This window comes from Sminthopsis crassicaudata, chromosome 2 (genome assembly GCF_048593235.1).
Source record: "Sminthopsis crassicaudata isolate SCR6 chromosome 2, ASM4859323v1, whole genome shotgun sequence".
NCBI lineage: Eukaryota > Metazoa > Chordata > Mammalia > Dasyuromorphia > Dasyuridae > Sminthopsis > Sminthopsis crassicaudata.
The window spans coordinates 80813549-81317839 of NC_133618.1; the positions used below are offsets into that span (position 1 = coordinate 80813549).

Consider the following 504291-nt stretch of genomic DNA (forward strand, 5'->3'; position numbering starts at 1 on the left):
ACTTTAAAATATAGTTTTAGGTTTGGTACTGCTACACAACCTATCTTCACATTTCTCCTTCTTCATCTCTAATTAATTCAACAGGGACTGTCTTTTACATCATTTGTATCCCCAGCACTTAGCATAGTGCCTAGCACTTAGGAAATGCTGTGTAAATAAATGTATTGATTATTGCTAATGTAGGAATATTCTGACCTATAAAAGGCATATGCTGGGGATAATTTTTGGGGAAAACAAACATGTTTGAAATGTTTTTGTTAATGTTTTCTATTTGAAGATTTCAATGGGTAGAGAATTTTTCACTGAGGAAACGCCCTCTTCCAATACATATCTACAACTCTTCTCCAAATTAGTCCTAGAATCTCAAGACACAGATGTTAAGTGATTTTCCTATCACACAATCATGTGTCAGGCAGGACTTGAAACACAGCTTCCTGGCACTGACAGGCTCCTTAGGTCTTGCTTTGCCATTATTTCTTGAGAATAACACAAATCAGATTCTGATGCAGTATGCTCCTTATTTACCTGTTAACTAATTGTCCCTGAACCTTTAATGTTAGAAATGGAAAGGACTTTAAGAGTTAACCCTCTCATTTTTAAAAGAAGGAAATTGAAACTCCCAGAGGTCAATTGACAAGCCCATTAAGGATTTTTCATATTTCTCATTTACTGTAATTCCCCTAGTATTTCTGCCAGTCTTTACCCGCCAATGATGTTGCTTCCTTAGTTTTTGGCCATCCCATCCATTTGATAAGTCAGCCCTTTCCTGAACTAATGGTAATATCCTAAAATTGCTTCATTCACTGTGTACTTGTAATAGATGTATTTACAGAGAGGCAAAAATAAAGTTTCATTTTATTTTTTTTTTCTGGGGGAAGGAGGTCAGGCTTCAAAGCTCTGCAAAGACAAGAGTGCTGGAACTACACAAGGAAAATGAAAAGTTACCTTAGCATTTATTGATTCATAGCAAGGATTTGGAATTAATGTGAATATTGCAACTTTTTTTGAAACTATGTCTCTGTTTTATCAAGCAAGCATCTATTTACATTGCATTCAAGCATTTGCTTATTTGTATACTCATAGGGTCTTGGAATGTGAGCTGGAAAGGACCTCAGATACCATCTAATCCAACTTCCTCATTTTACAAATGAGAAAACTGGGGTATAGAAGTTAACATGTCCAAGGTCACATGGTATCTATCTGAGAAATTTTCCTTTCTCTTTTTTCTTCTGGACAAAAAAAGAGCTGGTTGGTTAGTTGGTAATGAGAAATCTTAACAGCTATATGTTTTAATTTTCCCTTGGAGTACAAAGAACTCTATGTCTGCAGTCTGGTGCTTGTATCTCGACTCTTCTTGATGAAGTTGATGAAGTAATTATTGGTCCCACTCATTTTTTAATCTGCTTTAGTTTCCATCATAATACCTTTCATAGAGAAAATATTCAAAAAATGTTAAACAATAGGGTCTGACTGTATTCACATGCAAAATATAGAATACAAATTGCCTCAATTAAAGTAACAAAAAACTAGGTTAAAGAAGGGCAAATATGTTTCAACAGCTAACTAAAGGGACTCAGTCAATTTGGAGACTGAACCACACAGAATTATATTGAGATGATTTGATCCAATATGTGTGTGTATTCTATAGTGGCTTTTGGGAGTTGGGATAGAGAAACATAAAGCTAAAAAGAAAAGGGGGAAAAGGGAGAAGAGAAAGAATATGTGTGTGTTTGTGTCAGACAGGCAGATAAAACACTGAGAGGCCACTCTGCTTTCCTCAGAAAGACAAAGTGCATGACTAGGATTATAACTGTCTACTCCCTTAAATTGTACTGATCTAGGAGATATTATCAGGTTCAATCTAATGTATGGTTACTTTGTCATTGTTATTGGTAGAAGGACTATAACTTTCATATGCAAAGCTTGATTCTTTTCCCACTGAATTTTGTTGTTGTTTGGTTAATTCAGTTGCGTCTGACTCTTCATGATCACATTTGGGGCTTCCTTGGCAAAAATAACAGAGGGCTTTGCTATTTCCCTCTCATTTTATAGATGAGGAACTAAGACAAACAGCATTAAATGGCTTGTTCAGAATCACACAGTTAGTAAATGTCTGAGGCCACATTTGGACTCAGGAAGATGAGTTTTCCTGATTTCAGACTTGGCACTCTATCCACTGTGCCACCTAGCTGCTCCTTCCCACCAAATGCCAGTTTCAAAATGATTACATATAGTAAATAACAGATACCAATTTATGTAAATCATAATGAAACAAAAATTAGAGAAGTTATATAAAGGAGAATAAATATCAGATAATACAGATTGAAGGAGTTCTCCCATTGGCAGTGAAATAATTCAGTTCAACATATAGTTCTTAATTTTATTGGAGAAAACTCCATGCAGTCTCTAGAGAGATAAACCAAGATCAAGGACATGATGCATATTACCAATGCCTCTCATGTCTTCTCAGTGTCTCTTTCTTCAGCATTGTTAATCATCTTACCTGGAAGCTAGAAGTCAGAAGCACCCAAAGGGGCTCAAATCTTGAATGGTCACAAAGGGGACTGGCCAAGAATTAAAACTTCACCGTTCTCTAGATAACTCTACTCTGCCCCTCATACAGGACACAATATTCATTTCTACCATTAAGGAGAGGGTCCCATACCAATGGGTTTTGGAACAGGAGTTACAATTAGAAAAAAAATTCTACTTCATCCTTTTTAACAAATATATATTGTGTTACTACTGTGTGCAAAGTACTATGATGGTAGGGATAAAGATATTAAAAAAAATTGATACAGTCCCTGCCCTCAAAGAGTTCAAATTTAACTAGACAGGAATTCCACACTACTTAATATGTATGTGGCTGAAAGTCCAAAATTAATATTGAGAAAGGAGATGACCACAAGTGGAAAAGGGGTGAGGGTGGGGAAGAAAAAGTATAGAGAAAGCTCCTTTATTTTTCCTATATTTTATGATCTTTTATATAATTGGTTTCTAAAGTGATAACTGTGCACTCAAATAAGGCTGAGTCATGACCTCAAGGTGACTAAGACACCAGAGATAATCAATCAGGCTGGGAAGATGAATTACATCCTACCCTTACTCCAATAATAGTTCCTACTCTCAAGGAGCTTGAATTCTAATGAGGGAGATAACATATAAACAAATATATACAAAACTAACTACATATAGGAGAAATAATAAATAAGCAAAAGGGGGAAGACACTGGAATTAAAAGAAATTGTAGAAATCTTCATGTAAAAGGTTGGATTTTAGTTGTAGTTTAAAGGAAGCCAGAGAGGTTAATGGTTGAGTGGAGAAATGAAAGCATTCCAGACATAGGGGATGTTGAAGGAAAATACCCAGAACAGAAAGATGATCCTAAAACAACCAGAAAGCCAATGCTACTGTATCAAAAGTACAGATCAGAGAGTAAGGTAAAAGAATACCACTCTATTCTTATTCATTAATTATTCCATAACACTCATCAACTTCACTCATTTCCCATTTGACATTCTGGCTATGTAAGCTCTTAACCTCTTCCAATCTTCCCTGGTAAAGGAAGTTTGGAGCAGACTATGACCCAGTTGCTTTTAGTGCATATCCACCCATCTCAGCAGATCACCTCATGTTTGTTGCAGGTGTCACTTAGAGAGGTACCCTTTGTGCTTGAGGGCAATGAGTGGTGAATAAAATTTCTGAGTCCCTTTTCATTTTCAGTAAGACAGAGTACATATAGTATGAGTAGACATGATGGGTTCCAGTCTTCATTTCAGTTCTCATTTTATTCCCACACCCATTTGAAACTATTCTCTTCAGTTGAGGGTATCGTATACTTTATCCAGGTCCTCAATCTCCTTCTTCTTCTTTACTTTTCACCCAACTAAAACTATTCTCTATATAAAAGCAAAAATCTCCACAAAACATAATTCCCCAATACCAAAGTTTTGAAAGTACAATTTTCTAACAAGTTTATAAATATTCCAAATGAAGTTGTAATAGTTTTTAAGTCTATGCAACCTCTTCCAGTTAGTTTGTAAGAATGGACAATCACTATTAAAAAAAGATATAAATTTACTGAATTTCAACAATACTCCCTGGTTATAGTTTATTATATGGTGCTGCAATCTCTTTTCTAGTATTTTTTTAAATTGTGCATTGGTATTCATTAGAGCAATTGGCCAGTCATTTTCTTTCTCTGTTTTTGCTGTCTCTGATTTAGATATTAAACCAATAATTGTATCACAAAAATAATTTGGTAGAATTCCTTTATTTTTTCAAATAGTTAATATATTTTGGGATTAATTGTTCCCTGAATGTTTCACACGCAAATATATTTGGTCTTAGGAATTTTTTTTTTGGGGGGGAGTTCTTTGATGACTTCTTCAATTTCTACAAAAGGGTCAAGCTTGGCTCTTTTCAACAATGAGGTGGTTCAGGCCAATTTCAATAGACTTGTGATGGACAGAACCATCTGCATCCAAACAGAGGACTACTGGGATTGAATGTGAATCACAAAAAAAATATTTTCACCTTTATTGTTGTTGTTTGCTTGCTTGATTTTTTTCCTTTCTCATTTTTTCCCCTTTTGATCTGATTTTTCTTGTACACCATAATAAACATGGAAACATATTTAAAAGAATTCCACATGTTTAATATATATTGGATTACTTGCTCTCTAAGGGAGGAGGAAGATAGGTAAAAAGGAAGAGAAATTTAGAACGCAAGATTTTGCAGGGGTGAATGTTGAAAATTATCTTTGCATAAGAGAAGATCTAATTCAGATCCAATTGATCAATGATGGACAGGATCTGCTATACCCAGAGAAGGAACACTAGGAAATGAATGTGGACTACTTGCATTTTTGTTTTTCTTCTCAGGTTATTTTTACTTTCCAAATCCAATTTTTCTTGTGCAACAAGAGAACTGTACAGATCTGCACACATATATTGAATCTAGAATATACTTTAACATGCTTAACATGTATAAGACTACCTGCCACCTTGGGGGGGGGAGGGAGGGAAGGGAAACGTTGGAACAGAAATGAGTGCAAGGGACAATGTTGTAAAAAAAAAAAAATTACCCATGCATATGTTTTGTCAATGAAAAATCTATAATTAAAAAATATCTTTGCATGTTTTTGGAAAAATTAAAAAAACTATTATAAAAATAAAAAGGGTCAAGCATTATGTTCTATTTCTTTTTCTGTTAATCTAGTTAATTTATATTTTTTGTAAATATTCATATCTTTCACTTAGATTGCCAGACTTATTGGCATATAATTGGGCAAAAGAACTCCTATTACTAGCTTTAATTTCCTCTTCATTTGTGCTGAATTTACATTTTTCATTTTTGGTATGGTAATTAGTTTTCTTTCTTTTTATAAAAAAAATCAAATTCACCAATATTCTATTTATTTTATTGTTTGTTTTTATAAAACAAACTCCTATTTTCAAATTTTCAATTTTATTTTTTAATTAATTTTTACTTTTTTATTATTTTCTCTTTGATTTTCAGAATTTTAATTTTGTTGCCTAACTAGAGATTTTAATTTTTCCTTTTTATCTAGTATTTATTTGCATGCTCTATTTATTGAACATTTTTTTCCTATTGATATATGTATTTAGGGATATATATTTCCTCATAAACACTGATTTTACTACCTCCTATAATTTTTTGCATTGTATTATTGTTACCATTCTCTTTAATAAAATTATTGTTTCAGTGACTTGGTTTTTGATCCATTCATTATTTAAGAAAATGTTATTTAGTTTTCATTTAATTTTAAATATATAATTCCAAGATCCTTTAATTAATACAATTTTATTGTATTATTATTTTAAAAGAGCGCATTTAATATTTCTGCTTTTTGGCATTTGTTTATGAGGTTTTTATGCCCTTATAGATGGGTCAGTTTTATGAAGGCATCATGTAAAGCTGAATAAAAGGAATACTCCTTTCTATTGCCATTCAATTTTCTCTGGAGGTCTATCATATCTAACTTTTTAAAAATGTATTTATCTCATTAATTTCTTCAACATTTATTTTTGTGCTTAGTTTTATGAAGCTCTGAAAGAAGAAAATTGTGGTTTCCCATTAGTATACACACACACACACACACACACACACACACACACACACACACATGGATGTGTGTGAAGAAGATTCAGAGAGAGAGAAAGATTTAGATGCTGTATCGTTTGGTGCATATATGCTTACTGTTAATATTACTTGTCTATAGTGAATTTTAGCAAAAAGATATTTCCTTGCTTATTTATTTTAATTAGGTTTATTTTGCTTTTACTTTTTTGGTCTTTGATCCTCATTGCTTTTACTGCTTTTTTAAACTTTAGCTGAAACATAGATTATGTTTTAGCACCTTATTTTAACTTTGTGAATATCTCTCTGTTTCAAATATGTTTCTTGTAAACAATATATTGATAGATTATGTTTCTAATCCATTCTGCTATCTTCTATTTTGTGGGTAAATTCATCCTATTCACATTCAGAATTACAATTAGTAATTGTGCATCTCCCTCCATCCTATTTTCTTCTATTTTTTTCTGTTTATCCTTCTTTCTCTCTTTTTATCCTGTCCCTTTTCAAAAGTTTGTTATGCTTTTTATCACTGCCTCCTTCAATCTGTTTTCATTTTTATCATTCTACTTTTCCCTTATTCCTTTTCCTTTTGAATAAGATGGATTTCTATACTTAATTGAGTGTGTATATATTTCTTATCCTATTTTTTCTAAAAGAATCTACTTGTATGACAAATAGTTTTCTTTATTCTCTTTCTCCTTTCCCCCTTTTTCTAGTGCAGTTTCTCTTTCTCATCTTCCATTTTTTGAGATCATCCCAACATAATTGATTCACTAATGAAAAAGACAAGACACTGAGAGTGAGATACACACACATGCTTACTGTTGTCATTTCATCATTTCAATCATGTCTGACTCTTTATAACTACTTTTTTTTTTGGACAAAAATACTGTAATGATTTGCCATTTCTTTCTTTTCCTTCTCTAACTCATTTTATATAGGAAGAAATGAAGCAAACAAGGCTGTTTCTTGCCCAGGGTCACACAGCTAATATGTATCTGAGGACAGATTTGAACTTATGAATATGTCTTCCTGATTTTGAGCCTTGGCTTCTATCCTCTGGGTCACCTATTTGTTCCCTAATATATACAGACACATCTATTGATATCACCCAACTTTTTCCTCTTTATTTTTATCTTCAGAGTTTTAAGCTTACTTTATATTTCCTTATCTGTGTACATATTCTTTCTTCCCACTAGAATGAAAACTGCTTTAAAAGCAGGAGCTGTACTGTGTTTGACAGTCAATGATAAACATTTTTTAATGCCTACTCTATGTCAGGTAGGTGTTATCTTGGCATCCCTAGCACATAGAACAATTCCTGGCACAGAAATAGTACTTATTAAGTGCCTGTTGAGTTTAACTCAATATAATTTGGAGGTTTACATACCCTCCTTGGCTAATTTTCTCTGTAGAACCTTTTTTCTAATCTTTCCTATTGAACATATGAAATCTGCTTTTCTATCATCTAGTATATGTATTAGATTAAATCTGGATTTTCTCTTCTCCTTCACAAATTCAAAAATGGCATAGTCACTCTCTCTCAAGCTTCCCATCATTTCAATTTTAGTAAACAATTCTTTTTTACAGGTGAGGATCATGTCCAGGATTAGATTTCCCTTGATTGGTTCCTCCACTTTTTGAAAGATAAGGTTATTATTAAGTCAAGTTGAGAAAGTATTAGCTGTTAAGCTCTTGGCAGAGAGAGAGAGAGAGAGAGAGAGAGAGAGAGAGAGAGAGAGAGAGAGAGAGAGAGAGAGAGAGAGAGATTGTGTGTATGTGCTCTAACATATGTACAGATATATGAAGTGATCCATCATTATTGTAGCATATTTCTGTGTCAGAATTGTGACCTATTTCTCAGACTCTGAATCTATTTCCTTCTTTTTTTTCAAGTGGATCTTTCATAACAATATTGTTTCTGTTTTTCTCTCTGTTGTTTTCCATTGTCCTCTATAATATTTACTGTCTAGTGTTTTTGAATTTACTCACATGAATATATCTTTCTTAATCAACAATGCTACTTTGCCATCTCTTTCAACCTATTTCTTTTGAATAAGATATGCTTTTCTGCATCTAGGAACATTGTCTGTTCCCTTGAACTTTATCTTTTCATTGGATTCTGATGACTTGGGAGAAGAGCTAGGTTGCTGACTTTGTATGGTTTTATCTCACTTTAATGCAGTTCATTTGCAAGTCAAGGAATCACTCTCCCGATGTCATTGCTTTTCTGGAGCAAAGAATAAACTACTCTTCTGGAATCATGTGCATGAATTTCATCTCTCAAAGTCTTAGTGCTACCTGTGATCTAAAAAAAAAAAAATGTCTTCTTGACAATATTTATATGGTACTTAACTTGTGACCCAATTGTTATTAAATTTCATAGAGACAATTAATACCATGGATTTTATGTCCTGGGTCAGTTCTAGATCTGTGCTATCTATAAAGTTATTGCAGTCTTTGTTGCTATTCTTTTTCCTTCATTGTAGCTGCTCTCCATGATATCTAGCTTGAGCACATATAGGTAATTTCTATCTGTGTCCACTCCCACTCCTTCTTTTTCAATTCAAAATTCTCTTACTTATATTTTCAAGACTTTGGGGTAAAGAAATCTTTTTTGACTCATGGTTTATCAAAAAAGTCACATTAGCCATATTAGAATTTCTTAAATATTTCATATATATTTCTTAAATATTTGCTTGACACTTTATATATATATATTTTTACCTCACTATCATTTGTTGTTGTTTAGTTGTGTTGACTTTTTGTGATCCTGTGGACTATATCATAGTAACATAGTACATATAGCTTTCTTGGCAAAGATCTTGGCGTTTGCCATTTCCTTCTCTAGTGAATTAAGGCAAATATAGGTTAAGTAAATTGACTGGAGTAACACAGTTAGTGAATGTCTGAGGCTCAATTTGAATTCACCTTTTTCTGACTCCAGGCCTAGCACTCTACTAAGTCATCTAGCTACCTCCCTCTCTACTACATTTCACTCCACTCTCCTCTTCCTGATTCCCAAAGTCTTCTTTCATAACAAATATTGTTTAGCAAAACAAAATCATACATATTGATTGTATCTGAAATAGATGTCTCATTTTCTACTTCTGGTCTTTCACATCTCTGCCAGGAAATGGGAAACATCATCAAAACTACTGAAGTCATAATTGGCCATCACATCAACTAGTATTCTTGTCTTTCTGAGTTTTTTATTTAATAATATTCTAGAAATTATATGATTTGTTTTGATTCTGCTCACTTCATTCTGCATCAGTTCAGAGAAGTCTTTTCATATTTCCCTAAATATTGTGCACTTCACCAGTGGTAAAAAACAAACAAACAAACAAAACCCAAAAACTCCTTGGAAATGGCCTGGTAAAATTGTCCCTTTGTCTAATTTTCATTTGTCTAATTAGATGGCAAGAATAGAGTGGAAAAGGAAGGAAAAAACTCCTTTTGGTAGGTTCATGGCCTTAGTTTCACAAAGACACCATTCTTCTTCCTTATCTTTCCTTCTAGTATATTTGGCACACATAATGGGCATGATTTATATTAATTGTTCTAACTATTACAATGACATGACAGAATATCTGTTTTCTCAGACTCTGAGTGCTGAGCTCCTCCAAATGTTTGAAGTCCTTGACATATTCAACAAAGATAGAGCATTGAGCCTCTGGCTGAATTCAATAGGTAGACATATAAGCCTGAATAAACTTGGCTTAATTACAGAGAGTAGTGGCCGGCATAGTTTATCAGTGACACAACATCAAATAAATAAATGACTCCTGGAAAACAGCTCATTCTCAAGACAGTAGTATTTCTGCTGAGCTCTGATTTCACAAAGATTAATGTGAATGTGCTCACTCCCACTTGAAAATTGGAAGAACAGCTTTGTGAAGTTCTCCTCACCTGTCACCCTACATATTGTAGCGAATCTATAGGTCCTTGGAAACTTTCAAATAAAAAATCCAATATTACTGAAAAAAATAGTCTGTCATGAATGAATTAGAAAGTTGAAATCCAATGTCATTGGACTAAATTCACCAGACCAAGAGAGTATATTTTGATTTCAAGATCACATTGGCATGAATTAACTACCTAAAATCCCCATGAAATCATCATACTATAATCCTTTACAATTGTAAAACACTTTCCCCTACATCATCTCATTTTATCCTTATCATAAATCTATATCATAAGGAACAACTTCAGAGTTGGAAGATGCTTCAAAAGCTATCCAGTGAAACACTTACCTCTAAAGAAAACCCTTCTCCACCAAACCCAACAGGTCTTTACTTAAAGATCTGAAGTGAAGAAAAAGCTTTTGTTCCCCAAGACTGTACAAGCCACACTTAGCTCCTTATCAAGACTCTATCTTTGCAACTTCTGCCCATCAGTTTTACTTCTGTATTCTGAGGTCAAGCTGTCCAATTCCAATTCTTTCTACATGTGCTTCCTTGAGTCCTTCTCCAGATTAAACACAGAAAACAATGTGAGTAACACTGAGGTGACCATGGTGAAGGCATATTGACTGTAAAAATGATTTCCTTTTCTAAATGTTCATTAATCATCTCTTTAATGATCTATTCTACAGTGTCATCAGGAATTAAATTAAACTCACTGGTTTATAATTTTTAGATTCTGTTCTTCTCCCCTTAAAAACAAAAGCAGGACATTTGTGACATTGGTTCTTCTCTCAGATTGGGGAATCTCTCTACATTCCCTAACTTTTGGATATTACTGACTGTGGGTAATCCTCATTTCCATCAATGTGAACATTTCTTGGGTCCATTTCTTTGAAGTTCTAGAAATATCATCTACTGTCCTTTGTCCTTTGTTGGAGCTACTCTATATGTTATCTGGATTGATTGTTATTTACAGGTAATCTTTCTTTTCTATTCTTTTTTTAAAGCTTTTTTGTCTTTGTTGAGTATATTCCATCTTTGAGTAAGACTGCTACTTCTACATTTTAAGCTGAGGTCCAGAAGTCCAAATTCTTTTCTCCAGACACCAATTTCCAAACAGCTATTCATTTCCACAATCTGTTTTTCTTTTCTGTATTCCTTGCCTGAAGTAGGCAGCACACCTGTGCTCCTATCTACTTTCTGGGGTAAGATTGCATAATCTTAGATAATGCTTTCTAAGTTTCTTCTGGCAGTATCATTTGTTGCCCACATAAGTGGTCAGAAGTGGATAAGTCCTTTTGACTAGTTTTGAGAAATTCTCTCTCACATTTTGGAAGCACATCTTAGGAAGATAATATCCCTTTATATTTTTATCACATCATTAAATACCAATTATAGTAACTCCCAGAATGGAGTCACCATTCAACACCACTTTTGTCTCTTTCCTCTGACTTGTATCCGACAATCTCTCACCTGAAATAGCTTTGAAATCTTTTTTTTTTTTTTTTAATTCCTTGGCTCATGAGCAAACTTCCTTCACTTAATATACAATTCCACTTATTTATAGAAAAAATCTCAGCTTTATTTTTGGGTCTCAGAAGATTATCCTTCTTCCCTTCTGTTACTATGACAGTCTTTCATTCTCTAATCTCTTGATATAAGAAGTATTGGGGTATCAGGAACATGCCATAGTGTTGTCTCTGAAAAAAATCATGCTCACTCAGTTTACAACCCAAGTAAAAACATTTTAATAAGATTTATGCACTCAGTGGACAGAATAAGCTCCTTGAAGAGTCAACAACCCAACAAAGGAAAACAAGGATTTTGAAAGTAAATGGTGCTGATTACAAGATTTGTAAATTTTGAGATTATAGGAGGAATTTGCTAACATGAGCCAGTCCTAAAACCTTGGTGGAATCACACAAGCAGTTACCCAGAATGCATACAGAAAGCTCACTTAGGTCAGCATTAATGTCTAGTAATGATATTATAACTAGCATTGGTTCACTCAAGCACGTCAAAGAAGGGGAAAACTGTTTAGGTTCCACATTGGAGGAAAGATTTATTGAGGTTTGCAATCCAATATCCTTTTTCTACATCATGTTGGTGCTACTTTCTCATTGGTTGATTTCTGTGGTATATTTTGTGGTAATCATCACATAGTAACCTGGTAATGTGGTAACAGAATTTGCTAATCTGCTCATTATTCTGGTGATTTATTATTAATAATTTCCATGGGGCTTGCATGTATGGAAACATGTATCAGCTTGAATCATCTAGGGACATCAATCAGAATTCCATTATAAGGATTCCTCTCTGTCTCTTTAGATCATTTTACTTTTTTCTTTTCACTTTGAATAATGTCTGGTTGCTAGATTTTCATTGTCTCTGATAACTTGAAGGGGTAAATTGTTTTTCAAGCAATTTATTTTACTTTACTTTATCACTTTACAATTTGAACACAGGGGAAACATGGCCATGGCAGATATGTCATTATTGAACACTGTGCAAATTGCTGTAACATTTTCCACATCATCTTAGTTTTTTGGTTCTTGTTTTTCAAATTGTTCATAGATTACATTTCACCTAAATCATATCACATTAACAACTCCACAGTGTCTGTCAATTTCCCAAAAACTATATATAATTTCATTCCTTTCTTCTGTTACCTTGCTTTTCTTAACTATTTTTAATTACATTATTTTATTGACTAGCTCCTTGAATCTTCTTCCTTTCTATGGTCAGTATCCTCAATCTTTCTCCTCCAGAATAAGTCCTTCTTCAGATTTAACCTTCTTTTTAAAAAGTTTCTTGTTAAGTTGTTTCAATTGTTTCCCATTCTTTGTGATACCATTTGGTGTTTTCTTGGCAAAGATGCTGGAATGATTTGTCATTTCCTTGATCAGCTAGCTAGTAAGTGTCTGAGGCCAGATTGAACTCAAGGCTTCTGACTCTAGTCCTGGCTTCCTATCCATTTAGCTGCCCACTTAAAATGACAATTGTTCTAATTGTACAAATGAAGAAGTTAAATCTCAGGGAGTTTGAGAAATTTGCCCATAGTCACAGAGTAAGTAAAACTGGAAATATAACTCTTTTATCTTCTAATTCAATGATCTTTTCAGAATACTATGTTGTTATAGCACTGAAAAAAAAAATGTTTTGCCTTTGCAGTCTCATTTATTTATTTATTTTATAATATTATCCCTTGTATTCATTTTTCCAAATTATCCTCTCCCTCCCTCCACTCCCTCCCCCCGATAACAGGTAATCCCATACATGTGTTACAATATAACCTAGATACAATATATGTGTGTAAATACCATTTTCTTGTTGCACATTAAGTATTAGCTTCCGAAGGTATAAGTAACCTGGGTAGATAGACAGTAGTATAGCACTGAAAATTTTATGTTATGTTATAACTTTATATGTTATAGTATTTTTTAGTTTAATGTTATAGTTTATGTTATGTTTTTGTTTTATATGCTATATATTTTATATGTTTTTAGTTTTAATGTTATAGTTTATATGTTATAATGTTGTAGCACTTATTTTTTTAAATCAAAAATCATGTATTTGGAAAGAATCCCATATGCTATCTAATTCAGTCCCATTATTTTTCAGATAAAGAAATTCAAATAAAGGCATATTAAGTGACTTGTCCAAAGTCTCATAGATATTAAGTATAAAACATAAGATTTGAATACAAATCCTGACTCCAGAACTGATGTATTTTCTACTGTACCAAGCTAAGAATGTCAGAGAGTAAAGAAAACTTAGAGATTATATCTAACTCCCTCATTTTGCAGATGAGGAACAGAAGGCCTATAGAGATTGAGCCAATTTATTCAAGATCACAATAAATTATTGCCAACACTGTGAAAAGAACTCAAGTTTGCTAACTCCATTTGTGTATAAAAGATGATATGATAAGCAAATTAGGAGAGCAAGAGATAATTTACCAATTAGATCTTTAGAGAAGGGAGGAATTGATGACTATAGAAAAACTAGAGAACATTATGAAATGCAAAACTGACAACTTTGATTACATAAATATAAAATGTTTTGCACAAACAAATCCAACACAAATAAGATTAAAAGGGAAATACAAAGCTGGGGAAAAATTTATAGCTAGAGTTTTGATAAAGGTCTCATTTCTTAAATATATAAAGAACTGGGTCAAATTTATAAGAATTCAAGCCATTCACGGATTGATAAATGATCAAAGGATATAAACAGATCATTTTTAAAACCAGGACACTAATGCATTGTTTGTGGAGTTGTGAACTGATCTAACCATTCTGGAGAGCAATTTGAAACTATGCCCAAAGGGCTATAAAACTGCCCTTTGTCCCAACAGTGCTACTACTGGGTCTGTATCCTAAGGAACTCATAAAGGAGGGGAAAAGGACTCGTGTACAAAAATGTTTGTAGCCATTCTTTTTGTGGTTGCAAAGAATTGGAAAATGGGTAGATGCCCATTAATTGGGGAATGCCTGAATAAATTGTGGTATATGAAGATAATGGAATGTTATTTTTCTATAAAAATGATGAACAAACTGATTTTAGAAAGGCCAAGAAAGATTTCCATGAACTGATGCTGAGCAAAACAAGCAGAATCAGAAATACACAATAACAGCAAAATTGTGCAATAAGCAGTTATGAAAAACTTGGCTCTTCTCAGTGTTTCAGTGATTCAAGGCAATCCCAATAAACTTTTGGTGGAAAACTCCAACTGCATCCAAAAATAAATAAAACTATGGAGATTGAATGTAAGTCAACACATGACATATTTGATTCTGATTTTTTTTTCTTCTCCCTTGGTTTTTCCCTTTTATTCTGATTTTTCTCTTCCAACGTGATTCACAAAGATATGTATATTAAAAAATAAAATAATAAACAAAAACAAAAAACCTCAAGTCTGCTGATTCCTAAGTCCTGTGATTTTTCCACTGTTCTACATAAAATTTCCTTGTCAGGGAAACTTGATTCAAAGAGTCCTGAAGAAAATTAATTTTCCTGAATGATGTTTCATGCAAATGTCCAATTGCCCTGCAGACACAGTATTTTTAACAAGGGTTTTGGATTCTAAGACTTTTAGGGAAGATACAATTTCCAGGCTAAAGGGACCACAGTTGGTTTTTTTTTTTTTTTTTAAGATTCTGAGATCTGAGGATATAACTTCTGTGTTGAAGAACAAATCATCTTTCTCAATGCCATAGTATTGCATATAAATAGACTTGTAACTGGGCTCTTTCCTACTTTCCTAGTCTTCTTGCATCAACTCTATTTACATCCTCTTCCATCAAGAGACTCCAGGCCTCTTGATTGTTCTATGACTATGATGCTCTAATTCCTGATTTTGAATATTTTAATGTCTTTCTTCCATGCTTGAACTTTTTCCTTTCTTATCTCTATATCCTAATTTTCCTTGTTTCGTTGAAGTTCCAGCTAAAATTCCAATCCCTTTTAGTGCTAGTGCTTTTCTCTATTGAGAATTTCTGATTTATTTTCTCTATTATATATGTATATATAAATATATGTGTGTATATGAATAGGTGTATAAATCCATATCTATTTGCACACATGGAGCTATTCACATATAGGTTCCCTTGTTAGATTGTAAGTTCCTTAAGAGCAGAGACTGTCTTTTACCTTTCTTTTTATCCCCAGGTTTAGTACAATGACTGGTACTTAGTAGGTGCTTACTAAATAAAGGCATATTTGTTGTTGACTGACCAGCTATAATATTAAAAATAGTTCACATTAATATAGGCCTTTGAAATTTATAAAATTTCTCATAAGACCCCTGTGATGTAGAAAATACAAACATTATCATCATTGGACAGATGCAATAACTGAATTTCAAAGAGGTTAAAATATTTTCCTATTGGAACAAAATGCCAGAGATGAAGTTCTATCCCATATCTATTAACTTTGTGTCTAGTAATTTTTTAAGTATGCCACACTTATCTTTCAATATTGCTGGTGAAAATTGAATGGTAACATCATATGTACCATGCATGTGTTGCCTTATAAAATTCAAGAGTCACTTCTCTTCATCTTGGCAGGAGAGATGAGCATCATGTCTTATCTGGCTGATGGTCATGAGCTGACTAACGACAAGGAATAGAAATAGAGGATAAAGGACTCCTGAATCCAAGATCCTCATTCTCACCAAATTTACCATAGTTGCTATTAAGATGTTTTGTTTTCTGGACTAAGCCTACATTGGTCCAGTCAAGGGAATCCATTTCAACAATGATGTGTAGTAAAACACTCATGCACCATAAAATTCAATATAATTAAGTTGGATTAAATAGTTTCAATGAACTCAAATAAATGCTGTGTTGAACAGTTCAGAAACAAGGATTTAGGAAAATGTCTCATGGGCAGTAGGAAATCTGCTTTTTCTCCATTGTACGAGCATCTCATAGGCTGAGCTTGTTATGCTTCGAATGAAAAGGAAGTGAACTCAGTGGTTTAAACTCTGGTCACCTAGATCCAGATATTCTTCTTATTGCTTTGAAGGAAAAACAATCCAGCTTATTTAACATAAATAATACCCCTACCACATTTGTCTTGGGTGAACTAAAGCAAAGATCTTTTATTTCTTCCTAGGTGAACAGAATGGAGTCTAGAATGTCCCAGAGACTAGGCAAACACTAATGGAACCATCAATGATAATTACAAGGTCTATGGGAGTAACAGAAGAGTAAATGATGAGGGATTTCAGATCTGTGTGTTGTAAAATAGAGAGGAGCTATTACCTAACCAAGCCTGGGATGAACAGATCAGAGTGAGATAACTTTCCTTTTGTCTGGAATTGTGATTCCATCTACATAGGAAATAGGAAGCTCTTTCTACCAGATACAATTCTGCAGCAATTTTGTAACTTATTTTCTGCAATTCTCCATTGAAACATATTGTTGCTGTTATGGGTGATAATTTTGATGCCTAATATAAAATTGTGGGGCTTGTGTTGGTCTGGAACACCCTGAACTCCACATGCATCAGAATAGAGTCATATTTTTTTCCCTTTTCCCTGGGGTCCAGAGGTCATTTCTTTGGTTCTGTTCTACCATGTCTCCTTTCCATTCCTTAGCCAGATAGATTTAATATCTGATTCTCAAGTAGTTTAAACTGTAGAAGGAAGAAAAGAAGGAAAGAAAAAAAAGAAAAAAAGCAGGGAAGGAAGGAAGGAAAGAAAAAAGGAAGGAAGGAAGAAAGGAGAAAAGGAGGGAAGGAAGGGAAAAGAAGGAAAAATAGAAAGAAGGGAATAAATATTTATTATTAAAAAGGTACTTTGCTAAGAATTTTGCAAATATTCTCTTATTTCATCTTCACAACATCTGTGGGACATAGGGATGTTACTGTTTTGCAGGTAAGGAACCTGGTTACATGGCTAGTAAGTATTTGAAGGCAGATTTGAACTAATGTCTGGCATTGTATCAATCTGCCTCCAAAGAAAAAGAAGGCCCCTTCCTCTTCAATTTAAACTACTCAAAATTAGAAGCTGGTTTCCATTCTATAATAAGTGAAAACTCTCATATTTCTCATGGCCTTTGAACTCAGACCTATTCAATCTTTGTCTTGTTGCTTAATGGATAAAAAGATAGTCCTGTAGGAGAATAAACAACAATAAATTTCTGCAGTAAAAATAAATGCTGAGAAGTCTACCTCTAAGGATAATATATATCTGGAAATTAGTTGCTTTTCTGGGAGTATAAAAAGTTCCCTTCAAGCTCTATTTTGGGAAGGTGGTGGAGCATTTCTTTCCTAAGAAGCCTCATGAATCTTTTTTTTGCCTGTTTTTATGTTTCCAAAAAAAAGTCTGAGCTGAATGGTTTTTAAGTGTAGGAGCTGACATTTCTACCAGGGTAAGCATTCACACTGACTCATTGACATGGTAGGGCAGTATAAAAACTACTATGCCTAAATCCTATCATTCAAGCCTGTATATTTATTAATGCTAGGTATGTGGTGTGAGATGTTCAGACAGGTTGGGGCAGGGAGAAATTAATGTCAATGTGACCTCTAGCTGGTTTCCCCATCCTTTTTAATTTTAGGAAGCTTTCAATTGGTAGGTATTTCTCATGTTTTCCTTCTTTGGTTTCAATATTAAATGATGTAATTTATACATTTCATTTATCCTTAATTAGGGTATTGTGTTACATATTTATCGTGATTTATAATTATGAAAGAAATTATTATTAACTAACAAATTATTGGGGAAATCCATAACATTTCCTAAAAATTTGTCCCATCTAGACTATCTTATCTAGGTGGTATTTCCTTACCCAAATAAAAAACTTTACAAAGAATTTAATCTAAGGTGAATTCTAGCTTTTTTTTTTTTTTTTTTTTTTTTTTTTTTTTTGAGGAGGGAGAAGATTCTTTGTTGAGATTGTCCAAGGCTGGAGGTGACTTGAAAGTAAATGACATTAAAGTCACATCCCCTCCCCCATTAGAATAGTCCATGTCTCTTTATAATCTCCATTTTTCTCATTAACTTTCGGACAGTAAGAGTTGATTGCGACTCTTAGGAACAACAATACAAAAAAAAAAAAAAAAACTCTTCCAATACAAAAACCCCCCAAAAACCTTGAATTGGTTCCATGAGGGTCTTAGTCATTTAAGAATCTCATTGATCTCTTTTAAAATTATTGTTAAGATGATTAATAAAATGATTAATTACCCAGAAACTATGTCTCTCAAACTTTGTTACACGAAGGTAGCATTGTTATTCCCCATTTTAAAAATAAGAAAACTGGGGCTCTAGGAGGTCATGATTTACCTATAGTCACACAAATAGTGTGTGAAATGAAATATGAATCCAGGTCTTTTGTCTCCATATCCAGCATTCTTTGTTCTCACTATGTCTTGTTTCCTCTAGTCTCTTAGTCTCTCTCTTTTAAAAATGCTATTTGGAAAGCTTAATAAATCTGCTGGGAGATCTATTTTGTTTTTCTAGGTGATTAGTATATGTGGATTCTTGTAACTCAGTTATTTGAATGCTATGTCACTCTTTTTAAATGTCAGCATCTTTTAAATTAGATAGTTCATTGAAAAGAATGGGATGACTATTGATTCTTTTTTGAGCTTTACATGCTTCTTTCAAGGATTTTTTAAAAGCTTTGTTCTTTAGTGTAATTTTGTGTTCTTATTGACCAAAGAAGAAAAAAAGGTAGGGGTTTATTCTTAACTCTCTTCCATTTAAACATCCCGAGAATTTCAGGGTAATTAGATAGAAAGGTTGAAAGCTGATGTGCTGGGCAAGTCCAGCATCAGCGACTTTTTTGGAAGAAAGCAAGTTAGATTTCAGAAACTTACCTTCACAATTTATTCTATTGTTTTGACTAAGACAAAAACTGTGTGTTTTTCTTTATTTCTGTTTAAAGCAATTAAAGAACTCAGCTTGCCACATCATCAAAATTCATTCACTTTAACACTTTCCCCATAAGAGGATAAAGGAAGATGGGGAATATAATGTCAATAAAAAAGAATATTATTGTGGATCTGCATTATATAGGACACTGGCTACTCTTAATAGTCAGTATAGCAATAAACATTTATTAAATGCCAGGCACAGTGTTAAGTGTTGGACACTCTGGGAAAATACAAAGAAATATAATAAAGGATCTCTGCTTGCATTCAGAAACTTACATTCCACTTGGGAAAATGAGACAAATACATATTAAGGTATAATGAACAATAAAAAAGAAATGTGACAAATGAGTGGTCTACATAATTGCTCTTAAGTGTTCAGAGGAGAGAAACATCACCATGGTGATGAAGGTGAATAGTGATGGAAAATTTTATAGAGAAATTAAAGTAGAAATATATATGTTCATTTATTTATCCTGAGAAAGGAGTTCATAGCTAATTAGAGGATTGAGATTTTCCCAAGTAATTCATTTCACTAAAAATTAGTACTCATGACTCCATTTTACCTTTATCTGCCATTTTAAGTTGCAATTGCTTATATATTGCCTGATTTTGAGAAATTACAAGATGACACCCCTTCTCAAAGGTCACCCAACTTAAGAAGTGTCAAAAAACTATCTTTCTCTCATCTCATTGTTTCCCTAATCACCTTCACCAATAAAAAATCAGGGATTTCAGTCCCTATTCTCAGTCTCCTGTTCTTCCCATTTTTCATTCCCTCCAAATTGCCTATAGAAACCAATGGCTACCAAGAGTCTTGGACTTGATTTGTTCTTAAAACTGCATGCTAAATAAATAAATAATCATCTGGATATAACTATTAAAATTTTTTATTTCACTATAAATTCTCAAAATCCATTTTTGGGCAGTACCAACCTTAGAGATTGCCTTGATTAATATTCCAAGTTTGCTAATTCAGATATTTAGCCTTCTATTCTAAAAAGAGCAGCTTACATCTGGGAGAGAAAATAGGATCATCGATGTAATCTGCAGTGGAGGGTGGAAGTAAGGAATTAAATGTGCATCATTATTTCAATGAGTTATTTGGATTATGCTACCTGATAGGAAAGGGATTGTCTATCTAATAGCCCATAAATATCTTTTTCTTCAAGAAGTGGCTCAAAACAAAAAAGGTGGTACAATAGATTCATTGGATTTTTACATCGTGGCAACATAAAGTTCAATTCACTGTGTCGTGGTGTCGTTTGAAGGGGTCTACCTCTCCACAGAAAAGTGTAATTCAATAGAGAAGGAGACAAATATTGTTATTAATATTCATAGATCATTAAAATTCCTTTAATGAGTTTTCTGGGTTGTTAAAATGTGAATTCTTTGTGTTTGTGTTTTTTGTATTTTTTATGTGAGCAAAATAAAGACTACTTTGTATCAGCTCTGAATTTGTTATTTTGCATACTTGCATAGGGTCTAAGTGGAAACCTTCATGTAAGTAGATGTGAACTGGGCAAGCTAAATTTGGAGATTTTAAAGGGCAAACTCTGCAAAAGGACATCATCAGCTAAAGAAATACAAATCTCTGGGAAGCTCCTGTGATTATACATAGTTTATATGAGTCCAAATCTATGGGGCACTGGCAGCACAAGTTATAATCTGAAAAATGGGAAATGAAGGAATGTCAAGACATTGAATGTCTTGATTATTGCCATTTCATAGGAAAGTTTAATCAAGATAAATTCTTACAACAATAAATGGTTCAAAATAAGCCATGATATGACAAACATAGTTCTCATATAATTCTGAAGAAATATCTGGGTGAAATTTGCCTCCTTCTCTCAGGACCTCTTAAAGTCCTTGTTATTCATACTTTATGCAACAGCATCTTCTAGGATAAGATTTTCAAAATCTGTATGTTTCCCTATGATATCAAATGTTTCTTGGCAATTAGTAATTCATTACCAAAGCAGAATCAAGCATTTTCTATGCTTCATAGTCAACTGCATACTCCTATTTGATAGTTTCATCAAGGATATCTACGATATGTATACTGAAAATGTGCTTAAAGAGATTTTATAAACTATAAAATGTTAAGGAGAAAAATACAAAACTGGAATCTAGAAGAGATGGGCATATTATTGTAAAGAAAATTAATTTAAAAAATTCTAAGATAAGTGAAACATCCATAAACTTTAATGATTTTGAAAAATGTGAAGCCAGTATGTTTTTCCAATATTCACACATCTCCCTATCAGTACCGTCTAGGTGTATCATTTAAAGGATTTTCTCCCCTGATACTTGCTTGTTTCCATTAATTATGGTTCTAGATTAATGTAAATTCCAAGAATTTTAATTATATATAGTAGAATAACTGATTCAGTAAAATTATCTTTTCCAAGATCATTAGTATCTTGGAATGATACTCAATTGAGGTCTTCTTTTACTCTCTAGCATTTATTTATCAGCTTCAGAATTAAAAAGGCCTTGATTTTATGAGTTCCATCTCCCTTAAACCTATCTCAATTTCAGCTTCCTCAACTGCACAGCACTAATAGCATCTACCTTTCAGGGATGTATTAAAGATAAAATGAGATAACATATGTAAAGTACTTTGCAGACCTAAAGACACTATGTAAATGTAAGCTATTTTAGTTCAATATTTACTGCACAGCTCAGTTTCTCCCCAAGCTAGTTTGATGTGTGACAATGAACATCTGAGAATTTCTAGAATTCTTGCAAACAATTTCTGGGCTCTTGCTTTGGTCTTATTTCCAAAGGCATGTTACTCTTGACACAAACAGGAGCTGGTTGCCAAAGATTCCAGCATTTCTGAAAAATAAATAAATAAAATATTTTGCATTCCCAAGTAGAGGGTTTTTTCTAAGCACAAATTAGAGTCAATTTTGACATTAAAGAGATAAATTATAAATGAAACTACTGTACATTTTGTCCCTTTTGGTTAAAGATACTCTTTTTGACATTTCTAGGTGAAATAATTATTATTCACCATTGCCCAGAAAAGGGCAGCTGAGATATTTAGTGTTATTTAAGAATAGACTAAGAAGACAAAAGACTCAGAGAAAGGATATGATAGAAACCTATAACATTATAATTGGCATACTCTTGGAATTGTTCACCAAATACAACATGTGGCATGTGGGAACCCAACTCAAATCTTTCCTGCCTTGAATTCAACCCATCATTTAACCATACAATTCAAAAGTAATAATGGTCAATTCTAATCATATCATTTAAAGGCTCAAAGCCCATTCATGACTCCCTTATTGCCTATTGAACAAAATCTAATCTACACAGGATAATGAAAGTTTTCCAGATTTCTTTTTTTAGATAATTGTAAGGAACCTTCAAGATAATTTAGTACATATTACATTAGAGGAAATACTGACTTAAGGATCACCAAGAACTGATTTCAAAATCTACCCCAGATACTTGCTAGCTAATTAATTTGGGTAATATTTAAACTTTGGATCTTGATCTTCTCATCTGTAAAATGAGAAGGTTGGGATTCATGACCTTTAAGGTCCTTCTAATTCTAAATCTGTGATCTTTTAAGTGACTTTCCTGTAGTTACACAAGCAGTAAGAAACAGCTAGGATTTTAATTTAGGTTCTTTGACCTTCAAATCTAACGTTCTTTCTACTACTTATTCTGGCATTTAAAACCCTCCCCAATCTCACTGAAACCATCACTCCTAATCTTATATCTCAGTGCTCCACTCATGTACTATATTTTCCAGTGAAAATCAGCCATAAGCATTTTCAAAATGTCTTTCATTTTTCTATCCAATGTATCATTTATATTTGTGCCTGGGAAGAAATCCTTTCCCTTTCCCCTATGTTTTGATATTTGATTTAATTTAGTCGAACATAACATTTATTAAACACCTACTATATGTGAGACATTGTGAAAATGGACTGAAACATAAAGGCTAAAGCTAAATAGTCCCTCTCCTTAAGGAATTTATATCTTTCAAACAATAAGCATTCATATAACTTATGCCACATATGCCAGGCCTTGTGTGTGGGAAATATAATATGATACATATGAGTGTTGCACCCCATCGAGTGTTACAGAGTTAATCTTGTCTGGTTTGGGCTGACTATAAGTGCTGGCTCAATGTGAAAACATTGGTGCTTTGCAATGATGAAGCAATAACTCTGATTGTACTGACACATATATGTAGATAGATATAGATATGTATATAGAAATGTTATAAGATAGAGAGAAATTTCTACATGTATCTATCCATCTATCTACCTATCTTTTTCTCTCCTTCCTTCCTTCCTTCCTTCCTTCCTTCCTTCCTTCCTTCCTTCCTTCCTCCTTCCTTCCTTCCTTCCTTCCTTCCTTCCTTCCTTCCTTTCTTTCTTTCTTCTCTTTCCTTTTCTTTCTTTCTCTTCTTTCTTTCTTTCTTTCTTTCTTTCTTTCTTTCTTTCTTTCTTTCTTTCTTTCTTTCTTTTTTTCTTTCTTTCTTTCTTTCTTTCTTTCTTTCTTTCTTTCTTTTCTTTCTTTCTTTCTTTCTTTCTTTCTTTCTTTCTTTCTTTCTTTCTTTCTTTCTTTCTTTCTTTCTTTCTTTCTTTCTTTCTTTCTTTCTTTCTTTCTTTCTTTCTTTCTTTCCCTCCATTTTAGATCCTTCATCAGAATGAATCTTTTATCTTTACTAATGCTCTATGGACCATTTTTCCTCTTTTTTAATTCTTTTTATTCACATCCTTCCACCTTCTAACTTCCTGCTCCTGGTGAAGAATCCTCTGTCTCTTTAGGTACTTTTTATTCTTCCCTATTACATGAATTCCTTCTCTATTTGGTGTTTGTTTTTAAAAGAAGACTTCTTCCTGATAATATGAAGAGTGAAAAGGACAGTCCTCAAACATTTTTGCCGTCTCTTCTAAAAGTGGTCTACACTTTGAACTTAGATGACATGTGACTGAGACTTCTGGGAAATATATGGCTCTATATAACTATAGTTGCTTGGTTTGGTAAGGCTTCAATACTGTTTTATAAAATGATGGCATTCTAATAATCCTGTGCCTTACCCACAGATTGCTTCCTTCCACTCTAGCTTTTGAGTCTTTTCCTGCAGTCACCATCCCTCAGATAGGCTTTGTTTTCATTGGCTGGGAATTGGCAGTGCTAAAAGAAATTTTTTGTTAGTAGACCACAGAGTTACTAAAACCACTTGGCATCCAAACAAAAAAAAATTTGGCATGACTGATAAGAGCTATGAATGTACCAAGTTTGTTTTCCACAAAATTGATGTTCTTCAAGTTGATCATGTAATTTTCAGTAGTTATATTTTATTACCAGTTATTACTGGAAGCAGAGGCATTGGATTGAGCTAACTTCTTAAAATTATTATTTTTAGGATTGATTTTTTGGGTGTGTGTTCTTTTGATCCACATCATTGGCAGTGGATTAAATGAAGTGAGACTGAAGTTGGTCCTGTCCTTAATGGCATTTATCTTTAATGTAACGGAAAAACTTCCAACATTATAGTAAAACAGTTGTGTTTTCTGGACTTTGGAAAGCTCCAAATACCACATAGAATTGGGCAGTATTGATTTTCAGAAGAGCAGCTTCAACAATGAAGGAAAAGCATGAAGAAATAATTTGTGGAAGATGTACAAATTATCAGCATTTATATTAAAGATTTCTACAAGTCACTAATGATATTTTCTTTACTTTTTTAAACAAGGACATATATAATTTAGAGAGAAGGGAAGAGTTAAGAAAAATAATGAAATGCAAATTTTAATAGATTAAATTATATTTATAAATTATTTAATAGATTAAGTGTGTGTTGGGGAAGATGGGGATTCATACCTCATGAATATAATATTTGTTACATAAAAAGAATCTTCTTTCCTTCCTTCCTTCCCTCCCTCCTTCTCAAAAAAAATCCACCCTTAGAAGTTTTATTGTAGTTTTACAATTTCACTATTTTATTTTTTGTTTTTCCTTCATATTAAAAAAATCATAAACACAGCATTACAAGTTGTTTTAGCTTCTCAGTTTATTTAGAAAGTATCCAACTTAATGATGCCACAAATAAGCAAGATGTATGTATGTATAAATCTATGTATAAATAATTTATGTAATATGATAATAGCTATTATTAATAATAACAATTTCAGTTTTACTTATTATTGATAGCACCAACTATGATAACATTTACTTATTACTGTTAAAGAATACATCAATATATAGGTATAGATCTATATATCTTTAACTTTAATTATCCCAGTTGTATTATTATAATGTATATACCTGTATAGCTTAATAATTTTGACTATACCATATCTTTATTGATAATAATTATTAAAACTAGATAATAAAAGTTACATATTTACTATTAAAGGATACATATATTCTTTATTTAGGTGTCTATAGATATGTTGGTAGATATGTCAATCTATAGATCTTTAACAGTTACAATATGCATGTTATAACGGATAAAGTTCAGGGACAGAATGATAATGCATGTTATAATGGATAAAGTTCAGGGACAGAAATCAGGAAGACTCATTTTCTTGAGCTCAAATCTGGCATCAGGCACTTACTAACTGGATAGCTCTGTCTGGACAAGTCACCTGATTTTGTTTGCTTCAGTTTTTTTCAACTGTAAAATGCTGAAGAAGAAAAAGGTATCTTTGTTAAGAAAATCCAAAATGGGTGTCACACAAAGAGTTAGACATGACTGAGACAATTGAACAACAACAAATCTGATAGAAACATTTACATAGTACTTTTTACGTTTTTTATATTGAGATCCATAGATAGTATTTCCAATTTTGTTTGAATAGCCAGAAAATTTAGAGCCAAAGTCTGTGATTCTGTTTTTCAGCTTACTTCACCAGCTTGTTGTTCTATTTTTTATCTCCAATTGTCTTTTTTTGGGGGGGTATTATCTTTAAGCAACCTTAAATCTTCTTGGAAGTACAGGATATAAAATAAAATATTAAAGATTCAAATAGGAAAAGTAAATGAAGGAAATGAGAAAGTGCAAGTGTTGGAATACTTTGTGTTATGGCAAATGGAGTCATATGACCATACCACTCTCTCCCCCCTTAAGTAAATCACTGCATTGTTGAGCTCTATCATTTTATTAAACCACATATAAATACTTATTCCCAGGAAGATCAGGAATACTTTTTCATACCAAAATGTAAATCACTGTTAAGGATTAACATATAAATATTCTTGTATATTTATATTTTGTATTTAAATTATACTAAGATGAAAAGCCAAGGGAATGAATAGTGAGTAATAATGAATATCAGGCTTCAGAAAGGTAATAAAAAGGAATTTGGGGGTAGAGGAGCCTTTCCAAATCAATCGAACTATCTCAACATAGACAACTAATTTTTTTCTACTTATATTAAACCTTGCTTGCACATCATTTTAGTAAAAAGTTCTTGTATTATTGAGCCATCTACTGATTTCTCCAATCCATTATATCCTGCAGGAGAAATACATAGATTAGTGCTTTTCATTTTGTGGTTTACAAATACCTTAGGGATTCATGATAATGGTCCAAGTAGTTTCTGCTAAAATTTTTGATGGCATCTTAGGAAATACATAATTGTCTAATTAGGCCACAAATATAATTTCCTCTGTGACAACTAGAATGTGCACATATCAAGCATTATCGATTTCATACTGCAATAATATGAAACTTATCATATGCATAATGATTTTGCACTCAGTTATTTTTATTATTTTTATTATCTTTAAGTGTAATATAATCTTGCCGTTTCTCAACATGCTATCAAATTGTTTCCTAACCACCACAAAGATTTAATATTTGAGTGCTAAGCAATTTCAGAATAGTTGTTCTCTGTTCCTCTCAGTTACCCTGCTCAAATTTTATCAGTTATGCAATCACATGATCACAATGTTATACACATTTGTATTTTTATAGCACAAATGTCAGACTATTTAAATTATGATTACTGGACATCACAAATCTTCTGCAGAAGTAAATCTTATATTGTCTCATTACAGAATTAAGGTTGTTTTTGGACTTGACATTATCTTCCAGTTATATTGTTAATCTTCTATCTGGTAGATTTTTAAATGAACTACTTGGCAACACTAGTGGATCAGTCCTTTGGTAGAGTTTTTGGGAGAGTGTATCTGACATATAGTGGTAGAATAGAAGGAACCCATGTCTGAAGAGATTCTGTCCTTACAAAGGTTAGTTTATATATAAACATCATTTAAAATAAAACAATACATGCAATTGAACTTTACATATATTTATCCTTTAATACAACATTTTTCATTAGCCGTAGAAAAAATGAGAATTTTATATGGCACATTTTTATCATTTGATTATTAAATGTTACTAAAAATAAAAGGTCAATTTCCATCAATCAACAAGAAAGCTTTTAAAGTTCCATCACATATTTGTATGAGTGAGCAATTTCATTTTATTTTTACTTTAATCAAAATATAGTAATAAACTCAATGCTGAGCCAGGTTTAAGCCTTTGTTTGGCATAGGTCTTTATGTAAATGAAAAGTCCAATACCAAATTAAGTTCATATATGATTAATATACTATGCTAAACATCCCCTAAGTTATGTTATTTCACTAAAATGTGATACATATTCAATAACTTTTGTAAAATAGATAAATGTAATATGATGTCTTTCAGATAAATATAAACATATGAGATCTTGATGGATTACTTATTTGAATTCTTATAGGATGTTCCACATAAAAATTTATAGTGACTTTATAATTAGAGGTCTATAATTTTATATTTAATAAATGAGTCTAATAGTCTTATAATTATAGATAGAATATAATTTTATATTTAGAATTATATAATTTTAATTTAGAGATTTTCAAAATAAAAGTTATCATAGTTTTTATAAGTAATTAATGAATAATTATAGAATAATATTATTAGTAATATATAAAGTTGCAATACATTTGCAAGTTCATAATACATTTTTTGTTGTTCTTGAAAGGGATCCATGGAACAACAGAAACAAAAAAACCATTGATATATATCTTTAAAGTCTATATTAGTGAGTTAGTCAACAAGCAATTATTAAAGGCTTGCTATGTGTTAGACACTCTGTTATATCTGAATTTGATATTTCTGATTTCTTATGGTTGCTCCAAGGGATAGTAGAAAAGAAGGCTGATTAGGCACATTATTGATGAATGTGAGATGTAGTACTGAAAATACAAATTGTGTTTCTGGAAAGAGATAGCTATGAGCCATGATTCCTTTAAACTAGGCATTCCTATAAGCAATAGAAAGGCTAAATTTGGCAGTGACCATGAGAAAAATAAATGATCAATCCTGTTGGCCAATTGTGCTTCCAGAATATTTATAGACAGTTGATCACAAAAATAACACAACAGTTTTTGCTTGTTCCATCATCACAAAAATGATTATTGCTATAGTCCGTCACTATAGCAATGCATGAAAAGCAAGACTCCTTTCCAGATTTATTATCATGTCCAAATATAAAAAAAAATAAAAGGAAATCTATTTTAAAAATGCCTTTTTCATGGAGTTTTACTTTTTTTTTCAAGCCTTCTTCATGGATGTGATTGTTTTACTTAATTATTGTTATTAATAAGATCTTTAGCTATCTGAGACAGGTAAAACAGTCTTCATTGTACTAGAAATTATTGTTAATAATTTATAATAAGGAATTGAAATACTTTTGGAATAGAATAATCATTATAGTTATGTTACTTAGCAATATGCCACATTATAATTGCTTTATATTAATTCACATAATTCACCAGTGCTATTGATACTATGATAATTAGTTTTTTATCATAATATTGGGATCCCAGTAATCCTTCAATCCAGCATTGCCTATTTTGTGTGCTTAAGGGTAGAAGAAGGGAACAGGATGAAAGAAAACTTTAATTTAAATAGTCCTTCCTTTCCACTCAGTTCCAGCTCATCTACTCTTCAGTTTTAATTAAGTTCTGATTTCATGTCAGAAAATGGTGCATCTCATTTATTTAAGAAAATGCTAATTCATTTCAGGATAATTTCCAGTCATGAATGCTGTGGTCTTGGAATCACAAATCTGAAAATGAAGGAAAATTAGATATTTTTATCCTTATAAAATGACATCTTGCTGGTTTCATCATATCACTTTTATCAACTAGAATTGATCCTTTATAATCTCAGAGGATTTAAGAATAAAAATTCAGAGCTGAAAGCGACTTTGGAGCTCCATCTGCATCTCAGATTCTCTGTTAAAGAAGGGATGTAGACTATGCATTCCTGTGGTCTGTTTCCATTAGAAAGACCTTGTATGGTTAATCTTCATGATTGTAATGTTAACATGTTACACTTTTAGAAAGCTGAAAGCAAAAACAGAACTAATCTGGGTATATAACTTTTTTTAAATAGATGAAGAAATAAGTACTGATAAGACCTGTTCTCACTCCACTACAAGCATTTATCAAATTTCTTTTCTTTACTTGCCTATTAAAGTAACTAGCACAGCTGAGCTCAGAGAAGACAAACAAAAAATCTCTGTGACTTGAATCTACACAGGGAGCTATATTGATAGTGGGCATGGATTCTGTAGGGCAGCTGCAGTGGAGAGAGTGCCAGATCTGGAGTCAGGACGACTAATCTTCTAATCTGGCCTCAAACACTTACAAGGTGTGTGACTTTAGGCAACTCATTTAACCCTATTTGTCTCATTTCTAAAATGAACTGGAAAAGGAAATGGCAAACAATGCCAGTATCTTTGCCAAGAAAATCCAGATGGAGTTAGGAAGAACTGAAACAAATTAACAACAGCAAAATCGACTCTGTTGGGGAAACCATTTTAAATTTTATTCTTATTCTGAGTTCACCTTCATTTTCAAGTCTTACTTGAATCATATTCTAATCATATCAGGGAACTTTTTAAGTACAGCAACCCTGCTTTCAAGCTTTGTGCAAAGGACAGTTCAAATACATCATCCTTTAATATTGTTCAAGTTTACATTTTGATATATAGAGTTTGGGGGCATTAAGTTAACTTGAAGGAACTCCCTCTTCATTTCCCTCTAAAGAGACTCAACAAAGGACCATACCTTAGCCTGAGACCCTAAGCTTATGCTTAATCTTTTAACTTCTCAAGGCTTCAGTTTCCTCATCTGTAAAATGAACATAATAGTGGCATCTACTTCATAAGGTTGTCCTGAAGATCAAATGAGATGATACATGTAAAGTGCTTTGCAAATTTTGAAGGCTTATTTAAATGCTAACTGTAAAAGATAGTTCCACCTTCCCCTGTAGCCCATATTTTGTCATTTTACCTACTAAATTTCTTAACAAATGTTTTGTTCAAAGAACACATATAAGTAAAATTGAAATTGATAGCTAATTAGAGTTTTATATGATAACAATTGGAGAAAATGGGAGAATTGTCTTCCAAAAAGAACTTTAAATTTATTTGGTCTAGAAAATCTCTCAGAATTTGTTCTATTCGTATTTCCTAATTTCCTCATCTTTGTCACATTCACCCTTCTTCTATCTCTCCTACTATCATGCAACAATGAACCAAAGCATCTACTATAGAACAGTTACCTAGATTTCTCTAAACCACTGTCTTGTGGAAACTACACTTAAAAGATTGAAACTCACACTAAGTTCTTATCTTGAGAGGCAGCGAGGCAGAGAGATAGAACACTGTACTTATGAAGTCAGGAGCACATGGGTTCAAATCTTGTCTCAGATACTTATAAATTTAATGGATTCTGTTACAACCGCCCATTTACTTTTCTGCTTCTTTTTATATGTTAATTTTCTCCATTTGATTGTGAGATTCTTGAGGGCAGAGGTTTTGCCTTTTTATATATCCAGTGATTTTTAAAGTTTGTCAGTAATAGTTGTGTTCTATAAATGTTTACTGACTGACAAACTGAACTTGGACCTTAATTTTCTCATCTTAGAGGAAGGATATAATAAGAACACCTATTTTACATGGTAATTGTGAGGCTAAAATGATGTGATGTATATGAACTGCCTGGCAAACTTTAGGCATATAAGAAAAATCAATGATGATGATGATGATGATGATGATGATGATGACACTAATTCTTACTAGTCCTGTCCTGATTTCTCAGACTTCTGATGTTGTACACCAGGACTTATGTTTCACAAGAGGGTGGAGCAACACACTTTTCTTTAATTTCTAATTCCAAAAGTGATTTGTCAACTAGATTTAAGAAACAGATCTCTCCAAAAATCTCTATTTACTCATTAGCAATGTAGGGACAAATTGTCTCTCCTTTCCTCACAGAAATATGTACTCAAGAAATCAGAGAAATAATTATTCTTTTTCAATTGGTAAAGTTTTTTCTATAAGGAGGCTTAATTTATCCCATGGAGAGTGAAGGAGATGTCAGATACCCTCAAGTCACTTTTACTAGGGGATAGGAACTTGGCGTGCAGCCATGAAAGAAGGCACTCAGGATTTCACACAGGACCTTTCTCCTAAAGAGGGCCCAGAGCTGCCTGTCACATCCTATCTTTTCCTACTGTAGCACATACTGTCAGATCAGAGCTCTGGGTGAAACCAGAAGTTTACAGAAGAAAATGTTTTCATTGAAAACAAAAAAGCAATCTGGTTTCTACCATTCAGTAGCAATGTGGGTGGTCATCCCTACGACAAAATACCACTATTTTCTTCTGCCAATAAAATCAGGTTTCTGCTCTTTAATGCTTCCTTCAGCTTCAATATTTTATTATTTTTCCTTAATTATCCATATCCCTCAAACCAACTCTCCTGGGCAAAAAAAGACAAGTCACCTACTTCTCTCCAATTATAAGCATACAAACCTTCTAGATATTTAAGGGAGACATTCTATAAAGCATGATAGAAGAATCTATAATTGAGATGTGGGTTGGGGACACTAATGTATGAAAAGACAAATAATCCATAATTTTCAGAGATCCTTTTAACATAATGCTAGTCCTCTATATTATAATTTCCCCATGACATTTAAGTTTCTGCTGCCTAAAATTGCACTTCTTGGTCTTGGCTTTTATATTCAATCAGTACTTATTCTATGGCCAGGAAATTAATTATTCTGAGCTGCCAATTGTTCCAGATCATTAGAATTTGGTTTTTATTTCTCATTTTAGTATGTAGCAAGATGAAGCTTAAGCAGCCCCTACTTTATCCAATTTGATGAATAAGCCCATGGGCAAAGTGACAAAGACTACTAGTTGGGCAAATAAATAAAGAGGAGCCTTGGTGACTATGGTAACTATTAGTGGCTCCCAGAAAGAGAAAAACATTTGAAGGAGATAGATTGAGCCAAATAGTCAGCTTTCCTGAGATTCCCCATATATCATTTTCTGATCTATTATGGTTAGAGAATGGGACTTGGAGTAAGAAAGATCTGAATTTCAACTCTGCCCTCATACTTAGATATTCTTTCTAAGCACCATATGATTCTCTATAACTTATCTACTAAGATCTTTGTAGATGGATGGGGATTTCTGTATTCATAAAATCATAAGATATTTGCGTTCCTTTGGATTTTATTTTCTGATTCTTTACTCTGTAGGCCCTTTACCCACCAACTTATTTCATGGCTTTAAATTTGATCCTTTGGCAGTACCCTGGTACCAGTTTAATTTAGCTTTGGGTTTATATTTTTTTACTTCTAATTCAGACACTATTTTATGCTCTATGGTGGAAATTTTCTTTCCCCTGTCTTGGCATTTATTTGACAAATGACCCTTATATCACCCTAATCTCAAGGAAACTTTTAAAACATGATCTGACTCCATAAACGGAGTACCTGGGGATGCTTTAACATATGTGAACAGCTCCAAAGACAGCAAAAGGACAGCTTAGACAACACTTCAAATAAATCAATCATTCTCATTCCTTATAATACTTGGAACCCATAACCCAAACTCTTCCCACCACACACACTTTTTTTTTGTTGGCTGGGTAAAGGACCATCTAGACTTTTTCTCTCAGTGCAAGATGTTTTGGGTCACCCTTGGGTCTGGTCCCAGGTTCACTTCTCTTGTGCTAGGTTTCTACTAAAGAATGGGAAGGGTTTTTTCCCAGAAGCTTAAGGGAGCTCTTGTCACTGTTCTTAGGGGTAAGGACAGCTAAGGAGCATACTTATTAACTCAGAAGGACCAGAAGGTGATGAAAGATTGTGTCAGATTTTTTTGGTTCCTAAGTATTTTCCTTGTTCTCATATATCAGCCTTAGAAGGCTTAGCTGTACTGATCAGAATTCATTAGTCTTGAGTGGATGTGACTATTAACTTATCTGCACTCATGCACTCAGTTCCAGACAGTCTTAAGGTTGATCTTCCTTCACTCTTCCAGAACCCGACTTTATGTGATAAAATAGAAGTAGAATAACTTGAGTCTTATTTGCCTGTGTCTTGCCCAGCTCATCTCTGTCATAAAAGCATGAAATCCTGACCAGGCAAAGTGTCACCCATGAACTGACCAGATGAGAGGTGTGGAGTGAGAATTTCTGTTACCATTTTCCCCAGACTGGCCAATCTTTATGCCAGCTGAATTCAATATTGAGGTACCAGAGTGTTTTAAGTGTGGTAAATCCCATAAAAATTATGGATTCCTTCTTTGATGTGAACCTGACCCAGGAGATAAAACTTCTAAGATCAGAATGGGAAATAATTCAGAGGTGTTTAGCCTAAAAATTACCCATTGTTCCTTTCCCAATAGTAGTAGGTATGAATTAGCTAGTATTATATACTCTAACCAGCATGTGTGGAACTTGCAGAAAGTGCCCTTCTATTCTAAATATTCCTGGATTTATTGCAAAAAGGCTATACACATATAACCCTAGCCAGATGTTATTTTCCAAGTCAGAAGTCTCTCACTAGTACAAAGATGATCATGATCTTATTAGCATAATCAACACAAAAAGATTAAAAACCACCCATCTAATGCTATGGAAGAGAGAACAAGCTTACAGAAAGATAGTCATTCATGAAACTGGAAAGACGATAATAGGTATTCAGTGGAACAGATCACTAAGCTTCTTTAGAAATTTGTTGATGCAGTAGAACTACCATATTTGATCTCTAATACATCATTACTCAGTGTGTTCTTTGAAAAACTAGAGATGAGGTGTGAAAATAAGACTGAAAAAAATTGGCCAGACCTAACTAAATATATGCATAGGAAATTCATGCTTGAGTTTATATGGTTTTAAAATTAATAGTTTTTCAAGATATTTTAAGTAGGGAGGAAATTTCAAAAAAAAAACAAAGAGAGATTATAGACATTTAACAACATAATAAGGTGACCCAGAAGACACTATATGTCTCTTTTGTCATTTTCATAAAATCATTATGAGTGTAGCTTATAAAAGCATTTTTGATGAAAATTTCAAAAAAGGACAAGGGGAGATTGTAACTAATAGCTTTTTATTATGGACCACAACTTTCTGATCACACAATTGACTGAGAGGTATCTACTTTATGATGAATGCAAAAAAAAAAAAAAAAAAAGAAAGAAAAGAAAAGCAAATGAATGAACAAATAAACAAAAACCAAATAAACATTAGACTTAGTAGGAAAAAATGCAAGCTTTGGAACTTTCCCCCCAAAATCCTGAAGCTTTGATAGATGCCATATCAGATATGAATTTATTCAATGATCTAATTATCAATGTTAAAGAAGATTTAAAAACATAAATATTTAATTTTATGTATGTTAAAATGTCATGTACCATATGAGGCTTTTAACTCTTCTAAGATTCCTTTTTCCCCTTTTAGGTGATCTTCATAAATATCCTAGATCTCTCCCTTAGCAACCCTTTCTGAATTATCAAAATATAAGTTCATATAAGAATATAGGTCCTTTTGCCCACATGCTTCCCTTCCTGATTTTTTTCAGTTCACTGTGATAAATATATTATTCAAAATCCGTCTCCCCTTTTCCCATTTCTATCCATTCAAAGGCCTTTTTACTTCTATGATTAACACATATGCTACCTTTTCCATATATGTTTTGAATCCTTTAATACCTCTCTATGAAATGAAATTTTATTACTTTTGAGGAAGAGATGCTTAATGCACTTACTGTATTCCTGATAATAATTAAGCCCTTTGCAACTCTTATCGCATTGAATCCTCATAACAACTCTGGAAGCTTGGTGCTGCTATATTCATTTTATATTTGAGGAAACTGAGGCAGAGACACATTAAGCTATTTTCCCAGGGTCATATTTTCCCAGGGTCACACAACAAATAAGTATCTGATGCTACATTTGAACTCAAGTCTTCTTAAATCCAGACTTAGTGTTCTATCTAATGTTCAACATAGCTGTTTCTCAAGCAATGAAATTACTTGGAATAACGGAACTAAGTAACATATACAAATTGCTTTAAAAAGCAGAAGAGGTTTATCTTATTAACAGGTAATGTTGGTAATTAGCACATTTGTTTATTTTCTTAAGATATCACTTGCCAAAACTAATAATTTGCTAAAAAAAATATTTTTTCCTCATGTATTATGAAAAGGAAATTTCAGTCCAGCTATTAAAGATCCATCCTTTCATTCACATGGTCATCCATTCAACATTGAATACACATGCATTTTGTTCTAGGGACTTCAGGAAATATAAACATAAATATGACATACTTGTTCTCAAAGGAACTTACAGTCTAATAGATGTGCTTATTACTTTTTAGACCTTGAAAATAATTCTGATATTATCAGTTCCACTCAATAGAAGAGAAAATTAAGAACCAGAGAAAATAAGTGGCTTGCTCAATGCCACAAACTGTGTTAGTAACAAAGTGAAGACCACAACCTGAGGTTCTGACTTTTCTGCACATCACTTTTTCAGTTATGCCAGGATTTAAATTAAAGGAGACTTTTTATCATGATATATGACCAGATTTATATCTCAATAATACATTATTTATTTTATTCTTTCAGTCCTCATCATGGTACACAGGTGATTCTAGGTTCTTTTTGTTTTGTTTTTCTTTTTGTTTGTTTTATATTGGGTCTCTTTATCTCACCCTGGATATGCAGCAGCTACTTAAGGGGCCAGTCTCATTGTTCATTATCACAGAAGCTTTATCCTGTTTCCATGCCTGGTGTCTTTTTCCAAGCAGGCCAAAAGGCTTAAATTATTGCTGTGCTCACCCCATTGGCTTTAGAATTAAAGCTTATCCTGAGTTTAAACCATCCTCAGTGTCACCAGGAGCAGATTTCCAATGTTCATCATAATACCTGACTGAGGTTAGGTTGTCAAAGTCTATGCCAATGAGAAAAAAAAAAAAAAGCTTTGGAATTTATAATGTGGTCATGATTCAATGATGGATTCTCAGTCTAACTTAGCTAAAAGTGAAGAGACTCATTATTAGGTTGGCCATTAAGTGATGGATTTTTGTTTGGCACAACGAACCATAAAAAGGATTAAAATCTAAAACGGAAATTTAGATATCTGTTGCTATCTTTCATTTCCATTCTGATGAAAGTAGGGTGGTGAAAAACTAAGTCAAGAATGATCATAATTACATAGGCTTGATCCATAGACCTCCTTCCCCCCCCCAGGGGTTTCATGAATAGAATTTATAAGCTCAAGTAGGAATAAAAATCAACTACACCTTTATTTTTATTATCTTTTAATTTAAATTGAATTTTATGAATTGTTCATAAACTTTATCAACTCCCTAAAAGATCCATAGGAAAAAATAGTAAAGAAATCCTGGTTTAGGTCAACAATAAACATTAATTTAACTGTTAATACTCTTAATGCAAACTCTTTAAGTAGGAAACAGCAAATTTATAAGCTGATGATGGAATTGGATCACATCAAAACTGATATTCTCCCTAGGAATAAACCCAAATATCAATGAAGTTACAGTTAAATGGAAATATGAGCTCAGAAAGATATATAAAGGAAATGGCAATATTCATATCAGATAAGGATTACTTGCAGAAACTAAAAAGGTGTGCATTGGGAAGAAATGTGGTAACCAGAGGATGTATATGCATAAACTTGGTAAATGTAGTCTAGTATTTGAAGAAGGATTGTCATGAGCAAAAGGGCTTGGACTTATGCAGCTTGCCCCATAAGGAAAAATTTTTGAGTAATGATTATAAAAAGCCAGCATGTGCCTAATGTCAGGACAAGCTTCCTGATAATTTCAGGTTTTCCAAGTGGAATGGATTGTCTCAGACGATGTAAAGTTCATGTATACTACAAGTACTCAAGCAATAAATTGGTAGATGTCTTGTTCAGCTATGGGATTGTGAGTAGCTTCTAAGATCCTTCCAACTCTGAGATTCTGTGAGTCTGTGAAGTGTTGATGGCACTTAGGAAGTTAAAGTCAGAACAAGCAGGCTGGCCAGAACAAATAACTCATGCTAAAAGAAGTACATTTTGAAAAGTATGAAGGAAATGATTTTCAGGATTTGTCAAAAAGGAGGAGACTACAAAAAGATGAAAAAAAAATAAAAGGAAGCATTGCTAACCAAAAAATGGTGTCCAAGGGAAAAATCCCATACTAATGACTTACATCTTTACTTTCTCATCACTATTAAACATTTATATTGGTTTATACACCTATTAAACGTGTCCTTTATGCAAACATGAGAAAGAAAAAGATAGTTGTCTATAGCTCATTATATGATTAATATAATATTTGTTGATAATTCTTTACTAACCAGACAGTTGGTTAAAAAGTAAAGAAAACAGTATCAGCAATATCAAAGAATTGTCTAGTCAGTTATATTTTTAAAATGATGAAAACTAGAAAACACAAACATTAAGTGAGTTGCCCAAGATAAGTATATGAATCCTCTTCTTTATCTAAAGATTTATCTAAATCCTTACTGCTCTTCCACTATTTTCAATATATTTTTTAAAAATTAAATGGGTCTTTTTATTTGATGGAAGAAAGAACAATTTGGGAGATTCTTCTGAAACATACCCATGTTATAATCATCTAAGAGTCAGTGTGAGATGCTATGATAAAGAAAACCCTCCTTCTGATGCTCAGTATTAGGTGAGGCATAAAATGGAAAGGGAGATGTTCATCAAAACTCCATGGAGGCTTTCCAGTATGAAGGTAAACTAGAACTGAAAATTTTCATCTAAATGGTGACAGTCTATCAATGTTCCTGGTTTGTGAGTGATTTTCCTTCATTTACACTGAATATTGGAGTACTCCAGAAATTCTTCCTATTTGACAACAACAGATATCAACCTAGCAATTCATATAAGAAAAATGCATAGATGAAGAACGCATATTGTCATATTGAGTTATTGAGCTAATTTATTAATATGTATAGGTAGGACAAACATGATGGACATGAGCTAGATTCAGTGTAAAATAACTGTTTTTGCCAACAATCCCAATTTTTTTACACCACAATTTTTCCAGTGAAATTATTTGGTTATGATTCATGTAATATCACCATCTCAGAGGAATACAAATTGCAGGTGATCCAAAGAGCAATGTAGACAGATGCATGGTGGGTGGAAGTAGGTTGTAACATGTCAATAATGACTTGCATATGAGAAAAGGTATAAAAGACATCACTGATGAAATGTACTATCAAAATAGGAGGTGGGATGGGTGTTTAACAAGAACAAAGCATGAGGTAACAGACAGCCTGGATGCCGCTCTGATAGCCACATAATATTTTTCTTTTTCTAAAGGAAGTTCTTCAGTGGATTAGCAGCATTTTTATGGGCTTTATGGAAAGATGTAGACAAGCATTACATTAAATGATAAGGCATTATTGAGGTACAATAAATTCTAAACCAATGAAGAAATTATGCACATTGATGAGAATATGGATACACTGAAGTACGAATGAATAAATGAATGCATGAAAAAGCATTTATTAAATACTTTGCAGAAGATCTGGGGATATGATTAGAAAAGCAAGATAAGGAGTTCATATTCTAAAGGGAAAGAGAACATGCAAAGAAGGTTTTAGCTGCAAGTCATTTGGAAAGGTTCTATAATCAAAGCAAAGATGACATTTCATCTTTAGTGTCTTTTTCCTTTTTTTTTTTTTTTTTTCAGTGTCATTTCCATTGCAAAACCAAATCTGTTTCTGGTGTTGAACCACTTTTCTAGTCTTTAAAAACAATTATTACTGAGGAGCCAGGACTGTGATATTTGTAGAAGTAGTAGCCAGATCATGTCTTCACAAGGCTTTTTTTCTCTGTATGATGTTTGTCGGGGCTGAGGTAAAAGCAGAACAAGTGGTCTGGGGCACAGTTATTTCTGGGGCTCTTAGGCTCAGGATCCTTGACTGTCTCCCTCTTGGGGTATGAGAGAAGTTGGTTGTCAAGGTGATCGCAAAAGTTTGACATGTCTGGATCAACATACTTCCTGTGTATATGTATAAAAGCATAATGCATTTTCTAAGTAAGAGGGATAGGATGGCTTAGTGAATAGGGACTGGCCATTGAGTTTGAAAGGGCTAGGATTGAATCTTACCTCTGATACATGTAAAATGGAGATAATGTTACTAACCTCATAAAATTGTTGCGTGTCTCAAATAACATAATGGGTCTCAATCTCTTCACTTAGAAAAAGAGAGATGTGGATTAAATATCTCTAAGGTCCTTTTCATTAAAAATTATTTGATCTTATAAGAATTAGTATTAGATATTAGATAAAAAGTTTCCCTTAAATCTAGGAAGAACTGACCCAGGACAAGTCATTTAAATTCTCAGTGTTCTAAGGCAATTCTCTAAATTTATAAGTTGAAGAGAAGAGTTTGACCTACATTGGTAGAATTATTTAGGAGTTGCCTATATTTTAGGTCTAATCTTATTTCTACAAACACAATAAATTATTCTTTTTAAATAAATATCCACATATATTAGAGGCCTTATGATCTTTTTGGTCCTCCTTAATCACTTCATATCAAATAGTCTCTAAATAATTGTCTTTTGTGGTAATTCTGTGACATGTCAGACTATGGGAACCTTCTACATAAAATATACATTTAAAGCCAAGTCTATTGAGATTAAATTATAGTGTGTGATTGTTGTTCCTTAGTCTTTCTTAGGCAAGGGCATAGATACCAAAAGACCTCAGAGTGCCTCCAGGTCAGATCACATTCCTCCAGGTCTGAGGAAGGGTCCATAGCTTTGGTTCAACAGCTGAAACTTATGTATGCAATTGCTAACACTTGAGGATTCATGCCTTTGAAAATTATAGCAATTCAAAAGTGAGGCTTTGGCTTTATGTCTTGCTTCCACATCTAAGCTGTGAGGTCTCCATGTTTTGTTTTTTTTTAACAAGTTCTAAGTTGAGGTCTCCATATTTTTTAACAAGTTATACTGTTTATATCATGTGGATCACAAACTAAAACTTTAACTTTATATCAATTCTTAGGGCTAAATCAATAAAAATACATTTTTTTTTGTTTTCCTGCATATTGAAAGTGGAAAGGAGAATTTTGCAAATGGGTGCTTTACCTATGAATTCATAGCTTTTTTCCAGACTCTGGGGATGAATGGAAAATGGATGAATATTAATCAAAGTCTATGAGGAAATGCCAGAACATTTTAAATTGAAAAAAACATAGAAGACAAAGAGACAGAAAGAAAAAGGAAGGAAAATGTATTTACGTTAGATATATATATATATATGTAATATATATTAGTATATAATATATATTGCATACTACATACCATACCATATTATACATACTATACAGTATAATAGTATATACTACCCCCATTTATTGCATAATTTTCTCAACTAAAATCACACAAAATAAAATATATATGTTTATAATCTATGTATATTCCACATACATACATATACATAAAACTATCTCTGAGGAGGAATTCTAACTTTTTTCTTTCTTCTTATTTTAGACATAGAGATGTTTAAGAGAAAGCAATGAAAGATTAATAAAGCAAAACAGGGAAACAAAGATTTTCCCTTTTCCCTCTTCCTCCTTTACCCCCTCTTTCTTTCTTTTCCTTTCTTTCTCCTTCCCTTCTCTCTCCATCCCTTTCCTTTCCCTCCTTCCTTCCTTCTTTCTTTCTTTCCTTCCTTCCTTCTTTCCTCTATCACCTCCTTCCTTCTTTCCTTCCTTCCTTCACCTCCTTCCTTCCTTCCTTGCTTGCTTCCTTGCTTCCTTCCTTCCTTCCTTCCTTCCTTCCTTCCTTCCTTCCTTCCTTCTTTTCTCTTTCCTTCCTTATTTCCTTCTTCCTCCCTTCTAATTTTAAAGTGCCTTCCTTTTTGAGATTACCTTCTATCAACTAGGTATATATTTTATAAGAAACTAACTACTTACATTTTGCTACCTATATTAAAATATGAGCTCCTTGTAGAAGCTGGATTGCCACATTTGTTTTTGTTTGTTACCAACATTGTCTGACCCCTAGTAAGTTCTTAATAAATTCTTCTTGACTGACAAATCTTATTTTTCCCTGACATAAGCTTGAGAACACAATGTCAGCCACCTCGATCTGAGCTTGGGCAAGGGAGCTCTTTGCAAAACCATGCGGATAGATGAAATAATGCTAAGAAGCTTCATTTTGGATACTTAATATTGAAGAATTTTGCTATTGAATCTTTCAGTGACTGTGTTTCCCTTTTACTTGTGAGTCTAGATTTTCTTCCGGTTAAATTATCCTAGGAACTAATACTGATGAAATGATTCCCATTTTTCAGATATAGGGAGAAAATCATTCTCCTGTGGGTCATTAAAGGGTCTCTGTGCGATGTGCAAGGAATTTAGAAGTATATTCTGATTGCTTTTATTATTCAACATCTGAAATTACTGATGTGAATTGACCTCAAGGCTAGTCAGTAAATTAGCCCTTGTGTGTTCTGTACGTCTGAAATTCCTCCCATCTTGCACCAGAGGGAGCAAATGAGCAGAAGAATGTACTTTCAATTCTTTTCCCTTGCCAGTCTATTCTATACCCTGCTGCCAAAATAATCTTTCTAATGCAGAGGTGTGAAATTTTCATTTCTTTGCCCAAAAACCTTCAGTGGCTTTCTCTTGCCAACAGGATAAAATGAAAACTCCTTAGCCTGGCATTTAAAGGCCTCCACAATCTGGCTACATTAAACATTTCTAGTCTTCTACCTCACTTCTCTCCCCTTCACATCCTGTGTGTTACATGCTAGCTAGAACACTCTATATTCCATAGTCTTAGTATGTTCTCTTCTATCTCTGTGTTTTTTCATAGTCTTTCTGTAACTGCTGCATTGTGTTCCTTCTATATGTTCATTTTCTTTTAAGGTAAATCAAGTTTCATTTCCTCCATGTAGCCTTCCTAGATTTTCCCAGCTGGAGATGATCTCTAGTTACTCAAATTTTAGTAAAGTAAAGGCAACTAATTGTTGTAGTGGTCACAAGTGCTGGGCCTGGAGCCAGGAAGACCTGACTTCTAATCATGTTTCAGATAATTACTAGCTGTGCAATACTGGGACAGTCACCACCTTTGTCAGTCTTGGATCCCTATTTTGTAAAATGAAGAATGATAATAACTCTGACTTCTAAGCATTATTGTGAGGATCAAATGAGATGATATTCCAAATTTGGATAGGAAGTCACTGCTCCCATGTTCATACTCCAGCAAAAACCTCAAGTTCACAGTAGATCAAAGAATGATGAAGGAATTGAATGATAAAATACAATAACTGGCTTCATGTACCCTATTACTGGATAAAAAGTTAAGCAAATTTCACAGGCAATGGGGCAGGAACTCCTCCATTACATGGCCAGAGATAGGACTACAAGACTTTACTTATAGAACCATGAAGAGCAGAGGGCTCTATTGAGAGGATCATAGAGTAGTGGGAGAGAGACAGCATATAGCAGCAATTCAGTTACCAGGGAGATGCTGATCAGAACAGTAATTAATTATTCAGCTCAGACATCTAAGCTCACTAACTCGTTTATCTTAATATTGCCATATGAGAGCAAAGAGGGCCCTGAAGATTCACAACTCTAACCTAAAATATCCAAGAGGATCGAATCCTAGGAGAAAGAAATCAGTAGATGGTCCCAAGTAACCTGGGGCAAGAATAAGAAGGACCTTGCACCACAGCCAAAAAAACAGTAGGGGACAGAGAAAGCTTGGACTTCACTTGATGCTGTGATTCAGAAACTAAATTTGAAAACTAAATCAAAGAAAAAAATAAAGTAGTAATTGTTGATCTAGAGATTCCCCACAAAAACTGCATACTAGAGGCAGTGACTCAAAGGGGAAAGATGAATTTTCTATAACGATAAGATGAACACCAAATGCAATGAAGCAAGAAGTAAAAAAATTAAAAATTAAATAAACAGCTTTTACAGAAAAGATTGGAAACTTATCTAAGAAATGAAATCCCTGAAAATGATAATAGACAAATCAGAAATAAATAACTTCCTAATACAGCAAGAAATATAAAAAATAATAAATTGAAAATAGAAGAAAATATAGAAATCTAATATTAAAAATAACTGACCTGAAAAACAGGTCAATATATTATTGAATTCTCTGAATTCTCTGAAAACTATCCTATACAAAAGCTTGGAAACTGTAATTCAGGAAATCATAAATATAGTCTGCCCATTTTGGATCATAAAAATCCGAACCAGAAATTATCTCAAATTAATGAATTTATTGATTATCACATGTAGTAATCAAAGTGCATACATGAATTCATATATACAAAACAAAATTCCCCTAATTCATTCTAATTTTTATATTATTGATCAAAAAATTCTGACTTCTCTTTATCAATCATTGTTTTCTAGTTGACATAATACTGATACATCCCTTTCTTATATTATTATAGCATTCTATAATAGTCATTAAAAAACCTTGACCTTTACTAGGACAAAATAAAGGAACTTTCTGAAAGGAACCCTGAATGTAAAAGTCACAAGAATGTTAGAGCAAAAATCCAGAGGCCCTACATTTGGAAAAAAATCCTACAAGAATCCAAGAAAAGAGCAATAAGTATCAAGGAAATATAGTTAGAATCATATAAGTTCTGGCTGCTTCTACTATAAATTATTGAATATATTACAATGTAGAATTTTCAAAAATAGTAAAGATGTACTTATAATTAAAAATAACCTCCTACAACACTGAATATAATCCCATAAGGGGAAAATATCTCCTTATTGGAACAGCATCCTTTATTTCTAATGAAAAGTCCAGCACAAAGTAGGAACCCTGAAATTCAAACATAAAAAAAATTAGAGAAATTTATTTGAGTAATTGGAAGAAACTAAATGATTTCTTATAAATGTGGTATATGAGAAGAGTATAAAAACTTAGAAGAGAGAATGTAGGGAATAAGCATAAGATTAACTTTACTTATCTAAATTGAACACAAAGCACACACACACACACACACACACACACACACACATAGTTTTCTTGTATAACATATATCAAATAGGAAAAAGCAAAGACAAAGCAAGTAGTTAGGACATAACATAATATCAAAGAAGTAAAAGTAAAACAAAAGTAAAAGTAAAACAAGTAAAACAAAGTAATCCTAAAGAGAGCAACAAGAACTTAAAGGGGAGGCTGATTGTTTTATAAACTACTAGGAATAGCTAAACAAATTGTGATATATAAGTATGTGTATTAGTCATTTTCAAACATGTCTAATTTTTCATGATTCCTTTTTAGAGTTTTCTTGGAAGAGATATTGGAGTTGTTTACCATTTCATTTTCTAGCTTACTTTACAGATGAAGAAACTGAGGTGAACAGCATTAGGTTACCTTTCCAGGGTCACACATGTAGTACATATCTGAGACCAGATTTTGACTCAGCATGATGAGTCTTTCTGATTCTAACATTAGTATTTCTCTACTAAAAACCACTGTGTCACTTGGCTGCCTAATATTAGAATAATACAATATTATTGTACTCCAATCTTAGGTAGTATGGACTAAGGGAGAGTGAAGCAAACAGAACCAAGACAATTTACATAAGGATATCAGCAGGATAAGGCAAAACAACTTAGAAAAATTCAAGAAGTCTGATCAATGCAATGACCAAACTTGTCTCTAGAAGATGTATGATGAAGCATATTACCCATTTCCTAACAAAGACATGAGGTAGAGATACATAAATGTTTGGACAGGGCCATTGTGTGGATTCATTTTTTTTTACTTTGACTATTTGATGCAAATCTATCAATATTTAATTGGAAATGGGGTAGAGTTAGCAATAGTGAGATCAAAAATTAAAAGAAGTCCATCTTATTATCTTTTAAATTGGCCAGAAGGAACATAGACATGCCGGATAGTTTTGAAAGTAATATGAAGAATTTATTATATATTTATAAAAATGGCAAGTGGGAAAAAATGGATATTCATAACTTCATAGAGAGCCTTCTTTTCTATTTAAAAAAAAGGAGAGGATCAAGTCTCTTGTCTTTCCCTTCTTCACTTGAACATATTTCACTTGGGATTCTGCCAGTTTCCCACTGGACTTTCTTATGCATCCATTCCCTTCTCACTTTCCTCTGTCAACAATGGCAGTTACACATATAGGTGACAGTGAGCAGGTAAGCTTTTCCAGGTAAGTCTGAGAAAGAATCTCTGACCCTTCTTATGTTTCTTTCTGTAAGCACAGGTGATCAAGAAGCAGTTGTGTGAAATAGACAATTCTAGCTGTGATGACAGTTTAAGGAGTACAAGTGATTGGGAGTTCTTGGGTCCTGAGTGGTCACAAGAGATGTTTTTTGAAACTGCCTCTATTTTGAAGGAGGAGATGACTATTGAAAGTATCTTCAAAAAACCTGAAAGCCTAAATCATGAACTGGTCGGTTAGAAGACTTGAACTTGAATTGTTATACAAAAGATACAGACTGAAGTAAAAGTAAAAAATGTACCCAGACATCTCACAGGTCTTCCTGGGAGAGGATAACAAAAGTAATGAGTAATGTTGGTGTATTTAAAAAATGAGTTTTTATTTATGAAAATAAAACTTTTATGTTTTAAGAAATTTATTAATGAGTTATAAGGAATTTTTTGTGTTTAAAATTTTTCATTTTTTATGAAATAAATATTATTTAAGCATTTTGAAAAACCTTAAAACCCTACATATCAGTCATCATTATAATTAATAATAATAACTAACATTTATATAACATTTATTTTGTGCCAGATGCTGTGTTCAGTACTTTAAAATAATTATTTGACTTGATCCTTACAACAACCCTGGGAAACAAATACTATTTTTATTATTCCCATTTTATATATAAGAAAACTGAGGCAAATAGAAAATAAATGATTTGCTTACATAGAATTAAATGTCTGAGAATGGATTTGAATTATCTGGTCTTCTTAACTATAGCCCTGATGCTAAATACACTGTTCATCATCTTCAACACTATTATTATTTTATAACTTATTGGAGGGGAAAGACTGTTGTCTTTTATCTATGTATCTCCAGAAACAAGTTCTGTACCTTTTCCAAATTAAGCACTTAATAAATGTTGAATTAAATTATATTGAGTTTTGTAAGCATTAGAATGATTGTTTTCATTTCCTCTGTCTGTCTATTTATGGAATATGATGAAACACACAGTTAAACTGGAGTAATGAGTATACAGTAGAATAAAATATATTACAATGGAGGAAATCCTGCTCAAAATTCTGATGGGGCCAAATAGCTCTGTTTTACTTATCTTCGTTTCATATGATCCACAAATCCTTTCATCTGATGTCTCAACTTCCCATGGTGGTGACCTTGGGTTCTGGAAGTCTTTGCCAGTAGAGTCCAAGCTTTGGAAGATTCTACTAAGCTGGAAGGATTTCAGGTATGAGCTCAGTCAGTGGTGAACTCAGTGTTTGCCTTCCAAGGACCACCTAATTTTTGAGAGATTTAACATAGGCTTGGTCTCAGAGTAATCATTTTTATTTATTTTTGGCCATAACTCTCAGAAACCATTTACTAATGGAGTCTCCATATGTATCAGTAGAAACAATACATACATTGATGAAATTGCTTGTTAACCTTTTTTCTATGATTGAGGATATTTGTACCTGATACTCTAAATATCTTCCATGACATGATAAGTCCATTTCAAACTAACTTCTACCTGCTAGGTACAGATATATAAATCTCTCCCTCTTTTATTTCTCTCCTTCCATCTCTCTCTCATACACACACGTACATTTATAGATATAGATGTATATATAAAGAATATATGTGTATATATAAATATATGTGTGCATTTCTCTCCTTCCATCTCTCTCATACACACACATACATTTATAGATATAGATGTATATATAAATAATATATGTGTATATATAAATATATGTGTGCATATATATATATGTGTATATATACATGTCTATAAATATGTAGAAATATGGAGATGGAGTGAGGGCTGTTTATGGAGGAAAGTCTACCAGTGTATGCTACTTTCCCTACAAAGGGAATACCGAACTTACTGGGCAATCTGTTATCTCAAATATTATTAGTCTAGGGGGTATAACTGGATTCCATCTAATTTTTCATTGCTTTGTCATTTTGCAGGAGAAAGGAAGAATCCAAAGTTTTATATTTATGGCCTAACCACTTTCCTACCTAATAACAGTTCTACAATGAATATTCACTAATGAAACTCATTTTATCCATCACAGCAAAACAGACATAAGAGAAAGAATACATAGGAGAATATATACCCGATGATACAGTGAGAAGGAACTCTCCCATTGGGAATCAGATAACTCAGTTTAAATGAGAGAGTGCCCTGGATCTCACTCAAGGGGGAAACTCTCCAAATCTCTAGTAGCAGACTGAGGATAGGGTCATGATGGAGATAACCAGTTCCTCTCTTGTCTTCCCTTGTTTGCCTGAAGTAGGGTTGGTTTCTCCCATTTTTCCTCTTGACACTGCAAACTAACTAGATGTTAAACTTACTTGGAGAGTTCTAAAGAGGAACTTATTGAGACCTGAAGCTTCTCCTCAACTCTACCCTGGTCTCTCACATAGGGTAAGACCTTCACTCTTAAGAGGAGAGTACCATGTCAATGGACTTTGCAACAAGGATTACCTATAGATATTTACAACTATAGATGTATTCATAAATATCTGTAGCTCTCTGTGTCTTTATATGAATCTTATGTTTATTTATCTTTACATCTGGATCTCTAATTATCTATCATTTATTTGTTTGTTTGTATATTTATTTATTTATTTGTTTGCTGTGTGGTCCTGGGCAAGTCACTCCCAAACTACCTCAATCTTCTCAACTATAAAATGGAATACTTAGGACCAAGTGAGATAATATTTGTAAACTACTTAATAATACTTGGCACATACTAAGGCTATATAAATGCTTATTCTCTCCCTATTCATTCCCTTTAGGCCCTCTAGTAGGTAGGATTAATTGTAGATACCCTATCAGCTTTTGTTTTATTACAACTGAGAACTTCTGAATTCAAAGAACACACCAACCTCAGCTTCCCTGGTAGCAGAGACTCCAATATTTCTTCTTGCTCAGATATTTTTACATGAAGGAAGAAAAGTGACATTTTGGATAGAATAGTGGACCTGGAATCAGTGAGATCTTGAGTTTGATACCTTCCTGCCGAATACAATTATTAGGCAAGTCACTTGTTTCAGATTCAGTTTCTTCCTCTGTTAAAATGGAAATTATACGATCACCTACCACACTGGGTTGCTGTAAGACTAAAATGTCATAACATATGTAAAGTGCTTTATAAACCTGAGTGATATATAAATACTGTTATCACAGAAAAAAAATGTAAATATTGCAGTGCCCTACACATCAAGCTGTTGCTCATAGAGTTCATTTGGCAAAGAGATTTAGAATGTGCTAACTGAGACTTCCCTGTTATTGTTTAATTGACTAAAATTACCCAGCTCTGGCATCCATAGTTGGTAAACAGCTGTTTGGCTTTTATGTTTCACTTTTGCAGCTAATAAAACAATCCCTTTATCTTGACAGATTTTCTGTTTTATTTTTTATCTCTTGTTTGGCTGTAGTAGAATAATTGAAAGCCTCAAATATCAATGTGATTTAAGGTGGCAGTTGACCCTTCTTTCTGGCTGGTCATAGAAAATGTATTTCCTCTATCAATGTGTCAACTAAAGCCTGCTTTTCTCTCATTTTTCTCACTTTTAAATGAAATGTAAATTGCTTCAAGGCAGTGATATTTTTGGTCTCTTTTTGGCCCAAACCTAGGGCCCAGCACAATGGCTTCCATATAGGTATTTCCCACTTGAAACAGATGCTTAATAAATAACAGCTAAATTAAACCGAATTCTGCAGGTCAATGTTACTTATACCTTTCTTCTCTTATTTTAGATGGCACTTGTATACCTTATAAAATTAATCACCTAAATTAGTGGTAGACTTCTAGACCTGGACTGAGGAAAATCTGAGTTCAGATACTATCCCTGAACACTTAACAGCTAGTCACTGGACCTTTATCAGTCTCCATTCTTTGTTTAAATCTATAAAATGAGAGTAATAATAGCACCAATTCAGGGTTGCTGTGATGGTCAAATGATAAAACATATGGCTCAGATCCATATAGCTGTTTTCTCTCTTCTTCTTCTTTTTTTTTTTTTTTTTTTTTTTTTGCTGAGGCAATTGGGGTTAAGTGACTTGCCCAGGGTCACACAACTAGGAAGTGTTAAGTGTCTGAGATCAGATTTGAACTCAGGTCCTCCCGACTTCAAGGCTGGTGCTCTATCCACTGGGCCACCTAGCTGCCCCATGCTTTTTCTCTTCTCTATAAAATTTTAGAGAGTAGTGTATGCATCAGATATACCCATGATAAAAGTACCCAAAGGGAATAGTCATGTTTCCATTGATACTTTTTAAAAGTACATCACATAATCATAAGTACACAACTGACTAAGAGGAAATAGGAAATAAAAAATTCTGAGATACTCATCTATTGACTTTATAAAAGAATTTGATGCAAAAGAATGAATGCAGTCTTGTAAATTGTTTATACAATATACACATATATGTATGTATATATGTGTGTTTATTAGCCAGCTAGATGGTGCCATAGTGCTAGGTCTAAAGTTAGGAAGACTCATCTTCCTGAGTTCAAATATGGCCCCAGACATTTACTAGCTGTGTAAATCTGGGCAAGTTACTTAACCCTGTTTACCTTTGTTTTCTCATTTATCAAAATGAACTGGAGAAAGAAATGGTAAACCACTCCAGAATCTTTGTCAAGAAAATCCCAAAGAGAGTCATGAAGAGACAATTATAACTGAAATAACTGAACAGAAACAAATGTGTGTATAATGGAGGCAACCAGAGCTTGAATGACTTGCCCAAGATCATAGAGTGAGTGTTTGAGGTTGGATTTGAACTCAAGCTTCCCTAATTCCAAGACCAACACTCTGTTCACGCTTTCACTTCTCTGCACTGTCACTTGAGGAGTAGGTTGGGAGAGTTGAGAACATACCAAGAGGAATAAGACAAGGTGTTCCTTACAGATTTACTAAATTTGTTTCAAACTCTTTGAAAATGTAGCTAAAGACATAAGTGTTTAATGATCTGCTGTACATTCAAATGAGTGAGGAGTTTAAAAAAGGGAGACTCTGATATAATGTGAGAACCTTGAAGGCAATTACTATTTTCTCTTTATCTTCCTAACACCTAGTATAAGTGCTTTATACATTATAGACATGGAACAAATGCAGATTGGATTGGATTGGTAACATGGTTTTAATCACTGATATGTAATCTGTACCATAAGGAATCCAATTCCAGCAAAGTCTAAATAACAGCAACAAAAATATCAATAATGAAGTGGAATTCTGCAAATGCTCTGCTTCAAATATGATAATGTCCTAAAAGTTTCATGTCTTATAACACTACAAAGTCACCTCAATGAAAACTATAGCAGTACAAAATAGATTGGTCTAACCATATGTGCTAGAAAAACAAAGGGAATGAAAACCATATATTGGTCATTTGCTAGATTATTACTTGCAGCTTGCTGAGCAGTCTGTCAGATTAAACCATATGTTTACATAAAATATACACAATACATGTAAAAATATACATATGTGGCACATAAAACGCATATCCTCTCCCTATAAATATATAATATATAAACATGTGTGTGCATATTGTATATATATATATATATATATGTATGTATGCATATATGCATATATATATATATATATAGGATGCATATGTATATAGGATATAGGACTATATAGAATATATATATTTGAGAAGTGATATGGTCAATCCTTTATATGTATAGGATGTTTATGTCTAGTGAATATATATTCTGAGAAGTAATTTGGTCTATCCTACATATGCATAGAATGCATATATATGTAGAATATATATGCTGAGAAGTGATATGGCCTATTCCTAGTATAGCCTAATGCCAATTTCATATTTATACACACTTATTATATATATATGTATATATATATATAAAATATGTATATGTGTTGTATATATGTATATGCAATACTCATATGCACATATATATAAATTATATATATATATATATTTGCATATATATTGTGTGTATCCTTGAATTGATTCTGTAATCAAAAGGCTATGGGTATACAAACAAAAATGTCCAAAGACTTACTGCCCTCAGGAATTTAGAATACTTTAGGGTATGTAACATTTACTCTGATTAATTTATATATAGGATAGGAATTGTAGATAGATATTGATGGTCTAAGAATTTTATAGAAGGAAGATATAATGCTAGGTCTGACTTAAGAAATTAATCAGAGCTTTCAGTGAACCTAGATTCCTGATTCATAAGCCCATCTTTTTCACCTAATAAATTTGATCTCCCTCCTGGATAAGCTGACCACCTTAAATCCCATCATCATATTGTTGAAATCTGTTTCTCTTATTTAATACCTTCCCAATTATTTTAATCTCTTTTGATTGAAGGGGACTTTTATTAGCTCCTTTTATATGCCAGGCATTGTGCCTATACAAATATATAAAAATAACTCATTTGAGTCTTAGAACTCTGATAGTGCAATTATTTCTACTTTATAATTAAGGAAACTGAGGTAGATTGAGGGTAAGAGGCTTCCCCAAAATAACAGATATTTGAGGTTGGATATGGACTCAGCTCTTCCTGACTCCAGGCCCTGTACTCTAACTACTGCCACACTTACTTGCCTTAAAATAGAATACTTGTAAGCTTATTGAGAGAAATATATACAAAATGAGCTGTGGATGGAAGCTGAGAGCCAAAGAACACCCCATATGTTTTCTACCAAGGCATTACAAAGATGGTATAGTATTCTGCTGCCTTTGATTCTTCACATTTTAATTCTTCCTAGATGAAAGGGAGATAATGTTGGGGAGTGGGGAAAACACTGAATTTGGAACCAAAAGTACAAAGGTTTAAGTCTTTTGTTTAAGAGACAAAGGAATAAAGGTGTGAGGGAGAAGAAACAGAAATGAGAGGGGAAAAAAGTGAGAAAGATGGAAGGAAGATACCTTTTCTCCATTACTTAGTTAACATTTGGATTTTTATTCCTTCTAGCCTTTTCTTTGCTGACTATTTGATTTCCCAAATATCTTGAACTTATCCAAATCCATGTACATGAACTCATATTGGAAAGGAAGAAAGTTTTTTTAGGGACATTTGGATACGAAAGAAAACAAATGTTCTTTCCATCAGGGCTTCAGGTTAGCACAAAATATCTGCATCATCACTGATAACAATACTTGGAAATTTGTCTTGCTGATTTACTTAGTTGAATTAAGGCCTCTCTTAGAGTATTGCCTTAAAATGAATATAACTTTGGAAGAGGATAAATACCTTAAAGTAAGATGTTGAACACCTGAGTTTTAGTTTGTCAAGCAAGGTGAAGACAAGAAAATTTTGATGGGAAGAAAGGATAGGGAAGAAGTAAAAATGATGGCAAGTTTTCCTGGGAAGTGCTTCATCTAAAGAAAGTTCAGCCTGCTATGAAAAACTTCTTGCTCTATTAGAGGAGAGGGGCACAATTAGTGTGAGATGATTTCCTTGAGGCTTTTGCCTTGGGTTTGTCTTTTACCAATGTGTTTAGGAAATTCAGACATAAAGAAGCTGTTTTATATTAATTCATCTGTGCATTCATCTATCCAGCTTTTTAAAATTTACCAAATAGTGTGTGCATTTGTGTATAGTAAAGGCCCCGGGGGATATAGGTAAGGAACAAGTGATAGATGAGGGTAGCATAGCATTGTATATATATATATATAATGGTGGGTTTTCTCTCTTTTTGTCTTCTTTGTGGTCAGAGGTATGGTGCTCCTGAATATCTTTGTGGGTCTAGCGTCATGTGCTGTTACTGCTCCATAGATCAGTCAATCTAGCGAACATTCATTAAGCACCATTATATTCTAGACACTATACTAGGTTGTGGTGGTAGAGTAGAGGGTAGGTGATATATAAAGGCAAAAACAAAATAGTTCTTGACATCAGATAGTTTGTATTTTTCCTCCAGAAAAATATTTGTTTGTATTTTTCTTGAGGAAACACATATACATGATGAAGTAAATATGAAATATTTATCAAATAAAATAAAAAATTTCTATGATAGACACCAAGTGCTAAAAATTTAGGAAAAGGTCCTTACAATTATCTTTTTTGGTGGAATTTTGAAGGGATTTAGGGATTTGAAGAAGTAAACAGAGAGAATGGTACAGACATAGGAGCAGCTTGTACAAAGAAATGGAGGCAAGAGAATGAGTATCAGTTGGAAGGAGCAGCAAAAGTTGGCCCATTTGTCTGGGCAGTAGAATGTATGAGAGGGGCAATGTATAATCATCCTGAAAATCTAATTTGGAGTCAGATGGTTTTAAATGCAAGAAGAATTTGTATATATGTGGTCTCAGTGTGGCATTCAATGTGGATACCATATTTTCTCTCTCTCTCTGAATTGGTTCACCCAATATGATACTAGAAGGTCTCAGGGTTTTCTGAAGAACGAAAAGGGACGATAATGGCTGAGACTACACAACTCTCGGGCCTCAGAGCACCTCTGGTATGGAGGAGCTTTATGACCTAACTTTTCTCTATTGAAGCCATAATGACATGAAAGACTATTAAACATTTAGTGTTTAATGTTTAATGTTTAAACATTTACTAAATAAGACAAAAGTAAGAATAGTAATAATATTTGATGAATACAAGTCAAAAGCAAAAATTCTTGAAACTTCAATCTACCCATAGAACATAGTCATATTTTCCCAGCAGTGTAAAATCTTCAAAATGGAGGACCCAATTATAGCAACCTAACATTGTGGAAAATAAGAATTTGCATGAAACAACTCATGGTGCTGGATGGCAATCTTTGTTGCTATTGATCTCTTTAGGGAGCTGTGTACACCACAAATTGTTTTTTAAATGAAACAACTTCTTGGATAATGGTTGTCCTTCTGGTTCTCACACAACTAGAAATGGCTTAGAAAAGCTGCTTTTCAGATACTCTTGGTCACTGAAGTAGTGTTTAATTCCTTTTATAGCATTTTTCAGGATATTGAGAAAATTTTAAAATTTAAAATATATATTATTTTATTATTAAATTATTAAATATTATTATATATTATATATAAATATATTATTAAAATAATTATTAAATATTATTAAAAATTTTAAAATATATGTTATATTATATCATATCATGTAATTATATATTATCGCAAAACTTTAATATCCTATTGTTATATATTATGTTATAATTTATAACATAGCTTTTGATATACATAATATATATCATTATTACAGATTATAAATACAACATATTGTCTCAATATCTTGACATGTTATATACCATATAATATATAAAACATATATAATTTGTCATTTATAACTGCACATGACATGAAATATACAATTATATATTGTATATATAATTTATATTAAAAGAATATATATAGCACTTTCTCAACATCCTGATATAGGACTATACCACTTTTTCAGTAGCATGTTCGAGCACACACACACACACACACACACACGTAATCATCATTATCAGCATCCTCCTCTTCCTCTTCATATCATCATCATCATCACTAAAAGTTCTCAGCAGCACTCTTGTGAAAGCCCTTCTTTTTTGTTTCCCTTCCCCTTCTCCAAGGTCATAGGTGGTACTATAAGACAATAAGCCTAGACAGATTTTCCAATCACACTAAACTGCTTTTTTTCAATCACCTTCCAGCAGCTCCCAGGGAATTTTATGACTCAAAAAGCTCCCCACTTCAGTTGCAAAGATTATCAGTTGTGCTTAGCTCTAGTTTCTGTATTCTTCAGAGAGCATCTTTTCTCCTTGCTTTCCATGTGCTCTGTTCCAGCCTTCTTCTAAATTTCAGGTTCAGATTATTCTTTTCTCTTTATGTATATATATAACTGCTAATGTCTCAAAGCAGGATATTTTTCTATTTAGGCCACAGTCCCCAAATAGTTATCTGATTTGTATCTGATTTTTATTTTCTCTATATTGATTTCTCCGTTAGACTTCAAAATCAAGACCACAAACATATGCAAATGAGCAGATGGACAATAATGCCTTGTGGTCACAAACACTTTCATCCAAGAATTTCATGAGACTCTGTCTGTGGTTCTCTTACAAATCTCTTTTTCTTCTCAAGCACTTTGATCTGACAGGCTATTTTCAGTTTTGTCTCAGTCTATTTTATCTGTGTTATACACACACTTATACTCAAATGTTCTTTTTTTTTTGCCTCTTTCAGAAACCAAAAGGCCCTTGAAACAAAGTGAAAGTACTTTGTATCTATTAGAAGTAGGGGGCATCCAATGGAGCTCTTTGAGAACAAGAGTATTATGGTCAGCACTGCAAATGAAATACAGAGATTCTCAAACATGTTATAGGCAGGTACAAGGGTAACTTTCCAAGTGCATTCCAAACTAGTTTAAATGTAATTGGGATATATTTAATAAAATAAATAAAATGCAATAAAACATTTCATTTTAAAACTAATTCAATATATGACTAGTCCAAGTTTCTATTTGAGTTTGATATCACTGTTGTAGATGATTGATTATTGAAAACAGAGAATTGAGACAGGGAATCTGATTAGCAGGTTCTTGTGGTAATCCAAATAAGAACTGATGAGGCCTTGGAGTTAGAAGAAGAGTCAAAAGTTAAGGATGACACTGAGATTGCAAGTCTTAGTACTTAGGATAGTGGTAGCTTTAAAATAAATATAGAAGTTAGGAAGAGATATTGAAGATGAGTTCTAGTTTGACAGTTGAGTTTGAAATGTTTGTGGAAAATTAATTTAGAAATATCCAGTAAGCAGCAGATGATGTGAGAGTAGATTCAGGAGAATTATAAAGATTGTAGATTTTGGAATTATTCTCCATAGAAATGATATTTGAACCCATAATAACTTATGGGATAAGAGGGAAAGAGCCAGAAATAGAGAAAGAGAGATGAGGAAAGAAAAGGAGGAAGGAAGGGGAGAGAAAGGAAGAAGAGAGATATATATAAAGACATAAGAGCCAGAAAGACAGAAGCAGAGGCAGCAACAGAGAGAAACATACACAGAGACAGAGAAACAAACATAGACAGGGAGACGTGATAAAATTTGAGGGAATAATAAGGTCAAGTAAAAATTTCTAAAGGGTGAGAGAGGCCTGGATATGTTTGAGGGTGTCAAGCAAGAAAGCCAGTATATAGTGAGAGACTTTAGAGGAAAGAGATGGATGGCAGGTGATTGTGGGAACAAACTGCTAGGAGAGAAGAGAAAGGATTGGTTTTGGAGGGGAGACAGGAAAATGGGTAATGATGTCAAAGGAGTTTAAGATGAATACTAGAGAAGAATAGGGATCTCACACCAAATGTTATTTCTATTTTCTCAGTCAAAAAGGAAGCAAAGTCCTCTGTTGATGAAATGTTGATGTGAAGGGCTTAAGGAAAGAAAGGAGGCTTGAACATATGGAAAATATCATAGATAATAAATTATTTGGAAAGAATCAAAGAATTACCTCATGTCAATGAGAGTCTAAAGTTTTAAATTTTGTATCCGATATTTGTATCTAGTCATTATAGAGTAATAGGCAATAGTAGCCACCTAGTTGCCTCCTACTTCAAGACTTCAAGCCCTCCCTATATTTTGTTTCCAGAAGAGGAATAGAGGCATTTATTGTTTTGAACTGGCACTCCCAGACTTCTCTGCTGCCATCATTCAGAAACCTTTCCTTTTTTGAGGTTCACCCTATCCAAATATGCTATCATATCCAGGTCCTCCTGGCAATTATCTACTGGTTCATATACCTTTTCTTTTACAAGTAGTTCATTACCTAACTCATGGCCTTTTTGAATTCCTGCCCTCTACAAAGGCACTGAAAAATACATATGTATGTCCCTTCATATATGTACTCCATCTGTGCCCATGACATCTACATTTTCACTCTACCTCAAAAATTCTCAAAGATGACTACCTCCTTGATCTCAGCACTACCTACTTCCATAGTAATAGAATTCCAGATTTCAGTAGAAGAGACCTTGGATCTCTTCTATCTGCTTTCCTAATTTTACAGATGAGAAAACTTAGACTCAGAGAGGTTAAATGACTTTGTCCATGATTACACATCTAATAAGTATATGAGGTAGAATTTGAACTCAAGTATTCTTGATTCCAGATCTAGCATTCCATGTTGCTTCTAATGCAGAACAATGAAATTCTTCTATCTCCGTCCTAACCCATTATGTATCTATCTCCCCTATACTTCACTCCTTCTAAACCTATTCTTCCTGTTCTCCAATTCTACCAGATCTCAGTGACCTCCAACCCTCATTTGACTTCAGGTTTCTCTTTTTCCAATCTTAAACCCTCTACTCTCAAATCACTTGATACCTTATTCCATCAACTGTCAAAGCTTTTCAAACCCCAAACCTGGGTTACTCTTGAAATGTATTTTTTTCCGGGGCAGCTAGGTGGCACAGAGCACCAGCCTTGAATTCAGATGACCGGAGTTCAAATGTGATCTCAGACACTTAACACTTCCTAGCTGTGTGACCCTGGGCAAGTCACTTAACCCCAGCCTCAGGGGAAAAAAAAAAAAAAAAGAAATGTATTTTTTCCACTTGTACTCAGAGTACTACTGAAAGGTGATTAGAGGAAGCTACATTATTATATTGACTTGTTATTGTTCATTTGTCTGACTCTCTGTGACTCGGATGGACCATTCCATCCATGTGGTTTTTTTGGCAAAGATATTGGAATGTTTTTTTATTTCCTTCTCCAGCTCATTTTACAGATAAGGAAACTGAGGCAAACAGAGTTGTCACTTGATCAAAGTCACACAGCTAGAAAATATCTGAGGCTGGATTTCAATTCAAATCTTCTGACTCGAAGCTCAACTCTCTATCCACTCAATCATCTACTGTCTCCTCCTTCAAGTCTATAATCTGGTTCAGTAGATACTGATAGTTTAGAAGGTTAGGGATTTGGGGTCTTAAAAGGAAGGTCTTGTAGACCTCCATGAAATCTAGAGGATGGAAGAAACACAGGAAAAGTCTAAGATGAAGGGAATATGCTAATATTAGAAAAAGGGCTCTAAGGACCCAATGATAGAGATGGACAGAGTTTGGTTGGGAGGACAGGGCTGAGATGGATGGGGAGTGGTAGCTCTTTCTTACTAGGACTGGGGAAATGAAAGGTGGGAGTTTGCTAACCATGAGACAAGAAATAGGGAGCAGAGTAATGATGAAGCTTTACTGCAGATTCTTCCTAGGGCTGATGATGTTGGCTGAGCTTTCTCTTCTGTTCCCTTACTAACATGGAGTGCCCAGTAGCTGGCACAAGAATATTACAGTGGGGTTTTCTGGAGGGGATAGCAGTCAAATGGGTCTACATGAAGGACTTCAGTAGGGTTGAGGTTGGGGTGAGAGGTAGATGGTTAAAATCATTAACATTTCACTTTACCCCAGATCAGCTTTATCATTAACTGGGGGACTGATAGACATTCTAAATCTAAACAAAGCATCCCTTTATCAAGTTCTCCCTCAAGAAGTGGAGCTGAGGTAAAATAAGGTGGAGCTGCTCTAGGCCAAAGTAGGTTATGCTTAGAATCTCTTGCTATTAATTTTCATTATTCAAACAGTCATTAAATGAGACTAAGCCTAAGGTTTGTTTCTTTTTTCTGTTCAGCTTTTATTACCACCACCTGATTGATCATTAAAAAGCAATACAGTACCAATTAACCAGAGACACATACATGACAATTACATCTCAGAGGCATGACAAGGCTAAACAACACAGACACACAACAAGTGGAATAATCTGACAGGGATTGGAAATTCAAGTATAAACAACAATGCATCCAATTAACTCCACAGGAAGCATTGTCTGAATTTCAAAACATCTGGATAGGATCCATTGCAAGGGAGGAGGCAGAGCTCTTTATATTCAAGGGCCTAAAACGTGGGTAAGCTACCCATCTTCACCAAAATGCAATTGAAGTGATTATTTGGTTTTGGATTTTGACTGGCCCTGAGATTAGCATTCTCTGTCAATGCAACGGATAGTCTTAGAGAGGGAAGCTAGATGGTGCAGTAGAAGTCAGGTTAGACTCAAGTTCAAATTAAGCCTCAGATATTAATTAACTTGATCCTGGATAAATCACTTAATCTTGTTTGCTTTCGTTTCCTCAACGTAAAATGAGCTGAAGAAGGAAATAGCAGTCTGATTTAGTATTTTTTTCAGGAAAATCTCATTCAGGATAAGAGAGTTGAACACAACTGAAAAAATTAATGGTTTTAGAGAGTTACCTGAAGTACTGGCAAGCACTTAACTAAGGTGATTCCCCCTGAATATGCTAGGAAAAACTGAATATGGAGGCAAACCTCCATCTTCCTGGTTCTATTTCCAATTCATTATCCTCTAGCTCATTTGATTCTCTGAATGATCATTCTTTACCTTTATATGATCTTTATCATCTATCCTTCCTGCTCCTTTATCTTTCCCCTCACCTTCTCATTAATTTTGGGCATAAGCATTTTCTCCTCTATATGCTAATCCTCATACATATACCTTTGATTCCATTCCCTCCCATTTTTATTTTCCTTTGGCAGATTTTCCTCTATTATCATCCCTTAGCTAGAAGCAACTAGATGATATGGTGGATAAAGTACTGAGCCTAAATTCAAATCAAGCTTCAGATATTTGCTAGCTATGACTCTGAACAAGTTACTTCACTTCAGTTTCTTTAAGTTCTTTCCTACCTTCCTTCTTTCTTTCTTTCCTTCCTTCCTTCCTTCCTTCCTTCCTTCCTTCTTTCCTTCCTTTCTTTTCTTTCAAAACTTTCTCTCAATACAAATCCCTTTCCTGAGGCAGCTAGATAGGACAATGGATAGAGTACTGGCCCTGAAGTCAGGAGGACATGAGTTCAGATATCCCCTCAGACACTTAATACTTCCTAACTATGTGACCCTGGGCAAGTCACTAATCCCAACTGCCTCAACAAAAAAAAAAAAAAAAAAAAAAGGAAGGGAAGGGAATGAGCAAATTCCTTTTCTGTTGCCTAAACATATACCCAAGCCACCTCCATCCTTGAAAAACAAACAAAAAACCCATATCAGATCCTACCATCTGGACAGATTTCTGAAAAAGATTTATAAATAGTGAGCTCACTTTCTTCTCCATGTTTTCTCAAGCCTGGACAATTTGACTTCTAAACTCATTCAACTGAGATTGCTAAATTCTCTCCTGAGCTCTAATTACCAACTGTCTTTTGGATACTTTTAACTGGATATACCTCAAACTCATCATATCTAAAATACCATGTTCCTAAATCTATTCCACTTTTAAACTTCTTTAACTCTGTGGGCAGTACCACCAACCTCCCATATATTCAAGATCAAAACCCAAATGCCAACCTTGATTCTTCATTCTCATTCAACCCACATATCCATCAGTTTCAAATCTTGTCTCCTCTGGCAATATAGGAAGCATTTGGAGATAGATATGGAAATACTGTCTCTGAGGCCGGCAGCAGCTTTAGGGATTAAGGGAAAATCAACTATAGACTTTGCAAAATCATCAACTCTTAGAATCTAGCAAAAATTATGCCTAGAAGGGGACTCCTTTAGAACTCTAAAAAGGAAAAGAAAGTGTTGTGAATCATCCCTTGCTATATGTGTTTTCTATACATATTCCTTACTATTTTTGTGTACTAATTTTAACCCTACTTTCCCAAGGAAACTTATGTGTGTAAGGGGAAAATAAACCTGCTGTTTGATTTGGGCTTTGCTTTTCTAAACTCTGTTCTTGATTTATCTACTTAGTAAATGACCTTTCTGAAAGATTAATTGTTTGAATGATTCCAATGGGAGCTCATGAGTCACAACACTAAGAAAACCTTCCTCCTTAGTGGTACCCTTAGAACTAAGTAACAGTAACAGGATCCTCTGAAAATTTAGCCTGTGAATTAGAATTAAGAAAGGTAATCTGAAGGAAGTGCTATAATTAACCTTGCTTATTAAATGTTTCTTAGCTGATTGATTATTTTGGGTTGTATAATTAAGAGAATTAAATTTAGAGTGAGAAAATCTAGATTCCAGTTGATTTCATCATTCACTAGCCATGGGATTTTTGGCAAATAACTTAATCTCTGAGTCTTAAGTCATGTATAAATATGGAGATATTTATACCTGTCTTGCCTCCTTCATAGGATTTACTATGAAAAAAAAGTATTTTGCCAGTTGTAAATTATTATGTAATGAAGCATTATTATTTTCTACAATACCTAGAACAAGGTCTTACATATCAGATGTTCAATAAATGTTTGGCCAAAGATAAAATAATGAATAAAAAGACTAAAAAGTCTTATCCAAAATATCCATTATCTTCTCATTCAAAATGTCTATTAATTTCTGTAGTTAGTTGCCTATAAAAAAAGGCAGACTAGTTTTAGCTTTGATCACCAGTTTCCAAACATCCATCCTGACATGTTAATATAGACAGTCACTAAGATAACTTGTAGTTTAAAATCAGAAGAATTTAGTTAGCTCTGTCATAAAAATGAGCCTCTGTTGGTGACCCATTCAATTCTTGGGTAGAGAGGTAGGTGGAAAGGAGAGAGAAAATAGGGGGTGAAAAGGAAGGGGGGGGGTCTGGAGCATGGAGACCTGCAGTTGTATACTGAGCTTAGGTCACTTTTCAGGACATCATTCAGACACTTTATGTTCAGTTCATCAAAACATATTTTGCTCACTACTTTTTCCATTTGCTTCTTCTCAAGCTCCTGGGTATTGAAATGGCAATTCAATCCATCTGTTTCAAATTCATTTATACTTAACTCATCTAAATGATATTTGAGAGACATGATGTCCAAGAACTTTTCCCTCTGTATCCCTGTAATAAGCCTTTTTTTCCTCTACCAAATAGCAGTTAACTTTTTAAAATTTTTTTATTTTAGGGAAATGAGGGGAGAATGGTCAAGTAAAACTCAACAAAACCATTCCAATGTCTGAATCTTGTGCTCTAAATGTGAGTAGGCTTTAAATTGGCAAGAGGAACTGGGCTGCCTCCTGGCAAGATTGTGGAAAAGGACAAAGTTTGAGCTCCAAGAGGATATGTGGGGACATCTAGTATATGGCTATCTACCACACAATTAAAATCCAGGTAGACATTGTATACTGACCTCCAGCATACTCCTCTCTTTCCTCAATAAGTTCAGTAGCTTTCTCCTTAACTTCAATCCTTCTACTAGGGAATATAAGCAAAAATCCTAATACTTTTTCAAATAGCTTAACCTTAGTATCTCATGTAACTCAATTCCAATTACTGACCACTCCAATTCACCTCAGCTAGAAAGACATACATAGATTACCATGCCCTTGATTTTGTCATTGCCCATAAACATACCCCTTCCATGTCAATGAACTCTGAAATTCCCTGCAAACTGATATCATTCTGTTTCTAATTCTGTCTTGCTATTTCAAATACCATATTTTGCCTTCACCAGGAACTCCATTATCTTAATCCTTTAGGTGTTTCTCTGGCTATAACTTATGAACTTATTATAGTCTTTTTTGTATATAATAGTTTTTATTTACCAGATATATGCATGGGTAATTTTACAACATTGACAATTGCCAAACCTTTTGTTCTAATTTCCCCCTCCTCCCCACCCCCCAAATGGAAGGTTGACTAATACAGGTTAGAGTATAAATTAAATACAATATATGTATACATGTCCAAATAGTTATTTTGCTGTACAAAATGAATTGGACTTTGAAATAGTGTACAATTAGTCTGTGAAGGAAATCCAAAATGCAGGTGGACAAAAACAGAGGGATTGGGAATTCTATGTAGTGGTTCATAGTCATCTCCCAGAGTTCTTTCACTGGGTATAGCTGGTTCAGTTCATTACTGCTCTTTTGAAACTGATTTGGTTCATCTTATTGTTGGAGAGGACCACGTCCATCAGAATTGATCATCATATAGTATTGTTGCTGAAATATAGAACGATATCCTGGTCCTGCTCATTTCACTCAGCATCAGATCATGTAAATCTTTCCAGGCCTTTCTGAAATCATGCTGCTGGTCATTTCTTACAGAACAATAATATTCCATAACATTTATGTACCACAACTTATTCAGCCATTCTCCAATTGATGGGCATCCACGTAGTTTCCAGTTTCTGGCCACTACAAAGAGGGCTGCCACAAACATTCTTGCACATACGGGTCCCTTTCCCTTCTTTAAGATCTCTTTGGGATATAAGCCCAGTAGTAACACTGCTGGATCAAAGGCTATGCACAGTTTGATAACTTTTTTAGCATAGTTCCAAATTGCTCTCCAGAATGGCTGGATGTGTTCACAATTCCACTAACAATGTATCATTCTGCATTATCTTTCCCTGTCATTCTAGCCAATCTGACAGGTGTGTAGTGGTATCTCAGAGTTGTCTTAATTTGCATTTCTCTAATTAATAATGACTTGGAGCATCTTTTCATATGGCTAGAAATATGAACTGACTATAATCTTATTCTCTCCCCAAATTAACCCCTATTAATAAAGTTCACTTCTCCATTGTCCTTTATCCTATTAACAATCTTATCTTGCCAAGTCAATCTAGGATTACTCGCATCCTATATTCCTTTCACTCCTACTAACACATTAATAAAAATCATAAGAACACTGAGTCTGCTTTAAATTTGTATTTTATAATCTTAATTATATCATGATTTTTGTAAGGCAATTCTTTCATACCTATATAATTGACTCACTATTCTATTTACCACATTGATTTTTCTAAACCTTTTAATATTTATTCAAACTTCCCATAACGTCCTTTCTCTCAAGTTTCACAACTGAGAGCCTTGACTCATATTTTGCTGAAAAAAAGTTGAAACCATTCATTGACAGTTTATTCTCCCCTCCTCCTCATCTTATGTCACTCAGATGTTTCCTGATACAATCTCCTCTTTTATTGCTGTGCCTAAAATGAAACCTCTCTCAAGTCTCCCTGTAGTCCCTGACTTCCTTCAAGTCTTAGATAAAATCCTATATTCTACAGGAAGCCTTTCATAATCTTACTTAATGCAAGAATCCTTCCCTCTATTGATTGCCTTCAATTTATTTTGTAGATACTTTTTTGTGTATATTTATTTTCATGTTTTCTCTTTGATTAGACTACGAACTCTTTGTAAGGATGGTATGTTTTTGCTTTGTCCCCAGGGCTCAGTACATAATGGGTGTTCAATTCATACTTGTTGAGTAATTGACTAATTGCTTGCTTTCAAAAAATTAAGAGTTATAAAATAATGGTTTAAAACTCAATAGAAATGGAGGGCACTAAACCTTACATAAAGATCTCTTGGGCCACATAGTGATAGTTTTAAAATATATTATTTTTGTTTTATTGTATTTTGTTTAGTTTGTTAAATGTTCCTCAATTACATGTTAATCTAGCTCAGATTCACACTCAGGAGTGTATTCAGGCTATTTGGAATGCTTGATATTTTCATATGTAAACTTGGAATAGATGGTTGATTCACTCAACCACATCATACTTTATGAAAATGATAAGATAAGCAATACATCAATTGAGTTATAGGCCTTGAGACTAAGAAAATAATGATCTTTGACCTAGAATCACTTTGCACAAAAAAACTTGACTATACCTTAGAAATTATCTCTAATATACAGAGAAATAATAAGGAGTTACTTCGCCCAACTTTATGCCAATAAATTTGATAACTTAAGTGAAATGGATGACTTTCTCCAAAAATATAGGCTCCCTAGATTAACAGAGGAGGAGATAAATTGCTTAAATAGTCCCATTTCAGAAAAAGAAATAGAACAAGCTATTAATCAACTCCCCAGGAAAAAATCCCCAGGGCCAGATGGATTCACATGTGAATTCTACCAAACATTTAAAGAACAATTAGCCCCAATGTTATATAAATTATTTGAAAAAATAGGGGATGAAGGAGTCCTACCAAACTCCTTTTATGACACAGACATGGTACTGATACCTAAACCTGGTAGATCGAAAACTGAGAAAGAAAATTATAGACCAATCTCCTTAATGAATATTGATGCTAAAATCTTAAATAAGATATTAGCAAAAAGACTTCAGAAAATCATCTCCAAGATAATACACTATGATCAAGTAGGATTTATTCCAGGAATGCAGGGCTGGTTTAATATTAGGAAAACTATTAATATAATTGACCATATTAATAATCAAATTAATAAGAACCATATGATCATCTCAATAGATGCAGAAAAAGCATTTGACAAAATCCAACATCCATTCCTACTAAAAACTCTTGAGAGTATAGGAATAAATGGATTATTCCTTAGAATAATCAGGAGTATATATTTAAGACCGTCAGTAAGCATAATATGCAATAGAAATAAACTGCAACCTTTCCCAGTAAGATCAGGAGTGAAACAAGGTTGCCCACTATCACCATTACTATTCAATATACTAGAAACGCTAGCCTCGGCAATAAGAGCCGAGAAAGAGATTCAAGGAATTAGAGTAGGAAATGAGGAAATTAAACTATCACTTTTTGCAGATGACATGATGGTATACTTAGAGAACCCCAAAGACTCTGCTAAAAAGCTACTAGAAATAATTCAAAATTTCAGCAAAGTGGCAGGATACAAAATAAATCCACATAAATCCTCGGCATTTTTATATATCACTAACAAAATGCAACAGCAAGAGATACAAAGAGAAATTCCATTCCAAACAAATGTTGAGAGTATAAAATATTTGGGAATCCATCTACCAAAGAAAAGTCAGGAATTATATGAGAAAAATTACAAAACACTTGCCACAAAAATAAAATCAGATTTAAATAATTGGAAAGACATTCAGTGCTCTTGGATAGGCCGAGCGAATATAATAAAGATGACAATACTCCCCAAACTAATCTATTTATTTAGTGCTATACCAATCAGACTCCCAAGAAACTATTTTAATGACCTAGAAAAAATAACAACAAAATTCATATGGAAGAATAAAAGGTCAAGAATTGCAAGGGAACTAATGAAAAAAAACTCAGAGGAAGGTGGTCTAAGTGTACCTGATCTAAAGCTATATTATATAGCAGCAGTCACCAAAACCATTTGGTGTTGGCTACGAAATAGACCGGTAGATCAGTGGAACAGATTAGATACAAAGGACAAAAAAGGGTACATCTATAGCAATCTAATCTTTGACAAACCCAAAGATACCAACATTAGGGACAAAAATTCATTATTTGGAAAAAACTGTTGGGAAAACTGGAAATTAGTATGGCAGAAATTAGATATGGATCCACACTTAACACCATATACCAAGATAAGATCAAAATGGGTCCATGATTTAGGCATAAAGAGGGAGATAATAAATAGATTAGAGGAACAGAGGATAATCTACCTCTCAGACTTGTGGAGGAGGAAGGAATTTATGACCAGAGGAGAACTAGAGATCATTATTGATCACAAAATAGAAGATTTTGATTACATCAAACTAAAAAGTTTCTGTACAAATAATACTAATGCAAACAAGATTAGAAGGGAAGTAACAAATTGGGAAAATATTTTTAGAAACAAAGGTTCTGACAAAGGTCTCATTTCCAAAATATATAGAGAACTGACCATAATTTATAAGAAACCGAACCATTCTCCAATTGATAAATGGTCAAAGGATATGAACAGACAATTCTCAGAGGAAGAAATTGAAACTATATCCACTCACATGAAAGAGTGTTCCAAATCACTACTGATCAGAGAAATGCAAATTAAGACCACTCTGAGATACCACTACACACCTGTCAGATTGGCTAAGATGACAGGAACAAATAATGACAAATGTTGGAGGGGATGTGGGGAAATTGGGACACTAATACATTGCTGGTGGAGTTGTGAAAGAATCCAGCCATTCTGGAGAGCAATCTGGAATTGTGCCCAAGAAGTTATCAAACTGTGCATACCCTTTGACCCAGCAGCGCTACTACTGGGATTATATCCCAAAGAAATACTAAAGAGCGGAAAGAGACATATATGTGCCAAAATGTTTGTGGCAGCTCTTTTTGTTGTAGCTAGAAACTGGAAGATGAGTGGATGTCTATCAGTTGGAGAATGGTTGGGTAAATTGTGGTATATGAAGGTTATGGAATATTATTGCTCGGTAAGAAATGACCAGCAGGAGGAATATAGAGAGGCCTGGAGAGACTTAAATCAACTGATGCTGAGTGAAATGAGCAGAACCAGAAGATCACTGTACACTTCAACAACAATACTGTATGAGGATGTATTCTGATGGAAGTGGAAATCTTCAACATAAAGAAGATCCAACTCACTTCCAGTTGATCAATGATGGACAGAGGTAGCTACACCCAGAGAAGAAACACTGGGAGGGGAATGAAAATTGTTGGCACTAATATCTGTCTGCCCAGGTTACATGTACCTTCGGATTCTAATGTTTATTGTGCAACAAGAAAATGATATTCACACACATGTATTGTACCTAGACTATATTGTAACACATGTAAAATGTGTGGTGTTGCCTGTCGTCGGGGGGAGGGAGTGGAGGGAGGGGGGGGTAGTTTGGAGGAATGAGTACAAGGGATAGTATTGTAAAATATATATATATATATATATATATATATATATATATATATATATATATATATATATAAAATAAAAAAAAAAAGAAATTATCTCTAATATACATTCAATAATTTAACAACATTTTTACATGTTGAGAAGTAATTCATACCAGAAATTGGAGCAATTGTGATTTTCTAGCACACCTCTGAAGGGGATCTAATGTGGGAGGAAGAGAGAGTCCTCAGCTGAAATATTCATCTGGTTCCCTCCTCCCCATTCTTGCCTTCAACTTTGACCAGAAGAAGACCACTATGTTTCCAAAGGATCCACAAATTGTTGGAACTCTCATCTCCCTCTTGGCATCCTAGTTGTTTTTCTGGCTCAGCTGACAGCAGTACCTGCACTGGGGGCCAAGGATGGATGGACATATAGGCATTCAGGGAGAGTGTCATAATCTGTGGAGTGAAGGGTATGGTAAGGAACTATAAGTTTTGTACCAACTCTTTCTATTGTACCAGCTTAATAATATACTTTTCTAAAAGCTATGTAAAGCTATATGACTGTATGACTTTTAACCAATATTTATGGGGGGGAGCATATCTATGGTGGATAAATCCATGGCTTACATGTGACTCCTCAGTTTTGCCCCTAAAGTCTTGAAGAGGAGATGTAACCCAGTTCTAGTGAATGGGATTTGGGATAAAGATCTTCAAAAATTTTAGATAATGGATTTGAGGCCCAGGGAAAGCAAATGACTTATCTAAAGTTATAGAGGACTCCAGCTTCTGCAATAAGAACTCACTATTTAACAAAAATTGCTGGGAAAACTGAAAAATAATATGCAAAAAATAAAATGTAAAAAAATTAGAATAGACTTACATCTCACACCTCATACCAAAATAAGGTCAAAATGGATACATTATTTAGGCACAAAATATGGTACCATAAATAAATTAGGAAAAGAAGGGATACTTTATCTATCAGATTTTGGAGAAAGGAGGAATTTATGACCAAAGAAGAACTAAAAACATTATGAAAGACAAAATAGACAACCTTGATTACATTAAATTAAAAAGCTTTCACATAAATAAAACTAAACAGAAATAAGATTAAAAGGGAAGTACAAAGCTGGGAAAAATCTTTATAGAAAATATTTCTGATAAAGGTCTCATTTCTAAAATATATAAAGAACTGTGTCAAATTTATAAGAAAACAAGTCATTCCCAAATTGATAAATGCTCAAAGGATATGAACAGACAATTTTCAGATGATGAAATTAAAGCCATTTATAGTTATATGAAAAAATGGTCTAAATCACTATTGATTAGAGAAATGCAAATTAAAACAACTCCGAGGTACTTTCTCACATCTCTCAGATTGACTAAGATGACAAGAAAAGAAAAATGATAAAGAGAGTGGATATGGGAAAACTGGTACACTAATGCATTGTTGATGGAGTTGTAAAATGATACAACCATTCTGGAGGACAATCCAGAACTATAAAACTATGCATATCTTTTAATATAGTGCCATTACTGAGTTTGTATTCCAAGGAAATCATAAAGGAGGGAAAAGGATCCACATGTGCAAAAAATGTTTATAGCAGATCTTTTTGGAATAGCAAAGAATTGGAAAGTGAATAGATGCCCATCAGTTGGGGAATAGCTGAACAAGCTGTGGTTCACAAAGGTAATAGAATATTATTGTTCTAAAAAATTATGAACAAGCTGTTTATAGAAAGGCGTGGAAAGATTTACATAAACTGATGCTGAGAGAAATAAGCAGAACCAGGAAAATATTTGTACACAATAACAGTAAGAATGTGTGATGATCAACTATGAAAGGCTTGAATCTTCTTAGTGGTTTAGTGATCCACAGTGATCCCAATAGACTTTGGACAGAAAATGCCATCTGTTTACAGAAAAAAAGATCTAAGGAGACAATGTAAATCAACACATGCTATGGTTCACTTCTTTTTTTTTCTGTTTTTTTTTTTTCTCTCTTCCTTGTTTTTTGTTTTTTTTCCTTTTGCTCTGATTTTTCTCTCCCAACATGATTCATAAAGCTATGTGCATTAAAATAAATAAACTTACTTTAAAAAAAAGTTATAGAGGGCAAAACTATTAGAGTCTGGTTTTGTACCTATATTTTCTGACTCCAAAGGCTGTGATCTTTCTACTGTCACACCTTGCTTCCTATTTTTCCTTTATGGCTTTGTTTTTGCCATAAAGTATAGGGGTACTTGAGACTTTTCTCTCTTCTCCGTACTTATTTCTCTGGCTATATCTTTGCTAAGTGACAACTAACTGATATGATAAAAGAAAAAAAAAGAAAAGGTATTTATGGGTATTAATGGATTAATGTTATCACATTGTAGGTATCATGTTTTCTCTAAATTGAGACTTCTGGTTTCACAAAATTTTAATCATTCAAATGAAAGGAGATATTATGAAGAATGAAACTTTATTAGTACCCTATATTTTAAGAGCTGTGTTCCTTGAATCTATCCTGAGCAATCTTAAGTCATTAGGGATAAGTGGGTAGAAAGCTCATATACAGGCATTAAATATCTTAGAAATTTTAAAGCAGTTTCCTGTAGTGTTTGGAGGTGATTGAAGTGGAACTTGACTTAGGCTTTACAACCCAAATCTCTTCTAGCCAGAAAGGTCTGTCTAATAAGATCTCCTCCAAATAGTATCATCATGCAATTTTATCGCTTGAAAATATCCCCTAAATTTACATTATTTTCTTCATGTCACTCTCCATACCCTAATTCAACCAATCATTAAGCATTTGTTAAGTGATTAATTCATGCCAGTTATTGTGCCAGATCCTGGAAATACAAAGAAAAATTCAAATTCAAAGTTTATTTTGTTTCCCATTTAGATGGCTAATATAGCCTTCAAGAACTACTATTTAAAACATTTAGCAGGCTTGGATGACAAATTGAGAAGTCATTGTCTTTCAGATGGCCAACCTGAGGCACAGGCAGGAAACTTCAGCTATCTTAGAGGAAAGGGCTTCCAGAGGAATTCATAAATGTCTGGATCTTTCTATCTACTGCTTCTCAGACATGACAGAACATCTTACTATAGTGGGGTACTTCCACCAGTGGTCACTATACTTCTTGATGTAGGACAACAGGAAGATTGTTTCGAGATGTTCCCACCATGTAGTCTTCTGCAGATGCTTGACTCCATCCTTTTTATCTCAGTAAGACAGCTATTTTCTCAAATAATTAGATGCCAAATACTTCTGTCCTTGATTGGATCCTTGCCCGAAACAATATTCATCCTATATTCTGTTCTAAATTCCCTAAAACCAGTCTCCTCATATGGAAAATATAGATTAAAATATATTATCTGTTCACAAGTTTATTGCCAGGTTCCTATTCTTTATAATCAAAAGTAGTGATAAGGACAGGAGAAGTGATGAAGTGAGGGAATATAGCCCATACTGGTAATTAGTTTCACAGAACTCCTAAAATAATATTGAAATGGATCTCAGAGGCTTGGATGGGTGCGCTTTGTACAACCTATACATACATGAGGATTTTAATGACAATTCATTTTTCAGCCCTCCTAACCTCTGAGAGAACTTTCTTTTCTTAGTGTATATATCTTGAATGTACATGGGGTTATTTACATGTTGCTTCTTTCATTGAAATGGGAACTCCTTGAGATCAAGGATCATGTTTTTGTATATCTTTGTAACCTCATCATTTAACAGAGTACCTAATAAAGAGCAAGAACTTAATGAAATGTTAGTTGATTGAATACTACCAGAAATCCTCCAAGGAGGGTAAATCTTCTGAATCATTTCACTTTTGGATAGGTGTAAAGGGCTAGAACTGAGCAATGCACTTGGATAATGAAGCACGTGAGACTAATTGCCAATTGGACAGTTCCCTTTTAACTTGTTTGAAGGTTGACCCTCCCCAGCTGTTCTGTGCTGACTTGATTGGTGGGACAAAGAGGGGGAAGTGACATGTGTGGGAGGAGTAGGAGGAGGAAGAGGAATTGAGAAGCAGACACTGGGTCAGTCTCTCCTGGCGTTTGAGGGAGGAGGGTGTGTGTGAGGTAGCTAGGCCTAACCTCCTGACCTTGATTGTAAAAGATCAAGAATACAGACGTTTAGTGATCCTGACTCCAGTTGATTTCTGGGAAGACAGAGTTCCAGCAGATAGGTCTTTTTAAAAGCAAGTCTAAGGGCAGACATTGGAGAGCTCCTTCCAGATCTTCATTATGCTCCCATGATGCATATCCCTGTTTCCCCATTTCAGCTTCTTTTTATGTTTTTGTTTTTTTTTTCTCTTCTGCTTGATTATAAGTTCCTTGAAACCAAAAAGTATCTTTCACTTTTATTGTATCCTCAGTGCTTAGTACTATGCCTGGCACAAAATAGGTGCTTAATAAATATTTATTAATTGTTGATTGAATGAAACCAAGCAAATGTCTAATTCCTCTTTCATATGACAGCCTTTTCAGTACTCCAAGCCTTATAGAAATATTTCATCCTGATCACTCTCCTCTGGATGCTCCTTAGTTCTTATAAAATCTGATACCCATAACTGAACACAATAATCAAATTTATGATAACCTTGTAATCCACTAAAAAAAAAAAAAAAAAAAAAACAAAAAAACCAGGTCTTTTCCAGGCAAACTGCTTCTTGCTATTTTTTGCTTTATCTTGTATTTCAAAAATCTGAGGTTTTGTCCTTTCCCTCCCTTTTGTCTTTTTTAGTTTCTTTTTTCTTTTCTTTTTTTTTTTTTTCAATTTTAGCATGCACAGACCTATAACTTGGCATAGCGAGCAATAGTGAGAAAACTATCCCAATAGAGAAGGGAAATTATTCTACAACTTTTAGTCTAAGAAAATTTCCTGGATGCAATGAAGGCTTCAGTGACTTACCCAGGATCACTCAACCAGTGTGTCAGATGCAGAACTTAAATCTAAGCCAGTTATAACTCTGTAAATATCCTCTTTCCCACTAACCAAATGTACACTGTCTCTCTCACCCAAGTACAAGAGTTTACAATTATCTCTATTAAAAATATAGGGGCAGTGAGGTTGTGTAGTGGATTAGGTATTGGAGATTGAGTCATGAAGTTCTGAGTTCAAATCTGAAATAAGATACTTATATATTTCTGTTACTTGACTTGTCTGGCTCAGTTTCCTCAACTTTAAAATAACAATCAAACTATTCTTAGAGTTATTGTAAGGATTAAATGAGATATTTTACAATCCCATATTAGATTTTAGCATCTTCAAAACTTAATCATTGCTGATTCTGTTATGCAGCATATTAACTATCCCTCTAAGGTTTACTTCAACTTCAAATTTGATAGGACTGCTACTTAAGTCTTTATCCATGCCAATAATAGAAATATTAAGCTGCAATGGAGTCAAGCATAGATTCCTAGAGTGCTCCATTGAGATTTCTTGACAACTTGCCATCTACCCATTAGTGACTAATCTTTTGGTTCTAACTTTTCTTTTTCTGGCTTAAAATTTCTTTAAATTCCCAAATACACACAAAGATGATTTTCAAAATTTGCCTTTTTTTGCTTTAATAATCAGAATAAGTTGGAAGAAAAATCAGAATAAAGGGAAAAACCATAAGAGAGAAAAAAAAACAGAAAAAAAAAAAGAACTGAACATATTTTATAACACTTTGATTCTAGTTCCAAATTGCTTTTCAGAATGGTGGGATAATTTCACAACTTCACCAACAACGTATTAGTATCTCAGTTTTTCCACATCCCCTCCAACATTTATCATTATTTTTCCGGTCATTTTAGCCAATCTGAGAAATATGAGATGGTATTTCAGAGTTGTTTTAATCAATAGCAATTTAGAATATTTTATATGACTATATATGGCTTTAATTTCCTCATTTGAAAATTATCTATTCATATTCTTCAACCATTTATCAATTGGGAAATGGAGCTAACTTTCTAACCACTTATGAATGCAGCTACATTTCCATCTTGTCTCTAAGAATACCATAAATGATTCTGTTAAATACTTTGGTAAGAGTGAGGTAAATTAGATACAGCGCTTAACTGATCTACTAATCCAGTAACCCTGTCAAAAAAGGAGATGAGATTAGTCTGGAAGAACAAGCTCTCAAAGAAACCATATTTGCTATGTTTGAGCATAATTTGCTCTTCTAGATGCTTAATAAGTGTTTATTGCTTGATTGAATTACAATTCTTTTAATAATATAAGCTAGACTGAATTTTATTGATTTATATTTTGCACATTCTACTTTCATCTTCAAAACAAGGAGGAAACATTTGATTTTCTCCATTTCTGGGATGTTTCTGACATTTGCCAAGATCTTTCAAGGATCTAGTATTGGCTCATCAATTATACCTGCAAGTTCTTTAAATATCCTGTAATATAATTTGTCAACGACTAATGACTTAAATTCATCAGAGTCAGTGAGGATTCCAGTATTTCCCCACTTATATTGACTTTTGGTTCCATATCTCTTCTGGTTAAGATAATAAAGTGAGTAGTATTATGAGGGGTAAGCACAAACTGATGTAAGCAGGGCTAGGGCCAAGGCTTAGGTTCAAGGCAAATAATAATTACTAACATATTACACTAGCATTCTCCTTATATACTTTATTTCACAATCCGTGTACTTATATATGATTTCCTACATTGTTTAGAAGAGGAAACTAAAGCTAAGAGACGTTAATCAACTAACCAATGAACACATAGTTATTAGCACTATCTGAACTCAAGTACACAGTTGCTTTCTCTCCCATCAGCTTGTGAGATCTTTGAGACCAAGAACTGTTATTTTTTGTCTTTAAATGCCCAGCACTTAATGCAGTGTCTGACACATAGTAGATGCTGAACAAATGCTGCTTCATTGACTGGCTACCTGACTCAAGTATTAAAAATAGTTTTATTATCTTCCTGATGAAATCTTTCCTGATTAATCCCTTGCCCAGATGCTAGTATCTTCCTTTCCCAAAATACTTTCGGTTCAATTTGTATATATTATGATTCTTACATAAACACATGTTATCTCCGTATTAGAATGTAAATTCTTTGAGGGATGGAACTTTTTCACTTTGGTCTTTATATTATCAACCTGGAACAATGAGCCAGATGGTAGAAATATAAAAAGAGATAAACCTTCATACAAGGAGGGAAAAGGTATACGAGACAGAAGAAAGGAACAGTAATATTTTATCATTATGACTGACCCAGCAGTGTTCACCAGATGCCATTAGGAGGAGAGATATGCTTACTAAGACTGCGGGAGTATAGTAAAAGAGATGGTAAGTGAGATTGACAGAAAATAAAGTACTGAACCACAGCTATATGTAAGCATAGTAGGACTGTTACCCTTATAATGGCAAAGCATTAAGTAGCTTAGGAATAATATGTGTAGAATGACATAAATGCATGGTAATAATATTATAAAGAACATAAACTTAGACTTATCCTATATTTGAGTGTTATTTAGGAAGGTGCAACGGAAGAGCACTACCTTTGTGTCTCAAGGGAGCAGTTTATAGCTGAGATAATGCAAGTAGAGTTTTTTTTTTTTTCAAATCTTAAGCTATGATGTAAATACTAGCTGTTATTTCTAATATAAGGTCCTGTGTTCAAAGGAGAAATTTGAATTAGGTCATACATGTGTATATCCTTTCCTGATATCTTCTTGTATGCACAATAAATTAATTCCCTATAACTTATGGGTGGTTGTGGGTATGATAAAGTTCTTTGATCAATTTATATTGATATATATGTAATACCACAATCCTGGACAATTACAACAGAATATAACATCTGGGAGAAACAATTAATAGCCCTAAAGAAAGACTCAATTACTGATTCAACAGGCCTAAAAAAGAAGTCAATCAAGAGAAATCTTTGTTTCTCTTCTAAGTCAAAACCAGATGTTCATAAGAATAAGAAAGTGAGAGGACTAAAGAGAAGCAATGAATTAATTATGGGAACATAAGCATCTAAAGCCAAAGAAAAGATTTCATGCAACCAGGTCAGAAAAATTCCAGAAATAGGGAGAAGTTAAAACAAAACAAAACAAAACAAAACAAAACAAAAAAACAAAACAAAACAAAACAGAGGACAGTCAAGCAGTTAGATAGTAAGGAAGGTAGTCTTTTACTTTGTGGCTACTCATTCTATTAGTTTTCTGAATTGCCAATCAATATGTAACTTTGAAGAAATCAGCAAGAATGAATCTATAATTTTCAAGGCTCCTTACTTGCATGTAAGTTTACTTTCCCCTTCTTCAGAGCTTTAGACTTTTGTAGCATTGATTACAAGCTACCTCTTGCCATCCTCATCTTCCCTAGGTAGTCATTGAAGACAGGAACATTACTATGCAGGGAGACATTGAGGAAGAACTGTAAGTATATGCAATAATTTATTTAAAAAGTATATGTGGAAAGAATGAACAGTGTGCCATACTAAAATAATTACATATTGAGGAATAGAATGACTAACTCATTTTTGGAAGGAAATGTAATGTGTTATCTTCTAATGGACTGGGGTGGATGAGATTAGGAAAGGTGAATCTTTACCTGGGGAATCAATGTTTAGGGATTATGAAAATTAAGCATGAGGATAAAATGATAATAGGTAAAGTTGAAACCTCTATGATAATAAATCAGAATACTGAAACACAGCAATAAAAAATAAACTTGTGACCAATTTCATTAGCTGTAAGTTAAATATATGATGCTATCTTTGCCTCTAATTGAACTGAGAAAGCTGGCAGGTGGCCATTTTGGATTGTAGGTACATTTACAAAGTCTTTTTGGGCTTCTGGTATAATCCTTCCCTATCTCCTCTTAGTGGGGTGCTCCCTACAGGACAGGATGAATTATAACAATGTTTTGTGGATTTCACTGATTAATAAATTTAAAACTGAAAAGTGCCCAGGAGTCCATTGTGTCCAACATTTTCATCTTACAAATGAGCAAATTGAGACATAAAAGAGTTAAGTGATTTGATCAGGTCACAACACTAATAAGTATCTGTGATTAGATTTGAACTTATCTCTCCATGACTCCAAGTCCAACACCATATCCATCATTGCATATAGCATCTCTGGATCACTAGTTATTATTCAGATCTCAAGGTAAAAATTCACTTTTCCAAGACTTATTGACCAATGGCCTTTGTATAGCAGTACAAGTTTCTTTTGATGCACATGGAGCTTAGCTTAGACCCTTTTCAATCCCCACCAAGATCCCAGGTTTTGATTCTTCCTCTAGGCTTCTTGTTACTCCCAGGCTATCTCCTCTATTGTGATTGCCTAGGGTTGTGAAATCACATAAAGAAAACTTGGTGAAATAGAAGTCATTGTGTTTCTGTAAGACAAGACAGCTAGCTCCATCTGCCTCTGGAGGCATTTATTCACTTCTTGAAGATCCTTGAAAACTCCTCAGGGTTCTTGAGCCATATGGCCCTATTGCTGTTTGACTGCAGTGTTCTGTACTCATTGCTGTAAAGCCCCAAGCTGGAGAGCCTGCAGAACAACAAATGACTTTATCATGGACTGATATGTGGTAGATTTTGTATTTGTATTGGTGTGAATTGACTGCTAAATGTTTTCCTCACCAAAGAAATTCACTTAAGAAAGTAGCCTTGTCTTGTTTCTCAAATAGAGATCTGAGTCAAATTGATAAAAATACAAGTCATTACCCAATTGGTTAAGGACAAAGGATTTGAACAAGCAGTTTTTAGACAAAGAAACCAAAGCTATCTATAGTCATATAAAATGCTCTAAATTATTATTGATTATAGATAGGCAAATTAAAACATCTCTGAGATACTATCTTACACCTACTAGATTGACTAACATGACAGATAAAATGATAAATGTTAGAGAGGATGTGGGAAAACTGGGACACTGATGCCCTGTTGGCAGAGTTGTGAACTGATCTAACCATTCTGGAGAATATTTTGGAATTATTCCCAAAAGGCTATAAAACTCTGCATAACCTTTGATATAACACCACCACTACTAAGCCTATATCCAAAAGAAAAGATAAAAACAGTAGGGGAGAGTCTATTTGTGCAAAAATATTTACAGCAACTCTTTTCGTGGTGACTAATTAGAAATCAAGTAAATGTCCATCAGGATGAACAAGCTGTGATATGTGATTGTGATGGAAAATTATTGTGCTACAAAAACCAATAAGCATTATATTTTCAGGAAAAAAAAACCTAGAAAAAAATGTACATGAAGTGATACAAAGTGAAGTGAGTAGAAACAGAAGAATGTTGTACACCATAATAGCAAGACTGTATGATGAAGAATTGTGACCTAGTTATTCTCAGCAACACAATTATCTAAGACAAGACTGAATGACTCATAATGAAGTCTGCTATTGTCTTCCACAGAAAGAACTGATATTGTCTGAATACAGACTGAAGCATATTCTCTCCCTTTCTTCTTCTTCTTCTTCTTCTTCTTCTTCTTCTTCTTCTTCTTCTTCTTCTTCTTCTTCTTCTTCTTCTTCTTCTTCTTCTTCTTCTTCTTCTTCTTCTTCTTCTTCTTCTTCTTCTTCTTCTTCTTCTTCTTCTTCTTCTCTCTCTGTCTCTCCTCTCTCTCTCCTTCCATCCCTCTCTCCCCCTCCCCCTCCCCCTCCTCTCTATTTCTTTCTTCCTTCCTTTCTTTTTTTTTTTAATCTTCTTATATAAAATGACTAGTGTGAAAGTGTTTTACATGATTACATATGTTGAACCTATAAAAAGTTGTTTCCTATCTCAGGAAATGGAAAGCTAAAATTTGGAACTAAAAACTTTTTTAAAAGAACCCAAATGTTTAAAAGATATTTTAACATATAATTGGGAAAAAAAGATAAATTATTATTATTATTATTATTATTATTATTTTTGCTGAGGCAATGGGGTTAAGTGACTTGCCCAGAGTCACACAGCTAGTAAGTATCTGAGACCAGATTTGAACTCAGGTCCTCATGACTTCAGGGCTGTGCTCTATCCACTGCGCCACCTAGCTGCCCCAAAGATAAATTATTATTATTTAAAAAAAAAAAAAGTTGGTTTGTTATGTCACTAGTAGAATAAGTACCACCATCCTCCATACTATCACACACGTTTCTTGTAACACTCTTGTTCACTACTGCCATAATAAAGTAGGGAGTATAGTACTTTTTAAAATGTAAAGTTGTTGAGGATGGTGGATTTCCTGAGCTCATGAATTTCAAACAACTATGAGTCATGCCTACTGTCTAAGCAATTTCAGCATTAATATGGTAAGCTGCTGGGATCAAGGCCTCCTAGGTTACCCAAGGAAAGACAAATTGGCTAAATCAGAAACAGTATCAAAGATCCTGTGCTGAGCAGTAGTAGAGCTTATCCAATAAGTTGTCTCAGCACTTCTAGCATGGACAAGATAGGAAGTCTTTTTATCTTCTTAAAAAAAATTATCTTAAAATAAAAAAGTAAAGCCTTAAAAATGAAGAAATGCTTTTTTTGATGGAATTATGAGATAGCTAGACATTCCATCTTGAGTCTGGTAACTGTTAAAAAGGAAAAAAAAAAACTCTTTAAGGAGTTAGAACAGTAATTCTGAGGATTATTTTTAATAGTTTGGCAAGAGAAGAAAGTGATTTTTCAATCACTGTCCCTCAGTGGTTTGTTGTTCAAAGAGACCAATAACATCATAAGGATATCTTGACTTGGATGTGAATTGGATTTAAGTAAGGCAAAACTGTATAAAGTCATCAGCCTCATTCTCTCCTCCAGAGTCATCTGCATATAATGGCAAGACAAAAGCCAAGATGACTGACAATGATCCAGGATGCAATTGGTGACTGTTGGCCTTTTAATTTTTAAACATTTTTTAATACCTTTTTTTATTTTCAAAATATATGCATAGGTAGTTTTCAACATTCACCCTTGCAAAACCTTGTGTTCCAATTTTTTTTTCTCCCTTCCCCACACTCCCTCCCTTAGACTGGCCTTTTAAAATAAAAGTATTTTTCAGATCTTAAGATATGATAGAAAAGCTGGCCAAGTTAACCAACATAAAAGTATCAGTCTGGAAAAGGAAAATCCTCAAAATTTCTGGCCATAAGAGAAGACAATTGTTATTTACAGTCAGGCTAAATTATTGAAATCCAAACAATGATTAACAGAGACTTGGGCTGGGGCCAATAATAATTAGCCATTTAATGAAAGAGTAATTTTGGTTAAAAGACATAATCAAGTACCTCTATTCGCATCATTATAGGCTTTTAAAAGTCTTTTTCAGAGCTATATTTCATGAAATTATAAATTAAAGCTGCAGAACAAAGTAACATCCCAGTTTTTGGAAAATAACAGCAATGATAATAATAAAATAAATAAAAATTTTAAAAATCTAGTTCTTAAACTCTAAGATATCTTACAAAATATAAACAACCAAATTTATATTCCTTGGACAGAGTACCTACATGTAATGATATAATGCCCCAAGTGGAGAGAGGAACCTCAAAGCTCCACATTGGTGGCACCTAATGAAATGGAATACCTTTATGAGTTGGGCAAATCATTTCTAAGTATCCAGACAAAAAGAGATCTTTTTTGTATCTTCTAGAGTACAGTCAGGAGTTAGGTGGAGCAGGAACTTTTCTCTCTTTTCTCAGCCTTGTTATCAGAGTAAATTTTAAAGCCAAGTAATTCACCATTAAAAGATGCCATATTGAGCTTATAATAGGTCCAAACAATTCAACTATAAGGTTAAGTTGAATTAGATTAAACTACAGAGATGAGTATGCCTGGAGAGCTCAGTTAAGCAAATTATCCCACAAAGATACTCTATCTAAGGGGAATAGTGTGAAGATACCCTCAAAAAAAAAAGAACATTGTATCCTTGTAGTCTTGGATATGTGATTTGCTCTGGCATATTGTGACTTATGTGGCATTCTTTATGTTATATGTATGCCACTTTCCCACTGATATTTATATATTTGTGTAAGTGCTCATCAAGTCTATGGGGGTATTGTAGCTCTTTTTCATGCTATGCCATTTCAGAAAAAAAATAAATAAATAAATTAAGCTACTTTTCCTATCTGGATGACTAAAAAAGGTTAAAACCACTGATGGAAGCTTATGATCTATAGTTTTAGAAGTTCCACAAAGTATCCTAAATTTTAGGAAGTTATTCTTTGGGGGAACCAATCTGTGAATACAAATTGATGAAGGGAGTAACCCTAGAAAAGGGTGTATCAATAGAAGAAAGAAGAATAATACTTGAATCTGAACCATTAGCTGTCATTTTACCTCTCTGGGATTTATTCATTTATCAAAGAATGGGGTGGATTATATGTCTTTCTTATGTCTTCTCTAGCTGTAATTTTTTTCTGTGTATCAAACAACCAATCATTTATTAAGTTCTTACCATTAACTACTTAATTACTTTCTATTAACTGCTCAACTTATCAATAACTTACTGCTTACTAATGTGATAATCACTGAGGATATAAAAACAAAAATAAAAAGAGTAACCACAAAAAAATATATATATATATACATAAATAAATATATATATGTATATATATACATATATACATATACATATATACATATATACATATATACATATATATATATATATATATATATATATATATATATATATATATAAGAGAAGAGGCTTGGCAGAATCTTGGGTCAAGTTAATATCAATGGGTATAGAAAGGTGCATCAAAGAAAACTTAGACGGAAGAGCAGTCAGACAGGCTAATGGAGAACAGGATGGAACTATGTCCTAAAAGCCCACAAAGAGGAAAGCATCTTGGAGAAGGGTATGGCCAACAATATCTGATATAGCAGAAGGATCAAGGAGAATGACAATTAAAAATAACTTTGGATTTGCTGGTAAGGAGATTACCTATGGCCTTGGAGACCATAGTTCAGTTGAATGATGAGATTAGAAGCCACATGATAGCAAGGTAAAAGAAAGTAAGGAAAGAGGAAATAGAGTTACTAACCTGAGATGGGCTTTTTAGACTATGTAGTTAAGGATAGATGTTAACAGTTATGGCAAGATCTGGGGAGAAATTCTGAGGATGGAGGAAACTTGGATATGTTTGGAAACAGCAGGAAAAGATATAGAGAGATGAAAGACAAGAGGTTTGGTAATAGCAGCACAACCTGTTGTAGAATATGCCATGAAAGAAAATCAAAAGGGATTTACATTGGTGAAGAAAATCAAAATAGTGGAGGAAAGGAGAAAAAGATCATGTGAGGATAGCATGAGATAAAGAGGATGGTTTTACTTTTGAAAAGAGAGAAGAAAAGGGATTTATTACAAGTGTTTGTTTGTTTTGTTAAGGTATGAGGTGAGAAGGTCAGAGAAGAGCATATCATTGGAGTTTTGGAAGATTTGGAACAGTCATTGTGGAGAATGGAATAGAGAATCAATTAGAAGTAAAAAAAAAAGGTTCCCTTGCTTTTATTAAGACCCCTTAAAGATGACCTGTTTAGACTTATTTCAATAATGTCCATTCATCTGTGCTCTTCTCAGTCTCCTCCTTATTGTCTTCCATACAAGCCTTGTTATTCTTACCTCTTTGCTTCTGGTCATCCTGTGATCTTGCTTTAGAACTTTATTCTCCTTTCACTGAAATCTTCTACTTATACTTTAAGAACCAACTCTATAAGGAAGCTTTGTTTTCTCTCAGAAGGCTTGACTGAGTCATATTTACTTCTCCCCTTGCTTTTTATTATTTATTTATTATTATTGTTTCCTCTGCAACACAGTTTAGCACCTAATTGATTTCTATTTTCTGTATGCCTTATCAACTGGATTGTTGGATCTACTGTTAGGAAACCTGTATATTCTTAACAATATTCAGTATGATACTAAGCATCTGTTAGACCAGAAAAAAAATTTGGTTGAATAGTCTTCTGTGCAATAGCAAGGTTTTCAGCTTAAATATCTACTAGGTACTTTAATAGTTCCTGAACTATGTTGATTATTATTAAACCTCCTTTCAAAGTGATGTTAGAATTAATGTCATATATATCACTTTTTTGAGAAATTTGATTGCAAACAGTCAAAGAAGAAGATCTCTGTAGATATTTGAACTAGAAAACACATTAGTGCCATGCAGGAAGATTTCTAATAGTTGAGCTGCTTTCTAAAAGCTCAGTTCTTCCTGCTTTACTTCAAACTAAGGAAGCCAGAGCTGATCTATGCAATCTATCATGTAAGGAGATAATAAAGAAACAAAAAGTTTAAAAAGCAACTCACTAAAGCCCTGTGAAGGCTGACTTTGAAATAAAGAGGTTCTGGGAGAATATGAGGATTAAAAAAAAAAAAAAAAAATATATATATATATATATATATATATATATATATATATATATATATCATGAACATAAACAGAGCTGATAGGTCTTCATTGGTACATAGAAATATATTGTAGCATTTGAAGTTATTGAAGAGATTACTGTTTTGAAGATGACTCCTTTACATTAGATATAATTAACAAGCCTACTGAGTCCACATGACAAATGAGAAACTCAATAGAAGGACATAGGTATTAGATGGATGAAAGACAATTTATTATACAAAAATACCCTGAGCAGTAAGAATTGTGGACCACCAAGTAAGAAACTATGTCCTAGAACCACAACTAGTTTACTGGAAGTCTAAAAATTTGATTGGAAAGTCAATGGTGAAGACATTTGAATAAAAATGAAAATTCCAAGCAGAGATTATTTATTTATTTATTCACTTAATTTTTGGTGGTTAATGAAGTTATATCTCTATTGTGAGGCAGGGATAAAACATTCAATCAGACTTGAAGACATATGGCTGGGCACAGCTAGGTAGCACAGTGGATAGAAAGCAACTAGCCCTGAATTCAAAAAGGACCTGAGTTCAAATTTGAACTCAAACCTTGACATTTGCTATCTATGTGAGCCTGAACAAGACTATTAATCCTGATTGACTCACCTGAAACAAAAAGAAAAGAAAATATATGGTTGATATCAAGAAAATAACTAACAAATTAATGTAAAGGGCTAGAACTGAGCAATGCATTTGGATAATGAAGCACGTGAGACTAATTGCCAATTGGACAGTTCCCTATTAAATTGTTTGAAGATTGACCCTCCCCAGCTGTTCTGTGCTGACTTGATTGGTGGGACAAAGAGGGGGAAGTGACATGTGTGGGAGGAGTAGGAGGAGGAAGAGGAATTGAGAAGCAGACACTGGGTCAATCTCTCCTGGCGTTTGAGGGAGGAAGGTGTGTGTAAGATTGCTAGGCCTAAGCCCCTGACCTTGACCATAAAAGATCAAGAATAAAGACGTTTAGTTATCCTTACTCCAGATGATTTCTGGGAAGACAGAGTTCCAGAATTTTGGTGGCCAAATGTGGGGCCAGCACCCTACTTCCACTGAAGTCCTCAGGTGACCAGGAGATTAGGTGAGTATTCTAATAGAAATAAGGAATTTACCTTGTTAAGGACTAAACCAGCAATCTCTAGTAGCTGAGATGGGGCAGGTGTTAGCTAAAAACATTCCCTCTGCCCCAGCCAACCCAGATACAGCCCCTGCTCCTGCTCCAGCCTCCCCTAGTAGTAATATAATTAAGATAATTGACGGGAAGAGTTTACTTGTAACCAGCTCACAAATGGATAGTCTCTTAGACTCATTGAATCGCACGTCCCCTTGGTTCTTAAAGGAAGAAAAACTAAGTGTAGATAATTGGAAGCTAGTGGGACTTGAAATGAAAGAATTTTACACAAAAAAATGGGCCTTATTCAATTTCCACAGAGGTATTTTATCTATACAAGGTGATTCAATTAGACTTAAGCTATCCTGCAAGTTATAGGAGAAGGAAAAGTGAACAGAGGAGGAAGTGTGAGGAACAAAAGATAGAAAATAAGCAAATTCAAGACCTTGCCAGAGGGCAAGGGGATTTGAATGAGGAATTAGGGTGTGTTGACTCTGATTATCCTGAAGAAATTTCAACCTCTCCTACAGAGCAGATTATTGATCAGCCCACATGAACTCTACCTTCAGGGACAGAGGGAGGAGGAGTAGTGGGAGGGGCAGTGATATCATCGGCACCTCCCCCCAAGCAATCACCAACCCCCATAACTAGATTATAAAAAGGGCTTATTGAAGCCATTCAAAATGGAAAAGAAATAGATAATGATTTCAAACTTCAAATTTTTCCCATGATTCAACAGCGTAATTCTGCAGGTCAAGAAAGTAGAAGATATGCTCCTTTAATATGGATGTCTTAAACAACTACACCCAGAGAAGGAACACTGGGAAGTGAATGTAAATTGTTAGCACTACTATCTATCTACCCAGGTTACTTATACCTTCGGAATCTAATACTTAATGTGCAACAAGAAAATGGCATTTACACACATATATTGTATCTAGGTTATATTGTAACACATGTAAAAAGTATGGGATTGCCTGTCCATCAAGGAGAGGGAGTAGAGGGAGGGAAGGGATAATTTGGAAAAATGAATACAAGGGATAATATTATTTTTAAAAAAATTACTCATGCATATATACTGTGAAAAAAAATTATAAATAAATAAAATTTTAAAAAGTAATAATAATATGGATGTCCTTGAAGACCTGAAAAAAAGTTTGCACTCTCTTTGGGGCTACATCAAATTATGTTAAGATGTTAATACACAATTTGGCTTATGAAACCTTAACCCCTAGTGACTGGAAAATCATTGCAAAGATGTGCTTAGAACCTGGACAAAACTTGTTGTGGTTTTCTAAATATAGTGAGCTCTGTAGGATTCAAGCCCAACAAAATAGCCAAAGTAGAGTTAATACTTCAATCACCTGTGACCTACTAACAGGTGTAGGTTCCTATGCAGATGCTTCAGTACAGATTAATTACTCCATAACAGCATTTGAGCAAATTGCTGCTGCTGCTATTAAAGCATGGGCTTCTCTCACCCAGTAAAAACTACAAGGGTGAGACCTACACAAAAATTGTACAAGGACCAAATGAACCCTTTGCTGATTTTGTGGCACATTTGCAGACAGCTGTGATATGGACTAATGGTGAAAATGAAGTAACAGACACTTTGGTGAGGCAACTTGCTAGAGACAATGCCAATGAGGTTTGTAGAAGGATTATACTAGGACTAAATAGGGATGCTCCTTTAGAGGAGATCATAAGACGCTGCGCCACAGTGGGCACAAATACCATTTATAGCCAGGCTATGGTGCAGACTTCCCAAGATCCCAACATAGGAAGACAGGGTCCCTTTTGGCAAGGGACTTCCAGAGAGACTCGTCAATGCTTTCAATGTGGTAATATTAGCATAGAGACAGTGAGAAAACAGGCTGGGAGAACAAGACCCAAAACCTCATGTCCAAAATGCAACAGAGGACTCCATTGAGCATCAGAGTGTAGACTGATTCAGGGAAATGGGAGAGGGGCCCAGCTCCAGGGCCCCAGGCAAAAAAACACTTGGGGCATGTTGGCAGCCGATGCCACACCCAGAGAGTGCCTCCAAATCCAATACCCAGATGTGACCAATCAGCCAGGAAGAGATCTGAGGGGAGAAAGGGATTACATAATCAGTCAGCCAGGAAGTAACAAGATGGGAGAAAGGGACTACAATTAGGGAGGATAGAGTTGTATGCAGCTGGGACACCTGAGATACCCCCTGGAGAGGTGAAATCTGTTCCTCTCCAACCTATGGATCCCTCTCCTCCAGGCACAGTAGGCTTGACCATCTCACCTCCTGAGAGTACTTACAAGACAGTGTTCATACACTGATGTGGGAAACTGCTGAATGTGTAGATAATATCCCAGTCACTAACACAGGTAGACAATGTGTGACATATTAACCAGGGGAAGTAGTAGCATCGGGTTTATTGATATAGACCCCTAATAAGCAATCTGGTGACAGTCACCCATGTTCGGACTCCAAGCAGAAAAACCCAGGAATATACTGGACAGCAGCTGTGACAGCTGACCGACCTATGCTCACCATCTATATAAATGGCATAGCATTAGAAGTACTGGTGGACACAGCTGCAGATTGCACAGTCATTAGAGGCGCCAACTGGCCCAGTCACTGGCCAAAGACTGAGGCAGAGACCTACATGTCTGGGATAGGAGGATCAATAGCAGCTGAAGTTAGTGCTACCCCTTTAAGATGGATATTTGAAGGTGAAACAGGAGTTTTTACTCCTTTTATAGTTGAAAAAATCCCCATCAATCTATGGGGAAAAGACATTTTACAACAATTAGGGTTAAAAATGAGTACTTCGATTTTTTTAGGCAGGGCTACTGTTGAAGGCCTGCCACCACTTTCACCTATTCCTATCCAATGGAAAACTGATACACCAGTGTGGATAGAACAGTGGCCCTTAGGTAGCGATAAAATTCAGGCCTTACTAGACATAGTACAGGAACAACTTGACTAAGGATACTTACAACCTTCTCTAAGTGCTTGGAATTCTCCAGTATTTGTTGTAAAAAAGAAATCTGGAAAATGGAGGATGTTGACTGATTTAAGAAAGGTAAAAGAACAGATAAGAACTATGGGAACTCTTCAACTTGGACTTCCATCTCCTACTCAGTTGCCTAGAGAATGGCCTCTGTGGGTTATAGACATTAAGGATTGTTTCTATTCTATCCCTCTAGATAAGGAGGATATGAAAAGATTTGCCTTTTCAGTGCCCAGCGTTAACTTAGCTGAGCCTTATAAAAGATATGAATGGACAGTTTTGCCACAGGGAATGAAAAACAGCCCTACTATATGTCAAATGTATGTTGCTGCTGCTCTTACTCCAGTAAGAAAAGCATTTCCAAAAGTAATGTTATTACATTACATGGATGATATATTGGGATGTGCACCTGAGGAAAAATGTTAGAAGCATGTCTACAAAAAACATAGAAACACTAAGGAATTATAAATTGCACATAGCTTCAGAAAAGATTCAAAGACACGCTCCTTTTCAATATTTAGGATATGAAGTATATCCTAAGGTGCTTACAGTACAAAAACCCTCCTTAAGAACAGAGAAGCTAGACACCGTAAATGACTTCCGGAAATTGATAGGCGATATACAATGGATGCGTCCCATGCTAGGCTTGACTACCTGCCAATTGCAACTATTATATGATATTTTAAGGGGAGACAGTGCTTTAAATTCACCATGCCAGCTTACAAAAGAAGTTCAAGAGGCTTTGAGACAAGTTGAACTGGCTTTATCCAATGTGGTTGAAAGAGTCACTCAAAAACCCTTGGAAATATCCGTTTTTGCTACATAAGAGGCACCCACAGCAGTCCTTCATCAAGGAGACAGTGTAATAGAGTGGGTGAACCTCCCAGCACAACCAGAACAAAGGTTTATTCATTACCCAGTGCTTGTGGCTAGAATTTTATTAAAGGCCATTAAACGAGCAGTACAATTATCTGGGATAAGACCTGACAAGATATATACCTTTTATACTAATGCACAAGTTAGTGCACACATTAGTGTGCTGTGAAACCATCCCAGAGTGGCAAATTTTATTAGCCATGGCTCCAAATTTTACACATGGGTCTCCATTAAAAATAACCAGACTGTTACATAATTGGCGATGGATTCTTGAAGAAAAGGTTTCTAAAGTTCCTCTTAAAGGACCAACTATCTTTACAGATACATCCAAACATATTATTTGTGCTGTATATTCTCGTGACTTAACTATAAAAAGAGTAATCAGAACTCCTTTTCAGTCCACTCAGCAGAATGAATTGTATGCAATCATTCTAGCTCTTGCTTATTATCTGGGAGACATAAATATAATATCTGATTCAGCCTATTCAGTAGGTGTGGTACAAAGAATTGCCACAGCCCAAATAAAATTTGTAGCCTCCAATATATATATATCAGCTCTTTAAGGAACTTCAAGAGCAAGTGAGAAAGCATCCAGTTAAGATTTATATTTTGCATGTCCACTCCCAGAGTGGACTTCCAGGTCCTATTTTTGATGGTAATTCAAAGGCAGATAGCCTTCTAACCATGTTGGCCAGTACTCCTTTATTTCAAGAAGCACAAGAATCTCATTCTAAATATCATCAGGCTGCCCGAGCTTTACGTTTACAATTTGGAATAACAAGAGAAGAAGCTAGGAGCATAGTAAAAGCCTGTACAGCTTGCCTTCCTTTCCATGTTCCTACACTCCCTCCAGGGAAGAACCCTCATGGTTTGAGACCTAATGAAATTTGGCAAATGGATGTGACCCATTATAAATCTTTTGGTTGTCTCTCTTTTATCCATGTCGGGGTAGACACCTTTTCAGGATTCACATTTGCAATGCCAGCAGCAAAAGAGACAGCCTGAGTGGTCACTGAATTCCTTATACAAGCATTTGCAATTATGGGTGTGCCACAAGCAATAAAAAACAGACAATGGACCTGCATATATGTCTAAACATTTTACACACTTTTGTGCACAGTGTAAGATTTTACATACTATGGGCATAGACTTTAATCCTCAAGGGCAGGCTGTCTTCCCAGAAATCAGCTGGAGTCAGGATCACTAAACATCTTTATTCTTGATCTTTTATGGTCAAGGTCAGGGGCTTAGGCCTAGTAACCTCACACACATCTTCCTCCCTCAAATGCCAGGAGAGACTGACCCAGTGTCTGCTTCTCAATTCCTCTTCCTCCTCCTACTCCTCCCACACATGTCACTTCCCCCTCTTTGCCCCACCAATCAAGTCAGCACAGAACAGGTGGGGAGGGTCAATCTTCAAACAAGTTAATAGGGAACTGTCCAATTGGCAATTAGTCTCACGTGCTTCATTATCCAAATGCATTGCTCAGTTCCAGCCCTTTACAAATTAACTACAAGGATGTATATGAAAAGAAAATAACCACATAAATTAAAAAATGGATGTTCCAAATTTATTTAAAAAAAAAAAAAAAACAACAGGCAAAGTTCTAAAAAACATATATGAGGAGATAATTCCACCTTACTGTTTTGAAAACTGTGGGGTCCACAAGTGTACATTGCACATATTTTCAGTATTATATTGATCAGTTGTGCTATTATTCTCTCTTTTTAATCTTTAAAAATACTGTTTGTTATATAGGATGTTTCTCAGGGTGTGGGAGAGAGAAGGATACTGAAGGAAACTATGGTGAGGTAAAAAAAGATATAAATGAAAAACACAAATATAAAAATATAATAGAAAGTAAAAATAAAGAAAATGAGATACTGTATAAGAGCAATTTCCAGACATGTTCGTTCTTCTGGGATTTCATTGTACATCCTCTACTTTCCCCTTTCTCTTAACATAACACCTTTTTTGTTGGTGTTGTTGTGTGGCAGTGTCCAGAAGATCGACACAAGTAACTTGTCTCAGAGCACCATAATTTTAAAGCATTGATAAATTTTGTTCTTACATCATCTCCATCTCCTAATATATTCCTACTTTCTCGCTTCCCAGAGACGCATCCTTTATAACAAAGAATAGAAGAAGAGATAGGAAAATGCTTTATCAAAACTAACCAACATATTAACTAAGTCTAAAATTACAGGTGGTATTCTATACCCATAGTTCCTTATTTCTACAAAGAAGGCAAGCAGGAACTTAGTGTTATATCTTTTCTTGTGGGCCAGCCAAGCTTGGTCATTTTGAAGTTGAAAAGCACCCCAAATGGGGCCATGAGAAACAAAATCTTGAATCTTTGTAGTTAGAAGTTTATTACTAGTTCTTCACTCCCTAATGCAGATGATATTTTTAATAACCCAGATGTGCTGTCCTGAAAAACCTGAGACCTTGACAACTTGATAAGCTTAAAGAAATATTGCTTATTGCTGTCTGGGAATAATACCCTTAGAGTTTTAACTTTTTGCCTCCTGTTTAGAATAAAATTTTCTGTTATTATGACAAATGTATCAAGAAACATTTTGCTGTCTGTCTTTTCTTTCCATAAATATGTGGCCCTAAGACTACTCATTCACTGACTCCCTTGTTCTGGTGGGGTTCAATCACTAGCTAGCAATAAACACTCTTAAATTTTCATTATTTTGGCTGTCCTGTGTTTTCTCTCACCTGAGCACTTCAATTTCACAGCATTCAGTTTCTATTGTTTTTATCTATCTATCTTTCTATCCATCTATCTATCTGACCATATATCTATCTACCATGTTGTAGTCATTTTGTTTGTTGGTTTTATTGCTCTTTTCACTTTAGTTTTTTAGGGCCATGATGATTTAGAGGAAGAAAAAGTTTAACAGAGGCACTTTAGCAGAGTCAGAGGAGTTGAGGAGAGGCTTGAGGATATTGATGTTCCATTTCCTTTGTGGATTTCCTCCATCACTTTCTTACTGGGCAAAGCATAGATAAGAAGGTAGCATGGTGACATTAGATTGAAGCATGTTTATTCTTTCGCTTTGCTTGTACCTCTACAGAAATATCCAAGCCAATAAACTCATTTCCAATTCTAGCTTACCTCTTCTTTTCATCCTTTATTACCAGACAAGCCTTTTCCTTAGCCTCAAGTATTTATCATTTCCCTTAGTGAAGAAAAATAATCCCAAGGCCCTCTTTCTGCTACACCAGGAGAGATTCATGGAGACCTTTCTGTTGTTTCTAGTCTGTTGTAGTACAAAGATATGGAATTCCAGGGTTGGACTAGATAATTTGTAAATTATTTTCTTTCTCTGAGACTCTATCCCATAGCTCACTCTAGGAATTAATCATAGAATCACACAATTTTTTTTTTTCTACCCAGTTGAATTTGTCTTATTTACTTGCATTATTTCACATTATGAATTACCCATTTAATTGGGAACCTTCTAAATATTTGTGCCTGTTGGTTTTGCTAGTCCCAATGCCAAAATTACTATTTCTGAATTTGGCATCCACTCATGGTTGCCTTTGTCTTTTTTCCTTGGTCTGTTTTTCAACTTTTAGGTCAATTTTGGGACAGGCTCTAAATAAAATTGTGAACTCAGTAGAATCTTGGTCTCTCCTGCCACTCTTCCATAGTTCAGCTAAAGCAAAATAAATTTAGTTCCAGTACTTTATTTTATCTTTGTGTATATCTTTGTGTTTCATATATATCTCTTGCAAAAATACATTGTTAGATATTGGTTTCTAATCCATTCTTCTATCTACTTTCATTTTATGGGTGAACTTAAAATTCACCTAGTTACCATTACTAAATGTGTTTCCCTCTATCCTATTTTCTTCTATTTACTCTTTTTCTTTCTTTTATCCTGTACTTCCTTAAAAAATCTGTTTTGCTTCTGATCACTGCTTCCCTTAATTTGCCTCCCTCTCTTTTATCAACCCTTCCCATTATATCTCATACCTCCTTCCCCTTCGATTACCTTATTGAATAAGATATACTTCTATATCCAACTAAGTATATATGTATTATGTATATTCTTCTCTGTTTTAACTAAGATCAAGCATTTCTAGTTATCCTCACCTTTTGCCTTCCACTATTGAAGTTCCTCCTCATGTACTTCTATTATGTGAGGAAAATTTCCCCATTCTTCCTCTCTATTCCTCCTTTTCCCAATACATTCCTCTTTCTTACCCCATCTTTTTTTTTTCTCCTTTTTTGAGATCTTTCTAACTGACCTACTTATATTGCAGTTCTTAGGAGTTAGCTGTATCATCTTTTCATATGGAAATGTGAACAATTTAACTTTCTCGAGTCCCTTACGATGACATTTTCATGTTTATCTTTTCATGCTTCTCTTGAGTCTTGTGTTTGAATCTCAAATTTTTATTCAGCTCTTGTCTTTTTATCAGGAATTCTTGAAAGCTATCAACTTTATTAAATACTCATTTTTATCTTGAAATATTTTTGTTGGGCAGGTTATTCTTGGTTGTAATTCTAACTCCTTGTTTTGTTTGTTTTGTTTTTGTTTTTGTTTTTGTTTTTCCCTCTAAGCCCTCTATTCCTTTAATGTGGAAATTGCTAAATCTTGTATGATCTAGACTAGGACTCCATAACATTTGAAATATTTTCTGAATTCTTAAAATATTTTCTCTTTGACTTAAAAGCTCTGGAATTTGATTATAATATTTCTAGGAGTTTTCATTTTGGGATCTCTTTCAAGAGATTAATGGCAATTTAAAAAATGTTATTCATTCCCTGAATTTAAGATATTGGGGGCAATTTTCCTTTATAATTACTTGAACTATATTTCAAGTAGTTCAATTATTCTCCAATTATTTCTTCTTGATCTACTTTTCATGTTAATTGCTTTTTTTCTTTCATTTTCTTCTATTTTTTTTTCATCCTTGTGACTATGTTCTATTGTTTCTTTATGTCTCAAGGACTATTTATTTTTCAGAGGCAATTCTAATTTTTAAGGAATTATTTTCTTTAGTAAGTTTTTGTATCTCTTTTACTATTAGGTAATTCTGCTTTTGAAAATGTTGTTTTCTTCAGCAGTTTTTGTTTCTGTTTTATCAAGCTGTTAATTCTATAATTATAGAATCTAATCTATCTAATTTATAAATTTATTGGGTCATTCACATTTCTTTTCCTAATTTTCTCTCTACTACTCATCTCATTAATTCTAAGTTCTTGTTGGACTTGGGTCCAATTATAGCATTTTTTTTTCTGAGACTTTGATTGTAGCTATTTTCACATTGTGTCTTCTTCTTCTGAGTCTATATCTTGGTCTTCTCTGCCACCATAATAGCTTTTAAAATTTAATTCTTTTTATGTTATTTGCCCATATTTTCAGCCCAGGTTTTGACCATGAACTTTGTTAAATTTGGGTTGTGTTCCATGGTAGTAGTGAAACACTGTTCCAAGCTTCAAGGTTTTTTGTTTTTGTTTTTGTTTTTTGTTTTTTGTTTTGTTTTGTTTTGTTTTGGTTCTTTTTGAGTGGACTTCTAGCCAAGATGGGGACTTCCAGCCAAGATGGCAGCATGGAGGCAGACAGCTGCTTGAGCTCCGTGTTTTCTCTCAGGACTTACTTCATGACAAGCCTCGGAGTTAATGCTTGGCCGGAAAAGAAACCCACAAATAATCACCAACAGACGACATCCTTGAAATTCGCCAGAGAAGGTCTGTGTTTCCTTGGGGGAGGGTCAAACAGACTGGGCGCAGATTGAGGGCAGGCAAGCCAGAGTGAGACAGACAGCTCACACAGCTCAGACCAGGGGGGGGAGGGGTACGATCTCTGCCATTTCTGCAAAAAGACTTTTACTCCAGTGTGGATATTCCGTCTTGGCAGCAAGCCAGAACAGCAGAGAGGGTGTAAACACCGGAGGTGAAGAATAAAACCCTGAAAAGCTAGCTCCCCCCGGAACCGGCCACCTCCAACCCCCACCTGGAGTGACTCAGTGCATTCTCAGAGTGCAGACTCAGAGCAACCATCGCTGTCTTGTGGCTCGCTGCTGGCCCCCCCCCCCCCAGTCTGTAGAGGAAGCCCTTTAACACCACCAGCCCCATCCCCCCCAAAACAGAACAATTGTTTCTCTTGTCAATTTGTTTTCTTCAATTTGCTCTGACAAAATGAACAAAAAATTCAAAAGGACTCTAACCATTGACAGCTTCTGTATGGAGAGAGAGCAGACTTCAAATACTGAGGAGACTAAAAACAGACTGTCCCCAGAGGAATCCCTAAGGGGGATATGATCTGCTCCTCAATATAAAAGAATCTCATAGAGGAAATCAAAGACTCTCACGAGATCTAGAAGAGAAATGGGAAAAGGAAAGGGAAGCTTGGCAAGAGAGCCTGGAGAAGTTATCCAGAGTGGATAAAGAGATCAAATCATTGAGAAACAAAATTAGTGAATTGGAAAAGGTAAACAACTCCAAGGAAAACAGGATTAGTGAGCTGGATAAAGAAAACAGCTCTCTCTAAAAAAAAAAAAAAAAAAAAAATGTTTTTGAGCTAGTTCTGGGACTCAGCATGTTTTCAATGCTTCCAAGGTGGTGTAATCTAGGAAGAGGTGTAGACATTGCTCTCTTGATTTGTGTTCACCAAGTAGACTTTGATGTTTAATCAGGAAGGGTCCCTGATTTCCTGTGGCCACAAAGCACTGTCTTTGACTTAGAAGTGACCTGGGCCTTTGTTTCCTTGTGACCAAATACAAGTGCTTCTCTCCACCTTGGAATGCCAATTCAGAACCATGTAAATAGAGGTGCCAATTAGTGACAGCTAAGGGTCCCTTATATTATTTTTCTGACAAGTTGTCTGACTTCCTTCTTGTCTCTGAGCTGAGAGTTCCTGAAACTATTGCTATTGCTTCAATCACAACCTCTCTAAGATCAACTGCTCTTGCTGCTGTGTTCAATCTCCTACATTACTTTAGGCTGAAAATGTCTCATTCTGACTTTTTTTTTGTTGTTGTTGGCTTTGCTTTCCTAAAATTCGATTGGAGAAATAATTTTAAAGTTCTTTGGAAAAAATGAAGGTAGAGTTCAGCTGTGTTGCTACCAGCATTCCACCATCTTGCTTTTACCTGCCTATTCAAAGGGTTTCACTAATTCCCTATTACCTGTAAAATAAAGTTCAAACTCAGTCTGATAACCAAAGCTTTTAAACTCTGATCCCAACCTACTTTTTTCATCCTTATCTTTCACTATTTTACAGTATGATTAAAACCTTCATTTTAATCAGACTGGGGAACTTTTCCCTCCTCCAAATACAATTTACAGATTTTCACTTCCTTCAATTTTCCTGTAGTACTTTATCTGAATGATGATTGTTGTAGTTTAATGATAAAATGAAATCTATGTAGTTTCCCCCATGCTCCCTGAAATTCTGATAATTCTTTCATTTTTTCCAGATAAAATACAGAATTTCAGAATATATGAGGGAGATGTTTTTAGGGATGGAAACTAGTCATAGTAGTAGGCAGTAGCCTATTTTGGCTGCAAAGACTTATCAATTAATTGCATTGGAATGAAGAAAATTAGTTACATAGAGTACATTAGGACAGGCAAATATTTTAGAATTGTTTTTAGAAATTTTTTTCTTTTATTTTTAAGGGTTGTTTTAAAAGGAAAACAAATACTTATTCTATATAGATAGATTTACTCATTGTCCCTTATTGATAAATGGAGAGATCATAGAGATTTTTAGCAAAAACAAACTAAACAAATGCCAACTACATATATATATATATATATATTTACTCATATATTTCACTTGATGAGACCATCATTTTCCATGGATTTAATTATTATCTCTACACTGATGATTCTCAAATTTCCCTTTCCTACCCTTACCTCTCTGCTGATTTCCAACCTCATATCTAAAATTGCCTTTAAATAATCTCATACTAGATACCTAGTAGACATCTTAAACTCAAAATGCCCTAAACAGAACTCTTATCTTTCTCCCTAAATCCTTCCCATCTCCTACTTTTCCTATTATTATAGAGGGCAAAATGATCTTCCCAATGCTCCAGGATGACAATCTAGTGGTTGATTTGTATATAATTACTTACATACAGTTTCCTCCATTAGGTTGTAAATTCTTGGAAGAGAAGGAATGTTTTTCATTTCTTTTTGTATTCTCAGCACCTAACACAGTAACTGGTAAATAATGGACATTTAATAGATGTTTATTCACTGATTGTTTGCTAGGTGCTATGGCAACCAACTCAAAAAAGGTCATCATTGACCTATGAGAGTTTATACAGTCCTGAGGGATAAAGCTTAAAAACAAAAAAAAAAGTAGATAAATGATCATTTGAGTAGGGAGCCCTAAAAACTAAGGGGAATCAAAAAAGTGATTGCCGTGCCCCAAATTCTAAAAGACAGAGTTAAGAATGTAATGTATGCTAGGCACTGGGTTCAGACTGATCAAAGATAATGGAATTGGGTGACATAATGTTGAGGTCATCAAATAGTACACAGACCAATTTAGTTGGAGTTTCTAAACTCCTATCACTGGACCCTATCACTGAACTCCTTCATGGAAGATTATATCTACTAGGCTCTCACAACTTTAATGGGGGAGGAAAGGAGCACAATTTATTTTCACCTTTGCCCTTTAAATTAGGGTTCTCCACTCTGAAATAGATAAGAATTTAGGGAAAAGGGTGGGTGAAATCCTTAAGTATCTCCCCAAAGGAAATTTCAGAATGGGTTGTTATTCAGGAAAAGGAAAGTTGAGGTATATACAGAGAGAGAGAGAGAGAGATACAGAGAGAGAGAGAGATACAGAGAGAGAGAGAGATACAGAGAGAGAGAGAGATACAGAGAGAGAGAGAGATACAGAGAGAGAGAGAGATACAGAGAGAGAGAGAGATACAGAGAGAGAGAGAGATACAGAGAGAGAGAGAGATACAGAGAGAGAGAGAGATACAGAGAGAGAGAGATACAGAGAGAGAGAGAGATACAGAGAGAGAGAGAGATACAGAGAGAGAGAGAGATACAGAGAGAGAGATACAGAGAGAGAGATACAGAGAGAGAGATACAGAGAGAGATACAGAGAGAGAGATACAGAGAGAGATACAGAGAGAGATACAGAGAGAGAGAGAGAGAGAGAGAGAGAGAGATACAGAGAGAGAGAGAGAGAGAGAGAGAGAGAGAGAGAGAGAGATACAGAGAGAGAGAGAGAGAGAGAGAGAGAGTGAGAGAGTGAGAGAGAGAGTGAGAGAGTGAGAGTGAGAGTGAGAGAGAGAGAGACAGAGAGAGAGAGACAGAGAGAGAGAGACAGAGAGACATAGAGGATACATACACAGAGAGATGATAGAGAGTCAAACAGAGAGAGAAACAGAAATAGAAACTAAACTTGAAGGAGGACTTGCAGATTATTTAGATTATTTTGGCTGGCAGATTAGTTTATTTACATTGAGTTTAGGATCTGATTCTCTCCTAGCTGTTTTTCACATTCCTATCAATCCAGCCCCTACCACAATACCCTGTCCCAACTAAGTAATTGTGCAATTGAAACCAAATATAATATTTTAACATTATCCCTGGTAAATTTAATTTTTATCAGATTTTGCCTGTTGTCCCAGCCTGTCTCTTTAGATTTCGATTCTGTCATCTAGTGCTGTCCTAATTCTTTTTAGCTTGGTGTCATTTAGAAATATGACAAGCATTTAAGTTCTTAATAACAAGGAATGCTACAGGACCAAGGACAGTTCCATGGGCAGTTCTAACTAGAAAACTCTTTCCACAAAGACTGTGTCTTTTAGATTCTGTTGACTATGAATAAATTAAATCCTGCAGAACATGAGTGGTTCTACATTTCCCATCTTTGTAGAAACTGCTGGGATGATTGGAATGACTGAAAAAATAATTATTTTGTTTGCTTATTTCACAAAATATCCACTGTTTCTTTCCCTTGATAGTTTTATCTTCAGCTTGCCAAAATAAAACAAAAATAAACTGAACTACTCTTATTTATTTAGGAAATGACATTTAGCTATCTATGAAATATATCTATGAAAATGCTTGATCTCTTACCATGAAGTATTTTTTTTTTTTCTTGGCTGTTACTTCTAGTATAAATATCAGATACTCTGGCTACTTGTGGGAATTAGCCATGATGATACACAGTTCTCTGGGTTGAATGAACCTGACTACTAATTTTTCATAGGGATACTTATAAATTGAATTGATCATTTAAAAAATATAACTTTCAAAGAAGTCAAACAAGATCTATAACATCTTTCTAGCTGAAAATAATGAGTGCTTAAGTAGAAGAGGAGGTATCTACTAATTTCTTTAAAAGCCTGCTCAGTTTCATAGGAAGAACATATTTGATCCAGCATTAGAGGCCACAAAATAGTGTCATGAATAAAGCATTCAGGCAGTCCTATGTACAAATCTAATATCAGACATTTGCTAGATATGTTTAACAAGTCACTTAAACATTGATTTCCTTGGTTTCCTCATCTATAAAATAATGGGGCTAATAAGCTTACCTTCTAGGAGAGGATAAAATTGTCTATTATTTGGGAAGCACTTTGCAAAACTGAAAATTCTACATAAATGCTGGCATTTCTTGTTAGGACAAAATGAAATGTACATATTGCTAGGGAAAAATTAAATGTCTTCACATGTCTCTGTCATTTTAGTTTTCAGGAGTTAGAGGCCATCCTGAGCTTACAACAAAGTAAAACCCCCACCTTACTAGGTTTTTACCAATTATACCTATGTATGTAGGACTTTTAGGAGATTTTACTGTGATATTTGCCCCTGTACTGAATAATTAAAATAACTCAGGTTAGGCAGGTGTTAACTTTTCTCAATTATTATCCTGACTTGAAGCTCTGAGCTCATTATCTTTTATGAGAATAACTTTCCCTAATAAAGAGGGCAGTGAGGTTACACAGTGAATAGAGTTCCAGGCTTGAAGTCATAAAGACTTGAATTCAAATTTTAGACATTGACTAGCTGTGTGATCCTCAGCAAGCCTCTTAACTCTGTTTGCCTTAGTTTTCTCATATGTAAAAACGAATTGCCAAGAAAATCCCAAATGGGGTTATAAAGAGTTGGAGATGACTGAAATGATTGAACAACAAAATGAAAGAGAGCTTTTCTTTGTTTAAAAGTTCACCAATTCTTTCTTTATAAAAAAATAAAAGACAGCATATGTTAAAACCTGTCAACAGTAACATTGAGAAAATCCTATAGATTAAATGTGACAAAAAAAAAAAAAAAAAACAACTTCTTGAGGATAAGAGTCATCTTTAATTTTGTCACTGGAGCCCCCAGTCTATCATTGTGCCCCAGACATAACAAATGGTCCATAAATGCATGTTAAACTGAATTAATAAATAAAAATTAATAAATAAAAAAACTTGGGAGGCAGTTTGGTACAGCGGAATGAGTCTGGAATGTCTGGAGACAGAGAACCTGAATTCAAATCTTATACAACATTGGATAATTCAGACATCCTATTTGCATTATAGATTTTGATTATGAAGTTATCAAATGCAATATCTTTCATTTTCCTGATGAAAAATGGAGATAAAAATAAATGATGTGACTTGCCAAGGGTCATACAACTAGCATCTGAGGAAAAATTTTCACCAGGATCTTCCTTGGTCAGTGTCCTATCCACGAACACAATTTGTCTCTCTGTGGACTTTAGTTTTGTTATTCATAAAATGATGGGATTGAAAAAGAAAACTTCTTAAGTCCCTTCCAGTCCCAGGTACACATGAATTTACAAATCTGATCACTCATAGGATCTACAAGTAGGAAGTCTATTTATTATTATTGAAAAAGTCAGTTTAGGCTGGATTCAATGGCACAAAATTTAGTTAGCCCCAAGTATAATTGTAATACCAGAGTTTTCAGTGATCCCAAACCTTGAGAATAACTGCCAACACTCTATACTCTGAGGTATGTGGTGGGGGGGATTATGGCAGATACCTTGGCACCAAAGCTCTGTTTTAAAAATGGATGGATGCCCAATGTTGGGCAAGGAAAGGGAGGATTATCACACACACACACACACATACTCACATACACACCACAATATCACAATGTTCTGGCCAGAAGACTGTCAGGCCCAAGGATGGTAGGCCACAAGACATTTTAAGGACTGAACTGCTCTTCCTGGGTGTTGATACACAGAAGTAAAGTCCCATTTCGCCTGCCCAAGTAATCAATTTGTCATTAAGGTCCATGTTTGTTACAGGACAAAAATAAGAAAAAGGAACAGCAAAACAAATAAATAAACAAAAAATATCCTGCTAAATCAATTTCTCAAGAATGAAATGACTAAATCCCCCTGAGAAAAATATATCCTTAAAATGCCTATGATAATAGATCTCCTTCAACTCACTTTCCAACACTTCTGAGTTCTATGATGCAAACCTAGCACATATTCTAGTGGTGTAAATATTGGGCACTTAATGAATTTATGGAATGAATGAATGAATGGATGGATGGTTGTTTGCTAATATTTTACTCTGGCACAGCAAAACTAATCAAGAATTTATGAAGTATTTAGATAGGAACTATATAGAATATACTCATGCTATATTTTATTTTGTAAAATTATATGTGATCAGTTTCTATGTTATCATCTGTAATTGCTTCATATCATAAATATTTACATGGCATATTGAGTTACCTCATATAATTGATTTGCATACATTTTAAAAACTTCATACTGTACTCTCTAATGGCTTCTGATGTGTAATTGATTGTCTTATGTTCAAAGTTATTCCTTTAAAAATATGGGCATCAGGCCCTTGGCCAGGAACCTGGCCCTATATTATTACTTTGTTTCTTTGGGAATATCATATTTGATTTTCATCATTTTAACTTAATATCCCTTTCAGGAATTCAATTAAATTGATTTTTTCAGCAGGGTAACCTTCTAAAAGTGTGAAGACTTGCCATAATCATAAGTCACAGGAGCTGAAACTCAGAAACCACTAGTTCAGTCTCCTCATTTTACAATGGAGGAGAAAAGTTCATGAAGATTGAGCAGAAAAGTCACTTTTGAAATAGGTGAAAGAGGAGATTCTTTGTCTCAATTGCCACCTAGCCTTAATCACAGAATGGTCACAGCCTCAGGAAACTGAGACTGTTGAAAATCTTAGCTTAAAAAGGCCAAAGTCTCCCACTGCATCCAGGGCCATCTCTAGTCATCCTGATCTATACCTGGCCACAGGACCCAGATGGCTCTGGAGGGGAAAGTGCTGCAGGTGACCTTGCCCTGCCCTCCATCAATTAAAAACAATTCACTTGTATGTTATAGCATTACCTCCCTGATGTCAGGATCCTCTTTGAGAATGAAGGACAAACGACAGAGGCCTGAATATAGTACATGAAACTTAGAATCATAGAGTAGAAATATTGACTTTTTTGATCTGGAAGAGTTCTAAGAAATCATTTAGTCCCTTTCTTTACCTTACAGATGAGGAAATGAAATAGATAATATGAAGAGATTTGTTTTAGGCCATACCTCATTTCACTTGTTAGAGTCCATTGCATGCAGCTGTCAAATGAACTGTCTTTAATTAGACTCCCCTATGTGCCAGGAGGGGCTTCCTCCAGCACCAAAGTGAATTTTATCTCAGCCCTTACAATACTTTATGGAAACTGCATCAGACATATAGCTAATCATTGTTATCTCATCCTCCATTCATCAACTTGAAAAGACTGAATTTTCTTGCTTTATCTCATACTTATGCTATTTTACATTCCTTCCTTTGAAAATGCTTCTTGTGATAGTTTCTTCTAAAACTAAACCAATAGCATTTTATCTTCATATTTTGATAACTGCAGAGACAGATCCAACTTTCTTGATGAGGTCCCATTGATTTTATAAGCAGCAGCAGAAGAAAGTAATTTGAAATCCCCTTTCAGAGAAATTATTATATTCCTTTGAAATACATAGTGTCTCAATAGTCAGAAATTTTTATTTTGTGGGGAGTATAGAGTGTGTCCCAGAGGTCTTGCTGCAAATAAATTTAGATTTTTGGGGTACCCTATGTAGCATCCCATGATTTGGTGGAACTTTGGAATAATATACACACCTTCCCTACCTCCACACTTATCAATGTTTCTTTATAGTTCTATTCTATTTTATATATCTGTAGACACCTTAAAATTAATCTAATCTAATCTTGTCACAAAATCCCCAGCAAAAGGTCATCTAGCTTTTTCTTTGAGACTTCCACTGAGGAGAGAGCTTATGACCTTCCGTTTTATGCCCTCACCTGTATAGAATGTGTAATATGTCTGGGAAAATGAATATTTTTGTATCCCTAGAAAACATGGAAGACATCAAAGAACTTCCAGTTATTTTAATACAGTTTTTTAAAAGTCATCTTTCCTACATTAACTGTTTTATTGCAGTCCTTCAATTATAATTGTTCCAGAATTCTTCCTTTGGCTTACTTGGTCTTGGCCTCCTTGGGGCTGAGAACCTGAGTAGATTTTAAACAGATGGTTATATTTTCCCCCCTTGAGGAAACATACTTGCCTGTACCTCTTGTTCCCATGACAACCAAGGAAGAATGTCACTATTTTCTCTTTTTCACAAAGTAACTCCAATGTAGTTGTGACAACATATGGAACAATTGGAGAGATATTTTAGGTTAATGGAAGGGTATGACCTTTCCTCAAAATTGTCCAGGATGGGTTCTTGAGTCCTGTTGTTTCATTGCAATGGCATACATGGTAAGCTTTTATAAGGAACAGATCTCAGCACTACTTACTTTTGAAGAAGTCTATTCTATTCAGCGTTTAAGAGACATTAAAAAATGCAGATTTTCATAGATGTTCATATCCAAGATCTTTCCAACCTAGTGTTACATCTCTAGTGGAAGGTCCTTTCTTTCTTGGTGTCACCCTCAAAAGCTAAGCAAAAACATAGAAACACACTGCTTTTCCCAAGAAACCATTGTACAGCTATAATCCTTAAAATTATTTAAGTCCTTTGTGGAGCTTTTCTATTTTTGGCTTTAGGAAAGGGTAAGGAGGATAGAATACAGGGTAAGATCATAGTGTCAGGATAGGGCTCAATATCTGGATGAAAGCCAGTGCTTTTTCACTGATCAGAAATCTGAAGATGATCCACACACATCTTTTAAATCTTATTCAATAGATTAGATGGAGGTAGACTTAAGTCTTCAATTTTTAGGATTATCAGTGGCATTATTTATTGCCCCCAGGTAAAAGCCTATATATTTTTAGTGTTCTGGGAATCTGTAGTGAAATTTATTTGGTGGAATCCAAATTGATGGGGGGAAGCAGGGTATATTGGCAATTCATAGAACCTAATTATGTTGCTGCTTATCTTCTGGATAAGTGTGAAATCTGGTCAATAAATACAGACAATAAATTTAAATGGAAGACCGTATGCTGCTTTTCATGATTATTAGAACACACTGCTAAAATAAACCTACATATTGACTTGATGAAAGAAAAGTGAAATCTTTAGTAGGATTGTTCAGTGCTCGCATTTGTGGAAGACATGTCATATTCACTATTCTTTCTTTCACTTCCATTTTCTAATCTTGAATTTTTATCACAGTAATAATCTAATCATAATAATATTTTTATGTTTGAAAAGTGATTTACATGTTATCTTATTTGATTGTATAAGAAAAGATGGTAAGTGCTCTGCAAATATTTCATTTGAGCTTTGCAAAAACTCCAAGGGATAGTTGCTATTATTAAATATATTTTACATATGAGGAAACTGAGGCAGCTAGAGATGAAATGGCTTTTCCAGAGGCACAACACCTAAATAGCTAAGGCTGGATTTGAATTTAAGTCTTCTTGACTTTAAGACTAGCATTTTACTTATTAGCACAATGTCTGATCCTTAATTTAATGAATGTTTGTATATTAATTGGTAGTTTTCAGGGTTAAAACAAGGATCCTTTTATTTCTCATTAATCTACATATATAAATAAATTAGGACAAAGGGTGACCTTGAGTGAGCTATTCCAGTTACCTGCATATGCACTTATTAGGAGTGGCTAAGATGTGCCGTCTTATAATTTTTATAGTCTACTATCAGAAAGCATGAAATCTCTGAGGAGGATATTGTAGGAATGTTCCCACAATGGAATTTACTATAATGGGTATTTTATCTTCTAGTGGCACTCTGGGGGATGATGGTTGTCATGGTTGTATTGGTGTGGGAAGAACACCATCCTTCTGCCACTTGTCAAGAAAATGTGATATCTGCAGTGATGTTTTATGCCAGAAAGAAAGGAGTCAAGAATCCATCACATCACCAAGGAAGAACCAAGAGAGATACTTGTTCCCTAATACATTATTGTTTCAAAACATTAAATCCCTTTCCCCCCAATTTTCTGACTTGCTCTGTCTTGTTTGCAAATTGCTTTAATTAAAATATGAGTTTAGCTCAAGGATTGTTCCATGACTTACTGTGGGAAATGGAAAAGTCAGTTGAACTTCACTTTATCTATAAAAGAGGGATACTTCCTTTGCCCTTCTCATAATGTCAATATATCAAGATAGTATATGTGAAAATTGTATGCTATAAAACAATGTGAAATATTTCTGAAACACATTCCTGCCACCTCAAAGTAAGACTGTGTGAACTAGTTGGCTTTAGGTTGCCATTTGAAAATTCTGATCCTAGAATCAGATAGTTAAAGGTCATCTAGAACATTGGTTTTTGTTTTCAGTACCTTTACACTATTAAAAATTATTGGGGATCTGTCCAAAGAGTTTTTGCTTATGTGGGTTATATTTGTAGATATTTACCATATTAGAAATAAAAACTGATTTTGGATTTGAAGCCCTTCTGAGTTTCAGAGACCTCCCCAGGATTCTCTAGACCACACTTTGAAAACTGCTGATCTAGAACAGAGGTGCCAAACTCTGCATGATCTCAAGTACTACAGGAACCAGATTAAAATGTAATTAGGACATATATGACAAAATAAAAATACAACATAGAGATTTGTGGTTTTCTCAGTAGCTTGTAGGAATCTGTTTGAATTTGACATCATTGAGTATAGATCAATCACCCATTTTCCAGATAAGAAAACAGAAGCTAAGTTATATGATGTGACTTGACTTTAGTCACCATCTAATTAGAGGTAGAGTTGCTGAAACTTTTCTATAATTATTAATTTGATTGACCTAATATTGAATTGTATGTGGAGAAAGTGAACTCCTTTTGTGATCTGGCATTATGGAATATTTTAACCTACCCTTCTGAGAAAGTCTTACTGTTTATAGTGCTTTTGAGAATAATAAAAGGAAGCATTGAATCTTTCAGATTGGTTCATCTTCAGTTTTTAACTCAACCCTTGAAGGTAATACTGGTCAGAAGGATACTGATCAGAATGTAATGCTGGGAAGAAACTCCCAGTAGCAGAACAATGGTATTTAGTCTTTGATATTTCTCTTGGTCATGTGTGTCTGTCTGAATGTCTTATCCTTGAAGACAGGGACTGTTTTTTTGTGTGATATTTCATACTTAGAAACACAATAAATGAGAGGAGAAATGATACAGTGAGGGTTCACATGAGAAGCAAAACTAATGCTGTGGGAATTATGTCAGAGCCAAGTGTGTATGTCAACTATCATTCTCTGTTCTCCATATTGGACCTGCAATCAAAATCTGGGCTTGGCTTTTTTCTTTCATGTCCATTATTCAGGTTGAAGATGATTTTATTTTTAAATAAACAAATGGTAATTTGTAGAGATATGAGATTCTGATGGTCAATTGACTTCCCAAGTTAAAATAATTTTTGAAATAAAGTTTAAATTTAAGTTATATGGAAGTAAATATTCAGGAATAAATTATAAAGGGTACATCCTTTCCTCCTTCCTCACCCCATGTTTTCTATGGTGTCGTCTTTTAATTGATGACTTCCATCTGTTTCCAGAGTACATGGTGCTTCTTGATGCAGATTGTGATTTTATGTCATGTTTTATATGTATAGGAGATATTCCCTTGAGAATAATGGCTTAAAGACAGACACAATGTACAACTTCTTGGCAACAGTGGGAAACTCTGTAAAGTTTTTTTTTTTTCTTTCAAAAACTGTGTTAAATCTCCTTTAGCTGAGTCATATTTCTTTTGCTTAGCTGAAGATACAGTGGAGCCTGAAGGATACAAGTAATATTTTATCAGTGATCCCATTGTATTTGGTGTGGAGTCCTCCCAAGAGATAATGGCAATGTTTTTACTCCATATAAGATAAATTAAAAAAAAAAAGTCTAATCAAGGTGAAATCCAAAAGTGTTGGAAGAATGGAAAGCTCTTCATCAGAGTGCAAATTTGTTAGTTTCCCTGGTTCTGACAGAATCTTGCCCACTGTTGCCACAGTCTAAAATGACATTGAGCTTGATATGGTATATGATGGGGACAATCTCCTTTCCCTTTGTCCTGATTAGTTAGCAGTCTCTCACTATAAGTACATAAGTACATAAAAGTACATAAAAGGAAACAAAATGAATGAATAATTTACAAACATTTATATTTCAGTGTTAGGAAATGTGGCAAGATTAGGAAAACAGTTGAAGACACTGGCTTGTACAAAGCTGACTAATTCAGGCAATGAGAGCTTTACAAGATACATTTTTAACAAGATAAAAGTTCATCTATGACATACACATATGACAGACAACTCCTTGATTTTGACATAACAGCATCAGTTACATAAATACCAAGATGAAATATTGTCAGGTCAATTCTGGGTAATGAAACATACAACCTTTTTTTTTATTATTTGTTTTTGGCTATGGCAATTCAAATAAAGTTCTTAGTTTCAAATCACAACATACCTCAGGCAGCATGCAGGGAAAAAAAGTCATTTATTTTGTACATTTGTATGACACACCTTGCAACAAGCTTTCATTTCCAGTAGTTAGCTCAAGAATATAGGAACCATTCAAATAATAGTTTTGCTTAAGTCAGCATTTGCATTGACTGGACTAATGAGCAAATCTGGTAAAAATAAAACGATCTGAAATCATTCGTGAATATAAACTGTGAATCACAGTGAATATAAACTCAATTCTCCTAAAAGAAACCCATCTTTCATTATTAGTTCTCATCAATCAGTGAGACAGTAGCTGTGTGAAGTCTGGATTCCTAGAGCCAGAAACTCATTCTCTTCTCTTGTAGGTTCTCACGGTGACAGAAAAGATGCTGACCATTGGAAGTCCTTGGATGATAGAGCTATACAAACGCACATACATTGGATGTCTTGAGTCTTATTTTTTGGGATACTTTACAAAATGACTAGCTCAACAGGCAGCTTAAATCACATATACCTTAAGATTTAGAAAATACATTTTGTACAATAAATGTCTAATTTCTTCACTACCAATTTCATTTGTTCCTTGTCTTTATGCTTGCGATCCTTGAAGAAACTGTGAATAGATACATATTGATGGCTAAGGCTGATAAGAGTCAATATAATTAATATCTTCTCACAGAAATATGGCTGAGTACACATTGGACCATAGTGTCAAAAAGAAAAAAAAAAAAACAAGCTAAAGGTCACAATAACTTTTTTTTAAAAAAATGCAAATAAGTCAACTCCCTTTTAACAGCAATTTGAACTCAACCCAGGCTTACACAACACTGGATTTATTTTAAAGGTCTAGTTCTTGGTACCTATATTTCAGTGCAGTACATTGATTAAACTCAGGGACTACACTGAATGTCTCAGTTTATCAACATGGCATTACTTGAACTTTCAAGGTGGTAGATTGGGTCCCTAGAAAATGGATTGTGTTTTCATTCCCTTTAAGCACTTAAAATAACTTTAATGACTCGTCCTCTACATTCATCAATATTCTACCATTAAAATTGCCTTTAATTTGGAAGAAGTGTGTGACATTCCCAAATGCAATCCAATGTCTTATTAAGCATTAGATCTGATAAATTAATCTAGTGTCATGACCATGTTAACCTAATGTTATGGTTTCTACTCTTATTACGGATTTGATTCAGATAAGGGTACCTCACAATTTTAACTTTTATTTACCACATTGATTTAAAAAATCTTAGTGATATTTTCTTGGTCCTTATATATACAAAATACAATATTTTTCAAAAGATAGAAAGAAATAGGATGAAGGTACCTCACAATCACAGTCATAGCAAAAAAATTCAACTACATTTTACAGATTAAAGACTAATCTTTGGCAAAAAAAGATTGTTTTACAAATATGTCACTATTTTTAAATATAATTTTGAATGTTTTACTTCTTGTTTCAGTTATGTGGCCACTCTAATACTAAAGTTCAACAGGAAACCACCACAAATATAAAAAATATATGACTTTAGTACATTTGCTTTTTGATAATGCTTTTCCAAAGAGTTTGGATTAACTTCAGAGAATTTTCACAAATATTTCTGACAGTAAATGTCACTTGAGAAGTTCACAATTTTCTTTATACATTTGGATTCCACTGTGCCACCTCTTTTCTTTTGTCACCACCCAGGATTTTTAACACTGAGACTCACCAAATTAAATATTCTGGATGTTTATATAGCTTTAGATTGCTGTATAACATAGTTCTCACCAAATGAGTTGTGTCTGCATGTGTATGTGTATATGCCCTATGTGTGAATATCCTCACAATGGTAAGGCTTATAGTTTACATTCAATGGCATAAAGAATGAGTTGACTATATGAAAATTGCAAGGGAAGTGAAGTTTTCAGAGAAATGAAACACAGGACAATTGGGACACTTTATTGAATCAAACAGGGGAAATGGAGTGATTGCCTACTCTTTCTTGCATGTTATAATGACAAAATTTTCCTTTTACAGAAAATATACACACCATTTATTAGGACTCCTTTGTTCTAATAGTTAGTACAGGACCTCATGAGTTTATCCTTGCTAATCACCTGGTGCTCAGGCTTGTAGGACCCTGACCAGTTTTCAGGGTGTTTAGATTCCCATTAAAAACATCACTTGATATTTCTTTATATGGATTGTTTGTTTCACTGGTTCAAGATGAGTTCTAAATACCATTGTGTCTCACCATACTCGTGGTCTTGGCCAAATGGCCAAGCAGAATTCCTAAGTCTTGAAATTTGGGGAGAATAAATTCCCTTACTTCACTTCCTCTACCTTCTACACACACCATTAATGACATTGGTTGTTGAGGTCTTCTATACAACATATACAGAATGTACAATAGGTCCCCTCCTTCCCTCTTTTCTAGGAACCATAAGTATTTCCTCATTGTGATCGCTCTAATATCAACAAATATTTATAGTTGAAATACATGGGGGAGTTCCCCATTGAAATAGTAGTGGCACTAACCACTACTTTTATGGCTTATTAGATTATATTATTAAGTTGTGCCACCAAACTCTTTAAATGATAAGACACTGATTGATGAAACTATTGGGGGCATTACAACAAATAAACAACTCTTCCCCAAAAACCAATCTTTCACTCTTAAAAATATGGGCTTTGAATTAAGTATAAAAATATGGGTTACCCTAAGGATATTTAGCTTTCTGGACATCCCTAATACCCTCCAGCTACCCATACAAAGTTACAAACCAAAATTGATTTCAATCTTTCAAGATTCCTGCTTGTGGATAACATCACATCATACCCATATAACTTTACCTTTGAGGTTGTTTATAAGGCCAATTATTCATGTCCTTAATCTTGGGCATTGACATATCTGTAAGAAAACACTAGTGATTGGTTCAATGGACTTGTAAAGGTATGGCTATGGCAGTGCTTAAGTTTTTCTAGGGGATATCGTTCCCTAGTGAGTAACCTCCAGTGTCTCTGATACTCTCCTCCACCAGAGGCATGTCTCCACCACCAAAGGGACTGTGTGGATATGTGTAATGTAAAAGATTAAATAGAGATACTGGATGAAATGGAGAATGTACATGCAAGTAGACAAGACACAAGTACCATCATTAACCAAGTGGAATTTTTTGAAAAGAAATGCCAAGGGAGAAGATATAAAAAGCAGTCCTCCTAGCACAAGATCACCCAGATGCTCAAGCTGTTTGAGTAGAGGGCAAAAGGTAAAGGGGCAAGGTCAGATTATGGGCTCTTAGGCAGAATACAAAGTTTACTTTTATTTGCATTTGAAATAATCGAGTTCTGGGAGAAAAAAAAATAAACACTGGATTCCTGGCTCCTACTGAAGCAACATGAGGTTGTTGATGCAGATGAAAACTGGACTTCATATATCCAGAGGTTTTTTGTTATGGCTGTTAATTCATGCTATCTGGATAATTGAAATGATCAGTTTTCCTTTATATATTTGACATCACATATGGTCAATTATAATTCCAGAATAGGACTTGGTTGGTTTGACTAATTAAAAAAAATTATAATAAATCATTTGATTTTTATAATTTTAATCCCCAGGATATGCTGGACAAATTACCTATGATTTTGCTGCTACTATCTGCTTATTTAGTATGTATGTTACTGAGGGGAGGGGGCTTAAAGCTGTACAACTTACAGCTGTTGCAAAATGGTGATATTTTCATTTTATGTCTTGATGTTCCCCTTTTAACTTCATTTCTGGATCAAAAGGGAGTATCAACATATTTGTAAATATTTTTTGCTCTTGTAATTATGGGTAGGTTCTTGACCAATATAAAATGAAACAAAAAGAAAATATACCTTGAGATTCTTTCTCGAATTATTTCTGAACATTCCTAGTAACCAAGATTTTCCTAAATCAAAACTGGAAACTTTTATATTGCCTGTAGCCTAAAGGTTACATGAGCCACAGGAGCCTTTGGAAATCTTTCCTTTAATTCACCTATAGCTAATATTTTTCATCTTGCTAATTATTTTGGCTACATCCATGCTCCTTCTTCAGACCAGAACACATCTTTAACAGTACAGCAGACAGAGCACTAGGCTAGTTATAAACTGGATTTACACTGGAGCTAGGGTGTTACCACCAGCAATCAAACAGGAAGGCAAAAACATGTCTAATGTCTCCTCTTAAAAGGTTTAAGACAAAAGAGCTGAGAACTCTGCAGAAGACACACATAGAAGAAAATCTATATTTGAAAATGTTTGGGGACTCTGCTAATTCATCCATGTGTATTTATGAAGATTACTTTTCCTTTATAATGCTGAAACTATGTACTTCTTGGTCAACTCTAAAAAGCTTTTACTATTTTTGCCCACAAAGAATCAGACTATTAAGCTTCCTCCTGCGAGCAAGTTGGTATACTCTGAGGGACTGTATTAATACTATCAGATCCCTGGAGTGAGCAGGATAGTATGAAGTAAAATAAAGCAGCTTATGTCTTTCTGAGATAAAGCTTATATGTTGGAGGAATGCGTCACAATATTTAATTAGTTCCTAACATACTTGTGTGAGGTTGGGTGGGGAAGATAGGGGGAATAGCAAATGTGAGATTTTTCATTAAATGGAAAAGTATAGAGAGGTTAAGCAGCTTTTCCCAGGATCCACATCAAGTTAAAGATAAATACAAATCAATCAGATCTCTTGACCCAGGTCTTGGGGTTATCTTCTTTAAGAGGTTTGCATTTCAAACAATCTCTGGATAGATTCCAAGTCCTTTATTCTAAATTCCATCATTAAAAGTTCTCTGAATGAGTCAGGCATGTGTACTATCACATATTTTTCCTTTAAAATGAGTATTTCGTATTCAGGATTATAGACTCTCCAAGTCTATTACATTACAGATCCAACTAATACCCCAGTACCAATGTCCTTTACAGTAACCTTTCTAGAGTCATCCAGTCTCTGAAAAACTTTAGTGATAAGGGATTCTGTGTCTCCCAAGACAGCCCATTTTATTTTTGCACATCCTTAATTATGTTCCCTTATATCAAGTCAAAATCTTCCAAGCTCTTCTGTCCTTTCAACATATAAAGCAAATCAACTGAAACATTTTGAAAAAAAAAATTGTTAACACTGTAAAACTGACATTGGAAAGGTTGTTTACAGATCTATAAAGGGTCTCTACTCTTAGAACTCAAGGGACACAATTTTTAACTGAAATAGAAGGAGCAGTAAAAGCATTTATTGCCCTACAAGAGATACCCAGTAATATGTCTAGCCTCATCAACTTTTATCCTGGAGGGATCTATAATACTAAATTTCAACTAAATGAAGAAGCATCTATTCTTTTATAGCCCAACACAGGTATGTCATACATTAGGACCCAACGAAGGTGCAAAGTGTTAGAAAGAATAAAGAGGCATCTACTTTCAACAAACAATGGAATTTTGACTGAAGACCGATACAGCATTTAATTTCAGCTTTTGGGATTGATTGGCAGTCCTGGGTCAGTACTGGAGGTAGGGCCAAAGGAAAGGGGAGAGGAACCAGACATGCATGAGTTGGATTCACAATCCAGGAAAAAAAGTCAAGTTGACTTGCATAATCTATGACCTTAAACAATTATATTCTCCAATGATTGACAGTGGAACCAACATAGTTTAAAGCAGTTTCTGAAGAATGCTTATGCTGCATTTTTTAAAAAACCTATCCTTCCAGTCTACATTTTCCTAATCAAAATTGAAATAGGGGTCAAAGCCAACCAGAGAACTCTTCAAAATTTAACACACAGATGCCTCTTGCAAAATGAAAAGCAGGTGTACGCATAAATGCATCCTAATGAGGGAAGGAAGTGGATTTTATTCCAGAATGACTAAAGGAACAATGACAAAAATTCATCTGTAAAAAGTTCCTTTGCTCTTCTAAGTTCTGACTCAGCAATAGAGCTCACCAGGGCACTGGTTCTAATGGAAGACACCCTTCGGTTTTGCTTCACATCACATAATTGATTTGAGACCTCCTTACTAATAAAGTCATGATAGGTTGCTGCCATGGCATTTAAGAGATAGTGGTTTCTGATGTATTAGCTGGGATCCCTTCAGAAGCAAGTTTACAGGAATCTAGCTAAAACTTTCATTGTTTACATGACCTGAGTTCACCAGTAACTTTCCTTTGCTGTGGATAAGCCTACAGGCACTGGATAAATTTTTTCCCTCACAGGCTGTGCATGGCAACAGGATTATAATTTCCAGCTGACCATAGGGTAGGTTGTTTTGTGGAAGATGATTGTTAGCGATATGATTTATGTCTCTTTTTGTAATTTTCCTGAGCTTTCACTTGCTTTGTACACATTACCATGGGTGCATTTAAGGGCAATTGGAATCTGTGCAAAACTCAAGCCATACAAAAATCCTTTCCCCTGATTTTAGCTTCCTTCAGGATAGCTGTCCTAATTTCTTCCTGTGCAGGAATTCTGTCTACCACACATACACTCTACTTTAAAATATTTCCTATTATAGGGTAGAACAAAGACCTAGAGGACAAAAAGTAGAAAAGCTTATTTTCTATGGGAAATTGTGTTTGAAATAAAGGGGAAAAAAGGCTAGTAGGACACAGATAAGCTCTTTTATTAGTGATTCCACTGAATTCTCTCCTTGCAATTTTCTAAACTCTTGTAATCCTCAAGAAAGAACCATTGTTTATGGTTGAGGTTAAGTAAACCAGGAGCTGAAACCTGTATCAAGCCCCATATGACTTCAAAGGCAGAGATTGAGGATTATAGGAAATTATAAAATTATAAAATATTTTTTGTTGTGGAGCCTTTTCCACAAGTTATTCCTAACATCCTGAAATAAACTCATTCATCAGAAGAGGAAAGCTTCTGGATTTCAGTTAGAGATGGACACAGATCACCTCCCAAGTGATTGGCATAGGACTGGTAGTTTTTCTCCTAAAAACCATCATATCTATTTTGAATATTCCTATCTATCCATCCATCCATTCATCTATCCTACCATCAGACCTATCTACCTATCACAGCAAAACTAATCAATGATATGAAATTGTATCCACTTATGTAATTTCTTATATCCCTGACTATAAGATACAACTTATAAGACTTTTTAGTTCCCAAGAGCAAGAAGTGCTTTTGGTTTTATCTCTGCATCTTCAAAGTCTAATGAGTAATTAATGATTAGTAAGGTTGATTGATTATAGAGCTCATTATAAGTGAGACCAGATTTTGACCATATAGGTGAGACTTAGGTAATATTGAAAAAGCAGAACTAATGCAACTAAGCAATAGGAAAATGAACCTTGTTTTCCAGTTCCTCCTCTCCACCCTTATTTATCAAATATTGGATATAAAGGAAATGAGTCAGTCTGTTAATAGAAAGCTTTATTGAGACTTTCAGATAGCTACTTTAAGAAGTTCAATTAAACAGATTTGGAAGGTAAATTTAATTGAGTTTCATATGTAATGATCATTTCCCATCTAGTGTTTAGTCTACCAGAATATTGGGACCTCACTCTTCATTACTGAAATTCAATTTACATTCAAATTATTCGGTCAAAGCTCGATAGGTGTTTTAGATTTGATTAAGCTTGGGCCCTATTTGTCTGGGAACTGTGATTTTTCAACCTCCTAGTCAATCTTTTTTATGAAAATTTTTGTTATTTTTGTGGAGGGGCAGAAAAGAAACTAAATCTGTCATTGATTTGAGAAATTCCAGGTATTGAAATTCTCATTAATGCAGATGAACAATTTATTTGTAATTTAGACAACCAGAGGGAGGTACTAGACTTATCAGTTATCCTACTTTTTATTTTTATTTCCTCTCTCTTGTGGCCACTTAAATGATAGAACTTCTTGTGGTCCTTAGGAAACCATGAATTAGTTATGGGAAGAAACTTTGGAGATTTAATCCATAGTTTTAGAAAACTGCCTGTAAAACTGAGTAAAATAATTGGTTGTTGGTCATACAGCTATTTTTGTGTCAAAGGCAGGACCAAAACTAGGCCTCTCTATTCTGAATTCCATGCTGCCTCAGTGATTAATAATTATTTCAAAAAAGCATCCTGATATGGATTACATTTGCTTAGTGACTTGTAATGACCCCCCAAAATTAATCTTGCATCAGATCTAAGTTTGTTTTGTTCTCTGAGAGAGTAGCAAAGTCCTGCATTTTTCATTTAGTGAAATTAAATTGTCAATATAACTAGAATATAAAACTAGTACAACTAGGGAAATAAGGCCTGGGAATTTGGACTGGGCAATCATGCCAAATTTATGCTGCCCAGGAAATGTCAATGCCACTATGTTGGTATTTAAATAGATTTTCAAACTTTTCAGCATAGCAGTTGCTTCTCTCTATTAATACTTGCCATTCAATTGTTCTCCAGCAATGAATCAGAAACTATACATATAGATTGGCTTTGAAGTGTCAGTGGATTTCACAAATAGGACATTGACAATGGTCATTTAAACACAAATTACCCATAACTTTGTATAAAAATGACTATTTGAAAGAAACCCCTTTAATTTTAACTCTTTTAACTTCCGAAATGTTTCATTTTAGAAAGAAGTTAAAAGAAATGGTTTCTCAAAGCAGTAAACCCATTTTCTCTTCACCTTAAAAGAACTCTATTCTATCTCCCTCTAATAATTTGGAGCCATTTCCAAAGAAAGTGTTCAGGGACTGAGTATCCACAATAGTAAATGGAAAAGCAGAGACAGGTTCCGGAAGAACTCTCTTCACTTGGTTTTCAGTTGCTCATTTCTCATTACCAGAATCAAATTAATTATTGGAGAAATTAAGTCTATTCCCAGATCTCTTCTGAAATAAAGCACATACAAATTTCAAAGGCCAAAGGGAACAATCAGTATCAAGAAGAATATTCTAATCCAAGGACTAATAGTTTCTCATAAGAGCATCTTCTGTGTCTCAAAAAAGTATTTTGAGAGCAGACTCCCTACTTCCTCTCCTCCTCTATCTCTTTTCTTCCTCCTCCTCTTCCTTTTTCCTCCATCCCTCCTTTTTCTTTCTCCCTTCCCTTCTCTCTCATTTTATCTGGTGTAACTGTCAAATCCAACTCTTCCTTACCCACACTATTCCTGTTCCTCTTCAATACAATAGTACATATTTGGAAATGACCCTCTTAAAATCTTAATATGACATTATTCTTGAGATTCATGCTTTGACATGATGTTATGGCTGAGATGGGGGTTATTATAACTCTTCTCCAAGCAATCCCAAGTGGTCTTGCCTGTTACTGAATTCTATGATATTAAAAATGTCATTTTTTCTGTAGTTTCTGGCATATTGATATAAGTATTAATTTGCTTTCATATAAAAACATTTCCTTTTCCTCTTTCAAGGAGATCTGTTTTTTTTTTTTTTTTGTTGTTGTTTTTGTTTTTTTTTAACTTTTAAGCCAATATATTGGTAATGGATAACAGCAACTCTTATACCAATGGCAGGAAAAAGCAATTCATTTCAGTAGAAGTTTCTTTATGTGTGGGAGTAAATATGAGACATTGTTCCTAGGACTCTCTCTTTTTCCCCCCTTTCTCTCTCTTTATCTTTCTCTATGATAGCTCAACCAATGTCAGGATAAAACCTGTCATCTTTTATCAGAGAGCATGCTATGGCTGGTTATTGAGGAGAGACTAGACTGTGCATAGATGCTTAGTATTAACAATTTACTTCACCCCAGGACAAATAGGAGGGATTCAGTGTTTTGATTTTGGAAGAAAGTACAAGTCAACTTCCTCAAATTATTCCTAGCCTCTTGACTTGAACCATTATGTTCTGAGTTATATTGAAAATAAAAAGGTCAGATAATAGATGAAAAAGCAAGTTCTATTTAATATAATTCTCCTTGAGAAATTGCAAACTAACAATGTGGATATTTCCATTTTTCACTCATAATTTTACACTGAATACCACCATAACACATTAATTTCATCATTTTGGGGATGAATTTTTGATTTATTCTTCAGGTAAAGAACAAAAAGAATAGAATCATAGATTAGTGGTTAAAAGTATTAATAGTGGTAAAGAAGATTTTGAAAAAAAATTAAGACTTTTCTTAAATAGGTAACCAAAATTTATGTTTTAGAGGATTTTATTCATTTTCTTAAGCCTGTAGAAAATAAATTTCTTGAAAGTAGTGACTATTCTTATTTTTTCTAAAATGATTAGAACAGTAACCACAATTAGGTGTTTAATGCCTGTGAAATATAATTAAGTGTTTTAAAATCTGTCTCATATTGATGCTGGTTTGGGCCATACTACTTGCTTGGTTTAGAGGTCAAAATAACATTTGATTTATAATGATTTTGACTGAATTGACATTAATTTTGGGGAAACATATAATAACAACCATATTAAAATAGCATCAACCTCTAAAAAGAATTAATTGCCAAGTCATTAGGCTGTATTATTTCGAGGTCACATGTGTTGAAGGAAAAATGGAAACTCCTGAAGGCATTTTAATGAGGCATATATACTGGGCCAGCACATTCTAGAAATTAACACCATCGATTTTTGATGACTTGTTCATAAAACTAGAGTGGAAAACTGGTTTGAGCAACCCCTCATTGGCTTCAATCCTCCTCTTTTTGTCCAAGAAGATCCTGTTTTAACATTTGGAATTCAGTTTGTTATTGCTTAGGAAGTGCAGAGAGTTACCATACTTGTCAGTAGTCATAATTATGTCAATGTTGAAAGATCTATAAAGCTCTTGTAGACAAGAATAATGTTGGTGTAGAGAGCAATGATATGATCATTCTTTATGCTAATTCCCTTGGGTTTTGATATGGCTTTGGTTAATCACTGTAATCTCTACCCAGCCACATTATGTTTGGCACATTCCTCAGAAGCACAAATATTGTTAGCATAATACATTTTTAAAGCTTTTCTCTTTAGAATAATTTTTAAGTGGCTTTGTCAATGACATAAGTTTTTAAAAAGGCAAAAGTCCATAAATACGGATTTTTTGGGTCTTGTGTTTAATCTTTTGGAAAGTGTCCCATTTTTAATCCTAATCAGATCAATTTATCTGTTTTGTTTGAAATGTTTTAGAAAGTACCAATACCCAAGGATATTTTTCATTGTTTTCCCTTTCCATCTGAGTTGAGTGTAACATGATTCTTTAATTCTTATATGAGAGGTTGGGCAAGTAAATTTAGAATCATAGCAATGCAAAAATTTAGGACTGGTCTCTCAGAAGAAGAAGATGTCTCTATGTGACCTGAGAAGTTTGTTAATATGTCCCATGTAACAGGATTGGGGAAATAGTTTAAAAAAAAAACCCAACAATCACCACTTTTTTTTTCTTAAAAGAAAGGGGCAAATATTGAGCTGCATGGGTGAACTATTTTATAAATCCAATGTTATTCCAACACCTCAAATCACTTATAGCTGTGGCTTTGGTTACTTGAACCTACATATCCCTTAAGCAGTAAATTAGGATTTACAGCTTCTAGAGAAGTACCTTTACAATTCAAATGGGACTTAAGAAATTCTGGTATATTAAGTGGTTTCCAAATAGAAATATTTGAACTACTATGAAATTTGAATTTCACTAGAAGGAATTTTTTTCACCATAGAAAAGGATTTGATTCATTATTAAAGGGTGATAATGATTATATCTCCATGCATTACATTTTTTACTGTTTACATAATTTACTTTTTTGAAGAGAAACTCTTCAAGGGTAAAACCTTTTCAAATTAATGACAAATTGTATTGATAAAATGAAGAGGCAAATAGCTTCATTGATGCTCAGTAATTACTTTTCCTGAAATATGAGGACAGAGAAGGATGAAAATGTACTATATACTTTACCCTCACTAAAGTTCTATTCCAATGATTATTTTATGGAGATGACAATGTCATCTGAGGGCATGCTTTGAAAGTCTTGTCAAATTGAAGTAGCCGAGGACCAATCTAGTTAAATTCAAACAGGTTTATAGATTAGTCATTAACTCACTAGTTTTTTAGCCTCCATAGAATATAAAATCCTTGTGAACAGGGATTGTTTCATTCATTATTTCTGTACTTGTAATTTTAGTACCTAGCACAGTATGTGGCACATGATTAATACTTGATAATTGTTTCTTGACTGACTGAAGAAATAGTCTAGTAATAGTCTAGTCCAAGGATATGATTTGTGTTGGTAGACAGAATATCCCCACTGACAAAATAGCATATCTTTCAAAATGCCATTAAATATAATTTCCATATATCATACTATGTCCTAACAAACATTTGAAGGGTTATGGTAAGGAAGAAGATTCTTTTGCAAAGACCAAGTAAAAGTTGCAAAGAGGCAAGTGTATATTTGATGTCAGGAAATAACTTCCTAAGATATATCAATTCAAAAATGGAATAGGCTATCAAAGGTGGTAGTGGATTCTTCTTCCCAAGAAATCTCTAAATAAAAAGCTAAACAGATATTTATTATTTTCTATAGATTATTGTATAGTTATGGGGGTTCGGCTGTGGTAATGCTGTTAAGACTCAAATTCTGTGAATTGCTCTCCATATTGAAATGAAATTACACTTTGCTACTTTTTTCTTTGAAAGGACATTTTCTAAAAAAATATTTCCATGTAATTCTTGGAGTAGAGAGCTCAAATGTCTGAGACTCATGTCTAGACTTAAAGTCTTATAAATCTCATTACTCAGTATTTATTGATCTGCAAACAGCTCACTGAAGGTAATGCAATTAAGGGAAGAAATTTGTAAGTAGTGATGTAAGAAGCTGATTTGGTGGAATTTAGGGAAAGAAAGCTAAAGTGATATAAAGAAGGGCATGTTCTTTGAATAGTGGCTTGGTTGAAATAATTTTAGAGACTGTCATCACTACCCTCAGGTAAAATTATGGGTTTAGGTAAAAATGCTGTTGTTAAGGCTGAGTTAAGATTATTAACAAGTTATTGCTTGTTAAAGAAGTTGTTCTGTAGGACATTTTTAAAAGTGGTTTATAGTTGGCAAAACATTTTACAAATATTACCTAATTTTATCCTCACAATAATTATGGAAGATAAGTCACTATTGTCTTCATTTTGCAGACAAGGGAAATGAAATGAATAATGGCTAAATGACTCATCCTGGTTTACACAACTACAGAGTGTCTAAGGCTGTATTTGAATTCAGGACTTCCTAACTAGATTTAGGATTCTGTCTCATCTAAATTATTGCATAAAGTTATTTGTGGAACTGAGCAAATATTGATTCATTCATTTCTTAATTTAAATTTTACTTAATTTCTATTAATGATATTAAAACAACCCAATAGGTTTCCTGTAGCAGAACTGAAGACTTATCATGGTCAGAGTGAATTTTCTCGGACATAACTTTTGTTCCCAAAGAGTCATGGAAAGCTGAATACTCACCATTTCTTGATTGCTGGCCAGATGATAGTTTTAGTTGAGATTCAGTTTGATTTTGTCACAGCCACAGGCAGTGACTTTCCCCCTTTTCCTTCTCATCTATTACTGAATGCTGCTTTCAGATTCAAGATATTTTCATGTTGGAGATAACAGTAATCTGAGAATAAATAACTAGGGACTAAAATTTTAACCATATTTACCAACCTACTTGCCAGGTTTTGAAATGAGACAGGAGTTCAGAGTACTTCAAATGAATTTAAATGGCTTGAATGAAGTGGCTGCTGGGGTACCTTCAATTCTAAAATTCTATGATCCTGTGCTGCTTTGTGATGGACAGAAAAAAGCTCATGCCCTTCAAAGAATAGTTATAGCCCCCAAAATGATAAAGGGACACAATTCCAAAGAAAGGGTACAGATTCAACTTACAGGTTATAGCTATTCTTCAATAAAGTTTGAAGGAACTTTAAAGAACATATCCTTTTATGTAAATTAAATCTGGCACTTTTGTTTTACTCCATTTTTAAAATATAAAGATCATTTTTACTTTTATCCAACAAAACTTTGCCTTTGTGCAGCTTTACTAACAAGTAAGAGTCCTTGGCAAAGAGGTGGTATCATAAACTACAAAATCAAATACCAACACTGATTACCAGTGTTGTACATGGTCATTCAGGAAATAGCCAATCAAGATCCACTTGAGGTTTCATGAATTATTTTTGGACAAAAGAATCCAGTTTGAAATAGGAGTTGAGAATCAGTCTTGGATTTTATATGAAGGGCTAAAGAAAGATTTAAATTGGCTACTCACTATCTTGATGTTTTGGGATTACTGTTCAAAGTCTTCAGGGGTTCTCTTATGGACAAGGCAAAGAGTCAAGCTGACAGAGGGCCTTTGCCAGGGCCATTTTGACTATAGTGAGTGAAAAGAGGTAATGGAGCTTAATGATAATAATAAGCAGCATTTCTAGTGTGTTTACTATGTGCTAAACCCTGTGCAAAGCACTTTAAAATTATTATCTCATTTGATCCTAACAACAGCTTTAGGAGGTAGATGGTGTTATTATTCCCATTTTACCAATAAGGAAACTGAGGCAAACAGGTTAAGTGGCTTTCTCAATATTGGACAATAGTAAATACTCTTATGCTGGATTTGAATTCAGATTTTTCTGCCTCTAGATCTGGGCACTCTATCCACTTGTCACTTAGCTGCCCCTAACAAGGGAAGACTGAGATTAGAGTGACACATGGAAGGAAATTGAGGACAACATTGAGTAAAAAATGACAAGAGAGTAAAATTTTGAAAGTTGGTTGCAGTTTAGAACTGGTCAAATCACTGTATCTGAGGACAAATTATTTGAAGAGAGAAGGGTTGACTCTCTTAAACCAAGATCAGGGGGCATAAGAGATGGAGATGACATTTTCTTTGACCTGGAAAATGAATGTGATATATGTGAGCTGCAGCAGGACATTGCCATAGAAAATGCCCAACAAGAAAAAGAAGAAGTTAGAATTGTAAAGTGTTAGCTCAGTGATTACCAGGATGGGATAAAGAAATCTTATGAGGCTTATGAGCCTTCTAGACAAATGTAAAGCAAGTGCTCACACATTTCCTTTTACTACAATTTGTCTTGATCCAAGTTTCTCAACTTTTTGATTGTAACATGTACAGAGTCAAGACAACTTTTCTTGTATTTCTTATTCACTTGTCAAGTACAATCCTTCTGACTAATGAGTTTATGAAGGGCACTATAATGTATGATGTTAAAGAATCAATGCACTTAAATCTTCTTAGTGAGTCTTTGAGATGTGAATCCCCTGATCAGCCTCATTGCATCTGTCTGACTTGAGATAACAACGTGAGTATTGACCAGAAAACCATGGATGCAATTCCTGGCTATTGACAGAATATGAGCACAGTAGGATGACAAATAGGATGATGAAAACAAATATAGGAACAATGTCAAATTATTACATGCTCCCTTTATTTTGCCCAGGGCTAACCATCCCTCCTCTTATGAAGCCCACCAAACTATTATTACTCTACTATCCAAGGGTTGTCTTAGAACATTAGAAATTAAACAACCCAATAGCTTTCATATGGGAGAGGCTGAACATTGGGAATCTCTTTTCCATCATTTTCATGGTACCACTTTTTCAGTTTTTTTTTTTTTTTGTTCTTCAAATCTTAAAAAAAATCAAAAAGAGATAACTAGATGACAATGATAAGAGAAAAACCATTTGATACAGAACATGCTGTCATTACCAGTTAAATCAGAAACAATTAGAAACTTTATTTGTCTGTGTCAATGATGTGTACCATTTATAAGGAAGAGTACTCTCTTCCTAAATCTGTGCACAATACACACAAAATGAAAGAATCAAACAAACTAAATGAAATAATTTTACACAAATATAATAATAATAATAATTACAAGAACCCTGAACAACCAGATTCTAGTATTGATGTTTTCCTTACTAAAACAAAAAGAAGAAAAAAAAACACCAAACAAAAGTCCCAAAAAACCCCAAAACAAAACACTTCACCTCTTTGAAAGTGAAAATGACAAAGATTTCATTATATTTTTTTCTGTGAAAATCCTTTATGGGGATGTGATCATTCCAAATGTGGATAAAAAGGTGTGCAAAGAATTTTAATTGATTACAGAACAAACATATGTGGATTTATCATTACTTGACAGTTTCTATTTTAGTTTTGTATTTAGGCAGCTGCCTTTGAGTTTACTGCTGATTGTCATGTACCAGGAATAGGTCTCTGATTGATAACAGAAGGGTACAAGGGAGACTGCAGCCTAGTCCTGCCCATAAAAAAAACTAGATCATCTCATTATTTTGAGCTTCCAACATGAATCTACACTTGCATACATCTTGTTATACTCTTGATTTAAGTACCTGGCACATAGTAAATGCTTAATAAATGCTTGGTAACTGATAGATTGATTGCCGGATTCATTAAAGTAAAAATCAGGGGTTATTCTAAACTCATATATTCATTTTAAGCTAGAAAAGGAGATATAGTTTGAAGATACTTGAAAAGATTTTTTCTTGACATTTTTTAAAAACTAGAATGAATTATTGTTCCTTTAATTTGGGTCATGATTTATTCTTCCTTTTGTCATTTAGATGACCTCAAAGTAGAATTATCTCTATGAGGGTTCATTTTTCACTTTGACTTTTACATTATTTTTATATGAACAATGAGGTGAGGATGAGGGGAAAAAGCGTATAACAAATATACATCCAGGTTTTATTATCTTGATACTTTGGGACCAATGAAAATGGCCAATAATTTTCTAGGCCAACAGTCGATCTTTATGTAAAAACATCAGTAATGCATATTTATTGTCATCCACTCATCATATCATCCACTTTATTCCTTAGGTTCTTTGAAACTAAAAGAATTATTCTATTTAAAGGGCTAGAACCTTGCTTAATTTCTTACTGAGTTAATTGGGTCTTAAATGAGATATAAAGGAACCATCCTTTTAAAGACTCATTGGTCAATTTTACCTCATTGCCTGTAGGTATATAGTGGTATACAAAGTAAGAAAAACAGAGCCTAACCTGGCTTTAAAAAAACAAAACAAAACAAAACAAAAACCCAAATCAGAACCAAATTCCAAACAGAACTTGTTCTCTTCTCTCAGTATTATCTATCATCTGTGCCAGACAAAAAAAAAAAAAAAAAGTGAAATAAATACTGTTGGAAAAACCACATGCCTTCAAAACCTAGGCACACCTCACTCGTTGATTTATATAATGTCTCTCATCAAAATAATTTAGTAATTTTTTTACATGCTTTGGTTTTGACTTCCATACAGACGGATGATGATCTACAGAGATGTTTTGAGATTTGTCTGGTGGCTCCTCCACAATAGCTATAACTTCTCTGGTCAATTATTGCTTCTTAGAAATTGATGTGTAGATCCATGAAAAAAAAAATCTCCTATTCCAAAATAATCAAATCAATCATAAAATAAAAAATTGTGAAAAAAACAAACTCACTCATGTCTTCAATGTTCAATCAACATTGTTGAATGGGATAACAGTTTTTGTTATACTATTCTATATACAGATTTTTTTTCTTTTTTTTTCTTTTTTTTTTTTTTTTCAATCCATGCAAGTGTTAAAAGTATCAGAACAACGTTCTCTAATAGGAGTATGAAGAAGAAGCAAATGTTCAGAAAAGACTGCATTGAGATTGTATAGGGCATGGGTCTTAACAAAAATAAAATTGACAAGACAGTCCTTGTGAGGACTACAAAGAAACTGTTTTAGGACAGATGGTTTGGATGGAGGCTAGTGATATGCAAATGGAAAGAATAGTGTGCTCTTGGAACACTATAACAATAATAATTATTATGATTTTGGTGGGGGAAGGACACTGGAGGAGGGAGCTGGGGGCACTGGGTGGTGGAGGGAGCTATTTTAATGGTAGACTAAGACGTTAAAAGAGAGGACCAAATTGTTATTGTTGTTTTCTTGAGAACCTTAAAAGGTTATCCTTGTGATCACTGAATAGGAATGGGACATTAATGTAAGGATGGCAGAGTACCTCCCTGGTTAGGTGGCTATGGCTAGGACATAATCTGAACCCAGTATCCTTTACCTGTCTTCCTTTAGTACATACTCACATACTTCCTCCTGGAAACAGATTCGCCTCTGCATAAGTTCTGAAGATAAGCATGGTGTTTCATAATAAAATAATGAAAACCCCCACCCACCCCAGCCCTTCCATACCCCTCCTTTGCCCAGATGCTTAATTTAAAAAAAAGAAATCTGGTTGATTTTAATTGATAACTGAAAGCCCATGTTGCACTTAGATCAGTCATTTTAAAAAACAAAAAACAAAACAAAACAAAAAAGTAGTCTATCAATCTCAAGAGTACACCCTTCTAGGTAGAGTTGCAAAGATGGCCCTGCATCCATGCTTGTTGTTCAACATGTTGGCGCCCCTTGGGATAAGAACTTTGTTGGTTTCTTACTTCTGCCCTAGTACAAAGTATGCTCTTGAAACTGTATTCCATCAGCAGGTAAGTGGACATGACAAATGTCAGTTTCCTCTGTTCGTTATACATATATCTTTATATATATATATTTATATATATAAATTTACTATATCTGATTGTTCCTTTAGAAGCCTTTTATGTGGCAGTAGGCCTCCAGGGAAGAGAAGAAAATGTACAAGAGCCACAGGAGGACAAAAAGTGAAGTTGTGAGGAGCTTGGCAGTCCGGGGCCCACCCAGCTCACCTCCAATTTCCGGTCTTCGTCGATACAGCAGTACCCCAACATTGATGAAAGCAAAAATAGTGAAGAGGGTGACCGAAAATGCTAGTGTGCCAGGGGAAACCTCAAATTCTTTTCCATGTGCTGCATGGTAGATGGCAGCAATGGACCAGGCCACGCCAATTCCCAGAAACACATTCACTGCATTGCTGCCGGTGACATTGCCGATGGAGGCATCTGCATATTGGTCCTGTGTGGCTGCCACTTTGCTTGCAAATGTGTCTGAAAAGGAGGAGAAGAAAATTAGTAACTCAAAGCCAATATTTTTCAGTGATGTCCATTGTGTTGTGGTTATCGCAAGACACGTTTTTGGCCCAGAAATGTTGACTATGATGCAGTGAAAGAGTGCCCAGGAATAGGACTAAGCAGGGTGGTTCAAATCACTTGCCATTAACTGGATTGTGATGTTGGAAAAGTCACCTTCACCTGTCAGGGTATCAATTTTTCATTAGTCAAATGGAGAAATTAGAATAGATGTCCTCGAAGGTCCCTATGGGTTCTGTTAATCTCTAGGGAATGCCCAAGATTTAGTATTTCCAAGTTCTTTTTAGGCAACATGCTAAAGTCAGAAGTCATAAAACATGGATTCAAGTCCATTTGTTAACTAGCTGTGTGATCTTGGGTAAGTGATTACAACTCTGGATCTCATTTTCCTATATGTAAAATTGAAAAAAAATTGGATGAGCATCCAATGGAATAAGAGAGGTTTGGGGTTATTATTGTTATTAGAAAATACAGTGCTAGTAAATCCTATTTAGAGGTAAAATAATTAGGGGCAACAAGAGCAATTGTATGAGTTCACAGAGCAAATTAATAGCATAATCAGATATGACCAATTATACCATAAGCATTTCTACCAAATGGGTCCATTTCTCTCAGAAAGGTTCTAAGTTGTATAACTAAGAAGAACAGAATTGAAGTTCTGAAGGCAAATGTGTAGATAGTATCATTGATCATTTGTAGCCCCAGAACCATAATTTCACAATTAAAAGGCATTTTAAAGGTTACCTCATCCCCACATTAGCCATGCCTTCTCATCCCCACCCCACCCAATAGTTACACCAACAATAAAGAACAAGAAAGGGAAAATAATATTATCTTTCTGGAGTTGAGAGTTTGTTTCTTCATGAAACCTTTAGAATTGCGGTTGGTTATGATGTTCAGATTTACTAAATTGTTTATCTTTACAGTGTTGTTTTAATTGTATAAATTGTTTTTGCATCAGTTCATATAGTTCTTCCCAGGGTTTTTTTATTTTATTTTATTTTTTATTGTTTTGAAAAATATTTCTCTTATTTCTTACAGCACAATAGTATCTTGTATTCATATACCATAACTGTTAAAACCATTCCTCAATTAATGAAAACCTCTTATTGCCAATTATCACCATAAAAAACTGTTATATACCTACAATGCATTAGTGTTCCCCACTGTCCCAATTTTCAAGACTTCTTTCCTATTCCTGGAATTCTCTCCCTCCTTATATCCATCTTCTGGCTCCCTGATTTCCTTTAAATGCAAATAAAATTCTACTTTATACAGAAAGCCCTTCCTGATTCCCTTTAATTTTTATGCTTTTCCTCAGTTGATTATTTCCAGTTTATCCTGCATTTGACTTGTTTGTACATAGATGTTTGCATGTTGTCCTCTCCATTACAGTGTGAGTTCCTTTTAAGAGCAGGAACTGTCACATGCCTTTTTAGGGGGAAATGTCCCAAGTGCATGACAGAAGTGCATGGCACATAGGCACTTAACTACTGTTTGACATCACAATAGCTGCAATCTATAGGACATGTTTTTCTTTTCTCTGCTACTATCATATTGCCAATCCTTTTACCCCTAGATGTACAATTACTTTTTGTCATTAAATGTCAGAAGAGGAATTTTGTATAAATACCACACATTACTGTACTTTGTAAGGTTAAGATTAAGGCACTACTGATCAGAGAAATGCAAATTAAGACAACTCTGAGATACCACTACACACCTGTCAGATTGGCTAAGATGACAGCAACAAATAATGATGAATGTTGGAGGGGCTGTGGGAAGACTGGGACACTAATACATTGCTGGTGGAGTTGTGAAAGAATCCAGCCATTCTGGAGAGCAATCTGGAATTATGCCCAAAAAGTTATCAAACTGTGCATACCCTTTGACCCAGCAGTACTACTACTGGGCTTGTATCCCAAAGAAATACTAAAGAGTGGAAAGAGACCTATATATGCCAAAATGTTTGTGGCAGCTCTTTTTGTTGTAGCTAGAAACTGGAAGATGAATGGCTGTCCATCAGTTGGAGAATGGTTGGGTAAATTATGGTATATGAAGGTTATGGAATATTATTGCTCTGTAAGAAATGACCAGCAGGAGGAATACAGAGAGGCTTGGAGAGACTTACATCAACTGATGCTGAGTGAAATGAGCAGAACCAGAAGATCACTGTACACTTCAACAACAATACTGTATGAGGATGTATTCTGATGGAAGTGGAAATCTTCAACATAAAGAAGAGCCAACTAACTTCCAGTTGATCAATGATGGACAGAGGTAGCTACACCCAGAGAAGAAACACTGGGAAGTGAATGTAAATTGTTAGCACTAATATCTGTCTGCCCAGGTTACATGTACCTTAGGAATCTAATGCTTATTGTGCAACAAGAAAATGGTATTTACACACATGTATTGTATCTAGGTTATATTGTAACACATGTAAAATGTATGGGATTGCCTGTCTTCGGGGGGAGGGAGTAGAGGGAGGGGGGGTAATTAGGAAAAATGAATACAAGGGATAATATTATTAAAAAATGTAATAAAAAAAAGATTAAGATTAAGGGTTCTGAATTTACTGGGCTCTGCAGTGGGATCCTGTTCCTTCTTGGAGGCTGGTCATCAAAATATTTCATTGATGACCACAGGATGATTTCAGAAAGGCCTGGAGAGACTTACATGAACTGATGCTGAGTGAAATGAGCAGGACCAGGAGATCGTTGTATACTTCAACAAAAATACTATATGATGATCAATTCTGATGGATGTGGCCATTTTCAACAGTGAGATGAACCAAATCAGTTCCAATAGAGCAGTAATAAACTGAACCAGCTACACCCAGTTAAAGAACTCTAGGAGATGACTATGAACCACTACATAGAATTTTAGATTTCCTTCACAGGCTAATTGTACACTATTTCAAAGCCAGATTCTTTTTGTACAGCAAAACAACTGTTTGGACATGTATACATACATTGTATTTAATTTACACTTATTTATATAAAATATATATATATATGTATATATACATATATATATATATATATTTGATTGATTTTGAAGTACCACTATTCCCATCTCTGAATCCAAAAGCTCCTAATGCTTCTCAGAAAAAAAAAAAAAAATTCTTACAATCTAGTCCCCCATAACCAAACTATTTAGCCCTTATTTCACATGGCTTCTCTCAATGTTTTCTATGCTTAAATTGCACTTCCGTGATTTCAATGTGCCCTTTCCAATCTGTGTATTCACAAAATATGTCCCCAGTATCTAGAATATCTCCTCATCACTCCCTATTAAAATCCCTCTCTTCCTTCAAGGTCTGCTTCAGGTATCATTTTCCTTTGGAGTCTTTCTGCGATTTCTCCCACATACCCCAATTTGTAGTACTTACATAGGTGATACATTATATATATCCTTGACTTGGAGTCAGCTAAATCTTAGTTTTACTGCCTCAAACACTTTTTTTCTTTTTTTTTTTTTTTAACAATTTTTTTATTATTATTTTTTTAATTTTATAATTATAATTTTTTTGGACAGTAACCTCAAACACTTTTACAGAATAAATCACTTAGCCTATCTTTCAAACTCAATTTTCTTACAGAATGGGGATGACAATAATAGCATATAGTGAGATTGAGAAAATCACATGAAATAATATATTTTAAAGTATTATATGAATGCTAGAGACATGAGATAATAAATGCACACTTTAAAAAATAGGCTATGTAACTGTTGTTTATCATTAGTGATCGCTCCCTTCCCATTTTTCTAGAACAATTTGTTTGGCCCTCTCCTATGATGTTCTCCTATTTTACTTATTTTACTTTACTCCCACTATGCTTGAGAGCTAGTGCGTTAGAATGGAAAGATCTGTTTTCAAAAGTCACCTCAGATTTACTAGCTATGTGGACATGGGTCAGTCACTTACACCTCTAAGAACCTCAGTTTAGTCACCTGTAAAATGGAATGTAAATTTGCTATCTACTTCATGAGGTTATTGTGAGCCAAGTCTTTTCCAAATCTTAAAGTATTATGTAAAGATGAATTATTCATTTTATCTATCACATTCCATACATACCTCCCATAGAACATGAAGTCTTTAAGGGAAGAGCTCAGTCACTTTGTATATTTATATCCTCAAATTGCCTTGAATATATTAGGAACTTAATAACAATTTAAATGTTTATTGAATTTTTTATAAAAGTGATGTCATACTAATGTGGAAATGTGTATAATATGAATCTATATGTATGACCTATATCAGATTGGTTGTTGTCTTGGGGAGGGAGGAAAAGAGGAAGGGAAGAAGGAAAAAAAAAAAAAAAAGGAAAATCAAAATGTTGTAAATGTTAAAAATTATCTTCACATGTAATTAGAAAAAAATACCCCTCCCCCCAAAAAAAGAGTTGTCATATTGCATGATACAGTTTTACTGATGAAGAAACTGAAAGAAGAATGTGGAAGGAAATGTTCAACATGTCAAAGACCACCTCATTTCTTGTCTACTCCAGGTTAGTGCATGACTGCACAAAGTGTTAAGTCAGAAGAGGTCCTAGTGAATGTGGTTTATGACAACATGCAAAAAAACCAAAACAAACCAAAGCAAAACAAATAGGAGTTTGGAAGAATCAGATTGGATAAAAGAAATACTCAACTCCATGGTCCTCCCAGTGTTCTGACCTCCTAATATAGAATGTATGTTCTAGCTCTGTATTTCTCTGACTATTGACCTTTCTTGGCTCTCTGCATACAGCAGACTTTCAAGTATTCAATCTGTCTGGTGTTTTTTGGATTATTTCAAACAGCACTCCCCCTTGTCCCTGTTTCACTGCTCCAGGCTCATTGCCCCTGTCCAAGGGTTGGCCTAATGACTAATTTGAATCATTCCTGCCTCTGGCAGGGTATGACATATGGAGCTCAAGGCATTAAACTCATTCTCTTTCTCCATATCACTATGGAGGATAGGGAAGGAATGGGAAAAAAAAAAAAAAAAAATCATTCTCTAATCTAGCCCAGTGAATATTTTCTTCTTGATGTATTCATTCTCATATAATGGAGGGCACAAATTATGTCATTATCCTAGAACAATTACAGAGGACTAAGAAGAAAGAACAAAGCTATAAGAATCTTAATTGTCTCTCTTGCACTTAATTACCAGAGATCATTAGGAGTTACAATGCCAGTAGCCTCAGAGAAATAATGGAGTTTTGCTTGCTATTTCAAAGGATAGGAAACTGAATACAGGAGATGTGAGGATCCCGGTAGCATAATAGGTCAAGACAAGATTAGACAACCTTTAGAAAAGGTGTCAAGGAACAATACACATTATGGAGCTGAAGAGGAAACTGGCTCCTGGCCCAAAATCAGGCAGGCATTTTGGGCTTTTGGCTTTCCATCTTGTTAGTCCACATGTTCAGGTTATATTTTCACATTGGTCACTTCCCTGGGAGTAACTTAGCTAACATGTAACTGGATCTCCCATAGTTGCTGAGACCTGTTAATACTCATTGTCTCTTAGATGCCTCCTTTCCTGATCTCATCATCACTGCCTACATGTAGGATCTTATAGCCATTCACTTAGACTATTGTAATAACTTCTGAATCAATCTTTTTCCCTCCATTTATTGTCTTATGCTCAGATCTGTCCTATAAAGGTTCCAAGTAACACGCAATTCTAAAAACTCATGACCTTTTCTCTGGTTTTATCCTTGACCTTTTGACATTGATGATCATCCTTTTTTTGATATTGTCTCCTGATGCTTTCTTCTCAATCTATTTCCAAGAATCATCATTCATGCCCATCCTTTGTGTATTTTCAAGATTTTGACCTAGGCCCAGTTCTTTTCTCTACTTATTTTGCAATGAACTCATTAGCATATATTATATTCATACATATTATTCTAAAACCTGCACTTCTTCAACATTTCAAACTTAACATATCCTGTTGAGACCCTGGATATCTTAGAGTCAGCCAGAGTCAGGATAAGCAAAAGTCTTTATTCTTGGTCTTTACAGGAATCTCTCCACCACCTTCCTCTCTCTCTATCATCAAAGAATGAAACCTCCTCCTCCTACTCCACCCGCAGATCTCTCTCCTCCCTTCTCTCACCACACCCACAGATCCACACCCACAATGAGCTTCAGGTTGAGTAGGGTCATCCTCCAAACATGTTAATAGCCTAAGTGCTAGATTACCTTTCATCTAGGTCAAGTATATCAGCTCAGTTCTAGCCCTTTACAATATTCAAAATGGAACTCATTTTCTCCCATTCCCAAATTTGTCCCTCTTGAAAACTTATCTATTTCTATTGAGGGAATCACAATTCTTCTAGTTAGAGGTTTGCAAAAGTGGAACCAATCTTGACTCTTCTGTCTCCCTTATTTTCAAATTTAATTAGTTATCTCTTGTCAATTAAAAGGACATTATCTTATTGTTTGTTATCTTTCCCTGGTCTACAATTGTGCTCAGCCCATAGGTGGTTCAATGTATAGAATTCTGGGCTGGAGTCTACAAGGTATGATCTAGCCTCAGATTCTAATTCTGTGATTTTGGGCAAGTCACTCAAGAGCACCAATATCCCATGGGCGTTGTGAAGATCAAACATGATAACATTGACAAAGTACTTAGTACAGTGCTATTACATAGTAAGTTCAGAATAAATGTTAACTATACTATTATCATTAACAATAGTAATAGTATTTGAATTGAATTGCATTATTCTAGAAAATACCTTTTTAAAAACCACAGAATCATGTCAGTTGAGAATTAGGGAATGCTATCATAACTGCTTCCATGGTTCAGAAGGAGGATTAGGGACAGCTAGGTGGTGCAGTGGATAGAGAACTAGCCCTGAATTTAGGAGGACCTGAGTTCAAATGTGATGTCAGACATATAACACTTCCTAGCTGTGTGACCATGGGCAAGTCACTTGACCCCAATTGCGTCAGCCAGGAGAAAAAAAAAAAAAAAAGGAAGAAGAAGAAGAAGTAGGATTAGTAGATTTGATGGGAGAACAAATTTTTGACCTCTGGAAACTAGAATCTTTAATGTTATGAAACACCCTTATTGTATCCTTTCTTCCTTTTCCACTGAAGATGATTGAAGATGTATTGGATTTTTTGGAATTGAGATATTCATTAATTAGAAGGACTGAGTATTAAATTTGAGTAAGACATTCATATCTCTAAGTTAATAGGAATACTGACCTTTTTGCCTTGCCTTACCCCCTTCCCTTCCCTTCCCTCCCCTTTCCTTTTTCCTTTTCTTCCTTGTGACTCCCTAACATTTGGTAGCCTCGAATCTGATTCTCACCTTTTCTCACTGTAATGAAGAACATCCTTTTGTTTGGAATGAGCAAATGTAATTCATCTGAGTTACACATTAGACAATTTGTAAATCTTCAGCTCAAACATTATTTTACAATAGTGTAAATCATACAAATCCAAATTCACATAGTGATTCTGCCAATGATGCCAATGTTTATATAATCTCAGCACATTGAGAATGGTGAAAATGACTTCCAGTCATTCTTTTGTGGCTTAGGGCATAGAATAATGCCCCCTTTCTATAAATAAAATTTAAAAAATGTTTTTTGTCAATAGGACATAGTCATTCCCCCAAATTAGGACAAATAATAACATACTTGATATTATTTAAATGATTTTAGCATTTTGTTTCTACTTCATTGATACATATTTACATTAATAAGCAACAATATATCAATAATAGCAAAGATTGTTGATGAGGAGATAGTGTTATCTGAAGTAAAGCACCAAATACAGGAATCCTAATTATTCAAGTCCTGATTCTTTCCTTAGATTAACTATTCAGTCTCCAGCAAATCATTTTTCTGTCAAAGAAAAGTGGAATACTGAACTCTGCTGAGTTGGTCATTATAAATAGCTTTTGTACTCCTTAGAGTAGCACTGGCTTTTTTGATCTTGATTTATTCAGGCTATATAGAACAGCCTTTAATCTCAGCTTCCTCATCTATAAAGTGGGTAGCTCCAAGTTACCTTTAAGTCAGTCATCCAATGTATAGATTATCTGGAGAAAAAAATCTAACTTCAAGCTTGTTATTTCCCATCCTTCTTTCCCTTCCCTCCTTTGCCTCCCTTCCCTCCCTTCCATCCTTTCCCTTTCCCCCCATCCCATCCCTTCCCTTCCCTTCCTTTTTTTTTTTTTCTTTCCCTGACTCTTAGTCTACTTTAGGCCAGTTGTCAGAAATTATGTGCTTGTGGATTAACACCACCGGGATATTTAACTTAAGTAAAGCATAATTGAGGAAGATGAATCTGAAATGAATAAAACATCATTTGATGCAATGCAAAACAACTTATAAATGACTTTTAAAATTTTTCTTGCTGTTTGGGGTCATTGGCTCTTTTTCTCTCTGTTGGCATGATTGATTTACTGTTGTCTACAAAAATAAACCACATGCCCTTTTCAGAAACTTTGTGAGGAAAAATGAACCAAGTGTTCTAAGAAGAAAGCTCACACATACACACAAATGATACAACCATTTTAGAATGGAGAGTATATCCAGGGCTACTATGAGAATTACTATCTGCTTGGGAACTCTGAAGCTGTAGATACATCAGGAATTCCAAAACTGAAGTAGTTAAAGTATTATTGCTTAAAAGTAAAAGGTCTTAAAAGTTAAAACAAATTACTTAATATTAATTTGAGAATTTCATAGTACCCTTGAATATAGCTGCCTATACCCAGGAATGAGATTGATGAGGTTAAAAGTCTTGTCAGGATTGTTTTTACATGAAGTATGTACTGTCTTGCCTGTATGATTCTAGATAACTCAGTTATTTCTCTGTGTATAGTCAACTCTGATATAAGTTACAGTGGAAATATCAATGTGAACTGGCAAAAAGAGTTTCCTCATTCAAGAATTTTCTATACTAATGAAATCATGGGTTCAATTCCTTTTTTTTCACAGAAGCAGAGATATTTGAAACTGAAAAAAACATTAGGGAATCCAATTCCATCATTAACAAGCATTATTGGTTCATACTGGACTTTAGTCATCAAGAAGTATTTATTAAGGACCTACCATGAGCCAGACACAGTTGGAAAAGCAAAAACAAAACACAATAACAGTCCCTCATCAACTAAGGAGCTCAGGATATCAAGGGAAAGACAGTATGCAAACTACTATGCATAGATAAGGTAATTACAGGATTAAAACATTCAGAGAATTACTGTGGCTAAAGAGCTGAGTAAATTAGAGAAAGGGAGAAATGAATCAAGGATCAAGGGGACCAAGACCAATTTATGAAGCACAAAAAATGGTCCCTGAAGAGAAAAAGGAGATGACTGAAGTAACAATTTTGGAAGACAGAATGTAGAGAGATAGATGATCTCTGGAGGATGCTGGAACAGAGGAAGAAAAAGAAAGAAGGGAAATTTTGAAGTACAACAGTCTCAGGGAAAGAATACATTTAAAATATGTTAAATTTACTGGTTATGTCTACCTTTCATCAATGCATAGCATCATGGATTTAACAGAAAGAATTTAAAATCTAAATCCCTCTGAAACTGTGATCCAGGGAGTTTTGTTTAAGATCAGAATTAAGACTGAACTTCCTCCTCAGTTAGCATTCTTTATTTTGCCCTGTTGCATGATATCAACAATGTGTACGCAGCTGAATATAATGAAATCTCTAGACAATTCTATAAAGGAAATTCAGCGGGAAACAAACTTTTTAAAGAATTTTTATTTTCATCAAAGACTAAGTACCTAGACATGAAGAGCACAATTCAAATGCCAAAAATACAACACACATATTTTAAAGTGATTCAGTACTCACTCTGCACATTAAAAATAATAATTTCAAATTAAAAAAAGGAAATGATAAAAGTTTTTGATCTCTTTAGGGAACATGTGGCAAGAAGAGCATGAGCATAAGCCAATGATGATATCAGTTCTATTTTCCAAATGGAAATTGAATGCTTGCTTGCTTTGAAATTAGAACAACTCTGCTCCTTTACATGATCAGTATGGAGTCATTATTTAGCAAGGTTATCAAACATGCCAAAGACCAGCTTTGATATTCTCTTTTCTTCTCCAAATGCAGGATAATTCAATTCCAACTGCTTGTGCTAACTCCCTATTTCTATTTGATGCTAACAACAGTATTTTATATCAACATAGTGCCTTCACTTCCAAAGACTCTAGCCACTATTCCAAAATGGAGCTTTTCCAACTTCATTCTGCTTGGGTAAGGATATTTGTTGAGGACTTCTTTAGGACTTTTACTGAGCTAGTAATTGTCTAGTCCTCTGTCCTCAACAACTATCTATCTATCTTTCCTCTCAAAGATTCTTTGAGAATGTGTGGCAGAATGCTATGTTAGTCACAAAAGAAAGGCAGCCGATAGTTAATAGGACATTAGACTTGGAATTAGACAGATTAAAATATCACTTTGGGTATTGTGAGCACATCAATTAATTTCTTTGTGTTTCTTGTGGGCAGAGATTGTTGCCTTTTTTTTTTTTTTTTTTTTTTTTTAATACTCACTGTTTGGCAGTGTCTGACACATAGAAAGTGCATAATACTTGTTTGATTAAATATATTTATAATTTTGTCAATTTCTCAATACAGAGGACCAAGCTGTTGGATTGTAACAGAATAATAATCTTAGTCTTATCACAATGTTGACTGGGACTTTTTTTCTTTCTAAACTGAGCTCAAATGTTACTTCCTACACAAGGCCTTTCCTGGTAGCACCAGTTAATGGTGCTTAGCCTTAAAATTCCCTGAAATTTCTTCTGAATTTATTTTATTTATAAATATTGTCCCTTAAAATAGAAGGTTAAACTTCTGGGAGTAAGGATTTTATCATTTTTGTTTTTGTGTACTTAGCACCCAGCACAGTACCAGGGCATTGTTGTTGAATTTTTCAGTTCTCTCTGACTCTTTTGGACTCCATTTGGGATTTTCTTGCAAAGATGCTGGCATGATTTGTCCTTTCCTTCTCCAGTTTATTTTACAAATAAGGAAATTGAGGCAATTATAACAAGTGACTTGCCCAGGGTCACACAGCTATTAAGTGATGCTAGATTTGAATTGATCTTCCTGGCTCCATCCACAGTGCCATCTAGTAAGCACTTACTTGATAAAGGATTAGTGATTCTAAAGAATTTTTTTTTTTATTTCCCAGACAAAAATTAATGAAGTAAAATTTTTCTGAGAAATGTGATAAACTTGTTTATAAAAAAAAAAAAATGTCTTGGACTCAATAATCAGAAGCCTTGTATTTAAATCCAACTTTCAACTCTTTATTGCTTATCAGCCATACTACTATAGGTAAAACCATTCAAAGTCTCTAAGTCTCTGTTTCCTCATGTATAAAATTGGTTTAAAATATCTGTATTATCTAATTGATAGGGTTGTTATGATGAAAATGTTTTTAAATTGTAAAACCTAACAACAATATGAGCAATATGTAGTTAGAAGTGAAATATGTGAAGAATGTATGCAAATCATTTGGAAAACCTTAAAAACCTATTAGAATAGTCAGTTATTATTAACAACTTGTAGAAATTAAGTATAATGCTACTTGAAGAATAAAAGGAAATGAAAATCCTCAGTTATAGTTTCAAAGTATCCTGAGTTTATCACAGTGCTAATAATAGCAACAATTAGCTAGTGACTTTGACTTTTGCAAAGCACTTTACAAATTTTATCTCATTTTAACCTCAACAAATAGGAGGGTGACTGCTATTATTATCTAAATTTTACAGATGAAGAAACTGAGGCAGACAGAAATGAAGTGAAGTGTTCAAACCTCCACCCTTTGTGCTATCTCATTGCTTCTTTTCATGTTGCCTTCTCTCATTTAAACTCAAGTCCACAGTCCACCTTTTAGGTTACATTGCAAGTCAAAGGATACTGCAGTCAAAAATGAATTATCTTTATTATCAGGTATTGCTTACTCATATTTCAGCTGGATGCACTACATACATTTTTAGTTTTGGTCATTTTTTTTTCCTGAAGCCTGTTAAAATTCAAAAGGAAGATGTCAAAAAATACAGATTATAGAGGAAGCTCTGCAGATTGTTAAAGTATAGTCATTTACTATCTCAAAGTCTCATAAGTCTCACACAGTCTCAAAGGCAGAAGAAATTCTGCAAAGCATCTAGTTGAATCTGCTCATTTGGCACACTAGGAGAGAGGCCAAAGGAATAAGCATTTATTAAGTACCTACTATATATATCAGGCACAGTGCCAAGCCTTTATAAATATCAACTGATTTGAGATAACAGATAACTTTAATCTAAAGTGTATTACAAAGGAAGAAAAAACAAATCAGGCTTAACTTTTCAACAACAATAGTAGGTTTGAGAGACTCAGCAAAGCAGAGTTACTTACCCAAGTATTTTCTGTATTAATATGGGTATGGAACCTTCTCCTACCTTATCTGAAATTCCCATCATTATCATCACCTTTTTGTATTAAATAAAAGTATGGCTCTTGTCTTTAGCAAGACACATTAGCTCCGTAGAGTGGGGTGAAGGAGGAGAAGGGGAAAAAAGTATCATGGGATCAGAAAAGGGTCAGTCTGACTTTACTAGAGGTATTGTTTTAGGTTTGTTGGAAATTAAAAAGACTGTTGCAAATACAAATATGTAGATGTAGGAAGAGCAGGGCATGGTAGTTATGAGTCTTGGGAACATTGGTAGAAAATGCTGGTTCAGAGATGATAAAACAGATGAATAGCATAGCATGCAAGGGCACCAAGAGGATATACATGCCATCGAAATTATATTTCTCCTCTTAACCTATCATTTGACATAAGTGTTGGAGAGAATAAGGATACCCCCCCACATATACATATATCATATACATATCATATACATAAACATATAATATGTATATGTTCTCAACCATCTTCTTTGAGGAATTAAATCTCATCAACAAAATACAAAAAATATATAAAAATCAGTGACATGATGATAGTTTCATTATTATGACATATTTCTATGTCTATTTTATTTAACTCAGTTGATAAAGTATTTTGACAGATTCAATGTAGCCATACAAATAGTTTATTCAAGTTTGCTAATAACATTCTTGCCCTAAAGAAAGTCTTATCAGAGTATGTAACATTCAAGTCATGTATTATTTGTACTTTGGTTTTCACGAGGATGTGCAGTTTGTAATGCAAAGACCAGAAAATATGGTTTAGTTCTAAATTACTTTTTTTTTTTGTTGTTTTGTTTTGTTTTGTTTTGTTTTTTGCTGAGGCAATGGGGTTAAGTGACTTGCCCAGAGTCACATGGCTAGCAAGTGTCTGAGACAACATTTGAACTCAGGTCCTCCTGATTTCAGGGCTGGTGCTCTATACACTGCTCCACTTAGCTGCCTCATAGTTCTAAATAACTAACAAAATGTAATGCAGCCTACTGAATAATTAATTAGCAGAAGTTTAACTGAAATTTAACTGAGAATTTTCCTGTAAGCTAGGGGAAATAGTGTCATTTTTCATTCATTCTGCAGTTTGCAATTTCACTGCTTTGTATGTATATATATACATATATATGTGTGTGTGTATATATATATATATATATATATATATATATATATATATGTGAAGGATGGCCTGAACTTTCTAAAAGCTGAGGTATATAGTTTACTTAACTGTGGACAATGGTAAAGACAATATCAATTCATATTCTCTTATTCAGTGATATCTATGTTCATGGCTAGAACATAGAACACAGATAGTTGGCTCACCTGGGCCTAGAGCCCATCTTCTCAGGCATAGAACATCAACTGTTTCACACTTGCATAATGGAAAAATTAAAATTTTTTTTTAAAAAAAGCTTTTTTTCCCATTTTCCTAAAATTACCCATTTACTTGTCTCCAGTCTGGCACAGTCAACCTATTTCAGATGAAATTAAGAGGAAATTAAAAGTAACTATCTAAAAATTCTATTATTGAGAATTAACCAACAGAGAACTATGCTTATCATTGAGGAAAACTAAATTTTCCTTCAGCTATACTTGGTTAATGTCGATTTCCTTTGAAGAACACAATGAGAATGGAAGCTGAAACAATTTATATTTATATGTTCTCTCTCTCTCACACACACATACACACACACACACACACACACACACACAGAGGATGAAATAGGTATATGTGATGCCTCTGCAAAAAAGTCTTTGGGTACATCCAATATTTTTAGTCCCTCAAATAATACTGCATAATGGAGTTGTCTATATCTAAATAATGTTACCACTAGCAATCTAGATCCTCATTCTGCTTTCTTAAAAAAATCTGGTTATCAGGAATTCTTAACTCTTTGTGTTTCATGGAACTCTTTGGCAATTTAGATAATGATCTTAAGTACTTGAAACAAAGTATAAAAGATTACCAAGGAAACTAATCACGTTGAAATGCAATTATCTAAATATTAAAATACAAATTATGGCTCCAGAAAAAGGTATTCATGACTCTCTAATCAAGAATAATGTTCTTAATGACATTTTACTAAGAGAGAGACAGAGCTTCCAGGCAGAAGGAGTGGACCTCTGCTTTAGTAAGACTGCACTGGAAATATTGGGCTCAATTTTCACAGCCACAGTTTGAGAAGGATACTGATGAGTTGTCCCAGAGTAGCCAGAGCAGGAAGCCTAGGATGGTGAATGGGGATATGACAGTCATCATCATCAGCTTTTGCATTTTTATTTTTGTATCCTCAGAATCTAAAACAGCAGCAGGAACTTGGCAGAAATATTTTAATAAATGTTTATTAATTTATTGTAGTAGTTTAAAAAGATGGTTGTATGGCAGAGAAGTCTTAGAAGATAATAGATTTAGAGCTGAAAATTTAGAAAATTTAAAAGCCAGTCATTCTAATATGCTCATTTTACAGATGAGGAAACCAAGGTCAGGATAAATTAAATAACTTGTCTAGGGTTACACAAATGGATGTATCTGAGGCAAGATTGGAATTTTTGCTTCTAACTTCAACCTTTGACCAACTAAGCCATCAAGATGCTGCTCTAAATATATTCTATTTGGCCCTAGGGAGCAGAAATAGAAAAAAAAAAAAAAAAAAAAAAAAAAAAAGAGAGGAAGTTACAAAAAACTTAGGTCTTACATTAGGAAAAACATTTAATAATTTTGTTAAACAATTTGGTCATTTGTTTCAATCATGTCTGACTCTTTATGACCCCCCCCCCCCACTTGGAATTTTATTGGTGGAAATACCATAGTGGTTTGCCATTTACTTCTCCAGGTCATTTTACAGATGATGAAACTGAGGCAGACAGGGTTAAGTCACTTGCCTAAGATCACACAATTGATGTGTCTGCGGTAGGATTTTAACTCAAGTTGTTAAGTAAGGACTTCAAGTAACTAACCAAATACTTTTGAAAAAGAATCTAAAGATTACAAGATTTTCAAAGGAAAAGAAAATAGGCATCTAGAAAGTAAATCCCCTTGAAGATGAAAGGAACAAAAGCAGAAACAAGTTTTAAAATTTGATTTCAATAGACTACCTGAAAATACTTCAAGCATAGCATGCTTATTTTAAATTCTTGAGTGTTTTTCAGTCCAAGAAGAGGGAGGGAGAAAATGAATTGTTACATGAAAGAGAGATAGAGAGAAAGACAGAGAGACAGGCTGACAGAGACAGAGAGACAGTCAGAGAGAAACCTTTGTTGAAATTTTATGTCTAGCATTGCTTTGTCTCATTCCTTTCCTTTTAAATATCATTGCTTTTGAAATCAACCCTCAGCAATAATGACTCCCTCTTTTCTTTCTTAGGGGGACATTGGCTAGAATCAAGAAATAGCTTCTGTTCTAATTATAGCCAGAGAAGTGAGGCAAAATCCCAAGAAAAAGACCTTTGAATGGGGGTTACCGTCCAGCTCATACAGTAAATTCTTACTATGGACCCTAATCATTGACCTGGTGAGACACATGATAACATGTTTCTGGTTGTTCAAGCTCCAAAAGAGAAGAAATGAGCATAGTGTCCTTCAATGTTCAATAACGCTCACTGAAAATAATGAACAAAAAATTGGAGGATTGGCCTTTCCTAGTGTAGAGAAAGCAGATTGCTTCTAGTAAAGTTATATATAAACAAACAAATAAAGGAAACTAGCCGCAACCTCTCTGTGCTCCTTATGGAAGAACATACTGGCCACAAGAGAATTCTTAGTCACTATGAAGTACTTTACATATCCATTTTTAAGCTTCCACAAAGTGTTAATCATCTAGTTAAATATTCATGAGTCCTCAGGAAATGGTAAAGCTAGGGCATTTTCTCTTTCACATGAATGTAGTTGGCAGCCCTGGGAATGCCACTGTTTAAGGGCCTAATCACACCAATAGAGTTAGGTATTTCAAAGGACAAGGGCAAATCCCTTTTCAGTTCACCTGGGGACATTATGTGTGTGTGTGTATAAACCTCACAAGGAAGATCATCATATAATGCTTATTAAAGGAAGAAGCATGATTTACATTATTGTCAGTTTCTCATGACCTGGACTATTTTAAAAGTAAGTAGATCTATATACTGTATAATTAGCTCATCTTCTGAATTAAAAGATGTTTGTTTTTATTTAGCTATCAATCAATAGAGATATCTGCTAGCTTCTCAGGGCATATATTTGGAATATGATCAAGAGCTTTCTGAGACTTGTTAAACTTGACAGTCATTGTGACTATAACAGAAGATTCATTTGGGGGCAAATGATACCACCAGAAAGAACTGAAAAAGTTCTGCTAAGTATGTCTTAGGCAAGCAATGAAATACCTATAAGGCATTGTCTTGTCATCATAGCTACCAATTAAAATGAGAGACTTCAGCAAGGAAAAGCAGATTTGGGAAGATGGTTGTAACTGGTATTGGGATTTGGATTTTTGATAGATGTAAAATATGGGAATGATAAGATCATGGCCAAAGATGGAATGTGCTTGAATAAAGATCAATAAAAGATTTTCTTTGAATCTTAAAAATTTGGTTAAGGAGATTTTATATAGAAAAGGAGAACATTAACATTAACATTTAACATGATGTTAATAGAGCTAGCCTGAGTTTTTGATTTGAGGAGCAATGATATCAGAAGAAGTGGAGGATGAAGAAGAGGTCAAAGAGCCTTAGGTAAAATTTAGAAAATTTAAAAAGTTCCATGACCTTCTTTCACTTTTTCATAGGTAGTAATTGTTCTTAGGTTGCCTTAAGACCTCAAATTTTTTAACTGTTGCAAGAGGAAGTTCTTTCCATGAGTAATAGTAAGTCTCAAACAATGTTACAGGACATATCTGTGTTAGGAGAATGATATTTGCTTCTTTTTTAAAAATTATAGCTCACAAGTTGAATACCATTTGTTAAATGCTTACTGTGTGCCATATACTGTGCAAGTACTAGGGATACAAAAAAGGTAAAAGATACTTCCTGCTCTCAAAAAGCTTACAGACTAATTGGAGAAACAGCTTGCAAACGTCTATCTACATTCAATGTAGGCTAGACATAAAAACCTATAATAAATTACCACAGGAGGTTAGTTAAGTATTTTTCCAGGGACATTAAAGAACACGATATAAAACTACTTTTCTGATAGAGAAAATATGTGTGTATGTATATATATGTGAGGGTATGTCTGATATAAATATATATATATATAGATATATATTATTTAATGAGGGCTGTACCATATACATATACAATATGTATACAATATACATATTTTGAAAATATTTCTATTTATCTACTTGTCAATCAAAGTATTTTTGAAGAAAAAAAAAAATCCTAGGCCCAAGGTCCAATATATAATAAACTGGTAGTAAATATTACCATTATTATTTTATTCCTTTGTTGTAGCCTGAGAAGATAGATATAAATACTTGAAGTGGCAGGGATACAAAATTTTTGCTACTTGACATTTTTGCTACTTATCAACCATTTGTCAACAAGACTACATAAGTAAGTCAGAAATGTTATGCCCAGTCACAGTATTGTTCAATTTCTGACTCTCTCAGTCTGTCCAAGATGTAATGATTTAAGTTACCTGGTAAATGAATTCTTTGGGAACATAGTGAAAAATACATGTCTATGACATGGCATAAGGATTTTATAATGGAAATATGGGTTAAGAAAATCTTCTTTTCACTAGAAACTGGGAGTAGAAAGTTTGTGTCAAGACTTGTACAAGCAGATTGGTAATTCTTATCCTTCATGCTCCTCTCCAAAAAAGATTTCATGCTTTTTGGCAGATATATTGAGTTTAACTTTAGGAAAGTTAATGTTGGTACTACACTTGTTGACTTTCATGCTGGCTATTGTAGTAGATGAAGTGACAACTCAAAATTCTTATAAAATCAAAATGTCTTCCAAACTTCTTGGCAAAAACTGCTTTATTTAAAAATTTATCTGTTTTAGTCCTACCACTCGAAACAATTAATTTGCAATTGCTTCAAAAAGGATAAGGGTTTTTTAACACTGAAAAAAAAAAAAAGAATTTTAAAATTAGACAAAGTGTCTTTGTTGAAGTAGATAGTGAGCCAAATTGAGGGGCAAAAAGCCTTTATTTTGAGTCCCACCTTTGCTTTAAATAGGCTGTAATAGGCTGGGCCAGTCGCTTAACTTCTCATTGTTTCAAACTAGAGGTTTCAAAGAAGGGCACATTCATTAACTGGGAGGTTCTTTCATTGTTGAAATCATAAGGTTCATCTTGGCCCCATACCTTGCCCATAATCAAGATTTAATATATCAAAAAAATTTTTTTGGAAAGATGCTCACTTCCAGAGAGAAGCTAGTCAGTCTTAATTACACAAATCTCACTCAATCAGGATATACCAGCTTAGTACCATTCAGTACCATGCTTTAGAAAGGAGACACCAGAATCATTTTTCCTTTGCCAAGCTCTGAGAGGAGTGATGTGGAGTCACATTGGTTAAGCTGTGTGATAGGTGGTGAAATCATGAGGTGAAATCAACTCAGACTGTGGGTATTTTTCATGTTTCCCCTAAAACACAAAGACTTCTTTCTGCTAACCTTGGAAAAAATCCAAGACAGAAAGTGCAAAGTACAATTATGGCATCCATTTAGAAATCTAAATAGGGTACCTGCTGTTTTGAGCTACTCAGTGCACTAAGAGTCACTCAGATGGCTTTGAGAAGACCTGCTGACCTCTCTGTTTTTGTTTCCCTTCCAAAATGCCTCAGCTTTCCTGCCATCTCAGCAGACGCCACATCCTAAATGGGCACTTGGTGGTAACCCAAGCTGCTCCATAGATACTACCCCAGAGATGTCTATGAAAATTACAGGATCAGCTCCTGGACTCCTGTGATGCAGTATGGCTTAATCTGTGCTCATTTTTTCAACAGAATGGCAGAGAAGGCAAGCACACTCTGGAAAACCATAGCAAAATCCCTGTCCCTTGGCTTATGTTTCTCCTGTGATAGGTACTACTATATATGTCACACATACTCTCTCTCTTTCTGTGTCTTCTCATCCCCTTTCTTCCTCTCTATTTCTATCTAGTTGTTAGTGTATTTCTGTATCTCTATCTTCTTTCTGTTTCACTATCTCTCCCTATTTTTGTCTCTGTCTGTCTTTGTCTGTTTCTCTGACTGTCTGTATGTCTGTCTCTGTGTCTCTCTCTCTCTCTCTCTCTGTATTAGTGTCTCTGTCTCCCCTTCCACCTACTCTATGAATATGGACAAAACATGACAACATCAATCATGTCACTTTCAATGTCACCAGGCTGTAGTTATCTTCAGTTTTCTCTACTTTCACCTCATAAGAACTTGTTTTTAGTCAGTATGTTTGGAAGTACTCACTCCTATGAAGAAGTCTGAGGTAATGGGAAGAGCCCAGGTTTGTAGCCCAAACATCTGGACTCCAGTCCTTCTTTAGACACTTACTAGTAGTGACTATGGGAAAGTCACTTAATCTCTTTAAGTTCAGTTTTGAATTTTCTATTTTACAGAGCTATGGTGAGGAAAAAAATTTTCTAACATTATTATTTTTTTTATAGGTAACAAAAGTATGAGAGTCAGTGGATGGAAGTAGATATCCAGTCTCAAATTCAGGAAGAACTTTGTGATCTTGGGCAAATTCCTTTACCTCACAAGCAATTCTCTAAAATTATAATTTGCAGATACATTGACATAAGGGCCCTCCTCTTATGGCATTCTATATATCAATAAAATTATAGGCCTGACCCAAACGATTAATACAAAAGATTAATAAGCTATTCTCTTGAAAGCACAAGTCATTTGTTAAAACTCAGGTTATAGACTTACCACAGCAACAGTTATATCTACTTGGTGCTGGGTTTTGGAGTAAAATCCAGTGTTTTATTGTTATCAAGCTATTACCTATTATTTATTATAATCAGAATGGAGATTTTTACCTATGCTATAAAATCAAATCTATTAACAAATAGTGAGTCACAGTATAAGAGGACTGCTTTGTTTAAAAAAAAAATCATAGCCTAAATAATTTCTATTCATAGATAAGCTAGAAATATTAAAAGGTCGGGCAAGCAGAAATGTGTAAGGCTTCAATTTCATGATATATTAAAATTAGGTGAAAGAAATGTTTATCCTGAAGAAACGTTAAAGGGAGGAGTGTAATAGTTATCTACAAGTATCTGAAGGAATGCTAATGAAAAAGAGGGACTTCAGTTCTTCAGCTTGATTCCATTAGATTGTAAGCTCCTTTAAGGCAGGGACTATCATTTTTTCTTTTCTCTTCTATTTCCAGTGCTTGAGATAGTGTCTGACATGAAATAGATGCTTTAAAGTGTTTATTGACTATAATAATCAATTTGACAGTCATCAAAATGACACTAGGGGAAAGTAATGAGTGGGGATGCAGAGACAAAATTTAAGCTCAATGTTAAAGGAAAAAAAAAAACAAATCAATAAACTACATAATGATTAGACTTTTCCCAAAGTAAAATGGACTGTCTTCATGGGTAGTTGTGGGGAGGGGGGAGGGGAGTTACTCTTCATTGGAGGCCTTTCAACAAATTCTGGATGACCATCTTTTGGGCATTTTGTGAGAGACAACTCCAGCTTACTTATCAGTTGAACTGAGTGTCATAGAGGACATTGAAGTTCTGTGATTTCCTAATACTTTAATAATGAAACCAGTTCTGGACTACTCATCAACATCAGTGCTATTCTTCTATTCTCCCTTTCCAAACTAGATAGCTCCCATTTCTTCCCACTTACTTCCCACATTACTAAATTAAGGGAACAGATAGTATGTTCCAAGAGCCAATTCCAAGAGCAATTCTAACCAATCAGGTTAGAATCCTCCTCAGAAATGACCCAGATTCCCACAAAATCAACTAAAAGAAAATGAAAAATGCAGTAGGAATTCTGAAGCAGTTCTTTAAATTCTTCACATTTTTAGTCCTTCCTTGACATAAAAGGATCATCATTACCCACAAAATGTCTGCAGTCTTGAACCTGGCATTCAAGTTCCTTAACAATCTGCAACCAACATACTTGCCAGTTATCTAATTCACTTGGAAATTCATACATTCAATAGTATTAGCAAACTATATCTCTCTCTATTTCCCCGTTTACATCTTCTCTGGTGCTTTGCATTTATTATAATTAGTGTCTGGAGTGAAATTTACTGCTTCTACTTTACTGAAATCTCTTCCCTATCTAGAAACTTTTCTTAAAGTATCACCTCCACTGTGAAGTCTTTTGTGAAAGACTTTTCAACCCCAAGCCCCTTTCAACTCATTTGAAAATTTCTCATGGCTTTGTTCCCACTTTCCCTTTGCTTTATCTCAATGTTCTTTAAATTAACTCTACAAGTCTCTGCTCTGTGATTAAAATGTTAGTTCCCCAAGAATAACATTTGTGTCAATATCTACACTCTTTCCCAAGAACTTGTCATATAGTACCTTCTTGCATTAGTGAATGCTTAGTGTTTTTTTAAAAATTTAATATTTAGACAACTGCTTATTTTCATGACAGGCTAATCAATTTACTTGCCTATCTAATTTATTTTCTCCTGATTTAAGGTAGACCACAAACATCTTGGCTCACCCTGACAGGTATCCTTGGAAAACATCATTTCTGGCTATTTGAGTTTAACTTTGGGAAAGTAAGTGAAATAATGACCATCTCTGAGCCTCCAAACCTTGTAAGTCTGACTTTATATCCCTATTCCTTGAGGATATATAGACTAAAAATTGTAGAACATTTAGCATAGCACACATAAGTGGTATATAAATGTTAGTTATTAATAATAATATAAATTAAAAAACCAAGAAAGGGAGCTTATTCCTTACCTGGCACTGAAGTTCCTAAGGCAACAAAAACCACTGCTGTCACTGAATCCTTCAGGCCAATGGTACAGCCAAAGTGAGATGCCAGGTCACCAATGAAAGCTGTCAGAAGGCCAATCATAAGGATGGAAACAATAAAACATGCCCAACCATTCCAGTACTCTGTGGGTGGGACAAAGGCAAAGAGAACCTTCCAGAACACAGTGAGGAAGTGCATCACATAATCAAAGCAAGAGGGTAGCTTCTCTTCTCCACATTCATCATCATCATCATCTTCCCCTGGGGAAAAATAAAAACACAGACTTGGAATTGCACAGCTATGCACACTGGCATGCCCCTTCCCCCTCTATATTCTCACAAATTATACCCAGCCTCCTCAAATTGATTGAGATTTATGGTAGTAAACTCAGTTTATTTTTAAGGTTGACCAAGTCCAATTTAGGCAGACAGAAATAAATATGACCCTTTCTATTTCTCAGAAGCATTTTCCATGGGAAGAATGTTGTCTCAGGGCTGTGTTGAGTCTACACCACCTCTATCCTTAACACACAACAGACATTGTGAACAATTCCCTTCATACTGCATTAACTGAGTTTCAATTTTGATCCTTCAAACATCCATCTTCTGAAAAAAGGTTCAGGATTTTTGGATGAGGTCTGGAAAGAGAGCAATTGCTTAGGGAACCCTTTCTGTAGGCTTTTTTTTTTTTTTTGAGTGTTATTGAAGAAATATCCATGGTACTATTTCTTTCACTTGAACTCTTTTCTTCCATTAATCTTTCACTAATTAATTTCCTCATCTATAAATTAATAATAATAATAGTCCCTATCTCATGGGAATCAAATGAGATAACATATATAAAATTCATCACATTCTTCATGGAATTAATTATTAATTATTAATAATCAAACGAAAAACTTTTACTAAGCACCTATGTAACATAAATTGTAATAAGCGCTAGCAACACAAAGACAAAAGCAAAATATACCCTCCTCAAGTAACTGACATTTTTTTACACAGTGACAATATGTACAAAATATGAAAAGAATAAACACAAGTTGGGGAGGGCACTAGTAGCTGGGAAGTTTAGGAAAGGTTAGATGTAGAATGTGGCTCTTGGGTGGATTCTTAAGAAGCAGAGGACAGGAAGGATTCTATTGAAGGCCTAGAAAACAATTTTAAGCAATGGGTACAATTCAAATGTTTATAAATTGAATTCTATTTTGTTGGGGCAGCTAGGTGGTGCAGTGGATAGAGCACCAGCCCTGAATTCAGGAGGACCTGAGTTCAAATCTGGTCTCAGACATTTAACACTTCCTAGCTGTGTGACCCTGGGCAAGTCACTTAACCCCAGCCTCAGAGGGGGAAAAAAAAAAAGAATTCTATTTTGCTAGTGGAGTTGAATACATTAGACAAACTTTCTATGGAGGTTTTCCTTTTGTAAAGCAAAGAATGTCAATGTTTATAATGTGAATGTTTGTAATGAGAATGTTGTTTAGTCATTTCAATCATATCCAACTAGTCATGACCCTATTTGGGATTTTCTTGGTAAAGATATTGGCATGGTTGGCCATTTTTTTCTCCAACTCATTTTATAAATGAGTAAACTGAGGCAAACAGGATTAAATGATTTGCTCAGGGTCACATAGCTAGTAAAATGAGACTTCCTGAGTCCAGGTTGGGCATTCTATCCACTGTGCCATCTTCTCATTATGTGAACAGTCATTCCCTAATTTAGTCATTTTAATTTGGATTTTCTATTAGCAGACCACATCTGAATGTTTTTGCTTTTTTTTCATTTGAATTCTAGAGAAGAATTTCTCAATGAAGTATGAAGTCCTGGTTTTCTTCTTACAATAGTTAGCTCCTTTCTAACACTACCAATAGGAGCCCCAGAAAAGGTGGAATGGCTATTCACCTCCATCTAATGCTGCAGCTCAGTCGTCTTCCATTTCCACACATTCTCACTGACATTAACTGGGATTCTCAGTAAGGAGCAAATTAACCTTTTTTGTAAAAGAAAATGCTGCGTGGATTCTTTGAGGACTAATCATATTTATTATATGCAGAAATGCTTTAAAAGCATAAGTACTTCTGATAATTGGCGCCTCTTTCACCAAGAAAATATGCTCTTTATATATGTAGGTAGGCTACTCAAGTGGACAATATAAGCTGCATTTGCTGGGGAAATAAGAACCAGCTCCTTATCCGATTTAATTAATCAGTAATGCAGAGATTTTCATGCAATTAAATTTTGATGAAGAGTTAGGGGTTTTTAAGATTTACAAGTACTCTCTAAAAATCCTGCAAGTATTTTTATTTCCATTATACATTTGAAAAAAAAAAAAAAAAAACAGGCTTAAAGAGGTGAAATAATTTGGTCATTCAGCCATGAAGTGTCAGAGTAATATCTGAACCCAGGTCTTTTGATTCAAAGAGCAGTTCTCTTTTTCTTACATTATGCAATATAATTTTGCCACTATTAAATAGTGGACAGATCCCTAGAGAGAAAATGTCCTGTGAACAGTTTCAGAGCTGAGCTCCACTTCAAATGGAGTACTATTTTTAAAAATTAAAATGACATAGCCATGATTTCAACCTAGAACTGAATGGAAGGAAGAGAGTAGGATGGATGATATTTAGTTTGTTATTTAATATTTTAAATGTGTTCCCTGGCACGTTCATCATTTTAGCAGGAAAGGTTCTCTAAAATAGCATAGGGTTTTGAGTTCCAAAACATCACAATCACAGTCACATGTTGTATTATCTCCAGTGGCAGTAGTGAGGCAGTGATACAGGTACAGGACACAGACTGAGATTTGAAGACAAAAAGCCTGTGCTCAAATCTAGTTACCAACATTTACCAGTGAGCCTGGAAAAGTCATTTAAACTTGTGCGTCAGTTTCTTTCTTTGTACAATGCAGGAAGATACTAGCACCTTCCCATTCTTCTATTGTCATGGAACAAAGTTTAAACTTTGAACCCTGGCATTTTAGCCCTCCAAAGTTTGTCATGATTCTTCTCCTTGTTCAGTCTCATCTCAATTTCATCTTTCCATGTATTTTACATGCCAGACAAACTGGATTACTGTCTGTTCTCTATTTTTGAGACTATTTCCTTCCATATCCATACTTTGATAATTGCTAAACCTCTAATATTTGTCTTTTGAAACCTTTTCTTTAAGGGTCAACTCAGGAATCATTCTTTTGGATCACACCACAACACTCCCACAAAATGATCTTTTCAAATTTCCCATTTGATTTCTTATGTCTATATAATCATTCTTCTGGATTACATTGATTTCTCCAGGTCTTACTCTCCCATTTAAAACTGTAAGACACTTAGGATAGGTACTGGGCTATTTTTCATCATATGTCCCTAATAGCATTATAGTCTTTCATAGTAATATTAAATTTAAATTTTGTTGGTTTCTCCCTTATATTTCTCCCTCTAGCCTCAATGCTTTAAATAATGTATAATAATAAGTAGGAGGAGAACAGGATGGTGAAAAGCATCAAGTTTATGTCATGACTAATTGAAGGTAGTTTCAGCTAAAATGCTACCTTCTCTGGCAAGTTTTTTTTTCTGACCACCCCCCTTAATTCTAGTGTCTTTCTTCTGTTGGCTATTTCCAATGTATCTTGTATATAGTTTCTTTCTAAATAGTTGTCTGCATGTCATCTCCCTCACTGGACAATGATCTCCTTGACATTTTTTTTTGTATTCTTAGCATTTAACACAATGCCTGACACAGAATGGGCTATTATACTTATTATACTTTTACAGAAGATAACAGTGATCCTGAGAAAAAATAAAATTACTTGCCCAGGATCACTTAGCTAGTATTTGAATCAGTATTTGAAGATGATTCTTCCTGACTCCAGGCCTGGTGCTCTATTTACTGAGCCATCTAGTTGATATACTGGGAAGAAAATTTGCATTGCCTACCTCCTTTCAAGGCTGGCTTTGAGGAAAGCCACAAAGTACTATGAAATATGAACTATTTCTACCTTATATAGTGATACTTTGAGGTCTTCCTTTGGAAAATCAGTGAGATTTTGAAAGAAACAACCAAAAATGGTTCTGAATAAAGAATAAGATAATAGTATGTGCCGACTTAGTTCTAATGACTCCCTGATGATTTTTTTCCTATAGCCTTTTGCAGCTTTTGAGTTAAGCAGGGAATTTTGTCATCAGTAGGCTTACTTTCATTGTGCTCTCTCAGTAAAAAGTAGGTAGGCTCTTTGAGGGCAAGAATTATTTTATTTTTGTTTATATCAACAGAAACTTGCCCAGGGCCTGTGAACATGGAGTAGATTAATATTAAAGAAATGCTTGTTGAATTGAATAAAAATTTCCTCTTATTTTCATCTCCTTTTGCAATCTTTATAACTATAGTCATGAGTTTTGATTAAGACTTCAAAGTGGTCATTGTACTGGAGATTAAAAAATATCCCAGGCTTCAAAAAACCTATGTTCTTTTGGGGGGAGACATGTATATAAATATATGTATTGAAAATAGAATAAAAATGAGCAAATCATTAGCAAATGGACAATTAGGTGGTATAGTGGATAAAGTATTGAATCTGAAGTCTAGAAGAATCATCTTCCTGAGTTCAAATCTGTCCTCAGACATTTACTAGATGTGTCCTCCTGGGCAAATCACTTAACCCTGTTTTCCTCATCTATACTTTGAGTTAGAAAAGGAAATGAAAAACCATTTCCATATCTTGGCTAAGGAAACCCCCAAAATAGATCACAAAGAATTGGACATGACTGAAAACTACTGAACAATAACATTAACAAATTGAGAGGGAGATCAGGAAGACTCATATAAAAGGTACCATTCTCAGCAGAGTTTTAAAACAAAGGATTCTTTAAAAAGGTAGAGGTGAAGTGGGAATGCATTCAAAACATGATCGAGAACCTATATAAAAATAGAAAGGAAGTAGAGGGCTTGTGTAAAGAACAGCAAGAATACCAAATCATCTGGATAGATGAATATAAAATGTAAATAAGCTTGGAAATCTAGGTAGGAATCAGCTTATAAATGATTTTAAAAACTTAACAGTGGAGCTTAAATTTGATCCTAGAGGCAATATGGAACTATTGGAATTTATTGAGTAGAAACTTGACATGATCAGACTTTGGTGGCTATATGGAAGATGGATTGAGGAGAAAAGAGACTTGAGACAGGGAGACTACTAGGAGGATAGTTAAGTAGTTTATTTAGGCTAGAAGTATGTGAGGGTCTGAACTGTGAAGTGGTCATCTTAAGTAGAAAAAAGCATATGGATATAAAAGTTACTAAAACATACAGGCATAAAAAATATTATGAGTTCTTTTTAAAACAGACCAGAATCCCTAGAAACGTGATGAAGAAATGCAGTAAGATTCTAAGCTGTAGTCATGAATGTACTGTGTATTCTGTCAGTTAGAGCATTGTACATGGCAGACAAGAATTTGAGTAAGCCCACTGAGCCTTACATACACTGATGATATATTTGATAAGGCAACTCATCTCAAAGAATGAAATATGTTCATAAATTACTGGGATCAGGATATTTGCCCCTAGGAAATAAGGGCTAAGAAAAAAGGTTAGGAGGGGGAAAAGTATAGGATGGATTGAAAATTCTAGTTCAGTGTAACCAAATTTTGCCATAAAGCACCTTTGTCTCTGTTATTTTGCGCAGCTAATAAAGAAATCCTGAATCAATCTATATGCCATTTTTTTACCTGCTTCAAATGCTATGTGGATCACATGATTGTGAAGCTTGAGGCCCAATCAATTTTTTTTTTTTCTGTTGGATATTCTAGATGGAATGAGTAGTGTATTTTTTTTTTTTAATTCAAGAATGTCTCATTTTAAGTTTCTCTTCTCTGAACAATATGGTTTACTATCCTAAGTACAAATATACTTGGAACATCATGACAAATGTATCTTTTCATTTATGACTGTGATTTCTTGACAATTCACACATGCAAGTATAAAAAGCCAAGATCTCTTCCTTCTTCACTGACAGAAATCACTGAAACAGAAGAATGAGAAATGGGCCTTAAATTTGTTCTAACCTCCTCTATGTAGAAAAGAGGAAATCAAGGACCAGGAAGTAGTCATATCTTTACATTCTATTCTACTTGCCCTTTACATTAGTAAATAGCCAAGTATATGATTCAGGTTTTCTGACACTTTGCACTAAATCAAGAGATAGTTTTGTTTCTGTCTTTTAAAACAAACGCACACACACACACACACACACACACACACACACACACACAAACAAACAAACAAACAAACAAAACAACCTTCACATATGTGAAATAGTTTTCATAAGCAGTTTCCTTTTTACCTTTCATAAGTGACAGTTTCAATGGGCAATTGGATCAGTTCTTCAGAGATTCAACCTAATAGAACATTTCTGGTTGTGGTTTTCTGAGTACTGTAATAAATATTTCCCTAAGCCTTGACTCTTGAGAATTATATAGACATGTACATATAATGTATATGATGATATGTGGAATTTTCATATTATGTTCTTAAACACTTATATATGGATTTCAATTGGAAAAAGTCTTTAAAAAATAGGCCAATAAAGGACTGCATCTGGATTGCAAGTGAAAAACGTAACTGGGTTCTCCTGTTATACAGTTTCCAACATTCCAGGATTGGTGAACAAATGATTTTTTCATTTCACCAAGTAAAATTTCTTCTTTCTTCCCTCCTCTTGCCCTAGTCTCTCTTTTCTTTTTTCCTTTTTGTCTGCTCTGCTCTGCCAGCTTCTAGATCAGGAAATGTCTTTTTTTCTGTATCCTCAATGTCTGGCACATAGGAGGAACTTGATTGTTGATTGATTGATCCTATCAAAGCTCAGGTTAAGTGTGACATCCTATAAGAAGCTTATCCTATTAACTTCAGTTGCTCATCTTCCAGAAAATTGTAAATACTTTTAATTCACTTTTCTTTATGGGTGGTCTCCTAATAGAATATAAACTCCTTAAAGTTTCATTTTCTTTGAAACTATTTCCATTCATATGAGTGTTCCAAATCACTACTGATCAGAGAAATGCAATTAAGACATCTCTGAGCTACCAGTACACACCTGTCAAATTGGCTAAGATGACAGGAACAAATAATGATGAATGTTGGAGGGAATGTGGGAAAACTGGGACACTAATACATTGTTGGTGGAGTTGTGAAAGAATTCAGCCATTCTGGAGAGCAATTTGGAACTATGCCCAAAAAGTTATCAAACTGTGCATACCCTTTGACCCAGCAGTGTTACTACTGGGCTTATATCTCAAAGAAATACTAAAGAGGGGAAAGGGACCTGTGTGTGCCAAAATGTTTGTAGCAGCTCTTTTCGTAGTGGCCAGAAACTGGAAGATGAATGGATGCCCATCAATTGGAGAATGGTTGGGTAAATTATGGTATATGAATGTTATGGAATATTATTGCTCAGTAAGAAATGACCAGCAGGAGGAATACAGAGAGGCTTGGAGAGACTTACATCAACTGATGCTGAGTGAAATGAGCAGAACCAAGAGATCACTATACACTTCAACAACAATACTGTATGAGGATATATTCTGATGGAAGTGGAAATCTTCAACATAAAGAAGATCTAATTCACTTCCAGTTGACCAATGATGGACAGAAACAGCTACACCCAGAGAAGGAACACTGGGAATTGAATGTAAACTATTTGCACTACTGTCTTTCTACCCAGGTTACTTATACCTTCAGAATCCAATCTTACCATGCAATAAGAAATTTGGTTTTACACACATATATTGTATCTAGGTTATATTGTAACATATTTAATATGTATGTGATTGCCTGTCATCCGGGGGGGAGAGTAGAGGGAGGGAGGGGAAAATTTGGAAAAATGAATACAAGGGATAATGTTGTAAAAAAATTACTCATGCATATGTACTGTCAAAAAAAATTATAATTATGAAATTAATTAAAAAAAAAAAGTTTTATTTACTTTGTATTTCCAGGGCCTAGTATAGTGCTTGACATGCAAAAGGCATTTAATAAATGCTTGCAATTTATTCAATGAATAAATGAAATGTATACATTTAAATATCTTAAAAGAGAAATTGCTACTCCTCTATTCTCAGGCCCAGCTAATTACTCATCACTCCCTTAGGTTATTATTTTTTTTTACAAAGATGTTATATTATATCCTTCTTAAGATCAAATCAGCAGTTACAAGGGGCATGAATTGGGCATTATACTTCAGAACAAGCATCTGTGACCATGAGATGAATCAGATAAAACAGCATTTCATGCATGAATAACTCTCAATCTCTAGGACAAAGAAATTCCAGGGCAAAACTCTCCACCAAAAATGAAAATGCTCATCAGCTCAGACCACTGTGGCCTAGGATGTTGATTTCACCACAAGCAATAGTTAATGTGACAGAATTGCTATTTTCCACAGGCAGCAGATGCCAAGATAATAAATGAATCTGAGAAAGACTTCTAGCCATACGAGATTTTGTCATTACCCAAATGAACCTGTTTAAATCTGACAATGAATTGGTCTGTTCCTTGTGTTGAGATTTAAATGAAGCACACAGTCTGATTTGCAGACTCCCAAATGTTGTTGACTGACATAATTAAGTGTGTGGACTTTGCTTCTGAAAAATTTCAAGGACTCTGTCCAGTGAAAAGGTTAGATATTCCAGGTCTTTCACCTAAGAATAACCTTTCCTTATTGTTTTGTTTTTGTTTGTTCAAACCTATAATTTTATCTGTCTACTGACACAATTGAGATAATTTTTTCTGTTGTACCATCTTAGAGAGTAGTTTGTGGCAAGGAATGTTAAGTGACTTGCTTATAGTCTTATACTTAATACACACAATGGGCAGAATTAGAATCTCCTATATCATAATTCCTATAACATCTTTTATTAATTATAAAATAAACATATTTCCTTTCTTTCTGATGGCCACCATCTTAGTTATAATCTCTCATTTTTTTCAATAAGCTCCTGATGACTTTGTAACTGACCTCCCTCCAGAGAGGATTCCTGTTTCTTCTCACTTCAATCCATCCAAATTGGCTTTAATTTGATTTTCTTTTTTTCCTTTGGCTTAATCTTTCTAATGAATTACTTGGATCATGTTACTCTTTTGCTCAAGAGGTGACAATGGTTCTCTATTGCCTACTGAAAAAAGTCCAAGCTCCATAAATGGACAATGAAGGCCTTCTGTCACTATCTCCAACTTATAATTTATTTCATACTTAAGTCTTTCACAAATCCTCTTTTCCAGTCAAATTGAGTTATACAGTCTTCTCCAAATTTGTCTCATCTTCCCCCAGCTCTGTGCTTTCCTTCATGTTCTTTTCTATCCCTGGAAGAGCTTTCCCTCCTGAAATTTTTCTAGTCTACAAACTCCAAGTCAAGTACCATTTCCTCCAATGAAATCTTCCTTGATCCCTCCAGTCAGGAAAAAAAAAAAAAAAAAAAAAAAAAATATATATATATATATATATATATATATATATATCCATCTTCTGGCCTTTTTAATTTATATATACACACACACATATATATGCATGTCTGTACATATACATAATACACACACACACACACACACACACACACACACACACACACATATATATATATATATATATATATATATATATATATATATATATATATACACACACAAACACAAACACACACATACACATTTACATACAAACACACAATACATATCCTGTATATTTAGTGACTTTGGTGTTTCTATTGTTATACTTTATACTTATATCTTTCTTCTTTCAAAAAAATCATCTTTGAAGAGATCCCCTAAACATTTTGAAATTTTCTAGAAATGAAGCTCCTTTCTAATTTAATAGTGATTTTTAGCTAATACTACTAACTTGCATTTATAGAATGATTTCAAGTTTATAAAAATGCTTTCAAATTCTATAATCCTTTGAATTAAATAATTATCCCCATTTAACAAATTAGAAGATTGAGATTGAGAAGATAATATTAATAGTAATACCTCTCATTTACATAGCACTTTAAGGTTTACAAAATACTTTGTATCCATGATTATTCTTCTAACAACTTTTGTTAGTTATTATTATCATGCTCATTTAACAGATGAGAAAACTGAAGCTCAGCATAATTTACACATATGTAGCACTTTCATTCATTTAATTCTAACAATCCTGTTAGGTACTATTATCACCACTTTATGGGTAAGAAAAAATGAGGCAGAGGTCCTTTCAATGACATGATGAGAGCCATACAGCTAATGTTAGAGTCAGGATTCAAACCCAGGTCTTCTTGAATCTAAAGTCTAATATTTTCTACATCCCCACTCACACCTAAATAATACATGTCAAAGACACAATTTGATTACTTATTTTCTTTCAGATTTTGTCACCTTCCGGGTGGAAAAAAAAATTCTTATTTGTATTTGTGATCCCTAGTGCCTTGTCCAAAGTACACATTTCATTAGGATTTGTTCATTTGAATCTAAATGAATTTTCAACCTCCAGTGCAGTCCATTAAAATTCTTAAATCTTTTTCTGAAGTCTCATCTAATCCCATGTATCTACCCCTCTACCTTGATACCTGTGAGGCTTGGATCTAAACTACTGTAGATAGGATGAGCAGAAAACAAGATTGAGTATCAGAGATTAGGAACAAGAGAGGGCTTTGAGGCTATTTAATTTAACTTCTTCATTTAATAGATGAATGGAAATCAATATGCACAGGAGTTGCATAATCTGCCCAATTTATGCTCATTTATTTCTTATTTTGTTTCTAAGGAATATGGAAAATAGTTATGAAGCAAACAGATTTTTGGGGAGTTCCGGATCCCCTTCTGAGGAGCTTGCAGATCCTGGGAAAAGCATACCTTTCCAAGACAACACCCTCTTCCCCAATTAAGTGGTCTCATTCAGTTGGAGATCTAGGCCTGATAGTCCTATTGATGGCTTGGAAATACAAGATAAGTAATCTCTTTTCAACTTGAAATCTTGTCCTGAGAAACTGACAACATTGAAGGAATATCATTCAATTTGAATTGAAGCCCCTACCTCAGATTGCTAATAAAAGACAACTCTGAACTCTGAATCTTTGCAGAAGTCCGAAACGGGATTATTCTTGCTAAGGAAGCTCCCTTCTTGGCAAAGCTGTCTGCCAGGACTTTTGCCCACTGTGAAGACATTCTCTTCTCAGTGTTAACCTTTGCCATTTTCCTAACAGGACCTTACCACTAAGAAGTCTATCTTCCTAACAAAACTGACTTCTCATTGACAAATTCCTAATCAGGAATTTTGCCTGCTAAGAAAGCTTCCTTTTTAGTGAACAATAATTTTTTTTTTTTTTTTTTGCCACATACAGATTTTCAGGTTTGTGAATTCTTTCACATTGGAGCTGCACCGAGCAGAGGGGATTCCCCACCCTAATTCTCACACTTCTTCAACTACCACTAATCTCATCATTTGTATCTCATTAGTTATACAATGTTCTGATAACAACATTATATATTGAAGACCCACATAAAATCTTTAGTAATTATGGGGCACAGAATAGTGGAAGGAGTATTCTTTTTGGAGACAAAAGAATTGTATTTGAGTCTCAGCTCTGCTATTTACCATCTGTGTGACTATGGCCAAGTCATTTCACCTCTGAGCATGTTTCCTATCTATAAAATAAAGTTTAATGATATTTACATTACTTACTACTCAGCATAGTAATTAGAGGAAAATACTATGTGAACACTAAAACAATATACAAATATAATTTGGTTTTATTTTTGATGATGATGAGATGGATGGTCATGATAAAACATTTCATTTTTCTGGGCCTCAGTTTCCTCCTATGGAAAATGAAGGGGTTGGATTTAACAGCAATGTGAAGTCAAATTCCTAATCAAAGAATAAACATCGTACTTTGCTTCATCATCCAAGAAATTTCATTTGTGAAACTGTTTTTGTTTTAGTTTTATTCTTACACTTGGTTGACTATTGCATACATGTTATAGAAGTTCCCTTCCCTGTCTACTCTATTCTCTGTCCCCTCCTCCAAAGTGCAGTTCTATTTGGATTGTTAGCCACTTCTACTAGAGTTTCCAATTAAGAAATGAGTTGATCTGAACAAGAGACAGCCTCTCCAACCCCAGACTAGTCTCTCCATTGTTTACCTAATCTTAACATCACTCTCAAAGCTCTTTCTGGAATTAATATGCCTCCAAGCTGATTTTACAAGCAAAGTGTCAGTCTAGCTTTCAGTGTCTGAGAATCTAATTAATCTATCACAGGCAGAGCACAAAACTATCGTTAACATTTTAGCTATCCTACTTTCCTATTTTTTTTATGATGCCTGCTTTTAGTTTTAACTCTTTTCATACAGGGTAGGCAACAGGGACACTACTACTACCCAATGGCATAATATTTTACCTCTTTGTGGCCCAATTTCCCTGTCACTTCTTCCCAATTCCCAACCTGAAGGTTTTACCTTTCTATTACAACTTCAATTCCATTGAACAAACACTAATACAAAAGCAAACACAGTCATAACTCTCAAGGAACTTATATTCCACTGATCATGATACTCCTCCATATTCATATTATTCCTTCAAAAGAAAGCACTCTGCATTCATTATTTTGCCTGATCTTCACAACAATCCAGTGAGGCTGATATTATAAGTCTTATTTTCCCTACAGACAAATAAAGGAAGTAAGACTTACAGAAAGCTGTAACTTTTCTATAATAACACAACTATTGATGGATGGAATAGATTTTTGAATCTATTATTATTATCTATTAGTCTGCTAAATTAGTTTGTAATGGACTTTGAAGAAACAATGAAGAAACAAATAATATGACACCCAGCGCATTTTGATTAGAAGATTGTTTGGATTATGGAATCCAAACTGCTTCTTTCCTTCTTTTTGCCTCTGGCCACAATATTGCTTTTGAGCATTTCTTCTTCTGCATAGACTAGAGAAACAAGAACTACCCCCTCTCATTTGTCACCTTGCCATTGATAACTGTTTCTTTTGAATCACATCCCTAAACTGAGTTGATACTGGGAAGCTCCTCTGCACATAATTAGGAAATCTTTCTTGAGTCTCATCTAGGTAGTTTGTGATTAGTTTATCTCAGTTAGTTTTATGTTCTTGCTAAGAACACTAAGATCACTGATTTGATCCCCACCTGGGTTAGATAGTTAGGACTGTGAAGATGAGTTATCAGCAGTTCCTGTCTTTAGTTACTGATGATGAGCCAAAAAAAGACATCATGCTGATTTATTTTTATAGGGATGCTTGAAACTATACTATATTGTTTTTCCAATAACTGTTACAAGTTTTAATATTTCTCAGTGTTTTTCCTAAGAAATAAATTATTTGAGATTAGAGAAACATACAATGAAATTTCTAGAATTCAACATATAGTGTGATATGAACACAGTGAGCAATTAGTAAACACTTACTGATTGACTAATCTGTCTTTTTAATCCCCATCTCTCCTTTTCTTAACCTCAGCTTGACAAAATCAAGAATAACCTTATGATATTGGTTTTGTAATCCTTAGGAAGTCACTTAATCTTTCTTTTCCTCAGTTTATCTGTCTATAAAATGGAAATGACAGTAACATTTACTTTACAATATTAATGTGAAGAACAAATGTTAAGTGCTCTGCTAATCTTAAGGTACTTATAACTAAACCCTAGCCACTAATATTAAAATGGAAGGGTTGGATGGTCCCTTTAAGTTCCCTTCCATCTCTAACAAGCTTTGGAATTTAGTAAATGCTGAGACTTGGTAACCTATTTGTATGTGTAATCCAGTCTATGTAAGATCATAAGATTTTCAGCTGGAGTGGACTTTGGGGTTAGTCTTGGTTCTCAGTCAACCAGGTGGCAGGAAGAACTGAATTCAAATCTGACCTTAGATAATTCTTAGGTATATGACCCTAGACAGGTCACTTAAAAATGTCTTCATCTATAAAATGAATTAAAGAAGAAAATAAAGCCACTCTAGTTTCTTTGCCATGATTCTAATGTGGTCATGGATAGTCAGACATGATTGAACAACAACAAAGTTTGACTCTCTTATTTTATCGATGAAACTGAGGCTGATAGAGGTATCCAAGATCACACAATTAAGTGGAAAACCAACAATTGAACCTAAAGGTTTTGACTACAAATTCAGAGCTCTGTACATTATATCATAGTAGCCTTCCTTTCTCTATAGGCTTCACATAACTGTGGCTGCCTTAGGTAGAATTAAGAAAGATTATATCTGTGAGAATACAGATGGGAACTAATGCCTAGGCTAACATTTATTGTCTTAATCTATTTCAGATAAGTTCTCAAATAGAAAAGGAAAAAACAAGATAAATATCTAGGTCACACATGTGGGCATACAGTTCTGGTGTGAACATAGCTACCTTGATTTTGACATGAATTATTGAGCTTATTGACTCAAATTTTCATTTGATTTTGGAATCTCAAGGAATTGCTCCCTTGAATATAATGTTCTAAAATGTACAATGTAAAATGTAAAGTGGTATCCTTCCTACAACCTTGTAAAGTAGGTAATGAAAATTTATGACTATTTTTTCAGAAGGGTTGTGTGTGTATGTGTGTGTGGGGGGTTATAAAGTCATTGAGATAGGGAAACTTTCTAACAAAATTTATCAAGTACAAGACTCTGGAAATTAAATAATAATAATTATATATATATATATATATATACATATATATATATATATATATATATTGCAGTGCCTATTCTCAGGGAACTTATATATATTATCATTTAAGACAAAGCACTCTGCATTTATTATCTTGGCTGATCCTCTCTTGTGAAGTAGATATTATGATATTAGGCATATGAAGAAACTGAAGCTCAGAAAAGATAAGTGGCCATATGCCCAAAGCATGTAAACAACTAATTCTAATTCATAGTCTTGCTTATTATAGACATTAGTGACTTTTCCAGGATCACACAGCTAGCACCTAGGCAGATCTTGAATCTGATTGTCCCAGACTCTGTGTCTGGTTCTTTATCCACTATAACTAGTTATTTCAGGATTATTATTTTACTACTGTTTTGCTGTATTATCACTTCCTTTTTATAGATGAACAAAGTGAGGATCAAGAAATTACACAGTTAATATGTCAGAAGCATATATGGAAATCAAGTCTTTTTTATTTTAAAGTAAATTTGTAGTATTTAGATTTTAACTTTGTATTCTCTTTCTGATCTAGTAGACTACTTATTTGTCGTATTTGAATTTATATTTACCATAGGGTGAAGCAGAGTATTGAGCATGGATTTGGGAAATCTGTTAAAAATTAAAATTTCTTTGCTATTTTTTCATTGAATAGGTGAGATGAGTGAGGGCTAAAATGATAAAATGATTTGCCCAGAGCCTCTTAGGTAGTTAGTGAAAGAGGCAGGTTAAGAATGTAGATCATCTACAACTCTATGTTTTGGCTAAAATGTATGGAAGAGAAAAAGGAACCTGGCAAGGTACTTTGGATCTCAAACCTATAGATAGCTGATGATTTCATCATCTTGGGGAGATAAGAGGAAAACATCAGGAAACTTTATCTTTTGACAATCAGTTAAGGATAGCCATCATTATGACGACATTATTGGGGACAGGGTTCTACATCTCTTCTCAGCGATCCTCTAGCCCCTAAAATACAATACCTCAAAGATGAAGGTTCTTTAGCTAATCAGAAAGCAGGCTGGGGCAGTAAAATGCCTATATGGCAAATATTTCTGTTGTTCAAATGCTAAAGTCAACCACACTATATGATGAGAGAATGTCCTCCCTGGGCATCAGATGCTCTAACCCAGTTAAGTATGGCCAAGAAAAGACAATATTGGGAGAGACCCATTGGGGCTTGTCAAAGCCTCTCTGGTCAGTTTTGATTGCTAGACCTGAATGCCAAGCTCTTAATTAGTAGGACAGGCTGTGAACAGTAAGAAGAGTTGTTAATTGTTTTCAATAGCTTCTTGCCTTTGTAGCAATGGAGGTAGTTGTGTGTGTGTACGCACACAAGTGCATTTATGTGTTGGGGGTTACTCCCACCCCTTTTGATTTCTTTAGAAAATGCAGAAACATTTTCCCAGCAACAACAAAATGCAGTCTCCTGCAGATGGATGAAAAGGTCTCTTGCTGCAGATATTGATTGGTAAGCACCAGCTCAGACTGCATTCAAATAGCAGAAAGCTAAGCCAACAAAAGAGAGACTGGGATCCAGTTAAGTCAGATTGTTTGCCAGGCTGAACTTCTGCCAATTCAGACAATTGCAGCATTAGAGACGTGACTAGGAGCGTCTTCCAATAAGAGAGCTGAATCATGCTTGAGACCTACAATACACTGTTTAGCCCAAGCTTTTGTAATAGACAGTCGGGAAGAGAAACAGCCAAACATAATATTGTTTAAAAAAATAAACAAACAAGAAAAAAAACTTAAAGCATAACTAGGAGTCAGAGGAGAATTTCTTCCCCATCCTCTTGTCCTCTCCACCCTGTTGCTTTCCTAATGTGAAGTATAAAGTAATGACTCACTCAATGGTCCTCCTGCTCCTGTGATTGTTCCTTATTAGAGAATGTAAATTTATTGAAGGCAGGAGCAATTTTTGGTTTTGATTTTTGGAGAAAGGATTCTATACCTGCTGGTGCAGAAACTACCTATATCAATATAGTAACTTATATGTAACTGAGTGATAGCGAATTGCTTGTGATGCTGAAAAATTAAGCAGTAAGGATTTAAACTTTTTCCAAAGCCATATGGTCATGGTCCTTGTCTCCTGGTACGCAGCACCTTTAATTGCTTATTGGCTTCTAATAGATTGGATTCAACATTCTGGCTTCCATATTCCCACATTTCTATAGCATCCTCTCAAACATTCTAATTAAATTTCTTTTTCTTTTTCTTTTTTCTTTTCTTTTTTTTTTTTTGGTCTTATTCTTTTCCTTACTCTTTCCCCCCTCTTTTTTCCTCTTTACTTTTGTTCCTTTTCCTATGGAAAAGTAATCCTTTGCTGCCCATATTCGAAGGGCAGAACAGTAGGGCCAATAGAAATGGTCCCCTGCTTTTCAATGGTGAAGGATATTTCCTCTGGTCAGAGAAACAGTTTTTAATAATAAGCAAGAGAGATTTCCTTTGCATTTCAGCTATCTTTCAGCACCTAGTAAAATGAAAGAAAGTTCTGTTCAAACTCATTTATCCCACTAAAATAGATGGTAGTCAAAGTACTGTGACTTGATACTTCATTGCTAGTCATATCTGTTTTGAATGGAAGGAGATAATGTGGTGTAGTATAAAGAGCCCTGATTTGAATTCAACTTCACTTCCGATGAATTTTATCTACATATTTTGATTACATCTCCTAATCTGCCTAGAACTCATTTTCTTTACCTGTGAAATGGATGGACCAGATGACCTTTAAGATCCTTTTCAGAACTATATCTCTGATCTATGCAAGAAATCTTTTAGCTTTTCCTGAATTTTCACTAATTCAGGAGGAAGAAAACATTGGTATTAACCTAAATACAAATTTATCAAGAATACCTTCAAATAATTTCTGTATGACAATGATACATCTTTTCTGGCTTATTGACAAGTGAGTTCTTTAGTTGAGTTTCAAAAGGATAAGCTTTACAATGAGATACTGTATGAGCTCTGCCTCTTATGAAAACTTGGAACAGGGAGAATTACAAATGATCACAAATGACAAAGCTGGGTGAAGCCTTAGAGGCCATCAAACATCTTCAAGACAGGCGAAACAATGAAGACCTGGGAAGTTTAGTTATTTTTTTTTCTGAAAGGACACACAGGGAATAAATGCCATATATATGATTTGAACCCTCAGATGCTCCAATTCCAGAGATCCCTTCCACTCTGACAGACTACCATCCAACAGGAAGAAAGTAACTGCTTATCTCAATTGTGCTTGAGGAATGGGGTTAGGTCAAATGAAATCCTCACTATCATTTCTTATGTCCTTTGCATTCTATGGATGAATAAAAGATCTGAGTCAAATTGAGTTCTTTAGATTTAAGAACTGTCAAATTGATGATGCTCCTGAACATTATTTCATTTGAAAATGCCATCAGCCTGACAGATTTCCCAAGCACTGATTTATTCAAGAAAGTTGCAAAACAGGAGAAAGGATGAATCCCACAAGTTCAAAGGATGATGATGGTATGTACATAACATAGCACTTCCTGATGGACAGCATGTGACACCAGAAAATTTCTTTGTCCACTCCCTAAATGAGCTATTAATAATCCACTATCACTGGAGACATGTAGTTGAGAAAAAGAGAACAAAATCTTGCCACTTTTAATTCAGTCAATGAGCTGCTAAATGACTTTATTCAGGAGAAAAAAAAAGGTAGAAAGAGGGCTTGTCTTACTTGTATTCTCTAACATGCTGTGATTCTTCTCAAATCATTTGATTTTTCTCTGTTCTTGAATAGGTGGAGGAAAAATGAAGTTAATGAAAAAAGAAGACTATAAAGGGACCCTATTGTGTCATAGAAACAGAAGAAAAATGAGAGCCTTGCTTTGAGAAGTTCAAGCTGTCTGAATATCATCAGTCTGTCTGTAGCAATATATAAAAGTGTGGTCAGGATTTTTATGTTCTAATGATTCACTTTCCAAGAGTTAGTGAGACAGCAATATCTAAAGCAAAATGAATTTCAAATGGGCATTGCAGGATATAGCAAGTGATTCTGGTCAATCTTGTTCTCTCTTTCCCCTTTCCCACCATGCCATGGCTGATGGAGAAGTTTGGGGCTGAGAAATCTAATCCAAGAGAACTAAGTGAAACCAGAAAGGAAATGATGATGAATATAGATGAGAAGACCATTCTTTTCTCCCATGTCTAATCATTTACCAGCTCTTGTTGTTTAACTTTAAACATGCCTCATATTCACTCCTTTCTCTCTTTTGACCCTGCTGCCATTCTGATGTGGGCCCTTCTTACATCATGTCTAGACTATTGAAATAATGAAGAGAACATTAGATATAGAATCATATGACAGGCTATCACGTGGTAGTTATCTAACCCTGTATCTCTCAGCCTTGTTTTCCTTACTAGTGAAATTGTGTTGAGGAAGAATAATGTTTTTAAAATTATTTCTTAAGCAATGATTTTGATATGGGTGTATCTCCATAATCTGGCACAAAGCATTCTTGAGCTAGAAGCCTTCAAGTTCAAAACCTTTACTTATAAATGAGGTCCTTAGAGATTAAGTGATTTACCCAAAATGAGACACTTAGTAATAAGCATCAGGAGTGGGACTTGAAATCAGTTCCTCTAATACCAAAGCAGCTAAGTGGCTCAGTGGAGGTCTAGAGAAAGGAAGGCCCTAGTTTAATCCAGCATCAAATACTTATTAGCTGAGTGACCCTACGCAAGTAATTAGCCCAGTTTGGTTTAGATTCTTTGTCTATAAAATGAGTTAGAGAAGGAAATGACAACCTATTCTAGTATCTTTTCCAGGAAAATTCCAAATAGGATCAGAAAGAGTCAAATATGATTGAAAAATGACTGAACAAGAACAAACCTCTTACTTTCATATTCTCAAAACTGACTGTAGATTCTAAGGGAAATCTCGAGTTAGTAGACATTTATCAAGTTTGTTTTTTTTTTTCCCATGAATTTAAAACTGACAATAGATATGTCTATCAAATATAAAGTAGACTGAAACCATCATTATAAAACATAACATCCTGGCTCATTTATTCCCTACTTGACTTTGCCAAGTCATTTCATCAAATGATGATCTATCAAATGATGGGATTGGATCAAATGCATGCAAAGATCTCCTCTTGCTTTTACCTCTTCTTTAATTCTTGAATGAATTTGCAGGCACTGGCTCTCTCAGAATATGGAAAAATCCAGAAGATTCAAGTCTGACACACATTGCAACTTTTAGCCTCATTTTACAAAGGTAATGATGCCCTGTTCCATATATAAGCAGGCCAGAAAAGCATCCTGTGTACTTTGTGCTAATTGAAAGACATCCCAAGGGGCTAAACAAGAGTACCTGGTGCTATTGTCATGCTGAGTTGTTACCTATCTGAGCTTTAACTTCAAAAAGAATCATTTCAGTGGGAGAAAACAAAATTCTCTTACAGTCTAGCTTTTTACCAGCATTCCACATTTTTTTTTTTTGTCTTCAGCATGGTTTTATAAAAACACTGGAGGTCATGAGAAAAAAAAAATTAGTCATGCTGAGAATAAAAAGATCAAATTTGTATTTTCAAATTCTTTGATGGCTGCATATAATTTGAATATACTGAAATTGGGTAATACAAGCTTTAAAAAAAGCAATACTTTGTCCCCAAATTCCATAATACTCCTTTCCTGGAGGAATAGTGATTTCTTATTTTATACTTTCACAGAGTTATCGAATTTTAAAATTGGGAAGGCCCTTTCCTGCATGCAATTTCTCCTTTCTTCTTGATGTCACAAATATTTGGTTGTAGTTGGGAAAGAAGAGAAACTCAAAACAGATTGATAATGAATGTCATTCTCATTTGGGTTTTCTGATACATTTTCAAGGCACTCAGGAATAAGTTTGCCAGCAAAGTTTTTGCTTAACTGATAGACCCTACTCCTCTTGATACTAATACTGTGACATAAAAGAAGAACCACTGGGGTTAAATGTGTTTGAATCCTGGTTTTATTCCCTCCATTCTACTATTCCTCAGGGTCAAATAATTCTCTTAACTCTTTATAATTGAAGTATAATAATTTTACATGGAGCAATGTTACCATAAGGTCCTGGGAGCACCCCCCCACCAAATACGCTATGAAATATGGGAAAAGTAGGTAAATCACAAAGGATTGCTTTACTATTAACCTTAAATCAGCAACAAAGTTAAAAACATATTAGAAAGTACCTCTATAGGGAAGTTACAATTTCTATAACTTAATTTACTTTGTTATAATATCTGTAAGATAGTGAATAATGTATAAGACTTAGTTTCCTCTCTTGTAAAAAGCTAATCTAATTATCTAATACCACAGCAAGAGTGGGCATAGCTAGGGTTTGCCACTGACAGAGGAGAAAGGGATAGGGGATGAGAAGGGAGCCAGGGTAAGGACATGAAGCCATGCCATCATTAGAAATGATAAAGAGTTTGAAAGACAGAAGGGATATAATGATGTCCCTGACCATAGTAGCTATTAATTTCAGAATGTCAGGCTACTGCCATCTGGGCATAGCTCTACATCTGAGGGCTTGTGGGGACAGAGTGAAGTTAAGTACGCAGTTTCTGATCCTGCATGAATGGTGTGAGTAGGTTATAGCCAACTGGAATTTAAAATAAGAAAATGATGAATTTCATCCCTGCCAGGATTTTAGCCATTAGCCTCAACTGGGTCAGGGATGAAATGGAATATACAACACATGTTTATATTTGGATTATGATTTCATTGGTATAAAAACTTTCAAGGAGGAAACCCTCTTTCCCAATGTAGATTGGAACCAGCTCTACAATTTAAAGTCTTAAGAGAGTTGTCTAAGAGAACTTTAGTGACAAGCCCAGCATCACATAACCAGTCTGTCAAAAGCAAGATTGAAACTAAATCTTCTTGACTGTGATTCAACTTTCTAACCAAAATGCTATAATACATTTCTATGTCTGTTACATATAAACAAATACTTTTGCTTTTATTCATTTATATTTAATTCAATTAAGTAATAGTCCTTAACCTTGGATCCATGACCTTATTTTCAAAGTATTTTGATAACTGAATTTTGAAATAATCGGTTTCCTTTATAATTCTATGTACTTTAATTAATGCATTAAAAAAAATAATTCTGAATAAGGAATCTCTAGGCTTCACCAGACTGCCAAAATAATCTGATACAGAAATGATTAAGAACCTTGGCATCTAAGATTTATCACAGTGTGTTCTTGAACAAGTAGTAAATGAATTAGGAAACATTATTTTCCTAGTAAGATGCATCTTGAAGTAATAATTTCATTAAGTAATGCCTATTAATCCCTAGACCAATAAGAAAGAAACATTTCCACTCAAGGAGTAGAAGAGAGCAAGGCAGCAAGCTTTCTGACAATTAAGAGTTACCCCAGAGCCACTTTTGGTGTTGAGTGGTAATTATGGCAGGTGAACTAAATGTTTTATTGACAAGTTGATAGCTCTGTATGAATAAATACAGCTCTCCTATATACTTCCTGGTGAAAATGGCACTTATGTTACGAATTTCACAGATTTTTTGGGAGGACCAAATAAACTGATATATAAAAAGTTATTTTTAAAACCCTATTAAGGCTGTAGAAATATAACTATTAATGTTATTTAAGTCTTTCTTTGCTCATCTGCACAATGAGGATAATAATATTTGCTATGTCTGTCCTCACAGGGTAAAGGACTTTGTAAATATATTATTACAATGAAATCATAGTAAATGTAATAGATGGAAATAAATTATGAAAGCCAAAGGATCATAGAATATTAGGAAGAAAAAGGGCTTTGGCTCATTTAATGACTATATCACCTTTATTTCATAGTTGAGACCACAAAGCCAGAAAATGTCAGAATCAGGAATAGAATCCAGGTCATCTAAAGCCCAATAGAGTCTTCCTTTCATAATATCTTCTCCCAAGTACATCTATTATTATTTAGTATTTCCTGGGGAGAGCTATATTCTGAGCTATGCCTAAGCTACTAAACTACCAGAAATTGAAAATGAAAAACCATAATCACTCTTTAATATTTTAAGAGAAAGCAAGCCTTTTTAAAATGCTTGAAAATCAGCCATGAAAACATGAAGTACATGACTCTCAGTAAGATTTTTGTTTTATACAAATTAGAAAAACATTCACATTTTAGTAGCTATTTTAATTTCATCACAGATACTAATATTGAATTTGGTAACTGCTCTTTTATGAAATTCATCATCTACAAAATGTTCGCTCTCCTGAAATTTTACAGGTCTGCCTCTAAATAGTATATTAGTTCAAACTGGACCAGAAGCCTGAAAAAATATTATTGAGTATTTTTGTATACTCAAGCTCCTTCCAAATAGTCACTTGAAGAAAAAAAGTGGTCATGAGGTAACAGACCAGTTCTCCATCTCATAACCTGAGGGGACTAGTATGGTTCCCACCCGCAGGATTATAAGCATAAAAATACTCACAACATAAAGTTGTACCCGAATTATTTGTAGCTTGGTTGTTATGGTTATATTGTCATGGTTATATCTAAAGATCAAGTGATAGGCCATAACAATTTATTTCATTTTGCCAGAAAATATCTATTTTCACTTCTGTTCAGGATAGTGAAATGAAAGAATTCTAACAAGAATCAGACAAACCCTGGTTGAGAATCTAGTCTCTCACATTTATTAGTTATGTGACCCATGGATGATAATCAACAATAATGATAATGATAATGATAATTACTTATATTTATATAGAGCATAGTATGTACCAGGATAAATGCTTTACAATTATTATCTAATTTGATCCTTACAACAACTCTAGGAGGTAGGAGCTGTTATTAGCCCCATTATACAATTGAGGAAACTCAGGTAAACAGAAGTTAAGTTGTTCTTATCTTCTGTTTGACCAGGGTCATACTGATAGTATGTGTCTGAGGATGGATTTGAACTCCTGAATCTAAGTCCAGCATTCTATTCATTGTGCCACTGCCTATCAAGCTACTTCATATGGATGTTGTAAGGAAAATATCTTATAAATTTTGAATTTATCTGCATATGTTTTTGGAACATGTTATATAAAATACAAACATATATACATACATATTTTTGTTGCAGAGGTTAATTATACACATATGAATAGATATATGTGTATAAATGTATATGAATGTCCATACACATATAGGTGGGGATATGAACAATTATAATTCATTGTGTTTTTTGGACAGATAGTTCAGAATTGTGATTTCCTTGTTTTAAAAAGCTTCTTGTAAACAAACTCCCTACTTCAATTTCAATCACTTTCTTTGCAGCTTATGATCTTTGACAATTGTATGGGACACTCAAAAGTTAAACTAGTTGCCAAGAATCACAACATAGGATATGACAGGAACTTTTTAAACTTTAAAACCTGTGTAAATTTATTTTTATATAGCCCTTAAAGTCTCACATGGTGGATTGCTTACATACATGATTATTAAATATTGGTTGAGTAAAGGCATTCATAGGATCATGGCTATAGGGCTGGAAGGGACCTTAGATTTAATGTTTTTTTTTTAATTTTTTTAATTTTTAAAAAATTAAAAAATATTTTCTGACAGTCAAACTAATCCAACTCTCTAGAAGAGAATACTGAGATTCAGAAATACTTGCCCAAAGTCAATGGAAGTTTCTCTGTTTCTAAAATCATGCTGCCTTCCCTTCAATTCTCTATCTTCCAGTTTTGTTGTACTCGTGTATTGATTCACAAGGTAACATAATTCTTACTTAATGACATCTTCAAAAGCCTTTGTACAGATATCGTTCCTAATTTGTAAATAGTAAAATGATTAAAGAGGGGGGTTTATCTATTGGTCATTCAAACAATAAGTTAGCCATAGTCAAAAGTTTTCTTCCCTATAGTATAAGCTGTTCTCTTGGACTAGACTATATATTTTATTTGTTGGGATTGGCTGCAAATTCTTGGCCTCATTAATATCATGCTCTGAACAATTATTCAGTTATTCTGAAGAATTAGGTTTATGATAAGAAGGTCAATGTGATATAGACAGAAGGAAAAAGGAAAAAGTAGATTCGAATTCTGCCTCTGATGATACATGGAGGCAGCTAGAAAGATCAGTGCTAAAGTGCTAAGCCTAGAGTCAGGAAGATCTGAGTTCAAATTCAGTCTTAGACACTTACTAGCTCTGTAATTAACCTCTGCTTGTCTTACTACTGAAAAAGGAAATGGCAAACTATTCCAGTATCTTTAACAAGAGAATTCCAAATGGAGTCATGAAGAGACACAATTGAACAAGTAAACACAAACCATCTTCAAGTCCCTCAACCTTTCAGGTAACTAAACTCTCAGGATCTCAAACAATTAAAACCCTAAGTTATAGATTAGCAGCTGATCTACATGGGTGCAGAGAATTTATAAATGGAAAATCTTATATACAAATATACTATATGTACATATTGGGTATCTATCTGTATATAGATACTATACATGTACATGAGTAAACATGTACAAACATGGATACACATATGTTGGTATATGTAAAGGAATATTTATCTGCATATGTTTTGGAATATGTTACATATAATACATAAATTATACATAAACATATTTCTGTTTATAGATGTTAAGTTTTATATATATATATATGTGCCTATATTCATATGCATGTACATCTTTGATTTTATTGGTACAGTTTTTTATCATAAGGAAACAGAATAGAGCACCAGACTTGAAGTCAAGAGGACCTGAGTTCAAATTCGGCCTCACTCATTTAACACTTCCTAGCTGTGTGATCCTGGGCAAGTCACTTAATCCCAATTGTCTCAGCAAACAAATAAATAAGGAAACAAATGAACAGAGAAGGCTCATTTAAGTAATCTAAGCATGCATGTGGTAAGTCTGATAGGATATTGCTTACAGATATATTTATTTTAAAAAACTGATATATATATATATATATATATATATATATTCTGAACCCCATAGAGTTAAAATACTAAATAAATGTCTTATAGTTATTATTCATAACAGCACAGGATTATTTATGGTCATCATAGATCATAATTGCCAGGAACTTTGGAGAATATCTAGTTTATGTCCACTTAAATTATGAAGAAGCTGGAGCCTAGGGTAAGGTGAAGTACTCAGGATTGATCACACACACACATACACACATATTATTAATTCACAGAATAAAGAACAATCGATGTGGAACGAGAAGACATATATTTGGTTTATTCATTTATACCTTCTTTGACCATAGCCAAGTCATTTCAATTCTGAAGATAGTCTCAGTTTCCTCTATTATATAATGCAAAGGTTGGTCTAAATGAACCTTATATTTCTTTTTATCCCCAATCTATAATACTATAATGTGGGGAACAATCAAAGATATAAGGCTTACTTGTTATTGTTACATCATGAATTCATAATATATTTTGATTGATGAAACATACCCAGAGATATATTCCAGACTAGCAGATTTGTCACAGATTTACTTCATGACTCCATAAGCAATTCATTTCTATTTCTTTGTTTGTAAAAACAAGAATAAGTCATACCTCATTATTAAGGGTGAGGTGGGGCCAAGCATTTACTAGAATTATGTTACCATAGTGCTTTAAATATTAGAGCTATCTTTTTCAATTCCTTTGTTTCAGAACAAAGAGTTGTTGAGATTTCCTAACACATTTCTTTTGAATGGTTACAACAATTTAAAGTTCATAAAATCTCAGTGGAAGAAGTGAAAGAAATGGAAAAACATTATGAACAACACTAATAATAAAGTGACAAAAATCTTGTCTATTCTCTTTTCCCACAGCACTGTTGTGTTTTTTTTTCTTTTTAAGAGAGTTTTGTAATAAGCAATATTCTGTGCATGAGTAATTTTTCTGTATTTGATACATTTGAGGGATATGCAGGAAAGTTTTAGGATTCATAATTAAACATATAATATCTGAGTTATTTTCAGTAAGTAAGTCAAATTTATTAGGCTCCTTTATGCATCAAATACACACACACCAAACAAACACACACACACACGCACACAAGCACATCTTATATTTATGTTATTTACGTTTTGCCTCCCATTAGAAAATAAGCACCTTGAGGGCAGTTTTTTTTTTTTTAATTAACCTGAGAATTAACATACCGCCAGAGATATAGTAAACACTTAACAGATAATTGTAGACTGAATCTCCTCAATATGTAGCAAGCACTATATCTAGGTAATTTCCACCTCCCCTCCAACTCCCACATTCTATATTCTACCTTGCTAGCAAGAAATATCTCCATCTTAGCTATAACAAAGGTTAGAGAAAATAACACAATAGAGGAAATTTTTATTGTCATCTTAAGTCTTTGGGCAGAATATATATATATATATATATATATATATATATGTTTTTTTTTTTTCATATAGACACCCATGATTGGCTTTTTCAATCCACAGGTGAAGACCATAAAAATTTAGAACTAATGGGACTTAGCAAATTATCTGATTTTTCTAGCTGAGGATAAAAGAATCTTTATGCCCCTTAATTTTTTAGACTCTTTTCTCACATGATTCTGTACATAGCCCTTACTTTGCATATAAAGAAACCAAACCCTAGATAAATTAAATAACATGTCCAAAGTTATCAAATGAGTTAATGATTGAGTCCCCGGGACCAGAATTGAAGTTTCTTTATCCATTACTCTTTCCTTGAAATCACTTGGATCTTCCTCATATCTGGTTTAACATTTATACAAAAAAGGTAATACTGAAAGAAGAGGGAAAAAATCATATTATAGTAGATGCCTGAAAATATTTGCTTCATATAGGCAGATAGCATCAATCTGTTCAATAAAAGGAAATACGTGTTTCATATACCTTTTATATCCCATTGGTTTCTCTATGGAGCAGTCTTCTGGCTGGCATGCTGTGGGCTGCTTGGCCAGTGGGCTGAGACTGAACTCAGGGATGATACAGCCTAATATGATTACATGCAGAAGTGGGAACTCACCAGCACTGACAGTGATAGCTTCAATGAACTGTTCTCTCCAGGTGTTAGTCCCAACCACAAGAGCTAGATTTGTCTTCTTAATAAGTTTGTCCACAGTACTCTAGAGAGTGAAAAAAAAAAATGAGCTTATTATTGCTGGGCTGGTTAAGGCCTGAGGATATGTAAGACCATTGGCTTTAAAACTCCAGATAAATAAGGGAGAGCAGATGTCAGGCTCAGAACAAGAGTGTTGACTTTAATTATCATTGTGATTATGTATATAGAAGTACCATCCTTGCTTCAAAATGTACACAAATGGAAATTGTTCCTGGCATCCAGAATGAGAATATTCCACTGCCTAATGACAGATGGAAACATATTAAGAATGACCCCAGTGATTATCTAACAGACATTGAAAAACTCTTCCATTTACCTTGAATGGGATTGAGGATGCTTTATAAATTTTGTGCTTTTACTGTTCCATTGACACTCTGCTGACTGCAACTGATTTTCTGTTTAGTAATATTTTATAATTTTATAATTTATTTTAGTAATTTTATAAGAGGCCAGAGTTGGTTGAAAAAAGTAAATCCAAAAATATTAATTCTGCAATGAAGTATAATAGAACATCACGGTTTTGTGTAATGTACAACAAATGGAGCTTTCTTTTATCCCCATTTTATTAACTTTATTCTTGTTGACCCATCCCTTTTATATTTCCTCTAAAAAACTTTTCTGTTCTGGGATCAGGTTTTTTGGAAGCTGTTTTTTTATTTATTTTATTCCCATCTATTTTTATCACTGTGTTTTATTTTATTTCCATTATCAAGGGTTCATGCCCCCCCCCCTTTTTTTTACATGCATCAAACACTTGGTTCTGTACAATTAAAATTATCTCGTTTTCCAAAGGTCAATTTTGTCAGTAGCAGCAGCCAAGCAATCTTCAACTAAGAAAGCAGGTGATCTACATACAAGACTTTGGATTACACAGACTATGAGGGAGGCATTCCTAGCACAGCGGGGAAGCCTTTTCTGGCTCAACTACATCAACTAATCTACCCATCCACCAAACTTACTGTCAGCATGTCCTCCAAATCCCACTCATTGCAAAGAAACACAAACACACATACAACTTTGATTTAGTTCAAAAAAGATTTGTTTTAATCTTGTGTTGACTATGTAAGAGCTATTTGGGAAAGCATAAGATGTTAAAATATAGAGAGAACTCAGAAAGCCTAGTAATAAAGAGATGCCTCATGGAAAAAAAGATAAAATCCTTGACCAAGAGCCAATGTCCCACTAGTGATAGACAGGTGGGAATATACACATATACAAATATAGGTATGTATGTATGTGTGTATGGATATATGCATATGGATATGTGAAAATATAACAAAGTAGTGTCTTGCATTTGGGACTACTTTTTCTGCCTTTGCATCTTTACATGGAATTTTCCTGAGGCCAGCAATGCCTTCTTTTGCTTGTCTCTGCCTCTTAAAATCCTTAAATTCCTTAAATACTTATCTTAGGCCCTCTCTCCTACAAGAAGCTTTTCTGATATTTAAGTTGCTAGCAATCTTTATGTCATCACATTTTCTTATATTCAATGATCTTTTTGACTTAGTAAATTGCCTCCAGTAACAAATAAATTCCGTTATAACAGTTTTTCACTGTTTTTGTGTCTTGAAATCATAGCACTATGGTTTGCATATAGTAGATGCCAAATAAAAACTTGTACTATATAGTATCAAAAGCATAAGTTATTACTCAATAAGTAGATATGTCATTAATATGTATTATGTAAAAAGGCTTGTCAAAACTAGCTTAATAGGTCTGAAAAGAAAGACTTGGTTAGTTTGAGAGTAAATGACCTAGCTCTTAATTAATATTAATAACAGTAACAATAAGAGCTTTTACTACTGGGAATCACAAAATCAAAGGATAAGCATTCTGTTTTGGACTCATCTGTCTCTTCACAAAAACAAAACAAAACAAAAAAACTAAACAAAGCAAAAAATCCAAAGCATTTAGGAAGTCAAATCTCTTTCTACTGTGTGATACCAGTGAATCTATTGCTTTCCAGACACAACAGACATATTAAAGTAGTCTGGCCAAAGCTATCTCTGAATTTTAAAAACATTTTAAAAATAAATTTATTTTAATGCAATTGGTATCCTTTGAAGTCTTTCTCATTTTATTTTGTTCATTTAAAAACATCATTCTTAGAAAGGATCACAGGCTTCATCAGACTGCCAAAGGGATCTGTGTCATAAAGATGGTTAAGAACTATTAGGTTGAAGTCAAAATGGAAAGCACAGGGTTACTAGCGTGTAAAAAAAAAAAAAAAAAAAAAAAAAAAAAAAAAAGCTCAGCAAGGCTCTCCTTGTATTATGTATTGTTCAAAGAGCAAAATCTTGAGAGAAAATAAACTTTTAAAAATGTATGCAATTCAGGGCAGTTATTATTAGAGCTTAGTTTGCATATTTATATCCAGGAACTTTATGATACTTAAGGCTATTCCTGGGATTCAATTGGCAGATACGCCCCATGACCATGTGGGGAGGGGGACATATGGAGGTAAATTGGTGATTATTGCCAAGTCCCTTCCACCATAGGTTTGGACACTGTTAGAAGGAAGTTCCAACTCTATTCTGTAGGGCCTCCTTGGTGATTCCCACCCTGGGTAAGGGGAACATTAATAGATTTGTTCCCTGTCTTATGACAGACGAGACAGAAGATAGGATACAGTGTTGTACAGATTTGCTTCTCTGCATAAGACTAGAAGATTTGAGCAAGGTCCTTAAGAGACTTGTTATATGAAAGCATTATTTCTTGAGAGAACTGTCACTTTCATCTCTTCTCTGGGATATTTAAAAATATCCTTAAATTCTATTCTTTTCTCTAGTCTTATTTCAATTCATTGTTCAAACGACTATCCAAATACTCTGCTTAAATCATTCTTTCTCAAAAGCTTTCAAGGGCTTTTATTATTTTTATTATTTTTTTATTGTTTACTTCTTAGCTTGGCATTCAAGACCCTCCACAATATAAATGCAATGTAACTTTCTAGCCTTATGAGACATAGCTCTCCTCAGGAATCCATGCTATAGCCAAAAACATGCTACTTAACATTCCCTGAATTCATTCTGTCCTTGATTACCTCTTCCTTTTTTCATGATATTGCCTTCTCTACAAAAAATCTGCCTTCTATTAAAATTTTTCTATTGTTTCTTATGTACTCCAATTATCCATGATTCCTCTCCAATTGTTCTCTTGCTCTTTTAATCTCCCATGGAAATATATTTTCCTATATATTTGAGATATCCTAAGTTTTTAAGAATAAGGTGGTTATTTGAATTATTTTTCCTATGAACCTCAGGGGAAGATTTACCCTTGTAAACTTCCAGAAGGCAGGAATTACATCTTACCTCTCTTTGTACATCACAACAATAAGTACCGTGTCTTATACATAATGTGATGCTCCATAAAATTTTTTGAACACTCAAATCTAAATATTGTTATTATAAGAACTATGCTTCTATTTCATTGTTTGGTTTCTAAAACAGCCTTTAAAAAAGAGGAAAATATTCCTGAAAGCAGCATCTTAGCAAAGATTGCCAAAGCTAATAGATGAACAAGATAAAGGTAAAATGGTCCTCTCATCTTTAATAATATGTCTACTTTTCTTTGACACATTTTCATGTTAACTCTGAATCCCTGTATAGAGAATAATCTTTTTGACTCCACTTTTACCTCCGTATTAAAATCTTTCCTTGAAATTTTTGTTATATGAAATCACCTCATAGTCTTTAGAATATTTCATAAGGTTGCTTTGCTTTTCAAACCAGAGACTTGGATTTAGTCTTGCTTTATCCCCTCCCCACTAATACCATATTCCTAGTATTCCATTTTAAACTCATGAGGCAGTTAAGTATTCAAGATTATATTCACACTGTTTTTGTTTGCAGTTTAGGTAACATGACCAATGATCTGGACCAGGAGGCTTCCAGGAAGCCCATATGAAACAGAAGCCTGTGGAGGAATTTGCCTTTGAAGTATCTGTGGTAGCAAGTGTACCTTGAACTCATAGGATTCTTCAATGATGATTTCTAGTTTGGTATGTTCTCCGAGGATTGGGCGTCCCAATTCTGCAATGCGTCGTTCTTCTTCCTCTTTGCTGGTCAGGGGTTGCTTATCATCATCCTCTGCAAAAGGGAAATATGTAAATGCTGAGGAACACAATCACTTTCACTATGGAATCCTGGTTTCTGGAAAAAGGAGGCCTATTAGGAACAAAACATCAATTACTATATTTTTAGCTAAAGCAGTCATTTGTATGAAAGTATGACACCTAAAATGTTTTCCTTGTCTATACTCAGATCCCTCTTAGACATAGCCTACTTAAAATAACTAAGAAATGACTTCACTGAAAGATACACATCTCTATTTCCTTATTCATTAAATATGATCAAGGCTGCTGGGGGAGAGTTTTAAAATTGTGATCCTGCTGTGGATAGCAAGTACTGATTTATCTCAGGATGTGATCCAATGTTACCATCAGTAATTCCACCATCTCTTGTGAAAAAAAACAAAAAATGAAAATATTATAGAACTAGAGAAATAATGTGAGACAAAGAGACAAGATATGTTCTTTGCTTCAGTGATCTAGTTGGTAATGGGAGTTTTGAGAATCGAATATTCCTATCCATCTTTTCCCACCCTTCCTATTGTCCTTTCATCCTATCTCACCTCACACCATCCCATATCTTTGCTGGAAAAATCAACTAATCTGGTATTGCTCAGAACACTTAACCTGAAATTATTAAGAGGGAAGATGGTAAATTTTTGGAGGGGAATAAAACATTCATTCCACCTAAAATGATATATTAGTATGTACCATGATGAGATTACAGTTTACTTCACTTAGGATGAAGATTAATGGCTGAAATCAAAGCTTCAGAGGTCATAAAATATAGGAAAAAAAGGGGATAGGCTCATGAGTCTTGAATACCTTATTCCTCAAGTCAAGAGAGGGAAAGAAGCCTATCCTGTGAATAATGGAAGAAATTTCAGGAAATCTTTGGCTATATTAGGAAACATGTAAAATCATGAGAAATCATGACCTGTGTTGGTTTCATATGTCCAGCCAAATTGCCTGTCATTGGGATCCTGCCAATAGTGAATAGTTTGTAAGGAAAAAGATTTTTGCTGATGGATTACATATGTGAGTATCTTTGTCCTTTTCTATTTAAATAAGACATCAGCTTTCTCTCAATATTCTTTTCCATTAAACTTACAGCTTCACTTGGAGGTGTAGTTCTACCGCTTTTGATTTTAACTCTCTTTATTCTCAAATGTAGCACCTACTACATATGACTAGGTTAGTCACTTCCAGATGAAAACAGGCTTCAGGTACAAGGCTGGCAATGATTCGAAGAAGCAGATGGGATAGAAACATTTTCACCATTTTAGGAAAAAGTATATCAAGTGACAAAACAAAATGGGAAGCAAAAGCAAAAAATAAACATGTAAATGAGTCTTATGAAGAATATATAGTCATGCCTTGCTGAAAGGATTTTAAAATAAGTCTTTAAATCACTCAAGATAAGAGTCCCAAAGAAATTCAACTGCAGCTAAAAGATAAATGACCAAGGACTTTGTACACTTGAACTTTAATGGAAAACAAAGAGAGAGAGAATTTATTTATTTATTTATTTATTTGTTTGTTTGTTTATTTATTTATTTATGAGAATTGGGAACTCAGAAAGGGTTTAAAGTTGCTTCATATATCTTAGTAAAGGAAGACATTAAAATGATGTAGATTTTTGATTCTGTGTACATATGGTAATGTGATTCTTCATAGCCAATTAATGAATTATGTTTGCTGGAAACTGGAAAAAATGTAAAGCTCTAGGAATTAAATCTGGAAGGGATTTCAGAAGTCATCTACAACTTTATAGCTGAGTAAACTGAGGCTGGAAAAGTTGACTTGATTAAAGTTAGTCAATAAATAGCAGAACCATGATTCAAGACCATGCATTCTGACTTTCAACTCAAGAGTCTCTTCTTCCCCATTATTGTTTGTTCCTTTTCTCAGAGGAAGGAGTATTATTAGGTTTCTGATTTGAAAGGTGAGGCCATTTTAAGAGGATGCTCAGTTTGGGTCCTGTGATAGAAACTTCTGTATTTTCTGAAAGGACACTTTATATAATATTTTCACTGAGCACAGTGCTGTCCACTCTAGTGAATGATATTAGAAAAACATTGCTTAATGAATTTTTGCACCATGATGGAAGAGAAAGAACTTGTTTCTATTCTGGGTTGCACTGTTCTCCTGGTTTTGAATACTTCCCTTCCATTTTTTCACCTTCAATATCCAATTTCCACTTCTTCCACTGAGCTTCTATTTGCCAAACCTACTGTTTTGTGCCTATTTTCTTCTTATCTTTCCCAATCTCAACATAACACCATTTTTTTGTTTTTGTTTTTTCATTTTCAGTCTTTTTTTTTCAGTTGTATCCAACTTTTTTTGACACAACTTGGGGTTTTCTTGGCAAAGATACTGGTGGGTTTTGCCATTTCCTTTGTTTATTTTATTTTTGAGGAAACAGAGACAAAGAGAATAAAGTGAGTTGCCCAGCATTCCACAGTTAACAAATGTCTGAGGTCCTGTTTGAACTCATCATATCCCTAATGTGTAGGTATTGCCAAGGCTCTATCCTAGGAAATCTTCTCTCTTTTTTTCTTCGTACTCTTTTGATGACTTCATCTGCTTCCAATGATGTCATTATGTCCATGCAGATGATGCTCAGAGATATATCTAGTGCACATTTCTCCCATGACTGATAATCCTGCAATATGAACTTGCTATTGGACATCCTTAAATTTAATGTCCAATAAAATTAACATGTTTGAAATAGAACCTATTATCTTCCCCCCAAAACCTACAACTCAATTCTCCAATTTTGTTGAAAACCATAATATACTATTATGGTACCCAGTTAATCAACCTTGGAGTCAGCTTCAAACCCTCTTTTCTCTCTCTTCCCTCTGGATTCATTCTACTCAGATGACCACTACCCTATTTCAGTCTTCTTCACCTATCATCTGGACTGTTGTAATCAAATCCAAATTGACGTTCTTGCCTGAAATTTCTTTTCTGACCCAGCTGTACACCACTACAAATAAAGCATGTATCTGTGTCACATCCCTGCTCAATAAACTGCAATGAGTCATTACCTGTAGAATCAAAAGAAAAGCCCTTTTCTTGCCATTTAAGCTTTCCAAAAACTGGCTCAAACCTATTTTTCTAGCTTTGTAATATATTATTCCTCTTCATACATATAGTCCTGTAACATTGACCTTCAGGAAAATGATGACATTTCATTTCCTATTTTCTTTACATTTTCAAAAGATGTATCTCACACCTAGAATACCTTCTCTAATTTCTTACATAATCCTCCCTGATGTCTCCATTCACCTCTGATTACTATTAGATATCTACATATCTAATAAATGAGTTTTTCTAGGAGAAAAGAAAATGTGTATATGTGTGTGTGTGTTTCTGTGTGTGTCTATGTGTGTGTGTGTGTGTGTGTGTGTGTGTGTGTGTGTGTGTGTGTGTGTGTGTATGTGTGTGTGTAGAGTTCTAAATGAGAAGGTGGCACTATATTCACTCTTTTTCTTTTTCCAAATAGTCTCATGGTAGGTGGCCCAAGCTCAGGCAGATCATACCACTCTGGCAAGATTAAGTCTGGTGATATAATATGTGGTTGTTACCCAAAGATCAGCCAAACTACTTTGGAAGGAACTCACTGCAAGAATGAGATAAATTTTGGAGGGCTATGAAGATTCATCAAAATTTCTTATATAGTGTGGAAGGTTTATGACCTGTGGTCATGGGATAAATTCATATCTCACAGATCTTTTAGGCGCCTGCATAAGTGAAGCCTGGATAGAAATGGGAAAACAGAGAATCATCTGGAGGACCATCTTACATTTAAATGATTATTCTCATCATTTTCAAAACACAACATCAACTTCTCCACTATTGTCATACTCAATATTTTAGTGGCCTGGCTATCCCTCATTGAAAATATGGAGCATGAATATCCGAACACTCAAAATTATAGATAAAATCTATGGTTCATATCGGAGGCATTGTGTTAAACTGATAAAGATAGCTAGAACTATTATTAATGCCATATGTTCCTCACTGCCAATAGTTTTTTCTTCAAAGCTCTAATAAAGTCATTTGAGCAGTCCAATTCTATTTCTCACCAATGTAGTTTTAAAAGTCAACAATCAACAGTGACCAACATAAGAACTAATGGCTGTGCATAAAGTACACTTGAAAGCTTTTATCTCCGAGTTAATGAAACTGTGGTTTTTGAGGCAACCATGATGAAACCAGTACCTGCGATGTTGATTACAGTGGAGGGAATTGGATGCTCTCTAGCATGAACTTTCCTGAAGACAGGTTGTCCTAGCAAAAGGATTAGCAGAAAATCAGCAGAGTGGATCACATTGATTTGGCTCTGAAACTTCTTGGTGGAGTTAGTAAACTAAATTTCACACATTCACACACATATGTATACATGCATGTGTTATTTTTCACTTCAATCCAGGCTTTGGTATTTTGCCTTACCTCTAGGATCAAGCCAAACTCCTTTCTTGGCATTAAAAGCTCTTTATCTGGCTCTGACCTTCCTTTCCAGTCTTATTAAACATTGTTATTTGTCATTTATTTTTCAGGCCCATCAAACTGATCTGTATTACACATTCACTTAAACAGCAGTCTATATCTCATTTCTTGTGATTCTGCACAAGTCATCCCCCATGCCTGAAGGCATTTTTATAAGCTTGTTCCCTTCAAAATTCATTTTAGATCTTAGCACCTCCATAATTGGTTTCCCTAAAAAGTTTTTTTCTTACTCATTACCTTATACCTCTTTTACTTATATTTTATATTCTAATCTTATAAGCTTATAAGCTCCTTGAAGGTAGGGACAGTTTCCTTTTATTTTCATACCTGCAACATTTAGTAGAGTGCTTGATATACAGTAGGTACTTAATAAATGCCTATTGATATATGCTGAGCAAAACGACTACAGATGGGATTCTTTTTAAAACCATGTCTCACAAGAGCCAGGTTTTTCACAACTTGTAGATGGCTCTTCAGGAGTACTTTGTTTTTTTTTCAAGTTGCTGCTTCAAAATTGGTATTTCCTATGTGAGCTTAAAATATTTGAAATTGCTAGCGATATTCTGCTGAGCTTCACAATTTTCAGGGGACCATCATTATGAATTAATTGTAGTTAGCATTTTCACCAAGCATATGCCCTGCTAATTGATGAACTGAGTAGCAGCTCCAAATTTAGGGTGTCCTAAAGTATGAATGGCTTCTCACCAGAAAAAAATATATTTCCATAATTGGAAAATTAATTTCCAATATTACTAATAGAAATTGTATGATACATATATTCATCTATTACATTATGAATATTATATGGCTATATATATGATGATATTATATGCCTATTATCATATGATAGTCATCTAAGATAGTGTCATCAAACTTAATTAGAAAGATGGGCAACTAATCCATATATTATGATCTCTTTGTGAACTAAGCTTTTAAATATAATAATCTGTTTTATTGAATTTCATTTATTTTGTTAAATATTTCCCAATTAAATGTTAATCTGCCATATAGAAAAAATATTGTAGGCTACATGTGATTCACAAGCTAGAGAAATGAAACCTCTGATTGAAGCTACTTTTTTATTTTGATCATAGATGCTTGATATTTTATTTATATCATAAAAATTCTAATTAAAAAAGTTCCATGTTTTTATTTTCTTTCTTTAGTTAACCCCCTACATCTGTTTTTGTCTGTATGTCTCTCTTTTACTCTCTCTTTCCTTTTCTTTATGATAATTTGTTACCAAAAAAATGGTAGTTGGAGGTAACAGGCCTTGCTATTCTCTGAATGACTGACTGCCCTTCAGCAAAACATACATTTTCTATACTTTGAAAACAGAAACTGATTATATGTGAATTACATAGGAGTTGAGGTAAAGCTACAGGGCTGCTGATGTGATGGATCCTTGGGATATTAAGTGAGTGCTTCCCAGTGAGAAAAAACATAGGAAGACTAGATATAGAATTTGTAGTTCCAAAAGTTCCACTAATCTTATATGTCCATAATTAATGAAAATATTGAATTATTAGAGCTGAACTTCGGATGAAGTAATTTCTTTTTAATTTTCCTACTCTCTTTTTGCAATTCAGAATTTCACATGTTATGAATTAAATCCCATGGCCAGAGTCATATGTTTTGTAATCCATGTCACAAACTGATTTGAAAGAAAAGCTTCATCAAGATATAATATTGATTGTAGAATTAAAGATACCCTACAACACTTAGAAATTTTTTCTCAAGGTGATCCAAAGAAAAAAAAAACAAATCTTATTGAATGAAGCGACTTACAAAGGAATAATTGGGCTACATGATTATCAATATCTAAAAAAGTAATCATGGGTTTAGATAGTTTAGGGGATGTATAGTGTTGAGGAATGTTTGGGGATGAACAGAAAATCTAGGAGTGTCTTATTTTATTCTAAACATGCATTTAGTTTCTCAGAAGGTTGAGAAAGCAATGAAGGGGTTTGTGACTCTAGTCTTAATTCTGGGAATCTTGAGAAAAACTGTCATTCTATCAATGACAGCTTATTTCAAAAAGTTAAAAGGAAATTTGCCTAAAGAAGGAAAACAGACTTTAAAAAAATGAAAATCAAACAATATAGTCACAAACAGTCTATATGAAAAGCAAGAGATATGGAAAATAAGCCAGCGGGACTGCATAGAGCGCTCTCTGAAGAGCTAGAATTTTTAAATGGCAAATACAGAAGATGAAAGGAGATAACATATAAATAAAAGTGCAGCAAGAAAATCTAAGAAAACTGGAAAAATAGAAAGTCTAGAATGAATAGAAACTTAGGACATGAGAAGGACAATAAAAAAGATCTCTTAAATTATTAAAACAAGAAATATAAGCTAGCGATGGTTCCACTTCAAAGGGCACAAAGTATATTGTTTTTCTATCAAGTAAAATAAACATCAGATGGGAAGAAGTCAAATGATGACATGGAAAAAGTGAAATGTAGCCCAAAATGGATTAGGAACAATTAGAAAGTATCCAATATTCTAAGTGCATTTAATCCTCTTTTTAAAATACTAGAGTGGTTAAAAAAAATTGGAGACAATTGTTGAACTGCTTCAAATGCCATCATATTTATTATCAAAGAATTAGATGAACACAGAAAAGTGCTTATTAAGTTTGTCATTGTCATAGAAGTAACCTTGTATTTGAATGTAATGTGGAAAAATAGTGGGCTAGATTAATAGACATAATTAGTCCAGAGGACAGAGTTAAGACTAGTAGATGGAAAGTATGGGGAAGCATATTTTGATTAAAAATAATAAATAACTTTATAATTCTCAGAACTATATGAGCTGCATAGAATAGTTTTGCCTTATGAAACAGTGACTGATATTTGGGACGACCACAAAACCTTCACATAGTGTGGGGGTCCCTTGGAGTGCTTTTTAGCCAAAGGATTTTGGGTTGGATGGTCGATAAGGCTAACCTAATACACATTCCTATAAGACATTGTGTCCCTGAGACACTATTATCTATCAACTTCAAATATTTTGGGGAGATTGCTTTATAAATTACTAAAATACACACTTTGTGCCCCCCAAAGCATATTGCACAGTGACATGCACGGAGAAATCTCTCAGAAAATATCTGTTGATTAATTATATTGCCATGTGAAACATTAGATTGTTAATTTAAGTTTTCATTTGGGAAAAAACCTGCTTTCTTAAGAACACAATGTGATATGAGTAAAATCAGTATGCTTCCATAAATTCATGTTAATCAAAGTTTTACAAGACTCAGTTTTGTTTTGTGTGATATTTAGTGCAAGTAGGAATGAAATGAAGAAGACACAGTATTTTCCTTACCATAGCGGGATTTCCCTTAAGCAAATTGGAAGATAAAAAGAAGCATGATGAAGAATAAATTAATAAGTACCATGGTGTGATGAAAGAGAAATCTGATGGCATTAGACTTTAAAAATTCCATACCTGTTATAGTGAAGCCACCTAAAAACAACAAAAGAGAAAATAATATTGATTATGATTTATTCAAAGTATATCAGATATACCAAACCCCTTTGACATCAGATTCCCTAGTTACCCACCCAAATGTTTTAAAATTATATTTACAAATATGAGAAATCATTTGTTAAAGTATGAATTTCATGTCTTTTTAAGTGTTAGTGTGACTAAATTCAAAATCATAACAATCTTTGACATCAGATTTCTTAACTACCCACTCAAACAATAAAAAGTTTCAAAATTTTATTTACAAATATGGGAGAATCATTTGTTAAAATATGAATAAGTGTCAGTGTGACTAAACTCAAAATTATAATAATCTTAGTTCACACATATACAATAGAAATCATTCATCTTTAAGATAGTTCATCTTTATAATATAAATGTACCACTGATTAGTGGACATTGTGAAAAATTGTATTAATATATTCTAAAGGAACAATGTTGATAGTGAATAAACAAATCAAAAACAAATGCCAGACATATATGAAAACTCCCTCAACATAGACACATACATTTGGAAAGAAAAAATTGGAAAAATGAAGAACGACAGCAAGAAATGAAATGCTTACCAAGCTCATTCAATAACAGGGCTGTGAAGAAAACAGACAAAGACAAACACAGCATAAGAGAACAAATGAATAATGAAAATAAAAAGGAATATCCATGGAAAGAAATCCAAGCAGTTCTGGTTAGAGGATAGAAAAATCACTGCTCAAAATTGAGGGTATCACGAGGCTTCCTGGTATGGGGAAAAATTTCCTACTTAGGATACTTAAATAGATTGCCTATCTATACAGATGTATTTATGCAAATACACACATGTGCCTACATGTCTACATAAATACACATGTAGATATAATAAAATTTCTTATTTGATTTACACATGTGTTTATGCACATATGCATGTTTATAAAAGATTTAATGAGGAGAATTTGAATATTGCTTGGAATTAATAAGAAAGCTACAGATGGGAGTTCTAAATCACATAAAATTTCAAGAGTTAGGTATGTCCATTAACTGGAAACAGAAAAATAAAAGGCTCATTAGAATGTATCCTTTGCTATCTAGCTTGAGAGAACATATTGACCCTGAATGTGGAGATTTGATTTTGTAAGTTAAAGAAGTAAAGCTCATTTATGGGTCATTATCTATGTCTTTTTCTAATCTCCCAAAGGGAACTTTAAAAAGACTTCAATACATGGTATTGCTATTAAAATTTTGGAAGAATGGTTTTATTGCTTTTTGGTACTTGGTATCGATTCCAGTGTCAGTACAGAAGATAAAATTTTATTTTTATTATGATCCATGAGATGAATTAATTATGTCAAAATTAACTGATGAGGGATATTGGAAAGAATATATAATAACATGTCACGTTCTGTTATTTAATTTTAGAGGCATTACAGGATACTTTCTAAAATGCTTACTAATTATGTTGGTGCATCATGAAACCACAAAATAGATGTGAAAATTGCATAATACTTTGAATAATAATTTAATTTGCTTTTATATAGCACTTTTCTTAATGGGCAAATCAAATATATTAATTATCTTTCTTCTGAGTAAAGGTGCTTCAAACAAGGAATATATTTTGATTTAAGGAGATTTTTCTAGCATGAAAATGAAACAATCTACTGAAATTGTATTGATTGTATTTTTGTAAAAGCACAGTATGGCTTTTTCAGTTATCTGTTTCCTCAGTGCTAATGAACAGCTGAGGGTAAAGTAAGAGAGAAAATTCTAAATTTGGGTTAAATTTGGCTTCTAGGCATGGGTCTCACATTTTTTATGTCTATAACCCAGGACTAACAACAGAAATCACACAGTGTCAGTGGTGAGAGGTATGGGATTATGGAGAAAGCACTGGGTTTGAGGTCTGCTAACTTGGATTTCAATCTTGCCTCTGAACTTTTAAGACTTTGTAAGTTCAGAGTAATTATCTTTACCACTCTGGGCCTCAGTTTATCATTTTTAAAATGATGATCTTGGAGTTCTCCAACTTTTATATCCTATGATTCTGGGAGGAATGTTGAATATCACCTAATTTTTATACATGAGGAAATGGAAACTCTGGAGGTTTGGTTTTTTTTAAGCAAATTAGGTCACATATAAAGTAAGTGACACTCATAAGTTCAACATTAATCTTTGTAATTTGCTTCAATTTCCTCAACTGTAAAATGAAAATAACACTTACCTCCTAAGATTAGTTTAGCACAGTGCCTGATAAGTTACTATAAGCACTTAAAATATTTTCTCTTCCATCAATTAATAATTATTTGAAAAGTAACATATATATATACATAGTATGCAATATATATTATATAACAATGTATATATAATGTATACAATAATATAATTAAATGTAAACATATGCAAATATTTCTTTGTGGAATTTTCCTTGTCAAAGAAATACTTTAAAAAAGAAAAAACTTTAAAGACTAACTTTTTTTTTTTTTAATACAAATAAAAACTAACTGATGTATAATGAGGTTATGGTTAATTACTACTTAAGATTGCATGGGCAGTATTTGAACTTAGCACCTCTTACTCTAGAGCAAAGAGGTTTTTTCCATTGTACCATGGTGTCTCCTAATGTTAGTTCAATTGTATCTGAATTTATTTGTCTTTTGGCAATTGCTCCATTTTGGAAGGAAAGTGTACTTAGGTATTTAGCAGCCCAATTAAATCTTGGTTCTTAAAGATCATTTGACTTATGCTATTCATCTGAAATTTCATTTCAAAAACATAAGGCTGTAATTTAGCATTATAAACCTCAGTTTCCTCACTTATTAGATGAGGGTATTATACTAAATGATATGTACCAGTCATATGGCCCCTAATGTATTTAGTAGTTAATAATTGAAAATTACTAATGACTCTAGAATAGATTATGATAGAATAATGTAGAATATGTAGGATAGCCTACCTTTACAAAATAGCCTACTCCAATAAGGTAGCATATCTTATCAAATGATTTTAACCAAAAGCAATGAAAACTTACATGGTTTATTATTCATTTAACATGAGAACTCCATAAATCAGTACTTATTGCTAGGCCTGGCAACTCTAAAAAGAATTAGGGTGTAGCGTAAAGGAATGAGATTGTATTAACAATTTGAATAAATACAATGACTGTGCCAGTACCAGTTCTGGAACTGGATTCCATGGTCATGAGCATTAGTTGCTTTAATAGTATTGTAAAGATATGTGCAAGAAAGTTCTGGAAGGATGATGTATTGTGTGGGTCTGTGTTAGCATAATTTAAAAGCCAATTTAGTGTCTTAACTTTACCTTAAAGTTAGTCCAATTGTATATAAATTTCTTTGAACTTTTGTTATACCTCCATTTTGGAAGAAAAGGATGGCTAGGAAGGCACACAGAATAATCTACCAGTCACAGCTTCCACAATAATAGGGATTATAGTTATATGTGACTATATCTGACCATGGAAAAAGCACTGGATTGATGATCAGAAGGATTGTAATGAGCTCTTAGTTTTCCATTTTCTAGATGTGTGGTTTTGTTCACACTGCTTCTCAAGTCTTTAGCTGCCTCATGTAGGGAAAGGAATAAAAAAACAAGAGTTTCAGTACCTATTCTTTCAGTACCTATTCTTTGCTAAATACTATATAAATTTTATTACATTTAACATAGAGTAAATGATATCTGAATATTTCTTTGGGTTGGGAGGATCAAACAAAATAAAATATATAAAATATTTAATATGTAAAATTTTGTTAATTGTAAAGTGCTTTATAAATATCTCCTCTAATTACTGTTTTATGAAGTTGTTCTTATGTAGTTATAATCTGGGTTAGTTGGCATTCTATCACCAGCTTATTTAGTGGGTAATGACTAATGCACTGGGAGTTAGAAAAAGAAACAAAACTGCTAAAGCTTTTAAGAAGACAAAATAAAGTATTTGGCAGCCAAAGGGGAGAAGAGAGTTAAGCGTGAGAGTAAGGAGATACCGAGAGAGAGAGTACAATTTCTCGCTGGTATGTCTTGGTATACTCTCACACCTTCCATTCCTCTTCTTATCCATTTTGGTTCCTCAAGCACAAGGGAGAAACTGCACTCTTTCTCATATTCCTCACGGTCAAATATTTTAATGGTAATGATTTTCCTGTGGGAACACAAGACAAAGGCAAAACAAATGATTGGATTCACACACTCATGCTTTAGGTGTCCACCAAGCTTGATGTCACTGTGATGTTATGGAAGGAGATCACATCCACCTCCATTAAGTATGTAAAAAGGCATGATGGATACTCAAGTTTGGCCCCATCAAATGAAACCCTTGGAGAGAAGCAAATAAAGCTCAATTTAAACCATTCCCTATCTCCACTCAAGAGTATAAGAATACTCTTCCCTAATATGCTAATTTCAGCAGATTTGAATTTTGTTTTTGTCCTTCATTCCAAAATTGATAGTTTTAATCAAAGATTAGTAATACCTTCTTTATACAGCATAGGGTTTCCAGAATCTAAGACTAGATAATTATGGGATCAGAGCTATTTTATAATTCAAATTATTTGATTTTACTATTGGAAAACTCATGCCTTTTACATAGGTGGAGGGATGTGTGCCTTGTAAGTAATGGTTTGAACGGTGCTGGGAGTCCAAGTGTAGTATAACAGGCACAGGCAGTTTGGGCTCATCTTTGGAGCATCTCCCCCACCTTTCTTCTCACTCATCTCCACCAGTCGGGGCTCTCCAATCTCAATGTAGAAGGTCTTGTTTTTCTCATATTCCTCATCATCAATTATTTTGACTGATATTGTTTTGCTGAAACAGAGAAGAATAAAGATTGACGAACAAGACGAAAAGGATAGAAAGAGGAGAGGAAACACAAAAAGGACAGAAAAGTTTAACAGACTTTAGATTCAAGCAGAGAATTATCCTATTGTCTGGTGATTCCTTAAGACTGGGAAAATTATAGCAAGTCGCATATGGCCAAGTGGCTCCATTTCTTCAGAACCTTAATTAAACACCAGACAAAGGTTAGGGTGATCAGTTCTAATTAACAGAGAGAAAGAAGGAATAAATTTTGTGATCAAATGAAAAGCAATAAAAGAAGAGAAGTAGAATTCACAATCAGAATTCAAATGAAGTAAAAGAGAAAAATACATTTATTCAATAAAATATTCTAACATGAATCACTAAGTCGGAATCTGAAATTTACAGTTGTAAAAAAGCAGGAAAATCAAACATTTGCCTTTTTTTCTGTGATCAGAAGTAAAATCACATTCAATTTCATATTTTCAGACTATGTAGTTCTGTGATCAAGATTCATTTGTTTGCATTTAATTTATCTCTTGCTTAATTAAAGCTATTCTTTTGAAAGAGAGCAGAGTGATAATAATTTATTTTTCAGATACCGTTTCCCTTGGCCAAGTCTCCAGTATGTGCTACTTGGCTGATTAATTGCTAAAACAGGCAGAAAAAGGTGGCAATGAAAATATAAACCCTATAGAGTTGACTCTTTTAATGAGAATCCCTGGCCTGAAAGCACAATACTAATTGTCAATAACCCAGTTCCATAACTTATCCATTTATTTCTTTAAAACTTTTAGTTGTATTGAAGGATTGGACGAGTATATTAATAAATCTAACATTACTGAAAGAAAATCATTCAAATGATGTATCAATCAATCAGTAAACATTATTATTATTTTATATATTATATATGAAGCATCATCATGCTGGGTGCTGGAATTATAGAGACAAATACTCTCAAAGTATTTTGAAATATAAATCTCAAAATTTATATTTTGATATACTCTCAGAATATAAGAGTATTTTATATTTTGATATATACTCTCAAAGTTACATTCTATTAAGGAGACAACATAAAAGAAGAATAAAAACTAGCCTGTAATTTCACTGGTTCTAAGGAAATACTTGGTAAAGGCTTCTTTCTTTGTCTATAGAGCCTTATCTACAGCACTCACTAAGTCTTGCCTAGAGTACATAGACAGTATTGTCAGAGGCAGAACCAAGACTATCTCTCTATTCATTACCATAATGGTGCTCCCTTTCCTTTCCTTCTCTCTCAACTCTACGTATACAGAAACATACAATATGCATACATAAAATGTAGATATATACATATATGCATATGTAAAGGATAAATGCAAATACAAATATATATATACGTATATATAGTGAATAAAAAATAGGTAGGAAAGGAAAAGACTAAAATTGTATGTATGGAGCAGGAGAGGAAAAGGAAAAGTTTTGTTTTGAAAGTGACACAAGTATAACTTAAAGAAAGATCAGTATTCTCGGAGGTGGAGGCAAGGAAAGAATATGTTGCAGTTATGGGGAATGTTCAGAGCAAAGGGATGAAGAAAGGAGATGAAATGCCATGTGTGAAGGAAAAAGGCAATCTTAATGGAAGGTCACCAAATCTTTCTTCCTCAATAAAAGAAAATACCTAAAGTATGAGGGCGACACATAAACACATAAAGGAAGGAGAGGGGTCAAGCTTGGGGCTGTAATAAAATGTTCAATCAATTTTTCTTTCAAAGTCTCTTTCATTTAATTAAGTAGTAATATAGTCCTTTCCCTAGACAAATTGTGGGATGACAGAGAAGTTTCCATATCACTTATAACCAAAATATATTATTTTTCTAACTTTACCAGTAACTTACTAACTTAGCTTTTGGCCTTGATTATTTCAAATTTCAGTGGCTCTGTGGGTGTGATAATAGTGGTCCAAATTGATTAAGAATAAATAATCCCCTCACTCTCAGAAATTGTGATTTTCCCCCCATATTTCAGTTACCACCAAGCAGAAAAAAAGGCTAATATCTTAGGAACAACAGATCTCAGTGACTTCAAGTCTTCCAACCTAGATGTTCTAAGTGATATTAATTTTAAAAAAAAATTTTCTATAGAAACATTTTACCAAGAAAGTAAGGTCCCACCAAAGCATATCTGGTAAACAAATCATTCAGACATGTAATTTTTAAGTCAGCAATTAAAAATGTTCCATTCAGAAGTTAGTATATTAGAAATTACTTTTAAACTGTTTATGCATACTCATTAACAGTGATAACTCAGAAGAGAAAATTTCAGTTGGAAAAGTAAGCAAACAGAAGTAGAATCAGAAAGCCATATAAGCTAATTAGCTTGACTGAGAAAAAACTCTATTAATATATTTTAACTATGTAAAGGCTAACCTGAAGTCTAGCATTTGCTACGGAATAGCCAATTAAAGGGTTCATGTTCCTCCCCACCCACACCCCTTAAAGCATAAATTCTTATTATATCTGCTTTCAACAAGTCAAGAGTTTATCAGATTTTTTTATGTTTACCTCAGATAACTCACAAAGCTTGAGATAACTCACATATATTTGAGAGTTAGTTAACATGAGTGAATACCAGGAGTAGATCCTGCACATCTAGAAAGAGAACTATTTAATACAAATTATAGAAATACAGCAATGCAAGGTCAGCAAGGTGAAATCGTGGATACAGAACTGTCCCGGGAATCAGGAAGATCTAAGTTCAAATCCTGCTTCAGATACTTGACACTAGTCATATGATTTAACTCTAACTGCTGTGCCAAAGAAAGGAGGAAGGAAGAGGAGGGAAGGGGAGAGACAGAGACAGAGAAAGAGAGACACAGAGAGAGAAAAAAAGAGAAAGAAGGAAAAAAAATGAAAAAAAGGAAAAAGAAAAAAAAAATCACACCATACCACCTTTTTCTCTGCCCTTAAGGAGCTCACAGGTTAATGGAAGAAAGGAAAAAGAAGGGAATATAGGCCTCCAAAAAACTGACCTGTCCAAATCAATTCCAGGACCCATCTTGAGAAGACACTCAACACATTTTGTAAAAACAATGAATTTAGGAAATAGATGTGTTTAAGATATTTCAGAAGAGAATCTGATAGTGAAAATAAAATTAATTTCTTATGGCACCTTTACATAATCTATGAGGTAGCTCTGCTACTTTTATGGAATAAATAATACTTGGTTTTTATTTTTCTTATGCTCTTTTCCATTCTTGAAAGCTGATGAGAATCATAAAAAGCCAAATATAGAAATGTTGATTGGCATTGGATATAACAAATTCCTATTCAAAATAGTTTGATGATGGATTCATTGAGAAGAATTTCATGACTACTTGAAATTAGACTGTGGCTTGAAAAGACTGTACAGTCTTTTAAAAAATCTTATGTACACATAGGAATAATGATTATAATAGTAATGTATTTCCAAAGTACAATGACATACATTCTATCATTTGATAATTTAAGAGTCCACATAATACAGTATATAAAAGATTAGGAAGTTAGGAAGATATGCTTCCATCTCAACCTCCATGATTTTGTGCTAGTAGTTTTGTCTCAGGGCCTCAGTTTTCTCCTTTGAAACTGAGATAATTGGACTAGAAAACTCCTATATTCTTCTAAATCCGGGATAGTCTTTTCTTTAACACTTAATTTTAGTGCGACTATGAACAATCACATGTCTTTTCTGAAATTCCTAATCTGCAAAATGCAATATTGATACCTAATAGTAACAATTCCTCAGGATTGATTATGAGGGGTAAATGAAATAATATAGTATTTGTTTATAAGAGAAACAAACATGTTATTTGTCATTATAGTCAATTTTATTTTATTTTTTATTCTTCTATTCCGTCATAATATTCCCAGTTCTGCCATCTACCTTCCTAGATATTTTAGCAAATTATTGAAAGGGTAAACAAGGAGTGTGGTATGGTAAGTAGTATTCATCCTCCTCCTAACATTATCACAAAAGCCAGCTAACCTAGAACTATACATATTCATATCCAAAAGGACATAATAATTCATTGAAAAATAAGCCCATCTTTGACAGTGAAGAATACAACAAAACAATAGATATTATTTCATCTACATGATAATAAGAAGTATATGTTGAAGTAAATTTGCTCTTCATGATTATAATGGCTTCTTCCATTAAATTTCTGTACCATGAAAAAACATTGCTTCAGGGACCCAATGATGTGTATGTTGAAACAAATATGTAAAATTATTTTTGTCAATATAATATCTGTTATTTCTCAAGATCAGTATGAAGAAAGAATAGACTAATAAGACTATTAAGAAAGTGACAGTGGAAATCATTATAGGAAAAGAAAACAGAACAGGGAAGAAATGTTTAGAGTAGCATTTAAGAGTGGGTGGAATTTGAATAAAAATGTGCTTTCCCCAAAATCATTAATAACAATGCCATTAAATTATATACTAATTTATAACCTTATACACAACATAGCTATTATTAGAAATCTTAATTAATAAAGGCATTTCAATAAATCTTAGGTAGCAGTTCTTGCTCACAATTTCCTTCATATCCAGAGAAAGGGATTTTTTTTTGAGTGGATAATGTTCACAGATATACTTAAAATGGGGCATATTATGGGATACTATGCAGTACCTTTCCCAGTATCAAATGTGCCATTTTTCCTTTAGGAAGATTTTTGTTCAGGGCTTCACATAGGAAGATACCAATTTTGTATAGTTTCCTAGTACTGATTTCAGAAATAGGCTAATAAATGTTAAGGTTACCTCCATAGCCTTGAAGATTTTTTTTCTTGCACCTCAAAAAGGACCTAATTCCTAAAATGCTGAATCTTTAACTAACGTCAGTGTTAAGGTACAAAGTTCTTGTAATTGATTGGATTATTTTCTCCCAGAAAACTGAAAAATTGAATAAAATGTTGATTAAACTGATCAATTCAATTAAGAGGATTGAAACATTGGGGAGATAGATAGTTCTTTGATGGAAATCTGATTTTGGAATCTCAGTGGAGGAGAGGAGAAGCAAACAAAATTAGACACATAATGACAAACAGTCAAGGAAGACAGAACGCATGCTCTTTCAGAGTACGGAATGCTTCTTTTATGTGTTTATATTCTTGTTATAGGCCTTTTATATATAAATTATATATATATATATATATGTATATATATATATATATAATATATATAGTAGTAGTTTAGTCTGTGTGTGCTAAATTGATTTGGTGAATAATAAGCCTTGAATGGAAATATTAATGTAAAGCAGGTAACACTAAACCATTGTATTTATCTCATTATCTTTACCTCCAAGTCTACCTTTCTTTGGAATTTCCTAAGAATGCTACCATCCTTCCAAACATATGTTCATAAGCTCAGCATCATTCTCCATTCCTTACTCTTAATCACTGAACAAATCATTTGCCAAAACATGTTGCTTTTACCTCAACATCATTTACCTAGTTCCCCTCTAGTCACGTAAGTATAATTCTGAAAAGTGTGGCATAGTAGCCAGTGACTTTCAGATTGCTTCACAGTCCTAAACAATCTGATTTTTAAAAATTAACTATAGAATCAATCGATAGTATTTACAAACACCTCCTATTTTCAAGCATTGTGTTGAGCACAGGGATACATGAAAAAAAAAAATTAGTAGCCTGAAGAGGCTTACATTTTATATTGGAATTTTTCCCTTTGCATAATACACACTTGTATTATACTTAATATTTACAAAATACAAACAATGTGATTGGGTTATGGACACTAGCAGCAAAATGATTAAAAGGGAAAATAATGAGAAAGGAGTATGTTTCAGGCATGGAAGACAGCCAGAGCAAATAAATTATTAAATAGCAAGCTTCTTAAAGACAGCAACTTTCATTTTTTGTGTTTATATTGCCAGCACCAAGTACAATTTCTGCACATAGTATAAATAATACATAAAGAATGCATTTTGATTGAATGAAGGTGTTTACAACATAGTATTTTTGAGGAACTGACTTATAGCTTAGAGGTTATGCTCATTTCTCAGGAATCAAAATGATGAAATAAAAATTTTTAATAAGAGTAAAAATGTAAGTATTTAAATTTTATTTTAATTCAAAAAAATTGAGTCAGTACAATACAATGGGAAAAGCTCCAGTTTAGGGAGCCGGGCAGAACTTGTTACTCATAAGTAGTTGTTTGCTTATTGTCTCCCCCATCAGAGTGGGAACTTTTGTAGGGCTGTAATAGTGCTTAGTACAGTGTCTGACACATATTAGATACCTAATAAATGTTTACTAAAAGAAGTTACCTAACTTCTATGAGCCTTAATTTTCTCATTTGTAAAATGGGAATAATGGTTGTTGTATTTATTTTATAGATCTCTTGTAAAGATCAAATTCTCTAGATAATGCATGCAAAGTGATTTTCAAATTTTAAGACATCATTTAAAACATCAGTTATAATTATTAAAATTAATCTTTAAGATATTTCACCAAAGCCAGTGAGTATCAAAAGCTAAACAGGTATATTGGTGCTGTATTCAATTTTAAATGATGATGCTATGTTTTTTGAATGTATCTTATTGTCTATTAGAGAAATGGCAGATAGGACTAGCTCAAATGCAGAAAAATGCTAAATTTGGTGCTTCTATGTCAGTGAGTTTAATTTTCAAAAGCTCTTTTTATAGACTTAAAAGGAGTCAACAAAGAAAGTTTTTAAAAAATTAGTCAATTTTAAATTCAGATGGGCTAATTTTTGGTATAATTTGAAACATGTTGTATATACCGACCTTAGAAAAGAGTCTAAAAAAATTAAGGAAATTCTTTCTTGTTCACATGACATGGCTTTTCATTGACTTAATTTACCTGTCCCCCATTACTTACCTTCCTCCCTTGTTTTGCATCACCATATTCCCTTCTGATTCTTACATATGCATGCTGGTTAAGTGTTGATAGGCTCTCTTATGATAAATTGAACAACTAATTCATAGTTTGCCAATAATAGAAGCAACTATATTTTTTCACAAGATTTTAAAAATAGATTCTGCAATATATAGACATAGAATTGTGGCAAGGAAGTCTCAGTTAAAATTAACATCTATCTTGAATTAGTTATGTTCACCAGCAGTTTTCTGATCTATTTTATGAAGTACAGTGAGATTTCCCTCTTCCCTGCTCCCCAGGTGAATGCTGATTTCTGGTCAACTTCAATAGCTTAAGTGAGAAAACACATTTAGCTTGTAGGGGGCAGAGTTTACACTTCTGCAGTGTCGTTTCTTTTTCATAGAAGCTGACAGGAACTCTGGTTCTGTTTATCCAAAACTGGCTGCATCTGGAAATGAAATGAATCCCCTAGAGGCTTCAGTTGCCTTAGAGAAAGAGTAAAGGGCAATAATATATTAAATAAAGAAAGAAGGTCATTCAGACCTTCTAACTATAAAGTTTTGTGTGCTCAGACCAAAAATAGGAAGAGAGTGGGTAAAAGAACACAAGGAGGGGAAGAGACAGTAAAAAGTTTCCCTCCCAGAGGTTTTTGGTTAAGAAAGGAGGATTGCAAACTTGACCCACTGCCATATCTGATATATTTTTTAAAAAAGAAATAAAGGAAAAAAATAAAAAAAAAAGGTCTGCACCAACTGTTCCTCTCACAGAATGCTGTTTCCCTGGGGTTGAAGTAAGGCAAGGCTGTCAGAAAATGCAGTCTCCTAAGGGGAAAAGTGTCAGAGAGTTCTATCTTCTGGCCTATATCAGTCAGGTTGAGCAAGAAAAGAGAAGTTACTGTCACAGAGGAGCATCCCTTCCTGTCAGATGCACCACATACTTCTAAAGTGATTTGCATCACAACTAAGTGTGATTTCTCAGTGTGTCTGCTCTACTGCCCTTCAAGTCAGTTTCCTATTCTCATTTCACTCAGGTAAATGCTAGTGGTTTTTTTCCATCTGTTGGACTTTAAAATAATAAGTGGTTCAGATAGTTGACTTGATCTATGAACATGAGACTGAACCTCCCTTTGTCAAGTAACAATCCAGGTTCCTTCTTTTGCTCCAGAGTTCCAAGATTAAGTAAATGTCAGAAGCAGAATTCTTTGCCTTATGATTTTTTAAAAGGGAGAAAAGAGAAAAGCACATTAAGGATAGGCTCTCCTTGGGCATGTCTAGTATTCCTTCCCACAGTGCATTACCATCTATCTAAATACCTTTCTTCAATTTCCACCAACAAGGAGTAATGTATAGATTATAGAGTCCCATTGCAGTACTTTGTTTAAACTTATGGTCCATTTTCTTGAAACCAATAAATGCTTAAGTAGTTACCTTTGTGCACTTAAAAAAAAGGCAGGAATGTTGTTAATAAGGACAACAGATATTCAACCTCAGGAGAAAAAAAGAGAAAACCAAAAACCAAAAACAAAACAAACAAACAAAACAAACAGCCCAGGCTTTCTTGAAAGCTTTCAAAAGGGATCCTAGACAATTTCCTCTTCTATTTATCTGTTTAAATAGGTTTAGGCCATAAATTTGGACTCTTCCTTACAATCTATAAAGCAAAGCATTTTCATCTTATAGGTGAGGATAATGGATTTAAATCAGGAAGGAACCTTTGGGCTTACCAAGTCCAATTTCTTCAATTTACAATTGAGGAAACTAAGACTTAGCAGATTTAGTGACTGGCTCAGGGTCACTTATATCTAAAGGTCTTTTGAGTCTAAATCCAGAATTTTTTTTCAGTATGCAACGCTGTCTTCTGAATGGGATGTAATGCCTTTTTTTGATTTTGTCAAAACCCCACATTAAAATGGTTATAGTGCCTTTGATTGCCCATTCCCCATCCCTCAGTCCAATACCCTTTCCACTATATTTTGCTCTATTTATACTTTTTATTTTTATCTTACATAACATGTATCTGTCAATAATTATCCTGGATGAATTTCTGTTCTTTGAATGGGAGACATTGTAAGTGTAGATAGTGGTAATCTTCCTAACAATAATGATAAAAAACCTTTATATAATGCTTTAGCTTTTGCAAAAATACTTTATAGCTATTTCATTTTCACAACCCTGGGAGGTGTGTACTATTATTTTCCCAGATAATAATTTTTCAGATGAGGAAATTCAGGGCAAATGATTTGCCTAGGGTAAAACAATTAGTAAATGCAAAGGCTGAATTTAAACTCAAAATCTTCCTGAATAGAACACTATTCACTGTACATGTCTGTCCTACATGCTTTCTTTAATAGAAAATATCTTCCAAATCATAAAAGCTTATGCCCCATGAAACATCAAGTACCCATCACTGCTTAAGTGCTGTTTTATTGATAAAGCTCATCAAGAAGCTGTATCATTCACCTTCTTTGCCTAGTGTCAAAAAGTACTCTTGAAAAACCTTATGGCATAGTAGGTAATTTTTTTTTACAACATTATCCCTTGTATTCCCTTCTGTTCCAAATTTTTCCCCTCCTTCCCTCCACCCCCTCTCCTAGATGGCAGGCATTCCCATACATATTAAATATCTTATAGTATATCCTAGGTACAATATATATGTGCAGAACCAAATTTTGTTGTTGTTGTTGCAAAGGAAGGATTGTATTTGGAAGGTAAAAATAATCTGGGAAGAGAAACAAAACAAAACAAAACAAAACAAAACAAAAAACAATGCTCACAGTTTACACTCATTTCCCAGTGTTCATTTTCTGGATGTAGCTGATTCTGTCCATCATTGATCAATTGGAATTGGATTAGCTCTTCTCTATGTTGAAGATATCCACTTCCATCAGAATACATCCTCATACAGTATCATTGTTGAAGTGCATAATGATCCCCTAGTTCTGCTTGTTTCACTCAGCATGGAAGGGACTTTTTGAGATGACCCAGATCTCAGTTTCTGCATTTATGATGTTAAGAGTTTGAAAAAGATGAACTTACAGGTCTTTTCTAGCTAGAAAGGAAAAGAGGAACTTACAAGTCCTTTCTATCTAGAAAGCTAGATGCTGTACTGGGTAGAGCGCTGTGCTGGGAGTCAGGGATACCTGAGTTCCTATTTGGCCTGAGACATTCACTAGCTGTGTGATCCTAAACAAGTCACTTAACCTTGTTTGCCTCAGTTCCCTCATCTGTAAAATGAACTAGAGAAGTAAAGCAGCAAACCACTGCGGTATCTTTGAAAAGAAAATTCCAAATGGGGCTACTTAGAGTTGGACATGACTGAAAATGACAGCACAACCAAAAGAAAAAAAAAAGTTTTCTTTGCTTGGAGCTAAGTGGGAACCTGAAGTTATTGTTGTGCTAATTAATTTTATTTATTCCAAATAAAAGAGTTGATATGAGAACAGAAAGGAGTGGTGAGTTAGAAAATGGTAGTCTTACAAATACTGCAATAATTCTGGGGGTTCCATCACCCAGTTACTATTATCTTGATACAAGAACTGTGTCTTTGAATAAGAGAAATAGGCATTGGGAAATGGACAATCTAAATTTCTCTGTCCTTGAAATTGCTATTTTATGAAGCGTGCTGTCAATTAATCTGTCCACGCTTAAATTTTGCTCTCTGTGAAATGGGGACATGTATGTTATCTTATCTCCACTCCATCTCTCAGCAAGCAGATGGCTGCATAGTGTTTTGGTCTCAGTGGAGAAAGTCAATATGGAAACATAATCTCATGTTATAGTTACCAAATGGAGATTCTGGTTAGTGAAAGGCATCTAAGAGAAATGAACTTAAGAAAATAGTTATATGGCTTCAAAAATCTTACAAATGGTTATTCTTTTACCTACCTGTCTTTACTATTCATTATAATTCCATCTTGATTCAGTGGCTATTGAATGATAGGGGTATTGGACATGCTGGTTAGGAATGCCTATTCTTCCCCAAAGAATCAACTTCAGTGATTGACAAGTCAAAATAGAAGAAATCATCATCATATTGAAGATTTTTTACAATTAATTTTAATTGTATTTTTCTACTTTAAATTATCTGTATTGGTGTTATATAAAATTAATTCAGGAAACAAGCATTCAAAGGAAAGGGAGACATGGAACAATCTAGGGAAAAGGGTGTTAGATCCTTAACACTAGGGAAAAGGGGTTAAATCCTTAACACTCTACCACAAATTTTTGCCTTGAATAAGCTTATTCATTATCTGAAAATCTTCTTTGTGCTCCCCAAAACAATAGAAATTGTTTAATATGATCATTCAGGGGAAGAATATGTTAAAACTATTCCCAAATTACTAGAAATGGCAATTTTATCTATGTGCTCATAAATGTCTTGGTTACGGTTTCAGAAAATTCTTTTTCTCTTCTCAATTTGTCACTGCTTCTCAAAAAGGTTTGAGATTTACAATGGCTGGGATGCTATTAAATTCCAAATGAACTTGATGCTTTCACCCTACCCTACCTCCCACTCCCTCTTTTTAAGATCTTCTTGTTCTGAACCTTTTAACCACATTTCAGGGATATTCGTAACTCCTCTGAGAGATTATTTTTTACTTTGGTCTTTTGTCTGATTTTGCTTTGTATAAAAGAAAAGAGGTTCAGAGCATAAGGGAAGGACTTCACTCATCGAATATGCTATACTATGCTGAAAACACAAGAATTTCTATCAGAGGGGATCAGCTCAAAAAATGGAATATATAAATAGAGCTTACTGATAGTTTTTACTTTCATACTTTCTAATTCTATGGTCTACACGAGCAAGCCACCTCTCTATATATCTCTAAATATTATACAAAGGCAAGTCTATCAATGTATAAACAGAGTCATAGGAATAGCACAGCAATATTAAAGCCCATTATAGTAAAGCTCATTATAGTATAGTATAGTACTAATTGCACAGGAAGCTGGCCTTGGGAATAGAAAGACCTAGGTTTGGCCACTGAAAGACAGATACACATTGGCTTAAGAATGTAGAGAATTAGGGGTAATTCTCTAAGTTTATGACTTATAGAGGAAGTGCTGATCTCAAGTGGTAAAGGAAATTTCCTTATCCAGGAGTTCCCCAGTACCAGAAAAATTAATGAATCTAGACTTGGCTCTGTCATTTACTACTTGCACAATCCTGGGCAAATCACTTGGGCAAAACTTCTCTGGGTCTCAGTTTTCTTATCTGAAAATGGAGTTATATTAATGCTTTCTACAATCCCTTCTAAATCTAAACCAATGACTCTTGTGATCTGGAGAAAAGGAAAATATAATTGATAAATTATTCATTTCTATACTTCCTATTCTCAGTCATTATTGATTAGGTTGATTACTATCTAGTCAACCTTGAAGAAGTAACTTCACTGTCTTAGATTCAGAACTGGAAGGGACCTTTGAGATTACCCACGCCTTTGCAGTTCTAAAACCATGAATCTAACTAAAGTAGGTGTTATGATGGGTAGAGTGCTCAAAAACCATGGAAAATAATAATCTTTTATCCCACTTATTCTTTTCTCAAATCATCCACAAACCTATTGACAATCCAGAAGTTTTTATAAAGATTTGCCATTGTTGTGTCCCATCCATAACTGGAAGTTGAAGATACAATTATCAGGGGATACTAAGTAGAACAGAGTAGTTTTTGGGGAAAAAAAGGTCTATGTAAGAAAATCATGGTGACTGGGTTAGAAAAGGTAGATTGCAATCAGTTTGGAGAGCATAGCAAGCTATGGACATTGGGCTTAATTTTAAATTCAATAGAGAGCTATTGCATACTTCTCAGATGATCCCAGTGATGTTTTAGAAAGATCAAACTGTTATCAGTCTTAAATTACAAGAGCCTAGAAAAGCAGTGGGAAAAGGAAGGAGGAATGAGACAGACATTAAGAAAAATGAATCAATAAGACTCAGTGAATATCTAAATATGAGAGGGAGCAACAAAAGAGAAGAGTCAAAAATGATCAAGGTTCTGTGTTTGAGCATTGAATGATGATGAATATTCCATTGGTAAGATTAGGGAAGAAGGGAGAAGGAGCCAATCTGGGACTTAAAAGACATAACTTTGGTTTAGGATGAGTTTGATAAGAATTTAGGAGAAAGTTCAGGGCTAGAGATACAATTTTGAAGTCACCTGCACAGAGGTAATAAATAGTTGCGATCATGACAGCTGGAAAAATTCCATGATGGGAAAGATACACAGAGAGAAAAGTAGAGGATTGAAGGCAGACTTTTGGGAGATATCCAAATTTAGAGGGTGAGAAGAGGAAGAAGAAAAGAAAGAAAGAAGGAACAGTTTAGTATTTAGTACTGAAGATCAGGATTGTAAAGGATCACTAAACCAAAGGAATAAATAATTTCTACAAGGAAAGAGTATTGACAATGCAGGCAAGAGTTAAAATAAGAAGATTAATAGATCATTGGTCACCTTAATGAATAGGACTGGGGGGAACAGAAGACAATATTTTGGAAGTTAAGGAATAAGTAGCATTTGTAAGGGAAATAGATACTAAAGTTTGAATTGAAACAAGATGCAATTAATTATTTTAATAATGGAAATATAAATGGAAAAATCAGATTTTGCTAATTGCCCTTTCTATTTGACCAACAGCTATAGGATTATAGACTTTTAAAATACAATACACATCACACAAATACACATATATGCATATACAATACATATGCACTGGAGGTTCCTCCAAATATGACCCTTATAAAGAATTTGTTATATAGAGTCTGAAAATTACATGACCTTAATTTTTCTGCTGCTCAGCTTCCTCATCTATAAATTGACAACTAGACAATTTCCTGGGCTTCTTCCAACTCTATCTATTTATTTATCAATAAATATCAACAATAATATCGCATATACTGCTTTAAAGTTTGCAATGCATTTTATAAATATTATCTCATTTTTACTTACTCTGCAGGTAGGGCTATTTCATCTCCACTTTACTAATGAAGAAACTAAGGAATAGAGAATTTAAATGATTTATCCAGGGTCACACAATTGGTATATACTCAAGATTAGTTTATTCATTAGTGAGCTTGTTTGGATTTTACTCCATACAACATCTTGCATCTCTTAGGAGTTTGACTCAGCTTTTGATACTCAAAATCTCAGCTCTCTCAGTCACCTCTCACCTCTGATCAGAGGGCTGGAGAGTAGAATAATGAGTTCCTGCCAAATAGAGGGTTCTGAACTTTCTAGTTCTCATCAGTTCTCACTCTGGACATCTCTGATTTATTGCTTCTTCCCCCACCCCCACATTTCTGATCCTTTTGTGTACTATATATGCAATGTGTCTCGTCTTCCCCCACCCCCCAAAGATTGTAAGCTCCTTCAGGGCAGGGGCTCCCTTTTCTTGTAATCCCCAGTACTTAGCATAGTGTCAAGCACATTGTAGGAATCTGATAAACGTTTATTGAATTGAACTCAAGGACTTTCAGATTCCAAGAGCAATGTTCTAACCATTCCACTATCTAGCAACAACTACAGGACCTGAAGGATTTTACTTTTAAGCATTCCTTTCATTTCAAATGCTTCTCTAGGTCATGGGACCAAGAACAATACAAGACTCCAATAACTCTCTATGTGTGAGTAATCAAAATAGTCATGCAATTATAATAAACCTAACAGAATTCTTGATAGAGGTTACACTATGGGATCTTGTCCTAAAAGAAAAGTAAGTTAAATCTCCAGATGACCCAAAGATTCTGGAGTTATCCATTCTGGAAGACATATCTGAAAAGCAGGTATCAAGGAAATATTCTAGCAAATTTTAGAATCTATGAAAGTTTTCCTGTGTCTGTCTGTGAAAGACCACTTTCATATTTGTCACATTGATCAAAAGACTAGTGCAATTGTTGAATAAAATAAACTTGTTTCAGTGGCAAACATTTTGTCTTTAAGTGATATTTTTCTGTCACTTAGGTCAAGAGTAAATAGTCAATAGTAAAATTATCAAATGACTCAGCTTCTCATGGATCAGGGCTGGCCAAAAGGGCAGAATGGGGTTTTGTTTTACTTAGTTTAATATTGGGAAAGGAGACAAATTTGCTCCCTCAGCTTTTCATTAAAGATTTCTTTTTTGGAACAACAGGAAGGAATATAGCATTTAAAACTCAACTCAACTCTTGAGAACTAGGAGTAAATCAGAGAAATAAAGTGAGAGTCTGATCACAAATATAGTTTGTATTTATTGTATTTATTGTAAATATTGTATGTAGAAATTATAGATTTCTAATTCTCTGAATTTTTTATAATCTTTTATTCAAATTAAATCTCATTCACAAATCTGTTGACAGGTTTCCCCAGAAATTTTTCCAAACAAGATTTGCCAGTTGTGTCTCCCATCTCTCCTATCCCTGCCCCAGTCTTTAGTGAAAGTGGAGTATATAAGAATTCCCACAAGGGCATCAAAGATGCAATAAATTCTTAAGAATAATTCATGCTGAATCGCCACTATGAGACTTCATCACTCTTGCCCATTCTCCTGCATCCTAAGTCAATGGGACACAAGATTACAGGTCTAGCACTGAAATCAGCCTTGTAAATACTCTGAATTTCACCAGTGAGAAAACAGCTATCTTTAAAGTTCCTTTATTCCTTCTCTCTTTCCTCTCTGATTAAATCCAAAAAAACTAGAAAGTAAGAATTAATGTTTATCTATTTGGAATCCATCATAACTTATTCCTCATTCTGACAGGCAATTTGGTGGCAAATTAGTGTGGACCTGGGATCAAGAAGAGTGGAGTTCAAATCAAATTTCAAACACTACCTGGACAAGTCACTTTCCTCACCTGTGAATTGAGGGAATATTTGTAAAGTTTTTTTTTTATAATAAGTTTTATATAAACTTTAATTGTTATTATTGTAAACTTTAAAATCCCATGTAAATTTTCATCATTTATCATATTATTACAAGCCTAAAACTTCCATATAAATTTTAGCTTATTATTATTATTAATCATTATTATTATTATTTCATAGGTTCCTTAGAAAGAACCTTGACTTCTAGATAATTTCATTCATTTAATAATACAAAGGCCAAGCCTGACTTCATATGCTATTATTTTTAGGTAATAAGTTTGCAATAAGGGCAGGATCAATGTTTCACATAAACTTTGCCTCTTTCCAGCCCTACTCTTTTATTCTAACCACATTTGGCAATTCTATTTATTAAATGAACTGAACTGAAAGTCCATCTTCTGTCCCACTATTCTCTGTTGTCTATTCAGCAGGCCAAGGAAATTCTCTACTTAATATATAGTAGGTATCCACAGAAATGTTCTAGTATTTTGTTTGTGGGTAGAGGTATGTAAAACCTATCTATCAATCACTTACTGTACGCCTGGCATCTTGCTAAGTAGTTTCACAAATATTATCTTATTTGTTCCTCACAGCAATCCTAGATGCTTTTCTTGCTACTATTTTACAATTGAGGAAAGTGAGTAAGACAGTAACGAAGTGCCATGGCCAGTAACTGTGTCTTGACAGCAGGTTCCAGATTTTCTTCATAATTTAGTTGCATCTAATATCATTAATAGAGTTTCATGACTAGTGCTGTATTTATATATAGCACAAAACAGAAGCTAACCACCAATACATTATTAAAGTTATCAAGTTAGTGGAAAGAGGGCTAGAGGAAGAGGATGTGAATTGAAATTGTGACTGTGCTACTCCCTACTATCTATGTGACCTTGGGAAAAATCACTTTCACTACTGGGGATGTCAGTCTCCTCATTTGTAAATTGAAGGAATTGTTTTGACAGTCATTTTTAATCTCTTTTAGTTCTAATCCTTATGATCTTATGAAATGTTTCAGAATTTTTATAATTCAGTCTTTGAAAGGACTAGGTACTTGCTGAACCATTCTATATGGAGGATTAATTTTTGTTTTATGTATCCCACTTGGTTTAAAATTATACTACCCAATATAATTCTGCATTTCATGGCATCTTTATCCAAATGATCTAAAGCACTTAATAGGTAATCCCAAGACAAAATTAGCAAAGAGTTAACTAAATTCTTTACAAATACAGGCACTTAACACTTAAAAAGAAAACAAAAACAGAAATCAAATCTTAGAACTGAAAAAAGCACAAAAAACTAATTTTTTGTTCCTACCCATTACTGCTTTTCTTTTCTTTTTCTCTTTCTTACTTTCCTTTTTCCTTCCCTTCCTTCCTTTTTCTTCTTTTTTTCTTCTCTTCATCATTTTCTTTCTCTTACACCTTCCTTCTCTTGAGCTTTTCTTTTTTAAGAGCAAATAATCTATTCCTTATTTAAAATAGTTTTAAAAAATGCATGGGACAAAAAATATACACAATGTTCCACATTTCCTCTGCAAAGAATTGGAGAAGGTGTCGTTTCCTATCTCTTCTTGGGAATCAAGCTTGTTTTTTTTTTTTTTTTTTTTTTTTTTTTTTTATAATTCTCAACATTGTTTTATTGCTCCTCTTTTTTTTGCTTCAAAACTCTTTCTATATATGTTTTTCTCATTTTTTTTCTTATTTCCCTTTGCCATTGAAATCTTAGATTTTATAAAGCTCTCAGCAGCATTTCATGAAGCAAATAGCACTTCAACAAAAGCAAGCCACTTGACAATAATATAAAAAAAGAAGTGATAGACACTTAATTTTTGCCTTAATCACAGAGTTGATTTGGAACACTCTACACTGAACACATAGTGATGTTAGAGGATAGGCCTACATGTAAATCCATTTGGGTTAAAAAGAGATGTAACTGTATTACAGATTTGACCTGCTACAATTAGTGCTGTGGATCCCTGTGTAAATATTACTTCAGGAATTGTCTTTTTTTTAAGGGGGGTTGTATTATTTCATAAACTTGCTGAGAAGCATTATGTCATATCAGATGTATATTGATTAAATACTAAAATGACAAATGGATGAGATGCATTATTATGTAGACTGGAAATAGATAAAATCTCCTTTATGATTTAACAATTATTCTTCATGAATGACAAGAATGAAACAAATTTTTGACATTTGCTAGCCAGCAATGATGGTGATAAGCTTCTCCTGATTTAGCCAATCAAACCCTCAAATGACACACAAGCAATTTGTTTCTGGGACTACACTCAAAATTCTTTTCAGCCTTCTGTATTTGCCATTATTTAATCACTAAAATTTTGAAGAAAACATTTGTAAAATGTTTTTTGAATATAAAATAATCTAATGCATAGAAAAATGTATTCATAAATGGGTGACTGATAAGTATTGAGTGACTGAACACTGAATATCAAGGAAATCAAATAAATAGAATTCAGTCCTTTATTGAGGAGCAGAGACTTAGATCTGGAAGATAATTTGAGATCATCTGATTTTTATTTCTAAAATTTTCCTCATATAATGCATCAAGGCATAGAAAATATATGCGTGAAACATTTCATTATTACAAAACATTCCATAATTGTGAAATATTGGTGGCAGTGGAGATAGTGGGCAAAAGTAGCTTGTTTTTTTGTATGAATAATGAAACTGTATTTATGAAATAAAGCCAACCTGTCAATTCAATTTTAAAAAAAAGCAACAGAGTAATGTGTTGTTGGACTTTGTGGGGACTCAAATAGTTGAGTGAATTTTTCATTAAATTTTTATGTATATTTCATTTTTCTGCCTTTCCAATTTTTAGTCCTGTTCTGTCATGGAACATCTCCTGCCTTCTAGATTAGATTAGAATTATCAGTTCTGTAATTATTTTTCATTGAACTATTTAGCTCTCAAAAATAGTTCTTATGTTTTGTATGATAAATTCTAAAGTTATTATTGCTTTGTACGCATATCATACTTTTTGTTCAAGGTTTGACATAAATGGAGATAGGAGAATTGATGTCTGAAATTTCTGTCATCCAGTAGCTTAGAAATCTTTGAGTATTAAAACACATAGATGGATATAAAGTTCTGTCTGGGTAAAGAACTTTATGAGCCTTTTACTCTTTCAGGGTGACTCATGTAGCTCTAAATGCAATTGTAGGAATACTATTTTTTTTTTAGTGAATAGAGACAAACAGAAGCTACAGGATCATTATATTAGTGGCAGAAGGAATTGTAAAGGTTGTTTTGTCAATCTTTTGACACTGAGAGTCAGAGTAGTTAATTGACATATGTAAAGTCACATAAGTAGAAAGTAACAAAGCCAAGATTTGAATCCAGGTCCTCTGACTCCAAATTTGATGTTGCCTTCCCTGTTTCACTGAAATAACTGAATTGTAGGTTGCCAGAATCCCAAATCTGAGCCTCAGCTTGCTCAGTTGCAAAATGGGGATATAATACAACTTCATAGGATTGTTGTAAGATCAGAAGTCTTTAAATATTATATAAATGTGAATTATTAGTTTAGTATATCTCTAGTTTAAAGTATATTTATTCATCCAGGTGCTCCTCCTATAGGTTTTCAGAACACTCTGTCCTACTTCCCCTGAATTGACACCCATCTGAGTCTGGTGCTTGCATGGCACATATTTGTCAATGTTTTTGAAGAGGAGCAAAAATGTTAAAATTTTCTTTCTGTATCTTTTTTTGTTGGTTTTATTCCAGAAAACTGGTATGTAAGAAATTAGTTGAAATTTTGTGAGATTCCCTCACAGCCAGTTAGGAAAGAGCAAATTTTTTTAATGATAAGACTGAGGATATAAAATATAGACTCTGGGGAAGTAAAACTATAGATCCATCAGTCTATAAAACTGACCTCATTTTCATGAACAGAAAATTTAAATTATTTACAGTGGTTTCCAATTTGAGTCTTCTCTACCTAGATTTATACCATCCAGGGATAATTTTTGGCAAGCTTTAGGACACACATACACACACACACATGTATAGTGTATAGTGCGTATAGTGTAAATATATAGTGTATCAGATTTTTTGAATGAAATTGGTAAAATCTAAATGCTCAGTTTAATTCATCACATGAGAAAATGCTATCATCTTACCTTATCTTCCTTATATTGCTTTGACAAGAATGCTGGTGAAAAGAATTATAACCAATATGGTACAACAAAATGGACATTTACAAAGGGAGGTTATGTAAAATAATCATTTGCCTAATAATAGAGTGTAGTTATTCATTCAATAACTGCTTGGTAATACAGTACCAGGCCTGAGTCAGGAAGACTCATCTTCCTGAGTTCAAATCTGGCTTCAGACACTTACTGGCTGTGTGACCCTGGGCAAGTCACTTAACATTGTCTGTTTCCTCATTTATTTAAAAAAACCTCCAGTATCTTTGCCAAGAAAATCCTAAATGGGATCATGAATATTTGGACATGTTTGAAAAAAATTAACAATGACAATCAAAATATATGTCACTTATGTGCCTATTTTTCTGCAGCATATATTATCAGATAAGTGCCTTAAACAGTGATCATCTATTTGCTTTTCTATGTATCCTCAGTGTTTATTAGTGTTCATCAGAGAATAAACACTAGGTGCTTATTTACTGACTGATGAAAAAAGAAAAATTAGAAGAGATAGCAGATGGAGAGACAGAGCACTTTAGAAGGAAAAAAAAAACTAGGCACACCTAAAGGAAGTATAGATCCTTGGCAATTTGGGTCAGTAATGGTATAAATTACCTTGGCATTCCCATATATTCTCTTGGAGGAAAAAATATACTTTGAGAGGTTTTTAAAATAAACTCTAACAGTATGAGGATCCTAATGACTCAATGTACCCAAATGGCAGCTGGAAAGGGGAATATGGCCTTTCTATTGTGGAGGGGTGCACTGGGGAGCAATTTAGCTATTTCATACCTTGGATTCCTTTTCTTCCACAGCTTAACAATAAGCCTTTCACAATTCATTTAAACTGCTTCTAGAATTTACTTCTATGGTATATTCCTGAATCCATTAGAAACACATGGTTAAATATTTAGGAGGCAAAGTTGAAAAGCTCTGCAGTATTTTTTTTTTTCAGATTACTGCTCTTAGTAGATTTCCCATTGCTGTACCTATGTATGTGAATGCACTGATTGTGGGGATAACTTATTTATTCTCCTCTGGAATTAAGTTGCCTGAATTTGCTGGAGGGGAAATAGTTGTCCTTTTTCTTCCTTCATTCCTATTTTCCTTCCTTCCTTCTATAGATGCAGAAACATGGAGGTTGAGGAAGACACAATATTGCCAATTGCTGTTTTTGAAAAGATCTAAGATAGTCATTCATTCCTTTTCTCCTTCCCTCCCACCCAACCTTCCTTTCTCTTCTTTCCTTCTTTTCTACCTTTCACTCTTCTAATTCTTCACTCCCTTCTGCAGTCTATTATCCATTGATACTGGACTTATTGCAATTCTTTATCCACATGACAATCTATTTCCTTACTCTGTGTCTTTTCAATGGTTCTCTCCCATTCCTAGAATATTCTCCATTCTCACTTGTGATTTATGGTTTCCTTCATAATCAAATCCCATTTTCTACAAAAGATTTTACCTGGTCTTCTCCCATTTTCCCCTTTCTAACTACTTCTCTTCCAAGATTATCTTCCATTTACATTGTATATACCTTGTATTTATGAACAGTTATTTGCATGCTACTTCTTGACTTTCTTTGAGACTCCAGTGAAAACTATTTTTGCCTTTATTTCTGTAGCATTTGGCACAGTGCCAGGCACATGGTAAACAATATATGCTTACCAATTGTCTGGACTGAAGACAAGTCCATATCAATCTATTTATACATAGATAAGTAGATAAGTAGATATATATATAGATATATATACACATCTATATCTATACTCTATATCTATATCTATATCTATATCTACCTATATAGCCATGTAATTGACTCTAGTATTTATAGCACTGGTTTTCAGCATCAAGTTGAATTCTATTTATTCTAAAGCTATTCTGTTTAAAGCCATTTGCCATAGTTCTTATGGAAAATTCAGATGGAATATTTCTGAGTTTATTTGATTAACTTTATCACCATTGGAACTGGGAATTTTACTTTCTGTACATGTGGGTAATTGTTCTCTTTACTCTGAGCCCAAAGACTTTGCAAAAGCGATAGTTGGCTTTTGAGCACTTGCTCTAATTTTATGGTGTAGAGTATAGGGTTGTAAAAGTATATAGGCAAACCACAAATGCCAAAGATGATATAAAGAAAAATGTTCCTTAGGATAGGGCTTGCCAATTTCTTAGCAATCAATTATTTCTAACCCATACACGTACGTATGAATAAGGCAGCAGAGGAAATGCACTTCCTCTGATAGTGTCAGGAGAGATGGTTTCACTCATTATCAAGGGTCTCTTTGTTGTTGTTCTCTGCTTTGGAGAGTTAGGAATCTGCCCAATTGTCTTATTAAATCCTTTTGCTACCCTCTTGTTTGAGAAGAATATCACATCAGAAATAACTTCTTGTGACTTTAGAATCGGGGAGGATCTGAACATACTGGGCTTAGAGTCTTCATGAGATTTAAGGTTCTTTTGAACTTTAAAATTCATTTCTATGATCTTTTTTGTCCTTTGTCCTTATGTGTAACTTAAATACTTCAGCTAAGAACAGGTTCAATCTGTCCCATTTCTTGGGTTAGATCAGATATCAATGTTGAGAGCCATGCTGAATCCACAAAGATCACAAGGTGCTGTATAAGTCCTCTAAGGAAGAAAACTTTTGTAACATGTAGTGTGACTGGACAAAAGCTGCCTCCCTATTCCATTAGGTTCTATTTTCAAGTAGGGGATCATGAATTCTCCAAATGTTTTCAGTGCTCAGACCAATTCTGGTGAGTTCAATATGCAAAGGCAATCATGTCAGAAAAAAGAAGAAGGCCACAAGATTCAGAGTAGCTTCATTTGATGGTAGACTTATAAGTCTAGAAAGTTTCTAGTTACCTGAATACTCTTTCATTAAAAATATTTTTGCCAAAAGAACTAGACAAATGAACTAGATTTGGAGAGATTTCAGATTCTCTATTTGCTATAACTAATCGCTGTAGGTTTAGGCAAATCACTTTCCCATTCAGTTTCTTCTCACCTGTCAATGGAGGTCCCTAGTCTAAGTGTTCTCTAAGATGCTTCCTGCTTATGTCTCCTTATAGATTCTTACTTGTATAGTTTCTGTAGCTTTGCTCTGTTTGGGTTAAAAAGTAAATATGATATATAATATCACAATTAAATCATATATTATTTATGTAAATTTACATATACATATATATATATATAATCATCTCACAATATAAATATAAACATCTCAACTATGTCTGTTTTCTGTATTCTTTGCTTTATCAGGATTCCAGTTAAATCAATTGTTTTCCCTAAACAACTAGGATGAATAAAAAGAATTCTTAAATTTTTTTTTACAACTTCCTGCTTGATGGCAGAGTGAGATATTATATCTGGATTATAGCATCACTTTGAGATACTAGAAACACTTAACAGTCATTATGTAATTAACCTTATCGTCTCTATAAATTATGTTATGTATGATTCATTATCATTTATTAACAAGGAAGTTTATTTATTGAATTGGTTTTAGATACTATGTCTTCAGTAAAATAATACTTTTGTATAAATTCAGAATTAAAGCATCAAATACTTTAAGAAAATTGGGGAAGCAAACTAAAAAGGTCCTCTCTTCAATTAATCATTAAGTACTGAGCTGTGCCAAGGGCCACATTAAGCTCTAAGGATACAAAGACAGATGCAAAACCATTCCTGCCCTACAGGAGCTTATGTACTAATAGTGCAGAGAAAATGAACAGCTAGAGGCACATCCAAGACACATATAAAATATCCCTAGTGGAAACTTGGAGGAGAAGGAAGTATCAGTTTGAAAGAGACAAAGGAACCTCCTGTAGAAATCAGCACTTGAGCTAAGTCTTGAGAGAGAGCAGAGTAAATAAAAATAGTATTCCAGGAATAGGGAACAGCAAATGCAAAGACATGGAGGTGGAAGTCAATAATATATATTAGCTATTTCTTGACCTTCAGACCACTATGTTGGTCTTGTTTTGAGTTAGTAGCTATACTCAAGTAATTAGGTTCTTGATCCCAGTGATATTTTAGTTGGTGCAAAACTATAATGGAATTCACCTAACTTGACAATTTCTTTCCCAGGTTGGGGAGGTAGTAAAAAGATGAAGATTGACACATGTTGATATATTCTCTGGAATTCCATAGAAGTGCTATAGTGTTAGTACACAGATTCTAAGAATTTAGAAATAGAAGGAAGTTTGGGCAGTTAGGACCTGAAACACAACTCAGATATTTGTGTGATTCTGGATAAGTCACTTCACCTTGCCTCAGTTTACTCTTCTGTAACATGAGGAAGACAATAGCAGCACCTATTTCTCAGAATTGTGTGGATTAAAGTGCAATGTAAGTATTTATTGCTGTTATTATGAATAATTATTATCTTTCTTAAGAGTAATAAACAAATGAATGAATAAACAATTAAAATGGTCAGATATCAGTATGGATCCAAAGTATATCAAATATTCCTAAGTGTACTGAGCATATTGTGGGTTTTCCATAAATACTTCACAATTTTAAAAAGTGCAATTTTAAAAGATCTTTCATTTGGAAACTTTATATATAAATATGAAATTCACACTCTATATTAAGGAAGGTGAACTTAAAAAAATAATTATTTTTATTCTCCCAAGTTATTTAGAGCAAGAGATAACTTCTTAGGACCTGCAAAGAGGCACAGAACAGAAACTCTTGCAATATTAGAAGTGGAAAGGAAGTTGTACTCTTTAAGAATCCTGACTGTAATCCTGCTGGACAATTTGTCCAGGCTAAACAGGATTCTGCAGTAATGGGGCTGCTTTTTCTTTTGTGGCAACATAAATCTAGCAAAGAGAACTAAGTTGTTCCTAAGTAAAGGATAGGACTAGAGGGAGTTGAATTCCCTGAGTAGCAAGAGTATTTTATTTTATTCAATCAACACACACCATCCTCAAAATAACCAAAATTCTTCTGGCTAAAGGAATTTATATTACTGGGGTAAAGACTACCCTAGAAAAAAGATTAATTATGCAGTAATGAAAGTGACAACCTTTCAGTATTATGCAAAACAGATCTCAGATACATCTCTCTCTCTCTTTCTCTCTCTTTCTTTCTCCTCCTCCTCCTCTACTTCTTTTCTTTTTCTCTCATTGTATTTCGAAGACTGTCTGAGGTAGAATCTTGGCAGCAAGCAGTAGAACTGCTTCAACATCACTTGCCAGGAAACTGTGAATCTGACCTCAAAATTCCTCTCCTCATTTAGAAAACCACAACTACAGAAAGAAGTCAGGCTCAAAGCTTTGAGTTCTGTGCACTACGACACATGTTGTTGATAAACGTTCTTGATAAACGAAAATTTTGAAGATGTTGGGACTTACATTCGGACCTCGTTCTTCATTTTATTTTTAACAGGGAGGTGAAACAGAATGAAGAAACATTACTCATCAGAGGCCATATTTGGCAAATTCTGATTAGTCTTCTCCTTTGATTATCATCCATCCTGATATAGCCCCTGACACAGACCAGATGTCATTCCAATGTTAAAATTACATTGTTTTCATAACAAAGTCAGCTTACATCACCCTTAAAATACATCATGCTAATGTTCCTCTGTACACTGTCATGGACAAAATGAGTTAGATCTTTCCAAAGGACTTGCCAAGTAGAAAAATATGGGGAGAGGGGAGAGATTTTCTCATGGCGTTGTCTGGCTTGTAATCAAGACACCCGTCTGATATCATGAGGGAAGGATTTCAGAAAATGCACAAGGTACAGTAAGAAGTTGAATCAGAAAAGCTGAATTGTGTCATAACCACCAGTTTCACATGAGGAAATTAGGTAGGGATTTTCCTTTTCATGATTTCTTTGGTTTTGGCATGGGATAAGTAAACCCAATCTGATCTCTAAAAAAAAGTTTGAATGACTGATGCTTTTTTTTTTTTTTTTTTTTTTTGTAATCCATTTCCTTGGTTTTCCTTTCTTTCCCAGGCTATGAAAGGTCTATAACAACTTTGAGCTAAACCTTGATTGTCTAATCATTTATGATTTTTATGATTGTCATATATCTTCTTTTCTACAAAAATTAGATCTTGGAAAAGTCATAATTCCAAATTACACCAGCATACAGACACAATGAAGTATAACAGTGTCCTCACTTCAGACTCAGCAGAACTTGGTTAAGACCTAAGTTATTTCATTTAATTAATTTTGTGAAATTTAATTATATATATATATAACTTCCATTATATTGAACAGACTTTCCAATACTTGAAAATAGCTGTGATCTCTCCCCTTATCTATCTTTTTTTTAAATTGTCAAGCTAAATATCTCAATTGCCATAATTTATTCATATCCAGCATGGTGTCCCTCAGCCTCCTGAGCATCTACCTTTGTCTATACATCAAAAATATTGTATACATAATTTTGATAGGCTTTAAGTGCCCCTCAAATCACACCGAAAACAAAGAAATTTTAAATAAAGGTGAAACTGACACTAATTACACAAATTAAAAGCATCTGAACATTGTTTTTACATTGGAAGATTATTCTTAGCACTTACTATGAGATTACTAATCAAAAAATTGGATGTCTGGCTTTCTGATGTGCATTTTATACTATTTTTGAAGTGACATATAAACAATAACGACCTTCTTTTTTAATAGCCTTCAAGTTAGAGATGTCTTAAGTAATTTTATTAGAGATATCTAAGCAATTTTATTGTAATATTAATAGAAATTGCCATACCAATTAGAAACTTGTTATTCCAATTGGAAGACTTCATTATTGATCAAAATTTAGCCTGAAATTATATAGAGCAGCATAATGAATTTCATCTGGAAGACTTATGTTAACAAATCCCCAAATTGACAGAACAGTGTCTGGGGAAGACACTTTTTTTTTTTTTTTTAACACTGATGGTTCCCATCAGTCTGACCTGGAATAAGCTACCTTACTTTTGTAGACCTTGGTGTCCATGTATAAAGTGTGGAAACCGTGTTAGTACCCTGGATACCTTAGAATCACCCAGAGCCAGGATAAGCAAAAGTCTTTATTCTTGGTCTTTAGCAGTAGATGTGAAGGGAATGAATGGCTCTGTAGGATCTCCATGACCTTACCTCCTCATCTCCCACCCACAGTGAGTCTGACTAGTCTTACTATGCCTCCTAGTGCCTCCCACAATTCTCTGTATACACCAAACAATTGGGCCAGCACAGAATAGTGGGAAGAACCATTTTCCAAGCATATTCTTATAGGGAATTGTCCAATCAGTAATTAGCCTCAAGTGCTCAATTGTCCTACCTCAGCACATTTGCTCAAGAGTTTCAGCTCTTTACAATGAAGAATTTTGGAATATATATACTAGCTCCCAATTTTATAAAGTCCAATAAGCCCCAGAGATGGAAATCAATGAGCTGATAACATATAGCCTTAACAAAAAAAAAAAAAATAATAGTCTAAGTCATTTTAAAGGTTGCTAAATTTCTTATAGCTAATATTTTCTTATTGTTAAATATTTGACACATTTTGTATGGGTGATGTACTTAAAATTCTTTTTATTTCCCATTATCTTCCAATTTAACTAGTATGCATCATTTTTTAAATTTTCTTCATTAAGGAAATATCTTTTGATATGTAAGGGTAGAAGGCACTGTTGAGGGATGTAAATTGGAAATATGAATCGGCTCCTCTGTCTTGGAATAAGTGCTTACTTTTTCAATCTACCTCCATTCTGGTCTCACAGTTTTAGAAAACAATTTGTGGTTGGCCTTGAAGGATACTTGATTTCGTCATGTAAACCAAGCACAGTGGTTCATATTGCCTCCTACATGGATAGCTATTTGGTCACAGATAGTTACAGGGCATTATTTACTCAGTAAGAGAAAAAATGCTCTGTGAGTGTTCAATCTACAAATATCCCAGAGCTAGAATGCTTCCTGTCTTGTAGGACTAGCTCCAAAGTCAGATTCTCTGTGCCTATATCACATTCGTGAATTAAAAGGAGGAATGCATGAAAAGGAAGATGATAGTTTGGCTGACATTATTATAAGGTCTTGGAGATATCAGGAATTTGTCTTCAGGATCTCATGAAACAATGAGGTTTCTCTTCATATCATGATTTTTTTTAAAAAATGGAGTCACAGTTACAATAGTATTTAGTAGAATCATAGCCAAAAGCCCAACTTTTCCAGAGGGTAGGTAATAGTCCCAGAGAGCTTTGTTCTGGTAGTCAGAATATAGAATATTTGGTTGAATTCTGGGTGACAAATTTTAGGTGACAATTGATAATCTTGGAAGCCATTGGATTAAGATGGCAATGTTAAATGACCTTGAATTGGTGACATATGAGGATTGCTTGAAGTGATTGAGGATATTCAGGGAAGATGAACATGAGAGCTGCCCATAAATACCCAGAAGAATAGCAAGTGGGAAATGAAAGGGAGGTACCTGTCCTGCGGACTCCAAAGGGCAGTATTATGAACAAATGGATAAAAGACACAAAGAAACATACTTAAGAGTCAAAGTCATGAAAAAACTTTCTAACAATTAGAACTGCCCAAGATTTGAATGGGTTTCTCTGGAGAAAGAAGATTCTCCTTTATTGGATATGTAGGAAAAAAAAAAAACTGGCTGCCCTCTCACTTATCAGGTGACAATGACAAGCTTTTGATGGCTAGGTGGTAGTGGAGAGCTTGGAGTCTTGAAGAGATGAGTTCTAATCATCTTCAGACACTTACCAGCTATGAAATTACATATCAAATACTTACTAGGTATTTAACTTTTCAGTTAAGAGTTTCCTCTTCTGTAAAGCCAAGATTATAATAAATACTACCCATTTTTTATTCTATTTGCTTAAAATAGTGCAGCCTTAAGATTTTATATATTATAAGCTTATAATATATAAATAAGCTATTTTCTTATTCAGATACAGGCTGTTACTACCTGTCCTCTGAAGACTCTTCTGAGATTATGTAAATGTTCACAAGAACAAACAAAAGTTCAACTCAAAATGGACATCCATTAAGACTGAGAGGAAATGGGAAACTTCCCATAGATGAGGACTTGGAAGTGGCAGCATGTAAGTTAATTTAAAAAGTTACAACTCACGAATTGCAGTTACCCTTTGGGCTATTAGCATTTGTTCATGACTAAGAAATCATCTGTCAGGCTCAAATTGAGTCTCACAATGACTTTGTCAAAGATAGCTAATGCCAACAAAGACAGGCATTTGTGAGAGAAGCTGTAGGCATGAATAAGGAAATATATGTGTGATGAACCACAGGGATGATGGAGTGTAGAATTCATTGATCTTAAGAACATGTAAGACTTATTCAATACAATTTCAATCACATAAGTTGCATTAAAATCAGCTATTTAACTTATATTAAATGAAGGATCAAGCTTTAATAGGTGAAAGTTTCCCTCTCAATTACTTGTTAGTCATAGTTATCTGTTTTTGTAATATCCACACACATTTGCCATATATTTCATGAGGAAAGGGGATTTATTTTCATTTTGCTTTTGTACCCCCCAAGACTTCAGTGCCTTAACACATAGTAAATAATAAATGCTTGAATTTATAAGATTCTTTCCACATTTCTCTCGCATGAGGATGTCTGCATTGCTTACTGCCAAAATATAGCATAAGAAAAAGGAAGCATGCATTCCTAAATGTAAAGAGACTCATTATATACTGACCACACAGCCATCCAAGGAGTCAGAGGACAATAATGAACAGATATAATTTCCTAGTTAAAGATTTTTGTGATAACAGACATATTTATAAACCAAGCAGTCTGTTACAGCATACTGTTCCACTGTCAATGGAGCTTTCCATTTTTTTTAGATGTGTCTGCCAGCAAAAACTAAATGGGGAGACTTACTCAATCTATACACTATTCCCAAATCACTGCCTTTCATAGCATGGCAGGCGTTAGGCTTCCATCTAACACCCAAGAGAGCTACAAGAATAGCTGGGAGGAGCCTTAGCCAAAAATTCATAATTACAGCATATGGAGTAACCAAATGGAATTGCACATGCCATGCATTAACTACTTCCATGCCTGAGGTGTACTCTGTTAAATCCTTTTTCCTAGTAGCATTCTAGTAGCATAGGGACTAAAAATGAAAATGCCAAACAAAGTGGGGAAGAAGAAAATGGGTCCTTTCGTTCAGAGCTTCTTAAAATTTTTCCACTCACATCCTCTTTTTGTCTGAAACATTTTAACACAATCCTAGGAATATAGGTACACAAATCAAACATTTATTGATAATAAATCATTTTCACAACTCCACATTATGAGATCATATGGGAAACTTTGCTTTAGTTGTGGGGTGGGGGAAATCACAAACACATTTTTTTGGGGATTTGCTGTTTACCCTCTTAACTATGCTCTATTGTGATGTCTTGAAGGCCTTAGATTTGAGATATTAATAATTTGAGATAAATTTTTCATATTAGTATTAGTATTGGTATGATCTAGAAGAGAGGCCAGAAAAGGTAGCAAGAGCACATAGCTAAATAATAGCAGATCTAGAATCCTTTGACTCTAAAGCCAATGTTTTATTTAATTTTTTTTTATTTCATGTTGCCTTCTTATTCTTCTGGGATTGAGATTTTCACTATATATGAAATGATTATGAGTTCAGGTGTGCTAGATGCAAAGATAAGAAAACCAAGGATTGGCTGGCAAAAATGCCCTTTCACACAGAGATGTTTAGTAAAATTGATGCTAGGCTTGTCTCCACTAATCAATTTTTATTGATAGTAACTGTATTTTATTTTCAGGTAGAGTGGGAGAACACTTCTGCCCTTTGCTGAAAGGGGAAAGCGACCATATGGACTTTCTATTTAGCTAAAGCTCAGCTTAGTTAATTGAATTATATAAATTCAATTTCTTTTAGAATATGTAGATCAACTGTGTTTTTTTTTTTTTTGGCTTCTTCATCCATTTGTGCATTTGTGCACCAAAGGCCATTGGTGCATTTTTTGAGGAATTGGATGAAATCAATTAACTAGACTTTCATGTTCATTTGAAAAAAATACTCATTTAAGATATGTTTCTATACCATAGTACATCATTATATAATTCTGACCATGAAAGCACTTATAATAATCTTTATTTGTAATAGATATTAGGGATGGAGCAGAGACTAAAGAAGAAAAAAACTGAAAAAAATAGTCTGTTCCTTGTTAAGAAAATCCTTCCACTCGTAGAAACATCCCCCCATCCCCATGATTCTCTTTGAATCAAACGATTAGTAATGCCAAGAAAGGTTCTCTCTGCTCTATTGGGCCAGTTAAAATCAAAAGAAAAGTTGTTTAAGTGTATCATCTAGAGAGGTTACTGTCTTTTTAATGAAAAAAAGTTAATGTTTTTATAGGGGGATTTCAGTTTCTTTGAAAAATTTTGTCACCTTTATATCCTAGGCACATTTTATTGACAAAGTCTCTTAGACATGTTAGTTGTATCACCTCATAATCAAAAGAAAGCAAGATCATTCCTGGAAAAAAGACCATCATATATAGAAGGGAACTGGAGAAGGATTAGCTTCATTATGGCATGGTAAGGAAATAGAAAAAAAGTAGCATGAAGATATGGAATCCAAAGGTTATCTATTAAAACTAGAGGTCTTATGGAATTACTTAGAATCTTTTTTTTTATTTCTCAGATATCATATATCTACCCAATCCTTTATTATTCCACTGTAACTTTACCCATATATGAATGATTTCATGATACTCCATATGACAGGAGAGAGAGCATAGAGGATGTAGGAAAACATTTTTCCCTCAGTTTTGTTTAAAATTCTCTTTGTACAAAAGTCTACACAGATGTTTCAATCTTGACATAGAGCTAATCTGAAGTCTTCTTGAAGTCTGTGATCCTGTCCCCCAAAATAGAAAAGCATAGTGCCTAATTCATAATAAATACTTAAGAAACGCTCTATTTCTTTCTATTCATTTTTCTAATTAGGTAGCTGGCATAGAATATAGTCATCCCCTAAATTGTCCTCCAGAATAGACTGTCATTTTTCCTATCATGTACTGGTATTTTAGGAGAATATTCTCTTGCTCACTAAATTCCAGTGGCCCCCTATAATCTTCAAGATCAAATACAGAATGGTATTTGGCATTCAGAATATTTCATAACCCTGCTCTCCTCACTTTCCAATCTATTTACATCTTGTGATCCACTATGTAATCTTTGCTTCAACAGCATCCTTGCTGTTCTATGAACAAGTCTGTGCTTCAGGCATTTTTGGTGACCTTCCCGCACCTCCACATCTGTACCTATTGGCTTTTCTAGTTTTCTTTAAATCCCAACCCACAAACAATTTTCTTCAGGAAACATTTCCCAATCCCTCTTAATTCTAGCACCTATCCCCTTTTAATGATTTTCTATTTATCCTCCAAATAGCTAACTTGAACATTAGTTTATTTGTTGTCTCCCCCATTAGACTGTAACGTCCTCAAGGGGGGGACTATCTTTTGCTTTTTTGTATCATCAGCTCTTAGAACTGTGCCTGGTACAAAGTAAGTGCTCCAGGTGACTTAGTGGCACTGGGGATGTTCTATCCTTAGGGAGCATCATGCAATCAGTTACTTCAGGGTACTGGGAAAAGCCTTGCATTCAGAACCACATATTAGATATAGAGTATAATAGCTAATAACTATGTGATGTAGAAAGAACTTAGGCATTTTAGGCACTGCGCTATAACATTTGAAAAGACTGCTCTTTCTTCTTTTCCTTCCTTAAATTGGTGATTTAGTCAGTGCACGTTTACAGATAAACACGGACAAACAGTTTAGTGGAGCTGGGATTTGGGATACCTACTATTTATATTTATATTTCTGAGACCTGGTTTTCTCATCAGCAAAATGAGGGAAGTGGATTAAATATCTTCAAAAAATCCTTCTAGCTTTCAACTTATGAGTCCATGCTATAAAATATGATTTCTGTATATAAGTTCAAAAGCTGTACATTATAGCAGAAAACACAAATAGAGTCTGAAGGCTTCTTCTTGCTCCTTTAATTCACACAGAAAAGTGAATCAATTACTCAGTCAGCTCACACCTGAAACTGTTTCAATTAGCAAATCAACATTACCTAAATTAAGGTTTCACTTTTCTTTTCCTACCCACTATTTATGTGTCTTTAGAGCTACCTCTTTTCAAATTGCAAGGGATTTGACCTAGTTTTAGCATTCTGAGATTTAGTCAATGAATTGGCTTAACCTATCCACACATAGCATGCATTTTAGGAACAATAATAAGCAACAAATAGCTAATGTACTCCAATAGTATAAAATCAGTGCTGGAGGGTTTATTGTGGAGCATTAAAGAGAGTTATTATAAAGCAATACAGAATTATATCTGAAAGGCCTTCTAGTTCATTCCCTCATTTTATAATGCAGAAACTGAGTTTCAGAGAGATTTGTTACAGCTCACACATATAATAATAAGTGTTATAGCCAGGGCTTAAATATTCTCTGACTTCATATCACATCTCACATGGCATCAAACAAATAGCCAAATGAAAATTCTTAAATTCCAGTTTCTGCGAGTGACTCAGATAACTATCGATCTTTAGGTTTCCACTTAGGAATGGAGGGAACCATGCTCTTGACCTAACCTCCTCTTTCTCTGCCCATTTATTTCCTTTCTATTTCTATTTCTTTCCCCCTTTTTTCCAAATATCCAGTAATCTTGTGTTGCTTCCACATCTAAGAAGGAAGAGAATCCAATACAACTATTCTCTCCAGAGATATCTGCATTTTAAAACTTGGCCTTGGGTTTTAAGCTCTAAGAAACTGGTCTATAATGTAAAAACTTCTTTGGCTCTTCATTGTTCTTAGGGACAAGACATTAAAATCTTAATGCCTTTCACCACCTTTCCTTCAAGACTGCTAACATGATTTCTTGATCCACTGAGTTTTCTTTCCCAACGTGAGATCATATTTTTTCAGAGATTTCTGTGCAAGCTATAAAAAATGAGCTGAAGGTTTAATAACTGAAATCCACTATAGAGACTGGAGTATCTGCTTCTCTCCATATTACCCTACTCATTGCTAGGAAGAGAGAATAGTACAGGGAGGAAGCAGCCAGGGAAAGGTTGGGGAGCAGTGATGAATGTGAATGAGATGTGTAATTAGATATAAATATATGTATATCTATATATATATAGATATACATATATATGTATAAATAATTATAGAGGACTATAATTCCTGGTAGGGGGGAAAATCACTGGCCTTACAGTCAGAGGATGTTGTTAGTGGTATTAGTTGTGTCCAATTCTTGATAATATCATTTGGGATTTTCTTGGCAAAGATACTGGGATGGTTTGCCATTTCCTTCTCCAGATCACTTTACAGATGAGGAAACTGAGGCAAACAGGATTAAGTGACTTGACCAGGATCACATAGCTAGTAAGTGTTTGAAGCCAGATTAACAACTGTTTTAAACTGTCTTCCTTATTTCAAATCTAGTGCTCTATCTATAGTGTTAATTAACTGTAAGACCTGAGTTCAAATCTTCTCTCTGACCCTTAAACTCTAATCAGCTACACTGGTCTGTTTGTTATTCTTTTATATAAAACAATTAAAATAACTAAGGGACACAGTGGAAATATTGTTGGGTCATGGAATCAGGAAGATCTGAATTCTAATTTGACTTTAGACAATTACTAAACTGTGTGAACCTGAGCAAAGTATTTAGTCCCTATGTATCTAGTTTCACCATTGTAAAATGAGGACACATGGACACACTAAAAGTAAAAAAGTAAAAAATGGCAAAGTACACCAGTCTTTTCCAAGAAAACTGTAACCTATAGTTGGATACAACTAGTTGGGTGAACAACAACAATCAACAATAGAACAGACTATGAAAAGCAATAGATTAGTGTGGTATTTTTTAGATATTTCACACACACTCATGTTTAATTATTTGCACTTTTCCTCCATAAGAATGTGAGCTTAAGGGCAGAGATAATGATTTTGCATACTTTGGGCATTTAATAAATCCTTGTTGACTGTGGTGTCTAACTTGTAACAAATTAATCTCTCTGGGGTTCAGTTACTTAATTTCAAAATTGGTGTGGTGATTGGCTACATGGTCTCTGAGTTCCTTTCGACTCTATATCTATAATCTTTTTGTGCCTAAGAAAATTTTTAAAAATCTAAATACAATTTTCCTTAGTACTTCTGATCCCTTGTGGTTTAGGCAGCATTCAATCTCATTAAACTGTAATTGAGAAATATTTGAGAAAATAAATAAAAATGCAGTAAAATATAGTTAATAATAATTTGTAGTTTTCCATGCAAATTATGTGGCCACAGAGATCCATTTCCAATTTGATATCACTGCCATACAGAGATGCTAGAGAACCAGTCTGGGAAAATGAAGGTGACTTCTTTTCAAAAGCTTTCTTTTCTCCTAGGACCTCCAGAGTCAAACTGTTAAGAAGGAAATCTGGAGGTGCTTTATCTAAATATTATCACAGTTCTATTCACCCTAATCACGCATGGGACAGAGAACTAGGCACCAGAGGGCACCACAGAGGATGAATACTTGCTTTCTCAGACCTCAATATATATAGTGAACAAGAATTTAAATATATTTATTTTCTACTCTGAAATATTACGGTTTTAACTGAAATATTCTTCTCATGAACAGAGGATAGTCTACCTCTCAGACTTGTGGAGGAGGAAGGAATTTATGACCAGAGGAGAACTAGAGATCATTATTGATCACAAAATAGAAGATTTTGATTACATCAAACTAAAAAGTTTCTGTACAAATAATACTAATGCAAACAAGATTAGAAGGGAAGTAACAAATTGGGAAAATATTTTTAAAAACAAAGGTTCTGACAAAGGTCTCATTTCCAAAATATATAGAGAACTGACCCTAATTTATAAGAAACCGAACCATTCTCCAATTGATAAATGGTCAAAGGATATGAACAGACAATTCTCAGATGAAGAAATTGAAACTATATCCACTCATATGAAAGTGTTCCAAATCACTACTGATCAGAGAAATGCAAATTAAGACAACCCTGAGATGCCACTACATACCTTTTATATTGGCTAAGATGACAGGAAAAAATAATGATGAATGTTGGAGGGGATGTGGGGAAACTGGGACACTAATACATTGCTGGTGGAGTTGCGAAAGAATCCAGCCATTCTGGAGAGCAATCTGGAATTATGCCCAAAAAGTTATCAAACTGTGCATACCCTTTGACCCAGCATTGCTACTACTGGGCTTATATCCCAAAGAAATACTAAAGAGCGGAAAGAGACCTATATGTGCCAAAATGTTTATGGCAGCTCTTTTTGTTGTAGCTAGAAACTGGAAGATGAATGGATGTCCATCAGTTGGAGAATGGTTGGGTAAATTATGGTATGTGAAGGTTATGGAATATTATTGCTCTGTAAGAAATGACCAGCAGGAGGAATACAGAGAGGCTTGGAGAGACTTACATCAACTGACGCTGAGTGAAATGAGCAGAACCAGAAGATCACTGTACACTTCAACAACAATACTGTATGAGGATGTATTCTGATGGAAGTGGAAATCTTCAACATAAAGAAGATCCAACTCACTTCCAGTTGATCAATGATGGACAGAGGTAGCTACACCCAGAGAAGGAACACTGGGAAGTGAATGTAAATTGTTAGCACTAATATCTGTCTGCCCAGGTTACATGTACCTTCGGAATCTAATGCTTATTGTGCAACAAGAAAATGGTATTTACACACATGTATTGTATCTAGGTTATATTGTAACACATGTAAAATGTATGGGATTGCCTGTCGTCGGGGGGAGGGAATAGAGGGAGGGGGGATAATTTGGAAAAATGAATACAAGGGATAATATTATAAAAATATATATAATAAATAAAAAAAAGAAATATTCTTCTCATGACTTTGTGCCCTCTGGGCAGGATGATAAAAAAAAAAGCAGAATGATGGATAAATTTCTCTCTCTGCTTTGAGAAAGAGAGAGAAGAGATGTCATTTAGTTGATTGCTCTCATTTTACAGATAAGAAAACTGAGGCACAGATTTCTATTTCTAGATTTCCAAGGATGTGCAAATAAATATATAACTGACTGAAAATAACATCTTCCCATCACTTTCTAAGTCTAGGCAATTAACAAAACAATAAATCAAGTCCTAATTTATATTATTTGTTAATTTCTGAGTTGTAAATGTGCACACTAATTTAATAATCAATTAGGCAGTAGGAGCTAGCTCTAGTACAAGCATTAATCCTATTCATCAATTCTATATAAGAGTTTTACTTGACTTATTTGAATTTGGTAAGTTCTTTGGACAGGATTGTTTATAGACTACTATGAATCGTCCCCTTTTGGGTTTTTACTAAATAAGGGTCAACTTGATTCAAAGGTGTGCCTATTTCTCACCTAATAATTATCAAGTCTTAGTGCCAGTCACAACTTTGATTTTATTTGACTTAGGATAAGAATGGAATGATTTATAGTACTCCAAAGATCATGATGACCAAAGGACTTGGCAAATACATGTCAGAAAACTCTGTACTACATAATTAGGTACATACAGTTCTAAGTAGGGAAAAAAAAAACAGATAGACAATGTACTATTTTTCATTTGTGCTCTCTGTATTCTTGTCTTTCTGGTCCCAAGTTTTACTTCTTTATTACTAGAGGCTCTATTTTCAAAGTATCTTTCCTGTCTCAATCATTCATCAAAGATTGTCAACCTGATTGAAAAAAAAGGTTCTGCTACTTAGCATTATAGAGAAACTGGAGTGAACTAAAGAGTCATAAAGGACCTTAGAATTCACCACTTCAAATCCTGCATTTTTGGATGATACAAAGAAGTTGAGTGATTTGCTCAAGGTCCTACAACTGGTAACTCGAAGAACCTGGACTTGTATCTAAGTTTCTAATTTTAAGTACAACATTTTATTCTATTCTTATCATGTATATTTCTAAATGAACCCATATTTAAGACTCTTTTCTTCTTGTTTTATGTATTCTCATTGCTGATTTTGAAAACAAATAGACTAGCATAAATTTCAAATAGTCTCCAACTATAACACAACTAATTGACTTCCATAATTAGAAAATTTGAGTCACTGCTTTATGTGGCATATGTATGTGTTGGCTCTACAACATTAGTGACATTAGGAGAATGGAATAAATAGTTCATTACATTCTCTTACTAGTCTATAACTTAAGAAAACTAAAGCAAGACCTTTCTGCTTTATCAGAATTTTAATTTTCAATGAATGTTAACTAGTTAAACATATTTATTTTTTTTTGTCCCATACCAAGACAGGAAATTGATTATTATTTTTTTATATCTTTCATTCTTCTGGACTGAGAGTCAGAAGACCTACATTTGAATCTGTTCTCTGCTACCTATGCTTTTGGACATGCTACTTACCCTCCATTTGCTCTATTTTTCTTATTTTTGAAAAGAGGATGCTGGATATTTGAGCAGATGTTCTCTAAAGTCTCTTTAATCTCTAATCTGATGCTCCAAGGATAAGATGTTAATAGATTTAATATGAGTCACTAGTGTCAAGGAAACTCCAAAAACTTAAATGAAATCTGAAATAAAAGACTTGGGAAATCTTTAGTGAGTTGTTTGAGAGTCAGATAGTTTAAAGTGAGTTACCTAGGGTCATGTAACTAATAAACATCTAAGGCAGGATTTGAACAAAATTTTCCTAATTCCAGTTCCATCACTTTATCTTCTCACTATACCATGTTGGTTCTCATTAGAGATAATGGTTAGTAGCCATAAAGAGATAAGTTACAGAAAGCCAGATTTGAGGGTGGGAGGAGGAAAAATTATTGTTAACTAAGTATCCCAGCATGAAATAAAATATATTATTGGTTAATAAGTTCATTATAATCAGAGAACCTTGAATAGAAATTCAACATCAGAGTTTCTATGTGTTTTGTAATCATATGGAGTCTCTGAACTGAATGTGGGTGTTGTGAAAATATGATTTATCAATAAATGTTTGATTTGTATATCTTTTGTATACCTGGGGTTACATAACCATTTCATGAGCAAAAAAGGAGTCATGAGTAGAAAAAGTTAAAGAAGTCCTGATTTAGATGACCTAGGAGAGCCATTCTAATACTGAAATTCTGTGATTAAATGTTGGGAAATTAGGAAAAATTGACTCCAAAGTGATTATGCCTGAGTTGAGTCTTAACTTTCCCACTTCCAAGTTGGTTAATTCTGGCCAAATTATGATTTTTTTTAGACTTAGTTTGAGACTCATCTTTAAATCTCTGATACCTACCTCACAGGGTTGTTTGGAAGCTCAAATGAGACAATAACTATAAAATGTAAACCAAAATTGACTCATGTGTGTTGTTGTAGCATTTGAATGTTTTAAATAAATTATATCATTTAGTCTCTGCAACAATCTTGTGTAAACTAACTAACTGCTTTGTTTCCTTTCATTCTGAGGCCTAACATACCCATTGATAAGCCTTGAACTGATAATATCATGAGAAGCCTTAGCCCCAGCAACTCTGTTGACTTCACTTCCAAGGACAGTACCTTCTTTCATCCTCCCTCCCCTTTTCTTGACTCTTACCCTCCCCCAGCTACCATTTTCCAGATCTCTCTTGTATTTCATGTTTCCTTATTAGAATTAAGTTCCTTGAGAGAAGGAAGACTCCTTCTTGCTTTGGTTTTTGTACGGTCAGTACTTTGTATGGTATTTGACATATAATACCTTATAAATGCTTTATTTGTATGTTTATATATGTTAAAATTCTATTATGTATTATATGTATATATAATTTTCTCTTTGCCCACTTCTGGACTCCCATTGTTTGCTGACCTTTGAGATCCTCGCTCTACTCACCTGGTTTTAGTCGACTTCTAGCTATGACCTTTTCATCAGATGTATATTCTTAGATAGGATACGTTTAACACTACAAAACCTTGTGAGCATGCTCCAGTATAAATAGACAAGTGGATGTGAGCTCAAAATATGTCAGACTTGCTAGGGAAGAACATCAAGGGGTTTGTACATGCCATTAAGCAGGACACTTGACCTTTGAAAATATCACAGCCTTCTCAAGCATGTCTGGTTTTTGTCTCTCCACTGTGGAACACATTTGTATTTCAAGACTATCTTTAGTAACTAATAATAAGAGTGGGTCACAGGAAGGAAAATAGTATTAATTTAATTCAATCTAACAAATATTTATGGGGGAAGGTTCTTCTACAGTCACAGTTCTTTATTAGGTGACTGGGATGGAAAGAATGGTAGAATACAGAGCCCCTACCAGCAGAGAACTTACAATCTAAAGGAGGACTGCATTTGACCTTTCAGATATAAAGCTAAATACATAGATAGTTACGATGCAAGGGAAAGTGGCATAAGTACAAAGTCCAGAAAAGGTGCTTTGAGGAATTTAAGAAGGAGTCAATTTTTACCTTGGGCAAGAAAAAAAGTTTCATGAGGGAGTTGGTAATTACACAGAAACTTGAAGAAAATGAAAAACTTCAACAGATTAATATTATGAGTAATGATGATAATGAAGATGCTAATATTAAGATAATGATAATAACTACCATTTTATAGCACTTGTATGTTTAGGAATGTAGTATTAAAGTATATTCAACAGTACTTTTTCATGTGAAATAAAATGATAATCTGAGGAAGAACTTCTGACCAGGAGTCAAAAGATATAGGTTTAAATTGTTAATGATTTTGCCACTGAATGACTATGCAACCCTGAGGCAGATATTTGATCTCTTCAACTCTAGTTTCTTATCTGGTTAAAGAGTTGGCCTTGATCTTTCAGATCTCTGCCTGATGTAACATTCATAATTTTTATAATAAAGAGAAAATATATTGCCCTATTCTTTATTATCAAAATATCAACCAGCTTTGTCTTTTAGAAGGTAATATATCTATCTTATTTATACTTTTATACATTTGCTATGGCCAGTAGTAATAAACATTCTAAAACTGCAACATTCCAATGAACCAGTGATCTTAAGTTTCCAAATGTGCTAGAAGACTTCCTAAGTTTTCTTAACATTGTCCAGTCCATTTTTGAATTTTACAGTTGGAAGGGACCTTAGTGGCTATCTAAACTTTACCATAACTGAAAGAAGATCCACAATATAGTATAGTATACCCCACAAGTGGTCACTTATTCACTTCTAATGAGGGATAATCTTCTATATCCTGAAGTAGCTTATTCCACTTTGATAGTTCCAAAATGGTTTCTTCCTGACATCAAGCCTAAACTTACTGTTTGCATCTTTAACCAGTTTTAGATCCTTCTGACCCCTGGGGACAAACAAAACAAACCTAAACCTTCTTTTTCTTGATAGGTCTTCAAATACTTCAACATAGCTCTACTGTCTTTTGTAATTCTTTTTTTTTTTCTCCAGGCTAAAAATTTATAATTCTGTCAACTGATTATATGGTTAAGAACTCTGTCCACTGATTATCATATGGTAAGAACTTAAAGTTACTAGCTTATCAGTGTGGTGTCTAAATGTTGGGACCTACTATTGAACACAACCTTCCAGATGCACTCTGAATAGAGAAATTTTCATTCTTCATTCACTCATTTTCACTTCATTTACTTCATATAAGATTGACAATATCTGTACATATGCAAAGACTGACTCAACTATTTTTATTTGTCTATTTGGTTAAAAGTTTTTGCCCATACAGTGTATCCCAAAAGTCTTTTGTAAGTTTTGTGCTTCTTATAGCTATTACATATATTAAACTATTAATTAAAAATAGTTTAAAACTTCACTAAGACTTTGGGATAATTTAAAAGTAAAGAAAGAATTTGCCTGTCTGAATTATACAGAGAAATAAAAAGGCAAAAACATATTGGCCTCCAATGAAGCCAAATTGTCCCACTGATTTCACTTGATGCCAGACTTTGCTTTAGGGACTCATTAGAGTTGAAATTCAGATAGGTGGGCCCTTTTCAAACTACAGCAGTAAGCCTACCTATCTGTCTTTCAAAGTGTCTACCTGCATTTAGTTAAGACAGAATCTCCCACCTGCTTATATGATAGTGCTGCTTCTGGGATGAGCTCCAATTGATTGAACTGATTCATAATTTTCTTTTCATAATAGCTCTCTGCAATTTGGGGATTGTGGAAAATCTTGAAACAATTATAACCATTAAAAAAATAAAAGGCATCAAAGCAAAGAAGACTAGGTTCTTTCCATGTACATTGATAACCTTTTTCCAAAGAGAAATAAGATATACATTAAATACTGTGGGTTTAAAAAAAATCCTTCAAAAATCTTCCCATCTTTTTTGATGTGATGGTTTGGGCACCAATGACTGTGTTCTGCTAAAACATGAGAGCAGCAACAAAACCAACAACACTTCAAGTTTCTCAAAGAACTTTATGTATATTAGTTCATTTAATCCTCACAACACCATAATTAAGTGTTATAATTTTCATCATCCCCATTTAAGCCACTAATTGGCTTGCTGAGGGTCACACAGCTACTAAGAATCAGCGAGAGAATTTGAATTAGATCTTCCTAGTTCAAGTATATTTCTCTATCCACTATATCAAGGCTTCTTAAATTGGTGACCTCTTTTCACCCAAGAAATTTTTGTGCGACCCTGGATATATTGGTATATAAAAAAGTATTAGAGTCATGATAAATCATAACTGCACAACTTCCACATTCAGAATGAATCTTCTATGGAAATATATGAGGTGTCCTAAAAGGAACTTTATGGTATATAAATGGTGCCTTCTCTAATCAAGATGCACTATATGAAATAGCCATTTATTAAATATAGAATAGATAGATAAATGAATGGAGATAAGAGCTTTTTAGGCTCTGGCTGAATTTGAATGTCACATTATAAATCACATAGAAAGAAGTAAAGACCTTATAGAAGGCAAGATATGAATTTATAGAATGCAAAGTCTTGGATGAGTTGAGAACTATATTTCTAGAGGAAATGCCCATGTTGATGAAATTGCAAATCCATCATGAACTTCAAATGCATGAAACCACCATTCTTGCTAGCTCTTTTGGCATTCTAGATTCTGTATCCCATTGTCCTTGTTCCCATGAAGGAGAACTGAGAAATAGAAAATAAAAGGATGGTATGATTTAAAAGCCTTATTAGAAAACTAGCTTTATGTATTTTTATGATATCCTCTAAATCATCATTTTTGAACTCTCATCACAAGGATCTCTTCTCAACACAATGGTAAGAGAGACAATCCATTTTTAAGGTTCCTCCATCTTTCCCAAGTCTCTTCTTGTCAGGCAACAGTTTGCTCACAGGCTTCCAGATTATCTAATTGAAATGCCTCCCCTCAGCTTTCGTAGTATCAATCATGCTTTGAGTTTCCTGTACCTTCTTTTCCCCCACTCATGCTAAAATTCAACTAAAATGTACTTAATCCTGTTTACTAATTCCTTATTTTTCATACCGAGTCTATCTTGTCTATTAAACTAATCTGCAATAATATGTAAATGTACAATGATTTCATCCTCCTAGTAACAGTGAGAATGGGTAACAGTGAGATGATCAGGACTACAATGGGAGTATTTGACTGTCCTAGCTTTGTCCTTAGTGGTATGACTTTAGGCAAGTCCCTCTTCTCTTTGAGCCCCAATTTCCTCATCTGTAAAATAAGAACATAGCTCTTAGATCCTTAGTGTCTCTTCTAGATCTTAACATTCTAGAAGTTGCATTGTTTGTGAGAGAGGGAGAGGGAGTGTGTGTGTGTACACGTGTTTTAAACAGATGTCTCAATGATTTAACTAAAGGGATGGTTGAAGTTGGAGATCTCTGGGCAGTGTGGAATAAATAAAGAGGGAAAAATTGGGGGATAGAAGGTCCCATACTAATAATTTGGACCGTCCTTGCTTATCTATAACTCCCAAAATGCTATGTCCAGGGCCCTGCTTCCATGGACCAGCTGATAATGCTATAATGAAGTATAGCTCCTAGACCACAAGCAAGGGCATTTAACTTGAATGGAAAGAGAAAAGAAGATATGAGCTGAGAGTTATTGTTGGTGTTTCCTTTGGAGTTGATATTTTTCTCTTCATAAAAGTTGGAACCACAGCTGTCACATCAGCAAGGCACTGAGTGCAGAGCTGTTAGCTTAATTTGCTTCTGCCTTCCTTTTTCTTCCTTTCTGTCAATATGATTTTCATTTAACTCTGTTAATTCCTGGGGAGCACTGGCACACGGTGACTCACTTTCAACTTGACTTAACATTCAGGAAGAATTCTATATTCAGGCACTGCTTGGTAGGCTTTGAAATGCACTAGAAATACTTTCTTTTAAAAGCAGGCTGTCAGATTATTGAAATGGCTTCTTAACTGGTTTCCCAACTCATTCTCCTAATCTTAATGAATTCTTCTTCCACCCAACTAACTCTAATCTTGTACACTGATCTTCAAATATTGTTTTCTTCATGCCAGAGTATGAATTATATCAGAATTAAAGTATGAAGACCTCAGTCCAAGTCTCAATATTCTCACAGTGTAAATGAAGACAAACCACATCGTCTCATTAAATCTCAGTTTCAATATCTTTAAAATGGGAAGAATAATTCTTGTGTTTATCTCCCTTACTGCATTGTTATAAAGTAAATGCTTTGTAATTTATAAAGTATTATAAAAATGTGTGTAAAATACTAAGAGCCATTTCCAAGAAGATAAGTATTTAAAGGGTAATTTTCCAAAGAAGATTGGCAAACTACATTCAGATGGTCACATAAAAACATGTTTCAAATTATAAAATAAAGAACCCTGATGCTTCAGATTTTAAAAAAGGCAAAAGATAGGTCTACTACCAATAAATCTATCAAATCATGTCTAATCATAATAGATTTCAAATTGAGAAAATATAAGAAAATTACTCAAGTGTTTAACTAATGTTTGGGTTTATAATGTCTCTGCCAGATATATTTCCCAAAGACATCAAAAGCAGAAGCTAAGATTCAGAATATATCAAAATATTCATAGCAGCTTTCCCAAAAAAAACAAACCTGGAAATAAGGTAGTTATGCATTTATTGGAGAAAGAAAAAAATAGGGTATATAAATGGAATGTAACACTGCTATGAAGTCAGATATGATAAATACTAGGATTTCTTTGAAACTTAGGAAGATTTGTTTGAACAGATATAGAATGAAACAAATAGTAACAAGAATACACAACAATGCAAGAGTATAGTCCATTAAGAAGAAGCTGGACACTAAGGGGGAAAAAGAAGTCATAAATAATATATAACCAAGACAAAAAACTCTAAAAGTAGAGAGAGTATGGGATTACTATCAGGACGGAATATAGGTACTGTGAGACAAGTTTTATCAATTAGATGTTCTTGTTTGGTTATTTTCTTTGGCAAAAGGACAGCTTTAATATGGGAGATATTAATTGGAAATAACTATCTAAATAGTACAAAAAGATCAAAGTTATCAATACAACATGTTAAAATATATTCTGTTATGATTATGTCACTTTCTCTTTTGCCTAAAAACCTACAATGACCTGCAGTTGCTCCTTATGAAGTTTCACAACTCCTTTGCCCTGGCTAGTACTCTCATATAATATTCAGTATTTATGTATTATTTGTTCGCCTTTCAGCAGCAGCATAGCAAATACTTTGAAAACTTCCTTTCTTTGAGGAAACATAATAGAAAATAATTGAAGTTGGAACTTGAGTCATTTAGGTATGAATCCTACCTCCAAAACTTATAAGTTATGTGACCTATGTCGCTCTGAATCTCAGGTTCCTCAGCTATAAAATGGTAACAACAACAATAACAACAACAACACCTATTTTGGTCAAATGAAATAATATCTTAAGAGTTAGCTAAGAGTTAATATTTATGTAAGTTACTTCAATTATTGCCATAATTTGATATAGATATCAACAGTTTCTCAAATTGTACAGGGATAGAGATTTTATTCAAAATTACATTTTGTATATCTCCTTAACCCTTAAACCCTATTTTGTGTTATCATTATTTATGTTTATCTTTGTTTATTCTTATGTGTCTGGAGGAGAGAAATAACCCAAAAGACACACAATAAACCTTTAGAAAACTGCATATCTGATCACTGTTTATGCCCTAGGATGCCTCCTAGGAGAGGGTGCTCAATGCTGGTAGACACTGAATAAATGGTAGCAATGGCAAACTTGCATGATTAATCACTCCCTATCTGCCAAGTCTTATTAATTCTATGTATCCTTAATCTGAAATTTTATTTAGTTTTGTCAATTTTTTTAAACAAAGATATTGATTAAAGGTCATGTTGGATCAAATTATTTCTATATTTCTTTAAGATATTGCCTTTGGGGGGAAACTTGCTAGGTATTTATGAAAATGGTTGTATATAATGGTTGTATAAAGAAACATTCTCTAAAATGTCATATTTCATCATGAATAATATTTTTGCTTTAGGAAAATCACTTTGCTATTTGGGTGGAGGACAAATTGGAGTGGGGAGTAATAATAGGTCAGAAGAACAATTAGAAAACTACTGCATGTAATCTAGGACTGGGTGAGATGTAATGAGTAGTTAACTGGCATGGTGGCTATAGAAGTGGAGAGGATTGATACATAACAAGATGTTACAAAGATATGAATTGGATATGGAGGTTAAGTGGGGTTGTGAATGATGAGTTCTGTTCAGTTTTGTTGAATTTTAGAACAGGAGAAAAATTGGCATATAAGTATGAGAATAATTTACTATTAGTTGACACTAATTATCAGAAAATAATTGAACCAATGGAGGCTGATGAAATCACCAAATAAAAAAAGCATAAAGAAAAAAAAGGACCACCGAGAATAGAGCTTTGGAGCAATCTTAGTTAATGGATACAATATAGATGAAGAAACAGTAAAGGAGACTATCAAAGGGCTGCCAGACAAGAAGGAAAAGGTACATGAAGGCAGAGCATCATGAAAGCCTATTGAGGAGTAATTCCAGAAGAAGAAGGTGATTCATGGCACCAAATAGTTCTAAGCACGTGGATTGAGGAAAAGCTATTTTATTGGCAATTAGAAATCATCAGTAACTTTGGAGGGAGAAGATTCAGCTGATTCATGAGGTCAGAAGCCAGATTTCAGAGAATAGGTGTAAGCACTTCATATAGACAACTATTTCAAGGAGGCTTATTATCACTGATGTTCCATATAAGTAAAATTCTTTTGGGTTTCCCATGAGCAAAAGGTAAAAATTAATCAACTGGCAAGCTTCAGCATCTTGGTAACACTTAAAAGAAAACAAACAAACAATCAAACAAACAAAATAACAAGAAACCACTAACACAGATTTCAGCAGAAAGGATCTCTCTCCATGTTTGGAAGAGAAATGCTGACTGACGGGGGCTGAGCACTTTGACTTACTCTATAGGCTAATTAGGAGTGTTCTTTGAAGAATGCCTGACTTTCATGGTGGTGAGGAGTTACTCTAGAATGCCTATTACCCTGACTCAGATTGAATTTTGGCAGTACACTTGAGTGTTGTGCTATAAGTTGTCTCTGTAACCATCAACATCAAACTCCTTCCAAATTAACTTTCTTGCAGTCTTTTTCCCTTCAGCTAAAGATTAAATTAATAAAATATTAAAATATAGTTTTCTGGATAGAGGAAAATGAAGAAGAAAGGGAAACTATTTAGGGCTTCTGAGCGGTTAGGAAAACTCATTCATGTGTTTTTTTTTTTTTTTTTTTTTCCGCAAGAGTTGATTATAGGACAGAATTAAGACTTAGAATGAATTTGGAAAAACTGAAAAGAGACAGATATGGACACATGATTTTTATATTTTGGTGAGAAAAAGAAAATAAAACAAATGAGGATCATGGGAATGTATAAGATAATTTTCTTTCTCTTATCTACCTTACCTTCCTTCTTGTAGTTAGTATTTGGAGAATGGAGTTTGACAAAAGATTTTCCATTTATTAGCTTTATACACTGCATTTCCACCATACGGGCTACTACCTATGATCAGAATTCATCTACTTTTTAAATACTCTTGCAAAGTGTATTGTTCAGTTTTCATTTCTATTTATAGAATCACCAAATAATATTTCTTGTTGATTGATTGACTATACCCTAGACACTCTCGCTAAACTTTGATTATACAGACATCTATATATGTTCAAGATCCATAGAGAATAGGCACAAGGTAACCTTATGAAAAATTCATTAGACACTGAAGGGAAAAGAAAGGCTTTCTTTAGAAGGTAACATTTTGGCTCAGTCTTGAAAGAAGTCAGATTATAAGAGATAGGGATGAAAAGGGAGAACATACCAGGTACGGGGGACAGTCAATGTAGGAGAACACATCTTATATGTCCTTGTAAGGGCAGGAACTATTTCAATTTTTTTTTAAATTTCATTTTTGTCTTCATATCCAAGCACTTAACACAGTGCTTTGAACATATTGTTTGTACAAGATTGTTTTCAAGTTGTCTCCCTCATTAAATTGTGAACTTCTTGAGGGTAGGAGCTGGTGGAATCTTCTTCTCTTCCTCTTCCTCTTCCTTTTGTCTTCTTAGTGCTTACTGAGCAAGAGCCTTGTCACAGAGGCACTTAATAAATGCTTACTGACTGACAACATTAGGCACTTAATACAAATCTGTTGAATTCAATTCAGTGGAAATGAATATTTTCTCCCCAGGAATAGTTTTGAAACTCAGCTGAACACATGATAGGAGAGAATTTTAAAAGGAGCTATTGAGGAACTGATGCAAAATGAAATTAAACCAGGAAAATACAGTACACGGTATCAAGCAACATTGATTGACTCAATTCTTCTTAGCAACCCAATTATCCAAGTTAAGTACAAAAGATTCATGAAAGAATCATATCCAGGTAAAGAACTGATAAGACTCTGAATGTAGATGGAAGAATGTTTTTTCTTGATTTTTTTTCTTTTGATCCATATCTTCTTTCATAATTGTGACAATAAGGAAATATATTTTACATGATAGAACATGTATAAATCATATCAAACTCTCTACCTTTTTTGGAAAAGGAAAAGGGAGAATTTTGTAAAATTTTGTAGAATTTGTAAAAAAAAAAAAAAAAAGAGTACTATAAATTTTCTTGCCATGTAAGTAGACAAAAATAAGATATATTATTTAAAAATTAAAAAGATGCTATTGGTGGCTAACTCTACCTCTTCTGAAGGGAAACACATGAGACATTCCCCCCCCCCCCTGAGGCTGGGGTTAAGTGACTTGCCCAGAGTCACACAGCTAGGAAGTTTAAGTGTCCGAGACCAGATTTGAACTCACATATATATCATATACTCTTCCTGAACTAACAGCCAGGCTGGGAAATGGTTTAACCTTGTAACTTTCTGTATTTTTTTTTTCCTGACAAAGCAATACTTCCATTAAGAGAAATGCACTCAGCTATTAATTTCTGCAAACTCTTAAACCTGGCCAATGAAATCCTAGCATATGCAGTTTTGTGCCCTATTTTAGAGCATGGGCTGGGGGAGATTAAGGTTCTTTTCTTGGCTTACATGTTGCTACATTCATCTCTCATCCTCTAATGTGTTTTATCCTCCAGTGATTTGCCAGCTGATGATTATATGCATTGGGCAGAACTGTCATTGGTTTAGAATGACTGCAGGAGTCATATTATTCCTGTACAGATGATTCCTTTCTCCTAATTTAGAAATGGGAGGAGAGTAAGGAAAAAATACTTCTGTTCTTTCTGACAACTCCAGTTTCTCCCTAAAACAACAAAAAGTCAGATGTACAACTATTCATAGTAGTTTAACTAATGACCATACTTAATTATCCAGGCTTTGACATCAAGAAACCAATAGATTATAATAAATTATTCTCTATTCTGACAGCTGCTATTGTACTGATTAATAAATAGGCAAGGGCTTTGCATGGCACAATTGTTTAATGGTGAAGGCAATGGTTTTGGACCTCATTTGATTTCTGTGTGCCTCAGTTTACCTATCTGTAAAATGGGAGAATTGAACTTAATTATCTTTGAGGTTCTTCTAAATCTAAGATTCTATGGTCTTGAATCAGGAAGAATTTTTGAATTCTTGAGTTAATTTGAATTAATTATAGCATAATTAGGTAGCTAGGTGGCCCAAATGCTGGATCTAGAGTGAGCAAGACATAATACACTGTGTAACCCCAGGCAAGTTCCCTGACTGCTGTTGGCCTCAGTCCCCTCACTTATAAAAATGAGATAATGATAGCACCTACCTCTAAAGGTCATTGAGAAGATATGAGGAGGTAACATTTGTAAAGCTTTTTGAAAACTGAAAGCTTTATATAAATGATATTATTAATACTGACAAAAATAATTATCTAATTTCTGAGACATGATGGCCATTGACTTTCTTCCACAGCTATTAGATTCACAGTCACCAACTAGAATAGAAATGATTCTTAGGAAGGGACCCCACAGTTTCCCTCATACAATTCAATTCAACTTACTATACTTTTTAAAAGTATCTATCAGAGGCAAGGTGCTGTTCTGGGAACAGGGTAGATAACATATGTCACAATAAGTATTTGTGAATTAATTAGTGTGCAGAGTGAGATGTGTGTATGTTATGAATATGTCTTAGAGAGTTGTCAAAAAGAAGCTCTAGGGACAGCTAGGTGGTACAGTGAAGCACCAGCCCTGAAGTCAGGAGGGATCTGAGTTCAAATGTGACCTCAGATACTTAACATTTCCAACTGTATGATCCTGGGCAAGTCACTTAACCTCAATTGCCTCAGGAAAAAAAAAAGAAAGAAAACAAAAAAAAAGATCTATAATACTTTTCTCACTCTAGCATCAATATTTGACCTACTAGACAAGGCTGTCTCAGGCACTGGTGATATAAGTATGAAAAATTATACTTCTTCAAGGATTTATAGTCTAATAAAATGACCTAATATATACAAAAATAAGTATGAGGTACAAATAAATCAAGAGATCCACAAGTTTTCTAGAAAAAAATGAGGAAGGAGAAATGACTTTCAGCACTGTTTGTGTGTGTGTGTGTGTGTGTGTGTGTGTGTCTGTGTCTGTGTCTGTGTTGACCTGAAAGATTTCCATATAATCAGGATTAAATTATTATTTATTCAATTAGGATCACAGGATCAACTTGTTGAAATTAGGAAGGGTTCAAGGGAAATCTAATCGAGTCTTTTTCTTTCGCAGAGGTAGTAGTTATTCATATCCCAAGTCACAAAGCTAGTGAAAATGACAGAACTTGACCCCAGATTTTTTTATCCCCAGCATATTTCTATCACAACACATCAGATTATGGTATCTTGGGGAGAGCAAGTAGGACCTGAAATAAACTTTGCTGACAGTATAATTTTGCCTTAGTCAGAATTCTTTTTTGACTAGATCATTGTGGGGATGGCTGATTACAATTATTTTTCTGCTCTTAGACCTGGGAGCAAGGGTAGCTACAAAGTCGGCTCTCTGTTCTCTCTGGCTTCCAACTCTGCTCTCACTGACAAATATTCTTCCTGCCCTTGCTTCTGACTTATGGGGTCTGTGTGGAAGAAGGAAAGGGAGGGGAAGAATCACTATATGCATAGGGAGGAAGATATGGAGAAGAAGAAAGAATCAGCAGCTACAGTGAGTCATTTGGATTGCCTCTGTCCAGCTCCCCACCTCCCCCCAACACCATACTGCATCCTGGCTCAACTCAAGACTAAAGCAATGGATGACCCATAAATAATCAATCAGTGTTCCAGCTGGCCAAGGTAGGCAGAGATCCATCTTTCTGAAAGACCATAAGCCTCCTTGGCAGAAACTGCCTTTTCCTTTTCTTTGTCCAGCAAACTTGATATAATTATACAATTGATGAGTCTGATCAGCTAGCCAAATGATAACATGCTAAATAATGTACTTTTCTCCAGACAATTTTATGACTAATTCAAAGGAATGCTTCATATTCAACTATTCTGCTCACTTAGCTGGTTTGAATGACATGATATGGCATAGCCATATCTATCCATCCATCCATCCATCTATTCTTCTATCTATCCATCTATCTATCTATCTCTGTCTTTCTCTCCTATGTCTTTTATATTCTATGAACTTGTTCAAAACTCATTGTCTTTGTTTTATGATTGAAGACCTAAGGACTGGCTTACATTTTATTTTGCAAGTACAATGTATTATTAACTTAGTAACCAACATATATAATTATGTTCATCTCAAATAGTGGACAGTGCAACTATTATTTTGTACAGTTTATGGATGAGTCAATTGGAGCTCAGAGACTTGCTCAGGGTCACAGAGGAAGGCAATGTCAGAACTGAGATATGAATCTAGATCTTCTGGCTTTAGAAAATTGAGAATTCTGGCCTTTCACTGTCACATCGTGATTTCTGTCTAGCTTTTAGAATTCCTAACAGGTCCCTTTGCAGATTTAGAGTAAGATTTTTTAATTTTTAGTTTAAACCAATTACCTTAGGATCATCTTTGCATCAACAGAGTGGATTGAGTATGGAGAGAGACAGAATAGAGTGACAACTGTTTTCCCTACTCACCATGGCAGGGCATAAGTTTTTTGCATGCTACCTTTCCCTTATTTTCCAACAATAATCACATTGTTATTATTATGGATTCTAAGTGTTATTAATGTTTTAAAAAGTAGAAGTATCTTGCCTTCTGTACCAAGGCTTGAACTTCTTTAAAATATTAAAGGAGACCTAGGGTGTTCTCTCTACAAACTTGCAAATGTAGGCTTCTACCTATTAATGAATGAACTAATTACTTGTCAACTTTTAATATAATCCTAGAAAATGGTTAATGAAAATGCATTAGTGAACATCTATTAATAGAATAAAGTGAAGTAATATAGCTAATACTATCGCCAGAAGGAACAATAAAATATGTGAGTAAAACAAATTTACTATTAGTATTAAAATCATTGCCCTGCAATTTTCTGACTGGAATGAGATACAATTTAGTAGCAATTTATAATAATGCAATATTTTTGTTATAGTTAGCATAATTTTTTTGTGAGGGAGTACTAAATTTTCCCCAGTTACTCTAGTTCAAAGATTTCTTTCCATCTCTGGACACTTATAATTACTCAGGTTCCAGGCAGAAAACACACACACACACACACACACACACACACACACACACACACACACACACACACACACATCTAGATTATTGTGAAAGTCTGATGGATGGTGTCTCTGTCTCTGTCCTCTCCCTACATCAGTCCATTATTCTCTCAGCTGCCAAAGTGATCTTTCTGCTCACAATAAGTTTAATAGTTTTACCTGTGACCTTTTCTCTATTCGGTAAATTATAGCATCTCCTAAGTAATTTCAAGATGAAATATAAAATCTTTTATTATCTTTAAAGTCATTTACAATCTTGTCCCTTCCTTCCATATATTACTTCATTTCATTCTTTTATCAATAAAGAACAAAGATGTTCATTATGCATTTTCATTAACAAGTTTCTAGCATTATCAAAATCAAAAGCTACATATCTATATCATCCATCTATTATCTATCCATTTATCTATCTGTCTATAGCAATCACTCTACAGATTATGATTTTTCTTTATCAGAAAAGAAAAGCAAGCAAATTTGTGGCTTAATTCTTTAATAGTGGTCCATGATATGTGAAAAAAAAATTATTATAGTTGCCAAACACTTGTCAATCCACCATGAGTTTTCTATCTGGAAACTTAACCAATGAAATCACTGATCTGAGTTTATGCTTCCCTTCTGCCCCTTCTCAAAAAATATATTAAAATGCTAACACTTTTGTTGGATGCTTTAAAATTCTAAGCTTGTAAAATTCAACCATGCTAGATACTCTTTCATTTAATTACAACTTTCCACCAAACTTCTTGTCTTTCATGAAATACAAAAATGAGGTAATAGGCATTGAAGGCAACTAACTCAACTCAACTCTGGTTTCAGGGACTTACTAGCTGTGTGATCCTTAGTAAGTCACTTAACCTTGTCTGTCTCAGTTTCCTCATATATAAAATGAGCTGGACAAGAAAATAACAAACCACTCCAGTATCTTTGCCAAGAAAATTCCAAAAGGGGTCATGAAGAGTTGGAATCAACTGAAATGAATGAATAACAAAAATAATAGTCATTCAGCCCATGGTTCTATTTCTGGCTCTGTCACTAACTGTGTGATCTTAGATGAAACACATGGCTTCTTTGGGCTTCATTATTCCCTTGGGTAAAATGCAAGGGTTGGACTTCATGATTTTTAAAATTTCCTTCCATTTAGGACTCTGTGATTTTAAGAAAGTCCAATAATGGGGAAAATGCTGCTGAATGTAATGCTTTCTGCCTGGGTAGAGTGTGGAAATCTCTGCCAACTGGAAGCAGCTGTGGTTCACTGTAAATGCAGTCTGAGGCATTTGGCAAAAGTGGTGAACAGCTGTGGCCAGATCCTTCATGGTTGAAAGGGCTGCTACTGAACTCATTCTGGGTGGCACTCTATTGGCAATCTTAAATTTCATTGTATAACAGTTACTTATACTTCCCTATGCTCAATTTCCGCATCTGTAAAGGAAGTTGGACTGGAGGGCTCCTAAAATTCTTTTTAACTGCAAATCTGTGGTTGCATGATTGCTTAAAGTTCCATGTCTAGGATCTTATTACCTGTGAAATCCGGGATTGGTCACTTCAGCTTTGGGGACTCAAGCACTTCACAATGAGGAAGATGAATCACTTGATTCCTAGCTCTAAATTCCTTCTCCCTATTTTTGGTTTTCTAAGAAAGCCTCTAAATGCAGACAAAAATTGGTTTTATCCAACTGTCTTTAAGGAAGGCCAAAAATGGTGTCCAGAAGCCTGTCAGTCTTAGCTAAGGTAGAGAGGAAACTATACTAATGTGGAGACTAGACTAGCTATTTAATATCTTTATGACTATAGATGGGTCATCTAGAGGAAGCTAGGTGGTGCAATATGTAAGAGTATTGGATCTGGAATTGGGGAGACCCAAATGCAAATATGGCTTCAGACATTTATTAGCTGTGTGATCCTGGGTAAGTCACTTCATCTATGTTTACCTCAATTTCCTTAATAGTAAAATAGGGATAATAATAACACCTACCTCCTCCCAGGATTGTTATGAAGATTCAATGAGATATATGTTTTAACACAGTGCCTGGTACATATTAGGAACTGTATAAATGTAACAATTTATTATTATTATCACCATTGTTATTATCATTATTTCCTTTTTATAGTTATCTATTTTAAAATATACAAAATAGAGATAAGTCAATTATGGCATAAAAAATAAGGTGCTGGACTTGATTTGAAAATATTAAATTTTGCCTTTGATATATATTTTTCCCCCCTGAGGCTGGGGTTAAGTGACTTGCCCAGGGTCACACAGATAGGAAGTGTTAAGTGTCTGAGACTAGATTTGAACTCTGGTTCTCCTGAATTCAAGGCTGTTGCTCTATCCACTGCACCAACTAGCTGCCCCCTAGCTGCCCCCTGCCTTTGATATTAATTATATGATCATGGACAAGTTATTTTCTCATCTGTAAAATGAACTGATTATGTCCACTCTGGAAAGTTAGATATCTCAGAGTTTGGCATGGTGGGTAAATGGTTGGCTTTAGAACCAACATATAGGATTTGGTTCTACCTCTTAAGTCACTTAAACCTCACTGCTTCAGGAAACTTTCTAAGACTATATATGACAAAATAATTGATCAATAAGTGGGAAATTTGATTTTTCTTTTCCCCAAACTGAACTCACTATCTTTCCCCTTAAACTTTTCCTTCTTACTAATTTCCCAATTATTGTCCAGGACAATATCATTCCTTCAGTTCCCCAGGCATGTAACTTTAGTGTCACCCTCAATTCCTCACTTTTTCATTACCCATATTCAATCTGATGCCGAATTCAGTCAATTCTACCTTTGTCATCTCTTCTGTCCCCTTCTTTCCTCTTCTCTCTTTATTCTTCTGAAACACCTACAGCTTGACATAGACCCTCATCACTTCACACTTACATTATTAAAATAGTTTGATGGTCTTCTTGCCTCAAGCCTCTCCCTAATCCAGGTCCATTGTTCATTGAGCAGCCAAAATGAGTTTTCTTCTGCTTTGTGCAGTTGTGGAAAAAAAAAATACAAAAAACTTTGACCCCTCTTCTACTTCATAAATTATACTGGCTTCTTAGTACCTAGGGTATTTATATACATTATATTTATGAAATGTAAATTCTTCTGTTTTTAAAGTCCAGCCCTGTCATATCTTTCTAGTCTTCTTCCATGCTATTTTGCTTAAATGTCTATCTGCTCACTCCACTCCAAGCAATTTCACTGGCTTGAAAGTTCTTCCTCCCAGACTCCCAAACTTCCTGTTTTCTTAGTTTCCTTCATGTTGCATTTAAAAAGCTCACCTGCAAAAAGCTTTTTGGTCCACTTAAATGTTGTCTTCTTTCAGAAATTATTATATTTAGATACAGAGTTCTTTGCCTCTTCCCCTTTGGTGGACAGGGATATTTTAAATTGATTTTTGTTTTCTTGGTATTCCCAGTGCTTAGCACAATACATGGAGTAATTATGTACTATATATTATATAATTATATAATATAATATAATGTAACATAACATAATATAATACGATATGATAGGATATATGATATGATATTATATTATACCTAAATAGTAATCTCTAAATAAAAGCTTGCTGATTTCTTGGGAGTATTCTAAACTAATAGAATAATCATTTAGGTCAAAAAACGCCCAAACAAAATAAATGGGATTAATAAAACCCCTCTCACATAGTAATACATGATTATTATATTATATTCCAAATATATATATTTATATATTTATTTTCAATGCAGTAAAGATTTAATTATTTGCTTTGTACAATGTACAATGCATTGTTGGTGTGTTTTAGGGGTGTAAAATGATATGCTTGAAATGCCTTTATCATGACTCAAGAAGGACACATTACTAAAGTAATTTCATCACAAGTGGAAAGAATACTGAATAGGCAGTCAGAGGACTTGAGTTCAAACCCTATCTCTGCCATTTATCATGTGCTACATTGTAATCTTAGGTTACGTCCTTTCTCTGGGACTTAGTTTATCTGTAAAAACAAGGAAATTGGACTAAATTCCAAGTTCACTTTCAGCTCTTAAACTATAATGTTCTATTGAGGAATATGTTGTTAACATATGAATTGAAAATAAATATGATTGAATGATACCTTCAAGAGACAATATGGTTTAATGGATGGAGTACTTAGCATGGAGTAAGGAAGTTCAAAATTACTTCTTACTAGCTATATGAACACGAGTAATTCACAGAAATTTTCTGATTCTCATTTTCATCATCAGTTATGGCAAGCATAGTATACCTAAATGAACAGGATTGGAGATTCAAATGAAATGATGTATGCTGAACTTTAAAATGATGTGTATAAATTTAAAATATATACATATATGTGTGTTTATATAATACATAGTACATCAATATATATACATATATATAGCATATACATATATACTATATAGATGTACTATGTTCATTCTATCTATCTACACTCATAGTAGTAGATAGGAATGTGTAGATATTTCTAGAAATATAATTGAATTTAATTAATTGAATGGACCTAAGAACCTCATGACATATGTGAAGTGTTTCTGCCTTAAAGATATTTTTTTTTCCTGCTCCACTTGTAGATCCAAATTTCTTCCATACCATATTACTTTACATACTTTGAAAAGAGGACTGGATGTACAAAGGTATTAACAGATTCAAATATTAGCTGTTTTCTGTATATCCTATGATATTCGTTATATTAGTATATCCTTACAAGTTCACTTCAAACTGAAGGAGTGGATGAAGACTTCTTTTCTAACATAAATAGAAAGTTCAACTGCTATTAAAAACTGTTCCAAATCATGCTGCCATGATCTTTCTCAATTGAATCTAAGGACTCTTAAAAAACCCCACAGCTCTCATAATGAATAAAATGCATGAAATAATTAGTGTTACTGGAAAATTTCAGTTTCATTAGAAAAGAAATGGAAGCAAAGCAGATTCTTCTTGTTCAGGGAATCACAGAACATATTGTGGTACATGAATGTAATGGAATATCACTGTCCCATAAGAAATTATGAACACAAAGAATACAGAGAGGCTTGGGAAGACATAATGGATGCAAAGTGAAGCAAGTAGAACTAGAAAAAGGACATGAAATATAATTACTAATTATAATCTAAATTGGACCTGGAGAAGAGATTAGAAAATTCATCTCTCTCCTTTTAATTTGCAAAGATTGAAATCTAAATGTATAAAACATTCCATAAGCCATCAACTTCTAAGTTTTGCTGAACTGCTTTTATTTTTTCCTCTTTGTCTTTGTTTTGGAGATGGCTCTCTCTCTAGGGGAAAAGGGAAATTTATGTTTGGAAATGAAAATGATAGAAAAAATAACAAAAAAAGTATGAAGACAAATTTCTTTCTTTTTTGAAATGCCAACATGTAGTGTTCCAAATCTGATTAATATACAAGTAACTTCTGTGGATTTTACTAACTTTTTTTCTTTAACTTTTGGCTAATTATCCTTTATAAATGATAATCTGGTGAATAGACCCTCATCTCTTCTAAAATGACTATTCTGGTCCTCAGTTTCCCTCCTGCCTCCTTTTTCTTTTCTTTTTTTTTTTCTGAATAATGATAAAACTCCTGACTCTCAGCTCTAAGAAACTACTAGAGATAAAAGTCTATAGCTATTGTGAATTGAGCCTTATCTTTTCCCTAAAAATTAATTTCTTTTTCAGGGCTCCAGATACCAATCCCCCCTCCTGAGCTTTGGGCAATTATAATTTTTTCTCACAAAAATCTCACTTGAACGTTGAAGCCTTCAGGTTAAGGCATTGTCTGGTAAGTGCATTTCTTATTAAACTCCAAAACACCTACATCAATAATATCCACCCTCACCACCACCTGTAAAACCAATTTATTTTGAGAGTCTGTTTTCTTAGCCAGTGACTGTCTCCTCTTCCTGATTAAATTAAAGGATCACCTGGAATGTGGGAGGCAGCAGAGTTCTTAATACAGGACGTGATCAGAAGATTAGAAAGTCTGGGAAAGAGAAAGGGATCAGGAATGTCCTAAAGGTCAATGTTGACAAGAATTTAGAAGCCAGAAATATAGTTTGAAGTGACATAATCAATCACTTATTACTAACCAGTTCTAACTAGGTCCAACTAACTCTTTCTCTTTCTTTCTTCCTTCATTTTCCTTCCTTTGTTCCTTCCTCCCTTCATAACTTCATTCCTCCTTCCCTTTCTTCTGTCACTTCTTTCCTTTCCCCTTTCTTTTTTTTCTCTTTTCTTTTTTTTTTCTCTTTCTCTCCTCCCCTCTCTTAAATAGACTTAAAATCTTCTTTCTGCTGCTGAACAGCTCCACTTCATATCTAACTTATTAAATTGCTTCAATGACATCTATGCTTTCTTTTAGGTGCTTCAAATTTTTATTCTCCATAGTTATCTATGTATCACAATGTAGGGCATGATTCTTTGAAATAATTTAAGCAGTATCATTTTTTCTAGTTATTATATTTATTTTGTTCTTCTTCAGGTGGAATTTAATGTATAAGTCTATATGGAAACCACTTCCTTGCCTAAATGCAGGCACTCAACCACCATTGGTAATGCAATTTACTTTTACAATGATAATTGCTGTAACCTTTTAAATGAACATACTCCTTACACCAGAACATGCACCTGTCAGAGTTGTCATGGAAACAATCCTCAAACACAAGAAATGATTCTATTATTGAAATAGTGGAGCTCCCCAAATGAATTTAAATGAAATTGTGGCAGGAGAAATGTAATTTTCTAGAGGCCTGTAAATTATTTAGTGAAGTTTGCCAACTAAAAAATTGACTTAAGCTGTGTGGCAATAACCTTCCTTGGAAAAGGAAACAACAGCATCTGAAAATGTCAAAAATGCAAAAAAGATCTTAAAATAGACTGATTTAAAGAACCAAACTCCAAAAATGCTTCTGTGTGGCAAGGAACTTTTCTGATCTATGAGGTGAACCACAGGCCAGACAGTCTCTATCAGAACATTCACTAAGAAGTACTATCTTCTCTGTTTCTCTATTCAAAAAGTAAACAGATTCAACAGACACCTTCCTATTGTGTAAGGCCATGCACAAAATTCTATCACTACTTTCACTTCTGGGAGTCAAGGTGGAGCACACATACTCTAGGGAAAAGGCTTCATCATTCTTGGAGTCATATTTTAGTTAATGACCTCGATAAGACTAGTGAAAATAGAGTCAAATATGACTGAACGGCAGTAACAGGTTGTAAAATGAGTCTTCCTAAGTTCAAATCTGCCCTCAGACACTGCCCTCAGACTCCGGGAAAATCACTTAACCCTATTTACCTGAGTTTCCTCATCTGTAAAATGAGCTGGAAAAGGAAACGGCAAACCACTCCAGTATCTTTACCAAGAAAACCTCAAATAGAATCACAAAGAGACAGGAATGAAACACCACCAATAAATGATAACCACAAAGATTCTTATAAACTTCAAAGTTCTCTGTTCTGAGTGAACAATCTATTTCTTTCCTGACAAAAGAGTTAAGTGGAAGTTACCAATGGCAGTTACCAATGGCAAAGTCAGTTTAAACTTTCTGCCTAATTTATGTGTATGGTTACCTTTAATAAAACACAAAATTCACATACTTTATGTGCCCTTTTAATGGGGTGAATAAGATGGATAGGTGGGCTATAGGGAGGGACAATTGACAGGAAAAGGCATTTGTTGAATTTAAGTGGAAGTAAGCCTTTGCTGCAGTGGGCCCTAGTAGAATTCCCAGAGATGCTCTCTGAAGCAAGCAGGGAGGAGCATTAACAGGACTTTTGTTATTGTTAAGTAGACCTTTATTGCAAGAGGTCCTTGAATTTTTCATTTTGATGAAATCATTTTAATCTCACAGTTATTATAACCATTCAGAAGGTTAAGTTATGGTGTCAATCCCTTGTATTTTTCTCCTATAAAGGAACCTAGGTTCCTACTCCTTCCCTACTCCTTCACTAACTCCTTTTTAGAATTAGTCTGCTTACTAAGTGTCTCAGTTCCTAGTTCATGATGAATTTAACTGGTGCTTAGCTTGAATCCAAATGCCTAAGAAAAAAGTGTTTCCTTGGTGGACAAATTAAACTACCTCTTGATTGAAGCCAAGACTAACAAGTTAAAACTTTATACATACTACTTAAACTCTAGGAAGAGTCACCCTGTCACTAGCAAAATGTGTATAGGAAAATAATTTCCTTTCTAATAGAAATTCTTTGTTTTTAAGGTGTAAAATATCAACCTACAAACCCAAGACAAATATGGATGTAGGAGAAATCTGAGACAAAGTGTTGCATATAAATAATTGTGTGGAAAATGCTCTCATGGTTCAAGATAAACATCCATTGACTTCTACTAGATTGATCTCCAGGTACCTGAAGTGCACCCAAGGTAGCTCCATTGCTGGGAAATTAAATTATTTGAGCTTGTTGAGAAGGAGATGTTGAAGTGGATATTATTATTCTATTATAGATGGCAGGACCTCTGCTTCTCATTAGTTCCAAGTGGCATTCTAGCTTCCCAGTATTACTTGCTACTAATGCCTTTCACACTACTTCCAGCTACTCCACTTCTTCCAAAGCTGCTTTACATTTCACTTATATATACTTAAATATCTGTTTCTTTTTTGTTCAAAAAGAGTATAAGCTCTTTTGTTTTAATGTTAAAACCTACCATTGTGTCTTGCGAATAGTAGATGCTTAATAAATCTATTAATTTGAGTCTGAGTGTGCAGGGGATGTGGGAGGTGGAGCAAGGGTAAGAGGGAAGGAAAAAGCTGGGAATTGAGGGGGGAAAGAATGGGGAAGACAGACAGACAAAAAGAAAGACACACAGAAGGAGAGAGAGAGACAGACAGACAAAGAAGGACAGAGACACAGAGACACAGAAAGACAGAGACAGTCAGAAGGATGGTTTTCCAAGGGAACAGAGTCCAATATAAGCATAATTCAAGCGAATACTGAATATATTAATGATGTTTAAATAGTCCTGTCTGGCACATTATAAATATCACTTTGGAAAACAAAATCCCAGCATAAGGAGAAAAGGCCTAAATCTCATCTGCTATTTGCAAATAAAGATTATTTCATCAATGGTAAAATTGCTTTGTGTAATTTGCAACCCAATTATCTTCTTGGAACCTCTGTGCCACACTGCCTGTGTTTATGTAGCTACTCTTTGCTACATATGCTCAGAGTCCTGTAGGATATAATTATAAATCTTCATTGTACCAAAGAGAACAATGGTTGCAACCAGGCAACTTGCCTTTCCTTTGATGCTCATCTCCATATTAATTGCAGCATGTGGACAAGGTCTTGGGATTTCCCAAAACTTTGTGGCTCATCTCACTCTTGCTTCAATTTTTAGACAAGATAACATTAGACCATTTCTGGCACTATGTAAATTAAGGTGTACAGGATTTAGGTATATTTTCTCACTAACTCTCATCAGTAAGAGAACGAACAAGAGGGTTTCTTTAGATTTTGTCTTTCCTAATTTTTTATATTTAATTAAGAAAAATCATGGAGAGTTCCTAGATTTCAGTGGCTAAAGGTCAGTTATTTTTCACTCTTCATCTCCTTCCAACATTCCATGGCTTCTCCTTTGGATTAAGCCATAGTTATTCTGTGCTGTCTCATCTTCGTCATGCCTCCTAAAATCAAGTCATCAGCCAGTCAACTTTATTAAGCACTTAAGAACTAGGTATTATGCTAAGAGTTGGGAAATATTTTTTAAAAAAAGGCAAAAACATAATCCTGTCTTCAACGAGTTTATATTCGAATGGAGAAAGAATGTAAATATCTACTTATAAAGAGAAAAGTCACTAGCAACCTCTCTCTGCCTTTTAAACCCATGCCCATTCTAAAATGACACTTCCATCATGAAGCTTTATTTGATGCCCCAGTTGGTAATGACTCTTGGGCATTATATAGTATCATGCATTTTCATCTAAAACACTTATCAGGACCGTGAAGAGTCAGACATGACAGAAAATGACAACAATATACTTACTATATAATATTACATATTGCATCAAACCCAAGAATATTGTAGAGCTTTCCAGAAGAGTTCTATACTTAAAGGAATGTACTCTATCTATATAGAAAAGATCAAGTAGGTGAAGAGATAGAATGATAGGTAGATATAGATATATAGATATAGATATAGATATAGATATACGTAATTTGGGACAATAGTGAGGATGTTGAGGGAGTGGAATCCAGAATTTAATAGTAAGGAGGAAAGCAGACTGAATTCCTTCCAGGAAATTACAAAGCTTCTTTATTGATTCCAAGTTTCCCAAGAAAGCAAGGGTCCATCTTTTTAATATTAACATCTTACTGGTATTTCTATTGGCAGTGAGACCTGGAACATCACTCTCTTTGAAGAATTAAAAATGAATACTGTCAAGAGCTAAGGATTATGGGTAAGTATCTAGTCCACTCCAACAGATATCTGAAGAAAGTTTGTGCCTTTAGCAATTTTAAGGGGAACCTTTGTGATGAAATTTGTTCTTAGGGGGAATAGATGAATCATATGGAATAGACATATGTAGATCAGTGATCATCTGTCAATTATAGACAAATCATAGATCTGCATTTGTGGAAGGAGTTTGCTGAAATTGCACTGAAATTTTCTATTTTGAGAAAATAATAATTAGGTAGCATGGTGGATAGAGCTTTGGGGCTAAAGTCAAGAGGAACCAATTTGAAATGTGACCTTAAACATTAGCTATACATCCTTGGGTGAGTCATTTTTCCATGTCTCAGTTTCCTTATCTATAAAACATGATAGCACCTGATAGAGTTGTCAAACACAGTAGACATTCAGTAAATAATTATTTCTTTCCCCTTTCTTTGTTTTCTAACAACTTGTATTTAAGTAGTAAAGAACTGAAAAGTATCAACACATAGAGGAATGGGGGGAGTGTAGGTGGATGATATCAGGTCAAGTTTATAAGGAATTCTGAAGAAGAAGAGTAAATGACATCAATAGTGAAATGCATGACAAAAGATAATGAGTTGGTGATATGTCAAAGAAAAGAGATGAGAGGCCTGAATGTTCCTCCTGATATCAGAAGAAAGTGAGAAGGGACTCCAGAATGTTGTGTGAATCCTCTGTGGTGGGATGACTTAATATGTGTATGGGATGGGTGGGTATAGATGGGTTGCAATCTGCACTGTTGTCGGAAACATCCAAATTGAAAATTTGAAACATTAAAAAAAATCCTGTTAAAACCTTTTGCTCCTTGAGAGTCCTTCTTCTGAAGGCACAATTTGCTGAACAGTGAATTTTCAAAATAAACATATTTATCAAGACTGAAATGTAAATACTGAAATAAGAAAATCAGGGTATTTGAAAGCAACAATAAGAGGTGGGTAAAACAAGAAAGAGAGGAAGTCTAGCTTGTTCAATCGAGAGTTCCATTTGGAGGGAGCTGAAAAGAAAGCAAGAGATATGGTTCCTGACTGAGTAGGAAAGGACAGATGGGGAAAGAGTGAGTCAGGAGTGCAAACAAGAGGTCAGTGGGCTAGAGTATTAAGGTAACCATTGCCTTTAATGCCAGTCTTGTGGCAACTAAACTGGGAGTTGTCCAGTCTTTTCCTGTATAATTTTAGGAAGAGGAAAGAAATGATTTGGATTTTTCCACCCTGTATTTTCCTCCAGGGGATGGCTGGGGGAAAATGTTCTTGGAGTTGGACAGACAATTGCTGCACATGGCAAAAAGCAGAAAAAAAAAAAGGGGGGGAAACCCACCTCTAGACACACAGTACAATTTAGCTCATCTGTCAAGCCATTCTTTCCTAAGTGCTATCCTGTTTAAGGTACATGGGGAGCTGTTTTCAAAAATAGAAATCGTTCTCTTACTGAGGTTATGAACTAATACTTTAGGAATTCAGACAGACTCAGAAATTCTCCCACCACTGGACATTTGGAGAGAACAAAAGCCTATTTCAGTTCCACTTTGTTTCTATTGGGACACATCAGTAAACTTCGTGTCAGTGAGAAAGGAAAGTAATGCAAGAGAAACCCTCAGACAGCTGTGCAGCCACCAGAGGGCAACCTCACCAATCCCAGGGAAGCCTCCAACTCCAAAGCTGCCTGGGGAAGGGTGCTAAGGACTCTCCAGGAGGATGTGAATTTAATGATGGAAAAGGAATGTCTGAAGGATAAGTCCTAGTGTAATCATTCTCTGGAAAATGTCTGTTGGACATATTTGCTAAATGATAAGGAATCTCTACTAAAGGAAGCCAAACCAAACAAACAAACAAACAAACAAAAAAAAAAAAAAAAGAATTTTCACTGCTACAAAAGGTAACTTCTTTCTTTACTCCTTATTCAATTTGTAAAAATAATTCTATATAAAATAAACAAAAAATACAATCGTAGTATGTGAAAAGTCTTTTTTGTCATAAATCTGATATATCAGCAAAAAAAGGGGGAAGGGGAAAATGAATTTCACCTCTAATAATCTAAAAATTAAAGAATGCAGACTCCCAATCTGACACACAAACATAGATCCAGGGTTTTGTTTGTTTGTTTTTAACTGGAGGAAAAAAAAAAAAGGAAGCATGTTTTATAACCAAGGACCAAAGTATCAGCAAGGGAAAAACAATTGACAAATATATTTAAATCTTGTTACTTATCTGTTTTCCAGTGGAGTCTTTTTGTCTGAATTAAGGTCATCTGTTTTTAAAAAGTTGTCAATATGGACTTGAAATTCTGGAAACTTTTCAGAAAGGATAGAGGCTCATAATCTGATATTTAATTCAGTTTGATTTAACAAATATTTATGAAATTCAAACTCACTGCTCTACTCTGTACTAAATGCTCTAGATTATAAACAATAGGGGCAGCTGGGTGGTGCAGTGGATAGAGCACCAACCTTGAATTCAGGAGGACTCGAGTTCAAATCTGATCTCAGACATTTAACACTTCCTAGCTGTGTGACCCTGGGCAAGTCACTTAACCCCAGCCTCAGGAAAAAAAATAAAACAATATATAAAAATTCTGCCTGACTTATTCACATGTAAGTTATGAGCTCCTGACAAATCCAATCAAAATTTAGATCTTGATTTAGCAAGTGATTATTCTTTAAAATAGCTACAATATATAGAACACAGCATATAGCTAGAGGATTTATTTCATTTTAATTGTTCTCTGCCAAACTCACTTGTCCCTATGTTTCTGTAATCCAGAAACTTGTTTTGTACATGAAGAAACTAGATATCTTTGGCATCAGAAAGATCTGGGTTCAAAATGCTATCTTACACATTTATTATCTATGTGGCTCCAGGCAAATCCCCTAATCTCTTTTATCTGTAAATTTCATTGATCTATAAAATGAGGAAGTTAAACTCTCTGACCTTAGGTACCTTCTGGCTCTATCATCCTCCAACACATGACCTAGACCTACAATCCCACATAAAGTATTTGAGACCTAGTGGATATGTCATAAATATTTGTTAACTGAGTTATGAAACAACTTCTCCCTAGGAATTCTCCCCACTCTATAAGAAAATCTATAAGGAAATCCACAGAAACCTAGAGTGATTTCTGTTGTTTCTTGGAACTGCCACTTGCAGAGACTGGACTATAGTGGAAGTTCTCCAGATGTTCATTGGGAAGGGTATTAACTTGTGTATGATACCTAATGCTTCCTTACTTGCAAGCCAACTGATTTTTTGACACAGATAACCCTATCACACTGATGTACACCCTTGGACAGGAGTGACATGTTGACAGGAGTTGTAAAATGCCTTTCCAATTAGTACCTGCTTAAATGCCCTCTAGTTATGAAAGTTATGGTGAGAATCTCATCTATATTGAAATGACTAGACCAACACAAAGCATAGGACTAAAAACAAAAGTTTCCTGGAATTGATGGTGCTTCTTAGTATTATCAGAAATAGCACTGGGTGATGAATTTCAGACTACATTGCTTCCAAATTTTCTTTGCCAAATAACCCAATTTAAGTCAATTCAATTAAATTCAGAAAATACTGAATAAGTACACTATATTTTTCAGGACAAAGAGTCAGTCCTAAGACTTGGGTTGGAGCTTCACTTCAGAGATGCATTACTATAGCAGGATTTGAGGACACTAGAAATTGAAGAACATTACCTGATCTACATGGATAAGGGAAGTTTCCTTACTAGAAGTCACGTTAATTGATGTCACTTAAATTGATAAAAATAGCATGATCTAACAAATAGGACATATATAAAAGTATGTATGTGTGTGTATATATACACACACACATACAAATATATACACATGTGTGTGTGTATATATATATGTGTATATATATAGAATGCACACATATACATATATGGAGAGAGAAAGGGTGGGGCATAGTAAAGGCAAATAAGGATTCAATAATAGATTTTTGAAGACCTAATTTATGTTATGAGATCTTGAGGAGGTCACTTCTAGGCAGATCACGAGGACCTATCTGCTAAATCACAGAGAATTGCAAATGTTTTCGTGATAAAAATTCTACTCAAAAATTCACTGATTTGACGCATATTTAGTATATTTAAAGTGTTGATATAACAATGAATGCCATACTATCCTCTCCGGAAAAGCAATTTGTACTAACAAATTAGCTTCTTCAGCTCAACCAAAGTGATATGTAGACATGCAGTGGCAAGGGGAAAAAAACTATGCATTAGATGAAGTGGACATGGTAGTGTGCTCATTTCTTATTAATACATGTGAATCAATTTAGTTCTAGGGATTTCAATTCAGCAAACTAAATTTCAACTAAGCATGGTGTACTATCCAGTGATGTTGATGGTGGTGGCAAGATGTGAATTTTAAGGAAGACATTGTTCCTAACTTTATGGAATTTAAATTGAAGAGATGCAATGCGAAGAAAGTACTACTAATATAGTATATAACTATAGTATATACTACTATATACTATATAATATAGTAATAACAATAATAATAATAAACAATTTATAATTAAAGCAACTAAATCTTAAACTGATCTAAAATAAGGAGTTAAATCATTTTCTGACTGGGAAATGGTCTTAACTTTTATTTTATTTCAAACCCTTCCCCCAATTCTAATATCTTCCCACTGTTGAACATGGGTAATTTGTTCTGTTTGTGCATACTTTTTTTTTTTTTTTTTTTGCATATTATTTCTCCCATTTAGACTGTAAGCTGAGAGCTTTAAGCTTCTTCTTTGGCTTTTCTTTGCATCCCCATACTTAAGACTGGCACACAGTAAGTGCTTAATGCTTAATTTATTCCTGCCAGTTACTAGGTAAGCTTAAGCTGATCTCTTTCCTAGAGTTCTTTTATAATATTTATAAAATACTTAGCATTGTGCCTTCATTTCTTACTTCTTTCCTTCCCTTATCCCTTCTTTTCTTCCCCTGTCCTTTCTTTCCTTCCCTTCTCTCTCTCTTCCTCCCTTTCTAGTCCTCTTCTCCATTTAAACACACTTGCCCTGGGGCTTACACTCTCAGGCTATGAGGCAAACTACAATAAGATAATTTCTTATTAATGAATCCATGTAGGATACTAATGATTTAACAGTTTCCTACCCAAGGGCTATTTATATTTTAAAAGAGAAAAGGCATAAGCAATTGGGAGATTTACTTGGTGCTCTGCCAGTTATATTAAATAGACAATCAGACTGCCTCCTCCAGGACAATCAGTAGAGAAGATTTGGTTAAAATTCAACAAACATTAACTAACTATTCTATTTAAGAATCATGTTTGGTGCTGGGTACAATAAGAATGCATAGACCATAATCTATTTTCGAGAAGTTTATAGTCTGGTAGATAAATAATATTGGGGAATACAGATTAATAGATTTTCAAAGAAAGTTGGTGAATGACAACAAAAGTAATAATAGCTTTTGAATAGATTTAAAGTGTTCTAATCTTTACCATTATTGATCATTACAATTTTGTGTTGGACTAGATGGATGAAAAAGCAATCCCAGACAACTCTTTTGGATGTTTTTCTTTTTCTTTTCCTATTAACATTGGTTCTCTTCTCATAAGCTTTTTAAGTTTTCTTTCCAATTAATTAGCTAGGGTCATAAAAGGGCTGGAGAAACCTTGACTACCTCTATTAAAAGATGAGGAAACTGAATCCAAGATCATAAAGATAGCAAATAGCAGGGTTTAGTATCTATATCCAGGTCTTTGGACTCCAAATCCAAGACTCTTTCTGTTGTATCTCACTGCCTTTCTAAATAGATGTATGTTGTTGTTTTCAATTGTGTCTTTTTGTGATCCCATTTGGGATTTTCTTGGCAAAAATACTGGAGTAGTTTGCCATTTCTTTCTACAGCTCATTTCACAGATGAGCAAACTTAGGTAAACAGGGTTAACTGACTTGATCAGGGTCATATAGCTAGTAAACAGTCTGAAACCACATTTGACCTCAGGAAGATGAGTCTTTGTGACTCCAGACCAGATGTTCTATCCACTGAGCCACCTAGCTGGATATATGTTACTGACATTAAAATAATAAATTTGGCAATTAATGTATTGGTTCAGAAGGTATGTTTTCTATTTAGTTTTCAGACTACATGAGTTAATTGCTCTCAAAACAGAGGATCATAATCTTTTGTGTGTGTGTGTGTGTATGTTATGTTGCCCCCAGCAGTCTAGTGGACTACATTTTGGAATGTTTTTAAATTTACAAAATAAAATGTAACACAATAATTTTTGTTAAAAACTTCTGCCTTGCATTTAGTATTCAGTATTCAGCATTGCATTCAGCACATTTTAATATTGTATCTTCCTGCTACATTCTCTGTATAAATGCTATCCCTTAAATTTGTCCATGTGTAGATACATACATGGGTCAAACTGTGAACACATCTGTCTAGCATTTCTTTTGGACATACAATTCCTGAATGGAATTGTATCACTCAGGTCTATTCCACCAAAGTTGACTTGCCCTTGACTATGATAGTGAAATCCCTGGATGTGATTTGCCAAAGCTGTGTGTGGCAAATTAATTTCACTATTTGGTGCTTCTTCATTTTTGTCTATTGTAGATACTTCTAGCTAACTGCCACAATGGACAAATCAACTATGTTAAGACTGACTTGATTAGCAAGTATTAAAGGATGACTGATTTCCTTCAAAAACTTTCTTCCAACAGTGGGCACCCATTCAAACTTTATAAACAGTAAAGTACTGAACAGCTTAGAATTTTGTTCCTTTCCCACATGTCACTCTTGTGATCTGTCAACTGTGATCTTCAGTGTTTCTACAGCTGAGCTCCATGCATGTCTTTTAGACTCTGTTTCTTCGTTGATCCAAGAGGAAGGGAAACCACGAATCCAGATTAATTTGGTATGGATTTGAACTAAGACTATCCACAGGGGATTTGAATTTTTCTTGAACACCTGTCTCTAAATTATGGTGTATTTTTCTAATATCTCTCTATTATGATTAGCTAAAGAGAAAACTTACCCTTTTAGTTTCCTGGGTAACACTGTTAATGAGGATTGAAACCTTATATTCTGGGATTGATATTTCTTTGGTGGGAGTGAATCTAACTTTTCCATTTCAGGTTATACCAAAGTTGAAGGTGATTTATTGAGTAATGACCAAGTTATGTCTTTGAACTTGGTCTTTAAAAGAGTCTATGTGCAGGCACCAGATATCAATCCCTTGAAAGAAAACTGTGCATCTATGGCATCTCTACAGAGAATTAAATAAACATGTAAAACACTGGAATGGAGGAAGATGAATCACTTTTTTTTCTCCAAGTTCCTGGTTAGTGCCAGGCATGGTGTTCAGTGTGGGAGATGCAGAGACAGAAATGAATCAGTTCCAGTTTTAAAGGACATAACATACTATCCAACAGTGGCAGTGATGGAGTAAACAGTAAATTTTCTCCCAGTCTTGTGGATGAGTTGCAATACTAAGTAGATGCTGAATCCTGGAAGCAAAAAACTATGCAGCCATAATAAACCCTTCTTGTCATTCACTGACATATAACCTGTTTTTTAAAAACTTATTTGCTTTTGGATTGTAAGCTCTTAAAGGGAAGAATGAGGATTGTTTTTGCTTTTCTTTGTATTCCCAGTTATTAGTACAGTGCATAGTATGTAACAATCAGTAAGCAATAATAAATACTTATTTTCTGATGGAATAAGCAGGTCCTTTGGGAAAGGAGTTGGTCATAATGAGCATAAGTGTGTTTCTGTGTTTCTGTGTGTGTTTATGTGTGTTGGGGGGTAAGAGTCCCCTTTGGGGGAGGCAGTGACAAGAAGAAATATACATCAGAACATCAGAAGAAGCTACTAGCTTGATACTTTAGTTTCCATTAATGCTTCATCACAGCAAAAGAGCTTTAATCCTAACAGTGCTATAAATTCCGAGAATTGTAGAGATCTCAGGGCAAAGTTGGAGTCAATAAGGGTGAGTTAGTTGATTCTCTAACATCTTTTGTAGGGTCAGCTCAAGCCTCTTACAACTATACATTTAGAGAACTGAATCTCTGAGGGAGTAGAAAGCTACCTTCCTAAGACAAGAAGGAGAATAGGATGAAAAGAGGGTTTTTTTTTTGTCTCTTCACAGGCTCACCTATGAGTCTTTTTTAATCTATATTTTTAGATGGTCTAAATTAAACTTGTCCTATATGCAAGATAGGGTTAACCTGAGTCCCTCCATGGAATTGTGGACTTTCTTTTTTATTGTTGAAACTGAGTAATGAGAAAAAAATCAAGATATTCCTAGTTTAGCCTTAGTTTGTAAATATAAGCGAATAAAGAGGGGTATTGGGGGAAAGCCCTCAATAGGAATATAATCTATCTATCTATATTTACATCTATATACCTATTTAAAACTAGAACTTTCATTTGTGGGTGATGGCATGACAGTGCTAAGAACTAAGCTGTGTTGATTCATTAGCTGGATGTCCCTATGTTTGAGGCAAGAATTCATCCTATCTCCCCTGAGATGGATTTGTCTTTTTCTTTGTTTGCTCTGAAAGATGATTTTCTGCTGCAACCAAAAATCCCAAGTGCTTTAATTATTTATTTTAAAAACTTTATTTTTTGCTGCTTCATTGGAGAATGAATTTTACATCCTTTTGGTGTTATGTATACATAAACCTAACACACAAATTAATTACTATTTCATAGTGCAGCTTTAGTCTGTAATATGTTAAATTCCTTTAAGATGGAAACTCTCTTAAATTTGTTTTTGTTGTTTATTCATGTTTGACTCTTTGAGTTTTAATGGTAAAGATACTTAAGTGATTTACCATTTGTTTCTCTGGCTCATTTTATACATGAGGAAACTGAGGCAGACAGGGTTAAATGATTTGTCCTGGGCCATAAAACGTTATTTTCTGAGTCTGAATTTGAACTCAAGTCTTCCTGACTCTAGGTCCAGTGTTCCATCTACTTAGTTATCTTTTTAAATATTTATCCTCAAAGGTCAAGTACAATGTCTTTTGACCATAACATTTTGTTCAAATAAGGAGCTCCTATCAAGTACTAATTCAAGCAGGCAACTAAATGAAGTCCTGGAGCATGGAGAGTTTAAATGATCCTTCACCCAAGTTCTTGTTGATTCTGCAGTCAACTCTCTATCTACTCCTTTGCAGAGACTTTTCTCTCTTGATACTTAATAACTGGAGATTATCTAACTTCCTTCTCTGCTCATTTTCTCCATCTGTAGGAAAGAAGCTCTGGATTAAGTATTTTCTAAGATCCTTATAGTATTTATAATATTCAACTAGTCTAATTTTATTCTTATAATTTTGTTCAAATAGAGACACTGAGTAGGGGTAAGAGGGTGATAATGATGGATCACAAAACAAAGGTGCTGTCAACAGTGTCACAATCATTTAAAACTAGTCATTCAATATACTCAACAAGTATTTGTTTCTCTTCCTACCTCCCCTATCCTAAGAATTCTGACTTGGACTTCAACACTGTATCCCCATTTGTTTACTTTTCCCTAATTTTTTCAGCTCCCTTTTCTGTGTTGTCTTTCCCCATTTGAATGTAAACTACTTGTGGGCAGGCACTTTCAATATGCTTTTTTTTTTTTTTTAATCCCCATTGCAATACCAGACACATAGCAGTTAAGTGCTTGTTGCCTTTCCTTTCATAAAGACTTGAGAAAAGAAAGAATAAAATAGATTCTGCCCTCAAAAAAGCTCACATTTTACCATTGTCTTTCCAATGTCTATTAAGGTTTTTCTTCAAAAGGATTTCGACTAAGTGGGTGCTCATAAGTTGGAGAATGGCTGAATAAGTTATGGTATAGGAATGTTATGGAATTTTATTGTTCTATAAGAAATTATCAATAGAATGATTTCGGAGAGGCCTGGAGAGACTTACGTGAACTGATGCTAAGTGAAATGAGCAGAACCAGGAGATCATGCATGGCAACAACAAGATTATATGATGACCAATTGTTTTTGTTTTTGTTTTTTTAATAGTTTTTATTTTCCAGATATATGCACGGGCAACTTCACAACATTGACAATTGCCAAACCTTTTGTCCAATTTTTCCCCTCCTTCTCCCCCTCCCCCAGATGGCAGGTTGACCAATACATGTTAAATATGTTAAAGTATAAATTAAATACAATATATGTATACATGTCCAAACAGTTGTTTTGCTGTACAAAAAGAATCGGACTTTGAAATAGTGTACAATTAGCCTGTGTAGGAAATCCATAATGCAGGTGGACAAAAATAGAGGGATTGGGAATTCTATGTAGCAGTCATAGTCAACTCCCAGATTTCTTTCACTGAGTGTAGCTGGTTCAGTTGATTATTGCTCTATTGAAACTGATTTGGTTCATCTCATTGTTGGAGAGGGCCACATCCATCAGAATTGATCATCATATAGTATTGTTATTGAAGTATACAACGATCTCCTGGTCCTGCTCATTTCACTCAGCATCAGTTCATGTAAGTCTCTCCAGGCCTTTATGAAATCATCCTGTAGGTCATTTCTTACAGAACAATAATATTCCATAATATTCATATGCCACAATTTATTCAGCCATTCTCCAATTGAGGGGCATCCAGTTAGCTTCCAGTTTCTGGCCACCACAAAGAGGGCTGCCACAAACATTCTTGCACATACAGGCCCCTTTCCTTTCTTTAAGATCTCTTTGGGATACAAACCTAGAAGCAACACTGCTGGGTCAAAGGGTATGCACAGTTTGATAACTTTTGGGGCATAGTTCCAAATTGCTCTCAGAATGGCTAGATGTATTCACAATTCCACCAGCAATGTATATGATGTCATCAATTCTAATGGATATGGCTCTTGTCAACAATAAGATGATTCAGGCCAGTTCCAATGGCCTTGTGATGAAAAAAGCCATCTGCACTCAGAAAGAAGATTGTGGGAACTGAATGTATCACAATATAGTATTTTTATTCTTTTGTTGCTGGATCTGATATTTCTGGTGCAGCATGATATTTGTGGAAATATGTATAGGAGAATTGTACATGTTTAACATATATTGCATCACTTGCCATGTGGGGAAGGGGTGGGAGAAGGGAGGGAAAAAAATTGAAGGTATCCATGTATATATTTTGAAAATAAAAGACTTTTACAAAAAAAGGAAAAAAAGTGTTTCAAGATTTATGTGTGTGTGTGTGTGTGTGTGTGTGTGTGTGTGTGTGTGTGTGTGTGTGAAGCAGGATACACTCGTATACTTAAAGACAATGAAATTTGCACAGGATTAAGACAACATTGTTTTTGAAGATCCCGGAAATAAACTTATTTAGTCATTATCTCTTATATTAAATTGGATATAGATAGTAATAGTTATGGTCTTAGAAATTAGAAGCATTACTGGGACAGCTAGGTGGCACAGTGGATAGAGCACCAGCTTTGAATTCAGGAGGACCGGAGTTCCAATCTGGTCTCAGACATTTAACACTTCCTAGCTGTGTGATCCTGGGAAAATCACTTAACCCCAGCCTCAAAAAATTAAAATAAACAAACAAACAAACAAACAAATAAATAAATAAATAAATGCATAAATAAATAAATAAATAATGAAAATTTTAAAAAATAAAATTAAATAAAATAGAAGCATTACTAAAAGCATGTTGCTTTTGACAATAGATGGCCAGAGTCCTGAATACCCCACAATACCATAAACTTTAGTCCCATATTACTACCCCAGTACTGACTTTGTTATAGAAGTAAATTGTTACTATCTTAGGTAGATGAAAGGGAGAAAATTTGGCACTCAAATATTTTTAAATGAATATTAACAAGTGATTTGGAAAATATATTTTAAGGAATGGGATTAAATTACTAGTAGTGCTAAAAATGCCAAGCTTCCTGATAGTGTATATATATGTACATGTGCATACGTATGTGTGTATGGTCTTTTGTGGAATTCAATTGCTTTGTGAGAGGTTTCACACATCAAGGATCACAAGATAAAAGCTAACTTGGATAAAGAGTCATTGAAGATGAAATGTAGTTCCATTAATTTCAAACTTTTTCCCAAGACTTTTATACAGGTCTTTAAAAAAAAGAATTAGTATTAAAGAAGAGAAAACATATTTCTAGTAGAACATAATTGGCCACACTTCTTCCTAGGCCTGTTAGATTGAAAAAGATGAATTTGCCTCATCCAAATACAGAAAATCATTAATGGCCGTTCAAAACCACCTGAATTTTCAACTCAGTTTGGAAAGATTAAATCATCTTTGCTTACAATAAACTTAACTAGGAAGAAAAAAATTAGGACTTTTCCCAAGGGTAAACCATTTGGAAGGTTCTGATAGCACTTGCTCTCTTAGGACACATAAACAAATCAGTTTAGCACTTATTGACTTGGAAGGAAAAAGATTCATTAAAATATAAAGTTATCAGATAGCAAGCTTCTTCACCTGCACACTAAATGAACTCTTCCATATCCTGGCTTGTCCTACCCTGCCTTCCCCAAGGAACTCATTGATAGTCAAGAAGGAATTTTGGGATTGAGGTTCCCTTTCAATATGGCAGTAACAAATTACTATTACACATTATAAAGGAAACCTCCATATCCATGATCATTGAGTGATTCTTTTTCAAAACAATCTTTTATTAAGCTATAGACATGCTTACTAAGCTAAATCATTGAATTGTTTGGTCTTCCAATTTAAGTATCACAAATCTGTGGCTACCCTCTTCCCCTAAAGGGATCTTGTTAAGATTTCTTATATAGTGTTGATAATATTAATAATCTTGACACATATTCTGTTTTCCTCATTAAGGGAAAATACACATACACACACAGAGCAAATATTGTATAGATCATGTCAATGCCTATAGATTATAGATTAGAAGTCTTATATAACAGAATAAAATATTGTCACAATGTCAAGAACTTGTAAAGTGCCATTTTGAAAAGCATGCTATTTCCTTTAGCATCATCTATTTAAATAGTTTTCCATAGTCCTAAAATTTTCTAAAAAAAAAAAAACCTAAAGGACAAAGATGACCCAAATTTTTTTGTAAAATTATACAAAATGTATTAAAAGAAAAAAATTATGTACTAAGTATCAGTTTACTAGTCAATAGGAACTGTAATATAAAGTTATTCAGTAAAAATGCTCAAATTGGGGGCATTGGAAAGTAAATTTAAAATATTTTTCCTTTTTTCTTTCTTTTTCTTGCCTCCCTTTTTCTTTCTCCTTTTTCTCTCCCTCCTCCTCCTCTTCCTTCAGTAATTTTATTAAGTAATTTTAAAACATCCCTTGAAGCTTTTGCACTGTTGCTGTCTGTCTGATTGTCTCTGTCTCTGTTTCTCTGTCTTTCTGGGTTCTCTCTTCCATTTCTCCCTAGAAAATTAAAATATCAGAGGTTTGGGTGGGGAACATAGAGAGATGAAAAAACAACACTTACATTCTTTATCATTGCTTTTGAAACTAAGAATTTCTCGGTAACTGGAATGGCTAAGCTTCAGACAAAGGAAAAACCAAACCTGTTCATCAAGTGCTACCAAAAATGTCAACTTCTACCTTGTGTTGCCACGGCAACTTTCTAAACAGAGATAAATAAAGGAAAGCAGCCTAGCTGGCAAAGGTGGTAATGTGGAAAACCACTTGAGTGCTGTATAGCATGCTTCTTTTCAAGACAAAAGTGGCAGTAGGTGGCAGGAAGAGAAGGGGGAGAAATGAAAATGAGGGACAGACAGCTTTTTGTCTAAGCCTACTTTTTTTTGCTAATCACTACAAGATGGACCAAACATGTTCCTGGACAGTTTCTTCCTGATTCCCAAATGCTTTCAAATACAGCTGTGGGAAATATCTACATTTTTACAGAATTCCCTTGACCTTTGCATGAAAATAATATGCAAAAGAAGCTCAAATTTTGCTACTTTGTTTATTTTACTATGCTTGTCATATTTCTACTAATTCTGTAAAGACTGCCCAAAACACAAATGTATTTGTGTAGATGTTGCGTATACTTAATTTTTAAAAAATGTGTAACCTCCACAAAATTAGTGAATAAATAATTTACTTGTATCTTAGAGTTCTAGAGAATTGTATAGGGACATATAGAGAATGAATCATTTGCTCACTGTCACACTTCTATGTGTTAGAAGCAGGGGATATAAATCCAGGACTTCTTTACTTCCAAGGGTAGCCTTTTGCCCCTTATGACTTATTGTAAAAACCCTAATTTGGCATCACTTCACGCTTCCACCATTGTTTTATAATAGGCGTCTTAAGTGGTTCAGTAGTATATTGAGCCCTAGACTTGAAGACCTCAGACCCTTAGCCTCTGTGGAATCTTTTCCCTCTTTGCTTTTCTCTTTTTCTTTTCCACATTATCACCTTTGCCAGCCAGGCTACAAAGTGAGATAATTACAAGGATTACTTCCCAAGTTGTTGTCAAGATAAAATGAGATAATATTTATAAAGTATTTTGCAAATCTTAAAGTGCTATATAAATGTTATTCTTCCTCCTCCTTCCATTCCTACTACACAAAATGCTTTATGCATTTTCTCAGAGTATTGAAATCCTAGCTATACTTTTCATATATATATTTTCATATATATATATATAAGTTCATATCCTGTCTTCCAGGAACCTTCCTTTCCTCTTTCAGACTTTGGATTTTTTTGGATTTCACTTCTTATTCTTTATTCTTTTTATGTATTTATCCTGTTCTACTTTGTTTCTCTTTCATGACATATCTAATGGCCAGTACTATCTACTTTTACAAAAGCTCACCTGCTTAGTACTAACATCTTCTTGGTAATGACTTTATGCCTCTGAATGTCATGATGCCAGAAAAATAAAAGAAGTGAAATCCAAAGATGTCCAAGATATGGTTTAATGTAAAAACTCTCTGTAAAACAAATTATACATCCTTGATATATTAAAAGGATGAGAGCCTATATTATCATTTAAATTCCATGAAGGGAGAATCAATATCCTGTGATTTGAAAACTTTTGAATAAATGAAGGGAGAAGATTTTCCTCTAAGTTCAGACAACAGACATCAGGGATTCAACTTTATAAGACTTCTGATGTTGTCAATTGTATACAAAGAACACAGCTAAAAAAATGTAATTGGCTTTGGGAGTTGGTGACAACAGATGGCAATCTCTACTACTATCTGAGCAATGCCTAGCAGATTTAATGTTTTCTGGTGTTTGTAAGATGTCTAGGACCAGGAGTATTTCCAAAGAAGAATAGTGTCAGGCAGTGGGCAACATATGAATCAAAAGATTGCTCAGATTGACCTGACCTGGACTGAAAACTGACAATGGTTGATGTGTGGCTCGTCTGAGTAGAAACCCCTGAATCTGTTATTTCCTTTAAACAGGACAGTGAACTTGTAGCTTATGCTTCTATGCTGCTTTATTTTCTGAAAAATGCAAATACTATCTGAGGTAGGTCATCTAAGAAGTATTTATTATATCTATTTGTCCTATGAGAAAATGGTGGAGGTACAGATTGGTATGAGAGATTAAAAGTATATCTTTATGTCCTGGCAGATATCTAGTTATCTCAAGACTAAAACAGAGGATTGAAAAATTCTGGTTCCATTTCTATTGCCCTATCTTCTCTCTGCAAGGGCCAGATGCGTGGTCCTAAATGCCAAAGGTAATTTAACTCTTGTCAAGGGTACAGCTACTTTGTTTAATTTAGCAGCAGTATATATTCTCTTTTTCCCAGAAATCCTTTCAGTTGCATTCCATAAAATTCACTATGTATTATGAAACACCCACTATCTACTTACCACTGTGCCCAGTTCCCTGAAAGTTAAAAAAATAATAATAAATGACATAGCCTCTGCTCTCAATAAGCTGACAGATTAATTGGGGATATAAAATGAAAACACTTGAAAATATGAAGCAAGAAATAGAAGAATTTTCTTCCTCCTTCTTTCCTTTCATCTCTCCCTGCCTTTTTCCCTTCTTTTCTCCATCCCTCCTTTCCTCCCTCTCCTTTCTCTCTCTCCCTCTTTCTCTGTCATATAACATCCCCCACCCACACCTTGCTTTCAAGAAATTGATATTCTACATAGAGAGATTAAATGAATACACATTTTTTGAAATAGTTATAAAAAATCAAGAAAGAAATAATAGCTCTTTTCTTAGAAGCATCCCTATACCACTGTTTGAAATTACAGTTCCTTTCCTTAATTGTGGGCTACTTTCTGTAAATGTTACAGCAGAATTTTTACATGAAAACCAACAAAAAAAATTATAAGCAAAATTAAATTAAACAGTCAATCTTCTCTTCCCCACCTCCATAGTGGAAGTGATGATATCCTCTACCATCTGTATATCCACAGGTTGTGAGTAGGCAGTAAACAAGCTGTAAATGCCTCCAATGGCAAAATTCCAATTCTAGAGCTTCTGTGAGAACAGGGAAACTAAAAAGCAAGGCTGTGATTACTTCATTTCATATTAGCTTAAGAAAAAAATCAAACTACACATACAAGGATGTATTATTACTATCTTTACATGAATACTTATTTTTCCAAAGAATTTATTCCTGGCAAGAATTTCCCCAAGTCATAATGTCAATCATAGTAAAAAAACAAACAAACAAACAAACAAACAAAAAACCCATTAGACTGGAGTTGGGTTACCTGGGTTCCTATCCTGGCTCGCACCTATGGAACTCTGGGCAAGTCACAACCCCTCCTTTTTAAAATGAAGCAGATGGATTAGATAACAAAAATTATAATCTACCATTCTTGATTTGAAGGAATCAAGAGAATGATAAAAATAAGTATTATGATAATCTCCCTGGATTCTTAAGGATCCTTTCCTTTTTATACCACCCTAAGAGAAAAAGGAAAATTCTTTACACTATCTCTTTAAGAGACAAATAATAGAATGTCAGAATTGACAGAAGTCACAAATAGTCTAACTGGCCTTTATTTGGCATCTCCAGTAAGATAAAAGGCAAGAGGAAGACACTTTTGTGTCTCTCTATATAAAGATATAAATATATAGTTTTACATGTCTGAGTTGTATGACTGGGTTAACCCATTTAACCCTGTTTGCCTCAGTTTCCTCCTCTGTAAAATGAGCTAGAAAAAAAAAAACAACACTCCATTATTTTTGTCAAGAAAAATCACAATATTGGGTCACAAAGACTCAGGATGTGACTAAAACAATTGAACAACAATCACATCTTCCCTAGAGGCAGGCCTGGATGTGTGATCCTGAGCTAGTCACCTAATCTCTGCCTTAGTTTCCTCATCAGAGAAATAGGGATAATAGCAAGCTCTCTCTCTCTCTCAAAATTGTAAAAATCTAATAGGATTATGTAAAAATTAAACATTTTAATTATTAGACGACATGTCTCTCCCTAATACACTAAATTCTTACCATTCTACTCAAACAATAATTTTCAGCTATTTAGTAATTCTAGATAAGTCTGGGAACTGGACCTGTCCCTGTGGCTAAAGAGCAGCACAATGAATAGAACACTGGACCTGGAGTCAGATCTGAGTTTAAATCCAACTTCAGATACTTAGTTGCTATGTAACCTCGGGCAAATCATTTAACCTGTGCTTGCCTCAGTTTCGTCATCTGTAAAATAGCAATAATATCACTTTTTCAGAGCTGTTGTGAAGATTAAAAGACATAACTATTGTAAAGTGTTTAGCATAATCCTTGGCATGTAGTAATCACTATAAGAATGTTATCATCATCCTCATCATTACTTTTTAAAATTATTACAATTTTAGGGATTATATTCAAACTTTACATTTTGTAGGTAAGAAAACAGTTCAAAGAGAGGGGAACTGATGCCAAAGATCATATAGATAGTATTTGGCAAAGTCAAGTTTGCAGCCCAGGGCTTCTGTTCCATATCAAATGCTCTTTCCATTAAACCATCCAATTTTGGAAAATTGGAGAAGGCTTGAACTGTTTCAGCTCCTGGTGCATATCTGTAGTTATTATGGGAACAAGCTCCATTGATAGCTTTCACCTCCAAGCTCTGTCCCTGCCACTGGGCTTATTTTCAAACTTCCATCCAAAGCTTATAGGGAGATGGGCCAGAATTCTTATAAACTCCCCCTAAAGAAAAAAAGGCTGAAGTGTCTGTCCCAATGGTCCCTAATATCCCACTACAGAAGAAACCATCCTGAGTCTTCTGGGATGGTACCATATGAAAATACACTTGTGGGCATCCATACAAATACAGGGTCACGTATTTGCATATATACACCCATATATGTGATCTATGCATTTCTTAAGCTTCGTTTTTGACTTTTAATAACAATGTCAAAATATACTATACGTACAGAGGTAGGTAACTGCTGGTGAGGCTTTCAGTTTAGTAACTAATTTATATTATTTGTGTGTATATATGTCAGAGCCAGACGGAAACAAAAAGAATGCATGATACAACCTGTTTAGTTACAAATGTTCTTCTACTTGACCTTATTCTAAAATGTCTCTCTTTATTTCTTACCCCACCCCCAAACAAACTCCATTTAATGGTGAGCAGGCATGAATCTCTTGCCTATTTAAATTCAAAGATGTATCGTGCATTGTACATTTGGGGATTACCTTGGTTTCTTGGTTACTCAATATTTCTTATTTAAAATATAAAGTTATAATCTATCCTACTCAAAATAAAAACAAAAATAAAACATTTTATTTCTCAACTTCCAAGGCAATTTTATTTATCTCAAAATTTCTCAAACTTTCTCTTTATGCTTTTTCAATAGGTGTTTTTTCTCATCTCTCCCTCACTACCTTTCTCTTCTATAAGGGGCCTTTAAATGGGTGCCACAGCGCATCGGGAGATTGAGGCCCGGAAGTAATTTCTGTGGATATTAGGACTGCCCTTGGGCGGGATCCTGGCCATATTGAGATAGCTTCGTCATGGGTGACTCTCTCGCTGATTGGCTGTGTGTGTGACCTCACAGGCCCTATGTAAGCCCACTGCAGGCAGCAGGCGGTCTCTTTAATCTGACGCTCTTCACCCTGGCTTCCTAGCCTGGGTGGCCAAGCCAAGAAGGATAGCCAAAAGAGGTAAGGGTTTTGGTAGTGAACACGTGGGTCTTCTGACCAGGTGTTCACTAGGGAACCAACAAGTCAGGGCATCAGTTAGGGCATTATGTGAGTAGGTATAATAAAGGCTTTTAAGATTACATGTGGTTGTTCTTGAGTGTGCTACCGGTTATTAAGCTAGGAATTGTAACTGCCAGGAGAGCACGTTACACTCTTCCCCCTTCTCTCTTTCTCCCTTCTGTCTCCCCCCCAACTTTCTCTATGTACCCTAGAAAACTATCTAAGATTCTACATTTCAGGGAGGGCACAGAACCTAACCTGAATGGGGAAAAGGAGTTTCCTCCTCTGATATTTCCTTATATCAATAACATAATCCATCCAGTTGCTATCATGTGTCTGTCTTTGTTTTTTTTTTTTTTTTTTATCAGTCTATCTAACCAAACAAAAAACATGCACACATATATATCTCTAGTCACACATTTATATAAGAGCATATATAACCATTTGCATGTTTTGACAACCTTGAATTTTTTTTTTTTATTTAGAAGGCATGAATACATTTTATTTAACTCAAGGAATTTGCAAAACACCAACCATGTTTTCTAATACTCTTCATCCATATTCTTTCCTATTTCACTTTTATTCCTGCATTTTCCATATCAATAGGAAAACAGAAAAGACATCTTGGCAGAGCAAATATTCTCAGGCAACATTTTCAGGACTATTTTAATAGGTCAAGTTAGAATTTGAAGGTTTTTTTTTAAGCCCAAAAGACTATAAAACTGTACATAACCTTTGCTCTATCAGTGCTATTATTGAGTTTATATCCCAAGGAAATCTTAGAGGGAAAAGGACCCACATGCTCATAGAACAAAAATGTTTGTGTGGCAGCTCTTTTTGTGGTTGGAATTGCAAAAATACGAATTGGAAAATGAATAGATTCCTATCAATTGGGGAATGGCCAAACAATCTGTGATATATGAAGATAATGAAATATTGTTCTATAAAAATGATGAACAAGCTGATTTAAAGGCCTGGAAAAATTTACATGGACTGATGCTGAGCGAAACAAGCAGAACCAAGAATACATTGTACACAATAACAGCAAGAATGTGTGATGATCAACTATGAAAGACTTGGTTCTGCTTAGTGGTTCAGTGATTCAATGTAATCCCAATAGATTTGGACAGAAAACACCATCTTCATCCAGAAGAACAACTAAGGATACTGAATGTAAATCAACACATGGTATATTCATTTCTTTTTTCTTTTTCTTTTCTTTCTTTTTTTAATCTCTCCTATGCTTTTTCCCTTTTGCGCTGATTTTTCTCTGCCAATATGATTAAAAAAGTAATATGTATTAAAAACAAATTTTGAAAAAAGGGGAAAAAAAAGAACCTGCAGGTAGGCAGGCTTCTTAGAGGTCATCTAGACCAAAATCTATAAAAGTTCTTCATTTATACATTAGGAAGGCGACACCCATTGAAGTGAGGATGTTTACTGAATGATCATTCAGGTAGTTAATGGCAGATCCAGAATTCAAAGCATAGCCCTCACTCCAGATCTAAAAGTCTTTCCACTGTACCACACAGACACCAAATAAATGATTGCTATTTTTTCTTTATATACAAATGCCTGAGTTGTTGCAGTATAATATTAATACAGTTCTAGATTCTCCCCATTAGCACATGATTGACAAACTTTTTGAAGACAAATAAAACAATTTGGAAATATTTTCTTTAAAATGTCTCAATTTTAAAGCTTATCATCATTTCCTTTAGACCTAAGGCATATTGGCCTGAGTTCATTGTGAAAATACTTAAGAAAAATTTCAATATTATAAAATGTTTCATGCTCATAGGCTCTCAAGAATGTATAGTTTCCTGGAGCCTCTTCCATTAATGGCTAGTTTCCAGAGGGCATTGCCACATCTCTCTCTCTCTCTCTCTCTCTCTCTCTCTCTCTCTGACATGTTTTGTTCTATGAGCATAGCTATCAGGAGCATTTTGTACATCTACTGCTCAGCTTTGATATTCACACAAAGACAGAGGTTAGGACAAACAAGGATAGCTACTGAAACACTCATTTGTCATTCAGAATTCCAGCAAGGATCTTCAATTTCAAATGTCCAAGTCTATCCTGTACTTTGGGTAAAACACTTCACAATATTAGTATTTTTCTGTAGCCTAGATCTAATTCTAGATTATACATCTAATTCTAAACCTAATATTTTAATATGGGAGAAATCTTTCACAAGCATTTTTATCAGTCCTTCTTTGTCTATGGTCCATGTTGATTCATGGCTCAGTTTGAGATTAAAACATACAGAATCAAGGGCTTGGAGTTGGAAGGGACTTTCAATTTAAATCTCACTTTCTATGGGAAGCTTTCTCCTACCCCTCATTTCTTATGGTTTCTTTCTGATAATTATTTTTTATTTATCTTGTATATATTTTCACTTATTTGCATGTTGTTTTATTTCAAGCTTCTCATAATAATCTGAATAATCTGAAGTTCTCTTGTTTTTTGCCTCTTTTGGTATAGTGCATGACATGTAGTAGATGCTTTAAAAATATTTACTGATTAAATCATTGCTTCAGTGTTCCTCTCAGAGGAATCTCCTGTGACTCACCCAACAAGTGGCACTATGCAATTTCAAATGTTTCTAGTGAGAAGAAACACAGTAACTCTTAAAGCAGCCTATGCTATTTCTGAATAATTCTCATTAGTAGGACAATTTTCTTTATATCAAGTCTAAATTTATTTTTGCATCTTCCATTTCCAAATTCTCTTTCCATCATCTTACATAACTTCAGTCCAAGGAAACTGAAACCCAAAGAAATTCACTGATTTAGAGTCTAAGTTCAGTGAGAAGAATCACAGAGTCAGTTGCCCCTCAATTGATATGCTCCATATTTTCCATCGACATGCTAGCAAAACAAGAGAACTTCAGATTATTCCGTCTCCTCCATTTGCTAAACTGCTTTATATTTTTATTCACCTCAAGGCTTATTTCAATCATACAATCTTCTCTCTTCTCTCCCTTTTGGTGGTGGTAGTGGTGATTGTTATTTTATTTACATTGTTGTAGTCATTGTGCATATTATTCTCCTATCAGTACCTTACTTCTACCCTTGTAGGATCTAAAAAAAAAAAAAACAAAAAACAAAAAAACAAAACTCTTGAGATTCAGACACCCTATGAAAAGGTTTCATAATCTGAATAAGGATGGAAGAAAACATTCCATCTTTAATTTCACTAAGCTCTAACTGAATTTAATATTTCCTTCCATTATGGATATAGACAATAACCTATTCTTCTGAGGAGTTCATAGGATTTACCAGATTACTAATGATTTTTATGATGCAAAAAAGGTGAAAAAATCCTGACTTAAGTCCCCCAAACATTCAGGTACATTGACTAAAAATACTGCTGGTTAGCAACTGAGCCAGAACTAGAATCCAAGTCTTCTGATTCTCAGACAAATGTTCTTTCCTTGTACTAGTCTTACTCTGCCTGTGACTATTAAAATAAATAAACTGAAGGTACTTTATGTAGATGCAGAAAGCATCTTCATAAAACTTTCAGAAATCACTTTAAGACATATTGTAGGAACTGATGCTGAGTGAAATGAGCAGAACCAGGAGATCATTATACACTTCAACAATCTAATCCAGTTCCAGTTGATCAATGATGGACAGAATCAGTTACACCCAGAGAAGGAACACTGGGAAATGAGTGTAAACTGTTTGCATTTTTATTTTTCTTCCCAGGTTATTTTTACCTTCTAAATCCAATTCTTCCTGTGCAACAAGAAATTCAGTTCTGCACACATGTATTGTATCTAGGATATACTATAACATAACTAACATGTATAAGACTGCCTGCCATCTAGGGGAAGGGGTGGAGGGAAGAAGGGCAAAATTCAGAAAAGAAGTGAGTACAAGGGATAATGTTGTAAAAAATTACCCATACATATGTACTGTCAAAAAAAAAAAAAGTTATAATTTTAAAATTAATTTAAAAAATAAAAGTATTTAAAAAGACATATCATAGGTATATTTTCTCCTGAAAATCTGTAGTTATGATGAACAATCGAGCTATTCTCTATAATATTTTATTTTATAGCAGGCAGATCATACCTCAGAGAAAATCAGATGGGCTATAATCAGTTGTAACCTAAGAAGTAATAATGAAACCATTCTGAAAATCAATGACCACATGAGAAATGAACCCTTGTGTTCTTGTTCTGTTAATTTTTCTTCTTTCTTCTTATTTTACCCCTAGATTGCAGAACTGTTATCAGAAAAATCCCAGAACAACGGAAGTTTATTGGAACCAAGTTACTATTCCAAGTACCAGATCAAATCACGTCAATATAAATTATGTCTACATTCCCTGAATTCCACTACAGTTAATTAAATCAATTAATTCCCCACCCTTTCAAAGTAAGCTGATTAATTAGATTATTTTCTAATCCACATCCATAGATAGACCATTGATAGCTTATCTAAATTATCTCCTTTTCTTTTTTTTTTTTTTGATCTTTTAAAATTCAGGAATCATCACTTTCCTTTTGTTGTTTCTTCATCTCTTTTCATTTCCCTATCCAGTGAAATTTCTTTCTTCTTGCAGATTGAGGCCTCTGTTTTTAATTAAAAGTTGCTTCTCATTCTGCAATTGATAATGGTCAAAGGAAATAAACAGGCAGTTCCCAGGGGAACCAACCCAAGCTATCAATAACCCATCTGAAAAAATTGTACAATATGACTATATATGCTTATATAATCATGAATATAGCATATAACTACTTTAATATTACTATATTTAATATAATATAATCTTCAAACTTTATAAATGTTGAGCTACATAAATATAGTTGTAAAAATGTAACTGTGATATATATAGTTAAATTCTTATCTAAATATGGCTATATATAAGTATATATAATATAAAATTATATGGCTATATTATATAAGCATATATGTGCTTATCTATTTAAAAAAATAAGTTTATGGCTCTTAAGATTTTCACAAAAATTTCTATATGTTCTATCATTTAATACTCAATGACAGCCCTATAAGACAGAAAGCTGTTGTTATTGTTCTATTTTACAGTTGAAGAAATAGAGGTTCAGAAAAATTAAATGTTTTGTTTAGGATCACACATTTTGGTCTTTCTGACTCTAGTTCCAGCACTCTATATATTAGCTACACCATATGTAAGTTTGGGTGTGCATCTTTAAATGGTGGTTAGATTATATTGCCATTAGTGCTATGGTTCAGTTATATTATGAGTTAAATATTTTGTGGATGGAGAGAAACTTACCTTTTCTTTCTCATCTAAAACATTATTTCTGTAGAAACATCTAAACTTCTTGACTGAATAGATGAAGAAATTGAACCTAGAGAGCTGTGATGATCTTTCTGAAATTGAACTGCTAATCACTACAGTTGGATGAAAATAGCTTCTGTGTTCTTTTAGGCTAGTTTTCTTTATCATACCATGCTACCCATAGCTCATTCATAAACTGTGGACTCTGTGCATCATATCTATGTTCTTAGAAATTAATGCAAAAACCTCCCATCTTTAATTCTATCTGTCTAGTACATTATCTATTTATGTCATAAATGAATGAACAGAAGGCATAATGTATGCATTATTTCTTTTGATTGTCTTAGCTAGGAGAGAGAGAGAGAGAGAGAGAGAGAGAGAGAGAGAGAGAGAGAGAGAGAGAGAGAGAGAGAGAGAGAGAGAGAGAGTTGGCTGCTCTCATTCTTCTTACCTTCCAGGACCAGTTGCTTATGATTATTAGTTACATAATCTATAATCAGCCTGTTTCTCCCGTCTGTGGGTTAAAAGCTGATTTGTCATAAACTTGCTTGAGAACAAATTTGTGGGAAGTAATGCCATAGAATGAGGGGGTTTAACTAAATTAACTTAAAATTTCTTTCAGCTCCAAATCTATGATCTCATTCTGGCATTGAGGACATGACTAGAAATACAAAGGGGGATTGCAGGGAAGTCAAGTACACAGAAATTCTTGATAATAAGACTATTTTTTTCCAGAGTGGATTTAGGGTAAGACAGTCAATTACCTCATCCAAGACAGTAATGCAGACCTACAGTGAATCTATAAGTTAGACCAATAAGATGGACCCCAAGAATAATGTTGTCTTAAGGCCATAGAGCATTAAAAAGAAACAAAAACAAACAGAAAACCAAAAACCAAAACTAAAATCCTAAATCTGAGAACTTATATATAATAGCCTCCCTTAAAGATCAAAAGAACAATATTCAATCTATCCCAGATAGGATATATGGCTAACTGTCCTAGAGAAGAAACAATTACATTTTCTTGGAAGCAGTGAATGGAATTGAGACACACACACATATCTCCAGATAGATATCTCCAGAGTTGATTTCCAAGGTCCTAAGTTTTGCAAAATCCTTTATTTTACATTGCTTCCTCATCTGAAGATAAAATCAGGATATTGCAAGCCCTTGTCAAAAGCCTGGAAACTTGGTAACTACAAAATCAATGAAAAATGATTCATGTGACTAATTTCAGGACCCAAGGCAGCAATTCATTCCTCAGGTAGTAATCAAGATTGCTATTCAGTTGTTGAAAACACAAATGCTTTCTAATTACAATTTGATTTTCCCTAGGAGGAAACAAGATTTGAGAACAAGACATTTTTATGATATGCAAAGACTTGTCCAGATAGGCTAGAAGAGAAAGAAAGAAAAAAGTCTATTGCAGTGCAAAGGTTTTATCTTGCTCTGGAAGAAACTTTATTAAAAACTTCCAAGGCTTGACTCTTTAAATCCATTCAATTCAATTCACTTAGGTAAAATGAGCCAAACATTTCCTAAGGGGAGATAAGCATGATATTTTTCTATCAAGTCAAACTTACTATAAACTATTAACACCCATGGTACATTTTCAGGTTTCCTTGATTTTAAATATAATAACATAAAAAAGCTCTAAGACCATGTTCAAAGATAGACAATCTTTTGCAAAAAATAAGCTGTTGTGGATTGCTTGATCCTTCTAAGACTGGTAGAAGCCTGATCATGCTGCTTCTCTCTCCAAAAAGAGTTTCCACTGATAATAATATTAGTAACATCAGGGCAACTAGTTGAGTAAACCTGGAAAAATCACTTGTTTGCCTCAGTTTCTTCATTTGTAAAATGTGCTCGAGATGGCAATGGAAAACTATTCCATTATCTTTGCCAAGAAAACTGTAAATGGTGTCAGGAGGAATAGGACATATTGAAAAATTACTGAACCACCAATTACAACAATAAAAACATTAAGATATTCAATGTTCTTTGGGTGCTTTGTAATCACAGGCTGTTGTAAGGATCAGATGAAATAATATGGTTTAAGGGCTTAGCACAATGCCTGGCACAAACTACATGTCTGATAAATGCTGTTCCCTTCTCTTTTGTTGTCATTTGACAACTACCTTAAAAACCTGTGAAGTATATTATTATCAACATCTTTTCTTAAGTAAGGGAGTTTGTGTTACTTCCCAAGTTTACACAGCTAAAGAGTATTGGATTGGTAGAATTTAAAGTCAGATTTTCCTGAGTCAAGCACTCAATCCATTGTGCTATCTAGCTTGACCTCCCAGGGAAATTGGCCCACATTAAGGCCACAATTTGCACACATGGCCCTGAACAGAATCTAGTTCAAAGTCAGCAATCTTTTTTTATTAGGAGGAGGGCCCAGTTGTTTTGCAATGACTCAATTCTCTAGAAATGAAGAATAGAAGGCTTGGACTTGCTTGTTTCTCACAATAAAAGGTTTTGTCATGGATCCAAACAACTCAGTAAAATGTGATCTTGAAAGTAGTCACTGTCTTCTCATTTTTGTTTGTCTTTCCCTAGAAACTTGCCTAATGCATCTATCAATCAAAAAGCTTCTCATATGCCTACTACTTATCAGGTACTGCATGATTATGCTGGGGTTACAAATCGAATGAATCAATAATCAGTGATTGCAAAAAAAAGACAAATACTTTAAAGAGGAAAGACAAATAGATAATATAGAGTAAAAATAAAAATAAATACAGAGAAGTTAAAATACAAAATAGTTTATTAGAGGGAGCAATGGGGTAGATTCAGAGAGTTTTCATATAGAAAAGGAGAGTAGAACTACATTTTCCAAGACAACAGAGATTCTATGAGGTGGAGGTGAGGAGTAAGAGAATTCTACGCATGATAAATGCTGAATACAAAAGCATGGAGATGATGCTTAATAAATGCTCACCTAATTGAATTTAAATGATTTGAATTTCAGCTACCATTCTGATGTGTAAGTAATATATAAATTGAGGATAAATATAGCCATGAAATCATGTTTCCTAGAATGCATGTTTTCCATTGCTACCATATCTGGTAAGAAAATAATCAAGGAGGCAAGGTGTACTCCCTAAATCTATTTTAATTCATTGAGAGATTTAGCGCTGGTAGGCAATGGCCCCAAATTTGAATCTTCCTATTTTTAAATTGTGTATGTATGCCAGAACTATTATGTTAGCCAGGTGCCTTAGAAAAGGATAGCTGCTTCTGACACATGGTGGGAGTGAAACCTACTTTCTTCAAACCCCATGTAGTATTTAGTCAGTCATCAAAGATATGAATAGCCAGGGAGTAGTTTTATGTCATCTTTAGAAATGAAATCAACACTTCACCTTCAATGGAAACTGGTAATAATATATTAACTAACTTCCCTTTTTAGCTAACACTTTGCTAATAAATTTGCTAGTTGGTCATTCACTATTCCTGGTAGTATTGTTTGTTTATTTTCACCTACACTTTTTCCTGACTTAGTTCTCAAGAGCAAAAAAACGAAGAAATTGCAATCTTTCCTATATCCCAACTTGAATCAGTGTCTTCAAGATTCCAAATACATCCCACTTAATTCCTTAGTAAGATTACTCTTTGGAGACTGGTAGAATCATGTGATGGATAGCTTACTTTTTGCTGCAATGAAAAGTTTTTTTTTTTTTTTCTTTTTTTCTTTTTGATAAACAGAAAAACTGCATTCACTTCTGAAATTTTGGGGAGTACAGGCACATCTTATATACTTGTAAATAACCAATAGCATGATAGTCTCACATGGTTAATTGGGGGAATTCTCTCTCAGAAATTATTATTTATGAATTTGTAGTTCAGAACACTGATATTTAATTAGTATAAATAGAAATCACATGGCTTCATTTGCATGCATCATGTTATAAAATATAACCCTTTGAAGTCAGAATGAGCCCTATTTAGTTTATTTGGATTTGCATGCACATGTATGAGGGTGAAAATAGGTTATGGTTTATCAACAACTTTCTAGCAATAGTTCCCTATGGATAATAAGTTCTAAGACTCTAGAAGCAACTCTGTTTTGCTGTTTACTAATGAGTGACAAGGAGTATCACTAAGGGAAATCAGCACAAATTCAATAAAAGGATCATGTTCACAAGATACAATAGCAGTCTCATTTTTTTATAAACCCAGAGACTTTAGCTTTGGGGGTAAGAACTCACTATTTGACAAAAATTTCTGAGAAAATTGGAAAATAGTATGGCAGAAATTAGGCAATGACTAACACTAACACCTTGTACCAAGATAAGGTAAAATGGGTTCATGATTCAGACATAAAGAGTGATATAGTGATACTATAAGCAAATTAGAAAAAACAAAGGATAATTTACTTCTCAGATCTGTGGAGAAGAAAGGAATTTATGGCCAAAGAAGAGCCAGAGTATAGTATGAGATGCAAAATAGATAATTTTGATAATATTAAATTTAAAATTTTTGTATAACAAAATTAATGCAGACAAGATTAGAATGGAAGAAGAAAATTGGGGGAAAATATATCTAAAGGTTCTGATAAAGATCTAATTTTGAAAATATATAGAGAATTGACTCATATTTATAATAGTTCAAGTCATTCTCCAATCAATAAATGATCAAAGGAAATGAACAGACAATTTTCAGATGAATAAATTAAAACCATTTGTAATCATATGAAAAATGCTCTAAATCACTATTGATCAGAGAAATTAAAATTAAGACAACTTCTAATCCTCAAATTAAGAGGATTGTTGGGACTGAATGTGGATCACAACATAGTTTTTTAACTTTTGTTGTTTACTTGTTTTTTTCCTCATTTATTTTGCTTTTTAATCTGATTTTTCTTGTGTAGCATCATATATGTGGATATATGTGGAGAAGAATTATACATGTTTAATATATATTGCATTATTTTCTGTAAAGGGGATGGGATGGGAGAAGAGAGGAAGTAAAAATTGGAACACAAGGTTTTGCAAAGGTGAATGTGGAAAATTATCTTCATGTGTATTTTGAAAATAAAAAGCTATTATTCAGTTAAACAAAAAGAAAGGACTAGGACAAGGTTTGAAAAGATGTGTATCTGAGGTAAATTTTTTTGATTTGATTAAAAATGAACCAAAAATCCAAATGACCTTAATTAAAAGTTAGCAACCTCTCCTATAAATATGTTTCTATATTATATAGTATAGTAATCTCATTTATAACTTATCAAGCAATATGAAATGAAGGCTCACAGATTAGGGAATGCAAGGCTTCCTAATGTGAATTCATTTGTCTAATAGAAAGCCTTAAACCTCATGATGTCTAAGGACCTAACAGATACTAGTCCTACCCAGCACTCTATGAGGTTACTAGGCTATCCCTTTTCTAAATTTGTATGTATGGAAAAGGTGTGAAGATAGCTGTATGATCCTGGGCAAGTCACTTAACCCTGTTTGCCTCAGTTTCCTCATCTATAAAATAATTTAAAGAAGGAAATGGCAAACCATTTCAGTATCTTTGCCAAGAAAAATCCAAATGGGGTTACAAAGACAAAACTGAAAATGACTCAATTACAACAAATTATAGATATAAGTAAACTGAAGCACATACATGTCATTAGACCTAAGTGACATAGGGCATTGTGATAAGACCACGGTGGAGGAATACTGGAGAATTTTTAACACATTTTCAGGTATCAGCTGTGAGACTTTATCTAACCTAAAAATGTTTCATGTATCCTGTTTTTTTTTAAATATTGAGCAATATGTTTGTTAACAGTTGCTATGAGACTTAAACAAACCCCAACCTTCTTCCAATAGGCTCAGCCTTTTTGGTGCCAAAGTTTTGTGGTATTTAAGCTCCACCCCATTTAGTTCTCCTTTAAGCACTCCCTCATTCTCTCCCTTAATACAATATTGTGAGATGTGGTCAACTATACAGATGTTCTCTGTAATCTGTTCTTCAATGAAAGTTATCTGTCCTGGTAAAATGTTCCAAAGTGAGCATAGATTATGTATCAGGATAATGTGATCATTGGCAATTCCAGGTCTAATCCCATTGCGAAGGCATACTCTAAAATATGAGATATCTGCAATATTATGTGATTTTCTATAAATCAAGCTAGATTTTAAAAAAATACTTAAGAGTAGTTACTCTTGGTATGGAGAAGGTACAGGCAGTGTTTAAATAGTCATTGAGATGTTCAGATAACACTCCTAATATCAGAAAGGGAAAAAGACTCCATGACTACATTAGGTGAAATAAGTCCATTCAGTGTATATTAAAGTCTTCTATCCCACCAGTGAATTGGAGAAGATGAAGGAAACCAATTAAATTGTTTGTTAAGATTAGCCATCCTTGTATAAAAAGTTATTCAGTTTGTACATTTCCATGTAAGCCATAGCGAGACAAACGACTTCAGCACTTCCATTTCAGGATTTATGATTCAGTTATATTCTGTATTAAGTTGTGGAATGAGTTTGCAACCTGGCAGGTACATTTCATTAATAAGACTCGAAACAGGATCTACACAATAAAGCAATGTCTGATTTTAGGGTGGAGCATCAGATTCATAGTTTATCACAGCTGTGTCCATGACACAGCTGGGATGTATTCCAAGGGAGGGATCAAGAAGTTAAGAAATCAAATCCCCTAAGAAGGTTTTCTGACAGAACCAAAGTAGCTGCAATGAGCCAAATCATGTACTTCCTTTTAGTAAGTCATCTCCCCTTTAGTAAGGATGATTTGAGAGTTTTGGCGCAAATCTAAGCCCATAGACCAAATTGACTTTAAGGGAAGCCATCTGCTGAGAAAGTATAAAGTGAGGCCAGGAAATGGGTCGAAAGAATAGTCATCTGTAGAAACTGTAAATCTTTGCCTGGGATATTTCTAAGATGACTTGAACATCTAGTTGTAAAAAAAAAGGATTTTAACTTACCCTGATATTCCTCAATTCTCAATCTCCATAGAGTTTTATTATCCACTCCTTTATTTTTTCTTCATGAAAAACTCTTCTGATTTTCCTTACTGCAGGCTGCTTTTTCCTTTTTTTATTCCCCCCCCATGTCCTGAAAGTATTTACCAATATTTGGCTTTTGACTTTTTGACCTTTCTACTTTACTAGGTAACTCCCAGACCCAATTTATATGCATGATTTTAATTGCCATCTATATGCAGCTAATCCCCAAGTCTACATCATTAGATCTTAACTTATCTCCTACATTTTCAGTCACATATTTCCTACAGCCCAATGATCATCTGATTATTCCATGATGTCCTCAAAATGAACAAGCCTCAAACAGAACTCACTGTGTTCATGATCCCTAACCAGTTTACATTGTATAATTCCTGCCACTATTATCATTTTCTCAATTGGTCAATTTTATTAGTTTTTGTAGTTATATTCATTCTCGACTATACTCTCTTCTCAATGTCCTATTCTCTATATAGTTAGTCTCATTTAGTCTTCTCATATTACTTCTTGCATCTATTTTTTTCCTTTCTCTTCTTTTAAGGTGCCATCCTATATTAGACTCTGGTTACCCTACAACAGAAATTCTTGGGGTCCATCCTTGGATAGATTCCAAAGATGGAAATATATGTGTGTATGTATGTATGTGTATATACACACACACACATAAATATATACATATATATATATATTTATGTGTGCATCTATTTCTTACTAACTCTAATCTAAAAAATAATAATAATAATAAACTATTATTCTGAAAAGTAGTCCATGGGCTTCACCAGAAAACTAAAACTACTCATGGGAACAACAGATTAACAATGCCAGCTTTGGTGTCATCTATAAAATGCTAGGGCAGTTTTAGATCATCTAAAGACCCTTAGATGTCCAGATCAAAATGATTTATTGGACCATTCTTACTGACAGAGCTTTCCTTATTATGAGAAGCACTGTTCCTTCTTATTTCTTGTTTCAGACCTATATGTGTGTGTGTGTGTGTGTGTATTTTATATATATATATATATTTTTATATAGATGTATGCATGCATATTTGTTGATTAGTCATTTTCAGTAATGTCTGATTTTTGTGACCCCCCCCCAATTGGATGTTTTTGTGCAAAGATACTGGAGTGGTTATCATTTTCTTCTCTAGCTCATTTTACAGAGGAGTGATAGAGACAAAGAGGGTTAAGTGACTTGCCAGATTTAAACTTAGGAAGATGAGTCTTCCTTATTCTGGGCCCAGTATTTTTATCTACTGTTCCACCAAGATGAATTGGAATAGAAGTTTTTTTACCAAAATATCTCCCTTTACAAATGAAATGATAGTCCCATTCCCTATCTCTTCCTATGAGGCTTAATGTAGCTGCTGAGGGTACTATGGGTAAGAGTGAAGTCAGGGGAACATTCTCTTCCTTTGGCTGGGTGTGTAGATGTGAAAAATCTACAAAGATTGACTTCCAGGGGAAGACAATAGGACCTTATTATTTGCTGACCAAATTTTTTTTTCTAGAAAACCAGGAAACCACAATCTCCTAAGATTTAGATAAAAGGAAAGGTACAAGTATCTTTTTAAAAGCTGTAAGACATTAAGTTTTTTTTTTTAAAGGCATATTAACAGAATTTCCTACCTCATCAGTGAACCATGTCCTAATCTGTTTTCATGGACATCAATACAGTTGCATCTACTGCCTTTATTTAAAGTTTAGTCAGATCATAATCTTGAGAAAATGATAACATATCTGTATTTCTTAGAATATAAGATCAAATAAATGAGCAACTTACCTGAAAAATATCTGGAAATTGAACAAACTTTATTTGTCAATTCAAATTCACTGTGTCCAAATCAGATCTACCATCTTCTCTAAATGTTTATCCACCTTTTAACTTTCCCTATTTCTGCTCATTGTAGCACTATCTTTCTTCTCAGCTACCAGGCGTTAGAAACTCAAATCATAGAAATTTCATGTTTGAAAAGAGGCAATGGATGATTATTTTCTACAGTTTCATTTTCTAGACATTGAAAATAAGAATTCAAGAGATGAAGTCTTTCAGTCAACCCAGATGATTATTGAGAAAGCTAGAATTAGAACTCACAATTAGCAATCTATACATTATACCTTTAAATTTCTTTAATTCATCCTTCTGCTTAGGCCTTCATATTCTCCTGATTCTATACAGTGTAGATTCAATCCCTAAATTGTTTTTCACCCTCCATTCTATTCTGGTTTTCTAGCTATCATTCTAGGTGAGATTCTTGCTGAAACTTCCACGATTGGCCTTATCACTTCCAGGTCCTCCTTTTTAAACCTTCATAAAACATATCACTAAAAAAACTTCTCTTTTACATAATGCTTTTTAAATTTTACAAGTTGCTTTTTAAATATATCTCTAGGAGGTAAATATAATAAATGACTCATTTTATATAATACAGAAGGTTCAGAGAGTTTAAATGACTTGCAAATTCTACAAAGATTTAGAAATGAGGCTAAAACGCATGTTCTGACCCAAAGATTATATTAACAGATACTTTGCACTATTAGATTATCCTTTTTAATAAAAAGTTTGATCATATCACTTGTCTCTTCAAAAATATTTACTCACATTAAATCAAATTGTTATGTTGACATTCCATTTCCTGAATTCAACCTACTTATGAAGTCTTTATCATTATTTATCATGACTCCCAGAGACTTCTATTCAAATGCACTGCTCATTCTCTCAACATATTCCAGACTGTCTAGCATCTGCAGCATTGGTCATGTTGTTTCCTCTATGTTTAATCTTCTCCATATATACCTATTTAAATCCTACCCATCTTTCAAGGAGCAGCAGGAATTCTAGTTCTATCTCCTTTGTAAAGCCCTGCCCGATTCTCTCAACATGTGTAATATCATATTTTTTTAATCCCTCATTGTACTTTTATATGTACTCCTCCAGTGGCATGAACCTTCAGCCTTGAAACAGATGGATTTATGTTTTTACTTTATTTCTATTGCAAGTTTTTTGGAAGTAGGATGTGTATATTATTCATTTTTCCATTCCCTATAGGATAGATCATAATGACTTTTACATAGTAAGTAGGCACTCAATAAATATTTTTTGGATGAGTTAATCTTATGGCATATAACTACAATATTGCATGATTGTTTTTAGACAACCATGAAATAACTTTTCCATTTAAATTAATGGTGTCCTTTAGAAGGAAGAAATAGTTTTATTTCAGTAAAACTGACATTGCACCAAACTGTCCAAAAATTAAATTTTGTGAAATTGAACATAGAATCTTCTGAATATCATCAAGAGGGACAAATAGAGTATTTTTTTTTTTTTTTTGTTTTTTGTTTTTTTGTTTTTTTAGGAAAGATATTCAAATATTAGGCAGGATCAAAGCTAGTAAGGAAGGTGAATGATTCAGCTGTTTTGAGTCAAAAAATAAAGTATGACTCTAAAGTAATGTTTTACTTATGGATATATTCTATGTACAGTTCCCAAAGACAGACTCAGTCATAGCATCTTAAACCAGAAATCTAAATCCAAAAGATATTTCAGAACCCAAGCAGTTCAAATCTCTCATTTAACATGTGAGGTAACAAGTTCAGAAGGTTAAGTTACATCCCCCAATCACTATACAATAAGACTCCTAAATGTTTTAAACAATAACCGCTTCATTGACTTGAGTGTATAGCCTCCCAATTAGACAAACCATCTTGCTTTTTAATTTTGAGTCTCTGTTTTTTGAAGAAGCATTTAAAGTCACCTTTTTAAAGTCACATCTTGCACAGTCACATTCTTTTAATCATATGGAATATTTCTTCCACCTTTATGCTTCAAGGAAGAAATTCCATCAGGGCAGTTATTCACCTATAATCATTTTCCTTGAGGCTGAAGAGAGACAGACGTGCAGTGTATCAGCACTTACCTGTTGGACAGTATCCAGAAAACTGACCAGGCATTATTATTATTATTATTATTATTATTATTATTATTATTATTATTAATTTAAATCCTTTGGAACCTTTGCATCTAACTCTACTACTATAATACAAATATATATATATTTTAAAAATTAACCATTTTGATGATTACAAATGAGATTTTAAAAATAAATTATTAATTTGAGATATTATAGGACTTTTAGAATATTTAATATTTTTGCTGGTTTTCCTTTTTAATATTTTTCTCTGTCAGGGACCTGTGGAGATATGGATTTTCACATTATTTTTAAAATTAACTAATATGTTGATTCTCTTAAACTCAGAATTTAAAAGTATCTAAATTTAAACATACAAAATAAGATCTATAAGTATCATTAGTAGTGAGCTTTGAGGCCAATAAAACATTTCTCCTGGATTTATCCCAGCTAATTAGCAAAATACAGTAATGTGGGAAGGGGGCACAGTGTGATTCCAGAAAACTGAAGTATTTGTAATCTTATTAAACTTTGATATCTGTGGATGTGTTTATTATTTGAAAAAGTTCTCTTAAGAAAAAAATTTACATCTACACCCAAGAACCACTTGGTTCCAATTTTTGTGGCAAGTTATTTAACTATAGAGATCTACATTTTATTTTATGTGAAAACTCACTTTGTCATTGATAGCCAATAAAATTACCATATAAATGCTGAGCAAACTTAAGTCTTTAAGAGAAAAGCTATTCAGTTTTAGATAAAAAGAAAAATACTAAATAATAAAAATGCAAAAATTGCCTAAATAATCATGCAATTCCTCTGAGTGGAGATCTTTTTTTATGAACTTATAAAAATTAAAATTGTATCCTATATTAAGTTTTGGGTATTATTTCTATAGTTAATTATTAATATACTTAGACATGGGATTACAATGCCATTTTATGTGTGTGGTCCTATTAAAATTAGGAAGATTAAGAAAATGTAATTCCTCTCCTTAACATGCAAAAGACCAACTTTCAAGGTAATTTATAACTACCATACAGATAACAAATCAAATCAACTCAATATTTGAAAAGAAATGCAACAATGTATAGAAAGCAGAATATGATTATAATTAGCAAGATATGGGTTGGAGTCCCGCTTCCAATATATACTAACTGAATGTCAAACAGTTTTGTCTCAGTTCCCATGAGAACTCTCAAAGTCAGATATGTAGTGAGGGAATTTTCACATAAGGATTTTACCAATAATAGTGACATCACAGAATTAGAACAAACCCCCATATTTTAATATCTTATTTAATATGATATTTTATATTACCATTCCCACTTTGTAAATGACAGAATCAAGGTTCTTCCCTAGAATTGATGAGAGACTGCCCAAGATTGACCACTGGGATTTGCCAGCACCAAATAACATAAACATAGGCCCTCTGATTTAGTTGGTTAGAAACCAAGTACTAGTATTTTCTATATCAGGGCTTTTAAACTTTTTCCACTCAGGACTCCTTTTCATCTAAGAAATTTTCACACCACTCTGGGTATATAGATATATAAACTAACAATTTATTATTAATTAGTGAAATATTATTAGTTAAAATTTAATTTTGTGACTCCCACACCACAATTATGGAACCTTATTGTTTAAGAAGCTTTGTTCTTAGTTGAATTGTTGGAAATTCTCAACTAAGGTCTCTTTTTCTTCATTTTGTCTCATCACTATGACACAGTTAACTAAAGTGGAGCCTAACTTTGCTGACATATTGCATATGGAAACCATAGGTACACTACAGTGTTACTGACACCGATTGAAAGGTAATCTTGCAGAACGAATCAAGGTACACCAATTTCCTCTAACAAAATGAAAAGTAAAGAGTGTATACAAACATGCAATGGAATTTAGTAATTTCTCTACAAATTAAGGACCAAAAGGGCCACATCTGTTACTTTTTTGTAAAAAAAAAAAAAAAATTATTTCTTGTCAATAAGCATGTTAAGAAGAAAAATTCTTTATGCTTTAAGAGTACTTTAACATCAGAGTATAATCTAGATTCCAAGTAATCTTGAGTTTAAATCTTAAGATTCCTTGGATATCATCCACCAACTTCTCTGAATAGTGAGCTCTTTATATCTAATAGTAGAGATATTGCTTGGATTAGGGCAAAGATTTGTATAACTAAGTCTGATTGCTGGGTATAATGAATTCTATGAAGAAATGGCAGTATTATTCGAATTCCACATACATATTTCCATTAGACTAGAACCTATTACCATATTTTATGTGATTATAACCTTGGAGTAACTATTCTTGAGATTTATTCTTCACACTAATCCTAAATTAGTTATTCAGTCCATATAAATGAGAAAATTGAGCAGCTCTTGGGAGGCCCAGAACCAAACCCAAACATTTACTTTCACTTGATATCAAAGGATTGTAGTAAAAATAAACACCAAACTAGATTTATAACCAATTTATAAATATAAAAGATACATGTAATATTCATTAATGTTCAATGGGAGGTAGGCAGAGTACCACAGATGATGCAGATTGTCACAGAAGTCAAGAGAAAAGGCATAGTCAAATGGAATGAAGGGAAGGGGAGATTGAATCCAGGTCTTAATTCCTTAAGTGACATTATCACTTAAATTCCTCTCTCCAAAGTTACCAATGCTTTCTTTATTGGAAACTGTGATGATCTTTTTTTTGGCATTCATACTAGATCTATCTGCTACATTTGACACCAGTGAGCACCTTCTTTGCCTGGATATTATCTTCTTTTTGGATTTTCTTAATACTGCTCTCTCAAACAGCCTTGCCTTTTAATTAGTTTCCTTTGCTGCCTTATCATTTCTACCATGCCCCTAACAGGATATTCCCCAAGTTTCTATTTTCTCTTCTCCTTCTATACTCTTAGTAATCTAGCTCCCAGATCTATATATCTAGCTCCAAGTAACTAAGCATCTATACCACATTACCAGTTAACTACTCAATATTTTATATTTATGTCCTAAAGCAATATAAACTGTTATTTGTTCAAAATTGAAATCATAATTTACCATCTTATCCTTCTCTTCCAAATCTCTCAATATTTAGTAAAGACATTATAACCTTTGAGTGTTCCTGTTTTATAACCTTGATATTATCCTTGCTTCCCCTCTTTAGCTCACCTTGCTTATTATTAATATAAGTTACCAAATCTTGCCATTCATAAAATATATCTTGCCCCTACTTTTAACTTAAATATATTCTTCAAAGTTCAAACATTAGCCTCTTGACTAGATTATTGCCACAATATTCTAACTAGTCTTATTGGCACAAATCTCTCCTCACTCTAATGCACCTAACACGACACTATGAAAATATTTTTCCTTAAGAATTCAGAAGATTAAGAAATAGAACGGTAGATCAGTGGAACAGATTAGATACAAAGGACAAAAAAGGGTACGATTATAGCAATCTAATCTCTGACAAACCCAAAGATACCAACATTAGGGACAAAAATTCATTATTCGGAAGAAACTGTTGGGAAAACTGGAAATTAGTATGGCAGAAATTAGATATGGACCCACACTTAACACCATATACCAAGATAAGATCAAAATGGGTCCATGATTTAGGCATAAAGAATGAGATCATAAATAGATTAGAGGAACAGAGAATAGTCTACCTCTCAGACCTGTGGAGGAGGAAGGAATTTATGACCAGAGGAGAATTAGAGATCATTATTGATCACAAAATAGAAGAGTTTGATTACATCAAACTAAAAAGTTTCTGTACAAACAGTACTAATGCAAACAAGATTAGAAGGGAAGTAACAAATTAGGAAAATATTTTTAAAAGTAAAGATTCTGACAAAGGTCTCATTTCCAAAATATATAGAGAACTGACCCTGATTTATAGGAAACCAAACCATTCTCCAATTGATAAATGGTCAAGGGATATGAACAGACAATTCTCAGATGATGAAATTGAAACTATTTCCACTCATATGAAAGTGTTCCAAATCACTACTGATCAGAGAAATGCAAATTAAGACAACTCTGAGATACCACTACACACCTGTCAGATTGGCTAAAATGACAGGAACAAATAATGATGAATGTTGGAGGGGATATGGGAAAACTGGGACACATTGCTGGTGGAGTTGTGAAAGAATCCAGCCATTCTGGAGAGTGGTTTGGAACTATGCCCAAAAAGTTGTCAAACTGTGCATACCCTTTGACCCAGCATTGCTGTTATTGGGATTATATCCCAAAGAAATACTAAAGAGTGGAAAGGGACCTGTATGTGCCAAAATGTTTGTGGCAGCTCTTTTTGTTGTAGCTAGAAACTGGAAGTTGAATGGATGCCCATCAATTGGAGAATGGTTGGGTAAATGATGGTATATGAAGTTTATGGAATATTATTGCTCTATAAGAAATGACCAGCAGGATGAATTCAAAAAGGCTTGGAGAGACTTGCATGAACTGATGATGAGTGAAATGAGCAGAACCAGAAGATCACTATACACTTCAACAACAATACTGTATGAGGACGTATTCTGATGGAAGTGGAAATCTTCAACATAAAGAAGATCCAACTCACTTCCAGTTGATCAATGATGGACAGAAATAACTATACCCAGAGAAGGAACACTGGAAAGCGAATGTAAATTGTTAGCACTACTGTCTATCTACCCAGGTTACTTATACCTTCGGAAGCTAATAATTAATGTGCAACAAGAAAAAGGTATTTACACACATATATTGTATCTAGGTTATATTGTAACACATGTAAAATGTATGGGATTACCTGCCATCGGGGGGAGGGAGTGGAGGGAGGGAGGGGATAATTTGGAAAAATGAATAAAAAAAAAAAAAAAAAAAAGAATTCAGAAGATTGAGGCAGCTAAGTGGGGCAATAGATAGAGCATCATCCCTAAAGTCAGGAAGACCTGAGTTCAAATTTGACCTCAGACACTTAACACTTTCTAGCTGTGTGAACCCTGGGCAAGTCACTTAACCCCAATTGCCTCAAAAAAAAAAAAAAAATCAGAAGATCATATAACTTTTCTATTCGATCAATTCTGGTGTTCCCCTATTACCACTATTATAAAATAAAAATTCCTCTATTTTGTTTTTGAAGCCTTTTACAACCTGGCTGTAACCTAGCTTTCTATTCTCATTTGACATTCTACAATCCATCCAAACTGTTTTTCTCTTTGTCCTTGTAATATATGACACTCTATAGCCCATCTTTACATCTTTCTACTGAACATCCCACATGATATGAATCCATTCCCTCCTTACCTCCGCTACAGTGAATCTTTCTCTGCAATTTGAACATATCCATCTTCTTTAAGATGCAATCTGAACATCAGTGACTTTCATTAATCTACTAGTGTTACACAAAACTATCTTGTATTTAATAATGAGTCTACATATAAAATTTGCTTCTACATTGAATATACATATATATGTGAATACACACACATATGTAACTCCTTATTTCCCTCATTATAATGTTTTTGCAAGAAATGATCATTATTTATTTATTTACATTTGACACTCCCTACTACCACCACTCTGGATTTCAGTACAGTGATTGGAATATAGTAGGTATCATACTTGGTATTTGCTTGATTCTTGATTCTAGAGCCAGCTTTTTCCCTCCAGGGACCTTTAAAGTCATCAGATCTAATCCCCTCATGTCACGCATGAAGATGCTAAGATTCACAGAAAGTGGTTGACTTGCCTTACGTTCTGTAGGCTTGGATGTGGCAGTTTGAACTTAGGTTATCAGCCTGTACAGCCAATGATTTTCCATTTTATCATGTTGCCTCATCTGAAGCCACCTTCTACCTCTGTGTGTTTGTGAACTTGTGTATAATTGGGCTTAAAAATACCCCATTTTGGGGCAGTTAGGTTGCACAGCAGATAGACCATCAGCTCTGAAGTCAGGAGAACCTGACTTAGCACTTCCTGACTGTGTGACCCTAGGCAAGTCACTTAACCCCAATTGTCTCAGCCAAAAAAAAAAAAAAAAAGTACTGTATTTAGGTCAGGCAAGTAGTGGCCTATAATAGTAGGTGTAGATGTGCTTTCTCAACAACATGGTTAAATTAAAACCAGATATGAACTGCCAATCATTGGTTTGACATCTATGTCTATGTTATGTCACTATTTTAAGCAAGGAATATAACAAGGCTTGGAGAAGGGCAAAGATGGCAAAAATTATTATCATCGACATTAATAACATTCCTGGATTCAACTCTGAATTAAATCAGTTAACTATTGAGATTTTAAAGCTATATTAAATAGTTTAGATAGCTTTCTATTATTCACTGAAGTAGGTTAAAAAGATTAACTAGTATAAAAATACTCTCTTCTTGCTTTTAAAATATGCATTAGTTATTTCAAAACATTGAGACAGATTTGTAAATCACTTAATTCTAACAACAAAGATGGGTACTTGAAAGGATCAGGTTCTTCCTACTCAAAATTTGGGGCAGAAAAAAGGAACACACCCAGTATTATGAATTAAGAGGTGGAAAGTACAAATCCAGTCGTCCTATTTTCTCATTTAAAGCTTGGTTTTACTTCTGTGATTGAATTTCCTGAAAGAGGAATTTTGGGGGGAAGGTTTGGGCAATGTATTCTAAACTGGCATATTAAAAATGAGAATTTATGACCATTCTCCTCATTTGCACCAGTGCCATCACTACCCCATTTCAATTTCTGTAAAGGCAATAATTAGTTTTTAGTGGAACAAGGCTTATCCACAATGCTGAGCTAAGGATATAGTGAAAATCTCATTCTAAGAATATTTCTATATATGCTCACAAATGCACATGTTGTGTAGGAAATAAGCTTGTAAGATCATGGGGAAAATATATGTAAGCTACTGACCACAGCTATATGAGAACTAATACATGTAATCATAGTTAAATGAATAAACATATGGAAAACACTTTGCAAATTTTGAAGAACTATATAAATTAATTATTATTATTAATGAAGCTGCCCCTGAGTAAGATATTAGCACAGGAACAGTGTATCCAAAAGTCATCAAAACTCACTTATTTTTTATGATCTTTAAAAAACAAACAAACAAACAAAAAGACTAATCTCATGCTCATCAACTTATTCCCACTTAGCACAGTGCTGGACACACAGTAAACATTTGATAAATGCTTGCTGACTTGATGTGACTTAACAATGCTAGGAACACAATAGGAATTTCTGGATGATGTTATCCACACAAGAGATTTTATAAAATTCAGTAAATCTTCATTTTAAATACAGCTCTTTTCTGGTCAATACTGATAAACTCTAAATCCTTTTGAACTTAACCTCAGAGCTTAGTTGTTTAGGGGCTGGGTGCAATATTAGTCTCCTTTCATGTAATCTCAAGTGCAACTTTTAGCTAGGGTCGAGATATGGAGAGATTAAGCCTGATCTCAATCTCTAAAGATTTGTCATCTTGATAATTTTAAATGATTAAAATCCTGAAGTAACTCTGATTTTATGAATTACACTTTTTCACATTTAGACTATGAAATGTGTGAAACAAAGCTCTTTTGGAATGATTCATTAGTATTGTTTCATTTGATTGAAAAATATGAAAATGTGCTAGTTCTTCTGGGAAAATCATTATTAGTTGTCATAATTTAGACAGTTTTTGCACTAAATGGTTATTTTTTCATGTCCACATATTCCATGGTCACATGTATAGCTTTTATACATGGTCACATGTATCTCTGACAACTCTATGATGGCCTTTAACTCAGCTTCTTAAAACAAATGACAAAACAGAACATGTCACAAATAGAAAAATCATCAGTAACAATGATGAAAACTTGCCCATGTTTTGGAGTCTTTTTTGAGGCTAAAGGAATTTATCAATTTATTGGCTGCTAATCTAACTAATCTGCTGGAACTTTCTTCCTCACAATGTTAGTATAAGAAGAGACAGATAAATTGTTTCTTCTAGGTATAGTTGTATCCATATTATAAAAGGACTTTGCTATACTTTATACATATGCATTTCAAAATGTGCATTTATTTCCACTTAGTCATTTTATACCTGCTTCTTTTATATCAAGTGTTTCAAAATCTGGCAACTATGATTGAGAAGAGGCTATGAACTTGGATGGGAAAAATGCATATTTATTTCCACAAGTCTGTAACAAATATCAATTAATATTTCCTCTAATTGTGAATGTAGTCAACAAACTTTATTATGTTTCATTTTATTTTTTTAAAGAGTGGGTCCTTATAGAAAATTTTGATTACACCAAATTAAAAAGTTTCTGCACAAACAAAACTAATGCAAACAAGATTAGAAGGGAAGTAACAAATTGGGAAAACATTTTTACAGGTAAAGGTTCTGATAAAGGCCTCATCTCCAAAATATACAGAGAACTGACTTTGATTTATAAGAAATCAAACCATTCTCCAATTGATAAAGATCAAAGGATATGAACAGAGAATTTTCAGATGATGAAATTAAAACTATTTCCACTCATATGAAAGAGTGTTCCAAATCACTATTGATCAGAGAAATGCAAATTAAGACAACTCTGAGATGACAGGAACAAATAACGATGAATGTTGGAAGGGCTGTGGAAAAACTGGGACATTGATGCATTGTTGGTGGAGTTGTGAAAGAATCCAACCATTCTGGAGAGCAATCTGGAATTATGCCCAAAAAGTTATCAAAATGTGCATACCCTTTGACCCAGCAGTGCTACTACTGGGCTTATATTCCAAGGAAATACTAAAGAAGGGAAAGGGACCTGTATGTGCCAAAATGTTTGTGGCACCCCTTTTTGTAGTGGCTAGAAACTGGAAAATGAATGGATGTCCATCAATTGGAGAATGGTTGGGTAAATTATGGTATATGAATATTATGGAATATTATTGTTCTGTAAGAAATGACCAACAGGAGGAATACAGAGAGGCTTGGAGAGACTTACATCAACTGATACTGAGTGAAATGAGCAGAACTAGGAGATCATTATACACTTCAACAACGATACTGTATGAGAATGTATTCTGATGGAAGTGGATATCTTCAACATAGAGAAGAGCTAATCCAATTCCAATTGATCAATGATGGACAGAATCAGCTACATCCAGAAAAGGAACACTGGGAAATGAGTGTAAACTGTGAGCAATTTTGGTTTGTTTGTTTGTTTGTGTTTTTGTTTTTCTTCCCAGGTTATTTTTACCTTCCGAATGCAATTCTTCCTTTGCAACAACAACAACAACAACAACAACAAAATTCGGTTCTGCACATATATATTGTACCTAGGGTATACTATAAGATATTTAATATGTATGGGAATGCCTGCCATCTAGGAGAGGGGGTGGAGGGAAGGAGGGGAAAAATTTGGAACAGAAGGGAATACAAGGGATAATGTTGTAAAAAAACAAAAAAAAAAATTACCTATGTTTATGTTCTGTCAAAAAAAAGTTATAATTATAAAAATTAATTAAAAAATGAAAAAAAAAACTTTCCTTCCTTATGTCTTTTAATATAATCTATTTTTACTTTAGATTTATCTGAGATCACAGTTGTTACCCCTGCTTTTTTTTTTTTATTTCTGCTGAAACAAAATAAATTTTGTTCCAAGCCTAAAAAAAATAAAATAAAATAAAAAATAAAATAAAGAGTGGGTCCTTTTCATTTCATCTAGGCTAGAAATGCAGAGATTATTCATAGGTCTGATCCCACAACTGACTGACACAAAAAGTTTTATCTGCTCCGTATCTAAACTGAGCCAGTTTACCCCTCTTTAGGAAATCTGGTAAAGGGTTCATCATAAAAGAATGTATGACTTGGAATCTAGAAGACATAAATTTGCATCTTGTCTCAGTTATGTACTAGCTTTGTGACCCGGGGGACTGTCATTTTACTCTCTGTGCCTCAGTTACCTCATCTAAAAAATGGGAATAATAATAACAGTGATGTAACTGAGTTATTGTGAGAACAACACAAATTAAGATATTAAAAAGTGCTTCAAAAACCTTAAAGGATATATAAAGAACACTATATAAATTATTAACAGGTAGTAAAGTAGATAGAGTTCCAGGACAAGTTCAAATCTGAGTTCAGACACTTACTAGCTGTTAAGTATCTGTGCAAAATAGACAAATTTGGAATGCCATGCATTGTTGACCTCAGTAAACATCTGTAAATGAGGTAAAGATGGAAATGACCAACTCCTCAGGATCTTCAGAAAATCCCAAATGGGTTCACAAAAAGTTAGACCCAATTGAAAATGACTGAACAAAATAATTAATACTATTATATTAATGCTAAATTATCATGTTAACATTGAACTTAAGTATGATCAATAATAGCTTTCTATACCTCAGAACTCCCAGGGTTCAAGAGTCATCTTTCATTCTTAGCATCTTCAGTAGCTAAGGTTGCAGATGTGCATCATGAGCCTTAGCCTAAATTTATTTTGAAAAATACTTCATCAATTTCACCAGACTTGCAGAGAGATCTAAACACACAAGTAAAATAAGATTTTTATCTAGAAGCCTTGTGGAATAGGAGTTATGCAGAACCTAAGCCTGGGAAAGTGACAAACTTTGTAGGAAGCACAATGCCAACAAGAACCTATTCTAATTTTGGAAAATACAGAGAAAAGTTCCAGCTGTAGTGGCTACAAGACAGTTTTAAAGTTGTGATGCTCTTATCCTCAGCACCATCACTACAAGGCATTAGAATGCACAAGAGGAGCTGATTAACATTTTTTCTGGCTAACAAAAACACACACCCAAGTGAACTCTTAAATATATGGGTAATAAGTCAGAACTCTATTATCTGGTACTGTCACCTCTGTCCAATATAAAGATAATCTATGTTAATAATTTGATTCCTAAGGCACTACGAGACCCTGAAATATCTTCTAAATCATCAAAGAATGATTCTATTGTAGAATGTTAGAGCTTAGAAATGTTAGACCTTAGAAATCCTTTCAACCTATTCCCTCATATATGAATAAAAACAAAGATGTGCTCAAGACTAGCCAGTTAGTTGGCACTAGAATTTAGTGCTTCTTAGCCTACATCTCATGCTCTCGGTATCATTCAGTCAATAATAATAATCAATAAATATTTATTAAGTGTTTATTATGTTATAGGCACTGTGCTAAGCACTGGGGAATATCAATACCAAAAAGGACAGTTCCTGCCCTCTGGGAGGTAATGATTGAATGGGGGAAGGCAACATACAAAAGGAATCTGAAATTGGTGGGAAGTAGTGCAACTTAGTAAATGAGGAGATGGTTGTGCAAGTATACTTCCTTAAATTTTGGAGTTCATGGTCCCCCTTCTAATTAGAGGGACAGAGGGTAGTGATGAAGTGTGATGATGATGATTTGTGAGAAAAAGGCTAATTGGATCTTTCAAGATGATGATGCTTTTTCCAATGATTTACTCTCCTAGGGGCATGGTGGAGAAGTTAGAGAATGTACGTGAGCATTCAACATTCTAATTCTTTGAAAAGTGTTCATCTATATTAGATGTAATGGTGTACCACATTTTTTCTACTTTAAAAGTCCTGTATGTTCAACAGCAAAAACATTTCTAAAAAAATCCCAAAGAGAATTTCTCACTTATGTATGTGGAACTACATTCCATTTTTAGACTATTCCCTTATATAAATGTGAAACAGCCTCTACTCCTACTCAACTCATTGGGAAGATATTAATATCTCATTGGCCTTTAACCAGGAAATGACAATAGAAATGAAAATAGAAATACTATTTTAGACCACCTGAAGACATGTATGAGATTAAACAGGTAATTTTAAAATTTATGACATTCTTTGCCTCTTAACATGCTAATAAATCAATTCTTAAGTTAACATGAAATTGTTTGGTCATCATTTATAGACAAAATCTTCTTAAAAACAAATGTGCTTAGTGTCAAAATATTGCTCCTGAATTATGTTGGGTAAGGGAAGAGGATTTTCTGGGGCCACCTAGGAATTTTTATCAGATGTTAGAAGTCAGAAAACATATTTCCTTATTTTAAAAGGGAGGGATTTGAGGCACAGAGGGGTTAAACAATATCAGGGTTGGAATGAAAAAGTGATCTAATGATTCCTAAATTAGGGGACTAACCTGCCCAGGCACTGAGTTTAGCTCATATTAAAAAGGTTAGATTAAAGGATATGAGTTTTTTTTTAAGCTCAAGTTCTATGATTCTGTGATTCCTTGTGCGGTGCCCTTGACCTTTGATGGCAAACAAAGGTTGCCTGTATCTCTTATACCGTGTATGTACAGACAATCATATTTGAAGACCAGGCTTGTTAACTTGAGTTTTGATATATATCTTATGGAAGGAACTAGGACAGCCCAAGAGAGGAAGTAACATCACAGAATCTTAGTTCTCATAAACTTTTGTGGCACTTTTTTTTGGGGGAAGGTCTGGGCAATGTGTTCTAAACTGGCATATTAGAAATGAGAATTTATGACCATTCTCCCCATTTGCACTAGTGCCATCACTACCCCACTTCAATTTCTGTAAAGGCAATAATTAGTTTTTAGTGGAACAAGGCTTATCCACAATGCTGAGCTATGGATATAGTTAAAATCTCATTCCAAGAATATTTCTATGCTCACAAATGCACATGTTGTATAGGAAATAAGCTTGTAAGATCATGGGAAAAATATATGTAAGCTACTGACCACAGCTATATGAGAACTAATATATGTAATCATAGTTAAATGAATAAACATATGGAAAATACTTTGCAAATTTTGAAGAGCTATATAAATTAATTATTATTATTAATGAAGCTGCCCCTGAGTAAGATATTAGCACAGGAACAGTGTATCCAAAAGTCATCAACTCATTTGTGAGACAATTTATTACTAGTGTTAGAAGGTGTTCACATACCCTCAAATTAAAAAAAAAAAAATACATTTGCATGAAACTATCATTGTTCTTGGACAAAAAAGGTAAAGATGATATAGTCATAGAGTACTTTCTAGCTGGGTATGATGGTCCAAACTTAATAACCTTGCTATTATCACTTGAACTTGAATTTGGGAGTTCTGAAATGTAAAGACTAAATCTCACATCTAGTACAAATATGATAAACCCAGGAAAGAAGAGTGCAAGAGAGATAGAGGATACCAGACACCCCAAGTAGGGGTAAATTAGATTGGGTTGGGAAAGGAAAAGGTCAAGTTTTCCATGGTGATTCACAATGGGGCAAGACCAGTGAGTAGTTGATATACTTCTAGCCTAGGGAAGACAGGGGGAACTAGTTTAAAAAAAAAGAAAAAAAAAAAAAGAGAGAGAGAAAGAGAGAGAGAGAGAGAGAGAGAGAGAGAGAGAGAGAGAGAGAGAGAGAGAGAGAGAGAGAGAGAGAGAGAGAAATTGGAGAAAATAGCAAGAAGCTATCTATATATTTTTCTGTAGAAATAAAAATAAGATAAAGGTCAAACTTCTCTCTGAAATCTCTTCAACCCTAATTACTCCCACACCCCATACTAATCAGATTATGATAAATACCCTCAACCTGTAACAGAATAGATGAAATTTTATCAACGTATTTTTAAACTAATAAAATTTATAGCTAGACAGAACATGACAGCCTGAAGTTGGGAGTTAGAAACAATCTAAAAGAAAATAGAAATAGACAAATCTAAAAATATACATAGAAATCCTTAATGTGAGCTACACATCCCATAATCCTAAGGGAACTGGGAATTTCCAGAAATGTGAAAGTCTCCATACACTTTTTAAAAAAGGATTTCTTTGAAAAAAAAATAAAATGTGGAGCAGAGAGCATGAGATATTTTCAACTCTAATTCCTTTGGGATGTACTGCTAGCCCCAATCCACTTGTAATAGTTATTAGAGGTAAAAGTTCCCTTTTCCTCATGAAGTGATTATTCATCTTCTTCTAAGGTTTAGTCTTCACTTGAATCTCAGGGAATAATGAAATTTTTATTGGATTAACCTGTTTTAATCTTAAAAATCAATGATTCACTGAAATTCATTCATCCTTGTAAATAAGTATACTAAGAATAAATGATATTTTTGCATCATTTTCTCCTTTGTAGCCACACTAGTAAAAGGAGCACAGTGTACTGGAAAAAACACTGGATTTCAATCAATCATAAACTATTAGAGCCTGAATCCAGATGGCTTGTGTTTTATCTGAGGCTCTAAAATTTACCAGTGTGAAATTGAGAAAGCCACATAAACTCATAGACCTCAGTATTCAGATATGAGAACTAGGGAGGGCTAATCTTAACAGCTTCTAAGGTTCCCTCCAGCTCTAAATGCAGGATCACGAATCCCTTTCTACCACTTATTGGATACTTATCATCTATTTCTTTTTCTTGCTCTCAGAGATAATTTGCACTTATTACCACAATTTTATTCTTAAATACTTTATTTCTTTCAAACCATCCATTGTAGAGGTTCAGATCTTTGTCCCAACTTCCACATCTACAAAAATCAATACTTCATCAGAAAATAACCTACTTTTTGCCAGAAGTTGTTAAACAAAAACAAAAACAAAAAAACAAACAAAAAGAATGATTTGGAATCATTGGCTATGCTTCTATGATCCTACGGCCATGGCATCATACATATTTTTCCCTCAATTATTTCATGCTCTATGTAACACATCTAGCACTCCCTTCCATTCACTTTGCTTCATCAAGCAAATCTTGTTAGATTAGAATTGGTTCTAGAGCTGCAAATCCTCTCCTTGTTTAATTGACCTCTCCTTAAGCTGACTTAGTACTATTTGTCTAATCCAGATGTAAAACCAGTCCCAAGATTAAAACAAAAACAAAGCAAAACAGAGAATTATTATTATTATTATTTTTATCCACATAGCTTTGCGAAGTATACAAGGGGTCAGAATTGCCTTTGTTGCAAGTCTTCTTTCTTTCTGGCCACCTAAGGTCTTTTTTCCTTGACCTGATGTAAATCTTGGCTATAATTTTCCTTGGAGTTTTTTTTTTTTTTTTTGTGGGGGGAGGGAGGGCAGAGCAGGGATTTGGGATTGTGGAATCTCTCTTCTGAGGTAACTATTTTTTTTTTTGGCTGAGGCAATTGGGGTTAAGTGACTTACCTAAAGTCACATAGCTAGGAAGGTTAAGTATCTGAGGCCAGATTTGAACTCAGATACTCCTGACTTCAAGACTAATGCTATATTTACCATGCCATCTAACTGTCCCCTCTTTCAATACTTGTTTGGCCCTCTGGTTCCAAAATAACAGGGAAATTTTCTTGATAATTTCTTCAAAGATGCTATCCTGGTCCTCTTTTCAATTATGACATTATTCCAATGATTCTGATATTGTCGCTCCTAGATCTATTTTCCAGTTCAATTGTTTTTCAAATAAGGAATTTTATATTTTCTCCTAATTTTTTCATTATTTTGAATTTACTTAATTATTATGTATCATAGAATCTTGAATTTTCATTTGACCAATTTCAACTCCTTGATTAGCTTCTTTATTTTCTTTTCCATATCACCAGTTCTACTTTTTAAGCAGTGGTCTCCTTTAACCTTTAAGCTTTTTCATATGGTCTCAGGTTTCTTATGCCAGGAGCTATCTCCCTGAAGCCCACAAGGGACCTTTTTGTCAGGTTCTAGAATGAGAAGATGGGGTCAGAGTGGCTAGTAGTGACAAAGACCACAAGAAGCTGGCATCTTATCTGGTGCTGGGCTGGGGTCCTAGTGTTGGTATTTGCTGAGGTCCATGGAAGGTTTGTGTTCTCTGGGGCTATAGTGCTAGTCTGGCCAGTATGGCTGCCTGTTTGCTTAGGAACCCTTATTGTTGGCTTGACCGGCTATCTTGAGGCATGTTTGCTTCATTGTACTAGGGCTCAGGATCTCCCACTCATTTGCTGAAATAGTGGTTGCTTGGATGCCTCCTGTTCTGGACTGTATTCTCCTTTACTCAAGTGAGAGACCTTTCTTACTGATCTTCCAAGTTTCTTAGGTAAAAGATAGTTCCCTATTGTCTTTTTGCTAGTTCTGCTATTTTGCATTGGGGATTTGTATTGGGATACCATTTTTTGGTTATTTGGAGCTACATATGGGAGGATTTGGACTATTTTACTGCTTACTCCATCACCTTGGTTCCTCAGTACTTCTTTTATTGTTCATTGTTTTATTGGTCAGAGCCTCCTCCCCAAAGCTATTCACACAAAGCCATCAGATGCTGGTGACACTACAGAATATATACATATATGTGTGTGTGTGTGTGTGTGTGTGTGTTTTCCAACATAATTGCACTTTCCAATTGAAGGAGAAATGTTGCTTAATTTTTTTCTTGAGCTTTGTCCTTGACAATGTCAGGAAAAGATGTTCTGTGCCCTTTACTAGGGTCTCACTTTTTCTTTGGCTATACTCAAAGGCAATTCTATTTCCTAAGAAAATCTGAATAGCATAATAAAAAATGTATAACTCATTTCTTATAATGGATAATAGAGATGGAAAGGAGGCAGACTTTCTTTAACAAGAAAAGCTCAATGTTTGCAGGGTTGTGATAAGCCAGATGGAAACTAATTGGAATAGTTAGTAGTTTGGCATATCTGCCCCATTTTTTTTCTTGAATAGCAAAACTATATGGCAGGTCATTCAGGGATTTCTGTACAGTCCAGGAAAAACAATCTGTAATTCTTACTGTAAGCTAATAGTTAAGGGAGATAGTAATCTTGGCCATATCACAGCTTAAGAAATGACTTAAAACATTCAGCCCAGGATTCTCAGGGGGTTAATTTGGAAAACAAATTTCCCGTCTGAAAAAAAAATAATAATACTAATCTCAATTGATTTATTTTTGCAGAAATTTTTCAAAGTCTCTAGATTTTTTTGTGCTACACTATGTGTTGCTTTTTATTATTTGTTGCTTAGACTCAGTCTGAGTAATTTAACCTAGTCTGCTCTTTTAATCTCTTTTTCTATGAAGTTTGGCAGCTGGGATGGAAAAAAAATTTGCCTGGAATAAGTAATTCTTAATAAAGAGCTTGCTGCTTTGTGTGTGTGTGTGTGTGTGTGTGTGTGTGTGTGTGTGTGTGTGTGTGTGTGTGTGATGGAGTGCCTCTAATATTCACTAGAGTGTTATGTCAAAAATCTCTTCTTTGGATCTGATTTATTATATGATTGAAAGTGACTTTACAGGACAAGTGCTGTTGTACAAATAAGGGAATTCATCCTATTAAAGCCTTTACATGCTGCCTTAGTCACCCTGCCTCTGTTTAAACCCTGCCTCTAATCATGGCAAAGGCAGTATTTTATAAAATAGTTTGTTAAACATCTGATAATCTCTGGATAAAGTCATATAATAGCAGGTAGCAAAATCGAACTTTATATAGTGAAGCCTATGCTCTACCAATGTTAAAGAGATTTAATTCTTTTCTCTTCAAAAAGTCAGAAAGAAACACACAAAAAATATGGATTTACCATATTTACCTAAGTACCCTACTATTTTGAACAATAAGTGCATTTTTGTTAATGTGGTTAATGCCAAGAATGGGAAGAGAAAACGGTGAGACAACCAAAGCAAGATTCCAAGATCCAATATGCTAGTGAATAAGTATCAGGGAAAAGGAAATAGGAAAAACAGCTACAATGGCATGGTGAGTATGAACCCCAAACCCTTCTCATTCCATTATCCCACTAGGGAAATCAATCTTATCAATTGTGTTTAAAAGTCATTCAGACTTGACATGCTTCAGTAGAGTCTGTTCTTCAAAGCCTAAGTCATGTTTACCAATGGGAAATTGGTTTTCCTTGAGCCTTCTTGTCTTTTGCATCAAGTTATTCAATATTGTTTAATTTGATTTAACTAACAGTATTTATTATTTATTACTACTAATGGTATTTATTATAGCTCAACAAGTATTTGCAGGATAACTAGGTAACACAATGGATAGAGTGATGGGCCTGGAGTCAGGAAGACCAGAGTTTAAATCCAGCCTCAAACAATTATTAGGTATGTAATCCTGCACAATCACTTAACCCTCTTTGTCTCAATGTTCTCAATTGGAAAGTAAGGTAGGGAAAGAAATGAAAAACCACTTCATAGCTTTTCCAAGAAAATCCTAAATGGAATCATGAATAGTCAAATGCGACTGAAAATCAGCAAAAACATTTAAGTATTCAATATGTATCTGTTAGTGTGCTGGTCCTGTGGATAGAACTGATACAGATGGCACACAATTTTAACCCACAGGGAATTGATAATCTTGATGAAAAAAAAAGGACAAGATGAACATACTTGGAAAAAAAAATTAAAAGAAGACAATACATCTCACCAAACTTCAGAATGAGTGGTAAGAAAGTAAGCATTTCCCACAGAATACAGAAATTACTATGGGCTAAAAGTTCCTGAGAAGACTTCAGGGAGGAGATGGGATTTGAAAGGGTTCCTGAAGAATTGGTTATCAATGAGTTACTTAGGATACTACAGTACTGTTTTGCCAAGAATGATTAAATTAAGAAGCCTCCTGGGATAGAGAAGCCTCAGTTAAATAAATTAAAAGTCTTCCCCTGCCCAATACTTGAATTGTTATCTGATGAGACCTTCTATAGTATTTCAGAGATATGCTCCTATGAGCATCATTATCCTATCCCAGGCTGCATCAGGAATGGAGTTCTTCTCATTCATGTGAACCTAGGAAACAAAAGCTGCTGAATGAACCTGCATTCACTTGTGCGGCCATAAAAAGTAAACCAAGGACAGAAGCATGTAATTTATTCAAGTGAATCTAAATGGCATCTGGAATAGCTGTTACCCATTAGCCTCAGAGAAAATTAAGATTGTGTTGATTAGTCCTGAAGATAGGATTGGGTTTCAGTATCAAGCATTAATTGCATAGTCAATTTAGATTCCTGGGGTTGTGGTTCCAGCACCTATTTTTCTAGAAAGAGATATTTACATTGAATCCAATATGTACAATGTACTTAGTGCTCAATAGCACACAAACAAATAGATATATAAGAAAGGATAGAACATAATCCCAACTCAATTTCAAAACTGAGTGGATTAGGAGCTAAAGTTGCTGAAAAAACAAAGTCAACAATAGAAAAGTGGATGACATTTCAGAGATGTTATTATTTCAGATAGATAAAAGGAGTCATGCATGAGGTCCTAACACAAAAATTTTATAATTACCAAGAAGTGAGTGAACTGAACAAGAAGAGCAAAAATGAACAATAAGAGCAAAAATGAACAACAGAGGCAAACTTGGTAATTTAGAAGGAGAACACATCTTGTGGAGAGATCAAGGGAAAACATAGAGCAAGTGTTGATATTTAAATTAGGTAATATTCAGTGAAGTCATTCTAGGTAGAGGGAATGGTATCTAAATATATAGAATGGGCATTCTAGGAAGAAGGGGTGGTATCCATTTCTACAGAAAAGATATTTTGGGTGGGGAAATAATATTCAGATGGTCAGAGAGGATTTCTAAGGAGAGGGAAGAGTACTCACCAAGATACAGAGGTTGAAAAGTATTAAGTAGATGAGGTGATGGGTATTTATTGAAAACAGCAGGAAAGATGGCAGTAGGAGGAAATGTTTGAAAGACAGATTGTAAGATGTTGTAAAAAGCATTCTACATTTTTTATATTCCTTCAGAATTAGGAGTTTGGACTTGATTTAGTAGGCAGTGAGAAACCATTAAGGATTTTGAACAGGAGAAAATTATGATGAGAGGATTAAATCCAGAATTAATCCAATAACTTTGTGTAAGATAGATAGGAATATGAGAGAGATTGAACCTAGAAAGGTCAATCTATATGGTATTAAAACTCTAGGTATATACATGGAAATATTCTAAAATGGTGAGATGGCAGGAAGAAGAGAAAGAAAGGGAGCAATTCTAGAAAATAATACTTAATTAGGTAAAGCAAATAACTACAATGTTCCTAACCTTTAATCTTGAAATTCTATGCTAGACATATAGTATGTCAATGGCAAAAGAAAGGTCTTATCACATCATAATATTTATAGCTACATCATTTTCTGATCACAAAGAATTGGAAACAATATATGTGTTAATTGATTGGGGAATGATTATGATATATGAATATACCAGAATATTACTATGCCTTAAGAAATTGTAAATATGATGAATACAGAATAGAAAACTGATTCAAAGTAAAAATAAACAGAAGCAGGAAAAACAATAGAAAGAACAATAACACAAAAATTAGAAAAGAATGATGCAAAACTGAAAAAAAAAAAAACTTAGCTCCAAAAAAGATATAAGAAAATATCTCCCGTTTGCTTCATAAAGATGTAATATTCATAGGTGTATAAAATCAGACTTATGTGTTGCTTACTTTGAATGGATTTTTTTTCTTTTTTTTTGTTACAAGGCACAACACTAAAGGAAGGTAAAATGTGTAAAGCATGAAATGTAAGTGATATAAAATCAAGATATATTCAGTAAAATTCAATTTATGTTGCTAGAATTTGGTATTTTAGTTATGACAATTCATAAAAATAATTACAACTGAATTTTTCCATGTTGACTTTTCAATTTTATTGCATTTGAAACCTAGGAAACTTTTCATGTTCTGCAGTCTTAAAGAAATCATTTAACAATTCTGCAAATTATTCAGGAGAAAATAATGGAATCACATGGAATGTCTTCAAATGTCAAGGATGCCAAACTGCTCAGGATCCCCAGGAATTATAATGCCTTCTGACCCTTCTTGAAGAAGAATCTGCAGGGGCAATTCAACTGCTTTAGGTCTCCTCTACCCACAGGTTAACTTTCAATTAAAATGGAGGTTAGAAAAGAAGGAAGACACTTTCTATGAGCTCATTTATATTCTAATCTACTGTATTGTAAAAAGAGCAGTCATGTAAAAAGCATTGTCATGGAAGGTGAGTTGCAGCTCCCCACACTCAGTAACAATTCACTTTTCTACAATGCTTTAAATTAAAAAAAAAAAAAAAAAAAAAAAGTTTTCTCAATTGAGTTAGAAATGGCTGAATAAGTTATATGAGTATGGTGGATTATTATTGTTCTTAAGAAATGATCAGGATGTTGATTTCAGAAAGGCCTGGAAAAACATACACTAACTGACGCTAAATGAGGTGAGTAAAACTAAGAAAACATTGTACACAGCAGCAAAAAGATTATGTGATGCTCAACTGTGATGGATTTAGCTCTTTTTAATAATAAGGTTGATTCAGACCAATACCAATAGATTTGTGATGGAGAGAGCCAACCTCATCTAGAAAGATGACAATGGGGACTGATTACGGAGTATAACAGTATTTTCACCTTTTTGTTGTTTGCTTCCTTGTTTTCTTTCTTTTTTTTTTTTTTTCTTATTTTTCCCCCTTTAGATCTGATTCATCATGTGCAACATGATAAATGTGGAAATATGTTTAGAAGAATTGCACATGTTTTACATATATTGGATTACTTGTGTAGGGAAGAAGGAAGGTGGGCAAGGAAGGATAAAAATTTGGAACAAAAGGTTTTTATAAGGGTGAATTTTGAAATCTATCTGCAAGCTATTATTATCAAAAACATTTTCCCAAAGGGGGATAATAAAAGTATTATTATACACATTTCATAAATGTCAAGCTTCAGAGGGCTGAAGTAGTCTCTCTCTGGTCAAAGCAATAAAGATTAGAGCTAAAATGGAAACCCACATCTCCTACAACACCAAGTTCAGATTCAATGAATAACTCAAAAATTAGAAAGCAACACAAAAAGTTCTATGGAGTCAAGTGTTAAGTGGTTGTAGCACAGAATTAGTGGTAATCAACTTAAAACTCACCTAAAGTTGGTTGTTTAAAATGAGTTTTCTCATAGACATCCCATTTGTAATGGTGGCTTATTTGTCAGATCATTTCCCAAAGTTCATTAATTTATGAGGTATTTGAATTGTACTACTATATTGTTCAGTAGAGCCTAACTGCTACTTATAATATTATTTCATTTAGAAAATTTTTGGAGTTCCAAAATGAAATGCTGGGGACATAATTTCTTTATTTTCAAGGAGTACCTTGGATGAGGCAAATTCTATCACCTTTTCTCCACCTACTGATAGTGATTGTTTATTGTAAATTGATTGATTGGGGAGAAGTAAAAAGAAATAAGGGGAAGTCAAATCTATGTAGGGGAGAGGTAACAGATGGGAGTTGAAATTAGTATCGAAATAGTCAGAGGTTATACTTTGAGAATTTGCTTGCTCTACTGCTTGCTCTTCCAAGCAATCTATGTAATGAGCTGCTCTCAATGCTATTTCCTAATCTGGAACTGATTATTGATATGATTTTGGTTGAAAAAAAAATGCAGCTATTTGCCTAAAAAAGGAACAGATTCTGATTGATTAGGTAGGCATTTATCTTGTGGGATTTTAGGGGTATCAAGAATCTGCTTAGCTCAAAAATCTCATTGGGCTGTGCCACTATATCTCTAGAAGACTTCAGTTAATTTTTTTTTATTTGCTTGGATGGAGAGAACATTACATCAGTACAGATTCATTTTTCAGATTATCCAGAGAAAGCTGGGTCTTGAAGAAATGGAGTACGTATCAGGCCAAGGGAAGTCAGGGAGATGAGAAATTTGAAGCCTGAGTGCTATTAAAAAAAAGATTAGTACAGGGGCTTCAATGGTAGACTTTGGACAACCAGGGGGTACTATAAGGAAAATTGAACCATGGGGAGATCATATGTAAAATAAAAAGGAGAAAGAAAATTTCAGTCAAAAGCTATCCCTTATAATTTTTTTTTTTATCAGAACTTGCCTTGAGGAGGAATATAGTCATTGAGAATTACTTTTTTATAGCATTTTGAAGACATCAGTCAGGAGATTTTAATTTAGAGCACAGAGTACTAGTTAAACTATCATTTTTTTCCTGACATATGTTATATTTGTACTCAAGACCTATTTAAAAGCTCTGGTATTCCCACCATTTCATTTACCAGCCCTCACATTATGATAAATGTGCTTTGAATGATATTAGTTCCCATTCTATATGTAAGAAAATCAAATAAACATTTTTGTCAGAGAAAAATGCCAGCAGCATAACAAGCAAGGCTAAAATTTGCAAATTGAGTACAATGTAGGATCTATGAGATCGTTATAATATCTGTAGTCTATCTATCTTTATGGGTGCTAGATGTTCAGAAAAAAAAAAAACTGTTGAAATAGTCAAAGCTCCTAGAAATGTCAATAATCTCTCTGAAAGTAGAAAAATGAGAACATTCGAGATGCTATGGTATAATTTTTATCTGAAAGCTATTATGTTTTGAAAAACTCTAAAGATGTCTCTCCTATTATAATCTTATCCAGTGAATAATATTAACCTTTACTTCATTTTAAAAAAGGTTCTAAAGCTGTTCACATAACTATTAAGACTGGCACTGATATAGAACAGAAAAATAACAATCCCAAGATAATAAGTTATTCTAAAATGCTCTCTTGGGACATTTATAGAAGAGGATCTGATTTGAAATTTGCCCTTTTCATCTTCAGATTTCCTATTTCATGAACAAATGATAAATACATACAGGTTTCTTAGGTTGAGCTTCCAATAGGTTCTGTTGAGAGTCATGTCCATATTAAGTAAAAGACCTTTAAATGAGGATAACTGGGGCTGAAAAGGGTTATATATTTATCTAGGGTCACACAGCATAATTGGAGTCGAGAATCAAACTCAAGTCTTCCTAATTCCAGGTTAGAATTCATTTCACTTTGTCATTTAGCTGCTTTTGCATTTCATTTATATATAGCTCAGAACCGACTCATAGTTCCATTGATATGACTAAATAAATAGAATGGCATAGGTAGCAATTCTAACATTGAAAACAGCTCCAATCATTCTAGGAGTGTCCTTTTGCTAGGAGTGTCCTTTTGCTTTTGCCAACTCAAACAAACTACCTTCAGACTTCAAACTACTTTTTCTTCTCCAAGCCTAAACCAGTTTCTCACTCCAGAATCCAATTTAGAAAAATCATACCTCAGACACCTATCAACTATGTGGCCCTGAATGTATATGATCACTCAATTTCAACAAACTTAACAATCTTCATCTGTAAAACACACTTATTTGACTAGGCTATTACAAGGAACAAATGAGATAATGTCCAGATTGCTTCATAAAAATCACTGTACCATTGTCTACAATAATGTTTATAGTCAATGACTACTTGCTTTAGGAAAAAGTCTCCCTATATTTCTTTTTTAGCCTTTTAATATAGGCTGGCAAAAAATAATAAAATTAACAATAGGGAAAAGAAAAAAAGTGAGGGTAAAGAAGAAGATAGAGGGAAGAATAGAAGAATAGGGAGAAGAAAGGGATAAGAGCTGGGAGAAGAAGGAAATGCTATAAGAAAGGTTGAGTTACATAATATGACTTGTCAATGCTTTAATTTTGGGGAGCAGGGAGGAGGTCAATTTAAGATTTACATAGCAATGTTCCTCTGAAAAAACCAAATGAAGTGCTATTGTATGGAATGTCAAGGGGAAAAAAGTAAAAAAAATAAAAATAAAAATAAAAACAAAAAACTGGAAGGAACTGAACAATAAGAGAAGCAGAGAGAATTCCATTTTTCCTATTGACCATTTACAAAAGAACACACATGGGTCTTAAGACCTTTTGTCTGTGTTATAAGAGCACAGAGTGAAACAGTATGCATAACATTGGCAAGAAAGACCACAGAGTCACCTTTTTGTGTGTGTGTCAGGCTGATAGGTGTTAATAGAGGATTAGAAAATAAAATTGCTTAATGCCCCAGGAATGCCAAGAAAGGCTACAGTTCTGTTCAAACTGAAATGTATTTGTTGCATTGCTTTGATTAACATCCCTTATGTCTGATGCTAAAAAATGAAATCACCATTTGAATTCAGGCTTGCCTTCCAAAACCTGGTCACTCTCCTCTAATTTCTTGCAGCAAAATCACACTGGGTACATGTTCCTGTGTAAACTAAAGACCCAATAGATAGAAGTACACCCAAAGGAACTCTTGTGATTTCTTAACTCAATAAAACCTTGGAAATTTTTCATGAATTATAGATGACAGAAGATAATTGCTCCCTTCTCAGTGTGAAATGATTCTCTACTCTGTCTACTGTGTTAGTTTTTTTCCAAATAATATGATTTTAGAATTGAAGAGACCACAGAAATCATGTATAAAATGACCTAATAACGCTTAATGCCTCTCCTAATAGTAGGAACTGCATTATCAACAGATTGGAAATCTGGAAAGGAGACATTGGTCCATGGTGACAGTCCTCCAAATGGGAGCAAAGTTTGAAAGTGTAGAAAAGAAAAAAAAAAAAGTGTTTTGAAATGCTAACAACATCCCTAAGACCATATCCCCCTCCCCCCAGTTAAAGATTCCTTTGGCTTTGTTTTTTTTTTTTTTTTTCAATAATTCTTAATGTTTGTTTAAGATTAAAAAAAATTTGATATTTTCCTTTTAGATTGTAAGGTATCTAAAAGCAAGGCTATTTGTATGCAACTCTCAGCAATCAGTTTTCCATTCTGAATTCAAGTGAATGTCTGGTAGGCACACAACAGAGAAATATATGAAAAGCATGAATAGTGCCAGATGGTGGTAGTTAAAGTGACAAGACTTTTACTACCTAGTAAAAATGCAAACTAATAATAAATGAAACATAAAAGAGATGGTCAAAGTAATAGATAAGAAATAATGATTCTAGGATGTAAGGAGTAGGGAAGAGGTTATTACCAATAAGGCCCTTTCTGAAAGTATCCCCTATGTAAAATGAATATAAGAGTAGTTTAATAGTTTCTTCCTACTCCTACTTTAAATCTTTCTTGAAACACAAATAAAAATAAGTGGTAATGAAACAAAAGAGAAAGGAAAATAATTTTACTAAAATGAAAGAAATTAATACATAGAGCTTTCATGAAGAAAGCACCTAGTTCTAGCCAACATGGAGCTAGTTTACATTTTTCTGCTCAATATAAATACTGTTCTGTAGTTTTTGGCTCAAACAACATCAAAATCATCAATGTCCTGTCCACTATAATTGGCTAAAGAAAATAAAAGCAAAATTTATTCCTTGGCTATTTTTAAATGAACTGCGAAAAAAGAAGGGAAAAAAAAAGAACAAAAGTATCCATTATAGAAATCATAGTTTTGCCAATATTACATATAAACTGAGGATATACAAGCCAAATTAGCTACTGAATTTGGCTCAAGTTTATACTAAGATACACATCATCAGAAAAATGATTCAAGATTATATCCTAAATAGGCATCTTATTTCATCTTGGTAAACCACAGCAACAAAAATACAACAATCAGAAGCTGATAGTTAAGTGACAAGAGGAAATTGCTGGAGAATTAAAAGCTGTAATTCTCATCTTTAAAAATCTAAGTAGAACATATAAGCCTCAATTGAATTTCAGGAATTTTTTCATTTGAATTGAATGAGTATTTCAACCATTCAAAAATTTTTTAAAAAAATTGTTTTCTCTGGAGAATGTGTTTCAAGTTAAATTAATATTTGGTCACTTTCCTAAGATTTCAGTGACTATTTACTATGACTTTTTGGCATTTTTTTTTCAATGTAAGCAAAATTATTTAAAAAATTCTATACAGAAATAAAAACCTAAAAAAATCATTGTCAGGGTTTTGACCCATTTTATTCTGGATTTCTCTAGGGAGTTGGAAATAATTGCATTAGATTTTGCATCTTGTGATTTAGTTTTGAATCTTGAAACTGCTACTTACAAAATGTGTGATATTGGAAAAGCCAGTTCACAATACGAAGCCTTTTTTATAAGCTTAATCAATATATAATTTTTTTCTAGGAAATGAGAAAATTATCTTCCAGTTCTTAACATTATAGTTTGCATTGGAACACCAGATATCCAACTGCAACCTAAATGCAGAACTGATTGGAAAAAAGTTCATTGTGTTTTAGATTATATGAACTGAAGGACAGAATCAACAGAATCAAGTAATGGCAGAATGCTTAAATGTTTGAAGGAAAAAAAAAACTATTTTAAAAGTAAGAATATTGGTAGATCATCTGCATCTGAGTGATCCATCTTTACACAGTTCCTTGCTGATACTTTTTATTACCAAATTATTACTGACAGTATGCTAGCAGTTTGCTTTAACACAACCCTCTCCTCCTTCCTCCTCTCTATCCCTTTTTTCCTCTCCACCCTAGACATCATGATATTTCATAGTTTGTAGCTCTACAGCAAAACTAAAAAAATAAAAGAATGTTGCTGGGAAAACATGGAACATTTTTGTTTTGTTTTGTTGTTTTTGACAAGGAGCAAAAAAGACCTTGAAAGTACTGCACAATTGCTTAGACATAATTTAGTCTGTCCTATTCATCCTCATAAATTCTGTCTCAGGTCATTGTCCAAAGACAGTAATTGTCTAAGACATATATACTGATGTAATAACTCAATGGGTTGCCCATATAAATTCACACTCTACTTATTTTTATTTTTATTTTTTCCTGTGTGGAATCCTCTGATTTCATTAGAGAGCCTGTGGTTAACACTGCAAAGGCTACATAGAATTTTGGTTCTTGGTGATCTAAACAATACTATTCACAATGAGAAACATGGTAGAGAGGAGGAAAAAGTTGCATATTGATTTAATAAGTACTCAAAAGTTACTTGCAGTGATGAGACTCTCATGGGAATAGATCACTGTAATTTTAATATCTTTAGAGTTCTATGCACCATCTAGATAGAAAGATAAGTTTTGGATTATTGGAAGAGGTGGTAAAAAATATTGTGGTTTTTTCTATTTTTTATATTCTTTTCTTTTTAAATTTTGAATTCCAAATTCTCTCCTCCCCTCCTCCAATTCTACACCTACTTAAGAGACAAACAGTATATCAATTATGTTAGTGAAAGCATACAAGACATTTCTATATTAGTTAAATCACAAAAAAGGTAAGGAAATTATACTTTAATTTATACTGAGTTCATCAGTTCATTCTCTGGATTTTTTCATAGTGAATTCTTTGTAATTGTCTTGGATCACTATTGATCTGAACAGTCAAGTTGTTCTTAGTTGATCATTACAACACTGTGCACAATGATCTCCCTATCAGTTCATATAGTTCTTACTGTGTTTTTCTAAAACCAACCCATTCATTTCCTACAGCACAGTAGTACTCCATCATAATCACATGCCACAACTTGTTTAGCTATTCCCTAATTAATGAACATTCTTGATTTATGATGCTTTGTCATCACAAAAAAAGAGATGCTATAAATATTTTGTACATATGTTTTCTTTTGATCTCTTTGGGATATAGACCTTATAGTATTTCTGGGTCAAAGGCTACACATACATAGTTTACGTACTTTTTAGGCATTGTTCCAAATTGTTCTCCAGAATGGTTGGATCTGTTCACTACTCCACCAACAGTTCATTAGTGTACTTATTTTTTCCATATCCCCTCCAGCATTTGTCATTTCAAATAGGTGTGAAGGAAAAAGGTATATTGTCTTGCTTCCTTGCTTCTACTCCTTCCTAACCTTTCTTCCTTAATGAATTATCATAAAACAGTGGTGAATTCAGATAGGGAGAGGTTAAAAAAAATCACAATTTTCCTATTTAGGCTTGCTGATGTTCTAAAAAAAATGAATCCTTGAAATGTATAATTTTGGTGTTTTATATGGAATTCATTACTTTTAATTTAAAATCCCTCGAGATGATCTATTTGTTTGGTGTTGTCTTTTTTGGGATACATCTTATTCATTTCTATCCATATGTGCAAATGTGATAAGTATGGGACATACAACAAAATTTAATATATTCTGTATTATTTCTACTTTTTTTTTGATTTGCATAGGTGTTTCTGATGGTGAAGAAATTTAAATCACATTTATTTTACTCAATCGTATACATATTTTAATTTTAATTTAATTTAAATTTTAAAAATAAATCTGTTTCGTAATATATTTTAAAAGGAATGGAACACAAAAGTGATCACTTAAGAGTTGAACTAATGTTGTCAGACTCCCAAGTATTTCTATATAATAATGTTTTCATTTTAGTTATATTTAGAATTATAAAGGAACCTACTATTTTCAAATATCAAATAATTCATAATGTAAATATATATTATTAATGTAAATAAAGGAAAGAAAAGAAGGAAAGAAGGAAGAATAAATGGAAGGAAGGAAAGAAAGAAGAATGGAAATGTGGAGAAAAAGAGGGAGAAGAGGAAATGAAACATGAGAAGAGTAAAATAAATGAGGAAGAGAAGAAAGAAAGAAATAAGGAAGAAAGAGAAGGGAAAGAAAAGACAAAAGAAAGAAAAGAGGCAGAAGAAAAGAAGGAACAAAGAAAGTGTAGGAGAGGAGGGAGGAAAAAGAAAATGAGTAGAAGGAAATAAAAGAAAAAGAGGAGGAAAGTAAAACAAAGATATTTGTTCTGAGTTTGAATGACACTACTATCTGAGAAAACTCAGCTTGTCTTTCATGAAAGGAAAATCACTCTTTACATGGGGTTTGAATGAATGGTAGGGAATGGAGATGGAGCACCATAAGAAATTTATTAGGTCAGATCTAATTTACATTAAGTATGGATTTCCCTTAAGTTGTACTTGTGGAGTATTAAAATTAAATCTGGACATGCTTCAGCTATTTCTTTAACCAGGGATGCCAGAGCAGAGAGTGACAGAGTCCTAGAATTTCTATAAAATACTCTCCTTGGGAAAATCTGAATACCACCAAGAGGATGCTACAGACCAACTCTCGACTGCTTTCAATTATCTTAAGAAGAGAAAAAAAGTAAAGGCAAATCTTACCAATCAATCAATACCAGTGTGTCAACATAATTTTCCTGGTCAAGGCTTATTTATGTCATGCGTTAAACTTCTAGTATAAATGAGATCTTGCTGCTCGCTCTCCAAGCTTCCAAAACATGTTTTTCCTACTTTTCTACACTAACAGTTGAAGTGGGGAAAAAAAAAAAAAAGAATCAGTGGTCAGGAGACCTCTCCATTAAAGAAATGACTCTTGACAACTGGACGTGCAATAATTATTAATAAAAAAGAGAAGTGAACAGCAAATTTCATGTTCCTAAATTTAAATGTGTGGTAATAATATGTATCATTGTGACATTTCCCATTTACTTATGTATTTTTTCAAATTCTCTTGAATCAAGAGTGCTGTGTATAATGTCCAAAACCTTTTGTGCTAGCGATGTTTAAACTGTCATTTTGAGGCAAATAGGTAGTTTTGAAAAAAGTAAGTGTGCAAGCTTATCCAAAGAGTTAAAAGTGAATATCAAGCATTTATGGAAACAATTTTCTAAGTTGTAAACTGAATAGATTATAGATTTCTCTCCATCCCTCCCTTTTTTTCATTTCCATTTTAACCACCCTAAATTCTGACCCTTATCACCTCTCCTCTGGACTATTATAATCATTTCTTATTTTATCCTTACTACTTTTAATGTTTCCCTTATCTATTTTATCTCCCACATATCTACCCACCTAGTGATCTTCATAGTATGATAAGAGTCAAAGTGGATCTGAATGTGAACTTGGAGAAGTTATTTGACTTCTCACCCTTGATTTCCTAATCAACAAAAGAAAATGATACCTTCACTTTTAGTTCCTTCTCTCTGAGATTCTCTTACATTTACTATATGTATCTAGAATGCCTATTATTTTTCTCATATTTTCTCCCTGATTAGCTTCTTGAGGGTACCCTATTTTAACTACTCTAATCCTCAGTGCTTAACAAAACATGTAGCACATACTAACCAATTAATAAGTGCTCCACTGAGGCAGCTAGGTGGTGCAGTGGAGAGAGCACCAGCCTTGAATTCAGGAGGACCCAAGTTCAAATCTGGTCTCAGACACTTAACACTTCCTAGCTGTGTGTCCCTGGGCAAGTCACTTAACCCCAGCCTCAAGGGAAAAAAAAATAAGTGCTCCTTTTATCTTTGTTACTATATTTGATATGTCATTCCAATCGTATAATTTTATTCAAGTCTTTTGGGGCTTCTCTCCTGTTTACCACCTTTCTTTTGTTTTATATTTAAATTCTCCAACTTAGCATTCAATGCCACCCACAATTTGGCACCCATCTTCTATTTTGGCATCTTCTCTTACCTTTCACATTATATAGTGTAACTATGCTATACTTTGATAAGAATATTACATATTTCTATTAATGTAGTCTGAAACTGACTTTCTTTGCTTCAAGCTTTACTACTTCTTCACAGCACACAGATTAACCTGGATTCTCAAAAGCTAGGAGAACAAAGCACAAGCTTCTATAGGATCAGCTAATCCAGAAATGCTTCAAGTAGAAACTCAATGAAAGTATCTATATCTATAAATAATGTAGAAATATTTGGACAGGCATGTCACCATGCTGCCCACAAGACAATATATATTTTTGCCTATGATAACATATAGATACTTAATAGCATGTTGGAAAGGCATCGTTACATGAAGAAGGAATACTCACAGTGAAGAAATGACAGATCCTTGATGTACTGATAATATAGATTTAATTAGCTATTTGAATGTAACTTTATAGTCATACTTATTTGAACTTAACAGTCAAATATACCTGTTTGGTATATGGGGGGTGGGGAGGCCAATACTACCATCTACTATTATTCCACATGAATTGCTGCCAAATCATATTTCATATTGGGGAAATTGACCTTTTGAAATAAATAATAATTTTACACCTATTACTGATATGTTTCATTTTGAAAAATTTTATTCTATCCTTCCAGCCTATTGAGATTTCTTCATTTTTAAGTAAATGGTGATAGTGATAACTGTTCAGAGATCAACAAATTCTACTTCTGGCCTCAGTTTCTGTATCTAAAAAAATGAGGGGTTTACATGAGATGACCTTTAAGCTCTCTTCAAGTTCTAGCTCTATAAAGCTCTGATTCTCTGTATTAGCTTTCTCTCTGAACTTGGGAGAACCTGCAGATTTCACTATACACTATATCATTCTTTAGGCAAAGTACTGAAAAATGTTGAAGGTATTACATCAGAAATCTTGTCAAATTTGTATCTATTCACATTCATCAACCCTTTTTGGTAGAATTGTTCACCAGTTATGAATTATCTAATTTAATTGTATGTCACTCACATATCTGAATCTTCACCATAAAACTCTTGAGATGCCTTGTCTAATTCCTGGGTGAAATCTAAAGAGAAATCTATTGCCTGGTATCTTACCTGCTTAGTAGCCATGTTAGAGAAATGGTTAAATGAAACAAAATAGATATTGTATGATACACAGATTTAGTTTTGGTCATCTTTGATATCACTTGTGTTGGAAAATCACCCCCCCACCACCACCAAAAAGTTTTCCATGAGGAAATCCTAGAACATTTAGGATGCCAACACTCCAAATAAAGGTGATAGGAGTTCTAGTCCTGATTTTGCTAGTTTTGTGATGTTGGGAAAAACACATAATCTTTTTTAGTATTAATTCAAAATTTGTGATCTCTAAGATTTCTTTTAACTCTTTACCTAAGGTCACAATTGCTAGAGCTAACAAATCATGAAGAAATCTTTACAGTCACATGTATAACATTGTATGTTATAAGTTTGGTCATTTATTTTTGCATTATGGTTTCATGAGGTCATATAAATAGAAATTTAGAAAATTTTTTTTTTTTTTGGAGGGAGAGATTTACTGAGGCAGTTGGGGTTAAGTGACTTGCCCAGGGTCTTACAGCCAGGAAATGTTAAGTGTCTAAGATCAGATTTGAACTTAGGTCCTCCTGAATTCAAGACTGGTGCTATCCATTGTGCCACCTAGCTGCCCTAATATTAGAAATTCTTAACCTGAAGCCTGTGAATTTGTTTTTTTTAATAATTATATTTTAAAATAATTATTTTCCTTTGTAATTACATATGTATATATGTATATATAATGCCTTTAAAAACATTACTATAAATAGAATTCATAGTTTCACCAGACTGTCAAAAGACAAAGACAAATAAGAATCCTTGACCTTGATATACTGAATTTCTTCTGATTTTGTTAAGAAGGCACTTGCTAAAGATGTTATTTCTCACATTGGTCTGTAATTTTCTTTCTCTGTTTTGGCTCTTTCTGGTTTAGGTATGACCACCATATTTATGTCATAAAAATATTCAGCATGTATTGCTTCTCTTTGTCTTATTTTTCCACATAGCTTATACATTTTTGGAATTAATTGTTCTTCAAATGTTTGGTAGAAGTCATTGATAAATTCATCTTTTCTTAGTGAGTTTTTTTCACAGAGAATATTTAATTTCCTCTTTGTTAATCTGGTCAATTTATATTTTTGTAAATATTCATCTATTTTACTTCAATAATCAGATTTATTGGCATGCAGGTAGGCAAGATCTTAATTATATTGATTTAATTTCCTCTTCACTGATGGTGAATTCATTCTTTTCATTTTTCATACTGATAATTTTTATTCTTTTTTTAATCAAATGAAGCAGAGATATATGTATTCTATTTTTCAATAAAATTGGATTTTAGTTTTATTTATCAGTTCAATAGTTTTCTTACTTTCAGATTATTCTCTCCTTTGATTTTCAGAATTAATAATTTGGTATTCAATTGAGAATTTTTTTCCTTTCTCTAGATTCTTTAGGTGCACATCTAATTTATGGATCCATTCTTTCCCTATTTATTCACATAAATAATTAAATTTTTTTCTAAGAATTCGTTTGGCTACATTACGTAAATTTTGGTTTGTTATCTCATTACTGAGATAATTCTTTTTAATGGAATTATTGTTTATACCATTTGTTGTTTGACCCATTCATTCTTTAGGATTAGATTATATAATTTCCAATTTTTAATCTATCTTCCATGGTCCTTTATTATATGTAAGTTTTATTTGCATTATGATTTTAAAAGGATGTATTTAATATTTCTGCTTTTCTGCATTTGACCATGAAGTTTTATGCTCTAATACTTGGTGAATGTGTGTGTGTGTGTGTGTGTGTGTGTGTGTGTGTGTGTGTGTGTGTTTATGTGTGTGTAGGTGCATGTACTACTGAAAAAATTCTCTTCACCTCCTTAACTTCTTGTTTATTTTGTGGTTAGATTTATTTTAATTCTGAGGAAAGGAGGAAATCCTGAAACAAAATTTGCTGTCCATTTCTTCTTGTAACTCACTTAACTTCTCTAAGAATTTGTATGCTGTACCACTTGATGCATATACATTTAATAATAGTATTACTTCATTTTCCAACTTGCCTCTTTTAATTAAATCTCTTTTTGCTTTGTTTGAGATCAGGATTAATACCCCTATTTTTAAAATTTCAGCTGAAACACAATATACTCTGTTCTACTCTTTACCTTTACTATGTGTGTATCTGTCTGTTTCAAAAGTGTTTCTTATAAACAACATATTGGAGGATTCTGTTTTTTAATTCGCCCTGCTATCTGTTTTTATTTTATGGGAGAATTCATCCCATTTCCATTCCTAGTTATAATTGCTAACTACTAAGAACTGAGAGACCTTGATTTGCTGATGTGTGCTGGGCCATGCTCCCCTTTTATCCAAGTGAGACAGACTTTTCCTGCAGTTCTTTTAAGTTAAAAGAAATTTAATTTCACTCCATCTTTTTGTGGGTTCTGTCATTTCAGAATTCATTTAGTGGTTTGATTTAATGTTTCTGAGGGAAACTGGGGAGAGCTCGGGCAACTTCCTAGCTTTTTTCTGTCATCTTGGCTCCCCTCTTTGAAAGCTCTTTGAAAGAAGGAACTATCTTTCTTTTTGTATATTTCTGTTTATGTATCTCCAGTGCTTAGTGTGGTACTTGGCACATAGAAGCTTAATAAATGTTTAATAATTGACTGACTGAACTAGCTCAGTGGACCAGGACTGATTGATCTTTTCTGTTGCCATGACCTTGGTGAAACCTAATAAATATAAAACTATTGTTTCCACATCTTGAATTTAGTATAAAGCAAAAGCTACAGAAGTGTTATCACTATAACCTAAGCATAGAGAGTGATGAGGTAGTACTATACAACTAAACAACTTCTGTGTCTCTCCTTACTAAGGTAGTCACACAAGTCAAGCAGAAATTGACTGCTCACTTCATCAAATTAGTTTGACTTCAGTTGCCTTCTTTCTGTGGATGACAGTGCTCTCTTCGGGTTTTCTATTGTTATTTATCTTAATTATTTCTTATTTCAATTCTCATAAATATAGCTTTGGGAAAAGTGGGATGTTGTGTAATCCTAGAAGAATTACAGTTTCTAATGACTTTTTTATTTCATGGGACAATCATCATTTCACTTTACTTATGAATGAATAATTTATTTATTATGGGTTTTCAAGTATTTGAAGTATTTTTAGTATTTTACTTCAGACTAAAATTAATGTAGTCACCAAATATTTCTACCATTTAAGATTTTGAATTGCGTCACCTTAGTGATTTTTAATCCCTATTCCAAGCGAGTTCCAAAGATTCCATTTTCTCTTCACACTAAAAACTCTTGATTTCCTTCCTAATATTATATTTTTCTCTCATTCTTTATCCACTAATGCCTAAAATTTTCTACCATTTAAAAAAATCCATATATATGGCCTTAAGTGCAGAACTGTGTTGCCTGTTTCACACTCTCACATATTTCAAAAAGCAAGTAAATGCTTTAATTTTGGAATTTCCTTGGTATTTTATCTCATCACATAGTTACTTTGGTAAATTTCCAAATTTTTCCAATAAATTTGATCTTCTACCATAAGTAAGGCTAAAGGAATTATTTTTATTTTATTTTATTTTTTTTTTTTGGTGGTTACTTTTTCCAACACCTTGGTGGAAGACTTGTTGCTACAATATACACACATACAATACATTGACAAATACAATCTCTATTTCTGATGATCTTGCTTGAAGGGAGAATGTGCAGCAAAGTTTTAAAATTTCCTCTTGCTGAAAACTAGCTTCTGACTAGATTAAATGATCCCAAAGCATTAAAACATTTTTAGATGGAGTTGATTTTAATTCAAGCACTTTTAGAGCTTGTATAGTACTAGTATTACTAAAGTTATCTAAGAAGGAGGAAGACATTATCATAGATTTAGAATTGTAAAGGGCCCAAAGTTATCCATTCTCATCCTGAGGAGGCCAGAGAGATTTACCCAATTTATCCAAGACCACTTGAGTAGCAAATGATAGAATTAATATTTAAATCTTGATTGTCAAATTCCACATTTGGCATTCTTTCCACTGCCTTCAAAAAAAGTGAAAGAAAATCCAATTAGTACCCAGTGGAATGTAGGCACTCAATAAACATCTGTTGAGTTGCATTAATTTCCCCAAATTCAGATAATTTATACAAGATGGAGAAAATCAGCATATAGACCTTGTGCGGCTTTAAAGATGACTTATTGAGATATTTCATTTTACCTAGTTACTGTTGCTAAGTGGAGGAGATGCTTGGGCTACAAGGCACGTAAATGAATCTCAGGATACAATAATTGATCCTTGATCACTATCCTTATATTCTTAGGGTCATACCTTTCAATAAGTGTTTTAGCAAACATTACTCTTTTTTAAGTTCTTTTTAGTCTTTTAGCCTGATATTTTCTGATTTATCACTCAAGATACAATGTCATGCACTGAATAGAGCTTAAAAAACCCCAGGTTTTAACTGGAACAGCCTCATGAATCAAAGACATGTATCCTAATAGTCACATCTATACAGATATAGTAAGGGAGACAATCTGCAGGACTCAGCATTGCCAATTCTTAAGACTGGCATGGATCTCCACAGTGATACTCAATTTGTCATCTACTTTGCCATTGAGGCCCCTTAGATATATAAGAAAGTGCTCATTGGAGATGTCATTTCTCATCTAGCTTGTAGACTATATTTCTGTCATGTGTTCCCACACATAGGGACAATCAAACAGCAGGTAAGATTTTTGTAAGTTGCCAGTCTTTCCATAGTATCAAAATGTTAGGATTCTTACAAGGTACTAAGTTGGTTTTCTAATTTAGCATGGTACTTAACAATTCTCTAGTTCAGAGTACACACCTTTTATACCTTTAAGAGAGCATATTTTAAGGAGCTCCCACAAGCCCAGGGAATATCCAGGAGCCCATTCTCTGGGAGGATAGGGAGCCAGGATTCATGGAGGAGGAGTCGAGATTTCATTCCCACTTTGACATTCCTGATGGCTGGTGACATTCTGACAAGAGCTCATAGGGAAACTAAGGAGAGAGATAGGCCTCTACTAAAGCCAACTGGGCCCCAGGAAAAGATTCAGGATTTTGAAGGACACAATGGAGGATCTGGACTTTAACTCCTGGCTGCATTTTGGCATTATTGAATTGAACTGAAAGGAAGGCTGCCTCCAGAAGCCCCCAAGAAACCTCCTCCCAGAGAACAATCACAATCTAGAGAAAGAGAATATTACATCAAAACTCCTTTCTCACCCATCCTTAATGTAGGAAAATAGAGTAGTAGCTCCATTAATAACAGCTCACCAAAACCACAAATAGTATGGCACAGTGAAAAGGACATCAATCCTGGCTCTGGGTTATGGTGAGTATGAACAATTCATTTAATCCCCCTGAGCATCTTTTTCTTCAATAGTGAATGAGGTGCATTTTGTGGTCTTAAGATTCTTCCAACTCTAGATCTATGATACTGACTATGATAATTACACTGCAATAAGATTTGTAAGAGTTTCTAAAAAATACCCAAGAAGCATTGGATGCAGTAACAACTTCCCTTCCCATTAATCTACCCCTTTCCTCAGCACTTCTAGGAAGACAAACAGATAAATAGGGAATTAGAGCTGAATGTGTGTTCATTCTAATTATTATCACATTCTTATAACAATTCACATTTATATAATGTTCTGTGATTTCAATATGCTCTGTATATGTTTCCTATGTGTAGGTAAACTACATAAGTATAATTTTTATTGGTAGTGATATAGTAATGGTAATATTGCTATCATAAATAAAATGTTGCCATGAACCTAAGTTCAGCATTTAGCATTTTTTTTCTCCTGAGAATTAATGGAAGTTCAATTGCTCTGGGATTGATATAGATGGTGTCAATTCCCGTGTTCCCTGGCTACTTTATCACAGAACTTCTCTCAAAATGTCTAATGAAACAGACAGGTGGCCATGATTATAGCTCACTCTATGGAAACAATCATGCCACTTTGCCATTTTGTAGCTTTGGTGGTTCGAGGATAAAATAAAAATTCCTTAACCTGGCATTTCAGCCCTCCCCAACCTGGGTCAAGTCTACCACTCCAGCTTTATTTGACATTTCCTCATATTGTATTGTTGTTATTCAGTCATTTTAGTCCTAGGTGACTCTTTGGGGGCTTTTTGGTTTATGATTTATTTTATTTATTTGTGTTTAATACACATTGTACATGTAACTCTGTTATCCCATCTGGAATTTTTTGGTAAAAATACTAGTAGGGTTAGCCATTTCATTCTCCAGTTCATTTTGCAGATGAGAAAACTGAAGCAAACAAGATGGATAACATCGCTAATAGGTATCTAAAGTCATATTTTAATTTTGGTCTTCCTGACATCAGGTCTGGCATGCTACCCATTCACTCTACAGTTGCTTCTAATATTCCATCAAACCGATCACTGTTGCCAGACCCTGATGTGCCCTCCACTCACTTTTCACAGGTCACATTCTTCCACTATTAGAATTTACTTTTACCTCACTACCTGAGATGAAAGAGGTGATGAGATGAAATCCTCTTTCCTTCAAGAAAAGGAAAGGAAGAGCTGTACTCAGGTATCCCCTACATCAAATACCCAGCCCAGTGCTTTATTTAGGTTAATTGTTTTGTAAATGTTTGTGGAGTTGAGCTAAATTTTCTGAAGGTGCCTAGATATGTTAGTTCCCTTCATAGCATTAGTTAATGGTAAGTCAGGAGGATCCCAGGCTCTTATGCCATGGATGAGGGTCCTATGCAGGATGCCTCAGGCTAAGTGACCTGAATTTGGCTCAGGCAGGTAGCTCTGCCTACCTCTCTGGGAAGTAAAGCAATTTGGGGCCATTTTGCTACACCTAACAAGTTAATGTTTCTGAAGCTTCATGTCATAAGCAATTTGTTTCTACACCCTCTGCCATCAGGATTCTGGGGAAAATGTCCACAATCATTTTCTAGGAGAGGAGCTGATAACTAAGTGATTTGCCTACTTTCTAAGGAATAGGGGAAACTTATTTAAGACATTTCCCATCACAAGATTGCATAGTCAGCATCTATTCTCCTCCCCTCTCCCTTCTGAGCCCTCTAATAGGAATAAACAATGACCAATAAGCTCATACTCCATCCCTGGACAGCTGATCATATTTGTTAGTCAACTCTGAAATTCTATGTGGCAAAAGTAAAGGCAAATAGGAAACAGTGATGGATTTCCAGAATTTCAACTCTAATTCTCAGAAAGAGACATAACAAAGTTGGTTTAGAAAAAGTCATGCTGGGGAGGTATGATGCTACAGAAGGCCACTGAGTTCCTTTCTTTAATCCTTGCCCCATTTTGAATGTGCTTGCCTAATCTCTCTCTCTCTCTCTCTCTCTCTCTCTCTCTCTCTCTCTCTCTCTCTCTCTCTCTCTCTCTCTCTCTCTCTCTCTCACACACACACACTCCATCACTCTCCCCTGGTTCCTTTTCTCATAGATAACTACTATAAATGAGATAAGAAGAAACATATTTAGGTACTTATAGCAGGTGCCAGGAAACCACATCTTAACCTTGTACTCAGGACAGAGCAATTGTTTTTTATGGAAGCCCAGCGATATAGAAAATAAAGAATTTGTGACATCTTTTCAGATAGTAAAAGATAAATAGTAGGAAGAAAATGAGTTATTTGCTCCAGCAGAATTCAGGGAACCAAAGAGAGGCTCTTTTGCAGAATGATGTTCAGTTTGAAGACAAAGGGGGATAGACAAAGGACCCCTACCTTGTCAGAAATCTCAAACCAGTTCCTCATTCAAAGAAGAGCTTAAATTCCTTTGAGGGCAGGAAGTGAATGCAGGAGCCTTGTTTAAACATGTTATCCAGGGAGGTGTTCAGAGATACAACTCAAATTAACCTCTTTATTCTGATTTTTCAGCTTTGCACTAAGAAATATTTAAACAGAAGCCAAGGAGAGCAGGAAAAGGGAGTTGGTGGTGTGGGATGGGATTGGGGGGTGTGGAAGATTATCCTGTGTTGCTAATAAAATTAAAACTAGGAATGTTCAAGTAGAAAAACTAAGGCCAAATTGTACTTTTTGTGTGATTTCTTCTGGGTCAGATATGATAGAAAAAAACCTTAAAAACATAAATTTGCTCAGCACACTGTTGACTATGATAAATTCTAGAGAATGAGGGAGTAGAATTAGGGGCTCAGACATATCAAATGCTTCCTCATTCGCCTTTACTAACAATGGGCTTTGTTTTGTTTTGTTTTTGCAAAGGTGAAAGACAGACACTTGGAAGACCCCACACCAGCCACTTAACCTGATGAAGAGGAATTCCTTGCAACCCAATCATTGACACAATGGAATGGACAAAACTGGACTCCTTTCTCATTTTGAGTCTCCAGCTGCTCAATCAGCCCAAATGGAATAGAATGTGATGGAAATTAGAAAGCAAAGTAACATAATCTGTTTTTTTTTTTCCCCCAACATTTCCCTTGAAATTCAGTACAAGCAGTTCCTAACATACAAAAGTTCAATTGTTAGTTTTCTGCTTAGAGATTGTAGTATATTTTCCCATAGTAAGAGCGTTATGTGATTAGCTCCCAGGCCAATCCACAAAAGCTTTAACCCATTATAGAATTGAAATTGTTTCCTGAGGTACTGTGGGCATCCTGGATGTAAACATGAAAAGACAAATGAAGGACTCTTGTAGGCACAAATCTTGTAGATTTAGAACTGTATGGGACCTCAGAGCTAATTTTTAGAAAGAGAAATTAAAACTAGAGGTTAATGACTTGTTCAGGTTGATAAAGTTAGTATGGTACTGGCTTTGAACCAAATCTTATGACTCCAAATCCAGTTTCTTTCCTTATACCATGTTGTAATATTCTAAAGATGCCCAAATCTTTGTGTTTTTAAGAGCTATACAGAAATAACAAGATAATACTGTAGAGAAATGGATGAAAATCTACCCTAGTGGAGGAAGACAAAGATTTGAGTTTTGCTATGGCATATGTTAGTGGTTCAACCTTGAGGAAAGCATTTAAATCCTTAGTGCTCCCAGGCAACTATCCAAACACTATTAATTCCAGAACAAATACTGATCTATACCATGGAAGATATGGTGCTTGAAGTCCAAAATGCATTTAAGATTTTCAGTTGATGACAAGGGTCTGCAAATGCTTCTAATTGCCAATGACATTGAACTAAGTATAATAAGTACCTGTAAAATTTCATCAAAGTTCCTGATGTAAAAGAAATTTGTCTACCAATCCATACTGGAAAAACAAAGTGCATGAATACTCTGTTCAGTTTAGGATGAACTTTAGCAGCTAGACTACCTAATAAATTTGTCAGTGGACACATCTTGGGTCAGATCCTTTTAACAGAGAATAAACTAAGGATGAAATTCAGCAATAATAGAAGCCTAGGTTGGATTGCTTTGGGGATGCTGAAAAGTTGTCAATGATTTCAAACTGCTTATTACTGAAAAATACTTCTTTCTTTTTAAAATACCAATGCTCTTTTACTGAGGTCATAAAACATGACCTAAAACATGAGCATCTTAGAAAAATAAAAATCATTATTAACTCTGAAGTGCAATGGAAAGATGACTGGTGGGTTTTGGCACATTCATAATAAAGAGTAATTGCAAGTGGTATAAGAGCCATTATTAAAAACATATTTGACTGGAAAATGAGACAGGCCATAATTGTGTAGTTTAAATGTGAAGCAGTAATGGACAAACCAAGTGGTATATTGATAACCTTGAAATCACACACACACACACACACACACACACACACACACACACACACACACACACACAAAATGAATCCATCATGTTGGATAAATCTTTTTTATCCAACAAAAACATATAAACATAGAATTACTAGGAAAAACATGGTCAAGAATTATATTATACTGGAAAAGCATTTTATAAGACCAGCAATGGAAGTATACATTTGAAGTAATTTTAATGGCAAAATCATAATTCTACTTTTATTTGACTCTTAAGTTCCTCTGACTCCTAAGTTCTAAATGCTAAGATTTGTTCTCTAAGCATTTTTGAGTCTTGAAGGGCTGCTGAGCCCTCAGGTCTCAGTTGATATCCTGACTTCCAAGCACAGATGTTAGAACTTCCCTGAGCCTTGAAAGTCTAAGAGACCTCTAAGTGACAAATCTGACATCTATGGCACTAAGCCTTTAAGATTTAAGGTCTCTGCTAGTTCTGATTTGAGTGGGAACGGCATGAGGGTTTGGAGGCTGAGCAACTTATGTGTGGGATGGATAAAAGATCTTTCAAAAAATAGCATTCATAAAGATGTACCCTATATGAAAATCATTCATTTATTCTTAACAAATATTAATTTAAAAAAACTTAAAGACTATTATAGTGAGTACTGAGCTTATCTCATAAGTCCAATGCTAGGGATCAAACACAAATTAATAACATAGCTGGGAATTTTGTGGGGGATATGAGAATTCAGCCCCCCAAATTCTCATTTTGAGATGTTATCTTTTCAGGATATAGAGATATCAGGCAGTTCAATATACTTTGATACACAAGGGTAAGGTAATTTCATAATTCAAATAAATAAACAACCAAAGATCAGAAAACAAAATAAACAAAAGGCCAGAATAATAATTGCCTTGAAAAGGTCTTGCAACTTAAGCATCTAAATATGTTTTAATGAAATGAAAAAAAATCATAAAAAACACATCACAATCCTGGTTCTTACTTGTAATCCATAAGCAGATAAAAAGGGAAAGAAATCTGTAGTGTTTTCCCATGGGAGAAGGGACCAGATTTCTGATTTAATTGGTTAAGGAATTCCTTTGCAATTAGGGGTCTCCTTTACCATTGCAAGCCAACATCTTCTCTTTAATTTGGTTGAATTCTAGCCCACTCCATATCATCCTGACTTCTCTCCAAACTCTGCCTCTGATTTCTAATATTACAACCTTGGGTTCTGAGTGATGATCATTAACTTTGTCTTAACTAGATTCAGGCCCCCCCACCATCTCTCTCTCACCTTTCTAATTATCTTTGAGAATGATAATCATATCAAGATATGATTCTTCCTAGAAAGAGGAAGCCATTCTTTCCCTCTTGGGCTCCCCATTACCATACCTGTTCAAAACACTCCTCCTTGCCTACCACTCCCTTTTATTTGATGTTTTTCCTCTTTTGAATGTAAGCTATTTTAGGACACATATTATTATACTTGGTTGTATTTCTATCACCAGAGTTTAGCAGAATGTCTGGGATATAATAAACACTTAATAAATATTTTATCATTTATTCATTCATTTAACCATTTATTAGTAATTTCTCAAGTTTGTAGCTGTGAAGAGTTTTTTGGAAGTACTAAGAGAGGAAGCGACTTTACCAGGGTAACCAAGACAGTCTATATTGAAGGTGAGATTGAACCCAGGGCTTCCTAAATCCTCTTCACTGCACAGATCAATCCAGCCTGTTTCTAGAAATCCCTGCAGGTCTATCAATCAACAAGCATTTAAAAAATATCTACCTCCCTAAGTCTTAGGAATAAAAAGAGAAGTATGTGCATAAATTTCTTATTTCTGCCTCTCCCTCCTAAAATCTCCTAAAAAAGAAAACAAAAACAACAACAACAACAAAAAAAAAAACACAACTTTATTAGCCTAAAATTGCACTGAGATTTTGGGGATACCCAGTTTATAACATAATTACACATATATACATACACTATAAGTTATGTGTGTGTATATATATATATATATATATATATATATATATATACATATATACATGTATGTACATAAACATACATACATATATATTACTAGATTTAAAAATTTTGCACCAAACTTTTTTTGTTGTTGTTGTTGTTGCAAAGATGCCTTTAACACAGAAGAAAAAAACTAAAAAAAAAAACAAAAAAAACAAACAGCCACCATAGCACTATGCATGGTAGGAAGATTTCTTTCCAACTAGAAAACATTTCATTTCAAGGCGTACCACCTGGAGTCTTAATCTGCCAAGTTGAAAACACATCCCCCAATTTTAACGTGGCATCCAGCCAGTATGGGACATTGGACACTATATTTTGCATCTCTGCCAGCAGGCAAAGCTTCCACAAGCATTGGGAGAAAATACATTCTATTATATTATCCTTTGAATTGATTTCCCCTAATTTTTTGAAAGCCCATGGTGACATTCTTGGCATCATACAAATAGATTGCAAGGGAAAAACAGAATAGAAGCCCAATCCTCCACTAACTCCTATCTTTCTTGTGCATCTGGTATCCTCTTTTAAGATTGGTTCATAGGTTTCAATGTGCTTATGCACTGCCTGATATAAAAGAAAGGGACCAAGTAATGATAGGTTACTTAAACAGGGGTTTATGTTAAGTTAAATATCTGGAAAGTACTGAGAATAGAAATATTTTATATAAAATTGTAGACTGTTCTGAGGAGCTTCATGGCAGATTGGATTTAAAATGGAATCCTGTCCATGATGGTCATTACTTGGACAAAGCATTGCACTTTTCTTGGCCTCAATTTTCTCATTTCAGAAATTAAGAAACTCAACAATTCCTAAGAACTATTTAAGATTTCATCACATAACCTCTCTGAAAAAGAAGGAAAGGGTGATTTTTTTTTTTTTTTTTTTTTTTTTGGCTCTTATCAGTCAAGTTTGCTACCTTCTCAGGTAAGGTTCTGAAGCCTAAAATTAACAAAATGGTTACATACTAAATTAATTTCAGCAAAAAGAAGTACTCTGAATCATCTCTGATCTGAGGTCTCTGTTACATTTAATCACTGTATCAATTCTCAGAGCAGATGGAATGCTATGAACTATGGTCCTAAATCTGATAATAAGCTATTTTTTGTCACTCGGTTAAGCCAATATTTTCTTGAGAGATTAATGACTGCTGGGTAAATACAATAAAATAGCTGAAAGACATTATTAAATGCTTTTCATATCTACAATGAACTTTGATTAACCACAGGGCTCAAACTTTGTGATAAGGTCTCAACCACAAATCAACAGAAACTCTTGGGAAAAGTGACTAATGTGACAGAATTTGGTAGTAGGATTTGGTAGCCATATTTTCTTTTGTTTTCTTTCAGATCCTCCTCTCAAAATTTATACTATCCTGGATTCTGCAAGAATGAAGAGTTAGTAGAAATATTATAATCTATGTGCTCTTATCTAGAAAGGAGAGAATACAAGTTTCAGCTAGAATCCAAATAAAATCTTTTCCTGGAATCCCAATATTATTGCCATTTTGTCAAATAGTGGAGATTTTTGTGCCATCTTATCGGGACGTAATTTCTTTCTTGCAATGAATCGAAAAGCTAATAGAACTTGGAATCTGTCCAGACTGCTGATTTTCAGCCATGTAGGCTCCAGAACTTTGACCTTCCTTGGGTTTCTTAATCTGCCCAGTCCCTTTCCATGGTTAGAAACTTGGCAACTCAAGATCTATATTTCTTCCCACTGGTTTCTTAGAGCCTCCTTCTGCTCCTTTTCTTCCCCCAGATACACAGTCATAAAGAGAGATCCTGTTATCCAAAGCAAAGACCACAAAATGGGCCATGGAGTAAACAGCAAGAAATACTCACATCAAATTTTAGAGACAAATTCAATTACGGATGGACACTGAGAAAAGACACTGGACACTAGGGCACAAAGTCCATTGTTGAGGAGGAGATAAATAAAATACATTTACAGAATAGCTCATGGGTTACAAACAAGCTTTTTAGGGAAGAAGATAAAAAAGTGAAAAAGATGGAAGAGTCATAGAAGACTGAAAATAGTGACAATTCACATTTACAATATGTAAAGGTAGGCAAAGTAATACATATTATATGTTTTATGCATTATATATTATCAGAATGTTATAAGTCATAGTGTATTATATCAAATCATTGCTTGATTTTCTTACAGATGACTCACTCAGAGTCACAACTAGTATGAATCCATATCTTCTTGATTCTTGATCATATTACTATCTAGTACTTTTATATTTTTATCAATTATCCATGCAAATATAATTTGTTTCTACAAGTGATTTAGGTGCTCTTTAAATTTGAGTAGCCTGAAGTAATGAAAATGAAACCCCAACACTAAAACTCTCCATAGTAACATATAATAGGTCTGGGGTGGGGGAGAAGCTGAAACTAGACTTTGAAGAGCTTTAAATGATAGAAGAGCTTCTTTTTGGTCTTACAAACAGGAGGAAGCCAATGAGTACCTTGAGGAGGGAAAGGAAGTGACATGATTACTAGTAGAAAGATCCATACAGAAGCTATTACAATAGTCTAGGAGAGAAGTGATGAAAGTGTGAACTATGATGGCTATTGTAAAGGGCTAGAACTGAGCAAATGCACTTGGATAATGGAACACGTGAGACTAATTGCCTGTTAATTCTCTATTAACATGTTTGAAGGATGACCCTCCCCTACTATTCTGTGCTGGCTCCATTGGTGGGACAAAGAAGGGGAAGTGACGTGTGTGGGTGGTGGGGTGGAGTAGGAGGAGGAAATTGAGGCATTCTCCTGGCAGTGACGAGAGAGGAAGGAGGTGTGGAGATTGCTAGATCTAATCCCCTGACTGCGACCCCAAAAGACCAAGAATAAAGACTTTTGATGATTCTGACTCCAGCTGATTTTGTGGGAAGACAGAGTTCTAGCAGTCTATGATGGCTAAGATGTGAGTATAGAAAAAGGAAGGATGTGAGGAGGTAGCTAGATGCAGTGGATAGAGTACCAGTCCTCAAGTCAGGAAGACCTGAGTTCAAATCTGATCTCAGATACTTAATACTTTCTAGCTTATGTGATCCTGGGTAAGTCACAACCCCAAATGCCTCAACAAAAACATAGGATGTGAAAAGTGTTGTAGACTGAGGCTTAAATGAGTCTAAATAATAAATTAAAAAGAAAGGTATAATACCAGCTGGACTTTCAGGGTTCTTTTTGTGACATCACTTTGCTTCTGAAAAGAAGAGGAGAGAGAGAGAGAGAGAGAGAGAGAGAGAGAGAGAGAGAGAGAGAGAGAGAGAGAGAGAGAGAGAGAGAGAGAGAGAGAGAGAGAGAGAGAGAGAGAAGGAGGAGAATAAGAAGAAGGGAGGAAGCAAGTTCTGAGAGCGCATAGTTTTCATGCTGCTCATGGCTAAAATTTTCATGCTGCTCATGGCAATTCTGAGAGCGCATAGTTTTCATGCTGCTCATGGCTAAAATCTTCCATCATCCAGATAAGCCAGCAAACAAACCAGCAGGTCAATGAGCACAAAGAACAGAGAAAACTTGAACAATCTGAGGTAAGAAAAGAATATAGCCCATAAAAATTAGCATAAGTAACAAAAGCTGAACAAAGGGCTGGATCATCAGACTTGTGATTGTCTCACAGAATAAGGGAGAATATTCAAGACATTTTTATTTCCTGACATCTCTCAAATCCATACCCTTTAGTTTTTAATCTCTTTCTTAACTTCCTTCCTTCCTTCCTTTCCTTCTCTTCTTCTGTTCTAAAACTTCTAGCAAAGGAGAAATTTCTAAAACAGCTCAACCTACTTGGGACATCTATAATTGATTGTAAAATTTTGTTTTATAATATATTTTGTTTTTATTTTCTCTTACATAAAACTGACATTTTTTTCAGTTTTACCCTCTTGGGTCTAGTTCTGTCCTTAGGCATCAAACAGTACTAATTTAATCCTTTTCACACATAACCTTTCTTCAAACACTTGAATACTTGAATACAGATGTAATACATCACTGATTCTTCTTTAATTCAGATGACCCATCCCTACTTCCTTTGACCAGTCTTCACAAAGCTCTTCAAAATACTGATAGTGTATGTCCTTTGGACATTCACTAATTTATCAATTTCATTCCTAAATTGTTGTTTCAAGCTGAATACAAAATTGTAGATGTGGTCTGAGCCAGTATCCCTTATCCCTGAAAGATATTCCTTCTCTAACTGAAGAGCAAGCTCTCATTAATTCTTTTAGCTGCTATAACTACATTTGGACTTATATTCTATGAAAAACCCCAGATCTTTTATACAATGTTAACAGTGATTTAAACTTAATTATTCAGTTCCTAAATACTTATCATAATCTGAGAAATAAAGAGTCATCTTAGAAAAAAAGGGACTGTTCCAAATTAAAAGTGTAAGCATAATCTTATCAGTGTTCAATGATCAAGTTTGCAGGCAGGTAGGGGTGTGTGTGTGTATGTGTGTGTGTGTGTGTGTGTGTGTGTGTGTGTGTGTGTGTGTGTCTGTGTGAGTGCTCACACACACACACCCGAAAAAAACCTCAAGTTCTTAGAAAGCTTTGGCTCTTAATTCAAGGCAAAAATCACACTAACTTTTGAGTCACCATCTCCAACTATTGATTCTCTGAGTTTGTAGATAGTAGGCCCAGATTCCAATTATTTAGTATTTTTGCTTTTTCAAAATATATTCTAAACACTTAACAGGGCTTGAGGGAAAAAAATATTCCTGGGAATTCCAAATGCTTAGGAATGACTTGAAAAACTGTATAACACTATAGAAGCATTTTTAATATATACTTTATAACCATGAATAGTACCATTTAAATTTGAACTGATATTATAATTAGCAAATTAGTCCAATAAAAACTTAATAAATTTTTTTTGTTTGTTTTTAGTATGATTGACTATGAGGATCACTTGGACTTCAAAAATATTCCCTTTGATTGCTACTTTCTTTGCTACCCACTTTCTATTTTGTTGTTATTGTTGTTTAATGCTTAATTTTGAAGGCTTATAAACATCTCTAAGAAGGATGGTATGCTGATTTAAGGAATGTATCCACTGGGCTGAAGTTTCCCCTGCCTTCGGGGATTAGACAGATATAGGAAAAGGTCTGTGTCTCTATTACAGGTCAGCTGGTTGGTGGAGAGCCAGTCCAGGGAGCTGACATAGTCACAACTGGAACTAGTAGGGGAGGTCAACAATTTTTGTGGAGTACTGGAAAGAATGTTGGATTTGATATCACAGTATTTTGCAATGGAATCACAGCTCAATACCTGGGTTTCTTCACTTTTAAAATGAAGACACACATGATTGCTTTTGCTCCTTCCGACACCAAGCCAGTGATTCTGTTAAGTTCTTTACAGAAGTTTCATTACAGGGAAAAAAAGGAGAAGAATTTTAATAAAGATTAGACAGGATCTGAAAGGGTCTATGATAATGTCTCAAAAGTAAAGAATACTATTTTAATGGAAATTTTATGAAGGTGGGATGGACTGAAAAGGGAGGTGGAGAAGGCTGCTGGAAATGGTAACTCCTCAATAAGAATATCTGGGCCTAATGGTGGAGATGAAGCTAATGGGAAAAGTAAGAAGGCAATTAGAAAATGGAATTGAACTAAGCTTTACTTCCCTTTAGAATAATTACATGGTAGATGCCCAATGGGAGACTGTTGCTAGGGTAAGATTAACTGTAATTTATGGTAATGATATTGGGGTGGGGGAGGGAGAAAAATCAGGAAATTATGCTCTGAAATATTATTTTAGGCCTCAGTCAATCTAAAACACAGTGCACTCTGTCTCTTCAATATCCCTTCCCTCCATTTTGTTCTGGTGTTGTGTGTTACCCAGTGCAATTCACATTCTGAAAATGTAGAATATGGCTATGTGTAGTGGTCACTAGTTCACAAACGAGGCTAATTAAGCCAACTGATGAGGATCAAGATGAGCCAAGGAAGCTGATGGAGGCAGAGTTCTATTCTCTAGTAGAAAATTCAAGTAGGTTTTCCAGAGGGAGGGCATACCTCAGTGGGCAGTATGCTTCCATTGGAGGGTATGTAAAGGACAACTCTCAAGGGAAGTCAGAAAGAATGCTCAAAGGACCACAAATTGGAACAAATCTTCCAAGAAGAAATAACATTTAAATTATAAATTTAATAATGATGATATGGGAGACAATTCATGGAGTATGGCCTATTAACATCTAACCAATAGCTTTTATTTTTTTCTTTTCCCCAATTCATGCAAGAAGCTTCTCTTAAAGTGATACAAAGCATAAGCATTTTACAATTAGCTTACCCCCTCATTAAGGACCTTCTTCCTCTCTTTCCTTCCCTCCCTTCTTCCTTCTCTCTCTCTTTCTGCTTTACTCATTTTCTTTCTCTGTCTGTCTGTCTGTCTCAGGAGGAAAGGAGAAATTTTCTTATTGATTAGGAGGAAGTAGCTTTGGGAAAGAAGTGGCAGCTTCAGTCTATGATAATGTAATCTTATTTAATAGGCCACTTCTGGGGTAAATAAGTATTGGGGATCATTACAAGGAAAGAGCATTCTCAGGCTACTACAAAGAGCCTAACTCAAATAACTATTAAAAAACAAACAAACAAACAAACAAACAAAAAAACCTCTATAGTCATCAAAAACAATGTTGGCTCCCATGTAAGACACAGAGAATGTTTTGACCCTCAAGGAACCCTACTGTTAGAGTGCATAGAATTTTAAGAGTTACAAGAAATTGGTGTGAGAGCATGGTATACTATAGAAAAAAGCACTAAACAATAACAGGAAGCCATGAATTCAAATCCTTCCAAAGATAATCAAATCCTTCCAAACTAGCCATATAATACTAAACAAAGTTTTTAACTTCCCGATTCTTAAATTTTCTCATCTGTAAAACGAGTTAATTCTACAGTGCCTGGAGGGTCCATCTCAAGGGTTGAATTAATCAAATAAGGTATTTAATTATTACAGTGCTTTTGGTACCTTGAAATACTATAACAGAAAACTATTATTTTAAGCACTCTATTTTACAAAAGAGGAAATTGATATCTCGAGAGAAAAAATAATAAATGGCAAGAGCAAGTTAAAAGGGAAAGTTAAACTAGAATATGTTCTATGTTCATTTTACTTCACCAAAGTGTCCTCCTTGCCATATGGCTTTAACAAGTCACCTTTAATCTTCTGAGTTTCCTTCTCCTCTTCTCTAAAGAAGGAACTATGGTACCTTATAAGCAAGTGAGTTATTAGTAGTAGTATTGTTGTTTCATTCTAGCATTGTTCTTTCATCAACAATATTGTTGATGTTTTCTACCATCTCAAACACACTATATTTATTTCCTTAATTCAAGTTATACTTATCCTTTATGGTCTAATTCTAATAACTAGATCTTCTGTGAAGTTTCTTTGCCTCAAGTATTGTTAATTACTTCTAATTATTTAAATGAATTGATCACCCCATCCCCAAGATACATATTGACTAAGAGGTTGATTGTTTGATAACAGGATAAGAGAGATCATGACTTTAAGAATACCCTATACTCTAAAGTGTCCATAAGTGTCTACTTGTCCATTACTTAGTTATGCAAAAGTTATTGCAATATCAATCTAGTTCATACACACACATACACACACATATGGGGAGAGAGACAGACAGATAGGCAGTGAAATTATGGAGATGAAAGAGAACATTTGAGGTCCCTTTCAGCAGTAAAATTTTTGTCATTTGATAACACAATTGAAAAAGCCAATTAATGATATATTCTCAATGAAAAAATACCAGTGTCCAGAAATGCTGTAAATAAAAAATGAGAGAGAAAAACTCCTGGGAACCAACTTCATGACTTCATATCTCCCATATTTCAAGGGATTTAAAATTATATGAGTCCTGTGCCCAGTTTCATAAGTGGAAGGAATTTCCCTACTGGAAAAACAGAGCTAAATATTTGGCAGGTTGGTTCACAATTATTTCTGATAATAATTCAGTCTTAAGGGAAATGAGGGAGCCTTGTAGACACCAAGGAGCTCAGACAACTGTTTGATTAGCACCAGTGGGGCTGTTTTGGTTAAAGCTTTATCATATTCCTTCTTTGTAGGAGATCCTTCTCTAGAGAATGCTAAAAATAGGACAGCCTGGGATGGTAAAGTGCCTCTTACTTCCCCAGATTTCTCAGACCAATGAGTTTGCTCCTATTCATGGAATTTCTCATTTATGTCACAGGTATTTACATACAAGGGTCATTCTCCAATCCCCTTTTTTGTTTAGTAAATTGTAAGTTCCTTGAAGATTAAAACTATGTTTTTGATTTTTGTCCACATTTTTGGTATTAAGCATGATATCTATCTTGCACATAAAACAATAGGTTTAGCACAATAAAGGATCCTAAGGGTCTTCTAATTGAAACTCCGTATTTTTCAGATGGGGAAAAAGAAATGAAATAACTTGCCCAAAATCACATAGTTGATTAATGGCAGGAACAGAATTTGAATTCAGATCTTCTAACTCTAAATTAAACAATATATTTTCCACTGTTTTTTAAAGGATGATGAGAGAATGTCTTGTACAGCACTCTTATTTATCACTACAGGAAATCTAAAGCAAGATGATATGATTAGATGACACAACTCAGCCAGAATTGAGTTTGAATGAGTAAACAAATTGTCTGACTCCCAGACTATATATGTATTTTAAATACTGTAATGCAGTGGCTGGATTTTAACAGAGAGATTTAAATTAGATTAAGAGAAAAGCCAGGCAATGCAGGATCCAGTCCTTGTTAGCTAATGAAGTAAGGAACTAAATAAGGCTTGCTGTGGATTATTGAATTTTAAAACAGCCACATAAATGACAAAAATTAGTGCAGACCTCTCAATAAGATAAATATTGATTAGTTAAGGTGATTAGCACAGTAATGTTCCTGAATGTACACACAAGTATGTGATTCTGTTAATAGAGAATGAATGAAAGTTCCTTGAGGCCAAGAATTATTTTCAGGTTCTTATTTATATAAATCTAGCTTAGTCGAATGCCTTGAACATAAAAAAGTACTGAAAAAATGCCCATTTTATTGGAAAATGTCCATTTTAAAGGAAAATATATATAGAAAAAATTAATGTCCTTAGCAATGTGAAACTGAATACCTCATGAGGGGCATTTCTGTAAGAATATATCATTAGAAGCTCAACATTATCACTTTTTACCTAAACTTTTTCTTTCAGGAAAGTTTCTGAATAAAAAGCTGGTATTATTCCAGGGAAAGAATACATGACTTTAAAAAACAACAATCAACCTCCTCCATTTTTATTAGTATGTTAACAAACCTGACTCATCCCTCCTTTCTTTCTACAACTAGTGGGTTTACAGTAGGAGTTCTTAGCCTGGAGTCCATTAATCTTGAATATGTGATCTTCATTCTTCCTTCTACCTAACATGCTAGTCCTTTTCACTGATCCTTGGTATTTCCATCACTACATCAAAATGCCTTAACTATTTTTTTTTTAATTAACCTTTGTCTTTTCTATCTCCTGCCAATATCTTTCTTCTACCACAAAAAAATATGACTTCAATTTGTTTGGCACAAGCACATTTATCAATATATCCAATCTTTGACTTAGAGAAGAGTTTCTTGTTGTAGATTCTTTGAAAAGTAATTATTTTATTACATTTTAGCTGGACTGAATTTTAGCCTGCCTCTTTCTCTGCCACCAGACCATTATCAGAACAAAGTTTGCTTGATCAGTGCTTTCAACTACCCCATTAGGCATCACTTCTGAATGTCAGAATGCTTTAAGAATGAATCTGTATTCATGTTAAAATGGACTAAAACAAATTTCACATTACTAGGGAATAACATTTTTGTTTGTTATTATGGATTTTTTTTGAATATTCCATAAAGAACAGAGTTTTTTTTTGAAGACTCGATGTATTAGAAAGATGATGTATTTGGTATCAAAATACTACTTAGTCTCCTTACTATCTGCAAATCATCTCACAAAGACTGTTTGGGATAGTACAGATATTATTATCACCCTTTTACAGATGAGAAAACTGAGGATCAGAGAAATAATTTGATTTTTCTTGGTTTATAGATAAATCACAACTGACTATTTACACCAATGCCGTGTGAATCACTGAAGAGATGATATATCAGAAAAGAATTATCAAAAAAGATAGGCAGGTGAAATGAAGAAAATGAGGAAGGACAGAGAGACAGTTTTTACATGGCACTGTCACCCTTATGATACCAAAATTCTAAAAAAAAAGTCTGGTCTATGGTCTATGAAAAGGCAGAGACATGAATCACAAAGGATGAGAAAACATGGATAGGTTGCAATTTGCATAGTGATGGGATCATAGATCTATGGAAGAGTCCAGGTATTACTTGATGTTGCTAACATAGGGAATTATTTATGATATCAGTTTAAATAAAGGGTGAATTTGGCTAAAAATATGTTTAAAGATGTCAAATCACAGTTTTCCTGGATTTTCCACTTTTCAAAAAATTATTTTGGCATCATGTAGCCAGTGTAAGTATACAGATAGCATAATATGGGACAAATAACAAAATGAATGGACCTGAAGTCCATGAGAAGACTAGAGTTCAAATGTTCATTTCCCCATTTAATTAGATGTGTGACACAAGGAACATGGTTTAAAATATCTGTGCCAATTTCTTTTTCTGGAAAATGGAAATAATAATAATACCAGTGTGATAATATTTGTAAAGTTCTTTGTAAACCATAAATAATTAAATAAATACAAGATATTATGATAGTAGGAATAGTATATAAGGTACATATTAAATATTGCATGAGGAATATGACATTCATGATTATAATAAATTGTTCTCTGGAGTCGTGCCTAATATGAATTTGACATAAGATTTTTGAGTATGATAATAAACATCACTTTAGAAACTGAAGACACCGTGGTATTTAAATTTTCTTTATAGCCATCATATGATGATTGAGAATTTTCTCTCTAAGTCTTCTGAAGAGTAATATTGTTAACAATTCATTATGAATGCTGTCATTGAGTGCCAATAATGTGCTACTTCCCAGCCAAAAGAATAAAAAGTAATCAATATGAAGAATATATAATTAGAAAAATAAACTGGATAAAATAGATGTAAGGTAAATATGAGCTAGGAGATAAATGATCAATCAGAGACATTTTCCTTTTCTGAATATTAGCAAACCCAAAGCATCAAAAGCATCTGTTCTAATGATGACTGAACCTGCTTAGTTCTGTTACCTATTGCCTGGGATTTAGGAAAGGAATTTGGGCAAATTAATATTCAGATAGTTGGAATGAAAGCTAAATCATGACTACATATCATGGTTTTTGTCTGCTAAACTTTTGGCAATAAATTTGAGGGGCTGTTGTAGTGCAACTCAGTAATTATAATTTCAATAAATGATAAAGGAAAATAGACTTTATGCCTTTAACAGTAACCTTTTCTAATAAATGAATCCGCAGGATTATTTTTATTAAAACTTTTTTATAAGAACATAATGATTATCACTTAACAGAATTATTTTCCAGACACACAGCTCTGGATTTATCAGAATTACATTTTGGTTATATGTAGCCTCTGGCAAGATGTTATAATGCAGAAAGAAACAAAAAAAGGAAAAAAAGCACTCAAAAGTTTCTTGCAATGAGAACATTTGTCACTTGGATATATCATGGAATAAACTCTGGGCATAGAACCAAGGTAAGTAATTGCACTGGCCCTGGTTCATATTTAAGACATGCACGGTAGACCTTCTAAGTAGGAAAAGCTTATTGAGTTTTGTGTCCAAATACTGAATGGGAAAAAGTGACTTTTCATTTCTTTTGTGCTTCAGGCAAAACCTGAGGTTCCTATTGGCAAATCAATCTGTGGAACCTGAGAATTCCACAAGTTTCTTTTATGAGGAATGAGCCAGAGATGTTGGTTGGTGGTGGTTCATGGTCAAAAAAAATGTCAGTAAGGACCATCTAGGATCTGTTTAGTCTGAAATTGCTCTATATTGAAACTAGAACTTTCAGCTTATCAGGCTGGGTAAAAACTTAGTCATCATCTAATACAACCTCTTCCATTTTACAGATAATGAAACACTCAGATAATGAAGGTTTTGCCCAGAGATACAGGGCTTGCTAATCACAGGCCACAATTTGATGCTATCTATCTATGAATAGAGCATGATGAATATCCAGTAAGATATTTACTAAAGGTAGCCAGGTAGTGTTGAACTCTACAACTAAATAATGTAATTGAACATACTTGCATCTTTTAGAAAGGGGCAGATTTCTGATCCTCAAAAGAATGTGAACATAGAGTAGAAAGAATGTCTTTCCTCTAAATTTTATATATGATACTGATAATAATATGCAGGTCCTCAAAATCTTCTTCCTAAAACACAGTTCTCAATATAACATTTTCCTCCTGAAGAAATTCCAGTAGCTCCCTTTTGTCTTTAGGATAAAATACCAAAATCTGTTTCTTCACAATCTTGCTTCTTCTTTCTTTCTCCCCTCCGTCTATCTCTTCTTTGCTCCTTCCTTCTTTCCTTTATCCCTCCCTCCCTCCCTACTTTCCTCTCATCCTTCTTCCCTTGTTATCTCCCTTTTCTGCTTCTTTGTTGGTCTTCCTTCCCCCTTTTCCATTCCTTTCTTTCTCCCTTCTTTACTTCCCCACTTCTTCCCTTTCTCCTTCTTTTCCTCTTTCATCTCCTTATCTTGGGAGAAAGTGTACCTAGAAACCCAAAATCAATTTTTTTCAAACTTGATTAGTACAGAAAAGTACAGAAGAACTTTTTTTTATGTTTTAGAGACTTGATTTCTTTACTTGAAGATAATTGACATCTCTGGGTAAAGAGACACAAAAATTAAATGAAGAATCATACACAAACACACTGTAGGTGGCAAAGAGGAATTATATATAATCAGATTGGATTTGGGATAGTATACTCCAGTATCTCAGTATCAGTTTGTTAGAAGTATTGGTATCCCTTGTGGTAGATCTAGTGTAGTGTATGTAAATGTCTCTTGATTCTGGAGGTAGGTCATAGAGTTAACATCCATGAATCATAGAATCATTTAGAGACAAAAGAAACCTTAGGGACTATTGACTCCAACCCTCACATTGTATAGAAAAGTAAACTGAGACTCAGAAAGGGTAACTAATTTGCTATGTAAAAAAAGAGAACAAGTTTCTGAAGTCTTTCTTGAATTCAGCTTTCCCAGACTCACCACCTGTACCACCTCTCATGGTGACATCTAGCCAGACTTCCAACTGCAGGGTCTAGACTTCAGATTAATCTTAAAAATTTGACGTTCATTATAGACAGCTCTGAATCCTTGTGTTCTATCCATATCCATCCAAAAAAAAAAAAAAAAAAAAAAAAAAAAAAAGGAGAGAATGTTGGCTAGGCTGACCTTTTAGTTGCTAGTTGGTCTTAATAATATTCCAATTTGAGTTCTCTAAGGATAGTATCTGGCCTGGATTGTATACTAGCTACTTTGCAGAACCATCTACCTTAATAGTTGGCTGCTGTTTTGAAGATGACATTTTTTTTTCAGGCTTTTTCTTATCTAAAATATCTAAAGAGGAACAGAAATCCATTCTACATTCTAGCCAAGTAGACCCCTTGCTGTTCCTCCTGTATCTGTTTCTCAGTTTTCACAACTGTATAATGACAAAATTAATGGGAAAGGTTGTGCTTTTTTGTTTGTTTGTTTACTTTTAGTCAAATGGATAGTTTCTATGCACAACACAGTCTGGATTACCACTAGCTTAGATTTTGTACCCTGTCTGATTACTTCTCATTTCTTCTCATATTTTGAAGATACTAGCAGCAGATTTGAATTCTAGGAATAATTGAATTGTTAGGCAGCTACAAATGACCAGCACTAACATCATGGAGCAATGGCATTGTGCCCATGGGAGGGACTTTGGCCTTTGAGAGACCCTGGTGAGTGAACAAACTAGATTTCTCTTTTCCCAAATTGTACCCTAGGGGCAGAATGCCTAGATTTTTTTTTTTTTTTTAAACTTTGTCTTTTTTTTTTTTTCCTCCTTAACTCTGAATCTCTTGTTCTGAATGATTAAACTTGATGAATATCTCACAAGGTTAGTTCTTGAAAGAATATGTGGAAATGGTACAGATGCTTGCTTTGCCAAATTTAGATGGAACATTTTGTTCAAGGCATAGAATTAAAAAAAAAAAAAGTTGCCTCTATTAACTATATTTTCTCAGGGTGTTAAACTGTGCTGTGTATAGATTTGATGACCATTGGCTCATCTTAATGCTTTCTTTCAGAATTTATTATAGTGATGCTGCTATTTGAAATATTTCACTAGTGTCTGTTTTAAAAACTATATAGATTCTGTCTTCAAAATTGAAACAAAAAGCAACTAATTGGTTAGATCAATTTAGAAAAACATAAGTCAAACTTCTTATTGAAATGTGTTAGTTTGCTTATTCAAATGGCCAATTTAATGAAAATGCTGAATTCAACAGTACTGTATTTTTTACCTTCCATGGGGTATACAAAGTCAAAACTATTTTCATATAAATACTAAGATATTTGAATTTCTAACATAGTAGACACTGATGAGCATAGTCCACATAAAACAAAATCTTTGGGAAATCCTCCATAACTTTCAGTTGTAAAGGAGACCTGAGACCAAAAATCAGAGAATAGAAGGTCTTAGGTAGTTACAATAGATAGGGAGACAATAAGAGGTTAAGTATCTTGACTAGAGTCACAAAATCAATATGTGTCAGAGATAGAATTTGAATCCAGATCTTGGTGATTCAAAATTAGCATTCTATATCTATTTGTCATTATTCTGAAAAACTGATATCGCATAAAAGAATAAAGTCAGTTGTGGGTTATCTCTTTTGGTGGGAAGATTTCATTTTGTAGTAGATGGAACAATGGATAGAGTACTTGACTGAATCAAGAATAACCTGATCAAATTAAATCCTGACTCAGAAACACTAGCGTGGTCATTTACTCTCTGTCTTTCTCAGTTTCCTCATCTGATAAAAGGGGATAATAATTGAACCTACCTCCCTGGGTAGTTATATGAATAAAATGAGAAAATTTTTGTCAAGTGTAAAGGTTAGTAATTATTGTTGCTATTGTTGTATTAATGGTACTCACCTTATGTTTCTTGTGGTCTATGGTAAAGTAGTGTTGAGGAACACTGTAGTCCTCAGTCATCTGTAACATAAGGTCTTGAACAGGGTACGGTGAGTGATAGAATGAGTGATAAATTATTTTTATAAACATTGTAGATAACAGTGATTCTCAAATAGTGAACTATTGAATAGTCATGTGCCCTAAAATAAGTATGTTGGAATTTAACACATTTTTACCATAGACAAAGCAACAGAAACATAGCATCCATTGCATTTATTTTTTTTTCCTGTGTGTACCCTGTATAGTAGTAGTTCTTAAAGAATATACTTTGAATCTCACTAGAATTTGCTCTGGCCAGAAGTCCTAAGGGTCTTCCTGTTTTTGTTGTAGTTTTCTTTTTTCTTTCTTTCTTCTTCTTCTCCTTCTCCTTCTCCTTCTCCTCCTCTTCCTCCTTCTAATTCTCCTTCTCCTTTTTCTCCTTCTCCTCCTTCTCCTTCTTCTTTTTTTTTTTTTTTTTTGGAGAAGACAAACTGGGCCATTATTTGCTTCACTGTTTACCTAGTTTTAAATCACTAAAGGGTGTTGTCTCAGATAAACTTAGACCTGGGAAAGAGCTTTGTTTAAAAAGGCTAAAGTCTCTAACTACATTTGTTGTCATCTCCAGTTGTTTTGTCTTGACATAGGATTTAGATCACCCTGGACTAGAGGAGAGTGTGAGGTTATTGACTTTGCACCATTAAATCCAATTCACTTGCCAGTCAATTCATCAACCTTCTGATATCAGTGTTCCTCTTCCAAACAAAAAACAAACAAAAAAAGAGGAATTGTATGGAACTTATTATGATTTTGCTCTCATGGAGTCAAATCTGAGCTGCCCAAATTGTATGGAACTTACATTTACAATTGGGTGAGTCTCCTCTTTCAGTGGACCCCACTTTCTCAGGGAAAAAAAAAAAAAAACCCAGTTCAAGAACTATTGACTGGGAGACAATCTTATCACATGATGTTTCTTACTACCACAAAAGGAGTTATAGATGAGTAAAGCCAAAATGCAACTTATAAATTGATTATATTCAACTATCTCATTTTTTGTCATATGAAAATGAGGCCCTGAGTTTACTCCAAGCTCAGGCAGTAAGAGGAAGAATTAATGAGTCCAGATTTCATAATTCCCTGGGCACTGCTCTTTCTATATTGTTCCTCTACTTAGTCCCCTCAAATACAGGAAGAAAAATGGTGGAAAGTGTTATCTACTATCCAGAATCACGATGATGAAATAGCTACTGAGTCAAAGCAATCATCCTAAAGGATTGCTATTGCTACTCTAAGATGTGTATTTGGCAATTTTTAAGCACTTGAGAAACTAGCTCCAGAAATTAAGATTTTTAAATGTTGGTTGATGTAGGTAAGATTGTGTGGAGACAAAGAGAAGGTCTTTGATTCCCAGCATGCCCTTATTCATGGGTTGTGGGAAATGATAAAATGACTTGATTCTACACTGGCAAGAAATCACTTAGAAAAGCTTTTCTTAAGATACAAGACATTCTATCAGGTATCTAAATGGAACAATTCACAGGTGCTCATGAAGCCCTGAACACATCACAGCACTGAACACATCACAGCACTGAAAATTCCATAGGAATTGATTAAATGCTCTATTTAATTATGCTTCATTTCACTCTACTCAAAGGAAGCTTGACTAAATCTCCCAGGTTGCCTTGCCCAATGTCCTTAGATGTTGAGGCTTCATTTTTGTACCCTCCTTCAGGACATTTGCAATCCTTTTCATCTGCTTCCTGGAGCCTCCCTGGTCATTTAAATGATGAGAAGCTTGACAGCTCTAATAATAAATACTGGGGCATGGTTTCCAACAACCTCTTTATACATAACCTCCTACAGGTAAACTGCCAGCTCTATTGGGATTTTGGGCGGAAGTATTAGACATGCTAAAGCATCTGTATTGTGTTTTTGTACTGAACTTATGATTAAAAATACATTATGCCAGAAGAGTGATGCAGTACTGCATATAGGACTCAAATTGCAGCATTTCCTACCCATTTGATTTTCTTAAGGTCTCCTAGGAACAATCATTATTATGCTGTCTATCCTTAATCTCCTTTTTTTCCCTTCCTTTTTCCCCTTTTATAAAAGGAAGCCATTTTAGATAGTCTCTAGAAACAATTTCCCCTGCTTCTGATCTTTTCTTATCTTTATCCAATGCATTTTCAGTTAAGTACTTAGTTTAAAAGTTGACTCTTGTCTTCTTATAGGGTCACTTCCAATTGTCTAAGGTTACTTTGACATCAATGTAGAGGCAAGGGCATAATCCCTGTAAATACTCCACAAAAAAGATATTTTCAGGCTTCTAAAACTGCTGGAAGAGGTTAATGGGACATGAAAACTAACATGGAATAAATAGAGTGCCAGTAAGTAGCAAGCAGCAAGAAGTCATAGGCAGGAGCAGGGTCTGTTTGATGGTAATTCTGACAGAAGAACCTCAGAGGCAGCATCGCCTTTTCTAGGGTAGAAGTAACTTTATGTATCCCACCTGACCCTTCATCAGCTGAATTATGCTCCTCTTGTAATTGGTAATGTTCCTCCAAAAATGTGAAGTCTCTGAACCTATTACCATGGGTGATAGTCTGAACAATGCAAAGGATAATACAAATACTTACTGCTATCTTCATTTTCAAGACTATACTTCTTAATGTGATCTAAGCATAGCATTTGCACCTTTTTGTGTTGTTGTTTCTTGTGGGTTTTTTTTTTTCCTTTCTTGTGTTTTTTTTTTTTTTTTTTTCTTTTGATATGATTGCTTTTCAGCATGGCAAATATAGAAATATGTTTAGAAGAATTGCAGGCATTCCATTTATATCAGATTGCTTGTTGTTTTGGGGAGGGCATGAAAGGAGAAAGAAAAATTTGCAAAAGTGAATGTTCTATCTTTGCATGTATTTGGAAAAATAAAATACCATTTTAAAAAGACTTATACTTCTAATTTAATAAAACAATTTATTTTTTATTTTGTACCCCCAACTTCTAAGAGTGCCTGGCATCCAGTAAACATGTAATAAGAATGTTCTTTGAATTGGAAAGCAGTGTTTGCAGTATAAAATTATATTAAATTAGCATCCAGTACTCTTGTCCTGAGCTAGCCATCGGCTAAAATTTCTAAGTTTCTTTTTTTTATCATGTGAAATATTATAAAATAAATGTTCCTTATTCTATTCTATTATTTTATGGTTTATTTTTAATAGCACATTCACAACCATCTCTTATGAAATTAATTTTGCAAGTTGCATCTATTCCTATTCTAAGATTATTCTGACCCTTGTGCTTCCATCATTCAGAACAATTCTGCCACTTGAAAAAATATTCTGAACAGGACAAATTGATGGAAAAGTTAGGGCAGTCAACTCTAAACTCTTAATGTCCTAGTAATATCTCAATCACAAAATATTCTGTACTTTTTTCAGTAAGTCCACTTAGGAAGTTAGCACAGGATTTTCAGATGTAGCTGTTACATTCCTCAGTGTACTTGTACTAATTAGTCTGGTTTGCTTTTCTCTTTTGCTTTATTTTGTTTTACTACTTTATTGGGGGAAGGGCTATATTTGACCTTCCAAAATAGTTAAAAATGAAACTCCAGAGTGAGGATAAAACATAAAATCAATAGGGTATTCATGTGCTATATAAGAATAACTTGTTTTGAACTCTGACAATGCTCTCTTTGAATTTACTTTGAACTATTTTTCATCGCTGAGAGGAATAGTTTGATGTTAAATTGATCAAGTAACACAGATGCAATATACTTAAAAAGGAAGAATCTGCCTTCTTTTGACCTTTTTTCCTAGAAAAGATCTTACAAAAGGCTCCAAAGAATGTGCCTTAAAGTAATACAAGTGTGTATTAAAAAGCATGAACAGAGAATGACCTTCTAAGGTTGTGATTGTGACTTGCTCTTATATAGCCAGGTGGTACTGTCCACAGGGACAAGAAAACCAGAATTCAAATTTCACTTCAGATATTAACTGTCTCTGAGACTCTGGACAAGTCACTTAACTTGTTTCCTTATCTGTCAAATGGAAATAATAAAAATACCTACTGTGAATTGTTGTGAGCATCAATTTTTAAAAGTGGTTAATATTATTACTATTTTAGTAGTAAGTAGCCAGACTTTGCAGGATACTTCAGAAAGAATTGTTCCAAGGCTTTCTCACCAAACCTATCTTGATGCAAATAGAATCCCGGACCAGCAGGGGCTTTGTCTTGAAACCCCTCAGAGAACTGACATTCATTTCTGCTGGAGGGGGAAGAAATTTTTTTGGCTTTTCTTCCTAATAGTTCCCATTCAGAAAATAAAATAAAACCAGGAAAATGAGTCTAATTGGCTTTCTAATGGAGCTGCAGCTGATACATAAATCAGAGCTCTGGAAGATGGACTTGGCATCCCCGAGTCTCAAAACTGATTCATTCACCTGAAAAGCAATGTCAGCTCCCATATTTTCTCCCATCAAATAACCCAAAGTGATTTACAGACTCAAAGCAAATTGAAATCTGTATTTCTGACTTGCTATGTGTATCTCATAATCTTCTTGTTTTTCTTTTTACAATAAATCCTAATTGGAAATCCCACTAAAAAAAAATCCAGCAAAGATCTTAATGGTAAATTTCAAGAAACAGGAAATGTCACAATGTGGAATTTGCAAGGCTATATTCTGATGAGACATATGATTAAAACAGCTGTAATTGTGTTGAATATTTGTATCATTGCCCAGTCTATGGAGGAAAAGGGGGGGGGGGGAGAAGCTCTACTAGCAAACAAACCAAACTAGTCAAATAGCTTCTGGAAGTTCTCATTCAAGGACATTATTTGTACTGTAAATATGGCCTAGCATAGATTCTGCATCTCATTTCTTTTTAAAAATGGTATTAAAAATTGTTTTGATTCCCAAAGCCTTTTAAGATGAATCTTTCTAAAAAGAGGTAAAATATAGTTTAAACTTCTCCAACCTTACTGAACCACATACTTTGTGTATAATCTGGATGGATTAATTTGTCTTAAAGAAGAGATAATCTGTACTTATACTATTGGAAAGTGATATGTACTTTCATCAGGAAGATAGCATTTAGTCCTATCAGGGACACACATTCCATCTTTAATGTAGTCATTGTTAGGTTTTCAGAGCCAATATTCTAATTTCTAGATTTTTACATTTTTTAAAAAATGATTGCTTGGGATTTAATAACCATAAAATGCAAGGGCTGACATAAACTCTTGGTTCATTTTCTTCCATTTTTTCTCATTTCAAAAAGATGCTAATAATTGTATGAAGATATTAAACAGGAAAGCCCCGAAAGAGAAAAGGTTATTTTAACACAAAATGAAAAACACAGATGGTAGGACTTTCCTAAGATGAACTAGATGGATATAAAATTGCTAAGCTTAGTAGAATTAACTAAGAGCTCTTAACCTTCAACCCACATTAAGGAGAAAGAAAATGCATGGCACCATAAGCTCCTTTAGGTTCAAGGTTAAGAAATCTTAAAATGTTTAAGAAGAAAAAAATAAGCACTCTGCAAAGTAAGTAGTCTATGCTCTATTTGGCTACTGTACAGTGGATAATAGAATGAGGCCTGAAACTAAGATGATGCTATTTCAGTGGCTCTGTCCCAAATCTATAAGCCACAAGAGACTGATTAATAAGGCTTCCTAAATTTTTACTAAACTACTAAATGAGATCACCAATTAAGGGAAATTTCCCAAACTATCCAATAGTTTTTTTCTTCTTTGCATGATCTCAAATGTCTTCTTGCTAGGAGGGATTTTCTACATTCCTTTTAAAACTCACCCTTCTGCTGCCTTACAGAGAGGATGTTTTTGTAAACTCTTGAGAGACAATCATGTCTAGGGGATAATCACTTTAAAGACTGGAGTTCCAGCTACTCACAATTTCACAACACTACACCATAGGAAGTGCTATACCTAGCTCGATTTGCCCAGAAACTTGATGCTGATGTGCATATGGAAGGCAGCATGATTTAACAAGAGGTAAAATACTGTGCAAGCCTAAGAGTAAGGAATACCCTGAGTTGGCATTTGCTGGGCACATGACCTTGTCCAAGTCAAATAACAACAAAAACAAACACATCACATTTATTTAATATTCTTTTATCCTCACAACAGCCTTGGGAGAGGTACAATTATTGTCTTCATTTTACAAATGAAGAAATTAAAGCATAATGGGAATTAAGTGGCTTGCCTAGGATCCCACATTTAGTAAATGTTTAAAGCTAGATTTGAACCTTCTTACTTCTGGGCCAGCACTGTCATAGATCTGCCACTAAACCCCCCCAAACCTCATTTTCCCATCTTTAAAATAGAATTGATAATAGTTATCTTGCTTATCAACAACATTGCTGTAATAAACAAATGAAATATTAAAGCACTCTGTAAACCAAAATAAGCCAATTCTATTCAATATACATTTGTTATGAGCCCACTTTTGACACTATGTTCAATTGCTGGAGACATAAGCCCAAACCAAATGCTTCAAGGAGATTACATTTTATGGGAAGTAGGGGAAATATGTGAAACTTAAAAATAAAAAAATAAAAAATCCTATTTTCTGGGAGTAGCTCAAGATGGACAAGAGGTGTGATTGAGCTAAATTTTAAAGGAACAAAAGAATTCTGGGATGTGGAGTGAATGCTAGATATGGAAGAGAGTTTTTCAAAAATCTATGACATAAAATCACTGCATATTGTGAAGGAACCATTAAAACAGTGTGTTGGGAATCCAACAATTCTGGAGAGCAATCTGGAATTATGCCCAAAAAGTTATCTGTGCATACCCTTTGATCCAGCAGTGCTACTACTGGTCTTATATCCCAAAGAAATACTAAAGAAGGGAAAGGGACCTGTATGTGCCAAAATGTTTGTGGCAGCCCTTTTTTGTGGTGGCTAGAAACCGGAAAATGAATGGATGACCATAAATTGGAGAATGATTGGGTAAATTGTGGCATGTGAATGTTATGGAATATTATTGTTCTGTAAGAAATCACCAGCAGGATGAATACAGAGAAACTTGGAAAGACTTACATGAACTGATGCTGAGTGAAATGAGCAGAACCAGGATATCATTATATATTTCAACAATACTGTATGAGGACTATTTTGATAGAAGTGGATATTTTCAACAAAGAGAAGATCTAATTCAGTTCCAATTGATCAATGATGGACAGAATCAGTTACACTCAGAGAAGAAACACTGGCAAATAAGTGTGAACTGTTTGCATTTTTGTTCTCCTTCTTAGGTTATTTTTACCTTCTGAATCAAATTCTTCCTGTGCAACAAGAAAACTGTTCAGTTCTGCACATGTATATTGTATCTAGGATATATTATAACATATTTAACATGTATAAGACTGCCACCCATCTAGGGGAGGGGGTGGAAGTAGGGAAAGGAAAAGTCAGAACAGAAGTGAGTGCAAGGGATAAAAATTACCCATGTATATGTACTGTCAATAAAAAGTTATTTAAAAAAAAGTCTGTTGGAACTAATTAATTTTTATAAGTTTCTCCTATTTCACTTGAAGCTATGTTATATAAAGCAATAATATATCAAGAGTGTTTGGTGGTTGTATAGTTTATCAGCAGCTCAACTGAGCTAACTTATGGTAGATTAACTTGGCAAAGCTATTTATACTGAATTTAACATGGGTTACTATCTGTCTCTTCAGGAATATTTTTATATTTAGGGCCCTAATATGATTTCCCATTATGTTCCCATTCTAAAAGCTATTCTGCAACAGCTGTGGATATCCCTGTCACATTAGAAAAAATTTTAGGCATAGATGCAATGAATAAGTGCATGTCTATCATTTGAGGACCAGCCTAGCTTATGTTTGTAGAGACTTTGGGCAGGAGAGATGGTGATGGATCTTTCAGCCAAAACAACTTACAAAGACAATATCACTAAGCAACAAAGGTGTATGATCTCTTTCTGTAGAGGAAGTATCTACCATGATAAAATGACTTGTAAGGGGACATTCATTTGATGCTTATATTCATCTTTCAAACATGACATTAATTCATGCTATATTGCCTTTACTACTTAAGACAGTTTTACCCTAAAATTGGTAGTCAGTTCCAACTTGCAGCCCTAAAGAATGAGACTTTTTTCAAATAGTCCAACATTATAAATCTACTAGGCTTCTTCTCTAGTCCTACTTTCTCTCCACAATCGACTCCATGCAGGGTAAACTGACAATTGCTTAATCATTAGCTTGGGCTAAAGAAGTTTAAAAAAAAGATATAATGTGGTACCATTTCATTACTTTTATTCTTCAATCTCCCTCCACCCTGAAACATTTTTCTTATATATGATGTGGTCCCTGTAAAGCAGATATCTTCAAAATTATTTTTTCCTAGAAAAGTACTTACTCCAAATCCCATCTTTTCAAAACATTTATTTTTTCCTAGTAATGCTGTTTGGTTATAAATTATAAAAAGCTTAAAAGAGTAAAAATCACAGTTGACAATGAACAAAGGGAAATGTCAGGGAGGCATAGCATGTCTGGAATATTTCTAACAGGGACTGGCATTTAAGAAGTATTTTTAAAAATCAATAATATAACTAGAAAAGAGGCTACACTGAGAGTGAAGAAAAACAGATTATATAGTAATTTATATGAACAAAATATTAAGAAGAAATAACAGGTACATTATAAAGCTACAATGGAGGTTTTCCCAAGAGACATGAAAAGAACTGCACAGGATGGGAAGGAATGAAGGGATGATGAATGGCACAAGTGAAGAAATGCCCCTATATCATGAAATAATAGCCCTGCAAAAATATTGTTGGTTCACATGGCTGACAAAAATCCCTATTAGTTATCACCTAGAACATTTTTTGCAAGTGCATGTGTTTAAAGCTACCTATCTTGATTGTCCTCTTTAAGTGTTCCTAATGTTTTTTTTTTTCCATTCTAAAATTTTCATTCTTTCCATTGACACACCAGGGATCCTAAGTGCCCTATTAATCTTCCATCAAGAGAGCAGTTTCCTGAAGGTGGTGAACTCATATGATCCCAAGTAACAGGTGCAAAATCCCTAGCTGAAGGCAAAGTTCACCATAGAAATCATAATAAAGTTTGCTAAATTTTCAGTGAGGAAAATCTACAAAATTTAGCCTGCCCATAATTAATACGAGAGCATGATTGCCAGGAACCCTCCTAATAAAAACCAAATAAACATTTACATAAGGCATAAAAAATGAAAAGAATATTTTAAAATATCAAGGTTATTCAATCTAGATTCTTTTCGGAAGTTTTCTAAAAATTCAAATATATCAATGACAAATAAAAAATTAGAACCATTCTTTCAAGACATTCTTCTACCTCCCTATACTTCCTCCTTATTTCTATAGTTCCCAGAAATCTGGCCCTCATGGGTGCAAAATTCAAGGCAGGCTGGATATTCTCTCCTCCCCTTCCTCTTTCTTCACTGGAAATATAAACACTTTTGTCAGAGCTAGAAACAGATGAATTTTGTAGGTAAGATCTTGAAGTGGAGCCAAGTTTCAAGTAAATTATAAATAGGTTACAATTTTACTATGAATGGAAGAATGGATTATTGTATATCCTCTTCAGAAATTTTCTGTGTTCTCTCCCTACCAGCCTTTTTTTTTTTCTTTTGAAATATTATAGTCATTACTTCCCCCCCACACCTGTAAGACATATTTAATGTGTCATTTCAGGGTGGTAGAATGTGTACATGAAATATGAGATATTGACTTCTGAATATATGCAGCCTGGAGTAATGGGGAGAGTCTGTCATGCAAGTTACTCTATTTCTCTAACTTCAGTTTGTTAATTATAAAATGAAAGATCTTGGTGGAGATGACTTGTAAAGTTTCTTTTTGGTTCTATGTTCAACAACCGCATTTGTTAATTATAACAAGTGCATTTAGTGCAATGAACCATCCTGGGCACTGGGAAAACTAATATAAGAATGAATTGATGAGCTCAAGGAATGTATTATCTAGCTAGGGACACAAACATAAGAAAAATTAAATATTGACATGATAGTTAAACTGAGGTTCATTATAACATTTCAAGGGACTTTACAAGAAGCCATGAAGACTACAGACATATCCTTTAGGATACAAAAGAAGGAACTGAAGGGGTCCTGGGATCAACTCCCACCCCCTCAACTTACAGTTGAGGGAAATGGAACCCATAGAAATTAAATATGTAATAACATTGGTCTGGGTCCTCTCACTTCAAAGGAAACAAAGCTTTCTTTGTGTCAATCTGAGGACTGAAGTTTTCTTTTCTTTTCTTTTCTTTTTTTTTTTTTTTTAATTTAAATGAGATAATTGAGGTTGTGACTTGCCTAAGGTCACATAGGTAGAAAGTAAGTTTGAACTCAGGACCTCCTAACTTCAGGACTGGCGCTCTATTCACTGAGTTATCTACTTGTCCAAAGTTTATTCTTAAGAAAGTGGTGGGGTCAAAGAGAAATTCCATATTTGGGGGCATGAAAGGAAAAGCCAGCTATGTCTTAAGAAAGAGAGTCTAGTGGAAAAATCCTTATTTGGGCAAAGAGAAAAATACAGAAATATAATTGTTATATCCAAAAAGTAATTTCATAGCTCTGTTGATTTACATCAAGTAAAATGAATTCAAGAGAGGGTGAGAAGTGAAAAGGCACTACTAGATAGAATATGGTTGCTAATAGCTATCCCATCCTCAGCTTTCTTATATCATCTAGGAAATGTGGAACTCTATTCATGCTAATGTGTACAATATTCTCTCTGCTTTTGTCATAGGAGGTCTCTCAATTTTTTTTTTTTTTTTTTTAACAATTTTAAACATCGGGGAAAGAATAGGCTCAACCCAATAAAAATGGTTAAAATTATTCACTGAAAATGTTGTTATCAATGATGAATTTTTTTACTACAAATGCATGAAGAGAGGTTTTGTGCTGGACACAGGAGTTAACGATTGATGTATTAATTATCAGCATATCAGAATCAGTGCTGCATTAAGGAACCAATCATGTGTAAATTGTGGCCATCTGATATAACTGGAGGTGTCTGATAATGAGCAAATAATTATAAAAACAATCTGATTTAATTCTAGTAAGGTTTTTAAAAGTGTGTGTATAAGTATATATGCATTTATTCACTTATTTAGACATATTAATTTGACCTCTGAGTCCAAGACAATGTAATATAATATATAATGAGAAAAGCAAAGAATTGGGGTTGAGAAGGCTCTTACTGAAATCTTAACTCTGCTCCTAAACTACCTGGGAAAACTAAGTCAAATTATTTAACCTCTTTGGACTTCCTTTCCCTCATTTGAAAAATGGGCAGGAGGGGATTTAGATTAGATCACTGCTAAAGTCCTTCTCATCTCTCAATCTTCTGATTGATGAAATATAAGGTCACTTCGAAGCCAATAACTGCTTTTCTTCTTCTCAGTTGGCTTATTTATGTAAATATCCAGGCAAAGAGAAGGATGTGGCATTAGCAAGCAGCTGCCTAGCTGATGGCATTTTGGATAGCAGCCAGAACCCAAACCTCAGTTTAAAACTAGAAATACTGAAAGGAAGATGCCAAGAAACAATTCTCTCCTGCCAAATGAGGCAAAGTGTGTAGCACGTGCCATTACACAAAGCAATGGCCAGAAATACAAAGAAAATGTATTTGCCTCCAGGTTAATTCCCACCAGACCCTCTGAATTAAAGGGCAACATGTCTATCATTTCATCATGTACTGTTGTTTTCAACAGTAAATTCAGCTCTTTGGTTTCTCATTATAATTCTCTACCATATTTTTGATCTTACACTTAATAGCCAGCATCCCTTCTCCATTCTCCTATCTCTGCTTCTCCTTATTAGGCTTCCTACTTCACATGTGTGCCCACATTCTTTCCATCCCTTAACAAAGTTTCTGGAAAAGAATTTAATAGCATAATGGCAAATGCCACCCTACCTTTACATTTGTCATGGTAATATTAGTGGTTTGAAGAATGTCTCACCAATGCTCTAAGGCAGGAATTAAAAAATATATATTTTTTTCTTTTTTCTGATTATGCATGTATATTAACTTTTTAAAATACACATGTCTTTATGAATCGTATTGGGAGAGAAAAATCAGAACAAAAGGGAAAACCATTGGAGGAAAAAAAAAAAAACAGAAAAAAGTGAACATAGCATGTATTGATTTATATTCAATCTCCATACTTCTTTTTACAGATGCAGATGGTGTTTTCTATTTAAAGTTTATTGGGAATGCTTTGGATTACTGAAGAATCAAATCTTACATAGTTGATCATGGCACAATCTTGCTGTTATTGTGTACAATATATTCCTGCGTCGGCTTATTTTGCTCAGCATCAGTTCATGTAAAGCTTTCCAGGCCTTTTGGCTTATTATTTTTTAGAAAATGATAATATTCTATTACCATCATATACTACAACTTATTCAGTAAGGAAGAAATTCTTGTATTTCAATATAATTGAGTTCCTTTGTAATACTATGTACTTATTCTTCTAGAAAAGTGCTCATATATATTTTACAAGATTTCCAAAGGGGATATGACATAAAAAAGCTTCTCTGGGATCTTTTTTTTTTTTTTTTTTTTTTTTTTTCCCTTGCGGGAGAGGGGGAAACAATCATGGTTAAGGGACTTGGCCAATGTCACACAGTTGGAAAGAATCAAGTGTTTAGGGCTTGATTTGAACTCAGGTTAAAATTAGCTGCCCCTCTAGGGTCTGTTTTCAAAGTTTATTATAAGTTCACCCTGTTTCCAGTTTCTGTTAAGCTACTCCTGATTTTTTTCAGGCTCCAGTTCAATCTGAGTGGATAATTTACTTACTGTTATCAAGAAAAGACATCTGTCAGTTTAAGTTGACAACCTTTTTGTCACTCTTAATTCTTAATAGGTCACTGCCCTAGCCTATAAGCATTACAGTAAACTGTGTACCAATCTGAAACCCACTGCAACGTGTTAGCTTGGACATATGCTCTTCATTAAATCTGCTGGGATATTCTACTGTATAACAGCTGGTCTACAACCTTTAAACCCTTTTCACATGCCAGCAGTTCCACAGTACTGTTTTTGGAACAGCTGTGCAGTTTGTGGTGAGGTGAATCAAAAATCACTTACAACCAGCCCTAAAAAGTGTGTATGTGTGTATGCATAAGCAGTGTGTGTGCTATGATTCAGGACTACCATTCATGTATTGTTTGAAGCTCAAAACTAGGGACCTTGATATGTGGAAAGACCAATGGGCCTCAGTTTACCTCACAATTACAAAATTTGCTTTCCCACAGTCTCCTACCCTAAAGCCAACATTATCCCATTTACTCTTTGTTTTGTTGTTTTCTACTTCATTATCTGAGCTTACAGCTTTTGAGATAAGAGAGCAAGTCAAAGGCTATAAAAGTTTGAGGAAACGTAGAGTGTTTGAAAAGATTTCTTTGATCAACTTAAGAGATCTCTTTATGCCCTTTCTTTTTATTCCTGGTCTCTCTTTCCAGAGGAGAGAAGGATTATATCAACTTTGCCTTTCTATCAGTAGGATAGAATTTTTTTTTTTTTTTTTACACAAAGCATGTGCTTAATGTCTAGTGAATGAATTCAATTGATATGAATAAAATCCATTTACTGAATAGATGAAGTGTCTTTTCTATACTCAGTCCATGCATCAAAAGAAACTTATCAGGAATAACCTTAGACTTTACATACAGACATACAAATGCAGAGAGAAAGAAAAGGGGTGTGGAGAGAAATGTTGGGAGGAAGGGAGGAGGAGAGAGATAAAGATCTACTATAAAAAGAAATGTTCTAGACTCTAAAAAAGAACAAGAAAAAAATGCAATTCTTTTTTTTTCTTTTCTTATCTGATCTTTATCTTAGGATCATAGATTTAAAGTTAGAATACTTAAGATTTATGTAGCCCAACCTTCTCATTTTACTGATGAGAAAACTGAGGTCTAGAATCTGGTCAAGGTCAAAGAACTAGTAATCATCAGAAACAGAATTGAACCCAAATCTTTTGACACAAAGATCAATGATTTTCTCAACCCTCAATCTCCCAATAGAAAAAGTATAAAAAACAGGATTTGCATTTATTTTCTGACCCCAGATGCATCATATTTTTCAGAGTATTATGGTGCTTCCTTATTATAAGTATCATAGTGGCAGTATAGTCAATAAGATTCATGCACTGCTTTTACTTGTCAATACATAATAACTCAATTTCCTCCCTTTCCAATCCCAATACAATTGCACTTTGACACATCCTCTGCTAGAGAATCCTTTGACTCTAATAACTACGTAATTCTTCGCTCAGTCCAACATTTCTCTATTTACCATCTTTTCCATTCCCACTTATAATCTACTTAATGTAGCAGGGAAAGTCTCACATCTCTGCTAACTGGGTATACCATAGTTTATATTGCCAGCCTCAACTGGGCTCTCACTGCAGCAGGGTAGTCCCCTTTTTCCTTCCTAATTGATTGTCTCATCCTGCAGAAAATATATTCAAAACCTTTTCCTGCCTAAAATCTTCCCTCATCACCTCTGTGCCCACTTCAAACCCCTCCTTTCCCCATGATCTTTCTTATATCTGAGAAAATTGAGGCCAAATTGACCTTTTTCTTGTTCATCACAAAAGTACAAGATCTACCATATCCTTGATTTTTGCACAGGCCATACTTCATGCTGGTAATGCATTCCCTTTTTATTTTTAGTCATGGAATTTTTTCCCCTTTTCAGATTCAGTTTAAAATACTGCCATCTTTTCCATGAAACATTTATCCCTCAAATCAATGATTTCAGTGCTTAAGTACTTCAGATATATTTATTTTATTCAATTACATTTATGATATACATACACACTTAAATGTGTGTTTAAACAGACTTCTTGTCTCTATTAGAATGTCAGCTATAAGCTGATTCTATGCCATGCCATCAGAGATGAAAATATTTGGTTGGATTATTTCCAGAAGACTGGAAATTATCTTAATTGAATGATCCTATCAAGTTTGTTGCTACCTATCATATGTCTTAATTGTATAGGAGAAATGTTGTTATGTTTTATTTGATTAGCATAAGTGACTTGACAACAATAACTATTGGCCACAGGAAGAAAATTTCATAATGATTTAGGATGTCAGTGGAGTCCAAGTGAAGATTAGTAAAACAGGTGGAAGTAAATAAGGAAAGCTTCTAGAAGATGTAGTATTTGATTTGAAGCTTGAATGGGCAGGATAGAATATCAGCAGTCTGAAGGTGGGTATGTGAGAAATATTGCATTCAATAGCAATAGCTTAGTGTAAGCAAAGACAGAAAGACCAGAAAGCATTATTGAGTGTTAGGAGGGCCAAGATTAGTTTGACATTGCTGAAACAAATTTCTAGAGGATTTTGTTTGTCCCTGGTATTAGTTCCATTGAGCTTTAGTGTTGTTTTTGTTTGTTTGTTTGTTTGTTTGTTTTTTGTTTGTTTGTTTGTTTTTAATGAAACTTCCCATTATGAAGGATTTCTCCTGCATTAAAACCTTATAGTTTTACTAATGGGACTTTTACTTCAATTTGTTAGGCACATATCCCTCTTAGCTCTCAAGTCTTCTACAAGATCCTAAAAGTAAGTACAATGCTTAGCGAAGAAGCATATTCAATTTACTATTTAATAAACTTTTTGACAATTGAAGCACTGCATTTCTAATTGTGCAGTTTTCATTTTTTGAAAACTGAATCCTAACTCCTTTTGTCTCCTAAGTATCACTGTACAGAAATCAGAAAAAATCAATTTCCCCCCGCATCTTACATCCCCCCCCCCCAAACTTTTCATTTTCTATTGCCTTAATCATCCCATCTAGAGACTTCATTTTAATAAGGAAAGAATTTCCTTTTAACCTGGACTTACTTATTCTTATGCTTCACCTAGCCTTAGGCTCAAGACCTATGTTTGATGCTGAGAAGGAAAAAAAGGTTGAGAACATGATTGGTACAAAACTATGGGGGAAGGATAACTAGTGTTGGTTTAAATCCAAATCCAAATACATGTGAAGTTTCCTATGGGAAAGGAATGTCAAAACCTGTTTCAAGCCTTCATACTAAATCAGCTGTCTACTTTTTATACTTTTCTAGAAAATTAATAGACTAATTAGTATATTTTGAGAAATCTGTGATCAAATATTTTTTAAAATGGTTTTAAATGGAAACATTCTTGTCTCTGGTGGCATGACACAGAATCAAGAAGTTGTTGGGACAGAGAAAGAATTTTAGAGCATTGTTAAGAAAGACCAAAAATTGGTTTTTCTTGTATTTATCTTAGGGACTTGACACAAGGTAAAAATGTTATGTGCATTGATCAATTCTCTTTCCTTTAAAAAAAAAAATTCTAAATAGGCTTGTTTTGGGACTTCAAAAAAGAAGAAATTATGTAGTTTGAGCTTTGAATTGCTATGGATATTATGCTGACATAATTCTCTTATTTCTGCAAACTTGTTTGGGTCTCTCCTTGGTAATAATCATAGATGACGCTGATATGCCTATTTATGGTTTGCAAAGAAATCTATGCACATTATATAACTTGATTCTCACAATAACCTCATGGTTATTTAAGATTTGCAAGTTACTATTTCATTTTCTTTCAATTTAGCCTCCCAACAATTTTGAGAGGGAGGTATAATTATTAAAATACTTTTTACAGATGAGGAAACTAAGAAGTCAAGTGGCTTCCCCAAAGTCACATGATTAGCAATTATACAGGGTAGAATCTGTACTACCAAACTGCCTCTAGATGAAAAACTGAAAACTAGAGGCATCTCCATTTCATAGATGAAAGGAATAAGGCTCAGAGTAGTCAAGTATCTTGTGTATATACACAGAGCTTCTAAGTATCATGCAGGTGTGTCTTAAGTTTGCCTCTCTTTTGTGCCTAAGAAAGAACTTTACAGAGCTATCTTCTATTCCCTTCTGAGGCAAATATGTTACATGAGAAAAGACTTTGGCATTATCAAACTCATTCAAAGTTGACACATTGTATTTCTATCTTTAAAGTGTTTTCTTTCTGAGTCCACATTAATGTTCTGACTCATCTCTCCACTCCATTTAAGAAAAGGTCTAAATTGCCCATTCAGCTTCTACTGCTCAAGGCTCTCAGATGTTTAATTCTTGGAGTGAAAGGTATGCTTTACGTTCCTAGGCAATACCTATAATTTCCTAAAAGCCTTGTAGGAGGTTAAATGAGTAGCTTCACTTTGATTTTGAGGGTACTCTTAAACTGGGTGACATTTATTATTCAGTCATGTGGTTTTCATTAACTTAACAAGAATCATTCTATTATGTAAATGTCATAAGCATTGTCATAGAAACAACCCTCCTCCAGCTTGCCATTACTTATGTCTACCATTAACAAAATATATTTCATTTGCTAAATGGTACAAGGCCCTCAAGATTCATTTAAAAGCTATTACTCCTAAATTTGATCAAGTCATATTTTCTCTATGCAAAGTTCATGTTTTGTGTGCACACATATTTCTCTCTCTCTGTATATGTGTGTGTGTGTGTGTGTGTGTGTGTGTGTGTGTGTGTGTGTGTGTGTTAAAAGTTCAGAATAATATGCTTTGGGGATATGGCTTCCTTGGGAAAAAACATGCTTCCTCTTTAAACTTCTCTGAACACTCATTTGTCTATTGTATGTTTCCATTCCTTATTATTTCTCATTATATGGATGTGTCTAGCTTACTCTCTGGACAGATAAAAACTCCTTAAGTGATGAGAACGTCTCAGATCTTTCCAGATCTCTACAATATAATCTACTTCGTTTGCATAACATATGACATGAATATTGTGGATTATGATAATCTGTTGCTGAGTATGTAGTATCCAACAATTTAAGGTGAGGCACTTGTGAAATTTCATGATCATCATTTTAGATAAAAATTCTTTAATTTTCATTGTAATATATCTGTAGTTTATTCTCAAGTATCTATAGCAAATGCTCAAGAAAAAAGAGCTATCTGTTAACAAGCATATAATCTGTATTTTAATCATAAATAATAAATGAGCTGAATTACCACAAGGAAAACCCATGCTATTCCTGAACATTAATTTCCTCATCTATCAAATATGTATGATATCTATCTTAATTAGCACAAGTTTTGTCTTATGAACATAACATTAATAATGGCAAAATATTACTTTATGTATTATACAATACAATATCTATTATCTTTTTATTATTGCTATTGAGTAGTTTCAATTATATGTGACTCTGTGTTATTCTATTTGGGATTTTCTTTGCCAAGATAATAGAATGGTTTGCCATTTTCATCTCTAGTTCATTTTACAGATGAGAACACTGAGGCAAACTGGGTTAAATGACTTGTCCAGGTCACTCAACAAATAAGTGTATGGAGTAGGATGTAAACTCAGGAAGATGAGTGTTCCTGATCCCTAGCCCAGAATTCTATCCAGTGAGTCACTTAGCTGTCTTCTGTTATCTTATTCAACCCTTATACAGTTCTGTGAGATAGGGCAGGGATGACTACTCCAATTTTCCATTAGCAGTGAGACTCATAAAGACTTGACCAATATTGGGTTCAAATACAGGGATTTTTTAAGAATTCACATTTACTTGGTGTTTTTTAAACATTCCTTAAGTGCTTTATATGGGTATAATATCTTAGTTGATTCTCAAAACTCCATACAGTCATAATTATCCCCATTTTACAGCTGAAGAAACTATGATTTCCCCCCCCAACCCCCAACCTCTCAAAGCTAATAAGATTTTATGGCAGTAGCAGAACGCAGATCTTTTTGATTGGTCTAGAGTCAAGGACTCTGTACAGTATATCAAACTTCCACTTTATTTTGTTCCTATGTTGTGTGCTTTCTCTGTTAGTTCTGGTATTTATTGCCTCTTGAGATTATTGTTATTGGGAAGAGTGTTGAAGCTATCAGAGGCCAATATGCTTTTATGATTCAAATAGTGCAGAAATGTAAGTCTTGGTAAAGTGTTCCTGAATTTGTTAATTTTCAATAAATAATATCATGCTCCCATGCTAGGTTCTGTGAATAGTTGCTACATGTAAGGAGATTACAATTCTAATCTGGAGAAGACAATAAATACAAAATACTTGTTCAGTCATTTTAATCATACCCAATTCTTTATGAACATTTTGGATTTTCTTGGCAAAGATATTGTGTTAGTGCCAGGTCCTTCTCCAGCTCATTTTCCAAATAAAGAACCTGAGGTAAACAGGGCTAAGTTACTTGTCCAGGCTAGATTTGAACTTAAAGATGATCTTCCTGGCTTCAGGCCTGGCACTCTATCCACTGCACAATTGAGATGCCAATCCAAGTCTTAATATTAATAAATCCTGAGATCACATAGACCATGTTTAAACACTAAAACATCCTTATCATTTTACCCATCCAAAATATTTTTAAGGATATGGGTAAAAATAGTCAACAAAAGAACATACCAAGAGCTTATTATTATGTGCACTGAAATCCCTAGATAATATATACATACACTCTCTGAAAACAAAACAAAAGTAACTTGAATAACTAATTTCATCCAACAGAAAAAAAAAATCATGGAAATAGACAAAAATAATTGTAGATAACACATTCAAGGGCTTAGCCCATAATTAATTTTCCATTTTCCCACCTTTGTTAGATGTTACCTTTCCAGAGAAAAACTGATAAAACAGCATTTTTTTCCCTTCATCAACATTATGGAAAAGTTCTCAAATTGTCAAATTATTTACAATTTGCATGTTAAAATTTGATTATTTATCTGAATATCAAAGTACTAATGGCTTATGTTAGCATAAAAATTTTAAGCAAGGGTTATTACAGCAGTCAAGAATGAAGTGAGTTCATTTATATCTGGGGCATTTTAAACAATAAAAAACAAAAGAAAAAGGCAGATAGCAATGCTAAGGCTATTCCTTGCCAATCAGTTTCCCCTCCAAGCCTAGCCAATTTTTATTGAGTAATAAGCACTGATGCTCACTAGTTGCCTCCTTTTCATCTGTAATTTAGATATTCAATTCTTCATTTCCTTAACTGGAGTTCTGTAATCATCACATATTAGCCTGTGCTCAAGAAACCAACAGGACATGACAAAGTGCTTAATGGTGTAAATTTTCATCTACCATGTTATTTCAGAAGATGTAGAAAGAAAGGATCTACATCAGTGTCAAGTTTTGGGTTCAAAGGACATTCTGTACACAGAGGGATGAAGTGGGGAGAGTAAGTAGAAAGGATGGGGTAAAGGAAATACTAGCCTTATTTGTTTTTATTCCTTTACAATGTCCTTTAGTTTTATTTATAAAACTTTAATCTATTTAGTTTTAATAAACTACAATATTGGGGCTGTTACCTGGAAGGAAGAATTTTCTCTGCTGGGAGTATTAGAATACTTGAAAATATGCTTTGGGTAGGCAGGGAATTGGATAAGGAACTAGAGCTAAGGAATGCATATTTCAAAGAAAGGAACTAGAGAGAATTGAGTTCATAGAGAGTCATGACAGCATTTGTAATAATATCTATTGATTTGCATACATATAAGACACACAACATATATACATATATATCTATGTGTGTATATATACATATCATGTAAGTTTATTGTTACTATTATCTGCTTTTTAAAAACAGGAAAACTAAGGCTCAGAAAGGTTAAAATGACAGTATCTGGGATGGAATTTGAGCCCAATTTTTTATTTTTCCTTAAATATTAGGTCCAGAGTCCTGGCCATTATATTTCACTACAACTCAGTTTTGAGTCATTTGAATTTTCTGTATCTCAGTTTTCTCATATATAAGTTAAAGGATGTGGATAAGAAAAGAAAGGAAAGAGGAAGGAGAAGGAGAAGGGGAAAATAAAGGAGAAGGGGATGGGAAAGAGGAAGCAAAAGGGGAAAAAAAGCCGATTCTTCTTCTAACATTACAGTACTTTTGGAATACTAGCTAACAGTTGACTTGAAGAAACTTTATTATCTCTACCAAGAGAGAAACATAAGGAATTAGTAGCTAGGTACTATAATTGCTAGAATGTTGGACCTAGAGTCAGAAGCACAAAGCCTATCTTGAATATTAGCTGTGAGACTTTGGATAAGTCATTTTACCTCCATTTGCTTAACTTTTCTCATCTGAAAACTGAAATAATGTCACCTACTGTCCAGGGTTGTTGGAAAGGCAAAACACAATATAAATGCTACTTGTTTAATGTTGTTGATATTAGTACCACTACCACCATTATCATCAGCACTACTTATTTCACAATCTTCTATTCTTTGGGCAATTTAGTCCCTTCAACTAATTCTTATATGACTTCATGAGAGTCTTCAAAAATTGTTTTCTATTCATAGTGTGCTTCTGAGTAATCACTTTATCCTTATTTGCTATTGGTTTGACAAGCCACTTTTATAAATATCAAATTCCTTGAATGTTCATCTATGTCATACAATTCTGGCAATTTAAACATTTTAGTCTTCTCTTTGAATCCCTTATGAGCTGGAAAGTAGGCTACAACTAGAAACATCATATCCATGATGGGTGATACCATGCATTTCCACATCATATGGTTATCACAAGTATAATATGTAACAGTTGAAGAACTTTTGCTCCCCTTCATTCCTCAACCTTTTTTTTTTTCCCTAAAGCAATTGGGGTTAAGTGACTTGCTGAGGGTCACACAGCAAAATAATCAAAATGGTGTGCTAAGAGTCTGAGAACAAATTTGAACTCAGGTCCTCCGGACTTTAGAGCTAGAAATCTATCCACTGTGCCACCTAGCTGCTTTCTTCCTCGACTCTTAATTGCTATTAAGTATTTTCTATTTCTAGAGTTATTGGGTATTTTCTATTTCTAAAGTATCTGCATTTTGAATTATGGCAAGCATTAAACATATTACTTTGCATTTTTTCCAGATTGCATCTTATTTTTAGTTTTAGTTCTTGCCATATTTAAAAGTCTCCTCTAGCCTTCTTTATACTAGTTTTCTGATGATTTATAAGTCCAATGATTTCCAAATTATGTTATTTTGCTAACAGCATACAGTTTTAGTATAGATTTTTTTAATAATAATAATGATTTCTCTTCATGTGGTATGTTAAGAATATCAAAGCACTTTATATATACATATATAATATATACAGATTTGTGTGTTCATATATATTATATATATGTGTGTATATATATAGAGAGAGAGACTCGATTTTACAGAATAGGTAATTATAACCTGGAGAAGAGTAGTTACTTATCCAAGTTCTTCCAGATAGGAGAACACAAGTCTTCTGATTCCAAATTTGTTGTGTACCACATTTTCTCTCTAAGAATCTGTAACAATGTTAGCTGATTTTGTTAAAAATTAACTTTATGGTCTCATTTGTACCCATGCCTTTCTCAAGGCAGTTGCATGGTGCAGTAAATAGAACTCTAGACTTAGAGCTGAATTCAAACCCTGACTCAGACACTTACTAGTTTTGTAATCATAGTCAAATGAATTGACTTCTGTTAGAGTCAGTTTCTTCACCTGAAAAATGGGATAATAGTATCTATCTCAAAAAGTTGTTGTCAATATAAAAAAATAGCATATGTAAAGCATCTTGGATTTCTTAAAGTGCTATATAAATGCAAGATTTCCTCAGCCTATTTTATAGTGACATTCTTGAGATTTACTAGTAAATATATATATAAATAAAATTCAGGGGTATATACAAAAATCTTCCACTTAAGTCCTACACTGGTATTTCACTGTGGCATGGGAGTGTGACATTTTGAAGGCTGTGACAGTGGGACACAAGCTTAGCATGCATCCTATCAAAATGGGAATTGACATGACTTCCATGTCCTCTTCCAACTCAACATTTTTTGATTCACGATCTTCATTTCAAAGATTTTATGTGGCAATATATATGATAAATCAAGACATAACTGGAAAGCTGGAGAAATGAGTAGGCTTTCTTATATGTGTAAATAATTATGTAGTCATATAGCATAAAATCATTTAGTCCATCTGAGGAGAAATAGTTGTTTATTTCACCCTAGATCATGATAGGAAACAGTTCTGTGACTAGTCCAATTCAAAATAAGACAGATAAAATATTAACTAAATGAGACTTCTATGTTTATTCTGTCTCTGTTATATACTTTGAAGAGTAGACTATCCTTGTGAACTATATTCAGAAGAATGATTGATATAACAGTGCCTGAAAATATAGAATTGAGGAAGAGATAAAAAAGTCAGAGGGTAAAAAAAATATGCCAGGTAAAAGGTAGTTAATGAAGATGAAATGAGTGACATGATGACTGAAGCATAAAATTCCATCTAATCAATCATAACAGATAAGATGCAAAATACACCAGACAGCAGAGGGAAACTAATATGATAAAAGGATAAAAATGGCACTATGCTAATGAACTTAAATATACATGGCAAATATTTTGAACTTGAGAATTATAAAAATGTACAGGTTTTTAAGTTTTTCAAGCTATTCAATAAGAACAAGAAATTATTCCATATTTTAAAGCCTTAACTTAAATCCTTAACTGGGATATTACCAAAACTTGGTATTTAATTAGAGAGAGAGAAAGAGAGAGATAGACACAGAGAGAGAGAAGCAGAGATAGGCAGAGTGAGTGGGAGGGAGGGGAGAATTGACTGTTTTTTTTTTTGTTTGTTTGTTTGTTTTGTTTGTTTGTATGTTTTTTAATCAGATTATTAACATTAGGCCTAGGAAAGAAAAGCAACTGCAATGATGGGGGTGGGGGATACATTTGTTATGAAAACTGAACTACTAAGCATCTATATTCACAAATAAATGTCTTTCTACCCTGTTAAAATTTTTCTAACATCAGAATCATAGTCCTACCTTGCCACCCAAAGGAAAAGTATTGTGTAATGAAAGTAGTGTAAAGTCTTGAAATCACCGTGCTTGTTGATCAACTAAAAGTTTCTTGGAATGGAAGAAAGTATCTTTTAGTTCCATCAGCAAAGGATAACACCACATGAGACCATGAACCACAGTTTAAGAAAATTTGGGGTAGACAATATTTCAGGTGTCTTCTAGTTTTGATATACTATGACTCAAGATATTTTGTTTCTATACATTACCCTCAGGGATCCAAAATCTCTAGTAGATGGCAAATTTCTCTTTTCACAGTTTACATTTTCCTAGATCCGGGAAACTCCCCTTTTAACTAGAGACATGACATAGACCTACATTCAATTCATCTGTCTAGTTTATTTATCAGAAAGGCTCTTCTCTTTTATAATACAAATTATAAAAATGGAACATTAGAATAAATGATAAATAAGAACTCTGAAGAAAATTAAGTAAAAAAGTAATGTTTCCTGCCAAGACAATGTCAACACCTGTAAGCAAGAAACCTAGTACTCTCTTGAAGGCGAAGTTGTCACCTCTATAAAGAAGAGCTTACAATGAAATCATAATAAGGGACCAAATGGAAAATACAATTTCTAGGCCTTTCCTTATGCACTGACCTGAATTACTAAACCAGACTAAAAGCCTTTTTATCTTTTCTTCCATAGTTCTTCACTTAGCCTTCCTTGGGTATCATTACAAAAACTCATTAAACAACCAAAAATTGAACAAAGATTTACATTCCAAAGTTATGAGTGGAGGATGAATATTATTAGTAGCAGCTAATAACAATTCTCCACCAGTATATTTTGATTTCTAGATCAGCTGTGATTAGAAAAAGGAACAGGAAAATAACATTCCCTCAAACATGTCTACCAAAATGGTAGAAGGATCATTATAAAGATAAAAGTAGGGGTACTAGTTCACATTTTGATGAATTCTGTAAAAATCTGCCTACAGAGGCAAGGAGAAAAATTATTTAGTTATAAAGCCCCTTTATCTAGAATGAGGAAGATATTCTATTAACTAGAATAATTGATGAATGAATATTCATGATTCCAATAGAATTCTACCTATTACTATATTTGGCCTCATGTGATCTACTATTGTCTGGTGCATTCAATTTTAGCAGCTATTATTTGTTTACTGTGTATTAGACTATATGTATTTTCTTTTTCTAACTCATATCACGTAAGATCTGTGGATAACCAAGAGGTCAGGCTAGTCATTTGCATAAAGCCAACCCCCCTGGGAACAATTGTTTATGAAATTTCATTTCCCTAGGCCAGACAAAGAAAGGGACTTAGTAGATGGCAGTGAAATGATAATTATATTATTTTCTTATATCCTAGAAATATGGGTGAATTTGTCTACATATTTTTTTCTTAAACTTATTTTTCATAAACTTTTATTTGGATAGTGGATAAAACTTTTTCTTGGCAATGTTAACTAATCTAATATATTCTTCCACATTTGTGTCTGGTTTATATCTTATTTTCTGTTTTCAGATCTATTTAACTTTATAATGTTTATAAAGTCAGTCTATACCTGACTCCTTACTCCTAATTCAATGGCTTTACTAAGCTTTATTAAAGAAGGGCAGAAACTATAGAATTAAAAGTATTAATCAAAATAAAATTTATTCATAATTAATCTATCAACAAGAATTGATTAAGCACCTATGATGAGATAGGGATGCAAAGGAAAAAATGAAATGCCCCTGTTTGTGGAGATTGTAAGAAAAGATATTGAGTACACATATAAATATATACAAAATGGAAAATAAATTTAATGCAATTGAGGGAAATCACTAGCTAATCACAAGATGATTAGCAATGACTTCATGTTGAAACTGGTACTTCAAGAACTACCTCTGGAAGGAAGTGAAGGTTTTATGATTCTGTCCTTAGGGAACAGGCAGTTCAAAGACAGAGAAGAGAGATTGAGAGAGAGAGAGAGAGAGAGAGAGAGAGAGAGAGAGAGAGAGAAAGAGAACACAAAATGAGGCTAGAAAGATAGAAAGGGATCAGGATATAATAGGATTTAAAAGACAAACAAGAGAGTTTATATTTTTATCCTAGAGGCAATAGGGAGACACTGGAATTCTTTGAATTAAGGGAGTGACATGTTTGAATATTCTGCTCTTCTGGCAAAAAAAAAAAAAAAAAAAATCTACAGTTGTGTAGAAGATTCCTGAAAATGGCAAAAAGTTTGGGGCAGGGATATGATGGATTATAGTTTAGAGTGTTATTCCTCATAAAAAAATAATAATAAAATAAAAAAATCTTTTGTAGGAATCATTCAACACATTTTAAAGTTAGGTCCCTTAAGAGTTCTAAATCCTCTAATTATATTTCATTAATTTCTAGCACTAATTTAATCCTAATAATTTTAGTCATTTTAGTTATCAACTAACAGGTAGGGGAAATGATATTATCTTATCATCTTGGGTTTTCGCTTTTATTTAAAAACTATTAAAACTTTACAGAGAGCCCCATGCTAAATTTCAGTGATTATTGCTTTTTCTGTGTTTCCTTCTTAAAATTCAAAGTAGTATTTTTTTGTGGATTTGAAGATTGGGACATTTAAAAAGTGTAAGAGGCAACACATCACAGTAAATAGAAAGCCAATTTTGGATTCAGGAAGGCCTACATTCAAGTCTTGCCCAAGATACATTAATAGCCATGTAATCCTGAGAAAATAATTGAAAAATGATTAAAAAAAAATATTCAGATCTCTGCTTTCATCTCTGTAGGGAACCCCAAATGTGAAGGTTTGTTATATTGATGTTCTTATATAACTCTTCTCTAAATTGCAGTTTTAGAGAGTTATCTGAGACACTAGGGGTTAAATAACTCGCTCATTTTAAAGGAAGGTCAGAAATAGTCTGTCAGACACTTTTACTCTAAAAAGTGGAAAATATTCTATAAATATTGTAATTAAATGCTCGCAAAGTGAAAGATTGTTATTGTATATCATTTAAAAATGTATTTATTCATTTTTTCAGAAAACATTTAAGTCCCTGATATGAAAAAAAAAATTCACTAAAGTCTTCTTCCTCTGTCTCAATATTATAGAAAAATAATATGGGATCTTTGAAGGATATCTATGTAGAGAATAAACTTGGAAATGTACTACCAATCTAAAAAAGCATCTAATAGGAAGGTGGACTTATTGTCCAAGAAGCAAAGGCAGCCAAGTGATTCAATGGAAAGAAGGCCAGGCCTGTAGTCAGGAAGACCTGAGTTCTAATTCAGCCTCAGAAACTGTCTAGCTGTGTGATGTAGGGTCATGTGATCTTGATTGCCTCAGTTTCCTCATCTATAAAATGAGCTGCAGAAGGAGGTGGCAAACCACTTCAGTATCTTTGCCAATAAAACCCACATGGGATCATGAAGAGTAGGCACAAATTGGATAACAAGTCCAAGAACCAATCTAATTAAATGTATAGAAGTCCATCAGCATGAGGTTGGTCATCAGATGCCAAAATACCTAATTTCCAAATTTCCAAAGACAGCAGAGTTGCTGTTATCAATATTAGTAGAAGCAGTATTGAAACTGGCAATTTCACAGAAATTCAAAAAAGGAAATTTGAGTATAATTGCTCATTGATCAAATACTAAACATTATTAACAAGTTCCGAAAAGTTCCAAGGATAGATTTCATATTGGACAGGGAAAAATACAAACCACCTTATTTTTCCTAAACTCATGCTGAAATTTTACATCTCTATAAATCATTTTATAAACTTTAGTCAGAAAAGAAGTCCATAAGGTTCACCAGAGTACACAATAGATCTATCTACAATACAAGAAATGTTAAAAATCCCTGTTCTATAGGAACCTAGGTTTTCCAGTGCAAAAATCAAATTTGATTAAGTGAGCAATTTCAAAGACTAAGTATGTATCCATTTGCCCAGGTGAAATATTACTGGATGTGGCCAATCCATTCACTCCTTATACTTTGAAGACCACTGTTAAACCCTAGAAAAGACAGGAAACTGACTCAGAGAAGGTTGAAGGGTATCCTTATCTTAATGAACCTGAGAATATAATTCAGATCTCCATTCATCATAATTGGTACCTGAGTGATTTTAGGATGATTAAAATATAACGTTTTTGCCCAGGGTGGCTTATAATTTATTTAACCTAAAAGGCAGATGGTAATACTGGGTAATAGAAATTCCTATATCTATGTTATAAGACTATCCAGGTGCTTAAATGGGGTGATAAAAAAATTAAAATATGATTGCTGTCTCAACTCACTAGGCATCTCACATTTGTGAAAGATTTGGAAATAACAAAGAAGAAAAAATGCACTTTGTAAACAACTTTGCAAAATGTTATTCCTAACTGTCAAAAACTTGATTTAAGATTGAGATAATCTCTATAATAATACCCTACCATTCCTCTCTCAATCTGCTGTGCCTGATTGGTAGTTGCCTTTTTTTACCACTCACATCAAAAGGAAATTAAGCAAAGTGGATAACAGATGCCTCAACTGGGAATATGGAAGAAATTACTGGAAGAAATGTGGCATATATTCCAGATAAGGAGACCCCCAAACGAACCTTCTCCATCTTGTATTCTGAATCCCAAAATATAGGTGATTCCACAGAGTGTTTACAATGAAACAAGAGTCTACAATTCTTTGATGTGCCAAGTAAAGTTGGTGTCTGGATTTGGGCCAATGTATGTGAATAAGTGCCTGGATGAGAGATTTATACAAACCTCATAAAAAAGCTTCCTGCTCAGTGTTTCACAGAGAGTCAGTCAGCAAGCATTTATTAAGCATTTACTATGTTTACTTAATTCAATGAACTCCAGTGGTTCCCTGTGGCAAGACAGGAGTCAAGTATAATAAAGTGGGGGAAATTAGAATATATATATATATATATATATATATATATATACATATATATATATATATATATATATATGTATATATATATATATATATATATATATATATATATATGTAATGGATATATAAGTTTTCAGTGAGAATGTCTTCCCTCAGGGTTATCTCCAGTTTATACATTTGTATACAGACTCACATATCCATACATACACATAATTTGTATATAGTTTTTTTTTATGGTTGTCTCCCCTATTAAGCTCTAAGTACCATGAAAACAGGAAACCAGGGACTACATTTATATGATTTGAAGTTTGGCCTTTATTTATACCCCCAAAGCTTAGTATATTGCCTGACACATAATGGGACCTAAATAAATGTTTACTGACTCAATTTAACATAAAATAGAGGATATTGCTATGAAAAAGAGCTCATGTTCTAGATATTAATATACAAAAACTTTCAAATGTTCACAAATAGGGGTAAAGAGAGAGAAGAAATTCATTTAAGAAACATCTGCTAAGAATAATCATTCTGATGAAGTAATATTTGGATGCAAGAGTCAAGGTCAGAGGAGTTTTTTTCTTTCTTTCTTTTTCCTTCTTCTCCTATGGTTGCCTATGACTTCAGCCAGTTTGGACCAGGGCATTCAGTTTAGAACATTTAGATTTCTCTAAGCCAATTGACTAAACTTCCTGGAACAATTGTGTAAGAGGGCTGCCCCGCAGAACCTTTCTGAGGCCAGACCCAGATTCCCAGAGTAACCCTAAGAATCCTGGAAACTTGAACCTAAAATTGAAATGCACAAGAATGACTTTTGTCATGTTCAAACAAATCTGTTCTTTCCACTGAGTCTTCAAACTCACTGCTTCTGAGCATTCTTCTCAAACTCCTGGATACTGATTTGTGAATATGCCCTGGGATGGGAAACTAGTGAAAAATGAATGCTGTTAATCTTCACCTTATTGATAAAAGAGGAAGAGAGTTTTCATTCTGTAACATTTCCAAACTTTGCAATGATTAGAGTTTGGACAACCAAATCTATTAGTTCATCTAATCTATTTCTCCCATACCCATGCACACACATACACAAACACTCACATTAGTTTATGTTTCCATATATACCTGTGTGTGTGACCTCAAAATTGTTCTTCGATTTGTGTTATTGCCAACAGTTGAGAACCATGACAATAGCAATGGGAGTTTCATGTATTAGTGATAAATGGATGTGAGGCAAAGGAAGCTTTTTTGTCTTTCAGCAGCTGCCTCTCTGCTCCTCTCTAGCTTGCCTACCACCTTCCTCAGGTTCTCAAAGGACAAGCAGTAAACTTCATTAATTGTAACATTAAGAATTGAACATTTTTGCAATATTTTTTCCATTTCAAAAATGCTCCATAAATAATTCCATATACCTGCAAAGGAATGAAAATGTCATCATAAAATATTCTTCCTCTTAAATTAGAATTTCAGGGGGCTGCTAATTTATTCTCAGAATAAAAAGAAAGGAAACGATAGGTCTTCTGAGCATCTCTTGAAAGCGACATATCCTCTTCTAGATGCAGTGCAGGACAATCATGAGAAAACTCTATTTTGAATAATCTAATTTTATGGAGGACAATCCATACCCTACTCAACCTGAGCAAGAAATGTCTTAAAATGATATTAAGAAAACATTTCTCTATGTCTTATTTATTTAAAGGGCTCTGAGTTGTGAATATATGTCTCTTCAATATTTAGAGCTTTTCCAATTGAACTTGCAAGGGTAAATTATAAGTAAGTTGATGAATAGAGTGAGAACTTGGCTAAGCCTTATTGTTCCTTTTCCAAGTGTTTCAATTTCTTTTGCTCTCACTACAAATGTGATGTGGGGCCTTTTCTCATGACAATCCTACCAATGCAAATCAACACCAATTCACTTTTTCCATATAATCTACAAGAAAAGTTTTTGTCTGGGGTTTGGGAGCAGGCTGATGTCAAAAAGGTTTGTAGCAATGGAAGTTATATTTGATCTTTAAAATTAAATCCTCAAAACAGAATGAAAGACAGGAAGAGGAGAGAGGAAGTCAGGGTACTCAACAAAGATGAATGGCTCATGGAGCTAAATTATTTTATGTGACGCCTGTCTCAAGGCACTAGAAATTATGAAAGGAAGAAAGAAAGCTGGGCTCCATGATCTTCCAAGTTTGGGATAATTTTATACTGAGCAGTATTTTGAATTTGCATTTGCAGCCAGCATCTGTCTGTGTTCTACCAAGTTTCAATCTGTTTTTTTTAATCCTCAGAGTAATCAGCCCACATGCAGGCAGGTTAAGAAATGGAAAAATCACTCTCTTCTATTCCTATTTCCCATGGCTCTTTTTTGTATATGTCTCCAAGCACAGAGTGCAGTGGGAAAACATGATCTGCACTGGAGGTATATTAAAGTGGTTATTTTGAACTCGCACCTAAATCAACCTTAACAATGAAGACTCTCTTCAAAATAATAATAATAATAATAATAATAATAATAATAATAATAATAATAATAATAATAATAATAATAATAATTTTGAAAACAGGTAAAAACAAAATTTAAAAAATGTCAATAGCAATGTATGTAGGGTATATTCTGAAGAAGCACAATCAAATGTTAGAAATCTAGTGTTCTACACATTGTTCACAATGAGAAATGTTAAAGATTTTTTCATATGAACAGATGCATAAACAGGACTAGAAAAGAACTGAACAGACCACTGAGACCATATTACAGGCCTAGACCAATCTAGGGTTTTTTTCTATTTGGGAGATAGGATTTAGAGCTAGATATATTTAGAAAGATTCTCAAGGATCCAAAGATCTGAATTGTAGATTCTAGAATAGGTAGCTATTTAGTTAGGTGTCAGAGTAGGTAGAGACTTCAAGTAGAAGACCTGAATTCAAATCTTCCCTCAGAAAAAATACTAGTTATTTATTGACATGTCACTTAAGTTTCTCATCTTTAAGATGACCAAATAAGATTTATCTTTGAATAAGTGCTTTAAAATTTTTAAAATGCTTTATAAATGCTACCTATTGTTCATCATCATCACTATTATTAATGATAGATAAGTGGCCATCTAAGTTCAAATCTTAACTTGACATTCTCTACTTGTATAACTTTTGGTAAAACATTTGACCTTCCAAGAGCTTCATTTTTCTTACCTTTAAAATAAGAGTGATGTTGGGCTACATGGTTTTGAAGAGTTTTCTACTTTAATGATTCTGTGATCATTGGAAAATAAATAAATATCACATAGGCCTGAGGTTTTGGTGTGAGAATCAGTCAACCTTCTGCCTGAGGTCATTTCTTTACAAGATGTGCTTTTAATGTGTTCTGACAATGACTTTTTGGAATCTGTTTTACTCCATTTCAAATAAAAGGTCACATTTCAGCATTTATAGCAAAGGCCAAGGGAGGGAGCAGTTTCACAGTATGACTTGGTGGTGTAGTTTATTTGACAGATCCTGGGCTTTAGTTTCCCACATGAGAGAGTCTCTGGCCTCTCTTTTCTGAATTCTGTCCTCATCTCAATTCTCCTGTTTTTATCTTTTCTAAGCTGACAAAACACCCTACAATGTTTCACTGGTGCTGGCCATAAGGAAAGATTCCAGAATGAAGTAATCAGGGACTGTAGCCTAATCAACTACTCTGATGAAAATGGCAAGAAGAAAATGACATTTCCCTTCCCTGAATGAAACCAAACCATTAAGCAAAGTTCTCTGCTAGACTGATGTCATTAGGCAGGAGGAGAATGAGAAAGGAAGCAGGAGATAATAATCTAAATAAAGGCTGTCACATTTTTCTCAGAGGCAGTTTAAGGCACTGTAATTCAGGGGAAAGATACTGGGTTTATATCCAAGAGCTGCTACTTACTATGTGGCTAGAATACGTCATTTGACCTTTCTGGGTCCTGTTTACATAATTCATGAAACAGTGGGAAGGGTTGGATGCAATGGTCTCTAAGACCTCTTCTGGCTCCAAATCTACATGTTGTCGAACCAAAACTCATTTGGTTTCTGATGTTCCAAAGCTCAAAGTGGTTGGATTAGTTATTACTTCCTAACAATTTCACCTAGGCATTATTTTTTGTACTTTCTTTCCTCTCCTCACTATCCATTTCTGCTTCCATTATGACTAGTATAATCCTACATACCAGCTGAGTAAATGTTTAGAATAATCCCCTTTTGAGTCTTTGTACATTCAACCTCTCTCCACTGTAATTCTTTGTATAATTGCCAGATTTATTTTCCTCTTTCATAGAGCCTGACTGAAATGCTTCAATGGTCTCCTAATCTTGCAGAATAAACTTCAAATACCTGAAGTTAGCATTTAAGGTCTTCTACAGTCTAGCACCATCTTATTTTCCCAGACTAATCCTTGCATTCCAGCCTATCTGTTCTACTTGCTGCACATCATTCTTCTCCAATCTCTCCTGTCTTTATGTTTGCTCATGCTATTTCACATTTCTAAAATGTGAAGAAATGCCTTTCTTCTTTGGTATTCCCTGTTGAACTGCTATCCATTCTTTAAATATTGCCTAAAGCAGCACCTTTTCCTCAAAGCATTCCATGATTCTCCCTAGTTAATGGTGATCTTTCCCTTTCTGAGTCTTGCTTTGTATTTTCCATGAACCATCTTTTGTATTTGTTATATATATTAGAATTGCTTATAGTTTGATGCATTGTTGGTGGAGTTGTGAAAGAATCCAACCATTCTGGAGAGCAATCTGGAATTATGCCCGAAAAGTTATCAAACTATGCATACCCTTTGACCCAGCAGTGCTACTACTGGGCTTAGAAGGGGAAATGGACCTGTATGTGCCAAAATTTTTGTCGCAGCCCAAAACGAATGGATGCCCATTAATTGGAAAATGGTTGGGTAAATTATGGTATATGAATGTTATGGAATATTATTGTTCTGTAAGAAATGACAAGCAGGATGAATACAGAGAGGATTGGAGAGACTTACATCAACTGATGCTGAGTGAAATGAGCAGAACCAGGAGATTCAACAACAATACTGTATGAGGATGTATTCTGATGGAAATAGATATCTTCAACAAAGAGAAAATCTAATTCAGTTCCAATTGATCAATGATGGACAGAATCAGCTACACCCAGAGAAGGAACACTGGGAAAGCACACATATATTGTATCTAGGATATACTATAACATATTTAACATGTATGGGACTGCCTGCCCTCTAGGGGAGGGGGTGGAGGGAAGGAGGGGAAAATTCGGGACAGAAGTGAGTGCAAAGGATAATGTAAAAAAAATTACCCATGCATATGTACTGTCAAAAAAAGTTATAATTATAAAATTAATTTTAAAAATACAAAAAATATAATGGACAAATAGTAAAAAAAAAAAGTGAATGTTGAAAACTATCTTTGCATGTATTTTTTAAAAAAGCTATTATTAAAAAAAAAGAATTGCTTATAATTTTAATATCACCTGGGTAAAAAATAAGCTCCCTGAGAGTCTGGCCAGTGCCTTTTCTAAATTTGTATATTCTCAGTGTATAATGCAGTGCTCTTTATAAAGCAAACAATCAACATTTCTTGAACTCAATTAGCATGCTGATGACAGTACAGTTTTGACCTCATTAGTAGGAGGCAAATGGTTTTGAATGGATTGAAGGGCAATGATACATGAGAGCAATGTGAAAAATGTCTATCAATAGATAATGACTTCTGGTTCACTTGAACTGGATGGCAACCCAAACATTGAATCTAAAAAAAAATTCAAAAGCTCGAAATTAAAGTAGGATAACTTTGTCATTTTCATTAATCACTCTACAAGAGAAGCTAGTAACTTCAAAAATAGGGAATCAAAAAAGGACAAGGAGGAAAGAAATGAAAAGAGTCATTTTCTATCTTTTCAAGTCCTTCAATAGACTGCATAGGAGAAGATCCATATAGTGCTACTGAAAATAACTGAACCAAACAGTTTTGCCTTGCTCTACAGCAACTGACAAAGCTATGAATCTAATGAGGTAACTGAAAATTTTGAAATCATCCATGGCAACATTAAGAGGCATCTTGGTACTTTGGACATAGGGTTGACTTTGGAATAAAAAAAAGATGGTATGGTTAAATTCTAGCTCTGACACTTGAATATTTTGTAACTAGAGCAACACCACTATACCACTCTAAGCTTGATTTCCTTTATCTATAAAGTAGTGCTGAAGAAACCTTAGCCATCTACCTTAATGAATGATCAGAACCATAGGTATGTATTAGGCAATTAAGATATAATCAACATTATAATTTTTATTATCTTTTAGAGATCAAGGCTTCCTATCTCATCCAGTATGAAAATACAGTGACTATTATTATTTCAATCTCATTACTGACTAGCACCAGAGTTTTAGTCAGTTATATCCAACTTGGTCTGGTTTATCCCTCTCCAAGGCAACCCAGTGTGCTTCCTTACTCCACTCCTGAGTACTCAACACATTGATTCTAAGTTTAATTCAAACATCTAATCTGCTTAGCCCATTGCAAGTCAAAAACCCAGAGCTCAAAATAACCACTGGCCTCAAGTCTCCTTGGTAGCAAGGATTATGGGTATATGCCACCATGCCCAACTACAATATCATATTAAATAATAAAAGGAATATTCCATTTTTCCCCATGCTATGTAAATGCATTAATTTTGTAGTCAGTTGAAGTATATGAAATATTTCTATTAATAATGTCACAAGAAGTTTTTTCTTACATACTGCATTATATCCCTCTTATACATATTGCATTAAATCCCTCTCTCATAATTCTAATTTACTTTTAGTCATGACCCCAGCACATATGGTTTTTAATGGGGCTATTATTATTTATGATGTAAACATTTATCCCTTCAAGGAGAATGTAAGCTTTTTGAGGGCAAAGACTGTTTCATTTCTGTTTTTTTCTATCCTCAATCTCTAGAAAGGCATATTTGCAAATAGTAGGTGCTTAATAAATTCTGTTTGAATTAAATATATGGAGTGATTTCTTAAGACCCAGTTTTTTGAGAAGAATGACACATCTCCCTTTTATTACAGCTATTGTATGTGTTGCTTTGTGTTACATGCCAAATGGAAGAAAAAAATAAAGCAGGTCATATCACTGTTGGCCAAAGAAGATGCTATTCCTTTAGGCATCCTCAATATCTCTATGTAGCTATCCCATTCTATTTTTTTTTTTAAAGAAAAAGATAAATAAGGCAGTAAATTCCCTACTGTTTTCTAGTCTCCTTTTCATTTCAGTAAACCAGATTGGCCCAGTTTTGAAAAATCAGAACTCAAACTGGGGATATGGACTTGCAGGCACAGGGTTTCAAGACAGGAGAATGACAGTGAGACATTATATGAAAGGGTAAAAGAAGAGGGAGGGAGCAATAAGAATAAAGTGTATGTTCAATTCCTTACATTCCTTGATATGCTGGTAAGTACAGACATGGCTTTCTTACATTCAACTAAGAATTTAAAGACTAAAAAAAATTGATGCTGTCATAAATAATAAAGATAAATAACTTAAATAAATAGAAATACTTTTTATCATTCAACTATATTGTAGTTCTGACTCAAATGTTAGCTCTATCCACTAAAATCTACTATATTTATGTACAATGTACATGTATGTACATATATACATAAACATGTGACCATGTAATGTATGTGTGTGAATTTATTTTGTCATATATATGCTCACATACAATATATTTAGGTGAAGTAGTTATGACATTTTTTCTAATCAATATTTGTATAAGTAAATTGTATTTGTTCCATTGTCTTATACAACACAATATTGTGTAAGTAAATTATATTTGCTCTACTGTTTAGATAATGAAAAAGGCATGCAGAGTTACAGGACTGATAAGAATTTGTGAAAATGACTTTCATTACAGGAATACCATTGCTGTTTATGGCTATTCAGTGAATACTTGAAATAAATCTTTCATTATCTGGGGATCAAATTATATGATTATTTTTGGAAAATTTGTGTCTAATACTCCTCCCAAAATTTGGTCCTAGGCAAATAAAAGTAGGGGGATTGGATGTGTCTATACAAAGAAAAATAGCATTACCCCCCCAAAAAAAATCAATTCTTTTTCTTAAGAATTAATTCATTCTTTAAAGCATTTTGCACCCACTTTTTGCATTACAAATCTAGTCAAGAAACAGTTCACAAAATTCAAATAGACATAACTAGTAACATGTATCAGGCAGCTAGGTGGTACAAAAGATATAAAGTACTGGGCCTGGAATCAGACTCATTTTCCTGAGTTCAAATCTAGCCTCATACTCTTAGAGACTATGTTATGACATAGGGGAAGCCTCTTTACTCTGCATCTCTTTCCTGAGCTTTAAAAAGGAATGATGATAGTACCCACCTCCCAAGGTTATTATAAGGACCAAATAATAAAATATTTGTAAAGCATTTCTACTTTTAGTGTGAAATAAGACATTGTGCCATAGGAGGGAAATGATATCACTTAGACTATATAAAAAGTAAGTACTTAATGATGTCTCAAAGAAGAAAAGTACTTACATTAGCACAGCAGTCTGTTTTGCTAGTTGTGTTCAAGAATTCCAATACAAAATGACAAACTGAAAAGCTCAATATAGAATTCACATGTTATGAGACCTCTCCGTTGCTATGCTAACCATAGCTTAAAGATTATTTTTGTCCCACCCTCCCACACCCACAAAAAGTTGACCATTCAAAAAGAAAAAGGAAAATTAAAAGAGATCATTTCTTTTTACCTTAACACATATTTACACATTCTGAGTTTCAGTGAAAATGAATATGAACAGCTCAGTTCCTAGATATCCTACCATTTCCTACTTCTTTGCATTAGTACAAACTATCTTCCTATTCCCAGAATTTTCTTCACATTCATGAATGAATGAAAAAAACATTATTAATTAATTACTAAGTGCCAAGCACTGTGTTAAAGGCTGGGTCTCTGCTCTCAGGGATCTCATATTCAGTTGCATGATATCTGGCAAAGGTCCAATGGTCCTTAGGATGCAATGATAGGATGCATTTCAAGTCTCAGGATTGCTTGAGGTATATCTGCCATCAGGGCAGATGGTAAAGGCTCTTGTTTCATATCTTTCAGTGACTGAGCAAATGATATGTCTTTTTGTCCTCCATCTTACTGAAAAAATTGTAGATAGTGAACCCCTGGTCATCCAAGTGATTTAAGGGAGATTCTCTACCCTACATCTGGGGAATGATATAGAAAGACTCAGTGCATCACTATGGGAAGAAGGGAGTGGAGCTAAAAGTTCTGAGTAAAGCAGGGATATTCAGTTCTTTCTTGTGAGGATAGATGGAAGAGGTGAAGATCAACATCTAGCTGGAAAAGGAAAAGGTGAAGGGGAACATTGATAGTAAGACTTAAGGGATGAGTTCTCTATGGCACCAGGTCTAATAGGCCCTTACCTTTTAGAATACATCATTTTCTTAAGACCCAGATTAGAATCCACTGATTCAAGAAATCTCCAGCCTTGCTAGAAATAAATTCCTTCTTTGAATTCCTTATACTATGCTGTTTGGATCTTTCTTGTGCATTTATAGGTTGTGTTATAGTTCTGTGTATTTATCTTCACCATTAATCTCTCTATTCCTAAGAGCAGAAACTATGCCTTGTTTTATAACCTGACCCCTATATAGAACACTTAGAACTAAATAGTTAAACTATATATATATTGGAAAAAGGCAACTTAAGAGATAAATTTTGGGTAGCCCCCTGCATAAACACTGTGAACTTTCTCACTGGGGTATGCCATATGAGGACAGCTAATTCTTCACTTTAAATCTCTATCAATAAACAATTAATCACATGTGGCAGGTGTTTAAATTATTAAAATTCGAATATTTTAATTGAAGAATTCAGAGAACATTTCATTATCAAGAAATTCAGGCTAGACAAAAAAAAAAAATAAAAAAAAAAAATAAAAAAAATAAACTAAAACCCAAACTATATCTAAAGAAAACTTCAACACTCCCTTCTACAGAACTTTGACCACTGTTGCTGTATCTTTAAGAAGAAAAAAAAAGGAATCTTGGGGAATTAGCAATTTAATTATTATCTTGAGGAATCTGACAAAAAGCTAGAAATTAAACTTATAGACAGAAAGGAATTCAGAGAAGAAAATAAGGCCCAAAGACGTCAAGTAGGCTGTTCAAGTCACACACATCATAATTATGAGAGAATTTGAATCCAGCTCCCATGGCTCCCTAGCTAATGATTTTCTTATTATTCCACACTGGAGAACAACTAGTTGAGGACCATCAGACTAAGACAAATTTTTTCCTGAGAGACTGAATGATTTCAACAACAAGGAGAAAGACTATGAAGAAATATTTACTAAGTAAGCTGAGCTTAATGTCTATTTTGTGGGAAGAAAAACAAAACAAAACCAAAAATAACCAATTTTCTTCAGGAGACACTTTCAAGGCCATCCTGAGAGACTTGAATCATTGGAGAACAATGTATAAAGAAGTTAGCTGCTGTGACTGATCATTTGAGATGATTCTGGTTTTTCTCCCTGTAATATGTTGTTGAAATATTGAAGTAATTCTTTTTTAAAATGTATTTTTATATTTATTTATGTTACATATTATTTATATTTTTTTTTAATTTTATTTATTTCATTGATAATAAATGATATAATCAGTGTATAGTGTTATTATGTATCTAGAGTCCAGAAGATATAAGTTCAAATGTAACTTCAGCGACTTACCTGCTGTGTGTAACCCATTGTATGCCTCATTTCCCTGTTTTGTAAAATGGGAATAATAATAGCACCTATTTTTCGGGGTTACTGATTGTAATGATTATAAAGCACCTATCACAATGTCTAGCACATAGTGCACTACATAAATATTAGCTAATATTTAAGCAAAGCAGACTGGGGTGTTTTGTACCAGAGGAGAGATGTGCTTAATCTTATTGTTTAATTGATAAAATGGAGTGAGTCTTAGAGATAATTGATTAAAGAAAGCTATTGTGCATTTATGTTAATTTTTAGGGGAAAAAACAAACATCTGAATGTATCAGCACTCAGAATGAAAATTGACAAGTCAAATGGCAATTAAAAAAAGGGAGATTATCAATTCTTAATCTTGAAACATGCATAAAATACAATGTTTCCCTATAAAGAATCTCTATCTTATATAGTGATTCATCAACAGACATTCATTAAGTACTTGCCACATGTAGAGCATTATACTAGGCACTGAGGGAGTTATAAAGTTTACCTAAGTATTGGACTACTGATATCATGGAATTTATACTCTAGTAAGCCATACACAAATAATATGGTACAAAAATTATATAAGTTCATAAGAAAAAACAGAGTATTGCATAAAATCCCAGAGGAGAAAGGTCAACACTACCTATAAATGTCAGATAAAATTGCTTACAGGAAATGGCATATAAAAAATTTGGATTCAAAGAATGCCTAAGAATCCAGCAGACAGGGAAAGTGAGCAGAGGGTATTCTAGGCATATGAGGAATATGGATATGATCAAATGAAATGGACAGACATGGGAACAGAATAAGGAGGCAGAAATGTTCAAATTATAAATGAACAAAAATATATACGTTGACCAGCTTGGGCGGTTTCCTAGCTTAATTTAAACGGGGCTTCCATGGAAAGAAAGTGATGCTTGAAAAGAAAATATCACTATAAATGTAGCACTGTACTCATAAAAGATTTATGAGATACTTTCCTATTAGTTGATTTTATGTTTTTTCTTATCAAATGTGTGTTCTTCCTATTTATTTTTTCCACCAAGCTGCCCCAAATTCTTTTATAAAACAATTTTACCTTTGAATAATTCATTTCTATTCATCATACCATACAAAACACAACCATGAATAGTTATTTTCTATGACTGGCTTTTCTTACTCTTTTTTTCTGTATCTTGCTCTGGTTGAAAATGTTTTTCTCTAAGAAAACTTAAAAATTATCTTATATCATATCTTACATAAGTTTTATATTTTTATTTTCTATGATTTTAACTGTCATAAACCCATTCAGAATGTTTTCAGTAGATTTTGCCTTGTTTTTCTAAATTAGAAGGAACAAAAGTTTAGGTCTGTAAATAATGATTTCACTTAAAAGAATATACCAAGAAAGGTAGACAGTTTGGAAAATTCACTCTTATGGGTATTAACCAGAAAAATTTCTCTCTCATCTAAACAACTATAGTACTTTGTTTGCAATGGCATTTATAGCAAAAATTCACGAGCTATAATCTAGAGTTGGAAAAAATAATGAAGGTCATTGAGTCCCATTTTCTCATTTTAGTAATGAGGAAACTGAGACTTGGTGGGAATAACTGGCCAACCAAAGTTCATACAGGTATCAAATGGCAGTGTATACATTCAAATTTGGAATTCTCTCCCTCCTCTGCCCCACCCACCAAAATCAATTCATTCCACATTCTTTTCAGTATATTACACTTCCTGATTTTGTTTCTAATGTGAAAAACGTAGGTCTTAGAATCATTGTTCTTATTGTTCAGTTATTTCAATCATGTCCATGACCCCATTTGGGGGTTTTCTTGGAAAAGATACTCTCTAGCTTATGTTATAAATGAGGAAATTAAGTAAATCATAATTAAGTGACACACCCAAAGTCATACCTTTAGTAAATATCTAAGGGTAGATTTGAAGTCAGGTCTTCCTGACTCAGAGGCTGGCTCTCTGCCCACTGTGCCACATAAATTAATTTCATTTTTCTGCAATAATAATCAACAGATTTGTCAATATCGCCTTTTTGTATTTCATGTTTTGAGGGGTATGTGTGTGTTTGCATTTGTACAAACTAATGATGTAGAAATAATTCCATATGAATAAATTACTTATACCCAAGCAGAAAAGCAATTGCTCTAAAAGTATGAGTATTGAAGTGTTGACTGGGGTACTTAGAATTTCACTCTTTTTTCTCAGATATGCCCAGTTGTTATGAATGATTTAATTCCTTCTGCTTTCTTTCCCTATTTTTTTCCTTCTACTAAAGTAGGCAACTCCCCTCTTTATCATCCATAAAATATGGCATCATAGGATCTTGCAGTCGTATAAATTTACCTTGAACCTTCCAACTTCTATCCTTTTTCATTCTCTTTACTAATTTTTCTCCCAGTTAGGAGTTTAAGCAAGGAATGCTGAATGTAAAAAGATTAGAGCAATTTTTAATCTTCTAGAAAGAAAGAAAAAGATCCACAAAAGGACACATGAGGCCTCTCCTCAGTTCTAGCAGTTTTGCCTTCTCTATGTTCAAGTGACCAGCACTGCTGGTGATAGCTTATTTCTTTACAATGTCTTTTGGTCTCACCCTTTCTCCAGCATTCTCAGCTTTGTGAAATGTTTCAAAACTATACCTTTCTGTACACTAAGGTGATTTGACTCCTTTTTATTATCATTATTTTCTCAGAGAGGAAGACATTTTAAATATATGATTTGAATTAAAAAACAAACAAACAGACAAAAAAATAGCTGAATCAAGAAACCCAAATGCTAATAAGGTCCGTCCTGGGGCAGACAAAATCCCCATAGAGAGATCTGTCTCTGTGTCTCTATTCTTGACAAGTCCCTATACGTATTTACTAAAACTGTCCTTTTCATATTTCTCATATTAAGATATGTAACACCTTTGATGATAATTAGAATTTTGATTAACTTCGACTATGACTAAGCAAAAACAAACCCACTATTTCCCTGAATAATTTTTAAAGACTGTTGACATTGATCAAATAAAGGTAAAAGGCACCATATTGTCCTTTGAAGTCAGAAAAGGAAAGAAAGAAAAAAAAAAGGGAAGGAAGGAAGGAGAGAAGAAGGGAAGGAGGAAAAACAAACAAGCTAGGGAAATAAAAATGCTTTTGGAATCATCAGAGTTGACAAATAGTTCTGTAAGACATCCCTAGGCAGTTTTGGACAAGTTGTCTGTTAGAAGAACTTGATTAGTTTGTATCCTTTTAGTTTGCCTTTAGGTCTTAAGAGTTCATTTCTCCTCAGCTAGATTAAAAAAACAAAAAAACAACAACAAAAACCCAAAAACAAACTCACAAATACTGAGGTTCTGAGCCAACACACTGTATGACCAATTCAATTTAAGGATAACTCAGTCAGGGGACTTAAGCAGCAGCAGCAGCTAAATATAGCTAAGACAATAAAAACTGTTATCCACTAAAATATCAGATTCTCCATAACCGAGAATATCAGGGTTCCATTTTTAATTTTACAAAATTTCAGAAATGGCTCAAATATCTCTGTGACACGGGAAATGAAATTCTTTCATTTATCAATGGTGAGGTGGGAGTGGGAGATTTAAATCCTAGTACTAAAATCCTAGACATTAGTACTATTAACCAGAATAGGATGTGGAATTTCCTGTCCCAGAGACATTAAAAATCTATTTCATAAAACTATGAACCTGGGAAGAGTTTAGTGCATGAATACCTATATATTGAAACATGAACATTATCAGTGCCACAATTTGTATTTTGGCAACTTGATTATTATTAAATATATTCTTAATAAAAGAATTATTATTAGGTATATAAAATATATTCCTAATAATTGTCACAATGAATAGAGTGCTAGGCTTGCAGTCAGGGAAGACTCATCTTTTCAAATTCAAATCTGGCCTCAGACACTTTCTAGCAATGGGACTCACAAATAGCAAGTCACAACCTTGTTTGCCTCAATTTGCTCTAGAAAATGAACTAGGGAAGGAAATGGCAAACTACTCCAGGATCACTGCTAAGAAAACTCCAAATGGGATGACAAAGAGTTGGACGCAAATGAAAGACAAAATAACTAAAAACTAAAAAAACAAAAAAACAAAAAACAAAAAAACTAAAGAAAACATGTATTCTTACACATAATCTTTATTATTATTATTATATTATTATTAGGAATATATGTATATTTCTACATATATAATAATTATTAGAAATGTATTTAGAGATTTCTAATGGTGATCTATCTGCACACTATATACTTGACACTTAGTTGACAACAAATGAATCCTGATTGATTCTGTTGACAATATATATATATATATATATACACACACACACATCTATTCCTACTTATCAGTTCTCATCTGTGTCCTCCCATATGTTTACAACGTGCTCAGAGTCTTACTTTGTGATATGTCCACTATTTTTTTCCACTTGTGTACTTCTTTAATGACCTCCTTCATACTGCCTTTCTCGATTCCTCATTTATGTGTCTTATACCAAAGATGCTCCTCTCCCTTGACTTTGGAGTAATCTTCAACTTCACTTTTATAGACTATAGTGCTTTATGACTCATAATCTTAAAGCATCAGCAGAAGAATATTGGTGTTTAAAGATGGACCTTTGTTTCAAAGAAAAGCCAGAAGTCATAAAAAGAGTTTTGCAATTTCCCAAAGGAAATCCTGTCTGCTCTCCTATTCAATTCTGGGCTAAATCTCTGTACACTGGAATTGTCTACCATGTGAATACTCATGAATGAACTCTTTGGGCTGAATATCTAAATGTGCATCATTGTCTGGAAAATAATAATTATTCATTCACTTTTTCCCCCTCTTTATGACTAACCATATTGAACTCATTTAGAAGGTTTTAAAATATTTAGGAGTCCAGTGCAATTGAGCCGATATTATCTGCAAACAGGAATAAATACAGGTAGTCTAATTATTACTTAATATATTACTTAAATAACTTATATTACTTCATATTACTTATATTGTTTTATTACTATATATTACTTAATTAACTTTTCATTTGATGTTCAAAAGAGTCTTATATCATACTCTCATTTTGCAAGTAAGAAAAACGAGGTTCAAAGCTTACAAGTTAGAAATGGGATTCAAAAGCTGTTACAGATCTGATGCTGAGTGAAATGAGTAGGACTAGTATTGTTGTATACTTCAACTATATGATGATCAATTTTGATGAATGAGGCCATCTTCAACAATGAGATGAACCAAATCAGTTCCAGTTGAGCAGTAATGAGCTGAACCAGCTACACCCAGAGAAAGAACTCTGGGAGATGACTATGAACCACTACATGGAATTCCCAATCCCTCTAATTTTGTCCACCTGCATTATGGATTTCCTTCACAGGCTAATTGTACTATTTCAAAGTCCAATTCTTTTTGCACAGCAAAACAACTGTTTGGACATGTGTGTACATATATATATGTATATATGTATATATGTGTATGTATATATATATGTATGTATATATATGTATGTATATATATATGTATATATATAGTATTTAATTTATACTTTAACATATTTAACATACATTGGTCAACCTGCCATCTGGGGCAGGGGAGGAGGGGAAAAATTAGAAAAAAGGTTTGGCAATTGTCTATGTTGTAAAATTACCCATGCATATATCTGGTAAATAAAAACTATTAAAAAAAAAAAAAAAAAAGCTGTTACAATAAATGAGTTCAAATCTAACCTCAGATACTAGTTAACTATGCGATTCTGAGCAAATCTCCATTACTGTATGCCTCAGTTTCCTCAACTGTTAAATAAGAATTTTTGCACCTAGACTTCTTATGACAGGCTGTTATGATAATCAAATGAAACATTTGTAAAGTACTTAGCAGAGTGCCTGGCACATAATAGGCATTTCATAAATACTTATTTTCTTCCTTCCTCCCTCCCATCCAAACTAGGAATTTCTCCAGAACCCAGTCTGGGATAACTCATACTTTCTAGAACATCACTGAATTTTTCATGAGGTGATTTAGAGACTTAGGATTATAAATGACAAAGCAGTTAATCAAATATTCACATTTGAAAATATAATCATTAAAATAGATTCAACAATGACATATTTTCAAAATAGCTTGCTTTAAAATATTTTTTTTTATTAATGATAAAAAAAAATTGGCCTGCAGAGCATTATTTGCTCTAAAACTGAAAAAAAAAAAATCTCTCCCACTCAAATGAACTTTCTGTGAAAAGATCTTATCTTTGCCAGATCTTTGTACACTGACCATTGTCATTCTACATAAAGCTTTCCAGTAGCTATGTATTATTTGGCACACCATTCTTTCTGACTTTCCTTAGGGCTTTGTCTACCAAAAATCAGGGAGGGTATAAAAATCTGGGCAAATTTGACTCACACCCTTTCTTATCTTTAAAGCCCAAAGTAAAGCCCTTATCTGACTTCCCAGAGGGGTGGGGATGTAGTATCCCAATAAAGTCTGCTTATAGCCAATCATGTAGCCTTTCTTTTGTCCACTTTCTTTAGCACAGCAGAAACTGAAGGTTTTGAAATGTTGCAAAGAGAATCCAGTCTTTATTTAAGGTATCCTGGAATTACTGAAAGCTGCAGCAGGAAAGAATCTGAGAGATTACTTAGAGCAGTATGAATTTCTATTGGCACCAATCTATTTGTTCTCTAAACATCTGCTGAGTATCACACAGATGTATCTTAAACATTCAATCATCCTTGGGTTTTCCTTTTCTAACAGATAAAGTAACATGTAAGTGAGCTGAAATCTCATATCCAATCATCTCTGGTCAATTACACTGTCATCTTTCTAAGTCAACTAGTTTTCAAAACTAGTCATTATTTACTTATTCAACTCTCTTACACCATCACCAATCTTGACAATTTTAGCTTTATAAAATAACCCCTTTGGATTCACCCCTTTTTGTTCCAGTAAAGAACATTCATCATCTCATGTTTAAAATATTTCAATAGCCTCTTTAATCTGATCTCATAATCTCTAATTTCTCTAAACTTCTCTGCAATCCATTTTAATGATAATTCCCAGATTTATTTTTTAAGCATTATTTTTTTTTCATCAACTACATCAGGATTTTAGAGCTACAGAGGACATCTTATCTGAAATATTCTAATATTTTGTAGAGAAATTAACAGTTAATTAATAAACATGTATTGGGTACTCATGCAGCAGACAAAATGTCAAATGCTGGAGATACAAAGAAAGCTCTTAAGAAGTTTATGTTTTAATGAGGAAGATATGTAAGTTATTAGGCATACAGAAGATACAAATCATGAGTGAGTCAGTTGGAGTTGGACTTGAATCAAGTTCTTGAGATAACTATCCAGTGCTTTTTATGTTATTAGGTGCATTTGTTTGAGGTGTCAAGGTTTATAATGGTAGGGACATTGCACTAATATTGTGATACAATTACACAAACATTTTATTTTATTTTATTTTTTAAAATTAATTTTATAATTATAACATTTTTGACAGTACATATGTATAGGTAATTTTTTACATTATCCCTTGTACTCCTTCTGTTCCGAATTTTTCCCCTCCTTCCCTCCACCCCCTTCCCTAGATAGCAGGCATTCCCATACATATGTTATAGTATATCCTAGGTACAATATATATGTGCAGAACCGAATTTTTTTTTTTGTCGTTGTTGTTGTTGCAAAGGAAGAATTGGATTTAGAAGGTAAAAAATAACCTACACAAACATTTTAATATATTTGTTCTAATGCTTCTGGATTCCTTAATTTTTTTTTTCAATAATACTTTGCCCTCACATCTCCTGAACCCCTTCTCTCACTGATACCTCTCATATGTTTCTTGTACACCAGTGGTAGAAGGGAGTGATTACTGAATCTATGAATCAGAAGATCAGGTTCCATATCTATCACTGTTAAGTTGGATGATATTGGTTAAGTCCTTTGATAATATTGGTTAAGTCCTTTTGAACTTCTTTAAACTTAATTTTTTTCCCCTGCAAAATCCTTCTAGGATTATTATTAAAAATTCTATTTTTCTGTATGTGGACTGGTGAAATAATAAACTCTCTTTGTAAGCTGCGGCCATATAGCTAACCCTCAATAAATCTGTAGATACAGATATGTGTTATATCACTGTACATGGAATTGTTATATTTGGAGCTGGAAGGGGCCTTTCAAATTATCTCTCTAGAAGAAGCTGTTGGTATAGTGGACAAAATATCTGAGTTCAGATCTAGTCTAAGATACCTACTTGCTGTATTATCCTGAACCTCCATTTAACCTCCAGCCTCAGTTTCTTCAGGTGTAAAATGAGAATAATACCACCTAAGATGATTGTAAGAATAAGATGAGATAATAAAAGACTATGTTAGATAGTATTATTGATTGTATTATTTCCTAATCTAACTCCTTCAAGTTACAGATGAAGAAAGTGATTCTCAGTAAAGTTAGGTGGTTTGTCAGAAATCATAGTCAATTAATTAGTGAGATGCAGAGGTGAAATTTAAACTCTGGTTCTCTAATGATTTCATTCTCTTTCTTCCTCCTATCTCTTCCTCTCACTTTCAGCATTCCTTTTATTTCTATAACTCACATTTTCCTTGCATTTCAGGAAACTGCTTCCCTCATAATTACCTATAAAGGGCTGAAACTCTTGAGTTAATGCACTGAGGTTGGACAATCGAGCACTTGAGGCCAATTACTGATTGGACAATACTCTTATAAGAATATGCTTGGAAAATGGCCCTTCCCATTATCCTATGCTGGCCCAATCATTTGGTGTATACAGAGAATTGTGGGAGGGACTAGGGGGTGGAGTAAGACTAGCCAGAGTCACTTCTGGGCGGGAGATAAAGAAGTAAGGTTGCAGAGATCCTACATGTCCATTTCCTTGACTTCTATGGCTAAAGACCAAAAATAAAGACTTTTGCTTAGCCTGACTCTGGCTGATTCTAAGGTATCCAGGATGTTACCATGGTTATCACACTTGCCTGCCATCTTCTCTTGGCAAAGACATCTAATTGATGAACTCATACAAGTAGTTGGTAGGTTAATGTTTCACTCTTCTCAGATTATAAAAGCAGAGTTTAGCTACAACAAATTCATTCTCATGATAGAATTCCCAATCTATCATGCTGTCAGGGATGGTAGGGGCTACAGGTGCTTTCACCAAAGAGTCTCCTGAATTCTCTTAAAATCACACATAAATAGCTTGTTACCTTGGCTGATGGTTACATATAAAGTACTTGAAGCAGGACTGGCTGAGAGTGTAAACTAGCTGGTTATAGCAGTCTACATTTGGAGAATTAAAGGAGTTTGGAAATCATCTAATATAACCAGCTCATTCATGTTACAGGTGAGAAAATTAAGGCGCAGATTAGAGAAGTGATCTGTGATCAGAGGCAGGTGTTCCACTCATTGCCTAGACCTCATAAGCCTTAGTTGCCAAATTGGCAAAAGTTGAATTAGGTATAAAAGAGATCAGTTCGCAACCTAAGGCACAGTAAGAAAAAGTTGCCTGCTTCATGGCTTGACACTCCAGTCTATTTTGGTATCCTGCCTATTGAGCTTGCCAGCTCTTAATTTTAAAACATAATATTTACAATTCTGTAAGTTGTCTGAATCTCAAAAATAAATGAAAAAAAAAAAAAAGGAAAGGAAACTTGGCATCATATCAAGAAAAATAACATGGTTCTCACACCCGCCCTTCTAAGTAATTTTTAGAATGCTTCCCTCTTCCTCCCTCCATAAAAAGGGGCCCTTTTCATGTTCAGAATCAAGAAGTACACTCAGGATAGCTATGGCCTTTTATAAATGAGTGTCTGACATTTTGAGTGTCCTTAATCTGTTTTAAGTTACCCCTAGGGTCTTTGAGGCTTTTGGACACTAATTATGAATTAGACCTTAGATTTCAGGATAGAGATAGTCCTAAGGCAAATCTATATAAGGTATAGAAAGCACTTTTCAAAAATTAAAATTACATAAATTTTACCAAGATGATAATAAATTATTACAATTGTGATAAACCATCATCATAATCATCATTATATCCCAAAAAAATATCTCACTCTAGTTTGGAGGCCTTCTTGAAGAGAATTGTATTGGACTCTGATAATCCCTCTAGACTAGAGAGAACAATTTTGGTTTATTTCCTCCACTAGAACATTTTGAGATATAGCCTTAAAATAGGGAATTTTTACATCTCTGGAAGAATCATGGTCTTCCTACTCCATCTTCCCCCCCTCCTCTCAAAATAGATTTGGTCTAGGCTGCTCTCTCTACAGAGGGTTGCCATCTTCCTTCCAATATATGTGACTTGCTAACACAAAATGATCCCTACCATGCCCTGGTGTTGAAAGTATGTATCTTAATACTTCCTAACTGTGTGACCCTTAATCACTTAACCCTAATTGCCTCAGCAAAAAACAAAACAAAAAACAAAGATGTCCCTTTATTTAAATTAGTATAAGAAATGTTTTTGGCTGCTACACTGTAGTGTGCCATGTCTGAAGTATTACCTTCTTTGCCTGCTATTTTGTCTCTGCTGAGTTGTTCCTGAGAACCAGAGAAATGTTGGTGAATATTTCCCCCTGAATCTGAGAACCTGCTCCTTGTTTATCCTACGTGGAGCCATTCAGGGATGGTCTAACATTACAAAGATTTGTTCTGTACCTTAACAATATCCTAGGCTTTCACTCTAGCATTGACAGCCAAAAGGGTTAATTAGCTAGAGATGTTCGGAGACTTTGCTTGCCCTTGCCCTGTTCTCCTAGACACAGTTGTAATCCATTGTGGCTGATGTGGTACAGTAGAGAGCTGGATTTGGAACGAGAAGACCACATTTGTGAAGTTCATACTGTGGCTCTAACATCTGCCACATGTGTGGCCTTGGACAATTAAGTTGGTCCATGTGGCTTCAATTTCCTTGTCTTTAATATGAGTGGATTCAGGTAGATCAGAGATATCAAACTTCAAGCCTGTCAATGGGTAAGCCAGATTAAAATGTAATTGGACAATGTTTAACAAAATAAATGACAATACTATTTAACACCAGTAATGTTAATTTCAGGATCTCTCTGTCAATACGGGCAGACTAGTAGTACAGTGGCTGGAATGCCAGGAACTTTTTAATGCACAGACAAATTCTGTTTTCCCTAAGATCACAGTTATAAAGTCATTTTCTTATTTTACCTAGAAGCTTTGAAATTAGTCTATGGAATTGATTTTAAAAAGTGAATGGTGACATTTTATATAAAGTGAATACATAAATCTACTCACTATGTTAGTTGGAAAAGTAATGGGAGACTGAACAGGTATCTAAGGATGGCCTGGAGTTGAGAAGACTCATTGACATGAGTTCAACTATCTTTGTGATCCTGAGCAATCAATTAGCTCTGTTTGCCTCAGTTTCCCCATATGTAAGACAAGCCAGGGATGGAGATGGCAAACCATTCCAGTGTCTTTGCTAAAACCCCAAATGGGTTGTGAAGAGTCAGATATAACTAATAAATGCCTTGACTTAACCACAAAGTCAAGATGTAGTAGGAAACAGGGATTCCTTTATATCTGATTTCGATACCACTGGTCAAGATAACTTCTCAGGTACCTCTCATCCAAGGACCCATCTATCTATAAAGAAGTGAGATTTCAAGACTTGTACAATTAAGATGTCTGTTGATGGAAACACATAAACTTGCTCTACTAACAAAGGTCTTTCCTGAATCTCAGTTACCTAGAACCCCAGGCTGTCAAATCTTCTTGCTGCTCTGGGATGGGAGAAAGGGACAGAGGAAGTAGGTATATTTATACTTTAATATACAAAACAAACCCAGTTCTCTAACTAGGGTGGGTTGATGCTGGATACAAAAATTTAGAGGGTACTAAAGGCAATTATGCACCTTGAGCAAACTGAAGTAGAAAACTGAACTTAGCACTTACTTAAAAAGAAAAAAAAAAAAAAAAAAGCTCTCTATGATCCAGAGTGCACCTTAACCTAGTCCTGCCCCACATTCCTTCCCTTGGGAGCAGCTTCCTCTGCATTTTTCCCAGCATCTCTTGGATATTATATTCTGAGGTCCCAGATTTCTCTCTAAGATCCTTTCCAAATAATAAAAATAATATGGTGGCAATTTTTGTATTCCTTGGTCAAGTGCATTTAGCTATACTTACTCTGGCTTTCAAAACTTCTAGTTATGGTTCTGAAATATATTTAACATTTTGATGCCCAATAAAAATAATAACATACTTGTCACTTATAAAATATACTGTACTTTGCAAACATGTGGAATATACTTTTAAAAAAGAGGCTAGTTTCCTGTGTAGACATAGCTGAATGCTATACTAATTGCCATGTGTTAGGCAGATAGATGGTAGATAAAATCAAAGTGCAACAAATGTTATCAAAAACACATTGGTTTTGGTATGCTCACATCCTTGAAATGACTTTCTAAAATAACAATATTAAGTAAAAGTAGAAATAATGCACCAAATTCTCTTTGCTTGATGGAGAATTAACCACTTTTCATTAACACCATTTATAAAATGCTGAGCCATGCCAATGAATACTAATCATGTCTATTTGACCCTCTAAGGCTTAGAAGGAATTCTGTTAGCAATTCTAGATGATCTCCTTGAGGGGTGCTCTGTCTCAGTCTTAGTCTTTTTCCAACTCTTATGGTTCTAGGGACTTAAGAAAGCTTTAAATTGCTAGAGGAATACAAATCCTCATTTTGCAGTTGCACAATTATGCTTTGTTGCATGTGCTTATGCATATCCACACCTAGATATTTTATCTTGTTTAAAAGAAAATTCAACACAAAATTATGTTTGCTCTACATACACCAAAGGACATTCATAAAACATTTGTGTGCTGGGTCAATCTGTTATTAAAGAAGTATGATAGAATAAAAACTGTTTTGGACACCAGATTTAAAGGTTTCTTAGAAAAGACAATAACAATTTATTAAAATCACCACCACCACCTTTTGGTTGTTTCCCTTTGAAATTAAAAACAAACAAAAAAAAAAAAAAAAAAAAAAACTGTTGGTCCTATAAAGAGACCAATATTTCAATTTATTTTTTTTTTTTTGCATAGTTGTATGGCTTCTAAAAGCCAACTATATTCTTTTGGATGTTTAAAAATGTAGTAGATGCTGCATATTTTAGAAAGTATTTTCAAACACATTCTCTGCATTAATATTTAAAGAGAAGCTTCTTGGCCACATTCTTATTTTTAGAGATCAAGCTATAATTAAGACAACTTCATCTCTTCTAGACATTGCAAGTCCTCTATCAAAGAATTCTGTTAAGGGCTAAGATTCATTTACATAGTTCCTGAGTTCAATGGGACCTGAGAGAGCACCTGGTCAAATGACATCATTTTAGAGATGATACCAAGAAGTTGATCCTCCAAGGTTATATAGGAGATAAGTGGTAGAGTCAAGATTTGAGCACATTTTCTGGACTCCATAAGATTCCATTTTCTGCTTCTCACCCCCATCATACTACACTGATTCAGTCTGTTAAATCAGGGATTGATTGTATTGATTTTAGGCATGTGAGCCTCCTAGAGATTTTTGCAATAATTGTACCTATTCTGTAAATGAAATCTCTCATTCTAATTCACTATAATTTAATGTTACCCTACATTATTGAAAGATGAGGTGTAATAAACCACAAATGATAAGTAGCATATATATATAGCTCTTTAAGTTTTGCAAAATGTTTTGCCAAAATTATAAAATTAAAAAAATAAAAATTAAAAATAATTTTTTAAAAAAAGTAATTACCTCTTATTTTTTGAACAGAGGCAATTAAATGGAAAAGTTAATAGAGCATTGTACTTGGAGACAGGAAGACCTGAGTTCAAGTAAACTCAGATTTATATCCGAATTCAAATCTTGCCTCAAATACTTACTAGCTATACAACAATGGACAAGTCACTTATTTTCTGTCAGTCCTCAGTTTCTTAACTTGCAAAATAGAGAAAGCATTCAACTCAGAGGGTGGTTGTAAGGATCAAATGAGAAAATGTATGCAAACCTGTTGGTTTCCTAAAAAACCCTCAAAACTAAATTTGTTATTAATATATATATATATATATATATATATATATACACATACATATATGTGTGTGTGTGTATGCAATAACATGGAAACAATCAACCCTCTAGAAGTTGTATATGACATGTTACTTTTACCTCTTTATCAGCTTCTACCTTACTATGTATAGTTATCTATCCATTTAAGAAGCCTGCACTAATTTATTCAGAAAGCATTGCTACACAGAATTAAAATAGAGAATCAGAATCTTATTTGATAGTATTTTGAGGTCAGTTAACCCAAAACCTAGTTGAAATATGAGTTCTTTCTACCACATGTGAAATCAACCAACCCATACTTAAACATGCTTTTCTTCCACATCATATTCAAAAAGGGGACCACTGACCTTTGTGACCTTTGCTTGAAGGACATTAAAAAAAAAAGCCTTTTACCTTTAGAGATAGCATACCCCCTGAGTTTTTGAGAGCTCTTAATTATGATGAAGTATATTCCTGACATCAAATTGAAATTTGCTTCTTTGTAGCTTTCATCAACTCCTTTCAACATTGCCTTTGATCCCATTGGATAGCCTTTCAAATTCTCCCTTAAATTAAATGGGAATCTGCCTCACTGGTCCTGCATCTACTCTATGGAACAAAGCAATGACTACAAGAATAGCTTACATGTCTAAAGTGTTATGTGCAGAACTGTCTAGCGCACAGACAATCATCTCCATTTTACAGGTGAGAAAATCATCCTAGAAAAGTTGTAAGTTGCCTATAATTAGCAAGTAGAAACAGTAAAACCTGAGTCAGCTAAAGTAGATATCATATTCATGCTACACAAAATTCATCTCTTTTCACCATTCTAATTATGAAGTAATCTTTAATCTAAGTTTATGAAAAATCTTACATAGTTATTGTCTCTTTTTTTTTCTGAAAATCTACATTAATTAGCACACCAGCTATGGTTTTTTAGCTCTTATAGGGAAATAGTGGAATTGTTAAAGTTAAAGCTATTGATCAGTAAGATTCAAATATTGATTTTTGGATTCCAAGTTTAGTATTTGCCAACTACCTCCATGATCCCAAATATTAAGTTTTAGTAATCTCTGGGAAGAATAAGATTAATTTAATATTTTACATATAGTGTCATACGAAGTTCACTATTAAAGGTTGGCTAGTCTGGGTATAGTATCTATAAAAACTTAGCCTCCTCTTTTGGGCACGCTAAGGAGAATGGCCATGTTTATTTAATATTCTCAAATCCTACCAGCAAGAAGTCATCATTTGGCTACAATGAGATCAGGTAAAATGGAGAAAAAGATGGGAAACAGAGATTAGTGAACTAAAGATGTCCTGCTTAGCAGGAATCACCTCAGCAGGCCTTAACAGTGTATTTAAGACACAATCCATCCACTAATGGAGTCTAATGGCTAAGATGTACTTGAAACCTACCAGGTGCTAAGTGCTCTGGCTGAGTTTATATAATGCACTGTACCAGCCAGCCAGACTTTACAGATGGAACCATTTATTTCTGATGTCAACTTATAAATTGATTCAGTGAATTATGAGGGGCTAGTGCTGGGCTTTTGAAAATCAGATGTGCTAATTTGGGTCTCTTCATGACCACTTACATACACTATTTTAATACAGTTATGTAAATGAGCAGAAGCCCCTGGAAGAAACCTCCTGGTGCTTTCAAACAGTTTAATCAAAGTTGAAAAAAACTGCAAGTGAATTTTGCTATAAAGCTATTGAACAAAAAGCATCCTTAAATATAAGGGAAGAGGGTGTCTATTTGGGTTTCCTTCCAAAGAGACCTTATAAAGATAGCATAACAAAGGAACCTTATGACCTGAAATCTGAAGGCTTAGTTAGTAAGTAATCTATGTTCTTATTCAATCATTTTAGTCACATCCAACTCTTTGTGAACCTATTTGAGTATTTCTTTTTTTTTTTTTGCATGAGTAATTTTTTATGACATTATCCCTTGTATTCATTTTTCCAGATTTTCCCCTCCCTCCCTCTCCTCCGTCCCCTAGATGACAGGCAATCTCATACATTTTACATGTGTTACAGTATAACCTAGATATAATATATGTGTGTAAATCCAATTTTCTTGTTGCACATTAAGTATTGGATTCCAAAGGTATAAGTAACCTGGATAGATAGACAGTAGTGCTAATATTTTATATTCACTTCCCAGTGTTCCTTCTCTGGGTGTAGTTGTTTCTGTCCATCATTAATCAGCTGGAAGTGAGTTGGATCTTCTTTATGTTGAAGATATCCATTTCCATCAGAATATATCTTTATACAGTATTGGTGTTGAAGTGTACAGTGATCTTCTGGTTCTGCTCATTTCACTCAGCATCAGTTGATGTAAGTCTCTCCAAGCCTTTCTGAATTCCTCCTGTTGGTCATTTCTTACAGAGCAATAATATTCCATAACCTTCTATTAAAATTAAAATCTTCTATTTTGTGATCAATAATGATCTCTAGTTCTTCTCTAGTCATATATTCCTTCCTCCTCCACAGGTCTGAGAGGTAGACTATCCTATTTGAGTATTTCTTGACAAAGATACTCCTGTTGTTTGCCATTTCCAGAAATTCTATACCTTATTTTACAGATGAGGAAATTGAGGCAAATAGGGTTAAATAATTTGCCCAGGGTCACACACCTAGTAAATGTATGAGATTATATTTGAATCCAGGAAGATGAGTATTCTTCAGGCTCAGTACTCTATTCACTATAATACCTAGTTACTCCATTAATCTCCACTTAAGAATGCAAGATGACAAACTGAAACCATACAAGGGATAGGGGACATATGCAGTTATATCTAGGCACAAGAAGATGAAGAAAATGATTTCCTAAAATAGAATGGGTAGGATAGAATGAATTTACCCTTTTAACACAAAGTTTGGAAAATATCTAAGCTCATGTTTTTCCCAAGGCCAGCCAGGGATCCTTAGGAATATTCTCAGGCTCAGGAAGTGATGGCAGGTGGGAAAGTCAGAGAATGAGGACAAGATTGAAGAGTTAGAAAGAGAACAAGAGAAGAAGATGAAAACGAAATAGGAGAAACCATATAGTTAAAAGTCACATGATATACAACAAAATTTAATCTTTAGAAAGCAACTAGTTAACCCTTGATAATGTCATTTTTAAAGAAGAATAAACTTGAAGTGTTTCTTAAGATGAAGAAAAAGCAAGGAATAGCCTGATGCCTTTATCTGCTTACATAGTGTTGGGGTGGCCCAAGAAAGACAAATAAAATCAAGATTCCTTGAAATCCACAATACATTTATTATTATTATTTTCTTCTACTGTAGGTAACAAACAACTCTTCATATATATTTAAAGATTGTCTTCTCCAGAGCTAAATACTCCCATTTTCTTCAACTGTTTCTTATTTCATCCCTCCCCCATCTCTTATCATTCTGGTTACCATTCTTTCAACATGCTCTGGTATGACAATATCACTATTAAATTGTGGTATCAAGAACTGATACCATATTCCCAGATGGGCTCTCGCCAAAGAGAACATAATGGAACTGAGTGATATGGGCACAGTTTCTATTAGTACAGTTTAAAAATGTGCTTGCTTTTTTCAGCATTCCTGGCTTCTATTAAGTCTGTGGTAAAGTAAAACCACCAGATATTTTTTTCACATGAACTGCTTCCAAGTCAGATCTCCCCTAACCTTAATTTGTGGAGGTTTTTGTTTGTTTGTTTGTTTTTTTAATGGGAGTTTATATTTAACTCTCTTAAGAATTCATCTTGCTGGTTTTGATCCTGCAAATTTCAGATAGGGGAAAAAATTCAAATATCGATTGTCACTAGTTATTCCTTCTTACATTTGTTATTACCGCCCCCCCCCAAATTAATAAGCATATCTCAAGTTATTGTTTAATACATAGAACTATTTCTGAAATATATCTCTAATTTTTCCCAACTATCCCCAACATGGTTGGTCCAAACAATCGATTAATTTATATAATTATATATTAGTTATTTGTGCACATTTTATTTTATTTACTAGTCAATAAACCTTATGAGAATATAAATTGTATATGTTTAATTAGTGCAATGGATAGAACACAGAACTTGATATAAAGAAAACCAAAATTTCAATCCTGCCTTCTATACTTTGCTCTGTGACTCTGAAAGTTACTTCAACTTTCTGTTCCTCAGTTTCCTTGTCCGTTGAATGGGGCGGGGGGGAAGCACCTAGCTACCTAAGAATATGATGAGTTAATATGTAAAACACTTTGCAGATCTTGAGGTGATCAAATGCTCTTTTATCTTTCATAGTAGAATGTATTGTGCAGATTAGATATTTAACAAATATTTGTTGACTTCAATCCACTTGAGTGCTAATATCATCAAGGTTCTATCAGTGCCTCTAAAAATATATTAAAGGACAACTTTGCCAACATCAAAATTATCTATATCTTCTTCCTATTGTCTATCACCCTCATTACTCCAACAACAACAACAAAAAGAAAACCTATTAATTTTATTTCATTTAAGTCAACATATTAAAACACTTTTTAAAATTTATTTTGTAAATCCTGGTGAATATATCAGTAGATTTATAAAGAAGAAGATTCTGCTCTCAAGAATCTTACAATTTTAATACTGTACGAAAGAAAAGTACCCCAAAACGTTGTAATTACAGAGAAAATGTGATGAGCATGATGTTTGCTAAGATAAACTATGAAGAATTTAAGGGAAAGAAGCTATTTTTGAAAGGAAATTAGTTAAGTAAGAGAATAATTGATGATAGAGAATGGAATTAGAAAAAAATAGAAATATGTCAAAATTTAGAGATGGTAGTCCATTCTAAGTTTGAGTAAAGAAAAGGAATTGGAAAAGAATAGCAATAATGATGGGACTTGAGCAGTCCAGTTGGTTAGATCTTAGAATACTCAACTTATGTGACCTGATAAGTTTAGGCTAATTTCCTTTAAACAAATGCATATAGGCTTCTTATCACTATTACTAACACTACCTTTTTGAAAAATCAAATACTTTTTTTTTAATAGTTTGGTTTTTTCCCAGTGGCCATTCGTAAGCTAGCTAGCTAGTTTGAAGTCCCCTTTTCTGAAAGGTGAGGGATTGATTATTCCCAGTATTTTGATACTGTTCTTCTTGAAAGTGTCCCAAAGACATGTTTACTATGAGTATAGCCCAATCCCTAATAATGATTGCAGTTACTAAATAAATAAGCAATTAGCTCAAAAACAGATTGTAATCTGCTACTTTGCTAATTGTTGACTGGCATTAGTTTAATCACTTTTTTGAGGGGAGGAACACTGGCACACAGTCTAAGTAAATGTATCCTGCAAGTTCTTTCTAGCCCCATTCACCACTATTTCTATGATGTGGTAAGACATTATAACATGGTATTCAAAAATGACTATGTAGTTGTGGGTTTATCCAGGATCTTGCTCTCTTCTTTTGTATTATGGCAGCCTGCCATATGGGCGAATTCATTGTTCATTAGCATCATTACCAGTGGGTGTGCCAGACATGAAATTCAAACAAATCAATTTGGTTACTCATTAAGAGACTCTAACAGAGGTTGGGAAGGATAAGAGGTTGAAACTAGTGGCTAGAGTGAATTTGTGGCTATGAATTGATTATCCCTACCCTCTTTGAATTATCCCTTTCCTTATTTGAGAGTAAGGCACTTTAGGAAGCAATCTTAATTTGCATTTCTGCTCTGGAAAAAGAATGAAGGGAGAATACTGGCTGGCCTTTAGATTTATTTTGCTTTTGGGAAACTGGTAAAGTGGAAATTAAGGCCAATGATCACCTTTCTCTTACTGGAATATGCTATGTATGTACTACAGGGATGATTTTTTTTTCCCCCCTGAAGCAATTGGGGTTAAATGACTTGCTCAGGGTTACACAGCTAGGAAGTGTTAAGTGTCTGAGGTCACATTTGAACTCAGGTCCTCCTGACTTCAGGACTGCACTTCACTGCACTACCTAGCTGCCTCTACAGGGATGATTTTCACAACACCCCAAGTAACCTTCTCTATTAAAATGGCACTAATTAGATGTTAGATGTTGCAGTGGATAAAGCACCAGCTCTGAAGTAGGGAGGACCTGAATTCAAATCCACTTGCTGTGTGATCCTGGGCAGGTCACTTAACCCCAATCGCCTTGCCAAATAAGATGGCATTAAAGTACAAGCAAAAAGAAACATCAGAGATAAATTTAAGATTGTTTTTCTCTTTATTCCCAAGTCATCTTACTGAATCTATAGCCTCGTCTTCCTTGATGTAAGTTTTCTTATTTATTTTTAATGATGCCAAATGTTAGAAATAGGAATAAAAGCAGAAGCAAAGACCATTCTTGCCCTCCAGGAACTTAATTCTAATGTGAGAAGCTAATACTTATAAAAGAAGCTAGGACATGGTGGATTAAGATATCAAACCTGAACTTGTCTTCTGACTCAAATGTAAGTTCTATCCACTAAAACATTCTCTCTCTCTCTCTCTCTCTCTCTCTCTCTCTCTCTCTCTCTCTCTCTCTCTCTCTCCACATATATAAACACATATATATATGCAAAATATATACACAGATGTATATATATATATATATATATATATGTACATGCATATAAACATATGACCATGTAATGAATGTAAATGTATTATATCATATATACGCTCACATACAATATACTTGCATATACATATGCAGATTGGGAACACTAATATTATTAAAATTAGCATTGTGCATTCATATGTACACCTCTGTGCTCAAACAAAGTCTCTTACCACAGTCACAGTTGACACTGTTCCTGAACAGGCTTTCTTTGGCTTACAGACTCTGAGCACGTGACATCAAAAGGTCTGGTATTGCCATGGCAGCAGTCCCACAGCAAGACAACACAACCTTATAACATAAAACTGTCCAGTTTGCAGCCCTTGCTTAGGCACTCAGAACTCCAAACAGAATTTCACATTCACTTCAACATCAGCACAGTTTCCAGTCTATTTCTAAATTTCAGGATACCATTTCCCCATTTGAGGACAAAGTCAATTGTTTTTCCAAGGTACATTTGAGATGAAAAGGTATTTTACAAGAAGATGATTATAGTAGGCTCTTTTTATTACAGGGAGATTATTGGACCTGCTACCAGAAATCAGGAAATATTTATAATCATCCAACTGTGGGCTTTCATCTATAAATCTAAACAGAAAATTCTTAATCCTACAGACTGTAAGCTAATGCCATGCCTATATATGGTCACAACATTCTTAAAAGGAGGGGGTGGGGATTAACAGATGCTAGGCTGCTTACAATGTGTGTATATGTTTTACCACAGGGTTCTGTTAACCTCTGCAAAATTTACAAGTAAGGGATCATTAATCAGCTTTACCCAAGCACACGTCATGCTTTCCATTTTAAGAGGTCACAGAACTGCCTCTTCCCCGAGGGAAGGCTCACTGTTTGTAACACCAAAGTTCTTCCCAGGCTTCACACAAAAGGATGTCATAGACCACATAAAAGTTGGGTGGATTCCACTTTTAGCAGGCTGAAAAACTCACCAAAACAAAGACAAAAGATGGGACTTATTCCTGCTTGAGTTAAGGGATTCACCCTCTTCCTTCCTTCCCTTGAACTATCCCCACCCCTACCTTCTGGCCACAGAGGATGTTTCCTAAGAGTGCTCTATTTGGAATTTGCAACATTTTCCATCATTCTGTCCGGGATCCTGGTTTCTTCCAAGTTGAGTTTGTAGAAATGGGAAACTTGTATTAAAAAAAAAAAAAAAAAAAAACAAACAAACAAAAAAAACATAACATCTTCCCCTTAGCTCACACATAATTGTTTATAGGATGCATTTTTTAAAAAATTGTTTCATTCATCTCCCATGTGTAATGGTGGAAAAGTCATTATCTCTGCTTCGGCTTTTAATATATGTAGGAAAGGTAAATTGCCTCAGATACTAGCAAGGGACTTCTTGGAAGAGAGAATGGTTATGGGGAGAATGACTAAGGGGAAAAAAGGAATTTATGTAGAACACCAACATTGTGCAGACTACTAAGGCAAGGTCACTGGCATAGAAATTTGTTCAGCACCAAGGCTGGAACATCAATTTCTAAGTCACCAAATTTAAATTAAGGAATAAAGATGAGAGAAGCTTCTTATTTTATATGATCCTTGATTTTCTTGGCAACAGGCCTATTTGTTTTGGGTTTTTTGTTGTTGGTTTTGTTTGTATGTCATAATTAACACTGGCTCTTCATAAAGAGGCTATTAGATTTTAAGTTGTTACAATGGTGAAGGTGAGATTATAAATGTACAAATGCCACAAAATGAAAAACTAAAGTTGTTTCAGTATACACTGCTCAGACCCCTTTCTGAGACAGTGAAAGACAACATAGCATGATAAAAAGAGACCTAGGGTGAGAAAATTTTGTATTAATGATAAGCCTTTTTTCAGGCAACTTTTCTATTTTGAATTTTAATTTTCACAATCTTATTTTGGATATGATATTTTATATAAGATACAAACATCATAGGATTAAGATCAAATGAAATAACATATTTAAGGTGCAAAAGTTTGCATGTATATGTGTGTATCTCCCTGATATGTGCTTACATTTTTATTATATTTACCAATAAGCCTATCTTATAACACAAACTTAGGTATTATATCTTCAATGTCTATTTAAAAAACTATTGAAGGGTTAAATTTTTAAGAGAATTCAGGATACAGCAAACTTTTCTGAGGATGAGGGGGAGAATATGAATCCTTGATATTTGTGCAATATTTCCACTTGTTCCTTCCTAATCTCTGCCTGCTGACTTCCTTGGCTCCCTTAAAGTCTCTACTAAATCTTACTTTTCCTACTTCTACAGTTAGACTCTTGATCTAGTGCCTTTTTTAGTTGATTATCTACTTTCTGTATGTGGTTTATACAGGTTTATGCTTTATATGGTTTTACATGTAAAAATTTGAAACTTTAAGCTTATTGACTGTTTTTTATCTCTCTTTGTATTGCACAGAATTTAGCATATTGCTTGGCATGAAGTAAGTGTTTAATATTTTTTTTTAACTAACTGAATGACTGAGTGGGTTATTATTTAAACATAGAGACATTGTTCATCTTTGGAAGCAGATGGTAGAATCAGTAAATGTGGTCACAAGAGAAGACCTCAAAGAGTGTGTCAGCTGTTTGGGCACATGGATTCACTTCAACTAAAAGAATAATAGTAGGTCTGAAATGTTTTAACATCAATTTATTGATACCATTTTAGAGCATCTCACCAAGAGATTACTATCCTAACCTAGATCAGATCATAATGGGATCAATGGTGAAAATAAAGTTCTAGGAATTAGTAGACAGATTCTAAATCTAATCCTGCTGCCAACTAGCTGTGTGTTTTTGAATCATTTAACTTTTCTAACAGTCAAAATGAAAGTGAGGGGGAGGGACTAAATGATTTGTCAGATCCTTTCCAACTCTTAGGATGACTTGGTTAATAGAGTTTAAAATATCCTGTTAGATCCCTCTTAAACCCAGTTCCTTTGAATTGTGGAAATTAAAATAAATATATGAATAAATAATATTACCTTTGCATACCGTATTCAGTTAAATACTATCATAGAGTGTTTAATTTAGTCAAGAAGAACTGAGTTTGAAGCGTTCTTGTACTTTTAGGAGCTATTGAACCAGGAATAAGTTATTTATCCTAACAGTTCCAACTTCCTCAACTGTATAATGGGGAAAATAATGGCATCTTTTGAATTGACATATGTAAAACACTTTGACACTTTACAGAATGATGTAAATTCTAGATGCTTTTAAGGTATTTCTGCAGGATCTTAAGATTACATTAGTAACTAAATTCAGAGTGCTGTAAAAGGTACAAAACTTCAAGCACATTATCTAAACTGGAGAATCAAAAGGCAAGAAAACCCCAAATGGGATCACAAAATGTTGAACATGACTGAGCAAAAATTATCACAACTCTCCTACCAAATACGTACTATCGGCATTCTCGTTATTTCACAGATGAAGAAACTGGCTTTCTAAAGTTCAAAAACTTGCTTATGAGCATGTCTAGCAAATTTCAACAGCAAGATTTGAACCCAAATCTTTCTGTCCTCAAAATCTAATACTCAGCTGTGGCACTTTTCCTTTCTTAGAATAGTTTTAAGCCTTTTAAAAATAACCATCAATAAAGGTGTCCTAAGTAAACAGTTCCATTTGAATAGGTCTAATTTCATAATTCTGAAGACAGATTGATAAATGGATCCCCTATTTTATTATTACTACTATTTACAAAATGATAATATTAAAACAAGAGCAAGAATTTGTTTTTAAGCAATGTCTCAAATGGAGTCACCTATCTCTTGTCCCCTAAGATGAATTTACTCAAATTAATAAGAACAGAATTGTGCTGAAGGAATAATCACCCAAATCTTATTGTTTTGGAAAAAAAATACTTTGAAGCTGATATTGGTCTCAGCAGTTAGTTGATACATTAAAGGAATTTAGAGATCTTAGAAACTGTTGTCAGTTAATGGGCCAAATCAAAGAACCAAATAAATCTGCTTTCCAAATTATAAATTAGGCCTATTCAAATATAATGATATCTACTTAGGATACCTATGCAAACTAAAAAAGTTGGGCCATAAATTTGGATTTTTTTTCAATCTATATTGAATATTTCTTTTTCCTTTTTTAATCCTGCTAGAAGTTTCTTAAGTTTATATAAGTCTAAGGGACAATTTCTAATTTCTTATCAAGCAATTGTGCTTGGCGTGTCCATTGAACAGTTCCTCTTCATTTTAGAGATCCCTTGTAGGGAGATCCTATCTCTTGGTCCTGGTTAAATGCTAGTTGGTTGTTTTGACATTTTCGCCAATTCCTTTTTTTTTTTTTTTTTTTAAGAGAGATTTTATTTTTTCCTATGTTTGACCTAGTTTAAAATCTATAGCTTATAACTGAGTCAAATTTTATCTATGACATCATGTATTAAGGAATAAAGGGAGATCAAGCAATTTAAACAATTGTTTTTCATCTCTCTCTCTCTCTCTCTCTCTCTCTCTCTCTCTCTCTCTCTCTCTCTCTCTCTCTCTCTCTCTACACTGGTATAAATAAGTATTATTATTGTTAGAACTCCAGAGCTTCAGCCAGAGAAATTAAAGGAACTACCAGATTTAGGAACCCATACTGGGGTACTCTCTGATTTTTTTATTTTAGTGCTCTTCTCTCCAAGAAATTTGAATAGAGATTAGATTTTCCAGAATTCACAAAATTTTCCTCAGTACCTGATGATTAACCATCTATCTTTATACTTTAAAAAATAATTTACAAGCTTAGTAACTTGTCATGTTACATGACCTTCGTATATGTCCTTGATAACTGAGAATATATAAAAATGGCATAACAGTGTTCTAAGGAGACCTTTCTTGGAGTATCCTACCCCAGCTTTCCCTATAGATATATTAAGCCTTCCCAAATCCCTTGGGTGACAGGAATCTATCCCTCCTCAAACATCTTGCAGAATTGTGCTTGGCTCTCACCTTTGTGATTATCTCATTCTTTATATAATGGTTATTTGAAGATTGGTCCCTTCCCACACTGGAAGAGTGTTGGACCTAGCATTAGAAAACACTGACACTTACAAGGTCATGGCATTTAATGTTCCTGAATTCAGTCTCCTCATCTATCAAATGAGGATAATATTGTCTATAATATTTGTCAGAGTTGTGAGAATCAAACAAGATGCATTAACAAATTTTATCATGTAAATATCAGGTGTTAATATTAAAAAAAAAGTTGTTAAAAGTGTTTACTATGAGAGCTAGGGATTCAAAGAAAGAAAACAAGAGTCCTGGCCCTCAGGAAAATCACATTCTAAAGGGGAGAAAAGATGCATGGAAATCTGGTATAGTAAAGATACAAAGAATAAATAGGTAAATGCAGTGTAAGAAAATGATGAATATAGGAAAGCAGCAAGGAATTATTAAGTACTTACTATGTCAAGCACTGTGCTAAGTAGTAAATATTTTATAAATATATAATTTGATCCTTACTATGCACTTTACAGTTGAAGAAACTAAGATAGAGGTAAAGTGATTTGCTCAAGCTCTACAACTGGTATCTGAGTTCATAAGGGCACTTAGATGGCACAGTGGACAGAATGCTGGCCCCGGAATCAAGAAAACTTATCTTCATATTCTGAATCAGAAGACCTGGATTTGTATGCTGAATGTAGCTGGATATCCTTTGGCAAGTTGCAACTTTTCTGTTTGTTCTTTGGTAAAATGGATATAATAGCACTTATGCAACTTGTTTCATAGAATTGTGGTATAAAAATGTTTTGTCAAATGTAGAAAAAAAAAAAGAAAAAAAGGAAAAAAAAAAAAAACCTCACTTCCTGAGTTCAAATCTGGCCTCAGACTCTTATCATCTATGTGGCCCTGGACAAGTTATTTAATGCAATTTGCCTTAGCTTCTCATGTGTAAAATGAGCCAGAAAAGGAAACCACTTCATTATCTTGCCCAAGAAAACTCCAAATGAGATCATGTAGCGTCAGACACAATCGGAACAACTAAAAATCAACAACTTCCAGGCCAAAATATTCTCTGTACTGGGCCATGTAGTTGCCTCTGGCTAAACTGGAAAATATAGAATCATATGTTACTTAAATTTATCTAGTAGCTATTTGCCTCTCATTTTCAAAGGAAGAAATTGAAGTCATATAAAATTAATGACAACCCTAAGGTCAATGTAGGCTCCCCTCCCACTCCTAATGTTCTACTCAGTGCTTTCATACCACACCAGGCTCATCAATATGAAACATAGTTTTCTTATTGATCTCACAAGTTGAATTACTTCTGATCTCACCCATATCCTACTATTTGTGTTTATTATCTATGACAATTTTGAGGGAAAATCAGTTCTGTCTGCACTTCATTGTCCTCTCACTTATAGAGGTTGGAACTGTGATAACATATAAAGGAAATCCTAATAAATCCAAAATATCTCCTGACCAGTTCCCATGCCCTCTTTTCTAGAGCTGTCAGCAGACAAATAAAATTGACTATTCTAAGTTTTGTCTTTGTCTCCATATAAATATGTGTGCTCAAGGCTAACAGAAAATAAGAGTAGGAGATTTAAGAGAATTATATCATACACCAACTGGAAATCATCCCTATCCAACTTTCTAGAAAATCAAGAATTGATTATAAAAATAATGTTGTGTGTTGTCTCAGAAAAATCCCAGTAGACAATTGTCATATATACCATAGTGCAAGTATTCTTATTACTTTTGTGAGTCATAAATTCCATGGGCAGTCTGGTGAAACCTGTGGACCCTTCTCAGAATAATGTATTTATAAAATGCATAGGATTTCAAAGAAAACCAATTATATGAAAAGAGTTATCAATTAAAAATAAATTCAGAAAATACATGTTTAGAATCCTTGCTTTAAGCAAGCAGCTTAAACACATTCAATCTGCCTAGCACTATAAAGAGATCAATAAATGTATAGAAGGCACTCCAGCGTGGCTTTCCTAGATAGCAGCCCATCTGTTCTCAAACAAAGAACTATCCATCTGTAAGTATCAGACCCACTGACTCCAACTGAGAAATGTATTCTACGATGAAATATTTTTTCTTGCATATAATGTCTTCACAAGGTAGGGAAGGGAAATCTAATTAAAAACTGAATTATGCATTTTTAAAATTAAAGATTTCCTGTATTTGACATGGACTGGTAAAATATTCCATGAGACATTTTTAAAATTAAGTTTAAGTACACATGTGCTAGAGAATGTCCAAAAGAGATCATAATTACTCTATGGGTGGTAAAAGTCATTTGGTTCCCTGACTTAAAGCAAAGAACAAGTTTGATGAAGTCTGGAGGTTTATTTAACAGCATTATTTATTTTATTTTTTCTCACATAGTAGTATTTTATTGTTTTCAATTACATGTAAAGGTAGTTTTCAATATTTCCTTTTATAAGATTTTGATTCCTATTTTTTCTCTCTTCTTTCACCCTCCCCGTTAGCAAGCAATGAGATATAATAATAATCATATTTCCATATTAGTCTTGTTATGAATTAAGAATCAGAACAAAATGGAAGCACCACCAAAAGGAAAAAATACAAACAAAAATGGTGAGCTTTCAATCTACATTCAGATTATCATTCTTTTTCTGGATGTGGATATCATTTTGCCTTATATCTTTTGAAACTGTCTGGGATCATTGTATCATTGAGAAGAATCTTTCAAAGTTGATCATCAAAGTGTTACAATTACTATGCCCAATCTTATTCTAATTCTGCTCACTCCTGTCAGCTACTATTCACATGTATTTCCCAGTTAAGACACCATATTTTAAAAAAAATTTTCTCTGACTAATATTAAGCTTTCTCAAATGAGATGACTAGTCATTTAGTTAAAAGTGATAACTAGAAAATCCAACCCAGGTTCTTTCAAGGCATCCCTCACTCCTCTCATAACAAAAAACCTTCCAACTAACTTTTTGGACCATATTGTATTTAACATCTTAAAAGAGTCTCAAGGAAGACATTTTTTTTCCTGTTGTTATAACACATTCTCTTGAAGGCCCCAAAGATATGTAGGACTTTAAAAGCTACCTAGAAACATTTTTTAAAAATGAATGAAATGATAGCAAATGATAAACTCTGAATTCTGCTACTTGAGTTCTTACTAGGACTCTTTTCAGTAATCACAGTTAACAGAATGAGAAATAAAGGGCCCAGAGAATGGAGCAAACCATTTAAAAGGGATTTGATGGATTTCTGGATGGCATATTTCACTCACTGAGTCGGCTAGCCAGAGTTTACCCTCCCTGCTCCCCATACCAAGCTGAGGGTTACCAGGTGTCCTACTTCTTTAGGGAATGTGCTACTTTTTTAGCAAACCAGCTCATCATGTGTCAGGCTCAAAGTAGGACAATAAAAATGCCATTTTTTTTTCTATGACACTTAAGGTTCTTTATAGACATTTAGATCCTTTGATTACAACGCTGACTCTTTAGACATATGCATAATAATCATCACAAGAACATTGTATAATGTATTTTTAAGAAGAATGGCCTATTAGATCAGACTCTGCCCTATTATACTAAATAATAATAACTAGCATTCACATATAGTGCTTTAATGTCTTAAAATATTTTGTAAACATTATCTCATTTTATCTTCATATTGTAAGTTCTATCCTGTTATCCTTATTTAACAGATAAAGAAACTTAGGTAAATAGATGTTAAATCACCTCCCCAATATTAAGCCAATTATCTGAAGCAGGATTTGAACTCCAGTCTTCAATGCTCTAGCCATTGTTCCACCTCATTCATATCTGGAGTGTTGTGTTCAGATTAGGGTATAGCATTTAAAGAAGTATATAAATAACCTGGAAAATATTAAGAGAAGGACAACTACAAAAGAGGGCTTAGATTTATTCTATTTGGTCTCATAAGGTAGAATGAGGACACTTTCTTTTATTCCACCTATCGAATCAGCTGCCAAACCTGGCTGTTTCTCACAATGTCTCTTGCACCTGACCCCTTGATTACACCTCTGACTCTAACCCTCACCTTAAGTCTAACCTTGAATCTATCTCCTTTTTACTCACACAAACTGACCTCTTTGCTTCAAACTTTTTATCTCTATAAGTCATCTTCCACACTGCTGCCAAGGTGATTTTCCTTAAGATACTAAAACAAATTACAGTGGTTTTATATTATGTGTGTCTAGGATAAAATATAAACTTCCCTGGGTAGGCTTTAAAGTTCTGCATATCTTAGTCCCAACTTCTCCAGTTTCTTTGTCTGCTCTAGTTCTTCCTCTATTCTGCAATAGCCACTATAGTCCATCCCCTATTTTTATGCCCTTACCTCCACCACCATATCTGGAATCTACTCACTCTTTGCCTCTGACTTAGAGAATATATTTTCCTTTAAAATTTAGCTTTTCTTTATCCTTTCTATATCCCCTCAGACTTCTCAAGCCTTTCCTCATAAATTATCATGTATACAAATACTTTATACTTCTTGTCTTTTAATTTAATCACTATATACTAATAATGTGTATCTGTATTCCTATTAAATTGCACATTTCATTCATTTTATTTCAATAAGCAACACCTACCCCACCACTTCATTTTACAGATGAAGAAACTAAAGGTGAGAAAGACCATGTTTTTCCTGTGGTCACATAAAAATTATCTCAGACAGGATTGAGACTCAATTCTTCCTAAGTCCAAGCTTAGTGTCCTATTAGGTCCTTTATAAATACTTGTGGCTTGAGAGATGGATATAGAAAATTCCATGTCTCTGGGAGTTTAGTACCATGTGGAATGATTCAACAAACCCTTAATGACTTCACTGAATAATAATTGAAGAAGTTTCTCAACACAATGGAGATAAGCTTAATTTTAAGCAGTCTTTGCCACAATGTCACCGTTTCTATATTATCACACATAGCCCAAGAAAAAACAACCAGAGACAGCTCACTATTCTTTCCACCTCATTGCTCTAACCCAGTACTTGCCACCTTTGAAGCATTTTGAGAAAGGAAAAGACAGACAAATGGACGTATATAGAAAAATGGAAAAACTAATGACACAGAGAAATAGCAAGACAGAGTGATGAAGAGAGACACTGACATAAAAAAGACAGGCATCAAAAAAGAGTCAGAGAAATAGACATACTGAGAAAGATACACACACATACACATGCACCACACACAGAGATAGAGACAGAAAAAAAGAGACAGAGACAACTGGGGAAGGAGGTAGGATAGGGGTAAAACAGGGTTTTTGGAGGGAGGAATAATTTCTTGCTCTCTTATTCCTGTTCACATAACTTCCTCCACCCAGTTGTTAAGCAGTATTTTCCTCTCATGGAAATGCCAAGGGAATATTGAGCACACAACCTGCATCTGTGGGAACCAGTCAGATCTATAAATGGCATGTGCAAAATTTTTCCTGAAATGGCTCTCTAAATATTGCTTTTAGTAATAACAATTAAACATAAATAAAGGCTGTTTAGGCTCCCTATGTGAAGGACATAAGTGCCCCAAAGCCAGTTTCATAATAATTTAAGTCTAATAACAAAGCCTGGAGAAAAGAGGAGTGGGGCTAAACATTTCTCTTTTGAAATACCAACCGTAAAACCAGACATGAATGCAAAGCAAGAATTGTGAATATCAAGCACTAGTATCTGGTCATGTTGATCCTACCAATTTACAGTCAAGCAAACAGCATTACAAGTCAGAAAAAGTTAGGACAGTTAGTGTAAAGAAATGGACCGATTTGGTTGCCTGGAATCAGGGAAACCTGGGTTTGGAGTCTGAGTTATGTTTAGGAAAATTTTAAAATTCTTTGAACCTCAGTTTTCTTTTCTACAAATGGGAAAATTAATACCATTTATCCCATAAGATCGTGATGAGGATAAATTTAGGTGATGCTGGAAAAGAACATAGCAAACTCCAAAACTGTCATCCATTATCCTTAAAACTAACTAGCATAATGTTTTAAGTCACAACTTACCTTAGACATATACTTAGACATAAGCTACTCCCTCCACTCCGGAACTGATGAAAATGAAATACAAAATAAAAGTCTGGGATAGCATCATGACCTGAGAGTGTCAATCCTCAATACTTGAATAAACCAATAATTTCCTGCTTAGCCACTGTCAAGTATGAGATATTTCTACACCTTAGTTTTTCAATTTAAAAAAAAAAAATGATAGTCTAATAAAAGTACCCTATCTTCAAGTCCTCTAGTGAGAATGTTTTGAACTGGGTTTTTTTTTTTCAACTTCTTTGAAAAAAAAGCTTTATTGTAAAGCATTGGACCAACCAAAAATCAGAAGAGCAATTCCCGAACAACCCTAAATTTATTCCTGAGAATTCCACCTTGGGAGTGCCACAAACAATATTGATCAATAGCAGTAATTCAATACTGATTCTGTTGATAAGCTCAATGAACTCAATGATGGGAACTATCCCACTTCAACTGTACCTCTAAACCATAATATTAGCATATCAAATTAATCTTTCTCTTTTTTACAAAATTGTCTGCCTGATTCTGACTCTGCTAGATTTCCCAGGAATTAGCCTACTGTCAAGCAACATAATTTCTTCTGGTTTCTACCTCTTTGCTAAACTCTTTTCAATATTCCTTGGAACTTTAGCCTGTTGAGCAAAGTAATAAATCTTTGCCCCTTAAGGAGACAAACCGAGTATGTGAAAACCAATGACATCTACCAGATCAGAGAGAGACTCTAATCTTGTTGGGGTGTCCTTTCTCCTCAACAAATCCATGCACTGATTAGAAATCTCTTGAAGGCTTGAGAGCTGGTGCTTGAACATAAATAGCAATACAATCCTGAAGTTCCTTCTCTGCTCTCTTCATGATTGAGAGACTTACTTTTGGCCAAGCTATTAGAGTTGAAACACACACACACACACACACACACATACACACACACACACTGCAATTATCACTGGCAAAGTGAACTGACTGGTGACTTTCAATAGTTTCTTTCTCTGTCTCTGTCTCTATTTCTGTCTGTCCTTTTGGTAATTTAATCACAAGTAGCTGTTACTTATAATTTGACAGCAATTTCTACAGGTGCTATGTCATTTAAGTCAGAATTCTAATTTGCACAAAATTCAGCATTAGTGATATTCACCATGAGCTAAATTATTTTGTGCTAAAGACTTTTAAAAAAATCACAATCACAAAATGGTATGTTCCTATAGTCCTACTTGGCTATTGCCAAATAGTATGATATTTACCATCTAGTGCCCTCTTTAGGGCAAGTAGGCTTTTACTCTTTTCCCAAAGTATAAGGTGAGAAAGGATATTGCCTCAAGGGAGGAAAAGCTTTCTCTAATTATATTTTCTAATAATAGCAAGGAAAGTCTGATCCTTTTACTTTCTGTTTTGCATTTAGATATCCCAATCTCATCCTCACAATTTTGAGATCTTTATCTCTTTACTAGTCCTAGTTGTCCTAGATTGTCCAATATTTTTCCTCAAAATACTGATTAATGGTGCTTAGTTTCTCCTCTTATGTGACTATAAACATAATAACAATATAAGATAAAAATTCATAGTTATTTTTTCTTGATTGTACTATACTAGGTTTTAAATAATTCTAAGTTTTATCAGGCTTAGGTGGGAGAAGGGACTTGATGATTATCTACATGGACTCTAGAAGCATAATTAACCTTATTCATAACATTAAGAAATCACCATTTCTGACATAAAAAATATGCTCTGTGTTTAGAGTTGAACTTAAGATATTTCTCCCGGTCCCCAAAATTCTCCTCACCTGGTGACTTTCCTATTTCTAGGAAAATAGAAATTTTCTATTTCGAAAATAGAGTGAGCCTCAGCAGTGAGAAATTAATATGAGTTTTTGAATGGGTTCATCATTATTCTAGAGGTAGATTTAATTTCTTAAGGTAGATCTTGAATCACTAATTAAAATGCAGATACTTCTAGGAGGGTATGGTTGGGGGACCACTTTCACAATTTAAAATTTTATTAGCTAAAGTTTTAAAGGGGATTATGCTTTAGGTTCTCTAAAATATAAACAGCTGAAAGAAGATCAATAAAAATGGAACCTGGAATGGAAAGGGGAAAATGTGAAAGGAATAAAAATGATAGAATGCAAAAATTTGAAACCTACCAAATTCTCAATTGTGCTTAGGACCCAACAATTCCATCTTTGGTCCAACAGTTTCTGGTTTTGGTTCTATAAATACCTTATGGATAAGAATTTCAATGTCTTCTTATTAGTCAAATCTGAACAAAGTGAACAAATAGGCAGAAAACTGGAAAACAGCTCAGGGAACCTAGATCACTTACTTCAATAACCTAATTTAATGATTCATTTTGAAGGAAGCATAAACTTTGTCTGGATTTAACTTTCCCATCTAAATGCCATCCTGGAGAGAAATACAGTTCATGAGAAAGGCCCAAAAATGCCTCCAAAGAAAACATAAAAACAGGAACAGATGAACATTATGACAGATCATTAGGAGGATCAAGATAATGCAACCAATAAGAAAGCTGAATCTGAAGTCAGTAAAACCTGAATTCAAATCTAACTCATATTAGCTGTGTGACCCTGGCCAAGTCATTTAGCCATTGCCTGCCTCAATTTCCTCATTTTTAAGGAAAACAATAACACTTATTTCCCAGGATGGTTGGGAGAATTAAATGAGCTAATGATTGTAAATGACTTTGTGATTAGTAAAATACATAGCATAATATTAGCTATCATCATCACTAGTATTCAGAAGTATTGAGGGAAACCTATAAATATTGAGGAAAAAAGGATAAAGCAGCTCAACAAAACAACTAGTCATTTCTGTGTCATTGAAATCAAAAGTCAAGATTCTCCAGATTTTTGTGGAGAATTACTGCAGAACAATTCAAGTTATATGACCCATTTAAGACTAAGGTTAAGGGGGTAGCTGGGTGGCACAGTGGATAGAGCACCAGCCTTGAATTTAGGAAGACCCGAGTTCAAATCTAGTCTCAGACACTTAATACTTCCTAGCTGTGTGACCCTGGGCAAGTCACTTAACCCCAGCCTGGGGGGGGGGGGAAGACTAAGGTTAAAAATTAAAACAAGTAACAGAGTTTGTTAGGAGATAGACCATTTAATGGGACCACTTAGCACAGCATATAAAGCACCGGGTTAGAATTAGGCTCGTCTTCATGAGTGCAAATCAAACCTCAGATACTTATTAGCTGTTTGACCCTGAGCAAGTCACATAATCCAGTTTGTTTCAATTTTTTCCTCTGTAAAATGAGCTGGAGAAGGAAATGGCATACCACTCTAGTATCTCTACCAAGAAAACCCCATACAGAGTTATCATGACTGAAAGAGAATAAAAAAAAAAAAAAAAAAAAAAACATTTAACAACTAACTTCTCCCTATGTCACATTGTGATTCCATGCATTCTACCTGAAGGTCTAAGGACAAATTTAGATCAGAAAAGCAATGTGATATGAAATCACATTGAGACAGAGCTTAGTCATTTATAAAGTCTAGCTTCTATCCAGATGGGTAATAAACTGATGCATGAAAATTTTAAAAACCCTACATTTTCAGCTGGATTCATTTTGCTTCAGTTTCATCTCTGGAACAAGACATTCATGTTTAATGAGCATAGGCTAGTCTCCATTGTTGGATTTTAGTATGCAGATCCTCCAACTATCTTTAAAAAAAAAAAATGACATAAATGCAGTTTAACTAAAATACTCTTGGGCTGTTGATAACCACAAACCACTGCTTCAGCTGGCTCCCCTGCCTCTTTAAAAGTGTGTTGTTTAGGCCACAAAATCAATACAACTAAAATAATCACTCTAGTCAACCTCATAAGTCACATAGAAAAGTTAGAATCCTTTAACTGTTCAGGTTCTCTGTATCTGAGAATATATAAGGGATGAGAGGTACATAAAATAAACGATGTGATCATGTAACCTTTACTATGATCAGAGAAAAGATTGATTTCTTTTGAAACTCAAACTCTCTAAAAACTATATCACACAATTTACAATACACCCAACAGTGTGTACCCTTTCCACCATTTTCTTTCCTTTCATTCTCTCTCTTTTCCTTCCTTCTCTCTTTCCCTCCTTTTCTCTCTTCTTTGAGAAATATATAAAAAGTATTGAGTTCTTTACTATAGTATTGACAAGGGATCTTAAAATTCTCTTGATTCAAATCTTAGATCTGTGCAGATGTTATAAAACTGGATATAGTTATAAATATGTATCTGGGGAACAACTCTGAAAAGCAGCATGGTACAATAGGCTGAGTCAAGAAAATGTGAGTTCAAATATTACCTTTCTGTGGCTAAAACACATTTCCTAAGTTTAACCTTCATTAAATCTGTACCCATGCTACAGACATCATTTATTTGTAAGAAATTTGAACCAAAAACTCAAAACTAAATAAATTAAAATTTTAGTTCATATTAGGTTTTGTTTGGATATTTCTTAATTTTTCTCCTAATTTTAATAGAATACTGTGATTGATTTTTAACTAAAAAAGCATATTGGGTTCAGTTTGATTTGTGCCATTCAGTCTGTATTTCTGTAACATGACTTATTTTGGTTCACTTCCCTTGACTCAAACAGCCAACTTCAAAAGAGAACATGTCAAATACAAATGTTGAAAAAGCAGGAGGTTAATCATAAAAGTTTGCCAAGACAAAATATGCTGCTCATGACATCATGTGGTGAGGCACATATGTGGAATGATTTTTACATGACTACTTTTATAAGCAAATGAGGCTTAAAATTTTACATAAATCCTTTGGGATGTCTAGAAAACTAAAGTCAGCATTGAAATAATTTTTTTTTAGCATTTTGTATCATCAGTCATTTCTACCTTCCAAAATTAGAGCATGAGAATACTTATTTCAGAAACATATCCATGAAATAAGCACACAGTAGTGAGAAACATGTTTTACTTATACATTTTATAGAGATTAAGTAAGAATTTGCATTGTGTGTATATGGTGCATGTCTATGTATGTGTGTGTGTGTACAGAAAGAGTCTGAATCTCACATATAGCTATATACATGTGTGTACATACTTGTCCCTGTATATATTTGTTGGTATACACACAAACACATATACACACACCACACACACAAAATATACATGTGTATACAAGTATATACATACATAGACATAATACGTATACATATTTGCAATATATGTGTATATATAGCATACTCAAATAGTATATATAGACACAATGCATATAGTGTATATATACACACATATACTATATAAAGTATACTCATGCAAATGTTACACACATACACACACACAAATATATCACTTTATCATTCTTTCCATCTACATATTTGTATTTGTATATATCAATCTACTTTCCTCTCCATGTCTGGGTCTCTAATGCTGTCGCTATAAGGAGCTATATATGCGAAAATCTCTCTCCCATAAGATAATTCTACAATGTGTTAAACAGTTGGGTGGAGTCAGGAAAATCAAGTGACTTATTATGGCCTAATAGTTGGTATCAAAAACGATCAAAAAGCTGACTTGAACTTAAAGCTTTCTGATTCTGGGGGTCTACTTTTTCTTCATAGGCATGCATTTGTTTATATACCTATACAAACATGAATTTTGTTCCATCAGCTTCTCTGAATGTATATGTGTAAAATGCTTCCAAGCTGTTTTACTGCCTATGTGTCTGGTCATTTTTGAAATCTTCAGGGCTAGTTTCTTCTGAGAGAAGCTATTAGATTAGAAAGATAATGAGAGGTAATACAGTAAAATAGAATAAACTTTGGAGTGAGAAGTCATAAATTCTAACTCTATCACTTAATTATCTATATAACATTGAAAAAAAAGTCATCTTTCCTCTTTAGTCCTCAGCTTTTTCCAAAATAAAGTGATTAGCTGACTATTAAAGTCTTTCTCATTTTAAAAACTTTCCTATGATTCTTCCATTTAAGAAACTTCTGAAGCAACAGAGATTTTTAAACTATCTGATTGCAAACAAATACTATTACTTGAAATGTCCACTGTAAACTATCACACAATCCAATTCTTCATTTTCAATTCTCTCTCTCTCTCTCTCTCTCTCTCTCTCTCTCTCTCTCTCTCTCTCTCTCTCTCTCTCTCTCTCTCTCTCTCTCTCTCTCTCTCTCTCTTGTCTCTCTCCCCTATAGCAGATACGTTTGTATTGAATAAGCAAGGAAATAGGGAGAAAATCCTGTTTGGATTGGGTTGGATACCTTAATTGCAAAGGAGAACCTATACACAAATGAAACAGAGAGAGGTTTCAATCTTGTTTCCGCCATATAGAATTTCATCTCTCTGGACCTCACTTTCCTCATCTCTAAAATGGAAGGGTTGAAGTAGCTGAACTATGAATTTTCTTCTAACTCTAAACCTCTGAACATATGCAGAGAGTAAAAACATTTTTGCTGATGATTTCACACTTTTTTCTTTTTCTTGGCACCTTCAAGCCTTATTTATTAATTATACTAGTGTTCTATTGAGTTACCAAGTCTGAGTGGCTCACAAACATTCAGTTCTTTATCACCCTTTATAATTTTTATATGTAACTTCTTGGTGTTGTGGAGCATTTGCTCTCATAAATGGAAACAGGATCCTCTGAACTCCACCACATCAGGAATTTCTCATCTCCTTCCTTTGTTGAATCCAAACAGCTTACAGGAAGGCGAATCTTCTGCTAAAGCCTTCAGTGTCTGAGCTATGTTTTCTTCCATTGTCACTTCCATATGCATACACTCATACAAGTGAGGACATCCATTGAACTGCCAGATGCATTAGGCTTACTTCCAAGTAGATTTTTATCTTGTTCATTTACATCGATTTTAACCATCTTGACCTTTACATTTTTAAATCATTTACTCCAAAAGAACCATTTTTTTAATTGAAAGATAAATATTGAAGATGTTCCATGCAAAAAAAAATCACATTTGGTCTGAAGGTAACCTTATGGGAACTAAGTTTTCTTTTCCCTTCTCCAGTAGGAAGCTGTAAGGTGGGACTTCCTTTGTGGTGATCTATTATCTCGATTGAAAACAACATGTTAGTGAAATGTTTCTAAACAAATCATTGATACTCTTGGGTACTTTATTAAAGCATTTTTGAAAGCACTCTTGTTTTCTTTCCACATTTCAAATATTTGGCATCACAAAAAACATTATTGCCCACTCACTATATGCTTTCCCTTCCCTCACTAAATATTAGAAAACAAAAAGTATTATGAAAACATTATTTTCTAAATATAGATTTAGATTTGGAAAAGACATTAGCAGCTGTTTGGTCAAAACTCTTCCATAGAAAAAGGAAATTAAGGCACTGAAGGCTCAAGTAATTTTCCCAAGATCAATGGACCATTTGTGGATCTAAGAGTTCTAAATTCTCTTATTCCAAATCTAGTACTCCTTCCTGGCTCCAGCACCCACTCTATGTCCACTAATATGGAATCTAGAAAGCAAAGGCTATTATGACAAAAGCAGGTTGTATGGTAGAGAGATCACTGTTTAAACAATCATGAGCCCAAGTTCTTTCATTTGCCTATTAGCTTCCCAATCCCAGAAAATTTTAAGTTTGAGTCTCAATTTCTTCCTAATGAAAGACAGAAATAACAAAAAACCATCACAACTATCTCACCAAACTGTTGGGAGTACCAAATGAAATGCTAAAAACCTGAGAATTTTTAGTGAAGTCTTTTGTAACATAAAATCATACTAAAATATTCAGTTACAACTGATACCCATGGGTAATGAATGACAAATATTACATCCATTCGCTTAAAAAAAGAAGCACATTGAACTAAAAATATCTTCTTGATTTTTTTTTTTCCTCCCTCATATATTAAGATAATCTAATTCTTCAGAATCAGAAGTAAACTAGAGCTTAGAAGTCTGCCTTTTGGCATACCATAGAGCATGGTTTAATCATATGATTACTGAGATACCAGGAATTTTACACCATCCAAAATAGTTGCTTCTGTAAATCCTACTTAATTTATGGAGATATATTTTTTAGGAGATTTTTTTCCCCTCTTCTCACTTTCTGGATTTTTACTTCATGGAAACTTAAAACTAGAGGGGGTCTTCAGCAGTCATTTATGAAAGGATGTTGAAGTCAGAACTAACCATAACCTAAGGAATCAGGAAATTGGAATTAAATGGGTTATCACAAGTCATGTAACAACTCCTTTATTATTATTCTAAAAAGCAGCCTTCTTGGATTCCATTGGAAGACCTGCAATGATGAAGAACTAAGTACCTTCTCAGGTACTTTCATTCAGCTTTGGGACAATTATAATTATTAAGAAATTATGTTACTTATTTTGAGTTGAAATCTGCCTCTTTGCAACTCCCAACCTTTGGTATTCTGGCTTTTGGAGTCAATCAAGACAAACCTAATCCATCTTTCTCATGATAATCCTTGACATACTTGAGATCAGTTAAGTCTTGTCTTATAGAGTCTGAACATTTGGTGGTGAATATTCCTCAGACACAAGTCCAATTCCTCTCCTCTATATAGTTCAGTGATTCCCTATGCCTCAAATATGGAGTCCTCTGGAAGGCATTTAAAACCTTAACAACTTAGGTACAACATAGCTTTAGTTCATCCAAGTTCACCTTCTCATTATTCCTCATGCCTAACTTTCTAACTTCCATCTTTGTGCAAAGGTTTTTTTTTTTTTTTTTTAATTCATGCCTGGAATATACTCCTTCACCACCTTTACCTCTTGACAATTCTTAGTTTTCCTCAATGCTCAGATCAAGTGTTGTTTTTGAGCAATTTCAATAATGTCTGAATATGACTCCATATGGAGTTTTCATGGCAGAGATACTGGAATGGTTTTACATTTCTTTCTCAGCTTATTTTACAGATGAATCAACTGAGATGAAATGGGGCAAGTGATTTGTCTAGAGCCACATAGCTAATAAGTGTCTGAGACTAGATTTGCACTCATATTTTCTTTTCTCTAGACCAGTCACTCTTTCCACTTGCCACCTAGCTGCCCAGATCAAATACTGTCTCCTGAAAAAGATTTTTTTTCTTATTCCATCAGCTACTTCTCTCCACAAAATTACCCTGGATTTATGTTTTTATACTGATGTGTAAATGCTTTCCCCCTCCAACACCTTGAAAAAAGGGATAGGTTTTTTTTTCCTTTTTCTTCTTTTTTTTTTTTTTTTTGGTCTCTATTACTTTAGCACTGTATCTAGAATATAATTAGCTTTTAATAAACGATTTTTGATGATTAAACGTTTCCAGTACAATCAACTGATCATCATATGGCATAGTCTCTGATCATTCAACTACCCCAATCACCTTGCTGTACATAGTTCCAAATTTAACAGTATTTTTCCTAACTTATGCTTAGTAGAATTGAATATAATACCCTATGTGTAGTCTGACCAGGGCAAAGAACAGAGGTTCTCTCTCAGTGTGGATACTGTTTTCTTATTTAACACACCTTAGGTGTGGATTATTCTTTTTAGCATCATATCATCCTATTAAGTCATACTGACTTTATAGCCTCTTAAAACCCTTATGCCTTTTCCAAATAAACCATTATTTTGCCATCTTGCATTTCTGCAGTTCTTATTCAAAAAAGACAGTATAGAACAATGGCTAGAGGACCTGCTACAAAGCCAGGAAGACTTGAGTTCTGTCTCCAATACATACTACTGATTGTGTGCCTCTATCAAGGCAAGACATTTTAACCTCTCAGTGCTTTAGTTAGGTCAATGGTGTCAAACTTAAATAGAAATTAGTTATATTAACTTTAAAAAATCATAAATTAACATTATGTTGTATTGTATTTTTCTTTATTTTGTTAGACATTTCCCAATTAAAATTTTAATTAAGCCCAAGTCTGACACCTCTGGTCAAGGCAGCTTTCCAAAAGTTGCAGAAGGCAGCACTTATCTGCATTGATAGAGGAAGTTTCCACACTGGGGAGCTCCCTGTACCAATGATATCACAGGTGCAATTGTTTTTCCTAGGGATATGATTAAAAATCAAGTAAATGGCTAAATTTATTTCTCTTGTATTATAATCTACCCATTTTTCTAGCTTATTAAAAAATAAAGATTCTGTCTGTTAGCCATCTCTCTAACCATTCTGACATCTAAAAATCAATTAAATATGACAGCTATCTCTCCATCTAAATTCTAGGCTTAAAAAAATTGTTGAACAGCAGAATTCCAAAGGAAGAATTGGGGGAGGGGGACATGCACTAGAGACCTCCCTTTATAATTCTTCTTTGGATCTAATAAAAAATATAAATCAATTTTATAATACTATATTTTAAACTCCATATATTTTTATTTCATCCTTAAGCATAATATGAGACTATTAAATGCCTTGTATAAATTCAGATATACCATATCATGGCATGTCCCAGATCCTTTAATCTAGTAAAAAAGATTAGTTATTTGAAGTCAGTTGGAAAGAATCTTGAAGACAGTGAGTTCAAGTTCTTCATTTGTGGATTTTAGTGAAAATATGTGGTATATCTTACTTGAAATCACATGTTGAGTTATTATCAGACCTGATAAGTGCCATCTTCCTAAAAGCCAGGTCACTGTTTTTCTTTCAGTATTCCAAACTGCCTTTGTTAAAAATCTGTAGGAAATTCTACTACTATATTTTGGGAATCTATCTTTATATACTATACTCCCTCTCATCATTGGAAAATTCTTGTGTTTCTGAAGTGAAATATTTCCCCTACATTTGAAAGTCATTTCCCATCATTCTTTGTTAGAGGAATATTTAAATTTCTTAGCTCATACCCTTAGCTATAAAAACAAATTCATATACTTGATAATTACCAATATGTTGTTTTTTATGTCCTAAATAATGGAATTATAGTAGAAGGGTCCTCAAAAAGTCAAGTATTCTAATACTGAGCCTGTCAAGAGAAGAACTGTGAAATGTAAATACCCTCTGTATTGGAAAGGTATATATGATAATAGGAACAACTCATGCTAGCAGTGATTTGAGAAACTGGTGAAAGTGATATACTGATTATAACCACTAAGGCTGAAGGGAGGGGTTAGAAAGGTGGATGGGTAGTGGCAACTGCTCTCCAGGTCAATATTCTTATAGCTAGCTCATATAGAAAGCTGAGCCATTTAAATAGCCAGTCACCCACTAATTGAACTTTTTTACTTTTATGGATTTTTCTGTATTAATAAGGAAACTACATGTTGCACTAAAAATAGACAGACATATGTTATTTTGGAGGAGTGAACCAACATAGCAAATAAGAGCAAGAGAAATATACTGGTAAATTGATGTCATCATCGGCTTGATATTCTTAAGTCACTGATATGGAGATCAAGAGACCAAATGGCTAACTTTGTTTAGTTCTAACTTTTAATCCTATTTAAATATCTTATTCTCTAGTTTTAAGTTTCATACAATTATAACATTTAGATGGACAAAAATATCAAAATCCAAAAAGGAACTGAATTTTCCTTTCCTTCTGACTGGCAGTGAAAATGACTCTTTGATGAATAGATGTCACTTCCCCTGGCAAGACTTTGGATAGCTTAGTGAGAAATAAAAACCACCTGTCAGGAAGGATGTAAAGCAGATACTTTCTTAGGGGTAGAAGCCTGAAGTATAAAACCTCAAGTGTCCATTTAAATTCTTCAAACCTTTGAACATCCTAACATGACTTTGGTTAAGTTTTCAAATAAACATTCAAGTTATCAAGACTTTTATTTTGTAATACACCATGGCTGGGGTATTGAGAATAAAGTTTATAATATGGCATTTATAAGATCAAAAGAAAAGATTGTGGAACTACAAATGTCATCCTTTGCCCAGCTCTTTTAGCTCATGTTTCAATCTATTAAAAATAACCAGTCCTAACATTTGAGAATGGGGCAGTATGGTATTTCATTGACATTTTTAATTTAAAACAATTTTCATCTTGCCTAATTCATCCTCAGCATGATTAAACAAACACAAGGAGATGTTCCTGGCATAAACATTCATATATGCATATATCTATCTATGTGTGTATGTGTATAATACATATAATTGTACAACAATGTTTTTATATATTTTAGATATTTAAATACCAAGACATTAAAAGATACAGGAAAATATGCGATGGATTCTTTGGATTCTTTAGTATGCCAGAATTCAGTTTATGTATTTTTAAACAACATAATCTTGCAAAAAGGCAGGCGAACTGAAAAAAGGACCTTATCAAAATTCAGTGATTTTCTTTGTAAACTGGATTCTCTTCACTGGGTTAATAAAACATGAAACAAACTAGGATAAATTCCTAAAAATTATTACAAAAATATTCATTAAAATTCAGGATAAACATAATTCCATTCTAACAGCCTTGACTCCCAGTTCTAGAGATGACATGCTAGAAGATGTATACAATTTTCCTTTGGTTCAATTCAATTGAACAAGGGCAATTTAAGTAAGCAACCCATATAAAAAAAGAAAAACAACAAAATTGTAATTATATTCTTCTTCTATTTAATACTTTTAGTGGGTCCAGGGGAGAGAAGGAGTCATACTCGTGTTTTCTCAGCAGCATAATCTGTGTGTGTGTGGGTATCTATCCATACATATGTAAATGTAAAGATAAATTTATAAGCAGATATGTGTGTGTGTATGTGTGTGTGTATGTGTGTACACATGCACACTGGCCCATGAAAAGAAAGAAACTATTGTAAACAAAGTACAACTATCTATTATGGACATATTTATTGAACATTGACTAGGGAAGATATATGGAAACATAGTGAGACAACATTCCTGGAAAGCAAGTAATAGTGCTCATTTACAAAGGATTGCATTGACATTGTATTGATAGTGTATTGATTGATTGTATTGATAATCATGACACTGAAGACTTCTCCTTGTAGCCTACCATCAGAAGTATCTGAATATGTCTTAAAATATATTCTCCCTGTTAACAAAACAAATATTAAAACACTTGAGTATTTATTTATTTTAAATCAAGCCTATTTCATGTGTCTTGACATCCAACATCAGAGTCACACAACATTTTTTCTTCTACATAGAAACACTTCCTCAGAGAGTAGAATTTTTTTGTTTACAGTAGAATTTACATGCACAGAAATCAGTGTTTAAGTGAGACTATTTTGTACTCATTCATATAACTAGGAGCAGTTGTAGTGGCCTATTTCAGATCACACTTGTAGAAGCCCTGACAACATAACAGGGTTTTCAGAGCCGGAAGGAGACATTGAAAATTACACTGTATTATTTCAACATGTTATGCAAATGATTCCACTCTAGAAAAACACATGGCCATATCTCAGAAGAGCAAACTGTTCCTAATTCATTTGGATTCCTAATCGACTTCCCATAGGGCCTATTCATCAGAGATGTAGTGGCTAGCAAGTACTATTACAAATGTATGATTCTACTTATTTTGTGTACAAGTGTAGAACTGCATTTTTTTTTTTTGCAACTGACAATCTTATATAAAAGAATTTGTCATTATTTTAATATTATTTTCAGTACAGAAAAAAAAAGGAATGGATGACACATAGTAGGCACTCTGAAAAATATTTGTGGTTTTGCTTTGATTTGTGATTTCCCTTATGCAGAAATAAAAGGAAAGAATGTGTTATAAATGCAGACAGGCTGCTTGGTTTCCTTGTAAAAGAATGCAATTTTATATTTTTTTAAATCTCTTTTCTCCAAGACATATATAGCACCTATTGCCATAGCAACAGCTGGCTTAGCACAACACTGTAGTGCTGGATGTATGTGTTTTTCCTCTTAATTCTTTTTCAAAAACTAGATCTCATTTCTTCCAAGTACAGAAATACTGATCACACCATGAAATTTTGGGATGTTGAGATTGTTATTTAACCAACTATCTAGATTCCCCGACTCTGACCCAGAAAATGACTGGGTCAAATAAGATAGACACATGTGATAAGGTTGAAGGATCCATTTAAATGGACAACCCCCACAGTATGACACAAAAAATTCTGAATTGGCCTGATTCTCTCTTTGGAAATAAGTATAGATTCTCTTCTCCTTCTTGAGATTTTTACATAGAGGACCCTTAATTCCAAAAGATAACTATTTCACCTATCTAGAGATGGTCCTTTTAGATCCAGAAGGTTCTCCTACAGAACATATTCTCATTTTGGTTTCCACAATAGAAAAATAACAATATCCCCTCTCTTCTAAAAGGCCAATAAATTGAAGTCAAAGGAAAGAAGAGGATAGTAGCAGTAGAAAGTTAAGACAATCCCTCAAGGCAATGATGTCAGAAAGGCAGTCTGCATCCAAAGGGAAAACACAATCCATCATCTCATCAATTATTTATGAAAACTAGAAAAAGTGATGAATATGTAATAATAAGGTCCTATTTAATTCATTAGAAAATTCTGTTAGAAATTGTAGGTATAAAGTATTCTTATTCTTACATAGGTTCAGTTTTAGCCACTGAGAGAAAGAAAGAAAGAAGGAAGAAAGAGTAGGAAAGAAAGCAAGAACAAAAGTGCAAAAGGAAGGAAAGAAGAAAGGAAGGGACAATAGAAGGGAGGGAGGGAGGAAATAAGGAAAAAAAAGGGGAGGGAGGGAGAGAGAGAAAGAAGAATAAGAGAAAAGGAAGAAAAATAGCAAAATAGGAAGAAAGGGAAAAAGGAAAAAAGGAAGCAGATCAAGTATTAGAGATATAATAACATATAGCACTTATTTATGTGCTAGACCACTGTGCTAAGTATTTACAATTATTATGTCATTTGATTGTGACTATACTGGGAGGTAGAAGATATTACCCCCATTTTACAGATGAATCAACTAAGGCAGAGAGAGGTTAAGTGAATTGCCTAGGGTCACACAGTTAGTGTCTGAATACCCAAACAAAGTACAGAGATCATTGCTTTTCTAGCTCATGATGTTCATTAACAAATGGAAGAAACCTTAGGAGGCATGTTATGAGAAGATGACTTTGCAGTTAGAAGACACAGGTTTTCAGTCTGACTTTTAACATCTTCAATGTTTTTCAATGAATATTTACAAAGTTCCCTACATGCACATTACATTATTTTTCTAAGCAGTAGGAGAGATAGAAAATTTAGTTAAGACAACATTCCTTCACTCTTTTAGTGAATAGAGAGATATTAATACAAATGGAATATTATATCACAATATAATACTGCCTCTTTAGGGCTATAGAGAACTGAGAAACAAATTACACCAGAAGTCTGGCTGAAAAAGTCTGACATTTCCAAGGGAGATGATGGAAGACACAATTGCGAGCTGAGAGAAACCTTGAAGTTCATCTAGTTCTATGCCCTCATTCTACAATTGAAGAATCTAAGCTTAGGCTAAGTAATTTGACGAAGGTCACATAGTCCTAAATGTCAAAGGCAGAATTTGAACCCACATTCTAACATAGCATTCTTTCCACTGTGCCACTGTCATGGAGAAGGTGACTTTTGTTGAGATGTTAGAATTTAACAGACAAATTCAGGGAGGGATGGCAAAGGGACAAGTATGGAACAAAGCACAGAGATGAAAAAGCATAGTATTCTAGGGAGTAGATTAGTGCTCCTAGAATGTAGAAGCCATATGTGTGAATAATATGAATTAAGAATAGTAAGTTAAGGATAGTAAATGAAGAATAGTAAGACTGCAGAATGCTGGATGACAGAACTTGAAATTTAAGAAATAATTTAATTTTAATTTATTTTTTTAAATTTAAGAAATAGGGGTGGTGCAGTGGTTAAGAGCAAAGAATCTGGAGCTAGAAGGACCCGAGTTCAAATCCAACACTAACTATGTTACCCTTGGCAGGTCACTTAACTCAAATTGCCTCAAAAATAATAAGCAATTAGAGTGCAAATGACATTTTTGAGACTAGAAATGACATGGACATGATTTATGAACAAAGAAGATAATATTGTTAGGAATGATTTTGGAGAGGATAGAAAGTGGGGTAGAAAAGTTATTCTAATGCCATAGTGGATAAAAAACTAGATTGGAGTCTGAAAAGTATGAGTGCCATTTCCAACTCATTTAATGAATGTATATCCTTGGGAAGTCACTTTTAACTTCTGTAAAATGGAGGTGATAATAGGATCTATTTTATAGGGTTATGAGGATCAAATGAGATCACAGTATAAATACTTTTAAGCAAGACTTAAATTGCTGGGGCAAAATGCTGTCATGGTAGCACTATTAATACTGACAGATGATAATAGGGGTTTTATAATAAGATAACGGCATTCTAAATAATAATAAACAGGAAAGGATAGAAGTTTCTTAGAAGTAAAATCAAGTAGATTTTGCCAGTGTTTTACATATAAGAGTTTAGAGACAAGATTCAAAAAACATAACTAAAATTCTGAAAATGGGTAAATGATTATGCCCAAAAAGAAAAAGTATGGTTAGAAGGGAGAAAAAGATTGGTGGAAAGAAAGTAGATAATAGATTTACTAGCTTTACAATTTTGGCTGAAACACAACCTTACTGAGTCACAGTTTCTTCATTTGTAAAGTGAAAATAGAAATACTTGTATGATACAGCTGCCTCAAAAAGGGTTTTCATGAACATTTATTAAGATCATGTTTATTATGTGTATAGTATGTGTGTGTATGTCTCTGTGTATAACTACTTTTAGTTTAAAACAACTTCAAATTTCCAAACTGCAATGGGAGAAATTTGTTTTCTTTAGAAAAGTAATAATCTCTCATAATATTTTCTGAGCCAGTAAGTTGCAGAACGAATATCTATCTCCATTTGTAGAGGAAATTTCCGCATCTGAGATGACTTATATTAATGGAATCACAGGCCTAGTTTTAAAAAATAAAAAGATTGCTTTCAAAATTTGATTTGGATCTTATTCCTATTATTCTGTACTGTGCATTGCAGTATAGTGTGATTTAAGGAGAGTTATATTTCTAACTATGAAGATAATTAGTTACCATAATTGGATAAGAGGACTGAGCTAAGGAGATCTACCAATATTCAGTCTCTTTACAGGTTAATTGGCTTTGCTCATTCCATAGCCACAGGGTGCTGTACTACTCATTGGATAAACTGATCGATGGACATATCATTCACAGTGTAAGATGTCATGCACAGATTAGCACAAATCCTTCCTAACCACTGGAAAAAAGAAAAAGAAAACAAAAACAAAAATAAACAACAACAACAACAACAACAACAACAACAAAACAAAAAAAAACAAAACAAAACAGCTCCTTCTGATGAAAAGTTAGCACCATCATCTTGATGTATAGGTAGTATTTCATAATATTGTGTCAAAACCTAATTATTGCCCTAAATAACTTTGGAGAGGAATCTAGCACCATTTATGAGATTTCTACTTTAACCTACACTATCAATCAGGGAAAATGTGTACAGCCTTTCATAATGGGATGAGATCTCTTTAGCAGTAAGATCAACTTGAGCCTTAATAGGTCTAGAGAGGATAGAGCACCTCACACATGTAATCACGTGTTAGATGAAATATTCTTCTAGCCTCATCTAACTCCTGGGACTCCAAAAGCATTTGCTGCCATTTCACTAACTAGCTACATGACCTAGAGGTGCTCTTTAAAAAAGTGGGACACAGTGTGTGCTAAATCTAGACCTGACACTAATTCATTATGGTCGGCTGGTTGCTGCCTTATGGTGAATGGCCCAGGGGAACCCTGAACTTCTTACAAATGAAGAATCCAAGCCAATGAGTTGCTGGATTCTCAGTGAAATAACAGGCTAAGGAAATGCTCTCTGTTGATCTGATATTTAGCAAGCTTAGCAAGATCATATTTCATGAATGCTCTTTCTGGAGTATAAATGCAGTCCCATCCAATCTTGAGGCCCATTTAATTATTTTATATATATATATATATATATATATATATATATATATATATATATATATATATATATATATATATATATATTTTTTTTTTTTTTTCACCTACCTATTCCCATCCCAAATATCACATCAAGCAAAGAAGAAATGCAAGGGGTTGCAATATTCCTTAATCCTTGCCTCTTTGTTTTGACCCACTTGATGAATGTTGTTACATTGATTTGGCCTTAATTGAACAGTAGCTCTTCTATATAATGGCAGGAGGAGTCTCCTTCCTGGTAGTAAGTCCAATCCAGTAACAGCAACAGCAGCAACAACAGGAACTACTACTACTACTACTACTACTACTACTACTACTACTACTACTACTACTACAATAACATCATTCATTACAACATTATTTTCCATCTGTTTGATTGGATTGGAACAAGATTTCAGACATCCCTAAAAATTCTAGAAATTCTTGAATATCACTGAAAGGTCTGAAACTTCCAGACATAAGTAACCTAGTAATACACAGAGGGAAAACATAAGAACATTGATATAAATGTTTGTAATTCATGTCCACTTTTTTAGGCATTAAGGATGACTATTCTGTGAAGGTGCAGAACAGTTCTAGATTAAAATAAGCTTTAAGGACTTACTCCATTTCAGGACTACCCACTTTAGTCTCAGTTCATATGAATAACTAATTGAAGAATTAATTTCAGAAATTCCATTTGAGTTTGAATGATCACGGTAAAAAAAAAAAACAAAACTGGCAGTAGTGACTATTTTCTGTCTTTCATCAGAATAAATCATGCTTATGGGATTTTAGAGATAATGTAATTCACCCTCTTTTCCAATAATGGACAACCACTTTTCTGAAACATTACAGAGTTATTCCTTTGTTATGTAGGTTGAGCTAGATGACCACTGAGGTTTGTTTGTTTGTTTGTTTTTTCCCCAAATGTTTCCTCTCATTTAATGGGTAAGGAAAAGTCAAGAGAGGACCAATTTTTATAGGTTAAGTAAGTAACAGAACCTTAAGTCATTGTATCATAAATTTAAACATGAAAAGGTTCTTTAAAGATTATCTACTTCAATCCCTTCATTTTATAATTTTATAAATGAGGCTCAGGGAGGCTTGAGTGCTTGTCCAAGAGACAGTTAAATAGCAAAGTCAGGATCTGATATAGGTCTTCTGATTCTATCACTCTTTCTACTTAACTACATTTCCTTGTATGTCCTTGGATTTAAAACTAGTATTTTTTTCTGAGATTTTCATTATGTAATAACAGGATTTAGAGTCTAAAGGCATAGTTTTGAATAATAATTCTACCAGTTATTTACTGAGTTTGATCTCAGACAAGCTACTTCTCTGGGTCTCCTTTGCCTTCTAGGCAGCTAAATGGAATGGGAGATAAAGCTCAGGACTCAGAAAAATTTGAATTCAAATCCTGTCTCAGACACTTACTACCCTGTGTGACCCTGGGCAAGCCATGTAAACCTGTTCAAACTTGAGAAAGCTATGTAATTCCTCTCAGTCCTAAGTTTATTCATTTGGGTACATTATTGATATCACTTGCCTCACAAGGTTGTATTATAAGGACTGAATTAAGTTTCAATTATGTTTCAAAATGCTTCCAGGGCTTCATAAACCTTTTCCACATGCAACTCCTTTTCACTTAAGAAATGTTTATGTAACCCTGGATATATGAGTATATAAAATAGATATACAAATAAAACATTTACTGATAACAAACCACAATTTTGTGAACCCCACATTCAAAATTACAAGACTCTCTATGAGGCTGTAATCCCCAATTTAAGAAGCTTTGATTTAGATCATTATAAAATAAAGAGGGTTGGAGTAAATGATCTTTAGATTTCTTCCCAGTTCTAAATTCTTAGATATTATTATCTTTCATTTAAATTACTTAAATATTGGCTTCCCCTCCCCCATTTTTAAAAGGAGGGACATAACTTAGCAAGGTAAGAGCTTATTATTCTCCAAAATGAAATTTATACATATTATCCTCAGCACCTCTCTACTCACTTATTTCTTGTCTAGGGAGCGTAATTTGACAGGCCGAAAGAAAGCACCAGTCTTATATTTGGCTTTCCTGCTAACTTAACTCCTAGGACATTCTTCAAAGTATCTAGTCCAAGAAGCAAACAGGTAGTGATTGCTAAACTCAATGAAAGTGGCCAATTTTGAAAGAAAAAAAGGAAGAAGAGAAAAGGAAGACAGATGGTAACTCAGTGAGGAAATAAGTATTCACTAAAAACTCAATTCTTCCTCATAAGAGAAGGGAAAGAATTACACAAGATGGGGAGAAAGGGGGAGGGGAGAAGAAGGGAGGCAGAACAGTGAAGAAATTCTTGATTCACAGTGTGTCCCTAACTGGCTGTCAACCATTGTCCTCGCCCTACCTTCCTCCAGAAAAGATGCCCAATCCATCATTACCAAGGTTCTAATTTGCTAAATTCCCAACTTAAGCTTAAAGGTACCTGTTCAGCAATCATTGTAAATATTACAGCTAAATGAAAACTATAAAATATCTGAAATAAATCAGGTAAGATTTAAAATCAGGGGTGTTTTGGGGATCCAAACACAGTATTCATTTGTCAGGTATATGTTCAGTTATAAAACCAGTGCTGAAACTTTCCTTGACTTATCTGGCCTCATTTAACTTGCCTCTTACAATATCAGCAACCCAACTATAAAGCATTTGTAGCCCCAAACCATGGGAAATTACTGATCAGTTGCTAAAATTAAGAAACCTCAACTTTTAATATGGGTAATCTGCCTCCTTTTAAAAACTCAAGTAATTAATGCTCCACAATCAACTTTCCATTCTGAGGAAAAGGGGAAAAATATAATTCTCAAAAAGTAACAACTCCAAATATCAATCTGCACAGAAACAAACAGAAGTATTTATACTCACTGTCATACATTTGATTCCTCCTATGTTCTTTCCTTATATGTCACAGGAAAGAATGCCATGAGTGTCAGCTTTCTTTGTATTGAATCTTTTAAGTTACATGCCTACCTTAACATAGCCTTCCCCCCTTCAGCACAGTCTGTGGTTCTATCTTACACAGATTCAAGTTACCCTGAGAAATGATCCTCCCTGCCACACACATACAGAATTTGCCCAAAACAAAAACATTTGACTCATCCTAAACCAAAGACAAACAATACACTCCAGTGACTCTAGGATCAGATGTAAAATCCTTTGTTTGGTTTTTAAAACCTTTCCCAAAGCTCCTTCCTACATTTCCAGTATTGCACTTCATTTCTCTCCATGCACCTTACAAATAAGAACACTGGCCTTCTTCCTGTCCTTGAATACTCTTTTTCACTGGCTGTCCTCCTACACACATACACACACACACACACACACACACACACACACACACACACACACACACATATATTCCTCATGCTTGTCCTCATTTCTGTGGACTGGCTTTCCTGACTTCTTCTTAAAGATTCAGCTGAAATCCCTACCTTCTACATCCCTTTCATATGCCTATTAATCCATCTCCTCTGCAATTGTCTTAATGTTTTTGCTATTCAGTTACTTCAGTTGTGACTCTTTGTGACCCGTTTTGAGGTTTTCTTGGTAAAGACACTAGAATGGTTTACTATTTCCTTCTTCAGCTTTTTTTTTTTTTTTTTAATAGATGAGGAATCTGAAGCAAACAAGCTTGGGCACTTGTCTAGAATCAGTAGTTAAGTGTCTGAAGCTGGATTTTAACTAAGGGTCTTCCTAACTTTAAGCCTGACCCTCTATGTCTTGTCTGAACAAGTATTTGTACAGTGTCTCTTCCATTAGAATGCATGTCCTTAAAGACATTCTTTTTGTTCTTTTTTTTGACATTCCCAGTGTTTAACTTAGCTGGTCTGGTTCATAGTACTTTATAAATGCTTATTGACTGATTGATGTAGAGTATTTAACAAATAATTCCTTATGTCATTTTCCTTCTTTTAAAACAGGAATATCAGATTTCTTAAGCCTGACTTGTGATACAAGGTAATCCTATGCTGGGTAGCCCTTGGCCTGTGAATTGTAATGAAAAATAAAGTAGTTTCATACATTTTTGTAGTAGAGTTCACTGTAAATGTAATTAATACTATTTCCAAATTGTAAAGAATTCCACTTGGAGGATGGCATAAATATGTCACCTTGGTCAGTCCTGTAAAACCCATAAAAAAAATTATAGCTATACTGTGTTTGTGTGTGTGTGTGTACATAATTTCTGTATTAGGCAGATATAATTTGTAAACTATTAAGATGAAGGAGATAGAAGGCATTTTCCATTTTCATCCATAATAGCTAGTTTGTGACAAACAGGACACAAATCAATGCTCTAACACTAACAGCCCTGAATGGAACCAGGTGCTAAAAAGGCTTCTTTGTGCAGATTTTCTCCACATCTGTTCCTTTCCTTCCACCTGCAATCTTGGTTTTATTGAGTAAAACCTAAAAATCAAATTAAAGCTATAAGACTCATTATGGATTCTTCCCCCTTTACCAGAATTAGTACCCAACTTTTATTTAAGTTGTGCAGGTTTATTTCAAACTTGAAGGCAAATTCATACTAGTACCATTTCTACACATTTTTATGTGTATTGGCCCATATCTAGTCATTTTGAACTATAGCTGACCACTGGACCCAGATTGACCACTGGACACAGATGGCTCTGAAGAGGAAAGTGAGGTAGGTAACTTTTCACAGCTCTCTCTCACTCAAATCCAATTCACTTGGATATCATGGCATCACTTTCCTGATGTCATCATCCTCTTTGAGAACATTGGTCCATATGACAATTTAAGCCACTTACCTTCTCAATTTCCCAGGAAACTACAAATTGCATTATAATTGTGGATTTGTATTAGTGGAAAAAAAAGTTTCCTCATAAGAATTTACTACACTTATTAAATCACAAATATGGACCTTCTTCTCCCCTCCCAAAAATTAGGTTCATGGGATTGGTAATTAACTATTATGATTTTCCTTTTTCAGATGAAGCAGAAACAAGAAGCTCAGAGCACCCAAATAAGTTCTGTCTTTGGAATCACAGGAAAGAATGTCAAGTTTCATCTCAGAGGACTTGGATTTGAATCCTGACAGTATCACCATTGTGATGTGGACAAATTATCTAACCTGTCTTTTTCTCCTCCTTATCTTAAAATGAAGGCATTTAACTCATATCATTTAAAAGACCTTCTCACGATGTGTAAATCCCAGTTCTGCAATATATATGTGATTTTGAGTAATTCACTTGAATTCTCTGAAGTTCAGTTTTCTTAGCTATAATGTGAGTTAGATTAGAACGCCTCTAGGTTACCTCTGCTTTGATCTAAATCTCATGTAGCTCTAGCTAAAACACAAGTCAATTCCTATATTCAGAAATAATCATTTCACAAAGTCAAAGAAAGTATATTTCATTAAATCAAAGAAAATGAGATTGGCATTTGTCATTAGGACTAAAGTAGCCTCTCATCCATTCAATAAGGAAATGTTCTTCCTCTTTGATCATCCATGTAAATAACCCTGGGAACTTTTTTAGTGACTCTATTATAAATGAGAAACCACCCACTTTATTTCTCTTAGGCAACAATAATCAAAACCAATATCCCCCAGCTTCATTTTTCTATAGTCAGGAAGAGATTGTTGACCACAAGGGGAATCACAGTGGCTTTGACCTAACTTATCCTACATAAATAATTATGCTTAATACAGCCCAATAAAGGATTATATTCTAGGCCTCAATGTTCTAGAAATCTTAATTTTCCTTCTATTTTGGGGCTTTTATCCTGGATCCCTGAGTTTTATTTTTTGTAAATAGATTTTTATCATTGCATTATAATATAATTACTTTTGCAATCCTGAACATTTTATTTCATTCTTCTTAAAATATTAACCTGAAAAAGAATCCAAAGAGTGCTGAAAGCATTGATCTCTCTCTGCCTTTGTCTCTGTGCCACTTTCTCTTTCTCTATGTTTTTCTCCGTCTTTCTCTCTTTTTCACACACACACACACACACACACACACACACACACACACACACACACACACAAGAGGTTAAGAACTTTTTAAATCATAAAACAGCTATGTTAGTTATCATAAGACTTGCTGAAGCCTCCAGATTTTTAAGAGAAAATTCTGTGAGAGATTCAAATAATGTGGAGCCCATTTAGAGTGAAGGAGGGAGAGAGATTTAAGCAGACATGCAAACCAAATATACATTTTATAAATAATCATGTCTGAGTCCAATAGCATTAAAATATTGCCATAGGGCAAAAACAAATCCTTGACACTTTGAAATGTTTCCTGAAGCATCTAACTAGAAAGTGTTGGTGTGTTTTGAAAAAGTGTGTTATGGTGTGATGCAAAAGAGAGGTGCCACCATCACTTTTCATAATTTTAACAGTTTTCCTTTACATCAGTGTAAGAGCCACATGGCTTTAGGGGTTTCCTCCTATGTCTCATACAGTAACCTAACAGCCAAAACAGCAGTATTCCAGTAAAAGAAAATGCACAAAAACATTAGTTCTCTGTCCCTGTCTCTGTCTCTCTATCTCTCTCTGTCTCTACACACAGAATTCTTTCACTATTTGAAATATGATTTTATTTTTTGTTGGATTTCCTTGGGAGTTTGGCATTTGTGGTACTAAAACCTACAATGCCCCACTTGGATGAATTTAGTGTTGCATTCAATTTCAATTTCAATGAATGCAACACTAAATTTATCCAAGTGGGGCATTGCAGGTTTTAGCACCACACAGTTAGTAAATAATTTAAGGCCACATTTGAACTCAGGAAGATGAGTCTTTCTGACTGCAGACCTCACTGTCTATCCACTATGTCACCTACATGTTCAGCTTCCCAGTTCACTGTATAAGTCCTGATTTTTAAGGTTTTCCTTTGAGACAGGTGGAGCAAAGGGGAAAAAAAAATCCTGTGTTAAGTCCTGAATGCCATTATTCATGGGGCAGTATAAGTATATCCCAGATGAGGTACTTGACTCCAACTCCACCAAGTTCCTCATAAGATCCCTATTATGTCATTGCTAGGTAAAAAGCCAGGTCTTGCTCTGTGTGTTGCTCTGAGGGCTTAGATATAGAGATGAGGTCAGATTCACTTCCCCATGTCTATCCATGTCTTGTCTGTGATCATTAGATCATTGGCAGCTCTTCACTGGTGGTGACTCTCAGGCAACACCAATTTACTGTCAAAGTGTCTGAGGCACAGAAGGACTTAGGGATAGGATCTAATGTTATTGGCAGGGATTTAACTCAAGCCACTTAGTGAATAATGCATAGTCTCATTAACTAAATGGGTTCCAATGCTCAGACTTTTGGATCAAAATGGCATCTCCCTAGGCTATCTTTTCCCAATTCTTCATAACACATTTCCTTCGACATGTTTAGTAGAACATTATGGGCAAAAGGGCAGAGCAAAAAATTGTCATATGTGAATATAATGGCTTATCATCACATCACAAAAATACAATCATAATTATGAATATTTTAAGGAAAATTGTGAAAACATATGAACTGATGCAGAGTGCTGAGAAGACATTTAAAAAACCTTCATAAGTCTGAGAAATTCAGCGATTAATCATATCTATATTTATCTATAATCCATATATTTCCATACTTAGATATTCATATCCAATCTATGGCTATATATAACATATAGAATTTATATCTGTTATATATACATGTATATCATATATACTTATATATATGTGTGTGTTATTTATATATATTTGATATTTATACATATGCACACATATATAAATAAATACAGAAACGTTTTTTTTCTATTTTTTAAATAAAGGGAGCTTGATTTTTTTTTCTGGACTTTTCTTATTTCCTGATAAAATTAGAAGGAATTTGGCAATTTGGAGGTATAAGGATCATGGTCATATATGAATCAGTTTTCAATGTCTATGGGAAAAAAACCAGTGTTGGTGTTTTGAAGAGTGGGCATGGAAGTGTTCTGATTACGTGAAAATACTATGAAAAAGTGGGCACTCAGCAGCTATTTTTTTTTTAATGACTAAATCATCAAACATTGCTACTTAAGAATCAGGTGAGAATTTCATCATATTCCTATGAGCTAGTGTTTGAGTTTGGAAACTTTAATACAATTTAATATCAAAATGCTCAGACCATGGTTAACTATGTACTAGGCCAAAAATTCAATATAAGGTAGAAACTGCATGATTGTGGGTTTAACTGTGTAATTTATAATCAATTTCTAAGTATTTTTAAAGCATCTATCATGTGACAAGTACTATAGTAAGTGTAGAGAGCAAATAAGAGAAAATCCAAACAGCCTCCTCTCTAAAAACTCCTGTTTTAATAGGGGAAATAATATGTACACATATCAGTGGAAACATGTACACATAATTATGTGTATAAATATCTATATATAAACAAGCATGTTTATACAACCACATGTGTTTATTATATAGCTATATAAAACACAAATACAAATTAATTTCAAGGGCACTCACTAGTAGCTGGCAAAATCAGGGAAGAACTTGTGTCGTAATGTGTGTAGCTAAGCTAAGCATTCTGTGCTAAGTAGTGGGGATACATTATCTAAATTTAGAAAGATCCTATCTTGCCTTATTCTACACGGTGATCTCCAATAGTGTCTTCTTAACTGTTGGGTCAAATACAAACTCTTTTATGTAATTCTGAAAGTTTTTCAAAAGGAACTTTTTGGTTTCAAAGTTCCTTTGCAGCTCTGTTTTATTTCACTCATTCTATAGTTCCAGTTAAACTGGCCTCCTTGTAGTTTTTCATCTAGGATATGCCATCTCCCATCTCCAGGCCTTTGCATCTGCTGTTACCTGCTTTTTCCCATCCCTCTCTTCCATGACTAGAATTCCTTCTCTTCTTTCTTTCGTTTCTTAAAATGGTTGGTTTCTTTCAAATATCAGCTGCCTTCTGTATTTGGATTTTCTAGACTCTTTCAGTTGTTAAAAACTGCTACTTCTGAAATTTACTTTTTATTTATTATGTTTACATATATGTGTATGTATATATACATATATGCATATATATATTTATATGTACTTATATAGACAATATAGTTTCTACCTTCAAGAAATTTGTATTCGATTCAGGGGAAACATATACACATATACAATATATATATAGGCATATGCATGTATATATTTACATGTGTACACACATATATGTAATATAACTCATTTATAGACATATAGTCTCCCACAAATATTTTACAGGTTTCATGAAAAAGTAGAAACTTAAATTTATGTTTTACTAACACTTTGCACAGTGTGTGACATATGCAATAATAATCACTTAGTAAATACTTTTGAATGATTAATGTGCCCTCAAAAGGCTTATACTTTCTCCTCTCCCCTCCCTCCAATTTTGGCTCATTTGAGATAAATCTACATTGTTAAATTGTAGTGAGGAAGATTTAATCCAATTATAAAACCTTGATTATAAATACCACCCTCCAATATGATGAAAAATTATGCAAATGAAGATAAACTTCAAATTTCCCCCCCATTTATTCTTTCTTACATCATCTGTCAAGTTAGTGGGGTTGTTTTTTAAGAAACCGCAATTCCCACTGAACTAATAAAATCTTTGGATTGTCTATCAAGTAGCATGAAATTGCCTAGTAGCTGGTCCAAATGTTTTAAGAGCACTTCTTATGTTTTAAGATAAGGGCATATTTTACACATCTTCTGGGCAAACAAATCCACTCTTTCAGCCTCAGAAATGTACAAGGAATCTGTAGTAAAATCAAGGTTTCTATCTCACATCTCACTCGAAAAATAATGGAGTCACTGGCTTTATGTCAAGAACTTCCTGCTCTAAAAGTGCTCAAAATAAGTCATTTCCCCATTAAGAAATCAGGAAACCCAGTATATTTCTTCTTTCTTTTAATATTATACTCAAACCTTCCATACACTGGGGAAATTTCAGTTCATTGAAAGATATTGCTAATATTTCTACCGAGAATAATCTAATGGTTTCATCATGATTTCAAATATACTGTGCTGGAAATTACTTTGAATTATCAATTACTTTCCTATCCAGCTGGGAAGAGAAGGATTTGAGACACTTTGAGAATGAGGCCACAGATGCTATGTTTATCTTTTCTTTCCTATTTCTCAGCTATCAACTGACCCAATCAGCAATCTACGTCTTAATGAGCTTTGATTCCAGAAGAAACAAGTGGTATTTGTTGGCCACAAAGGAAGTAGAGAAACAATGGTAGCCATAGTGGGAAGTAGATGTTGAAAGAAAAAAGAAGAAGGAATTAGAAAAACAGTAGTAAAGCAAAAAACAGAAACAAACAAACAAAAAAAAGAATTAAATTGTATCTCAGCTTCCAAGTCCTATTACAAAAGTCACTTGTGGGGAGTTAAAATTCTTTTGTTTAAGTTTTAAGAACTGAATACAAACCTCCTAAGTCCTTATCCCAGGCTCCAGCCACTAAAATAGAAACTCCTAATGCATTGAGACCATGTGTCTGATACAGTGGGTAAAGAATATTATGGAGATAATACTTCTGAGGATAGCCGAGTGATGTAATGCAAAACAAAGTTATTGGAGCACTAAAAATTACCATGTATTATAATTTGAAGGAAAATGCCTTCATTTTGACCTCAGTTCCAAAGATGAGTCAGGCCAAATCACATCAATCATGATATATAACTGAAGATAAGTATGACTCCACTTACCATTAAAAGCATTCTACACAGCAACTATCAAAATAGGACTATAAATTTTTCCCTTTTATTTACTGGACTATTCCGGGAAAGAGAACACTTCACAGATACATTAACATTCGGGGGGGGGGGGGGGGAACTAACTAGAAATAATAGCAGTTCACATATGTATAGGACTTTAGGAATTACAAAGCTTTTTTCCTCATAACTCCGGGAAGTAGACAGTAAAAGCATAATGCTTTGTTGTTTTGTTTTTCCTCCTGAGGGTGGGGAGCGGAGAAGGCGGAGTTTATTCACTTTCCATTTTTACATTTGAGAAAACTAAGTCACTAAAAATTGAAGTTACTCAGTCAGAGCTATTAAATCTTGGATCTTACACAAGGCCTTTCCTTACTCCTGAGTTAATTAATGCTCCCATTCCCCCCTTCAGGAAAAAAAATATATATATATACTCTGTGAGAGGCAGCATGATATAATGGATAGGGTTAAACTTGGACTTTATAGACTTTGGTTTAAACCTACTCAACATACATAGCTATCTAATCCACCTCACCTAAAAGCCATCTAATATTTAATATCCTGAACAAGTCTTTAAGAAAATTCATTACAGATGAATTTCTTATCTAAATTGGTAGAGGGAATTTCTTCACCAAAAATGTCCTTCACTAATGAAATTAGTACTAGCCTAAACTCAAGACATCTGTAAAATACTTATATATATTATATATTGTATTCTCCTAATAGAGTGTAAGTTTCCTTGGGGTCAGGGATATTTTCATTTTTGTTTTTGAATTCTCAAGATTTATCACAGTACCATACACATTAGATTGGATTTAACTGAACTGAATGTAAATACTTAAAATCGAGCTCCCTGCCTGTTCCATTTTGAAGCCTTGCTCATCCTATTTTCACTCAAATTGAAAATGCATTTTAATGTACAACTTCTTCATTTCTTAGAATTCTATTTCTCTGCTTTGACAATCCATGAGATTGCTTCAGACATATAGTGATTAAGTAAGCAGATTAGAAACCTTTGTATCAATTTCTAATATGATTTTGTGGTCTCCTGATTTTAGGGGGTCTTCTGTTATGGCAATAAGTCAATGATTCTAGATTTTCTGCCTCAGGAAACTCCCACACCCAATCTGTCTGATTCTGACCACTCCTTAGTCAGAGAGCTTCTGGTGTCAGCATAGTCCCACAGATCAAAATCTTGAAACAACATAGTGACTAAAACTCAATTCTGTGCTGGCTGGTGATCTTGTCAGGAATAATCTCCTTCCTACCTATGAGCCATAGTGTTAGCATATCTTTGATTTAAAATGGGATAAATGTATCTCCCTGTCTCCCTCTTTCTCTGCTGAATTCCCACACAATTCAGTTAGCTTTGTAATGGTCTTACTATTTGCAATAAAGCTTTGCCCCTTGACTAGGAGATGAGTCCAAGCCTGCAAATACTTGAAGACATCACACACACACCAGTCTGGGACCCCAAAGTTTTGGGGTCCCCCTTCCCAACTTCAATATAATCACTCAAATGAACTGTAATCCTGCTTGTTGTTATCAGGATGGAGCTACCTTGGACAATGCACTCTTTCTCTATAGCCTCATTCACCTGATTGCTGTCCCTGCCACAGAAAGATCAAAATATATTTCCCTATAATGCATAGGACTTAAAATAGAGTCACTGAACAGGGAAAGGGCAACAGTTTTTTTGTTTTGATTTGGTTTTGTTTTTTGACCTGAGCCAGAAACAACCATGGGGTGACAAGTGTGGCACCTTCCTAGTTAGGATTATTTCAAAGAGTAATGGGTTGCTTTGGATGGGGGAGGCTCCCCTTTATTTAGAGGTTTTTCATGTTTTAAATATATTGTAATGAGGGTTTCATTTTTAGTAACCAGTTGGACTAAATAACTACTAAAGTCCCTTCCAACTTTTATTTCTCCTGTGATTCTTGCAACAAAGATTCTGCTAAAATACAAAATCACTACCCAGATCTCCCAAAGCCTGGTCGCTAGTATGGGCTCAACTCTTAGGCAGAGCAACAGATATGGCGAGCATCTAAGACTCTAATTAACATTTTGAATTAACTCTCAAATGAAGCTTTACTGCTGATGAATACTATTGATGGACATTTTAGATTATTGATTCCACTTCTGTCTCTTCTGAATGCTCAAGATTCAATCTCATCGTATTTTTTTTTAATCTTTTCTTGGTTACTCTCTCAAAAATCTTTAGCAGATTTCTGTCTGTTCACCAAAGAGAAGCTCTATAAATCAGTTGAAAAATCAATAATTGCAAGCATCGATCTACTTAATTCCCCTTTATTTTTCTTTAAGCCAAACACCGTATGTAGCTCATTTCAAATGCAAGGAAAAAAAAAAAAAAACAAACTCTCATTTCCTGGAACTTGTATAAGGCCTTATAATATATCATTGCCCAGAATGACACAAATGCATGCCCTCTTGAGTAGAATCTGGAAGGCATGCTGAGGTTTACTGTGTGCCAAGAATTGTTTAAAATGTCTTTATTCAAGTTGCTATTTATTTAGAAGACATGTTTATATCTACCAATACATGACTAAATGGATAGCAGCAGAGATGAGTATAAATAGATGGATGATGTACCATTCTCATATGGAATCTAAGCTAATATTATACACAGAACAAGGAGAAAGAGACCCCAATTGTTTTCAGGAAGGTATAATTATATAAATAACTGCCTGATAACGTCTAAGCAAATCATATATTTCTTATTTCTTAAGTTATCACATTGCACAGCAAATAAAAAAGAAAGTTCATGTAACACTTTTTTTTTTAATATTCATCCATTTGTGCTATAATTTGATGAACAATGTGAAATCATAAAATTAATTTCAACTTTCTTTGCAGGAAAATCACCTCAAACCCTAAGTGTTTTATATAGGGAAGCAAAACAAATTGATTGGACAATCAACATTGCTAAGCAATGTTTCCCCTGTTGTATAGATGAGGAAAAAAATACCCATTTTATAATTAGGAAATCTGAGGCAGACAAAAATTGACTTTCCCAGAGTCCCTAAGCTAGTTAAGTGTCTCAGGCCAGATTTGAACTCAGGTCTTTATAGACCCTACATTCTGTTCAATGCACCCACCTATAAAATGAAGGAATAGGATTAGATGGTCTCTGCTGTCCCTTTCAGCTTTATACCACAAGAATTTGTTTTCACTGTTATTTTTCTCTGCAAATTTTGTTCTCCCCCTCCCATCTACACTACAGAATTTTAGAGCAAAAGATACCATTGAACTTTCACATTCGTGGCATTTGATGAGAAGCAACATGAGGAGTGATCAAAATATATGTAAGCAATCAGAATAACCCCCTTCTCAGATTCTCAGCCCATCACTGCGAATAACTTTTTAAACAAAGGCATCATGAAGGAGACCACAAAAAAAAGGTCATAAGCAAAATTAACTAATTTCTTTTCCCTTACTAAAGCAGAAGCATTAACTCTCCCTGCAGAGTGTGGAGAGGGTTAGGAAAAAAAAAAAAGAAAAAAAAAGACTGAGGCTCTTAAACAGACATTTTCAAACCCATTATATTGTAAAGGGTTAGCTAGATAGTACAATGGCTGTCCTCAGAAAGACCAGAATTCAAAGAGGGTGGCAGACTAGCTGTGTGACCCCAGGCAAGTTTCTTAAACCCTGTCCTCATAAAATTACAGAAGGAAATGGCAAACTATTTCTGTATCTTTGCCAAGAAAACCCCAAGGATTAACTGGTCCATGAGGTCACAGAGTTGGACACAACTAAACAATAACATTCTAGAGATTGGCTCTTGCCTGACGCATGTATAATAAAATTTTCCAAGTTCTGAGGCTCTTAGCAAATTATGAAATATTTTTATAGGCTTTAAAATTAAAGAGAGACTGATATTTTGTAGGAATTGGCTTAGAAGAATAACAGGGAATGAGTTTATAAACTAAAAGAAACAAGACTTCCCCTCAAAAAATACTCAGATTAACAGCAAAGTTAATTGTCTCCCTGAAGTAGTATTGAGAATCCTGATGTTTAAGAAATATAAAGATAAAATTAAGAAAAACAAGCAAAACCTTTCAATAAGTTTAGAAATATTTGCTTTGCAAAAGAATAGAAGAAAACAATTGTTCATTATTGGCAGTTAATCTTGCTGAAAAGAATGTATTTTTCCTTTATTGGGAATTTGAGAGGGATTTGGAAATTCATTGGGAGTTAGAGGATTATGCTGTTATTTAATTTTAAACATATAATTCATGCAAAGACCCATGAATGACTTACTTCCCTAATTCTGGTTCACATTTTTCTAATACATCAGAAAAATGGTGTTGATCCCTTTTAATAATCATTATTTATCCAAGGAAGAACTTGTGTAATTGTACCAAAGTCCTTGAAAGAATTATTTTATTGTACTAAAGCATCATATTTTTAAAGCCTCTTTAAATGGACATTTTTTATTTTACATTGCTTTAATTTCTGAATATAACCCTCCTTTCACCCTACCTAGCAAATCACCCCTTGTAGCCAAGATTTAAAAAGAAAGGAAAAAACTCAAGTTCAGTAAAACCACCTAACACATCAACTGTGTCCGACAGCAAGTGCAATATCCTGTACAAAGAAGAAAGGTTAGTGAATTTATTGACTCTTCTCCAGGGCCAACTTTGATCACTATATTTATACATGCAAAATTATGTCATTTTAAGTAAATGTTTAGGAATAATTATTATTCTCAGAATTATTTCCCAGAAAAAAAACCAAATTGGTTATTTCAGGGAACCAGCCAAATAATATTTATTTTTCATTGAAAATGTAACATGTAACATGAGCTTTCAGGAACATTTATCCTCTTGGACCAGAAGGTTTTATCTTCTACAGACATCATAGCCCAAAATCACAAGAACAAATAAACAAGCAGTTCATGCAAGGAATCAGAATGGGAGAAGAGAAAGCAGAAGGGAAAAATAATCAGGAACAGAAAAAACAATGTACTTGGTAGATATGCAAGAATGAGTTGGAAATATCACTAGCTTCCTTAAAACTAACACACTAAAGAGAAGTTTCTGCAAAATCAGAAAATCCCTATTATATCTGCTAAGGGAAAAGACTTATCAATATGGTCTAGGCTATTATGTAGAAAATAAGTATAATATACACTTTGATTAAAATTAGATGTTTATTATTATAAATATTTGCCTTATATTTAATAAAATATAATGATATAAAATTTTTTTGTTAACTTTTTAATGGTAAAATAATAATGCTGAACTATCAGAACTGTTTTCAATGAATGTCAACTGAATTTTTCAGTGTCAAAAATGTTTCTTAAAACAGTAACCTTCCCCATTCCCCTGGACAATTCTAGATGGCTTACCAAAGTTTAAGTAATTATAACATGTGAGTACTATGAGCAGGGACGTTGCAAGGGGGCTGCCAGGCTCAGAGCTGATCCTTCTGAATTTAAAATATCCAATTAATGTCTAGTCTTTGTTAAAACACCTTCAATCATGGGACAGGCACTACCTACAAAGTCAATTCATTCCATTTTATGACATTTCTAATTATTAGAAAATTCTTGCTTGTATTTAGGAAGGATAAATCTGTCTCTTTGTCACTCCTTGTAATTTAGTCTAAATTCTGACCTCCAGAATATTGGGAAAAAATATTCTTTCTGCTAAATGCCAATGACTCATTGGTGTATCCTAGAACACACCAATACCTCCATGGATAGGATAGCTGTCAATTTTTAATAAAGAAGCAATCTGGCTGAATGTCATTTCAATTTCCTCACTTTAATTGTCTTAGTAAAGCAAGAAATCTGGAACAAGGACAGCTTTCACTTCATTTTTTTAAATAGCTAAAATCTAATACATTCTATATCTCTATTACTCATTGAGTAGCTTACTTGAAAATTGGGTCAGATTAAGTTTATGACCTCCAGTGTGGGAAAACAAAAAGGTATCCTTATAACTTTGGTTTCTTAAGACTGTATTTTGTTTAATAGTATCTTACAAATTCTAATTTCTATCATTGTCACCTGTGTTGCTGTTAAGTACTACCCCATAACCAAGGATTATTTTTTTTCTCCTTTTATGGGAAAGTAGGGGAACAGTAGTATAAAATAAAGATGGGAAAATGAAGGAATTACAGTAGCTCTGGATTTTAAGTCATAAAAAAGAATAGTATGACTCTTCCACTTAACTGACAATATCTTCTATAATAAATCTGTTAATTGAATTGAAAGTAGAAAAAAATACTACTTTGTTCATATGCAAATTATTGACATCTGAACATTGGTTTTGTATAAAGACAATGAAAGTTAATGTCATAGGATACTTGCTAATTTTAAGCTTAAAGAAAGATTTTAATTTCTTTTCCTTTGATCTAGTAGAGGAAAAACAAGAAAAACACTTCCAACACAAGTGCATATTGAATTCTGATTTTACAAAAGTGTATTTACGAATCCAATTTACCTAAAAGATGGTTTAATGGGATATAGAGCTGACTTCTGAGTCAGGAACATCTAAGGTTGAAATCCTGCCTTGGATACATACTGGCTATGTGGCCCTGGGCAAGGCACTCACTTTTAAACTTCTTAATCTTCCAGGCGACTCTTTAAAATTATATAAATTGCAGAGAAAGTGTTATCCAGCTTTGCTAAAAGGATTTCCTAATCTGAGATTTCCTACTGCATCGCAACCTCAGGTCTAGTTTTCTAAGTTGATAACCATACAAAAACACACCCATGCCTACTGAAATAAGAGCCTAGCATGTAGAATTGGGAAAGACCTTTGGGCTCATTATATTCAGCACTTCATTTTCCAGAGGAGGAAGCCAGGGTCCAGAGAAAGTAAGTAAATTCTCTAAATTTGCTTAAGTGATAAAAACTATCACTGAGTTCAACTATCCAAATCCAATTGGATTGTTATTTATTATCTGTATAAATAAATGGTGCCTTTTTAAAAAAATCTAGTTTTAATTGGCACACCACACTGAGTTTCTTGAGCATCTCTTGGGGTTTTTTTCTCTGTCATCATTAATTAGAATATATATAAAAAGGAGGCAAACTCAAATTCACTATTTTAAATAGCAAAGACTGAATTCCCAGCACCCTTATATAAGCATATTCAAAGTAACATGACTTTTGCAGGCCATGATAGAAAGGTAATAATAAAGGAGTTGCATTTTAGGTATATGCCCCCCAAAAAAAATCATATGGCAAGAGCAAAAGGAAAGACAAAAATAGGAAAAAAATCTGCAAAGATCAACTAAAATGTAATCACTAATGTGGATAGGCAACTTCAGTGAATAGTTCTTTTGGGCCTCTCTGATACTTATTTATCTACATCATTCACAGATTAATGTAGATCTGAATAGTGTGAGTTAAAACTAGGTCCTAAAGAATATATTAGGAGAATCAATTGACTCTCACTTCCAGAAAAACAAAACAAAAACAGAACAAAAAAACTAAGTAATTTCAGAGCCATGCTGCCCCTCAAGTTCCATATCTAATTCACAAATAAATTGTTTATAATCATCTTGAAAAACAATCCTTTCTCCACTCTTTGTTTTTTGGATGACCATGAATATACCATCTTACTTTGTTTTGTTTCATTTTGTTTTTCAGTCAATGGCTTTACTTTCTTCTTTGTTCTTGGTATCTTCTTGGGTCTATATTTTAACTCTTTCATATTTTAGTTTCTATTTTGGTTTTTCATCTTCTGTTTTATTCTTTTTTATATTTTGTTTTCTTTTATTTATTTTTCCTATCTACATGTTTCAGATTTGTATTAGTCTACTAGTCATTTTTAATAAAACGGACTAAATCAAAAAGAAAGGAATACTTGGGACAAAATACCTCATTTTAAACATTCCATTGTTCTATATAGCTTAATAGAATAAATTACTAATTATATATAATTAAATTTTAAAATTTCATCTAATGTTTATATTAGCAAATAAATCCTAGCATTTCCCCAGGGAAGTCAGCTTAATGTTAAGTATTAGAAATGTATTTATTTAGGGGGCAGGTAGGTGGTACAGTAGATAGAGCACCAGCCCTGAAGTCAGGAAGACCAGAGTTCAAATGTGATTTCAGACACTTAACACTTCCTAGCTGTGTGAACCTGGGCAAGTCACTTAACACCAATTGCCTCCGCAAAAAAAAAAAAAAAAAAAAAAAAAAAAAATTAAATGTATTTATTCGGCAACATTAACATCCATTATTAGCACTTGAAATATATCTATCTAAATATAGCCAACAATTTGATCTGTTATTTTAATTAAGTAAAATATTATCTAGAACATCAATAAATTAATTTTAAGGTCAGCTATTTTAGAATTGATTTTTACATAGGTTAGGCTTTAACAGTATTATGTGTACAGAATGTATAGTTTGAAAGTAAGCATTTAACAGGGTCTTATTTTTTTCCCCTTTTAATCATTTTTATGGCACCCTGAACCTGCATTTTACCAGAAATGAAGATACCTTTTAGCAATTATCAATCTTTGTAAGGATTTTTAGCATTAAAGGTCAATTTAAAAGGCTTCATATACATGAATATAATAACGAGTGCATTAAATTAGACACTTGGAATAAGATGGTTTTTTTTTTCCAGAAATAAAATGTCAAAGATAAGTAATTAATCTTATCTCAAACTGTGACCAGTGATATATGTGTTCAAAGAAGGAATAACATAAACTATCCATTTTATGTCTATTTCTCATTAGATTATATCTTATTTTCACCATAGGTAATGAATTCATTGAGTAATAACCATGAAATCAGTGCTTTCCAGTAATTTTCACTTGGAGGGCTTGAAACATTCAAAAAGAAGCATTACCAACTAGAGAGTAGAGATTGTATGCTTAGCCTCATGAAGTGATTTAGAAATTCAAGTGATGCTGAGATATGATGGGGAAGAGCCCAGCAACTAGAGGAACTTTATTGCTATAAGTAACTATGTGAAGGGATAAGAAGAAGAAAATTCATAGTGAGTAGTAAGTGATAGTTTCTAAGTTACTCAGTAGTAGATCCCATTAGACCTTTTTCCACTAAATCCTAGTAGGCAAAGAGAATGTAGGCTCAGGTACCTGCTATCATATTCAATCAAAAGTATTTACTGTAATTCACTAATGCAATACAATTTCTTACCATCACAGAACTCTCAGGGCACTAACATGAGTTTTGATATACTTAAAACGATTTACAATTTTGGGATTCAAAGAAATCCTGCATTGAAATGCTGACCAATTTTTGTAAGTGAATACACTACCAAAATCAAAGGTTGATACTATTGCTTTTGGTGGACAATTAAAATCAATCTAATTGTGCATATTCAGTGTTTTAAATGGAGCTTGGAAGAATAAATTATTCCATCAAATTACCCATCATTCTTGCTTTCCTTTTTGTTAAAAAAAAATCTATATATTCTGACTGAAAAGTTGTTTATTTATGGCTAAGTCCGAGCTTTGGATAGCGATATCAGTTAGAACAACCTTGCAGTCAAAATAAATACTAACCAAGTACATTAGTTTTAATAGAAGTGAGGAATCAAGTGTTCCAGAGGGAAATATCTGAAGCCTAGACATAACCATCTATATTTTAAACCTGTTTTATTCAATCTATCAAAGGACATGCAATACAGCTTTAGCTTGATGACCTTCATTATTGATTCCATTAATTTCTTAATTGAATGTCATCTAATTAAGAAAAATTGGAAAATGTATTGAGGTATTCATAATATGGAATGTGACAGTGGCAATAGGAAAGAGAAGATGCATCTATGTTGATAATAGTTCAGAATCTTGACAATGAAACTCCCCAGGAAAAAATCCTCAGCACTTTATGTCTATCTACTCTTTTTATCTAGTAATACCAATGTATAATCTTCAGTAAATTTAATGTCCTCATTTTAAATATACTCTAAAAAGAGGCATGTGGTATAGTTTAGTGCTTATAGAGCTGGTCTTAGAAAGACACTACACTGGCCATGTAATTCTAGACAGGTCACTGCTCTATGAAATTTCTCAAGACAATAGGTACCTGGAGTGCAAATTCACAGGCTAAACTGTACTTTATAGTTTTAGAGAGCTGATCAGCTGAGAGAAATTAATGTGACTTGCCTATGGTCACCCAGTGATTTTATGTCAGAATCAGAACTTGAACTTAAGTTATTATGATTCTAAAATAAGAGGCTCTATGTCACTAACATATGTACATGTAAAAATGTGCTAATATACATGTTAACATGAACATGTGTTTACATGCTTATAACAAGAATGTGTACATGTATCTATGCATACATTATATGCCAAGAATAGGTAAATAGAGATACACATATAAACATATTGTTATGGTATGTTCCTATATGTGTATGGATTTATGGATTTGTGTGTGTATGTGTGTGTATGTGTATATATATATGTTTGTTTATATATATATATATATATATATATATTTATATGTAGATTTACAAGCATGCATTATAAAGACAGGTTTTTACAGGATTAAAAACAATTTTACTTATATATTATAATTTTTAATTATTTCTGCAAGTGACACATCTGAATAAATAGATCAGTAAAGATGAAAAGATGATACATGTATTTATTTTCTAGCAGTCATCAGTTATTAAATACCCACTTGAATTATAAAGGTTATAACTTTAGACCAAAACTTTTTGATAAGCTACATTTCTATTCCATTTGTCAAGTTGAGAATTATATTTGGTTTATCAGAGATCACAAATATGCATACAAAGAATTCAATATAGAAAACTGCATTAAAGATTGAATGACAAAAATCTTTTCTGTTTATTTGATGCAGCAATTCTAATCAATGATGTTTTACCAGTACAATAGATCATTAAGGAGAAATCTAGATAATAAGAACACGTGGAAGGAAAATCTGACTTTGCTTTTGCTATATTTTGAATAAATGAAGTTTTCTTTTCCAGGGGTGTTTGCCTAGTACCTTTCATGATACCACCATATGAAAGCATTAACTAAATACATCTAATTTTAATAGAAATTAAAAGCTCTATTATTATATTTTGTAAAGTCTTCTAATTACCATGGATTCATAAAATTCAATTTTCATCTTTCCCTGACTTTCCCAAGTTTCAATACACTGAAATTAAAACCCTTACTCAAAGCATGGATATTATAAACTATTTTAACACTTAAATGATTAAATGATGGTGAAAGGACTACAGCAAATTGAGCTGGGTTCTTCCCTAGTAAGTTGGAAAATTGACAATTCAGTCTCATAGGCATAGAAGGGAAAAGTAACTCCTCTAAATGATTGCTGGCAGAGTGGCATTGTTATACCTAATTGCAGGATTACATCCTCCTACTATTTGGACTTTTGAGGTCAAAGAATGCATGGGTACAGTTTCCTTAGGCAATGCCATATTCACAGAAAGAAAGCTGATTCTTTCCTTTTGTTCCTTTGCCCCTTCAGATCAATGACAATTAGGTATCTCATGCAATGTCATTGACTCTTCTGCCCCCATTCACTACAGAAATCCACACTGGAAAAGACATTAAACTAGAAACAAGCTTTCTGAACATCCTTCAAAATGGTAAATGGCAGAGAAAATAGGATTGAAGATTTCATCACTATAATGCATTAACAATCTAGTTCAAACATTTCTGTGTTTTATATTTATATTCTTAAATAATACAGTGTGGAATAAAAATGGAAGTATTATATTTATCTAGCCCTGGTTCGCAAAAAATGCAAAGATGATTCATTTTTAAGTGATTTTTCTTCTTTACTTTTTTGCCATCAACTTGACTACCTTATTATATTGGTTTTGGATACTGTTTTTTTTTTTTTTAATAGAATATTTATTCAAAATAGAATATAAATTATTCATTACATCATGGTGTGATGATATGTGTAAGCAAAAGTTACCTTCTATCATTACCAGTAATGTTTTAAAAAATACTTGAAAATCTGAAAGACTCTTCACTCAACATATCTGTGTGCTCATCCAATCAAGTGGTATTTAGCTCAGGATTGACAAACTCAGGGTAGTCTTGTAAAATAAGCAGTTTATCCAGGGCATAAAATTTCATTTAAAATATCATGAAAATGGTAGTACTTACACAATTTCATCATTCTGGAATTCCAGCTCTCCACAGGTATCTTCAAAGTCCTCTCCTCCACCACGTGCAGTGCCTTCGATCGTCTTGTAGGGAACAATAACATTTCCTCTTGCTCCAGATGTTCTTAACACTTTGACCTCCATGATGCCAATGCTCTCACTCACATGTGTCACAGGTTCCTCAAAGGTAAAGATGCCTGCATGATCATCATCAAAAATGGTGACAGTGGCAGTATGGGGAGAGCTTAGGCAAGCATAGTTCACAATGTGATTGGCATCCAGGATTCCATCTTCAATTCTTTCTGATGACACTTTGATGTTGCTGAGGTGCACGAGGAAGTTCTCATCTTCTTCAAAAATATCATCATCAATGATACCCACGCGGATTTCCTTTTGAGTCTCTCCAGGTTTGAAGACCACGGTACCTTCAGTAAATTCATAATCAGAGCCTGCATTAGCTGTGCCATCTTCTGTTCGGAAGTCAACAGAAACAGTATTGGCCAAATCACCACCACTACGTATAATGGTGAGAGCCACCGTGCCGCAGTTCTCAAGACACTGATAAGTCCCCTGCTCAAAGAAGATCTTGCTGACTGGTTCATTTTCTGTTCCTTCAGTATTGACTTCATGCATGCTGACAGCTTTTCTGGCTTGGTCTGCAGCATGTCTCTTTAAAATATTGCCAGCCCCTGTCATTAGACGGGTAGCCTGGATACGATAGAACGCCCGACTCTTCTGCTGTTGACTTAGGACTTGATAGTTGGCTAATTCTATTAGCTGCTCAATTTCCTTTTCTGGGTGTTTCTGTTTCAACTCCTTCAGGATCCTGGCCATTTCTCTCCTAGCTTCTTCATCATCTTGGTCCCTCTCATCAACTTCCAGAACGAGAGCACCATCCAAGAAGTTATCGACATGAGAGCTGATCACTTTCCCATCCATTTCAATTTCAGTTTTGGCAATGGGCCTGTCTCCTTCATGTTCAATGATCATTCCCCTTTGCTTGCCAGCTCGATACCTCTTATAGACATATTTGTAAAACAGAAGCCTTCTGTCTGCAATCCAAGCAAACACAACACAGATGGGGAAGAAGAAGAAAGTAAGCAAACCTTCCCAGACTTCTACAACCCCTGGTGATATGACAGATAGAATCATGTAGAGCCAGGTATAGGCAAAGATGCTCCATGCAGCAGTCACGAAGAACACTCGCAAATGTTTAATCTTCCTTGTCTCTCCATCAGGAACCACATAGACGCAGAGAGCTATGATAATGAACATATTGAATGCAGCACTTCCAACAATGGTGCTAGGACCGAGATCTCCAGCAGTAAAGTTATGGCCACAAACTTCAATCACAGAAAGAAGGATCTCAGGTGCTGAGGAGCCCAAAGCCATTAATGTTAGGTTGGAAACAGTCTCATTCCAAATCCTCACTGTGGTCTTACAGGTCTCTCCATTGGGTTTTTTAATAGTTATTTCTTTTTCTTGGGATGTGATGACTTCTATTGAGGACATGAATCGGTCAGCAATGATGGATACCCCCAGGAACATGTAGACCATAGCCACAAAATACACTGTAGCTCTAGCAATTTTATCTCCAAAGGAAGGATCTTGGGGCTCCCAAATGGGTAAAATCACACCTTTCTTACAATAGTAAGAGCCAGTACATTCATTTGTCTCATTTCCAGTTCCTTCACCTTCAGTCTCAGCACTTATTTTGTCCAGATGGAAAAGCAAGAGAGCCACAGTGCTTAATAAATATCCCAGTGGAAGGGTCTGTGAATGACTTAATTTCATCATGGTTGTTGCTTGAACAAATTTCCAATTGTCCCAACCTATATACAGAAAAGCAGGAAGGGGGGAAAAGAGATCAGATCATTTCAGATAAGACAATATTATTTTTAAAAAGTTTTTTTTATTTTCAAAGTACAAGCAAAGATAGTTTTTTCCATATTCACCCTTGCAAAAAACTTTGTGGTTTTCAAATTTTTCTCCTTTTCCCCCCACCCTTTCCCCTAGACAGCAAGTAATCCAATATAGGTTCAACATGTGCAATTTTTCTCTACCTATTTCCACCTTTTTCATGCTGCACAAGAAAAATCAGATCAAAAAGGGAAAAAATGAGAAATTAAAAAGGAAGCAAACAACAACAAAAAAAGTAAAAATACTATGTTGTAATCCACATTCAGTTCCCACATTCTTCTTTCTTGATGCAGATGGCTCTCTCCATTCCAAGTTTATTGGAATTGGCCTGAATCACCTCAGATAACTTTTTTCTATCACTGATTAGTACACATTTAATAATCACAAACCTTCTGTTGAGTTATTCTTCTAGGAGTCAGGTATTAAATAGTCTTTTAAATTTTAAAGGATGAATTTTCATCCCAGGGCTTGCTGATTGCTCAAGAATTACAGAAATGAAAAGCACAATTATAGTATTGCCCCACTAAATGCATATTTATGCATATTAATAGATAATAAGAAAACTTTTGAAGCTTAAATAATTTCCCTAGTTGATGCAAGTGAATCTGTTCCTTCCTTCCTTAGTTTTTGAGTTAGCATCTCATTGTTCAGCAACTTTAGCTAAAACTCTCTCATCTAAATTGTAGCTTTGAAATGTATACATTTGGGGAAAAGAAGAATATGTGAACACAAAACCTGATGGGAATAATAAATTAGGATTCTACTTTGTACTGTGTATTATGTAAAAAATATACAAAACACATCATTGATGGTCTAATTTTACTTGAAATTCAGTAAAACATGTCACTCTGTGATTAAAACAACTCCTTTCTTTAAAAACAAGTAAACAGTGAAACAAAAGCTTCCTTTAAAACAAAGATTGATGTAATATATTTCAAAAACTTAAATATAATATTCAAAATATACTTTGAATAAGTACATGTTTCCTCCTTATTGTTAGCAAACATTGGTGCCATGACAGATTAGCATCTTCATTCTTTCCCTTTATAGCCAACTATATATACAAATTAAATTTTAAAATGAAGAATCTTTAATAAATCAATGAAAAGAAAGGAAAATGATCAGTTGTCCCCAAGTCTGGTTGTGGTATAGCATAGGGGGGCTAACCAACTGTGAAATTATCATTATGAACCATAAAATGTTATGTTTATGTACCAGTGTCATACTTTTTCCATGGTCATTCTGAAACACATGAGACAAAAAGACAAAGACTAAGGAGAGGAGGGGAAGAGGGGGGGGGGGAGAGAGAGAGAGAGAGAGAGAGAGAGAGAGAGAGAGAGAGAGAGAGAGAGAGAGAGAGAGAGAGAGAGAGAGAGAGAGAGAGAGAGAGAGAGAGAGAGAGAGAGAGAGAGAGAGAGAGAGAGAGAGAGAGAGAGAGAGAGAGAGAGAGAGAGAGAGAGAGAGAGAGAGAGAAAGAGAGATGAAGACACAGACACAGACACAGAGACACAGAGAAATGATTCAGTGGTAATAATTACAATCTAATCTAATCCATATGTGTGACTTAGAGATAGGAGTGACAAAATAAATATACATTGAAAACAGTGTTATGGAAATCAAACCATTTAAAGATAGAAAGACTGAAAAATCAACTCAAACCACAGTTATGTGGGTAAACACCACTTTACCATGCCATTCAAAATTTCATGTTAGAACCATAAAACCATCCCACTGAGCTTTTGCTTGGAGGCCTTAGGTGAAGAAAAGCCTAGAAGACAAAGCTTGATAGATCAACATCATGGAGGGAGATTTTCCTACAGCAGAATAACTCATAGTATGATGGACTCAATAACAAGTTATATAACCCAACTACGACCCAGTTGCAGTCCCTATTTCAGATCAAACACTATTTCAATTTTGCAGAATATGAAATGGAACTGGAGGAGTTTTCTTGATATTTTGGTTTGATCAAAATACAACTTTCCTTTCACTTGTTCCATCAGGTCTCAGACAAGCATATTATCCCTACTCCATATTTGAATCCTCCAGAACATTTGTGGAAAAACTTCCTCAAGACTATCATATTCCAAACAAATGCATTCAATGGCCTCATCTCAGTTGACAGAATGCTAAGATATTCTGGAGCTCTCTTAGGAAATCATATTTTAATCTAGTCATGATAGAGGATTCATTACTTTTTAGCACTTTTCCCATATATTTTAAAAAATACCATTAAAGTTCTGAAATCCAACGTAGACTGGATAAGAGAACCATTCCCAGCTAAAAAGTAGAGTTTCCAAAATAATTTAAATGTATTAGGAGATTCACTTGAAGCTCAAAGGAACTGAGACACTTATTAAGTATGATGAGAGGACAAAGTTCAGATAGCTCTGTGTAGATTATAAAATAGATCTTGTTAAACATACACACACACACACACACACACACACACACACATATACAATGTGAAACCTCAAGTTTGTAATGTTTGAAGATGAAAAAAGGAAGTATGTACTGTTAAGAATAGCACCCAATATGTTTTCAACTTTATAATAAGAAAAATGATCAATAGTGATGTCTTCACTTTTTTCAAGTCCATAGGAATTCATCCATCCAACCATCCATTCATTTATTCATACATTCAGGATGTACTAATTGCCTACTGAATATAAAGCAGGGTAGATTTAGAGAATACAGAAACAAAAAGGAAATAATGGAAGACATAGCTTTTATATTGTTATCTTTGGCACTAGAGCAGAGTCTGGAGTCTGGCACATAGGAGCTGAATGGTAAAGATAGGCTAGTTAAAATCTATCACCACTGCTAGAAAAGCAACTAAAAACACATTGTACCACAGCAATATTTATACTCTTAAATTAGAAAAAAATTAAAGCTGAAGAACACTTTTAGAGATTTCTAATTCAAATGCCACATTTAATAAAATTCCTTTTTGTTTCTGTATCCTCAAAATCTACTATCCTACTTGATACATAGTAGCAAGTCACTATTTTCTGAGTGGATGGATGAATTCTTATGGACAGCAACTTGAAAGGAGTAAAAACTAACCAATCTCAAGAACAGTATAAAATGATAACAGCAGTGTCAAGATAAACAATTACTGAAGACTCAAGAATTGTAATCAGTTTAATGACTGACAACAACTTTAGGGGACCAGTGATGAAAGTATCTCTTGAGAAAAAGATGAGGCACTTAAGACAGAACGAGATATACATTTGAAATATCAAATGTGGGAATCTGTTCTGTTTGACTATGTATATTTGTTACAAAGATTTTGTTTTTCTTTTCCTACTGTTGAATTAAGAAGGTTGGAAGGAGAAAAATAAATATTCTTTAATTTTAAAAAGAAATTTAAAAAAGAAACTACCACTTGGCATTATTTTTTAAATATTAAAAAAATAGTAATTTGAAAAAGGAAAAAAAAATAAAAGTAAATGCCCCAGAGTATTTATGGTCTCTTCTGAAGCTTGTAGGGGATTCTTGGGGAATGCCAGCCCTTTGAATAGTCATTTTAGAATGAGATAGGGTAAAAAGTGATGGAAAAATAAAGTCTCTGCCTCTTTCTCAAATTAAACCAATGGAAGGATATCATTTGTAGATTTATTGCAAACTTGGCCTTCAACCAGGAAGTCACAGAATGAATAATTCTATTTCACAATGTAGGCTCATGAGTTACTAAAAACAATTACTATTGTTTTTTGTTTGTTTGTTTGTTTGTTTTTTGTTTTTTTGTTTTTTTCCCTGAGGCTGGGGTTAAGTTACTTGTCCAGGGTCACACAGCTAGGCGTGTTAAGTGTCTGAGACAGATTTGAACTCTGGTCTTCCTGAATTCAAGACTGGTGCTCTATCCATTGTGCTGCCTAGCTGCCCCCAACAATTACTATTGTAAAATTAATTATTAACAACTAAATAACATCCCTATTTGATGCCTATTTTATGTCAGTGCAATCTAAAAGATTCATATTGTAAACTTGCATCACCCTCATCTAGCACTTCATAAAGGGGTACCATTGCTCACAAACTGACTAAATAAAGATAGGTCAGTCAAAATCCATCACTACTGGGAGGAAAACAACTCAAAGCATTCTACTACAACAATATTTGGACTCATAAATTATAAAATTTTAAAACAGAATAATACTTTAAAGATTGTCTCATCAAATACCACATTATATTAATAGATAAGTAAACTGAGGACCAGGCAAGTGAAACGATTCATCCAGGATTTACATAGATGGTTAGTGATCATGCTCTGTTTCTCCCAATCCAATGCATCCTTTCTACTACCTCCCCTGATTTGGGGACCTAATTTATCTAATTTTCTTTTTGTGCTAAATTTTTAAAAGCAGTCTTGACAGAAACAGAGAAAACTACTGAAAAGTACTATATACCCAAATATTAAGATAACAGGTGGCCTGCATTTCCAGGATGGAGGGACTTATGGGGTGAGGAGGAGAGAAGACCATCATTCCCTCATTCAAAACATGCCTATAAAACTTGCACTAAATACCCATTCAAAAAAGACTTCAAAGAGCACCATAATTGTATATGGTTATCACTTCTAAAATCACTGGGCCTCAAAAATTGGCACTTTCAGTTTCTATGCCAAATGCCTCCTATCAAGTATCATGTTAAACGCATAGGTTCAGGATACTCCCAATTCTCTTTATAAACACATATTTTTGTGAAAATTGAACAAGAAATATTAGAATGGAATGGCTGAGTATATTTTGGCATGCTGCTTCTTTTTCTTTACACCCATTGTTTGACTTTGATTGGTCCTGATTGGTTTCTCTCCATCCTAAGCCATGTGTCAATGCTGATTTCTACAATTGCTAAAATGAACTCTTTGCTAGAATGAAGCATTAGTGTGGTCAGTTGACTTTAAATGACAATGCTGGGCAGCTAGGTGGTACAATGGATAGAATGCCAGGTCTGGAGTGAGGAAGATCTGAATTCAAATATGACCTTAGAAATTTACTAGCTATGTGACTCTGGGCAAATCACTTATCCCTGTTTGTCAGTTTTCTCATCTATAAAATGAGCTGAAGAAGAAACAGCAAATCATTTTGTTATCTTTGTCAAGAAAATCCCAAGTGGGGCCATGGAGAAATGATTCAACAACATGGTACATCCTTGGCCAAGGGTATTAAATACAGATGTTAAATCCAATCAAAATCAATTTAGCAAACATTTAGAAATATAAGACAATGCTGGGCATGCAAAAAATAACATCTCTGTTATAATATAAGAGCTCAAAAGAGCAAAATGGTATTAATAAAGGATAGTGAAAAGATATCAAGTTCTAACTGATGTCTGTGCTAATGAGCTAAGTTCCTCTATATTAGGGATTATTTAACTGGTTTTTTTTTCCTAGATCTTTTGGCAAGCTGGTGAAGCCCATATAATCCCTTATCAAAAACATTATTTTAAATGCAAAAAATAAAATATAGAATTACAATGAATATTGATATGCAATTATCAAAACAAAGTTCACACTCCACAGAAAGAAGCAATAAACTACTTCAGGACTATAGCCAGATGGATAGTGGGATTCTTCCATAAGCTAAATGTCTTGGGGCTATGTTGCCAGATATCAGGTGCCAGGTGCCATTCTTGCTTTTTGAGCAAACAGGTCTGCCTAACAACATCAGAGCAGATGGCAAGATGGCTAAATCCAGGAACAAAAAAGCACAGTGGTAAAACATTTGCTTTACTACAAAGAATGACCTTATCTAACAAGAGAGCAATAAATATGATTGATCAGGGGTATCCTCAGCATAGTACCTGGTAAAGAGAATTAATGCTAAAGTTAGAAAGCCTGGGTTCATTGCCATCTTTGATGTTTAGTACCTTTTCTGTTTAGAACCTATTGTTCTTTCCCTAAATGAGAGGAAAGACACCTAATATTGATTTTATTAACAATTTATAAAAGACTAAAATATTTTATTCTGTATGATAGATCATAGAGAAAACTTGCTGGACCAGTAAAGGTCATCTTTTGAAAACATAAATCTATCCAACTATGAATGAACAAAAAGTAAACTAAAAACACAATGACCTGCTAATCTTTTGCTTTTTCTGAATTCAGTTGGAGATTCTCCTTCTATTCTTCTTAGATCAACTGTGGAATGCCAACCTAACAAGCACTCATCTAGTACCTTCTATAAGAAATCACACCATTGAAGAAAGATGTCCTTCTCAAATGAAAAATACTCTGCTATTGGAGAAGTATTATATCTTGGGCTCTACCAAGTACTTTATCTTGACTGACAATTAATCCAATGTGTTTTCTTCAGTTAAAGAATTTTTTCTTTATTTTTTCCTACTCTTTTATTCATCAATGTAAAACCTCAAAAAATTACTTATATTAATCATGCTTCAGAGAATGTGATCTCTTTAGAGGATCAGATATTGAAATCTGACATCAGTCCAAGGTTCAGTAATAATTTCAGGGCCATTCTATTTGGCCAGGGTTATCATAAAGGAAGCTCAGATATGAGAAAATGAGAGTGAGGGATGGAAGGAGGAAGAGAGACAGAGATACAGAGAAAGAGATAGAGAGATAAAGTGACAATTAGAGACAGGGAAACAGACTCAAGAGACAAAAAGAGATACAAAGATAGAGACAGAACTAGACAAGAGACTCAGAGATAGAGATAAAAACAATTAAGAGCAATGTTGTCAAATAATAATCTTCAAGAATCAAAACAATACAATCTATTTTCAAGACTAAAAACAGTTGGAAACTCACAAATTCTCATTGTTAGCCACAAACTTCCTGTGAAATGTTAGTACTGTTTCTTCAAACTTACAAATGGAAAAAACAAGGAAGCAGGAATGCAGAAGTAACTCATGAAGAAGAATCACAGCCAGAATTTTAGTCTTTCTCTGACTTCCAAGACTACTGGAACACCGTACATTTCCTAGTTGGGATGACAGTCAAGGGAGTCATTGCCATGTATAAACTCTTGGCAAAGCATATCCATTCAGATAATCATAACAAAGGGATGTGTGTGTGTGTGTATGTGTGTGTACATATATTTGTATCTTTTATACACATATGCACATACACATACATATATATATATAGATAGATAGATAGATAGATATTTATCTATCTATCTATCTATCTATCTATCTATCTATCTATATATATATATGTTTTATTGCCTGGGTTATTTTTCATCTTTGTAGAGAAGAGAAAGGGATTTATATTATGCCAACTATGTGCCAAGTGCTATATCAGATACTTTACAAATATTTCCTTTGGTCCTTTCTCAACAATTCTGCAAGTTATTATTCATATTTTACAATTGAGTAAACAACATTAAGAGACCTTCCCAATGTCTAGTTAGGAAGTAGTGTCAGAGACTGGATTTGAACTAATACATTCCTTACTCTAGGCTCAGTATTCTATCCATTGTGCCCCCAGCTGCCTCATATTTATAAAACTGGAAGTAGCCAAAATGATCTTAATTTCTGAGACCATGGTATATTATTATTTATGGGTATTTGAATTGCAGAAAACTTGTGGAGGAGGTCCTTAATTTTTCCCCCCATACTCAGAGTTCCTTAGAAAACTATGTAAATAATGGCACAAATTAGGTCCTTTAGATTTAAATTGGAAGAAATTATCTAATATAGCCTCTTTTTTTATAAAAAGGAAATTGAGGTCCAGAGAGAATAAGTTGACTTTCCCAACATCACACAGATAAGTAAGAGGTAGTCTTTCTGGATCCAAACTTAAGCCCCATCTAGGTATATCCAGATCCCTTTCTATTGCATCATACTAGCTCCCAATGTTTGGGACAATAACTTGACCACTCTACAGTAGGAGAAGTTTTTCCATTGTTGGCTTTATACATCTTTGGATAGAATATTGCCAAAATTTTGCAATTTGAGGGTTACTGAAAAATTCTCCTACACAAAAATACTTCTCTCAGTCTATTACTAATGCTTAAATATTTCAGCTTCATTGATTTATTTCTTTTGGTTTAAGCATTATCTTCTTTTAGTATTCCTTTTAATATTTAAATGCCCATTTTCCCAAGAGAGGATAAAACACTAAGTCTCTTAACAACTTAAAACAAATTTATCTCCCAGATTGGTTTTCTTCCCTTAAGAGGCAGGGCCCTAGGCAACCTAAAAAACACTAAAGAGAAGTGAAGGAGATTTCACCAAATGTCTAATTTTGCCCAGGACAATTCCTTGTTCCCATAAGCAGAAATATCATATAAGCTTTGGAGAAGACTATTTACCACACTAGTTTCTATACTGACTAAAATTTTTTTTCTCAAAATCTGTATTAAATAAAACAAGAATACAATCTACAGTTATATTTTTTGATAAAAATGGGATAGAAAACTTCATGAAGATCAGGCAAGCTAGAATGATGAAAGAGTAAGTCTTTATTTTTCCTGAATATTAAAATTTTTTCACAGTAAAATTTTCTTTGTACAGTTATTTTGTTTTCATTTAAATATAATCAATGTAAAAACTTCATATATATACATATTTAGAAAACGTGTATTTAAATAAATCTAAGTATTCATTTATATAGCTATGTGAAGTTTCTTTATCAACAAATATAGTAACATTGCTAAAAATCTTAACTGAATCAAGCTATCAAAACTTATAAACTAAATGTGAATAAGTATTTTGTCAGTTCAAATACCCATTAATATGGTTGGTTCATTGGAAGGAAATGACACCATATATGTATATACATATAATTTATATATAAATTTGTATACACATGCACATATCTACATATGTATACATTCATATGTATGTATATTTATTCATATTATATATATAAATATATACATATATATTCCTTTTATAGAAATTTCATTTTAGAAATATGATCTATATTGAGGCTGGCCTATACTTGAACAAGCCTGGTATCTGGAACCCATGAGAGGTTTCTAGAATATCAGAAAATTTGTGAATTAGAAGAGAACTTTGAGGGACTTCAGACAAAAGACATATAGAAAAATGGCAAAGCCAGAGTTTGTAATATACTTTTTAATCTTATGCTCCACTATGCTAAATATTTTTTCCCCTGTTTCCTAGCTTTGGATAAGTAGAAAGCATGTAGATTAAAATGAATATATCTTTTTTAAAAAGTTTATTGGGGAGAGAAAAACACAATATTCTAGCCTTTTGTAATATTCATGAGGCATCTCCTAGAAATAATGAGACAACAATTATTTCCACTCTATCTTATCTAGTGTAAGATTATTCCTATTTTTTGTTTTCACATTTTAGTCTTTTGGAAACACAAATTTTAACACCAATTCACTCTCATGCTGAATGACAAGTATCTAATGATTGTTTTTATCTTCTTTTAAATTTGCTAACATCCAAAATAAATACTGGACAGATGAGCATAGGGACAGGCATTGCAGGGGCTACTTTCCATTGCATCATAAAATGGGGAGTTTTTCACTAGAAAAAAAACTTATTAAGTGGGTTTGCAAGCTTCTCAAGTTTCTCAAGTGAAAAAAAAATGGAAATGCTCTCCAAAGAAGGAAAAAGTAGATAGAAGAAAAGTGATTTTATACACATACACACACACACACACACACACACACACACACACACACACACACACACACACATGCCCAGTAAAGTTTGAGCACACTGAGTTCAGAAAAACTCACTGTTTTTCTGTGTCATGATCTCCAGGAGTTCTTGTCCCTGAGAAGGTATCTTTGATCAAAAGTGTCATAGCTCTTTTCAAACTGAATTCCTATATCCTGTATAATAATCAAATGCTAGCATTGAAAGGAACATTCATAATCTTCTATCTATTCCAATTCTTTTATCGTATGAGGAGAAAACTTAGGCCCAGAAAGATTAACAATAGGTGACACAGTAGATGGAAAGCTAGGCCTGAAGTTAGGAAGATACATCAGTTTAAATATAGTCTCAGAAGCGTTCTAGTTGTGTGACTCTGTCTGGGTAAGTCAATTATACTATTTGCTCTAATTCTTCATACACAAAGGAAAGTATTAACATGGATCTAATCATAGAAATTATCTTTTTGGTACCAAAATAAAATTAGAATCCAAATAGGTAGCCGTGGTTGAAGGGAATGATTAAGCAAACTGTGGCATATAAATGTAATGGAAAATTATTATATCTGACAAAACAGGGGAAGATTTGTTTGAACTAATGCAGAGAAAGATAAACAGATCCAAGAGGCAATATTCAGAATTACCCTAATAATATAAAGAAAAAGAAAACTAAAAGAAATCAGAATTTATATCAAGGTAATGACTAATCATGACTCTAAAGGAATGATGATGAAACATACCTTTCTCCTCTTGTTAGAAAATTGATTGATAAAGGCTCATAGATATTAAGTTGGAAGGGATGTCAGAGGTAATCTAGTTCAAAATCTTTATTTTCATAGATGTAAAAACTCACATCCAGAGAGGTTTTTTAGCCTGTCCCCAATAACAGACATGGTTCTTAGAAGAATCAATATTGAAACCTATATTATCTAATTGAAAACTTAGTACTTTCTTCACTTTACCCTATAAATGAAGAATGAGGCATCCATTTTAAGACATGAAGGAATGAATGAAAAAAGGTATTTATTAGGTACTTACTATATACAAAGCATAGGGTCGACATATTTTATTTCTGCTTTCTTATGTACTGTTATGAGGAATGATTTTATTTTGGGAGAAAGTGGTTTTGAGAAACGAGACTGATGTAAAAATACTTTTTAAAAAAGCATCAGTCAAAACCATAATTAAATTAAGCTATGAAATATGTCATAAAACATGACTTATTATTTCTAAAGGCCTTTACATCTTTATAGTAAAATTCACATGATAGTAATAGGATCAGAGATCTAGAAATAATAGAAGAAACTATTGGATGTCATCGAGTCTAACCCAACTGAGGCCAAAAAGACATCAATTGACTTGCTGAAAGTCATAGAATTATCGCTGGCAGAGCTGGTATCTGAATTCAGTTCAAAACTCTTTTGCTGTATCCCACACTGTGGGTCAAAAAAGAGCTTATTTTTTCCATAGATCACCACATTCTTGTTGCTTGTCTTCAGGCACCTAGTAACTTAAGTTTCTTAGCTAATACAAAGTATAATTTTTGTACTTTCTGTGTAGTGCTCTCTTTCCTCACTTTTGATAGCTAAAAATACATCCTAGGTTAGGCAATGTGACTGTCAAACAAGTTTCATGTTTCCTTTTGTAATTCCCCTTAAAATCTCTGACATCTATCAAAATTCCAACTAAGAGGCCAAAAATGTAAGGACTTTTTTTTTCCTTGCTTTTTGTTTCGAACTTGTGATTCATCAATGTATGAAACCATCTGTGTGGAAACTCCCTCCATTAATATAGATTGTAGATTGACAAGACATTTGTAACTTACATTCTTAGAGAATTTCCTGGGGCACTGAATAGCTAAATGAATGGATGGATAAGTAGAAGAAGAGATGGATGAGTGGAAGACATGCCATTTATTAAATGCTTATTATACAAAGAGAATACAAATAGAAAAAGTGAGCCAAAACTTGACCTTAAGAATGATATACTCTAAAATATTATCAGAAGAAAACAATACTTTTAGTGGAATTGTGGCTAGAAGGGGTATTTTGGAAATCATAAGGATGGTGAATACACACATAGGGAAATTGATTGATAAATCCCTTTTAAGAATGGTATTATTTATGCTTATTTTCAGAGCTAGAGATAGAAAGGAAGTGTGTGTGTGTGTGTGTGTGTGTGTGTGTGTGTGTGTGTGTGTGTGTGTGAGAGAGAGAGAGAGAGAGAGAGAGAGAGAGAGAGAGAGAGAGAGAGAGAGAGAGAGAGAGATTTGACAGAGAGAGACAGAGAGACAGAGAGAGGAAAGAGGAAGGGCTGGAGAGGGGGGGAAAGAGAGATGGGGGTGGAGATGGAATACATGGGAACTATCCAGGAGTGGATTAAATATTTTGGAAAATTACTCACTAATCAAAAGTCCCAAAATGGGAACTGGAATTCTGGGTCAGAGATAGATACTGGAGTCCAGAAGAATGGCAGAAAGATGACCAGAAATTTGCTCATAGTTACTGAGCTAGTTTGTGTTAGGATTTGAACTCCCATTCATGATGACTTTATTCACTACATCCCACAGCTTCTTAAGCTGTCTGCCAAGGTAGTTTTTACCCTCTGGAAATTCAATCTAATCAGATAAACTCTTAAAACCACCCAGGAGTTAGAATGGAGAGATATCAAGTCTGGATGCTTTCTTACTATATAGGAAGGATATCAAACAAAACAAAAACAACAAAAAAGAAGCAAAATAATAGCTGAAGACCGAAAGGATAGGGGTGGGTTTAAAGTTATTAAAATCCTAGAGGCTCTATTGTTTAAACCCAGTATTTTATAGATAACGAAACTGAAGCTGAAAGATGTTAACTGATTTTACCACTGTTGCACAGCCAGTAAAATAGAGATGGGATTTTAATTTCTTGAGCCAAAGAATAGCCAGATGTCATGAAGAAAAAAGAGAAAATTATCTCTTCCTCCAACTATTAATCACTACTCAGGTATTTCACATAACCTGATATATAATTAATGATCAGTTTTTATTAATGAAATGATTTTAAAATATTTTATTTTAATTTTTTGCACTTTTTTTAAAATTTGAAAATATTTAGACACCAATGAAGCATTTATTTTTTTACATTCTCCCTCTCTGATGCAATTTACATTAGAAGAAATGACAAGATTAACCTTTTTTGTGATTCCTATGCTAACTTCACACAAGATGTGAAACTATTTCCAAAGATACTCAGCTTTAGAGGACTCCACCTGGTGTGGAAGACTAGCAACTGAAGATGTAGGGAGGCAAGTGGTGGGGTGAAAGGGAAGGGGAATTGCTGTGATTTGCGTTCCCATATGAAGTCTCATAACTGAATGTAGGGATCCCGAAAATATGATTTGTTAACAGTAAATGTTTGATTTGTATACCAACTTTACATACCTATATGCCCGGGGTCACATAAAAATATTGTGGACAAAAAGGAGTTGTGAGTGGAAAAGATTTTTAAATCCTGATTAGAGGAGAACCTCAAGACTATGCATTTAATCTAAGCTCATATATCTTAGCATAAGCAGGGAAAAAAGAAAGAAGGTAAGAACTGCCCCCTTACTACTAAAGGGCTCTTTAACAATTCATTCCTTTATATGGAAGCAATTTATTCTTTTTTTCTTTCCTTTTTCTTTTTTTAAAGCATTAATTTTCTTTTTTTTCTCATCTTCCTACTGGAAAAAAAAATCCATGTAATATGCTTAGGCAACCAAAACAAATTCCCACTTTTGACTTATTCAGAAATGTTGTCTCATTCTGTATGTTAATCTCTGTCAAAAGAGGAATAGCATTCTCCACCAACACTCTTCTGCAATGTTTAATCATTGCATTGATCAGATTTCTTAAGTATTTCAAAGTTGATAGATTTTACAATGTTGTTGTTGCTATAGTAGTAAAAAGTGTTCTGCTAGTTCAGCTTATTTCAATCTATATCAGTTCACTAAAGTCTTCCCAAATTTTTTTTGAAAACACTCTTTTCATCATTTTTTTGTACATGACAATATTCTATTGCACTTTTGTAACATAAATTGTTCACCTATTCCTCAACTGATGGGCACTCCTTAACTTCCAGGATGCTATTTTATTTATTTTTTTGGCCACATTTTTGTACATATAGGGCCTTTTATTCTGTCTTTGATCTCCCTGGAATACAGGGCTAGGAGTATTTTTTTTTTTCATGTCCACTTTGACTAGATTTTGTCTACATTGAAATATTGAGCAGGATGGTTTAGGGAAAAGCTATACACAGTAAGATTTAGTTTAGATAGAGTCTTTCTTTTCTTAGGATGCCCTGAATCACTACAGATTAAGATTAAATCAGATTGGAAAGAACCAATATGTTATTGTTGGGGGAAGGAGTTCCCTGTCATGATCAAATATGTAAAACTAGTAGTCAGAAAGATGAAACTTTGTCAACTGCCTTATGTGTTATCCATTTAACTGCATATCATGTTCTGACATTTAGGAAGCACAATGCATTATATTCAACCAGGAAATTACTTTTGTGCTACAGATAAATCATCTAAAATGCAATTAAATTAAAGAGACACACACACAGAGAAAGACACAGAGATAGAGAGTTGCAGACAGACAGACCGTTTGAAGGTCTTATGGGTGTCATAAAGCAGAATGATTTCTCAACTATGGAAAAAAATGCTGATTTTTTCATGGAACTCCCACTTATCCTTGTGCTCTTTTTTTGTGTTCTTGTCCTCTTGACACCCATATAAATGGATGTTACAATTTAATGTATACTTACAATTAAGTGCCCTGACAATTCTCTCCTCCCTTACTGATTAGAACTTCCCTTCTCTTCTGTCCCAGTCTCTTCCAAAATGCTCCACCTGAGACCTTATTAACTGAGAAGTATATAGACCTTTCCTTTCTCTTTCATCCCCCCTAGAGATTAATTGTCATGACTTCCATTTCTTTGTGACTTTCAGTCAATCAATCAAGTATTTATTGCCTATATAGTAGAAGTTGAAGATAGAGACAAAAATAAAAAATTTCTACTCTAAAAAATCTTATATCATGTACATATAGAAGAACAGAGAAAAAATATGTTAATCATTAGGAAGGAAAGTAGAAATAGGCATGTAGAACTGGGGAGAATCAGGGAAAATATTGCTTCTTGCAACATGACAACAAAGTAACCACCTAAACAAATCCATGTTGGAATGGATATTTGGAATTTGGGGAATTAGGTTTATTAATAGATATTAATGGGTTAATAAGATGTACTTAGGAAAAATATCATGTTGGCTTTACAATTAATTAGGAATATATGAGTTGAAGTCCTACTTCTGACATATCTCAGCTATGTGATCATGTAAAAAGTCATTTCATCTTAAGTGTATAGATCATCTATTGCTGAACAAAGTTTCCATACCTCAAACTGCCTATCCTGATAAAACCCCTTACCCTTCCAAAAACAAACAAAAAAGAGATTAATATATTTCTATCTCCCTCCAAAAGACTTCCCAATTTCAGACATGACAGATCTATGAGAGATATATTCTGAAATGAGAATTCTTATTGCCCCTTAAATCATTTTATGTAGTCACCTCTTACTCTACTGATGCATAGAACCAGACCAGATAACAATGATTTTCCTTCCAAACCATTTCTGGAGAGGGAGAGAGAGAGCGCTCCAAACACAGATGTTTAGTTTGTCTGAAGTTTGAGAGGCAAAGATACTACAGTGATCCCTACTGACATTATCTCTAGGCTGAATAGATGTAAAAGAAATCTTAACATGGGCACATGTGAGATAATCACCAAAGAAGGGATATTTTAAAAGCATGTCACACAGAAACAGTCACAGTAACAGTAAGAAAATCTCCAAATTCTGTTATATTTAAAATTGTGTCTTCTATATAATGGATTCAATCAATATCCTTGAGTAAAAGAAATACTAATTATAAATACATTATTGGCATCTATACCTCCCCTCCCCCCATTTTTATAAAAATATTTTTGAAGTTCAACATGAATAAAATATACCAATTTGAAGTGTCAAAACATTTTTTGCAGTGTATGAATGAGGGCATATTCTTTTCATAAAACAGATGAAAGGGTTTTGGGGGGGTGGAGAGAGGGTTATTTTAAAGAGTATCACACAGCAACTGCCACAGAGCTCCAAGTAGATATTCACAACACTGCAATTTCCTCATTCAGCAACAGGGCAGAGAACTACTCCAAGAATCCACTGGCTTTTTTACCTCCTAATATTTGTCATTTACTACCAAAAGTATCAAATGTTATAAAGGATCAGATTTGGGGAGGTGGAGATTATTGGAGAAATTTTTTACCACAAGAGGGAGCAAGAGAGTTTGGTCAGGTAGCAAGATAACTGATGAAGATAAAGCAGATGTCATAGTAGGGGGAGGATTTGATAATTAGTTAGGATGGTGAATAGATGATATTTGCCATTGAAAGAAAAAAAATAGGGTCTGGGGAAAACTGTAGGGGGGTGTATGTGTGAGGAGATTAAAATCTAAGCAAAAAGAAGGGAGTCATATTTTAATATAAAACTAAATGTACTATCAATTATCCATAATGAAATGTACACGGCTTAAAAAATATATTCTTTTTTGCTTATATGTGACTTGCATTAATTCAAATATGGTCTCTCTTCCATTTGAGTCTTCAATAATACAACATTATGAAGGCACTCTACTTTCTCTTGAAATGAGATTTTCTTCTTACCTGAATTTATCCCCCGCTACCCCAGTAAGGAGACATTCTTAATAAAAAGCTGTTTTTACCCAGTTGAAAAAAGGAGAATGAACTTGCTTGGGAGCTGAGTCTGTACTGTTACATCTACAGAGCCAAATTAGGTACTGTTTAATGGAATTAATAATAGTATTAATGCCACGTGCTTTAGAAATAAATTACAGCTTAATTGGATCTGCAATGTTTTTCTTATCATTTATTATGTCAAAGAAACAGATTAACTACCAAGAGGGAAGGACACATGAGTTTGTTTTGCAAGATAAATAAAAGTCTATTTTTGTCTGATAGAAAACATGTTAAATATAGCTTGTTAAATGCTAAAGCTCTTTGGAAGACATTACTTTTTCCTCCATCCTCCCCCAAAACAACAACAACAACAACTTTTAAGCTTGAGAAATCAATTAATAAAACTCCAGCAAATTGTTCTTTGTCATTATTAACCATACCTCTCTTCTTTCTAGTTTTTATTTGAAAGTAAAGATTTGTCATTATTATGCTTTCCAATCTTTAGTGGCAACAGAGTATATAATTACTCTTTTCCCTTCTGATTTTTTTTATTTAAAAAAAAATTAAAGGTAAGCCTTCATATTCCTAAAAATTCCTACAGAGGGTTTGCCTTTCCATCTATCCTAAGCTTTCCGGATAGCACAGCTAGAAGCAGCCTTATTGTCATGGACCCTGTATTATGTGTTTCATTCTCCAGTGTGGTTCTCTTCATGTGTACAAGGTTCACACAGCTCATCAACGAATGAAGGCTTATCACTGTCCCACCTTTCCTTCCTCCCATAGGAATTAATTGCTCTATTTCTTATGAAAGACACACACACACAAAAAAAAAAAAAAAAAAAAAAAAACAAAAAACCCTCTTAAAAAAGGTTAAGGCTTCCTTCATCCTCATATTGAAGAGGTTAATTCTTAGCTAAAAATGACTCTGAGCTAAAAGAACCAATTTTTTCCAAACAGAATTTACAAATTCCATTTTTCTCTCTTTCATTAAATAGGTTTTCTCCCACCCTGTCACTCTTGAAGTCAACCAAAGCCTTAGCTATTTCTTCCTTCCTCCCACTGCCACACACATCTAACCCACAAATTGAGTAAGACAGCCAACCCAGAGAGCTGGATCCAAGTGCCACAGGATTTGAAAGGGGAACTTAAACCCAATCACCCTTGTTCTGGCTCTGTTTTCATATCTTAAATGAATGAGAAACTCAGCCAGATTTTCCTTCCTCTTTCCCTGAATTGCTGCTGCTGCAGTAGTAGCTCCCTGAAGTAGTCTCTGTGTGTATGTGTTTGCAGTCTGAAATAAGAGTGTGTGTCGTTGGGTGTGTAATGGGGGAGAGTAGGAATCAAGAGCTATTGCTTTCTGAAAACCCTAAAGTCTCTCATCTTACCAAGGAAAATCTTCACAGAGAGAAATACAATGCAAAATTGTGCATTTTAAATGGCCTGCATCCAAGTTAACTTTCGAAAACCCTGCCCTTGTAACATTTTAAAATTATTTTGGATTTATCCAAGAAATGCATCCCATGGGATTTAATTAGAATGTGCACCTGCAGGATTTCATCTCTTCATAAGGATGCTTTTAGTGGCTTCAACAGGTCTTAAGTTTAAAGAGGGAAAAAAAGGTTCTTTCTTTATCACCCCCTTCCCATCTCTCTCTCTCTGTCTCTCTTTCTGTTTCTCTGTCTCTCTGTCTTCCTTCTCTCTCTCTCTCTCTCTCTCTCTCTCTCTCTCTCTCTCTCTCTCTCTCTCTCTCTCTCTCTCTCTCTCTTCTGTCTTACTTTACCCCTCCTTTCTCCCCCTATCCCCCTTTCCTCCCTCCCCCAAATTTGTACTGTTACATCATTCACAACCACTACTGGCTAACTGAAAAAAAAGGACTAGTGTGTGTGTGTCTAAATTTCCAATTTCTCTTTATCCCCAAGTCAACCAGTGACACCTTTGTGGAGAGGGAAATATGAATAGGCTATTCCAAGCCATTCATCAAAGGGCTAGCAGCATTCAGAAGAGAGGAAATGTAAGAAAATGCATAGAAGCAGCAGCTTGGTTTCTCAGTCCACCCTCCCTGCAATAAAAATCTCCCAGTTCCTCCTTTCAGAGATAAAAACCTTTACCAAGAAGTAAGTCCTCTTATCACAGAATCCATCCAGTACCATTTCCCTCTCAGCTCACTATGTCCAGTGAGAGATCATGTGTACACAGCTCAGCTTGTAAAGTTCCCTTCTATTCTCCTGGGGGAAGATATTCTCTGTCTCTCTGTCTCTGTCTCTGTCTCTGTCTCTGTCTCTCTCTCTCTCTCCTCCCCCCTCCCTTTCTCTCTGTTTGTGTGTTTAATCCCCAACCTACATCATGGCATAATGCATAACGGCCAAGAACCCTTCGGTCTGCTTTCCTGCAATGTTTCTTTGCTTCCCATCTTTTTTGACTCCTGCCACACCTCCAGCCTTTCTACCATCATCTCCCCCTTCCCCCGCCCCGCAGCTACCCCCGCCCCAGAAATACTGGAGCCTAGCTTCCGTTTAACATAGGGTGCTGGGAAGCTCAGAGGTGGAGGGAGACCCCCAGGGGAGAGGGGGAAAGCTGAGGGTGCGGAAGACCGCATAGACACTTTGATTTTGCACCTCCCCTGCATTAAGGGTGGGCTCACTCCCTCGCCTAGCTCTGGCTCGCCTGAGCTTAGCCACAAATTCGCAGGATGCTGCATCTTTCCTGCTCCTTCTCATTTGCAGCCAGCACTGACAGAAAGACACAAGACAGACAGAAGAATCGCACATACATACACCCAAGATACACACGCCCCGGCGTTACTATCTGAGAAACCCAGGAGAGTCACCACAATTTCAAATGTTCTGCCGTATAAAATACTAGCAATAATAAGAATGATGATGAGGCATGGGGGGGGGGGGGGTGCTGAGGCAAAGGGAATAAAAATGCAATAATAACGGGAATATATGACAAAATAAAAGACAATTCCTACCAGGATTCCCTTCTGGCTGCCTCCCCACCGTGAGATCCTACCTGCTTTTGGGGGGGTGTGATTGCTTTTTTTTTCCTTCCAGGGTGCGTTTCTCCGCGCTAGTAGGAAACACGCCTCGCTCCCTCCTTTAAATAGATCCCGATCAGGAAGAGATAGCCTTGATCATGTTTGTTGGGGAAACACAAAGCCCAGACACCCCAATAAGACTCCCATGCACAGAGGGCTAGAGCAGCGGCAGCAGAGGCGAACCGCGGCAGCGACAGCAGCGGCAAATCCCAGTGTGCTGGAGGAGAGGAAATACACACGCGAGCGCGCGCGCACGCACACACACAGACACACAGGAACTCACACTCACACGCGCGCACATACACACTCACGCACACACAGGCGCTTCACTCATCCACAACCACTAGCACTCGCACTCGCATCCGTCCGCCGCGATCAGAGAAGGCGCAGCAGCAGCGGAAGCTCGCGGAGGAAGAAGTGCGAGCCGCTCTCTCCTCCGGTGCCCTTGAAGTTGTGCCTCATTCTCCGCTGCTCAGCTCACCGGGAAAAGGAGACGCCGAGCAGCCGAGGGAAGCCGGCGGAGCCCGGCGCCCGACTTCTCCCCGCCTCTACTATCTCCCTCCCTCCGCCTCATGCACACACCCCCAGCGCAGCCTCTCCTCCGGTTGGTCGGAGCGAGAGAGTGTGTGGAGTGCGCGGCCACTTGCGTGCCCTCCTCTTTCTCTTTCTCCCCTCGGGGCTGCCTCCTGTACAGAATATTTTCCGATATTTTAGGTTTTCCGATCCAGGGAACAGCCGCTCTCTCTCGCAGTGCATCATGGCTGGATGCCAGCCTTCTCATCAACAATTAGATCCTCCTCCTGCACTACTGATTACCAGCTACAAATCTACCCAACTTTTTTTTTTTTTTTTTTTTTTTTTTTAATCTACTTCTTCCTTCTAGAGAATCAACTGTACACCTTGACTCCACAACCCACTCCAGGCTGCCTTTTCCACTGAAACGACAGACCTAGTTTGCCTCCATATTCTTTGTTTCTCCTGGCTAAAGGAAAGGCTGGGCACGCAACATCCTTCACCGTAGCGACATGCATGCGAGGAGATCTGGAGATGGGACATGGATGCTGTCTGGCGCCCTCCCTTCTTTTCGCCACATGTGGGAGATGAACGCTGCATCCTGCCGGATGCTGACACCGTAGATATGTATGGGGTATTCCCCTAGCCAAGAGCTCCGAGAGAATCTCCTGGCTGCTATTTCCCTAGGAGAATGCAGCTCACCAGGGAATAAAGGCTGAGCCGCGGGAAAAAGGCAGGTTAGCTTTTAAAATTAGGAGGCAAAGGGAAGGGAAAGCTGAGCTTACCTACAGCCCAGCTGGGAACCAACGATTGAAGCTGGCTATGAACCGTGCACCTTGCCACGTTGATATAATCCTATTAAATAATTGCAATTCAAAATAATTAAAAAAAAAAAAAAAAAAGCTATGAGCCAGTTTTCTGGCCACCTCATTAATCTTTACAACACCTAGATGTGGTAATATGGAAGGACAAGCATTGTTTCCTGGTTTTCAAGACGGGAGGGGAGTAAAAATAGAGACGTATAGGAACTCTGGGAACCAGCGGCGAAAGTAGAGATGGAAACGTTAAGTTCGTTAACCCTTGAAGAAGTTCTCTACCCTCCCCCCGCCCCACCCCCCCCGTTTTTTTTTTTTTTTTCCTCTTTCAGAATGCCTTAAGGAAAGATGAAAGCATGAAGTAGTGAACTACACTGAATCCTAGCGCAGGTGATTTAGTAGAGATATTGACAGGTAGTGAAAGTAATCTTTGTTCAGGGGCAAAACAGAATGTGTGTGTGTGTGTGTGTGTGTGTGTGTGTGTGTGTGTGTGTGTTATATGAGAGACAGAGACACAGAGACAGACAGATATTGACAGAGACAGAGACAGGAATAAAGTGAAGAGATAGAGGGACACGTGGAAAGACAGAGACAGAGACAGACAGAGACAGAGAGACAGAGGTATAGAGACAGAAACCAAGAAATAGAGTGATGGGAGACATAAAGGCAGAGACAGAAAGTTTAAATAAATACATACACAAATGCACACAATCCACTCCCATTAACCATTCACCATAGCCATCGTCCAATAAAGATTTCTGCGACAAATATCCCTGTCCTGTGTAAGGCTGAATTTAGGCTTCTAATGGGATTATAGATTCAGCAGGAGGTTTAGAGCTTTTGGGATCCAATCTCCTCGTTTTAAAGTTCAGAAAATTCTAGCTTCAAGTGACTTATCCACTTGGTTGCAAACAGCTGGAAAGTGCAGATCTAGTATTGGAAACTCCCACTTATATACCATTTCAACATTTGTCAAGTGCTTTATTCACAGTAACCCTGTGGGATAGCTTATACAAGTGGGACCATCCTCATTATATTAAAAACTAGGCATCTAAGAGATTGGGTATCACACTTCTGGTCACACAAGTTCAAAGCCAAGTTTCTTGACTTCAAGTCCAGCCGTATTTCTAGTAAATCACACCATGTAGTAAGTCTTCCAGATTCTGAGAAGATCTGTTCTTTTATTACCTCTCCAAAAGCCCAACTCTTAACCTTCATTCTCTATTACCAGGTCCCTTTCTATATAATTCTCCTACATGGAAGTGGTCAAAATTATTTCAACAGATTTAAAAAAAAATCTGATCAATTATATCAATAGTTCCATAATAAAGCCAATAAACATTTTTACTTGAAAATAGACATGTAAACTATTTAAGAGAATATTAAATCTCCTCATGAATTTCTGGACCAAATCTATTTTTAATATTATTTGGTACTTAACACTTAGCCAAAAATGCTCTACTGCTCCACACATGGGAAATGTGAAAGGCATACATTTTATTCATACCCTTTCTTAGAGCCCAGAAGCAAAAACAGAAAACTTGAGCAGCTTTTCAAATGCCTTCAAGTATGATTTGATGAAAAGAATAGTGGATTTTGAAAGAAAGTTGAAGGATAGGAAAAAAAAAAAGCAGGAATTCAAATCCTCATTCAGCCCTTTGCTATGTGACCTAGACAACTCTCTTGAATTCTCACTATCTTATATCTAAATGAAGAGATTGTACTAGATGACTTCTAAGGTGACTTCCAGGTTCTATGGAACCTCTAAATCCCAAGTCTAACTTCTGGTTTGTGACATCATTTCTTGTAGTTTCAACTTCCTCTTGTGTAAAGTTGCACTATTTGCACTCCTTATGTTTCTAGGACCTTAGAAAGATCCCAGAAACATAAGGAGTGCCTTAGAAATTGAGGTTATCCCTTACACGATATAATAAAAAATATTTAAAAAATCATAATAATGCTTTGCATTATTGGATATAAAACATATTTTATCTATAATTGGGGTTAAGTGACTTGCCCAGGGTCACACAGCTAGGAGGTATTAAGTGTCAGAGGCCAGATTTGAACTCAGGTGCTCTACCCACTGTGCCACTTAGCTGCCCCAAGTGTAGGGAATTTATGAAAGAAATATCTTATTTAAAATAATCTTCCAAAAAGGGTAAGACTTATTGGCAATATAAATTGTTGATATTATGAAGTAGTTATTGAAAGTTCAAAGATGGTAGGTATTATATATATATATAACTTTGATATTGAGTCACAATATTTTAGATGCATAATATTCAATTTATAGGGTGGCTAGGTAACACAGTAAATAGAGTTCTGGGCCTAGATACAGGAAGACTAATCTTCATGAGTTTAAATCTGATCTCAGGGATTTACTAGCTATGTAATCCAGGGAAAATCACTTAACCTATTGCCTCAGTTCCTCCTCTGTAAAATGAGCTGAAGAAGGAAATGGTAAATCACTTCAGCATTTTTGCCAAGAAAACCCACAAAGTGAACAATATCAACATTCCTCATTGGTAAAATGAGATGGTAAAAGTTGAAAGAAGGATCTCAGAGGTTTCTACAAGCTTAGATTTCTAAAACTGCTAGTACCTTCACTTCTTAAATAACTTATATTTAGAATTCTTGTATTTTAAATTTTTTATTCTCTCTATAGCCTGTATATGTTTTTATATGTAACTGATGTCTCTTCTCACGGAATATAAATTTTCTGAGACAACAGTTTATTTCATTTTTTGGTTTTTATATCCCAAGAATTTGATACCATGCCTGTTTCACAGTAGGAATTGAACAAATTCTTGTTGATTGAGTGCATACTGATTCAAAGTCCATTTATTATTTGTTTTCTACCATATCATTAACTTTATATTCTTATTCCTATATTATTACTTAGTCTGTATTACATAGTTCCAAAAGATATAACAAGTTAAGACCTTAAACTTCTTAAAACATTACTCCAAATAAGTCTACAGATCTCACTCCAAATATGGTAAATAATTTCTTCCAATTACAAAATTCTACTCTGCCTCCAGAGGGCCAGATCCCAGGATGTAGACAATACCTGCAAAACATATGGGAGGGGGAAATTGCAGAATATATATGTATATATATATATACATATATATATATATATGTATATATATATATATTTTTTTTTAAAGTGTAACAATGTTACTATAATCTATATTCTATTAAAATGGATACCTTTACAAAAAAGTGTTCCATATAGTACAACTATTACCATATTTTAGATATTAGTGATAAAATAAAGATCAATAAAGTATGTGACACATACTTTATTGATCTGATTACAGTAAATTCTCTATAGTTAAACAACTCAATGAAGGAATACAAGGAATGCTTTCTTCTAATTTTTTTTAACTCTCTAGGAAAAACAATTAAGGAAACAAATAAATCTCTCCTATTTATTATCTTTGGGATAGGAAATGGGTCTCTTAATAGTTGTTTTGTTAGCTATAAAGTAAAAATGTCAATTTCAACTCCACAGTCCCAAACCCATCTAAAACATTTCAATAACCATTGCACATTGCAAATCCTTTTTCTAAGGAGTACTGGTAGCAGAAGGGATTCCTATCTAATCTCCCAAATAACCCATAAAAGCCAAAAATAAAACACTGAACTAAAATATGAAATTTGGAGGAGGAAAAGGGTGAGGATAAAGGTGCTGCAACATTTTTTCCTATGTATTGGCTAATCATTTTCTTTTTCTTTTTTTTTTTTTCTTTTCATCTTCTTTCTCTTTAAAAACACAATTTTACTACAGAAAGTGGCTCAGAAAAAGTTCACTGTCAAAATTAAACTTCTAGAAACTAAGAATGAAGTGATGAATAATGGACTTATAATCAAGTTTTATTATAACAGAGAGAATAGCTCTCCTGAAGTACTTAAACATATTGGAAAATTGTTTTTCTCCTCTTAAACATTCTTTTTCAAAGACGCTACATATAACTTCATTATAATTTCTTCATAGACCTGTCAACAAACACAACATAAAATCAATTAAAGAAATATATAATGCTCAAGACACTGCACTAGGGATGGAGATACAAAACAACCCAGTCCCCTTCCTCTCTCTTAATACAGAAGTAATAGTCCCTGCCCTCATGAGATTTACATCTTACTGACACAGAAAGAAATCCTTCTAAAAACTATGTTACTGCAGAGAATCAGCTAAAGTTCATGGGAAGATACATTTCAGGTTTTTCAACAAATATCTCTATTGTTTGTGATATAAGATTTTCTCTCTGTTTCTGCAATTATCCCCTGAGTCTGTAAGAATTATTTGAGAAGTTCAATTGTCTTGGTAGAATCAACACTTCAGTGTTAGGAGCTTTCAAAGGAGGTTGAATCAGAAATTCCAAGGAAAACAGCTTGTACATAGAAGTATAGTATTGGGATGTTGATAATTCTATTAGAACTGGAAGATCCTGAAAATAGTAAGAATCTATGAACTAACTGTTTAGAAAGCAGTAGCCATGTATAGTGGTGGTTAGGAGTAATGTCCCTAGAGTCAAGAAGATTAAATTTGGATCATGTTTCAGATACTTCCTAGTTTTATGATCCTGGACAAGGCACTTAACTCACTGGTACCTGTATCCTCATTTGTAAAATTATGTAGTTGGGTTTAATGACTTTTAAGGTCTCTTCTAGTTTTAAGTATGGAATCCTTATGAATTTAGGTACTCTAAAAACTCATGTGATATTGTGTCAAGTTGAATGTCGAAATTAAAATCTTTTAGAAAAATCCCAGAGGAAAAAAGGCTCAATACTTTTTTTTTATCTTTATTTTTAAAAAATTTTAGGGCTATGCACCAAAAAGACAATAAAACCTTTTATTCCTAAAGTAACTTTTCCTGACAAAATGCTGAAATTTTTTTGTATTCGACCTCTTACTCAAAACATGAAGTTCTCCCAGTTAATATTTCTCTCAATTTACTGTTTTCCCCACCAAGTTACATTCCTTTTGTCTTCATCATGTCCTCAGGAACCTCATAGTCCTGAAAGATCCAACTTTGTACTCACACTCCATCAGTATCTTCAGTCCCTGAGACACATCTGATTGAAAGGCAGAGTGAAGAACTACTCCTAAGACACCATTTGTGGAATTACTCCAGTCAGCTACCCATCTCTTCATCACCCATCTTGCTGAGCTTCTTTAGACTTTTCTATTATACTTTTGAAATGGGATACCATCCTTCCTCCCTCCCTACTTTCTAGCTTTCTTTTTTTTTGTTTTCTCTTTCCCATTAGGCTCTAAATGCAAAAATGGTCTTCCTTTTTCTCATTTTATCTCCAATATTTAGCATAGTGCCTGGCACATAAAAGATACTTAATAAATGTTTATTGACTGTTTAACTGTCTTGTATTTGACCAGCTCTGTCATTGCATCCTCATACTGAACTCCCAGTAAGGAACTTCTACAAATTCAGATTTACAGTTTCTTAACACCTTATAGTGAAAGAGCTAGCTAAGCACTCTAAACATTTCATGTGAATTGCTCAGACAGCATGTATTTGTCAAAAGTGGGACTTGAAACTAAATCCTCTTTGTCCTGAAGCCAATCTATCCTTTATACCATAGTACATCCCATACCCATTTTAAAGATTCACTGAAAGAAGAGAAATGACTTCCCCAAAGTGGCACAGCTAGCACAGATAAAAAAGCACAGATAAAGTGATCAAATCTAGTGTTTGTTGTTGTCGTTGTTGCTGTTTTTTCTATGCAGTTGTCTTAAAAATGGAATGAAGGTGCTCTCTGGGTAGAGTAAAGTCAGGAAGCTGCTCAAGCTCTCCTAGTTTCCTTCAAAAATCACATGAAACTAAACCTCTGAACAGAGTCTGACAGAATGAAACTACTCTCCAGCTCAAGATAGCCTGGGAAAATTTCAAGAAAAGTCAGTCTTGATGGAGTGAAAGTGTACAGCCCAGCTTAGATAGACTCTGGGAAAGCCAGTGAGAGGGTCTTAATCACAGCAAATCAGCAATTAAGATCCTCAATCCTAGTTCAGTAGAAGAGCAAATCAGTGGGGCATCTTTCAGTCCCAATTCAGAAGGCTGTTCTGGAAAACCAGGTTATTTCCTGAAAAAAACCCATTTTAAAGATTCACTGAAGGAATAGAAATGACTTGTTCTGCAGCATGGAGGGCCATAATCTTTTGTTTCCTCAGTGATGTTTACATCCAATATCAATGAACTAAGGATGTGATTGGGAATGGAGTCTGACATGATGACATCAAAGAAAAAGATCTGTACTGGAAAAAGAGGAAAGGGGAGCTATAATGGGAAAATTAGTTCATATGCAGAGGTGCAAAAGACTTATTAAAATTGAGGGAAAAAAGAAAAGGGGATGAGCACTGTCTGAAGCTTGATCTCATTAGTATTGACTCTAAGAGGGAATAATTTAATCATTCAGGTGAATATAAAAATTTATCTTACTGCATAAAGAAGTAGGAGAGAGAGGAAAGAAAAGGAAGGGACAGGATAAAAGGGAAGGTTAGGGAAAAAAGTAAGAGAAAGGAGGAGGGGTGATAGTAGATAAGGTATGAGTGGAGGTAGGTTAAAACACTACTAAGAGAAGAGGGAGGGGTGGTAGGAGATAAAGAAGTGGATGGAGTGGGGGGAAAACACAGGAGTAAGGACAGAGTGGAAAAAGAGAACTAAAAGTATATATAGGGGAGAAAATAGAATGAAGGAAAATAATAGAGCTAGTAATCATAACTGTGAATATGAATGGGATGAACTCTCCCATTTGAAAGGAAGCAAATAGCAGAGTGGATTAAAATTCAGAATTCTATAATGTGTTGTTTACAAGAAACACATTTAACACCGAGACATGCAGAGTATGTAAACACATTTGACATACAGAGTAAAGATAAAAGGTTGGAAAAGAATTTATTATGCTTCAGCTGAAGTAAAAAAGCAGGGATAGCAATTGTGATCTCAGATAAAACAAAAGTAAAAATAGCTTTTATTAAAGGAGATAAGGAAAGAAAGTTCATCTTAATAAAAGGTACCATAAATAATGACACTACTAAATATGTATGCATAAAGTGGTAGAGTATGAAAATTTTTAGAGAAGATTTTAAGCCAGTTACAGGAAGAAATAGACAGCAAAACTATTTTAGTAGGGTATCTCAATCTTCTCCTTTCAGAATCAGACAAATATAAGCACAAAATAAACAGGAAAAAACAAAAAACAAAACAAAACAAAAAAAAAAAAAACAACTAAGGATCCTAGAAAACTTAGATATGATAGACCTCTGGAGAAAATTGAGTAGGTACAGAAAGGAATATACCTTTTTCTCAACAGTACATGGCACCTACAGAAAAATGTACCATGTGTTAGGGCATTAAAAACCTCACAATCAACTGTAGAAAGGCAGAAATAGTAAATGCTTTGTTTCTGACCACAATGCAATTAAAATCATATTCAATAAAGGCCCAAGAAAAGACTGAATAAAAAGGAATGGGTAATTAAATAATCAAATTCTAAAAATGAGTGGGTGAAACAACAAATAACAGAAACAATCCATAATTTCATTCAAGAGAATGACAATAATGAGACAATATACCAAAACTTATGGGATGAGCCAAAGCAGTTCTTAGTGAAAACTTTATATCTTTAAATAGCTACATGAATAAAATAGAGAAAGAGGAGATAGATGAATTAGGCATGAAACAAACAAACAAACAAAAAAAAACTAGAAAAAGAACAATTTAAAAAAAACCCAATTAAATACAAATTAGAAATTGAAACTCAAAGAAAAGATTAATAAAATTGAAACTAAGACTATTGAACTAATAAATAAAACTAAGATTTTGTTTTATGAAAAAAAAATAAACTTTTGGTTAATTTGATTAGAAAAAAAATCATCAGCATCAAAAATTAAACGGTGAACTTACTGCCAATGACAAGGAAATCATAGCAATAATTCAGAGCTATTTTGCCCAACTGTATGGCAGCAAGTTTGACAATGTAACTGAAATGGATGAAGATTTACAAAAACATAAATTGCCCAGGTTAGCAAAAGAGAAAATAAGTTATTTATATAATCCCATTTTAGAAGAAACTAATTGACCAAGTCATTAATGAACTCTATAAGAAAAAAATCTTCAGGGCCAGTTGGATTCACAAGGGAATTTTACAAAACATTTAAAGAACAAATAATTCCAAAACTATGTAAACTATTTTGAAAAATAGGTTAAAAAGAAGTCCTGTCAAATTTCTTCTATGACACAAATATGGCACTGATATCTAAATCAGGAAGAGACAAAACAGAGAAAGAAAATTGTCGATCAATTTTCCTAATGAATAGTGATGCAAAATTTTTAAATAAAATATTAGCAAAGAGACAATTTATCAGCAATATAATATACATTATCACCAAGTAGAATTTATACCAGAAATGCAGGGCTGGTTTAATATCAGGAAAATTATTTCCATAATCAACCCTATCAATAACAAAACCAACAGAAGTCATATGGTAATCTCAATAGATGTAGAAAAAGCACTCATTCCTATTAAAAACAATAGAGAATAGAAGGATAAAGGGAGCTTTCCTTAAAATAATAAGCAGTTTCTATCTAAAATCTATAGAAAACATTATTTGTAATGGAGAAAAGATGGATGCATTCCAGTAACATCAGGGGTGAACCAAGGATGTCCAATCTATTATTCAACATGGAAATAGAAATATTGGTTTTAACAATAAGAAAAGAAAAAGAAATTAAAGGAATTAGAATAAGCAACGAGGAAACAAAACTAGCACTCTTTTCAGATGATCTGATGATACATTTAGATAATCCTAGAAAATCACCCCAAAACCTACTGGAAACAATTCACAGCATTAGCAAAGTTACAGGATACAAAATAAACCCACACAAATCATTAGCATTTCTATATATTACTGACAAAGCCCATCATCAAGAGATAGAAAGAGAACTCCCATTTAAATAACTATAGCCAAAATAAAATACTTGGGGTTTATAGGTCAAGACAAACCCAAGAACTTTATGAAGATAATTACAAAACACTTCTCATACAAATAAAATCAGATCTAAATAATTGGAAAAATATCAATTGTTCATGGTTAGGCCAAGCTAATATAAGAAAAATGACAATTCTGCCTAAATTGGTCTACTTATTCAGTGTCATATCCATAAAATTACCAGAATGTTATTTTATAGAACTAGAAAAAATAATAACAAAATTCATCTGGAAGAACAAAAAGTCAAGAATATCAAAGGAATTAATTTTTAAAAAATGACAAAGGATAATGGCTTATCTGCACCAAATCTAAAACTATATTTTAAAGCAGCAATGATCAAAAACATTTGGCACTGGCTAAGAAATAGAGTGGTGGATCAGTGGAATAGATAATCAAGGCCTATAGCAACCTAATATTTGATAAATTCCAAACTCCAGCTTCTGGAATAAGAACTCACTATTTAACCAAAATTTCTGGGAAAACTGAAAAATAATATCTCAGTAACTAGGCATAGACTTACATCTCACACCCCACACCAAAATAAGGTCAAAATGGATATATGTTTTAAGCATAAAGGATGATACCATAAACAAATCAGGAGAAGGGATAAGTTACCTATCAGATCTTTGTAGAAGGGAGGAATTTATGACCAAAGTACCAGAGAACATTATGAAAGGTAAAATGGATAACTTTGCTTACTTAAATTAAAAAAGTTTTGCACAAATAAAACTAACAGAAACAAGATTAAAAGGGAAGTACGGATCTAGAAAAAATCTTTACAGCTAGTATTTTTTATTAAAAAAATCTAATTTCTAAAATATATAAAGAACTGTGACAAATTTATAAGAATTCAATTCAATCCCCAATTGATTGATGGTTAAAGGACATGAACAGGGGCAGCTAGGTTGTGCAGTGGATAGAGCACCAGCCTTGAATTCAGGAGGACCCAAGTTCAAATGTGGTCTCAGACACTTAACACTTCCTAGCTGTGTGACCCTGGGCAAGTCACTTAACCCCAGCCTCAGAAAACAAACAAACAGATGGATAGATAGATAGATAGATAGATAGATAGATAGAATAGATAGATAAAGGATATGAACAAGCAATTTTCAGATGATGAAATTAAAGTCATCTATATTCATATGAAAAAGTGTCCTAAATCATGATTGGGTAGAGAAATGCAACTTAAAACTACTCTGAGGTACTCGAGTACCTCACCTTTGAGATTGACAAAGAGGGCAGGAAAAGATAATGGTAAATATTGGAGGGGATGTGGGAAAACTGGGGCACTGATGCATTGTTGGTAGAGTTGCCAAATGATCTAACCATTCTGGAGAACAACTGGAACTATGCCCAAAAGGCTATCAAACTGTGTATATCCTTTGACCCAGCAGTGCCACTACTGGGTCTGTATCCCAAGGAAATCATAAAGGAGGGAAAAGGACCAACATGTGCAAAAACGTTTGTAGCAGCTCTTTTTGTGGTAGCAAACAATTGAACAAAGAGTGATGCCTATTAGCTGGGGAATGGCTGATTAAGCTGTGGTTCATGAAAGTATAGAATATTATTGTTCTATAAAATTGATGAACAAACTGATTATAGAAAGGCCTGGAAAGATTTACATGAACTGATGCTGAAGGAAACAAGCAGAACCAGGAAAACCATGTACATAATAACAGCGAGAACCTGTGATGATCAACTGGTTCTTAGTGGTTCAGTGTTTTAAAATAATCCCAATAGAATTTGGACAGAAAATTCCATCTGCATTCAGAAAAAGAACTGCAGAGACTGAATGTAAATTAACACATGCTATATTCCTCTCTTTTTTCTGTTTTTTTTTTTTAAATCTCTCCTTTGGTTTTTCCATTTTGCTCTGATTTTTCTCTCCCAATATGAATCATAAAACAATGTGTGTTAAAAATAAATAAAGAAAAAAATGGTAGGGAGCAAGCTGTTTGGGGGGACTTAGAAGTATTAGCCAACATTGTGAAGCTTTCTTGGCTCCTTATTCCATGGAAGATCAAATATTCTAATTTCTTTAGCAAAGAAATTGCATTTATTATTCAATAATAAATTATATTTATCATTCAAAAAGGCCAGATCTCATTTGCTGTTCCTGATCATATGACTCAGGATGGATTGTATGGAGTCTTTGAAGTTGTCCTAAGACATGGCAATTGAACAGGAAAGACTTGGTATTTGCCCTTCTAATTTCTTTCACTTCTACACAAGTAAGGCCCAGTTTATGATCTAAGATAATAATACTGCTTTCATCATTGACGTGGGTCTTTGGATATGTTTTTGATTTTTAAATAATCATGTCTTTCATAAATCAGGACAGTCCCTCTCACTATACTTAGTACTGCTTACGGAAAAAATGCAGGACAATGTCTAAACAAATATGAATCAGTTGAGAATAGTCACATTCTTATGTTATGCTGACTTTGGCATTCAATTCATCTCCAGTGCAAAGCTACATATCATATACTTGTAGAATTCCTTCCAGGAATTGTGTCTCCCTCACCCCCAACTGAATCCCCTAGGGGAACAAATGTTATCTCAGGTTCCTAGAAAATCTGTGGGTCTTTACTCCTAAAACTATAACTCATGAACTATTAAGAGATATGTTTAGTTTGAATAGGCATAGGTAGAACAACATGAACTCAAAGGAAAGGCATTTATTAAAATAACATCATAACAACAATTACTATAAAACATCCTCCCCATAAATTCGTGGAGTACTTTATCATAAACACAGTGGACAAAAACAGAGTACCCTAATGTGGAAAATATTTTGCCCATGTCAATGCACTCCATTAGATACTTGTAGTACGAGAAGGTTCTATTATCCTTTCCTCTCTCAGGATGTCTTCTCTCTTTTTTTTCTTTCCTAAGTTTTAATAGGCTACATATATTATGTTTCAAAACTGTTAATGAAGTTTTAAGAGATTAAAACTTCACTAAAAGTTTTGAAACACTCTATATATTTTTCAAGAAAATAAGAATGTCTTGCAAATAGTAAGTGCTTATAAAATGCTTTTTAATTTATGGACTAATTCCTGATACAAATTAACAATGTGACAGCAAACAAAACATAAAGATTCACTATCTACAATAACTAAAAGTTACAGATAGTGAATGTTCTTTTGTGGAGAGAGGTGGTCCTATACTGCTATTTTATCATGGTAGATGGAACACTTGGTAAGGAAAATCTCTTTGTAAATGCAAATCAGCAACTAGTCTGAAATGTCTGTTTCCAAAGTACATTTTGGCTAATACCTTTTGAAGTAAACTTTGTTGTTCACATTAGAGATAACAGTTGAGCTATAGAACCTTTCAATAGCTTTGTAAATATATAGAAAAATTTGTTGATAAGAAACTATTATTATTGTTGAGTCATTACAATTATATCTGACTCTTTGTGACCATATTTGGGTTTTCTTGGCAAAGATGACTGAGTGGTTTGCTATTTCCTTTTCCAACTCATTTTACAGATGGAGAAATTGAGGCATAGGAAGTGGCCAAGGGTCATCTGAGACCACATTCAGATTCATTAAAAATCTTCCTTATCCCAAGCCTAGTCCTCTATCTGCTACACCAAGGTTTTTAAAACTTTTTGCATTCACAACTCTTTTTTTTTTGCCTGAGGAATTTTTATATGACAGCAGGTATAATAGCTATATAAAATAGTTATACAAATAAAAGTTTATTGAAAATCCATCATAATTTCATGGCACTCTCCCCTACCTTTGGTTATGTGACTCCACATGGAGTCATAACCCTCAGTTTTAAAAGCTTTGCACAATACTACCTAGTTGTCCAATCAGAATGTGACCATATGTCCTTTAATTTTTCCCTATCTTGTATATGTTTTGCATATGTCAGAAGATAAAATTAGAAGGATGAGATAAGAGATTTAGAACCATCAGTAAAGAATCTGAGAAGACAGTAAATTCAATACCCTCATTTTGTAGATAAGGAAACTAAAATAAATTAAATTACTTGTCTGAAATAACATAACTGGCAAGGATATGTGAGGCAGGATTAGAACTCTATTCTTACTATGTTCTAGCTAAGCACTGTAGCCACTGTACTTGTGTATGGTGTAGCTTCCTAACACTATAAGAGTAAAATAAAATAATATGTTCAAATCTAATAAACCAGGCTCAACACATTTAAAATGTCTATTTTTTTCTAATTGCAATGAGATATGCTAAATAAATTGATTATAGTGTATAATGTCAGAAAAAAAAAACTGTGTTAGATGCTTCACGTTCCTCTTAGAAGGCTCCTTTCACTTTCTATGCTTTTTTTAAAAAAAACTTTCAAGAATATTCAGTTTCTACAATCTAGAAGATTACTCAGTTGAAATCTAGGTAAATTTTTTAGTTTTGCTTTTAAAGGTAATTTTTTGAAATTCTCTTACAAAACAAATGATATAGAACAAGGTTTTCTGCCTACAATTCTCCTTGATTAGAAATAAAGTGACCTGCATTGTGAATTTCTAAAATTTTCTTTCATATACCTAAATACTTGACATGTTGTTAGGTTTTTGTTTATTGTTTGTTTTCAAAGCACTTTCCTCAAAACAGCAGCTCTCTCAATTTTCATGTCTTTTGTGTTTGAATTGGATTGGTCTATTCCCAAATGAGGCAGTTTATCTAAGAAATTGTAGAATTTTTAAACAAGGTATACTCCAAACATACATATACAAAATGCCTTAAAATTTTAATTCATTCAGAATCTGGCCCAACCTAGCAAATCTGAACCTCATAATAATCTTTAATAAGATATATTTTCTCTTTTGACCTTTTTAACACATGAATTCAGGAGGAAGTGGTATGACTGTGAATATTTTTTATCTTTTAGATAAGGAAGCAGAAATAAAATCTATTCCTTTGATTTTTCATCTGGCTTTCTAAAATCTCTTGAAAGAAATCTTTTTAGATGATGTATGAACTAAATGCTGTACATTAATTAATGGCATTCATCTTTGACAAATTTAATTCTGATCTAACATTGAGGGGCTTCCATTGTTAGGCATTTATAGTATCTGCAAGTATGACATAGAATTTAAGATTGTTATTAACTTAATTAATGGGAAATGGTATCTATTTCTTCAAATTTACATGAAAATTTATATTTGCTTATTAAAAAATGAAGATAAAAACTCTTCAGATTACAGATTAATTGAATTGATTTTAAAATTATTTTCCCATAACTTTTATATATCATTTTCTTTAGTAACATAAATAAACATACTATAAGTGCTGCATACATATAAATAACTTTTTTTTCTTCTGTAAATCTTAAAAGTGTTTCCTTCAGATTCACACTAAGATTGTTTCATATTAATTTTTCTATTGTAAATATAGCCTTCCAGGAATTGTGGATTTATTCCTTCACTAACTTGATCAATAAATCTGTAGTAATTGCTACAATTCCTATTATCAAATGAAATAATATCTGTAAAGTACTTAGTGCAATGCCTGGCACATAGAAGGCATTAAGCAAATGTTTATTTCCTATTTACAGCTATTCTACTAAAGTAGAGAACTTCTATAGACAAATATCATATGGTCTTTATTCTTAAAAAGTCTACCACCTAACAGGGTGATGGAAATCAGCTGATACTCTACTAAACAATAGATGATAAAATTTTAAAATTCTCAATCAACAATTAAGAAGTAAACTGGAAATTGAGGAGATGCCTATCAATTGGGAAATGGCTAAACAAATTATGGTATATGATCTTGACAGAATAATACTGTGTTGTAAGAAATGATGAGTAAGTTGAATTTGGAAAAACATGAAAAAGGTTGCATAATAATTAAGATTGAAATGAACAAAACCAAAAGAACACTGTATATACTTAATAGGGAAATTATTCTAAGAATAACTATGAATGACTGAATTATTCTGAATGTCATGAATATTCTGATCAACTACAAAGGACCTATGAAGGGAAAAGCTAACTATTTCCAGAGAAAGAAATGATAAATGGAAGCATGCACAGCAGTATGGTTTTACACATACACACACACATTTGTGGACACACATAAAACCTGTGGCAAATAGTGACTTTCTCTAGTATGAGGTAGAGAGGGAGAGAACTTAAAATGTAACAAAAATAAATAAAATAAAATTTTAGAAAAAAAAATTAAAAAGAATTATTTCTTGTGTACTTTTTAAATGCTTGTTTATATTACTGATCTTAAGATCAGTCAAGGACTCCAAGCTTGAAATGTCTGTATATTTCTGATTTTTCATTAAAATGAGATTTGTCACCTTTCATCCTAGAGTTCATCTGGTGGCCTGTAGAATAGAAGGTAGAGATTTGTAGTAGAATCTAAACACAATGCAATAGTAGATTTTCCATATGAAAAGACAATACTATCATATTTGCATATGATGGGGAGCACTATTAATACTATATAATAGATGATGCCCATATGGCTATTAAGGTAAAAATAACATTAAGGCTTAAAGGGAAGAAAAAAGACTAAGCTTTTCTGTTCATTTTCCTATATAACCTTCTTCACCTGAACCCAAAACATTATTAACTGCTCCTGTTGCATCAATTTTAATTTCCTCCAAAACATAATGTACTCTCTAGTTTCTTTGCTCCTTTAGAGTCCAAGTCTCCCTTAATTAAAGGTTATGTGATGTTTCCTTATGTATTTGACATATACCTAAAAAGCTCTCTTGTACCTATTTATTATTTAAAGAATAATGTAAACTTAAATTCCCATAAATTACTTCCTTTCCCAAAGAAAACAGTTATGATTTCTTGCATTTCTCATAGAAGTATCATAATCATGTTATTATTATGCCTTGAATAATATTACTTTGCTATCATCATTCTCTTTTTTATAAAATAATATCTCTGATAAAATGCCACAGAATAAGTTTTTTCTCCTCCAGATGTTGTTACATCATCATGGATAGGTAAAGTAAATTTTAGGCAGATCATTGTTTTTTCTGGACCTCAATTTTCACATCTGTAAAATAAGAGGGGTCAGATTAGTTTACCTCTGACTTTTATTTGTAAAATTCTTTGACTGTGTAACAGGTACCCTCAAAGTTTTAGCACAAGGGAAACCTTTGTTCTTTAAATTTAAAATTATGAGTAATTTATAGATTATACTTTTTTGGTCATTAAAATGGCATAAATTATACATGCTATGGTTAATAGAATCTTTGTGATTCCCATTAAAAATCTTTTTCTTGTGGAATTGTATTTTTATCAATTTCTTTTAAAAAGTAATTTATTCCTTTCTTAAATACTTGCTATTTTTCAAGTTAAAGATATAGCATTTCCCTTTTATTTAAATAGTACCCTCCCAATCTCTGATAAATATTCATTCAACATTTTAAAAAATAGTAATAGCTTTTTATTTTTCAAAATACATGAAAATATAATACTTTTACATAAATGCTAGCAATTATTATTAATTAACAAAGATGTTATGTACATTGCTAATGGTGAGAGATAAAAGTGGAAGAAGTTTCTATAAGCAACAATTGAACAGTAGGTCTTGCAAATTATATATATGTGGAATCATTGACTGCTAAGGGAATGAAGAAAGGACATGTTATTTCATTAAGAGTAGGAAATACTGATATGGACACTCTCTTTCAATGAACCTATGACTTATTCCTATACAGTTGCCAGAGATAAATAGATTTTTAAATTATTTAACATCATCCAGTTTGTATACATGTCACAGGAAGAATTTGAACCCTAGTTTTCTCTTTTCCAAGTTTGGAACTCTAGCCACTAAATTAGATTCTACCTCAGTATGCTCTTTTGTAAAATGGGGATAATAACAGTATGTCCCTCACAGTATTATTATTTGGATCAAATGAGCAAATATAAATAAAGTTCATTCCAAAGTTTTTGCCTTTTGCTAAGACTTCCCTACAAATTAATAATGTTATAGGATTACTGAAACCTTTATAATGAAGATTGTATTGTATTAAATAGTTGAAACAATTATATTGACATATAATAAGCCCTGACAGTTTTAATTCCAAAGTGGTAACTAGTAATGAATACACACCAGTAGAACTTGAAACAATTGTCTATTGGGAAAGTCAAGCATTCCAAAGACCCTCAATGAATCATACTCACATTCCAAAGAAGGGACAATTAAAAACCAAAAACAACAGCAAGAACTAATGAACTATAACTGTAACAGCCTAATTAAGCTTCAAATAACTCAATATCCTCAATTTTTCTTAAATATATATCTAATATTTCTCTTTTTCTTGGATTCACTTGCTTTACATAATTTGGCATTGAATTCACTTTATTTTTGACTGATATACTTTAATCTTTCATCATTAGATTATACCTTTATTGTATTGACTATCAAGATTACCTTTGGTGAACTGTCCTTTTAATTTGCTGAGTCTTGATTATAACCTATAGATTTCAACTAACTTAAATCAGATGACTTTTCAGGCTACTTAAATATAACAATCTTCATCTTATGAGTATATTAATTAATGTTTCAGCATGTTGTTACATGATTCAATTTCCATTTGGAAATTAGTATAATTCTGAAACAATACTGCTTCTCAGATCAGTGTATTAATTTGGGTTCATCACTCTTTCAATTGAAACGAGACTTTCAGGAAAACTGAAAGTAAAATTAAAATTTCCCAAAACTTGTATGTGTGTACATGTGTATTGAGCATGTTTTATAGTCTGATGAAGACACAAAGATCTTATATAAGTTCACCTGGATTTCTTATAATAGTTTTGAAATGACCTTGAACAAAAAATTGAGTGGCCTCAGTAAAAATTCCCTTATTCCAATCTTCAACATTCTAGACTATGTATGGTCATAATAAGCCTCATCTTCATCTTTATCCTTGTTTTCTCATACTTCTCTCCTTCTTCTTGTTCTTTTCTTCCTCCTCTTTTTCCTCCTCCTCGTCTTCCTCCTCCCCCTCTTATCCCTCTTCCTCCTCTTCCCCCTCTACTCCCTTTCTCCTCTTCCTCCTTCTCTTCCCTCCTCCCCTCCTCCATCCTCTTCCTCTTCCCTCCTCTTTCTTTTTCTTTCTTTCTTTCTTTCTTTCTTTCTTTCTTTCTTTCTTTCTTTCTTTCTTTCTTTCTTTCTTTCTTTCTTTCTTTCTTTCTTTCTTTCTTTCTTTCTTTCTTTCTTTCTTTCTTTCTTTCTTTCTTTCTTCCTTCCTTCCTTCCTTCCTTCCTTCCTTCCTTCCTTCCTCCCTCCCTCCCTCCCTCCCTCCCTCCCTCCCTCCCTCCCTCTCTCTCTCTCTTCTCTCTCTTTCTTTCTTTCTTTCTTTCTTTCTTTCTTTCTTTCTTTCTTTCTTTCTTTCTTTCTTTCTTTTCTTTCTTTCTTTTCTTTCTTTCTTTCTTTCTTTCTTTCTTTCTTTTCTTTCTTTCTTTCTTCTTTGTTTCTTTCTTTCTTTCTCTTTCTTTCTTT

The 504291-nt window shown here is 34.0% G+C and overlaps 1 protein-coding gene across 13 annotated transcripts; it reads right to left on the reverse strand.

The window, feature by feature from the left end:
• Positions 1-107328: 107328 nt before the first annotated feature.
• On the reverse strand, positions 107329-485538 carry SLC8A1 (solute carrier family 8 member A1). Of its 13 annotated transcripts, XM_074286660.1 has the most exons (11): positions 485442-485538; positions 463166-464996; positions 192799-192902; positions 189346-189366; positions 188741-188758; positions 188618-188632; positions 185003-185071; positions 180664-180791; positions 176608-176707; positions 148902-149177; positions 107329-126561 (listed from the first exon to the last, which is right to left on the reverse strand). In XM_074286660.1, the coding sequence occupies exons 1-11, from the start codon at positions 485521-485523 to the stop codon at positions 126185-126187; spliced, it is 3021 nt and encodes a 1006-aa protein (XP_074142761.1). In that variant the 5' UTR covers positions 485524-485538; the 3' UTR covers positions 107329-126184. The 13 variants fall into 13 exon arrangements, with proteins under 13 accessions (XP_074142761.1, XP_074142764.1, XP_074142762.1 ...); XM_074286663.1 differs by lacking the exon at positions 189346-189366; XM_074286661.1 differs by lacking the exon at positions 188618-188632.
• Between the last annotated feature and the right edge of the window lie 18753 nt (positions 485539-504291).

Coding starts and splice junctions, on each gene's coding strand:
- SLC8A1 (XM_074286659.1), bottom strand. CDS start 485,523: ATGCATGTCGCTACGGTGAAGGATGTTGCGTGCCCAGCCTTTCCTTTA. Junction 464,997..485,441: donor AGAATATGGAGGCAAACTAG/GTCTGTCGTTTC, acceptor TTCTGTATATAG/GTTGGGACAATTGGAAATTT. Junction 176,708..180,663: donor AAGAATCCTATGAGTTCAAG/GTACACTTGCTA, acceptor TTCACTCTCTAG/AGTACTGTGGACAAACTTAT.